Source organism: Dicentrarchus labrax, unplaced genomic scaffold (genome assembly GCF_905237075.1).
Source record: "Dicentrarchus labrax unplaced genomic scaffold, dlabrax2021, whole genome shotgun sequence".
Classification (NCBI taxonomy): domain Eukaryota; kingdom Metazoa; phylum Chordata; class Actinopteri; family Moronidae; genus Dicentrarchus; species Dicentrarchus labrax.
The window spans coordinates 9,177,018-9,700,207 of NW_026136721.1; the positions used below are offsets into that span (position 1 = coordinate 9,177,018).

Sequence of the window (523,190 nt, forward strand, 5' to 3'; positions counted from 1 at the left end):
ACTGAGTCTGACTTATATTCATTTTCACTGCAGCTGAGAGATGCATTTGTATCACTGTCAAGTTGCAGAAAAGAAAGTCACATTATATTATAGTTTTTGCATATAGATTAATAGCAGCAGAGAAAACAAAACAGATACTACAGAGGAGAATAAAACAGGCTAGAAAATCACTAACTTCATTCCAGCAAAAGAGAACAGTTGGTGAGATGATTTCACTGCTGACTATACGAGAACCAGTGGCTTTTATACTACAAGCCTGGACAACACTGAAGCTACTCTTACAGTACATAAAAAAATACTAACATCAAGTACACCTCAGAAGTCCTTGACTAGCTTCACCACAAAGCCCAATCATGTCAATCCACACCTAGAACAACGGACCTTTAGAGCAATTTTTGTTGGGTTTTCGGAATAATTGTCAGTCAAAACAATGGCATGGCACCCTGTAATGGCAGAGTTTCCTTCTATGCCCATGATATACTTTATTTCAGTAGTTATCAAGCTTTTTGGTATCAAGGACCATATAATATGTCGTCTCAGGGATCCTTGTCTGATTTACTTATTTTATAACTGGTTATGCTGCAGATTAACAGTGAAGAGTGTGAAATAACTAGCTAACTGACCCAAACACCAAAACAATGAGCTGAAGTGTTGGTGATGCTGAGATGTTTTAACCCTCCATACAGCTGAGGGAAACTGCAGATGGGTAATAATTCTCTAGGTGTTCATATGATGGTTCAAATGAAATAACTTTTTATTTAATTATTGCCAACACTGTTAATATATTGATTAGACTGATTCATATGTAGGGCCCATACATATTTTATCATGGTACACGTGGACATTCTGGAGCCTGGATTGTTGTGCAAATATCACTCAACATATAGTCTAAAAATATATGACCTTTAAGAGATTAAACTCAGGGACAGGCGCCCTGGTGGCTCACCTGGTGGAGTGTGCACCCCATGTGGCGGGGCTGGGTGCTTGCTGTGATGGGTTTGGTTCCAGCCTGCGGCCCTTTGCTGCATGTCGTCCCTTCTTTCTCTCCCCCCTTTTCCTGTCACTCTTCAGCTGGTCCTATCAAATAAAGGCAATATAATGCTCCCTCCCAAAATTTTGATTTTATTTCACATTTCCTGTCAGAAACAAGAAGACTTTAGCATAATGCAGCTTAAATAGCAGAACTCAGTCTAGACCTACCGTACATTTCTGATCCTATGATGGACATGTAATCTTTCAGTTCAATTATATCTGTTGCTGGAACAACTTCTTGAATGATACGGACTGAATTCTTTAGTGACATGGATCATTCTAATATGATGTTTTCCAAATGTCTGTTGATTTAACAGCGATCAGAAAACAACACAGTGTGATATGTTTGTCTTTCTTCCTCTTAAATGATGTGTGTCGCTTTGTTTTGGTCTTGGCCAGGCCAAAACAGTTAAGATGTCATTTCAGTGCCCTTGGTGTAAAGTATTATAATATTATAAAGTCTTCTGCCTTGTTTTCCATCTTCAGACTGCTTTGAAAAAAATGCAAAGTTCAGGGAGAAAAGAATGAGTGACATGTTAACACCTAGCGGCTAAACGCTATTAGTCAGGTATGTTTCAGAGCGAGTGTGGATCTACGCCCACATGCTTCAGGGTTTCCAGGAGTTGGAGGATAAAAAATAATAGCTCCAAGTTCCAAATAAAAGATATCTATACAAGAAAAGAGGAAATGAAGCATTTATTGTGGTGAAAGTGTTGGCATGGATTTATTTACATAACGTCTGCCAACATATGCTGATCTCTAAATTCAGTGGAAGTGAACTTCTTCTTGCGGTGCCATCTGCACTCAACAGCACCATTCACTAACAGTGAAAACACAGCATACAAAACATTGCTCCGGGCATTTCAACATTCCACCTGTACACATGAAGCCACAACAAACACTTTTTTAAATGTAAGAAGATGATAAAAATCTTTTTGACACCATTTCATAATGTCTTACACTGCATAAACAACCCTTCTAGAAACAAGCCAAATATTCTTAAATATAATCAAATCCTCTTGTATTGAGTAAAAGAATCTGCAGTTTTGCTCTACTAGAGTTCTTAAAACTAGCATAACACCTAGCCACTGAAAGACTGTTGTGCTTATTATTGTGCAATGGAAATGAAGATAGTCGTTCTTAAAATAAGTATTTTGGTCACTTTATTGAGCTGAATTTGAAAAATCTTACAATAGGACACAGTTTCTTCAGGCAGCGTAATAAAAATAAGTGATGGCACCAGAAACGTTCTTATTTTAGCATTTTTTAATCAAACAATGAAAAACTCTGCTTCATTTCCAACACTGGGACAAGACGACTGTCTCTTAAACTGAGAAGTTGTGCATGTTTAATCTTTAATAATCTTGTTCCTCTGCTGGGATATTATGCAAACCATTGTTGGAACTGGTTAAATCTAGCTCAATATCAGCTGTAATATCTTATTAAGACAAAGTTAGATATATTTTCTTAAAACCAGATTACTTTTCTAATCGAAAATATGCTTGATGAGATTATTTTTCTCTCACTCATTTCCGAGAAACATTTTCACTTTCTTGAGATTCCTTTACTACATCATGGTCATACGTTCCAACCTATAAAGTCACACAAACAGCCCATCATAGTTTTGTATGATTCATATTTTCACCTTCTTGTACAGGCAACCAGGCAGCCACAGGTGTCTCATAGCATGTGCACACCTGAGTCATATTTTGTATGATATATGTTTAGAAATGATTGTGTGGGACTCTCCAGTAGCAGTGCTATAAATCCTCCCACACAAGGTACAGTCATTTTCACTGATGTCTCAAAAATGACCTTTTCCAGAGCTGTTTTTAAAATATAGATCTGGTGATATTCGTACTGTGGTGGGTATTTGTTAAATAAAGCATACAAAGTATGATCTTGTCTTTCTGTAAGGTCTTATTAAAGTCATCCATGAATGGACTCAACACAACAGCCACACACTCTTGTATGAGTCTGAAAGAGCCAAGATTCAAAGAAGCAGTATGGTTTTCTCCCTGTTGGAGCGTCACTCTAACACAGTTACACATTCCTGAGTTCTGGGACAGTAAACAGACAGATAGTGTGGTAAGATGATCATGTCCTTGGCTTCTTAGTGAAGTCTCAACATGCCGCTGTTTACTTGGACATAGAGTGTAGTTAGAAACAGGGTTAAAGGTTGTATGCATATAATAGTCTCTTTAACAGGTTGTGTATGGTTTTACAATGACCAGGTCAAAGGGTTGTATACGTTCTTAAAAACGACCATTACAGTACTGTCTCACTGTCAGTAAATACGATGAAAAGACCAAAGCCAACGATGAACAGGTCCTACTAACACGTATTGTGTGTGTAGCCAAAGACTGATATATCTTCTTCCTCTGTGCCATTGATCTCCACTGTTGTCCAAAAGCTGATGTACTGGCTGACATGTCCCTTCATTACCATGAACACACACACTGTAGTTTATTTTGGAAAATAGTCCCCAAAAAATATACAACTTACTCCAGTCTGAGCAACGCTTGCAAAAAACCACAGTGCCCAGCTGTTTTACAAGAAGAAGAAGATATACTTTATTAATCGCCTAGGGGAAATTGTTCTTTTCACTCTTTTTTATACACACACACACAGGCTGAAATACACACTTCATGCAAACAGGCAGAGAGATGGTGGAGTGATGGGGCTGCAATGTTCAAGGGCACCTCGGCAGTGCACAGGAGGTGAAACTGGCACCTCTCCAGCTACCAGTCCACACGCCATATTGTGGTCTGTGGGATTTGAACCGGCGACCCTCTGGTTCCCAAGCCAAGTCCCCACACACTGAGATACTGCCGCCCATTTTAGGAGAGTGTATGTGCTTAAAATCTAAATATATTCTCAATACAAATATGTATTCCATTAAGTCTTCAGCAGAATCAGAATGGCAAGACTAGGGCATTGTTATTTTTGCTCTTAATCTAAACCCTAAAAGTGGGCAAATGCATTGCCTAATGCACTTAACCTAAAAAAAATTGTATCTTTAAAAATCCACTGAGTTTATCTTTACATTATAAAGGAGTAAAAAAAAGAAGAGTATATGACCTATGTGTCTTCAGCCCTGCTCAGATTGTGCTATATCAAAATATGAGACTTCAAAGACTTTTGGCTTTCAAGTTTCAAGTAAGTCAGACCTCACGGGAGTCAAGTCCAAGTCAAGTCTCAAATCCTCTGTATTGCATGAAATCGAAGTGTAAGTCTACACCTCTGCCCTTTCAAATTAAAACCCATCGGTGTTGAGGGAGTGGTCTGTGAGGACGGGCTGTTCTTTTCATTTGGACTGAATATCTTTCATGGTTGAAGGAGAAAAATAAAATAATCGGAAATAATCATATAAAATTTCCAGTTAACAAGTCACAGAGATTCCTACATGTTATAGTTCAGAGGTGCTTGCAGTATTTTAAAGTAGCCACAAGGCATGTCAGGTGACAGCTTTGACCTTTATCACATGTATCGTGAGCGCTATAGGATAATAAATCAGAGGAATGAGTGTGGGGTGACTCATACCTAATATATGAAGCATTGAAAGGAGCAGCAGAGATTTGGAGCAGGTGCTCCAAATAAATATTATACGTGTTTATAGTGTGATTGCATAACCAGGTCTGACAATTTTCTACAATGAACCACCAAGTCAAGGCAACTCATGTCAAGCTTATTTGTTGCGCACATTCCATGCTGGGTAGGCTCAATAAAAAAATCAAAAACATAAATACATTGTGATGTTATTCCTCCCCTGCCCACCCACACACACAAACATACCCACACATGCCAGGTACACAGACAGCGAGATGGAGGCACTAGCTAGCCATCGGCCTGAGAGAGCAGGTAGGTCTTAAAAACTGTTTCCAGGGGAGGAGGAAAACCAACAAAACCCAATGAAAAGGCAAGGAGCCATGACACATGCTGATTGGCCGATTTGAAATACATCCTTTTAGTGAAATACTTTCTTATTGGCTTATTTGTACATGCATTCTGATTGACTTATTATCGTTGAATGCATCCCAGTTGGTCGATTGTTAAATGCTTTCCTCTTGGCTGATTAAAATCCATCCTGATTGGTTGTTTGTGTCATGCATGCTGATTGGCCTATATAAATACAGTTTGATTGATACATTGCTTTGTCCATGACGCACCTTTAGGATAATGTATCTCCTTGTATAGAGAAATGAGGGGCGTATATGTAAAAAAAAAGTGCACCTGTAATGTATTATTATTATTCACTAACATGTGAACATGGGTATTAAATAGTGGGCAGGCACCTGTTGCAATGTATTTGGGGCTTATCTAGGGGGTGGGGAATGCTCAGATGCTTTAAAAATTTAAATAGTCATATAAATATGAAAATTGACAGGGAGTACCTGAAACAAAAAAAGTGACAATAGTTTGGTGTACTACTTTATCACTACAGTAGAAAAAGTTACATTTAAATGGTATTCAACATACCTTATAGGTCTGCTACTACTGCTTCTGAGTGAGAACATGAAAAGTAAATACTACAGTAGAAAAAAATTTAATTTAGTTGCACAGATCATTTGTCCAAACTGACATGATTTGCCCAATAATATTCACTGCCATTCAGAACATAGACAATATAAGAGGACATTATACATTGGTCTGTTTTTCTAGCAAAATTTCACTTTCAGAAAAGTCAGTTTTTTAACAGAAACCTTTTATTTAACATTTTTATAAATAAAATGCAACAATACATACAAACTATCCAGCATTCTTCAAACCCCTAAAGCCAAAAAACTAAATATTTGTAAATTACTGAACCCTTTTTTCTTTTCTTTTTTCTTCTTTTTTCGTGTGTACCCCTTAACCCTTGACATATATGTCTAATTTGTATTACAGTTATATTTTGCATTAAAAATAACTATATATATATATATATATCTTAATAATGAAAAAAAAAAACACGCCCCGGAAACCTTTTCAAAATATCGGCAGTACTTCCGGGTGGAGTGTCATGGCGGCGCGAGTGTCATTGCACTAATCCAAAGCCCTTCGGAGAGAGAGACAGAGAGAGAGACAGAGAGACAGAGAGAGAGAGAGACAGGCAGTGTGGCGGGACCGCTCGCAGTCATGAAGTTCAATGACATAGTGAAGTGGAACAGCAGAGTGTCTGCGCTGTACGCGCTGGGCATCTGGAGCATGTTCGGTTCCTACGCTTACTTCAGATACACAGGGCGGTATGACTCTGCAGGTGAGTGCACACACACACACACACACACACACACACACACACACACACACACACACACACACACACACGTGTATCATCCCCCTCGTTGAAGCAGACTAATAACAGAGTGTGACTTCATCTGTCTGTTATTGTTCACCCAGCTTTGCTTCATTCTCTCTTCCAGTGGCTCCCAACCTTTATCAATCCTTTACTAATGGGGCCCCTGTCTATCATTTAGTGAACCCTGACAAAGGGACATATTTTCTGGATATTTCATATTATATTCCAAGATTCTGCTAATGGGCCCTCCTTCCTGACCCATAAGCCTTGTTAACTATTGGCCCCACCTGACAGTCACAGTGCTCCCACTACCATCGTCCCTCCTTTAAAACAGTGTGTCAGTCTAGCAATAAGTACATGTACACAGAACAGAATGAGGTATAAACAATATTTACTGAATAGAATATTTTCTACAGAATCTTAAGATGAGTGATTATTAGAAATAACACAGAGCTTTGGCTCTGCTGTCTGGTAATTAGTCCAGTCCTATTATATAATATTATATAATTAGCTTCGGCTATAGAGTGTAAACAGTCGTCTGGCTGCAGCTTTAAGTCTCAGAATATCAGGCCCTCAAATGGGCTCCCCAGATTTCCTTGTATAGATTTTCAAATATAAAAGACTATTTATACTTTGGGGGTATACTATGGTACTTGTTGGTTATCATTTACTGAGAGATGTGCAAACATATCCCGCAGTATGCCCTCCTAATCAACATTTAAATTCAGTATTTGATCAATAGTCAATGTCATTCCATTGCTTTCCATCTTATATTAGAGTTGTAACTAAACATGGCACTGTCAGCTGTTAGTGAGACATAAGGAGAGAGACATGCACTAGAAGCTGCACATCCACTTAACGGTACTGTTATGTGCTGACATTAAACTTGGGGAACACAAGTTTACCTGATTCCTGTTCCCACAATGGTGTTTTGTCTATTTTCTTGAGAGGTAGTTCTGTTCATCCTCTCCCTATGCAGCTTGGGTAGTGAACGTGTAGGGCCGACGGCTCTGTATTCAAAACTGTACTGTGAACTCAGAGACTGCAAGAAGTTTGCGTAAACCGAGTGATTTGGATGAATTTTGATCAGATTATTTCCTGTTTAGAGAAGATTTTATACAATCTTCTGTCTGTATTTTGTATTTATTTAATATTTATTTCAATATTTTGTACCAATGATGCATACATACTTCTGTTGCTTCTGTTACAATAGACCAGACTTTGACACAATAACAATAGCATTTGACTATACTAGATTATTTTGACAATTTAGCTCAATGTTTTAGTAATGGAAGATAAGTTACCAAAGATAATAGCTAATCAAATGTAGATGTTGTCAGATTTGGTAGCTGAAAATGTTTATTGCAATAAAAAGTATTAAAAAAACAACTTATTGCTTTTTAGTATCAACTGCTGTACTTTAACATGGCTAACTTTTGTTGTTACACTGCATTGCCTCCACACAGCTTACATACATATGACATCAGTTCTAACTGCAAGATCACTCTTTACTCCCCCCCTCTTAGAGAAAAAAGAAGTGGTGCCAAAGCCAGAAACTCAGGATCAAGTCGTCTATCAGACACCCCACACCAAGTCTGTCATCATCTACAAGAAAGACTTTGTCCCGTACAGCACAAGGATCTACAATTTCATCAGATCCTTCAGCAGTGAGCCTGGGAGTGGAGATGCTGGCAAATAGTTGCATCAGCAGTGCAAAGGATGATGGGACACTGACATTTTCAAGAGCATTTCTTATAATGCCCTGTGAATTTTCGCTTTTGTGTGAAGACATTATGTTTATTTGTAAAATAATCTCCAGCGCAGTATCCACCTGTCCAGGTGTGAGGGAGCCGCCATAATGGACTGTTCACACGTTATTTATAATTAAATGTACTACGAGGAGTCTTTAACTGGTTATGAAACAGTCTCAATTCAATACTGATGCCTTTATATGACCTATGTGAACAAACATAACCCTCAGCAAGAAGATTAACTGTGTCTGTATTGTGATTCTTAATGGTCGATTTGGATTCCCCTTGAAATCAATGAAATGTGATGGTAGAAGCACTACCGCTTTTGTCCACAGGGGCCGCCAGAATCAATACAGAAGTTCCTTGAGCTTTACCCACGCCTGTCCACAATAAGCAGTTTCCACAACCACTCATGATGTTCAAATAAACCCATGTTGTAATATACAGTGTACTCAGGCTTCCTCTAATTCTCTGAGCAGAGCAGGTATGGTACCATACTACCATGACCAGAATGTTCCCTTAATCTCTTCATTCAATGAAAGGCACTATAATGAAGGTGTTAGGAGTGTTTGTGGTTTCATGTTATTGTTGTATCTGGTGTTAACATGCTGTTTGACAGAACTGTATGCATTAACGTGTAGTAGCCGCCCAGGTAGAGCTAACTATTTTATACACAGTTGGGTGTATACATGAACTGTTTAATAATGTATCAAATGTTATATGTTCATTATATTCTACAATGACAGCCACATTGGCTCCAGTGACTTGAACAGAGAGCATTTAGTCCCGGGCAGCCTCCGGAAGAAGCAGAGGATGTGTGCTGCGTGTTTCAGCCACTAGATGGAGACAACGCCTCGTCCACACAGTGAGAGCTCAGCGGAAGTTGTGTGAGCGTGCTCCCCAACACAACCAAAACAATGAAAGCTATCATTCAGCGGGTCACCAAGGCGACTGTAACAGGTAAGCGGCTGCTTTGAACTGAGCGGAACTGCCATGCTTTGACGCCTTTGGTAGTGTCGCCACAACCGTTCGCTAACAGGCTAATAACCTCCATTTATTAACGCTGACCAGGCATTTTAGCTAACCAAGCTAGGTTAGCATTAGCACTCCCAGCGAAACGAACGAGTCTCCAGAGACAGCCAGGCGTGTCTCCGTCCGGAGTGTAGACAGGGCGCCGCTGGCTGGGTGCTGAAGCTCGGTGTGTCCTCTGGATGTCCGTGATACTGACAGCTGAATGACAGTCCTGACTGCTGGCTGCTGTCCTCCACACACACACACACTGATGTCATTCAGTCTGTCACCTATCAATGAGCACTCACTCACTCACTCACTCACTCAACCCTTTCCTGTTTTCCTGCAGTGGGAGAAGAACAGATCAGTTCAATAGGTCGAGGGCTGTGTGTACTGCTGGGTATATCAGTGGAGGACACCCAGAGGGATGCTGACTACATGTGAGTATGTGCGGAACTGTTAATGGACCCCAGTATGCAGAACTATGGAACTGTGCACATGACAAAACCGCATTGGATTAGCATAAAGTGGAGACTCATGGGTAAACAGAGAAACCATTTTCATTCAGGTATCTTGAGGGCAGGGGTCAAGGGATCACTTTAAAAAATGGCCGTGCCATTTGTCAAAAAAGAAGCATAGTAAGTTTGTATGATTGTTAAAAATGATCTAAAAGAAAAAAACACAATACTGACAGAACTGTATGAAAGTATTGTAAACAGGAAATCATCTGCTCAAAATTCATCCAAATCACTCGTTTTACACAAACTTCTTGCAGTTACTGAGTTCACTATTTTGGGTCATTGAATATTATTTTGGGTATTTTGAATATAATATGAAATATCCAGAAAATATGTCTCCGAAGCAGGGCTTGTCAGTTTACTGAATAAGATGAAAGTGGTCCCTTAAGGAAAACGTTTGGAAACCACAGATACAGATAACTTAACTCTCGTTGTAATAGATTACATATCTCAGTCAAGTTCCAAGTTGATTTTCATGTTGTGGCATGAACAGCATCCAGTGCCTGCCTGGAGGGTAAGTACAGACTTCAATATTAATGAGAAGCCATTCCAGTGTGTCCTTTCAGATAAAGCCAATAAGTTCTCTGCCATCATGTGACCAGGTTGATCAGAATGCTTGTCACAGTTACAGATGAGTTGATCCCTCATGGGTTTTTTTTTCTTAGTGTACGGAAGATCCTGAACCTGCGGCTGTTTGAAGACGCGAACGGGCGAGCGTGGAGCAAGAGCGTCATGGACCAGGACTTTGAGGTTCTGTGCGTGAGCCAGTTCACACTGCAGTGTATACTGAAGGGCAACAAGCCAGACTTCCACTCAGCCATGCCTGCAGAGTTGGCCCAGCCCTTCTACAACAGCATCCTGGAGAACATGAGGAGTGCCTACAAGCCAGAGCTCATTAAGGGTGGGTGAACAGATGACTTAGCCATCTTAAATGTCCCACTTTATAGTCCTACAGCAGTGTTCCTGCTGCTCTTAGAGGAGAGCTAGCAAAGCACTAAATTCATGCTTTTCCCCCAGATTTTGTGAAATCAGTTGAATAATTGTCCCATTTGTGCAGTTATTGCTAAACATTTTTAATGTCAGCTGAGGTTATGTATTGAGTAGCTGATAGCCAGCGTTTATTTCTGAGGAATACGATGGATTTTGTGAAATAAAAGTTGAAAAATTGCATGAATTTAAAGGCTTATTGTGAAAACTGTGGAGGTCAAAACGACAGGGGTTGTTTACAGCTACTTGCTTCCGAGCGCAGTAAAACAAAAGTGTGGAGGGTCACCATTATCGCCACTCACTTCTAAATTTGGATCGGCGCCCAGTCCCCCCGGCTGTTTACCCGCCTCTATTCCCATCTTAGCGTAAGGTTATGGCTTTTTTTGGCTGTGGGAGGTGCGGATTATCGGCACTGTGACGCGGTGACGGTGGCAGTGAATTGGGTCAGCCCACCGGGGAGCAGGTGCGGAGAACACCTTGTCCCAGCAAGGGAGGCATAAGGCTTCCTAATTAGTCCCCTCCCCTCCAGAGAGGAAATATGATGATGCAGCGCCTTTCCGCCGCGGCCCACAGCTTCATTGTGCAGATGGTGTCATTAATCTCGTGGACCCAGTGGAAGAAAGGAGAACATTTAAGTTGAAACTTCCTGTCCTCCTACAGCCCCTTCGTCTTTTGTCCCCAATGTCTCAAGGCTCCACATTGTCCCACATCCCTATGATACAGCACACACTGCCAGTGCTAAACAAATTCCACTTGTCTTTACCATTAATATTAGGACGTGTCACTCAGTAAACTGTAGGCAGTGATGTTAATAGATGAAACTTGAGGTTATGTCTTTGATTTTCAGGTCTCGGTTGAAATGGCTTGTAAGACTTGTCTCTGTTTTGTCTTGTGTTTCTAGACGGGCAGTTTGGGGCCTACATGCAAGTCCACATTCAAAACGACGGACCTGTTACCATAGAAATTACATCACCCTCTGGTCCCACAGACCCCAAACAGGTACGTTATCGAGCAGGACGTTTTGGACAAAGTAGTTTGACCGAAAAATCTTAACTCAAGGGACATTTTTTAGCTCTCTACTGGAGCTTTCATCTGTTCCATACAGAGTGGATGATGTTTTCTCAGTTGTCATGGAGATGCAATGAAAAGCTCAGAAAAAAAGCTAGTAAAGGGACCTTAAATGAACTATTGTTGTGTCTACGGTCCATTTTTACAGTGAATCAGAGCAGTTATGTAAAATGAACTTTGGTTCTCACTCTGCCACTGTACTGCTGGACTTCAGCTGCATCCCTCTACACAACTTGAATTCATGCATGGAGTGTCGTTCAACTGTTCATGGACTCATTTTATTTCTCATTTTAAACCACTAGGTGGTGATATTTACTCTTCTGTTGTGTGCAGTGGCTCGTCTTTCTCATGTTACATGTAGAGCAGAGGGTTGTTTTAAAAAAAAAAAAAAAGATTTTAATGAGACCTTTTTGAAAAGCGGTTTATTTTCCGCTACCACTGACCTTGTGTGTTTAATTGTTATGTAGGTGTAAATGTCACATCGGATTTGAGTCCAAAACTAATACTGACATTTCATAGTTAACTTTTTTCTTTAAACTACTTAAACACTATTCACTGTTGGAAAAACAAACCTAATATGTAACATAAAATATAACAGTACATTGTATACTATAACCTTCAGTGGAAATGAAATAAGTGTCCATAACAACTACAAACAACAACACAAATGAATAGAAAATGTATTTAAGTATTTAAAGTGAGACTCAAAAATATAATAATACATGCAATTATCATAAGTATGAGACACATTAAATGATGTAGTATGTGATGTGCGAAAGCATGTATTATGACCATTAAAGCTGCACTAATCAGTATTTTTCTCTTTATATAAATAATGAATCAAAAGACTGTATAGTATAAAAAGTTTCGCTCATATCGTGGAAGCCACAGAAAATTGTTGAAAAAGTTGATTCATTGAGTGTTCTCACTCAGTCACTCCCACGGTGAAGCTGAAAGCACACCCGATTTGACTTAGTCGGGTTAACATCTGTGTGTGGGTGACAGGGTGTTATGTGTAGGCTTCAGATGATTGGCAGCACAAGCCCAAATGCACAGGCTTTGGGAAACTCGCTGTTGCCACCTCATGCTCACCCTCTGCAGTACCTGTTCCTGTGGGAGCCGACTAGGCCTGCTCCCAGCATGCTCATCCTGTTCTCTGTTGACTTCAGTATACTGTATATATATTTTTTATATATATAATATGGTATAATTTGGATTTGCTGTTCTTCTGGAAGAACATGTGTAACTCTGTAATAAATAGTTGATTAAAAGATGAGTTCATTGATGTCCTCTTAGGTTTCTGAGAACTTATCAATGGCGTGGTGGAGTATCAAACCTCAATATGGTTTTAGTACTGACCAGATATGTCCAGAGCCTCTCAGTAACAGGGATACATCTCTCTCAGCATCTAATTCCATCCGTACGAAAAAGGTTAATATATCCGTCTTCCTGAAACAATTCTGGTCACTTCCGTGGAACCCGGCCAACATCCTTATGCTTTGGCTGCTCTCCCCTTGGTGGGCTTGGTTGCTAGCCCAAAGGGAGGGATATTAAGCAGTCCTCAGAATTTTAATCTTGTCTGTTTGGGATGTTTTGCTGTGGGGGCCGAGGAGCCAAAGCCAAGGCCGAACATGAGGGATAAAAGGCCAGCCAATAGGCTAAGCTTGGCACGGGGGGGGAATGAAGCAACGGCCAATAGACACTGTCCCTTTCTTTCCATGAATCAGGGATTTAGTCCACTGCAGGGTCAAGCGGCCAGCAAACAATGGTGTTATCCAGAGCAATGAAAATCATCCAGTTTGGATTTTCTCTTTGGGGACGGATGGGATCAATGGCAGAGGGGTCTTGAGTTTTTCTGTTTGTTCACCTGACTGCATTTTGTTTTGGGGTGTGGGCTGAAACCCAACATACACAGAAATTATGTTTGGTCATGTTAGGTCAGGTTTTTATGGGGCTGGGGGGTCAGAGTTTTGGGTTTGAAAGTAGCTTTAATATGGCAAAAAGAAGCCTGTATGTTTGTTCACAGTGTCCACTTTGTATTCCGATGTTTAAAGTATGCATCTCCCTAGGTTTTTATGTACCAGATGTTATATCATCAACAAAGACAGTAAGCCTGGTTTGATACTACAACATGTTAATGGGTTCAAATGGGAATAACACTGAATTTCTTTTGTGTTCTTTGAATAATGTAATGTCTTATGCAATGCGTTGGATTTTTAAGATGACATTTAGGTCATAAATATTTACCCCGCAGCCATAAAAGTTTTAGCATCTGTGTTTACAGGCCTTTTAGATGACTGGTAGCATAACTACTTCATCATGACTGTTGTGGTATTTTATGGACCGTGAGGAATACAATGAGAAAAGAAGTAGGAGCGGGTTTGATTGGAGTTGTGACTAGTTGTGCTGAGTGGCACTGGGAAGGGCTATTTTGGATTGTGTGAGAGGCAGTGCATGCAGTCACAACAATAGACTCATTGAAGTGATCATATGACAACTCAGAATAGCTCTAAATGAGGAGAGAATAAAAGTGGTCGTGTTTTCAAAAAGACGAGTCAGATGTGGAGTGTTGGTCGGGCGCTGATGTGTTTCTCCTTTGTTTAATTAATTATACTAATTCGCATGCATGCTGGGACCTTTGGGTGAACACTGAACGTACTGCAAAGGTCATGATCTGCAAGTCATGATGCAGCACGTTCATGGTGTGTGCCTCTGCCCACTGAGCCACCAGGAGACCCAGACTGATAAGGTTTCAGTTACAGTTCAGCCAAAGATGCATTTCTATTCTATTTTACAACTTTACTTGTCTCAGCTTTACTAGCAGAGATTTTCAAACTAAAAATGTGAATGTCACACACTTGTTATTTGATACATAAACGTCTAGGGTTTAGTGGCATATAGCAGATTGCAACCAACTGAATACAGCTCACCTCACCCTATTGTTCTAAACGTGTTGGAGAAACTATTGTGGCCTTGAAAATTGCAAAAAAATGCAAAATGCCCTATCTAGAGCCAGTGTTTGGTTTGTCCATTCTGGCTACTGTAGAAACATGGTGGTTCAACATGGCGGACTCTGTAGAGGAGGACCCGCTCCCTCTGTAGATAAAAGCGGCTCATTCTAAGGTAACAAAAACACTAAGTCTTATTTTCAGGTAATTGTAGCCCCTGAAAAAATAATAATTATCTGCTCCAAAACTCCGCTCATCTGATTCAGTGGGACTGTGTAGGTGTGGTTCACACAGAAGTTTGTGACATTACCTTTTACCAACTGTGCCCTGTCCTCTTCAAACTAGGCAGAAAAGCATTATTTCTGTTCTAACTTTAATATAATCAACTCTTGTTTTAAGTTAAAAATATATCAGGATTTTTTTTTTACTACACCTTGCCAGAAAATGGTTGCATTTCAACCTTTTAACATGGTTTTTTTCATCAGTAGGTGCATACTAGGGCTGTCACTATTTAGTACAAATGTGTGACACCACTTATTTAAAAAAAAAAAAAGTTTCAGAATTCTCATGCTCTTTCACTACAAATAATTCTGTTTAAAAAAGCAGAAGCACTAAATGATGCATTTCTGAGATATTTTAGTAGAGCTGCAATAAAGTTAGATAGCAGAAAATATTTTTGGCTATCTGAGACATCACTGGCAAATGTCAGCTTGCCGTTCAGAAGAAAGGGTTTTTTTAGTCTCTATTTTGCAAAGATAACACATAAAACTCACAGCTGGATGCATCAAGTTCAGTTCATGTTCTCTGGGGGAAAAAAAGACTGAAGAAGTAGACAAGGCAAGTTGAACGTAAACTGGAGCACTCTGGTTATAGCCATGTGTATGGAATTTTCCTTTAACTCCTCTTCCTCTCCAGAGGCACCTAAATGTTCTTAAGGCACAATCCAAGCTTTTCTATTATTCATGGCATGTGTATAGAAAAGTGTTTTTGTCATCTCCTTTGACAGGTTGTACATGTTAAGGGCACAAGAATTGAACTGTAAGATGAAGATTGTTTTTTAAGAACCAGCTTTCCTGTTTCTTGTGTTTCCTCAGCTGTCAAAGCAGGAGAAGCAGCAGCAGAGGAAAGAGAAGACGCGCTCCAAGGGCCCCTCAGAGTCGAGCAGGGACAAAGGCGCCCAGCGTTACCGGCAGGACCCCAACGCCAGTAGTGGAGCCGAGGGAGATGTGTCGTCAGAGAGAGAGCCCTAGGTCGGTAGGGTGAGGGAGCCGAGGAGATGTACACAGAAATACACACAGGAGTCTGCAGGTCCTTAAAACATCACTTTTATTTACATTCATTTCTTCTGTTAAAGAGTGTAATTTCTCTTGAATCACCATGTTATAAAGGCCAATCATCTCTTCAGTGTATTTTTTAACTGTGAATTTAGTTTTGTTTATTACTTTTAATGATATTTGCTTACTGAAAAGGCTTCAGTTCACATACAGAGAGATATTAAATGTGCACATTATTTCACTGTTTTAAGCTTTCTGTAAGAACTCTGTCACTTACTTAGCATTTCTTATGCGTGAAGAAAATGGCTTCATGGAAAACCTGGAAATTTAGAGACTAGTTTTCCAGTCAATAAAACACCTGGAAATTGATTAAATAACCAAAGATCCTGGAAATAATAATAATAATAATGTGTGTTGTCCTGAAGAATGTTTGTATTTATATACAATATATTATTTATATTTGTATTATTTGATATTGTATTTTAGCCCCTCACTCAGATCTCTTACATAAACCTAGGGGCATATTTTGTTTGAAACTTGACAGTCCGTATCTGCGCGGTATGACAAAGTGGGTTAACCAGATGTGAAGCAGAACGGAAAAGAGTGGGAACCCTGATTAATGGTTTTTTTTGGCTACTTGGGGGCAGTGCAGCAAGTTGAAATCATAATATCGTCATTGCGTTATCAAGGAGATATGGTAACATGTTAGCAAACAGTTGCCTATTTACACATCCAGTAAGTAAGTAAGTAAATAGGACTTTATTTATATAGCACTTTTTTGAGATGGGTTTTAAGGAGCCGCTTAAAACCAAAGATTCAGCAAATCTGAGTGACTGGGGAAGATGATTGCAGAGCAGACACTTCATATATTCTCTATTCCTTTAGCTCTGTTTTTGTCTTCAACTGCTCCTGAGAAAAATATCGATCTTAATGTAGCAAATGCTTCACTATGTTCACCGGCTAGTTGCTAGCTCTGTCTGTCTGCTTGGTTGCAGGTTTGTCAGAACCTTTTTGCTAACAGACTTTTTAAGATCCTGTGGAAGTGAAATGTAGTTGGGGGATAATCTGTGGGTTCATCACTATGAGAAATGCCTTTTATATTACACTAAGTATTTTTTTCATAGTATTTTTTTCCATTATTAATATACAAATATTGACTGTAAATGGGCAGATTTCAAGTCGAGGCAAAAGAGGAAAACTCTCAGAAAACCACATTATCATCAATCATCTTTACAGTATCTCGCAAAACACTTTATATACAGCATGTGAGCACATAAGAATGTGAAAGGTAATACATGTATGTTGTGGTTCTCAAATTCAACAGCAGATGTTAAAAAAAAGGTCTAAAAGACAGTTTGATTCTGAAATTTGCAGAAACCCTGATAGACCTGAACACCTGAGAAAGAAACAATATTCAGAAAATGTACAGCTGTGCCTTTTTGCAAGAGATTGCACTGTTGTTTTTTGTATTTTGCACTGTCAACAAATTCAGTTGCCCTCAAAAATAGTTCTCTCCCATTTATTATATTAGTGTATTGTGTCAAGTACAATATGGTAGCTTTGAATGTGCAGTGAGAGGAAAAAAAAGCAGCGTCGTTCACATTCACCTCAGCATCTCTGTTTTCCACCCCTCCTTTCCTCGTCTGTGCCGGCTCCCTTTGTTGTTGTTGACATTGCGGTGAAACTCAGCAACGTTCATGCGAGACAGACCTGTTTGTTTCTCATTCTGTGGCTCATATTGCGGGGAGGAGGGAGAGAGAGGAGGGGTCGGGGGTTGCTCTTATTTGCCTTCAGTATTTGTTTACTAGTGCAAAAACAGAGGAGTTCTGGGAGAATAGAGACGGGGAGGCATTGAGTCAGCTCCCTCCGTGTCCCCTCTGCTCTCCCTGCTGAGGCTGCTGCTGCTGGCTCCTGTGGCACAGCCCCTCTCCCTGTGTGAACTCTCGGGCAGGCACGCACATTCACAGATACGCCGTCAAACTGGCACTGCAGCCGCGCCTTTGACAGCGGCCGTACTGTCCGATACATACAGACATGAGCAGGTCTGACTCCAGTGTGAACCTCTGAAGTTCACCATTGACGCTGAGTTATTTTTTTTCCTGTTTGGTACAGTTTTGTCTGTTCTGTAACGCCATAAACACACACACCCTGTCCCATGTGGGACCTTGTAAGCCTGTAGTCCTATCTCAGACTCTTCTACAGCAGGGGGCCTTGCACTGTAATCCCCAAGTGCATGTTGGGTAAATATGTGCCCCAAGACATGGAGGCTTCAGAAACTCGTTACGTAAGGCCTTCTTTTTGTTTGACGGAGAGCCAGAGCGAGGGAGATGGGGAAAAAGAGGGGGAAACAAGAAAGTAGAAGAAGCAAAATAAAGTGGAGAGAGTTACTTGGTTTTTCATCCCTGCGTGTGCGACAGGGGAGTGCACACACAGCACTTCTGGAAGTGTGCGCGCTGTGGTGGGAGGAGAGGTGGGAGAGGGAAATTTGGATGTAAGAGAGATGTCAGACAAGGGGCTTGCTTGCCTGGCTCTGTCGCTGCATATTTTAAAGAGGGAATCGGTGTTCCCGAGGTTTGCTTTGCATGACTTAAACATGAGCAGTGTGTGCTCCATTATCTTCTCTGGTCTTCCTTCCTTCCTGTCTTCAATGTTCTGATTTTCATATAAACAGCTTACATGAAGGTTTCTGCTGCTCGTCAGGTTGCTGTGAGCAATTTCCAGCCCACGTTGTCATTTGCTACCCTAATTGTTGGCAAATCACTTGTTATGCAGTAGACCTGTCAGAGATTTATTCAGAGAGAAGATGTAACTTTCATTTAAGATTTTTATATGGCTGCTTTCACAATGTGGTGCCTTTTTTATATTTAATAAAGCCTGCAGTCACATTCTCCGTTTGTGTAAATCTGCTGACAATCTGTGCCAATAAAATGATGGTTCCAATTTCCCTTTTCTAGCACTGAATTTATATCTGTTCACCTACAATTGCATAAGGGACATCTTTAGATGAGATATATATGAAATTCATTTGACACTGGATGTCGCACTGGAGCACCAGCATTTCAGAGCAAAACAATGGGACAGAAATAAAATAACTCACCAAAACCACTTTCCAGTCTTTCCAACAATCACTGACACTGGTTTGGTCAAAATAAACCTTTATTCACTGAGTTAGTGAAAATATAAAATATTTGTGAAAAGTGCTGCAATAAGCTAACATTAATCCTTGGGGACAAATGCGGCCATCAAAGTCCGTCCACTAAAAGTTCTTGTTGCTGCCACTGACAAGCTCAGATTGTTATTCTCAGTGTCTGACAACATTATGGAAAGGATCCCTACAGAGATAAACCTTTTGTTTAACCAGAAACAGCCGTAATATCACTATTGCTCGCCACCAGACAGAGAAACGAAATAAAACTCACTAAAACACTGCTCTACCAACCACCGACTCGGGTTTGGTTGAAGAAAAAAAATCCTTCACCAACGTAGATGACAAAAACAGCAGTTTCAGCCACTCTACTCAACAGACCGGCTATGTAAACAAACCACAGAGAGGCTGTGAAAGCAACACAGGTAAAGGGAGTCTGCTCAGGACACGGTGACTCCACTATATCGTCTGTTTGCTGATACATTTTATTGATTGATTGATTTGTAAACAATATATTTTCTCTCTCTCTCTCTCTCTCTCTCTCTCTCTCTCTCTCTCTATAAATAAATATATTTATATATATATATATAAAAAAAAAAAAAATAAAAAATATAATATATATTATATATAATATATATATAGCATTAATCAATTAATCAAATGACAGTGTGTAATGTGAAAGTTGTCACTCATAGTGACAAAACCACAGAAAATTATCACCAAACTGCAGTTACCCTCAGCTATGTGGACTATTTTAGTATCTTTCAGCCTATTATTTTGGTTTTCCAACTTACAGCTTTAGTCACAGAACAGAAATGAAAGGAGAATGAATATACATTGGCTTGAATCTGTAAGGTCCAACTGAATGCTAATGTTGCTCCTGCTGGATGTGTAAATAGGTTGCTGCTGAAACTGTTTATACACAGGTTGATGTTTTTATCCCTTTTTATTTTTTTCTCTTTTGTTTGTTTTCACTTGGTTGTTAGTTTAAATATTCATTAAATATGCAATTAAAGGCACCTTTAAAAAAAAAAAACATTAAATAAAGATATTTGCTGCTACAGCCTTACTTGGTCAGGTATGAGCAGTTGGTTTTTAGTGGCTAATGTCAGCAAACTTTGAGTAGATATTTCTTTGTAAGTGAATGTTAGTTTTAATTCAGTAAAACATTGTGTGTCATTATCCTGTAGGTGGCCACATGGCTCGCAGAACAAGCTGCATTATTGATTAATGATAATCCAAATAAAAAGAGCCAGAGACCAAAGTGATTCTCTTCTGTTTTCTCTCATGCAGATGTCATACTGGGGACATGAAGGTGAGCCCAGTTTCCTCAGGAAGGCCTTAATCCTCAGTGACTCTTACACCTGATCGTGGACCATCCTCCTTCCTGTTTGCAAATCAGCTGGATTATCTTGGCCTGTCGCAGAACATCGTCCCCTCACTGGTGTCTTTGGCTTCTCTTCTCCAGAATCACATGGGACTGCCTAGGTGTAAACAAAGTAGCAAAGTCTAACTAGAAGACAGATTGATGTAGGGAAATGCATAGGAAGGTAACATGGGTGATATGGGATGGAGCAGATATCAATAGCACTACGCTGTGTGGCTCAGTAGCTTTCTGTACTCTCTTACTGTCTTTGGGCTCTGTCTCTGTCCGTCTTTCTCTTTCAGATTCTCCCTGCCTGTCTCACTCTCAGCCCGCTGTTCCCACTTAATCTCTGCTCAGACACATGGCACTGACCCTGAAGCATAACTCTGCTCCAAGTCCTTGGCTTATAGTACAGGCACAAGAACATCAAGACAGCGATAATGCAACAGCCTTGACATATTCATTGTCCCAGTTACACCTCATGACTGGTATAGTACATGTGTAAATGCTGTTTAAAAATGTTATTGTGCCAGAACAAAATTGAAAAAGCTGGTAGATCAGTGATAATGTGTTCAGTGGCTGGTACAGTTTGAATATTCACTAGCCATTTGGCCTGTGGACAAAAAACTTAAAGGTGCTGTAAGTGTAAGGTGCATTTTGGCTAACTTTCTGTCCGTTCAGTCCCCTCCCTACTCCCCCACGAAACAATTTTGTGAAGTGTGAACGGGCCTCCTGAACATGTATTCTCCGTTTACTGCAGAAAGGAGGGACTGAGGGACCCATGTCACTGCCATAAGACTCTATATCAGTAATTGCTGTCAGGATGTAGAGCTATTTAACACTTACCTTAACACTAAAATATTGCCTACAGCACCTTTAACTGGTACCCTACCCGTATGAGTACTGTATTAAGGTCCAACTGAAATATCTAGAGAACACAGGTCTGCTCCATAAATTAGATTTCCTGTCAGTTGGCAAAAGGGAGAAATTAAAATTTTACGTTAGCTTTCCTTCTATAAGCATGGACACGTCTGGTGTTGCACCTTAGCTTGCTACATTAAGTAACAAAGTAACACACGTCATGGGAAACGTGCACTGTTTGCCGGCTAGATAGCTAATTAGCTAGTTAGCTGAACAGCTTATAAATGCACCTGCAAATTTCAACATTGGACAGTTTAGATGATGTTAAATGTTGCGGACCTTCCCTTTCAGTTCCATTGCTAACAAAAGGCTGTCTGTCCTCGTCTTGTAAACTAGTTAACCGTTTGTCTGTTTACATTGTCTCTGTGGTTGTTAGTCTGCAAGGAGCATTTTAGATACTCTCTAAAACATTTTTCTTCCTCTCAGTGTTCAAAAGAATATTAGCGAAACAATTAAAAACCACTTCAACATTATCTTCAATTGCAAAATCTGATGACTTAATTGTGATTTCAGTTGGACCTTAAAATCCCTGAAGATTACCTGCATGTCTCTCATTTAGTCTCCCCACCAGACCCACACTGAGGAACTGATCGTTTGACTGCAGGGAGGATGAGTGCCATACTGCTTGCTTCAGCTGTGGTCGATTTTACATCTAGGATCAAGTAGCTTCGGCTCAGTGACTTCGAGTCTGTTTGTATCAATAACATGTACTCTGCCTCCGTGGAGATGGCCGACGGCGCTCTACTATCATTGAACACTGACACCAGTGTGGCTGGGCAGACTTTGGCCTCACAGAAACACATCTGTTTCTTAATGTTTTTGATTGTGACACTGTCCTGCTGTCCCTTGACAGATCTGAATGTACATTTTGTTGGCATTTTATAAAGCTGTTAATAGAGAAAATAATCCATGCAGTGTTTCTTGTGTGTTTTTCCACTTTTTTTTTTATCTGATGCAAAAGCAGGGATACTTGTCCTTATTTCTCCTTCCAGCATCACCACCTGGTCCGTCTCTATCGTCCCAACTTTAGCTCTTAAGCTTTTTTTTTAGTTCAGCAAGCTATTCCTGGCCAACCATGCAATATCCCCCCAACCCCTTTCTCTCTCCCTCCAGTGGTGCTGAGCTGAGGTTTCTCCATGTTGTGGTGTAGAGCAGCAGGAGAGGGAGAGGAGCTGCTGTAGCCCAGACTTGGGAGCTCTCGGAGAGGGAAGACAATGACCCAAATATGTCCGCTAGCTAGCTAGCCTTGGTACTGCTTCAAACTGGGCTAGAACTGCAGCTCTCCTCTGCAATGACTGCATTGTGATCTCAATGCCAGACAGGCTTTACAGTAAGAGGGGAGGAAGCAGGCCACGGGGCCTTCGATTATTGATTGTACTGTACCAAACCTCTGAGAGGGCTGCCATCGATCGCAGCTGGAACGGGGTGTGAACAGGGAGTGTTGAGTGGGGCAGATGTTGGAGGTTTGTCTATCTGCGGAATCACCTGGGTATTTCAAACCAACATGGCTGTTTGTGTGTCCATGCGTGGACACCCCGGGCTGCGGGGCAGGGCAGTGGGCGCGGTGTCAGTCGGACATGGGAAAGTGGGTTAAATTCCAGGCATTCTCTTACATCTGAAACCACACTGTGTCTGGTTAGTCTTCTCTACAACTTATCTTACATCTTGTGTGTGTTTGTGAGAGTCCTTTGCCAAGCCCACTGGCTATGGAAAAACAATTTAACTGGATTTAATTTGTTGCCCCCCCCCTCCTCCTTCCTCTTCCCTCATTCCCCTTGCGTTTTTCTTTTTTTTTCTCTTTTGTGTGCCTCTGAGAGGTTGGGAATTCATCTTGTTTGGTAATTCCATGCCCTGTCCAAGCTCACGTTGCAAGTTAGACAAGCCAGGTTTCATGGCAGCCCTAATGTCTCAGTCATGGTGGACTGTCACTAGAGTTTGCTTTGCCATATGTGATGCTAAAAACTGGCAGTATCTTATTTGGGGGAAAAATAATAGTATTTGGATTAAACATGGATTATTTTTCTTCAAAATATGTTTACAGCTCTCAGTCACATCTCTTGCTTTCCCCTCTTTTTCTTGTCTTTAATTTTATCAGTCTAAGCTGCTCTAAAGGGTTAAAAAAGCACAATGAAACCAGTTGCCTAGAGCCCTGACCACTTTTTCCATTCTTGCTGGAAAGTTTCCAGTGCTATTTATATGAAACCTCAGGCCCGACAATCAAGAAACCCACTTGGCCGGGATAAAGTATTATCCATTATCCTAAAGTTCTGTTTCACCCAAATTGTTACACAGAGACATCAGAAATGGCAGACACACACAGAAATCTCTGCTCCATCTCTGCTTTGCAGACACAGATATGCAGTGAGTGAGTAGACAACATGTACAAGCAGGCACAAGTGAAATCAATCCATATGACCTAACTACTATTGTGTAACCAAAGAAAATACTACATCTAATCTGTCCTGGCCTTGATGAATGATTTGCTGCAGCGAGGGTCCAAATTCCTGAAGAGAAACAGAACCGGTCTTTATCCATGTTCATAGGGAATGACACTCACTTTTGGCTGAGATGCTGACATATTTTAGACTAATAACATTATTATTGTTAATGTCTATAGAAGAGTAGTGTTTGGCTGCTGCCCACAGGATTCGTGTATGTTTGAGCCTGTGAGTGGTACCAGTCCAAAACAACTAGGAAGGTTATTAGAAAGCCAGTGCAGCTTCACAAACCAAACTTTATTTTGATATTCAGCAGTACAGCATGCAATTTCCTTCAAGTACAGGCTGCTGCACTGTACATCAATAAAAGACATTCCCAGAAGAGGGCAGTGAAAGGCACACATCTTGTTTTCACCTTAACCAAACAAACAATTTCCAATTCTGATCTCCACCTACTTTCATTTCATTTGATTCAAACACACTTTTTTTTTATTGAGCTTTTATGTCAAATACACAATATGTCAAGCTATGAACCATATTTAACAACACAGATCTGATCCCAAGTCAAAAAAAGCACAGTGGACAATATGTGTGTGCTAAAGACATGCTTTAATGAAATTTTCTAAATTTCTACTGACATTATATTTCCTATATCTTTTGGTACTGGTATTACACTATTTTGTAATTATATTTTAAAAATGTTAAGTGAGGTTGTGTATCTGAACGACATTGAAATACATTATTATTACATTATTTGAGTAGTTGTGAATTCAGTTGTACCTAAAGTATCCAGACATTATAACTGTAAAAGGTGTTGCCCGTAGTAACAAATAGACACCCTACAGTTCCCCTCAGCTCTACAGGCCGTTTTAGCATCTCTCAGCTCATTGTTATATTTGCGGCGGTTTTGGTTCGGTCTCACCGGCCTCGTCAACCTTGTCCTGCCCTGCTGCAGCAGGCAGCCATTTTCAGTGAAAAGGCTCAGACCAGAACCCTCTGTACACATCAACTAGCCAGCACCAGACAGCAGACAAAGTTAGCACCCAGCTGGTGAACATGGTAGAGCATTTTATTAACAGCTAGAGGTAAATATTGAGAGTAAATATTGGACTTACATATACCGGGTGGCCAGTAACACAGCTCCAAATGAATGCTGCTTTGTGTCTGTTTGCTAACACGTTCACCCCGTCAACTTTATGAGGTGATAAAAGGTCATTGTTGTGTTTACAGCTTGTTGCACTGGCCCTACATGGCCAAAGAATCTAGAATAGACCTTTTTCACAGCAGCCATTTTGACATGAAATAGTAGGGTAAACACAGGTGTTACTCAGTGTCTGAAATGGGCAGGTAGGTACCGGTACTGAGTGCTGGCGATTCTGCTTCTTGTCCACATGAGTACCTGTACTACTTCATTGAGTACCGCCACCTTTGTTGAGCATGGCTGTACCCAGCGCTGAGGTCCAGGGGGTATCGACCCCAGTATTTTTTCCGAGGTGTATAAATAAATATTAAAAGTCGTGAAACAATTGCCTAAAAATAATTACTTTGATGCCCCAAAAACCTTCCAGTAAGTTCAGTTTTTGGACCTTGGTATTTCTAAAACCCTGCGTACAGTAATGCTGGCAGTTACGCTAGCTAGATTTACACTTCGAAAACAACACTGGAAATGTCCTTGTTAAAAAGGATAAAAAAAGAACTAGGGTTCGGGTTGTGTTGAATTTGGGTTTTGTGCTCCCTTTCGGGCACTGGCATTACCAATGACACACACAAGTCTGTTTGAGCTGAATGGAATTGAACCTTAATTAGTATCACTGGTAACACCTGTGTTTACCCCACTACGTCATGTCAAAATGGCTGCCGTGGAAAAGGTCTGTGATGCAGCTTTAATGGGCAACCTTAACTTTGACAGCACATGAAATATAAAGTAAAAATACCAGAAAGTGGGCGATAGTGTCATATGGGTAGGAGTGTACTCCAGCTCTCACATGCTACAATGCTTCCTCCAGTGTGAGCACCTGTACTGATTTCTGACCTGGGATTTACTTTAGTCGATGTGCGTACATGCCCACGCGCACCCTCTCCCTCCCTCCTCTCTCTCTCTCTCTCTCTCTGGGTGTCTCTCTCCCTCAACACTCAGCAGACGGACGCATCCATGGAGGGCTCGTGCAGCAGTCCTCTGCCTTACTACTTCCGAAACCACATCTCAACATGACATAAGAAGCTAAACCCGCCTCTTCCAGCCAGAAGCTCGCCGGTTTTTTTGCCAAGCAGCCCTCGCAGCATCCCAGCGGTACCAATTCCAACTTTTTTTTTTTTAACATCCCCCCCCACCCCCCCGCTCCTCTGAAACCCCTCCCCTGCACTTTTTCATCCATTCCCGGGAGATAAGTGAGTTTCCTGGGGATTACAGGAGGTTGCTCGTTTCTTTCTTTCTTCTTTTTTTTTTTTTTTTTTTTTTTTTGGACTTCGGGGATCCGCATGGATGTGGCAGCGGTAGAGGGGATGTCTCTGCCGGGTATCCGACTCCGGAATCGGCCGACGCAAGTGATGCCGAACCAGAAGAAGGTCAGAGCGAGACGGAAAAAACGAAAGGAGTTGGTTTTAATCCAGATATGCTTGTTCGGCGGCTTGCTCCTGGTCGTGAAGGGGTTTTCCTACTTAGCGGAAAATTCAGGTGAGGATTTGTTGTTCGGGATGCCGGAGAAGGAGAGCTGAACCCCTCCAGCTGACAGCCTGTTTGTTTCAGTACTGTACATGTTTGCTCCTCTAACACCGAACACAGCTCTAAAGTACAGAGGCATTAACATTAGCGTAGCTGCATCTTCCTGTTAAAAGAAGTAAGTTCAGTGTTATTCTTGAGTTGCCTACAGGGACTTATTGTGTGGCACATTTACTCAATTTCTAAATGAACTGTATGATTAAGGCTTCTTCCATTCTGTTCCTATGGGGACTGAAAGCTTTGTTCTGGAATAATCATCTCTAAGTTAGCCTATGTGTTTGGATCCAGGGTTGCAGAGGTATGAGGTGTTCACAGTAAGATAACCCTCTCAGAATATCACGGTTTCACGGTATTACACAGTTATTGTTATTATCAGTTACAGTTCCCTTCAAAGGAATGAAAACAATGTCTTTTTAATTGAGCAAACTATTATAATTTTACAAAATATTATGTATTTTTTTTTTTGTTTTTTTACTAAACTTTAGAATTCAATACCATAGATAAGTATAATGTACAAGGTATTATTAAGGCTGATTATTAGGGCCAGATTCATTAAGGCTGTGCATTGGCATGAATCTGGCCATACGATACGTATCACGATACAGGGGTTAAATTCAGTATATTGTGATACATTGCAGTACTGTAAGCAAAGGGATATATTGCAATTCTTTACAAATTTGAACCCAATATTAGGGTAACGGTCATAGTATAAAAAACACACCACCATATGCATAAAATCTGGGTTAGAAAAAGTTTACTTTTCTGCAGATCTGCATTTGTATTTATCACAATCCCTTTATCATCAACATCATAGCCCTCAGTTTACAACACTGCTATCTAGTGGTTGAGGGTTTAAATCGATACATTATCATAAAACAAAATATTGTGATACAGTATTCTTCGAAATTCTTCATACACCTACCTACATACCTAGTACTATCAAGTTTCATAGCACACACATACCATGGTATTGGTATAGAACCCTGTAGGGAACATTAGCATATCCCACAAGTGTCAGGGGCGGATTTAGAGGAATATTCATGGGGTGAGCAGTGGGTGGCAGAAATCTATGCTGACTTAATCACAAACAATCACATATATCAATACTTGCTTAATTGGAAAAGCCCCAAAATGAAGATATTTGAACTCAAAAACATTACATTATTGTGCCACATTAATAAAGCATTGAATAGAAATATAGAAAGGTGGCATTAGACATCAGTACATTGACAAATCTTTCCAAATGTGTGTCTTTTTTCATTGAACTTAAGCCTAGCACTTAGTCAAAAATGTGGTCATTAAATTAATTTCAAACCAAAAAGTTAAAGAGAGTTACACCCTCATAACCATTAGCCTCAGTTTGACCTGAAAAATCTGCTGTCATACAGGTACACAGGAGGCTATATTGGGAATTCATATGAGCTTTAACTATGGGAAACTATTCAGGGCTGAGGGATGCAGAGGCTGCTGTATGTTCAGGTGTTTTAGCTGCAGAGTGGTGAAATCAGGGCAATGAGCCCCAGGGTATAGGCCTATACACCTCTCCAGGTTACTGCAAATGGTTCCACATTCAGTGTCTCTTTCACTCTCTAACTTTGTTTCCGTGCTGCACTGGCATGTTAGTTAACCGACTGCCAAAGAACCCAAATGCAATCAGATGAAACCCTGATAATAAATAAGTGCATTTACTTCCTAACATCAAACATCTGTAGCACTTGACTTGATGTCTGCGTGTTCCTCTCTTTCTCTTTTTATCTCTCTTTGACTGTGCCCCCAACACTTCACTTAATTACTGAGTCAGCGTCAGCTAAAGTGAGATGCATTTATCACTTTCCACGGACAGAAGGCCTGCATGAATATTCATACTCTCATGATTTGTGCATCATCAGTGGGACTAATTTTTTCTCTTCTTTCCTCCCCACTGCGTATCCTGGTTACATGGAAATGCAACAGTGCCGCTCTCTGCATGTGCCCAAAATTAGAGGTGAACAAGAGACGGCGCCAGGGCGTTTAATGCATTTCCCTTGTCCCCATTGTGTTCTTGTTAACTCTTAATCAGCTTGCCGGAATATCAATTAAAGTTGATTATTTATGATGCGCTTAATGAAGTTCTGCTAAATTGAGCTTGATGTTGTGGAGCTGGAAGCGGGGCACTCAACGCCTCCTCACAGTGGCACATTAATCATTCCCACACTCCTCTTCTTCTGTGCAAGATAGCGAAAGATAGGAGGAAGGAGGCAGCGGTAGAGAGCTGGCACGCAAACCTCAGTGCTGCTGCTGCTGCTGTTGTTAGCTGCTGTGTGTGGTGTAGTGAAGGTGAGGCCAGGTGAGAAGTTCAGCCATGCCCTCAGGACTATTGAATAACTGGGGTTTTTAATTCTATCTGAATCCCTCTCTTAGGCCAGACTTGTGGTTGGCAGGGTGGAAAGGGCAGAGTGCTCCTGCTGGGCTCTCTGAAGTATGAAATGAATTCATTGGTGTTGCTGCTCTCTTGAAGAATGTGCAGATGTAGCCACAGTGGGAGCCCCACTTTGTGTGCGCTGCGCAGTTGCTCCACCCCCCGAGAGGATTTTGTTTTGGAAAATCATGAAATTCCCCTTCAATGTATGAATTGGTGTGGGGAGGAGGGGAGATACCAAACTGACACATCTGTGGTGCACTCCTCCAGCTGTTCACTACTATTATATAAAGCATCAAACTTTAATGTGACAGAGAAGACTGAGCATTAAAAATACAGCAAATTGCTTGACACACACTTTGCTACCTGCAACATCTCAGCAACACAAACATGTAAGTTATACATAGAGGCCCAGTTTATGACATTAAAAGTAACTGATGATACCGTAAATGTGCTGAAATATATTATAGCTGAAACTACCAGTATCAGTAGTCCATTGACAGAAAACCACTTTGATAATCGATGAAGTATATCAGTAAAGCAAAAAACACTAAACATTCTGTAGTGTCAGTCTCTCCAATAAGAGGGCTTACTGCTTGTCTCTGTTTTATATCATTTTAAAATGAATATCTTTGGTTTTTGGACCATTTGTCAGACAAAAGAAGACGTCTGAAGACGTCACTTTAAGGTCTGAGGAACTTTGATGGGTATTTTTTCACCATTTTTGGACGTTTCTTAAACTAAAGAATTACTTGAGTAATCAAGAACATAGCGAGCAGGTAAATCAATAATGAAAAATAAATGAGTTGCAGCCCTTAAATATACTGTATGTACTAATCTTTGTCTTTTGTCCAAAGAGATATGATTGATCAGTCATTGGTCTTCATAGGTGTGATTAGCTGGCAGAGCCTTGTGTTGTACATCAAATGTCCCTTTGCATTAGGACTGTGTATTGAACCTCTTTGGTCACTAGCAAAAATGTATTGTCCTTGTAAAAAATGTGTCCTTGTAGCTTAAACTGTTAATCTCCACTGAATGTGTGCTCAGATTCATGCTCTTCTCTAAGGCCCCTGTAGACTTCGATATTGGCCTGTCACAGGCAAAATTTAACAATTGTAAGAGAAATGTACGAAGCGTTTAATGTAGATAGATTGCTTAATTATCTGGAATTTTGAGACAATCAGCATTGGCTGATGCCTGTGTTCATGAGGCCAATGAACGAAAATGTCTGCAGACGCATCAGAAGGCAGATCTGTCAGTGTGGCTGCTGTGGAACTGTGTTAGCGTTCCTTCTTGTGAGTTTTGGGAAGGTGGTGAAAACGTTAGCTTGGAGCCCCGGATTTTAACTCTGATGTTCCTGCTCCATCCTCAGTCATCATTATCTTTTTCGAAATGACAGCAGATCATATCTAAAACATTGCATAGCATTGTCTATGTGTATTATGGTATAATAATGCAGTTGAATGACGTTGCTTCTAACATACTGTACCCCGCTCTCCCTGAAATACCAGTCATGTTCTGAAGTCTGCAGCATAAACAATGTATTTTTCTGTTTCATGAATTAATAAAAACTCCATCTAACACAACACGTTACTGGCTAAGATAACCGTGTATATTAGACTGTAATGTGCATGGAATAATGGAATTATAGAGTTTTCTTTATTTTGATACCGGCCATCGGTCGCCCTGCTCTCTAGATATCTGCATTAGCTATTGAAAAACCTGTATCAGCCACTTGTTTGTTGAGCTGTAACGATAAGTTATTTCTTTAATTCATTTAGCAAATATTTCTACCATAAATGCCAAATGTGAATTTTTACAGATTTTCTGTTATGTCTAATATGTTGGAAAAGTGAATATCATTTCTTTTTCTAGCTTATCTTTCAGTATTTGCTGGCACAAAATGAATCAAACAACGAATCGGGAGATTAATCGAGAATAATTAAACAGTCGTTTGTTGCAGCCCCACACGGTGGCTAATATAGAGCCTAGAGGCCCAAGGTGTTAATATAAGATACACAAAGTACTCAAATACACAAAAATACAACAATAAAATACAGATATTCAGATGTTTGTCATTTTTAGACTTTTTTATCTGTGCATTCTTATATTCCTCAAAGTAATTGAAAAAAGTCAGACATCATTTCACAGTCTCAGGCTCGATCTTTTGTGTGTGAGAGCACCCCATCCAGATGTCGTAGCTGCACTGAAACTTCCCTGAATCACATTTTGAAAGTCGACTCCTGACTGTGACAAACACCTTGCAGGTTTGGATGTCTCCGGCCGCAGCAGCGAGGACCAGGAGAGATGGGGAGGGAGGAGGCTACTGCAGGAAATGGACAACAGCAGCCTGGAGGAGATGGAGAGCGAAGAATCTAAGAACTGCACTACACCAGGTAAGACGGAAAGCAGGAGGAAAGAAAGAGGACACCCAAGTGTTCTCCCCCTCCCTCCCTCATTCCCTCCCTCCAGAACAGAGAGAGGGGGACCGGGGAAACAAATGATCACCACACATGTCTTTCACCCCACATGTTCTGTCTTTCACCCCACATGCTCTGTCTTTCTACCCTCTCTGGTTCCCCCTGCTTTCACTTCCTGATGTGGGGTAACCCAGATTGTGAGGTCAGATGATTTCCCATGAGCACAGGCTACAGCAGGCGGTGACATTCTGGCTGCCTCAGCGCTTTTTTTACTCCTGTTCTCCGTCACATTTTTTTTTTTAGGATCCTGCAGGTTTCACTCTCACTCCCTCCACCCAGCTCTCCCTCTCCGTCTCGCACCAACTCTCTTTTCATCTCTTCCATTCTCTTCTTCTGTGTTTCCCTCCTATTTTTCCCCCATGGTGGCCACATCTCAGAAAAACTATCCCTGTTTCCATGGCGACCTTTTATCTTATCATCAACCAGCGACTTCGGTTTGAGGCACTCAAGGATAGTGGGCGAGGATGCTGAAGGCATTTTATTAGACTTCTTGTTTGTGAAGTTTAAAATCACTCAGTCCAAATAAACGGGCTGAAATCAGACCACGTGTAGGTGACCTTAAAACAGAAAAAAAATCGTTAACGTCATATAAAACCATGTCTTGTGGTGTAATCCAGCCTGTTTCCCATTGGACCAATCCTCACACGTGCATGGACTTTCACCATCACCAGTATCTGTTGCTATTTTTAGTGGATGGAAGAAAATTTGATGTTCACTCCTGTTATAATTGATGTGTCCGAGGTAGGTGGAGGGAGGTTTTTTTACCTTGACTGGGAGACGATTGGCCTCCATTCAGAGGGAGGGGCGGTACTCTTGTGAGCTCATTAAGCAAAATGGCCGTCATCAATCTCCTCTCTCACACTCCCAAGGTCGCTGCTGTCATCTATAAAGGGAGCTGAGGTCAAAGTTCAACTTATTCTCTTACCCTGCTTATTATACAGTGGCTGCACTCTCCTCTGCTCATGCTAAATTTAAAGCACGTACCCCGGTGGCTTCAGCCCCTGCCACCCTCTTGAGGACTGCAAGGTTTATGCTAAAAAAAAACCCCCTATATTTTCTGAAAGTCTTGGCCCGCTCTGGTGATTTCTGCTCCTGTGTCTGGCTTGAGACACATAAAACGTTCCCTTGTGGTGATTTAGTGAGTCACTCTTCATTTGACCTTTGAGAGGGAAGCGTGTTTTAAAAAAGCGGCAGATGTTTTAATGGAAGGATGTGGAAGCAGTATGCATGGGCTTCAGGGTACATGCATGTGCAGTTTGTTGGTTATGTTTAGGGATGAAACAAGTTTTTTTTTTTTTCCATGATCAAAAAAATGATTTAATCTATATAATTTGAGAGAATAGTAAATAATTTGCTGTAGCAATTTGGCAGTAATACTGCATAAGTGAAAAAAGTTGTATAAAGCCTTTTGTGTCTCTAGTGATGTCTAAATTGCCTTAAGTGATGTCACTTGAGTCAGTGTCAGTTGGGGTGTTCTGTTGGTGTTGAGTTCATTTGAGCTAATGGCTCCAGGCTACATTAGCTACTACTAGCATGATTCTCCAACCAAACTGTTGGTGGTTAAGTTGCATTATGGGCAATGTAGGCACCAGGTTTGGACAAACTGATATTTTTACTTGATGATGGCAGTAGAGAGTAAAAAGTTAAGAGTTCCATAAGACATTTCATGATTGATTTATTGATTTCATTGTAGAGACCAGGCTATATTTGTACTGGTATCGGCTAAAATAAAGCCAATTATGAATACTGATCCTTTCTTTACTGTAGTGTACTGTGTTGTGTCCACCTCAGCCTGCTAGTGTCGCAAACCTGCTGTGAATGAGAGTGATAATGTGAAAAAACTCTGACTCACTAAGCTCCAACGCTGACAAATCACTTCTGATTTTTAACTGGTTAAAATGGTGCCATTAAACAGGACAATATCAAATGTGTCTGTTGTCAAATTATAGTGCTCTCTGCATGCTGATGCTCAGCCAAAGATCATTTGTGATCTCTGTTACACCACTGTACAATCACAATGTACTTCCCACTTATTTTGTTCCATTATGATGCTATAATTGTTTTATGGCCTGGCTGAACACTTTGTCAGAGTACGGCCGGTCATGACTTTGCTATGCTGGAGAACACGCTGCTAGCAGGATCTGTTATGGAGCTAATGAATTAAGTGGTATCTAATTGAATCACAGACACGTGTTATCGCCAGTACCCAATACTGCATTATGGGCAAAATCTGAGGAATTTCCTAAATGGCATCAGTATTAGAACAACTCTAGTTCCTGCAGCAGCAACAGAGTGATACCTCATTTCTTGTAAGACAATCAGCTAATCGTTATAATTTCAGGAGATGAATTATCCTGTTCAACCTGCATTCATATCATGGCTCAAGCTTGTGAAAAATAAGCTCTGCCAAATTCAGCTATTTCAGTGTGCCAGATAGCCTGAATATTTAACCAACATTTAAGTCAATAAAAGATCAGATCAGACTTGTGTTTTGGGCCAAAATACCTTACTATGAGATACCTACTGAAAAACAAAAATGTCTACCTCATGGTGGCACCAAAGTCAGCAATTCATCCAATATTTTTTTTATATTTCGGCCTGGACCAGAGCAGTTGACCGATCAACCAGCAGACAACCAGGGTGCGAACTACAGGGGAGCCAGCGGGAGCTTGGCTCCTCTCTCCTCAGTATATGAGTCTCCAAAACAGAATGCTTTTTTGCAATGCACTCCTATCTTTCTGTATCATGGATGTAAATGAGGCTGTTATTGATGTATGATTCATGCATGAGGGTGATCTAATCACCACTGAAGCGTAGTGGTGCAATGTCATCAACTTCACTCACTTTAACTCAAAGATCAGTAAAAACAAACATTCTTACTATCAGTCTGTGCACTGAATCGCCATTATTCATTGTTCTCTGCACCGAGTCAGTTGGCCCCCCCATAACCTAAGAAAAAGTGAGCTAAAGCCATGTTATAGTTTGCACACACTAGTAATAAAGTTTAAATTATTAATTGATTATCAACATTATTTTTTATTACATCTCCATTGGCTAATCATCTTGTCAACTGGTTATATGTCTTATTATGGCGGCACAATAAATGGAAATATTATTGAAATGGTCAATGCAACTTTTTTGATAAAGGTAACATTTGTGGCGAAACAGCATTATAATGAAGTACTGCGTTTCTGCAGAGATGCCCTGACCTACAAATCAATTCTCCAGATTTAAGAAAACACAAAAAAGACGATTCCCACTCATCGTGAATCATATCATAATCACAATATGGCAAATAATTCCAATATGATTTTTTTTACCATATCGTGCAGCCCTATGTGTGATCGCGTAGTACACAACAGATTGCTTGTGTGTGTCCCCAGCTTGCCAGTCACAGAGTAGAGCACTGGCTGATTGGGAAGTATCCCAACATGAGCTCTATGTTCTGGAAGGATGCAGCACGGCGCAGGCATTCACTGATTGTTGCCTGAAATTAGAGGCCCGCTGATCAAGTGCTCCAAAGACGAGGGAGAGAGACAGCGAGAGTGAGAGAGACAGAGGGAAAGAGAGAGGCTCTCATTTGCTAATTTTCCCCCTCCCAGCCACACATGAAAAAAGCCATCACACCCATCATTACGTCTCCCTCCCTGATTTTAATTGTGAGGACCCCGCCGCTTCTATTGATTTCAGACACTTGTTTAGTCACCCCCCCACTCCCTCACCATATTTTTTCAGTTAAGGGAAAAAGAGGGGAAGACAGCACAGGCAGTAGTTGGTGGTTATGGTTGAGAATGGTTACATCTTACTAACTTCAGTCCTTATTTTCTCTGTTCCCTTGAGGTTTACAAATAGCTGAAAACGAGACTTTCCTGGCTAGAAAAGAGTTTGTGAGTTCACATGCTGTATATATGTGTGTGTGTGTGTGTGTGTGTGTGTGTGTGTGTGTGTGTGTGTGTGTGTGTGTGTGTGTGTGTGTGTGTGTGGCCTTGTCAGTGTGTGTGAAGGTGAATATAAGCAAGCGTATACAAAAAGAGTCCTCTCTGTTCTGCTCTTGACCTTCCTTTTATCATGGAAAACCGGAGTTGATGACTCTGCTGCCCAGATCTAGTGTGCAAGGCCACACTGTACACGTTTAAGGTGGAAAATAAGAAAAATCCATTACTTCTGAAGATGTCTGAGCAATGGGGAGATTAGTTGTACAGTAGTTTTCATCTGTGGTAAAGCTGGTACATGGCCATACACACACACACACACACACCCACACACTCTTTCTTCCTCCTCCATCAGTTTCATACGAACACAAATACAACAAACAGACCCGATACATCTTTTTTCTATCAGCAAACACAGGTGGTTATTGTAACCCCCTGAGCCGCTCTGTGTACAGTAGTATTGGCTGTGTGATTAGACAGATAGCGGTCTGGGTACCCCGTACATGTGACTGCTCTCTCTAGGGGTCTTTCCCCGGAGGCTCTCCTTCTCCTCCGTTATTAAACATCCTCTCAGCTCGGCTCAGCTCAGCTCCGACGCAACACTCCATTTTAGGAAAGGAGGCTGCTATGACTTAATCAGGGCTTCCCTGTGAGAAATGTGGTTTGTGTGCGCGCATGCGTGTGTCTGCAAGTCAGACCGAGTTGAGCCTCGTTATGAACAGTATTGATAAATGTGAGGGTGCTGGCCCTGGTTTCTACAGCGAGTAGGAGTGTGTGTGCCATCATGCTTGCCTCACTTCACATGGGCAGCCTCCCTCCGGCTCCTTCACTTGTGCCAGAGGCAAGTAAGTAAGCATAACCATAATATAGCTGATGAATTAATCAAATCAGAAAAAATGATCACTCTCTAATACCTCGACAATAGACCTCCACTAATAAAATGCTAAATTGACCCAGGGAGCTCCCAGAATGATTTCCTCTGAGAAATCAATTCTGCCATATTACAGTATTAGCTCTGAGTGGGCTGCTGCTGCCTTCCCAACACAATGACAACAACTGTATTAACAGTTGCAGATGGTGGCAAAGTTCTTTCATAACTGCCTAACGTGCAGATTGGCAAAGTCATTGCGTTGTGTTATTGCAGGAGCAGGAGCTCCGTGCTCTGGGGAATAGGACCAATCCATCACAGCAATTAGCTGCGAGTCCCGTCTTCACCAGCCCTCGCTGTTTCTCTGCCTGTTTCTCCCTCACTCTCTCTTACTCTTCTGTAGATACATGTGTCCAACATTACTTATTGTTTGTCTATTGTTGTTGTTTTCCTTTATCTCATTGCTCATTGATTGTCATGTTTCTTCTCTGTCTCTCCTCTATCTCTTCCTGCATGCTGAGGAAATGCTTCCCCAGTTCCCCTGCTGAATTATAGAACTCAGGTTGTTTGCCAGCGGCAAAAAGTGGCTCGACACACCTTTAAAGATTCATCCAGCTGGTGTGACTGTGAGCGATGTTGAGGCTGTTTCCTGAGGGTCACGAACATCCTCCATTACTGCCGCTTTCAAAAGAGTGAGAGGGCAAAGTATGAACAGCATACCGAGTATGCAGTTAAACTACTTACTGGGTTGCAGGCTCCTCAGCATGTCTGAGTTTATAGCATTTGGGTATTTTGTACCTTCATTAGACCACCGATACAACAAAGGTTCCTAGCCAGACTCAAACCTCGGACATGGTCGTGGTCTTTTTTATAGTTTTTGACCTGCTTCTTCTCTGTCATTCTTTGCATATACTGTTCTGCTTTGATTACTTTACATGTCCTTCTTTACTCAAAAAGAAATGTCCTTATTGAGATTATAGGACTACTGTAATAAAAACCTTTCCCTCTACGTCTGAAATGGGAGTAATATAATGCTGTCTAAATAGGTAAAAAAAATGGTTTGAAATATTGGAATATCTATTTTTGTGCTTTATGTCCATAAACCAATACAATGAGAGGCAAAACATAACTATGCCGTCAACTGACCCAGCCACGTGACCCTTTATCAGCATTTCATTTCTGGTTGCCAGTGCTTCTGTATGGCTGGTAGTGTATGTTTAGCCCAGTTAAATTTGTGATATTCCTTATTACAGTGGCTAATTTCCTGCCATACACCCGCATGCCCAGAAGAAGACTTGATGGGCCACTTTTGACTGCAGTCTGAACGTAACATAACTGAACACTGCCTGTGTATGTACTGTATTTGACAACCTGTGAATGAGAACAGGTTGTGAATTGTTATGAGAAACTATGGTGGCCAGCGCTGTCCGTTCTGGGCTACTGTAGAAACATGGTGGTTCAACATCGCTGACCGCGTAGAAGAATACCCGAACTTTAATTTTTTTTTTTTTTAAAGTGCAGATCAGTTGGGTTGTGAACTTTCTGCCATCACAACACGGTTGTAGTTTAATTATTCTCTTGTTTCAGCTTGACCTACATTTTATTTTCAATCAATGAAAGTGCGACTCCTGTTCAGTGCCCACACAAGAACTTGCAAGACAAACCACTAGTACTGTTTTCACAGTTGAATATTAATTTCTTCACAATCAAATGTCCGTTAGATTTTGCAATTTGATTACGTAATCAAATGTAGATTTGTTGACAGCCCTTGTATAACAGTTGAAATCAGTGAGGGATCAGCTCTTGCTTTGATTCTCCTTCTCTTTATTTAATGGCAGGTTAATGCCTTCATGTACAGCTAAAAGAGAAAGGCAGGAGCCATGAGTTTGATGAGCGTGAGAAAAGAATGAAAACTATATATGATGTGTATTGTGAAGGCACTTGCTTCCCCCACCTTGCATAACTAATCCAGCCAACACATATGTGCTGCACAGTGTCACATAAAAGCTTAAAGTGCAAGGGAGTCGTGATAAGGTGTTTGATGTGCTTTACGGATACAAATATTTCAGTCTGTCAGATTGCCTTGAGCTCTTCACACGAAGAAGTGGAGCAGCTGGGAGGCTTTGATGATGATTGACAGATCCACAGCTCCCAAATGGTAGACCAGGCATTTTAAGATCTACCAGGGGATGTAAACAGCTAAACAGAATTATTGTCCTAATCAGAGCGAGAGAAGTAGTGGCGTAAGTTAATTACATGTAAACATAACTGCTGATGGATGTTCAGCTGTTTACCTAAATCTGTCCATGAACGCTGGCTGGAACTTTTTGTCTTGGAAACATCAGCTAATGTGAAACAAATCTACTTTGGCTGTAACAACAACTAGAGATGTTCCAATCAAGTTTCTTTTGCCCCCGATCCTGATCAATTCAATTTAATTCAATTCAATTTTATTTGTATAGCGCCAATTCATAACAGAAGTTATCTCAGGACACTTTTCAAATAGAGCAGGTCTAGACCGAACTCCTTATAACATTATTTACAGAGACCCAACAGTATCACCATGAGCAAGACCTTGGCGACGGGGGCAAGGAAAAACTGCCTTTTAAGAGGCAGAAACCTAGGACAGACCCTTTGGCTCTAGGTGGGTGGTCGTCCAGTTGGGGTGAGAGAGAGTGAGAGAGAGACAGAGAGAGAGAGAGAGACAGACAGACAGGTGCACAGCAACAACAGTAGCAACAACTACACTAATAGTAGTGACTGATGATGATGATGAACATGAAGAAGATGATGACGACGGCAACAGCAACAGTGGGGGACAATGAGCAGTGACAATAGTAATAACAGTAACTGTAGTAATAATAATATTAATAATAATAATAACCATACTATCAGTAATATTAGCAATGGAAGTCAAGCAGGACCATGGCAGGAGGCTCCACTAGGATCCATGAGAACCTGCAAGACGAGAAAGCACAAGAACTCTGGGGAAGACGTAAAGTTAGTAACATGCATTAATGGGACATGAATGAGTGCAGAAAGTGAGAGAGAAGAAACAGGAAATGCACCATGGGAAATCCCCCGATAGTCTAGGCCTATAGCAGCAGTTCAGGACTCACCTGATCCAGCCCTAACTATAAGCTTTATCAAAGAGGAACGTCTTAAGCCTACTCTTAAATGTGGAGATGGTGTCTGCCTCCCGAACCACAACTGGAAGCTGGTTCCACAGGAGAGGAGCTTGGTAACTGAAGGCTCTGGCTCCTGTTCTACTTTTAGAGCCTATAGGAACCACAAGTAGCCCTGCATTCAGAGAACGCAGTGTTAAGGGTAATAGGGTACTATGAGCTCTTTAAGATATGAAGGGGCCTGACCATGAAGAGCTTTGTAGGTGAGGAGGAGGATTTTAAATTCTATTCTAAATTTTACAGGGAACCAGTGCAGAGAAGCTAGTACAAGAGAGATATGATCTCTTTTCCTAGTTCCTTTCAGTACTCGTGCTGCAGCGTTTTTAATTAATTGGAGTGTCTTAATGGACTTATTGGGGCAACCTGATAATAAAGAGTTGCAGTAATCCAGCCTAGAAGTAACAAATGCATGGATTAGTTTTTCTGCATCTGTCTGTGATAGGATGTGTCATTGTGTGTAATTTTTGTAATATTACGTAAATGAAAGAAGGCAGTCCTAGAGGTCTGCTTTATGTGGGAATTAAATGACTATCCTGATAACTCCAAGATTCCTGACAGTGGTGCTAGAGGCCAAGGTAAATCATCTAGAGTAGCTATATCTTTAGACCAGGGGTGTCAAACTGATCCGTGAAAGGGCCGGTGTGGCTGCAGGTTTTCATTCCAACCATGCAGCAGCACACCTGACTTGGTTCATTCAATCAACTGAACTGTCTTCACACAGTCAAAAACTTGCAGCCACACCCATGCTTTAATCAAGGGTGGGTGTGGCTGCAAACTTTTGTTCCAATCAAGCAAGAGGACACCTGAAATGACTTGATTAAATGAACCAAGTCAGGTGTGCTGCTGCATGGTTGGAATGAAAACCTGCAGCCACACCGGCCCTTTCACGGATCAGCTTGACACCTCTGCTTTAGACAGTGAGTCTCTAAGGTTTTTTGGGCCAAGTACAAGAATTTCGTTGTTTTTTTCTGAGTTTAACATCAGAAAATTACAGCTCATCCAGGATTTTATGTCCGTAAGACAAGTTTGTAATTTAGATAATTAATTAATTTCATCGGGCTTGATAGCTTTAACTGCGTATCATCTGCTTAGCAATGGAAGTTAATGGAGTGATTCCTAATAATGTTGCCTAAAGGGAGCATATATAAAGTAAATAGTATTGGTCCAAGTACAGAACCTTGTGGAATTCCATGACTAACTGTAGTATTTATTGAAGATTCATCGTTAACATGTACAAACTGCGAACGATCTGATAAATATGACTTAAACCAGCTTAGTGCGGTTCCTTTAATGCCAATTTGATGCTCAAGTCTCTGTAAAAGAATATCATGGTCAATGGTGTCAAATGCAGCACTAAGATCTAATAATACAAGTACAGAGACGAGTCCATTGTTGGAAGCAATCAGAAGGTCATTATTAACTTTAACCAGAGCTGTCTCTGTGCTATGATGAACTCTAAATCCTGACTGAAAATCCTCAAATAAACTATTGTTATGAAGAAAGTCACACAACTCTTTGGCGACTACTTTCTCCAGAATCTTAGAGAGGAAGGGGAGGTTAGAAATCGGTCTATAGTTGGCTTTTAAGGTTATCATGCCAAATTGAGCGATATTCTAATAATTTCGAAGAGCGCCGTTTCCTTTCAGATTTCCTTGTTTTTTGTTTCAATTGGCGGGTTTGGTGGTTGTACCACGGTGCTAGCTTCCTATGTTTCAATAATTTCCTTTTCAGAACCCTTCAGTATTGGGAATCTGCCCATACCGAGTCCGATACCATACATATACTTATAATTACTTATATTTACCTACTTTTCATTAAATAATGTATCAGAAACTGACAAATAGCAGACTACTAGATTGGACACACCTAATATTTCACCAGCTGCTTCTTCCTGGTCCTGGTTCAAAACAATGCTGGGCAATAATACCAGATGTACCAGTATACCGGTTTTAATTTCCTGTATGACATGAATTTTTCATATACCGTCATACTGTTGCATTTCTAAACTCATTTATTTCTTGTGCAATAGAACATTTGAGAAAGGTCTCCTTGAATACTTAAATGCTTTGAGTTTATTTATGTTTATAGTGTTTATATATATATATATATATATATTTTAACTATTTAAAGTTCTGTTTTTACTAAGTTGCAGTTCTGCAACTGTTTCTTGCATTCTGATTCCTTCATATATTGTATCGTTTTATGGGGCCAAGAAAATCAATAGTAATCAAAGCCTTTAGTATATACATGGTTATACTGTTTTTATATGGTGTGTATTCCTGACACTAAACCTACTCTATATAAAGGCCTAGTAATGCATAAATAAATAAATACCACTATATATACCGTGAAACCACCAAAATACAAAAAAAATGCAGTGATACAAATTTTTGAACTGCTCAGCACTAGTTTGAAACTATTAAGTTTAGAAACTTAAACTATAATAAGATGTAAATAAAAGTTGACTCCTGAAACTGACACACGTTGTTGAAACTACAAAATCACACAACCACAAGTCCTTCTGAAGCAATCTTTGGCTGAGTACCGTCATCAGGTTGCAGAGAGCACTTAAACCAGACAGAGAGTTTAATGTTGTTCTATCATCAGGTTACCCAGAATTAACATTAACGACGGCTATTTGTTATTTGAACGGGTGAAAGCAATGGTTAAAAACGAGATGCTTCTAGCGAAAGGTTATCTACGCTGGTCTTGAAGACTTCTGAATGTTCATTAATCAAAATGACAAGTTTTAATGTTATTTCTATGTAAGAGGCTATAAATATCTATTAACAGCATAATTGTCTGTAATGACTGAGAACATTTATAGGAAAAATTAATTTAAATGATTTATTTAATTCTCATTCAGATATTAGATAATAGCATGGAAAAGAGGCACATCTGGCTGTGATTCCAGGTTTGAGTCTTCTTTGTTTGTTTGTTTCAGATTGGTAGATTTGGTTTTTGGAACTTTCTCCCATTTATTTAAGATGGATGGGTAGTACCTGTGAATAGCGATGTTTGATGTGAGATGCTACTAGGACACTGAAGGCTGACTTTTCTCCTCTTCACTTTTTCCTCTTCCTACGTTTTTCAGGTCACTGTGCTTTTAGACAATACATCTTCACACTAAGTAGGTGTAGCAGGTTCACCTCTAGAACTGATGTGGTTGCATGCTTTGTTTTCTATACCCTTATATATCTTCCATTCTTTGTCTGAACCAAAATCACAGGGATGATGTGGAGTTGTGCCCTCTACACATTGTGCGTCACATTACAGCTCAAGAGCTCAGCTGACTCTTGTCTTTGCAGCAAGATCTCAAAGATACTCTGGAATTGTGTCAGAGTTTCCCTTGGGTCGTGGTTCTGTCCTTGAGCAGTGCTCTTCTTGCATGATTGCTCAGTTTGGACAGAGGTCTAGGAAAAATCGAAGAATAGTCGGACTAGTTCCTAAAGCTGGAGTCTACAGTTCTCATGTTGAACTTTGATTTCTGAATTGTAACGGTGTTTTCAGAAATAATTTTCTGTGTGTCATTTAACTGCTGGACTGTTTGTGTTTATTCGCCCCGAGCAGTCAATGTACTGTACCAACTGTACAGGCGTTTGCTGTAAATTAGCTAGCAATGGACGCACCAACCGTGTGTGTGGGAGTGTGCCCCTGGCTGATCTCCAGTTATCTCTGTTATTTTCCTCCTGTCTTTTTCTCTCTACGTATACCAACGGTAGACAAATAGTCTTAAATTATCTTGGATACAAGCTGCAACAGCACAAAATTAGGAAAACGTTGCATTACAGCATTGACACTTATCATTGACAACTATGATGTTCTTGAAAAAGTAATAACCTAAACGTAAAATCATCTCCAACTGATTTTTAGGACAATGCTAAAATACGCTACAGACAATTTCAGCACGTTGTAGATAGTAAATATGTGGAGATGAACATTTCTTTAGGCTACTGAAAAAAAGAATAAATAAAAAAACACAACCAAACAAGCAATTTAAATAGATGAGTACAAACTGCTGTAACAGTGACAGGTACCATTGTTGCTGAGAGGCTGTAGGCCCAAACAGTGCAGACAGTGTAAATATGTAAGATGTACGTTAATAGTGTTAACAGCACCAACCATTCAGGCAGCGTGTTCAAACCTTTTGATGCAGTACTGTGTCACCACACTGCAGATGTGAAAAGATTTGCTATTCACTAAGCTGGCCTCATGCTGAGGTAATGGGAATGTGGGTACATTCTATTGCTTCAGTCACTCATATGAAAAATGTCAGTGCAGACTAAGATTCATTCATTATTGATATTCAAATAATGTTCTGTAAGGTACCTGCTATTTCTTGGCAGCAATATTTTATATCCAGAGAGGCCCTGGAAATGCTACAAACATGTATCTCCTCTATAATAAATCAGTGTAGTCGCCATACATACTATCTGGTATGATGTACTTTAGTGTCTTCTTGCTGTTTTTAAATACATTTTCTCATTCATCTGATCTGAATGCAGCACTGATGCCATTTTTCCACAGAGATGAATCATGTTGGGTTGAGCTGTATACATGGATTCAATAGAGTGAACTTAACCTGCTCCAGAGTAAGCTGTGCAGCCTGTGTTACCATGGTGATGTACACTGTTTAAATGTGAGTCACCAGCATTATACTGAAAGGCCAGGGCTGTGCCTGAACTTGGCCCCATGAGTTTTGTCACACTGATTGACCTCGCTGATGTGCCGGTGGATGTGACATGCAGGATGACACTGGATGTGGTTAGTTTAGAAACCTTTTCATATTGACCAGAAAGCAAAGTCTTTATGATTTGACCACCTGTTATTGTGTCAGTATCCACTTTTATCAAGTGGAGAGATCTTCTGGGTCCTTAGTGAGTCAGACATGACTATTCAAAATACTCATTAGTATCCTTTAGAAAGAGATTCCTTGAATATCTCCCTGACATAACTTATTTTGATTTAGAAACATTGTCTTTGTCATCTTGTGTTCAATCTTCCTTTATGTCTTTTATTTAGCTTTATTTATTCAGTGATAGTTAAATTTGCTGTATTTTTTAGCAATATCCAGCTTAATGCATACACATAATAAGACAGTCACACATGGGACCTGTCCATTATATTGCCATAGTCAATTCAGTGACATCAAACACCTGAAAACACAAGCTACTGATAATGTATCTTGCATTTCTGAGTAATTTTTCAATGAATGTAGACTGAATATTAGAAACATTTCTAATTATAACACATCAACAGTTCCACAGGCAGCCTCCAAACCACATACAGTTGAATCAACAGCTCTCTAATACAGTTAGTACGGCTGTCACAGTATCAGATTTTGGTGGTTTTGTGGTCAAAAGAGTTCACTAATAAATAATCAATAATATAACGTAAGCTTAGCCATAAGCTAATGCTGTAAGGGGGGCCTTGGCACGGAACTTTTACTCTGTATTAGACTACATATGGTGTGTATTTCCAGTGACAGTTACAGTGAGATTTAGCATACATTCTCAAATGATGGTACTGAGATAGTAGCTGGTGGTGTACTGTTCAAACAGGTCAATGCTGGTCCCAAATAAAAAGCACAAGATAGATGTGCCATCGTGGCTTTTTGCCCATGAGTTTCTCTTTTCTTTTTTCTCTTACAAAAATACTCTTTCTAACTTCTGTTGTAGTAGTTACGGCCAAAATAACCCAAATGTTGTAAAATCAAACAGAATTATCCAACAGTAAGATTTGACTTCATAAACCTTGCTTCATTACTCCTGTCTTGGCTTTTCTCAATCCACTGTTCACTCACAATCCGACTTCTGTAACCCCTGCCTGCAGCTGTGCATTCATAAATAATGATTATATTCCTATGTAAGTGTTCATACACAGTCCATGTAAGATGATGTGATTTCTGTCGGAGCCGTAAAACAGTGTTAGCAGTGGACCACATCAAACTTTCTCACAGCCCCCCCCCCCACACACACACACACACACAAGAAATAGTCCAGTGGTTTGAACTACAGAGAGAGGAAAAAAGAGGATAATGTAGTAGAATAAGAAGAGTCATGAACTAGTGAGTGATGTGTCACACTCAAACCATGCTGAAACTAAGTCTTCACAGCTGAAGGGGGCTAGAATGATATAGGCTATGTGTATGCGTGCATGTGAGCACATCAGCATGTGTACATATAGATGTTTGTTCGGGCATGGCGTGTGCGTGCCACAAACTGTGCAAGGAAGGGGAAAAAAGCGGGAGTCCTTAAATGTCACATTACTCAGCACGGTAACTACGCTCACGACATGCGATGTGTCAGCCCGCATCATCATCGCCCACTGAGCATGTGCGGAACAGGCCCCCAGCCCTCCACGTGCGCTGAGAATATGCACGAGATGTACATGGGGATGAGCTTGTACAGATCCCCGAGGGTAGGAAATGCAACTTTAATCACCTTTTCTTTGTGTGTTATGTTGAGCGCCATCATCCCTCTGGTTGTTTTTGTTATTGTCCTTACTGTTTGCTCTTTGTTGTCCCAGCGCCATTAAAGCGTCTACAGCTTCACGTGACGGCCTCCGAGGGATACATCGGCAGGGATGAAACCTCTGTATCGTCAGTGTCAAACTCTCACCACTCTACCTCCCAACCCCAGTCAAGTCACACTCCCAGAATGCTTCGCTTCCAGCCATATTGTATTAGGGGGCTGAAGTTGAGCAGCTATTTTTAGGTGCTATAAAATTTGTCATTTTCATCCACGACTCCTTTTTTCTTTTTTTCCTGTCTCAACAATAAAAATGCAAAGATTTAAGGAGCCGTGTGGTGTGTTAGTGATAAACAGTTGATCCCAGACACCCTGCAGCACGCTGCTCTCATGCAGACAGGTTCGAGGACTGTCTGTTTTATAGTTCTGAGCTGAATGTACGTATTTAAGAGCTACAAAACGTGCTGCCTTTTCATAGACGGGTTAGTTGGCCCTACAGCTGTGCGGCTGTTCATCTCACAGCTTTAGAAAAGCGAATATTATTCTGTTTTCTAAATCAGGAGGAAAGTCTTTTTTTTCCAGGGCGATTGCGTTGCGCTTCACTGAACTTATTCCCTTTGACTAGATACAAAATAAGTGTACATGCCAGCTGTGGCATCTTTTTTTTTTCTCATTATCTAGAGATTTTGAGTTTAGATGGTGATTAAACGTGTCCAGACAGACACTGATCAGTCAAAGAGTAGTTTGTTAAATAGCAAAACAGATGTAAAAAGCTAGATTCTTCCTTTTTAAGTGCAAGTATCTCAGTCCACAGTCTTCAAACGTCACTGTTTTTCTCCTTCCTTCAACAAAATTTCACCATCATGCAATTACAGCCGGACGCTATTAGTGAAGTGGCTGTCGCATCATTCAGGAGATTTTCTGTGTTGTCTTTCATAGAGGGAAAGCACACAGTGACTGCACACACACACACACAGACACACAGACAGGGGGGAAAAAAAACATTTCCCACTGTGCATAATTAGCCAGACGTGTGAGATGCAGAATCATTGCATTCATAATAGGTTGGATAGCTTCCAGTTGAGGGTAGTTTGACAAGAGAGAGAGCAGAGGGGGATGTATTGTAAATCCATAGTGCTTCACACCCCTGCATGGAGCGAGTTAGCAGGGAATTCATTAATGGCATATTTAACGGTTATTCATCACAGCCATGGCACTCACAGATCTGCTAATGGAGTTCCACTGTGGCCTTTCACAGTACAAAAGTGTCCCCTTGTTTAAGTCCATCAACTTATTCTGGGATCCAGAGCATTTGTATGACAGCCAGGGAATAATTCATTATGACAACTAGGCAACACCAAAGGACTCAACATAAATCAGTTTTATCACCTATCTTTTGTAGTTTTGACCATTGTTTCTATTGGTAATAATAGCATTAAACTTACTGATTTAATTACTGAGTTGAGTCAGAGCTATGTCAAGCAATTGAGCATTCATAGCAGATGGCTGTACACTTAGATTTGACTGAAAAGCCTCTCAAAAAATCCAAGCAGCGAGGATTCTGCTGGAAGAACTAATGAACACATACATGAACTAGGGATGTTCCGATCAGCTGTTTTTGGCCTCAACCCTCATCCAGCTGCAACACCGAACAGCACGGACGTGATTGGATCATTAGAGTCATGGTGATACGTGTCACGTCATAATGGCTATGCTGTACAGCTGCATGAATATGATTGGGTGTTACTAGTCAACTGGTAGCCGCACATACAATTGATGAATGTGACTGTGAAGCATGAATTAAACAGCTGATTCTGATCAGCTAATGCAAGCACGACTTCAGAGCTACTGTATGTCTGAACTATACTCGTTTTCTGGCAATCCATCCATCACAGTTTACAGCTAACATTATCTTACTGCTGCAGTCGTGTTTGCAGTTTTCCTGAGTAATGAGGGACATTTTGCACTTGCTCTCTTTTGGTTTTACCTCCAATTAAATTATTGCTGATTATTTTCAGATATAATTGATCAAACATTTAGTTTATAAAATGTCTATAAATATATATATATCTCAAAGTGCTCATTACAATTTCCCCGAGCCCAAAGTGATGTCTTCACATTGCTTCTTCTGTCCAACCAACAGTTCGAAACCCAAAGACAGTTTTGCTTTAAAAATGACTTAAATAAATAATCAGTTATCAAAATTGTTGGCAACTAGTTTAATCTTAATCGACTTATCAATTATTCAGCTAGTCATTGCAGCTCTATTGATCAAAAAACAGTTCACATGGTTGTAGACTGTCAGACTGTTTGTAGATCAGTGTTATTATATTAGATGGACACAATAGTCAAAACTATGAATATAAGACACCAAGGTGATGACCTTTTATTTAGGAAAACATTGGGAATATTGATAACAGCTACCCAAGGACCCAGACTTTGTTTTGCAGCCAGTGTGATCTGTGAACCAATCATTTGTATTTGATTGATTGAACTGTCTACATAGGAGAGTCCTGTATAGGGCCACTGGAATGGCTGTAGTGTTTCATCAAATGGCTTCAGATATCACATGTAAAATGAGTTTGAACTGCTCTGTCTCTCTCTGTCTCTCTCTCTCTCTCTCTCTCTCTCTCTCTCTCTCTCTCACTCTCTCTCTCTCTCTCTCACACTCTCACACACACACACACACACACACACACACACACACACACACAGTGAAATCCACTCTTGAGCCTTTACTCCAGAGGTCTGGTCTGGTCTGTACCAAACTGTAATATAATATGCTTAGTCATCAGAACAGCAAAACAGCAACTGCGCACACACACACACTATCTGTCTTATACACACACACACACACACACACACACACACACACACACACATACAGTGCAATCCAAATAAGAGGCTGCCATCCAAATCTCCAAATGCAGTTAGACAACCCCCTCCCCTCGTCATCTTACCCCCCAGTGCCAAATCCAGCCAGTGGTGCCTGTTCGTTTCCATGACAACGGCCTGAAAGTATTATATCATCAGTGAGAAGGGAGTGGGGCAGAATTTTGCCCCACACACACACACACACACACACACACACACACACACACTTGCATTCTCTCACTGTGTGTCTTCTGCTCTCTCTCTCTCTCTCTCTCTCTCTCTCACACACACACACACACACACACACACACACACACACACACACACACACACACACACATCCCTAAGTGCCCTCTCCCCAACCCCCCTTTCGGAGCATGGGGGGCCTTGCCCTGTGTTACGTAAGACTCCCAGGCTCTTACTCAGGAGAGGTGACATCATCACCGGTAAGAGAAAGGGTGAGCAGGGTAGGGGTAAAATGTTTGGGGAGCATCATCACTGCGAATTGCTACTCTGTCAGAGTTCAGTGTTCAAATTTTTAAGAAGTCAGTTTTTACTTGTACCCTGTACAAATTGTTTTATTTATTAGCAAAAAAGACCCTCTCTGCTTCCATGCAATCGAGATGCTGTCACCTCTTGTTATGACACACCAAAACGACCCCATTTTACCCTGTGCAGTACAACTGGAGAACTAAACTCCTGTTTCCAGAATGACAGAAATGTTCGCTTGCACTTCGGCACATAAACTTTACCCGCTGCCATTTTCTGATCGGCACTGCACATGTGCAACCCTCAACAGAGATGAGAAGGAAGCGAGATGGTTCACTCCTTAGCTACTTCCATCATCAGATCCGGACAAACAACACGTTTCATTAGTTTTTACCACTTGCCCTAAGTGGCATTTTACTTGCCCTGTCTGTGAAGTTAACCCTCACAGTTCTTCTGCTATGTTCACAATGAGGTGTCTGTCAATATTAAATTACCTTTGGGGTTAACAGCAAAGGAAACAGGAATAGTGGCAGCTCGCATTAGCAGTTTCAGCTGGCAGGACAACCTACTTAAGTCACTCTGAATAATTCACTGTGACCACATAAGCCCTCTAATGAACATTAACATCCAAGTAGCTGGTTATCTGTGTGACCTGTAAGAGAGGGATAACACATGATGGTTTCTTTGCTGTTCACTTGTTTTGACAGCTTCATTAAAGTGAGTTAGTGGGCTTGCGTCGTGGTTTGCTCTCATTAGCCAGGATATGAAGCGAGCCTCCAGATTTTACTTGTGATTATTTCTGATGTACACAACTAAAATATGTAGCAGCCAGTGGTTTTAGCCTCCTTGCTCTTCATGGCAAGAGATCAGCATCAGAAGCATTGGGTAGAAAGTGGTGGTAACTGGGGCAAGGGGGCTTCCTGGGTCTATATTATATATTTAAACAGCAGAGATTGCAGGAAATCCCCAAAGACTGTCGAGCACTACTCCACCTTTTCAACCCCATCTCTGTGATGGCTATAAATAAATCTGAAAGATGGAGTGAATAAGGGAGTGTTAGGTAAAGATGAGGAGAGTGGTTATCCACTGGGATTTGTACAGTAGATGTGTGAGGGAGAGTTCCAGGCCAAGAGCGAACGTAACACCACCATATATGCATGTGCACAGTCCTCCCACATCTCTATTTCCCTCCCTATGAATAAACCCACACACTCACTTACATGCATAGCGTGTTACTTGATGTGGTGACATAATGATCTGTAACCTTACCAGAGCTCAATCGTCTGGCCATACAACAAAAAAATCAATCAACAATTTTGATTTTTTTCCATAGCATGCCATCTTTTACATGACATATATTACATTGGAATGATTATCGTGACGCAAGGTTGTACCAACAATGAACGTTCACATCATGTAAACACATTTTTATGAATGAAAGTATACCTGGAACCATTCATCGTCACTTGCCTTCTGCCTTCCCAGTCAGTAGAAAGAGGGGGAGTGTGGGTGAGTACCATACGTTTGTGTGCAGGAGGTTACATCGCACCCACCCATTGTGATTGATTGTGTGCTGGTTACAGGTTAAACATCACTCTCTTCCGCTTTGCTAGGTTTACATTTGTGCACAGAAAAGTGTTCTGTTCAACATCACAGAACATTTCATAGTTGTCAAACTAGGCAAAATCTAGTCTTTTTGTTTATGTCAGCTGTCCCTGATACCACATTGGTTGTCTTCCATAATGAAACACTAGACAAAACACATCTTTCGGGTTGTGCCATTATCGGACAAATCGCATCATTACTTAAGAAACAATTCTAAATATGAATATATTTTACTGAGTTTTTCAAACACGCTGAAGTGATTCTTTGGACTATGAAAAGTTTATCTATTGGGTCCAGTAGAACTTTTAAAGTCTCAAAGAGTTATCAGTAAACTATTTGATTCATGTCTGTGGTAAGCCAGCAGGAAGTCCTCCCACTCGGTTAGAACACAGTATCCATTAATTCATGCCACATATGCCAAAAACTTGTTCTGTTGAAATTACGTCACATACACACAATTAGCTATTTTCAGTACTGGGATAGTTTTACAATTATTTGTAATTCATGGTGTCCTGGGCAAAATGCTTTTTGAGCCAGTGGCCAATTTGGCAGCAAGACGAGAGTTGCAGCGCCATATGCAGCTCTTTGAATAAATCCATACACTCTCCACAGTATTAGCAAACAAACTGGGGGTAGCCTAAGACAGAGCTACATGTAAGGGTGTAAGAGTTGGAGTGTGGCTCCAAAAGTTGATTCTGTCTCTTTTTGCTTCATGGCCACTGTTCTTTTAGTGAGAGGAATCGAATGAAGTAGTGAGATCAAAGATAGTCCACGCAGTCTAGCACAGTGTGCTGCTTGTAGAAATTCTGCGGAAGTAAGCCAGAAAGAGCAAATAAGAATCTTAGGAGGATGAGGATTGTTGTTACAACACAGCAACTAGCGTGATACGCTTGTGTGTCTGAACATGTTCAGTGGAGCATAAAGGTGCTGCAGAGCTCTGGCACGAGGAAAACCCACCAAACAGAAGCCCTGCTACATCTCGATTCAGAGCCCCTCAGTGGCTTCCAAATTGCCTGGTAAATTAGACTGGCATGGGATGGTGCAGGCAGTCAGCTCCAACAGGAGAATGAAGCAGACCAAGGCAGAGTGTGTCCCCCAGCAAGCTGAAGCCTGATTGCTGATTGATACATTGACTGCTGCTGATTGTACATAGTGAAGAAGAACGGGGAGACCGGGATGATTGCTGTAAGGGAAACAATGGAAATCTCACTTGCCTTCCGTGTGTGTGTGTGTGTGTGTGTGTGTGTGTGTGTGTGTGTGTGTGTGTGTGTGTGTGTGTGTGTCTCTTTGCACATGGGTTTGTGTCTCGCTCCATCTGCTTGTTCAGTGTTGGTGCATGTGTGTACTACAGTCAGCAGGGGTAGTTGGGGTAGTTGGGGCCAGAACACCATGAACAGCTGTTAAGGGTTCATCCCAGTGACCTCACTTACAACTGCACCAATTACCAGGCCAACTCTTCTTCTTCACCTCATGTGCACTCAGTACAATTCAGTTTCCCCCATTCTGCTTCATCAGCATGACAGTTAAAGAAATATCGTTGGCTGAGCTGTCATGTTCAGGTAAAATCTTTTTCACTGAAAGTTCCCCCTCAGCCCTCCTTCCTTCCATCCCTCCTTCTCTTATCTGTCCACTTTCTGCAACACACCATGCCACATGTATTTTTTTCCAATCTCCAAACATCATGCATAATGTACCGCATCTCTGCCCGTACTCTGCATGTAGTACATCAAACGTCATTGTTAATGGCAAGTGTACCGCGGAGCAGCGGCTCCAGCAGAGGAGTGACTCCCTTCAGGTTAAGACTCACAGTCTATTACTTTTGCCCACCTCTCCCTTCTGCCACTTAAACACACACTGCCTCAAGGAGACACTCACTCTGTTGCTATGGAGTTTGTGTGCAGACGGATCCAGTGGAGCACATTTTACAGGCACCCAGGCAGGGGAGCTGATATTGATGAAACAGATCAAAGTGGACTGATGTGAGTGCAAACGTTCAAGTGTCATATGACCCCCACCCCCCCAAAACTGGCATTGTGATCCAATATTTATTTGGTAGTTTCCTATTCAGTAACAGAGCCAGAAGCAGCAGCATCACTGTCTTTGCTCTGTATAGACCTGAATCTTGAATGTGTGAGCGCTCACCGTACTTCGATCATCAACGACAGTATGTGTGGAGTAATCTTGTGAAGTGACCTTGAAAGTATTCACTTGATGTAAGTGTGCATCTTTTGTTGTACCTGAAAGCGCCCTCCCTGTACTTGGTTGTCTTGTATAGATATGTCTTTGAATAGGGTGAGGGTGAGTCACAACTCAAATGTAGCAGTTACATAAGAAGTGACCTGTAAGGTATGGTTGAAAAGAACCTTGTCATATGTTGGTTATCATATGCCCTTGTTTTAATAATAATGGGTTTGTTGCTGTAAGATATTCAGCGTACTCTGCTTTGGTCAAGGCAGACGGCCACCTAGAGCTGGGGTCTGCTCCAAGTTTCTGCCTCTTAAAAGGAAGTTTTTCCTTGCCGCTGTCGCCAGGTGCTTGCTTCTGGTGGTAACTGTTGGGTCTAGGTTTAGATCTGCTTTATATGAAAAGTGTCTTAAGATAACTTGTGTTATGATTGGGTGCTATATAAATAAAACAGATGAACAGCAATGAATTTAAATTTATGTCCATGTGTTTATGAATACAACACTGCATTTTCAGCTTGTGTGGATGACCTTAGCCTCAGTTCGTCCGCCAAGAGCTAATATTGTGTCCACTTGTGTCTTTGCATTAACTGCACATGCAAATGTGCCACCTCTGAAATCTGCACCCTGAATACACCTTTAAAAAGAAAAGATGAAGTAGATGTGACCTGTGCCGTCTTATGTCACCAGACTGGCAGGAAAACTCTGCAAAGTGTGCAGAGTGTGTGAGGAAGGCGCTGCCCTCCCTCAGTAACTGCTATCAGTGTGTGTGTGAACTGCCCTCAGCTAGTGCTGCTCAGTGACCAGCAGTGGACCATGAATGGGCAGCTCAGCTCTTAAGAGTCAGTTTGTGTGCAACTGTGTGAAGGTAAAGTGAGAAAATAGTGTGCTCAGTCAACCGCCCCTACATGATTGGGGGCTTAAAGCAGACTATGAGGGGTTGGAGTGTGTTAGTGAATGTGTGGCCACACTAGTGTCAGCTGAGTTAACAATTCTAGAACTAGAAATCTCTTTAAAAACCCTGCATATATTTATAATGAATTTATTGGAGTGTGAGACACAGTGACATAGCGTCCACCACTGACACATGGAGGCATATGGAGTTAAGTCGGGTGTAGCATGCGTTAGTGAGGCAGGTGCTTGCTGTGGGTCTATGCGTCCTTTCAGACGACACAATGGCAATGACTGCATCTGCTGCCTGCGTCTCCCTCTGGCACAGCGTGCGACAGTCTGGGCACGGTCAATTCTGACTGCTCTGCCAGCGCATCCTCTCGTCTCCATCACCATGTCCACTCCACAGGACTCAGCTGCTGAGCCCTTTCTCTCACCTGCTCACCTCGGTCTGACTCCTCTCCAACTGTGCACTTGTTCCTGAGGGGATGTAAGGTTTCCATTTCAGGTTGACTGTAGTTGTTCTGGTTATTAAAATTGTGTAATGAGACCACACATCTGTCTACATTTCTTATGCTCTGGTCAGTGCACACAGTAATGTACTAGTGGATGTGTTATGTTACTTTACATAGATACTCTACTGTCTGTGTTAGGTGTTAGGTCATCATGTTACCTTTTTACTCAAGGTAAAATATGACCATTTAACACACATCTCAGCAATTGACCGTACGCTATGCCACACACCCCTTAGTTACTGTTGCTATGTGTCAAGCTTTCCATCCTTGCACAGCACATATGCCATTTACGATGATAACATGGCAGATTTACTACTAGAAATTCTTAGTCATTTGAGTTTTTTTTTTTAGTTTTTAGATGGCTTCTCCTTTCTAGCCAGCAACAATGATTTAGCCAAGATTACAACTGTCCCTGGCAGATTTGATCTGCTTTAGCTAGTTAATTAAGCCTAGGTTAGCTCTATGAGTTGGTTGAAAACACTTTCTCCAGCTGACTTTTAAATGTTTCTAGCTGATTGGTTGTAAAACCAGAATTTGTAAAAGGCGTCATAAATATGCCCTTGATGGCTACATACATGTATTGTGCCGGGTCATTCCTATGTTCCTCAGATTTATATGGCACATAATGGGAATTTGACAAAGGGTCTATTCCCCAGTTCTAGGGTTAGGGTGAAGGGGTTAGGGGGTTGTGAAACTATTAGGACCCATATTTTTTGTGGGGGATACAATAAGCCAAGCCTTCAGCCATGATGACAGGTTTAGGATTTTGGAAAGATGCAGGCTCCCAATTGTGACAATTCAAAAATAAATCAGGAAATCAAGACTGTACACCAGCGAGCTTGACAGCTTTTCAAGACACTCATGAGGATATTCAGGATTATCCCAATAATGCAAAGTGTGTGAGTGTCTTCTTAATGCATTATGCGATAATATTGTAACTAGTCCCATCCCTACACCTAAGTAGTGAACCAGACTTATCCTTTAAGTGTATCATTTGTATGTTTCCAACGTACCAGTGTGACATGGTGAGGATGTGTTTCTGATTCTGATTTAGAAAGAGCTAGGTGCTCTGAAGTGGAACCTTTCAGTATCGCTGTGTATAAAACACCTTGTTTACATGAAGGTCCAGTGGGTTTCTTGTGGGAGTGTGCAGTTCTACATCACATCCTCACATGTACTTACTACCTCTCATGGGAAATTGGACTTCATACTTCTTGGAACAGTAATTAGCAGTATGAGTGTTTATCTGCAGGCTCTTTAAAGACATCCGGAGACAGTCAGCTTCATCATTCTGTACATTTTGTTTTCAGCCTTGTCTTTCACCCTTAAACATATCACTGTTGCCTGTGTTTTGTTTTTTGGTTGTTTTTTTTTTTTTTTTGCATTTTTGCTTCAGACAGGAGTATTGTGTTTTCCTCATCTATATTAAACCCTAATTCCCATCATGAGAGCTGCTTGTTCTTCCCTTCACAGACTAGCCTGGCATTTTGGCCGGATTGACTTTGAGCTAGCTGACATCGGCTTGTAACAGTAAATATTAAACACATCCAGCTGTCGCAGTGAGATGGCCGTCTGCTCTGCTGCTCTGTAGCCTCTGTGGCTTTTTACAGGCTGCTCTGCATTGTGTTAGGCTTAAGAAGTTATAGCAGCGAAACATATTGCAGAGGAGGACTGCAGCCCCTCAAACACAGCGAGATACTGTAGATGCAAATAGGTCAACACAGTACAGAACGGGGGGAGAATGGGAGAAAACAGTGGGAAAGTAGTGAACTATTCTTACTGCTCTCATTTTCTTCTCTCTGCAACATGTTGTGAAGGAGTAAAGACTGAAATAAGACTACACGTAGGTGGAATGATAAACTACTCAACTACTCCTAACTCACTTGGTTTATTCATTCATTCTTTCACCCACTTACGGTTAGCCTACCCACTCTCAAGTGGAGAGCATCCTACGCTACTACTAGATAACTACTACTACTACTCTCTGCGTGGTTGCCACATGGGGACGTCAAGAGCCGCTAGTTACCAATGCTGAGAGATGCAGACTTCACTACAAAATTGACTGTATGCACTGGAGGATGCATTTGGTTGATTTGGGGTGGATGGGTGGCTCAAGCACACACAGGACTTTCTCCTAGGAGACCCCTGTTGGAGTCCCGTGTGAAACTAAAAGAACTTAAATTTCCTAAATCTAACCAAGTAGTTTTGGTGCCTGAACCTTACCAACTGTGACCTCAGCAAGCTTTATTGTGAAAGTTTAACTTGACCGCATAACGAGCATGTGTTGATAACATGACACTGCCACGCCTAGGCAGGGCAAAACGTGACTTTGGCACTTTGGGCCAGTGTGTGTATTACCAGGTTGGTTGTTGAAAATGATATGTCAATAACTGCAGTTGCCTCTTTTTAAAACAGTTAACATCTCTTATTAATCCCATGTTGTCGGAATGAGATGCCCTGTGACTTTATATAACCAGGAGGATTCTTGAAGTCAAAATCTCCTTTACAATAGAGTCCTGGCTAAAATGGCATTACAGTTATGTTAAACAAACCGACATACACTTTCTCACAATATTACACATTCACACACGGCCATGTTGAATAAGTAACATGTTGCAGTTAGTAGCATGCCGTCTTTTGTATGTCTTCCACAGTCTGTAAGCGTATTGTCATTCTGTCATTGTTGTCCCTCTTATTGACCTCTGAAAGTTGTCAGTATTTACCATTTCTCTGTGTTTAGTAAAATATTTCTGATTCTGATTTTGCCTGCTACATGGTAGCTAGTCGTAAGCATTGGCCCAACTCTCTGCCTGATGCCTGGCTGTCCTTTACCAGGGAATTGTGTGGGTGCTGAAATATGTATCAGATGTTAGCAGCGGCCTGTGAATGGGCCCCTGATTTGTGTGGGAGGAAATGATGACAGGGATGACTTGAAGCTCGGGGGGTGAGAGGCAAAGGTTCCTCAACACTCTCCCGCAGCCAAGCACCTGTCATTGGTCTTGGCAGTCACAGGGGACTGTGGGGCTGACAGAGGGGAGGAAGTCGAGAAGCCATGGAGAGGGGGTAGAATAACTCAGGCCACCATTTAAAACCTAACTCGCGCTCTCCGTCTTTAGCTCTCACACAGTCACTCTCTCTCGCTTAATTGTACTGATATTCCCGTGCAGAGAAGTGGAGTTTTTGCAAATTGCAGTTAAACTCCCACCATCCATTCTCTCTCCTTTGCTCTCCATCCCACTTGCCTTACCCTAAATATCCCTCGCTCTATTTTTAAAATGCTCTCTTTCCTCTTTGCCCTCGCTTTGTCGTCCTAGTGCTCACTTTTTCCATTTCCTTATTCTCTTCTTGTCGCTCTCCGAGGAAGCATGCTCTTACACAGTCCTTGGCAGGGCACAGTTAGGCTGTCACACAAACTCGGGCAAGGTACTCTCTGGGCAAAGGCTCCTTGTCAGTACATGAGTTCAATGGGTTTGTGTGCACTCTGCTGGCCATTGGAAATATGTTCCCTGTACCACACTCTGCAGAAACACACATACACGCTCTCACATAACTGTATATGAACTGTTGTAACTGTATGCGTCTGTCTCTCTTCCAGCACTGCACGAGTTCCCTACGGATCTGTTCACAAACAAAGAGAGGACAGAAGGAGCTGTGGCCCTGCATGTCCTGTGTGTAAGTTTACCTTCACCTACACAACTGTACGTTCCTGTGTTTGTGTGCGTGTCGACATGACTGCGTCCAAAAACATATCATTGAGCCACACTTTTACACTGGGTGACATGTTCCTTCATCCCTATAACCATGGGAACTGTAGTTTATTTTGACTCAATCCCACATACACTCTCCAGCTGCTTTTAAGTCACTACAGCAGTGGCTCCCTTTTTCTATCACTGAGTAAACTGATGACCCCTGACTAAGTGACGTACTTTATGGATGTTTCATATTATGTGAAGGGAATGCAATAACTTCAGGACGTTTGTGTAAAACCAGAGATTTGGATGAATTTTGAGCAGATTATTTCTTGTGAATACTGATCAGAGAGGAGTCTTCCTGATAATTTTAGGGACTTTTTAAACAAAAAATTTGTGTATGTTTTTTAACAATCATACATAATAGGTTTATTTTTGATGGATGAATTTGTAAAGATTTAGGTCTTCAATATAAACAAATGGGTTTTGGGCAAAGGGCCACAGTAAAGGGAAAAAAGAGAGTGTAGGGAGATAGACTAAGGCAATGTTATTATTTTTTGTCTAATGATGGAATTTGTTAGTATGATAGAAATATAGAAAAATGCCATATTCTTTAAAATAATATATATATATAGTATAATACTTATAATACACTGATTTAGCTTTGCACTATTACAACATTGTCAGACTCATGATGGACAGTTCACTCAGAGATTCAGGCGGGTTATGCTAGTATTAGCTAATGCAACCTGCTGCTGCTAGCCTCGAGCTGAGACGAGGAATGGGCTGCAGAGGTCTGGTAAGATCACTTCTTTCTAAAACCACACAAACAGATTTGTTTCATTTTCAAACTTGTAATCTTTGGCCTCAACCAACGCTGACCCAGGTAGCATCACTTAATGACATCTATCTGACTTCACACAGCAGAAAGCTTTTTACAACTTTTGTCACATGTGCAGGAGTACTACCCAACACCTGTAAACTGATGTGTAAAATCAGTGGAGTTATAAGTTGCAACAGCTGCAACATAAAAATCCAAAAACTTTAACAAAAATTCATCACAAAGTGACACAATCTTCCTCATTGCATGTCAGAGAATAACTGATGACCGGCTATCCAAAGCAAGGCTAAACAAATGGTAACGCTGTAGATATTTCCTCTCTGGCGGAGCAGAAGACAGCATCTGGATCTGCGGCACAATGCCAGACCCAGTCCTCTCCTCTCCTTTCCTCCTCTCCTTTCCTTTCCTTTCCTCTCCTTTCCCCTCCTCTCCTCTCCTCTGCGGCAGTATCTCATTGGTTCAGCACACGCATCACCAGCCCCACTGGCCTCTCCAGCGTGGCCCAGTAGGGGTCAATCTGCGAGGGCAAGGCTTCGATGGAGCCCCTCTGTCGTCTCTCTTGCATGACTGGCACAAGGCAGGCAGAATGTTCCGGTGCATGATGACCCATGTTGTGTTGTGCTGTTGTTGATGGTCTCTGCGGGGCTGACTGTAATGGAAGCTCATGCCAGCAGAGAAGCGTCTCCATGGAACTATGCTGTGCACAAACAGACCACTAAAGACTACCGAATGGGCCATTTTGCCAGTACATGTCTAACGTTACAGGCAATGTCACTGCTTACAGTGCACCCACCCTCTGAGTTAGCCTTTTCCTGCTACAGAAGGGCAAATGAAAGTAACCTTTTCTTGGATGCATGGGTATTTTAAAAAACAAAAAGCCAAAGTATAGTATATCATTACCTGTGATGTCTAACCTTTAAAATAATGTACTCTGTGTCATGTTATAGCAGGTGTTACTGTACTGTGGAGAGAACAGCTGAATTTCAGCTATTTTTCAACTAATGCCTGCAGAGTATACTGTACAGTTGTAATGCTGTTGTACCTTTCAACCTTTCCATTTTTGGAAATGCGTGTCAGAATTCAGATGCAAAATAGGCCATTCCTGAGGAAGAAGCTTGCCTACTGTGACATGCAATATGTCCACTGAAAACAGGCTGGAACGTAGTATGCAGGAAGTGAGCCAGGGGAGCTAATTATTTTTTTATTGGATCATTTTTAGTTCAGCAAATAAAGAAAGCTTCAGTTCGCTGATAGCCGATGTACTGTGAATCAATCCAACAGCAGAGAATATTGATGCGTAAGCAGGAGGTATAAAACCAGCAGACAGACAACAGACGATACCTCAGATTATCACATTGGGATGTAAAGAGTAGCGTACCATGACAGACCTGATCATTTCTCTCTTGTTCCAATGTTTATTTGTAAGTAATAAATGAAATCTTTATTTATTTCTGTAAATGCACTTTATTAACTTTAAATAATTAAATGGCATTATATTTGGTAAAGGGTGCATAGTTTCAGTGAGCTGAAAGACAAAGTTTAGGACTTTTATTGGGACTTGACTTGTAACTTCATAGCCAAGAGTTGAGACTGTCTTTTTCCTACTTCTTTGTAATTTTCTTATGGCTTGCTTCATGTAGGGTTCACCCCCATATATTATTTGTAGATCACATATTTGACTGACATACCCTTCGTGACGCAACCCGCCCCATTTATCCGGATGGATTTCTTACCCCAGGGCATGTAGGCAGGAGGAGGTGGGGATTGAACCACCAACATTGATGACCTCTGCTTTGTACAGAATACATTCAGAAGTATAAATAGTAGTATGAATGTGCTGGCAGCCCTCTCTCTACCCGCGGCTGCTCCCCTTTACTGTTAATCAGAAAAAACTCCTACATGTCTGTTTTCCTGCCACCATACAGGTTAAAATATAAAAAGTAAAATGCCTTATGAAGTCAGATCATTAAAAAAACATAAAACCTGAAAATGGCTTATGGTGTTTGCAGTATGCTGCACTGATAGCAGCATATGGTCTTGATTCAAGGATGTTGATTTAAAACTGAATTAGATGTTGTATTATCCAGTGATTGCTGCTGTGAAGTGATTCCACTATCAGCCGGAGATTGTCTTTGATCGTGTATGTTTCTGGTATTGCATTCAGCTTGAAGACAGAAAACTGTGAGACGCTCATATCTGAATTTTAACATCACAGTATTTTACTTCCAACTGCTGTTCTCTTAACAGCTGTACTGCTGACCCCCCTTGAATTCTGCACAGCTCATTAATCCGGGAATCATCACTTCTCTAAAAAAGATTTCCTCTCAAAAACACAAACATGACAAGATTGAAGGACTTTCGTGTCTGCATGCAACATAAAACGTGCACACAAATTTACATGGAATGTGCACAGCTACTAGGCTTGAGATAGCGTTTTTCCTCCGTCTCAACTTCAAACCTGAATTAAGATTAAACCCAGTTGTCAGGATTACATGTGACGTTTTGTGTTCTGCTCACTCTAAATTAACAAACAGCTCTTTAACTTACTGACTGATGGTGATTAATAGGGTGGCTGTGGCTCACGATGTAGAGCGGGTTGTCCACTACTCAAAAGGTTGGTGGTTCGATCCCCGCCTCCTCCTTCTGCTGCATGTTTTTATCCTTGAGCAACATACTGAACCCCAAATTGCTTATGAATGACTTTTTGTTTGTTTGTGCCTTTGCCATCACTGTATAAACGTGTGTGAATGTGGCATGTAGCGTAAAGTGCTTTGAGTGGTCGCAAGACGAGAGAGGTTCTATATACGTGTGCCTATGACACTCCTCTTCTACAGCTCAGTCATAGCTCTCATCGGTCGTTGGGTAGTTCAGCTCACTCTCACATGCTTTCAGAAACAGGAAATAGAAGAACTTCTGGTGCAGAGAAAATGTGACTCAGAACTGATTACAAAAGGGATAAGAAATATTCACTCTATCTTGCTGTAAGCAGGTCTTTGAAGGGCTTTGTTATTACAAAATGTAAGAATATTCAAGCTTTTCCTTTGTTCACACATTTGCTGTCAGTCTGTCGTCACTACCTGACATTTTCTCTCTTGATCATTGCTCTCCGTCTTTCATCTCCACCCTATCTCTGCCTCTCTCTGTGCCCTGTGTTGTATGTATTATGTGATAACAAAGAAAGGTTGCAGTGGGTGTGTGCAATAATACACCAGGAAAAAAACACACCAGTAATATAAAGCATGAAAAGCATTTCATACGATAGATTATTTGCAGTCATAATGTATTTTGTCATTGCAAGACTATTCAGGGGACATTTGGAAGGTTTTTTAGTGAAGGCTACTTGTGGAGTTCCCCAAGGCTCAGTGTTAGGCCCATTATTGTTACGTATATGATATTTATTTCCGAGGTTTCCAAAACATTAACATTTCGTTTATTTGCAGATAATACAAATCTTATTTTCGTGTGGTAAAACTTTGAAATAACATTTTAATACCGTGGAAAAGTAATTGCAAAGAGTTTGTTAGAATTTTCATCATTTATTTATACCTTTTTAAATATACCTGTATATTTCAACCTGACAGGTGGCCATAATGCTGCTGTGTGCTGACTCATGCTAACTTTGCCACCCCCACTGTAGCGATTTGGGGAAATGGGAAGGTTGCATGGCCCTCCGACTGTTTATTTCCATATATTACTTGCTTTTTGGAAACATGAGGAAATACAACTACAATGTTCTTCAAAATATTTTTTTTATTTTATAAAAATTGTTCATTAAATTAAAGGCTCTAAAATTCGGAGACTGAACCTGAACATAGTTTCCTTTTTAACCAAAGGGTAAGATCTGTTTTAGGTTACCAGTATACATTAGTTTAATGGGTATAGAATTTATGGAGCAGTTGTGGTGTTTATGTTTAGTAATAATGTAATAAACAAATGTACATTATTTTATTTGTATGTGTATCTTTAACTTGGGCTCACAGTGTCATTCTAGGTCAGTGGTAATGTTGCTTCTCTGTTACATCCATTCTGACAGTAAAGTATGTCTGAAAAGTGAAAACTAACTATTTAAAATGTAAATAGTTTGGTCCCACAGTTATGTTGTTCTTGAATTTTTAATGTATGATCCGTTAATGTACTGCACTGCATTTGCATGAAATCAAATCTTTGAATCTTCAGCCTTTAATTACTAGGCTTGCTGTTCCATTTTTCATGGTAAGTTACATCTAAATTTAATGTAGCATTTAGAGCAGAGAGGTGTTCTTTAATGCACCATTTTAGGGTACATATAGAGATCTGTTCCAAATAGAATAAAAAGCAGGAGAAGACATGGAAAATGGTAAACAAGATCACTTGTTCTTGTCCAATTTGAAATATCAACAGATACATCAGTTAGCTGTACCGTACGGTGCAGTGGAACCCATCTCAGTATGAACTTTTCATCCTGTATGTATAAATCACATCAAGCAACATTATATCATACTTCACTGATCCCTGTGATATTCATCACTCTCTCTCTTTACAGACCATTTACATGTTCTGTGCCCTGGCCCTCGTCTGCGATGACTACTTTGTCCCCTCCCTGGAGAAGCTGTGTGAGGTATGAATGTGAGGTATTAAAGGTCATGAAGAACTCCTCAGTATTAATAGCATCAAATATTAATGACTAAATAAACCAAAAAAAGTTCTGTGGTATTATTTATTAAGAGATTTGCACTCAAAAATACAGCAACCTCCGGTAACACGTGTACAAATCCAGACATTAGCTTGGTTTACATTGAGTGTAATATTCTGATTATAATCAGTTTAAGAGCCCAACCAGAATAAAAATGCTCCATACAAACCCCTCAATCAGAATAAACAAGCAAAGGGGTAGTTTAAACCTTTTCATAAACTGATCAAAATGAAAAATTGTACCATGTAAACAATGATTACGTGAACCTGATTACCTTCTGGCTGCGTTCTTTCTGTGCATGCCTCCCATCTTAATAAATGTGTGTGGACTTTTCTTCACTTCCAAAGCACGGCGGCAGCCCTGCAGAGTTTTTTTTTATACAAGCTCTTTAAGAACTGAACATTATTGGATGTGTATATGGTAGGAAAATAAGAAATAACTACTAAAGTCCACAAAAAAATTATGGAAGCCTGGATGGACCAAAGAGTTGAAATTAAAAAAAGGCTGGAAAAAGGAATAAATAAATTTCTTAAAAATCCAATATGTGCCAAAGACATATTGCTCAGTGTGTTGGTGCTGAATGATCTGTATGATCAGCTAAGGGTCAGGGTCAAGGGTCAGGCTGTGAATGATGTCCAACTGTTTGTGTCTCGGACTGATCTTGATTTTACTGTTCAAATATGAACATTTTATTTGTCTCTTACTGCTCTCCCGCAGCGTCTCCAGCTCAGTGAGGACGTAGCAGGGGCCACCTTCATGGCCGCCGGCAGCTCGGCTCCGGAGCTCTTCACATCTGTCATAGGTATTCACCGCAGCCACGCCTCCATCTTTTTACATCCTCTGTTCTAACTGAAACACATGCCACTGTAGATGCATTAGGTAGGAAGCATGCATGCCTTTTACAATAATGCTTTCATCCCCAGACACATGCACTAAACAAACATTGCTTTCAATATACCGAATCACATGAGAATCACATTAAAGTCATCTTATGTAATAAGCACCAGAGAATTGCTGGTGAGGAGCAAAGGCCATATGTTGTTTTTTTTGTTCTTTCTTTGATCATGGTTGTGTTCAGCATAATATATCTGTCTCAACCAACAATACCAAGAACTTTCCCTTCAAAGGCACATTACTGTATTCTTTCTTATTCTAAATAAAAATCTAATTATACAGAAGAGGTTTAATAGATTCAACTGTCCTCTGATTTGTTTTGAAAAATAAATGCAAATTCAGGTTTTATAGGCCTTTTTGCTTCTCCTGTTTTTTCGAGTGTGTGTATGTTTGTGCAAGAGTAGGAGAGAGATGCATGACCAATATGGCCGAGTTATTTACATATGTTTTGACAGTTGTGTGACATCTATTTGTCAGCACTGCAGATGCCGTGCTACAACCGGAAAATGTCAAGTAATGTGGAACACATCATCTATGCACTCTGTGGAGTTGTAATGCAGTGTGTGTGCTCGTTCATTCCTTCCCCAGGGGTGTTCATCACCAAAGGTGACGTGGGTGTGGGTACCATCGTGGGTTCGGCTGTCTTCAACATCCTCTGCATCATCGGTGTTTGTGGCTTCTTTGCCGGCCAGGTATGATGTCATAGCAGTGTTACACTGCTGCGGCCAAACCCGCCACTGATCCGGTGACATTTTCGCAGTGTACAACCCACAGCCTAATATCACCTTTAAATATTCAGCCACAGAAACACAAAGTGGGAGAAAGTACTCATGCATACATGCATGTGTTTATGCAGAAGAATGCAGACACACTGTTTTATGCATGTATGAGTGTGTGTGTCTGACTGCACCAAAATACTGCTTCAGTCTGATCCATGTGCAAACCACAGATTTCTTTACATGTATGTATTTTATTTTTTACTGTCTAACATATACCTGGCTGTATCCTTTGTCTTTTGTGATTGTCCGATAGTCCGATTTATCTTCCGTGTGACTTTCTTTCTCATATGAAAAATGTGTACATAAAGTGAAACTTCTGGTGCTGGCACACGTTGGAAACTTTCCATTTTAACATGTTTTTGTTTGTGTGACACTTCCTTTTATATGCTCTGCTTAACCAGCCACATGCACAACATCCCATCATCTGAACACAGATAGATAGTTGTATCTCCTTTTTGCTTTGCATCCTCAGTGCTGTGTTTTGCATGAGATACAGAGATAACATAATATAATGCAGCCTCTCTTCTGATGCTGTCTGACATGCCAGGAACATGGAAATGAGTGGAGTACAAGGATAAGCTCTCTGCTCTGAAAAATATATGCACTGGACTCCAAACAGTGATGCAATCCCAGATTGTGCATTGCATAATCATAGTGAGATAATGAGGCAGAAGGGCAGGCGATGTAATGGGGCTTGGAGGGACAGGGTGCAGTAAAATCAACTTCAAGTGCGCGGTCATTGCACCTCACTTCTGTTTGTTACCTTTGGCTGGCTGTTCATAGCAGGCTCCCTCTACAAAGCACTATTGTACGGTGAAACAGAGTACAAGCAAACATTTCAAAGCTTTGTTACGCTCTAACTCTGCCATCTGCCTCGCAGCAGCAAACGATTCCACGGCTGGGAGTGGCACATTCAAGATGTGACTTCTGACCCTCCACTTGCTTATATACAGTGCAGTGGTGTGTGGGAGAGTGTTAGTCACTGCATTGTGGGCTCCTGCATTGTATCTGATTGCATAAAGTCGATAAACACACAGGCACCTTTCCTACGTAGGATGGTACCTTGCAATTGGCTTTTTCAGCGATTGTGATTCAGGAGGTCAACTCGAAAGCTCCTGTGTTTACATCAGTATGGTAATAATGTCAGAGGCGTTTCTGTATCACTGTGCTGCATAAACTCCAGGCCAGGATAAGTGTTACTATAAGAGTGTGTGAATTGAAGCTGCATACTTTTTGTGAGTGTGCTTATCTGTGTTTTTTTTGGGGGGGGGGGTTTCTTGCAGGCAGTGAAGCTCTCTCACTGGGGTCTACTCCGGGACTCAATTTATTACACATTTTCTATCACGGCCCTCATTGCGGTAAGATCTTATAGACTCATATGCAAATACACAGTTCACGTGGTCCAGTGTGGTGATTGAATATGCAGAAATCCTTACACTGTCACTTACAGCAAAGCGTATAATGCCTATTTGAAAGTGCTGTTTCTCAGCTTTGGTATCAATACCCAATTTGCACTTTTCTGCCTCAGCAGAATTGCTTAGATAGTAGAAAGTCAATAAAAACACACAGATACTGTACATCCACTATAAATGTGGGCCTTTTCTTTAGAAGTTTTTCCATCACAGCAATTGCCCTTCTAGTAGTGTGTGTTTGGTTGTATAAAACGTGTAGGATGTATGGGGTATAATGAGAGACTAAGCTGTGTCCCAAATCCTTAATACATGTTAATTCTCAGCAGGCTTGGAGTATGCATTGTATTCACACTGGGACAGTATTCTCAGAAATGTAAATATGAATAATAAAAAACACTTAATTTTTGAGGGTGCTGATTCAAACTGTTGTCCCACAATGCAATGCACAAAGGAAATGGAGCAGTGGTAGAAAGTAACTCTTTACATTTACTCAATTAATCAGCCTCTACAGTATGATGATTTTTTACAGAGTAAACTGCTCAACAGTGTGTAAAATAGTTTAAATTAGCTCCACCTCGACCAACTGCAACAATAAAGTGCCACCAATAATGTCATACATATAATAATATAGCACAGAATTGGGTCATCTTGCCAAATTAATACTTTTACATTTGATACTTTAGGTGCAGTTTGCTTCCGTAACTTCAGTATTTTTTAACCTGGAGTCTGGTGGCTTTGGACAGAGTGATATAGTGGCTGTTTCTGGTTAAACAAAAAGGTTCTTACTCTTTAAAAGCGGCCTATCTTTGTAGGGATCCTTTCGATGATGTTTTTAGACAGTTAGAATAACAATGTGAGCTGATCAGTAACAAAAACAAGCACTTTAGTGGACATACTTTGATGGTGCGCAAACGCCCCAAAGGATTATGTTGCAGCCCGGTTTCACTTCTGACGGCTGCAGCACTTTCACTCAGTATTGGACCAATTTCAAACATTGTTGTCCCCATTTGTCTCTTAGACTTAAAAACATGGGGAAATAGGATCCAGGTTGAAAAATACCATACTTACCCTTTAAGTAAAATAATAATAATAATAATAATAATAATAATAATAATAATAATAATAATAAGTATATAATTATAAGTATTTCTACTTTTGGTAATATTTGCTATTGATACTTTTTCTTAAGTGAATATTTCCTGAAATGGAGGCTCTACAGTACTTACAGCTGCAAAAAATGAATATGAATAAACTGCAGATGGTGGAGAGAGAGAGACAGAGAGAGAGAGAGCTTCAAACTGATCTTGTATTGAACGTTTAGAAAAACATTTTGTTTTCTCTTTATGATGTTTAATGGCAATGACATACTAAAGTCATTGATAAACATCTGGCTGTGCACGTATTGGGTAATTTCAGGTACATTTCAACATAAAAAAAAGGGGCTCAGAAATGAGTTTCTTCAGTGCCTTCCTGTCTTTAAATTAGTTAGAATGAAACAAAAGGTCATGCATTGACCTTTTCCTGGGGTGTCTGAGCTCTGGATTAGTTATGCCCTCTAGTGGAGTTGATGTTGAAATGCAGAATTAATTTCACTTTGAATTACTGCCTCCACCTAATGTCCTTTCTTGTCCTTGTTGTCTTTTTAGTTCATCTACGATGAGAAGGTGTGCTGGTGAGTAATGATATTCTCTGTTGCAGCATCAATAAATATATGTGTGTTTTAAATAACTATAGATTTTACTGACCTGGTGTTTGTGTGCAGGTGGGAGTCTCTTATCCTGGTCCTTATGTATGCAGTCTACATCCTCATCATGAAGTGGGTATCATCATCAAACTGCTAATGGCTTCAGTTAACTAATGAGTTGCATTTACTAATGTAAGTTGTGTCCCCCTCTTATTCATTTGTCATTGCCAGGTTTAACGGCAGGGCACATCGCTACTTTGACCGTCGAAAGAAGAGCTCTATGAATCTGGCCAACGGGCTGACAGGAAGCACTGATCTGGAGGATAACGTCACATGTGATGCTACTGCAGTCCTGCTCAAGAAAGGTAATCTGCTCTATTTTACACAAGCTTTGCCCTCTAAGAGGACTCCTCATCTCTGTGCACTGAAATTTACATAAATATAAAGGCAGCTGGGACACCACTTTTGATCTATTTTTGTCCAGCTCCAGGATAAGACAGTCACGGATGACTTTATCGACAAAGTTGCGTCTCTTTTGTCCTGTATGATTGCCACCATAGATCCTCAAAGCTAAAGCTGCACCAAGCTGTCAGTGTTTTGGGCTGTGTATATGGTGGCCACAGACAATGATCTTAGAGGAAAAAGAACTTCCCCTACTTGATGAAGTGCACTGCTAACATGCTGAAGACTGAGCCTCCACCTCCTGGCCCTCCATACAGAAACTCATAAAGGAAACCTACAAACCAGCTGCAGACCAAGCCAGGGTCACCCCTAAACTTGACAAACACTAGCAGTGTGTAGATGATAGGGATGGTAGGATTCAGCTATTTGCATTAGTGTGCTGGCATAGAAGTTCAAGATGTGATGAATGGGATACAATTTAAGATTAACTTGAGATGCATTGTTTCTAGCATCTGTAAAAAAAACTATTGACATTTATATACAATTCTTAGTCGAGGCCCTATGCCATTATTATTTAGAAATGTGACCAATCAGATTGAGTCCTCCTTTTTAAACAGTTTCTCAAGCTGCTCAATAAGGACCTAGGATAGCATCGGATCGTATCTTGTTTAATCAAATGGTGTTGACTCGCACTGCATCACAATACGGGTGAACCGGATCATATCCCGTTGGTAGTTGCTTCATATGTATCTTTCATGTATCAGATTTTTGGCAGTGCAGTAAGATGCGTATTGCATCAGCCTCTGTGATGGAGATGCACATCCCTAGTAGACGGGTCAGAATTCACTTAAAATGAACGGCTGTTCCTCAGCAATACCAGAGCATTCTTCTGCTTATTAGTGTGGTAGCTGCCCATCTTGCATCCAGTTTTGCTAACTAGTCTTCAAAGCAGACCAAGGACTCTACAATGTCATCTTCCTGTTGGCTCAGATGGATGTGTATCTGCCTATAAATCCTTCTTGTGATCAGGACAGTCCTGCATACCATGATACCCTACTTTTGATGTTGCCAATGCCTTTAGCTGTTCCAGGGCTTTATTATTTTCTGCCTCAGTGTCAGACTGGCTCAGTGGGACTGGGCCACCAGAAGGATAAAGAAAGTCTCCTGGGTCCTCAACTGTCAAATGAGGAACTGTTTTTACCACCCAGCACTTCCACAGATTACTCTAGTGTTTGCATCTTCAGGCTAACAGAGTAGAGCAGCACAAGATGCTGGCTAAGGCTTGCACACATCCAGCCTGCTCCGTCAGCTTGTTCTGCATCTGGTACTCTTGAGTGATGCCCCAGAGAGCACCAGTCGCACTGCTAACTTGTTCCTCAGGTTTTGCTGAGGAGGTGATGAAGAGAGCCAGGGTCACAGGTGGCAGATGGTTGCTAGGCTGCATGGGTTTGAATGTGCAGCGTCAATGGTCCCCACAGTAGCCATCAGGGACACAGACTATTGGATTGATCTTCAGATTTTTACAAAGGAAATTGCTCTGGGGGAAATAAACTTTGTGATCATACCCTACCCTAATTAATAGATGGTGAATAGTCTTGAGGGGGAATGAAGGGTACCTGTTGATGAACCACTGGTGCAGACTGCTGCTCACATTTCAGGTCTGGAAAATGTTGAGATCAGATCCACAAGTGGAACCCTGTGGATACATTTAAGTGTGTCCTACAACTAGGCCCTTTGCCTGAGGGTCACTTTGGTTCTCTAAGATAAGATAAGATACGATAAGATATTCCTTTATTTATCCCCCTTAGGAGAAATTCAGGTTGACACAGCAGCAATAGGGCAAAGTAGTGCAAAAACAGAGAACAAAGAATATCACAATAAAAATATTACTAATATTATTAATATTAGAAGATATAAAACTATAAATGAAAGTATATACACTATGCATTGTTCAAGTAGGACATGGAGTGCAAATATGAGCAGAAAATTAAGCTTGACTAAAACTAAAAAACTAAAACTAAACTGTACAAGTGGAAATTAAATATAACTAGTGTAGGTGGTTCCTGTCGCACCATCCAATGAAGTTCTCAATCAGGTCTCTGTAGTACTCCTCCCTATCATCTGAGATACAGCCGACAATGTAGGAGTCATCAGAGAACTTCTGTAGGTGGCACTCTCCAGAGTTGAAGCAGAAGTCAGAGGTGTAGAAGGTGAACAGGAACGGTGATAGTACAGTACCTTGGGGTGTGCCAGTGCTGCTCGTTACCACATCTGACAAGCAGCTGTGCAGTCTGACATACTGTGGTCTGTCAGTGAGGTAGTCAGTTATCCAGGCCAATACTTTAAATATCACTTCCACATGATTTGTGGAAAGGATGACAGTTGGACTAAAAACTAGCCCTGCAGTCAGATGAACATATTTGTGTTATTTCTCACCAGCTAACTTCCACTGTAAGCCATCGGTGTTGATGGTGGATGAGCTGCTGTCTGCATACCCCCACCAGCTGTCTTTCTCTGAGGCCGGCATGAGGATCATGATCACCAGTCACTTCTCCCCCAGAACCCGCCTCACCATGGCCTCTCGCATGCTTATCAATGAGGTATGTATACGCTAAACTATACGTGGACTCACATGCCTATGTACACTATGTTGGACTCTATGTGGAGTTATGTAGTTTTTTATGCTACAAGTTATTTAAAATTGCTGGTGGGTAGGTAGGTGGGTAAGTAGGTTGGCGGATAGGTAGGTTGTTGGTGGGTAGGTAGGTAGGTTGGTGGGTAGGTCAAACCGCAGACAACTATAGATTTAATAGAATAGCAGACAGGTTAAAAACAAACAACAAATAAATGAATAAAGCAGCAATGTTACCCTCAAGAGAAATATTGTTTTGTTTTGCCAATTTAAGTTACTTTGAACAATCCCTGCCAAACCAGTTTTAGCATAAATACAAACCAAATAACCCTGTCTGCGTTCAGCAGATGAAGGAGTGGAGTGAATGTGAATTTTCTTTTGGATATTGCAGCCAACACTGTCTCTCAGGCACCTGTCTGCTGCAGGCTACAGTCTGGATGTAAATCCAAACCAAACAACCAAATTTAGACTTCTGACAGAAAGAAGAGAAAAGAACATTAACTTCTGTTCCAGACAAATATTAGGGGCTTTTTCTGATTTCTATAATATAAATAAAAACAAATTTGAGTAGTTAAGACTCAAAATAGATCAGGCTACCACTACCATCATGCTACAAAACAGCAATACAAAATGTCCAAAAATGTGTTAATGGAAGTATTGTAGTCAAAGCTTGATGTTGTCTAAAAGTCTAAATTAGCAACGCACACTGGAATGACTTTACTCTGTTTAATAGTAGCTCAGGTTTGCTCAGCAGAATTACATGAGCACTCACAGGTGTGATGGGGTCATATGACAAGCTATCACAGTCTTTATTTTTTCTCTTTTCAAAGTGTTCTTTCTGTTTTACAAAGTAAAAGTAGTATATCAAAACATATAATATTACACACAAATACACAATGCAAAAGACAAAGCAAGATAAATATAAAAACATCATTAGAATCATTAGTCCAACAGAATTCTAAGAATTACCCCATTTTACATATAACAGTAAGAAACCTTATCCATGTCCAGCTGACTGAATAGGATAAGCTTAATACCTTTGGACAAATATCCTAAAGGGTAGGCCAAGTGACCTAGTGTCTCATCTCTCTCTAAGGGTCCAAATTACCTGTAGAGAGAGATACAAGTTAACATTTTAATGTCACAAAAACCAGCTCAAATCCTGTGCTTCATGAAGTTCATAAGGTTCAATGGTGTTCAGTTCATAATATTAAAAATGTTTCTTTCCTGAATGCGGGTGATTAGAAGTCTTAGTGTCAAATGTGTTAGAACAATGTGCACATTTAACACATCTGTAGTTCCTGTAACTTCTTATAAATAGGCAATATCCTCTTGAAGCAAAAACGGGGTCTAGAGGATGGCAAATGATTTAACCTTTGGTCACATTCTAGGAGGCTCCAGTGTTTGTTTATAACCTTAATGAAATAATAAAGGTAATCTTAATGTTGTTTACAATAATGTTCTATAATCAATTCCAGAGACAAAGACTGATCAACACCACTGAGACTCGGGTCAACCGCATCACTAACGGCGACTCTGACTCAGGTGCCAGGGCTCAGGGGAGGCGGGGCTTAGAGAATGGGATGGGCGGGGCCGAACAGGGTCTGAACGGGAGGTGCAGACTTCAGCGACTGGAGTCTGGGAACGAGACAGAGAATGAAAATGAGGATAATGAGAACAACGAGAACGACGAGGAAGGAGAGGGAGAAGATGACAGTAATGGCCCCCTGGTGCCATTTAAAATTCCAGGTACAGCGCAGATGAACATTTTGACCGGCAATAAATGTTTGTTATTAGCGCTGTCACTGGGGCCATCATAATATGTGTTATCATCTCTGGTTTCCCCGCTCCCTCCAGCTGGTGTGTGTAACAAGCTAAAGTGGCTGACCATGTGGCCGCTGTCCCTGCTTCTGTTCTTCACCGTGCCCAACTGTGCCAAGCGCCGCTGGGAGAGATGGTTCATGGTGTCCTTCTTCACCGCCACCATCTGGATCGCTGGCCTCTCGTACATCATGGTCTGGATGGTCAGTACAGTCGCTCTCTAACAGGCTGGAAACACATCCTGAGCTTTAAAGAATGTTGAAACTGCCTCCAGGAAAATGGGATATATTATCCTTCAGGGCTTTCATATTTAGCTTTACACAAATTATTGTCATGTTTTTATTGTAAAAATAAAACTATAAGGTGCATGGGTTTGAATGTGCAGCGTCAATGGTCCCCACAGTAGCCATCAAAAATAAATAAAACTATAAGGTGTGTTTGACCATATGCAGAGGGAAACAATCAACCATCAACAACAATTGTCAAATTCAACCACTAATATAGGATCAGTGTATCAAGTGTGAGAAACAGAACATTAATGGATCTTAATGGTTATTAGTGACACTTAAATCTGCATCATAACAGAAAGCAGGACTACAGCAAAGTGAAATGGTAGCCTGTGATATAATGCAGATATTAAGCATTACACAGTGGCAACTTATTCTACTAATGGGTGAATTTAAATTTGTATAAATCTTTTTTATTTGGAAAACAGCCCCAGAGGTACCTCCTGTGATTATTCCCCTCTTTCAGTAATGTCGTAACAACTTCATTGTCCACTGGTTGAAAAAATAGCGAGTGGCTGGAATGTTCAGGAAGCATCCTATATCACTGTTATGTTTACAATAATGTTTGGCAATTGCCAATTCCACTGATACTTTTAGATTTGGCTTGGGTGTGAAAATGATTGTTCCATGAACTTAAGATTTAAACAAGAGCACACTAATGTAAACTCTTTATTAACTTAAGGTTGTTAGGGGTGATGCAGTTTTTTCAATGAAGATGTAATGTTCAGCTCCCCTCCCCTGCCCAATCATTTTCATCCAGTCCCTTAATAACACAGAAATAGAATGCTTTCAGTCAGGGGCTATTCTAGAGAAATATTCATGGAGTGGCAAAAGGGTGAAATCAATACCCCCCCGTGCCACTCCTCTAGATCTGCTCCTGCTTTCATTGTTGAGCTGCAACAATTAATCAACTTCTTGATTAGTTGTCAACTACTGAATTAATTGCAAACTATTTTGATAATCGATTCATAACTTCTTTTTTTAAGAAAAAATGTCCAAACTCTCTGATCAGATGTAAATATTTTCTAGTTTCTTTAGTTGTCAGTGGCAGTCAAATGTCTTATTTTGACAAAATAAGACATTTAGTCTTAGTCCCCTTGGTCTTTGAAACATTTTCTGATATTTTATGGACCAAAAACTGAAGAAGATGATCAACAAATGAAAGGATAATGAAATAATTATTAGTTGCAGCTCTATTTAAGTGACCACTGATAGACAAAGGATATATTCTTCTCAGCTGAATGGAACACCAAGCAGACAGTATAGCCTTTGTAAATTCAATAAAATGCTCTAAATATGCTCTTCCTATAAAACAGAGTGGCAAACTGAAGGTTCATGTGAGAAAGCTGATAATACTAAATTAATTTAGTATCATCATTGATCACCAGTGGAGATGTATTCATCAGGAAGAGGAGGAAAACTCTGAGGATTGTTACATTTTGTGTTAAACTGTTGAGGGTGCATACAACTCTGTTACACTACTGTGATTTAATTCCAGGTGGGAACTATTTGGGAACTTGTTTTTATTGATAAACAGTACAGCTGAAATAAATATGGAGGAGTGTATTGAGAGCAATATTTGTTTGGTTTCAGGTGACTGTGATCGGCTTCACTCTGGGCATTCCTGACGTTATCATGGGCATCACCTTCCTAGCAGCAGGCACCAGCGTCCCAGACTGCATGGCTAGTGTTATAGTCGCACGGCAAGGTACACACACACAAACACTCCGGTATAACCAAACACAGGAAGTTAACAGCAGTATTTGTGTTGAGTGAAACAAAGCCAAAATGCTGCAAAGAGAAGGGGTTCCACAGCAGAGTATTGCCTGTCATAACTGACTTGTCTCCTGACTGTATACAGACCTTGACAGTGTTGCTCTCCTTGCCTCAGGTCTGGGAGACATGGCCATCTCCAACTCCATAGGCAGTAATGTGTTTGACATCCTGGTTGGCCTGGGCCTGCCCTGGGCGCTGCAAACACTCTGCATCGACTACGGCTCCATCGTGAGTGCTTCTCAGCTCAGCTGGAGGAAATTCTGCTTGACTTAGACCAGAATAGAACAGAGCTGCGCTCATGAAGGACGGGAACAATAGTCTGTAATATTCAGTGCAGGGCAGTGGGGGAGGACAAATACACCCACGTAATGTTTGTTGGGGCACTGCACACTTTATCACCTTACACTGAAGATATTATGTGTTAATTGGCCTGCTGATTACTCTTCACACTAGAAAATGACATTTGGAACAGGTGTAATTAAAGTCAGTCCTTGGCTGCATGAATGCAGGAAGTTAATCCCCAAAAAACCCTACATTTTAATGCCACAGAGGAAGCCTGGCAGTGTATCCCTTGTGAAAAACTACTGTAATCTCTCTTTTTGTCTCTTCAGATCTATCTTAACAGCAGAGGACTCATATTCTCTGTTGGACTCTTACTAGCCTCAGTATTCTTCACAGTAAGTACCAGACTGTTACAGTTTACTGAACGGGGCCATTCTGGCAGTTCTGGGGGCGAAAAACATATTCATCTAACATCTTTGTAGTTGTGAATCCAACCATAGATTTATAACCACAGAGTTTTTTATTTTGGTTCAATGGATTCCTGCCTGCATTGTTGTGTGCTGTTGACAAGCACAGAGTCTGTGAGGCAAGATCTCTACACATCAATAGAGTCACTCAACATCACTTTGTGTTGTGAAATTCAACATCAGGTTCAAATCTAAGAAGATGGAGATGGAGAAGGAAATGTAGTTCATCCAACTCATGTGGGGTATGGAATGGAGGATTATTTGAATGTAGAATATGCACAGTGATGATATTTGGCATCTACAGTAGGATCCCACTTTATCACTCCCCAGAAAGAAACACCAAGCTTAAAGTACCTTCACTAACTTTCAATATTTGTTTTTCATAACACTTCCAAGAAGGTGTACAAATGGGTTCCACTGTGTCAAAACATTGAAATCCATTACTATTATGTTTTTATTAATTAAAACAGTATATTAAGAGTGGCCTTTGTTAAATGTTCTGAGTTGAGGCCATGCTTCCCTATTCTCCCCTTCTGCATCTGGTGTTCATTCTGTGTCCCAAATGGTGGCCTGAGCCTTTACCGACTTTCTCTGAGCTGCACTTTTAGATTTTAATGATCCATCAGTGAATTGGTTCACCTTGACTAGGCGAGCTGAGTGAATGACTCTCAGTTCATATCAGTAGATTTCTTGTAAGATACTTCAGTGTTAATACCACGACCAGAGAAAAAGAACTTCCATACCCACAATTCCAAATCAAAATGACTGAAGGGGAAAATACACACTTCTATGGTATTTTCTTGAAAGCATCAACATTAATGTTCATTAAGTATACAGAGTAGCCCTCCTGACAATTTTCTCCATTTAGGTAGCTCTCACTCTCAAAAAGGTTGGAGACCCCTGGTCCAGAGGATGTGTAGCCTACTGCACCTGGATTTATTGACTCTACTGTCACTGCGTGGCTTAGTCTACGACCTGTAATCTGTACTATGCAGGATGATAACAGGAATCACAGACATAGGAAGTAGGAAAGAAACAGAAACAGTGGGAATGTGGCAGGGATTTTCTTTTTTTGTTTTTTTGTGGCAACAAAAGGAACAAGGAAATACAGTAACATTTGAACAGCACTGGATTACTTATTTGAAAACATAACTAAAGAACTGATTATTTGAATTACAACCATTACCCCCAACACTGACAGGGAGTATTCTGTTGCAGTAGCAGTCGCAAATAACAGCATAGCCTTCAGCAGTGTGCAGTGGTGTGGTGCAGAGTAGACGAGGACGGTCCCTATGGCAAGAGTGAGCAGAGCTGTGCCAGCTTAAAGGCGCCCTGTGGAGTTTTCTTGTAAACAAAAGAAAGTTATGTTTACATTCAGTGTTACTCACCAAACGCATTGCACTGATCCTTGAGGTCTAACAAACGTGTTGAGAGCATTTCCTTCCTTATAAAACATTTACATCAGTGTTTCAAAGTGTTTTAAATGCAGCATTGTTTACCTGCTTGCAGTGTTCTTCTTCTCTTCCTTTGTTAATGCATTGCTCCATACCATATCCTCTAAAGCACGGGTTCCCATCCTTTTCCTTAAGGGCCCCTTTTTCTATCATTAAGTAAACTGATGACCCCTGACATTTTGAATGGATATTTCATATTATATTACTGTAAATGCTTAGCAATAACAGTAGAGAACAACTGATAAACTGAATGAACCCAAACAGTGAACACAATAACTGCAAGAGGTTTGTGTAAAACAAGCAAATGAATTCTGAGCAGATTATATCCTGTAAATATCAATTAATATCAGGTTTCCTGGTATTTTTATACATTTATTAAATACTACATAGGGGAGAGTGGGGTAAGATGAGCCATTTTTCATATTTAGGATCACTACATCAAGGCAATCATAGTTTTGTCGCTAACTAATATAGCTGCATATATTTCAGGATGTTGTGCGTCCCTTCAAACCAACAGAATGAGTGTAAACATTACTAGCTCAACTCATAGCTCATCTTACCCCGTGTATGGGGTAAGTTGAGCATAGGAGCGGGGTAAGTTGAGCCGTATCCCTACTCTCGTGAAACTTATGATAGACTAAATTCACTTTCAAGAGTGAAAAATTATTTTTTGGAAATAAATATCTAACCACTTTACCCATGTGGTTCTTACATTCACAGACTCCATGAAATGATGCCTTCCTCCTAAATATTTGGTCACATGATCAATGTTTTTTTACCATTTACTAGCAACAAGGGGTGGCTCAACTTACCCCACTCTCCCCTACTTCTTTTCTGAAAATGAAGTGTTTTCTTCTCCCAACCATTATTTTATTAGCTCTTTGGTTGTTTGAACTTTTCTAATTCATTTATCAGAGAGTATATATATTTATATGTGAATATAGCTCATGTTAAGGTGTTTAAAGTTAATATCTTAAATCTTAAATAATAAGTGTATCTTTGGTGACCCCTAGTGGGGATCCCGACCCCCAGGTTGGGAGTCACTGCTCTGATGTTCCCTCCCCCCTTTTCCATATTTCCATCCTTGGGTCCCTACCAACTTTGAAACCAAACCTACCCCCTTGAGTCCAACCATGGCCTGTAGCTCCACTTCAGAAGTGCTCATAAAACAGGAGTTGTTCAGATACAATGCTGCTAATCTGTCAGTGTTTCGATAGAACGACACTCCGCTGTTTATCTGGTACTGCAGTTCAGATGGGACTGGTTCTCTCTCTCCTGCCTGCAGGTCCTCGGTGTCCATTTGAACAAATGGATCCTGGACTGGCGACTGGGCTTGGCCTGCATCATCCTGTACGCCATTTTTCTGTGCTTCTCCATCCTCATCGAGTTCAACGTCTTCATCTTCGTCAACCTTCCTATGTGCCGAGACATCCACTGACCTCCCTCCTCCTCCTCCTCCTCCTCTTCCTCCTCTTCTTCTTCCTCTGGTTAATGGAGGAAACCTCACCTGGCTTCCAGTTTCTCAGCGCCTTGGAACCAAGTCTTTCCTTTTATTTTTTCACATAGAAAAATAGAGCTCTATATGATTTATCTTTGGTGCAATACACACACGAGAGAGAAGACACCGGAAGTTTTGTTTCTTTGGGCACCGGACAGGAGGCGTGAAAAGAAAGTCCCAGCAGTGGAGATTGCTGCCAATCGTCTAATGAACCGAAAGGTTGGCTGGAGTGGACGTAACTGTATTAACACCAACAGTGAGGCTGCTGTTGGTGAAGAAGCTGCTACTGTAACTGACTGGAAAGAGAGAAATCATGCGCTAACAGCGATTTTTAGCTGGATCGTTTGTTACTCTTTGTACAAGTTTGGATATAAGCACACGATTAAGGTATTTTTAAGTAAAAACTGGCTTTCGCTGTATATATTTGAGGATTATATAGGTACTAATATTAGCTGACATATGGGATTCTCTTATGCACAACTGGATCAGTCTTGCAAAGCTGAACCATCTGACGACAGTGACGATATTTTATGTTTTACCTAGCGATTTGGTCTGCCAGTAATACGCTCAAAATGCTTCAACATGTCTCCCATGCTCAGTACCAGCCAACATAGCATGCTGTGCTAGCCACAAGTCAGCTCTAGCTTTGCACTGACAGAGAGAATCTAGATATTTAACACTATTCATTCACATAGAGTCTACTCTTGTTTGTTTCTCTCTCTCTCTCTCTACAGGCATATCCGAGTAGATGTGGGCTTTATTTTTCTTTAATAAAACCCACATAGGAAAGGGATCTCCCTGGAACTGACATCCAGCACTGTCACTTTATTGATTAGAGATATTATTCTATCATTGCAAAGCCTGTACAGGTACTCTAAACTTGTAACTACTGAATTTTAACCTCCCTCTAGAAGGTAGACCTCTCGTACGATATTAAAGAATTATTAGTTTTTAGTCTCTGAGTTGAGTATAACATTGTTACTTCTTAAAGCCAAAAGTATTTTTAGAATAGGAGTAAGAGTCGTAGATTTGGACTTAAGAGTCAGCTCGAGTGTATGTGTGTGCATGTGCGCGTGTGTGTGTCACAGTCTCGAGGGGAACCAAGGACACCACTGTTACTGGGAAGACATAATCATGATTTATTTATGAATTAATTTATTCAAAGATCATGTCTAAGCACCAGTTTCAGCCCCTTGGATCATGTACAGTGTATTCAATGGAACGTCCTCCGCTCTGTGATGACGGAGCTGTACAATGTACTGTACCTAATATATAATCTAAGTACTGGAAACTGACTTGATGTTGTTTATATTTAAGAATAGAACTTTATAATTTATAAGTTTTGTATAGTTTGGAAAGATATTGCAACATTTGTATATTGGTACCAACGCAGCGGATTTTGACGATGATGCATGGCAGGGCTCCGTTGCCACGGAGATGTTGTGATTTGGTGACATGGACTGAAAATGCAATCTTTTATCACTGGTCCTAACACGGGCGGGAGCTGTTGCTAACCCCCTCGTGTGTTGAATCAGTGATGAATCTCTGTTCACTTTCAGACAGAAGAGGAAGTGCGTACTGATGGCACACCGCCCTTTGAACTCTCACAACATATTGTTTCTTAAACACAGTGCTTGAACTATCGTGCCATCCCTTGTATTTGAGGCTTCAAAACCAACGCTTGTGGCCATTCTCCTGCTTGTATTTGAGCCAAAAAAAAAACACCTTCGTCAACAGTATTGCCACTCTTTTTCAGCATGTGTTCAAACAAAATGTGGAAGATATGTATTTTTATTTTTATTTTTATCATGGAGGAGATGTATTAAAGGTGTCCTCTGTAGGTGTTGATGCTCCTCTTGCAGCCACAACAGAGTGCTGTAGAGCTGTATTACATCTTCAGAAGGTGGCTGTTACAGACTCAGTAGAAAGTGGTTTGGGTTATATTTTCAGGTAGGCTACATAGAGACAAATACTGGTCGGTTTGCATGCCTCTTTCATAATTCAGATTATTTTGTGTGTAATTTTAATGAATTTCCAAGATCAAAAAGGCACTGTCTTGATTATTCTGTACATATCAGAGGGATATATGCTATTATAAACACACAGATGTTTGAATAACTTCTGATGAGCAGTTATATTTGAGATATATACAGTATTTAGAATGTAGGCCTACAACAGTTAGTTTTCAGATAATTAATGTCGTTTTATGCTCATGTCTTTTGAATTGTTTGTAAATCCTCATTTTTGTTGATGAGGACCTCTGGGCAGAGCTCAGAGCCAGAGAGAGATGTTGGCCTTGTTCCCAGTGGTCTTCTTGCAATAAACTGATTTACATACACAAATGGTTTCCCCATGTCTTTATGAGCTGTTCATGACTTCATCATTAACTTACTGTTTATCTTGACAGTAAGTTATCACAACAGTAAAATATACTACATACAGTATATTATATTATTGACATTTGCTTGTTTAACAGACTATTTTTATTTATTCACAGTGTATGCTAGCAATTATAACTTTAAGCTGATTTTGCCTCTAATATTAGACAATGTGTTAAAAGTAAATAGTTCATTAGTTTGAAGGTCTTACTGTAACATTCATTAAATATTCTCTATCACTTTCTAATATGGTGTAATTCATAAAGGGGTTCATACTAATACCTCTTAGATCAGATGGGTCAGACTAACCATTGGAGGCTCTTGCTGATGAGCTAAATATGGCAACCCAAAACTTTTTAACATTAATAATGGGTCATTATGACTCTAATGATGGACACACAATTATCACTCAACTCCACAGATTCCCTCAGCTTGAAACATTTAGCACGTCTCAGCTCAGTTTTGGTTTTACAGCCGCCATTTTACCGTTTTAGTTCACTCGCGCGGTTCTCATCAACGTTTTCAACCTCGTACACCGCCCAGCGCCAGGTGTGGCGACCAAAACTGAGCTAAAATTAGAGCCAGAGAAACGATTGTCTTTAGTCCTCATTTTACCTTTGATTAATTCACATATAAAGCCTACCAGTGAATGAATAGGGCCTGTGTAGGTCTATTTAATATTTAATAATAAAATAATATATTTTATATAATATTTTACAGGTGTAACATTTTATAGTAGGCCTATCATCAAACTTTTTAATACTAGTTTGTGATTCTACCATGGATCATACAACCTTTTTCACAGCAGCCATTTTGATATGAAATAGTAGGGTAAACACAGGTATTACCAATGGTACTAATTAAGGTTCCATGTAGTGTAGCAAAGCCTTTGCAGTGGGCCAACTGTTCTTTAGGTTGCCTTGTTGGCTCCAGTTCTCCACCTGTTCCTCTCTGTGGCTGGCCTGCTGGAATCGGGGGGGCTTGCACATGGAGCAATTTTAATTTAATTAAACAGTATCTCATCTTTATCTGACAAAGTAAGTTGTTAACTCAGAAAAAAGTTTTACAGGAGTAACTAAAACAAAAGCAGAGAAAGTGAAGTTTTATCAGAAAACATCTGTGTGTGTGTGTGTGTGTGTGTGTGTGTGTGTGTGTGTGCGCGTGTGTGTGTGTGTGTCTGTGTGTGTGTGCGTGTGTGTGTGTGGTGTATTCAGATTGAGGTATGTAGCTCACTTTGTATTTCTTCTGTTTTCTGTCTAAGATAAAGTGTTACTGTTAACAGATTATTTGAATCAACTCAAAATGTGACAAAAGACAATGATGGTGGTGGAGTTTTGGGGTATCTGAGAATATGCAACTGAGCTAAGAAAGCAAGATATAATATTTTAAAGAGGTAAACAGAAGGAAAAAGCAGCTAAATTACAACAGACCTGCCTGGTGTCTGTTTTGGTGTTGGGAAGTCCCTTGAGATTGAAACCTTGCCGAGACAGCTCACAGTTACAATGTGAATAGAAATAAAAACACAAATGACATGTAAACAAACATCAGACACACAAAGAAAGCACTAAATCCAGCTCTAATGAGGCGGTTACATTAACATTAAACCTTAAATTCTTCCAGTCTTCATTCAGAGGCTGCAAGTCAAGGGAGCAAAGTCAGAGAAAGCTGTTTTCCTCAGCTGAGAGAAAACTTGGAACTTGGTAAGGACGCCACCTGGAGGACAAAGTCGGCCTTACCTATGTTTCACTCATTTCAATTAAAACAGGCCCCGCCATCCCAAAGGGCCACCAACTGACTGCAAGCTGAGCTGTGGTTACTTCATTCAAATGACCCTCGCCACTCAGCTGAAACCTGATCGATCTCTGAACTGGACCCGTCTGAGCCCACCAGGATCCAGGAGCGCCTGTCAGCTCTCGCTCAGATTTCAACTAAGTAACGAGGTTGCTGGATAAAGATGAACTTATTGGAGCATTGGTTCTTAACCTGGGGGTCGGGACCTCAACTAGGGGTCACCAAGGCTAAAGACGGAAGCAAGAAGAATGAACGCTCTAGCTATTATAGTTTCTATTTTAGATCGATTTAAACAAGAATAATGCAAAATACGGAGGCCTACAGGAGGTTTGCCTTTTTGGGTTAAGGCGTGCTAGAAAACTTATACACACAGTCGGCCTATATCTGAGCATCTTGTTGACTTAAAAAATCAATGTAAATTGTCTAATAAAACAATGGCCAAGCATCAGGGACAAGAACACACTGAATTTGTCACAAAAGAAGCCTCTTAAGTTGATTGTTAAAAATGATTAGAAACATACAGAATAAAGTATTCACTTTCAGTAAAAGTTCCCTAAACAGGAAATAAATGTCATAACAATTCATCCAAATCACTTATCACTCATTAATTTGAGGGAATTGTTTAAGCTGTTTTTATGTCAGCTGATACAGAACACAAACACAGTGCTACAGTATAGTAGTTGTCAGTTGTCAAGAAGGGCCCCACATTAGCTCTTGGAACGGGCCCCGAGATGCTTAAGGCCGCCCCTGGAGCCAGCATGCACAACAGCAGCACCTCTGTTTGACCTTAATTAGTAGCTTTGCTAACACCCGGTTTACCCTATTTCATTGCAAAATGGCCACTGTGACTATAGACTACCATCCGGGTACTTTGGCATTGTGTCAAGCCCCGCCCCCTTTTGACTGGAGGTAAATATAAATTCTGATGTCTTTGCCAGTTTAATACCATCAAATAAGAATACCGTATTGCTTTTAGCTATTAGGAAATCCTACAGCCAGCAAGACGAATAATTATGTTGTGTCCTTTCAACAAAGAGACGTGCCGACGAGCTAAACCTATTTTCAACAGGTTTGACTAACAAACCCCCTCCACCTCATCAGGTACCCCCTAATACCTTGGCTACCCCACCCTCCTCATCCACAGCCCGTCTCCCCTTTCTTTACCCTTTCCTCCCTCCCCTTTCAGCCACAGACTGAACCAGCCCCGAGCCTCAAAGTGGTTTGGAATCGTTTGTACCATCAGCCATCAGACACCACAGCACCCAGCACCCCGGTCCGAACCAATTTGGCGCCCTAGGCCGGATTTTAGGTGGCGCCCCCCTTGCATCGCAGAAAATTCTACTGCCAGTTATATACATACATATACTCATACAAGAAACTGAATAGCTTTGTCTTTGGCATTTTCTTTTCTTTTTAGAGGAACAAGTTGCTCAATCAAAACAGTTAACAAGAAAATAATAAATTAGACATAAATAATACAGGAAATGACAGGACAGGAGGATCACTTGATACTGTTGAAGTGGCGATGAATGTAGATGGCCCAGGATTTGCAGGAGGTGGATTTAGATATTTCAACAGCGCATCTGAAGAGAGTAAGTGACACCATTGGGTGTTACAGTCTAATAATAAAAGAAATGATTCCAAGAATAGAAGAGATGCATTACTTTTACTGTACTGTACATGAATGATATACACTGCAATTTCTTATGATATGCAAATTAGATTAGATTTCATCTTATTGTCATTAAAGTGAAATGCTGATGAGCAGAATGTAAAGAAGCAGTCAACTGCAGTATAATATAACATATGGGAATGTATTAACATTAATGATGTGCACTTTAACATGGATGTAAAGGTTAACACTATAGACACACTTTAGACAATACTGAACTATAACACAACAAACAACAAGGCTTACAACTCTAATGTATAAAGGTGTGTGAAAGGAAAAGCATCTGACTGACTGTTACAAGCAGAGCAAACTTTAACTAAACAATAATAAATACAAACAATGGAAACAGCTGCTGAACAGATCTACTCTTTACAAATGTCCCTGAGAAATAGAAGGTGGGAGTATTATATATATTATTGACCCCTCCAGAACATGAACTGACGTTAAAATGCTATTTATTGATTAACAAACAGTGTTAGACTAAAGGTTACTATCGTTCTGCAACAGATAAATCATTTCATCACATTATCTTCACTCTACCTCTGTCTTTGTCGCGTTTTTCCTCCTCTTCTTTTCTTTTTTTTCTTCCCTGGACACCTGAAAGTTTTGGTTTCTGACGTCAGAAACCTCAACCAGCTCTCAGAGAGCAGGGGGGGCTTAATGAAGGGTTGTTATTATTTAATAGGCTCTGCTATGCAGTTAAATTAATGGGCTTTATTTTTTCGGACTAAGAAATAATAGCACCAACTAGTTTTACTATAAAAACATTGAAAGTTACATCTTTTCTCTCTCTTTCCCCGTTGTGGCGCCCTCGGTATTTGCCCATACTGCCTATGATACGGGCCGGCACTGGCACCCAGTACCTCCAACCCCTGCTGACTAGGACTGGTTTAAACTCCAACCTACAACCACAACCCTTTTGCACAACCATTTATACTTAACTTACATATCACATATAGTGTATATACTTTTCATTTATAGTCATATATTTTCTATTATATTTTGTGATATCTGATTGTACTTCCACCTCTGTACTCTTTGCCCTACATTACCCTATAGTGCTGTGTCTAATTTGAATTTCTACTAGGGGGAAAAATAAAGGTACATCTTATCTTATACCTTCAGTCTGCCTCCATTAAAGAGGACCGACCTGACATACCTTACTGAATCTCATACTTCTGACAGCTGACACTGTTCCTGTCATTAAGACCCGTTTTTTACTGTTCATGTCATCTGTCCAATGTGACATTCCTAAATGATTTATATCTGTTTGTGTTTATTAATTGATATTTCCCTAGTTACTTTATGTTGTTTACAAGGTTCATTATTAGAAGTTAATGTGGATGTAGATGTGGACTGCCTAGAGCCACAGAGCTTTTCTTTTACTGTCCTTCCTGCATTAGGAAAGTAAATAAAATCGTAAACTGATTTGTCTTTTGTTTTGTTTGCACTATGCGCACTTTCACAGCGCCTGTTTCACCCAAAAGGGGGCGTGGTCGTCCTGAAAACAAGAATGTGCCCTCCTCCTCCTCCTCCTCCTCACAGTCTCTCACCTCAGAGCTGTGGTCCAAACCCGATGTCTCTGTCTCTGTCCGGCAGTAAACCATGTAAGCGACCGAGCTGGGGACATTGAGGCTCCTCGGTGTCACCGGAAAACCGAACGAAACAAAGCAGCATCGACTGTGAGCAAAATGGAGCAAAACCGGAGGACAGTACCGACTTAAGGGTTCAACTCTGAGGTGAGTGAAGTTGTCTTTCTGCAGCAGTGGACAGTGGACAGCGTTGGACTATTAGTCCTGCTTCTAACCAGCAGTTCTCTAACTTTTGTGTCAGGAAATGTCGAGTGTGTTCAGACGCACTGACCACTTTGATGGCAGTGTTCCTCCATAGAGTCTGAAGGGTTTCTGCTGTCTGTAATGGCTGCTCACAAGTTTGTTCCTGTTGAACTGGAATGAAACAGATTGTATCATCCACAATGGCTCTGCTGGGACTGTGTATGACATGCTGCAAATTCCTGTTGTCCTACAGTCAGATGCATGAGAGAGGGACATGGTTGATGCTCTGGTGTGGGCCTGCAACAGTTCTGCTTTAGGCTCCAGATGGAAGCTTTGGGAGTTTCCTGCATGTTGAATGATCCACATTGAAGGTGTCGTCGGTGATATCCCCCTCTTATCTGGGTATTTATTCAGTGGTGTTTGATTTGCTTGCGCCATTGGGCTGCTCCACGACTCCCACAGAAGCAGGGCTGATTTGACCCAAATACCTCAAGCATTTACTGATGATATAAAGCTGTTAGTAAAAGTAAGTACATGTGTATGGCTGTACATCACACATATTTTTGACAGGTACTTCAAAGTAATGGATTTCCCTTTTTATGTTTATATGACTTCCATATGGTCATACAGCCTGCAGGCCTTATTCTGCAGTGTTGTGTCATTTAAGTGGCTGTACATAAACTACTGGGGTGGGGATGTGGGCTAAACCTTGCCTTTAACTTTTAAATATAACTAGACCCTCCCAGATATAATTAGTACTTTCTTAGGACCCCTCCCATTGACTTAGAAAAACTGTAACACCCTCCACCCAATATTTTAAAGGACCTCCGTGTAGGATTTAGTGGTATCTAGCGATGAAGTTGCAGATTCGAACCATTTGAATACAGCTCAGCCTTTCAAACGTGTAGGAGAAACTACGGTGGCCGTGAAACTCTTGAAAAATACAAGAGCCCCTATCTAGAGCTAGTGTTTGGTTTGTCTGCTCTGGGCTACTGTGCAAACATGGCGGTTCAACATGGCGGACTCCGCCATTTCTGCCAATAGATCCTTCTAAATGTTAAACACTGGATCTTTAAAAAAAATTAAACTGAATTTGTACAGTTCCTTTCACTATTGATAACTAAAAGAGAACATAATTGCATGATGTGTAAGCCAACATATATCTTAATATGTTAATGGCAGAATAATTTTTATTATAGCCACCAATGCGCATATAAGAACTAGAATACCCCCACTACTTAGCTTGTTGTGACCGTTCTAGCGTTTTGCATTGTGGGACACTGTAGGCGAGGTAGATACTGGAGATTTTTCCTGCATCAGTATGACATCCTGGTATTTTTGGCATACTGCACATTTTTCTTTTGTTTGCACACTGAATACTACACCCTACATTTTGGGTAAATCAGTACATACTGTGAGTAGGTGTTTTTTTTTTTTTTATGTTATTTTTTGACCTTTTATTGCCTTTTAATTGACAGGAAAGGGGGGTAGAGAGAGGGGATGACACGCAGCAAAAGGCCATAGGTCAGATTCAAACCCTGGACCGCTGCAGGACTCGGTCCATGGTCGCCAGCTCCACCAAGTGAGCTAACTGGCCGCCCTAGTAGGTGGTTTAATACAGAGATAGACTTCTCCATAGTCAGCCGTCCTCCCCTCTCCCATCTAATCATTTCCATACAGTCCCTTACTCGTTTATTTCACAGGATTTATTCTACTATCAGCACCTAAAGATAAGAATGTATGAAATGTAGCGGCAACATGTTCCAGCTTCTCCCCCCCCCACCTTACCATCACTACTCTGAGAGGTGATCTTTTTTCCTTCAGAAACATGTCAGACCTGTCTGAACCTGAACCTGAACACAACACGCATCAGTCTCTTCTGCAGCTCAACTCATGTGTAGCCCTCTGTGTATTTTCTAAATGAGCAGTTAGCTGATGATTATCAGTTTAATGAAGGGGCCAATTTCCTCATTTAAGCTCCTGTGGAATCTGTTAGAGAGATTAGCTTCACTGCTAAAACCATGGAGTTTTGGCACGAAGAGCCCCAGTTACATACTGCAGTGGGGAAATGAATCAACAGAAAGGTATTTTAATGAAAAATAACTTGCAGCTTTACAGTAGTTGATGAGGGTTGAGTGAAGCTGGTGTTGCGTTTGTCCACAGTGGAAATCTGCTGACTTTGAGGTGCTTGTACCTTAGTTGTTCTGGAGAGATGTTTCAGATTTTCTCTATGTGATTTCTGTGACTTTAAGTGAACCGTGGTCAGACCACTTCTCTCTGCAAGTACAAGGGAGAAGCGAGAACTCCACAGGTTTATGAAAAGTGATGTCATCTTGGCTGGACAAGGAAGCAGCCACTCAGGTTACCGGTGTGAGAATAAACTGTCCCTGTGGGGGATGTTAACAGTGAATGCTTTCACAGGAGCCACACTGATGTCTGCTGTAATCCTGCAGCAGGGCATGGGATTAAACACTGAGAAACCCAGCTTTATGTGTGCATTCAGGTTATGTTGGTGAGATATGTATCTGCCAGAAACCAACAATATGCAACTACAGCGCTAGATGCCACCAAATCCTACACACTGGACCCCTTAAGTTATCAGAGAAACAAGCTGAGCTAACATTAGTATCAGCTAGGCTGGCAGGCACTCCAGGACGTCTTCTGATAAAGCCATTTAAATTCACTTTCCGGTGGATGTTTACCCTTTGCTTGTCTTCCATATCGGCTCCTTGACTCAACATGATCATTAGAATATTTTCTGTTCATTTGGAAGTTCCCACCCTATCTACTCCATCTTCTGTCCTCCCTCTCTTCCTTTTAAATCTGAAAAAGTAGAGACATTTCCCACCTCCTTGCATTGGGCTCGATCAGTGGCTTGCTCCAGTGCTCCTGGTACTAATTTAAAGGGGAGTAGCCCAGAGAAAAAAAACAGCCCAGACTTTTCTCGGCTGACCTTTAGTGTGGAAAGTTGTGGCTAGGCGGGGCTGGTGCCTGCCACAGTTCCTCACCATGATTTAGGCCAGAGCAGCTCTTATTATATGTGAAGTTGGACTCATTGGAAGGTGATCCTGAGTGTTTGCATGTTGCTATTGCACGGCTCCTGAAGCTGTGATTAGAGGTTGGGCTGTTGGTCAGATTGGTGTTTGACTGACAGAAGGTCCGTAAACATTTCATGGAAAAACTGAAAGTAATCCTAACCTCCTGTCCTTGAGTTAAAAAACCTGTGAGTGATCAGATTTCTGTATGTTACAAAAAACCAAAGTCTTTCCTCTCTAACCAACACAACATGGGCCAGTCGGTTCAGCTGAACTTACAGAGAACCACTGACCCAAATTCTGCTCTGCGGCTGCATAACACACACACACACACACACACACACACATTTGTCGAGCTGTTGACACTCTTTGAGCACTCAAGTCGAAACTTTTTAAAGACTTTTTAGTCAGTGTATGAAAATCATGCACAAACACACGGCATCATGTGGTCTGTCTCAGGACAATAACATGACCCACACATGTGGGAGTTGTTATCTGCAGTGGGTCGGTGCAGCTGCCTGCAGCCCCCTCCTCGTGCTCTGACAGCAGCGTGGAGCCCTGTTAATCTAACGCTCTTCATCTCACAACTGAAGACTCACGAGCCAGCACTCCATGTTGTCCTGACACTTTAAACAAATACTGTTCAAGTTTATTGGAAATGTTTTTACTAGGTGGGACAGAGAGACTGTTGTTGAGTAGCAACAACACCAGTCAGTGTGTTTTCTCAGTTTAACAATGCATGATAGTAGCTTACAGTATGTTTATGCTATAAGTTTCCATGACGGGCCCAGCGATCTAGTTAGATTGAATGCTTGTATTAAAACACTGATCCAGGTCATACTATCAACAAAAGAAAAGCTTCTCAGGAGAACGTGATGCCTGGTCTCTGGTTGCCAAGAAACATGTGTCTCATTCCCAGGTTGTCAGATACAGGCACTTTGGGTCCCTGGGAATGAGACTCAACAATTTTAATAGTTATTTTTATAAAAATTACCTGCTGTAGCTGTAATGGCTGGCAGAAATATATGCTGATTTAACTGCAAACAATCACATATATCAATATTTGCTTGGAAAAGTGAACACATTTGAACTCAAAGACATTACATTATTGTGGCACATTAGTGAAGCATTGAATAGATATAATATCTAAAGGTGGCATTAGAAATTAATACATTGTTTTATTTCCAAATCTTTTTCTTTTTCCCAGAAGTCTTTTTTCATTAAACTTAATCACTAAAATGTGGCATTAATTTCCATTTTTTAACAGGTTGTTTGTCAAATTTCTCCACACCCCTTAATGTCATACGCCAACACACAAATAGTATGTATCTATTGAATTTTTGTATTTATGACAAGATAATCATGCAAGTAAAAATATACAGTAATACTGTGGTTTACAGTAAGGAAAATGAACAGACTGTAATGTATACAGGTTATGGACATGTAAGACCAAGATTTTAGGCAGACAGTGCACTTATACATATATGTACTGTGATAGTTAAACAGCATGTAAACAAGTAGTAGCACTGAACTTTAATTGGTACCACTTGCTAAAGCCTTATTAATTAGGGACTAATGGTTAACAAAAGGTTCTAAGGCTAGATGAGTTATAAGCCATTAACAAGTAAAATAAATCAAGGTAATTAATCATTAATCAGAAGACATTAACATCAGATGGTACTGAAGAAGTGCCGCTTCATATGTAGTGAATACATGCCTGTATTCACTACCATCAAACACTGAAGCTATTCATTAGCACGGGTACAGGACAGCACAGCCTCACAGCTATCATGACACCCACTGGGAGAAAATGAGGGTCCCAACATCAGAGTGGGCTTTAAAACAAGAACACCGCATAGCTTAATGAAGTCCTGCTGTCTCTCTTTTTTTATTATTATGCAAAACACAATGGAGTCTGTGTATGGGGGGGGGTATTCTCTTCCTGTGTCTCTTCATGAACTGGATGTTTTATTTGCGTAGGTGTGTTTGTCTCTCTAGCATGATTGTTGAACTCTGTCTGTAAATGTCTGTTTGTACCATTTTAATGTATTAACATATGTGTGTGTTTACCTTATGAACTGTGTGTCTCTGTGCTGCAGTGCCAGGGGGCTTGTCTGTGGTTCTATGAGGGAGGGGTGCACACTCAGATGTGTCTTTGTTAACTCGCAGCTGAGGCTCTTACACACACACACACACACACACACACACACACACACACACACACACACACACTCTCACATAGACTACATACAGAGACGCACAGTGGTCCGTGTGCACTGACTGAGGAAAACATTGTTCCATTAGTTGAGAGTTTGATGTGATATGAGTGTTTCAGTGGGGGGTTGGGGGGGTTGAGGACATTCCCACAGTTGGTTTTGCCAAATAGAGTTGCAAATAGGAGCTGCCCTGGTGGGAGGTCATCTTGTTTCCTACAATACCCAGTATGCTCTCTGATTTATCTGAGGCTCAGAGGTTTATGCGTGTGGACACATTATTTACCTTACTGTCAGAGCTTTCCTTGGCACTGTGATCAGTCTCAGATCTTTTGCAGAATCAACAGCACAGTCATCGCCAGCTGATTTCCAGGACATTTCCTCGGTGGGAACTATTTTGTAATGTTCATCTTTTAAATTTTTTTCCCTCGTTCTCTCAGGCCTTCTGTGTCTTTTGTTTCTCCCACTTTTGTCTGTGTGGAAATGAAACCACAGTTCCAGACTATCAGTTCTACTTGCAGACAGCCAGGAAGTGGTACACTCTCTGACTTCTTTGTTGGTTAGGGTTGCAGGTAACAATTACTTTCATTATCAAACTTTCATCATCAGTTTTTTTTAATTGACTGTGTAATTATTTAGTCTATGAAATGTCAGGAAAAAGTGAAACATTTCCATCACAAATGACCCCTGTCACTCAAACGGCCGCAGCCTCAATTATGCATAACTTCAATACTTAATTTAAACAGTTGAATCATATTAAAATTCACCCCCGTACAGTTGTCATGAACAGGAATATTCGCCATATATATATATATATATATATATATATATATATATATATATATATATATAAAGACCCAAACCATTTTTTGGACCAGGCTGTAAACATCTTTCAGTTCTGCTGTAAAGTTGGTCTTTTTAATATGGGGCCTTATGGAGATTGACTCACTTCTGTAGCCTCATTTGAGGAACTGCACTTTTTGTTAATTCCATGTTGGTTTTGTTTGTCAGTCATGGAGTCTCCATATGAAGTTGATATTTCAGACGCATTAGCAAACCGTTTCCTATTCTCATCATCTTTACACTCCTTTTAGCTCTGTTTTGGTTGCCAACAACTCCTGATTAACTCCCTGTCCCATTGTTCTTCCCTAGTTCTTTAGCTGTCTTCTACAGAGAATATACAACAGTAATGTCACCCAGACACATCCTCCTGTCTTGTCTGTTATTTTGGGAAACAAAAATGGTAGTCAGTGTGTTAGGATTTATAGCTGAAGTTTATGCAATGACAGTGACACTATTACAGATGTAGCAAACATGATCCAATTGGCAGTTTTACTGAGGTCTCCACTAAAGGTTTTGTGTAGAGATAAAAAGTTTTACTTTCAGTTGTCTTTCAGTGCGCTATCCTAGCTCCCGACTCTCTGCCGTATTTGTCAGCTTTCTTGTCATTTCTTTCCTCCCCCTCAGCCTGCGACGGTGGGGGTGATTGCTTCCTTCCTGTGTGAGATAAAAGTGCATGTTTGGGCTGATGGACGAACGGAGCATCTCCCTGGTTTGCAACAGCTGTGAACCTCTGCCAGGAGGGGAAGGGCTGGCCTAATAGTTTTAGTTTTTTACAGAAAGGAGGAGGGGGAGGGACAAAGACAAATCATCCATAGATAAAGAAAAAGAGTCAGGAGAGAGAGAAACAAAGAAAGAGAAGGCAAAGACTACAATACAGCTGTGGACTCCACCACACACCAGACTTTTACTTCGCGCAGAGTCTTACCAAAGCACCAAAGCCCGAAAACTTTGTGTTACAATGGGTGGGAACGAAGGGCAGCTGTGCTGGCTCTGAGGCTCTCCAAGATGGAAAATGAATTATGTATGTATGAGGACATGGGAACAAAATATAGGAAAAAAACAGAGTGAAAATATAGAGAGAGGGAGGAAACAGCAGAGACAGGTAATGAGAGGACAGCGGTTCAGTCCAAAATTATTAGTATTAGATAAAAAAGGATGGAGGCAATTATCTGAGATGAAGGGGCGAGGGGGAAAGGGGGTACGAAAAGTGAGGAGGCAGGAAAGTGAAAGGAGAGTGCGCAGAAAGCAAGAAGAGAGGAGAAAGGCAGACAGAGAGTCCCGATGAAAGCATTCCAGCAGAGCAGCACCTCTGTAAGACCGGCTGTGGCCAAAGCAGGAATTTCCTCTGGTTGCACCACAGCTGAAGTGTGTTGTTCAACCCACAGAGCTCCGGCCCCTGCAGACGCTGCCCCAGACGTAAACACACACCCTGACGTGAGAGTTACCCAGTCCTGTGGACAGGAACACAACATGGCCTCCAGCACACCGTCTGGAAATCTGCCCAGCGGCCTCACGGACAGGAGCGGTAGCTTCTTTAAGGTAAGGCCTGAGGGATGGATGGATGGATGGATGGATGGATGGATGGATGGATGGATGGATGACTTGGCTGACTTTCCAAGGAAAACTCAGATGTAAAACACATCACTTCCTGTGTACCAAATGTTTTTTTTCTTGTAAAAGGCTGACTCAACACGTGTTTAGAACGGGAGAAACAGCGGGATGAATCACGCATTACACTGCCCCACAAAACCAAAACCTGGTTGAAATTTTGCTAAGACCAGAATCTGACTTTCTGACATATTTTAACATAAAAAACTAAGCTAGACCACATCTAGCTTTGGCTAAAGTTAAATTTACTTACTTCCGCCCTAGCTGTTTCCTGAAGTTAAGCCAAAATAATATATTTTTCTCTCTAAAGGAAGTGCCAAGTGCTTGCTTATGGTGGGAACTGTAGTAAATCATTTTATAAGGAGTACGGTCTAGACCTGTTCTATTTGAAAAGTGTTCTGAGATAACTTCTGTGATCCATCCCCCTTCCTCCGGCCCGCAACAAGATGTCAAAAATATAATATAATCCGGCCCACAAGATTGTTTATATTATTATATATTATTCATATACATTTAAACTTCCCCTTCATATACAAATAAAATGAACTACAATTATAATTAAAGAAGCATATTTTGAACAAGATTTGTGGGCCAGGGCACCTCTGCAGCACTACAGTATGGAATTATAATGCTGTTTGTCACATTTTAACTTTATCAGAAAACTGCAGCTTCACATGATTTGAATTTTGCACTCGGCCATATTGCGATTTTGATGATATTGCGATTAATTGTGCAGCACTGTCGACACTAAATTGACTTATATACAGGTGTGCAGGATTTAGTGGCATCTAGCAATGTAGTAGCAGATTGCAACTGCGTCGCTTCACCCTACGTCGGGAAGGAGAAACTACAGTGCCCGTCATGAAGATGAACAGTCCTATCTAGAGCCAGTGTTTAGTTTGTCCGTTCTGGGCTTCTGTAGAAACAAGGTGGTTCAACATGGCGGCCTTCGTAGAAGAGGACCCGCTCCCTCAGTAGATAAAATCGTCTCATTCTAAGGTAACAAAAACACAGCTATTCCTATATTTGGTGATTATACATTAATGAAAACATACCTATGAATGCTATATTCCATTCCTGAATGTTACACACTGGACCTTTAATAAATGATAGACAGACACCATCATTTTCCTCAATGTTTCAGTAGTTAATCTCAGCCACAACTCCAGTAGTAAAGTCTTTATCAGCGGTTGTTTAGTTAAACAAACATTAATATAAAAACTTTTGTGGTTATACTGTAAAGTAACTTTCAAATACAACAATGATCTCTGAGCTCTGTGTCTCTCAGGAACTTTTTCTTTATGCATTCATAAGAGAATTTATGGGTTGATGCACTCTGGGACTATTTTATCCTTCAAGTTTTTATCTTTCCTTCGAATTCCCACATTATTAATTCTGACTGAGCACTTTTCTTTATATTGTCAGGAAATGTAATAGAGTATTGATTGATGAAACATAAAAGTGAAGCTGTCTTTCAACAGTTTTCCTTTTCTTTCTGCCATATATCGAAGGAGTGCTGGAAGTGAAGAATGGCAGCTGCACTTATTGGCAGCCTGACAAACACACTCACAGTAATAAAACTCTCTCTCTCTCTCTCTCTCTCTCTCTCTCTCTCTCTCTCTCTCTCTCTCTCTCTCTCTCTCTCTTTCTGTCTGTCCCAGTATCCCCCCCCAAACTCTCTTTCATCTCTGGTCTCTTTTCTTTCTCTTTCACTATCACTCATAAAGCACATACACACACACATTGTCATCCCCGTTGCTCAACATCAATCGCTCGCTCTCACACTAAAATAACACAAACCACAGCACTTTTTCACACAGTCTCAGTGTTTTTATTTCTGCAAAACGCTCTATTTCTGGGGAAATAATGAGCTAAATCTGTTTCCTCTCTGCTGCTGCTGCTGCTGCTGCTGCTGTTTCATTATCATTCATGTCCTGCCAGTCAAAAAATGCATACACACCAGACTGTATATATGTACTGTACAGTGTGTAAGCCCTGGTCACTATTGCCCTGCGGGGCGGCTTAGTGATAATACAGTAATGTAGACTGTTCTGCACCTGGAGAGAGCAGTTTCTGCCCTCCATGATGGTAAGCGTCCACCCTGCAGACGTATCCTGAATTTCTGCATGTTGGATTGACTCTGACCTTGGACTCTTTCATCAGAGCTTCTTGCTTTCATTTGTGCCATTTAGAGGCTCCAGCAGATAAACAGAAAGCATCCCAGCTCCTGCAAGGCTTCAGTTACAACACCACAACATCTTACTTTGAGGATTATACTGGTATGACATCATGTTATTTCATTATTGCCAATGTGTTTATGAAAGGTCTAAACACAATCAGTGCCTGGGGAGAGGCGAGCAGTGTAATAATAGTGTATAATAATAATAATAATATGATAATCGTATTATGTATTTGCTAAGTATAATCACTTCAGTAACAATATTAACATCGATGCATGGTGAGACTTACAAAGAACCTACCTACAAAACACATTCTAATACAAATAAATGTATTAGATGTGTAATAGCGGTTTTTATGTTATTTAAGGTTTTATTATTATTATGGTATTCTGGAAATTATAAAGTTTAGCATTTAGGCTACATTGAATAATTCAAGTGATATATGTGCACACATACCAATCATACGTGGTTGGGAGCTGAGAGAGTCGGTTGCCGATGATCTGGCTCGCCAAAAAGAGCCAGAGTTCCTATTACTAGCTCCTATTTTTGCACAATACATGTACTTAAATAAGCAGCCTAATCTTCGTCTGTCTTCTGTCAGTCTCTCCCTCATGACTGACCTGGATTACATAGTTACAAAGAAGTGAATGATATACTGTGGCACATATAAATTACAGTAGTTCAGCTACAGCCCTGTTCATTGTAAGCACCAGCAATGGACAGGAACTCCTTAAGTGTAAAACTCTTGCTCTTCTGCAACATTTTGGCAAGCAAGCGGCCAAATCCTGTTGATGCCCGCTGTGTCTCAGTAGAAGTTTATAGCTCTCACCTGGCTGCAACTTCTAAGTTCACTCGGCGTCTTACAAATGAATAAATTAAACCCACTTTTTAAGCTGTAAAAAGACCCATTTAGACCAACAATGAAACAAACACTGAACCTTGTCTCACTTTTAATTTCCTTTGCAGTTTTTTCCATCCTCACTAACTCTGTGAAAGCGCTCTCTGCATGCGTCTGTGTGTCAAAACCAAACACATAGTTTCCCGTTGACTCCATCCATGGCTTTAACAGGCGTCCATGCAGAGAATCACTTACCTCTATACACACACACACACACACACACACACACACACACACACACACACACACACTCACACACATTCGCAATCTTAGAGGAGCTGAATAAATTACCCTCTTATGTGTGCGTGAGATCGGCCTCTCTGCTTCGGTCTAACTCTGCACCCATGTGTTGTGCAGAGGGAATGAAATCAATGATCAAGAATGGAAACAAACCAGATGAATGAAGTCAGGAGGTTGATAAAAGTGAAACACAGACTTTTGTTGTTGAGTGCTTTCCCGAAACATCAGTCATTTTCCTCTGAAAGTCATCAGTGTGAAATAAGGCCTGCACGGGCGCCACCATTAGGGCCCTGAGAGGCACTGTGCCCAGAGCCAGACTTCACTCAACAACTCTTGTGTTCACTGACCTTCATTTCATAGCTCAGGAATTTCCCATGTCTCCTCTGGCCCTAATTTTCATTCATAATTCAATGCCTGTTTCTTAACAGAAGGTAATAAATATCTTTCTGCTTCTTTCCATGGCTGGATTAAAAGCCCTTTATGGAGCCCATGGGGCAAAAATTAGGAAATGAGGTCTCCTGCAACAATGTCGCCATCTACCTGTAACATATACAAGGTTGAATTATGGGTCCTTAAACAACAATTCATTGTTTTTTCATGAATCATCGTTATTGGATGGAGCCACTTTCCATCCTTTGACCAACTTATTCAAAGGACCAGTCTGTATTGCGTCTAGTGATGAAGTTTGAGATTACAACGGCCTCACCTCACCCTCCCATTCCAAGCGTTTAGGAGAAACTTGTGAAAACACGAAAGCCCTATATAGAGCCAACATTTGGTTTGTCCGTTCTGGGCTACTGTAGAAACGTGGTGGACTAGAAGAGAACCCACTCCCTCTGGAGATAAAAATGTCTCATTCTAAGGTAACAAAAACATAAAGATTCCTATATTCAGGTGATTACACACTAATGTAAACATACCTTTAAATATTATATTCAATTTCTGCCAGTAGATCCTCCTAAATGTTACACACTGGACCTTTTTAAAGAGCTAGAGAGACACAATGGAAAAACAAGGGCAGTACATATATGTGACTGTATATATGCACTGTCTCTGCTCAGGTGTAATAATAGTAGCATGTATCAACCTGGACCATCAGCTCAACGTCATCAACATCAGAATCTAGCGACCTGGTGAATAATCCCCTTTACAGTCCGTAATCATGAATGTAACAAGCAGCTACTAATGGGTCCATCTCTCGTTTCTGTCTGTTTTATAGTTAGCTAATGAAACTAAATACCACAACCTACTGCAGTCTTCATGAACATAACATGGCTGTTCAGTATGATCACTCTTGAATAAGGACTGATGTGTGAAATAACTGATTCTGTTTGGTTCATACCAGTTTATTCAGTAAAGTTATTGTAATAACTTCTTAACAAAGTAACAAGATAACAAAAACTTTAAAACAATATGTTATATTGATTTTTATACTTTTCCACTAAAATAACAAACATAAGCAACAGTTACATTAAAAAATGGGTTACAGGATATACTCTATGTTGCAGGTAAATCACAGATTACAAGAGTTCAGGTTCAGTAGGCTCCTTGTAAAATAATGGAAGAAAAATCAGGTCCAAGATGATTGAAATAAGGCTGCCATACTAGAATTGATCTGCTTTGGTATGCAGAATACTTGTAAAATACTTGATAAAAACCATAGTTTAAGTTCATGAGTAGCCTACAGTATGTTCCCTGACTTTCTGTGCTACACAGTCTTCAAGCACCAAATGCTGTTTGTCAAAGAACTGCTGCACAGTAATCTGATTCAACACAACACAAAAGTTTATTTAGAAGTATGCAGTACGTTTGCACTCACAAATTAGATTTTGACACAAGGATACAGGGCCTAAAGATAGCTAATAAATAAGGTAATAAAGCAGGACCCACCTTTGGGCCTTTTCTTGTCAGTTGTTACTCTGCTTTAGTAGCGCATATTCTCAGACAAATGTTCAATAAATCAAATTATTGCAAACATGTTGACAGTTTTGCCTGGTTGGTCATCGTGCTTTGCCTTTGTTGACTTTGTGCTCTGTTTCAATCAGGTCAGAATCTGCTTTATTGGCCAAGTACGTGTACACCTACAAGGAATTTGACTCAGTTATTTTATTTCTCTCAATGTACATACACAGGAATGCACATAAATTGTGTTCAAAATGCAACAAATGAGAACTTTATAAGCCAGAACTAATCCCTGTCAACAGCTTGTAGGATTCATTTTTGTTACTTTAAAGGGCTGAAAGGAAAGAATTTTCCAAATGTTTCCCTCTTTGGGTTGCAACCACAGTCTACTTCAGGAGTTTAAACTGACACAGGCTGTTTTTAGAGTCTGGTTTTAGGGTTCTCACTACTTTTGACAGGAAACATGACACTCTGCTGCGTGAGAGTGCTGGCTCTTCCTCCGCTGATGGTCAGCTGTCGAGACTCTAATAGCCAACCCTGTCTCCACTAGGGTTCAAGTTGAGCATCCCCAGTCTGTGTCTGAACTGAACAGTTCACGGTGCTCTGCTAACACTAGAGCTAACTTATCAACTCATGTTGTATAATAGAGTTTTGACCTGACACAAAGCTGGGGGAGTCTGTGGCTTTAACAGAGCTGGCTCCACTTAGTCCTGCGAGGGGGGAATTAGAGGGGCCTGTGGTGACTGTGGTCTGGCCTGGAGCCCAGCTGGTGGAGGAAGGTTTGGAAAAGGATGCCTCCTACTGGTTGAAATGTGTAATGGAAGCAGAAACTCTTCATTAAAAGCAGTATTTGTGTATAATTCTTTGTGTTAGTACTAAATGGGCGGAGTTCACCACATCAAAAGAGTAATGGTAATATGACAGATTTTCCATGTATAGTTTATACTGACATACTTTTCCTGATTGCCTCAGATTCCTGGTCTTCGTTATATTGTGCTCTGTGGCCAGATGCAACAATATAATGCGTGAATAGGCCTTGGGAAGCCATCTTCTTGCACTGATTGACCCACATCATCAGTGTAAAGCATCCAAATTCCAACATCTGCTCAGATATGTTTGAGGAGGCTCTGAATCCCTGTGAGAGCTCTAAAATCTGGAATGAGGGAATGTGGAAAAGAGTGAAAAAACCCAAAACAACATGAAAGCAATTAGTTGCCGTCTTTATGTAACCAAGTAATTTTTTGACTATTTTTACAGACTCCTTTTGCAGGGGAATTGCATGCAATCTGCTGGTGTGTCTTTCATTACTTGATCAGAGGTTTTCAAACTGTGAGCGAGGTGGAAGGAAGAGTTGAAGAGGGGAGGGAGAGACATGCGGCGAAGATGCTGCTTGAGGTGAAAGGGACAGGCGCATGCTGGTGTTCTACAAACAATGAGTTAGTTATAGTTTTGACTGCTTATCAGTTCCAGCAGCAGCAGAGGCTGTGACACGCAGCTCACAGAGGCAATTATGGTTCTCACCCAGACTGCTACAGTTTGTGTCAAAACATTGCACACGTCTTTTCTCACAATTTGGTCAAATCTGATGGACGACGTGTCTCCACTTCCTCCCACTGTACAATAATGGTGATGTCATTTGGAGCCAGAGTCTGCGCGGTAGTGATCGGGGTTGAAGCCCCCGGTACAGAGGTCCTGCCCATACACCCTGCTGGCTCGATCATGAGCAGGTCTCAGCTGTCAGTCACGATGTCACACTCCCTTCTATTCCATCAAACTTATCAGAAAGATGAACATACATCAGTGTGATAATAACTACCTGTTAGCTACCTTTATTTGACTTATGGGGTTATTTTTCCCATCTGCTATCATTTAAGACCTCTACTGCTGCCAGCCACCAGGGGGCGATCAAGATTTTTTTTCCTTTACTATTGGAGAGCTATCTTGTCGTTCATCTATATACAGTCAAAGATCTTAACACACGCAATGCATTTTTAGAGTCAGTCATTTTATTCTAAAATAAAAGAATAAATAAATTCTCTGGGGCAGCCAGCTACAAAAGCTTCTCTGTATGCTGTGAGGTTGGTATCAGGGATTGCAAAACACATTCCATGTCTGTTTCATCACAATATGAATCCCCAAATAGTTGTGGGATGAAACTAAATAGAGCACAAAGACACAATCCCACACTGTCGTTATTAGACCACTCACTCTGTTGACTAATTAGTGCTTAAGATAGATTTAAATGAAGACAGTGCGACGACCCTTATCCCTGTCAGCCTGAAAATACCCCATCATGACATGGGAGATTCATCCAGAGGTTTACAAGGAGCTGTGTAGTTTATTGCAGAGATTGCACTTTCAGTTGGGACACATCGGGAGAAGAGTTAACGTGTGCGTCTGCACTGCGACTTTGGAATTTTTTTTTTGCGCACTGTGGATGTTGATGTGGGTCACTTTTTGACAGTGCTTTGTCTGCATGTTTCCTGCCTATCGGAAATGAGGTCCACACACAGGAAAGGTGACTAACCGTTTCCCTGCCTTTTGTTCTAGACATGACCGATACTGTCCCTCCGTCCTCCAGTCGCAGTTTCTTCCTTCTGATTTACGTTTGAGCAATGCTGTCAGTTTCATTTACTGCTGTTCCCCCTCCTCTTCTCCTAATATTCCCTCATCAGTCAAAATCTCTCATTCTGTCGTCTTTCAGCTGATTGACACATTTGCGTTGGAGATTGGGGAGCTGAAGAAAGAGATGGTCCAGACCTCTCCAACAGCTGACAAGGAGCCCATGGACTTACAAGGGTAAGATGGTTTCCCACCTTTTTTCTTTACTTTTTTTTTTTGCTTTTTTGCTTTTCTGCCATCTTCTTACACTCTCTGTTGAAACTTTCATCAACCTGCCTGGCCTAGTTTTTATCCCTCATAATACCTAAAATGTTATGTTGATGAGGCAGGTCGTGTATTGCTCTGCATTGTTTTGTATTCCATTAAAATCTGAATTCCTTCAGTGGTATTTGTGAATGCTGCTATATACTCATTGTCACCAGCAGAGGGCAAATGTTTTTCACCCTCTGTGTCTCTGCCAGGCTAGAGAGTGAAGTGAGTGGTGTTTACCTGCAGTCCCCCCACTGTGGCGGGGTGGGGGTTGAGAGGGATTCTGGGTATGACTCCTTGCGGAGGAGGATGAGCGTGTTGGACAGGCTGACTCAAACCCACCCGGTGTGGCTGCTGCTGGCAGTCAGCGAAGAGGAGGCCAGTCACATACTGCTCAAGCAGCCACCGGGGGTGAGGGGTTACCATCCTGGGATTCAAATGTTAGCGTGTCTCCTCTGAATATCTGAATATTGTCTGAGATTGTATTATACTTCTTGACCTCTGATTGCATGGTGTAGGTTTTCCTGGTCAGGAAGTCAGCCGCTCTGCAGAGAAAGGTTCTGTCCGTGCGTCTCAAGGAGGATCAGTCAGGAACTCCCATCAGCCACTTCCCTGTCAGAGAGAGCCAGTACAGTGAGTAACTGTAATGTTTTTTTTAACTGACTGTATCCGGAGTGCTGGAGCCACATCAAGATATAATAATTTAAATATTGCCAGATTACGCTTAACAAACATTTAGTCAATTTTGGAATTTGCTACACAATCTGGCACTGTCCAAGATATGTTACCATATGCTACGGTTTAGTAGTAACAGCCTAAACCAGGGGTCTCCAATGACGAAAGGTGAAAATACACACTTCTATTTAATTTTATTTAAAGCATCAATTTATCATGAATGCTCTTCAAGTATACAGAGTAGCCCTCCTGATCATGTTCTCCCTTTAGGTAGCTCTCTCTCTCAAAAAGAATAGTTCAAATTGTGGTCTTTCAGTCACAGCGGTCTGATTATGTCTTGATGAGCCACAGCAGTCACACTGTACACTAGTCAGAGAATTAAAAATGTCATTTCCTGTCCGCCTCCGCATACTGTGTGCAAAGATAAACCAATATACAAACGAGAAATGAGAGTGTGTGACCCAATCGTGTGTGTAAGCTTGCCACTGTGGGGCTCAAAAGCACGTTGAATTTAAAGATTTATTTTTCTTCTAGGGCTGCACAATATGGTAGAAACATCATATTGCCATTATTTTGACACATATGATTCATAATTTGCGTCACAAATTTATTTTTACTCAAAAAAACGATTAAAATCATGATGATGTGACATTTGTTGAGTTCTGTACCAAAAAACATGTTTTCTTAAATCTGAAGAACACGATTTGTTGGCCACGGTATCTCTGCAGCATCACACTACATTGTTATAATGTTGTTATGTCGCATATTTGACCTTTATCAGTTAATTGCAGTTTCTGCAATTTGGATACTGTACTTGGTCATATTGTGATTTCAATAGTACAGATATTAATTGTGCAGCCCTAATTCCTATTTTCTATTCTCTGTTCCTATTCACAGCAGCCATTTTGATGTGTAATAGTAGGGTAAAGACAAGTGTTAGCAATGATACTAATTAAGGTTCCATTCCATGAACACATTCAGGGTGCTGCTTTTGCGCATGTTGGCTCAATTAGTGTCATCAGTAAAACCTGTGTTTACCCTACTTTTTCATGTCAAAATGGCTGCTGTGAAAAAGGTTAATGCAACTGTCGGTACAAACTGTTGATCTGCACTTGATGTGACTACAGTAACACACTCCCCACTCTTGGAAAGGTTTGCTGATAATGGCTCTGTCTTCAGTAAACGTCTACAGCCAACCGTGCCTCGCACAGCTTTTAGTCACATGTTTGTTTGCACTGCCTCCAAAGTGACATTGAACAGGGAACATACTGTAGTTAGCTCTGTATGAGTGACTTTATTTTAAAAAGGTAATGTGATGTTATTTCATTAAAACAAAGATTGCTGTTTAATGTGTAACTCTTATAATCTTACAAGAATTTGTCCTGCATTGGTATTTATTTATTCACAATATATACTTCTCATTCTCTTTAGTTCATTATTGCAGGAGCGTAGTGGGGACAGCTACTGGGGGTATGTAAGTGTAATAGGTTGCCACCACTAGAGGTTAGTCATATTACACTGAGGAAGGGCTGGGACTGGGGATGGTTTAGCGGTTCACAGCTGGGTTGACCACCACTGAGAGCAAGACTGCTAATGGTGTGGTTGGCTGCACTGCATCATGTGGTTGAATGAAGGTCTATCACTGAACTGACTTCCTGCACAAACCAAGTTTTATATAGTTTTTATAATATGAAATGAGAAGGAGGGGCTTTGATTTTAAGCCATGTTAGCAGAGTAGCTCTAGGGTTGGCAGTGTGGGTTGGTCCATCACTCTAGTCAAGACTCAAATCATCTCAAATACTAGATAGATTGCAGCAAATGTTACACAGACGTTCATGGTCCTCAGAGGATAAATCCAAATGACTTCTTTTAGCGCACCAGCAGGTTGACATTTGTGAAATGTCTGCACTAATATTGAAGGGATTACAATGAAATCTGGTACAGTATTCAAACTTCCTAGAGGATAAATTCTGATGACTTTGGTGATCCTTTGGTTTTTATCTAGCGCCATCAGCAGGTCAAAGTCTTTAATTATCCTACAAATTTGTATCTGAACATCTACATAGATTGGCACAATATTTCGTACAGATATTCATGGTTCTAAGATGATGTATCCTCCTAACAAATGAGAATTATGCTATTGGATTACCATGAAATTTAGTGCCCCTCTTCTGCCAACACACAGACATCATACGGATTTAATAGGCTTCTTTTTTGACAGATTCAGTATTTTATTGTCCCTGATGCTTGGCCATTGTTCTATTAGACAATATTTATATACTACACTTACTTTTTTCACAGAAGTCAACTAAATGCTGAGCTATAAGCCTAATGTGTGTATTTTTTAAGTTTTCATACACACCTTACAATCAAGAAGACCTTGCGACCCCCTGTGAAGGTTTGGCGACCCCTAACGGCTCTCTGATATGCAGTTGCAACACTGTCTCTCAGCTTTCAGCATCTACATACAGACACATTCACCATTTACCCTTCCAAATGTAATATGTAGGCCTAGTTTCAAGAAAGAATGTGCATGCTAATGAGCAATGTGACTTAAAAATGATGAATGATTTTTTTTTTTTTAAACAAAACTATTGTTTAAAAGTTAAGTTCGAACTGTTCATGCCCAAGGGTAGGTTAACACAGCAGTCTGTGCGGTATGAGAGGCCAACTGGAGAGCAGCTGACCCACATCTAAAAGGCCAAACCAGGCCAAAGGCACTCTCATCCTTCCCATGTGTGCTGTCATTTCAGCAGGGAAAATCCACAGCTGGTATGTCATCACACTTTGGCCGTGTCACAGCTTCATGGCTAATTCCTAGGGCTGAGGCTTTGGATCGCCAAAGGATCAGTATTTGACCACCGGGGAATGAGATTCAAATATCAACTACCTTTCCCCAGAATGACAGACCCCACCTCACTGGTGCTGTAATATCAGCCTATTGTTTGAATGAGTAGAAAGTTACTGATCAGTGAGTTATTTTGTGATCAACTTGCAATGTATGTGTATATAACAATACAAATGTGACACTTTCACTGTGATTTAATTGAACTGACTCAACATTACAATTCATAGAGGTTCCCTGGTATCATGACGAAAAGTAACTTAATTCAATCTTTGCATGTTTCATTTGTTTGCAGCCTTTTCTCTTGACGGATCTGGAATCAGCTTTGCAGATCTGTTTCGCCTGGTGGCTTTCTACTGTATCAGCAGGTAAACAACCAACATTTGTTTTTCTATCCATCTTTGACATTCCCGGCTTCTCCGTGTTTTGCTCTGTGATGATGAGAGGGAGAGTCGAGGATGGAAACTCCATGGATGAAAATAATGTTTGTTGAGTAAGCAGTCCCCTCTCAGTGCCCAAGGCTCTCACTTCTTGTTTTAGCATGTGCCAGCCCGGGAAACACAGACAGACACAGGAGTTAAAACAACAGACACAGGAAATAAAGGAAATAAATAGTGCTGCAGGCAGTACAACAATGGATTCAACTAGAGAGCTGGCTGCTCATCAGACAGGCCTCCTGCAGTTTACAAATGCAGATTATGTTTTTTGAGCTGAATGTTAACTTACATTCTCAGTCCTAACATTGTGTAGGATTGTATATCTCTAAGTTCATATGTGTGTGACATTGTAATGGAAACACAGGGTGTGTCAGCATGTTTATATTAATGATGATTGTGAGTATTTTCACTTCTCTGTATGCCAGGGTCCGGGCTTTGTTTTGCCAACCAAACGTATGGCATCATCACTTTTGTTATGGGATGTCAAATGGGGACAATGTGCATTAAAACCCTGACCATAAAGCACTGAACATTAAACACTATTGTTAGTGAATTTAAGGTATATGGATGAATCAGCATGTTAAGTTTTGTAACTCAACTCACAAGAACTTTAATGTGATTGCTGCAGCTCCTTCCTTGTTTCATGTTTTAATCTTTTCTTATATTCTATTTATTTTCTGTCACATTTGTCACCTGTTCATCTTTCACTTAGGGATCTCCTGCCGTTCACACTCAAACTCCCAGAGGCCATTGCATCTGCTAAGACTCAGAAAGAACTGGAGGAGGTGGCTCAGCTTGGAGCAGGTAGCCTCATTTATGTCTCTATTGGTTTGAAAGGCTGTATTAACGCACAGTTCAAACAACTTTTGTTTGAGAAAGGTAATCTAAAATGTTGTCTGTGCTTTCTTTTATCAAACTTCTTGTTCAGTTTCTTTTTGGATTGTAGATGAGAAGCCTGATGCTGCTTATGACTGGGCCTTAAGTACAGAGCTGGCAATCAACCTTGCTTAGCATAAAGACTGGATCAGGGGGAAACAGTTAGCTCTCTCCAGTGTTTAAAACTGCTCCTACCAACACCTCTAAAGCATGTTGTATTTCCTTTAGTTAGTTAATACACAAAAATAAAGAATTACAATTGGTGGTTCATAAAGCAACGCAACTTTTCCTGAGTAACATATTAACCTCCACTGTTCCCTTTCGAGGCAAATGTACAACTGTTCATTCGTGCAAAGGGCAAGTAACTCCTTGAGAGCAGTGGTTAGTAGCCTTGATCTTTATTTTTAGGCTACTTACGCATTCAGTCAGTCCACAGTTTCTGCCACGCTTTTTCTCTCTGTGTTATTGCAGCGACTGTGTTTCCTTTTTTAGATAATGCTTTAAATAAGCTTCTCTTATGTAGAGTATGTTTAATACGTCTTCTCACGTCTCATTTCAAGATCAGTAAACCTCTGATTTACTTGTATGGTCTGCATCAGTAAATCTGTGATCAAACTCATGGTCTGCTAAGGAAAGATTTATCTTAATTACTTCATTACAGATGTCCCCTAGCTGCACCTCCTCAGTCTGGCTTAGCCTTCGTGAAACCTATTAAGCCACGATGCTCTGACTAGGTTAGGTCAAGCCTCACTTTTTCAGTTATCCTGGATTTTTAAATTCTGCTTTTGTGAAACATTCCCCAGCTTTGTAGCAGGAATGTTAAATGAGGGTGTTACTCTCAGAAAGAAAGTGAATAAGCTAACTTCATGCATGACCAATTCCCACTAAATGAACAGGGACTGTTTTGGAAACTGTGGTCCATTAGAGAAAGGTATCTTGGGTAGATTGGGGTAGATTTTCTTTAGGAAGAAATCATTGTCATGAGATCCATGTTTGTTTATTTCCCAACAACATCTGTAGCTCCAGAATGTGATGTTTCTGTCAGTTGCAAATGTCAGAGTGACCTTCAGCCGACCACCAAGGGAAAACCATCTCTGCTCACAAATGAATTACGTTAGACTGTTTATAATGAGGTTATTACACAACTGAGACAGAACTATGACACAAAAATGATATGACAAAGCAGACCAAATGCACTGAAACAAATTGTAAAAAGGTTACAAGTAATATGGCTGAAGTATACAAGATTTTAAAAGTTAAAACACCAGTATGGTACTTTAAAATACCACAATCTCTCCAACCCCAGTGGTGCCTGTGAATGCTGCACCTGCTAACATGTCAACAGTGAGTCAGTATTTGTCTGCACAGGTTTTATTTATTTTACGTGGTCAAATCAAGCTGCCATCTCAGGTCTGGTTTCACAGCAGATTTACACTTCATGTCTGTCAAGTTCATCTAGGCTCAGCTGCTGGGAAACTGCAATGAGTCAGCTTCCTACAGTGGAAGCCTACCACATAGCTCAGTGCTCAGTGTGGGGGGAGAAGGGAGTGGCGAGTGGAAAGCTACAGTAGGCTGTGCGCTGTCCAAACACACACATACCATCACACTATGTATGAAAACACACAAGGTTTGCAAGGATGAGTGCTGTTATAACACATGTTGGGGTAAACTTTGTCATAGGCACTTGTGAATGGAAGAGGATGTAAGCCTGCACTGTAATGCATTGCTGTTCTTCCATCTGATGTGAAGACAGGTAGAGTTTGAAAAATACTTTAAGTGTGAGTCAGCTTGGTCTTTTCTTAGCTAATGAGTACATTATGGGAAACTCCCCATCTGCACTGGAAAGCTTCTATTTAAAGACCAAAAGTAGATGGCCATATCCTATGTTGTGGAATCTGGGCACGCACATGTGAAACACTAACACATGTTACAAATAGCTTCAGAGACATTTCAATATTGCAGTGACTTTGCAACTGATTTGCCTTCCAAGAGGGAATGGAGGGTGTTGTTACATTAGAAAGACACCTTTTAAGCGTTTTTATGAGCTCGTCTGGAATTACCTAACTGTAGCACTATTCAGTACCAGCAGGTCGACACTTAATTCCCCAGATCCGCTTTGTTTGAACCAATGGGACAGAATCAATGAAGAACTAATGTGACGTTAGTGTGCGTCAGTTGGAAAAAATGATACCAAGGAGAAATAAAATAAAAAACATTTGAACATTAAATAATGTAAATGTATTATAGTAGCCACTGTATTAAAGTATGAACCTGAAGCTATATATTGAAGTATGAACCTAAAGAAGAGCATAATATGGCCTCCTTGTAAAAATGGCATTACATTTGGTGAAGAGTGCATTATGACTTGTTTAGGACTTAAAACCAAAAATGAAGGACTTGGGACTTACATTTTTCTTTTTGATTTATTAATCAATTTTACTGTTTATAATTTTTTGATGTATTTTTTTTTTTTAACTACAACCTCAATTTCATTGTACAACCCTGCGTTGTAAAGCGGCCATATCCATAATTGTGCATAACTTTAAGCCATAATATAATTTAAACAGGTGAGTTATATTAAAATTCACCCCCCGTACAGATGTCATGAATAGGGAAATTAGTTATAGAGACCAAACTGTGTATTGTACCAGACTGCAGACATTATATATTTTTGCTATAAAGTTGGGCATTTTAATACGGGGCCTAATGGAGATTGCCTCACCGCTGTAGCCAGCCTCATGTGGCCGTTTGGGGAACTGCAGTCTTTGTTACTTCTCTAGCGCCATCAGGTCAACATTTGACAGCTTTATTCTGTTTAATAGTGATTGTTAGCATGCTTACATGCTAATCTAAGATGGTGAACATAGTTAATATTATGCCTGCTTGTTCTAATTCTAATGTTTGCATTTAGCTCAGAGTACAGCGTCACAGAGCTGCTAGCGTGGCTGGGAAGTCTTGTTATTCACTGAAATCATGAGTAACCTCAATACCAGGTCTTTATTTGAAAAAAGGCTTATATAGACATGCCTTTATTTCTAATTTCACCTGTTTTATATATGCCTTACTGTGTTTATGGAAGGAACCTGTGTTTTCTGATCTCTTATTTTAATTGCCATTAATACAACACAGTCATGTGATACTTGCTCTGAACTTTTCTTCTCTAACAGAGTTACTGTTTTTTTATTTACAGTTGCTTCCATTTTCTTGTTGTTGTTGCTGTTGTTGTTGTTGTTGTTGTTGTTTTAATCACTGTTAAGCTATGGTCAATGAAACTCAAGATTTCCTGCACAAATGTTTCACATTTCAGAATCTCACAGTGAACAATTCCTGTTCCTGGTAGGGTTTTGGTTTGAAAAATCAGAAGGAAGTGGGACGTTTCAATAAAACCATCTTAACCTTGCTTGAAAAAACCAACAAAAACAAAGTGATTGGAATTAATTAGCACATGAAAACCAAAACAGTATTTGTGTTAGATCAGCAGTACGAGTATGATGTGTTGCAGATGGTATTAGTGCTGTGGAAATGTACATTATGCAGATTTTGTTTTTACCTGGCTTACACATGACCGTGTAACAACAAATAATGGCTTATTTGTTCATCATCTTTTGAGATGCTGGCTTTTATCTGAGAATGTACTGTATGTTCTTCAATGAAATATTACAGATTAATATGAAAATAAATCAAACGTCGCATCAGAGTGAGGTCAGTCAGTATTAAATGTGCTATTTGGAGTGGGCTGCCTGGTTCCACAGTGTCAGGTGGTCATTGCTCACATGGACCAGTGAGAATACCACAGGCAGATTTCAGTCTCCAGACACTGAGGTATTATAGGACGTGTGAAACTGCTCTATCAGCTGGACCCTGCTTCTTTATTGCCCCATGAATGCAAGAGTTAACGTTTCCATTTATAGCCTGCAGGAACAGTCGTCACTTGGCTCATGCTGCAGTCACTGCATAGACATTTTAAAGCTGAAGTTTTCAATTTGTTTTATGTATGTTTGGATACAGTAGAATCTTTATTTTCATTAAAGCTTAAAGAGTGTATTAGCATGAGAACTGTCTTGCCAAATAGCTGAAAACAATGGAATGATTCAGCAGGAAAGCGCACAAGAAGACCAAAATGGGAGCACATGCTCTCCACTGTTATGGGACACTTGCACTGTCAATATGAAAATCATATAAATAAGGTTTAGAGACAGCAATACATTCATTTCACTGCAAACAGTCCTAAATCTACTCAGTTAGGGGAGCTGCAGGGAAATACTGCACGTTGTACAACTATGTAGAAGCAGAGGGAAACGGAGCAGGAAGAAGGAGTGGAGGAACTGGAACTGTGTGCCGTGTGGTGTGTTGAGTGCCCTCCCACTCTGTGATTAGCATGGGCGACTCCCTCTTTGTGTCTCTGGTTGTGTGTCGGCACCCAGTGACTCAGAGTAAAGACACACAGGGCAGAGCTCACTACACTTCTGCTGCCAGCAAGACAAAAAGACACAACCAAGCAGAAAGACATGCAAAGAGACATCTGAGCTGTTGGTGAGAAATAGTTGAGAATGCTGTCTTTTACATCATTTCTTTAACTGATCTTTTAATTTGAAGGTTCTTGATCCCAGTTGGTGTTTGAGGATATTCCGTTGCTGGGAAGTGTGTGTTTGGCTTAAGCTTAGTTAATGTTTGATTCTGAGGGTTTCTGTGTCTGTGTTTTACAGGATTCTGGGACTCTGCCCTGTGTAGTCAGCGTCGCACCTCTCCCTGTCCCCGTCGCCCTCTGAGCCGTACCCTCAGCCCCCAGCGAACTAACAGGAACAGGGAGGTCGAAGGGTCACAGCAGAGACTTGCCGGGGCTCACTGCGACAGTGCACCCCCGACTCTACGGCCCCACGCTCCTCCACCTTCCTTTCATCTGGAGAGGAGGCACTCCAGCGGTCCTCTGTGCTTCGTCAACCCCCTGTTTCTCCAGACTCATCACCACCACCGCTGTGAGGACGATCCGCCTTCACGTGCCGACATCAAGTCTGATAACAACCTAGAGAATGCGGGGAATGCGTCCGTGAAGCCATCAAGCAGCAGCCAAGGTAGCGAGCAGCACGTGGACAAGATCAAACTCAACGGCAAATCACATCCCCCTCCACCTCGCCCACCTCCTCCACGCTCGATGCCACGCCGGCGCCCTGCCCCACCTCCACCTGGCCCTACAGCAGCTACCACCAGACCCAAGAGCATGCCAGAGGCCGTTGCTGTGTCTACAAAGCAACAACAGCCCTCTTGCAGGCGCCCAGCACCCGCTCGACCACCGATGGGTGCCAAGCACAGCAGCCCGTCCAAGACTGCCAGCTCACCAATCCCTGTGCCTTCAAACCCACCGCCCCCAAGGCCTAAGAAGCCTGATCTGGAAGCTCACCGTTGCCACATTGCCCTGGATGATGAGACCATCGCTAAGGCTCTGTCCCGTGCCAAGCTTCCACCCTGCCAGCCTCCACCTGCTGTCCCTGCTGATGCACTACTGGAGAATAACGCTGGGAATCTGTCCATTCCTAATGAGAGGGGACGCCAGCGACTCAGTGACATGAGCATGTCTACTTCTTCTTCTGACTCACTGGATTATTCACAGTCCCCTGGATTCTCCCTGGGCCTGGCCCCCAGTCCGTCCCTACACCTTAATCATCAAGACCCAGTGGAGGACAGCAGTGAAGACGATGACGATGGGGAAGAGGACGAGGAGGAAGACTATGGGGTTGGCCTAGAGACAGACCTGGAAATGCGCCTCCGCCCGTCGTTCAAAGTGCGGCGGCGGCGGCAGAGGGTCGGTGTGAGCCTTGGCGGCGGCTCCTTTATCCTCCCCAGGGCCCTGAAGGGACGCTTCCGCAAGGTGAGCGGCATGCTCAGCTCCTTCATGACCCCGGAGAGACGGGCAGTGAAAAGGATCGCTGAGCTGTCCAGGGACAAAAGTTCATATTTTGGCTCCCTGGTCCAGGATTACATCAGCTTTGTTCAGGAGAACCGAGGCTGTCACACATCAGGGATGGATTTTCTGCAGACTCTCAGGCAGTTTATGACACAGATGAAGGCTTACCTGCGACAGAGCTCTGAGCTGGACCCCCCAATTGAGTCACTCATACCTGAGGACCAGATAGGTAAGTCACAAATCTTTAAACCCATAAAGTTGAAGGTATTTTTGGGATTTGTTGGTTGCGTGGTGGTATTGTGCTTCCTCAGTTTGTGAAACATCTGTGTGTGTGTGTGGGCACGTGTGTGGGATGTTTTAGTTATAGCCCATCTCTGACAGCATTCACATCTCTACGTGTTTCCTTCCAGTTCTTTAATTTGAGAAGTAAAGCCTCTTTTGGGTTGTTTCAGAAAAGGATTTCAAAATGACTTCATCCGTTCACAATGTTCAGCGAGTGCCTGGCTTGTCATTGTCTTGGGATTCAGACATACTAGTTGAGGTTTTCCATATTAGTCTGTCTCATTACTGGTGTTGAGTTACAGCAATGCCAGTGTCCTGTGTCCCAGTGAGTTATTCTTGGCTTCTGTTGGTCGGTATGTGCTCACAGTGCAGTTGAGGGTAATTTTGAACGGCAGAAATATGTTACTAACTGAAATGTGTCTGTAGCACTAAGTGTTGAAAAAGTGCAGAACGCTGTCGGACGCTTGTCAGATAGGAAGACTCTCTCTTATTGAGACAAAATTCCTGTACAGTTGTGCTTAGACAAAGAAAGAAAAAACGTAAGCTTCTTTAGTTCCGTAAGAAAAAACATGGCATCAAAAAAAAAAGTATTGTTGTGGTATTGGTGCTAATTTTGGTCATACTCTTAGAGGTCATGATGATTGTAAAAATAAAGCTTGCAGGCTCGAGCAGCCCTATGAAAGGGATGTTTCATTCCAATCACATTTTTCTGGACTTGAGTATTTGCATGAATATGTAATTAAGTCTTTGCACTCATCTCACATCCCTTGTCCATTGTAAACAACAAACAACAGCAAAGCCTTGTTGAGAGACAGAGAAGTGATCCATTCTGGTTGTGCTAACAGACCACAGACACGCACATAAAGCGTCTCGCGCTCACAATGTTCCCTTTGGAGAGGGGAAATGTGAAGACATGTTTTCTATACAGCGGCCTCGGCAGTAAGCAGGAATATAATTTGACAGTAGAGATATTTTAGAGACACTGTCATGAGAGAAATATGCCATGTGCAATAATGAAATAGTTAAGTAGATTTTTAGATGGTTGCAAGGTGTGTCAGAATTACAGCTATTCATTTTGCCCAGAAAAAGAAAAACAAAGCTCCAACTACGAGCAGGAGCATGCAGTGTGGCTGACATCACGCTCCAATCCCACTTAATGTGTTTGAAAGAAAGGAGAAGTGGAGTTCAGCTGATGTCTGCCCTCACATTCACAGTGTTTATAGAAAGATTGACAAGAGTGTGGTTACGTTATGTCTCAACGTCTGACATCTTGGGAAAGAAATGTTGACTCTTAATCCTTTTGTGTTTGTAGTAAAAAGGGAGCTGGACGTCCAAACTTTATGAGTATTTGTAGCGGCTACAGTACTTCCAATTTTGCTTGAGAAGTCAAGAGGTAGAATGAGCAACTATTGGATGTTTGCAAAGGGCGGGGGTATGACTGTCAACACACCCTAACTTATTGGCCACAACTGGATAGGAACAAACAGAGGGAGGATGTGAATGGAAAGGAAAGGCTGTCAACTACAAAACTGCACAAATTTAAAGTTTGCTTTCATGTACATTACTTTGAGTACATCTTTAGTTTATGTGCTTGCTGGTGCGTATGTTGTTGTGTGTATGGACTGTTTATCACAGACTCTCCTATAGTTTATTGCAGTGGAGGGACGCCTTTGAACAGGTTGTAGTCTAGATAAAGCCCAATAAACAAACATTGCTCAATATACAAAGGAAATGACCCTTTCTGGAGGGAATCAGGAAGTTCACAGTCCGAAAATGTGTGTGTGTGTGTGTGTGTGTGTGTGTGTGTGTGTGTGTGTGTGTGTGTGTGTGTGTGTGTGTGTGTGTGTGTGTGTGTGTGTGTGTGTGTGTGTGTGTGTGTGTGTGTGTGTGTGTGTGTGTGTGCGCCTTGATGTACATACTACATTGTGTCCAGTTGCGTGTCCTTAATAGCTTTTGTACCCCTCCTTGTGTACACATGAGGATCTGACGAACTTATCCAGCGTCTGTAAACACCCCAGGCCTCCCCTTGTTCATGACTTCAGATTTATTTGTCTTAGCACTGTGAAACAGAGGACTGCCAAACCCTTACCTCAAGCGACCCACAACACTTGGCTCTTAGACACAGTGTGGAGACTTGTGTTGTAGTGTAAGGGGAGCGCATTCACCCCGCGCTGACACACCATAAAGGCACGAATTTCTGAGAACTGGGTTCTTGTATCTGCACGCTTGCTTGTTTGTGCAAGTTGCAAAACATGCATTTGGTTCTGTGTAGCTCATTGCATAAGCATGGCATAAACAGTGCCTGGAGGCTGGAGATGTCAGTACTGCTAGTGAATAAAAAGACACAATTGTGTGAATTTGACAATGCTGTACATAGTTGATGTGGGCAGGAAGTTATTTGAGGTCGATGTATGTAGGTGAGGTACAGATGGAGCCATTGTAGAGAACTTTTTACTGCACGTTAGCTGAATGGTATACTAATTGGGTTGAGCTCCATGTTGGATTTGCCAAGGTCAGACTCGAACTGAGACTCCAACTAATCTGCCACTCTTTAACTTTTCAATGAGAATGCACTCAACACTCAGATTGTCCTTTAGCTGAATACCAAATATGTAATCTATCTATTAAAACCCAGCTTTGCGTTCTTGGAATATCAAACTTTGAGATTAGTGAGTTATAAATTTGGTGTGCTGTACAAACGTGGTTCTTACTGTGCCATTCAAGAAACAGATGCAGAATAAATACACGCAGTGGCTACTGCTGTTGATCTTATGCAGGATTGTTTACTCATGTTTGTAGAGATTTGTTTAATAATTACTCTGCCTTTTTAATAAAATTTGCCATCCTCGGGGGGGAAATGGTAAGTAGGACACTGCAGGGATGCAGTAGCATGGTCCTGTTTGCATTTTAGGCAGTATTGGAGGCATTTCCTTTACTGGTATCGGAACAACAATGATCTACAACTGTCTTTACAGTGGAATATAAAGGACGTGTGAATTATTTATTGCCCTAACAACAACTTAACTTGATAACTAATACATCTTGACCCCAGCTAAATCCTATAGTGTGTATCCTTTGTGATTTAGGTCCTCTGAGGTTAATCTCAATTTATGGTTTTACCTCCTTTCTTACAGTAATTGTATCGTTTCTTCCTGTAACAGCCATAGTATCTGGCAGTTTCTGTGGTCCTGTCATGTGACTTACGCAACATGCAAGGATGCATTTGGCTGTAAAATGTGACTCATTTGTTTGCCTGACGAATGAATGATTTCTTCATCTATCGTCGTTCTTTAACAATGTCTGTTTCTCATTTCTCTGTGGCCTGTGTGTCTGTGTGTGTACGTGTGTGTGTGTGTGTGTTTGTGTGTGTGTTACTGTCATCTTCTACAGACCAGGTGCTAGAGAAGGCCATGCACAAGTGCGTCCTAAAGCCTCTGAAGAGCGTGATCGAGGTGGCTTTACATGACTTCCAGGTAAGAGATATCCTGCAACATTAGACTGTGTCTATACTATTCTTTTTCACAATATCATTAATTCATTATTTCACACGTTCATGAGAAAAGGATATTGTCTTAGTTAGATAAGGATCATTTCAATCAAAACATAAGAGGCACTGTGGAAGGAAGAAAATGTATTTAATCTAAAAAAAAAAAAAAGATTACATATATCCTTACTTATCAACAATATTTGAATTTTAAAAAAGTGTCTATTTGCACCTGGGTGAGAATAGTCACACAGAAGCTATTCGACTATTTGTGGCCGGTCCCTTAGCTAAGCTATAAAGACAAAGTCCATGTAGGGAGGTGGTCATGGTGCATGAATGGTTCAAACACAGGACTTTGACCATTCCGAATTTTAGGTTTAAGTTGCAGTTTGGTTAGAATTGGGCAACAAAACTACTTAGTACAATTAGAAACAGTTTATGGTTTGTCTCTGCAATGGCCATATTCATTGACACCGGGTTGCTAATAGCATCAACCAAAAAGAAATGCCATCCCTAAAAGAGGAGGTTAGATACAATACAATAAAGACACAGTATCAATGATCTCTTAATGATCTGACCTGGTTGACAAGGTAAATTAACCTTACTGTTAACTTGCTCTGTTGATCTCTACAGGTGAGCAGCGGAGCTTGGCAGCGGCTGAGGGAGAACCTGGCCCTGGCTAAGACCAAGAAGCCCCAGGAGCTAGGGGTGGATGGAGCTGTGCCCCCTGACCCCGTGGCGATTGAGAAGATCTGCCACAAGTTCCTAAGCATGCAGAAGATGTACTCCCCTGAGAAAAAGGTGTCATTGCTGCTGCGTGTGTGTAAACTCATCTACACCATCATGCAGGATAACTCAGGTATGGGGTGTTGGATGGAAGTTGTTTACCTTGCGTATAAGCCTGCAAATAAAAACTTAAGTAGGGTAGCTTTAGTTTGATTTGATTTCTTTTCCACAAAGTCTAGTCTTCTTTTTCCAATAGAAAAGCTTTTGTGAAACAGCTTCTACAGTCTCTGACCACCACACCTACCTGTCTCACTGCTTCCTTCCAGGGAGGATGTACGGGGCCGATGACTTCCTGCCCATGCTGACTTATGTCGTGGCTCAGTGTGACATGCCGCAGCTGGACACAGAGATCCAGTACATGATGGAGCTTCTGGACCCGTCTCTGCTGCAAGGAGAGGGTAGGTCCTCTGAGTTCACTCTATTTCAGCGATCCATGACTTTTTCTTTCTATATAACATGGTTAAAAAAAGCACACAATATACAGCGAGTACAACGTCACAAAATTTGGCCTTTACCCCTCTCTTGTTTGTGCATTAAGTATGGAGCTGAGTGCCTTTAGTTTAGCATAGAAGCTTAAGAAGGAGAAACAGCTAGCCTGGCTCTTTATAAAGTTAAAAATAAGATCAAATCAAAGCCTCTAAAGCTCACTAAACAAGTTGGTTATTATAACATTATGGAAAGGATATTTCCCAAAATGTTAAACTATTCCTTTTAAAACTTACAGCAAGGTTCAACCCTAATAAACAAAGAGTGCAAAGAGGAAAACCAAAAACTCTTCTTTTACCTGTGTAGCTCTGTAAGTGGAGGACACTTTGCAAGTAGCACATACTCCTGAGCTGTTTTGATTTTCAGAGGACGTTAACCTCCGCTTCAAGTTATATAATGTTGGATATTTCCTTCTTGAGGTCAGGCAGGTTACAGTGTAGTGTGAGTTTAATGTGCATACCAGGCTGTTGTATAACCTGGTCAGCGTAAGGCACACCTCCAGTTGAATGGCAGGAAATGGTCGATATCATTCGAGATCAGGGGTGGGGGTCACGTCTTCAAAGTCTTCACCGTCAGAGGCTTTTCTTTCCAGCTGTCACAGTTTCCCTTGCAGCATTAGGTTGCTGTATGATGAAGACTGAGTGATGTATACGGGCACACTATACAGTATATGCCTTCTTTTGCTTCTTAAAGCTGCTCTAATCAGTATTTGTATCGAAATCATGGGTCAAATTGCTATGTGTGTTAAATGCACTGCCTGCATTGTTTCTCATAGGATTTTGGACTGGGGGGGTCTGGGTTAAAATGTTAATGCATCAATCTAATGCACTTTGACAGTAGGATTATGAGGATAGATCTATGAAGGACTTTGGGATCTAGTAAACAATTTAATCATAAACACATTGGCTGTATATGAATGGTGATGACATCGCAAAAAAGTCACCTACAAAGCATGGACCCACAGTGGCAGGTGGACAGAATGGAGTAGAGAGTGAACGAGACTGGCACCAGACCAGCTCCCACCCTGTTCACCAACTCTCCAGAGCCAGCCGCTCTCATTAAAATGCTCTTACACATATTTGTCAATGATAAAAAACAAAAAAAACAGAAAGATTTAATATTCTATAATAATATAACATTATGGAAGTTCTGCTTTAGTTGAAAGTACATTTTTCTGATACTATATACTAATACTTTTGTACTTTTACCTATAAGTAACATTCTGAAGTCAGGACTTTTTCTTGTAATTGAGTATTTTTAGACCATGGTATGTCTACCTTTACCTAAGGTAATGATCAAAATGCTTCTTCCACCACTGATTTTGTTTGTAAAAAATGTTGGCAGGCCGGCACAAATAAATCAATGTACAGGAAACAATGGGTGAAGAGATGTTTGCAATCCCTTTCATTGCTTTTAGTGCAACAGATCAAAATAACCAATTCATCATTTAGTAATTTAGACAAATTTTACTCTAGCTTGCTGTTGAAACTATTGTCATGGCTCTGTAAAAGGTTCATTTACACTGGGTATGTGTTAGCTCTGAGGCTTGATTTTCAAGCTAAACTGTGTAACTTTTGCAAAAGCCACAAGTGACACTTACAGGATTATGGTAAAGCATAACAGTAGCACAAGTAGTGAGGAGTCATAAAGTCAGCTAAGTAATGTCAATTACACAGCCATTTTTATATAGCTAATGTCAGCTAATATTAGGCACCATAAGCCACTGGTCACACCAGACTATGTGAAGCTGGAGCAGTTAATCCTCTGAGTGTGTTTTCTTGCTTATGAATTCAACTTTTCGTTTGTATACAAATGTTATTTTGTTTTCGACAGTTCACTGAACACTCACACACAAACTACTTGACTTAGTAGGTGTTGCATTAGTCAGAATTCAGCCTAATAAGCTCTTTGGTATAGTCTTAATCACTGCTATAGTCAAGACAAGACATGATTGTTACTACAGCAGTGTCATGATCAGCACCAATGTTAAGACTGTTAAAAAGACATTTCTTTAATCACATGATATAAATTCTTGATAAAAATTGAAAATGAAAACAATTCTGGAAGAGTTTTCTTGTGGCACAAGGACCTCAGAACCGGTAGGGTCAGTAGTGACGTAAATCAAACATTTCCCATTCAAATGCTGGGGGCCTGGAGCTGCCCTTCTCCGCCACTTCATTAGCATTAAAGTTTTATTGAAAATGAAACGCCAAAAAAGAACTGATTTTTCACAGTGATGCTGTGGTGTCGAATATGAAATGCATTTGGCTTGAGAAATGCACACATAGGAAGGAAAGTCTTTAAGACATTGGTAGGAAATTCCTGCCGTGTTTGGTTTCAATGGGCTGGAACAGGTTCAGAGTAAAAACCCTCCCAGAATGAAATATTTTCCTATCAGCGTCAACCTGTCTGGCACGTAAGCTCATTGTAGAGTTGCTCAAATTGTGATGTGGATCCTGTGAATTCTTGTTCTGGTTCATTTCTGTTCCAAAGGAGGAAGTGTTTGACCCTTCTTGATAATTTGACACATGAGTCAATGAGATGTCAGCCAGTTTCATTTTTAGATAAGTTGCCCTGATGTGTTTCACTATCAGTTCCCCTCAAACATCTTTTTCTACTTTCCACCCCCCAGGGGGCTACTACCTGACCAGCGCTTACGGAGCCATGGCCCTCATCAAGAACTTCCAGGAGGAGCAGGCGGCCCGGGTACTGAGCTCCGAGGCCAGGAACACCCTGCACCAGTGGCACCGCCGGCGGACCACCCAGCGTTCAGTGCCGTCTGTGGACGACTTTCAGGTATCACGCCTGACCTGAACCCACCTTGAACGTCCAGGCAGTGAGTCTAAGTTGTACCAATTCCAATTGGCACCAAACTTCAGCATTCAGCATTCGGAAAGGTGCATGAGCGGTGCTGTGTTTTGGCCCTCGTCAGTGAAAAGGAACACAGTTTCTACTAACATCACAGCATGTGGATCAGGGTCTGGTTTCATGGTAGAAAGCTCCCTCTAGTGGAACATTTAACAACTGCATGTGGTTTCTTTCTATAGCTGTTACTGCATGTGTTTTTTTGCCTGCCTGCTTAACTCATCAGTAATGCTGTTTTCTGTCTGTACTGCCAAATGTTAACACATGCTTTCTTTGTTTCTCTCTGTAGAATTATCTGCGTGTAGCCCTGCAGGAATTGGACACGGGCTGCACGGCCAAAACCCTGGTCGTCCACCCTTACACAACCACAGAGGAGGTCTGCTCACTCTGCGCTTCCAAGTTCAAGATCCCTGACCCCGAGAACTATGCACTGTTTCTGGTCACTGAGGACACCAGCCAGCAGCTCGCCCCGGACACACACCCTCAGCGAATCAAAGCTGAGCTCCACAGCCGGCCCCTAACACAGATCTTCCACTTTGTCTATAGGAGGGTGTCTAACCTGAACCTCTGTATCCCTGCCGTCATGCACAACGGAAACTGCCTTTAAGCTGAATAGCAGAATGTAACATCTTGCCGCATTTGATCCTAAACAAAAGTTATGTTCTGTGGTATTCTTCTGGTGCTTGTAGATGTTTGTTTTGTAGATAGATTTGAGGATGTCTGAATGGAAACAGAATACAAGTTGTATATTGGCCTATTGATGCAGATAGGAAAAGTCTGTGATCCAATATGATGCCATGCAGATTAGGAGGTCATTTATTCTTTATGAAGAACCACAAAAAGGTAGGATGGACTCTGGAAAGTGTCAGTGTTTCTCTCAAACACTTCAAGACTGTCGTTCAGATTCGAGCCAAAAGGCAAAGAATGGAAAGCTTGTTGCTTGTTTGGTTCGATTTATCAACACTTCAAGCATTTAGGGTCCATTTGGTCCTGCTGAGCTGAACGGAGATTGTTGGATCGCGTATAGAGGCTGGTTTGCAGGATTTTTAGTATGTGAAGAGTTAAATGGAGGTGAGCGTTCTTCAGTTGGTCGTGTATAACATCCTCAAAGCAGAGGTCACACAGTTTAATATTGCATTATATGTAACTAACGTTTGCCTTAACTGCTGTTAGCCCAGGTGCCTTCAAAAGGAACTGAACATACTGTATGCTACTGAAAGCTTTCAGCCAGTGATTATTCAGCTTCCAACAAACTGACCCATGCTAAAACATTGATTTAATAAGTAAAATGAACTATTGTAAAAGATAAGATTGTTTTTTTTATTGCTCTTATGTTTATTTTCTGCAATTGCTGGTCAATTGTAGCGTGTATGTCTGTCTGTGTAGAAATATTTTTATATTCAATATATGTCCTTTTTCATCAGGAAAGTGACAAAGATTTGTATTCTGATTTAATATTTCTGTACCGGACTCAATAGTGGACTTGGATTTATGCCAGTTATTTCTCAATTTAAGACAACACTGTTTCTACTGTTTGTTATGGAAAGTTCAAAGCTGACTGTGGAAATATATATAAAATCAAAACAAAGTTACTTGCTGACTCCAATGTATTTTTCAGGATATTTCATTTTCACATAATTTTGGAGAGGAAGTGTCAATTCTTGTGCGTGATATCAGATTTCTCTGCGGCACAATGTTACCCTGACTGCGCTGGAACAAGGGAGGATTTTACTGTATTTATAAAATGTAATGCACATAGTCACACACATTTCAATCCACAAACTGTATGTATATACAATAGAAATTAAACTGATTTTAAATGACTGCAGAGCCTACCACAGGAGCCTAAAGGTAAGGTTGTGTTGGTCTGATATATAAGGAGACAAGTGATCTATCCCTGAGAGAGCCTCCTCTAAGAGTTGTCCCACATGTGTTGGTGTTTAACTGTAGAATGTGACTTTGATCAGCTTCTATCAATGTCCTGATAGAGGCTGATCAAAGTTGCATTCTACTATTACATTGACCCACCCATGCCTTTGATTGGAGCCATTTGAAACTGACCTATAGTCACATATTCACAATAAGGTTTTGTGTAGCTACTTCCAGCCAGATGAATAGGTTCCTGGAACTGATCATTATTTATTATTATGAAAACTAGCCTTCCTGTGGTAAGAAATAATACATTTTACAACACAATGGCTGATTATTCTCACACCTCTAACTCACCCATGTCATAGCTCTCTAATGTCGAACCCCAACTGTCAGTTCACTGTTAATTCTGAGTCTTACTCTAACTTGAGTTCATTTAAAGATGTGTAACATTTAGGAGGATCTATGGAATAATAATGGAATATAATCAAATTTAATATAATAGTTTCTCCTACACACTCCCAAGTTCCAATCTGCAACCTCACCACTAAACACTCCTACAGACTAGTCCTTTAAAGAGCTTTAGTTAAGATCCATAGATATCGCTTGTTTACTGAATACATGAAGTTAGTGTATGTCAACCAAAAATAAAGTTTAAAGAGGGAGACAAACAATGAGCCTAGGTACTGAGGCTTGAAACACAGATCACTTGAGTGAAACAAAAGAGTCAAAACTAGAACAAAGAAGGATTGTGTGGTCTCTATCAGTCTTGTTCTGGTCAGTGAGTACTAAAGCCAATGATGGTGGGGAGGGATCAAATAAAGGTCAGTAGGTAAAAGCAGGTTGTCAGATATCAAATAACAAGCTCTATTGAACATGTACTATCTAACTGCACATAAAACAGTGAATCATGTAGGTTAAAGTTATTAATCAATGATGAAAACACAGAGTGTATGCTAGCAGAGAAAATGAACCCTGGGATTACGTTCTGTGAACTTAACGCAGACAATAATATTTCATATGTCTATATATTTCATACGCGCTAATCATGTAAGACTTTTAAGGTTTCTGCATAGTGAATTCACATACACTAAAGAAGAGCATACGAGTTGTGCAGGGGTGTTCCAGACTTTTTGACCGGGGTGACACAAGTGGGGCACTGACTTACACAAGTATGTGACTCAGCTTCCAGTCATTCCCAATATATGCAACTCCAAAACTGTTCAGGGATCCAGTATGCAGGATTTTTGCCAAAAATTGCATTGAATTAGCATAAAGTGGACATGTCTACAAAGGGGAAACTTAGACCCTTACAACCCATTTTCATTCAGATATCTTTAGGTCAGAGGTCAAGGGATCACTTTGAAAATTGTCATGCCAGTTTTTCCATTGTCAAAATTTTGCCTAAGTTTTAGTTTCAAATGATACCAGTATCTTTGTTTGCTTTAAAAGGAAGCTCGCTACAGTGTCTGAAAGACAATGTGTAGTCCCCCCTGTGGAAACGCCCCTGGAGTTGTGAGTGTAGAGGAATCTAAATACACAGAATGTAAAGATAGCCTAAAGAAAACTGCTCCCGGCAATATATCTGCTATTGAAGATCAGGAAGGACAGTGAAGCCCAGATGATATTCCCCGAGATCTGAACGGATTCAACACGACTGATCCATTGGAAGTATATAGGCTATAGGTTTGCCAAGGACACAGAACTAGTGGATGTTCTGCTGGACATGCAACAGATGTAAAGCTAACCTTCAAATGGATAAGTCGACATCAATTCTGCTGGTATTCCTTTTCTATGCATTAGATTGTAATGATATAATCAATTATCATTCATGTGAATTAAAGTGCTGGTGTTTATTACAGGCTTTATTATAGCCTTCTAACTTTGGTTAAGACAGCTACTGTTGTGAGTTTGATGATGAAGTAATATTGTGTGTGTCATGTATGAGGGTTACACTATATTTTAGTGTGGATAACTCATTTTAACCTATATTTTGTTCTTTAAACATTGTCACATTAATATTAGAGATAAAAGCCCCCCCCCTTACATTCGGCACCGGTGTTGTGTGGAAGACTGTTCCCCGGTCAAGAGGTGCTTCCCTCTGTCTGCATTGACCTGAAGGGGGGCGGGACAAACAGAAGAAACGATGAGACCCACCCACCCATCTTCCTGACTGGTTAGTTACAGCCATGCTCAACCCCCCCTCCCGCGGGTGGCAGTCTCTAATCATGTTGGCCATATTTCCCTGAAGTGAAAGCAGCTGAAGCACGGATCCTTCCGTGACATCTGACGCCACTGTCCCGCGTGCGTCTTTCTGATTATGAAACCACGCCCACTTCCGTATGACAGACACATATACCGTCTCAGCACTGGAGGGTTGATGTTCTTGTTTTTCTTGGTGAGTATGTTACACTACTGAATCGGTTCATTAGTAAATGTAACGTGGCGCCGCGAGCAGCCGCAATACTGACACTTAACAATAACAGTTAGCTAAACTGTGTTAGCAGACAGCTGTTAGCCAAGTTACTAACAGTTGTCAAGAAAGGGCGTAACTTCAAACTAACGGTTAACGGTTAGTTTCGTTTCTCAGACTGTTTCATGTCAGTGACTCAGGTTCTAACCACATATTGGGTTTAACGAAGGCCTAACCTAACATCATTAAATACAATAGGGGGTTTAAACCCAGTGTAGCGTTAAGTTACAATATTTAACCTCTGCTCTGGCGCAGCAGACTTTCAATTACGTTATTCCTACTTTTAGAATTAGGACATTTTATTAATTTATAATTAATATATTAAATTTTTTACCGTCTATTCTATTTATTTATTTTTCAAATAGTAGCACTGTCTGAAACAACGGTGACAGGAACTGAGAGTGTGTTCTGGGGGTTGGACAACATTATATAAGCATATATTATTATTATTATATTAGCTTTACATATAAAGGGACCACAATTTACACTGTAAGACAGCCACTGAACACATCACAACATTTTGATATTAATTCAAAGAAGCCCTCAGTTATATGAAGATGTTTTGCACTTTGCATATAAGCAGAGAATTCGGTAATGTGTATTTGAAGGTAAGGTATGTGCAAGTCTGGCTCATTGACGGTAGATCCACCCTCTCATCCAGATATGGTTATTTCTGGCTCCATTAATCAACATGGTGAGGACCATAATGCCAAACTCCAGGCTTTAAAATAATACACCACAAAGCAATGGGTGACGTCACCATAGGTTCACACTTTAAGAGTTTTACACATTGAAACTTTGTTGTGGAAACTGAGCCAAAGTTTATAGGTTGATATTATGTGGCAACATGTTATACAGTTTAGGTACATTTTGTTGCTTATTCAAGTAAGAGAAAAGTCACTACAATATAATGTGCTTGTCATGTATTTATATATCCTGTTTGATTTGAAATCAACTGGCATGAGTTAAAGTTGTCTCTTTCACTTTCTGTGCAGGAGCCTAGACCACTGCCTCTGTGATGGATCCCCAAACCTGTCTCAAAACCACACTGAAGGACAAATATCAGAAACTAAAGGAAGCATACTCGGAAAACTCATTACTTCCTTCAAGACTTTGCTATCGGATGATCAAGGAGGACTACCCATTAAACAATTTGCACGAGCATGAATTTAGAAGTGTTGACAAATCGGACCTTCATTCTTGGTGTTATTTTGAAACCATCCCCCTCGCAGACATCTTATCATGTGACTGCCAACATGACAGAAACAAAAGAACAGTCATCTCTTTGGGAGTGAGTGGAGTAGGAAAAACCACAACAGTGCAGAGTTGTGCCCTCGAGTGGGCCGAGGGGAAAGGGTACCATGACATTCACCTCCTGTTTCCTCTCACATTCTGGGAGTTAAATGTGATCAAACACAAACTGAGCCTAATTGAACTTCTCCAAACATTTTACCCTGAACTGAAGGAGCTCGATGTTTCCAGCTTAAATGAAAAGAACGTGTGGTTTGTCCTTGATGGACTGGATGAGTATCATCTCCCACTAAAATTCAGCTGCCCAATTGTGAGTGATGTTTCTGAGGTGACCACAGTGGATATCCTTGTGACCAATCTGATTAGGGGGAATTTACTTCCCAGCGCTCATATATGGATTACAACCCGATATGCAGCAGCAACCCAAATCCCTGATTGCTTTTTGCTTAAGGAGACCGAGGTTCAAGGGTTCAGTGATGAACAGAAGGAGCAGCATTTCAGGACAGTTATCGGTAATGAGAATCTGTCCAACAAAGCCATCGACCATGTGAAAATATCAAGGAGTCTGGACTTCCTTTGTCAGATACCTCCAATTTGCACCATCATGGCAAATGTTTTGAAGGATCATCTCAAAGAAGAAGATGGGTTTAAAATCAATCCCTTGAATCTAACCCAAATTCACGAAAATCTGGTCAAAGCATCAAATCCGGACATTATTGCCAAGCTGAAAAAGCTGGCACTGTTTCGGATGGGTAAGGGCAACGTGATGTTTGAGCATGATCTTCAAAAAAGTGAAATAAGTATTGAGGAAGCGTCAACTTTCTCCAAAGAGTGTCCACTTGTGTTGAAAGAAGAGAAAGGGCTGCATAACACCACAGTGTTTCGCTTTGGTCACCTGAGCATCCAGGAGTTCTTGGCTGCGTCTGCCAAATTGGATGACATTGAAAGAAGTCCTGACCCGTCCGTCTGTTGTCAGTATCTGGTGCACCAGGTCCTGCAGGGTGCTGAGAACCACTATGATGTCTTTCTTCGCTTTATCTTTGGCCTCATTAAGGAACGCAGCGTGTTGGAGCCTTACAATCAGCTGATTGTCTCCACCAAGAAGAAGATCCTGGAGAACATTTTGTCTTACAACGCTGTGGTTCTGTTCCACTGTCTGAGGGAGTACGACAGCCAGGCTTTACTGAGTGAGGTCAAGTTCTTTTTGAAGTTTAAAATCTCTCCAATCAGTGACTTTGGACCACCACATTGGCTGTTCATGATCCAAAGGACCACAAATTTTGGAGGAATGAGAGATAGCTTTGAGATGGAACTGTCCACAAGATGTGATGAAAGACTCCTCAGGCAGCTGCCAGCTGTTTTGAAATCCAGGAAAGCCATGTAAGTTCGTACTCATTGGATTCAACCTTTATCATTTATATAAACACATTCCATATATATTTGTACATTTACACATTATTTTGTGCTGGCTTTCTGTTCCAGCAGAATGAGTTCGAAAATTGTGGTTCATAGGGGTCACCTCACCCAAATCACACAAATATATTTGATCACGTTTTATTTATGCTGATGATGACATTACAAATGACAATGAAACTTGGCAGCAAGCTGTTTTACCGGAAACAATATTCTGGTTACTCCCAATCAACAGACCTCCCTTTCAACAGTTAAATTATTAAATTATTACATGAGTACTCAGTACTCATTGCTTGGACCACACCCATCTTCAAACTCAGCCTTCATTTTGATCTCAACTACACACCACAAGTTTTGTTACTGCATCTTACACAGTTGTGATCACCTTGACAAAATCTTTCCGCATTTCCACCATTACTGTTGCGGCTGGTAATTATGCACAGTAAGGTCTGTGTATATCTCTAGTAACCGGTGTTCCTGGTATGTTGAATTTTTTTAAAGTAATTTTTCAGTGCTTTGAGTGCCACAGATTTGCTTCTATCGTAGTTGGGTGGTGGCAATCGTCTCAAAGCCTAAATACCAAAAGTCTGTGTTTACACCCATATTGGGTAAAGAGTCTATGGCTGTCCTCCTGCTCCGTCCAAAAATTGAGACATAGTTTTAAAGTTCTGATTCCTACACATCCTTGAACACTGCTAAAACTGAAAATCCACACATTAACGTCTTAGTCATTGTCTCATTTTATGTCTTCATTCATTTGATATGTGCTGGAAGACAGTGCTCAAAGAAAATGTGTCAGTGTTCATATTCTTAAGGACTGCACTGTACATCCAGGAACAATTAGTGACTTGTTGCTGAATTGAATTTTCTGTTATATGCTATCATTTGTGTGTAATGTTTATTAAATGTCTTAAAAGTATTTCTCCTAAAAGTTTCTCAATGTCAACAAATCCCATGAAAAGACAAAAACAAACACTACGTTATTTTTAGCATTAAGCTCTAATGGAGCTCTATGACACAGAAGAGTAGGACTTTGGATACACAGACAGTACATGTTCGTAGGATCAGTTCATTGTTTAATGCCAGACCTGTCATTTATGGTGACCACACTTTGACATGTGTCATTAACTCCCTTCTCATTGCAGGCTGCGATTCTCTAACCTGACAGATAAGTGTTGTCCAGCCTTAGCAGCAGTCCTGAGCACCAAAGAGTCATACCTGAGAGAGCTGGACCTGGGATACAACAGCATCAGTGACGATGGAGTGAGACAACTCATGGAGGGGCTGAGCGATCAAAACTGCAGACTGAAAACGCTCAGGTTGCAAGGCTGTGGAGTGACCGCTTACGCCTGTAAATACCTAGCCTCAGCCCTGAGACAGTCCCGGAAACTGCAGGAGTTGGATCTCAGCAAGAACGAAATAGGAAATGAGGGACTGCAACGTCTCGCTGATGGTTTGAGTTCTCCTGAATGCAAGTTAAGAACACTTCAGTAAGTGTTGGCCCACCCCATATTCTTGAAATCATGTTGGTATCAAAACAGTGAAAATGTAGAATGTTCATAGTGTTTGATGTTCTTTGCACATGGAATGACACTGATAATTAAAGCTGCAAGAAGCAATGATTGGGCCCTCAAAGTTGCATGTTGGGGTGTGTTGCAGGCGTGTTATGTGCCAGCATATCATGTGTGGACCACACTGTAAAATTTGTACAGAAATCAGATCACCATTGCCATCCAAGGCTTATGACAACCTACTGTTTCATGGTGAAATGTCGAAATTTTACACCAAATCATGGACATTCGATGCACAAAGAGCACAACTTTTAATAGTGATGGTCTTTAGATTGCAGTGACCAAATCTGAATTTGTTCCGTTCAATTCTCTAGGTCCTAGAAAATTGAACGGAACGTGATCATTTTTGGTTCCTCCTACCAAAAATGATCACGGAATTCAAAATGGCAGACTTCCTGCTGGATTTGGGATATGGGTCCAGGAGGCTTTTTTGTTTGTCTGGTCATTATACAGGTGCCTACCAATTTTCAGTCAAATGTGTCTTGGGGGCTGAGTTTAGGGGGCGTGGTTAAGCCATTTTGCCACGCCCATGTGTGAGACCCATAGAATACTTACATTTTTGCCACCGCTGATTTTTGTGAATGTGATTAATTGGGAAATATAATAAAATAAATAAATAAAATAATAATAGCCTGAGCAGGTTCAGTATGGTCCTCACAGTGCTTTGCTGCTCGGGCCCTAACTAAATGACACAGATACAAACACTTCCTCTCTCATTATAGACTGTCAGCTTTTAAAAAATGGTTGTACATTTATTACATTTCAGTCATGTTGCTATGTCATTTTTTTTTTATTGTAGACTATCACAGTGCAGAATTGAGAAAAAGGGCTGCTATTATCTGGCGTCAGCTCTGCAGAACAACCCCGACCACCTGAAAGTGCTGGATCTGAGCATCAACATGGTGGGAGACAAGGGGGCCAATGAGCTCTTTCATAAATTTGATATATGGAAGCTCACAAAGCTGGAGTGAGTATGACTTAATATATAAACCCATTTAGCCTTGTCAACGTGTATGAATAGAATCCAGTTCCATCTTTGTCTCTTTGGCAGGATGTGCCACTGTGGCCTCACTGCGTTGAGCTGTGGGGGTATCGGGGAAGCTCTGAAGTTTGAAAGCAGCACTCTGGTAGAACTCAATTTGAGCAACAACAGTTTGAAAGATTCAGGGTTTGCGCTTATCTGCGAGGGAATGTACGCATGGTGTAGTCTGGAAAAACTCAAGTAAGGACACCTTGCTCTTGTAATTCTTCTTTGATTACATACTGACTGAAGAAAATGTTGGTATGAAAAGAATTTTATTTTTCACTGATAACTGACTGAATCTTCTCTGCAGTATTTAGCTAACAATGCTCCTGTACTGATCATTTAATATCCCTAAACTATTAAATAAAAACCATTTCTCTTATTTTCTCATTTCCTTTCAGCGTTTCAAGCTGTGGAATCACTTGCTTGGGTTGCATATATTTGGCTAAGGTGCTGTGTTCAGTCTCACAGCTCTACAGTGGGTGGACGCAAAGAACAGACTGGCAGGCAGTCGAGCTGAAAGAGCTTGACCTCAGCATGAACTTCCTTGGAGACCATGGAGTCAGAGAAATTTTAGGTGTCATGAAGAATCCGTACAGCCATCTGACAACTCTCAAGTAAATCATTTTCAAAACATAATTCTTCATTACACAAATATTGTGATGTTATAACAGTACGCTACAACACAATTTTTGTCCCATTTCAGCCTGAGTCACTGCGGCCTGACTGATGCCTGTTGTGTAGACTTTGCATCAGGATTTACATCAAAGGAGTGTATTATCAGCGAGGTGGACCTGTCTGGCAATGACCTTCAAGATAAGGGAGTGGAGAAACTCTGCATGGGACTCAGAAGCCCTCAATGTGGTCTGGAGAAATTATTGTAAGTTTTTTTACATTCTTTATTATTACTTATTGCTTCTTAAAGGCAGAATGATATTCATTCAGCAGCTCAGTGCTCTGCTGTATGTCTCACTGAGTGGCAGACCATTAAATACGCAAAATAAAATGACAAAAACCGGCGGGACTCAGACTGAACGTACCCCAGGTGCCAGAGGTAAGCAAGAGGAGCCCAGGAGGACGGGGCAACTTTGAATGTTGTGTTTACAAACTGCAACTGCCAAATTATAGTCAGTCAAAACGTGCATTAAGATAACTCTTAGCCATGTAATAAGTGCTGCTTATTAATAATTACGCTACCGTATATATATAACTTTGCTTTAAAATACATTCAAATCAGCAACTCTCTGATCAAAGCATGCATAAAAGCTTTGTTTTCTCTCTAGACTGAGGAGCTGCGGCCTGAGCTCGAGGAGCATTCAGTTCCTGACCACTGCCCTGAAGTCAAACCCCAAACATCTGAAAGAGCTGCATCTGATGGGCAACATCCTGGAAGACTCTGGAATCAGAGCGCTTATGAAACTAACAAAGAGCAAGAAATACACTTTACATACAATAGAGTGAGTACTGATATTGATGATTTAAAAATGCATATAATAGATTTCAGCAGGTATTCATGTTTAATGCCTGTACCTTGGTCACATGAAGCAGAAAAATAGGCTAATATAGTATGTGTATTTTTTCCTGTCCAGTCGTAAATGTGCAAATGAAATGTTACTCACTTTCAGACGTTCATTCGTGTCTTTATTTTCTTATCTTTCAGTGTCTCTGCAGATTGAGGAGACAGACAGAAACACCACACACTCCTTGTGTTTCAGTGTACATTGTGGCTACAAAACAAGTGCAGTTAGTCCACCTTTGTTTCGTTAATCTGACTTTATTTACTGCTTAACAATCATTTTCAGAAAGCATGTGAAAATATATGAGAAGATCTCTTTTCACCATCCATTTTTTACATATATTGTCATTTATTTTTTACTTTTTTTACTGTGATGATGTATTAATTGTATACAGTGCCTTACTACTAGTGATTTACTAGGTTGCAATGCAAAGCACTTAAAAAGATAATCCTTTGAAAAGAGAGGGTAATGTATGATGAATGTTTGAAGTATTGTATCTGCTCATAAGATATGTGCCTGCATTATGCTTGTTCTGGACTCAACTATTGGATCTGATGCAGGCATTGAAACAAGATGTAATCTGTGTGACCAAAAAAATAAAACTGCTGTGCAGCCATGCTGTGCAGTGCTGGTTCACCCCTGTGTTATAGCAGCACTCCATCTAGTGGCCGACCCTTGCAGTGTCAGTAAGTGACGCGTTTGGCGCTGGCTGACACAGCGGTACCTTGGCTGCGTCTGTGTCAGTACAGCACCGCAGACAGCATCTCCTGTGTCATCGCAGTGAGCCAGTGAACGCACCTGAGAGCAGGAAGCAAAGGTAGGACAGAGGACACTTTGAAATGTAACACAACAACTAACATGCATTTTATCAGCATCCTGGGACAGACATGTTGAAAAAGGCTGGTAATGCCAGGGACGGTTGTAATATCTGTTATGTAAGTGCATTATACAAAGTCTCGTAATTGATATTTGAATGCTGTGTGGCTTTGATGTCATGGTAATCTGATCAATGCGAGCTGTGCCAAAAAGTGCAGAGGGGTGTGGATTGGCCCCAGAGCTTGCTGTTTGCTGGCTAGGCCTGTATGGCGCAGTTTCAGGGGACAGATATTCCAAACCCTCACTCATGCGGGAATCTACTCTGTCGACCATCATGCTGCTGCCACGGTACAATAAACAGTGCTGTGTGTCTGTCTGCAAGGTGGATGCTGAGACATGCAGACATTTCTAAAACGCCATCAGCGCTGCAGTAACGGTCACTGTCTGCTTATTGCGGCAGTCTCGCATTAAATGTGTTTTACTCACATTGTTTTGCACTCTCAAACTTATTTTATTAGGAGATTCACTCAAAGTAAAGGGACTGATGTAGGTCGGAGCAGTTATCGTTGTCATCCTAGGAGCAGGTGTATGGGCTGTTGTCATTGGTGTTCGTGTAGTATGGTTGTCTGAAAATACAAACAAACAGCCTACTGCTCGAGTTTTGATATCTCATGATATGAACAAAGCAGTAAACAGTCCGAGATAGCGGCGGGGTGTTTCTCATTTCCCCCTCAGAGGGAAATCAATGGCAGTAAGCAGCAGTGTGGCGCAGACGCAGGCGGATAAAGTTCAGTGAGCGCGATTTCAAATTGAGCTGAGTGACTGAGCAAAGGGGGCGCGTGCCACACGGTGGGAGAGTGACGCAACAGTCACAAACGTCACGGTCGCGAGCTTTGACTACCTAAAAGTCACTATAATTATGTACTAACGTTAGCACAAAGCACACGGTAAGGGGATAGATAGCTCCACTATATTCATTTGTGGTATGCCTCGTTCTTCAACATTATAATTTGGAATATATATTTTTTAATTAAATAGTTTAATGAAAGCCTTTATGAGAAGGTAACTTAATCACTGAATAATTCCAGGTGCCAAATTTGCTTAATGATAACGTTAGCTTTGCTGCTAGTAGATTTCCACAAAATGAATGGCAAGGCCCCATTAGCCATTAACATTGATGTACTTGTTAAATTAACTCTTGATAGTTGGCCTGTGGTCTGAGTTTTTGAGGTATCCTTATGCATTGACGCGAAATGGCGCCAATATACCGTTAGCTAAGGCTTACTAGTCTGTTGAAAATAGGCAGATAATGTTACTTGAAGTTCACGTTGAGAAACTGTTTCAAAAAGTTACAGTTTGTATAGAACAAGGTGCAGCATAAATTGATACTGTAACGGAAGAGTACAGTCCTGGAATAAGTAGCTTTATGTAAATTAAGAATGAAGCTAATCTGCCTCATGTGGAACGTTTCACCCTTTATTGCACATCATGCTGGTGCAAACTCACTCTCTTTGTACATTTAATATGTTGAACTGAACAAATGAAGACAAGAAAATAAATAGAAAAGCAGAGCCAAATGGAGCATCCAATAAATAAGAAATCAATAAAAATTCACAAAGGTAAGTCCAGTAAAGAAATACTTTCTTTCATACACTTGAGGGATTTTGCAAGTAGATTTAGTTAATTCTTCTGATGGTTCATTAACAGCTCAGCCCCATTTATTTGTGTTGTACATCAGACAAGTTAAGATCCGGTAGCGTCATTGAGCTGGTAGCCTGATATGTAAATATTTAGATGGTAACATTGAACAAATCTGAGGATATCATTAAACAAGTACACAGAAGCTGTTAGATATATTATATTTTAGACCATTTTAACATATATTAAATGAGTGGCGATAGATGGGGTGAGAAGTTATTATGGTCTCTAATTCTAGTTTAACATTGTGTAAATATTGAAATACTGAGACAAGGAGACCTCAGAGGCAGCCACTGATTGACTGAGATTGCAAATGCTACCTCCTTTAGGACAACCTTTGGTCACCTCTCTGAGTAGAGCTTAGCCACTGTTCCCCCGTTTGAAATTCTGTGGGGTTGAAGCGTGGTACTGCTTAACACTGTTTGGGATTGAGTTTCACTGTGAGCATGATGATGGTTTTTTCTACTCAATATCTGCCTCAGACAAGTATCTACTGTATGCTGACCTGAGATTGGCTGAATTCAAAATTAACTTCTGTAATACAATATAGGCAATATACAGTATGTGAGGCAGTGTGAAGGCAGTGATGCCAACTTTGTTTTTCAATTTTAGATTGAACAGACTGAGTTGTAGAAACTCTTGTGGGTGTGGGTAATCACCATTTCTCTGTATAGTTTAGCCACTGCACTTTGACTTTGATGCCGGTTCTTGAACTTTTTTGATACCAATTTCATAAAATCTATTTTAACAAAAGCCAATACATTATACATTTCTGTCTCTGTGCTAGAGACCAGATACCGACAGCAATCCCGCGTCAACTTCAGTGTGTTTCTCTCCTTTCACCCGTCAGTCTGTAAACAACACCGTGCTGTCTGAAACACTCTCTGCCCCCACTTTGCAGAGAAGAGGATGTTCACTTAGTGGTCGGTGCAGCTAAGCAGCTCGCAGTAAAAAAACAAAACAATTTGTGTCCGTGTGTGTAAACACAGTGTTTTTCCGGCACACCTCTACGACATGTAAAGTTAGCCTGCTGCGTTCTTATTGGCGCACTGACACTGATGAGTGAAATTTGGTAACATACTAGGGTCAGTGCCATAAAAGTACTGAAGTTTGGTACCCAGCCCTATTCTCTGCACAGGGTAATTACTGTGCCGTCATTCAGTATGTACAGTGGAAGTAACTAGTTGTATACATAGATGTTTGTCTTCTCTCTGCACTCTGCAACAGTAGCTTTTAATATCCAACACTGGTTAGATAATGTCTGTCTGTGAAGGAGTGATATTTCTCCATAGGTCTGACCGGCGTCTCATTTACTGCTTGTTCTTGTTTGCTGGGAATCTCAGTGTCTTCCAGGGTGAGCTGCTATGGGGAAGGAGAAGCTCCACATAAACATTGTGGTAATTGGACATGTCGACTCAGGCAAGTCCACCACCACCGGCCACCTCATCTACAAGTGTGGGGGCATTGACAAGAGAACAATCGAAAAGTTTGAGAAGGAAGCTGCTGAGGTATGACTCATATTGTTCTCACTTGAATAGCTTTTGTGTAACTGCAGAGGAGTTTTTGTAAGTGTGTCTTATTTCTGTGTCTTGTCCTGTTACTGTACTGTTAGGTCAGCATGACTACATAACAGAATTAATTTATTTTATTGGGTTTTTTTTCACACAAACATACTTTGGCTTTCATTGAACATAAATCATTTTGCATAAGAATTCCAAATAAATGATTATTAATATCAACCAATTATTTATCAACTGTAATTTAGTTATCCCGATACCTTAAAATCATCAGGGTTTTTGAGGCTGATCAATAGAAGCAGTATTGGCTGATACTGATCAGTGGGTCTATTTAAAGCCTTAGGTTTATAGTACGCACACACCTCTGTCTCACACCGGCTACCCCATCTTTCTGCTCCTCTCTCCATATATCGTACAGGCTGTATGTGTCTCTATGAGTGTCAAAATACTTGTGGAATAAAATAAATGTTTCAACTGATCGGCTCTTCTGATCGACATTTATTGAGATCGCCGATCAAACTAATTAGAGCGAATATCGGCCAATTATGATAGGTGACCGATCAAAATAATGCATTTCCCGTTATCGGCCAATAATTTATCTGTCCAGATAATTATGGTGCATGTCTAGTACTCATACATATATATCTGTAGGTAAAGTAATTTATTACATCTTTCAAAAATATTTAGCAGACTGATACTGAAGCTTTAATACAACAAACTCCTTCCTATGGTGGCTATGAGGTGAATGCAATGCAATATACTGTACTGAGACTAGCCTCCATTTGCCTCCATTTTCCAGGAGGGCTCGGAAGGAATACTAATTCATACTTTGCAGTCACGTGATTACCATGGTTACCTGGCGGGCAAGAAACATATATAGTTACATATATCCGTCACCTTACACCGCACAAAAAATGAAAGCCTACAAAAGTACGGATAGATATCTTTTCTTCAAGAGTGGATGGGTTAACAACGCTGTCATATGGGAGGTGAAAAACAGGAATATCTTCATAATCAAAGCAAACGTGACTGTTACTAGTTAGCCAGCTAACATTACCCGCTAACATTTGCTAACGTTTGCATGTTTGTAGCTATACACAAAGTGACATCTGTTCCGTCGTGTGATGAAGTCTTCATCTGAATATGTTCACTCTGCCTGCTGGCGAATGAAAGCTTGATAAGTAACGTTAGTTTAAAAAAAACCTTATGCCAACTAGGCTGTATCATATATGGCTCGCAGGATGTCAAACATTGTAGCCTACCTGCTCATCCACTCCACATAGCATCAGACAACAGACAAGAGCAGCTGGGGCAGCGAAATGCCTTTAATCCTGTTAGCAATCTGTTAGGTTGTAACGTTAATGTAGTAGTAATAACTGTACGATAGTATGTATGCAAAGTAACTGTAAGTAAGTAAGTAAGTAAGTAGACACAGTACAACAGTAATGTGTGTACTGTAACACGTATTCTTCTTCTTATCATATCATATCAAATCACTTACATATGATATATATACACTTTTGTATAGTAAAACTGGCGACGTCCTGGCAAGATCCTTGATTAGTTTACTGGGTTTCGTTGCTGGAGAACGATGTTCTTGCCCGCCAGCTAGAAGTTGTGACGTCACGTGCAAAGTATGAATACAGGAAACAGAATTCTGTTGTAGAGTGTAATGAAGTTGCCAGTGTGCACATACATGCCAGTTTATTGATAATTTGATTGCACCTGGGACTGTGCATTGTAAAACAGTTTGCAGTTGTGGCACTAGTATAAACTTTGGACAAAGGCATCTATCTCTTACTTTCCCTTCCACACCCCCTAGATGGGAAAGGGTTCCTTCAAATATGCCTGGGTCCTGGACAAGCTGAAGGCAGAGCGTGAGCGCGGTATCACCATTGACATCTCTCTTTGGAAGTTTGAGACCAGCAAGTACTACGTTACCATCATTGATGCTCCAGGGCACAGGGACTTCATCAAGAACATGATCACTGGGACTTCTCAGGTAGAGGGAGAATGGGCAGAATAGTAGAAAATGGATCAAATGCATGATAGAGACAGAAAAGTACCTGAGAAGGAAAGACTTTTTCACACCTCTCTCCCCCCTCTCCTTTCAGGCTGACTGCGCTGTGCTGATTGTGGCCGCGGGCGTGGGCGAGTTTGAAGCTGGCATCTCAAAGAACGGGCAGACTCGTGAACATGCCCTGCTTGCCTACACCCTGGGAGTGAAGCAGCTCATCGTGGGTATCAACAAGATGGATTCCACTGAGCCCAACTACAGCCAGAAGCGCTATGAGGAGATTGTGAAGGAAGTCAGCACTTACATCAAGAAGATTGGCTATAACCCTGACACTGTGGCCTTTGTGCCCATCTCTGGCTGGAACGGAGACAACATGCTCGAACCCAGCCCTAATGTGAGTCTGCTGTGAGACCTAAAGTGTAATGGTTTGTTGGCAGTATTTACATTAGGAATAAGGATAGTAAGTCCTTACATAAACCCCATCTGTTACATATTTGGATATAAAATGGTGCAACTTCATTATTATTCAGTGTTCCTCTGCTTTTGGTCCCTGTAAGAAGTTTGAAAAGTTTAAAGGTGCTTTCAGACAGTAAGAGGTTGATGCCACCACTACCATTGTTGTCAGTGTAAATACAGCGGCAGCCGTACCAAGGTCGGAGGAGAGGGAGGGTTGTACTTTTTTAACTTGCTGCTGCTGCACACTGTGTAACCATTGTGATACAGTACGTGTACTGTATATCTTTTACTTTATACATTTAATGGACCAAACAACTAATCAATTAATGGAGAAAATGATTTGACAGATTCATTTCAATTAGATTTTATTTGTATAGCACCAATTCATAACAAAATTGATCTCAGGACACTTTTCAAAATAGAGCAGGTCTAGACCGAACTCTTTATAACATTATTTACAGAGACCCAACAGTACCACCATGAGCAAGCACTTGGCGACAGCGGGAAGAAAAACGTCCTTTTAAGAGGCAGAAAACCTAGGACAGACCCTTCGGCTCTAGGTGGGTGGTCGTCTGCCTCGACCAGTTGGGGTGAGACAGAGAGACAATGAGACAGAAAGAGAGAGAGAGAGAGAGAGAACAGAGGTAAAGACAGAAGGACAGACAGAGACAAAGGTGCACAGCAAAAACAGTATCATCAACTAATAGTAGTGACTGATGATGATGAACATGAAGAAGATGATTGCAACGACAACAGCGATGGGAAGGGAGGAGCTCAGTGCACCATGGGAAATCCCCTGATAGTCTAGGCCTATAGCAGCATAACTAAGGGATGATTCAGGACTCACCTGAATTGCAGTAATCCAGCCTTGAAATAACAAATGCATGGATTAGTTTTTCTGCATCTGTCTGTGACAGGATGTGTCTATAAATGAAAAAGGCAGTCCTAGAGGTCTGCTTTATGTGGGAATTAAAGGACATGTCCTGATCAAAGATAACTCCAAGATTCCTGACAATGGTGCTAGATGGCTTTAGACAGTGAGTCTCTGAGGCGGAGGTAAATCTGTAATGAAAGTTAGTTGCAGCCCTAGATCTGATCAATGAAACGAAGCGGTGTGGGAGCAACCTCAGCTTCAAAATCTGATTAACCAATTTGGGACAAAAAACAACATTGTTGACACTGGTAAGCAAAACATGCAATACCATTGCTAACCGTTTCTTCTATTTTAGGCTACAGTTTATGATTAGCTGATACTAAGTGGAGAGCAGCAGCCTGTGGTGTACAGGTAGGACTGGTTGGATCAGAGGTAGCTTGGACCCGTGTGGTAAGGTTGTGACCTTTGCAGTCGGCTGTTGCCTATTCAAGAATACTGATGTTGTCAGACGGCAACCGCTTACTGTCTGTAAGCATCTTGATTATCAAACAAAAAGGTTCCTGCGTGTTAAAAACATTGAATATATTACACTATTGCTTTATTTTATTTAATCACTGAAGTCACTCCAGTGTAAGTCTCGAAGTAAACCTCTGAGCTCCCTCCTCTGCACAGATGACCTGGTTTAAGGGCTGGAAGATCAACCGTAAAGATGGTAATGCCTCAGGCACCACACTGCTGGAGGCCCTGGATGCCATCCAGCCTCCCACACGCCCCACCGACAAGCCCCTCCGCCTGCCTCTGCAGGACGTCTACAAGATTGGAGGTGAGGGCGGTGTTGGTGTGGGTGGCTGTAGGGTGATAGTTGTGCAATTTGTAGTTGGAAGAACAAACTTGAGAGATGCAAGCGCTCCAATTATCTTGTTCTTCTAAAGTGTCAGTGGCAAATTATATGTTGAAAGTATTTGGGGAATGAGAGAACCTTGTAACAAAAAAAAAGAGCAGAACTAAATGAGGTCTGGAAAGAATTCCCATTGGCTCTCTGTGTCCTAAAGTGAGCGTCTGTTCTTTTTTCAGAGCACCATGTGAAATAGAAATCATCAGGCATGTTGAAGCTCAGTTGAAGCCATGCCATTGTTTTACAAACAGTTGGCAGTAAACACTAAAGTTGGTAATGTTTCTCTCTGCCAGGCATTGGGACTGTACCAGTGGGCAGAGTAGAGACAGGAATCCTAAAACCTGGCATGGTGGTGACCTTTGCCCCTGTCAATGTGACCACTGAGGTCAAGTCTGTGGAGATGCACCATGAGGCCCTGACTGAGGCGCTGCCTGGTGACAATGTGGGCTTTAATGTCAAGAATGTGTCTGTCAAGGACATTCGCCGTGGCAACGTGGCTGGAGACAGCAGGAGCGACCCACCACAGGAGGCAGCCAGCTTCACCTCTCAGGTCTGCATACAGGAGTGAGCTTTGAACAGGATACTGACTTAAAAAAATCGACATGCTAATGAGTCTCTGCTTCTGCACGTGACTTTACCTGTCTCTGCTGTTGTCCAGGTGATTATCCTGAACCACCCTGGTCAGATCAGTGCTGGCTATGCTCCCGTGCTGGACTGCCACACTGCGCACATTGCGTGCAAGTTTGCGGAGCTAAAGGAAAAGATTGACCGTCGCTCTGGTAAGAAGCTCGAAGATAACCCCAAGTTCCTGAAGTCTGGAGATGCTGCCATCGTGGACATGATCCCTGGCAAGCCCATGTGTGTGGAGAGCTTCTCTGAGTATCCACCACTGGGTGAGTTTACTGTCCTGCTGCAGGATTTCTGCTGTTACTCTAATATAAATGTTGCTTCACTCTAGGTGATTGGGAAATAAAATCAAACATTAACCCAAATCTTTTTTTCCGTCAGTGTATGTTTATGCGTATTTTGAAGTATGATGGAAACAAAATTACTAAAAAGAACATCCTCCGTTTAAAAAAAGTTTTTAATTTGCTTGCCTTTTTAATGTGCTTAATGGAAGATAGAGTAAGTCCTGGCGTAGAGAACATTTAACTCACATGACTGATGAGCTGTTTCCGCTCCGACAGTCTCCTCATCGGTCCCATAGCTCTAGCATACACCCATGATCGCTCCGCACAGATCTGATGTAACCTTCCTAAAATGAATACATGAAACAAGCAAATGTCATACTTTCATTCAGTTTTCTACATTTCACAGTTTGAGATTTGATGCTGTTTTGGCTTAATTACATGCTTAATTTCTTAATTACGTGAACTTGTTGGGCCTTCTTGTTGTTTTTCGAATGGAGAATTGGCTCCACCTACTGCTTATCTTGATGAACCAACTCCTATTAAGCATAAATTTGCTTTTTTTCCCTCTCTTTTACAGATTTACTTAAAATGTGGTAAACATTTGTGATGCAGTTGGATGGAAACATGGCTACTGACAATGTGAACTTAAATGTAATATATAACAAATGTTATCTCCATCTTCACTCAGGGCGGTTTGCAGTCCGTGACATGCGTCAGACCGTGGCCGTGGGAGTGATTAAAGGTGTGGAAAAGAAAGCCCCCACCAGTGGTAAGGTCACCAAGTCCGCACAGAAGGCACAGAAGGTCAAATGAACGTTGTGCTGGGCTGCTGCCCCAAACGCTCACCGTGGCCGAAGACACACTAGCACCCTGCACCTTCTGCACACCATAGTCAGCGTCTGGTCTATTATCACAATGCATCGCAAAAGCAGACGTAGGAAAAAAATAACTACCATATTGTTAGTGATAAACATGTTACTACACTGTTCTATGTAGGTTTTAGTGTCACCCTGTTTGTGGCAGAACAACACAAGACATTTGCATTACGGCTCTCTGATTGTGTGCTGCTGTAGTGAGAATTAGGCTGCTCATTGATCTAGCCAACAAATGTAGCTGTTAAGCACCAGTAATAAAGCAGAGATGTTTTTTGCCAGGTCTTTGTTGAAGTAATGCTCAGTGTTCCAGCTTTAAAAGAGAAATGCTAACTAGCCAGATGTAGATTGGCTGCTTGCATGTTCCCTGTTTGCACCTTAGAGAAACTCTTTGTGTGATACCTTACATCTTCATGCTGAAGCCACAGTATCTCTCTTCAATGTTAGAGTTACTGTTTAGTTCATGCACCTTAATCACTGTTGTGTGTGAGCACATGTTCATAAGAGTAAAGATGTTTAAACAGTATGTCTTTGTTCCTGGTGTCATTGCTGTCTGATCCCGAACCACTGAAGATCCCACTGTGTCAGTGAATGATAGGAAGCAAAAACCAAACTCTTCATAGAATTTCCTTTATTGATGGATGAGAATAAAAGTTCACTTGCATTTTCATTACATTACAGGCTTCATAAATCTAACTGAGATTATAACTAGTGTGTAAATATGTGCACATAATTTAAATAAATTAAAAGAAACGAGACAGAATGTTAACATGTTAAAGGCCCGTTTTATGCCCAGTAGCAAAATGATCTCTGAATTTAAAAGAAAAATGCCTCAAGTCGTAACATTTACAAGGAGAGAAATGAAGAACCTAATGCACTTTTCAGGAAATTCTAGATATGGAGATGAATATGTACCACAAAAGCAAGGCACCAATATACTGTATGTACTGCACATTTTGTAGACTTCATATCAGAGCTGAGGTCTTTTTTTTTTTCTTTTTTACTTCCGATGCAATCAGTTCGAACCATAAATAGTGATTTGTCTTAATGACTTGTCACATGGCATTCATTCTCAGTTATAGATAGGTTTGGATATGACAACCTTTTCATGCAAAATATATTTAAATATCTGAAGGAAAGTAAGATCCACTTCTTGAAAACAAACTGACCCCAAGACTCCGTCACGTATATTCTGGTCTTTCAAGTGGCTCTTTAGCATTCATTGAGGTACTGCTAGCTAAGGGTGATTATTCACCACTGAGGCTTTGGATGCTTTATGAGTAGTATTTATTTATCCTACAACTTAGAGAGAGCCACTTAACCTTGCCTGATGCACCTGATTCTGTACCATGTACAGGAGTACATTCTGCAGCGAGTCCACTTCAAAGAAGAAAAACTAATCCCACATTACACTGTATGGAAAAAAAGCAAACACTGACCTTAATTCAAATAAGATATCTTCCTTTCATGTAGAAACAGGGTGGCAAAAGCCAAATGCAATACAAAGTTAGATTTCTGAACAAGTCTTTCAGTGTATCTGTTTCCGAACCAAAACAAAGTGCTTCGCTAAGACACACATATTCTGACAAAATATCAAACTGTTTTTCTAACCAAGAAATGACATTCAAGATGTGTTTCAATCCATGGCTGTCATGGAGGTGCATAATTGATCTGAAAATAAGCAATAACCGCTCCTTGTTCCTCTCCTTATCTGTACATGTGCCTAAACAGGTGTGTATAGTCGTGTATGTGCTTTGAACTTGGTGCAACTCGTACTACAGCTGACAGCTGGCAGAAGAGACATCAATAAGTGTTCATATATTAGTTACAGGAACACTGACTTTTATCTTCTCTGTCTGGCTTTTCCCACTGCACTCCTCAGTAAGAGATTATGGTTACAGTTGTCAAAGAGTTCCAAGATAACACAAGCTGAAAAGGAGCAGTCCTCTAATTTTACATGATTCAGCCTATTCACTACAAATCACTTGGACATTACATGCTGTGGCTCAGAAATTCTGACGTATTTTGTCTCAAGTTGCTGGCAGTATGATATGAAAACTTGCTGACTTCAAACTTGCTTGTTTCAAGTAATTTCTGATACAGTTATTGTAGGAGGTAATGCAATGCAGACTTCTTCAAACTATCTGCACTTAGACTGCATAACCGCACAATGATCATGTAACAACAACAAAAATGAACTGATATTCACTGTGAAGGAGTATATAACTCAAGCATGTTTCAGGAGTCCACTAATTGATTCACTGTATGGAAATTATTGCAATGCAATGGATGCCTGAAACTAGAAAGAATTCATTACAAAAAGCCCAAAACTGTATTTCCCTCAATCAGAAATAATAAAAATGTTAAATATGTAAGACCTGTAGTTCAGGGGCTAAATCTTGCATATACACTGTCATGGTCCTTGTGTGTGGTATATTTGAAAAGATTGTGGGAAACCAAAGTCATCGGTCGAGGTTAGTAATTCATTATTATAATAATTTAAAGGATATAAACTTAAGGAGGTTATTTGGTTCTCTAAAATGGACACAATAGTATGGAAATAAAACAGAAGAAGAACAGAGCATGAACAGTTTGGCAATGGTGAGGTAACATTCACTTCAGCATGGAAGCCTGTCACATGACTGGAGAGACAGGAAACAGATGTGTGGGCGCGTGAAATGTCCCGACAAGGAACTTTCACTTTGTGTTGATTCTGGCGGCCCCTGTGGACAGAAACAGTAGTGTTTCTACTGCCTCATTTCATTGATTTCAAGGGGAATCTGACCCAGGGGGAGGTATTAAGAATAACTACATAGAAATAGCCAATCTTCTAGCTGATGGTTTGTTTATACAGGCATCTGTTCAGTTGAGACTGTTACATAACCAGTTAAAACTCTAGAAGTATTAAGCCCCATTTTTTCCATTACCTACAACAGTTGAGTGGTATTCTCAAAAGGATTTTTCATAAATGTTAGGTGTCCATGCCTTCCTACTTTGTCAAGTGTAAACGGTATCTTACTAATCTCAGTACCTTTGACTGAAAACATGCAGTGCTCATGCTCTGTCTCAAAGTCACATATCAACCAGCCGGCTTTCAGGACCATGTTTAGTTGGCTTTGTTTCATAGCAAAGTCTCAGGTTTTAGGGGTCTGTTCCCATTATACAAGCCTTAATCTTTTGCTAATCATACTTTAAAACAAAGACTCATGCAATGATATGCTGTATGTGATCAGCCTGTATGAAAATACTGTGTTTCTTATCAAATGGATCAACATGAAAATAAACAAAAAAGACCCCTTGTTATATTCCCACCCTCCCACTCCCCTCCAAAAAGGATAAAAACCGTCTCTGTGAGGTGAGATTTGTGTGCCTTCTGAACATGTAGGCAAGTTTATTTTAGCCGTACGTGTGGCATGTTCAGCAATTCGGTGCTGCCAGCAGAGGGCGAGGATGCCTGACCGTGGGCCAGGCTACGGTTAGAGCCCTGGGACCCTGCCCTTGCTCTGCTCCCTGTACTCAGGAGCTCCGAGGAGTAGGTGTGGCACTCAGCAGTCCCCATTGACAGGAAGCCAAGTCCTTGCGTCTCTATCTCCCTGTCGCTGATAAAGAGGTCTTCCTCACCCCATCCACCTCCACCACTCCTTCCCATACCACCTCCTCCCCCAGGGTCTTGACTACAGCTGTGGAAGCCAATGGGGGAGTCACTGCTTGTACTGGGGCTTGGAGATGAGAGGCTGTGGCTGTGGTGGGCGTCCTGGACAGGTCCCGGTGCTGCCTGCATCAGGTCCTGCACTGACATGGACTTGCCCAAGCCTCGGTCCATCTGGTTGGGGCCAGAGCAGCAGCCCAGCGCTGGTGGCACCAAGGGCTGCAGCTCCAGGCTCATATGTCTCCTCCAGGAGCCCTCCTCCTTTGTGTTTAGCCTGCCATTGCTGTTGGTGCTGCCCTGTAGCTGCTGTCCCAGTCTGCCCAGTCCCAACCCAAGACCAAGGTCCTCCCCAACACTGCTGTCCTCCATCTGCATCCCTAAACTCCCACAAAAGTCCTCCATGTCGGGGGACGCTTCTGTGGAGGTCGCTCGTGGCAAGTTGCTCGGGCCCCCACTTCGGCTGGGAGGAGGTGGCGGTGGAAGCCTCGCCAGGAGAGGAAACCCACCATCTCTGACTCCTCTGCCCCCGCCACTGCTGACACTATTCGGGGTGAGGATGGGTGGAGAGCTCCCCACAGCCTCATCAGTGCCACTTTCAGGTGTGGTGGCCTGAGCTTGGGTCTGATGACGGTGGGGATTATGAGGATGATGATGGTGGTGGTGGTGGTGATGATGGTGATGAGGCAGCGGCGACGGGCTGAAAGAGGAGGATGCGAGTCCGGAGGGTGGTGTGGAAGAGGAGGCATTGAGATTGAGGTTGAGCTCGTTGGGTGGCGCCAGGATGAGGTGGAGTCCTCCCTGGGAGAGGTGGGAGTTGGTGGAGGAGTGTGTGACGCAACCGCCAGGGGGAGGAGCTCCGCTGCTGACCTGGGTGGAGCAGGACAGGTCCTTGCTGAAGACAGAGGAGTGGTAGTCTGAGGTCTGCTCCAGCTCGAACAGGGGCAGAGAGGAGAGCGTGAGTGCTGAAGACGAGCCTTTGCGCAAAACCTGACGATAAATGTCGAGCAGGGAGTCGAGCTTTGACTCAATCGACTGGACCTGTAAGGACAGAAAGGGAGGACGGAGTGAGGAGCGTAATTACAAAACAAGACAAGAAAAATAGTGGGGGAGGAAGATATTTTATAACCACTGTGCAGAAGTTTTGTATGCGGTTATTACATCTATATGAAATCTAAATTATTCTGGCAGCATAAGGGGTGGGGAGACACAATATCTAAAAGTTCCACAAATGGTTACGTAATAAATGAAAAGTGGGTGTGAATGTTGGATTGTTGGTTGCCTTACAGAAATTGTCAGACACAATAAACAATATGGGTAAATAATATATTTGCTTTTTTTGTGATGTGAGAACTCAGGTCTGTGTCTGTGTGTCCTCCAAAGGGGAAATTCATGTCCACATCACTGTACCTGCAGGCAACACCATACACTCAACAAAGAAACACGCTATCCACAATTAACAAATCTGAGATGGCCCCGTTGTTTAGTTCTGGGAGATTGGGTGTGGGGAGTCTTGGCCGCTGTGTTGGTGATGCGTGTGAATTTTGTCCGGTTGGTGACAGTTAGCATGTTGTAGAAACAGGAGGAGCAGTATATGAGGAGGGGCTGGATGATACTTTGATACAGTAGTAGGAGAAGATGGGGGGAAACATAAAGTCCTTTGAGTTTACTGATGGCAGATAGTCTTTGCTGGCTCCTTTTGAAGATGTCAGTGGTGTGTTGGTTGAAACTAAGTTTATTGTCCAGTGTTACTCCAAGGCATTTATAGGTATGCAGCTGTAGGCGGTAGGCGATTAGCCTAGCTTAGCATAAAGACTGGAAGCAGGGGGAAACAGTTAGCCTAGCTCTAACTTAAGTTAAAAAAAACCCTACAAACACAACAAAAGCTTACTAATTAACATACTGTACGTTATTAGGAATGAACGATAATTATCGGCCATAATGGAACATTTGTATTATTATTAATTATCGGGATAATTAAATTATAGACTATAAATGATTGGTCCATAATAAGGTGTTGTTAGGCATATTTTGGACACAGCCAGGCTAATTGTTTCCCCCTGCTTCCACTCTTTATGCTAAGCTAGGCTAAGCATATCCTCATCTAACTCTTGGAAGCCAGTAATAAAAAAAAAACTCCCCTGCTTGACCCTTTTAATTCCAGTCAAATTACATTTCCTGCTTATAACATAAGGGATATATTGGTTTTTAGCATGGTGATATATTACTAAACTATACATTGCGTAGGCCTCTAGTGTAATTTTATGGCTTATTTATCTCTATTATCAGTTCCTCCAGGATTTCGCAGGCTTTTTTTACGATTGTTGTGGCCTAAAATGCCTGACTTTAGAGCTTTTCTAAAACATTGCCATGTATGTTGTAATGGGTTTTTTTTTGCAAAGAAATTAAAGGAGAAAGTGAAAAGTACAATATATAAAAGTTGCGGAAAAGTTGCGATGATTGGACAAAATTGCTCTCTTAGAAAAGGAAATAACTATGACAGATTGTTCAATATACTATTAGAGATAAAACAAGAAGCAGAACACAGACCTGCCGCTCCACCTTACAGACGCGACCCAGCATGCTCATGTCCTCTAAAATATCTCCATCAGACAGCAACTTCTCTCGTATCTTCTTATCCAGAGGGATCTGGCCTTTACCGAGGATCTGGTCCACTCTGGAACACACACACACACACACACACACCCACACACACACACACACACACACACACACACACACACACACAATCACATGCAAACACATTAATGATTGGGAGAAATACAGTGACTAAGTAGAAATCCAGGAGGCAGCCCACAGAAAGGAAGGAAACTGCAACAGAATAATAGATTACCATAAGCACATTTTCTCCAACAAATACAGGCAAATGAGAGGTTGAAGAATCTGGTTAATAAAGTCTTGGTAAATGAACAGGGTTAAATTCAACAGAGGGCAGGGTTAAGCCAAGGCAACGTCATGCGATTATTGTCATGCACACACATTTTGGAGAAATAAATGATTAAAGCTTTGACACGATCCTCCAACACAAAACCACACTCGCTTCTAAAAGTGTCTTTCCTTGCATGTGTGTTTTTATACTTCTTGTTTTTATACTCCAGTATGTTTGGCTTGCTACTCAATGTGCTCATACCAGACAAATACAACATCACAGAAAGTGTTTTAACTAATTAACTAATTTGAAATTTTGTGATTAGCTAACACTAACCAGGTTTCCATTTAAATGTAGCGCAAATTTTAATTGAATTTCCAGAAAATCAGCAAAAGAAAATACAAGTGACTGTGTTTCCATTCACTATGGTTATGCAAATATTAGCTGTTGGGTACAGTGCAGTACAGTACAGTACAAACATGGATGGAAATATGGTATTTATGTTTGTTTCATGTATTTTTCCTTCATAATTAACATTTCTTATTAGTGTGTTTGTTACATGTATTCATTTGAGGAAAATAAGTCTTCTCATCGCTCTTTATCAATTAATCCATCAGAGAGATCAAAACAAATGTTGATATAGCTGAGTGCCGACGTTTGTTCCTGACCTTAAAAATAGCAGAACTCTTAACTCATGGTCCACTTGATATCTTTTTCCATCCTTTCATCTGCATCTCACAGTCTTACTAAGTAGATGGAGCTTGTGCAGTTGTCATGGAGAAGCTACGGGTTACAATCTATCCCAGTATTTGACCACACTCTAACATCACTTCAGTCCTGTGATGTCATCACCATGACAACTGAGCAAGCAATCTGTTAATGAGGACCTTGAGATGTGGTTGAAAACCAAAAGATAATTGGTTGACATTACTTATTTATTTATTTAATTTTTTTCCAAATCTGATCGGCACTCCGAGTATAAGATACAGGATGTAGTGCATGCAGCAGTCTGAGTCAACAGCAGGGGTCAGTATTACAGCAGCAACGGCAGGTACACTGCTGTTAGAGAATTTATTTTGTGTGGACGGGTGTGTGTTACGGAGGGTGTTTCTATGTGTTAGTATCAGGTTGTGAATTCACACAAACATCCCAGAATTCACCAGAACTTTATATCAGATAAAAACAGAGTGAATGCCAAAACCAAAGTCAATATATTGTTTTGTTAGTAATTTGTGATTGACTTCATATCCAGGCATTCTGACCCCTGGGTGGAGTTCTTTCTGCCCTGGCTGTAATAGAGAGGCAGGGAGGGGGAGGAAAAGGTCTTGGCTCGGCTGCTCAGGGTCTGTGGGCCTACTATCATGTCCAACCTGTGAGGGAAGCAAAGGCAACACACACACACACACACACACACACACACACACACACACACACGGGTACACATGCGCATACACATACATACAAAAATCACAAAATGCAAAGAACAAACACATACACAAACATCCGCGTAACATAAGAATAAACCCATGCATGTACAAGGTATGAGTGCAGGTGCACGCATACATGCAATCGAGATACAGATGAATCAGCTACAGTGGTCAAACAGCTCTGGTTAGACTAGTGGAATGAATCCTGTCAGCTGCTGCTGTCGTGCAGTCTGTCGTCATGCCTACCTGGTCTGCAGGCTCTTGATGCGACACAGCATGTCCAAGTGACCGGCAGAGTACTGTTCAATCACATCCTTGACATCATAAGGACGCAACGTCTCCTTAAACTTCTTCTTGGCTACATGGAACTTCATTATCCTGCACAGAGAGCAGCAGAGAGAGGTTCATAAATAAGGGGAGCTCTTATACAGTCAGTCCACACAACCCCGCAGTGACTCCTGAAGCTGAGATATTTCACAGACTGATGTAGCAAACAAAAGAAAAACACACCAAACCAAACAAATCTTTATTTCTCTTCTTTTTAAAAGTGCTCAAAATGTTTAACTGCATGCCAACTACCTGTTCCTTCACACTAATGCAAACACCTCAGAACACCTGAGCAATCATTTCATTGGAACTTAAAAAACGTCCAGTGAGGTTGGGGCTGCTTATTTTAGCTGTGTGAGTGTAAAACACTCACACAGAAAAAGCAGCTCTCTGAATATGTGCACCTGTGGAGCCTTGAGGCTAAATTCAAGGGAATCTGGCAGAATGCGTGAGTATCTGAGTGGAGAGGAGAAGGGGTCAGCAAGGACAGAAAACTGTGCCTGACAGTAACACTGAAGTTAGAGGTCCAGTGTGTAACATTTTTAGGAGGATTATTAGCAGAAATGTAATGTAATATTTATAGGTATGTTTACATTAGTGTTTGATCATCTGAAAATAAGACAATTTGTGTTTTCATTTCCTTAGAATGAGCAGGTTTTTTTTATCTACAGAGTCCTCTTCTTTTTATCTTTGGATATCCATGTTGATCGCTGTTTCTACAGTAGCCCAGAATGGACAAACAAACACTGCTTCTAGATAGGTCCTTTCATGTTATTTGCAAGTTTTGCAGCCACTGTAGTTTCTCCTACACTCTTGGAAGGCAAGAGGTAATCAGTCTTTTGCACTCTGCAATTTCACTGCTAGATGCCACTAAATCCTACAAAATGCAACAGCAACATATCGTTATCATTGCTTTTAATAGAAGAAATAAACCGCAAGGCTTGATAGCACCTGAGATAAGTGCAGCGGTGGAATTATTGTACGTTTTAAACTACATTTCTCTGTCTTGTTGCTTTGCAGAGATAGAGTTTTCATACAAAATGTTAAAAATAAATTGTAAAATATGAAGAACTGCTGAAGCTTTAACTTCCCAACAGCATTTAAAGTACTTAAAATGAGCTTCATCCCATCCAACTAACAGTAAAATGTTGCTTACATGTTAATCAGTAATAATAATCAAATAATATGATAACATAACACCAACAGGGGCCACTCTGTTCCATAATGACAGCTTTAGTTTTTGATACTTTAAATATTTTATTTTATTGACATACAGACTATTAATGTGGAACTTTTACATGTAGGGAGTATTTTTCCATCGTGGCGTTGCTACTTTTACTAACAAATTTTCCTTTGTAAGTGAGAAAATATATTTGGGTGAACTGACCCTTTAACCCAGAATATCTTTATATGAACTTTATATGAAGTTTTACACCTTATGCTCCAACATACATATGATTCACACAATTCAGCCCTGTTAACCTTCATTAAGAAATCTATGATGACTTGTTTGATCCCTGATTAATATTATATATATGTTTGTCACTCATGAATTGGCACCAAAATGGTGTTGTTTTTGCAGTTCATAGAAGAACAGCAAAATGTTGAAACATAACTTGAGTTGTTCAGTTCTGCCATAGAGAAATTTGTTGTAAAGTTTTGTTTACAACAAATGTTGGTTGAGTCATATTAATTATAAATGAGAGTCAAACTTAATCTTTAATTTACAATATAAACCTTGCAGCCATATACAATCTTACATCTAATCTTTTGTTAAGATTTGTTCTTAAAACAAATTGAACAGCTCAACTATAGTTTAAATGTATTTAAAGCTGCAGTAGGTAATTTTGATGAAAATAACTAAAGAATCCACCAGGCCTGAACGAAAACGACCAATCAGAGCCAAGAAAGATAGTTGATTGTTTCTTTTAGGACACATCATCTCTAAGACCCAACCCGTCCTTGTGATAGGATCACTTTACATAGCTTTGCAGTGCTAATACTCGCCCTAACCATGTTTCCTGTCTCTCAACAATCACATGAAGCAAAGATGATCTATAAATATCTGAAAAAGAAAAAATCTTGCAGTCACTTTAATCCCCTGAGCATGTTCAATCAGGAGAGCTGTTAGAAGGCAGGGGGTTGCAATCAAGCTTTGTTTGCATGCCACCTTGACAGAAGAGAAAAACAGTATTAGTTGGGTTGAAGGAGGTAGTCTCATTTCCTGTGCCTCACCTGACAGCTCTAATGACAGACTTGACTGAGGGCAGCAAGTCCTCCACCGAAATCTCGCAGTGACAGCCCTTGTCATCAAAGCCATCCTCCGCTGCCATGTTGGAGTCTGCTGCTTGACAGAGAGGATACAGAAAAGGAGAAAGGGCTATTTAGACTGTTCAGTGATAGACATCACCAACTATATATATATATATATATATATATATATATATACATTTCTTGCACGCACATTATTAATATTAGACCGCTACTGTATATTCATAGCTCTATCCTCTAATCTGTACTGCTGTACATATTTTCATCCATGCCACTTCCTCTCGCTGTGACCTGTGCAATGTTCCTTATCAGTCACATCTGTACATAAAAAGCTATATATACTGTACATATAACTCTAATGTGTATTTTTTTATCTATTGTGTTCTATCTGGAGCTGCTGTAGTGAGTACATTTCCCCAGTGTGGGATCTATAAAGTCTATCTTATCTTATCTTAACAATATTTTACATGAATACAAAAACACACACACACACACACTCTGACAATGCATTCACATGTGTTGCATTAGTCTCTCTTTCAGTTTACATTCAGTCAGTGATCAGATTTGTCCCGCCCACCTCCAAAAAGCATCTGATTTTATAATCAGTCCTCCCTGCATGGCTGGAGAACATTTGTATTCTCCCAATCCCTGTTTCACTTGCAAATTACAACCTAAGCAAAATTTTGCAACTAATTATTGCCAAACAATGTGATGTTTTGTGATGTGAAACTTGCAGCAAAAGCAAAAGCTGTACTGTTAGATTTTGTTTTGCTTAGTTGGGGTGGTGGAACAACCTGAAAAATACACAGAATGCTTGAGTTGGAATGAAAATAGACCTTTTCTATGTGGATGGGCTGCTTTTTTAAACAAATACCTTTATTAAAAAACAAGTTAAATATTCAATACTGATATTTCTGCGATAAGACAATTTCAGCCAATAATATATACAGGCCGGGCTCTGATTGGCATATTGTCATTTTTGGAAAATGTGCTACCGAATTGGAGCTGGAGCAACATTAGCTTTCATTTAGAGTCGGTTTACATCCATCTGATGAATGAGGCCAAAAAAAACAAAAAAATGAGCTCAAAGATGCTAAAATGCTCTGTAGGACTGCACTACATGTGATATCTTTTTCATTACACATACACATACACATACACACTGTAGTTGTGTAGCAGATACGTCTACACCCTCAACATCTAGTGGCATTAACTGGGTTATTCATAATTTTTAAAGTAAAAAAAGAAAGCCAAGTTTTGGGTTTAAATGGATCTTTATCAAAGATTACTGAATGGTGCCTGCAGACACACGGCATCAAATGAACTGAACTGAGAAAGAAAGACAAAGACATTATTCTGATGGATAGAGAGAGAAAGAGTGTGTTGACTGTCGTCTGGAGCAGCAGATTAGCAGTAAAGAACAGGTCTCTGGTGTGAATGCAGATATATAGCTAACAATGCAATGCAGCTCTGTTTATGGGATTTCTGAGTTACAGCACCCTGAGGAGCTGAAGACAGGGTTACAGTACAAGAGCTGGGCTGCTTCTTCTGTTGTATTAAGCATCGCTTTATAGATCATATAGGATCTGCATATGCTGAATGTATGTGTTTGATACACTGAGTCTTTAATAAGATAGAGAGTGACCAGGATAAAAAAAAAAACATAGATTCTAAAATAACTTCTTATTTCAGTTCAAATTAAGTCATAATGAAAGGGAAACGTTCCCCATCCTCTTCAGCTAGCCAACATGTCAGTGGCAGTAAATGATCTGACGGAGCATGGCTAACCCGCAAACCAGTTTGGTTTTGGCTAGCTTGGTTATTGATTCCTCTCCACCAGCAGGGCTCAGCCAGCTGGCTGGCTCTGACACCCCATATGGCTGCTGGAGCTCACCACCCCCACCGTCCATCAATCCATCAGTCCACCCACAAACACCAACTGGACCTTACCCAGGAGGGCTTGCCAGGCCGGCACTGCTAGGCCAAAGGAAGGAAGTGCAAAAGACCATTAGCATTCCTCCACTCAGCTGTCTGAATTTGTGGGCAAAACCAGTTGTGGTGGCTTGGTTGGTCGCCCTATACACCTCGATTAAATACATGTAGTGAAACTGGGGGATTCAGTCTTATCTAGAGGATGAGTTCAAAATGATTATTCACTTTTTTTTGCCGAGAGTTCGTTAAATACGAAGTTACAGCTAGAAAACAGTTAGCTCAGGACTGGAATCATGGGAAAACAGCAAGCCCGGCTCTGCCTGAAGGTAAAAAATACCACCGCCGTAGCTCACTATTTCATTGCCTGGCAGACTCACCGTGGAAATAGTCCAGCACACAACCCCCCCATAAAACCATGTTTAGATTTGACACTTTTTTTTAAAGATGTAAGGTGTTAATTAATGAGCTTTAGAGGTGTTGATAGGAGGATTTTTTTTTACTTTAGTCAGAGACTAAGCTACTGTAGCTGTTTCTGGTCTTTATGCTAAGCTAAGCTAACCACATCCTGGTTACTGTAGCATATATCACAGACAGGCATGTGTGTGGTATTGACCTCTAAGTGTCATGGTTTTGGGGTTTATTTATTTTTGGTTTTATGTTGAAAGAGTCCTTCCTCGAAAGTCTTGTGTAACTTCTTGTCTTTGTCTTTTTCCATCAATAGTGTATTTAGTTTACGTGTTCCCTAGTCTTAGTGCCAGTTCATCTTTACCCATATGTGACTGCTTCTCTGGTATTGACCTCTGCCGGCCTCACCATCCCATAAGCTTTGTCCCTGTCTTATAATCAGGAAAAGATGAAATTATTGAACCTCTGCACTGCTCTGCCTCTACGTAGTCTGCATTTTGGTTCAATCTCCTTAATAGTTTGATAAGTGTGACACTAAGTCTAGGCAAGAAGGTGAACAAATGCTGAACTGTTCCTGTTTCATTACTATTTCACTGGAATAAAAAACAATTTTTGGTGTAGTTCAGTGGAAGTACTGTGCCAATCACTGTAGATGGAGAGACTGACAATAAATTCTACCTTGAACTGCTAATGAATCCAAAGCAAAGGCAAACATTGTCAGGGAGTGGAATAATGGGACAGAGTCACTCACCGTCAGTGGTGGAGCGCGACTGGCTCTTAAGGCGGAGTGAAGGTCTGAAGCGCGTGCGGTCGTTGAAGCTCCAGCTCTTCTGTACCTTGGCAGGGCTGGTACCCTCTGTCCCGGCCTCGGCCACCGGAGACCGCCGATCGTTCATTGACGACGTCTGCCTGTTCTTGATGCTCTGACCTCGGGGGCTCGCCAGCCTCACCCGCTCCTTGAAGCTCAATTTCTGACTGTGGAGTGAAATGGGAGATGAACAGAGGTGCAGAGGGGAGTTGGAGTGAGGAGAGGAACAAGAAGGGAGTGATGTTGTGAAGAGGTGGAATGACAGACAGATACGATATAAATTACCCAAGACTTTTGGCAAAATGCTATTCCTTTACATGGTCTTATGTGGCAGTCATCATTCAGAACTTTATCCACTAATATAAAGATGGAGTACTAGCAGGGCAAGATGGAGAAAGACTAGCATGCATTGCAGCATTAAAGCAAGTGCGTTACATTAAATGCAAACTCGGGTTAGGTATGATGCCTCGACTGCGTGTGCACGTTTGTTCCTTGATGTGTTGACGTTTTCATGTTTTTGCCCCCTTCAGTACATCAGCTGTCATTCTATGTGCAGGATTAGTTAGCATGTTGCTAAAATGGGCACACTGTTATATTAAATTAAATGTCATTATACTTAACATGATTTGTGCTGATAGCATGATATGTTACGTACCATGACATGATTTCCATGGGTCATGAAAGGGTGAAGGTATGGAAGGACAAAGATTACTTGTGCAAAGTGAAGAAATGGAATGTTGAGAAAGTAAGGGAGTGGTTGATTTGTGCTTATGCAGCTATGTATAATGACTGCATGCAGGGACAGTGCACAAGCGTCAGGCGTGGCTCATTTAAAAGTGGTATCATATATTGGATTAAACATGTGTTGTGTTACATCAAATAATGAGGCTTGTATCTATATTTTTCTCATTGTCAGTTAATCTAATGAAAAGACCAAAACCAAAAATCAATACTTTGTGACCTCTCAACCCTCTCTGTGGCACCAGCTTTTTGGTTCCTGCTGAAGAAGTTAATCTTCAAAAAATAGGCCACAAATATATGATTTTATTTTTTAAAAGGGCTCAGTAATTTCCTGAAAATGAAGGGTACACTAGGTTTTAAGAAAATTACTGTGGGCTAGGCATAAATAGTGCATTTGTAAGAGACTATTTTCGGTGGTGGATTAATACACATTTGAGGCACTAGTGAGGACTTTAGGAATTGAGAGTAAATATACTACAGTAGTAGTTCCTGTTAATAAAGGAACACCCAGTGCAACAGCGGCTCATTGATCTGTTTTCGGACAACAGAGCTCTATGGCTACATGGGAATACTTAGTAGGATCTATACATTGCATGGTTTTTGTCTTTTCATTGGATTTGTTGACGAGAAAATATATAAAATATCACCAGACTTATGTAGTGTTGTGGAGGCACATGATGTGTGTTTGAGTGACAGCAACATGTCATCACAAGCTTAAGGGATAGAGTTTAAGTTTGTATCTGATATATTGGGAGTGGAGTGTGATATGTAGTTCAGATACAACACCTGGAGCTGCTTGAAGAAAAGAGAAATTAATGATGTACAACAGAAAATCTAAAATCATCTCTCTATGGTCAGGAAAAAAGTTTACAAATGTTAATTATCTTACAGGATCTACTACTGAGAATGAAACCTGGAATAAATATTCTGAGAGCAAATGTAGTTCAAACCAAAATCACAACAGGCAGAAGTAGCGCATTGCTCAGGCAAAGATCAAACAAAGGCAGATAGTGTATCACTGTTAAAGCGACTGATGTCTCCCTGCAATATTTAATTGCTCTGCACTCTCTGTGGCTGCACAGCCTCCTACAGATACCCATGCACCAAGAATTAGTCAGCATTCCCAAAAAAAAAACGTCATGTAACAGGGGAGCAGAAACGCTGTGTACCTATGTTTCCGAGTGGAACGCCTCCTCAGTAGCTTCTGTTTATTACTATGAATTTTACTAAAGAAATCAAGGGGAGATAGACACACGTTGTGTTACATGATGCAGAAACAGAGGAGAGAACATATTTGTGATTTAGGTTTTTTGAGGGGAAACAAAAAGCTTCCTTATTTTTCTTTTTACCCATATTACTTTGTGCTTCTTGCTACTAATTTCTTGTTTTATGTTGCATTACGTTGACCTGAAAGCCTGACCTGTAAATGCAGTGATCCTTCGTAAGACTGCATGTATGAAGGCTATGAAGTATAACGTAATATAGCAGGGTGTCTATTGGCACTTCAATTTGTCGACCACTGACATTTGGAAGCAGCAGAACAGAGGCAATTGAGCTTAGTAGAGGAAAATGAACATCTACAGCACCATTTGAAAAAGGCTGCAATTTGGTGACTCATGTACTTCATGTCGATATCGCTCATTTGACTATGTGAATTCAGCTGGGCCGTGGCAACAAGTGCCTGAGTCACCAGTGTGAGGCCAGTAACCTTTGGACAGATGCTTGTGGGTTCACTAAGGGTGTTAAGATGCAGACCTTTTTTTTTTGTCGTATAGCTGTGTTTTGTCATTACACTTCTGTGATGCATTGCTTTGAAGAATAAATCCAGCTAATAAATAACGTAAGGCAGGTCCACTGTGGCTTTCAGCCTCCTCTCCAGCTCTGCAGTGGAGATGTAAATCGGGAGTCGGGGGTTTGCAAAGAAGAAAAAAACCCCATAGGTGGAGGCTGGAGCTCTCCTCCCTTGTTCTTAAGACACGGTTAAGACTGTGTGGGATGAATTCTGTTGCCAGTGTGCAGGCGAGACTGACTCTCTAAAATTTCAATCTACTTAATTTGGTTATTTATTTTATTGACTTTTCACATTCTTTGGCTTCCACTGAAATGGATTATAGTTAAAATATGACACCAGGCTCAAAGGAAAAACTGCCTTCAGGTTGCTGTGGTGCTTTGCAGACAAAAACGTTTACTCAGTGTTTCATAACTGCAAACACAACATATTACGTCACTCAGCCCTCACTGCCCTGCATGCTGTCCTCCCATAATGACTCTAAAAATGCATAAGCTGAAAGACTAACATCAGGAGCACTGATATTAGGAAAATTGGCAACAGCTGATACAAAAAATTTAATTTCTAATAAGAGTATAATAGATATTTGAGGCAGGAGGGTGGTTAAAAACTAGACTGTGTATGTGTGGGTATGTGAATGATTGTATTTAAGTGCCTCAGCATGTGCATGTATGCATGTTTTGTGGAGGAGAACAAGAAAGATAAAAAAAGAATAGACAGACGATAGCACCAAACAGAAAGGTAAAACAGTGTTTTAAGCTGGACTCGCCATTAGCAGGTCCACATTTCCTTACTCACAGCCTTGAACACCTCCAGTAAGAGCAGTAAGAGCAAAAATACGTAGGTTTGATACCCAGCCCTACCCTTAAATTGTGGAACTACAACATAATGGAAGACAGTGAATGTTCAGTGAAACAGCCGTCACAAACCTTGTGGTCGACTCTCCCTGCTCCTTCCTAGAGACGACAGATGAGGAAAGGAAGAAAAAAGATACAGTATATTAGAAAGCATCTTTTTATTTCAGTTCAACACTGCGCTTAAAGGACGATACATGTGCTTGTGCATGTTTTAGCCCATTTACTACAAACCACAAATACTTTGCATTACAGCTACATTATTGTTATGAGGTAATGAAATCTATTTTAAATCAATCTATACTTTAACTGTTCAAGTATAATCAAAGATGGACAAAATGCAGACTTTATGTTCATGACGATGGATTGCACAACTCAAGCTTGTTTCAAGAGTCTGCCTGCTTCCAATTGCAGGAGTTGTAATTGATTATAATACTATACAGAAATTGATGGAAATCAATGGACGCCTGGACCTTTAGGAATTAAAATCAAACAAACAGCATAGTTTGTATTGAAAAATAGTGGGCAAAGATTTGTGTTATACATGATTTGTAGTTAAGGCTAAAACCTGCACATACACCGGTATGGTCCTCTAAATCAGCATGATAGGAATATTTTTGCATTATAGGCTTTGTCAGCAACTGCTGCACAAGGGTAGCAACACATCCATCAATAATAAGCATTCCAGGAGAAATTTAACAAATAGCAGGCTCACTACAAACATGCAGGTCAATGCAAACTAAGGAAGCACTTGCAACAACAGAATAAATGACTGAGCAGCCCAGCCTCATCAAATGGCGAAATTAATAAACATTATACTTTCAAATTGTGCGAAGTACATACATCGAAGTTCAATTTTGCAAGCAGGAGATACACCAAGTCTTCCCATTGACTTCTGTATAATAATAACTAACAATAACTAATATAAAAAGTGTCGAAGTCCATGTATGGAGGAGGTTGGGCTGGATGGATGTGTCACACAAATACAAGACTTTGACCCAGGAGACAGTGATTCGTGTCCCGTGTGAAACTACAAGTAAAGGTTGACCTATTTTAATGTACATACATAAGTTGACTTACATACCATATAGAACTTCCGGCATGATCTTTTCCTAAACCCAACTAAGTCGTTTTGGGGACTAAACCTAACCACACATGGTACCATGATGACAAAGTTCATCTTCTTCATTTCCTGTACATCCAAAATCCACAGAAGGTAAAGGGAAGGACTGGCATATAACCTGCACGCAAATTTGGACTTTTGAAAGTCTAAAGTTATTTTTTTACACAAATTGAAGAGACCAGGTTGGACTGAGTAACTGAATATCTGTTCACTTAATTAAGTGTCTTCAGAGTGTGTTTTTTGTAAATTAAGTTTATTATAACTGTATAATTGTACACTTTATGCCTTGCATTAAGTGCATTATACATTTTCCCAATATTCCCAGGCTCCATAGATGGATTTCAGATTGACATTATTGTGACATGCAAGCGCATGCAGGTGTTTGATTGGGAAATCAACATCAAAAGTGGTTTTTTAAACTGTACAAATGGATGGAAAATGTTCCATATCCCAAGAATGAACATCCTAGTTAGCTGAGAGTGTAGACTTAGCTAGCATCTAGCATCTAGCAATCTGGTCAGAGCCATTGATATTAATGAGGTGATAGTGTTAAACAGAGGCTGGTAACACATCACACATCTAATGTATGGTATATTTAGATGGAAAAAGTTAATACACCCAGACATTACTCATATAATATTACCTTCTGTGCTCTTAACGTGTGCGTTAGGCAAACAGTGGGAATTTCATATATGCTAACGTAGCGTAATCTGTTTTAATGCTAACATTATATGTATGAGGACGGCCTTTCTACTGTTAACCTGCGCTGTCCGTTGATGGGTTGGAACACACACAGTTAATTTCTCACTAGCTGGAAGAGCTAACTTAGTGTTGTCTAGGTTAGTGAGATTATTGCTGCTGTTTCTCACTGGGATTTCATGTGTCATTTCTTGGAAGTCGCTGTATTGGAATAGCTATAAGCTGCTATTGCAAGGAGTTTTCTAACCCCTGCTGCGTGTACATAGCCTACTTGAAGTGGGAAATGTCTATAATGATCTATACTGAAACCTATTGTATGATGGATAACAAAGCCCACCAATTTAAGGAGTTTTAAGTGGATTTAAGTGCTACAAATTCAAAAAAGCTTGATTGGCTCATTGAGGCCACAATTGCTGCCATAAATAGATATGCCAGTGAGGATGAAAGCAGGGTGAAATTTCTGCCTCAGTCCCTGAAAGTGATATCAATCCCTGGACCACTGAGCATTCAACACTGTCTTAGGTGAAACACAGAGAGCCTGCCTCAGTGTGAATGCAGTGCAGGGATAAAATGTCCATTTATATAATAGCAGCAAAAATGAAGGGTTGTTTAAAGATGTCTTAGAAGTCAGCAATTTTTGTTAATTCAAGCAAGCTGAGATTAAGTGAGCCTGGAAATCAGTCTTTTTGATGGCTGTGAACCAATTTCTCACAAGAAATGATAGAATCAGTGCATTTGTATTTTCAATAAAGAGAGAAAAGCTGATATATTTAAACAATAAGACAGAAAGTATAAAAGAAGATTTCAAAAAAGATCACATAACTTAAAATGTACATAACTGAAGTACAGGAAAAGATGGCTAGAGTGGCACAGACACCAAATACAGACACCAGCTGCCATAGTTGTACCTACTTTGTAGGGCTGCAGGTATGCAACGCCTTCAAGTGAGGCTTCCAGGTAGCAATGGAAACCGAGTTCTCATCAGCCGCATAACTACGCCAAACACACTGCATGCAGAATATACAAAACCAGGAAGAAGAAAAAAGTACCAAGAAGAGGCCCCCCCAAAAAAAAATTTAAATAAATAAATACAACAAAAACAAGGCAGAGGAAGGAGGAGGAAGAAGAGAGTAGAAAAGAAAACAAATAAAAAGCTGATTAGTGAAACCAAAAAACAGGTGTGTCACACGTCTGGCTGGGCGGAGGTCAGGCATGGATACATGCCTGTGGGAAGGCAGGAGGCTCTCATAGTGCCGCCACGTGGCGTCCAGGTAGGGCCTGATGCTGTCGGTGGAGTAATAACGCCACGCAGCCTGGTACAACATGGGGACGAACAGGATGAAGAGGAGGAGGACACAAGAGGGGGTGGAGGTCAGGAAGGGGAGGGATGGGATTATAAAGTGAGAGAAAGATTCAGGGAAGCCAGAGAGGAAGAAAATTGAGAGGCATGTGGGAGGAAAGTAGGTGAGAGATCAGAGGAAGAGAGGGAAGCGTATGGAGAAATATGTGAGGAGGACAACGTGAGGTCAGGAGCACTCATATTCAGCATGAAATAAAAAGGCGTGTGTGAAGATCAGGCTGGAGAAGAAGGAAATGTGTGAAGCAGACAAGAGGGGGATGGCAAGAATGGCTTTGCCAAACTGGTGTTTCTGGGCTTAAACACAATACAACACAATCTAGAAGGGGCAAAAAAACCTTTCCAGAGATTAGAGAGATTACTGCAGAGTGAGGATGAGGGGTACAGGGCTAGGCAGAGTAAAGGTACATGCTATTGATTGGGCAGTTTTAGGGTTTTGTTGAATCCACGGAGGAAAAAGAGAAACTGGAGAATGATGAAATCATTTAGGGCTGTTAAACATGTTATATTATGCAGACATTCAGTTCACTAATACGCTTTGGTGTGTAGTTTCGAATAACAGGACAAAATCATAATAATTATGTTTTTATTCAATGTTCCATGTGTCATGTGTGTCAGAGAACCAGAAAAAGAGCAGGCTGGATGCTTTACCTGGATGAGGTATGCGGCCGGGTTTCTCCTTTTCTCAAAGTGCTTCTGTCTGTGCTGCTCCTGGACCTTTAGGGCAAAGCCTGAGCCCAGAATACCCTGGTATGAAATTAATAGGAATAAATACTGGATGCATGTATAGGAAAGTACAGTATATCATCATTCTTGTGAAAGTGCTGATCAAAACATTGCACAACACAGCCACCAAAGATTAAAAAAAATATGCACAAGTGGCCTTTAAATAAAGTAAGAATTCTACAAATTCAGTTGAGTCACTTCAAGTCTTATTAAAAGCCCTTCTGTGGAAAGTGGAAGAAAAAGTAAATGTACATCTTCTAGAATTTCAATCAATGAAATGAAAGTAAATAGTCCCCTCAGGTAAACCTCATAGGCCTGCATTTAAATAATAGAAAAAACATATCAAATCAAATGACTTGCTGTGTAAGTAACAAGTAAGGCGTGGTAAAGTGATATGTCAGAATAACCCTAGAAAATCTGCCTACTCTCTGACATTTAAAGGACAAAGGAACACAGACTTACTGCTGGCAAGGCAAAGAACGAGATGCCCAGGAGGGCAAACCCTGCAGACAGCATGCGTCCTGTCCACGTCTTTGGTGTCTTGTCCCCATAGCCAATGGTTGTCAGGGTGATCTGTGAAACCAAATTACTTGTCATCTGGTCCTAAAGGATGCTCATTATTTAGGCTCTGGCAATTTATACAGACGAGAGAATTTTTTGTCTAGAATAAAATCAACATCAACCTCAGCACATAAATATCACAAAACAATTTCTCTGATTAAAAGTTCCCATAGACATACTTCAAAATCTCAACATCAAGAAACGACCCACATGGCTCCATCAGAGTGAATCATTTTTGAGGTGTGTATGTGTGATTTGGATTAATTAGTTGTTGTTCTTTAACAAAAAGAAAAGAAAAAAACATTAAGATTCACATGTATCACACTTGGCTGAAAATCCATCTGCTGGTTACACAGCATGTATCTAAGTGGGCTGCACTTAACATGGCAGTTTTCTTTTTGAATAACACAGATGATTAAGGACTGCTCTAAATTAACCGAATATTTTCAGTATCTGCCTTTATTTTCCTTTGACTAGTTTGAGTTAAATGTATTTTTTTCTTTTGCATAATGCTTGAGTTGAAATGATGCCTTCAGGCAGTGTAATCACATCTGAGTGATTAGACCTGTGTGGAGCTTTTACAGGAGTAGGTCTATGTGGCCTTGGTTCACTTTTGGAAATGCTTATTTTGCCTCGGTAAAAAAACCCCACAGTGTGTGTGTTTTTGTTGTTCTATATGTATGAGTATATACATAAGTCTATAATGATAATCTGTGAAGACACAATAAGAGGCCATTTTGACAATATTACATCCCTGACTGACTAAAATTACTTGATGAAAGAAGGAGCCAGTGGATGGTGTTTTAATAAAAGAATAAACAGAGTTAATTGTGATAATGATTCATAGTGGTGGTACTTAGCACATCTGAATGTGACCACTGAATAGAGCCATTCACATGTGTTCAGCAAAAGCATGAAAAGGAGCCTTTAATGCAGTGTATTCACTATTTAATGACAGGAGTAAATAGACCTAGCTGTGAACTGGAATCACTGCTTGAATTACTCTGCTTGCATTCAGTCTGTCAGTCTGTTTTATCTGTCTACCTATAAATACATGCATCTATCTATCTCTCTGTTTTGGCAGAGTAATCTCTTTGGATCGTCTTTCATTCAGGCTCTGATTCCCTTGCATGACAAAGGTGGCTGCAGCCATTTGGTACTATTATGATTTCTTGAGCCAGTATGAAAATGGTGGTTAATGGAGCGGTGCAGGGCTGATGCTTATGGAGGAGCTGTCAATGCTCGGAGGCAATGACAAACTGAACAGCATAAAATATTATCCGATTTCCAGCGTGAAAGAGTCCACGAAATCCTACACATAGTTACAGATATTGGAGGTGAACTGGTAGGAATTAAAACATCTGTTAAAGTCATAATCCTGGCAGGGAGAGCAACAGATATTCCTCCAAACTCACCGTGCCCCACCACAAAGCATCAGCGTAGGTAGCAAACTCCTTGTTGAACTTGTTCTCCACAAGGTAGACGAGGAATGAAGAGAAGATGAGAACCAAGAAGCCGATGTACCAGGCGGTTACCAGCTCCTGCAGGCAGAGGTCAAACCGACTTTCAGAGTGTAATCATTGGAAAAGAAGCACAACCACTTTAGCATAATGAACACTCACTGCTGATCAACCTTAATCTGCTTTTATATGAACTTTAGGGACAAAACTGTCTATGTAATAGAATGATCCGGTGATACAAGGGAAACTGATGACCCTCTATTGAATCTAAGTACACTTAAATCACTGGTAATTATTTTCTAACACGCAGCTGTCCCTTGTGCTTTTACAGTAGGGTGAGAGTGTTTCATAGACCTTAATACATACTTAATTAATTCTAGCTTCAGCCGGACAAATAGTCAATTCTGATGTAGATGAATATTGTACCTATTCTACCATCTACCTAGTGAATCATGTTTAAAGTAATAACACGCCAAAATGTAATACATTTTCACTTCAACACTGCATTTTATAATAAACAGCATGAATGCAATATGAAATACATTACCCCATGTTTTGATGAAAATGTAATAATATGGTGCATTATGTAATAACCACCCAAAGTGGATGTCTTCATCTGTACACGTTATTTTCAACAATTAAACTAAATTCAACTTCCCAAATATTAAATTAGACTCCTATGACCTGTGGTGCCCCCCTTAGCATTATAGTTGACTCTGGCAGCTGGCCTCCTTAACAAGGCCTGGATTACCCACTGTCATTGACTCTTATACCCACCCTGTATATACAGTATGCATTACATTAATGCACCCACGCTCTTCTGCTCAGCTTTCTCTTTCTCTTCTTATCTTTATCTATTTATTTTTTGAAAGTACTTTATTTTTCTGTGTGATTTCTGTGTGATTTCTGTGTGATTTAAATTTGAATAATTGTATATTTGTATATTTGTATTTGTATATGTATATATTTTTATGCACCAACTGCACCAGGTCACATTCCTCGTAGGCATAAAAACCTACTTGGCAATAAACAAATTCTGATTCTGATTCTGATTCTGATTCTGATTCTGATCAGCTTGCTCTATCTCTCTTACACATACAAACTCAGGGACTTCATGTCAAATGCCAACTGCTGCTCCCCAAAAAGACAATCAAAACTGCTTTATAAAACGCTCAAAAAAAGATTATAAAAAGTGCTAGCTCACAAATTATGTAAAAGCTACCATAATATGTAATAAAAGAGTAATAAGAAATGTATCACATTTTGAGTTCCGGCTGTTTATTACAAAATGCGGCAGATTGTTAAAAAATGTTGGTGTTATTACATAATGAAGTGAAGTGTATTACATTTTGTCGAGTTATTACATAATGTGTTGTCACAGACCACATAACGTTAAAAACATTAATTATTAGTGCGAACCAGATCCAGAACAGAGTTCTATCCTGGGTCCAGGACATTTAGTTATGTTTGGGTTTGGTTTTTTTCAAATGTGATTCATTAAAAAAATGTCTCTCTTTCTCACTCTGATTGTGTCATGTGTGTCATGTGTTGCAGGTAGATAACACAATCCCCAGTGTTGCATTAGCCTGGCCAGCTAATGTGCCGTAATGGATGAAAAAAAAATTTAAAATATATCTTCGGGCCTCAGGCTCTCTAGTTTTATTAGTTCACTATGTTTATTTGTCAGAGACGATGCACAAAAACAATGATCTCATACAAAGAGAAAAGATGCTTTGTATCAGATTTAGCTAGTGTGCATTGACAGGTAGACAAGTCAGGTTCAGGTACAGCACCAGTTGAGTTCAACTGGACCTTTACAAACATGGAGCAGGCTGGGTTTCGGTACTCAGTTCTGTTGTTTTGCTATCAGTACCACTTACCACTATAGCTAATGAACCATTAGCTTCCACTGCAAGATGAAAACAGTAAGAAATAGTCCCATTGCAAACTGTAGACAGTATTCTTGTAGCACCACAGGTGATATTCTGCTCATCAACATTATATTGAAAAGGGCTGGGCTATCTGCATGGCAACATATCACCAGAGCTGAAAAAGTATGTATTTGTAATTTGGGTGAACCAACTGTTTAAGCCGATTCAGCTTTGTGTGATGACATTTAATTTTACTTCAGGCTGCATAATTGTTCTTTTGTGGTAATTTTTCACCCAAAACGCACTAGAAACAATTGTCCTGGCCAGAGACGTTCATTAATCATCTACAGTGGCCCCAAAACCCTTTCAGAAGAACCCTTATGAAACCCATCCTCGCTTCATACAGTACACAGACCTTTAACATTCATTTAAAATGTGATGTGGATTATTCAGCTTGAATGTGCAGCTTGGTTACAAGTAAAGAAGAGCTATGTCAGGGGCGCCCAGTTAGCTCAGTGGGTAGTGCTGGCGACCCATGTACTAAGGCTGAGTCCTTGCTGCAGCGACCCAGGGTTCGAATCCAACCTGTGGCCCTTTCCTGTCTGTCTTCAGCTGTCTCTATCATGAAGGCAATAAAAAATAAATACAAAATACTTTAAAAAAAAAAAAGAAGAGCTACGTCAGCAACAATGACCTGTCCTGGCCTCTGCATCAATGGGGGTCATGCTGTGAAAAGAAGTGTGGGTTGGTCAAGGTGGAGCACAGAGAGATGAGAGTGAGCTGAGGTAGGAAAAAGGCAAGAAAAGCCTGAAAAGAGTAAGTCAGAGAGTAAAAGCTGGACTATTTCAACACCAACACAGTCTTCAAGTTCTAGAACCATATCATTTGTTTCATTACGTGAATTGTTTTGTATTGTACATTTGGTAATTAAAATGTAATCTAATTCAACACTACATGAATTCTTTCAGTCAGTGAATCTGAATCTGATCAGATGTGTAACTATTACTCACAGTAGTTCATCCTACCACACACTGGTCCTGGAGTACATGGACCAATTTGTTTGCTTTTACCACCAGCGCTGCTGGCTTACTGGTACACTTGATTTGCAGAGAGAAATGATCAAATATGTTTTTGGCTATTTTGATAGTAAAGATTGCTGACCTGTCTAATGTATAGTATAAATTATATGGAAAGATTTATAATGTGTTGTTCAATTTATATATTTTAGGGGAACAAAATATTACAAACACTTCACTATACAATGTACGACACCACCACTAACTACCACATAAAAAAATTACCATAGAGTTAAATCAACATCTCAACACACAGTACTACCTTTTACATGAACAGTGTGATTTGATTTTGAGACAAGACTCGGTTTATAGTTCATACCCCCATGCCGTTGTCCTGTGCTGCTCTGTGTACAATGACCAAAAAAGGCCAGTGATTCGACTGACAAAATGCAGGTTGTGGCTAGGGCTGCACAATATGATAAAAACATCAAAATGCAATCATTTTGACAGATATTGCGTTATGATTCACGGTTATGTGGGAATTACCATTTTTGGATCACAAATGTACATTTAAAAAAACTGTACCAAACAAAAATGTTTTCTTAAATCTGGATGACAAGATTTGTAGACTAGGGCACCTCTGCAGCACTACAGTACTTCATTATAATGCTGTTTACAGCTCTTCTGCAATTTGTTTATTGCACTTGGCCATGCTGGGATTTAGATTTTTTTATTAATTGTGCAACCCTAGTTGGGGCTTCTCGACTGATCACTGACATTTGATCTCAGAACTCATGATCGGATCAACTTATCACCCTGCATATAACCATACTGTACTACTACTACACTGGATGTCACAAGCTCATTAGAGCTGATATGAAACAATATGTATCACATTACAGGGTTTACAAAGATTCTAGTTTTAGAGAAAAATAATTGCATTTGTATTTATCACAGTCCCCGTCACATCCAACATCTTACTCCTCAGTTTACATTTACAACACTGCTATTTAGTGGTTGGGGGTTTAATATGTTTAAACCATCATAAAATGTTTTTTGATATTTTCTTAGACCCCTAAAAGCTCTTGTATACAAGCAAGCATCAGCAAGAAACTTTGTCATTTCCCAGGGATCTTGTTCTGTAGCTAGCAACAACAACAACAAGTGTGTATGCATTGGCCATTCATCTGCGGCAGCCCACCTTGCTGTGTGCATAGACCACAGAGCCCAGAAGCTTCCAGGTGCCTCCTCTTCGGTCCATCCGCACCATGCGTAGGATCTGCAGGAAACGCAGGCTCCGCAGGACTGAGGTGGCAAAGATGTTGCCCTGGCTACCGGCCGACACCACCGCCACCGACGCTATCAGCACTATGATGTCTGGAGGGCAAAGAGGAAACACACACAAGAGCTCACCAAGAGATAAGCAGAAATCTGCACAAACTATAATTCATTATTATAATAAACCCTGGACACAAAATAGGCATCATAACTGACATCACGCTCATACATTTTTATGCATTTCCTGATATATTTAACTGAATGGAAGCAGCCATTGTGAGCAGCCACCTGCGTTTACCCTACTATTTCAGGTCAAAATGGCTGCTGTGAAAAAGGTTTAATTGTATTCTGAACTTAATGCAATGTGTTCTCACATATGTGTTCATGTTTACTTTCATTATATTTCTTGCATTGTTCATTTATACTCATGTAATTCAAGTCAGCTGAGTTCATTATAGTTGAGCACAGACGCAAATAGTGATTTGCAAAAGCTGCATTTGTATTACCCAAATACTGGGAAACAACAATGCTTACACCCAAGATAAACTATATAAATAGTACATACACATGAGAACAACAGGAAATAGAAATGATTTGTAATAGGAGCAGAAATGTGTCCACACTTATAGATTAAAAATCCAACCTAAAGGCAAGTATATCTGGTTTATAATGATCTTAATGTGAAACTGGACCTCTAAAGCAGACTTCTCTGAGCCTGGAGGTCAGAATATCCGAGAACTGGCTTGATATCTATCACATTGTTGCATTAACAGCAACTCACTGATGTCACCTCCCTCTCTCCCCTGACTCTGGTTATCCGAACAAAGGCTCCATATTACTGCAGCTGACATAATCTGCTACAGGCATCAACAGTACAATAATGTACAGTGTGCTCTTCCTATATACTCTATATGTTCAGTCTCCAGGCTACCTCATCGATCTGCTGTACACACAAACAGGACAGCGGGGAAGCAGTAATTGGCTAAAGCACAGCTCCATGAAGAATATTCTTACACAGCGTGTCTGAAATGATGAAGATCTCTGCACTGCATGTTGTGATATTCTAACAGTCTGCGGGTTTCAGATTTGTGTCTCGTTTCATTTTTCCATAAGCAATGTGAGTTGCAGGCAAACTGTATGCGCTGCAAATTATGACAGACAGATACACAAACATCAACAAACAAAGGCACAGGAGGACAGACATGCACACAAACAGATCGGACTCTGTTCAGGAAGTTCACACCGAAACCACCATGAACATCAAAGCCACAAAGAGCACAGATGACTAAAGTAACAAGCCCACATATAACATTCTTTCTCCTCGCGCCCCCCCTTGCTCCTCTCAAACCGATTGTGCTATGTGAAACTCTACCCTTGGGTAGTGTTATTTAGTTCACAGTGTGCAAGAGCCTTCTCCTCATATGTAAGCATCCCTTTCGCTCCTGTCCTTCTGCCGAACCCGTTTTCTGAAAGAAAATGCTGACCAAGGTGTGGCTAATGGCTCCTGTTCTAAACCATAGGGCAGTTGACCCACAGTGAGGCAGAGGAACAGTCATCAGCAGCAGCGCCGGCGTGAAAAATACATTAATAACACCCAGGAGAGGAGAGTCTCTAGGGCTCCCGCAGTGCTGCAGCGGGTTCACTCTCTTTGTAAGTGCAGAGAGACAATCTTGAGTGAATAACAGAAAGATGAATGTGTGCGCAATCAAGAAAATCCAGTAATTTTTTCTTCTGGACCCCCAAAAATTCAGTTGAAAATGTTACAGAGAAATACAAAAATCTACTGTCAGCAGTGTGGACACGATGGAGAACATTTTGATCAATATTGATCAGTGTTAAAGTGTTGCAGGTGGCAGCTGCACTTTACCACTCCACATCCACATCTCCTATTCTGTCACTCAGCACACTGCCTCTGCTTAGTCTGCTGAAACCTTGTTAGTGAAAATATATTCATCAAATGCTATAAAAATGAAGGCAGACAGTAATCGGTGTGCTTGCGCTCACAGCAGACAAGCAGAACGTCTCACCCTGTTCAACTCTGCTGATGATGACAACAGTGATGACATCATCACGGTTGTTTTCTTAGACTTAAAAGTCCAGTGGAAGTGGGTCCTCTTATACAGAGTCCGCCATGTTAAACTGCCATGTTTCTACAGTGGCCCAGAATGGACAAACCAAACACTGGCTCTAGATAGGGCCTTTTGCGTTTTTTGCAAATTATGCAGCCACTGTAGTTTCTCCTACACACTTGGAACCGGAGGGTGAGGTGAGGGAGTTGCAATCAGCAACTACACTGCCAGATACCACTAAATCCTACACACTGGTCCTTCGAAAAAGCTCACCCAGAGCCATAAAAACATTATACAACTGTCTTCTAAGGTTGAGCAAGTACTCTTCATTAGGACTAAACTGACCTTCCTGTGTAAAACTGGTGGAGCATTAGGGTCCATTTACAAGGAAAACATCCAGTTCCGAAGGTGAAAAAATGTGATATAAAGAGAATCAAATCAGTAAGATAAGGGCAGAGGCAAAATGCAGAACATGTGTTGTGTTGACTCTTAAACAATATGTCATTACCACCTCAATTTGGTCAAAATACAGTACCATAATCCCATATTGTGTAATGTGCAGAGGTACTAATAAAAGAAACAAATCTGTTGGAAGCAAAATAACAAATATTTGGCACCCAAATCGATTTTCATTGCAGGTGTTGTACTGATTTCCCTATCCACCTCCCAGCGTAAGGTACACTGCCATTATTTCTGTCAGCCGTTTTATTCCAAATTGAGATAATCACCATTTGAGTAGTAGTAGCTAGTTTAATAAAATATAAAAGTGATCAGCTATAACATTCTGACTGACAGGTGAAGTGAATAACACTAATTATCTGGTTATCATGGCTCCTGTCAGTGGGTGGGATATATCAGGCAGCAAGTGAACATTTTGTCCTCAGAGTTTATGTTAGAAGCAGGAAAAATGGACAGTGTGAGGATCTGAGCGACTTTGACAAGGGCCACATTGTGATGGCTAGACGACTGGGTCAGAACATCTCCAGAACTGCAGCTCTTGTGGGGTGTTCCCGATCTGCAGAGGTCAGTACCTATCAAAAGTGGTCCAAGGAAGGAAAAGCAGTGAACCAGTAACAGGGTCATGGGGGGCCAAGGCCATTGATGCACGTTGGGAGCGAAGGCTGGCCAGTGTGGTCCGATCCAATAGACAAGCTACTGTAGCTCAAACTGCTGAAACAATTAAATCTTGGTTCTGATGGAAAGGTGTCAGAACACACAGTGCATCACTGTTACTGTTGGTATGAGGCTTCAAATTATGGCTGATTGGTGTATAACAAGGATTTGGGAACAATTCGGCATGAAGTGTTCTGACCTTCGGATAAACATACTGTATCAGGAAAAGTGTATGATATTACTGTCCATCCACAGGTCCAACATTCCAACACATTTGATGAGAGCTAGCTACAGTGAATGATGGGAAATGTGCAGCAGTCATTCATGATGGTTGTCAGCAGCTGTGTTTCTTTCTCAACCATCGGGGAGTATTCATAATGAAGGATTTGGTCCTAATGGGCTTTAAATGACTGCAGTGGACAAATCAACTGCTTACACCACTTGAGGTGAAATTGGTTCCAGTAATTTATGAGTTCATTCTGGTCACTGTGGGACTCAAATTTGTATGTTAACACACTTGTATACATATAGGAAACTACACTTAAAACAAACATGAACAGAAACACACCTCAGCGGTATATATTGACAGGTTAACATAGCTTTTGGTCACATTGGTTAAGATTTTATTTTATTTAGTCCAGCAAGTAATATGAAAAAACAATTCCACAGTTGGCTTAATGATCTAACTTTTGGGCACAATCATTTTTGCCAAAGGTAACACTAACAGGAAAAAATATTTCAAATTAATGTTCAGCTTCCAAAGCAAATGTTCTGTATTCATTTTAAATATTACACAGGTAAAGCAGGAGAGTAACTTGTTGTGGTATAAAGGATTACCAGTTGACATAATACTATATCTGAGGTATGTCCTGATGTGAAGTACAACATTACATTTAATATTGTGTGACATTCTGAAAACAATGTCATCTCAAGGTCTACTGGCTAGCATTGTCAGGGCTTTCAACCGTCCCACGCAGTCTTCAGTGGTTAATGGAACTCGCTCACGTGTCATCATGTGACCTACATGTGTTATCCAATGATAACCTGACTTCATCCACTCACTGATGAAGACTATGAGATATGGTTGAAAGCTAAAAAGTAAACCTTTAGTTGAGATTATTTTGTCACACATGCAGATCACAAGGTCAAGGGTTAATACTACCGAATGAATCTATTATGGAAATAAAATGAGATGAAATGTGTGCTCTCAGATAGGAATGCATGATAATTATCGGGCAGATAAATAAATAAATCATCCATTTATATAATTTATATCATGCCTTTATAATTTTTTGGGACGTAAAAATAAATGAACATTTGAAGAGTTTGTTGTTCTTGTGTAACAATAGTGATGTTAGACTAGATCAGAGCTATGGAATATTAATCACAGGTTGTAAAAACTACAGGTTATCAACTCTTTTTTAAAATACAAAAATATGAAATTATCAGTTATCTTATCGTATCAGCCAGGAGAAGCAGGTCATTATCGGTTATATTATCTGCTAAAAAAATCCATACCGTGCATCCTGACTCACAAATATTGCTCTTTTAGCTAGAAATATAGTAGCTTAGATTGAGCAATTAAATGCTGAAAATGCTGACGATTTTTGGGAACAAGTCTAAATTGATTGCTGCAGTGACACTGTCATCCTTAGTAACATTTTCAAGCATGTTCAATTTAGATTTAGCTTTTCTAGCAGAAGAATGGGATTAACTGACATTATAAACATGATTTTAGGAAAATTGCCCACTGTTGCCTCATCAACACACAAACACTGTCATTGCCTTTGTAATGGCAAGATGGTGCTAGCATGTACAGTAGGGTAGAGGTTCTGGATAGACATGTTTGGCTTAGTGCCAACTGAAAGGCCGCACAGAAGGACGATGTAACTGCAAATATTGCTGCTTTCATTAAGTAATTAATCACTTATTGTTTTCACAACAGCGGCACAATCTTCCAGAGCAGAACTGGGCCTCCCCAGGAGGGCTTTCAGGGGAGACTCACTGAATGGAAATAAAACAAATATTACACTAGCTATTAGATTAGTTATCAAAAAGAGATCACATAGAGTAGCATAAATGTGTGTGAAAGAGATACAGCAGTTTGTGGGAATTATACGTTTTTCCCACTTTACCAGAGTTAGAAACTACTGCTCTAGGGCAAACCTTTCTTTTTTGGTGTAGTCCGACGTAAAGTCAAACAGCAATATTAGGCTATCTTGGCTCAATTTCTGAGTGTCTATGGCATCAAATAACATAATGATCACATAGGCATCCAGGAATTGAGCAAAACTAAGCAAGCAAAGTAATGGGGGGAGGCCCACTGTCTCAGACTTTGAAAACCTCTGGTATAGAGCCAAATTCAAGTTAGTCTCTCAAAAAAGATCAAATAATTTACTCCTCTATCTGCACTGTAAGAAATAACTCTTCAGGGGGCGTCCAAACCTTGACAAGTATTGTTTTTGTCTGTTCCACAGTGATAAATTAAACAAGCAGCAGCTAGGCTATAATCTAAAAACAAAATGTTCACATTATAGTTGTGATTTTATACAAAACCACCATAATCCCTTTCTCGTGTGCATGTAAAATTTGATTACATCACACAGTGCAAGAGGTACAGTTATATATGGAGACATGAGGACACGTGTTATATAACGCAGCACTGTGGCTGTATGGAAGCTGGAACACAGTGAAAGCTAACTGATAAACCTAATTAATAAATGAGGTGTATGTGTCAAAGCCACAGACGCCCGATGTGACCGATCGCCATGTATACCTGCATCACCTCCATCTGTCTCCATGCCACTCAGGTCCTCTGAGTTCAACTCATTTTCTCTTTCATTTTCTCACTTTATCCCATCATCTCTCTCATTTTGTCACGCTGTCTGTCACACTCTGCTTCCCTGCCTCTCTTACCCTATTTTGGCCCTTTTGTTTTGCTCATATTCCCCCAGTGCTGGCAAACTGCAGCAGTCACTGCAAAGTGTGACGATGGGAGCTCACGGCACCCTGCATGACCTCGAAGCCCTGCTCTCCCTCCCTCGAGCACCCTACTGTACTTTCCAAGAGCAGGAGCAGAGAGATCCATGTCTAAACAGTGGAAAGAATAAAAGGCAGTTAATGCAACCTCATTACGTAAATGCTCTCTGCTCTTATGAGCTCTGACCACAACTGAAAACGACACGAGCAAACTATGGTCAATAGCGTGCTGTGGGACTGTGCTTACGTCTGACATCAAACTGCGTTCACAGAGAGGACAACTTCGGCCCGCTAGAAGGCAAGGAGAAGGCAACTGAAAGGTGAAACAATGAAGGAGGAGGAATTGGTACCTCTGCTGGAAAAAACAACACTTTTTTGGGAGGAAAGGTGTGTGCCTGTTTCCACAAAAGACACTCAACAACTCACCTATGACGCAGAAAGGCTTCCTGGCAAAGCGGAGTCGTCCCTGCCACCCTCTGTAGCGACAGCAGCATCCTGCCGACCAGATACGGACGATGTACTCCAATCCAAACACCACAATCATCACAAACTCCTGTCCAAGAAGACACAAACAATAGTTGTTTTGGCGGTGTCATTGCTTATCAGGAGATTAATTACATCCTCACATGTCATTATACATCATTAATGCAATGTTTTTGTGATTAAAATGGACGCCAGGTTGACAACGTATCTGATAATGACCCTAACAGCACATTCGGCTTCCATTAGATAACAACACTGATGCAATTAGCACAGTGCAATTTGTGAAATGGTGGTTACTGCTGCGGGGGCAATCATGTGCAGTAAATGCTCAACTGTACAAAAAAAATCCAACCTCTCCTTTTAGTTAGAGGCTTTTGAGAAACACACATTGAGTCACACTAAGAGCATTTTGAAAAGCATTTTTGCCCACCAGTAGCTCCGACTTTCTTTCTGAAGGCAACTCTGAACTCCATTTAGTGTTATTAGTACTTCAAGCCAGTAAAGTTCCCAGTTTGAGGGCAGGCACCAATGAGCCATTGAAGTCTATAGATGTGCTATTTATTACAGAGGAGGTGCTCTTTGTTATCCTCCTTCAGTGCTTCACATCTCCCCTCTCAATTGTTAACTGTTGCAAAGGTTTTCTATTTACATTCTTCCATTTTCTTCAATACGTGCACTTCTCGGCCTTGGCTACGGGAAACAAGTAAAGCATTCAGCATTTCCCCAACAGAATTATATTCCTGGCACTGTGGAGACGGCTCTTTAGACCTCTGTGTAGGCAAAAACATTTTTACAGAAAAATATCATTCAAGTCATTGTATGAGTACAATCAGAATATTTGGAGCATTTTACAGACTATGACCTGACAAAGCTGAGACCAAAGGGAAATGCTTCATGGTGTTCTATGTTTCTTAGCTAATCACACTGAAAGGAAGTGGTCCAACATTCTGCCCCCAAAAACTAACCATATTGCATCATATTGACTTGTATTATGTAGAACAAGGTCAAATTGTAATGACATGGAGGACTCTGTAGAAGGTGATTATACACTAATGAAAACATACCTGTTTAAAGAGATTGTAAAGATAAGAGTAGGAGCATTTTACAGTTGATACAAGGGGTGTTATAAAATATAAAAAAAATATTGTATTGCGATATTTTGTTTTGTTATATTTAATTCATTCTCAAAAATACTAATTACTATATTAATATTAATGTAAACCCCCATTGGCTAGATAGCAGTGAACGTAAACTAAGGGCTATGATGTTGGATTTTACTTTGAAAAATGCAGATCCTAGTGTTCTGGTTGCATAAAAAAATTAAAATGATCGCAACATATCCCAATATATTGAATTGTAACCTCCTATATCGTGATAAGTATTGTGTTTCCAGATTCTTGCTGTTACACTGCCCTAGTTGAAACCTGAACCTAATGAGTGCGCTCTCATGTAAAAAAAAAAATTTAAATGAGACATTTTAAACATATTTAACCCTTTATCGGACAATATGGCATATTTTGGTAGTTTTTTTTATAGGTGATACTAATATACACTTCACTGTTATGGCTTTCTTTCACAAATAACTCAAAGTGGGCTTGATCTTGATTTGCTTACATATAACATATTTTCATAGTATATTGATGTGGCATATTTCTTTTGCAGCAGTAGTCTGCTCAGTCCTTCTATGGGAAGAGGAGGCCTGCTGTGCCACAGATTGTTGTTGTGTCAACACACCTAGACATCATTGACTTTGATTTTCAGCCTAAAAGTGAAACTTTTTTTGAAAAATCAAAAAAGAAAGAATATCTTCTTATATCTGCCAATAACACTCCAGGGTTGACAATTTAAATTTCCAAGTATTTCAATGAGTGCCCTATAAAGGGTTAAACACTTCTGTACTGCAGTTTCTTGTTATTGGTGTATTGTCCTGGTCAGGTTATTGTTGAGGCTCTAGTGATTTGAACTGGCATTTTGTTGATATAAAATTCCTTTTGGCTGCTGGTTGTCCAGTTTCTCACCAGGATGAGGAGACAGTAGGAGGAGAAGTCCTGATGAGCGGGGATGGTTGAGAACACAGAGAGGACCAGGCAGCTGAAGACCAAGATGAACCTGAACAACAGAAAAACGAAGAAGAGAATCATAAATACAACATGTACGCACAATTTGACAGGATGACATCAATGATCTGACCTCTGAAACCACCACACTGACCAACAGAGCAAATCTCAAATTCCAAAACATTATTTCCACTGCTCACAGATATGCTGTTGATAATAGAAATGCGCACTAAAGTGGAGCTGTCCGCTGTATTTTCCTCTGCGACAAACTCTTGAACCCATTCTGGCACTGTAGGAGGACCAGAACACGAATAACCTGGCAGCACAATCACAGAACTTATTTCCTCTCTGCAGTGAACCATGAGGCCGACTATTATTCAATTTCCTGAGATATCAAGTTAATCATGCTTGTTTGTGTAACATGATTTGCAAGAAACAAGCAGTGAAACTGCGGCTATTGGAAAACAAGCAACATCCGACCATTTCCACACTCCGACTGTCGCTCCCTCGGCCAGGAAACCGTAGCCTTCCATCTTCATAACCATAACATGTTTTTTTTCCATTGCATAAATCTTCCAAAAACACATCGTTGTCTGAAATACGAGTGCGGGGGTTTAGAGTTACGGTGGCTCTTGATGCTAAACGGTGAGAGCACATCTGTGTTTTATCATCTCAGATCTCCTTTTAAGCCTGCCGGAGAAAGACAGGGTGACATTCTGTGTGTGTACTTTTCATCGTTGTCCAAGGAGAGGCTTAAGTAAAGCAGACACAGCTTTCTTTTTCAGTCATGTCCTGCTTCATGTTTGTACAGTTACACGTTAATAATTCAAACTGGAGACCTTCCGCTGAGCCCTGACCTTTAGGCCTCTACATTTGTAAAAAAAAAAAATAATAATAATAACTTTCACTTCAAAAATGGAGACTTCACACTCAGGCCACAGTGGCTTTTTAGAGCTTGTTGCTAAAAACAGCTGCCTGCCAATGCTATCAGAGTGGTGACAGTGAACCACAACAGTAAAATAGTTCTGTTTGATTTGCCACACCTGTGGTTACTGTTGGAGATGCTAAGACCATCTTCAACTGAGTTCTATTTGAAAACAGCTTGTAAATCGCTGGGGGCAGGAAATGTGCTCCATCTATCAGAACTCGTATGTGTTTACATCTGTTTACATAAGACTGAATTCTGTTTCATCAAACGTACCCGGGACCAACTGTTCCGTTGTTCTTTATTCCATTACATGACAAATGAACATGCGCACAAATTATGAGCAATGTGTGAATGCATCAGTTTTCCAAATTTTGTCTGGTATTTAGACAAACAACCCTTGTTGTATGTGTAAACAATACACTCAGTGCAATGATATAATGTCTCTATTTACCAACCATTAGTGCATGGCTATTTCAATTCTTAAAAAGCTTTTCCCCAATATAATCCATTTCCGCTTGCAAAACTTTTCATTATTGGCAATATGACATCTGCTCTACCCATAAAGCAGTTTGTCCATCTCCACAGCTGTATTGAAGTAGAGACTGGGGACTCCTAACTACCAGCCCCTTGGTGCCAAATTGACCCCAGATTATCACAGAGTTGAAAGGAAATCTTTCAAACTTGAAAATTGGGGGCATCAGGATAACATCCAGTGTTTGAAAGGCGCCTGTGTGAAAATGGTGGGTGTGCAGAGCGGGTCAGTGTCCCATACCCTATAGTACAGTGCAGGACTGTGCTGTTCTGACCCCGGTCGGGCCCTCTTTGACATCCAGAGAGACAAAATTGAGGTCAAGATTTTCCACAGCCACAAGGATGGTTATGTCATTATTTCTCAACTGTTAGGTTCTCCTCTTGCTCCGTCACACGGCTCAGATAGCGCCTGGAGGTTTCGAGTGAAATAAAAGCATAAAGTATCAAAAGTTTGAGGTTTGCTCTGTTGACATTTCAAAAGATTTGAATAATGTGATTTGGATTGGAGGGAAACATCTAGTGACAAGCATTGTGGTGCTGTCAGCTGAAAAGCAAGCTCCTTGTCACCGGCACACCTACGCCTCTCGCACTTACAAGGTTGTCAGACCGAAAATTACAGAGTGACAATCAACTCCCCTCATCCATAGAGTTTCCATTTTGAATATATTTACTTTAAAAGAGAGTAGAGAACTACTGAAAAGCACGCTGACAGTGTCATTAAGCTCTCAACTAAGTTCACTAATTAATCCCACAATTCGGTGTTCTCGGCTGGCCTTGGTCCCTGTGTGTGAAGATGCCGCACGCTCATATGTGGCAGAATTAATCTGGAGTGTCTCTCTCTCTCCTCCTCCAGTAGAGTGATCACTCTTAACCTTCCAAACAGCAGCAGCTAAAAATTTAGCTGGCCTACACAAACGCACAAATAAATGCACCCTCGCAAGATAGAGACATCTGTCCTTCCACCCAATCCCCTCTTTCAAATGCACCCTCCACCCCTCCTCCACTCACATATAAACAGAAAGAGACCCAGAACCACTGAATGAGTGGTAAGTGCTCTGATTTGCATAATTTAATTGATTTGTTTGTAAAATGGGTTGCAAGGCTAATGACTAACGTCCTCAAACTGCAACGGGTGGATAAAAACAGATATACAGCATCTTTGTCATCCTGCACACAGAGGCGGTGCCAGAGGGGAGGCTAGAGGTGGCACAGCGCCCCCGAATCTGATCAGGCCCCCTACCAGAGTCAGAAGGTGATACATGGTTGGCTTGTTATTATCAGAACCTCTATATGAAGTTACTGGTAACATTTCTTGTTAGAAAGTCAATCAAACGGCCTCAAATAGATGCAAAACGACCACAAAGAGACACCCAAATGACCACAAAGAGATGCAAAACCAAAATCTGTCTGGCGTCATTCACATATCCAGGGCCTAGTTGTTTCATAATTATACATGGCTGTAGGCTTTCAAGATATAAATAGCAGCTATTTATTAATATTATTTCATGAATATTTAAAGTCATGTATTACATTGACTAAACAGTGTTACCATTAATAATCTACAATGTATTCTTGCCCGGGCTTTAAATTTGAGTCTTAATACATTTCCCAAGTGTGACCCTTTTCTTTGAATCTGTACTATAGTCTGACTTGTCTGTCAGGTGAAGGACTTCTTTTTATTTCCCAAATCAGTGGTTCTCAACTGGTCTCACCTCAGGACACATTTTGTCATTACCTCGCGATCCACTTTTGTAGAATTCCGACCAAGCAAATATACTTTTCAAATAGGCTAGTAAACACATATACAATGTCATCGTGACCTTTTGTAACACAGCATACCACTTCTTCATCCCTGCATTCAGGGAGAGACCTGTTTAATCTGAGTGCATTGCATACACATCAACACATAAACACACACTCCCAATGTTGGCATTACACACACACATATACAATGGCATCTTTATTTAACATGAAATACACACATATTTTCATCCCTGCAATCAGAGCACATTACTCTAATAGTAAAACTGAAAAGTAAAACTGAGCTCTGTTTTCAATTAACAGACATTGTGGAAGCTTTTATGTCAAAATAAAAGTCAGACATCAGAGAATTTAAAATATGTCTTTTTTTACCAGATACATACTGTGGACAGATAAATTCAGTGCAACCTTTACACCCAAACGTGTAAAGAAGCATTACTCTGAAGACTCCTGGTCATGTGTTAATTGGGTCACAGCGCACTAATAGACTAATGACGCCGTAATGATCGGATCTGATTGGGTTTCTTATGACGGATTATACCAGAAGAAGCTCTCACTCGCATGACATCTAGATATGTCCTCTGATGCTGTCCATGGTCCTGAAAACAAATCCTGCTCCTGCCTTTTGATGGCACCGTGGGTTGTTGATTCACTTTTGAGTTTGGCCTTCACAGGGCACCATCACGGTATTTAGTTTGGGTTGATATGAAAGCAGATATTTAATTGTCTACAACTTTGTCGCTAATAACTATCTTTCCCTATTACCCTGCCATTTCAACTGAGCCGTGTCTCTGTTCCAAACCACATAATACTATGCTTGCCAGTTAGTATACCAGAAGGGAATGCACTCTACCAGGTTGAAAAACAGGAAATAGCATAAGAAGTTCACCAATAGATGTTAATCAATCTTTTGCTTTGGAAAACTGCAGCCAGTTAAGAAGACATTTTTTTTGAAGACTTTACTTTGTGTTTTCTGAGCTGTTCCTGGAGGTGATTCACCCACAACCACACCTGCTGGCAATTTTTAAAGCATTTTTCATTCATGTTTTTCAACCACACATACTCACAAAACTCAAATTATACCTATTTGTATCACTTTTTCTTGTGAACACTCGGGCTGCGACTAGCAATTATTCTCATTATCGATCAATTACAGTAAAGGGGCATCAATTTGTCTGGCAGAGGGTACTGTTGTCCTGATGGGGTGTCCTGATCGCTCACCTCGTAGAGCTGGCGCCCCATGTACAAAGTCCTTGCTGCCTATCGTCCCCTCTCTCTCTCCCCCTTTTCTGTCTCTCTTTAGCTCACACTATCTATTAAAGGCAATAAAACCTAAAGCAAAACACTTAAAAAAACAAAAAAAAGAAGGTACCACTGTAAGGTGGGGTTGCAGAGGTGATAACAATGGACAATTTTCTCACTCTACTGATTAAATAAAGCTGAGCCGGGGATCAGGGGAAGTGTGTGTCACCTTAATGTCAGTTCTGCGTTATCCTTAGTAACTTTATGGGGAGGTGAGGATACAAAGTGAAACCTTAAACCTAATAAAAGACTTGTTTGGGCTCATAAAAGTAGTGGTGTCTGTCAGCCTTTCGAATGTCCGTCTGTTTTAATAGTAGACTGACTGAGTGTGCTATTGTTCACTTGTACAGGATCTGTATGAATTGTATTATTAGATTATTGAATGGTTTTTACAATAAATTTCCGTTGTTATGAGAGTCCTTAGAAGAGTAATTTGTGTCTTTCTAAGATTTTCATGTTTTAGCTTTAGGTTTCAATTCTGAGGCTCTTAGGCTTTTGAAATGCTCCCAAATGCTGGTAGATTACCTGAAAAAACATAAAACTAAAGTATCTAGTAGGAAATGATATGTTTTCTCTTTACAATGAAACAACATAGCCTTCAGAAGTTATCACAAGGTTCCAAGAGTAACACATCATCCATAAAACCTTCATCACCAGTGGTCTGAACATAAGTACTCACAGTAGTCCGTTGGCCTCGCTTTATGGAGACTGTGACCCAGAGACATGACCTCTGACCTTCCCTGTGAGGTCATGCAGTTACATTCCTCCACGCAGTCGGCCATGCGTCGCATGTCTCAAAGCATTCTTTAAATTCGCCCTGACAAAGCGTTGGCCTATTCCAACAGCGACAGGCCTTCGCAGTGTACCCTGCACATTTCAGGGGCTTACTTTGGGGGGAGGAGTAGATTTAAGGTCTGTGTCATACACTGTTAGATTGTTATCACTTGTTTAAGTACTGTAATTACATTCCCTGTCTTTGCACCCTTTCAGCACAGTCACACACACACACACACACACACACACACATACACACAAACACTCTAAATCTGCAAGACAGCCTGTGTGCATGTGTTCTGTGCGAGCTATCAGCCGCGATGTGTTATAAGCCATAGTGCCGACAGTGAGCCGGGGGGGACTGAGTGTGTAAAGCTCAGAGGACGCTGCTCCGAGACTGAAGACGGCAGAACAATTTCCATAATGCACCTGGGCTCTTTCAAAAAGGCTGAGCCAGGGATGCACTCTGTATTTTGTCAAGCAGTGTTAGGCGAGGGGGTGGGGGGCAAACATTGTGTCTCTCCTTCTCCATTACGCTGATGTTACGTGTCTCACTCTGCAAGAGGCATTGAAAGAGACAGCAGAATGAGCAGAATGTGTTTGGGAGATTAGACAAGCGCAGAATGAACTTGCAAAGTTGGCTCAAAGAGCGGCCAGGAGCAAGGATTTTTATGACGTCTGACTATTGATACAGTGAGGTGTTTAGGAGGAGTACCGTTGGTTTGTTGTTTGTGTTGTGTGTGAGGCTCTCTGCTGTGCACAGTGTTTAGAAGAGTTTCGATAACACACAGCACTGCGGAAATAATGCACGACGAGTCTGATCCGTTGGTGCTCTGTGAATCCACACAACAGAAGGTATAGCAGGAGGATTTTCCAGCTGTTATGGCTACATTAAGAATAAACACTTGAACTTTAATATTACGTATTTTCAATGACGTCCTCTTTCGTGTGGGGCTGGCATGCTGTTTATGTTCAGGTTGAGGAAAGGAGAGTTCTCTCCACCACAATAAAAGGTTTGAATATTTGGAAAAGATTGCAAAGACAGAACATGAAAGGCACCTAGTCGAATGCCAAGATTTCATATTACAATGTTTTGCTCTTCTTCAACTTTGTAGACAAGAGAACTTTCTTTGCACGTGATTGATTTTATTTGTTGTTGCTCTACTTTTAGACATGCACGTAGGCTTGGCATGGGACAATATGAAAATTTCATGTCACAATTATCTCGGGCAAAATAATTGCGATTATCATGATAATCATGATTGGACTTCTTACTTCTAAAATGACACCCGTTGTTCAAATTAAACCAGGAAATCGATATAGGACTGTTTGCTGGCAAGCTAGACGTTTTTTTTAAGTCATGTGAGGATATTCACGATATCACAAGAATAATTAGGCACATTGTTGCCTTTCCCATTGCATCCATGATGTGTTCAGACATCACTGGATGGAGGAAGGACTACAGGGAGAGTTTGGCTGTGAAGTTTAATGTGCCTTTCTCCTCATGGGGCCTACAGATGTTAGCTGAGGTGACAGCAACATGTCAGACAGCCATACAACTTCTCAGGATAGCTTATCAGTACAAAACAGGAGCCTTTATATGTCATTTCACATTGAAAAGAGGCAATAGGTGACACCATGTTAGCCCAGAAGAAGTCCCGTCCTCACAGTGAAGCTGACACACCCTTCATCTCTCAACAACACCAGGTGATTCCTGACGTCTTTTCGGCCAGGCTAACCGCCATACCTCCTGCCCCAAGCTGCACACTGAATACAGAGAAACTCATTTCAAGCCTACATCCAAATTGTTATCCCTTTCTACTGGAATTATTCAATAGTAAGGGATAATTCCAGTAGTAAGGGTGGAGCCTCCTGCCATGGTCCTGCTTGACTGCCATTGCTAATATCACTGATAATATTGTTATTATTATTATTATTATTATTATTATTATTATTAATATTATTATTATTATTATTAATATTATTATTACTACAGTTACTATTATTACTATTGTCACTGCTCATTGTCCCCCGTCGTTGCTGTTGTCATTGTCTTCATGTTCATCATCATCAGTCACTACTATTTGTGTAGTTGTTGCTACTGTTTTTGCTGTGCACCTGTCTGTCTGTCTGTCTGTCTGTCTGTCTGTCTGTCTCTGTCTCTGTCTCTCTCTCTCTCACCCCAACTGGTCGAGGCAGACGACCACCCACCTAGTCTCTGTAAATAATGTTATAAGGAGTTCGGTCTAGACCTGCTCTGTTTGAAAAGTGTCCTGAGATAACGTCTGTTATGAATTGGCGCTATACAAATAAAATTGAATTGAATTGAATTGATTTGAAATTGAATTGAATTACTGACATTACTGTGATGTGTGACTCACGAGATCATAAAATCACAAGATCATGCAAGAATCCATCCAGAATCTATGCGTTTGTGGCCAGACTACAGTGGTACCAGACCACCAAGAGGTTATCAAAAATGTGAAAGCATCAGTCATATCTGAACTGGAGAGTATTTCCTTATTATAAGAATGACACTGAAGGCTTTCCTCGATGGAATTTTCGCTGTAAGAGTTTGATTACGTTATGTGTTTCGTTGATCTAATTGGCTGAAGTTCGCCTGTGATAGACAGATGGTTCATTCAATCACCTGCCAAGTATTTTGCCTGCCCTTGTCCAAACTGTTCAGTGTAACAAACCATCTGCCACAGCCAGGTTGACTGTGCAATGTGTTACTGCCCAAAACTGAATGATAACAATGTTTTTATAGACTGACAGCAGTCCCAGGGAGTGCTGATAATACATGATGATATTTTTTATGACATTAGCATAATATAGCTGTAGCATTGCTGAAAACCGTGGCTTCAACTTTAATGCCACTGATGTGCTGCTGTGAAATGTCATGTGAGTACATTATGCAGACAGTTTTTCCTGCCTCAGGCTGCTGGTAGATGTACCTGTCAGCATCTTTTTTGTGCTCTTTCTTCCGCCCCCATCAAACATGAAAACCTCTAATGCTATGTTCAAGTGGTGCACATTCTGCCGGCTTCAGTCACTGAACCGCTTCATTTAGTTAAAGGCGATGTCACCAATATATAAAAGTAATGCTCTGTACAGGGAGGCTTTGTTGCTGGGGCTGATGTTCAGTTCTGTCTTAATAATATAATAAGAGGCACCTGGAACTACAAAGACTGAAAATATACATTCTTTAATTTGTTTTCATTATTAGAATTTGTCAGGATTTTTGCTTGTTTTAGGATTCAGTTTGCAGTTAAGTAGCTGTAACATTTTTACTCGTCCTCACGCTGACAGGATGATAACTATCTTAAAGTGGTACTGTAGGTTGAGACAAAAAATCCTGACAGCTAAGCTTGCTTTCAAACAGCAGTTAAATGAAACACTTTAAATATCACATATAACATCATGTCCTAATGTCTTAGGAAAATTCGCACAGGCTCTAAGGTTTATAGGAACACAGTGTGTACTGTGTAATGTGTTCTCTTTCAGCTCATAATGTCTGTGACATCTTTTTTTTTAGAAGTCAGAAATAAATGGCAACTGTAGAATCTAGTTGAAACTGCTGTGGAATGCTTTGCTCTGTTTATTTTTCTATAATTTCAATATTTTGCACTTCACTTTTAAAAGCCGGAATCTTGCCCTAGTTGGTGTTATATTGTATAACCAATTATTCCGTCATCTTAGATTATTTCCTACTGGGCCCCAAAAAGATAATTAGTGCAAAAAGCAGATGGACAGCCTGTGATGCTGCTCAGCTACACAGCTGGGCAGAGATATCACAGCTCAACTACCAAAAAAGAAACACAAGAGGAAAACAAGAGGAGCCTGTGTAAGGGCATGCACATAATCCTCTGTGCTGTGAATTGATGTTCTATTACAAAAGCAAAATGTGAAGGCGCTATGAGGAGATAAAGCCACAGAGACCACCCACAGTGCAATGCTATTTCACACTCGTCATCCGCACACATCCAAGAGACTATAATGAAAATTCTGCAAAAACTGCCATGGGTGTACAATGAAAAGTTAAGGGCCTTTAACATGCTTGGTAGAAAAGAAAGAGCAGTACATCTGGATAGAAAACCACAAGCGTGCAAACCCGTAAAGCAGCCTCACTCCAGTTTAATGTGTCCTGTTCTCTCATATCGAGGCACGTAAAGAGGCTGTGCAAATTAAAACTCCATCAGCAGAGCTGTAGGAGGACTTGTAATGGAAACTAAAGGAGGAACTGAACAATTCTGACATAAATGAGCCAGACCCAGACTGTGCAGCCTCTCACTGTTTATGAAGCTTTGACGTGTTGTCGGTGAGGACAAGAGCTGCGATTTATTTTAATGATAAGATTATAAGTTATAAAGGTGAAAAGGTTATCCAGCCTTGATTTCCCCCACTATAAAGACAACTGTTGCAGGAAAATGTACTCATTAATGTTAACTATGTGAGTGGTCCAATCAACAAAAAGAGACTCTTGGCTGGTTAATATGCTCTCTGTGTGCAGGTGAGTGTTTACCTCTATGATGGTTACGCAACTTATGATGAATAAGTCAAATCACTCCCTGTAGGCTAACTGATGTTTGAATAAATAGACAGTGGGCTTTAACATCATTTTCAGACAGGTAGCTAGCAAGTAGCTTAGCCTGTGGACAGAGTTTTCAGGATCTCCTGTTTAAGGTCTAGTTGTTAGGATTTAGTAGCATCTAGCGGTTTAGTTGCAGATTGCCACTCACTCGCTTCACCCTCCCTTGCACATTGCACATGCACATTGAATTATACGTAGATTGTGTTATTTCTTCCACCCTATTTATATCAGGGTTTATATTAGGGTAGGCTACAGGAACATAGTTCAAAAGCACCACAAACCATCCAAATTGAACATATAGTTGAATCATCACCTCTATGAAAGTTTTAAAAAACATTTTAACCTTGATGAAGGGAGGATTTACTGCAGGCCTGCACTACTTTTATAAACTGGCTACTTGAGTGTATGCTGGCAGTGACAGTGTGCATTTAAACATCTACTTTAAAAACATGTGAGATGATGTGAGTGGTGTGTGGTTGTTTTCACCCACTTTAAAAAGAGCCACCTGTTTTTGCACGGATACACTTTCACATCTGGGGTTTAACTAGAACAGATTTCAGAGACACAGACCGCCTCCTACCACACAGATTCCCATCTGGTAAGTTGGCCACTCCAAATCACAGTGACTATTTCATGCACAGTCATCTGTGACTGAAACAGAGATGTTGGATGTCTTGATGGGCAGCATCTTGAAACAAGAACACTTGACAGTGTATGGCAACATGCTGAAACTGATGTAATTGTGTCTATATCTTGTGAAAGTACTTCACAGGATGTGATAAGCACTGTAGAGAGCACCTCCGAACTGGTCAAATACCTCAGCTTGGTCAACGGCCCTTCACCTCAAAATATAATTTCTGTCATTTCTTGACGTGCCTGCAAAGTGCAAGGTGATGTAGTATGAAGAGCCTGCGTGCCTTTATTTGGAACTGCCATCTATATGTGACAGGCCAATTCCTTTTGCACAAAACTCACAGATGGGAAATACTATCAAATAATATATTTAAACCAATATGAATTTTTCTTTAAGAGGTTTTAAACATCCAAAGAATTTCTATAAAATCCAGACCAATCCTCTAATTGAGACCTGCCACAAGTAGCCACACCAGGCTAGTAAAAGAGACCTGCGTCTAATTGGGACCCTGCTTTTAATTAAAGTCTTACGTTAAACAATTAATTTTAAAGTACTTACTCACGTTCTTAGTTACATCAGGTACGTTATGTAACACATAATGTTGTCCTAAACCTAACCTAACCTAAATCTAAAAAAGTAATATTTATGGCTTCAAAAGGTTAACCACGCAAGCTTTACTTTGAAGGTCTAACAGGATATTGCAAATTTATTGTTGCTAATTTTACTGTGGAGCCCTGCGTGAAAATGATGGTAGAATGATAGAAACAGCGTCACAGTGGTTGCTGGGTGTGAGGGAGTGTGTCAGTGGCATTATAATATGTGTGCTTATTCATAAATTCTCTTTCTTTCATTACCCAGCTTCAAATGAATGAAGAAAGTCTGCTTCCAACTGAGAGTGATGCAAATATAAAAGGGCCCTTTAGGACAAGACTGGCATGACTATTTATCCTCACTACTTTAATTTAAGTATTTCTCACACACAGCTCCCATTATCCCTGTTATGGGAGAGGATATTGTCCAAAGCAATCATTGTCAGGGATTGATCTGTGTCATTTGCAAGCCTATTGATCCTATCCCATGGTTGAAAATGTCCTCAGTGACTTTCTCGTACAGTCAGCTGCGATGTGCTCAGTGCAGTGGCGTCCCACTTTTCAGCGACTCTCTCCATCGATCAACACTATTTGTCTACTTTCTCCAGCTAGTGACGGGTCAATACTTGGACCTTCAGGCTCCACCCCACTTCCCTCTAGGCAAACAAGTATTAATGGTGCCAGGTGAGGGGATAATGAGGCACCCAGACATAGACTCACCGAGGTTGGGGAGTGGCAGAGACACACAGAGCACTCATTGTCACACCGTAATGAGAGACGGACATGGACCGGCGTCCTGGACTAACCCCACAGAGTTTGGGAAACTAATACCTTTATGTCTTGCATAAAGACATCACCTGTCCAGATGGTGTTCTGGCCCAACAACCACTGGAACCACCACACCCACGCTCCCCTGTGGTGTGCACAGCCACCTACACAAAGGTCAGACTCAGAGATAAATAAACCTGCTGTATGTGTGGAAGATGAATCAGCAGATTTGGGGGGTGGGGGTAAAGTTAGAGGCTTCAGTTCATTCGGAACAGCTGAATCTCAAAGGTCAGCAGAGTTTAGATCAAAAGATTTCAGCAGGACTGGTCAGCACTGAACTGAAGCTCATTGTCAAGACAAATTGACCCAATGCTTCAAACTTTAGAGCTTTAAACTAAATTAAAATCCACTCTCACTGAAACACTCCGGCTCAGGGGGGGTAAACCACCGCAGTACACATCACTTTCATTGAGTTTGGAGGAGACCAGCGGCGCCGAGTGCTGCGCAGCAGATTCATTCACTGTGATATCTGCTCAGGCAAACCCCTGTGACCTCAAAATAGCAAGGACCCCATTAATCAACGGTGCAGGAGTGGGCTGGTCGATGGGCTGACGTCCAGCATCCATCTCCATGCAGTCTAAATTTGGGTGATAACGAAGGATGAAGCTGATGGCTGAGAACATTAAAATGGCCCACGCTGATGTGCCAGAGCTAGATTATTAATCAAATACAGATATCCGTTTTGACGACAGCTTTTCAATCAACTTTGTTCTTTAATCTTCTGTTTTGCTTATTTTCTCCGGTGGTAACTGATGCTGGAGGATGGCATTCGAAGGTAATCAATTTTGTCTTGCCACAAACTACAAAACAATCAGCAGTCTCTCTAAAGCATTACGTCAGTGAACGTAAAACAATCACACTCTTCAACTGGGCTGGCCCATGACAAAAAGTTCTCTTTAGCTTTTAGCTTAAGTTAGCTTTAACTTCTGTATGAACAGTGCTCTTTTGTTTGTCCGTTCAGTATTAGTTCCTTCTACTTCTCAAGTTCTTAATAGATTTCTGCTCCTGAAAAGATAAAACTCATCACCTCCTGTTCATAAAAGAAAAGAAGGGCCTAATTTCAAATAAAATAAAAAACAATTCAAAATCTGACATTTTCGGCACTTATACATATTCTGTCATTTGCATTTTTTTTGCATATGAATTCATTGTATATACTGTACATATAACCTTGCTGGCATTAATACCCACATAACATCAAACTTCAATGGAGGTTTTTTGTATGTACAGTTAGTGAGCATAACAAAAAAACAGCTTGGAGGCCCAGACAACTTACTGTGAATATTTCAAGATCCACCACAAGGCTAAACACACCAGTGTTTCCCCAGAGGAGCAGGAAGCCTCGAGCAAGGACACGAATGCATGAAAAGTGATGAAAAAAAAATCAACAACTGGGTAGTGGGCAGGGAGTGTGGCAGACAACATGGCTACCAGGGAAGCAAGAATTAAAGTGGGATCTCTGTGGTTAAACTGGATTATTAATAAGCTATTCAGAAATATTTCTTCTCCACTTCAAACACTGAGCTTTTTTTATTTAGTAGGCCTAAACCTGATATTGTGACAATACATTATAAGATCCAAACATGGAATGATCTTCCCCTTTCTTGGAGGGCAAACCATTTCTGTCAAGAGACAAAATTGTCCGATGATAGAATGTCTCATAACCTGCTCATGAATCCAACATATATTTCAGCTGTTAAAGCCTGTTTTGGAGAAATACTACAACTTAAATTCCATTCAGTTCTTTAGTGGTAGACTGGGAGTAATCATTGGAAATGTGATAATGCTGTGATGAATGACCTCTGGATGACATGACAAATGAGCTGCAGGGGAACACTAGACTTTACAGAGACTCCATAACTCCAACACTGATAACATCTCATAAAAAATATACAGAGGACTACAAGGAGGGCTCTGTGATGAGACCTTAATGATTCTCAGCAAATATCTGATGTAAGAAGGAAAATGACTGTCAGCCTCTCTAATGGCAGCCACCATAAACCACCCAGATACTTCCAACATGAAGGATCATCAATAACCTTACATCATACAATCTGCCTGTCACTGCACGTGTATGAAAAAAGTGCCAGGAAACACTTCATTTCTTTGTCCCTTTTACACACAGGGCTCATTAAGACTAGTCAAATAATCTGGATTTAGTGTTTTTTCCTCTGCTTGACTGAGAACCGAACCATCGCTCCAATATCACCTCAAATCACCCGGTCATAATCTCATCAGAGATCGGGGTGATAGCGTCACGCCTGGATTTCTAAACATAGTCTCACAGAAGCAGCTGAGCAGCATGTATGAGCCCTGATCCAGTTAGTGTGAAACACGGAAAAAACAGCCACCAGCCAGGGCTGTCAGCACACATCAGCGAGCATGTAGACTGTTTAATAGAAAAAGGAAGTAAAACCAGAGGTCTGCTCCATTCATATTTATAGTATTTACACTCTCGCTGCCTTTTTCATTTCTATACCAAAATATCTGGTGTGGAGGCTATTTGTTGGAGCATCTGTGTACAGTTGATTCAAGCTCATGTTAATTAAGTTACAAAATTTAAACCTATTTTTTGGAAAGAAAAATGTCCAGAAAAACAGCAACAGGTTATTCACCTTCACTGTCACTCAAGTGCAGAACACAGCGTGGAGATGCTGCTGGTGTGTGGGCACAACTGTACATAAAGACAAGACCAACAGTCTATAGCCATGAGGCACAGCACCACTTAGAGCTAAATGCTAATGTTGGCATGCTAACACGCTGACACTGACAATGCTAACATGTTGATTTCAAGCAGGAATAATGTTTACTGTGTTTACAGTCTTGATTTGTTAGCATGGTGACATTTACTAATCAGCGTAAAACACAGAGTATTCAGCTGAGGTTGAATGTTATGAATGATTGGACACACTGTTGGTAAGTCAGAGGATCACTAAAGTGATTACAAATTCATCCTGCGGGGAACATGATTGTCCATTCCATGGCAATCCATCCAATATTTGTTCAAATATTTCCGTCAAGACCAAAGCGGTGGACTGACAGGCTGACACTACCCTCACCGGAGCGTTGTCTGTTATCTTCTAGCACATACATATGACAAAACAACCATCATCACCACTTCACAACACAGCAGAAACACCACAGAGAAATGCTGCAGGTTGTACACGTTAAAACTGATGAACATGCTAGTAAATAGTAAAAGGCTAATGATATGTATATGCCAATATCTCCTGTAAGATAGGAATCACGTAATCGGTAGGTTTTCTTGTGTTTTCATTTGTTTTTGTTTGTTGATCTCTCTCCACCACTGTAATTTTGTACCACATTATATATGTTTTCATTACACTTATTTTACTCTAATGAAAAAATGTAATTAAATTGCTTCTTTTAATTATAGGACACAGTGTGTGTGTGTGTGTGTGTGTGTGTGTGTGTGTGTGTGTGTGTGTGAGATCCGGTTGTACTGACAGTACATAGAAAACAATCAGTACAGGAAGTCACGTTTTACAATTGCTACAGTAAACTGCAGCTGACAGAAGACAAAATGACATGAGTTCGCCCCACATTTGTCTTTCTGTCAACAACAGTGCCATCAGCTACCTTTTGTTTCCTCAAATGACAATTTACACTACTTCTTCCTCCAAAATACAAGAGCTACACACACACTGAGTCATCTAAACACTTGTATCACACTGACATGCAATGTTCATTAAGCAGGAGCTTGGAAAGTACAAATCAGCACATTTCCACTCACGTCACTGCAAATGTTTATTCTCTCTTTATATTTAGCTGCATGCAGAGATGATAAAACACAATTACTGAACAAAACTCACAGTGAAGAACTGAGATTTTTCCTATATACTCAACGGTCTCATCATTTCATTACATTTTGTGGGCCCTTGTAAACTGTATTGTGTAGGCCCTTTCATTATGAATTCGCTGCAGAAGGAGAAAGAAAATTTACACAATGGCTTTTCAAAAGCATATTCAGCAGCCAGCTATAATATCAGGCTGGAGATTTACATTATTAAGTCTCGAATATGATGAGATGAGACCCAGCCCCGGGTTTGTCCCTTTGCTTTCGGTTCAGGAAGATGAATACAGTTGAATAAAAGCAATTACAACAAACAACGTCTGACAAAGATGAATAGGCAGACAAAACAAAGAGGAGGGAGGCTTCAGTGAGGTGATGACAGTGTATTCTCAGTGGCTGATGCATACCTTCCAGCCATCAGTAGCCTCATCACCACACAAAGGTGGAGGGCCATTGTTAATAGAGGACTTTGCTTGTCGCCTCTGCTAATTCGGCTACAACAACACTCAACGCGGTTTTCAGCACCTTCCTCGCTCTTGCAGCATTGAGACAGTGAGAAGGCTGAGAAGTGATTGACGGCAGTCTAAGTCCTTCCTGATGCTGCTCTATTGATCCCTTTGGCTCGGCTGACAGTAGATATTAACGGCCAAGAAAACACATGCACCTGATTGCATGCCACTGCTCATGGGAAAACCATTTTCCGCGGAGTCCTGTGGAAAAGCAGTACACTTCCTGTTCAGTCGCAGTGGTGAACAGCACATTCTTTGGCGGCCCTCGGTGTCTCTGTTAAAGGGATTTGTTATGCCGCTTTTACAGAGTGGGTACGCTTCAGACCGATGCGTGCGACTGAGAGAGCCTCTCGGTTTTTGTGGAAACAATAATTGAGGTGCCAGATAATCACGCTCAGTGTATTCTGGAAAAACTGTTGACTTTTCTGTTCAAGGTAATTTGAACTTCAAGCCACCGTGGTGTAACAGAGAAATCTGAAATCTAAAACAGAAAGCAAGAAGCACATAAAAAGGTCTTCCAATATTTCAGAGTGACAGAGAAATGTTCTGGTGAAAGGTTACACAGCGAGACGTTTTATGTTGTAAGATTGGTTTTTAATAACCAGGCACATTTTTCAAATGAGGGGCACTCACGAGGTCAGGAAGATAAAGCACATAAATACAGGAGCCGGTTGGCTGTTTTTGTTACAGTAACGATAACAACCTCACAGTAAATTACAACCGGGCTCAAGCCGTGGCCACGATGAGAGACAGCCCGAGAAAGCCAAATGGAAAGATGATATAAATCTGAGATGCTAAATCTATTCACTTTAGAACGCACAAGTTGGAAATTATGAGAAGTTTTTTGGTTAAAGGGTGTGGGGAGGATGAGGTCGGAGATGGAGGTATTTTCCATCCATTAGTGGCGTAGCATGAGATACGCACATAATTCACTTTCCACATCTTCACCCAATTAACTAATCGCATCATAATCGAGCAAGCTCTGGCTGGATGTTTCACATCACTGAGAAGTTATCGAGCCCCGAAAGCTAAGCAGAGTTTCTCTCATTCACACACAAGCAGGCACACACACACACACACACACACACACTCACATATCCATAACAGGGAGCTGCATATTGTACTCTGAAATTATATGAATGAGCACAGCTGATGCAATCAAATACACTGTCTCCAAATACATTCTGGCAGACATTAGCTTCTCAGCTGAAATATTTTTAAAAGCCAAATATATGAATTAAGAATGGATAATGTGTGGTGCGGATGTGACCGGCTTTGGAAGCTCCTGTGGCTAGCAGTGCAAATTCTCTGTAACACCAATAATGTCCATAAAATGCTTAAAAACAGACTATAAACCAGGAGTCACAAAAGCGCTGTGATGTAAACATGTAAAAGGCACTTGCAGGTGAGAAACGGACATGTTAACGTTCAGGCATTTACATTCACAAAGGATGTTCTTAAGCAGTGACATTAAGCAGGGAAACAAAGAGGTTTAAGTCAGAGAAGAAGTGGAACGCAGCGACTGCCAGGATTGTGCTTATACTGTTGTACTTCTCCTTATAGAGGAGTGTTTTGATCCAGTGCCACAGATTAGTTTGAAAAGGTCACTAAGTCCTTCAGGGACAAAGAAAACACTGCTGGCTTTAGTGGATCTTCAGAGATTTACCATTATTGAGAAGGCAACTGTCTTCTTTTTCTGTTATTTGACGTCCTGTCAGGGCAGATACCAATGGGTGACAAATCAAAACCATCATGAAGTGTCTTGGAAAGGTGTTGTTCCAACTGAGCCTCCAGAACAGCTTAAGTGCTCTTTGGAGAGCACTGTGTAACATGAATCTTTTACTTTAACATTTTACATATAGTCTCTTGGCAGATGCTTTTATCTAAATCCCCCATAGCTGATTAACTGGGTTCAGATCTGGTGACTCTAAAGGCCATATTTAGAATGTTTTCATCAAATCATTCAGTGAGCCCCCGTTTGCCTGGTTCTAGACCTGTTCGACAATTCAAATAGGTCTGGTGTTTTGCAAATTCACGACTGTTTCTCAGGCTGCAGCAACAACTGACCAATAAGAGCTTTTTAATTTTGAATTGGTGCATCATCTGTCTGTGCCAAAGCCAGAGAAAACAGCTACACCCATGAAAAATAGGCACATAAAAGTGTAGATGAGACTGACGCATCTTAGGGTTCGGCAGTTGGACGAGTATGATTTTGGTTATTTTAATTTGTAATTAATGTACTGCTTCTGAAGAATAAGTGAGAGCCACTGTTCAGCGTCAGACCTGGGCTGACTGTGACCAGTTGAAACATTTTACCACCAATTTAACCCTATTGCAGCAGTACAGGTTGTTGTCTCAACATGCAGTTCGAATCCAGCCAGAGAGCAGGTTTCAGGCCTTCATTTGTTGTTTGGCTTCAAACAACAAAGATGATAGAAAATGATGATATAAAAATGTATAGAAACTGCTGTTTGCATTTTTTTAAATCAATTATGATTATTATTTTTGGGAGAAATACTGCAGTTTCTTGTGGTACTTGAACCTTGAAGGTAGGGGTTGGTACCGTTCACATTTGAACTGATACTGGTAACTAGAAATTCGGTACCCAACTGTACCTTTTTTTGGTACTTTTGGTACTCTCTGTAATAATAAAAATGTACTTACCCAACTAGCTAATTAATTACATAAAGATATGGCTGAAGTTGTCGATGCCTGACTTAAAGTTTTGTCTTACCTGGAGGGTTCAACTTCTGCGCTGGCTGCAGGCGTGCTAACGTTAGCTGCTGCTGGGGACTTTGCTTTCAGGCTATCAAACACAGTAACTTTACACTCATCAACTTGTAGATATATTTTGTGTGTGACCAGGTGTTTCTACAGGTGAGACGTGTTGCCCTAATAAGCTTTACAGTTTGCATTTGGCAGCCTGTATGCCCTGACTCACCGTGACATGCACAAACTGCAGTGGCGACGTTATGTTAGTCTCGCTGTCTCTCTTTCTTTCTATACTGTACTCTCTCATCCAGATGCGGCCTCTGGTACTGAAATGTGGCTCAGATTGATTTAACGTGAATCGGTACTCGGTAGTACCGATGTAATTTCGGAGTTCGGTACCCAACTCTAGTTGAAGGGCCCCCCCTATGAGATGACAGTACCAGCAGTGGCCCCAAGACAATCTGAGTTTGAGACCCCTTTGTTGCTTGAAGGTAAACAAATCTCACATTTGGACATTTGGCGAAAAAACTGATGTTGCCATTTTTCTTGGGAGTACAGTCTTTAATATGATAGGATAGATAAAAAAAGAAAAGAACAGCTTTTTATAGGACATGTATTTCACAAGAATGTGTGAGTAGAGCAGCATACTTACAGTTAGTTGTTCCTGTGCTCCATGCCAACAACTAATCCAAACACATTCCAATAGATTTCTTTGTCTTCTGTTCACTGTAAGTTGTTCATTTGCTTTTATGTTTTCTTTTCTGTCATTCTTGATGCTCTTTCAACTTGTGTCTCTAACTTCATAATCTGATTAGTTTGGCTTTCATTCCCCATGACACTGAACAAAGTGTTTTCATCTTGGCTGCAAAATGTCCAAAGAGTAGTTTTTGATCAGGTCAATAAGGATCAAAGAAAATAGAAAGTATGTAAGAGAACACATAGAAGGGGTGACTCTATTGTAGGATGTATTTCAATTCAATTCAATTTTATTTGTATAGCGCCAATTCATAGCAAAAGTTATCTCAGGACACATTTCAAATAGAGCAGGTCTAGACGTTACTCTGTATGAAATTATTTACAGAGACCCAACAGGCAGCCCAGCAGAGAGACATTTCAAACAGCAACAAGGAGGAAACAAACACTGGCAGAGAAAAAAATGTGCTATTACCAAGGCTGCTTAACTACTTGGTAACGCTACGTTTGAAAATGAAATTCAGCAGTACAGAATGGCCTTCTTTCTTTTGTCCTGCTGACAATGACATTCTCGTCATTGTCTCCTGTATCATTGACCTTGAATTAAGAATCAGACATCCATTCAGCCCGTCTGACCGCTCTCAGTTTCAAAGCCAAACAGCCCTTAAAGCACACATTTGACAACAATGTTCACTAATAGACATATTTGCAGAATAACAATATGAATAATAAGCCTTTTTTCCCCTCATGTCTGGATGGCAAGTTATGCAAACAGGTGCCACAAAAGCTGCATGCAGATAGTTTCTTCAGTTTCACTTTCAGGGGTTTAAAAAAGATAAATCTGTTGGTGAATAAAACAATTAGCAACAATTGGTTTTAGCAAACACAGAGCGATAAAGTTTGTGCAAAGCGGGCATCAACAATAATGGACTGGATAGGACAAATGGATTTGCCCACAGTGCTTTGACAGATGTGAGAGGGCAGAAGGAACTGGCTCTCTTCCATCATGCCTAGTGCATCCATTAGAAAGATACCTCATGTGAGCATCACTGCCACAAACTCTTACTTCTTACTTCTCTTTTCCTTTCTGCCTCTGATGTTCCCCTGCTGAAGTTTGAAATGCTGAATCACACCAGTGAAGATTTCGATTCGTCTGAAGACCGCTTATTATGCTTAATTACTCCCACTGATTGGCTGTTGTCCCCTGTCAGCCCCAGGGGCATGTTTGTGTGTATATATGTGTGTCTGTGGGTGAATGCGGTTGCAGCGATCAGCAAACAATGTGTAATTTCATGTTGCATGAAAAGATTAATTTAGGTTAAGTTTGTGTGATTGCAATTCTCACATTTACACAGCAACTACACATGCTGTGTTGTTTTAACTCACACTTGAGAGGTTGGATATTGATTTTCACAACAACAGAGTGCCAACACAAACCGTTTGGTCTCATCCCTAAAATAAAATCCTATCGAGCTGGCTGTGAGCTGGAGTTTACTCCATGTTCCCATCCTGCCTCCCTCATGTTCAAAATCACTTCTTATTTTTATCCCAGTTTAGCTGTTCACTTGAGTCTGTTTCAAAAGAGCAAATAGTTTGAGAAGCTAATCAAATCTATGTGACTTGACGAACATTGTGAACCATTTTTCCTTCATCTGGTTTTTACAGCATGATCTCCGTTTTCTCCTCTTTGACCTTTTCCTGCAGCAGGTGTTAAAGCACCTGTATCCGACCAGTAGCTACTTGGCTCGAACCTCTGGCAGTTCAGCTACTTCACACTACAGTACAAGTGTAAGAGAGTTTACATCTGGAAGCCATTGCCTCACAATCTCATTATCAAATTACCAGGCTGAAAACACACTAGTGTTATCCTGCTAGCAAGCTGCTGTTGTAGGCTGGAGAGTACTATATCAGACAGATACATTTGGGAACATTAGTTAAGTTCCCTGGTTAACACTGATAGAACCATGTCTGGTAACCCCAGTATTGATTAAAAGAAAATCAGGTTTGGAAGAGATTCCTTTTATTCATTTATTTTTTTACATTTAAAGCTGCAGTAGGTAACTTTTATAAAAAATAACTTTTTGTCATATTTGCTGAAACTTTCACTATATCCTGACAGTAGTACATGAGACAGATAATCAAATATGCAAATATTTTTATAAAAGTGACCTACTGAAGCTTTGAGCTAAATGCACAGACATATTGTACATTATCTGACACAAGAGTGCGGAGATGAGCTCATATCTGTGTGTTAAAGGTCCAATGTGTAGGATTGTGGGACGTCCTCGCCTCACCCTCCGGTTGTAGACCTGTTCTAGAGCCATTGTTTGGTCAGTTCATTACTGTAGAAACATGGCGGACTCCATCATTTTTCCTAAATGTTACTGCTAGTCTGGCTCTGTCCAAAGTGAAATTGCCAAGACATAGTTAATGAAACTTAAACTAAAACCACTGTTTTGATAGGTGTATTTTTGCTAGCCAGGCTTGTTGTTTGCTTCAGTGTCATACTTAACGCACAGCCATGAAATGTATTACATTTCTCTCAATCACTTAAAACTGAAAGCAAAAAAAGGTATGTTTAACTCTTTCTTTAAAGGATAACAATGAGGTAATAATTTGGGTCTTATTTTCATAGTTTGGCTGTAGTTCCATCAATTATAAACCCGTGTACTCACCAGAGTAATTGCTAATGTCCCCCAAATTCACTGGCAAAATACATAGTTTGTCCATGAGCTCTACAATGATACATAGAAGTGTTTTCTGATGTCATCAGTCTGTGATTTCCACAACCTTTACAAATCACTGTTGTAAAATAAATATGTTTTATGATGTGACAGTGCTATGGTTAACGGTTGTTCAGGCACAAAAATGACGGTCAGGATTAGGGAAAGATCATAGCTTGGGGTAAAACAGGTTTAAGGTAGCTTTGTCGTCATGGTTACAATAATAAACATCTGGTTAAGGTTAGAGGCTAAAAAGAGAACAAAAAACTATGTTGAACAGGAAACAAACTGCAGTCTCCCGTGTTAAAGTCCCATGTTTTGTTGACCCATCCATCCACCCCGACCTCTTCCTTATGTTGACTTTGCTTTGCAACAACCTCCCCTGACTACCTCCTTTACTCACATCATTATTCCTACGGCCTCTAGAAGGCTTCATCATTTGAATATAAACATACTGTTTTGGGACACTTGCTGAAACAACTGATGCTGTTGTCAATAGTCTCCAACGTTGCTACATAGAAGTCTGACAGGGCAAGGACCACAGGATAGCAAGCCACTTTAGCCTGGTTATCTAAACCACCTTATTTGAAGGTAAGAGCAAAAGTAAGCACATCTGAAATTTCGTTAATTATCCACAACACAAGGGTTTGAATGTATGTTTCTTGCCCTTACTGCCTTCTTTTGAACAATGTCTCCATGTTACCATACCTCAGTAATTAATTAGGTATGTACAAGGTCATTATTACCAATGGGAACGATGGCCAGAAGTACAAACACAAGCCGTAATAAACCAGAATATTCTTTCAACACTTTATGGATGAAGCTTGCAGTAAGATCTGCATGCCTGTTGAGCACCACAGTGCCAGAGCATTCAGGCTCTGTAATTATGGGAATATTACATTATTTCCAGTATATACTGTGGGGACATTCACATAGACTCAAAAATACAAAGGTTTTCTTCCGAAATGGATTTCCACTTCACTTTTATTTGAGCAATGATTTTCTGAGAGCGGACGGGAAAAGAGTCTGTGAGTCTGGCAGGGAAAAAAACACCTCCCTTCTCTCAGACTGCACTTGATCATCTCCTGCTGAAGTGGCAGGAGTGTCCCGCTAATCTCTCCTGATCTTTTAGCTTGCAGCTATCATAGACTTTTCCGGCTGCCAACCACCCCCCTGGCTATACAATGGCTGAAGCCTTCACTTGGCGCTGTCAAATCTCTCTGTTTGTCAAACTAGCGATGTTGCCATTAAAAATTGACAAACAGCATGCTACAGTGTACCGGAGACTGCAGACGAGGCATTATGGCTCATGGTAATTCCCTGACAAAGCAGTTTGGATATGTGTGAGCGATCACTCCTCTCCCGTTGAGATTGTTGACACAGAGGAAGTCGCACAGTGTGTCAGCTCAAGTGTGCACTAAACTGTCGACTTTGTACTTCATGAGGTAGCTGTATGCTGATATTTTCACGTATTGTTGGTCTCATGATCAACTACCATAATGATGTTCATCATGCTTTATATGAACTGGTGTACTTGTTGCAAACAGCCACGCTCCAATGTGGGGCAAAAGGGCCTGCTATCATAGTCTGCTGGATAGTCAGTCGCTGATAACGTTAGCTCTTGGAATCGATAGCCTAACCAAGATGGAGCCACATCGTAACCCCTGTCACAATACATTGGTTACGATTTAATATATTGTGATGTATTGCGATACTGTAAGCAAGGCGATATATTGCAGTTTCTTTCTAATTTAACTGTAGGAGAACTGTCACATTATAAAGAACACACCACGCAAATGCAATCTGAGTAAAAAATATACTTTAAGCAGTGAAACAGAACAGTGGGATCTGCATTTGAATTTATCACAGTTCTTGTAACATCAATTTACATTTACAACACAGCAGTTGGGGGTTTAAACATAAAAATGTATAGTGTTTTGAAATACGATACATTTTGATACAAATTGATATTTTTCGATATTTTCTTACACCCCTATAATTTAACAAATATTTGTTGAGATTCCTGACTTTGGAACTAAGTATTTGACCAACATAACCATCCCTAGAGTCACTCCTCTAGCAAAGCTGAAAAACTAAAAACATTATTAAACTTTTATTATACTTTTAAGTTTATTTATAGTGAATAAACTTTGAAGAAGAAGAACTGAGAGAATGAAATAAGGAAACTTGCCATCTGGTGGTGTAGTTAGTGTGAGAAATGGGCTTTTAAATGTTTTTCATTTGTGTGAATTGATGCATTGTGTCACTGGCGGTGGAACTGTAGATAGTAGTTTATGACAAGACATTCACATTGACATTAGTGCTGTAGACGCTTTGGAAATGAACAACGTCTGTACTGTAAGAAATATGAAATGATTTTTCACTAAAAATTCAGCCCATAAACTTCTAAATAAATACAGTGAAAATGTATCCACAAACAAATTCATACTGTCGTAGCACCAGCAAGAATAGAAGCTCTCAGAAAGAAACATTAAAAGGTTCATATATGTGTGTGGGGTCTGCATCAGTGCGGAGACCACTCTGTTATACAATCCCATCTGCTCTGCGGGCACACAGGTCAGACACACAAGTAGCTGAATGCCTGTCTGAGAATTCAGAGCCATTAGACACACAGATCTCTAAATTGCCTCCGCACAAATTCAACGTGAGGCATCAAAATGCACCCGAGACAAACAACAGGGACAAGAGGGAGAAATCCAGTGTCTAACTCCCTCAACAAACACGGGCTGTGGAAATGAATCGTTGTGAAAATCCGCCTCTAGTCAAGAGAGCGCAGAAAGACATCTGGTCCTGATTACACTATACTCGCCGACAGCAGGATGTCTCCTCTCCTCTTTTTGTCTCTGCTTTGTCAGTCCTCCTATCTGCCATTTCAGTACGCCCTCCACTTTTCTCAGCATCACTCTGTCTTTTTCGTCTTTTCTCTCTCACTTTCTGTCTCAGTTTTCTTTGGCTCCTGGCCAGGAGTTTTGCGAATCCCTTGGGGCTGTGTGCAGCTCTGCAAGCGCTAGCAGCAGTAGTTTTAGTACAGAGGTAATAAGAGAGGGGGTCTTAGCTCTCCAGCTAGATTGGCCTGTGGTGGTTCTGCTGCTGGGGGATGATGACCGCCCTGTCACCTGGACTCACCCGCCTGGACTCACATATCCCCTCACAGCGTCGGCTTATTTACAGCCCTACAGGTTCAGCAAGGACAGGCCAAGTCAGTGCATTGATAGCACCAGCAGGGTGACACAAGGGCACACCATCACTGTAGTGTGAAAGTTGGAACCTTAGTGCCTTTATTTTGTGGCCGAAATCATAACATTGCATATATAAGACTATAAGCCATTTCCATAATTAATAATCCAGCCTTACAGCTCTCATGTGATGTAGTCAAAATTCCCCGAAACGTTTGAACTTTAGTGGAATATCTTTACCATCATGTCCACTGTGGAATAATCCCTTGTTTACTGCAGGAGGTAAACCTCTTAAGAATAAAGTATGGCAACAGCATAATATAAGTGAGTTGGGCCAAGTAATTAGTGATGGCAAAATGATCCCGTTTAATGACTTAAAATTACAATTTGGACTGATAGATACAGAATTTCTGTCATATCTACGAATAAATTCTGTCATGAAACCTTTGCTCTCCAAAGAGATAGGGAATAAAAAAGATTTAGAAAACAAATTAAGGGGAATTGCTGTCAGGAAAGGTACAGTCTCAGCAATGTATAAATGATTATGTTCTGCTGCTCCTGACAGAAACTCCCAAACTAAATTACAATGGGAATGTGATATGGGTGTACCTATTTCCCTTCCACAATGGGATAGAGCACTTACAAGTGGTACAAAAGTGTCAAAGTATGTCAGATACAAAATTATACAGATAAAGATATTACACAGAGCTTACATTACACCTTGCAATCTGAATAAATGTGATAACACATTACCCAAATCCTGCTGGCATGGCTGTGAGGTGGAGGGTACACTAATGCACTTACTGTGATACTGCCCTCCTGTTAAGAGGTTTTGGTTGAATGGTATTGAAAGCTTGTCACGTGTCCTTAACATAGATATAAAACCCTGCCCAATAACCTGTATATTAGGTGCGAATATGGACACTGCAAAACCCAAAACTGTACAAAGTATTATTGTCCTGGCTTTTCTGTCAGCTAAACGGATCATTTTAATGAACTGGAAACAACGTAAGTCAAACTGTTTTAGTATGGAGAACTGGTGCAAGGACTTTATGGAGTTTTTATCGATGGAACAGGCCGCCTCCACTCTAGTAGAGGATAATAGGCCGGATGAATTGTGGAGCTTTTTTAAATCTTGTCTCCAGGAAACATGAGGATCCCCATGCTGTGAAGAACTGATATACTATTGTAGCATAACTCACTGAACCCAACATTATACTCCCTATTTACATCCCCCAAAGCATTATGGGAACAGTAGCTGTCCTTTTCGACAACGAGGGGAGGGTGACACAGTTGTCTTGATTTTGTTTGAGGGACAAACAACAGTGTCATTCGTGGTCTAGACCTTATGAATGTCTTACGTTAACCAGAAAAACAACAAGAAAAGAGCATGTGTTAATACAAAGTAAAAGCCAGAAATGGCATAATGTTTAGAATCCTCAGCATTGACAATAAAATGGGACATTGTCCTAAGTGGCAAAAGCCTTCACAGTCTGGCCAATACATAAAAGTGAACACACACACACACACACACACACACACACACACAGGCCCACTGACCAGTGTGGCCGGGGGTGATAGATTTTGCCCCCTGAGAGCACACATGTTAAATAATTTAGGAGTAGCTGAAATGCTTGCTAACATTTAACGGTTTTATTCTGCAAAGCGACACAAAGTTTCCTTTTGAAAAGTGCCTCTGCGCCATAGGGAAACAGGAGGTTTTTAAGCGGGTCAGGGCTTTAAATCTTTAATGAATCATCACACTGATTGTTTAACGGGTGTGGAAAGGGTAGAAGTACCAACGTTTTGGGGTTGTTGTTTTTTTTGCTAAAGTGTCTCGAAATAAAGAACTGGCACGACAGCAGATCAAGCTGATTGGCCAAAGTGCTTTCTGCTGTAAGACAATTCTTGCTGTCATTCATCAGGAAAAGACTCCACTGTGTACTCTGTTAAAAGAAACCTATTGTTTTAGACGGAACAAAAGGCACGGTAAGAGAAAAGCTCCACAGTCAAAAGTTAGCTTTAATGAAGAAGCAAAACACTAAACTTTAACACAAGAGGAGAAAGAGCCTGAGGGCTTGTTCAGACCACTAGCTGAAAAAAAAAGATCCAGTCCACTTTATTCATTAGCTATTTCTTCACTTATGTATTTTCCAGGCTTTGCTGACTTGTATCATTAATCTAAAATATTGTCTTTAAACACAGACCACCAACCAACTCACTTCTTATTGACGGTGTCTTGATTTCAGACATTTCCTCTTTGCACCCTCAGGTTGGTGTGCATAAGGTTGTCAGTTAAAAGTCAAACAGCATGATGTTAAGTGGACGTGGGGGTCCCGTCCCTCCGGTGGCGCTCCACATTGCCGCTCCAGACAGCATGAACTCACCAGAACAGCATGGTAAGCTCATGAGACGCAGGCCATAGTGGCTTTGGAAAACCTATCCCCTGACATTTTCCATTCATAAAATTCCTGGAATTGAGATGAAGGAGGGAAAATAAATCAGGCTGCAGCCTGGTGTCTGTGTTTTTTCATATATGTTTTTTTTCCCGTTGCTGTGATTGGCAGAATGAGGGTTTAGCCATATGTTTCCTGCTGCTACCATTCTCCACAGCCTCCTTTTGTTTTTCCTATTGACATTAAATTGACATAAAGAAGGGATTTGCTGAGTGTGCCTTCCAAGTGAAGTGGTTAGAAATGAGAGGCTTTTACGACATGGAAAGGTCTTCATTACTCTGCATATTACCAAGAGCCATCTATTGATGGAAATTTCCGCATCCCCTCACTTTTCCAAAAAAAACATGACTATAATTTCAAAAATGCCTCTTTAATCTCTCCTCCAAATACCCTTGGTTTTGTTTTAGTTCTTAAACACTCAGTCTCTATGATGTACAGTATGTGTACCACACTGCGGCTTATTTGGTTTTCATATTTATTGAACAAAATTGGTGAGCTGGATTGAATAAAGCAATTCAATTCCCTTTTCTAATCTGCAATTCTTTGAGGTGGTTTTTTATTCAGTAATTAAGGGCCCTCCCGCTAACAGACCGCCCCTGCTGCGCCAATAGCTGTGCACTGTAAAGATAAAAGGATCAACTTTGAAGTAAATGTAAAAAAGAAATCTGTCATTTCATCAGGCAAACAGAAGCAATCCTTTCTTCTGATCCTTTACAAACCGGATCAATCAGACTAATACTGAAAAGCTGATGAACTTCCCCTGTCACCACAGACATCACACTGAGCCAGGAGAACATGACCTGGTTAAGGTTGGAAAACAGAATGGGAAGACTTGTGTAATGTCACTGCATGCAAAAGAATCCAAGCTTTTGGATCCCATTGTGTGGAACCATCCATTGTGTTCCTTTCCACGGCTTTGTGCCTGGAGCACTGTGACGAGCCAATTCTCGAGTGTAGCCGGTCATTACCTCTGCATAGAGCTAATTAATCACCTTGTTCATTAGTTTATTCATCACTTCATACAATAGCTTTGCTCCATGAAATCCCTCCTCATCCCTTAACTCATTTATTTTCGGCACATTACTGATGCAGTGCAAAAGGTGGGCCACGCCAAGTCACAGGAGGAAAATTACATGCAAATGGAGATGCAAAAAAAAAAAAAATCAAAGCTGTGCATAAAAATCTGCAAGCCCACATCTGTGCGCCGACACAAAAGAAGACACAGATTCACACATGCAGACTGACACATATAAATCAGTCTGTGGTATAACTACACCATGATAGGCAGAGTTCTTTTTGAGGCACACAAAGTAGTGAACCTACGGCCAAGCTAAGTGAGCTGTCCATTTTCAACAAAAGAAATCAAATCAAGTTTATTCTAGAGCCAAAGTGCTCCATCGGGAACATTAAAATGAAATGAAATGGACTGAATTGATTCTGAATGCTTTGATACCATGCCCTAGATTTAAAATTGACATTTATAGATTTCAGTGTTTTATAATGTAGTTACATTTATTCTTATGGCTGTAACTAAAATGAAGTTTTATTGCTATTATACTGTTATTATTATCTTCTCAGAAACAGCTAAGCGGTCTCAGCTGCATATTAAAAAGTAAGAAAAACACATCCTTAGAGCTTCTGCTGCACTGGCCAGACCAATCCTAAAAGAGCAGGCCCTGATTTGTCTTATTAGTGCTTTGCCACTCTCCAGCCAAGATTTAAAAAAAAAAACATTTTTGCATGTATGGTTCACACATCTGAAGACGGGTTTATAATGTTTTTTTTGTGGTTCTCATTGTCAGTCTCATCCAGGTGGTTTGGCCATGTGAGATCTGGATGGAGAGATAACGGTGAAACCATCCTTTTTTCTTGCTGTTATAATGGTTTTACTAAGCTGAAGAGTTTTTATAAGTAGTGTCTGTTTAACAATTGTAAGTAAGGTTTAGCAATACCATGGTATACTGTGGTATGTTAAATGTATTGTAAAATACCATGAAACCGCAACATTTTCTGAGACAGTTATTGTAGCAGGTGAATCTCTGTTGCAACCCTAATTGTAAGCGGTTCAGAAATGTATTGTAATCCAAGGAATGTGTTCCCTTAACTTTCAGATAAAAGCAGCTTAATTTTTTTTATTAAACAATATCACAAAAGGGTATGTCCAGTCCCCATAAAAGGTGTGACTACCATTTTCCTCCATGCCCTGATTAAGGCTGTGAGGCCAAAACGTTACCATGTTTTTCTGACATGGCCAAAATAAATTGGTGTAATTGAGATTAGTCTTTTTTTTTACTGTGTGCGCTACCTATTATGCCTTTGGGTGTTCATCCTGGGTTCTACGCTGAAACTTAAGGCTTTGGTTTAACACCGCAAACAATATACTGGGAAGGCTCATCCTCTCTGAGATCTAACTACACAAAGAGATGAGATTGTCCACTCCTTTAGGGATGGGCGTATGGATTAAATCCTTTATCATGGTATATTTTATAACACAATATGGATATATGTAGCGATAAAGTACATTTTCAGGAAAATCAATTAAAAAACTTGTAATGGATTAAAGAAAATGGGATGTGAATTTTGGAACATTTCCAACAATGACTGGGGGAAAGGGGATATTTACCATGGTGTTACTGCAAAATCTCTCATGTTTATGTGCTTTATCATTATATCAGTATCATCATATTGCCCGTCCCCCTTCATTTTTTCCACTCCATAAGCATATTATTTATGTTGTAAGACTGTGATGTGACTTTTTGTCTGTTTGTAATTGTCCATTAAGGTGTTAGTAATTTGGGAAAAGTGAGCCCACAGGACCACCACAGCCTGCGGAAAGTTTGCTGTCATCGACTATTTTCTCTTCACTTTCATATTTCCACACACGTTCTCTCTTGTGTGACTCATGTGGACTTGTGGTATGTGACGTCCCCTGCTGCACACCGCTGCTAATTGGGATTAGCATATTACCCACCAAAACAATGCTGCGGTGATACAAGTCTGCCGGGTCCGGTGGCCTTTATTCACCACAGACCTAATAATCCCTCTGTCTCTGGGAGCAAAGCTCATTAAATCTCGCGGAATGGAGCCCATTATGAGTGCCCGCCGGCTCTGGCACCTCCTGCAAATCCTATCATGGCACAGATATGGAGCTGTGGCTAGCGTGGGGGCTAGTGGGCGGCTAATCACAGCCCCAGTGTTTGGACTACCCGATTAGCACTCCTCACTGATCCCTGATCCCCAAGGATTACAGCAGCAGAGCCCGACTGTACTGGACTAAATAGAAACACACAAGTATGTCCGCCCACACACCCCACACACACACACACACACACACACACACACACACACAGAGTCATATATATAAAACACAAGCTCATGTGAGCAACAAGCTTCTCCTCCATGTTTGCCTCCAGATTTATTAAAGTTAACTGGGAGTTAACAGCCAATCCTCAGTGTACAGACTTAATCAGCCTGTAGGGTAAAAGAAGCAACGTCATTACAAGTCAAATGATTTAGCAACTTACACCAAAAAAGTTGGACCAACAAGTGACTTTTATGGCATCATACGGAACCGTTTTTACTCCATGTCTCTCTTATCGACTTGTGTTTGTCTGCATGGGTTAGGTTGTAGCAATTCCTTGTGTGCCTTTTTTCATCTTGAGTACTTTTATTCTGTTTATTGTGTTTTAGTGTCCTTTTATTGTGTGTTTTTATTGTACACTTTTATTGTGAAGTGTCTCCAAACCAAATTCCCCTTATGGGGCAGTAAAATCTGAATGACAATAAGAACCGGAGCATTTGATCCATCTTTGTGGGAGACTCTAATGGGAAACAGGACACATGAAATTGCCTTAGTATTGTTGCTACTGCATAGCAACACCTACTGTGTGTCTGAATAGGTTTTACTTGATGTTTCACTGTTGCAAAAACAGTAGGACACAGAGTTGTTGGGGTTGCTCTACAGTCCAGATTAGGACTATCACTTTTTTATACTATAAATTTGAATGTATTAGAACTTTGTTGTTTATTTTAAATAATGAGAGGCAATAACTATGTTGCAGAACTGGAATGGGTCAATGCTTCAAAGACAAGCTAATGTAACTGTAAAGCAAAGTTAACGGTCTACCTTTATCCACAATTTACACTTCTACAGTGTTGAACCTCAAGATGCTTTGGTCATGATTATCTGTCCAGCTAGCTAGAAAAGATAATAACAGTAGCCTTTTTAGCTAAGGTCCTGTAACAGATCAGTGATTTAGACACCGCTGGAACATGCTGTGCTGTTCATCTGTGAATTCCTACTGATCAGAACAGATAAAATGTTTAATTTTTAATGTTTGAACAATATCAGAGAAACTCCTTCTGATTTATTGTGGCTGGTTGCCCTCAGTCAAAAGCCTTCACCCTTGTACTGATGGAAGGCTGCATGTTCTCATAATCTCTGCATGGATCTAATGTGAGTCTCCCACAGGGAAAATCACATAATAATGACATTGTAATTACATAACATGAAATGCACTGTCAAACAATTAAAGTGCTGCACACTTGAAGGCAAAAGAGCTCATGTCTTCCTTTTTATTATTGTTAGAGAAAGTAAACCGGAAGCTATGATACAACATGAAAAAGTATATAATGTCATGCATGCAACAGGTTTTGAGTCACTGGTTCATTCTGTCCTCCACAATATGAATCATACTGTATTTGCACATATATGTGCATATCTGTGAGTAAGGGTGGGATATTTATGTGCATAACTGCATATTCTTGTACATTGCCCCAATATGGAAACTAACAGCATGTTCACCCAAACACTGGAGGCGTAAGCTGTTACTCCAGATGGAATGAAGACATGATATTCATTGCTGCATTATCATGGCGAACTGTTCTTGAGAACAGTAAGGAAGATAGTCCCTCAGCCAATTCAGTAAACATGGTTGAATTTGCATTTAGATCTTCAGTGACGTTGAAGAAAAACAAAAGTAGTTCATCGCTGCGTCTGCAATGTCTCCATACATTTAAGAATGAGACAAGAAACAATCTGTGTGCTGCATTAGTTATTTTCCCTCTGGTTTTACCGACTGTTTCAAGATAGGTCAGTATCACTAGAAAGCTTTTCAAGCCTGTAAGCTACTTGTGCAATGCATTAAATTGCTTGAGGCAGAGTTGCTTGGTATCTCCAATGAATATGTATCAGGTCATGTGTTTGTGCAGGCGGCCTTTCAATTTATTGGGCTCAAGGCTCCGATGGTATCCATGAACTGTCTTCAAAGCTGTTAGAGAGGGGGAGGTCCAAGCATGTGAACTAAGGCCTTGAGCTCTGTTTACCAGAGAGAGAAACAGGGAAGCAGAGTGAAGGAATGAGTGAGAAAAGCCTCTATAGGTAATGAAAGGCAATGGTTACTGATCAAAACTAGGCAGCATCAAGGGCACCCCTAAGGGGAGGTTGATAGTGCTGCAACCCCCATTCTACATTCCACCCTTAGAAAAATGTTATGCTAAACTAAGACCTAAAAATGCTTGTGAGGAGTGGTGTTACAGACATAAGAAGGAGACTGGAGAAGGGAATCAGGAGGTATTCCAGTATTATAAGAAAGTTTACATTCAGAGACTATACACTGACTGCCCCATTTTAACAAAGGTTACGTTATTATGTGAAGTTTCATAATATCGTAATCAGATTCAAATTAAGCTATTTGTTAGTTAGGCCTAACACAAACTGTCTTTCACACCAAATGCACAGGTGCACTTAGTTTGCTCAAGGATATAGGATGCAAACTACCCCATCCACCAAAGCAGCTAACCTAACTGCTACAGATTATATTTTAATTTAAACATATCCCAATGCTTCCGATTTTTTCCCGACAGGATTGGAGAATACTGTGCCACCTGTCAATGCCAGAATGCCACTGGGCACAGGACGTGGAGGTCAGTGTGTTAGGGGGTCAATTTAGTTGAACTTTAGTCAGAAACCTTTTGGGGAAAAAGGGCAGTGTGCACTACATGGCTTGAGCAGCTGTTTAGAAGAATACTGCTACACAAAAAAAAACACCTTGCCATGCATACAGTGCAATGGGATGGATTGGTGCAAAAGCAGGGTTATCCTTAACTAATCTCCTTACAGTTGTATTATCATGGTACACAGCCAAATTCAGCTAGACTGGAGCACATTTTGGAGTGTCACCCTAAAATGTTCATCTGCTTAACTGTGGCCACAAGCCACAACTAGAAAGACTGAACAAGAAGTTGGGAATGACAGAAGGGAATGCTATCAGTAACCCAGCTCTACCTTACTTGACACCCTGTAGAAGCCCTTAGATCAATCACTTCGAGGCCATGTCAGTAATGAATTATTAATAGACTGTAAAGCCAGGTCAGACATACTGCAGTACCTTTACATGGCAAGGCATCTTAACTATTATGTGAGAGCACCATGTTGATCCAATCCATCACTATCAGCCATGCCTTACTGGCAACAGCTTGTTCAGTCAGAAGACTATCATACTTCTGAAACCAGACACAGAGCCTGTGCATATCAGTAAAAGGAGTGAAAAATGCTGGTTGTTTACTGAAAACCCAACAAACAGCAACACGAAAAAAGAAACATTTTTACTTTGTGTCAAATCCAAGTCGGACCTGTAAACGATTGGTGAGTCATGAGCAGGGAACACTACATGGTGACTCAGGGGGCAGAGATCCATCTGTCATGTCTGTCCATTTTCAACAGTTTCTGAAACATTTTCACTGAAAAGCACTAAGTCATCCCACAGGGCTGATGGCTCGTCTCTTTTCTATCTGTTCTGGCAAGCAGGATGTTCAAGCATGTGGAGTTTTTCGGAACATAAGGAAATTTCTCAGATTTGACACAATCCGCGCAGTCAGTGGCACCAGTGTGTGTAGCCAATATGCACTCTTCAAGTTTGTTTAGCAAAGAAGTTGGCTTTGCAAACAATTGAAATCGATGTAGAGGACATTATCAATGCTATTTCCCAATGCAACAGAATGATGAGACCCTGACATGATGCTGGGACTGTAGGGTTAACTGGTCGAGGCAGACGGCCACCCACCTAGAGCTGGGGTCTGCTAAAGGTTATTTCCTCTTAAAAGGAAGTTTTTCCATGCCACTGTCGCCAGGTGCTTGCTCATGGTGGTAACTGTTGGGTCTTTGTAAATAATTTTACAAGGAGTTGGTTTAGACCTGCTCTATTTGAAAAGCGTGCTAAGATAATTTTGTTATGAATTGGCGCTATACAAATAAAACTGAACTGAACTGAAAAAGGTCACATGTGGTGAGTTAAGATCAAATGACATCCGCCAGCTCTAATTTTAAAACAAAAGACATCCTAGTAATGTCCTAATTTTGCATTTTGTGACAAATTAATCTGGCCACTCCCCTGTTTCCAGGCTGCTTCGGCTAAAGACGGGAATAGCATCACACAGCATCCCGCCCTGGTGTCTATAATGGAAGAGGCCAAGGAAATGAGACCAATTTCCCCACAGGGCCCCAGTAACCAGGAGAAGCCAAACAGGTTCTACATAAAGGAGCCATTAGACTACAACCTAATGGCAGCTCGGACCCACCCACTTCCTGCCAGGTGTCCCCCAAGGGTGTAGTCTTGGACTTATGATTTTCCATCTGGGTGTTTTCCTCTCAGTTAGCCTGTCTTTCTGCAGTTCATTGCATTTAGCTTATCTGTAACTGTCTGTTTGGCTCTGCATGTCGGTCTGTTCCTGAGTAACATCATCATGCTTCTGATCTGTTTTTAGATTAAAGAGGCTAAACAAACAGTATTTGTAATGAACAGGAGTTCAAGTTGGAGTGGTGACCTCAGGCTGGAAAAAAAAAGAAAAAACACTGGAAGTGAAATGCTACAGAGAGGCTACTGTGTAGGAAGAGAGGATGCTTTGGCCAGACGACTGGGGCCACCTGAGGGAGGCTCACTGTGTTTCCAGTGGTAGTAAAAGGGAGCAGGCCTGAGCTGCAAGCACAAAGTGTGCAGGGCAGACTGGAAGTTGAAGAATTTCCGTCCCTGCGTTGAGTGTGAGAGAAAGAGAGAGTAGGCTAGTGTCTGCCAGCAAGAGCAGCACTCTCTTTTTCCACAAGGGAGAAGTTATGGCGTGAGTTGCATGTCATCCAAACCACACCATTTGGCGGGAAATTGGTGCATGTGTGTGTCCGCATGTGTGTGTGTGAGGCCATCTAGTTAGTGAAATCTACCCAAGTGAACGCACACACACAGGCACGCAGGCATACGCACATCATTCAATTTCCCACCTCAACAAGTGCGCGATCATGCTGGGAACAGTGGAAGGAAGGCAATTCAAAAACCAGCACTTGACATATTCAGCCGCAGAGTCCAAACTGCTACGGAAATCATGCACATACCACGGTCAATCAAACACTAATAATAGCTTTGCCTCGGCTCAAAATTACAGTTGGGAAGGGTTATTTTATGTCAGTCAGCTCTGATGTCTTAATTTCATATCTGCACGGCTGACCGCTGCAGATAATTGGATGCTCGCAAGTGCATCCGTGACCTTATTGGTTGTATTTCAACATCACACCTCAGTTGCTTTCTGGCACACACAGCGGTCACCATGCAGGGTTGCAGGGGCACACCGGTAATCAGGTAAGTAAATACAGTGTCACGACAGCAAAATAAAAACTGTGTCTGAGGTCTGGCATCACATTCCAGATTCTATTAGCTACACTAATATGACCACTAATGAGAAGGCATTACAGAGGCCAAAAATAACCTGGCAGGCTGGTGAGGCTTCATCCAAACCCTGGGTGCTGTTGGCTATAAGAATATATGGACTGTAGCCATGGCCAGCTCAGCTCTCCCTCTCCTGTTCGCCGGGCCTCATTATCGCACAATCACGCCTCACCAGCTACGAAGCTGCCTCTGTCTGCCTGGCTGCTAGTCCAGACAGGTGGGAGGGAAAAAAGAAAAAGACTAAGATGAACAGAAAAAGAAAGAGAGAACAGGACTGAGAGGATAAGGTAAATGAGAGAGTGGTAAAAGGGTTGAGATTAAGGCCAAGGAGGTCACAACAATGAGGAGGTGGCAAGAGAGGAAAGGGAGACAAAAGAGGCTCAACTCACGAGAGGAAGGAATATGAAAAAAAGCTGAAAAAACAGAGGAGAAGGTAAAGGAGAGGGTAACTGAGACGGAGGCCAAGAGAGAGTGAGGGGGTGCAAGAGAGAGTGGACGACTGCAGCAATGTTTCTCTTTTTCCTCCCCCTCCTTATTTTCCGTCTGAGTTACATGGTCATTTGGCGGCACTGGCTGGGACCACCGGCGTGTTTCCACTTGGCCGTCTAGTCGTCTGCCTGTCTGTTTATCTGTCTGTCTGTCTGACGACAGGTTCTCACTGTCTTCCTGGTCATCTCCTCAATTTCTCTTCCTGTCTGTCTTTCATCCAGTGCGACTGTTTGTCTGTCTGTTTGGCTGGCTGACAGTTTCTCACTGTGATCAACACAGGAAAGCAGAGCCCTCATTTCCCCTCCACCACAGAGTCAGGACTTCTGTGGGGCTGAGCTGATGCAATGAATACACAAACACACAGGTCATTTGAAACAGCCTGACATATTAAATGCATATGGAATATTGCTGTGCATTTTCAGCATCTGAATGGGAAAACAATAAATAAATAACAAAAAATGTATTGCAGTGATCACATATTGTTGACACAAGTTTTGTCTGACACAGTGAAATAACAGGTGTTACTCTAATGGTCCCTTTGCAGAGCTACTGATATCTATTCAATGTTAAGTGGAATATGCCAGTGGAACCGGCGCGATGGAATCACTACAGAAGAGTCAGCTCTCTGTTAGTCTTGTGGAACTGCAAATGCACAGTCCACTGATTGTAGAGTCATGTTACAAAGTAATACCATACCATGACACCAGCTTATGAGAAAACATTAATCAAGCAACAATTTAATTTTGGCCTTTTGGCTAGTTACGTTAATTATCTAAAGCTCAGACAGTCTGCTGTCTAATGTTTCAACCTGTGAAAGTGACAGACAATATTAGCTAAAAACGAGAAACCTGCTTCCTTAATGTTTCGTAGCTATTAAGAGCAAAATTCAAATTTTCTATGTATGTTCTGAGGCTAATACATTCGTTAGCGATCAAATTAATTGTTAGCCTCAGAACAAAGGAAATTCATTCAGAACACCAAAAATGTGGAATATGAGCTTTTCACAGATTTGGAACCCGATCCGGAACTGACTATCAGAATCCACGACAACAACTACTGAGCTCGTCTTACCAACCCACTTCTTAAGTGTTTTTAAATAACTGAAGGTTGCGAAAAAACTGCATTCTGCCTCAAGCTTTTGTTTGGCAGGACGTCTACATTGTTTGGAGGCTGAATGTCACTTCTGTGTGAATAGGTTGTGTACATTGTGTCTGTGTGAGGGCTCCATAAGAACACACTGACAGAAGAGATCTTACGTCTGTTTGACATGCGTCATACGTGTGTGTGTGTGTGTGTGTGTGTGTGTGTGTGTGTGTGTGTGTGTGTGTGTGTTTCTTGCATGTGCAGCAGCATGCCTTCTCAGATAAGACTAAGTGTGTTTTGTCCAGAGTGGATGAAAACAGCAAATACGGTATCTGCCAGCCGAAGCAATAAATTGTGAAACCTCAGGCTACGAGCCTGTCGTACATTCTTTCAATGAAAGGTGTTTGCTTCAGTTATTTAAAGAGACACCTTAAATAACAGCCAAGTGCAGCAAACAACACACAAATGTCCAACTTATGATGGAAAAAAGTGAGTAAAAGCTGCCACCCGCCTGGTGCCAGCTATGCTGTGTCTCCATTAATAATTATGTTTTGGATTTTGGAAATGAGGGAGACTAATGCCAGGTCAGAACACACGTTTGCACACCTACTACTCAACACCCCAAACTCTTAAGCATCTGGAAACATTACCCAAATATAGCTCATTATGGTCTCATTAACATCACAAACAGAAGAAACATGAACTCTGACATCCAGACAGAAAGGCTGGAGTTTGTGAACAGTTAACCATGCATTATATTGGTTTTATACAACCAACAATCCATTCAGAAGTGTCAAGGTCTTGGTCTTTATGGCATATTTTTCTGTATAAACCGTAGTGACATCACTATGGATCACACCACAACACAGCAACTGCAAGACATTTTACAGTAGCATCTGTGCATTATATTTGGCATTGGATGCAGTATAATGTGCCTTTTTGGTTCCACAGCATTTCCATTAGCCAACACTCTGGCTGAGCAGAAAATGAGAGACAGAGAGAGACACGCAAAAGAAAAATCTGCTGCTTTTTTTTTTGCTTTTATAGTGGAAAACAACTGAAGCACCCAAAATCACACCACAGAGCATAAGAATTTACAACCACCAGAGAGGCGTTAGAGGGGGGTCACAAAGGTAACGAGGACAGGGTCAACAGTCCCCTGGACACGTAGACTTTATAACTGAAAAGCAAACTCTGTGATTCAGATAATACAAAAACACAACCTGTCTGAGGTATGTGACTTGTGTTACATTTTCAAACACCTATTTGAATTTAGTTTTCCTTTCCAGCCTCCTGTTCTACTCCGCTCCACTCCCTTCCATTTGTATTTCACCTCTCCTCCACATTCTCCATCAACTTGATATACTATTTTTATTTCCATTTCTCCACGCTGTCAGTAGGTTCGCAGTAGATGATGGAGAGAACGTAATGAGAAGAAATATAGACGTAAGTGAGGAAGATCAGAGTGAAGGGACCAGGCAGTAGTTAGCACAGTGGCTGCTTTGGCTTCCAGGTGTAATTAGAGCTGACAGCTCGTAAGGCTGCCCTATGTATTCCACTTTTAATATTAAATACTCCAGTACTTCATTCATCTTGTTTTTGTAACGAAATGGTCATGAATTCTTGAAGCCTTTTATGATACAAAATTGGCAACACAGATCTGGCAATAGGACAATAACCGATCTTGATCAAATATACAAATACCACTATTAATAACCATAAGAAATGCTTTCAGGTATGCCTTAAGGTGACAGCAAAGATTTTTTCCTCATCAAAGAGTACAAACTATGCTATAGATTTTAAATGATATTCTCAAAAAGTATGAGGTTTGGAAGGAAATCTGGGAACTTTTGGGAGTTACAAATAAGTGAACTGTCCTCCAACTACATAGAAACAAGGCTGACAAAAGGTTCTTGCGATATCACTTGCAGTATATATTTTTTTACCAGTATGCACAAAAGTCTTTATCATTAAAGCACTAATCTAAACCTTTCCATGTGAGCATTCTTGAACTACTGATGTTGGACAAGCCTCTGGTGTTAGTGTTAAGGTGTCAGAATGCTTGACATTCACTAGGTAGTACGCTTTGTCATCTGAGGCAAAAAGCCTGCTGTCTTAGAGAGAGGCGGGAAACGATGATTGTGCAAACAAGCATATAAGGGTGTTCACACTGTGGCAAGGCATTCATGATATTGCATTTGGTTGTACAAACCACAAGTGTTGAAAGCAGTTGTGTGAAGAATGACAAAAAAATTCAGATCTGGTCAGTCGCTGTTTAAGATGGGAATGATTGAAAAGGTCTGTTTCAGAAAGCTGACAATTTGTTGTTGAGAGTTTCTTAAGCTGTTGATTCAACAAGCACTTTGTTGGAAGCATACTGAGGCCTTCTTCAGAAGTGCTGGTCGAATGAAACCCACTCTCCCCATACCTTTCCAACGGCAGACTGGGGGGGCCGTGTCTGTGAATGTCGGATTGAAGGTTTCAGAAAGTTACATAAATGGTCACTCACTCTATGATTGGGCAGCTTTGTGGAGGCGAGAAAACAATCAGGGTTTGTCATTCTTTACAGAACTATTTCTGTCACTTTTCATGTGAACAATCCAGCGTCTTCCACGAGAGCTTGTCTGTTGTGTGTAGGACAGGAACGAAAACTTTACTGTCCAATATGTTACTGTGGCTTTAACATCACTGTGATGACAGGATTAAAAAGAGAAGTTGCTCCTGCGAAAATGTCACTTTTATCGTGGCTTCTTCCTGTATGGGTTTTCCCAGTTGATATACTTGAATATTCTACTCCAGCTAATCTTGCAGCCAGCAGTTATGTTTAAAATGAATAATCACCTGCAGAATAATTCCTCTAATCCCTATGTGAGCTTAATGCAAAGGTCAAGACTGTCTTTCATGCTGATCTCAGACAACCTATAGCATTTAAATCTGGCTACAACTGTACCACTTAAAGTGCTTTTACACTTGTGTCACACTGTGATCTTTTAGTGACTTTGTATAGTGTCGGACCACCGGGGCCGTGCCAAGACTGCCACATCAAAAAGCATAATACACCAGGAATAGGCCATAAATTAACTCAAAAACCAGAGAACAAAGCAGACGGAGATGCCAAGAACTACTTTAAAAGGGAGAATCAGATTTGTTTGGGTCGGGTTAAAAGTGCAGCTTGGTTAATTTAGTCTTAAGAGGAGAATGGTATCAGTGATTCACCGATCCAGGAAATGGATCACTGTGCTGTTTTGGTTGGGTGCTTCAGGTTAAAACAGATATGGTACTGAAATAACAGCAACAGCGGTAGCAGAGAACAGCTTGTTTTAATTGTCTCTGAAGTGGAACAGATGGCTGTGATACTGGGCCTCACAGCATAAGAGAGAGACAGAGAGAGAGAGAGAGAGAGAGAGAGAGAGAGAGAGAGAGAGCAAGGGAGAGAGGGATTGGTGTCCACAGCCAGGGGTTGAGGCTTGGGCCAAAACTTTCATTCTGCTGTTCAGAACTAAAGAGTTTGTCCTTACTGACATTAAGATTACTTCATAGGCCTTCATGCCAAACTCAATACAGCTTCCACTGGATGTGTGATTCAATAAAAAATACATCGGAAAAAACACTTTAGCTAAACACAACAGTCATTTATAGCGGAGAATCATCTGTAGAGCTGCTAAAACAATTCAAATACAATAACATGTTTTTCAAGTAACAGCAAGCATCCTACTTTAGACACAGCCCATTGCTACTGGAAAATGGACCAAAGCTGTGACTTGAGCCCGACTGAGCTACCTGCTCATTTTGGGGAAAGCATCCAGTGGAGAGGCTGAACTCATTTACTCTTGCTCCTGTTTTCTGGTTGCTTTCCACGCCACTGCAACAACTGCAGGCAACTCCTTGGAAAGTGACAGTTCAAAAATAAAAAATAATCCTCAATATGCTACTGAGAAAAAGGTGATTCTGTTTCGGTGCAACCTCTATCTCTATGCTATCTCTTCAGCTTTAATAGTGTTAATGAACTCTAAAGTACTGGTTATGGAGCACTTTCTTAAGTCTGGTGATCTACTCCTCCGAAAGGTCAAACTAATCACATGTTCTTCATAACCACAGAGGCAAAGCTTTCTTTTTTCCTCTGTGCCACACTGTCGTCTTTGTTATCAGCGGTGCACAGGAGTTGCATGAGGTGCCATGGCTCATTCCACATATTGGGTTTCACATGTGAAATTCATTTTTCACTCAAATGGCCCTACTTTTAAAAAGGCTGTGCTCTGATCTGGTGCACTTCATGGGGCAGATAAAGAGGTTGTTTTTATTGCACTGTCAAAACTGGTATTGATGGTACTACTGTATGCATGTCTGTCTGTGGAAGACCATTAATCATAAATGCTCATACATGTAACATAGCGTCAGGATGGCAGGGCTTATAATGACGGCAGTTGCTGAAAGAGTAACAATGTCTTTGTGAGATTGTGTGTATGTTAAGGATTAAAATACATAGATACTGGTCCCTGTATCTCACAAACACAGTGGGATACAGTATGTGTGAAACACAGCACAGCAGTAGCTGCTTGAGGCATCCGAACATAACATGCAACTGACAGAGTCACAGAGAGTGCAAAACAAATGACATGCCATCACTAACAGAGGACCAGCGATAGCCAATGAGATGCTTGAAAGAATCTCCACCCTCATTCCTGGACTGGACACCCTGTGCTCCAACCACAGTCTTTGCTGTCAGTTGTGGGTCATGATGCTGGAAAGGATCAATCCAACACACCTCTATCGGACCGTGATAAATAATGTTCATTTGTGTGGTGTGGTCCTCAGCATATGTCTGAATATGAACATTACAAGAGGCAATTAGAGATGCTGCAAATGGGACATGCACATTTGAAAACCTTATGAAAGAGAAAATAAAAAATACAAACTCACAACTTAGTTTGCTTCCTGCTACACCTGACCTGTGTCTACATGTTTACAATGGCTTGGAACCTAAGCGATAAAACTCTGTTTCATATAAACAGCAGATAACAAATGATATTCTTGCAAGGAGGCACTTCTACTGAGTATTTAACCTGATATATTGCACACAGACGCTGCTGAGACCAAAGGCCTCTCTGTTCCCCAGTCATGAATATTCAATGAGATGTCCAATTTGTGTTGGGGAGATTATTGGAAAGTTACAGAGGCATGCAGGATTCTCCCTAATGTCTGGTTGAAACCATGTTATGCACTAGACTGAATGACTTGCTGAGATACCAAGTCTTAAATTAAAGTGGAATCTCCTCCCTGCTCCCTTAGAAAAAAAAATTGAGTCAGCCTGTTGGCATTTTAAGCCTTTGGCAAAATCCAATATGTCTGCTGAGTAAGACTTTCTGAATTCTGCTCGGCATGACAGAGCTTTACGCAACTGCTGAAATCTGAACTTTAAAAAAAAAAAAAACAACCCTGGGGACAAGAAAGTGAAGGGGAAATTGAAGAGAGCCTTTTCAAATGTGTATTATGTTTCTCTAATGTAAGAAATCAACCTTTGTGAGGGAGAGGATTTTGCAGCACTGACATCAGAAAGGAGTATGACTGATAAGATCATGTTGTGTAATCACACAATATGAAACACATGCTTATCTCTAACTTCAACTGGATTTCCTGCTGTGCTTGTTGTTAGCTTCATCTACTTTATAAATTATGTGCAGTACAAAGTGTAGCAAAGCCAAGAGCCAGAATATTATACATAACACCTTGTTAATATATCTATAGTGTTTTATTGTAAAAACCCTTTTACTGTGCAATTTGGCAAAATATTTATCAGATTGTTGAGACACACCTTTCATGGTCCACAATGAAAATCTAGTCAGACCATACCATGTGTGTATTTTCACACTTTGCTGTGGTTTAATTTCAGTTACCTTGTTCCAGAGGCTAGCAAAATGTACAAAATGCACAAAATGTTCAACATGTTCTCTTGTATCTCTTGATCTCTCAGTATCGTCTGTATGAGACGACTTTGTAACACATGGTTAATGTTGTAAAACTGTCGCAGTTTGGTTCGGTTTAGCCGACAAAACTACTTGGTAATGTTTAGGAAAAGATCATGATTTGGGTTTGAAAAAATGTACGTTATGTGACTAGTGTTACGTACGCAACGTAAAACTTTAAAACAGCAACAAGAACTTTCAGTTTGTATCAATTCTGGCGGCCCCAGTGGACAAAAGGTGGCTGGCTTTAAGAATATCTAGAAAGAAATAACCCCAGTCTCATGAGTGAAAGTCCTGTGTTGTTCCTCCTCAGTGGACTTTGTCACTCATTACAGATGATAAAGGGTAAGTTGTGCAGTATGACACGCTGAGGGAAGAAAAAATGTTTTGGATGGTTTTTGAAGCTTTGAGAATGAAAAAAGCCTGGATTGTTACAGTAAGAGTAAATGAAGCCCCCCTATGTTCACCGTAAGTCATATTTGACAGCAGCAGTTGACACATTTCATGCTTGAGTATTAAGGATCTTCAGACTGAGGGGAGGATATTGGCTATTGAATGTTTAGATTGATTATTTAAAGAGTACTGTGATCTGATTGGTCAAAATCACTGGACTAAGAAAACTGAGACCTTTAGTCAAACAAAATTAGGATAAGAAAAGAGGTCCAGAGTACAGAAGATAAGTCACCTATCAAACGCTAAATCACACACAAACTTTTAGTCTTACATGCTGCTTCCTGTGCAAGTCACATAAACAAACTGTCAAATCTATTTCAGAACGCGTAGCTTCGAGAGGGTTGAAGGCTGAAAATATCATGACAAACGTGGTTTTTCTCATCTGGAAACTTCACACGTTGAAATCGTGACATTCACACACGAAAGCATCCCCAATGTCCCCCACAGATACACACACACACACACACACACACACACTGCAGCACACACTGAGATGTGAGTGCTAATAACCTGTGTGCTTGTGACTCACCAGCACCCAGACATGCTGGTCTCAATATGAGAGACCATTAAAAAGGCAACAGCAGCCGTTTCCTGCACCCTGGAAGACTTATGATTTATTGCATATTATGTGTGTCTTCTGTAGGTGTGTGTATGCATCGAACTGGTTATTTAGTGTTTGTACATTTGCGTCCAAGTCTGTACATGCCAGTCACTTAGAGCTCTCTTCTCCTGCCGCCTCACATCCCTGCAGACATCACTTCACATAGAGCTCTGCTGAACGGTCACACACATCTATCTTGCTCGCAGCCCTTCTGTGACTCACTGCACTCGGGCCAAAGAAAAGGGTCTTGTGCATTCATTATCAGTTGTACAGTACGCCTACACTCTGACTGTGGAGCAGGAGTGAGAGCAAGACAACGAGGGGCGATAGAAGAAGAAGAAGAAGAAGAAGAAGAAGACAGGAGCGGAAGCAGAACAGAGCAGAAAGAAAACTGAAAGTGAAGACTACCAGAAGATGAGCTCACTTTGAATGTATTGGAAGACCAAGCAATGCATTAAAGTGAACAGTGTTGAGAGGTCTCTGAAAGCTGCACCACCAGCAGTTCAGCTGAGGTAAACCCTGTTCCTGAGAGCTGGGGAAAAAGAAAGAAACAAAGAACAGGCTCGGAGGCAACTCGCAGAGAAGATGCGTGCAGAGGCATCACAGCGAGGCTCTGTGGCGAATGGGAAAAGCTAATTTGCTGAACTGAAGCAATGCCCGCCAGATATAACCATTACACTGAACAATGCAACTGTGCATGTCGCAGGAAGGAACAAGGGCCAACCTGGCACTATGCTGCCTTTATGTTAAAGACTGCAGAGTGACGGCGTCATCCGCCGACATATATAGAGACGTAAATCAGAAGGAGAGCGGGGCGATGTGTGGGAGGCAGACACATTGTAATTCTGGTGTGTGTAATGATTAGGTGGTTTGTTAGGTTGTCATTAGAAAATCAGCAGACTATTGAGAATGAATATGTAATCAATATCTTATTTCACAGTATGTTCATGAGTCAGGGCACGCATAATTACATACGGACTTCATACAATACTGGAACCTGCTCCATATGTTTCCTGCTTGTAATTTGGACATTTTGTGTTCTAATGACATGATCAGTGAACCTGATCAAGGATGCTATCCACCAGTGTGCAAGTGTACGGGAGGTAACATTAGTAGATGACCTCACTGTGTGGCTTAGGCTTTAGAGGAACACAGTCAGCGCTACTTAGCTGTGGACATGTTTGTTCATTAAATGTATCACCCATAAGTTCAAGTTATCATTGTACCATGCTAGGGCTCAAGTCAAACTGTAAATCCACATGGAGCTATGATTGTGTTAAATAACTAACGTAAGATCTGTCATAGACCTTCATGATAAGGTAGAGAAAACAAAAATGAGAAGTCTGTTAACGTTAACTGAACCTTTTATTTGTTATCTTCGGAGCGAGTCAAGTATTTTCCAGATCCAAAATGAACTCAGCTATTGTTGTTAAACCTTAACCTAAGCAAGGTTATCTCCAGTGACATAGTATAAATTAACCCTGTGTTGGTGAAACCTTCCAACAAAGATAACTCATTCAACAACTTTTGTTTAACATCCAGAATTAGGCCATGAGGAACCAAAACTTTAAAAGTTAAAGTTAAAAACTTTTAAAATCACTTTTAAAATTACTGTAATATTGAGTTATTTTTATTTTTCTTTACTTACTGTACTTATTGTAATATTGTGTTTTTGTTACTTATTGTATTCTATTATTGTACTTAATGCGTCGGTATCAGGGTGGATAGCACAGCAAAGAAAGAATTTCATTGCACAGAGGAAAACTTACTTTCTTTTGTTTCATATGACAATAAACATCTTGAACTTGAAAACCTTATTTAATTTTTACTTTTTGGTATATTGATCAGAAGCAATACCGCCACCAAGTGCAATTTATGGAGACACTACAACATATTTATCAAACACATTTCTGTCCACACAGATTATCTACCATTGAAGTGTTTACAAAAGACTCGTTTTACTCCTACCATTTCTACATGCACATTTGTATGTGCCAAAAAAGGGTTATTGAAGTGCTTTTCAATATTCCATGAAATCTCTGCATTACTGGTTGCCAGGTTCTTACAGGCACGGCCTATTTAACGCGGAGGAGGAAAAAAGGAGGAAAAGTAGCGCAACTGTCACTTTCTCTTTGTGTACTTTAATGGAGCTCCAGATTGAGGTGAAACATTTTTTAACTCTATTTCTCAACTATCTCTTACAAAAATGTAATCTAGATGTGCAGTAGAAAGAGTTGACTGAGCTGCCTCCACTTGAGACATTCTCTTGGCTGTCCTTAAAACAACATACACACACGCTACTGTTGGCTCTATTTATTTATGGCCCCTGTTCCTCACATCAAAAGAAAAGAAAATGTCCCCTTACTTATTTTTAATTAGATTCTTCCCCATTTAGCAGTGTAATATCACTGACAAAGTGCAGGCGAAGTGCAGCTGTTATGAACAGAAGGATCTTTCTACAGTACAGTGAACGGTGCACATCCAAGTGTAATCATATTTCAAAGGTGCACTGCGTTAGGACAGGACAGATGAGTGTTTGGCCTCATTGAGTTAAGGTGCACTGCAAAGCTTTTCAAACCTAATAAAAGACAAATCAGACATACAGAGATGCACCATTGCCTTGAGTAAGAAGTAATATGCAACTACTTTGTGCTGGATTTAACCTGATGAAGAGAAGGTGATTTTATTCCATTGCCAGACTTGTATCCAAAACCCACGGACAACATACAACACACGACAGACCCCACTATTATCACTGCTGACATGGAGGATACATTCATTGTCCGGAGGTTTGGTACGGCTTGAGGAATCTTTTAAAGCATTTCTTCATACCCATGAACTACTGCACCGAAACATAAACATATCCCATGACCGTCTTTGATATTACCATTTCGATATTATTTACTAAATGTGTGTTTTGGCACAAGTGAATGTGGTGCAACAGATTCCACCTCTGTACTTCCTTCTTGGTACTAGACTTCTTTTCACCTGATGGTAAGTGTTCTTCTGTGGTCTTGTAACCACTTCATTGAACAGGAGAGAAACTGAGATATAAATACCTGGACCTCTATGACTCACAACCCCGGCATAAGAAACATAATATTGTGAAAAGGCTGTGGAGTCTGGCTTTTGAGTTGGTGAATGTGTCACTGAAGACTCCTGGATCCACGGCAGCACCCCAAACTCACTTGATATTGCTACATATTGGTTGTTGTGCCACAGTAGGGCCTATGGCTGACAAATGGAACGCGTCACAGGACGCCACTGTGCTGCAATGTGCTCTTAGCCTCATCATCTAACAGAATCCACACTATGGATAATAGTCAGCAGCAACTGAGGTCAACAGTGGGGAAGAATAATTCAGTTAAACCAACTCTAAGCAAGCCTCTTTTGTGTGAATTACTCTTGTGATGTTGCCCATCCAGACAGCTGTAGGGCTCCACATTACTCCTCAGATGGTTAAAACTTTAACAAAAAGACCAGAACATATTCACTTGTCCACTACTCCTTTTTTATAAATAATAGTGAGCAGTTAATTAAAATTTTAGACACTTATTAATCATCACCATATTGCCTCATTGCTGACAGGTGTAGATACGTACTGCAGTGATAATTTGTAAAATGGGGCACATTGCATTGTGGGCTTGTTGCCACTGAGGCTGATGCATTGACAGCGATCCAATCCAAGGTCACCATGTTGAACCGCCCTGTTTGTACAGTAGCCCAGAAGAGACAAACCAAACACTGGCTCTAGACAGGAGCGTTTGCATTTTCGTACATTGGAAAGGGAGGGTGAAACGAATGAGTTGCAATCTGCAACTATACCACTAGATAGCATCTTGAACATTCATTCACTGGTAAATCTGACCACCTCTAGTGAACAGGGAGTGATTTCACACACAGAAGGTCTCAGCTGCTGTTGAATTATTTGCTAATATTAACATAAAAAACAGGCAAGTACAGTAAAGAGTCCTGATGAAGGCTACTTTATGAATGAACAGAGCCATTTTTAAACTAGCCAACACAAACTGCACACTCACATAAATCCCATTCACCATCAGTCGTTATTGCAAACAGTGATTTAAGCACCAACCCTCAAATGTTTCCAAGAATGAGTTCAGAGCCAGAGTTCAACCTCTACAAGCTGCTTGACTGTAAATGTGGATTTACAGCAGTAGTGTTGATAGTGTTTACAGAAGCCCAGCCACCCTGGTTCAGGGTTACCAAGGTTCATCCATGTGGGCTGAATGTTACAAACAAAGTCAAAATGGTAATTGAAGATAAACAACCCCAAAGTGGGTTGAGAAGCTAAAAGTAAAACTCACGGGTTGCAGGATGAACATTTCCAGTCTCCACTTTAGTTTTTTAATAAGATAAGATACGATAAGATATTCCTTTATTTATCCCCCTTAGGATAAATTCAGGTTGACACAGCAGCAATAGGGCAAAGTAGTGCAAAAACAGAGAACAAAGAATATCACAATAAAAATATTACTAATATTGTTAATATTAGAAGATATAAAACTATAAATTAAAGTATATACATACTATCTATTTGAGATATTCAAGCTCATTTACATTTATACTCCCGCACCACTCTTACTCATTCCCACTCCTTTATCTTCTCTGTCCTGGGGACATACACATTTTGTTTTGTAATACACACTCTCCTCAGTTTCCGCCACTGTCATATATATCTATTTGTCCTTCTCAGCTTCATCTCGGTTTTCCCTCCCTCTGTTTCTTTGCTCCTTCTTTCCATTTGCTGAACTGTGCTCCAATTAGTTTGGCCCCACAAGGCAGTAGTGTACCAGTGAGGACACTTTATAAGGACATCTCCACATGCATAACCCCCCCCCACACACACACACACACACACACACACACACACACACACACACACGCACACACACGCACACACACACACACACACACACACACATTCATACACACAGCGCTTCATTACCTTTTACCCTGACCACCTTATTGTTGGACACTAGGGATGTAACAATACAGTCAGATCTCAGTACAATGAAACACTGCGTTCATGATACAAATTTCTCACTTAAAAAAATATATATAAAGCAGGTTGACAACTAATGACCAATGACTTCTTTAATGCTGATGGAGGGTTTACACTGTGCAGAACAATGCACAAACCTTTTCTATTGCTATATGACACTGCTTACGCCACACAATACTAAACTATACTACTATGGTACAATATACATACAATTCTTAACTATATTACTGTTACTGTTATCACGCAACACTATTTCTGAGAAGGAGCCTGTCACCGTATGCTCTATTTTCAGATTGACATAAATAGGACATAAGCCCGGTGCAGTGGGTTACAGATTACATAACTCTGTTCCCATTTGCCTAGAAAACACAGTGATACCATACAAATATGACTCATATGTCAAATCTTCTGTGTCGCTGACAGGAGAGGGGTGATTGTTTTAGGTTTCCTCAGCATACTACGAGATTGGCCTACATTGTCACAACAGCATTGTTCTGTTAATCAAACTGAATCATGCAGGAGGGGATTATGGTAGTTTTCTGTTTTTTTCAAATAAAAGAGGAGGGACAAGTTCTCAACAGCACCAATGTTGGTTTGAGTAAAGATATTTAAATGCAATGAGATAACTTTCTAATGTGTAACATTCAGGAGGATCTATTGGTAAAATTGGAATATAATATTCATAGGTATGTTTTCATTGAAACCGAATATAGGAAGCGCTGTTTTTGTTACCTTAGAATGAGACATTTTTATCTACAGATACCACAGAGTTCGCCGTATTTGGAAAAACCAAACACTAGCTGTAGATAGGGGCTTTCGTATTTTTTGTGAGTTTTGCGGCCACTGTAGTTTCTCCCACACACCATTATTATCCCTAGATCATCAAATACAGACGCGAGCAGTGTTCAGTTAGTTGCAAACTGAAACTTCCCCAGTAGATGCCACTAAATCCTACACACTGGATTTTTGAAGAAAAGTACATTCTACAAATCATACCAATTCATACTGCAATAACTGACAGTAGTAGGAGTAGTTCAACATTTGAGGAAAGAAGCTTATTCTCTTTCTTTGTGAGATGTGAAGAGTGATTCCACTCTCGTATAAGCATCAAGTATGGAGCTGAATTTGGAAGATGGTTAGCCTAACTGTAATTGTACTGTACATTTCTGTTCTGTTTAAATTTGAACGTTGGACAGAGATGGGCCCCCTGCTTCCACTCTTTTTGCTAAAATAAGCTAAGCTAACTGACAAAATATCTAAAATCCCATCTGCATCTTTCAGTGAATTATATATTTTCTTCTGTGATGCTTCCTTTGCAACTGTGTGGTCAGCAGTTTGGCTATAAAAGGTGAATGAGCTGAGATTAACAGAGCATTGCTTCCTGGATCAAAACTGCAGTAGAAAACCCATCCAACCTGAGGTCTTACAGCTCATCAGACTGAGAAAGGGCCTATTTAGTGCCCAAGATGTCGTGTGACAGACAGCAGCATCTATCCTAATACAGAATTTCAATAGCTCTTCAATAGTGCTTCCCTCTCAGGTCCAATCAGGCAGGCTGAGAGGCCGCAGAGGCTGCACTTAAGCAAATCCACATGTTTGCTGAGTGGTACACACAATGCATTTATTTTGCTCTCAGTCACATGTCCGCTGACACCTTCAATTCCGCTCCCTCTTCTTCTTGAATAATACCAATTACTAGGCAGTGGAAGGAGAGGAGAGAGAGGAGAACACTTGCGGTGAGGAGAATGAAAAGACAAATGGCAGCATGAGGACTGGATTATTTGCATGGTTATTTGCATGTCGGTCATGCCTCCATGTGCATCTTTGGTATTGGCCTTGATCTGCCTACAGGCTTAGCGCTACTTGCCAGAATCAGTTGCCTCCCAGTGTATAGCAGCTGTCATTCTAACTGAGACTCCAAAGCACATTTCAGCTAGCGTTTCTCATTTCCATATGTCTTGTGTGTGGTGCAGGTATCAATATGTATGGCCACGCAGTCTCGAATCACATAAACATGGAGCTGGAGACGTTTATGTAGGCGTCTGATAACAAGAGGGGCTCTGCCACCTCTGTCCATACATGCATTAATGTGTGGTTGTTGCAGATGACATCATGTTGCAGACAGTGACATCATCACTGTAGAGTGGGTAGAGGCGTCGCTGCTTTTTCCAAGTAGTCAGAATATCATCTTTGTGAAATAAGTGTTTCTAGAAGCTTGGTGAGGTAGTGACTACTTGCAGAGTAAGATCATTGATGTATTAAGGAGGAATGAATTCTACGTTTATATATGGCACCCCACCCATTCCTAAGAGTGGGGAATGAAGCTAGCTTGTTTGCTAACTGCAAATTTGTGTGTCAGAGTGGAACTGTTTTTGTGCAGATTTACTTTGCCTCTGTGACAGTTCCACTGAAATGAACTGATTTCACTGCTGAGCTTTTGTGTTTTGAATGCTGGTGTGATCACACCTCGAAAGAGAAAGGTCTGTTGACAGGACATCCTGAATGACACACAATCCCAGTGTATTACTCTTTGTACTCTGTTTTTAAATCATGAAGATTTAATATTGTTAAACTTCGTTTCAAATTTAGGAAAGCTAGTTGTATAGTATAGTTGCTAGTATATGACATCTTGGCAGCACTTTAGTGTATTTATGTAAAAATACACCAGTGTGCATGTGCAGCACAACATGGAAGCCAACCAGGAAGAGGACAACTTTTTTTGGCGTATGGACTGGGTGAGCAACTTTTATTGGAATGAATGGACGCCATCTCAGAACATGATATTCAGTTCTCTTAATAAATCCATGGTTATGAGCCAAAAGTAATTAAATTTATAAATGGCGGTGGCAATATCTGGATCAAAAACTACTGAGCTCTTCCCTGGCCCAGAACCTCTCAGCAGATTTCATCTAAATGTGTTTACCAGATTTTGAGATATCCTGCTAACCACCAAACAGACTGAACCAAAACATGACCACCTTTATGAAGAGGTCAAATGTCCTGACTGACTCCGACTAGCTGAATGGTTTGAGTTTCTCTGTGGGAATCACCTTTCAAGATTAACTGGGGACAATAATGCTCAACATGGTCTAATCCCCTGTGAAACATCTGAAATACACCAGTGCATACTCAGCAAAAAAAATCAAAAGAATGTTTTTAAACAACAGTGGCGCAGAGTTTTTACTTTTGAGATTAAATGCAGGACTTAATGACTAAATAATGATCTAATGATCTTAAAATACCAAAATAATATTTTTTACAGTGTAAATATTTGTATTAGTGAAATGTGAGCAGCTTATACTTTACAGCACATGTTCTTGTTTCACAGGTGCACAGGAATGATGCAAATGTAATACTGAATCACCATTTAATCTGCCTAAGCAGTTCATCTTTTTTTCCCCAGAGTTAAGTGATAGACATAGAACACACTGTTCTTTATCAAATGTCTTTAAAAAAAAATAATACTTTCTGCCAAATGCACTTCCTGTTTCAGAGCCTTGTGTGTGCTGCAAGCCTGAAGCTTTCAGCCGAGCTCCAGCTATTCTGGCTGTCAGTGGCAGAGGCACACAAAGACAGGGAGGGGGTTATCACTCAGCACCTCGTTAGACACTAATGGAAACATATTTCTGAAAAAGAAAAAAAAAAGCTCTATTGTTGTGCTTCTATACAGAGGTTATTTGGCATTCCTTGGCATGTTGTAAGCCACAGGAGAAAGCAGGGGCTTCTTAAGGTGTGTTGTCAGTATATGCACTTCAGTGTGTGACATACTTTAAATCAGGGCTGCCCAGGATCCCCAATTATGAGTTATTCATCATAATCAGAACATAGCAGAAACTCACCCGTTATACAGGAAGTCAGTCAATTAAGGGATCCTGATACCAGATTGTATTTTAACTAAACAATACAGTCTAATAAGTGTTTGCTTTTGGCCCCCCATTAAACTTCAGTGTTGGCCCTGCAGGGAAAAAATTTGGACACCCCTGTTTTAAATCCATCTCTCTCATATTCTGGCAAGAAAAACAAATGTGACACAAAAACACTTGGGAAATATAATCAAATTTTATTGGCCAAAGATTGGATAAAAATTTTGTACAGCACTGACTAAAGTTTCTCCCAATGGCAGGTTTTGTTCGTTTACATGTAATGAAAACCATTTCCCTCCAAATTACAATTTGATTGACTGTTTTTGCTATAAATTCAACAATATTGTGAGAGCAAGAAGACTTTTTTTCAGTCCATTTGAAGCTGGAAATTGTTATATAAAGTTATATTTGTACAAAAGAAATTGCTTCCACCACAGCCTCTGGTTTAATTCCTTCCCTTTAAATTTTGCTGTAACCTCGTATTGATACAGGGAAAGTCAGCCACACAGCTGTGGGTCATTTAAAGTAAATACATTCTTTAAATTAAGTTCGTCATCTCACTTATTGACAGCATTGGCGGCTAGCATATGATGGTAGTTAATTGCCCAACAGTCTCACACAAGGCAGTTATATGACACTTACTGTAGCGTCCTCATCAATGTTTCAGCAGTGGACAGATCAGCACGTTTCACCATGGCAAAAAGAAAGAAGCAGCAAGCTATGGCTGACACTGCCGTTAGTGCCCTCAGAAGGACACACACACGGTGATACACATACTGTAACGATGATGATATGCCAAGCTTTTGAGGCTTCAGACCCGAGGCTTCCATTAACGTGCATGTTAATAATTAAGAGACGACTGCTTTGGGAAAATAGCTGAGGGGCAGGATGGAGAGAGCGAAACTTGAAGCAGTGACAGGTTTGAGGAAAAAGGGTCAGGAAGTGAGAAAGGGCCTGAGAGAGACAAGATACTGTGTGAGAGGATAACTTACATCCAATAATCAAATGAGTAACACTGCAATGGCCGAAGGCTGGCTAAAGTTGTAGTTCTATGTACAGAGTGCGCATTTGCTAATTTTAGCAAGGGTGTGATTTCCAGTGGGGATCTGGGGAAGATGTCTCTGTTACCGTTTCAGGTTGATTTTTTCACTTACAGTAAGTCTCTGTGGACAGCATCCAGAGTCGCCATTAGTAATTACCATTTTTATAGCAACTTGGGACCAGTGGAAACTATTTGCAAACACAACACTGACATTACCTTTTCAGTTAAAATACCACGCAGCAACGTTTTTGATTCTGAGCTCTTTTTGCTCAGTTTTTGACCTCTGCCAGTTCCTGAGCATAATATATTGCTATTGTATCATGACTTGTGAGTGAACCAAAACAGTAAAAGTTGTGGGTAAACAATGAGCTGAAACTCAGAGTCAACCCGAGTCCCCCCTATGTCTGACTCAACCCTCAGGCGTGGCGGCCCACTTCAGCGGCCTGTGCAGCTGCTGTGTTTTGGTCTCCTGGCAGGTCACATGGTGCAGATGACGAGATGTGTGGCGGTGGTGGCAGTGGTGGAGGGGGGAGTTAGAGGGCGGGGGTCTATTTTTGAGCACTGCCATTCTGTAGCATGAACCCCCACCTCCTCACCATCCCTCCTCTTTGCCTCCTCCATCCCTCCCTCTTTTCTCCCCTGGCATCCCATTTCCCTGTGTAATTAGGCTTCTAATTAAGGCTGTGGATGTTGAGAGGATGAATGCCCACTGTCGGCCCTGCCTCTCTCTGTCTCTCTCTGTCTCTCTCTCTCTCTCACTGCATGGAGCCTTAGTGCTGCACTGTAAGTCTGCAACACAAAGACCCAGAGCTGGCTTCTCTGACAAATTCTCTTTTTTGTATTTTTGATATTGAGCTGTGGATTGGTACATTGGTACACATGAGCAGGCTGCTCATGAAATGAGCATAATGTCGTAAAATGCAAATATGTTCTGCGTGCATCAAAAAGAGAGAAATACAGCATATTTCCTCACCACCAAAGGATTACATGGAGGAAGCACAACTAGAAACAGGCAGCAGTGCTATTTAAATACTACAAAAAAGTGTATGGGGGTCGTGGTGGTGGATGGATGCTTTGATGTTGCCTTTTAGTCCAGCAGCCTCCAGTTCCAAGTCGATTCTCAAATCATTTCAAGAAGCTCCCTAGTGAATCATTTTCAGAGAAAATATAATTGTTTAAACATAATAAAATCATGTACCTTTTCCCTAATCCTAGTTTATAAACTGTGCTTATAGTTGTCCTTTCAAATGACAGGTGAAAATGGCCTGTCCATTTCTACAGTGTCACCTGTCAGGTAGTGCTTACAAGGTGGACAAACGTCACATATCTTCACATCATTAATGTCTACAACATATACAACTAGACATGGATATGCTTATGTCAGAAATTGCATGTGATTGTACACAATACTTATTTAGTCATGCACTTATTATTTATAACCAATAAAATACATTTCACTTTCTTAACACATCAAGTTTCATAAAACAGATTCATCAGTGATGAAGATATAATAAGCAATAAAACATAGAATGGGCCTCATCTTCACTCTCACTGAAATCATAAATAAAGCCTTTTCCCTTCAAGGAAACCATTAAACCTGCCTGCTGGTAATGTACCTAAACATAACACAGATTTCTTTGACTTTTGGTTACATTTTTCCTCACATAACATGAGTGATGTGATAATCTAGCTTTGTACCCTCAACAGACCATCTATATGTAAGGAACAATTTGCACTGAGCATCACAAATTAAAAAAAAGATTTCACTTCAGTAATCCAGGGATGTTCACACAAAATGTCACATTTAGTGGGCGTTCAGACCGAAAAAAGGTTGGGGCCTATCAGTCACCACAACACAGAAGAGTGGTCATCTTAAACCTTTTTGCCGAATGACTCTGCTTTGGCACCCCCACTGCCTCTAAAGACTCAACTTATTCAAATGAAGTGGGGTTATTTTTAATACAGTGCTGTTGCCTGAAAACTGTTTTGTATTTTTTGGCATTTTATGTCCTTTATTAAAGATTGGACAGTTGAGAGCTGACAGGAAATAAGGAAACGGACAGCGGTTGAGAATGGCAGTCAACAAAGGTCCCAGCTGGGGCCAGGAACTGATTATATGGTCAGCGCCTTTAAACCCTAGGCCACAAGGGCGCCCGATCAGGTAACCTTTTGACATGACAGACAGATGAAAATGGCCTGTCCAATTGTGGATACTGCAATGTGTCCCAGGTGGACAAATGTCACATACCTTCACATCATTCATGTGGCGCAGCACACACATGTGAATATATTGCCAATATATCACCCAGCTCTATTGTATACACTATGTATGTGGAGAAAACTGACAGTATTTCATCATAGTTGAAGAAGCCAGAAGAAGGTCCTTCCCCGGCTTTAGTTAAAAATAAGGAGGAGGTGTCAACAGCTGTGAGGAGTAGAAAGACCAGCCTTAAACCAGACGACCCAGCAGGCTCCTAACCCTGTGTCCTGCTGACATGTCCTTGAGGAAGACACTGTGTCCCTGCTATCTCCAGGAGCACTGTTCAGTAGCTGACCCTGCTCTCTGACCTGAGGATACTAAATACAGAACTTCCTCATCAACATCAAAAAAGTGTCCTTGAGGAAGAAAATAGTCTCACACTTTCCAGCTTACACATTGAAATGTCCCACTTGTTTGCTGAACATTTCTATTTTCAATCAACACAGAGATGAAGAGGCTCCTGTTTGTTTTTATGCTCCACTCTCACAGTGCAGATCTGTCAGGCTGTAAACAGCAGTAAAAAGCTGTAAATAGCTCTAATAAACAGCCGAAAACATGAATTTGCCAACATCCACCTTGTTTATTGCTGCTTGATTTCTGCCATCCAACGCCTCTAAATCCTCAAGGACCGAGGGGAATAATCAGGGCTGAGGTTGAGTATGGTAGATATGTGGACTCCTAGGTGGAAGTTGTCCATCCATTATATGGATATTTATACTCCCAGTCAACAACCACCCACCCCCTAACCCACCAACTGGTTCAATTAGCTCAAAGGCACAGTAGAAAGCCACTGTCAGTCATATGGAAGGTGACCAGTGACAACACACACGGGGAATGTGCATGCAGAGTGGATGTATGTGTATACACTGAAGGTGGTTGGGTGGAGTGTGAACAGATGGATGGATAGTTGGATGTGCATATGGATTGGATGATGTGTGGGCTTGAAGTGTGTAAGTGAGTGTTTGTGTGCCTGGTGGGCGTAGGCATGAGTGGTCATTGGGTAAGTATTTGTTTATGTGTTCATGTAGTTTGATGATCCATTTGTGTGTGTGTGTGTGTGTGTGTGTGTGTGTGTGTGTGTGTGTGTGTGCGCATTAATGTGGTAAAGGGTGCGAAACAGCTGATGGGTTCACGTTTAATGCGTGACAGTGAATGTGTGGGAGAAGCGATAAAGGCTGAGTGGCCTGCCAACACAGACAGCTGCCTTTCACATTCAAATCACATAAATCACTCTGTTAACATGATACATTCGATACTGAGGAAAATAAAGTCTGTCTCATTTTGTTCTCTTCTCGTTTTTCTACGTCCAGTGTTTGTCATATCAAATGTTATCACAAAGAATTCACAGGCACGAAATATGTCTTTTATAGTCTGCAGTCACTGCCATGTTCATTGTCGCAAAAAATCAGTTATGTGTGTCTTTACATTACAGAAGATGAAGGTTATTTCTGTAGTGACGGGGTAGGTATCCGACAGCCCTAACAAAGGAGCTAGTCCAACCGACAGTAACGCTGCATTAAAGAACACATCCTTGTTATTCATTTCAAAGAGACCTTCAGTAAATGCTAGCCCATCTTGCAAAGAAATTGCACCAGGCTCAACTTTGCTGTATGTGGCAACACACTCTGATGGACAATCAGATACATGCAAGCACACATTCCTGATGGATTAGTTTGTATTGTTAGCGGTATAATTATAATTCTACTTACCTTGCAATCATCAAACAAATGTTAGAAAGACTGTACTAGTAAAATCATAGTACTATAAACCTCTGTGCAGCCTTCAAACTTGTGCTCAAACTGACCCTCCTGCCTAACACTTCCCCTTTTCAGTCTTTAGTCAGGTCCATCAGTATGAGCTGATGCAATATGGATCTCGAGTAATAGATCCATCAGTCTGAAGATTTATCAGATGCTAAATCACTCCGCATTGGCATGATAATGTTAGGAAGGATTTAACAACTCCAGAAAGGAAGTCATTTTAACAGTAGAAATACATTGCTTACATTACAAATTAATCCAGCAGGAATATGCATGCATTTAATTGGCCAAAGCATCGCCTTGCCGGATGACGCAATGTCTGTCTGGACACAACCTAAGGCTGCAGCTCCACTTGTCTTTTGGCAGTACTGTTAGTTTTTATGAAGAATTTTTTTTATTCGTAAAAACCTGCCACACATCACTGGCACACAGGCATTTCACAGGCATCTCGGGGTAGGTAGGGAGAGTTATAACAGTGTGCAGGCTTTATTCTTGTCATCCAATCAATCAAACACAGCCATGAAACAGCACACAGTCCATAATGACAATGTGGAGACTATAAAATGAGTTTGGTGTGTTGCTATGTGTCTCAAGGCAGTGGAGTGGAGCTGCAGCCTCCCTCTATGATTTACCATGGCCCTACATAATGATCATGTGGAGCAGATGTGAGCCGGGCCCAGCTGAGCCTTTGGATGTGCTGTGCACTGAGAGAGGAAGGCACACACTGCAGGTGGGTGAGGTACTTCTGCTCCCAGCCCTCCCAAACGCCAACATTTCCATTCATCATCCCCACCACAGAGTTTGTTCATTCACGGGCCCAGCTAGGTACGATGTGCAACCACAAAGGGAAGTTGTAGCTCATTCAAAATTGATTCAAAATAACCATGACATTTACATTGAATAAATATTGGTTAAAAAAGTGCTGAAGAGCCACTTCCTCCCTTCATATTCTTTATAATTGTTCCTTTGCAAGTATTTTTGGTCAGTGCTGCTCTCAAATTGAGAACATGCCTTCTCAGAGAAAAAAAATCTTTGTCGTGGAACAATAACATGGCTGCTGTCTGTGGAGCCTGCGGGATCACATATGAGGGCTGTTTTTAACTAGTCCTCTGTGTCCCAGTTTAATTAGAGAGAAGGCCAGTAAGCACGCAACTTCACACTGTGTTTACAGCACCATAAAAGACAAAGCTCTTTCTCTCTGTCACTGATGGGTTCTGTCGTAATGAGTCCTGCATCACATTTGTCCTCAAATGGAGGAATTGCTAGAACACACACTTAACACACAATTTTCCCTCCCATTTTTTAACCAAACCTCTTGAGTTCTGAAGAAACAGCAGACACCATAACAATGTAAAAGTTTACAACAGCAAATTAGCTGATTGTAGAAAAAGCTAGTCTGGAGGTCTTGAATTGTGTAGCCTAAGTGTGTAAAACGGTGCATTTAACAGCTCTCAGCGGTAGTTTTACAACTTGACTCGCCCATGACAGACAAGTCTTCTAGACACTTGCCCACAAAGACGTGGTGCTTCAATCCTTGTAAACGCCTGTAAGAGCAGTGGGTGGGCCCAATTAAAAAGGCTACAGTGAGAGTGTGTGATAGAGCATGGACCATCATTAGGTTACAGTGGAGGAGGGCCTGATATGATGCAATTTTATTCATTAGTGGTCTGATGGATGTTCAGCTGCCTGTGATTAGAAGGGGTAAACAGCAGCTGTTCACTGGAGTGAAAGTTGTTCCGCCGGGGAAGGTCATAACTCTGTCGACACTGGGGAAAAATAGAGCTCAGGACAGGATACAGCTGATTCATGGGTAGAATGACGAATCTGACTGCCTGACCTGACTCAATTCATTAGTGCAGTGATTCCAAACCGGGGGTACTTGTATCATAGGGTTCACTTCTGTAGTTGCCAGGGGTAACATGGAAAGAGTTTTTAAAAAAATGCAAAAAAAATGAAGAAATAGAAATTACGATTTGATTAGCTAAAAGTTATAGATAAATGGTTGAAACGTCCATTCCAAGCGGTAATAGTACGAATGCAAACTTGACCAAATCAACTGACAGTTGAATTGTATGAAAACATTATTGTAGCCTGATAGTATCCACTTCAGTAAATATTAATTTATTAAAACCAGTATCTACTTTTATAATTATAACATTAATTACAAATTTAGAAAGTGCTAAATAACACTGAGTTTAGCAACAATTCAGTATGCCAGGTGGTGTTGATTCAGGTGGTTCATCAGACAAAAAAGGATGGGAACCAGTGGTTTGATCATGTATCGATCAAAGCTTTGATCTCAGCTCTTTCTCTGCAGTTCTGTGGGGATTTTGAGCTTGATCTGATGATAGAAAGGCTGACCTTCGCACTAAACAGCACAAGCATGTTCAGGTTAAGGTACAAAGGAAAGGTCAAGGCTGGAAGACCCAGAGGAAAGGAAGGCAGGTCGGTCGTTCAAGACGACGGAGCATAAGGCCGAGGATCAGAGGCCTTTCAGGATGAAGCAGCAGATGGTTGACGAGGAAGCTGCTTGGCATGCATTAACGTTCATCCAGGTGCACAGAAAGAGAGAGAGAGAGAGACAGAGAACAAGAGCAACTTCTTTCGTTTCTTCTGCTGAGGCACTCAATGTATGCATAAGTCATGCAATCTGTTCAAAAGTCATTATATTCTTCTATTCATGAGTAGCCAGGCAGAAGCCAAGATACAGGATTACAGAGTCTCTCAGGTTGAAAGATTATATTCATTGTGACAGAAACTGTATGGTATACTGTTTGGCTACTTCTCATTCAACATAACCCGCAAGCTTAAGACTACAGTGCTGTCAATGAATTATCATTCATTCTTCTGATTATCTTCTGGATTAGTCAATTCAATTTGAGGTCTATAAAATGTCAGAACAGCGCCCATCATTGCCCAAAGTGACTTATTCAGATGGTTTGTTTTGTGTGACCAACGGCCCAAAACCCAAATTCAATTTACTGTGATAGAAGATTCAGAAAACCTGCTTCAATCATCAGTGACTCTTTTGCCTAACAAGTAGTTTTACATTTTGTTGGCTTTCTTGATGAGAGTTATGAGAAGATTGATAATTGTAGTCTACGAAGCTAGAGCCAGCTGTTAGTTAGCGTAGCTTGAAATTAACAAGATATAACATCAGTGAGCTTTAGAGACCCATTTTGTTCCTTTTGATAGAGCTAAGCTAGCCATTTCCCCACGTTTCCAGTCTTTATGCTAAGCTATGCTAGCGGTAGTGGTAGTACTCAAGAGAGACAAGTTAAGGTATCCTTTACTGGTCTCTGTAGGGAAATTCCCTCTCTGCATTTGACCCATCCTATCTCAAAGTACAATTATGATAAATGTTCTTGTTGTATTAAATAATCAAACAACAACAAGCAAGCATATTTAACATTTTTATTACTTATTTGACTACGATGGCTTTTGGAAGCTGTAATAATTTTCACATTTGTATTTAACAGCTATTTTATCAGTATATCTAACATGATTCAGTAATGAGGGAAATAGGCTGTGTAAAAGGACACAGTGCCAAAGCTGGAGTATGAATCAATGGAGCACGAATGCAGTGCCAACAGAAAATGAATATCACATCGATCCCAAATGGGACAGAATATGTAAATACTTGTAAATACTGTGATAACCTAAGACATTTAACAGCTGGGTGAATGGCAGAAAGCATTTACAGTAACATTTTCTCTACAGTGTTTTCACTAATGAACAGAAAACATCTCATTCAAAGTAAAACAAGGCACTGGCTCCAAGCATGAATGGAAGATTTTTGTGAATGACACATTCTAAATAATCACCCTTTAAGGACACGGAGGCAAAACAACAAGTTAAGCCAGACCTGGCAAGTTCACTTGCCAAAGTCACAAAGGAACAGAACCGGTCAAAACAACCTAACCCTGTAAGAAGTCCTCTGTAAACCCACGTCAAAACAAGGCCGAGGAAAAATCGACTCAATTAGCAACAGAAACAACAAAAAATAGGACAATGTGGGATTTTAATACATGCCAGCTGGGAGGGAGCTTTTTCTATTTTCCACTGTGTGAAGGTTTCATTTGGCTCAATGGGTGTTTTTCAAAGGGCAAACGGCCATTCTAAAACCAGAATAGATGTGTGAAGATGCTATGTTTTGGGTTCACTAAAGACTTGCCTCTGACACTTCACATCTGACAGCATACCTGCCAGAGTCCTTGATGTTAAATAAAGGACATGTTGACCATATCTGTTGCACAACATAGACGCACATCATTGTTCAGTTATTCTAAGGCACAACAAGCTGATTCCTGAAAGCAGGATGACTAAAAATGGACAACCAATTTCCCCAGTGGTATTGCGCAGAGGTGTCATGGAGAAGCCCCACGATGCCTTTTGCTGATGACAGCACTTATCAGTTTAAATGTCAGGAAAGTTAGAACAAGACATTGAAAACAACATTTCTAGAGAGACCTTTAAGCAAGCTGGAGCAGAAGAGGAGCCCTCCTGCTATCCCTGCTCTTTCAGACACAAGGTAGGCACCCCGCACTCGACACCAGCTTGGTGGACGATTGATGCTTTCACTGTTCAGAGTCTGACTGGTGGCACAGATGAGATCCAACGGTGCAAGAGATCGGTCGCTAGTTTTCAGTTTTAAAGTTTAGTTTAGTCGTGCTTTCAGTTCACTGGCATTGGTGAAATCTGGCAGACAGATACATGGAAATTGTCCCTGCCTAAGTCCCGCCCTTTTTTCTCTGTGCTCCAATTACAGTTGAGCAAGCCCCCGTCAGAACCTCGGTCAACTTTCTCCTTCCTGTACTTAAACTCGTCTGTGCTGAAAGGAGTTGAAGTTGGTTGAAGTTGGTTTAAAGATAAAAGCCACATATATAGTTACAGCTTCAGTTAGCTAATGTAAGCAAAACATTAGCTAACTGAAGATTGTTGTAAATGAACCAGCTAGTTGGCTAGCGTTTTGCTTACATTTGCTTTCGGATGTAACTAGCTAGCTGACAACTGTATCAAGGAATAGGTTTCAAGGGTTTACAAGCATACTTAGTCCGCATAGTGTTAAAGAAACGTATATGCAGGGATGAACAATGAAAAAACAGCATTATCAACAAGGTATTTAAAGGTCCAGTGTGAAACATTTAGGAGGTTATTAGCAGAAATTCTACAGGGTACAACATCTTTTAATTTTCAACATTGCTATAATATTGGAAAACATTCCTAGGAACTCAAAATACATCTGTAGGAATATTAAATCTGTTACATTTCTCAATTGGTATCACTATACTGGGGTATGTATACTGTTTGATTTGTTTAGTAGTTTACCCTCCTGTTTGTTTCACCAACTCCATCCACAGGTCCTCCAAATAAAAGGACAAGGGATTTGTTTGCCACTTGGCTGTCACATGTGGTAATGCACCAGTCAAACTGGACTATTCATAACACACACACACACACACACACACACACACACGAATAGTAGAAAGGTGGCAGAGGTAGAGAAATGCAATAAGATTCAGACTACAGGGAAATAGTGTATATAGACATGTAGCACTCCTATATTAACTTATGATTTACTTCAACAATTTAAAGTGAAATTATATGGAAATTCCTCACTTAACCATTGTCATACTGGTGGTTTTGGGGTATTTACGAACTACACTACTCCTTAATCATGACAGGAAATTGGTTAGAGCTGAGTGTGTGTTTAACGACTGGCTGTGTCTTTAATTTCAATTTTCCGCAAAGGAGAAAATGGATAAAGCCTCGCAGAGCGCTGCAAGCCACCGAGAGCACATGGGAGCTGCGGAGAACAAATATGCAGAACTTATAGTTTGAGGATTAGATCTAAATATAAGTTATGAATAAAATCTCTCATTAAAATATATTTAATTCGCCTATAAAACCAATAACGACGGTTGGTTTTCCATCTCCCTGCAAACTGCCAAGAGCAATAATTCTACTTCACAACCCTCACCACCGCAGCCAGGCTAAAATATAAATTACTTTGACAAATATTTTTCCAAAAACCTCAGTAGCCATATGTAGGATCCAGCTCCAGCAGAGCAGGAGCATGACTTAATCATTGTGACAAGCCAGTCTGATGGAGATTCCAACAGAGAGCTAATACCCAGAGGATTTCATCAATGAACTATCAATATACATCAAAGTACAGCTCATACTCCTGACTTGGAAATATATTAGGAGAAAAAAACATTTGCGGAGAACATGACTGCAAAAGTGCTTCATCGAAAGCCTCTCACAATGCGCCTTTACAAAGAACACACTGATGGCGACCAATTCCTCTGTCAACATACCTTTCAGAACGCTTTCATCTATGATATGTGATCACGCTACTGTACTCCAATCTTTTCTCTCCGCAGTCAAGCTAGCCTATTAAAAGCCCGAGTGGGTAATATGACCCATGTGGTGCAGTCATTTCAGCCACTCTGTTATTCCAACAAGCAGCTGTTGTGTGTTCCTGCTCAGCTTGATTCCCAAAATCCAACTCCCCACCCTACCCACCCCACACCCCTTCCTCCCTCCCCACCCGACACACGAGCTGGCACACTGTGGGGTCAAGCTTATTTTGTAAAGACAAACACTTATGGGTTGATTTGTCGAGCGACAGTCAGACATGACTTGGCAACCGAAAGCGATGGGCAGCAGCTCAGAGTCAATTTAACAGACTTATGTTGGGATAGTAACTGACATTCAAGCTGCTGTCTGGGATTCCTCTTGATTTAGGGGCAGGACACAAGCTTTCTCACGCACAGTCTGTAACGCAGTCAACATGATTTTGAATGGACATGATTTAACGTGAGGTCGCAGAACATTAAGTACAGTACAGTTGAGATACCGTACTGTATGTAAAAAGTCTAATGCTGAACCCGTGGCCTCATCCTCCCTTATGGTCTATGAGACGCTGATTGATAATGACAGCAACTGGTCAGAAACACACACTCTGACTGCTCTCTCTCTCTCTCTCTCTCTCTCTCCCTCACACATTCATTCACTTCTTTATACCCTTCAGAGCAGCAACTCCGCCTAACACTAGTACACAGATACACATTGGTTTCAGCTACCGGTGTGATCATATCTCCTTGTCTGCAGCTCCTGTCAGAGCTTATAAAGAGGGAAGGAACCAGGACAGAGTAAACGCGGCACAGTTTAAGAGAGAGGCCACCTTTCAGCTTTGATGAAGAGGTGAGAAGAACAGTAGTATTATTTTATTGACGAGGTACAATAAACACAGAAGAATCTGACTAGGTGATATGCTTATGTCAAATGTTTACACACATTTAAAGAAGTTCAGTCATGACGCAAACCTGGACAAAGGCCATTTTCATTTCCCTTATTAAAGCCAGAGCTGTAGAGTTCAGAGTCACTCAAGTCAGAAATGTCTCCACTTTATGTGTTTTACATTTAAAGAATAGTTTGACAGTTTGGGGACGACATTTAATTATCACTCTTGCCGAGAGTTAGATAAGAAGATTGATACCACTCTCATATCTTCACGCTAAATATGAAGCGGTTAGCTTAGCTTACAACAATGACTTAACCGAGAGGAACAGCTAGCCTGGCTCGGTCCGAAGGTACGAACCTCTGCCGGGCAGTTTCACACGTCTGTTTTTGTTTGTTTGTTTTGTTTTTGATTAAACATGTGATATAAAAATGTAATAGGTGAGCTTTAAAGATAATGCCAGGCAGACTTTGCTACCTTTGGACTAAACCAGGCTCCCTGCTTCAACTCTAAGCTAAGCTAACCACTTCCTGGTTGAAGCTTCATATTTAGCATACAGGCATGAAAGTATTTCTCTATGCAAGACAGAGAATAAGCCTTGTTGAACCGACAAATGTCCAGGAAATTATACCCCGTCACAGCTCTACACAGGTTTTGTTGCATCTTTTAGCTTATTGTTTTGGATTTCCAGCACCTACAGTCCGGTTCAGATTCACTTTCTTATCAAGCTAGTTTCCAGCTGCAGCAGGCAGCTGTTTTCAGTGAGAAAGCTTGGATAATCCCACCAACCGCACCGTGCCACGTGCCAAGTATAACTAATGCTATAGTGTTTATCGTGTGCATTTTAATGAGTCTGTTGTGCTGCCATATATAAAAGAGTGCAAGCTGCAGTTGTTTAGGAATCATCAACAGGTTTTATGATGGAGCATTAGTGACAGTAACAGCATTTGTGTAATTCATTTTCATGATTTGTTCTTATTGACAATATGCCAGTATTTAACTGCATTAACTGCTGCAATAAGAATTAAACAGAATCAATGAGCTACTGTTAAAATTTAAAATGTTTCAAAATAAATGGCAAACACTTTCCCTGCTGCACCAAAAACATACCAAACAGTGGCTCCAAAAACGAGGTATATACCAAACCCCAAATTTTGTGCGTCGTTACACCTCATTGTGATGTTTGTGATTAATTTTACTTCAGAGTTTAGGTCCCTTTCTAAAACATGCTGACATTATGTGTACTATACATGCAATGGAATTATGAGAGGCAGCTGTAGGAGCTGACATAACACTACTGAAGGAAGTGTTATGCATGCACGCACACACACTTTCTGCATCTAGATGACAGAGGACTTGGCCTGAGGTGACCTCGGGAGCAAACTTGCCACTAATGTGTTCTGACAAGTCAGCTACAAGAAAGTGCTAACGGAGCAATGTAATGGTTAAAATCTCCCCAGCACTTGTCCATACCTCAGCACTTTAACCTCAGTCCTGTAACCCAGCTGACCAGTTTCCAGTACACGTTGTCTAAATAAGAGACTACATTGGCCAGGCCGTGGCTGTGTGGGACTGTAAGCCTTGGAATAGTTCTGGGGACTCTCATTGGTTCAGTACGCCCGAATGGGGGCATGACTATGGGAAAAAATTATGGTTCACCAGAAAATATGCCTCCCTCTCACAGAATTCAGACTCAGAAATGAGTTGACCCCCTGACACTTGTGACTTGCAGTCATAAAACACTAAACTATGAGTGGCTAGGCTACGGCAGAAACAACAGCAGGAATATAAAAAAATTACTGATATCATTCAATTTGAATAAATGATAGTTCAAAAGACATTTGGCAGCTCGAGGCCTGAGTACTCTGCATTACCTGGTGATCTTTACAAAAACGTACTATATTCTGTTTTGCCTAAAAGCTGGCTGTTAGTTTTGGAGTTGACTGAGGTTGCCCTTCATGGAGGTTCCCACACTGAGCTTTTTATGTTCCCAAACAGAGGGGCTGTGTACGGGCTCACTGCTTGATGGGGCAGCAGGGGAGAGGGCTGATATAACATTTTTCTGTCTGCGACAGGAAAGAGAGGATAAGGAAATAAAGCCATAGAGCTGTAGTGTAAATGCAGGAGGGGGCAAAAGAGGGGATGGAGAGGGCAAAGCAATGACAGTTTTTTAATGTCATAGAATGTAACAGTATAGATTATAATTAATTTATTGTAAATATTGTTTTCCTTTATTGTTATTATTATTATTTTTAATTCCAAACGCTTGCTTTGGCAATATGTACAGTGTTACGTCGTGCCAATAAAGCCATTTAAATTGAATGTAACACAAACCAGCCTCTCAGGTTCAGCCCGCATTAACACACATACAAAGAGGCAATCTTTTTGTCACACAGAGGAGGAGAAGCCAATTCTGACGGCATTTAGGGTTAAATTCATGGGGAGGGGGGTGTTTGAGGGACAGGCTGGCTACCCAGCTGCAGTCCTGCCCCTATGGGTAAGACAGGGAGGTCAAAGGGCCTCTGGCCTGTCACCAACTACGCTGCATCGTTACCAAGCTCGTGCCAAGCAGAGTGCCGGCAGCATGGCCTGGTGCTGTATCTCCCTGATGTGCTGCCCTACATGGCCCTTTCCCAACCCCAGGACCCATCTTCAGCATATACGCTCGCCCTGGCTGTAGATGTAGATGGTAAATCCTGTGCCCTTGCATAGAACCCCCCACCCCCTCACATTATGACTACTGTAACATGAAGCCTACGTCACACTAGAACGAGGCGCAGTGGTGCTATTTTTGAACCAAGAGTTCCTTTCCTGAAGCTATTTGATGCTGTGGGTCTTTGGATGTTAGCTGCACTATCATGTGAAGTTGGCTGTGGCTCAGAGGCAGAGTGGGCCGTTCCTTAATCGGAAGGTTGTGGGTTCGATCCCTCGCTCCTGGTGCCACATGTCGAAGTATCCTTGAACAAGATACTGAACCTGCATCGGTGTGTGAATGTGTATGAATGCATTAGTTTCTGTTGATGGGCTTTGCCATCACTGAGTGAATGTGTGTGAAAGGGTGAATGTGGCACGTAGTGTAAAAGCGCTTTGAGTGGTCGGAAGACTAGAAAGGTGCTATACAATTACAGGTCCATTTACCATTTGTGTAGTCTTTAACAAGATTACGGCTTCAATGCTTCAAAGCCATGTTTGTAATGTTCTAAATCTAAATCAACGTCCGAATGTTGCGCAGGTCGATGTTAACATAGCGACCAGGTTGCATCGCTGTCTCCGTCACTCTCCTCTGCTCTTTGTCTGCATAAAGGGCTGTGGGGCTGTGTCTGTTTGACCGAGGGCCCGAATGAGCTACACAAACACACAGCGGGATGCATCCACACAAAATCCAGCTAAATGTAGCTCTTTCCTGCAGGGTTGTGCGGTGGTGTTACCGTGTTTATTTGTGCATCTCTGATACACTGCTTATTCTGCTTTTAAAGACTAATTCATTCAAGTGGTTAATCACTTAATTCAAATTGAGTATTCTGTTTCCTTTTTAGGGTGATGTCAATATGACAGCTTTGTTTAAATACCTCAATAGAAGCTTTGAATGTAAAAAAGAAATCCATTCATTCTAGCCCTAGACAATATGGTGTGATATATGTGTGATTTTCATTCTATGCAAAATAAGCTATTTTTGCAATGAAAGTGAAAAAAGTCACATCCGGCATCCAAAGTCCACTCACTGTAGAAGCAACACAGGAATAGAGAGAGTTGGAAGAAATGTACTGTTCAATTAAAAGACCTGACCCATGTGACGGGTGTTCAGGGTTAGCTGTGTTATTCCCAGAGGGACATAACAGGCCCACAGACCCATGAACTAGTTGCTGCATGCCTAAATATAGCATGGTAGCAGTGGCTAGGGCATGGCTTGTATCAGCCATGACTAACTGCTGGCCATGGTGGCACAGCAGTGACCACATGGCCAGTGGAGGCGACACCGTCATTGAATGACAGAAACACACAAGAGGCAGGAGCGCTCACTCTGATTTATTTTTGTTTGCTCATTGAAAGCCACCAAAGACGTCTTTATTCTTTTAGTCTTGAGCGAGCTCGAGAAGGCAGCATCAATTGCTATGGCAACACAAGCACTCAGAATTGCCCTCTTCAATTTGGGATTTCTCAGACTCTTTGAGGGGTTGCTGGTGTTGCTTACATAAAAATATATTAGGAGGCTGATTCTGTGTGTGTGTGTGTGTGTGTGTGTGTGTGTGTGTGTGTGTGTGTGTGTGTGTGTGTGCATACATTTTGCATGAGGCTCGCTCTAAAGCACCTCAGCCATCGGCAGATAAACCTAGTTATTAGGCTCCAATCTGCCAGCGCAACACTCTACATCAGATGAACTATTACAGTCAGATCTGCAAACTACTCAAGCAGCCTGCCTCCCCCCGTGTCGCTCCCCTCAAGGCAAGCATCTGCCAGCACATTTGTGATTAAGGCTCAGAGATCAGGAACGACTAAAACAACAATAAAAATAGGCTAAGAAGAGAGGCAGAGCTATGAGAGGTCATACTCTATGCCCCTGTCTTTGTTCTGGAGAGCGGCCTCAGCACAGTGCTAACACAGCTACAGTGATGACAGAAATGCAAACAAGCAGCACTGTCTGCACAGGCCACAGGGGAGAGAGATGAAGGGAGGACAAGTGGGAAGAGGCGATGAAGACTCTAAAGAGATGTATGTTCACTTGAACACCACTCACAGCTGATGGTGTAGGTCATTCTGATGCAATGCCTCAACAATTCTGAGATGAGGTTCACTCGAGGCACTGCAGCAAATATGAAGAGGAGAGGCAATAAGGAGAAATGGTGAAAACTCACTCAGTGCTTTAACAGACACACTACAACCTGTGAAATGAGTGGCTTGGACAATCAGCCACAAAACCTTTTCATCAGAAAGTGAGACTCAGGAGTCCGACCAGGCTGGAAGCTGGATCTGACAAATAGCCCATACTATCTAGTAGGTATCAGGGCATTGAAGATTTGGAGGAAAGGGTGTACAAAAAACAGCAAAAATGAGCCTCACATACAAGTGACTAAACTCCTGATGTATCACTGTGGGAGGCGTTAAAGCGAGGCAGCCTTTCAAGGGAGGCACACAGGTGCTGTTTAGGCAAATTATGTTTCTCTTAGCTGCAGCACAATACCCACAATGCTTGTGTACAGGCGTGCCCTGTACCAAGGCCTTGTCTTTGTGTTTCCAGAAAGGCCATCTCTGAAAGAAGAGCCAGGGGAACTCCCTCTGAGTAAACGCAGGACTGAAACATGATACCTGCAGCAGGCGATCCCCATCAGCTGTGACTGTCCTGATTGCATTCAAACAGGCACAGTGATTTACATATACATACATTCATACAATACGCACACATGTGAAACCAGAATTTATTCATTTTTGTTCCAAATGATGAAAATAATAAGGAAGAAGATCTGTTGTCCTGATTTATTGGTGGAGTTTTGATTGAGCTGAAGATGTAAATAAGCAACCATGTTGAAGTGAAGTCACAGTAAGAACATTGTAATAACACATCTTTAGAAGCTTCACCAGCTCTAAACCTTCTACACCTTCTACACATTGATCCTACTGTCAAGAATTCCCTGTGCATCCAGAGCCTGATATGTCCTATTCCTCTGTGCCACAGAGCTCCATTACTATCCAAAGGTAACACACCAATTAGCCACACTGTTGATCTGGGTGACCATGAACCTGGGCACTGTAGTTTATTTTGACTCAATCCCACATACACCATCCTGCTGCAGGAAATACTCGTTAGGACACCAAAAGTATATAAAGCCGCAGCTGTATATAGTCCCCCAAAAACGCGTTGTTTACTCCTGTTTGAGTAATGTTTGTTAAAAACTACAGAGCCCAGCTGTTTTAGGTCATTATTGAGCCTTTCATTAAATAAATTAAATTATGTATTGTAAAGGGGCGCCCTGATAGATCACCTAGTAGAGCTGGCAGCCCGTGTACCAAGGCTGAGTCCTTGCTGCAGCGGCCATGGGTTCAAATCTGACCTGTGGTCCTTTGCTGCGTGTCATCCCCTGTCTCTCCCCACCCATTCTGTCACCGAGGTACATTACCAGCCTATCTTACTTTTATCTCCTAAGTAGGGGTGGGCGATATGGGCAAAAAATTATATCTTGTTATTTTTGGGGATTTGGGCGATAACGATAATCAGTCGATATCCTTTAAAATGTGATTGGAATTGTCTGAGTTAGGGCTTGTGTCCACCAAACGCGTTTTTAGCGCTGAGAGTGCTCAAAAACACATTTTCCGGGCGCCCAGCGGTGTTAAAAGTTGAACAGGTTTCAACTTAAAGCGCTCTGGGCGCTGCGCTAAAAAAGTATTTTTGAAACCAAACCATTTCCATGCCAGAGAGGTAGACCCACGTCTCGGCACTAAATCATCTGAAGTATCGGTAGCTTCAGGGACTGGAGGTGTTTGCATTTTGTCTCTACCATCACAACGCGCTGCTAAACTGTTGCAAGGAGGATGCTAGCGAGAGGTCATGTGATCACGTCATGTGATCACGTAGGCCCACTAGTCCTGTGACTGAATCCTGCCATGCTGTAGAGAGCGTTGCTGCACCGTGTATTAAGTGGATGTGAGGAGTTTCCGCGTGCGTTTCAATATTTTTGGACGAAGTCATTCAAATACTCGATAATAGAAATTTGCACATCGTCAAAACAACAATGACATGTTGATATTATCGCAAACGGTATATATCGCCCACCTCTACTCCTAAGTCTTCAAGGTGGTCTTCATACTGCACTGAAATTAACTGAAACCAAGACTTTGGGAATGGTTTACAATAATGTACACTTATCCATACAAATTATCATCATCATCATTATTATTATTCACTAATAGGTAGAAAAAGTGTTGGGAATCAATGCTTAAGACATACCCAAACACATAGTGAAATAAAGTATAATAAAACCACACTTAAATGCATAAATGACCGTAGAAACCGTCTACATTAAATACACAAATTCTGTCCTTGCATGTCTGAATCAGACTTTCTCTTCTACTCAAGCTGTCACAGACAAATTTACACGAGAAATGCCTCCACAACGCCCATAACCATCTTGACACAGCTTCCGCGACTCACCCTTGCACTGACAGTGTCAAGCAAGCACCATCTGGACAAAGACATCTCACCTCTGCTTGATGTCTCTGCGCTGATCAAACCAGTCAGTTTCTCTTTGACACTGATGCACACAGGTCTATGCTCTTGTTTTTAAAATGCTTCTTTCCCTTGAGTCATACACACTCAGAATGTGACAGTGGACCCTGACTAAGTGCTTGTGCAAAAAAACCCTAAATGTCACATAAAGTTGAGAACATATACACTAGACGAAGGGAAAAACAGGCACTTTTATGAATTTCTGCATCTACAGAGAGGTCTTTCTGAGTTGAATCTACAACAGTACTGGGACTTATTTATTTATGTATTTACTTATTTCACACCAGAGGACATAAGCCCTTCAATGAGACAATGAAGACAAGAAAAACAGATATTTCTTAGTGACAGAATCTCAATGGCTGGACAATAAACCATAGCTCAAAATATAATACAAGGCACTGGGAGTCAGAGCAGCGTCTGATTAGTCATTCAGATGTCTACTAAACATTTTATTGTGTCTGTTGGCTTCAAATACCCAATAATGCCTATCAAACACAGCTTTCTGGATGAGCCAACATCCTTTACTGCAGCCTATAAATCCAAGTATTCCTAACAATAAACTGACTGATAGATATTTAACAAGTGAGAGCAGAGAGTTCATGTCACCACTCCGTGCCCCCGCGTAGTTCAGCGTGCCAGTTCAGAAACCTGAGATGGAGGCATATTGTACCCCCCCCCCCAAAAGAAAACACTTTCCTGCTCCTAAACATACTTGCAAGGATAAGAGCTTGTTAATCTAGAGGTGAGATGAATGGCAGCACTGTGTATGTGTCTGCGAGCAGGAAGGAGGGCAGGCTGGGACCCCAGGCGCAACTCAACTCCGCACAAAGACTGGCTCAGTGCTGCTGCTGTCGCACATATATAAGGAATGGATAAAAATATACATGTATGCAGTAGCCATACAGTATACAGTGCAACAGCTGAGGAAATACCGGGCAAATGTGAGCGAGGTATTTGCCTTTAGCTAGCTATCAGCAACCAATATACATGCCAACATCGCCTTCACTCCGAGTATTCGCAGGGACTACACAACTGGCTTTTATTTTGAAAAGCTAACATTACACAGCTAACACACATGATGAAGCTGACCCTGGTGTTGTTAGTTCTTCGTGTTACAATTTTCAAGAAGTAATTTCACCTGGAGGCACATGTGTTAGAAAATGGAACGCAGTTGAAGGTGAAATATCACTTTAAGCATCAAACCCTATGAGGATGTGCCATGTGGGCATGTCAAACAGAGGATAACCTAGCGCTGCGAGGGCAGGCTCGTATGCCTATTTGCTCCTCTGACCTGTTTCTAATGTGTCACCTCAGACAAGTCAGATAAGAAAGGGGGATTTTTTTTTTTATTGCCACCTAAAAGCAGCGGATGGTGAAATTGAACTTCTGTGAGTTATCCAAACAGAACTTTAACTGCTCAAGCAGAGCAACTTGGCCAAATTAGTATCGAACACACTCATCCTCATGAGGAAGAATGTGAACACACACACAAAAACACAGATAAACACAAGTTAAAAAAGGGATAATACTGTCTATAAAGAAGAGAGGAGGTAGATTATTATAAAGCAAATAAATAAAGTGTCCTTGGATAAACCTGTTTTTAAAGTACTGTGCCTGAACAATGACTTATTCAAAGCATATAATACATATTAAGTCATGCACTCAAATTATCGAATTTTGAAGGTGTGTACCAGCAAGTGTGCCTAAAATGTGCAAATACTGTGATACAAAATATACAAAAATATTTTGTTTTGTTATATTGTAACGCTTTTTGTGTTTAAATCCCCAACAGCTAGATAGCAGTGTTGTAAGAGTAAAGTAAGCTCTGATGTTGGATGCTACAGGGACTACAGCCATTTTCTGACAATTAGGTTAAAAGAAAAAATAAATCACAATATATCACCTTCCTTACAGTATCACAATATTCAGAATCGTAACCCCTGTATAGTAATACATATCATATCGCCAGATTCAGCCCTATTGGCGAGACATGTGGGTTATATTGGAATTTTTACTTTCCATAATGCACAGAGGTAAGAATAAAAATGTATTTCCCCAAAAGATATTTGGGGAATAAAAAACATTTATGAAAACTTACACCTATGAACAAAGTTCATATACATATACTCAATACATATTTGCTCTACAAATCTGGCCTGGGCTTAGTTTACAGTGGTTGCTTAAAGCTGCATTCATCGATTTATTGGCCACTTTGATAAGATGTAAACACAACACTGACATATTATCACCTTATAAAGTAGATATGACAAAACATTAGCAAACCGTTATTTACAGGTCAATATATAGAAAAACCTGGATTCTTGTGGAGTTACTTATTTTCGGACAAATTTAGGTCCAATGGTCAACCTCCTTGTAGCTCTGCTTTTGGTCTCTACCACATTCTGAGGGAAATATCTGGCTCTTTAACCTGCCCGTCTGCTGTCTGGTGCTGAGCAGGTGGCGAGCAGTGGGTTTATCAGAGCTGTCGCACTGAAAACACTCAATGTGAGCAGTCAGTGTGAACAAAAATGGTGACACTAACAGTGCCAACCGCAGTAGAGACCAAAGACAGAGATAAAAGAGATGGATGCAAGACTGACAGTCATCAGATGGCCAGAAATAGGAATCCAGTATCGGCACATCAACTTAAAAGGCGATCTAATGCCAATGCTGTGGTCACAACTTGTTTACTCTGCCCCCAAGTGGCCCAAAAAGTTATTATTATTGCAGGTTTAAGGATCTTTTCTATGTCTGTATTCTGATTCTTGCTTGTGTTGTATAGACTGAAGTACACAGCAAAGAAAACTACAGGTTTCGTCCTCAATGTGCAGCTCACTGCAGGGACATCCACTTCATTGTTCTTAGGCACATGCGATAAAAAGGTGTTTTGCAGGTGGCCCATGGAGAGCGAACACGTTAGCTCTAACACATTCAAGGAATGAAAATGTACAAAAACACTTGTAACAATAAATCAATGCTTATATAATATTTTAAAGAATAGAACTACTGAACTGAGTTCATCCTACTAATTGTCAGCCTACCACTCATGATTACAACAAGCAAGCTTCTTGCATAACAAGTTGACCATAGATAACTATAGACCATTTAAAGAAACAACTGCCTTTTATGTAAAAATGCAGCCATGATTCCAGTTCACATCACACAGCAGCACAGCAGGAGACAAGAGCATCCATTTCTTCTTAACGGAGATGATGCAAATTTGCCATTTGCCTCAGGGACATTGTACTGTCAGGTATCATTTGGGTATTTAGGGACTGAAGACTTTTCACCTAATGTGGGTGTCAGGAACGCCCTGTGGCAAAAGTAACCAAGGCAACCAGCTCAAGGCCAAACCCACTGTGCAATAATTACTGCGCAATACCATACCATATTCATTGAGCAATCTATTGCCTATGTGCAACTGCTGCTTCTATTTGTGTTATCGGTTGTTGTGGATTCTTACTGTTTTTTCTCTTGTACATAGTGTTTTTATTTATTATTTCCTTACTCTTACTGTTTTTGTACTGTTTTTTCTCTATCCACTTTGCTGCTGTAATTTCCCCATTGTGGGACTAATAAAGGAATATCTATCTATCTATCTATCTATCTATCTATCTATCTATCTATCTAAGGCAACACTCTTTTTGCAAGGCTTCTTTTTTCAAATTAGTAATATAATATTACACACATCTTTCCCCAAGTAATGGTGGTTAAAATGTGATGGAGTGGCTTAAAGCAAAATCTCACCCGGGGGGGGACTATACTCACTTCTCTGAATTTCAGTACATTTCAGTTTGTTACCTTTGTGCAAACTTGCTCCTAAATAACAGTTGCAGAAATCTGGTTTAAATACGCATTGATAAATATGCTCTTGAGGTTTTTAATAGCAATAAATATGAACCACAACTAGTTTTATCGTCAGCTGGACATAGACATCATCTTATTTTGAAGATAAAAACTGTGACAGTGAGACTCTCAACTGCAAAAAAATGTCAAATCAGCTACTCTCAAGGCCACTAACCATCACCAGCATTCATCACAGTAGAGAGAACAAAGAGCTGACTGGGAGTTCGGTCTCTCCATTTCTCCCGTTCAAGCTTGCTGCCACAGGGATGAAAGAAAATCATTCACCAACTTCCCAGCCACCCAACCGTGCGTTCCTAACGTCATGAGCGCTCATGTGAAGAGAAAAGAGTGCATGTCCCAGGATCCTTGTGGGTGTGCGTGAGTCAACACTTTCATAAGATATGTAAATTTTCAACCTTTTGGCAAAAGTGCAGACCAAAAATCCAGAAAACCAACGGGGACTCTCTTAAGTAATGGCCCCAATAAAAGAGTATAAGGAAAGTTATCACTGAGCTGGATGACCCCCATGGTGGTCACATGGTGACATCATTGCATCATTACTCTTTAACCCCACAAAGTCTGGACAGGCCTCATAATGAACAGGGACTGTCTGCAACACACACCACAATAAATGTAATCCTCCTCTGTAAGGAACTAATACACTACAGTAGATAGATCAGAGAGAATATAAAGTCTCTTAAAATGGGCACTGCGTGAAAAGTTAATTTAAAGGATATGCTCATTTACAGCAATTATGTTTCCAAATGTAGGCTACACAGCTCTGAAAAAGAAAATGTTTCCCATGATACACAGCAGTTTAGATAAACGGGTGTTTATCAGATGGATATCTTGGATTTAAAACAAATTCCTCCTGAGCAAATGCTGGGTCCCGATTGTTCGGAAGTACCAGTTCCTCTTAGAAAATAAGTGAATTTAGGATGTTCCAGTTTATGTCCAAACTGGCCTGTTTGGAAAGAGAAGGCCCAGTCACACGTTCCACACTGTCTAACTTTTAAAACACTGAAATTTTGTGTCCAAATCAATAAGTATCATCACAGTCAGTGGATTCACCAGCGGGTGCTGAGTAGCCTAAATCTCTCTGTGTGGAATTCAGCTTTGATAAACCAGTGCTAACAGTGCTGACCTGTGAGGTGACAGGGAACCAGACTCCAAATTAAGACAGTCTGCAAAAAATGGTACCAAACACGACGGGAAACACAGCAAATCTTTTCCATCACCAGGTAACATCAGAGCAACCACACCTTTATTTTAATAAGTTAAAAGGAAAGCTAACTTGCATTTATCTGTTAAGGCAGAAAAAGGGTTAAATGTTTACATTATGATATGCTATTATTGATCTTAATAGACTGTATTCTGAAGTTTAACTAATGAACCCACTGGTTTCTTCAGGCATCATTATCAGGATACTCTGCAGCAGTATTATCAAATTATATATCATAAAAAATATCAATCAGTCAACACTTACTGTGATTATTATTTTTATACATATTGCCCAGCCCCAACTCAAAAGATCAAAAAAAGATGTATCCTATAATCCTGAGAGCAAAATGCCAGAGGGAGCAAACAGTGCAGGGAAAATAGAAAGAAGCTACAGCTTGTGAGTACGTTCAGCTTTTAGAGCCGGATATAGTAGTTCACCAAGTAGCACTGTGAGTAGTCCTTACATCAGCATCCTTCCAATACTTCCTATTTCACAATTATTGTCACTGTCTGGTACAACTGGGCCTATATATTGCCTGTAAAAAGCAGAACTTTTGAAACACGTAACAGTTCATTCCTGCAGCTTCTAAAAGAAAAAAAATCCAATTTCAAAAGTGTCTTTTGTGAACATCACAGCTCACACATCACACGCACATAATCTCCCCCGACAGGGATTCTGTTGTCTGGTGCAAAATTTGATATACAGGCTACTTCAAGAACGCTTTACAAATAAAATTGATCAGTTTCATGGGCGGCTTGAATTAAGCTGCCCTCCTCTCTTTCAAACCACTCCCTCCAGCGCGCACACACACACACACACACACACAAAAAGATGGTGCCTTAGAGCATGTGTCTCAACTTCCTTCTTCACAGATGCAGTCATGATACCAACAGTTGCATGTGGGAAATAAAAGGCAGAGGAGCCAAGAATGACAGAGAGCAGACAGACTTCACCTCTGAGGGCTTCATAAATGCACAAGTCAATACAAAAATCACCAGACCTTTATATTTACAACTGCATATTCTGGCAAAACTGCAACTGTACTCGGTGTACTAGTGTCTTTGTGTCACATTTAAGCTCCACTGAGCAAAACATAGACCCCTTTACAGCCATCAAGTAAAACAATGTTTGCAGAGGGTTGCAGTAAGCCTCTCTTTGTATCATAAACCTGTAGATGGATTTCAGTGGGTTCATTCTGACTGCAGAGGGGATTTTCTTTGCAGGCTGTGAAACTGCCACTGGTATATTTTTAAGATGCATTCACGACACCCACGGTTTCATCATATGCCAGCCATCATATAGAAAAGAAACAAAGTGATGTATCAGAATATGTGAGATTCATGCAGCTGGCGGATGAACCACGGCTGTACCGGTGTGTGTTCCTGTCATTCTGAGCTGAAATGTCTGACCCTGCAGTGAGCAGACAGCATCAACAGGTGTGCAACTTCACATCTTCACTCTCCTACATGCAAATCAGGGACATAAACTCACACAAACGCATGGTAGATGAACGCCCAGGTCCTCGGTCTCTCCAGCACGTTGTACAGGTAGTTTTGGAGCCGCCGGTAGCGCACGTTTCTCCGGCCGCTCTGCGCGCTGTATATGAGCGGCTTCCCGAGCAGGCTGAGCCGGGCTCCCTGCTTCACCCTCAGGCTCTCGGACCCGGCAGCACCTGCCGCGGCGGACGCTGACAGCAAACCGTCTCCTGCGTTGTTCATCATCCTTCGTCCGGACTCCACATCTTTAAAGCCGTAGCCTTCGTTACGGTGCCCCGGCGACGTCCTCATCCAGAGCCCGGTGCCGCCGCCTTCGTCTCCGCTGTGGTTCCGGGGCATGGCATCACCAAAGCGGGCATCAAGTGCGCGGAGTTCTTTTCAAGCATGCGTGTCCCGTGCCCTGGACGGAATCAATTACAAGTGCGAGACGCAGTGGGCGCAGGGTTGAGAGTGAAACCGCGGCCAGAGCAAGTCACACTGTTAACCGTCACACTTTGACCGCCCTCTTTCCGCTCGCATCAAGCTCTTCTCCAACCATACACACAGCTGCCGCCGCGCGTAAAGGTATCCACTGCGCCTGGCCTGTGCGCGGTGCTGTCCAATCTGACGAAGCAACAACTTCTACCCACAGTGTGTGTGTGCGTGCGTGTGTGTGTGTGTGATATTTTTAGTGTTCATTTTCAGCACAGGCTCACTTCCCAGCGCGCTTTGCCGCCTGTTGCTGTCAGCTGCGCGTTCGCGGCAGATGCACATCTGTGCTAGTCGTGCCCGCGTGTGACTTTACCTCGCTCGTCGTGTCACAGTAAACAGTTTGATATGTTGTTGTTGTTTTTTTTTAATCTTACCTCCACATCACTTAAGAATGAAGCTTTCAGCCTCCTGGAGTTGTTTTTTTTTTTAGGTGGCAGCAGAAATGCAAATGAACAACCGTCGCTCCTCGTGTAATTTAATTTCCCGAAAAAGTTCCAAATTACACACACATTTTTTTAAAAAGCCTATCAGGTAACATGGATTCTGATGAATTTTCCACTTGGTCGGCTGGAAAAGTAACCGCTGAGGACGGCTCGCTGAACATCTGCAGAAAATATTATGGTGTAACCAAAATGGCTTTTAATCCGGAGAAGCTTTTTTTTTTGTAATATGTGTTGTGTAAATATGGTTTTATGAACAGTTCCTAAGGTTATATTTGATCACATTTGCATGAGAAAAGCCCTGCAGTGTCGGCTCTGTCATCTGCTGTCCTGCTGTCACTGCAACCACGTGGCATTAGACACATTTCCCTTATGTGAGTTTATTTTGAACCCATCATGCCTTCTGGTGTCTCATGGTGCTGCTGTGCTGCTTTAACATTACAAACTCAGAGTTGTTTATGAGGCATAAGACATTTGGCCCACAGCGGTGTGTGTGTGTGTGTGTTCAGGGCTAACTGTGTTGATTAAGGAACTTGATGTAGTGAAAATCCTGCTTCCCCTTTTCTCAAGACCTAAATTGAAAGTGGTTTGAAAAATGTGATGTCAGTTGGACTTCCTTTTCACAGGCATACATTAGGCATATTTTTACTTTACAGAACATTCTCCTAAAGCTTCCTCATCATCAGCCTTACTTCTTACAGTTCTAGTGAGTGAGGAGGGGAAAGCAGTATGTATGTGTGGCTGCCTTATCAGCAAGAGTCAGCATCCTGTCACAAATACTGTGTGTATGTGTGTGTGAGTGAATGAGGGTCAGAGAGCATGGAAGTGTGTATTCTCATGTAATCTATAGAAGGTGAGAGAGTGTAAGACTTGGTTTTAGCTGCTGAGGTTTGATAATCACTGACTGAGCGACTCCTGCTGTCCCCAAACAAAACTACACCATCTACTGGTGGCTGCAGCACCAGACAACCTTCCTGAGCACAATCTCACAGGTTCTGAATGCAAATCCTCTCTCAGTTCTTCTTGCAGTTTACCCACAAGTCACAGCAATATCTTTTGGGCACTAGGCTATAGCTTACACAGTTTGATGAAGCTTGGTGGGTTCAGACATTCCAAACTCGAACCTCATCCAAACCCAGAGAACTTGATTTTAAATTTTGGTGGAGATCCCAGCGTTTCCATAGATACCAGATATGTCAGGCTGAGCCTGGAACAGAACTTTCTCCAGTATCATTTGTATCACCTGTGCTTACCCTACTATTTCATGTCAAGCAATTTCATGGCTGCTGTGAAAAAGGTCTATTATGCTTTAGGAATGCCCCAGACCTCATCTGTTCTATGTTCATATAAAACAAAGAGGAAACTTTTTTTTTTTTTAAACAGCTAAAATATACTGTAACTGTAGTTAAACTCAACATGTTCCTCTTGAGGAAAAGCAGTGGTAAGCTTACAAGCGGTATAGACTATTCTTGTCATGTGATGATGTGGTTTCCTGCGTCAAGTTCACGCACCCTGTCATGTGTCTTCAACAAGTCAAGACATTAGAATGAAGAAATGCAGCCTCACAATGAACACCTCTCAAAGTAAACAGTCTATTTCATGTCAGGAGACAGAATTCAGCTTATACGTCCCCTTACCCAAAGTCTCGGTTTCTGTTTACTGTTTTACTTCGTTTCTTTGGGGGGGGTCATGCTAATGTTTAATATTAAAAATGAACTTCATAATGTTTGTATTTCACTGTTTCCACCGATGTTGTGAACTTTGACCTGATCAGATAGATTAATCCATTTCCTGGGAGCAGCATGGAAATTTTAACTTGACCTCCGACTCCAACGATCTGCGGTTCTCCTTTCCACCATGGTCCGTATCCACGCTTTGTAGTCGGAGGTCGTGACCCCTGATGCTGTGACGAGGGGAACCGGGGGCCCGGCTGGCACGGCAAGGCTGGTGGGAGGGTTAGTCAAGATTGCCTGCAGATGTTGTTTCGGGGGGCCCTCTGCTTATTTAACAAGAGGATGTGGAACATAAATCTCCCAAGCCCTCCGCTGCACTGTATCACATGAGAGGTCACACATGAGGCCATATTGGCTCAGCTTCCTCTTCAGTGAGGCGCGCTGTAGCAGCACCCAGGGCAGAGAGTTATAGTGTTATATTGTAGCAGTACACGGCTGTCATGCACTTTTATCAACAAATACTAGATAATAAAACTTGCTTACCTCTACTATATGAGATTCTTCTTTCCTTACTTTGCTGAAGCTACATGGAGACAGAGCAACCTCCAGCTTGTGAAAGGATAAAAATGATAGTAAAGGCAGCACTGTGAATGGAGGAGCCTGGCCTGTAATTGATAAAAATGATTAAGGGATTTAGAGTGTAGGAGCCCAGACTGACAATTATCCAACGCAACAACAAACAGGATTCATCACTTTAAATGAGAAGGAAGAGATGGGCAATCAATATAACAGATAAATAACACTAATACTGCCAGCAAGTGACTTCTTCTAATGGCCAGCTAATAAAAAAAACATTGGTGACAGAAGATCTTAAAATTAATAAATCAAGTAAACTTTACAGACATGTTAGTTAGGAAAATAAACAATAAAGGAACAACTACTCTTTCACAAGTAAAGACATCTTAGTAACACTTTATAACAAGGATACAAATCATTTACTTAAAGGACCAGGATTTATTGGCATCTATTGGTGATGTTTCAAATTGCATCTAACTGGACACCACTCACATCTGTATTTGACAACCTAGGAATGAGAACGGGCTGTGAACTGTGTAGGAGAAAGTAGAGTGGCTGCGAAAAAAAAACTCACGAAAAACATGAAAGGCCCTATCTACAGCCAGTGTTTGGTTTGTCCCTTCTGGGCTACTGTAGAAATATGGTGAACTCAAAGTAACCAGTGGCGTCTGTAAATAAAATAGCTCATTCTAAGGTAACAAGAACACAACAATTCCTATATTCAGGTGATTATACACTAATAAAAACATAACTATGAATATTATATTTAGTTTCTGCCAACAGAGCCTGAATGTCACACACTGGACCTTTAATTGATGTTTAACTTAACTAATGCTGACTCATGATGATTTAATTAAATTGCTGTTTCTCATTGACAAATGATCCAGTCACTATGACTTTATGTGATAAATTCACTCTGTTTACATTTCTATAAACTGATATCTGAAGGCAGGTACATGTAGCTTGCTGTACATGCTGATGCATATCAGGCTTATATGGACTCGGAGAAAATCACTCTAATGGCTTACCCCTACCTGATCTTCTAGAAGTTATAAATACATATATAAATACAGTTGCATAAATAGCCTAAATGTTTTCTGTTCTCCCTCCACCAACTACGGAGGGAAATATCTGGCTGCTTAGCTGCTAAATGCTGCACTACTGTGTGCTCACCAGCTAGTCACTAACTTTGTCTGTCTGCTGTTTGGTGCTGGGTTGGTAGCACTCAGTGGGTTTAACGGAGCTTTTTTGTGAAAACAGTTGTTTGTGCTGCTGGACACAAGGTCGATGAGAGCAAAACAGCAAAGTTACAGGGGGTAAAACCAAGCTGAGGGGAGCTGCAGAGCTGTGTGATTCTCTGGGGGTTTGTCACTATGAGCAATACCTTTTACATTCAACACAGTCATTCAGTCAAAAACATTGATTAGTGCAGCTTTAAATCTCCACAATGAAGACTAGTTCCTTTCCGAGTATCTCTTTTCTCATGTTTTAATATGTAAGCTGTATTTTAATGTTATATTTATAATTGCAATATAATTGGTAACCACAACTGCTATATAAATTGAATAAAAAGCACAATATTTCCTTCTGAGATGTATTGTTGTATATAAACTACATTTTCAAAAAGTACAGAGCAGTGACTGCAATGCAAACTTAGTTCTTGTCCATTATTTTTACCAAACAATGTGTGTAAAAGCACAAGATTGTTTGGGAGCTGTTAAAAACACCACATATTCTCCCCAATCTCATGCCTCAGAAACAGAGGCGGATCTAGAGAGGTGGTATTAAAAATGCCTGGCTAAGATGCCACCTAGTTTGTTGTCAAATGCTGTTGAATTTAACACATTCATTTAGAATCATTTTGAAAATAACCTGTTAGAAACTGAAAATGAACTTAATGATCTGTTATGGTCACATTTTGGAATAAGTCATTTCAATATCATCATTTGTGGGCTTTTCAAGGCATATTGATGTATGTGATATTTCTCCATGTCACCCTCTTGCCACAGCATGAATATTTCTCTAGACCTGCCCCTGAAGATACCCCCACCATCCTTTCTTGCCCAAGTTAGATTGAGCCAGCAGACGATTAGCGTAGCTTAGCATAAAACTGAAAGCAGGGGTAAACTTTTGTTTTTTGTATGGATTAAACAAATAAAATATAATGTGTTAATGAATGAGCTATACAGGTGCTGGTAAGCAGATTCTTTTATCTTTGGACAAAACCAAGCAAGCTGTTTTTCTCAGTCTTTATGGGAAGCAAAGCCAGTCTCCTGGCTGTAGTCTCATATTTACTGTACAGACATGAGAGCAGTATCTCCTCATCTAACTCTTGGTAAGACAGCGCAGAAGTATTTCCCAAAATGTCAATTTATTTTTAATGTAAGACCTCAAAGGAATGAGTCATTTTCTGGTTATTTGATATTATTTTGGCAGGCTTATTTGTAGTTTTCAGAACTGGCCACTTATTTTGATGTCTGCTGACGAGCAGTAATTTGTCACTATGTGAAAGGAGAAACATGTAGATATATTCATCTTATTCATGTATCTGACCTACATCACATTGCATTTAAAATGTTCAGTCATCCAGTGACACAAGTCAAACTGTTCTTTATCTCCTCAATTTAATGTGACTGAGGACATTTACAGGACTAAAGAAAATATTAACTTTCCCAAACATGAGCAGGGATCCCATTCTGAAATAAGTTTTTCACTCTGACCTTTTGGCATTGTGTCAAAGGTAACCATGGGCTGAGAGAGTCATACAAAAATAAAAGCATAAAAAATATGATTATTTTAGAGATTTGGGGAGACATTGAAAAGAAAGCAGTTTTCTTCCACACATTCTTTTTATTTGTAAATAATAAAAATGAACTTTTTTTTAAATATAAAACATACACATCATTTGAGCCACATCTGTTATACAAACAAGAAATGTTGCAGTGAATGCTTTACTTTTTTCTAATTTTCTTTTTGTTTCAGTGGAACACAGAAGTTGTAAACAATCAGCAATTTTTTTTCCTGTTAATACTGACAAAGAAAAAAACAAAAAGGAAAACCAGCTTCACCGGACGATGAAAATAAAAGTCAACTCTTCTGAGAGTGGGACTGATCATGGTTCAGACATTGGGTTTGAAGTGTTCAGATGCCAAGTTTTAGAATACACCTGTAGTTTTCGCGGCCATGTTTGTGGCCCAAGTCCGTCGCCTTGTGTTGTCCCACTGCATGGTCCCTAATGACATATTAATCGCTCCTCTTTATCAGACTTGGCCCCTTTGCAAATATCACCGAACCCAATGAAAACCCAGTGAATGGCTGTTGAGTATTTACAGTGTATGACTCTCTGTGCATCTGCATTTATTCTTTATATAACTTAACAGTTCATGTGTTATCTGAAATCATTATGTTGAAACATAATTCATATTTCCATATAAGTGAATCTGATTTGTACATATTTATTCATACATCATCTCAGCCCCTTGGAGGTATACTATGATGTGGATTAACAGTAAGAGGGCTGTGAGGTCTGCTCAGTACTACTGTACAGTACAGTACATCTTCCAGAGGGTCGAGGAAAGACATCAACGTAATCTTGGGATTTAGTTTGAGAGACATTCAGCACCGGACTGAGGGACGTGGAATAGACTGCAGTTGAGTTCAAATGTCTTTGCGTAATGGGAATGGCTTCGGTTTCTTGGTTTGATCTCTTTAATATTCAAGTACGAGCAAACTGTACAACTGCATGCAACATACAAGCGGCCCTACAGTATGTGGAACTAACACACGTATCTAGTTCAGTATCTTTTTTTCTGTATCTGTTTCGTTTTACAAAAAAATGTGCATGCAGCTTGGAACAGGTTCCAAAGTCATGCTGGCCCCGCCTTCTTCCTGGTGGGAGGAGTCTGCGGGCCGAACAGAGGATGAGCATTGGTGTTGGTGTCCCGACAGATCAGTCTGATTGGTTACTTTCACATTCACAGAGATGCACAAGGGAAACTGTGAGCGATTCTTCTTTTCTGTTTGTTTGTCTGTTTCCTAATACCTAGACAAAGAAATGAACCGAACCAGTGACGGGATTGTTTCTTTTTTTCTCCTTTTTTTAACTACATGTTTTCTTCAAAAAGTTAAACTTTTTGTTGTAAAAAAATCAAGCTCTTGTGCTTGTGTTTAAATTTCAAAAGAATGTAAACTAAGGGTTGGATAGAAACCTGAAACGTGCTGGGGCGAGGGAATGCACTCCCGAAAAATGTGAAAAATTAGACCTAGGTCCTATCTTGCTCTTGCTCTTTACTTTTTTTTTAACTTTTTTACAGTGATGTTGTACCCTTGTGATATTTCAAAGTGACATAAATTTCATTTATTGGTCAACCTCCTGGGAGGCCTAATATACATCTATACAAAGACAACTGGCCTGGACATTTGCCAGTGGTGGAACAAGGAAAACAACGCTGCACGCTAATCTCACTGTCAAGTGTAAAAATCGAAGCTGTGGCATCATCACCAGCCCCCCGCCCCCCCACCCTGCATAACACTTGCAGACATTTAATAGTTTTTATATCCTTTTTTTATCTCTTGTGTTTAGTTTTTTTTCTCTCCATGCACACACCAGACTGACAACATTATCATGAGCATTTTACGCACTGTAAAAACATTTTGTGCCAGTAGTAACAAAGGGAAAGAAATGAACGACAAAGCAAACACGCTAAAACAGTGTGGCTTCAGAGCAGCCATGGTAAACATATTGAAAAGAGGATTTTTTTCGACAGAGAGAGGGACCAGTGATGCGGCTCCAAGGTCTAGGCACCAGAAGAAGGCCCTGTGCTTCCAGACTGAATACCCACACGGGGGCACCCTGCCTGGGGGGGGTGGGAGGGGGCTGGGCAGGAGTGCCGGCAGTCTGTTGGGGTTCTGGAGGAGGCCACTGCAGAGAGGACTGCGCCACCTGCAGGTATGGAGGGTGATTACCTCTGTCTCGAGTCCATACATTCCGATGCTTACGTACATTTCTTTGCTATTATTGATTCAGTTAAAAACCACCCTGCTTCATATGATTCTCTGACACCTTATCGCCTCCCGTCTCGAGAGCTACTGCTTGTTGTCTGTCGGCAGCCCTGCTTCTTCAGCATACACAGAGAAAAACGATGAGATTTTTCTTTGAATGGATATGAAACACTGAAATGTGGCGCTCCCTACAACAGACAAAATTAACCGCGACAGAAGTGATTGTCAGATCTCAACAAAGCTTTCTCGTTGTGACTGTTTCTGATTGTTGTTGTTCTACGTTTCCGCCATCTTTTTTTAGTTTGTTTGTTTCTCTCTACAGTATGTTTCATGAGTCTGTTTCTCGTCGAGCGGCGTAGAGCGGTTGGTCCACTAGGATCGGACCCCGGGAGGCCCGGAGGAACTGTCAAGTGACGACTGGGAAGCCCGCCGAGTCAGGGAGGCAAGCGTCGGATCCACCAAGGAGGACGGTGGGAACAGCTTGTACCAGCCAATGACTGTGCTTGATAAGTCCAGTTCCTCCAATAGGATTTGTGCAACCCCCATGAAGCTTTTATGGTCCATGCGGCCGTAGTCCCCCCATACAATCACCTGAAGGGAAATCGTTTTCTGTCAAATTACACAGCAGTCTAGTTCCTCGTGCTAAAACATTATTTTTTTTATCAGAATAGATTTGGAAAAAAGCATTTAACTTTGTGATGAAGAGAAATATATCTTCAGCTCACCTGTAAGACTTTACCCTGTGGGCTTTCCTCGAATAGCAGTGCTTGCTGGTACAGTGGGTCAAGTGTTTTCCGTGCAATCTTGGTTTTCTTTTTGGCTACGTACGCTCCATTATTCAGCAGATAGACCTTGACATATGGAGCTGAAGGCAACAAAAAAAAACATTATTGAGGAACGCAGCGACTCGTCAATATAACCTAGATCAGATCTCACAGCTGGTTCTATCTTTATAGGAAGCTTCAGCTGGGTGTATCTACTGGATTTCCCTGCATGCAGCGTGTATTTCATATCATAATGTGAGGAGTGTACGAGTGATGTTTTGAGCGGGAGGGAGGGGGGATGTAGTCGCTCTTTGGTATCTCAAGGTCAGTCAGGTTCTCACCAGGGAGGGATTTGGATCCTGGCTTTTGTACGAGTCCCCGAGCTCTGATGACCTCCACCTCCAGCTGACCCTTTTTCTCCATCATACCAATCTGGATGTCACCTGGGAAACGCAGAAAAGTGAAAAGATGACACACCAGTAAGGCATCAATGACGGAGAGTCCTGCAGAGCTAGAGCAAGATGAACATGCAGTCAGAAAAAATAAAGGGTTTGTAGCAATGACTGTACACTCATAAAATATATGACATGAGACCTTTTATCAGCACTAATGAGAGCAACATGTTTTGCTCAGCAATTCATCAGCTACAAAGGGTTAATTATGTGAAAACAACTAATTCCTTTAATTAATTCCTGATATGGACACCTCAAAGGGCATTATCCTGCTTATACCATGGTTATAATATTTTATGTTATACTATATTATGATAGTCAGTATCTTACCTATGGCAGGGGTAGCCAGAGTTTGCCTTCCCACTAACTGAGCTGGTCCCAGGCCATCCAGGAAGTCACTGAACTGACTGCTGGCACCCAGATTCACTCCAGAGAACTTCAGACTAACAAAGAAAAACACACAAGCATGAGTTAATTATGACAAACTTGACAAATATCACCCACCAAAATCAACTTAAAGACAGAGGAGATTCTTTGAAGGATAAAAGCAGTTGTTGTCTCTCTCCTACATTACTCTCGCTGTCTCTACACAGTCAGCATACTTTAAGACTTAAGAGGTTATTTTGCCGCCTTCAGGAGAGTCCATTTGCTGCCAGTCATTATTTACAGCACGAAAAACATAGCCAGAATTGCCCAAGCGAAATAATCCATCACAGAAAACAAAGGCCTTAATTTGATTCAGTCAGAGTTTGTGTTTTATCATCACCTCGCTGAGCTGAGTTTATTACAGTGTGCTCATTGTATTACACTCTGTTTACTGTCAGTCACCTGACACATACCTGCACGTATGGAAATGTCAGCCTGGATATAATCACTCAGGACATGTTGGCATACAAACTTTACTGTCACACCCACGTCATTTTAATAATTGAGGTTTAGTTTGGGGGGACAGAAGTTAATTATAAGACACAGTAGCTTTAACAGCCATCTGCCAATTGAAAAGCAAAGAAAAATAAAATATAATAATAATAATAATATATAAACTCTGCAGTCTGGTGGAAATGTGAGATGGACATAGACAGAAATCAGTGGACCATCATTTGCCATTCCCCTTGAAGAGAGGAAGAAAATTATAAAGGAGGAAGATGTAGAGAGTGTGCAGATGGTTGGTAGAAAGTGATGAGAACTGAAAGTGTGTGGTTTACTGACTTTCCCTCAGAGTTGTAGCTGTTCATGCTGCCATTGTTGGACTCTCTGCTGGGCTGTCGACTCATGTTCCTGGTCAGCTCTACTGCCATGCCGGTCTCTGTGCTCCGTTGGATGGGTGCCCCCTTCTCCTTCTTACTCTTCCCCTCTGCATGAAGGAAGAGGAGAGACAGGAAAAATCATAATATTGCAATCAGAGATGCTCTTCAATCTTACCTCAATAAGCATTATAAGCAGAAAGGCAAACATAAAGTAAAGCTGGATAAGAAGAAGAATACCACCCCCAAGTCTGTATGCTCTTATGCTATGGAACTGAAAATTCAATATTATGAGAAAATGAGACACAACATCCACAACTCTTTCTCCTTTGCTGTTGTAGCCAAATTGATTTAAAGGAGGCCAGTAGGTCTTCCAGCTCTGGGCTGAGCATTTTGTGCTTGTCAAAGTGTGACTGACTCGCACAGCAATCAGCTTGTCGTGCTAACCTCAGCACATGTTACTAATGGTGTATTAAAAGTTTGGCACAAACACACAAACCTTTACAGCCCTAGAAGTCAGGCAAGCTGTTTCCACCTGTTTCCAGTCTTTGTGCAAAGCTAAATTAACCGGCTGCTGGCACCAGCTTCATATTCACCGTACTGACATGAGAGTGGTGCCAATCTAATCTCTGCAAGAAAGGAAATTAGCATATTTCCAAAAATGTTGAACTTTTCCTTCAAACCGATGCCGAAGTGTTTTACTTAATGTAGAATAGAAAATCACAAAGGATTAAGAGAACGGTTTCCTTTAACTCTTGTTGTGGTTAGGGAACAAGATACTCTGACTTCTAGTCACTAGTATAGGTCAAGCTGGCAAAGCAGTATTTATAATATAAGTATTTTAATTTAAAGAATTTTAAGTATTCTGAGAATATTTGAAAATTGGGAGGGTGTGTGTACCCCCAAATATTCAAAAATTGACACTGTTGATCTACATTTCCCATGGTGCAACTAAAAAGCATCTTTTGTTATATCTTTTGTCTCCCAGGCTTTTGGTTATGGATTTATAGTCTCCAATTCCAAACTGAAAAAATAACCCCAATCACATCATCAGAGTTATTTTTTCAGACCTTGTAAAGCTCCTCTAGAGCCACAAAAGATATTATACCACTTTTTCCACAGGCTGAGCAGTTCTACACTGAAACAAAACTTATCTACTGAACTTTATCTGAACTGAACATTTTCACAAAATGTTTCTTTTAGATCAAGAGAAATCACAATGTATCAGGATTAAGAGAAAGACTCCCTTTAACCCACATTGTGGTTAGGAAACAAAAGGACATTACAGATAAATGGACTAACTTCCGGAGCACATTTATCAATGGGGTAAAGCCTTTTTCATATGAAACAATTCACCAGTGGAAAGAAAAAGTAGAAAATCTCAAGATCCAGATCAGATCCAGTTAAGGGCTCTGTGATGTGTCCGTCTGAAGCACGGCCAGAGTCCAACCCATGCCCTTCTGAATCTGCTAATCAGTGGTACACAGGAAATTGTTGGGCAGAAAAACAAATCAGACAACACTGCGTGGCATCTTGGACTGGGGTGCGTCCACCTTCTGACTCATAATATTGGCACGGTTAAAAGAGAAATATGTAGCTGCATTTTTGAGCCTATCATCATCCCTTGCTGCTGAGCATTAGATACATTCTTACATCTAGCAGGTGGGGGGTCAACAGCATTTACCTAGCCTGAGCAATATATAACCTACCATATAATGTTAAGTAATTATTATCTTGTAATCACGCTAAAATCCTACAATGTAAAAACTAAAAGTCTTACCTGCCTTTATTCTCACCCATCATGAACAGGAACGATTTTTCAAATTAAGGTTGATCTCTGCGCTAACTCTACCTTCTCTCTTCTCTCCACATCAGGGGGGGGGGGGGCGAGAGACCCCCTTAGGCCCTGTGTTCTCTAATAGCCTTTTATGTCCGCTACAAAAAACAGAGTTTGGCTTTCATCATGAGTCTTACCCTGCCCCTGTATTAAGAGTGCATGCTTGACCAGACTGTGTTGTGTGACTGGGAGCAGAGCTACAAGCGGCTCTCAGCTGCCCACGATGTTCTGAAACTCTCCGAAACATATTTGTTTGTCTTTGTAAAGAGCACTGGGGCAGCAGAGGTTTGTCTTTCATTGAACAAAAGGACAATTTGTGGCGCTTCTGTACAGTCTGTTCCTCAGGACAAATCTTTGTCTCTATGTGAAACAGTCTCATCAGTCTGTGAAATAAGTACAGAGACACAGATTGCATGTTGTGCCCTATTCTGAAAACTAAAGGCATGTAAATCTCTGTGGAGGCTCTGTGTTTTAGTGAGAGTTTGCAACATGCCTATCAAAAATCAACCTGAATCAACCTCCCCATTGTCCAGTTACTGTGTTATGAGTTGTTGCTCCAACACCTGTAACTATGGATGTGCAATGTCTGCTTTAGTTGCCACACTGAAAATGCCCAAATGTATTATTCTCCAAGTGTGGCATTTCCATAAAGTTGGGGGACTGACAAGAGACGTATTAAAAAACAGACTGCCAAACAAAAAGGCTGAAATATCCAGATTTTTAGTCCCTGTTATGGGTCTTAAGCACTAAAAACACACCTCCCATAATGCAACTTGATACCCTCTCTGCCTGGTAAACATCCACTTAAATTCCACGTAGCCTATTTGTAACACAGGTTACCTTTAAAACATTTTTTTTTTAAAAGTCCCAAAGTCCAAATAGAGATAACATTAATGACATCGCTATGACATCATCAGGTCAGACGGCAGCTGTTGACAGCTGTTTTCACAAGCTGAGTAGCGTTTGCCACGATGACTTAACTTAAATAGGTGGAGGGGTCCTTTAAGTGAGCATTCCATTACTCCACCATAAGAAAATAATACAGTAACTGGACAAAACATTTTGCTCTATTCCTCAATGAAATGCTTAGGTAATGGTAAGGTTTAGGTAGGTGACAAAGCACTATTTAAATGTGTCTGTGATTAGGTTTGGTGAAGGTTAGAGCATTTTACAAAATAAAACTCTAGACTCGACTACACTGAGAGCTGAAGCTCAACACCCATCACTCCACACCTACACACCTTTACTTTCTATAGTGTCAAATGACAGTATTGTTGTGTCTCTCCTCCGCTACACCCAAAACATCTCAACTGTCCCAACAGCAACTCTAGAAGTTGATGAGGTCTACTCCATTGCTAAGCAGGTGGGTTGTTTCTATCTACCTGTGATATCGGTGTTAATAACTCTTAATAAGTGAAGAAGGGGCCTTTTAGACATGTCTTTGGCTGAATCTGGCTCACAGGTAGTAGTTTGAAACCCCTGCTGTAAATGGATGTAGCATGTGTGACATGACCCTATTATTTTTAATTGTCACTGAGACTAATGTAGCCCCTGCAGCCCTGACACCACCACAGTATCAGGGACATTTACCATCCAATAGATGAAATAATATTCAGTATCCATCATATTTTTGGGAGGCAATTCTCATCACACATAACCAGTGGGATATACAGTCTCTGCTGAACATTTTAGGGTTGCCATGGCAACTCACCAGGGCCACTGATCTGTGAAGTGCTGCGGCTGCGACGATTGCCAACGATGGCTACCACCCGCGCACTGAGGCTGGAGCGCCTCTTCTTGCTGCCGCCGCCCACCGTGCCCAGCGCTGTGTCTGATTGGCTGCCGTCTGTGCGCTCCTGGGTGTAGATCTCTCCGCTCACACTGGAGCTCTTCAGCATGCTGCGGCCCACCGATCGTAACTGCCGACTGGGGAGAGAAATCACCCTATGACACTGGTGTGATGGGGGGGAGGGGGGTGTTACTAAGGTCTCTGTAACTCCCTCTATACTGTACCTTCATTTTAGAAGAACACAGACACAGCATGGAGGACAAGAAGTGGTGGATAATGACGTTTCAAACTGACTGTGGTGGAGGAGTGCTGTCTAATCAAACAGCATGTGACTCAAATAACAGATGAGTAAACATCTGGGATCCCAAATAAAGCAAATGATGATGACAGACATATACTCATATCTAAAATTGAAACATTAGTGTTTGATGTTAAGATCTCAAGAATCTGGTTAAAATGGGATCAAATAAGATAAAATAAAATTATAGCAGTCCAAAGCTGACATTCACATCATGCATTAAAGTTCAGTCTTCTCAAACCAGCCACTACACGTGGGCAGAAGCTGCCCAGCACTCGATGCTGCCTCCTAGGGGTTCGGAGGAGCCGTCGCATGTCCATCCCCTCAGAGGGGGTCAAAGTGCTGCACGAGAGCCCAGCTACGCTTCCTCTATCGCCCACAGACTGCACTCCCAGTGGGCCACGGACAGCCACAGTCCAGTGGCCCAGGGGAGCCAGGGAACAACTGGGAAGGGGGAGGGTGGTTTGAGGCCTCTCCACCGCCCCCTGTAAGGGGGATTAGGGAAGGGCGTGCAGCAGAAGGAGAGGATGGGAGGGGAGGACCCAGGTCTGGAGAATGGACGGGGGTCCTGGCAGTCACAGCACAGGATGCATGCAAGGAGGGATCTGAGACATGCAGAGAGGATCGCACAAACATCCACAGTCACAGGCACAGAAAACAAGGGCCAAATATAACAAAAAGGACACATAATGTTGCGCAAAGTGCTAATTTATATGCATTTATGTACAGTGTGTGATATATTTGTAACATAGCCTATACAAAATATTAATTCTTTTTGGCTGAAAATCTTGTGATTTGTGTGGGTTGCTGTAACTACTACTGTCATTGAAAAAATGTATATCAGCAGGATATTGTTTTATTCTGAAAGGTGAAATATAACATTTTTATCCAACAACAAGTGATACTGATATGCAAACAAATGCAATGACAAGAAGGCAAGACATTTGAGGATTAACTGGAGGAGCTAACATGATCAGCATCCAATTAATTATTTAAAATTGAGAAGGAGCAGTTTATCAAACATATAGGAATATCAAGAAAGGGGAAACAGCTGAGGGTTCAATGTGTCAATGCAACCTCAGGAATCCTTTCCTCTGTATGTACTCAGTCACTTCCACAACCTATCATCACACTGGCCTGCAGTAGATGTGAGAGTATCCACTGAATACAGAGACCACTCTGAATGAAAACTGACCTGAGGCCAGCCATCCTTGTTCATCACTAGATTACTAATTCATCCCCCGTCTCTCTAAAAACTGAGTTATAGATAAGCTACATTACAGGTCTTCAAAAATAGACTACTGACCAGTTTTCATGAATGGTCCCTGACTCCATTGTCTGCTTTTTTGCATCCGGACTTGTGTTTTCACTGCTTGTCTGATCACAGCCCTAGAACACAGACACATGCTCGCCTCTGCCTAAGAACTGATATAAGCCTCTGCACAGCCAGAGGAGCGCTGTTTATTTCATGCTCCTGCATCCATTTGATGTGATCTTTGTTATTGTTATGTAAATACTCCATGTTATGTAAATACTCCATCTGTATGTAATGTAGGCATATTAACCTCATATGAACAATTGGAATTGTTTATATGAGGTATACATTTTACCAATATATCTATAACACCTCTTTTGTAAAGATTGTGAAGGATAGAGATTCCCTCACATGCTTTTCTTTAGTTGATCACTTGATTCTGTTTATATATATCTGTACAGCTTTTTGTCTTTTATATTTGTTCTCTCTCTGTAATCTTCAGCCCAAGTGTACACTATCTGACCAGAAGTATGTGGACACACCTATCCGCATACTTTTCTGTCTGGGTTGTTTTTCATGGTTTGGGCCAGACCTTTAGTTCCAATTAAAGGGGAATCTTAAGGCTACAACAAAAGACAAAAATGGTTAAACAACTGTCTGCTTCCAACTTTGTGGCAACGGTTTGGAGAAGGCCACTTCCTGTTTCAGCATGATAATGTCCCCGTGTACAAAGCCAGTTTGGTGTTGGAGAACCTGACTGGCCTGCACAGAGTCCTGACCTCAACCCCATCCAACACCTTTAAGAATGAAGTGGAACCAGCCTGGTCCCAACGCCCAACCTCAGTGGCTGACCTCGATAATGCTCTTTTGGCTGAATGGGAGCCACTCCCTGCAGCCAGGTACCAACATCAGGTCAGAAACAAGGCGTTCGCACATGGGTATAGCAATTTATAAGATTTATTATATTTCTGAGTGTCCATATACTTTTGGCCATATGTTAATGATAGTGCTTGTTTTTTAAGACTGGGAAATGCTCAATAAATAAGAAAATCAATTTTCTCTCTCTCACCTCCGACTTTAGAAAGTGTGTCAAAGGCCGTGGGGCTGTGCTTTTATAACGCTCTGTTTGGATTGATCTGTGGTAAGGCCATAAAGAACGGGGCCCTCTCTCCTCCTCCCAGACCTCAATACATTAGCCAGCTAATAAGCTGCACTACATCACCACCTGGCCCACTGAGGACCACTGGGATAGGGTCATTTGTCCATGTCAGCACACTGCTACTGGTCAGCCGGGGATGTGTGTGTGTGTGCGTTTGTGTGGGAGTGTGTGGTCACATGAAGAGAACGAAAATGATCTATTTATTTCAGCTCAGTTGGACTGGAGAACTTTTTAGTTTAGGTGTTATTTCATTTTGATTTTTATAGTTTTATCTTTTTCTTAGCAATATTTTGGAGGTGTGTGCTTTTAAATTTCACATTTATTTATATATTCCTTAACAAATATAAAGGTGGGATGTCTTCAGGTTTGCAATTTTATCATTGTCATTTTATGCTGCATTAACAAAAAGATTAAGCTGAACATTATTCATGCACATAGTAATGAGTAATACATAAATAAGAGTATTGTTACTCAGTTATAATTTAATTTCAGCTCAATTAATACTCATTGAAGATCCTATCCAGACATGTATTAAGACATCTACAAATAATCTGCTTGGAACAATAATGTGTTTCTGATATGAAAAAAAGGCTACTTTTCCAAATTTAAATCTTAGTCATATACTCCTTCAACCTCATTAAAAATTCCACAATCTATAAATATGCAAATTGAGTTTTCCTGCTGGACACAAGATGTCTCCTCCTTCACTGTAAAGTCCATTCTCAGTGGAGAGTGGTGCACTGGTGGCTCACACTGTACAAGTTGCATACTGGACCAGGGTTTGTGAAAAAGCACTGACTGAGACACTGGGTTCAAAATGTACTCACATTCCATTCAACCAGAAATCCCCATGCGACAAAGCTAACTGCCTCAAAAATAAGCAAGGACGACATCCTTCAGCTGGAAGACTAACCCTGTTTTAGTGAGTATCCATCCCTCATGCTGTATCACTACAAGTTGAAGCTGACCTCCCTTCGGAAGTTGCAAGCAAAAAGAAAAGAACTTCCCTTCAGAGATCAATAATTGTCTATAATTGCAACCATTAAAACGTTTCCCTAGTGCGCTGTTGTCTTAAATGAACGGGGATTCAGGGATTCTATCTTGGGGATCCAGACCTGGTTGTACAGCACGAAGATGGATCGTCTGCCATCATCAGTGAATTCACCATTTGGGATCTATTGATCTTTACCTGGACTCTCTTGTGTCTCCAGCTACAGTGTGTCTCCTGCGCTTCAACTCCTCAGAGAAGCGTCTCTTTCCCGCCGACCTCCTCCTATCCTCCTCTCCATTCACTCCCCACGAGATCCTCCTGTCCTTCTTCTCCTCCTCTAACGACTTGGATCTGAGACCAGTTTGTTTGGATATCCACCGTTCATTGTGTGTACCCGTATGTTTGTTTGTGTGTGTGCGGGGAAAGAGGACATGCAGAGGACAGAAACATGCAGCAGTTGGCATGCAGAAATAAAACAGAAAAGGCACACAGTGATTAGCATGCATGCAACACACCATTTAACACTGAGGCTTATTTCAGAAAGGGTGAACTGACTGAAATCCACAACAGCCATAAGATATAAACATATGACCAATGGCCAGGGAGGACTGACCTGAGTCGTCCCCCGGGTCTTTCTGATTGGATAGACATGTAGCTGGTGCTACTGAGGCGGGAGGCACTGCTGGCACGGGAGAGGGCCGACACATCGCTCATATCGCTGTCGGACGATCTGGCCGACATGTTGTCACTGCTACGCCTCTGCTCTGCATACATCTGCAGACAGAGATGAAGATAGTTGAAAAATAGACATATATGTATAATTTAGGAGGTGGAGGAAGGGATCTGAAGAATGACTGGAAAACACGGATGCTGACCTCCCGTTTGGTCTTGAGGTCCGTCTCAGGGTCGTGGGAGGCTGAAGACTGGCAGGAATGTACTTTTATCTGCAGCTTTCGGGCTCGCTCCTCTACTGCGAGGGCTGAGACAGAAGAGACGAAGAAAGAGTAAGATATAAAGAATATCGACAAAGAAAGAACAACAAAAAAAAGCAGAACCATTGGCATGTTCTCAGTAAGGGATTACAGGGAGTCGGCTGGGGATGCAGGATCTGGTTTCTGACACTAGAGGGTGCATGATGTGCACTGATAGCACATCAAGTGATAGATTCTACAGGGGTCGGAAACCTCACAACCTGGGAAAAATTATTAGCTGGTTTGCCAAACTGTAAAGAAAAATTATATAGGGATGTTAAACTGACAACTACGCCTGCAATTGATTGTACATTAAGATTCTCTGTACATTAAACCCCACCCATCTGGCAGCTATGTAGGCTAAAACAAACAATATATAATATTTTAAAATGTTGTTTGACCCAGGACTGCTGAGAAAGGTTTGGGGATAGAGTGATCTGTATGTTTATGAGGCAGTAAAGAATCATCTAATAGTAGATACACTGAATTGATACACTTTTCTAGATCGCTTCAATTGTTAGTTTTTTTCTTTTTTTTTAAAGTCTCAGCTCTCTACCAGGAAAACCAAATGTAACGTTTCTGTGACTAACACAGCAATAGAATTACTATTTGCCAACGTGACCCCTCACCCATGACTTGCCAACTTCTGAAACCAAACCCACATCCTGGCCTTCAACATACCTTGCTCAATGCTGCTGCTTTTTGCAGGGAGCTGAGGCAGCTGCCTGCCCCTGCGACCTGATGAGGGAGTCCCCGTTGGACAGGGGCTGCCATGAGGGTGGGCTCTGAGAGATAAAGACACAAGGATGTAGGAAAGGATATTACTATTACGGTATTCATCACTAATTAAAGTGAAGCCCAATACTGAAACACAGAGACAATTAGCTGATGGCCGGTATAAAAGGTAAGAGGTCACGTTAGGAGGGGAATGGATCAGAGGAGACGTAAAGGAAGTGGCACTGAGTGTGTTTACAGACAGTATGCGCAGTATCTCAGTATTTCTATCTATCCCAGTCATTGTATTATGTTGAGATGGTACATTTATACAGTAAACTTTACTATCCACAGCTTCTTACCTGATGGTAGCCCAATTTACACAAACTACATAAACCACTATTACATGGATATCTAAACTCTTGGGATTGAGCTATAATGTTATTTTGACTTCTTGTGACATAACATTTACATGTGGCACATGTGCATACAGTATTACCACACTCGGTGAAACAGAGAGGAAGTCAGCACACAGGGGAGTAGAGGCATAGTGCTGGCAGTAGCATGCACCTGTCTAGCCGTGGCGAGTTTGGGCAGGACCCAGCCAGGGTTGTCTGGCCAAAGGGCCTCAACGGGCCCCCTCTCCCCCTACTGCCCCTCAGGATAGAGGTGGGCTGGATACGACTGCCATCAGCAAATAAAAAGAAATGAAAATACAAAACCTTATAAATGCAGAAAAATTAAAACAAATGAAAACAATAAAACATATGTAACTTATGGCGAGGCTCTGTGTGAAATGCTGGTCCATAATGAAAATAGTGCGTAGGCAGTGTACACCGGGCGCTAAATAATCATTACTCAAATACAGCTGGTGCACTCTAGACCAATATACAAGGAAATATTTTCTTAATTTTCTAAGTGCATTGGCTAAGCTGTGATAAATACAGTAGTTATATTTTCTTAAGTAAAATAGTACTATGCTATAGTATACTGTAGGTCAGGAGTTTTTCAAAGTGTGAGGCAGGCATCCCCAGGGGGTCTCAGTTTCAAGGGAGGCTCAGCGAATGGAAGTGAACAAATATTACATTAGTTATCTAAAGGAGATCACATAGAATAGCCTAAGTGTGTGATCTGGTTAAAGAGATGCAGCAGTTTTGGGGAATTGTACTGTTTATCCCACTTCACCAGTCAGAAATTAATAAATGCCTTAAGAAAGACCTTCCTTTATGTATTTGGTGTAGTCTAAAGTCATATTAAACAGCCATGTAAGGCTAATGTCTATGGGATCCAATAACATAATCATGATCACATAGGTATCTATCAAGTGAGAGTAACTAAGCAAATAAACTAAAGAGGAATGAGGGGGCACCTTTTTCCATGCTTTGTCTGGGGGGGGGGGGTCACAGTCTTTTAAAACCCCTGCTATAGGTGATCTACCAACCAGCACCTCTAAAGCTCACCAGTTAACATGTTATACCTCGTTTCTTATGGGGGCTATGTGTTCCTGCACTTGGCCCAAAACCAGCACCCATAAAACCAGAAATGAACACCATAATGTGTTAATCAGATTTTTACCTTTGGAAAAAGCGGACTAGCTGTCTCTAGGGATCATGCTAAGCTAACCTGCAAGCTGTAGCTTAGAGTTTTTGAAGTTAATGCAGTTTAATTCCAATCATATAAACCAGCCATCACAACAGTTAAGCACCTAGAAACCCACACAGTGTCAGCAAACTTCCATTAATATGGAAAAAAACAGTCTTCTTAAGAGTAAAAATCAAATCAGCTAAAGTGTTTCTGCATGGTGTGACGAGTGTTAGGGTTTTTTTGATTGTCAGCTAACATTAAAGGCTACGTACTGCGTGAGCCACGACTTAAAAGAAAAATCAACATTGCAGCTTTGACAACCAGTCACAGACGGTATCTTCCCTCTCGAGGACAAGAGAAGAAATAACAGTAATGAGAGGAGAATAAATAAGGTGAGTGAGTGAATGAATGAATGAATGAATGAATGAATGATCTTACCTGTCCCCCTCCAGGCTTTTTTTGCTGCCCCTTTGACAGTTTGGACTTGATGAATTGCTACACTGCCTGTTTTCAGCAAACAGCAACCACACAGAGAGAGAGAGAGAGAGAGAGAGAGAGAGAGAGAGAGAGAGAGAGAGAGGAGAGAAAGGAAGAAAAACAAACACGATATGGAGAATGATGACCCACAGAATGGCAAAACTGAATACTGACTGATGTGTTGGATATACTGTAAAAGGCTCAAAACTGAGACTTTGGTTTTTGAGGTTTGTAAAAGCAATATAGCTGAGAATTGCACATTCCGTGAACTTTTTTTCCCCACCAGCAACATTGTTACAGAAGAGAAAGCGCTTTCAAGCCAGAGAAGTGAGGAGATTCAAACAAGCGCTCAGCAGAAAGAGCAGGTGCAGCAGAATAAAAGAGGGATTACACAGTCTTAGACCACAAATATTAACAGGGAAAGGGAAAGAAACGGTGCTGATCACAAGATCTGTGCAGCGCTATCATCTACAGCTCTACAGGAGAGGCTTTGAAGTTACAAGCAGGGCAAGCAGAGCCGTAGCGTGGTGTTTTAAGAGGTGAGGACAGCAGGAGGGGGCAGGCCCGGTATACCTGTCTTCCTCAGGGGCCACGTGTTCTACTAAGATCCTGGGGCTTGGGGGAGTCTTGCGGGGCAAAGAGTTGGAGCACCTAGAGGGGCGGAAGGGTGGGAGCAGGAGCATCCCAAGGCAGGAACACCAGGAGAGTTTGTTAGTGAGTAAAGGAACAGTCAAGGCCTTGAAAGTGTAAAAGTTTTTTTTAAATATTACATCAGTCAAAAGATTCCCCCTGCCTCGACTTATCGTACATTTCAAATCATGTTGGAAATCTAAGAATTACCAGTAGCAGCGTCCCAGGGTTCGAATTCGACCTGTGGCCCTTTGCTGCGTGTCATCCCCTCTCTCTCTACCCCCCCGGTCCTGTCTATCTTCAGCTATCACTATCATAAAAGCAATAAAAGCCCCCCAAAAATGTGTGGTTTCTGTTACGTTTGGACCAAGCCAGGCTAGCCGTTTCGCTCTGTTTCCTGTCTCTGTGCTAAGCTAAGTCTACAGAATGTTGGCTGTAGCTTGATGTTCACTGTACAAACATGAGAATGGTATCGATCTTCTGATTTAACTCTCAGGAAAACAATTGATAAGTGAAAACTGCACTCCGCTAACCGTTCAGGGATTCACACGAATATGTTGGCTCCATAACCTTGTCTCTCAGTATTTAGAGCACCTCTGCTCTGTGCTGAACACTACTGACTTGTTTTCTGTCTTAAAGATATTTCAAAGATTCCAAATTCCTACACCAGGTAGTTTTTTTTTTTTTTTTTTAATGAAAGTGTGCAATGGTAAATTCATTCATGTATGAAAGGGACACATGACATGAACTGGAGTGAAGACATGCAGCATCCTAAACCCAAAATGTTGGATGATTGAAACGTGCAGTCTAGAAAAACTGATTTGAAAGCTGTCACTGAAGACCATTTCAGCAGTCTTTGATCATTATTTCTGTATTCATCTTTTAAATAAAATAAAAGAATCTTGTGCAAATTAAATTCACTCGATTCATGATCTGCAATCAAAATCTTCTTTTTATACCTGTCTCTGTCAGGGGAGTGAAAGTTGGTGTCTGGTCTCAGACAAGTGGTGCTGGCACTCCTCACTCTGTCCAACGATGTCTGCAGGTCGCTGCACCGCCACAACATGGCAGCAGAGAGAGACAGAAAGGAGAGAAAGAAACAGAGATGGAGACAAGGTGTACAAGGACAGAGGATGCAAGCAGAGGTGTCAGGGAGAAGAGGTTGTGAATAATGCAAGAGAACAAAAGGCCGATGAGTAGGAGGCAGACAAAAGAAAACAGAGAAAGTGAGAAAAAGGAAGATAATGTGAAGTAAAGTTAAGAAAAAGGGAGCAGAAAGGAGGTAGAGGTAAGGAGGGAGAGACAAAGAGAGAATAAGGAAGGCCATCAGACAGTGTAGTAACATGTAATGGCTCTGGTGCTGTATCTCCATTTATCATAGCCAGTCATTCCTCGCGGCCATACACTGTGAGACCACTCAGATGGAAGGTTGGTGAGTTGCCATGGGAACCAGGTCTAAGTGGGAGAGGGGACTGCTGGTTAAGTGTGTGAGGGGGTGAATGAGTGAGGAGGAGAGGAGCAGCCAGCATCGCTCTGCGCTGCATACGCTCACAGCTGCATGTTTGTCACGTCATGCAGCTCTGTGGCAACAGTTAGTTTCAACAGATGGTTGGCTCCCTGCCATCGCATGACATTGCACATAATGTTTTCAGGCCAAACGCTTCACATGGACGGCAACAAGGGCTTAGGAGTTTGTTTAATGCTCTGCCAGTATGTGCTTTAAGCCTCTGCTATACGTTGTCAGACAAAAAAAAGGGAGAAAGACGAGGTTGTGGGCAGAGGAAGGACGAGGGAAGAGATGGTGCGTGAAGCGGGCATGTTCTTACCTAACAGTGACCTCATCAGTGAACCTGAGCACACGGTGTGTAAGGATGCTACGAGGCATGGTGCTGCCCCCTTCGTGCCTGTGGGGCGGCTTGCTCTTTAGGCATGCGGGGAGGGTGGAGCTGTGCGCCAGAGCCCCGCCCACGAGAGGCGGGGGGAAAGACCCGCGTGCAAAGGAAGGCAAAGGAAAACAAAAATGACACATGCAAGTGGCAGAAATGAGCAGAGAGAAAATATGTGGGGGCGGGGGGGAGAAAACACAAACTAAGCAGGCTTCTTGCAAATGAGCAGAAGACATTCACACTATCACACTATGGAGCAACATAAAATATGGTTTCCCTCTAAGCATCTCTCTACACAGTTTACGCTATAGCTTCGTAGAAAGGGAGGATTCTCAAAAAAGATGAGATTGGATAGCCTTAGATTAGAAGTGTGCCTGCTGCTGCGTGATGCCGGTGATCACTGGAAACACCACGCGCAGCATATTACTACATGAACACATGAGATGACCTGCATCCTGTCTGGGACCTCAGAGTGAGGAATTTATGACGTAAGAGTGTAGTGACAGTTACTCTTGTGCTCCCTGTGGATGGACCCCACACACATATATGGGGAGATTACATGTAATGGTGATTATATAACACAATCTACAGATCTAAAGCCGTGGAGGCAGCACGTGGCGAGGCTACAGTAGATCTATAAAACGTATAAAAGTGCCATTAAGAGGATTAGAGCAGAACAGAGAAATGGAGGAAATTGCTTATACAGGAGGGCTGTGTGTCCGGTGGTTATGTGGCCAGGAATGAGGCTTTACAGTAAATGTGACTGATGATTATGTGTAGAGAAAGTATGCCATGTATGTCCCAATATGCACTGTTATGATCTGGTACAATGACAATTATAATGCCAGGATCAACATCTAATAAGTACGTTCAAGGAGTATACTGGTGGTTTTGCACGTTTTAGCCTGTTAACTGCAAACTCACATATTCTTTACATTATGCTGAACATTTCCAGACCATTCAATAAGTTTTGGACTGATTTCCTGGCAGTCATTACTACGAGGTACTCCAGCAAATTAGTGTTGTGTTTCCCGAAAGTAATTTGTCAAGATATCAGGCATAGACCATATAGAAAACTCAATAACGGATGGAGACAGATTAAAAAGGAGAATAGTTTTGGATATATACTGCATATTGAAAGCTACACAATACCATGGTTTGAATGGGAAACTTGACTTTTCTCGTTTTCTTTAACTGTATTATCTTGTTTTTTGTTTTTTAGGCATCTGAGTCCTTTGAAAACATCATGTGCCTTCTTGCCTGAATGTACTGAAAAAGGAAATATTATATATAATATATATGAATTCCTCTGCACAGGTGGCCTGTCATGTGACTTTATCTGTCCACTCTAATCATGTGACTACTTACATCTGATCATCTGACTACTGCCAACATGTGTAAGAAAGGCAGCCATTTTGTATTTGCCTGGATGAAGGATGTCTGAAATGCACTTGCATGTTTTTAAACTGTAAAATATAGTAAATATTTGTGCAATATTAAAGGCTTTTTGTGACTTCCACTATCCTCTGAATGCCTCGGATTTCTCTATCTCCATAAAATAGTTTAAGACACATTTTGAAAATAATTGTTAAAATAGGTGCAGCAGAGGCCAAGATATCTTAAACTTTAGTCCCTACTGTGTGTCTAACTCCAAAAGCCTAGATCCTACGTTTCCCATAATGCTACTAGCATAATAATGCTAATGCTACTAGTTCTATTAACCCAGTTACCCAGGCTTTCTGTTCCAAATGCATAATGTGTAGTCCCCAAGCCCAAGCCAAGACACAGGAGACATTATAATGTACTTTACAAGCTGTGTGGTAGTCCCCATGTTTAGTAAATTGACGCTGACATTCTAGAAGCTCTGTGAGGCAGAGTGGTGTTTTGAGCTAAATGCTAACAATGGCAATATTAGTATGCTGATGCTCTGCAGGTATAATATTTACTGTGTTCACCATCACCAGCATGCTAGCCTGCTAATTAACACTAAACACAAAGTAGAGCTGAGGCTGATGGGAATGTCATTAGTTTTGCAGGTATTTGGTTAAAACCAAAGTTGGATAAAGTGACATTTTTATACAGTTTCTATAATGTTTCCTCATTGTTGCATTCTAATAACACAATATTCCAGACTTGAGATTCCATAGTTGCTTATGGTTTAGCTTGCACGTTTGATTATCCGATAACAGCAAAATCCAGATGGCAGAGCTCCCTTTACTGAACCAGTTACTTCCTGTTCTCAGCTGTTACCTAGAAAGTAGAAAATCAGTCTAAAACCTCTGATATGCTTTGGAAAATGTTCAGAGGTGACATAAAGTATATGTGATTTGTAGTTATAGTATGTTCTACAACATGTAGAAGGATTGCATAGTACAGAGGGAAAAGCAACACATAGCATTTAGTTAGACAAAGCAGCACCATGACAAAGCAACTTGGCACACACTCCAACTGAAGCAAGCACAAGCAGCACAGTGGTCTGGGAGACAAACGGGCACTTATTGTGTTAAGAGAACACCGCCACAACTTAATGAACCACCAACTCCACAAATGAGTCTGGGAAAGTTGGACAGGCACAGAGAGGGTTACGCAAGACTGCCTTTCACGCTAAATGCTTACCTGTAAATGTCTTTATGGATACCGTTTACTAACAGGGGCATTTTGGGGGGAAGTGTGTTGTTGTATCTACCTACGCCCCTGGTTGTGTGAGTGGAGATCATGCAAGTAAAGCAAGACAAGGGAAAAAAATGGAAAAAATACACAACTGCTGTGAGTGAACACAAAATGCAAAAAAAGAAATTAATCAAAAGAGCTTTGCCTTCTTTGAGGTCAGTCAGTGAGCAGGTCTCTAATCCCCTCACACAGTGATCAGAGTGTTGTGTGTGTTTTTATGAGACAGTGATAGACAATAGTCAGACATGAATGTATGAGTGTGCTACAACTACTTGACCCTGATGTGACACTTTTGTCTTCATGCAGTTGCAAAAAAGACACACTCTAAAGTATCTACAGTCCATTCAAAATAATCAACGCGCTCTGTTTGCATTGAAAACATCAACATTAAGTGTGTTAAGATGGAGTTGTTAAAGTATAGTGAGGATGGAAATGATGATCAAATGGCATATTTTATTAAAATAAAGCTGAATGGTGGTTGTTGTCTTTGTCTTTTCTTTTTTTTTTTTTTTACCTGTTTGTGTGCAGGCACTCGGCACTCCCGCCCCGGATAGACCTGTGCATCTCCAGGACCTCACTGTCATTGCCATGACGATGGGTGAACAAATGAGAAACAACCCGAGAAAACACAACAGAAGAGGATGGCAACTCAGACAGGCAAAGTGAATTTATGAATGAGAGAAACCAGGAAATCATAATTCTGAGGTTTCAATTAAGTCTGCATCAGCAGTACAGAATGATAATAACAAACTTAGTATGTCGCAATGACTAGTTTCACACTGTTAGTAGTATTAGTAGAAATTCCCTATCACATTACACAAAACAAGATTCAACATGAATTAAAGTAAAATAAATAATAAATATTAGCAAGTCAAGGCTCCATAAGCACATTTTGGAACTGATGAAGACCAGAGCTGCTGTCAAATCATTGCTGAATGAGCCACTAGGGGCACTGATCCAATGTGTGTGTGTGTGTGTGTGAATCTTGTTTTTTTCACATATTTCTTTAGGCCTATATATTATATTATGTATGTTATATACATAGTTTTACTTTTCAAAATAAAGTATTTTAAGTAAAAAAATCTAAACATCAACAAATTTTTACTTAAAAAGTAAAAAGCCAACTAAAACACACTGTCATAACCCACCCCACACCTGTGATGATGCCCACAGATCCCAGTAACAGGTTACCTGTCCTCAGAGTACTCGTAGTCCGAGTCACCGGAGCGTTGGTGCTCCAAGTGGGAGTCATGGTAGCGTGAGGGGGAGTGGGAGTGGTGGCGGTTCTGGTGGATCTCATCCAGACTCCTGAGATGTATGATAAGAATTTTAGTTCATAAGTCTGAGGATTCAAAATGTCCATGATACTTTTTACAATACGAACTGCATTTTTTTCCACTCTTCATTCTTCAATGCAAGTGATTTGGCCATATAGTAGTGTCATTAAAAGCCTTAATACAGTAAATACATAATAACAAGCAGCATTGAGTCCCTGGTACATATACAGTAGAGTCAGACCACACAATAATCTTATTAAAAAGCAAAAATGTCACTTGTTTTGAACATAATCTGGTATATATAATGTATATATATAGTGTATATATATTGACACATTGATGGTTGATGCTGGACTACTGTCACCACAGTCAACACACACTCCACTGACAGTTCACCAGGTGATTTCTGGCAGGTGATGCTGACCTTTGCATGGGCACGTGTGCGGGCCGTGACCGAGCCCTGCAGGAGTCCTCTCTGTGAGGAGACACTGAGCGGGAGCGGTGCTGGACGGGCCGCTGCTGCTCAGGCACAGCCAACGTACTGCCTCGCTCTCTCTCCCTGGAGTTACGCTCTGCACCTACACACACACACACACACACACACACACACAGAGATCCAGCACGCATACACCCACACACAAGGGAGAAAAAAAGCAGAACTCCCACATACACACACATTCATACAAATATGAATACAATGCACACACACACACCAGAATAGACAGACACACACACACACACACACACACACACACACACACACACACACACACACACACACACACACACACACACACATACAGGCATTAGTTGTGTGTCCTCTGATAGGGATGCACCAGTCGTCAGTGTTGTGCTACTGACTACCACTACAGATGCCATTCTCTTACAGACTGTAGAACATCACATCAGGATGTTTTACAGACAAATGACCAGCTAGCAAACAGGTTAGCTGGTCATGTGAGCTAGCCTGAGTGGCTGACTGTTTCTGCAGTGTTTCTGTCAGACCTGAGATCAGTGAGATTTGCATCTCTCCGTTCTTTTTTTTCCTAACTTGCATGGAGTGCCAAACACGACGAGAGATCAGACTTTTAACTCCAATGACTACATCTACAATATATAGGTTATATACTGTATAATCCAACAATACAGATAATACAACAAATGCATGAGCTCAATAATTACAGAACCTGTATTAGCTTAATTGTAGTTCCAAAGTAGAGGGAATTATTTTGGGCGTTCAGGTTTTCAGAAGTAAACTGTTCATTTTCTGCACACAGTTAGGTCAGGTGACACATGAAAGTCTCCTGGTTTTAATCGTCATTACAAAAGATGTGAAACATTGATCAGGAAAATCTGTGTTCTAAAGAAAACTACAACTCCCAAGATGCAGTTTAAGAAACATCCATTCCCCAATCTTGAAATCCTTTAAATTACAAGAAGCAGAAGATAGTGTATGCTTTTTGGAAAACTGGCAATACAGTCTGCCGCTTAAATTAACCCCTCTTTTGGATTCTGGGTCATCTATCTCTTTTTTGTTCTGCAACTGTAAAGAAACATTTAGATTTTGCTACAGCTCTGATTTGCATCTCTGACAGGCTTCTTCACCATAGCAACTGTGGGTATTGCAGTATGTATTTAGAGCTGTTTGCTATGACAAACAAAAAAAACCAATGACTTCTCAGAAAGGAAAATTACATAAATTAAAGTGATAGCCAGAGCTTGCTGTAAAGTACATCACATCATTATGTGTCTGTAGTGAGGAACATTAAAGATATCATTAAAAAAAACAGGAACCAACAGGTATTTATCCGTCTAAAGGATGAGATGTATTACATTTATATTATAAAATATATAAAATAGTGCTGATGCATAAATGTGTCCGGAGAATGTAAAAATGTACATTGTTTGTGCAAAAGATCCCAATCTGAGCTCAGTGTTTGCATGAGAATAAAAACAGGCATGGTGGCGTTCCAATAAGTCGGAGATTGTGTACACGTTCTAACACTTATTAAACTTCCCAATGTGGCACACCATACCCATCTGGCAATTTGAAACACCAAAATGAACCACAAAAAGCTGTGAATATTTAAACCAGGTCTGCATTCATCTGACAGGAAATGAAGCCACAGCAGAAACAGTCAAACAACAAAGCAGTTGTAGTGATTCTACTGACCAAAATAACACAAATTCAGCTTCTACTGCACATGTTCAGTGTCCTTTCAGTGAAGTGAGCAACTTCTGGGCAGGACTAGAAGCATGCAGGAGAATGGCAGTGAACAACTGTAGCTCTACAGTCTAACATGCACTCAGTGCTTCAGTGTATCTACGGCCCAGCAGAAGAGGAGAAACTGTCCACTGCAGCCTCAGTGAAGGAGTACAGTACGCTGCTAAACTGCAGCACCAAGAAGGCTGTACACCACAACACTGCAATTCAAAACCTGCAGTCCAGTAGCAGTATGATGAATTGCAAAAGTCTTTGGAGTGTTTCCTTTTGCTGATACAGCAAAGATTAATTACTTTAATTTGGGTGCAGTTTGTTCTAAAACATACAGTGGAGCCAAAAGGAGGCTGGAAGGTTTGGGAGAAAGATGGAGGATGCAAAGAAGACGCTCTCTCACCCAGTGCTGGACGCCTACAGGCTAACACAAGAAAAGGCTCAGTAACCATGCCCCCCACCCACCTTTAGTCACTACCATCAAACCATCATCAAACTCTGTATCAATGATGCGCTGAGACCCTGCACACGTACACAACACACACACACACACATAGGAGAGGGTAAGGTTGAGAGGTTCTGTTGTCAGTCTCCCACACTGAGAGACACAAAAGAGAAAGCTCAGAAAAAGGAAAGGTTAGCAACCACACACTCACACACACTGTAGGCTCACAAAACAGGGATTGAATCATACACACACACATATTTGTAAACACATAGTCTGTAAAAATACCGTATATAACCAGACATACTCTGTAGTTTCTTGCTGGGGCTGTCTCCGTGGACATGTCTGCGTGGAAGGTACGGGGAGGGCTGGGGCAGAGGTATGGAGGACACGTCATGTGTCTGGAGTTTATACCAGTGAGGAATGTCGTCCAGCAGAGCCGTCTCCAGCTCTATCAGGATCTGAGAGAGGACAGAGAGAGACGGGTGGAAGAGGTGAGCAAAAGAGAAACACATCCACTGAGGATCCAGGTGTTTGGGCTGTTGAGACTCTGTGGAACCTCTTTAATGCAGGAGACCTTTAACCTTAAACCTTTAAACCTTTTTGGTTTGTTTCTTCTTAATATAAGGAGGTGCCAACCTGAAACTGCTCATCACAAGTCACAAATGATGAGTTGTGTGAAGTTCAACCAATAAGTGATTTGTATGTTTTCATTAGTGTATATTCACCTTAAGAAAAGAATTGTCAGAGTTTTCACCTATTTCACCACTACAGTTTCTCCTACACGCTTGGAATGCTGAGCTGTATTCATTAAACCGTTAAATGAAATATTGTTGTGGCGTGGTCCTTGCCACTGAAATTCTAGTCAATACACCCCAGGTTTATAACTGTGTCAAATGCATTGGGAACTGGCTAGAAAAGCAGGAAATAGTGTAGAAAATAATCTGGAATTTTCTATTTGACGTAATGGTGCAGTCAGAAAAAACCTGACCTAGAGGTTTAAGATGCTGATCATGTAATTGTAACAAAAAACGTGATATTGCTGTCAATGTACGTACTGTAAGTGTCACTAAGAAAAAAAGCTATGTTGATACAGAACATAGTATATATAATGTTTCAGATAACATTACAGTACATCCCTGTATACTCTCCCATAAATATCTCCCAAATAGCAGCAGTATATATATATATATATATATATATATATATATATATTTACAGGTAATTTAGCAGCAAATGCTCAATCTGCATATTGGACCATACAGTATAAAAATGGTATATGGATATATATGTGTCACCCACCTCTCCCAGGAATTCACTCTCCTCCTCCTGGACTCTGGGCTGGTCCCACACTGTGATCTCTAGCATGCGTTCTCTAAAGTCCCGCCGGTGAACGTGGGAATATAGGAAGGTCTGGTTCCACTTGGGCTCAGCGCTCTTCTTCACTGTTTTAGTCCGCCGTTTACTCTTATCACTAGGACAAAGGCGTGGACGCACAGAGTTAACGTTATAAGGGGAAAGACACAAACACTATTCCTTTAAAATAACAAGGGTGGACAATGGCAAATTGATGGGATTAAATGAGTTGAAATTCTTCTATAATGGAGCAGAAGTTCCTTTGATTATGTTCCTTAGTGCTGGTGTGATGCTCTTTTGGGATGCAGGTAGCTACGGATGGACTGTTTGTGAGATAGACCCACATAAGGAAAAAAAATGGACATAATGACTGTACCTCCTATCAGGCAGGAAGTACATCTTGACGTAGGGGTTCCGCGGTCGTCCGTCTGGTCGGGGTGGCAGGTCTATGGCTTGAAGGACGTTGACGATCAACTGATGGCCCACTTTGTCGTAGCACAGCTTCACCTGTAAAAGTGTGTGAAGAGAGTTAGTCTCTCTCCATATGTATAACCATATATATACCTCTATCTTTCAGATACTCACAGAGAGCTGTCCAGGCAGTACCAGAGGAAGGTCTCGGAGGGCCCCGGGGCTGGTAGGGGACATCACTGATATAGAGGGACGCTCCATCTTTTGTGACTCAAAGGAACTGGAGCCTGCTGTTGAAGAGGACAACAGTTGTTAGAGCCAAAAGCACAATCGACTCCAAAATGTGGAATTAGAGCGCTGATGTGTAAAGAGTGTAGTTCTCTCCAGCAGCTACTCACATAAGCAGTAAACAGTAGTAATAACATATATAAAGCTGCTCATATAAACACTTACTTGATTCTAGAGGAGGGTGGGATGACTCTGGGATTCTTGGGATGTCTCTGTAAAACGTGAAACAGAGTCAGTGAACTCTTCAACTCTAGATGTGCAGAATATACATCAAGATACTTGCAATGTAAAGACACAGTCAGGACGTTAGTGTACATTCATCTTTCAAAAAATGAATGAGTAAAAGACTGAACCAACAGTTGCATGGCAGTAGAAGAGCAAGCAGTCAATCGAATACATATTTACATATTAAACATGGTGGGTAGAAAAGGAGAGAAGGATAGCTGGAAAAAAGGGGATTTTTCTCTTGGATCTCAGGATTTCAGGGAAGGCACGAGGGGAAGGGGCTCCACCCATTAAAGCAACACTACTTACTGATATGCTCTATACACTTTTCTCAAGAAGTTTTTGGACATAATTCGGTGGATAGAGCTTTTAGATAGAGGAAGAACACATATCAAAAGTGTCTGTCAGAAAAGAAAATAATGCCATCACTCAAGTACTTAAATGATCATTCTTGCATATTAATAATGTTAATCTTACCCAATAGGTCTTGAAACAACTATTTCCACTTGAGGTTCAGCCTTGGATTCAAGGATAATGTTGTACACTTCTTTCTTAGTTGCTCCCGGCAACGACTTCCCATTCCACTGCAGCACCTCGTCACCTGCAACCAAGATGGCCGACACACACAATGAATCCAGCCTGAGGCTTATCTTGCAATACATTTGACTATAAAAAGCCAGTTTCTAACAGAATTGTACAAGTTTTTTGAGAGGATAAAACTGTTTTTGGACATATTTGTGGTTAATAGCTTCTAAGCTTGAGTGGGTGTTTCTATTAGCAACAGTTGACTAACATCTGGAAGCTGATGTTGCTATCAGCGGTGCACTACTGTCTGGGAATGTCGTACTGTTTTTAGCCTACAAACGTTGATACTAGGTGCTTTTCCCCTTTTGCCCACGTAGTGTTGCTATCAACTGACTGCAATTTAAGCTATCTCGCCTTTATAACATTCAACATTTGTAAGAACCCGTCAAGTTTAGTTTGTATTTCACTCGGAAAGAGGAAGCTAGCAAGCTAGGTTAAATAGCTTTGCTGGGAAAGTGGAATCTAGTTAACCAAGCTAACTTATGTTAGCGCTTTTTCTTTGGGTTTGTATTATTTCAACACCTGCTGAGTCATCTGCAGATCCTGCATACATCCCACATTATTATACAAGGATGGGGTGTCTAGCTAACGTTAGCTTTCTCTCTTTCACTGGCCTCGATGTCAAAACTCACAGCAACAGGTAGTTCTGTAGCCTCACCTCTCCGTACGTTACCACATGATTTAATCATGACATGAAGTAACGTAGGGACTAAACAATGGCTGACAATATTGGTCCACAGCTGGTGGACTACCTGTGCGTCTGTTGGAAATTAACCCCTGAGTGTCCGCCCACAAAGATATTGCCCCAATCAAAGACAAAGATTGAAGATATACATACCAAAACACATTTCTTTGACTTTACAGATCTGACTCTTGATTAAGCCATTATCAACCAAGCAAAGATAAAAGTACAGCAGCTCCTGTATAGAAACAGTGTGTTCAACCGATTCGCACCTGCTCGTAGGTGTCCCACGACATCTGCCAGGCTGCCTTTCTTGACTTTGGTGATAAAGGCCCCAAGTCTCCCTGTCTCTGTCATCTTCCCTCCTACCACCTGCACACAAAGGGGAGGAAAGGAGGATAGGAACAAAGCTTCATGTTGGCAGACTCAGAGCCATTTCTTGTTCCTGTTTTACTATTCTACATACCTATGACATGGAATACTCTTCGCCTTTCAATGTTTGCTACACCACAGTTTTCACAGGAATTACAAAACATGTTTATTTCCAGTTTGAACTCATATCAACCAGAGCTAAAACACTAACAAATGACCATGTTTGAATGAGAGGGATGCCCTGCTTACTTTTAGGCCGAGGAGGGAGCCAGCCTCACGGGGTATGGCCGACCTCTTGCTTAGAGTGATGCGTCCGATTAGGTGGTCACCCTCCTTGGACGGTTGCCATGTAACTGGATGCTGCAGGAAAAGCATTGTGAAGGAAAAGGAGAGAACAGTGGTAAGGTTGTGTTAATGTTGCTGAGTAGGATCAATAAACAAATGAAATAAAAGTTCTCAGTTCTTTATACTTAATTGTATGTAAACATTGTTGTAATAATTCTATTTGTGTAAATAAACTTTGTGTGTGTGTTTGCATGTGAGTGCATGTACATGTATGTGAGATATTGTAAGTATTTATGGCAGAGGGAGCACACTAACACTGACTCTGTCATGTTTTGCTGAAACTTACGTGCCACACTGTAGGATCTAGAGAATGACAGTCCCAGTCACCTGCACCGAGAAAGAGAAACAGGGGGAAGTTAGATGTCCACTGCCAGTACCCAGCAGAAATGTATCTTTTATGTACAGTAAATATATCATACTCTATGGTTTCAATTCCAAGAATAAAAGACTGAGAAAAAAAGGTCTGTTTCAAATAAAAATAAACATTTTGAAGCATTGCTCAGAGCATCTCGTCATTTTCAGGTAAGACCTCTTATAATATATCTTCCCATCCTTATCATACATTCAGGTATACTCCTTTTGGCAGGAACCACATATGGGCCATCCACACCTGGACAAAGCCCTTTGTCTACTTAATGGTCAGGGCTGGTTGGTATGTCAGCGGTGGAGAAACTTGGATATCTCCACAAACTAAAATACTTAGTAATACCTCAAATGTGTACCAGGGATGGGCATGACTACTCATTTGGACGTTTGTACTTGTTTAGCGCATTGAGTACACACATTTTGATCTGTGCATGCACAGCCTTTCAGTCACAGATCACTCATCAGCTGAATGAAATTAACTGTTTATTTATAGCCTATGGGCCAAGGTGGCTGCAGTTGAAAAACTGTTGAAATCCCCTGACTTTCCTTGTTTGGAATATTCCTCCTGAAATGCTATGCTCTTTTGGAAATTTAATGTTAAATAGAAGGAAAAAGAACCAAAAAAATAATGGTTAAAACGGTAAATAAAACGGTAAATAACAGTTATTACAGGACCACAGCTAACAAAACTTCATTCATAATCAAATTGATTCACTATGCTCCAAGTTGGCCTGTCCAAAACTCCTGCCAGGACCTGGTCAGGGACAGAGACACCAGTGACTGAGTATCCCAGCTCTCATTAACACTGACAGATGGTCGGCTCGAGTAGAAGAACTAACTGGCCCGGCATCAGACCAGAGCACCCTGCGAGATTCATGGCCACTTTTCCACCCCAGGAATAAAACAACAGCAAGATGACATCAGATGTGGATTTAAAAGACTTTGAGGAACCGGAATTTCAAGGTAAGTGAAATCTTGGAGCCTGGCATTAGACAAGATGAATGAGCTTTTGGCACAAAAGAGCAGGAAGAGAGATAACAAAGCTGAAACTTTATGGAAAACAAATACACACCACATGCACCGCTGTGTGTCAAAGACATTTTTAGTGATACTCAGTGGGAATCAAATGGAAAATGACCACTTGACAGGTTGATAAAGATCAGAAAAAACAAGAAGTCTGAGTAGACATGACTCCAGTGCTGCTAATCTGAAATCTTAAAGTCCACTGAGAATGCTTGAGAGGATAAATGCTGACTTCACAGTTTGAACTGCTGAGTAAGGGTATTCGGTTTTGGAGGATGAACACGGCGGGCAGATTATAAAATCTGGGCTGCTCCTCTAACTGATGCTACATCAAAGCATCAGCTCTTTGCAGGTATTAACGTAGTATTGTTCTTGATAAACAGTGTGTGTGTGTGTGTGTGTGTGTGTGTGTGTGTGTGCGTGTGTGCGTGTGTGTCATAGAGCCTGCCCTCCTCTTTCGCTTCATCTGCTATTTTACCAATTGCAGTCACTAAAATGAACAAGTGCATCAAAATCCCTCTATTGCCCAAGCTATATATTTAACACAATTAAGTTTGTTCAACAGGGGATCAACCTGAAAAGACCAGGGAGGATTAGTGGGTCCGCTCATAAATCGTCAGTACTATAAAAAACATTAGAATCTAGCTTATTTTACAGAGGAATGTAAGAGAAGTAAAGAAAAAAAGTTTATAAAAAGATATAAAATGAGCAGACATGTGCCTGCCAATATATATGCAATGTGTAGTGACTATGTCCTATACTTGTGCCGCTACTGGCTGCTAATTGGGCTAATTGTTTCCAATGTGTACTCAGTCTTTACCAATACTTTGCAAAGTAGGACTATTTACCACTTCCCGTAAGTAACACAAAAACAATAAAACAATAAACAGCAGCATAATCTGAGCACTGTTAAAAACTCTTTGCTCCTCTTCCCAAATTAACAACATGAATGACAGGAATTTAGGCCAGCCTCGGACTATACAACACAATACAACAACGCGCACCCTGTGGCTTGGAGGGACACAACACCAATCAATACATGGCTCCTACACAATGCATGTGCTAGACTTGCTTAAAATGTCCGAAGCCTGAGATGTCATGTCACCAAAACACACTATTGAACATGTGAAGGTTAGAAAAACTCAGAGTTGATGCTCCACAAGTCATAGACGGCATAGATGGCTTATGCCAGCAGATCTGAATGCTCTGTTCAGCAGATTTTGTGCCTTAAAAGCACATCTTATAGAAATCCAGGACCAGGCCTGAGACTGAATAAATTATGACCTTACCCTAACTAAGGAACATACTGCATGTGACAGTGAAACAAGGATCGGTACCATTGTCAAATGGTCTGCAGGACGCAGACTTAGGCCAGCTGACTGGTCAGGCAGGGGCCGAGAGCCTTTCTAGTTTCAGTATTTATTACCCAGGGATATCGTAGCCTCTCTGCTCTGCCACGGACATATTCTCTTGTCGCAGTACATTTTCCAGCCCATCACACTGGATGTCACCTCAGAGAGAGCTGGGTGAGGAGGATGTAGTAACCATGAACAGAAAGTAAAAGGTTCTTTTTTGAAAAACTTTTTCCTTGGGTTCAAGGATGATCATTACTGATAGAAAACACTTGACAACCACAACACAACACCTGGCAAATCCCAGCTTGTATACAAACCAGTAGGCCCACAGCACCACCATACCAGGTCCTATTCATGTACTGGTAAAACAGATGAATAAAGGAACCTAGCAGCCTTGGCTGCTATGACATGCATTAGATCACAAAGTATATCAAATGTATCCACAATCAAGTAATGTGTTTTGTATGTTGCATCATTTTTCTGTAATTTTTGGTTCTTAACTGTAACTGTGTGCCGTCAAGTTACCAAAAAGAAAGTACATTTATAGTGAAACTTATTTTTTGTTTGTTTGTGTTCACGGTGGAAATAAGAGCAAATACAACAGCGTCTCTTGTGTCATCATTTTAAGAGCATGCAACTCTACTAATAAAGTACTTGTACACTATTGTGCCATATAGTAGCAGTAGCCACCACACTATTTTTGTCATTTTGTGTATGTGAGAGAAAAAGAATTGCACTATTGGAGAAAACAAGGGTAACTCTTTCGTTAATGAGAGTAATTTGGCCTTACAGTCTGTGTATAAATATTGTTAGTGTTTTGGTCAGTACAGCGAGGTAGAAACCCTGCGTCATTTTGGATTTGACATGGCTTGTAACAACTTTATCGATCAGATTAGATTGTGTTTTTTGTTTTTGTTTTTCTGGTATAAGAATACAGCCTACCATTTTGTTAGATTGTATTGTACCTGAGACCTGAGAGTAGCACTGTTGTCATGTCAGCTGTAGTTATCTTAATCTCTATGTTAAGACCATGTAGGATGGTGCTGGATAAAGTACAAAAGAGAAAAAAAATCTAAATCATCATTCTAAATATCAGAATTTGGCATTAGAGTTAAAACAGTGTCTTTTGTTTTGACTTCACATTTGCACTCATGTTCTGCATTGTGGAAAAGAGAACTAATTCTCCAATAAGTAAACGGGCCATATAAAAATTAATCGGCAATTAAGAAATAATATCTTGACTCAATTTTCTCAACTGTGAAAGGAAATCTTTTTCCTCATCATTGCTAATGCTCTCTGCACCGACACATACAGTATGGTATAGTTCATAGTCATGCTCATTCTCTGGGGACTTGAAGTAATCATTGTAAATGCAGGGACATCTCATAGACCACACACACACACACACACACACACACACACACACACACACACACACACACACACACACACACACGCAATAGTGGCTAAAGTGCAGCACAGTGGGACGCAGTGTCATCCCTACAGCACACAGACTTCCCCTTCCATTTCCTCAGCACCATTATCACCTTGGTGTTCTTCTTGACACCGAGGAAGTAAACCAATTACACCCAATCACCCCCTGCTTCCATTTTACTTCAAACACAGAGCCAAAGCGGCTGTGTCATTAAAGGCTCAATCTGGGAGATACTCTCATATATCTGGTGGGATACAGTTTAATGGGCAAAAAGGGAAACCACAATGTACACACTGTTTACAATAATCCTGCTAAGAGGATTCTTGGAACATATAATCAACTGTTTATGCATGAAAATTACATAACTGCGTGCATCATGGCTGTTTTGTGATGAGCACTGAAAAAGAAAAATCATAGCTTTTTAATCTGAGCTGTGTCCATGCATAGCCTCACTGCTTGTGTTCTGCATTAAATCAATTTATTCTATAACTTTTTTACTTGACAAATATAGTTGACAGATTGTGTGAGTCTTCATTATGTTAGGTAATGTTATACCAATACGTTACTACGAGTTCAAAAAAATCAAACTGTAAATACAGTGCAGGGCTGTTTACTCCTAATGTAAGTACCTTATGATGATCACTAGTGGGAGTGGAGCCACTAAGCTTTTTTATGTTAACCGCTAAATCAGTGATTATAATCCAGTTAAATGTGTAAACAGTCCATTCTACTGTCTCATCTATCTGATATAAACCTTAAAACTATCGAAGCTTATTACCTGTTAGACAGGTACTTGGAGGAGAAACACCTACAAGTAATCAAAAGATCCAATATGGATCATTTACTGACTTTATGAAAAGTTTTAGAAAACGATATTCCACCTTACACCAAGTCTGATTGTATGCAGCATTGTGTAAAGGTTGACATTGTCAAGTTTTTCAACCAAGGTCTTTCCCACAGGCCTTAACACAGTCCAAAGGGGCAGTCATACAGGCCCTTTAAAAACCACAATTAAACACTGCTGGCGTCTGTATTTGACGACCCAGGAATGAGAACGGGCTATGAAGTGTGTAGGAAACTATGGTGGCCACGAAACTCACGAAAAACAGGAAAGGCCTTATCTCTGTTGTCCATTCTGGGCTACTGTAGGAACCTCGAGTATCAAGTAGAAACATGTTTAACATGGCGAAAATCACGAAAGGCAACCTGTATCATCTGCAGATATAAACGGCTCATTCTAAGGTAACAAAAACACAACGATTCCTACATTCATTTGATTATTCACTCATTTGAATATTATATTCCATTTCTGCCAATAGATCCTCCTGAATGTTACACACTGGACCTTTAAAAACACATTTAAGCTAACAGTATAGTCTGCAATGTATTTTTTATGTTACTTGAATGGTATTGACCATAGCACAAAGTCATCTGACTCAATATTAATATCTAAAATATTACTGAAAGCAATTATTTCTACAATCATTCTGTATGAATGTGAATGAGGCTGCTTTTAGTGAACCTAGAGAACACCTGGATCTGCAGCTCCTGTTGGCTTTACAGAGCTTAATAGTGGGTTTCAGCTTGTCAGGCAGCTGTTTTCAGCAAAAGCTTTGAAAACCCCACTGTACATTACCTGCTCAGCACCAAATCTGCTGGATTTGCCAGGTGGACAGAAACATGGCACTAAATGAATGCTAATGTTGCTCCGTAACTGCTGGATGTGTAAATAAACTGTTTTCTGACAAGTTTCCCATATCAACTTAAAAGGTGGTCATATGTCAATAGCCAAGGTTCTGTCCATTGAGCTAATACTAAACACATTTGCAGAAAAATGGCAAAATAAAACACTGTACATTTCCTTCCACTACTTTTATGTGAATATTAGAGGAGTTGGTGGCGCTAATTCTCCAGTTCGGTGCCATCAAACCACTGCAGAGGAAGAGGGCCAAATGAGGTGATGTAATTAAAACATCGCCAGTAAAATGTAGACAGTGTGATGGAAATATTTGTTTCGTGCATTAATTTGAAGGAGGTCACAGTCTAACAAAGATGCTTATCTTTTAATTGTAAGGCCCTTACACTTGAATTATGAGGCACATTAACTGCGAACACATAACATGAGGTTGTTTATAACATCTCATAAACCCGCAGTAACGGCCAGACCATCTCTTGACACCGAAGTCTCTCTTGCCGACAGTCATGTCTACGCTTAATAATGCAAACAGCGGATAGCAACCCTAATGCAATAATATTCCATAAAATGCAATTTCTTCTAAAAACAGTAAGGTACACTTGACCCTGTGTTACCGTCTCACTTCTCTTCACAGTCTAATGCATCCATGTAGGGAAACATGCCTGCTCCATGCCACAGATGAGAGTAAAAGGAGACATCCTGTTTTGAGGCCCAGCTAGCTAAAGAGTGTTTAAAACAGCTAATAATGTCAATCCACACCATCTACCCATTACCAGTCCCTGCGTTATAGTAATCTGGATTAAAACATCTGGAATAGGCCCTTTCTGTGACCGGTGAGAGAGATAATCTGATAGAGCACAGCTAACTCTACCTAGTGCCTCTTGAACTCAGATGCTCTCCCATGGCTTATAGCACAGTCCAGCTGCAAAATACAGCTGCAAAATACATAGGTACCAAGAAGCCAAGCGGTAACCATGCAGCATGCAACCACAGCCAGGCCTGATTTTAGTCGGTGGTCCATGGTTGGCTGGTGCAGCTGGCTGTTTGTGAAGCATTACGTTGCATGCTAGCCACTGGCCTAATTCCACAAATCTGCTGGCCTAGATCACAGGAACTCTCCAAATAAATGAGAGCTGTCCTGAGAACAGCAGGGTTTAGCCACAGCACAGAGGTGTAGATGACACACAGGGATGGTAATGCACTGTGTGCTGGGTGGGTGCTTCATCCTATCACTTATCGTATAGTTTAACAGTCCGAAATTAGAATGTGATGGTATTAGAATAATCATACAAGCCAATATCTCTATGATTTTTTTTCACATTATCGGAATTCTACTACCAAGGCTATTTTAGAGGCTAAGGCTAGGAAAACATGGCCATTGACTGTGGGAAGGGGAAAGACGTTGCAATGGAAAGGAGCTTTATCATAGCATTCTTATGTTACTCAGCTGTTTTGGGGTCTCTGGATCTTTACAAGCATATTTCATCTGAATAACAATTCTTTCCTCAGTTAAAAAAAAAACCGTGTCAGATCATTTGTCCAATCATTCAATCAGGATCTTTCTATCGCTCAGAGCATTAGCTGCAGGTCAGGCTACAATTAGCCATCAAACCTTGTACTGCTGTGATTCTAATCCCGCCCACACTACACTGGGTATACAGTAAGTGATACAGGTAAAGTCTCAAAGGGCTCTTGACATTATAAAGAGAATACAACAAATGCAGAACTCAAAGGAAGGTCCTTTGATTCAGGTAGACAGAATGAGGATCACATGTGCAGATTAAGGATGGGCATGTGAGCTAGGTGAGAGCTGCAGCAGCTCATTAATGAGGTACAAAAAGACAGGTGAGACTTTAAAGCTGGCTCCAAGAAATAACTATAAGGAGCAATGTAAGGAAATGGATGACAGTAAATAGTGCAAGGTATGCAAGTTCAGATATATTTAGCTTAGTAAGCTAGTGGAGTGAGCACATCTGTCTGACTGACCTTTCTCGCTGACGCTTTCCATGTCCACGTCCTCACAGCTGGTGTACTCGGGCGTGGAGCCGCCCTCCTCCTCTGAGCTGCTGATGGACATCTGCCTCTTGTTGACTCCGCGCTTGCTCTTGTATGACCGTGGAGGGGGCGGCCGCAGAGACTCCGACTGGTCTGAGCTCTGAGAGTCCTTCCTCAGCAGGTTATCCCCACCTTTGTCCCTTGGTGTCCGTGTTGTACCGGGCTCTAGGCGGCCTTTGTTTGGGCCCCAGTCTGGAGGCACCGGTCCCTCAGGTTGGGGTCCTGATCTCACTCCACCTCCAGCAGGTGGAGCTCCCCCTCCAACCCCCACGGTCCTATCCACAGAGTAGGCTCGGTGGTTTTCCAAAACGGCCTTGCGGTCTCCCTCCCCACCTCCGCCCCTCCTGGCCAGACGGTTTTCAGGCACCTCCCCTGCGCTGCCTCCACCTCCTCCTTCACCAGGCCCCAGTCCGACCTCGTTGATCGCCAGATCACTGTGTCGTCGTTCGTGGCGGACCTTGGACACCTTAGCATGCATGCGCATCTCCTGCTCCTCCTTCTGTGGTTTCACCGGGTATCGTGCCAGGTTGGGATCACTACGGTAACGGTTCTGGAACTCCTCCTCACGGCGCTGGCGCTCCCTCTGCTCCTCGTCCTCTGGGCGTCTCCGGTGTGTTTCTGAACGACCCATGTTCTCCTGCCCATCCTCGTAGTCTTGAGAATGGATCTTCTCTAGCCTCCGTCCATCTCCTAACCGTCTCTCGCCTCTGTCCCCAGGCACCACTCGCTCGTCGAGGGATGACTGAGAAGGCAACTTCCCAGCAGGTCTCCGGCCACTACCGCGTCCCATGCCTCCCTTTCCATTTTGTTCATGTAGGGAAACTGGCCTTTTCCTGTACAAGAAGAGGATTTATTATACCAATGTACCCTACAGTCTACAGACACACACATAAAGAGTTTCATGTGTACCAAGAACATTCCTTTCTATGTTTGCAAAACCTTGATGACTTTTATACCAACAGATTAAAACCAACATGAGACATGTGATGAATTCTTACCTAACTCACCCACTAAATGAAAACCCAGGGGCTTTGAATCAAAGATCTCTCAAGACTAAAACCTGTGACCTAGCTTCTGCACTGGTTAAGCTAGAACAGACATAGATCTATGCTTTTTTGACCCCAGGGATTAAAAAACAACAGGAGCTCTGGCCAGCAAGCAGTCCCAGCTTTCTCAGTTTTTAAAAAATATGGTTCCCATTCTCAAAAATCTCCAATTTCCATCACGTTAAAGAAAAAAGATGTAACATGTAAAGCATCCTCTAGTGGCAGCTACCCATGTGTTCACTGCGTGTATTTTGATGCCTTACTTTTCTCTAGGTGGTTCACTTTGGGAGCGAGAGCCGGGCATGGTGTCCACACCCTTGGCAGCAGTGACACCGGCAGGCGGCTGTGTCCCGTCGGGCAGCCCTGTGTTGGTGTTGGTGCTGGATGGTGGGGCTTGGGACCTGGAGCGGAGTAGCTTCCTGTCCCGTTGAGCCTCACCTCCCGTGGCTGGGTTGTTCAAGGAGGTGCCCAGGCTCCCAGGCCGCACCCCTGACCCCGAAAACCATTCTCCTGATTTGGTGAGAATCTCCTGTTGTTTACGGCACAGGTTGCATACCCACATTACCTACAGGGGTTGAAAGGACAACAGTGTTTGCAAGCTGGGTTCAATAGCATTAAAGAAGAACATTAAATACATGAAATACCTAACAGAAAAGTGGTTAGACATGCCTGTGACACATTTACACAACACAAATTAATTGTATTGAACATATAGCCTATTACTAAACAAATGCAGCATTGTTAACTTCATGGGAGCAGATACAGTTTCTCCTAGGCATTATAAAGTCTTGTTCTGTCTATCAAATTTCACAAACACCTTTTAGCTCTCATAAATGGCAGTAGCTCATCTTTTTTTTTAAAGGACAAAAATTAAAATTATTCCCCCAGATGATTTTCCCTCCTTCCTTTGCTACAGCTAATCAAATATTAGAGCACTCAGACATGGCAGACTGTGCTGTTCAACATATCCATTATCCACAAACACAGCATGGTCAGGGCTATGGCAAAATCTGTATGTTTAGAAAAACGAAGAGGTCATGTTTCCCCTGCCCTGAGGTGGATTTAATTAGTCTTATTGCATTGTAATCTTTAATAAAATCTTTATTTTTATGGATTGATCTATCATGCACAGGATAATAAAAAATATCACATTTTAGAGGGTGCCAAAGATAGTGGAAGAAGAGGAAGGAAAGAGGTATTGTACTGTATACATATGTACTGTTTTCATCGTAAAGGAGAAAGAGTAAAGCTGTTCTAGTCAGTGCACCATCTTCGCACATGCAGTCCATTTCTGGGATTTTGCAAAATTCTGTGAAATGCAACATCACAAAGTAAAACTGATGACCACAAGCATGTACAGTAGTCTTGATAAAATTTGATTCTTCATCCTCAAACCCACAGACAACATCAAATACTCACATGTAGCCATGGCTACTGAATATCACCTCACTTCCACAGCACAAAAACAGGATTTATCTCCCTCCGTATCTATAATCCCAACGGTTTATTTTTCAGAGAATAAATCCAAAGCAAAGAGCAAACACGGTCGTCTCTTATATTCCACGGCAAAAACCTTGGCAGAAGTTGAAAACAAAACCCCACTGGGACCTCTGGAAACCCCAAAATGTTACTCCTCGATAGCCAGTGGGACGGACTGTTAGCAGTCAGTTTAGCAGTTAGCAGCTAGCCTTCAGCGCGCCAAAGCACATTCATCATGGCCTGATTGAATCCTAGTTGGCGCATGTCCAGACTAATCTAAAGTAAATCAGCTGCCCGCACGGCCCACAGCTGTCGGGCAGCGGCCCAGCCGCACACTACAGTCTCTTTCTCTCCCTGTCTTTCTCCACCTCTTTACCTCAGCTGAGGGGCCACAGATTAGCAGTGGCCGGTAATCCTTTCAGCTCCTCATCATTATTCAACTCATCATCAGCTGACAATCCCAGCTCACAAATCAGAACTTCTAACCTATAGCCCACACATTCAAACACAAATGTCCAACTATTTTTGACAAGTTTTAATATTTGGCAGTTTTCATTAGTGGGGGCTATGGACACATTTCCAATGGCACTCAAGCTGTCCAGGTGTAAGATTGCTATTGGTGGAAGTACAAAAGGGCCTTATGTTTTATGAGGTCTGTTTGAATCCCTGGCGAAGGCATGATGCAGAAACATAAATTAGTTTTTAGGTCTAACTTGACGAGCCATGACAATAAAGGCATTTTAATTGTTTGAGAGTAGAAGAGTCAAGTTTTCCGTTTCACGATCACAGAAAAACATGTAAACTTCAGTATGATGCATCAAAATGACATTTAGGGATGTTTAGAATTATTTTATAATAAATTGTAAACACAAAGGGCTACATTATTACTATACGTTTCACTGGAACTTGATTTCTTATGCAAAATAAAAAAGGGTATGTTCAGAAAAATAAGTTTGTATTTCTAAAAGTAAGATATCATTTGGTCGTTGGTATCGAAACTCAAGTCAATTGGCACTAGTATAGACATTTCTTACACAATAGCCACCCCTATAATACTGAGGGTCAATCAGCACATGAGCCCTGTGAGTATTTATAAATTGCTTTGCTAGTCAACGAAATTCTCTAATCCACAAGCTTAATCCTTGAATGCGAGCATCATATAGAAGAACGCACATCATGGGACGACTGTGTGTTCTCAAACCAAAAGAGACACATTAAAAACAGATCTCATTTTCTAACGGCACGCCTTCATGTGTTCATTTGCTTTAAGAGCCTACACTGCAGATGGGGGGAGGCTATTAAACAACAAAGAAGTTATAGAACGCATGGGCATACACACACACACATAAACAAAAGATATAATACATATAATCCTTCACTAGAGTGATTGTGCTCTGTGTTCCTGGATAGCCTGAAAGATATGGTAGGGGGAATTAATTGTGTGTGAACTCAATGTGTGTGTGTGTGTGTGTGTGTGTGTGTGTGTGTGTGTGTGTGTGTGTTTATGTACATAAGATGCAAAAGCCCCACCCTGTAGTGTGTGTGACACATGTATTTGCAGCAGCGCTTGCTGCCGGACCAGCCGGAGCGTGATGTCAGACCCTCAGCTAAACCGTCCAATCAGCTCACCCCGTCCAGAGGCGGCCCACAGTGTCAATTTGAGTTCATCTCGCTGCCTCGCTGCATGCTGTGGAGCGCAAAGTGCTGTGACAATGTGTCTGTGTGTGTGCAGATATGTGTACAGTACGTATATGTACGACATTTCTGAAACCTTCTTGCCTAGAAGAGCGTGGCGTGGGCGACTGCCTGTGGGCGAGATGTGTGTGTTTGTGTCTGTGTGTGGAGAATAAGCAGTGCCATCTCTCTCACGTAATAATGTCAACCTCCTTCTGCCTAAAAAATGTGCTTTTCCATGGTAACCAAATCACTGAGAAGAGCCAGTGAGAGAAAGGGGGACAAAGCAATTGTGTGTGTGTGTGTGTGTGTGTGTGTGTGTGTGTGCCTGTAAAACTGAGAAAGAGAGTGTGTGTCAGTACTGAAGGACAATGACAGCGGTGAAAACAAATAAAAACGGCACAAATGCCATTTAGTCTTGAGAAAGCGCTGCATTTGCTACCTGATATGAACCGGAACATCGATTTCCTTTTTTCCTCTTACCTTTCCTAACCTCTCTCCCTTTTATTCCTTTGGTTTTCTTGCCATTTATTTCCCTTCTTTTCATTCCCTTTCCTTTTCTCTCCTTTCCTCTTTTTCTCATTTCCTTTCCTTTCCCTGCCCTTTATTTCCTTTCCTTTCTTTCAGTTCCCTTTCCCTTCCTCTCCGCTCCCTTTTACCTTTCCTCTCCTTTCTTTTCTTCTCTTTCCCTTTGTTACTTTCCCTTTTCCATTTCCTCCACTCTGCTATTTTCATTTCCTTTCTTAATTCCTTTCATCCCTCCTCACCCTCTGGCTCCAGCTGACACACCTGGCTAACTTGACAAATGAAGACACCACACACCTGTCACTCACACTCCTCTATACCCCTTTCCCTTCATCTCCCGCCCCCAGCCCTGCTCCATCCATCTGCTGACAAAATGGTGAAGATGTGCGTTGCTGCCACATCTCTGCCAGCAGCAGCATTCAGCAGCAGCTTGCGGCGAGAACAGCATTCATTTAGGCCCGAATTGTGTGAACATCAGCTTTTCCTTAAATGGGAAGAATAGAAGGGAGCCTTGGGGGGCAGGCAGCGGGGAGGGTGTGGTTGGCTTTCAGCGAGCGTGTGCAGTGACCCTGCCCTCAACACACACACACACACACACACACACACACACACACACACACACACCTCGACAGAATGACATATGAGGCAGCACTGGTTGTAAACTGCCATCGTTCAGGGAATGGTAAATCCTGAATGGTGGAAAGAAAGATGACCGCAAAAGACATAATGCTCCATTTCCTCTAATAAGGTAGTAGATCAACTCTGCAAGCAGGCCAAATGCATTCAGTGGTGAGGAAGGCTAAAAGCAAAGCAGAGCTGTTGTGGCTGTAAATCCACACAGGTTTTACATTTTTGATCTCAGGATCACGGAGAAGACTCTCGCTGCTCTCAAGGCTCCACATAATCCAACACGTCCTCCAAATTAGACAACAAAATACTGTATGTTGTACACAACTGTCCTCCAAAACCACACATATAATATGAGTTTCCTGATCTGATGCCTTCTAAAACTGTTACAAATCACAGTTGAAAAATCATTTATTTTATGATGTGACAATGACAACTATATGTTTGGAACCTGGTTGTCATGGTTGCAAAAAATAACCAGTTGATGAAAGTTCACGTTATCATGGTTACAAAAAGCACAACGTTGACTGTCGTAAGAAACAGGAATCAAACTGCAGTCTCCAAATTCATTTTTTAATTTTCTAGACTTTCCAAATGTTATTGGACTGAATGCATCAAAGATTGTGAAACACAGGGGTTGTCCCACTTTAGATAAATATATCCACCATTTAGCCGCCACTTGTAGGCACAGTCACAATGTAAGGGTTAAGGCCTCTATGCATCACGTGATGGGGGCATTGCTGTAAATACACGGCCATGGCACACCCCCTGTGGGCTTGGGCCCTGTATCGTGTCGGTCATCTTTCTTTCCTCACGATGGGCACAAGTCATAATTCCTATGGCCACTAGAGGGCTTTGTCATTTGAATATATTCATCCACGCTGGTGAACAAATATATATTCATAGATGATTTTTGGATGCTAACAAATTAAGCATTTAACTTAAAATCACATAGGTTTCAATCTCTAATAGCGAGTGTTCTGTTAGATGACCATTTATTTTATATGAATTGTAAACCAGAGCAACAAGTTTCTCTGTTTCAGAGAGAAATGAAAGAAAGGCAGAATGAGAGACTGTGTTCAGTTAGTGGAAAGCTAGTGGAACTACAGTTTGCAAAATAAAATAAAAAATTTGAATGATGGCATTTTCCTTGATCTCAACTGCTTACAATGTTATTTTTACTGATAGGAATCTTTGAACACTGCACATGTGGGCTTTCACTTTCAGCGAGAGTGATAATAAGATGAGCTGTAGCAGTATCACAATGCACTTAAACAGTAAAGATGTGTCTGTTTCTATTGGCTTTTGCCAGATCCAGTCAAGTAGGTCCTATTATTAGACATACAGGCCATGACTGTGAAGTGATATTGTCAGCTCCAAAACCAGGCTTTGCTATAATGTTTGCCAGCCTCATAAGCACATATTTTCTCTAGCCCAGGAAATGTGTGCAGTCGCATGGTGGTGTGGGGGTGGATGTAAAGGAGAGCAAGAAGACAGACAGTGAACAGAGGGGGATAAGAGTTAAATGGAGATGCTTTAGGACAGAAGAAGGGAACAAAGAGTGTTACAGAGGCTACTACAGATATAGTGGTGTATGAGAGGAGAGGAGTGTGAGGAGGAGGAGGAGGAGGAGGAGGAGGAGGAGGAGGAGGAGGAGAGAGCAGCGGGTTAGTCATCTAGTACTGAGAAACATGATTGAGATTATGCAGTGCATCCTCCCTTCCGGTAAAATGTGCAGTGTCAGCTTGATGCAGTAAGCGAGCAAGAGTCTGCGTGGCTGTATCAGTGTGAATCTGAGCATGTGTGTGTGTATGTGTCTCTTACTGGTAGATTGTCGGCACGGGGTACCAAAATGGCTGCATTAAGACTACTAAAAAACCCAAATGTGTTAAATGTGCTTGTACATCATATATGAAATACTTATATAATGTGTTGAAAACGGTTGTACTTTTCTGGACTATATGTATGTATAAAAAGGGTTTCAGGTGTAATAACTGGCGTGAAGTGATACTAATTTTCTGATCTTTGCTTTTCAAATACTAGATGTTTCTACGCAGTATTTATGGCACATTCTCAAAATATGGGCTCCAGTGAATCAAGGTGAGTACAGGAGCACATTCTCACTCACATGATGCCATTTTTGGCACAGAATCAGGGTATTGTGGCTTTTTTCATAACACCAAAATTCTGAATGATTTGTGTGTGTGTGTGTGTGTGTGTGTGTGTGTGTGTGTGTGTGTGTGTGTGTGTGTGTGTGTGTGTTAGGACCCAGCGCCTGCCTGCTCTCCACTGGGAGGCAGTGCTCCTCTACAAAGGAGACAGATTGTCAGCGGTTTGTTCCCTTTCAGGAAGCCATCTGGAGCTGACATTAAACACACATAAACAAACACGCAGCCATTAACAAGCTATAGCACCAGCGATAGCAGGGCAGTTCGACAGAGAGGGGGTTATGAAATACACATCATCTTCTTCACACACTTCAGAGCTAGCTTAGCCTTTCTACCACACACTGGAATTGATTTTAACTTGGAACTGCTGGGTCTAATGATGTGTGCTGTTGCAAAGCAGTCCAATGAGTAACCTATAGTTCAGCTCCTAACACTGATGATATAATTAACATGATTCTATCCTTGAATTTCAAGTTTATATGCAGGTGGTTCAAATATTATGTCATTTAAAAAAATATATGTAGAGTACAGTAAGTATCGTTTTTTATCTATCATGTTTAAGAGCAAACAATGACTCATATTAAGGCCAGCTGGAGTAGAGTTTCCTTTAAGTCAACATACACCCCACCACCCCACTCCCATCCTATGTTACTGTTGCTATGCATGTTTCCATTTTCCATACAATAACAGTGGCAGATTTAAAGCTGCAGTAGGTGACTTCTATAAAAGTAACTTTCTGTCATATTTGCTGAAACTTTCACTTTATCCTGACAGTAGTACATGAGTCATGTCTGACTGAAAACAACCAATTAGAGCTGAGAAAGATACTACTATACAACTATTTTTCTCAGCTCTGATTGGTTGTTATACATTGTTAGAAAAGTTACATTTTGCAGCTTGAAACACTCGAAATGAAGTTATTTTTTAAGAGTTTCAGTCATGGATGTATAAAGAGAACAGGGTCCAGCGTTGGAGGCGGCACTCCGTTCATGAAAGTTGTTCAGTGGCGCATGAAACCAAAAAAGTCACTTCCCTCCGTAAAACCGAGCCAACTAACTTCCAGTTTAGCCCTCTGTTAACTGGCATGGGCATGGATCAAATTCTGGGGCCAGTGTGCATCACATGACGGACACCATTGCTGTTATTACACAGTTTGGCCCTCTTTGTCAAATTTGTGCATTTGATATGTTTTTTAGCAAGATTTTCACCTTAAAATCCTTAAAAAGAGATCAATATGCACATTTAGTTCATTTCTAAAGTTCTCCTGCTGGACACACAAGATGTCTCCTCCTTCACTGTAAAGTCCATTCTCAGTGGGTGTGCACTGGTGGATCACACTGTACAAGTTGCATACTTACGGTGGCCGACAAGTGCAAACGCGCCGCAAACGGCAAAACGCTGCAAACACGGGAATGATGCAAAATCAAAAACACACAAACACATGAAAACAAGGGCAACAGAAAAACGCAGCAAATTCGCTTCACAAAACGGAAGTGCGCCAGGCCACTAGGGGGACCCGACCTGAGGGATGGACCATGAAGAAGAAGAAGAAGAAGAAGAAGAAGAAGAAGAAGAAGAAGAAAGTTGGAGAGGAGAATAAAAAGGTACGTTTTCCTTTATGTCTTTTTTAAACACTTGGCTGTAATCTTTTATAATATTATAATTATATTATAATAATATTATAGAAGAATATTATAATAATATTGTAATATAATTATAATATTATAATTTGTAATTTTGTTTTGTGAAGCGAATTTGCAACGTTTTTCTCTTGGAGTTGTTTTGTTGTTTTGTGTGTTTTTGGTATTTGCAGCATTTTTCTGTTGCTGCGTTTTTCTGTTGCATTTGTTTTAATGTGTTTGTGTGTTTTTGGTTTTGCGTCATTCCCGTGTTTGCAGCATTTTGCCATTTGCGGCGCGTTTGCCCTTGTCGGCCACCGTACATACTGGACCAGGACTGACTTCCAAACTATTTGTGATGTCACAAATCATGCTGGTAGGCCCCGCCCCTTAAAATCAGATGTTCAATGAGCACAGAGAAACTTTCCACTTTCAGCAGATGAATGTGAAAACATCCTTCTAGTGTCAAACTCTGCACAGACAGCATTCTGGAATAGGAAAACAAAATTGATTGGAGGGGGACTAACGCTAAAGGCTAAGAAAGACCCTAAAAAAATAAAGTACCACTCCTACTACAGGCCCAGGCACACAACTTCAACATATAGAGTAATCCAAAGCTTGACAGGTCTACTATGCCTAGTTACGGTTGCTAAACTATGATTGGACAGGGTGCCCGGTTAGCTTGGTGGGTGGAGCCCATGTGCCGAGGCTCAGGGTTCGAGTCCGACCTGTGGCCCTTTGCTGCGTGTCATCCCCTCTCTCTCTCTCTGCCCCCCTTTCCTGTCTATCTTCAGCTGTTACTATAATAAAGGCAATAAAAGCCCAAAAAATATATTTAAAAACAAACTATGATTGGACAATCTCAGATGTCAGGGTTCAGCTAACAAGCAACCAATTCTACCAGTAGAATTGGTTGTTTGTTAGCTAAAGTCATATTGTTTGTTTGTTTGTTGTTTGTTAGCTAAAGTCATATTTGAGTTAAGCCCAGGTCGTCTTGATATTTGGATTTTAATCTAATAGAGTGATCAATGAGAAAAGTGAGCAGTTACTAAATCACAGATGTATACCATGAGCAGCACATCTTTTCACTTTGCTATTCGGACTCATTTGCTGCCTTACCTTGAAGCATAATCCCCGCCAAACAATGAATCCTCTCTCTGACTATTCAAGGGCTCTGCGACATCCCACACTCTACTCAACTGCCATTCTCCTCATCATTTGTGACTTTGACAAGGCTCAGCGGTAACAACACTTTGGCGACATTTTGCAGTGACCAAGCATTAAGGGGAAGTGGACAAAGTGGAACATATACCTAGGCCCCTCCCGTCTCCCCATGGCAAGGCTGGTCTGGTCTCAAACACACAGGCAGGGAAAGCATGCACAGGCATGAGTGTGCATTCGTTGTGCATTCAGATAAATGGTCTGTAGGGTAGAGTGCTTTCTCATATGCATGCCAGCTGAAACGCCAATCTCCCCTTCCCCATTTTTGTCAAGAATTTTTTTTATCCAGTATCCATTTGGCCCATTTTAGCACAGCCATGCCTACAGCCATAGGAAGAGGGGTAAGGATGGGTCAGTGGGGTCAGACGCCCCTGCCGACAGCCTATATTATGGCTCATGCTCGCTCTGCCCGCCAGTTGACTTTCAGGGTCTGCATTCATTCTCAGAATTAGAGTTACTGATGCAGGATCACCAGCCAGCTGCCCTGGGACCGCTTAACTACAATGATCTGTGAGCCAAGAACTGATAGTGGGTCGGAATTCCTCTTCTGATACTGTGAATGAGCACAGACCCAAGTGTGAAGGGGGAGACAATAGTGGTGACCCATGCAGCAAAATCCATCACCCAGCAAGCCTTACCCTGTCCTTCACTATGAGACACTTTGCAAGGGGAGGAGACAGACAATGGACACAGAGTTAGTCAGGGTTTACACTGGAGACACAATAGTTCCAGGTGGCTCCACCCCACACAGTACAGTAAATGCTCGGGAAAATCAAAGTTAACAAAAAAGTGTGAACTATCAGGGACTCCCTCTGTTCAGTTAAGTCAGTAATCCATAAGTGGATTTGTACACACACTGGCTCCGTTCCAATCCGATAGCTCACTCTCTTGCATCTGCAGTTGTTGCTTTCAGCTGGAACAGTACAGGTCTGGCTAACATGGGAGAAACTAAACTTGGCAATATTTTGGCATCACCTTTCCAGGGTAGAAGTTAACATGCTGTAAACGGACAAGAGAAATCTCAGCTCCAGATTTGAACACAGCCAGCGTTTTATCCCTTTAAGGTGGCACAAACATCACATTCACAGCACAGAGAGAAACACAAAAAAGATGCTAACCACTTTGTCCTCCTTTGTGGCATGCAGTCCAGGTAGCAGTGAGGAATTGAGAAAAGTGAGGGCGGAAGTGGAGCAAAAGAAGAAAGGAGAGAAAAAATTTAAGAACATAAAAGATTGAGGAAATATAGATGTGAATTTGTGAAATGGGATATTGGACAGATTGTGGGTGAGGAGGGGGAAAACAAAGGAGCAAAGGGGGGAAAGAGGACGTGGTGCAAACATTTGTTAATTATATTCTGCAGAATAGATACACACACTTCATATTCAGTAACAGAGTGCGAGGCGGTGGGGGCGACAGTATGTGAATGTATGTGACCACTGACATGTTAGGCGGCAGCGACATGCATGACCCAGCTTGGCGTGACCTTGGTGTGATTCATGACCTGTGACAACATCAAGATGTGTCACAGCTCCTCAACACAAAGAGGAAACTGGGACACAAGAAGCAACATGGAGCACAATCTTCCACAGCCCTTACCTTCACTAAAACTCTGTCTATTCACTGCCATACTGTCCAGGTCTGTTCATTTTCAAATATTCTAATCTTTTGTGGCTTAAGCCATAAAAAAGCACTTCATTGTCAGTAAAAGGGCCAAATAAAAAGATTTGGAATGATCATTAGTATTAAATTTGATCATCTTTGTTTTGGCCTCAGGACAGAAGCTAATTAGTTCAAAGAAATTGTGACTCTTATTTTTTTTATGTAAACTGTTGGGTAATGAATCCTGTAAATAAATGTAAATACAGCGTGATAAATTAATAAATCTAGGGTTGCTAATCCCGCTTTAATTACACTGTATGTCCATTATAATGTCAAGGAGGGGCGAAGCTTTGTGGACTAAATCAGTGTTTGGATGGCATTTGCACAGCATGTTGCTGTGATGCCTTCTGCAGGGCACAGGGCAGCACTGCACAGCTCTGTCATTAGCAACTGATGAATTATTACAGTGAGCTGCTCAGAGGCAAATAAGATTTTATAGACTGATATACTCAATTCTACAGAGCCCCTGTAGTGCAAATGTTTTAGTTCTTAACTATTTTCAGAAAGGCTTTCCTCTGAGTTCTGTCTGTTTAACAGGCTCAAATAAGAATCAGTAAGATTGTGAAATGGTGTTCAGAAATAATTTCAAAGCCTGCAGTTGCATGCCCTTTGTAAACCTGTGAAGAACTCTATGAGACATACATGTTTGTGAATGTGTAGGTTTTGAAGCTGTAGTTGTTACACCATGAAAAGAAGAACTGCTTTTTGATCTCTCTGAACATATGACTGGAAATTCATTTTTAATGGACGTATCGCAGCATTTTATTATTTCTGAACAAGCTCAAAGTCTTATTTGCTTCCCATGTATGCTACATGGTACTTTTTCAAAATGATGTTTGGTACTTTCTGTGGTACTATGGTTATGTTTTAAAATAACATTTAAGGTACCAAATGCTATTTTAAAACATTCCCATAGTACCACAGAAAGTGGTTACTAATATACTGTTTTAAGAATAACATTTGGTACCTTTTTGAGAAAAAAGATATGTTACCTTTTTTGTGTGTGTGATTTGGATGTGGACCTTGAAACAACAAGGTATTCTTTTGTTCAAAAGTTTAAAAGTTCTGTCCTTATTCATTACCAGCAGTATGTAGCTCATTCATATGGATACATCTGATGAAGCAAGCTGTTGTACATACAGTGCATTTATACTCAACATTTTGGTGAACAGCAGCAAACACTATATTTGTATACTGCGTAAATGCACTTTTAAAAGCTGAACTGCTAACTAAAAGAGAACACTGTGTGCTGCTGATGTGGGGTAAATGAGCACACTGTAGGCAGGAGAAGGTTTTTATATAATAAAACGAAGCTCACACTTTCCTAACCCTGTTATTCTGCTTGGCCGGCCATATGACCCGGGACAGAGGAAAGCACCGCCGAGACCGAAAGGAGCTTCACTTCTGACACAATATACAAACACAGTATGGGCGCACACACAACCACTTACAAATGTACACACACAGAAAAGAAATGGAAGACAATTTACATCATGTGTTCTCTTATCCCTTGTAAGGATTTATGAATTAAATTGCTGAGTGAAAATCTGATCTGTTTTGGTCAATAAAGTAGTTGCATTATCAGAACTCATTGTTAAAGGCTATGTGCTAAAAGTAAACATATGTTGAAATATATTTATATATGTATTGTTATTATTATATTGTAATTTGATTTGAGACATCATTTTACATATTGGACTACGTCCCAGTGCACTACGTTGATAACAATGGAAGTATGTAATGTAAAGGAACCAGATACTGAATTGATGTATCTGGTATCTTCTAAACCCAGTTATTTGACAGGACACAAATGTAGTCATTGATTAACTGATTCTTTGTGTCAACATGTCTCTTGTGCATGAACACATACAAATCAATAAGAGGGTAAATTAAACAGTGAACTGCATTAAATCTGCCTTTTTTTTTTACTGGAATTATTTAGGCTCCTGAAATTTGTGGTGCAAAGTATCATCTGAAGGAATTCAATTCCATATTAAAAGATTCAAAAAAGCATTTATGATGTTATTTTGAGTACAACTTACCTTCAAATAAATCCTTTGCTTTATTTGTTTTATTTATAGATTGCATTTACATCATGCAAGTCTCATCTCATATAACAGCCTGCCTGCTGTGAAAGCAATATTAATGGCTCTACCAACAAGGATACTATCTTTATCCCCTATTCTCACTGGCCTTTGAGTTCTGCATACGTGTGATGCCAGTGTGAGCTCAGGCCCAGCTGGGCTGTGCGGATCCTGAACAGATTGGGGATCAGCAGGCCAAGGGTGGAGGGCCCACAGTCAGGTAAGATACCCAGGAGGAGGTCCTCTTTCTTAGGTTGGAGGGGAGCCCAGAGAATGCTTGGATAGAAGATGGCCGGGTCTTAAAATAGCACAAACATGTTTGGTTTATGGAGCTTGCTAATGTTAATTTAGCTCCATTGTGCATAACTACAGCCCCACAGCACTGCTTGTATGGCTGTATAGACTCCGTTTACATACAGTATTACAATGGTCCAAAAATGTGTGTTTTTGATGTAAACTGAGCATAGTGATAGGCAGCAAAGAAGTGGACAATGCTGCAGGAGTGAAAATGGGTTGCCATTGGAATCGATTCTAATTGTTGCTGATACAAGCTAATTACAGCTGCTGCCCTTCACTAGAAACTTTTTTACCTAACTGTGTTCGGTGTAGTGAGATTATGGTGAGGTTTCCTTTGAAAGCCCTATCTGAACCTTGTTACCCTGTTTGCCTCTCTTTTTCTCACTGGACCTGGTCTTTGTTTGGGCGTGTTGCTTGCTTGGTGGCTGCAGCGAAGTCACAGGACACACAGGACAACACAGATGATCACGTTCAAATAAGCTACGGTGCTTCAATTTATAACCATTCCACAACACCGCAGCCTCGAGCTTAAAATGAGCCTTGAAGGGTCTATGACTGATGCCAAGCCATCCGTCAAATACACTTTGGTCTCACCAAAGTGTGACCAGGAAGCGACAAAGCAAGACAGTAACAAACACAGAAGCAGAAGGACTGACTGAATGTCAGCTACAGCAGGAATGAGGTGAGTGTGACAGGGAGAAAGGAAAATGGGGGAGGTCAGAGGTCAGGTTCCTCACATTGTTGGAGCGCAGAGAGACCCGCCCTCCACAGCGAGCGCAGAATTTGGTCTGGCAGTAGGAGCAGAGGTGGCCGCAGCCGTCGGCAAACTTGGTCTTGCGGCAGATACCGCAGGTGGGCGCGTCGTCCTTCAGCTGGGTCTGCTGACGCCGCGTCTCCGCCCCAATGCGACGCACCTCCTGTTTGTAGCTCTCAAACTGCTGGTGCAGTGTTCTGAGAAGAGAGGAATGATAAAGTTTCCCCATTAGTGCTACATTCACAACTTTTTTGAACTTGATAAACTTTACCCTTCAGCGCTGCTCAGACAGATCTTCCTGTCTAAACGTCTTCACATTCCTAAAAACAACAGAAAAAAGGATGGTGGAATTTCTGAATAACTGAATGATTTTTAAAATAAATCAACAAAAACAATGGCGATGTTATGCATGCGCATGTTTGAGAACAACATTTCAGTTCCTGCAAAATAACTGGCAATTAGAGCACAACTTGAAAGGTGCCTTTCAAAGAAATCATACACGCAATCAAATGAAACTTCAGTTTCCTCAGCTCTCTGTGGCACACAGCCTTTCCCCTCCCTGCTTCCTGGGATGCCTATGATGGAAATAACCCGAGTGTGAATTGCAAATCAGGCCATGTGAAAACACCCACAATGTTGTCTCAACAGAACTGTCAAAGGGATACTGCATTAGCATACCATGGCTCTCATATAGGGGACCCAGACAGGCACTTTAATTACCTTGCTGAGTGAGAGAGATAGAGAGGAAGGAGATGGCTTCATTCACAGCTTTGCAGGCAATTTGCCTATTTGTGGAAACAGTCAAACTTTAGTTAATTCTCTGGCAGCACACTGACTTTACAGTCTTGTCTGCAAGTTATTTGTCAAAAGAAATGCATCAAGACAATAGCAACAGCAGTATTCACACTTTTGCACATTTGCTTTAGAAAAGTTCATACTAAATCTGTTAATCCTAAAAGAAAGTTGTTTGGAAGGGGAAGGCTGTACCGGTTAGTATCTGCAAGAAAATCAGCGATATTTCTTAAGTATATAAGTGCCATTGATTCATTTTTCAAGTCTATAAAATTCCCCAAAAAATAGTAACACCCATCACACATTCTGAGGTCCCAAAGCAGCATTCACATTGCAACAGTCCCAAAAACAAAGAAAGACTACCATATAGTGGCAACTCCAAAGTATTGGAGGTACCATTCAGTGCCTTTGCTCAACAGCACCTCACCAGTGCTGAGGAGGTGAACTGACACCTCTCCAGCTACCCATACCATGTTCCATGCTGGAACCCACCACCCTCTGTTTCCCAATCCAAGCACCAACAGACTGAGCTACTGCCGCCCCAACAACCCAAAGGCATTTACACTGATGATAAAGTGGATCACCTGGGTCTGTTAAAAGCAGACATGGCCTCCCGACTGTAGTACTCAGCTGCTGGGTGGGAAACAGGTAGAGAACATAACACCTGATCTGTTGTCAGCTGCTTTTTGTGGTAGAAAAAATCTAAGTGATAACAGTCCTCCACCATGACCCATCCAAAGTCCAGGAACGATGCTGTGTCTTCACAGGATAGCCATCTTAGCAAAACCTTAATGAAAAATCTTTCATAAGTCCAGGAAATGAGCTGACTGAAGCCAGTTGTACATTCCTCCTCACTAGTGCCTTTCTGGCTGTGTCTGGCTAGTGCTAGAGTAGAGACAGCAGACTGCCACCATACAGAGCTGGAACAGGGAGGAGACTGGCGGACTGCTGGGACACATTTGGCCAATCAGCTGACACGGAATGGCTGGAACAGGGACAGCGTTTTTGTGACGCGGAATGTTGAATGAAATGTGAAAAAAATATGTTATTGTGAGGAATATTTCCTGGAAAAATACACACACTGACGTCAAGCTTAGATAACAAAACATCTTCTGTAACACACAGCCTGCCCACCTTTAGGCTGATATTTTGAATATTATCAAGTCTTACATGCAGTTTCCTCAAATATTTGGCGTGTTGCATTTAAGTTCCAATGCTAGGGTTTTGTAATGCCTGAAAGGGACTTTACAGTTTGCCGTAATAACCTGGGGGCTCAACATCAAAGCATCTCTGCCATATATAATGCAGAGCCAGGGCACTTAAAAGTTGACTCAACATAATGAAGATCATCACTGTACCTCCGTTTTATACCATTACACTCATTCTGATCTCTATCTGTCACAAGTTTTGGCTGTGCTTGACTGTGGAAGACAGGTCTCTGAACAGATAACACACATAAAGGTTTCAAGCGTCTGCACATTCAGATATACTCAAGAGATGTAGAAATTTGAATTGCACATGCATGTTTTCACAAAACTGTTTTAAGTAGGTTCTGATTTAGCTAATAGTCATAAATAATGATAAATGGACGCTGGAGTTGACACAAACCTCTGCTAAACTGATCTGTACGTAATTCAAATGGAAAAACAACATGACACCGCCACGGCAGCAACGTCATAAACGTGACCTCTGACCCCAAGAAGCTATCTATCATGCCAATGGGAGTCCAGGGGCTGAGCCAAGCCCAGGCACCATGGGAACAGCTGTCAGAAACAGAGGGTGCACAGCCGGTTGTCATGGTAACTTGGTGGCGTCAAACGCTGGGTGTCAGCGCACCAGCTGTTCTTGTTCTTAGAGCCACATTTTCATCAGTCTTTTCTGCCACTTCCACGCATTCAGCAGACACACACTGTTAAAGCTGGACGAGGCCACTTTTTAATGTAAAAATAACCCTGTGTTCTCGGTCTAAATCACAAAGGAGCTCTGCAGCAGTGAGGACAGGCTCATCACCTCTGGCTGACAATCTCTGGATTATAGCCTGGGGAACTTCTAAGGTCAGGTCTGCACAATTTCCCATCCACAGGAAATGACAGAAGACAAAAATATCTCTTAAATGTTAAAAAGTTAGTCCAGTTCACTGAAATCTGGACCCCATAACATTAGATCTTTATTACTATTATCTTATACGGTATATCTGGATTTCTGGATACTTTTTTTTGTCAATTGTCCTTTCTTCCCACCACTCTCAGCTAACAATATGTACATTTATTGTGGCTTTAAATCTGTCTTAATGGTCCAGTGTGTAACATTTAGGAGGATCTATTGGCAGAAATGAAATATAATATTCATAGGTATTTTTTAATTAGTGTATAATCACCTGAATATAAGAATTGTTGTGTCTTCTTCTACGGAGTCTGCTATGTTGAACCACCATATTTCTACAGTAGCCCAGAACCGACCACCAAAACACAGGCTCTAGATAGGGCCTTTCAGTTTTGTTGCCACTGTAGTTTCTCCTACATGCTTGGAACAGGAGAGCAATCAGCAACTCCACAGCCAGATGCCACTAAATCATACACATTGGTTCTTTTATTGATGTGTTGCTCACTTGGGGCCAGCACAACGAGCTGGAGACAATTCTCCATGGATAAATCTCAAAGAGTGACCCCTTCCACATTACACAGTCATTTGATGAAGTGCTGTTGATTAATGCAGCTTTAAATCACAACGATTTCATATGAACCTGCACTTCTTACTTCAGACCCTCAGACAATTGCTAAAACAAAATATTTTTCTCCAAGTTTGGTAACTGACAGAGCTGCACAGTGACTGTGTGATGGGAACCTGCTCTCACAAACAAGTGCAAAGATAAAATGGCAGACTGACGCACTATGATAGGTAGATTCCATAAATACCAACAATATTCAGTGAAAAGCGAACACAATACACATTGTACAACTGCAGTATTCACCCAACAGACAGGTCCCATATTTAAAATTCACACCCTGTTAATAGACAATGTAACAGTCCAGATTGATGTTCACTGAGTCAGCACACAGTTCCCATTTACATTGTAATTTCCACCTAAATGCACATTATGAACACTACCTTTATGATAATCTTAACTTTGACTCAGCAGGGGATACACGAATGACCATACGGATGGAAAAGCAATCACTCTGCGAAGACACAGAAGTAAAAAAGACGTCCTCTTAGAAAGGACAAGCTCTCTGTGTTCACTCTACTGTGTATTTACGGATTACAGGCCTGAGCCTGCTGCCTCCCCAGGGGTCAGCCACCACGCCTGAGATCCCAGGTGCTGAGAAGTGCTACAATATTTTAGTAGAGCAGAGAGACTCTTTCTTCAGTTGATTTCACTCAAAAGCAAACTTGCAAAGAGAAATGGCCATTTTGTAATATTTGTTTTCTCGCTAAATTAACACATTTTTTCAACATCTGAATCATATTGTGCCAACTTTCATCCCTCCTGGATGTACAGTACATTAGTGTCTGCGCAAACCAGGCCTGAGAGATGAACTACACAGACAGACCGCACTACAACTACACACATCACAGACATACAGGACAGGTACTGAACAAATGGACACGATGACATGGTTTTGCCATGCAGTACCACACCACATACGCTACTTAAACTTAAACTTACCAATATATGCCAATGTTTTTATAAACACTGAAATGACCATGTGTAATGTAAAAGGAGTTGCTCATAGTGACAAGCCTGCAGGAAATGATCACCCAGCCCTGCATTTCCCCAGAGCTCTATACGTAGCCTTTAAGTGTCTTTTAGCTCATTGCATTGGGTTTCTAGTCTGCAACACGGCGGCCATTACCCTCACAGGCAACTGTTTTCAGTGATAAAGCTCTGATAAACCCACTGTACACCGCCTGCTCAGCACCAAGCAGCAGACAGACAAAGTTAGCAACTATATATTTGAGCATTTAGCGACTGAAGAGACAGATATTTTTCTCAAGAGTTGGTGAAGAACTAAAAGGAGAGTGAAAGTTGCATTAACTTGGTGGGTCTAAACACAACTCCAGCAAATGCTAATGTTCCTCAATATCTGCGGGATGTATAAATATGAAAGTATACTGCTGTCCCCAAGTGGCCCGAAATCAATTAATGCAGCTTTAATCACACCTGTGTTTGACCTGCTGTGAAAAGTCAAAATGGCTACCATTAAAAAGTTCTCTTATTCATTCAAATTCATTAGAAATGGCATTAAATTACTCAATACAAGCAGTTACTGGATTGTGTCTTCTGTATAACATTAAAACACAATTAAACAGAAAACAACTTATTGTGACATTATTAGCTGCCGTCTGTGCGAGGCCTATCTGTCAACCACTAACCTAAGCTAACCGCTAAGCTAGCTGCTCAGATAACCTGGCTAACTGAGCACAACTCAAAAATTACATTCTTACACCCAACTCTAAACAGAACCCAGGGGGTTTCTGGTTGACCAGCTGCAATCTAGGTAAAGATAAAAAATTAAATAAAACAATTTTGGTGTCTTTTAGCAGAAGTTGGTCACATTCTTATTGCCTCCAGCTCACATTTCCTGACCAGGACCAGTGTTTTCACTACACACACAAATATATCCGTTACAGTACACTACTTATTACTGAAAGTAACCTATTCACACTACTATAAGTGTTACTATCTGACACTGTTAGCATGTGGCCCTGGCAGACAGTGACCAGGGGGGTCCAAGTGGTGTGAACTGGCTGAACTGTGGCTGTCTCCTCTGTCTAGGTCAACACTATGGGCCAGCAGGGACAGCCAGAGAGCCAGATGTGGGTTAGCCCAGCTTTGGCCTTGTCAAAACAAGTGTGTAAATGACCACACATGGACACAGTTTTACACACACACACACACACACACACACACATAGGCAAATATAAACAATGACACAGACAGAAAACCCACATATACACATGTATGGGTTTGCCTTCGCCTAGGGCCTCACATATTCAGCTCAGTACATCCAAGGACTCCCTCCCTCTTTCTCCCTTTCTCTCTCTTGTTCTCTTTATCTCTCCCTCTTGTGTCTCCACTCTCTTCACCAGTCGCTGGTGTGGAGTTGTTAATTAGCACCGCTATGAATACATTGCCCAAGGATGGGGAGGGGAAAGCTGTGTGTGTGTGTGTGTGTGTGTGTGTGTGTGTGTGTGTGTGTGTAGAGAAGTACTATTTCTGTCTCATCAGCTGATTCCTGGTGACGCCTTGCAGAAGAGTCTTTCTCAGTTGGAGGAGACACAAAATATGAGGGAAGAAGCAGTCTGTGTGCTTTGGCACTTGGCGAAGGGCAGCAGGTGGCGTTCACTATGCCCTGCCGCCTTGGCTAATGCTGCTTTGCCTGTAGCCTAGCAAGCAGTGTCACATTTACCACTCACCATTTACAATTTTTGAAACAATGCATCTTCAGTTTTACACAGAAGTAAACAAAAGCACACTTGTGGATTTGTCGCTCAACGATTTTACCAGCTTAAAAGTTAATGCTGATGCTAGAACTCTGTGAGTGGGTTGAAAATGCGAGCTGACTTTTTAATGATTCTATTTACAAATAGAAATAGATGTCCCTGAAAAGTAAGCATCCTCACCAGCAGGTTGTTAATTGACCTTTGTATTATAATACAGTGTTATCAAAAACAGTATGTTAAAATTTTTGCTTTACTTTCTCTGCTTTTACAAGTCAGGATTTAAGGATGAGGACTAACGATACCAAGCACTCCTCCTATTAAAGCCTTACAGTGCTGCAGGGATTTCTGTAGGTGAACCTGGAACTTAGCATCACCTTGGTTCCTTTGAAACAAAAGCCAGTGGGATTTTTCTTTTTTTTTTTAGGTTTCGATGGTTTATGGTCTCAGTCTCTTTTCATTTAGTAAATTATAGTCCCATTTAGAGTCAAGTAGATTATAAAGCAGGGTATGCTTTTGGGGCGTGGCTACCTTGTGATTAACTATTCTCAGTGAGTACATATAGCACATATTTCAGTGTACTGTTTAGCTGTAACACAAGATGGTGTGTGACCAGGCAAGCCGCCATTGTTTCCTGCTACAGACAAGTTGAAACTGTGGGGGCTTAAAACGGTACTCCACAAACCAATGGGTGATGTCACGATAGGTTCACACTTGGTTTTAGGACCCCTTCCTGCAGCACTCTAAAGCCTACACGCTGTTTTAATGTGGAGAAATCCTACGTTTGACAGACCTGTGGCCCATGCCTAGGTTTTCTATAATTGGAAAATTGCTGTTCAGGGGCGGGACTTAGCAAACAGTCAATGGACGTTTCAGAGGTTTGGAGCTTTTAAAAGAACAATACAAGCATGCTGGATCAGTCATCCCAGCACTCCATGACAGCACTATTGAGGGTGTTGAAGAAAAAACATCTCTGCTTCTGATGGAGCTAGAGACTGGGAAGAGGACAGACATGTTGACACACGCTGTGAGGAGGCAAGGAAAGGAGGAGTCGGGGTGCATGCGGAGTGATCAGAAGAGGTAAATGAAAGGGAACAGACACAGACAGGGAGAAGACACAGTGGGGTAAAAAAAGGAAACAGGAAGACAGGAAGAACAGGTGAGGAGTGTATATACACAATCCCAGAAGTCTTCCCATCTCAGAAAGAGATGGATAGACAAACGGCAGTCTACAGGGAGGTGGGGGAGGAGGGGGAGGAGGAGGTGGAAGGAGAACAAGTGAAAAAGCAAAAGGATGAACAAAGAGAGCCAAGACGGAAACAAGCGTGGGCCAGAGACCAGCGGAGGAGAGAAGCCGATGCATCCGGAGCCACTCTATAAATACCACTTGAGAAGAGGAGTGGATGATGGAAAGTGGATGGAGACAGGATGATGGAAAGAGGAAGGGGAGGAAGAAGAGGATGAGAGAAAGGAAAAGAATATACAGATCTGTTCAGGAACACCAGTAATCTGTTTATAAAAGCAGGAACATTAGTAATTTATTGGAAACAAAGCATGAAGATATGTGTAAAAAAGAAAACCTAAAGAATCGTCACAGTCCTGCTGGAGTGAAAGTGATAAAAGGAGAAAGAAGTAAGGGAAGGGGAAAGAGAACAGCAACAGATGGGTGCTTAACCAAAGGCAAACATCTTCTTTGTCTTTTTGTTTGCCTGCCATGATGTTATTCACGATGACTTTTACACATTCGGCTCCCTCCACTGTCAAAAGGCTATAAAACGGTACTAACGTCATAATGGTAGCAGAAATAAAGCACCCAGATGGCCAGTGTGTGTATCTATCTATAGGGCAGCAATTTCTCAAACAATCTGCTCAATCCTCCCTGGCTTGATGGGGTTTGATTCCCAGCTGTCATTCTTTCCAGGATCCAATGTTACAGCCACATCTACAGCGACTGCTGTAGTCACATAAACCTGCTGGTTTAGTACACAGCTTCAGGGGAGCAACAATCATAAAGAATCTCGACTTCCCCATACCAATCCCTTATTCCTAATCCAAAAAACAAATGCATATAAAACATAGAGTATGCTGAGATCTTTCTTTGATCGTAACATGTTGACTGATGTTTTTGCATTTTAGTTTCACTTGACTATTCCGTGAGTATATCTAAATCCACCATGTTAGGCCAGTGTAGGGAAAATGTAACAATAGACATTGATATTTAATGAAGTAGCTACACAGAACTGCAGTCCCTCCAAACTTAAGATTTTGAATGAATTATACAAAAAAGAAGCAACTATTTTTGCACCTATCACGCATTTTAGGCCACAGCTATCCCAAAAAAGCGAAATCTGTTTGGTTAGGCTTACGTTATTACGTAGGTTTAGGGAAGGATTGCTAATTATGCTATGTACCTGGCGTAACTTAAGTATGTTACGTAAATGTACTTTATGTACAGGGGCCGAAATTGGATTGAGCCTCTTTCTCCTCACATCTCACAGTTAACCGTAATAAGATCATTTAAAAATAAGCATTAGCTGATAAACATTAGCCTGTTGTAATTGTCCTCGTGAGCATGTTAGCATTTAGCTCAAAACAATTGTGCACAGTGGAATTCAGCATGGCATACTTAATATCTTTACAAAGAGTGGATCTTGAGTGGAATTTGAAATAAATGAAGGTGGATTTCAGAAGCATTTGTAATGCTAGAGTCAGTGCTTTAGCTACATAGCTTTAGCCTGCCCACGGCCTGTGGCATCAGAGTAAGAAGCCCCGCCCACAGCCTGTGTTTAGATGTTGATAACTGTCTTTATTGATGTTGTGAGTGTTTTACCCGTATCTATGGAGCAGAGTGCTTTTTTGGCATGGACTCCTCCGTGTGTATGTGTGTATATCTGTGTATATCTGTGTGTGTCCATCACTCTATCTTTCTCCCCCTCATCCTTCATTTTTTTCTTTCCCTCTTTTCCATTTATATCCCTCTAACTCTTCCTCCATTTTCTTTATTCCTTTTCCACTCATACCTCACTCATAGCTGTATATTGGATTCCACTCTGTCAAGGCCGAGTAATTGATAACAATGTTCTCTTCCACATCACTGTATATATACAGTTCACTTTGCTCTGTCCTCCTCTCTCTGTCTTTCTCTCTTAAATTCTGAGACACAATCACTTGCAGCACACAAAGCCTCTGACCTCACACAGCCAGCTGGGTGACGTATAAGCCACGACTCGACTTGGTGGAGTAGTTGTGGAGTAATTGTGGATGACCTCTAATCCCCTCATTCTATCCCAGCAGCCTCGGCTAGCAGCGCTCTCCTCTGTCGGCCCCCCTCCCTCTTATTCTTCGCCTAATTTTGTGTGGGCCACACAGACCTCCACACATAGTGAGCTATAAATAAAAATAATTTTATTTGTGTTAGATTGATGCGCAAGATCCACTGCTGGCATTGTGGTTTATTTATGTCCAAAATGTGGTGCTTAAGCGGTATAGGGCAGAATGTCTGCAGGAGAGGTGTAAAGACATGGGGGCACTGCAGACTTCAGCATGCTGAGAAAACATCTATATAAATGCAGTTTGTAGTTGTTTACTTAATTTAATTGTATCTGATTCAGATCAGGGCACCAAGCTCCAGTGTGAGCCCATCAACCATAAGTGAGACACTCTACTCTGTGCTGCTGTGTCGTGTCACCTCCTCATTGTTTGAAACACTGTAATACAGGGACAGCAAATGATTTTGTTCAAGTATTGTATTAAGGTATCATTATGATCATTTAATTTTAGTTATGCATATTTACAGCTGTGTCTGGATACTGTGACATCGCTGTTGGGGGTGGATACAGGTGCAGTAGAACTGTGGTCCCAACCTTCTTTCTTAAGGGACCCCTTGTTTTATCACTGAGTAAACTGATGGCCCCTGACTAAGTGACATACTTAATGGATGTTTCATATTATGTTCAATGCCTTGCAATAACAGTATAGAACAACTGTTATACTGTACAATTAGCCCAAAAGGGAATGCAATAACTACAGGAAGTTTGTGTAAAACCAGAGATTTGGATGAATTTTGAGCAGATTATTTTTTGTGAATACTGATCAGAGAGGAGTCTTCCTGATAATTTTATTTTTGAATGTTTGAATGAATCATACATACTTAATAGGCTTCTTTTTTTGACAGATTCAGTGTTTGTTTTCTAATTGTTCTATTAGCTCTTTGGTTGTTTGAACTTTTCTAATGCAGGATGAGGTGCACTGTGAATATAACTAGTGTTCAGGTCTTCATCGTGCCAGTTTGCTCTGAGATAAAAAAAACATTAAGTTTTAAAAATAATATTTTCATTTAGTTTTCTTCACAGAAATTAATGAAATACTGAATTACTCCTATTCTATTTTCTATTCTATTCTATTTTTGAATGGTGGTGTGTCCTTTTTATTTTAACAGTTTCCCTAAAACTAGATTTTTCTTTTTAAATTGCAATATATTGCCTTGCTTATTTTATCGCAATGTATTGCAATATATATAATCGTAACCCCTGTAACATGATACATATTGTATCACCAGACTCTTGCTAATACACAGCTCTATTGGCAACCCATAGCGGAGGTTGGGATCCCCAGGTTGGGAACCAGTGCAGTAGAGCACAGGGCTGACCACACCCATCGGTGATGTTGTGACACCCACAGGTGCAGCAAAACACTGCTCTTCAGCCTACTGTCCAGTTACTTTTAACTATATTAAATCTAATAATACATTGAACTCTTGGTTTTTACTTACATTTGTAAATAATTTTCAGATGCTAATGCTATATTGTCTCCATCAAAAAGATGAAAGCTGCTCAGTACATTTACATAAAGGGATAAATATGGTTACATATATGTTTATTTACAACATACTATATATATCATGTATTTATATAGTATGTTGTATATAAACCTTGATTGAATTGCACAGAATTTTTTTTTTTTTTTGTATTTGGGGGCTTTTCTATTTGAGGAATCCAAACAGCCTGGCAGTGTTTGTATTGGGCCTTCTGAGGGAGCTGTGGTGGGCAAATATGGTATGCATAAAGCAGCAGTTACATTACAGTCCACACATACACACACACACACACACACACACAGACAGACACACACACAACTATTGTTGTTCATTTCACAATTATTTAACATTTAAAGTTATATGAGTAAGCATACAGAGACTCTTTCTGAGCGGTGGCTGGTGTTGCCAGAGGGTACAAATTTGAGTCCCATACAACTCTGTGTGTGGCCGCTCATGATATAATCCCATCACTTCCTCTGACCACAAACACAGACAGAGATGGAAGGAGAGAGGCAGGAGATGTAGAGAGCCTGGTCAGCCCAAGTAGAATGCATTCTCATTAAACATTAATGCAGGGGAGGTCTGGGAGCACTAAAGAGGCTACTCACTGACGCTCACTCAGGTCTCTCAGCACACTCACTCAGAGTCCCACCATCTCTTCCCATTCCTCTGTGAGTGTGAGCGTAAGGCCACGTCCTGGTTCTCTGTCACATTTTGTCCCCTATGTCTGTGCCACTGTAGCTAATGATTAACCTGATCTCAAATCAGCCCAGCTGTATCAACACACAGACACAAGGCTGGTTCCCAAATCACACAAGATAGCCCCGAGGCTTGAGGACATGTTCACTTAAATATTTTTAGAAAATAAGAATCTGTAGGTGTGGCTGTAATTGGATTTTTTTACAGTGCATTTTAACCCTGAATGTTTGTTTTTCACATTTCAGAGACACTTGTTCAGTATCAGTTAATCACTTGGTTAGTGATCTAGTCCCTCATGCATACAAGTAGCTACAGTGCTGTTATACGGTATATCAAATGTACAACAACCTGGCTGCAGGGATTTGCAGGACGCGAACGCTGATGTTGGGCGATAAGGTCTTGCTTGATGAGGTAGAGGTCTTGGTTCTGTGCAGACCAGTCAAACTGGAAATACAATTTCTATATGGACCTGGCTCTAAAATGTCACTATGGGGTGCTGCCATGGTTTACAAATGTTTAGGAACCAGCAGATTAAACAGCTTCTGAGAACTATGATCATACTGGAAGACAATCGCCACTGTCCAATGCCAATGCAGGAAAGAGAGTGCTCTTTATGTAACAAAGCATAAAACGGAAAGGGTGATGAATGGGTGTGTATCACACAACCATATTGTAGACAGAAGTACGTTTTTTTTTTTTTTTTTTTTTGGGCTTTCATTGCCTTTATGATAGTGACAGCTAAAGACACACAGGAAGGGGGGCAGAGAGAGAGTGGAGGACACGCAGTGCAGGGCTGCAGGTTGGATTCGAACCCTGGGCCGCTGCAGCAAGGACTCAGCCTTAGTCAGGGGTTGCCAGCTCTACCCACTGAGCTAACCGGGCACCTCAGATGGATGTAAGTTTAACTTAAGCTGGAATTTGATGTGAAACCACTGTCACTGAATGGGATCATTCAGTGGTCCAACATCAGCGTTCTTTTCTGATAGGGTTGTCTCTAGAATATCATTGTATGCTAAAACATTAAGATTCCACTTAATTTGAACTAAGGAGCCCCAGAACAACAGTACACAAATAGTGGCTATTTCTTATACTGTCCTAAAGCATGAAATGACCACAACACTTTACTGTTGTGGGATTCAAAAACAGCTTGTTGGTGGTTTGGTACCTTATGTCAAATTGCATCCAGTTGAATGCTCACTAAACCACAACAAAATACACATTGTTTGAAAGCACAACACAGAACAGAAGAATGTAAAAAAAAAAAAAAATAAAAAATAGGCAAGAAAATATCTTACATTGCTAATAATTCTTTTTTCAGGCTGGTGCACAAAAAGAGGGTGCTTGTTAAAGAGCCTTTACTTTCATGGGTGCTGAGATTTCTGCCTTTCAAACCCACACACATGCATGCAGACATACACACTCACACACACAGGTGCACATGCATGCTGAGGTATCCCCAAAAGCGCACCGGTGAGTGTGTTTTACGTTTTTTTTTGTGGTGACAATGAAAAACTGAGACGCAAACACAAGACAAAGCTTTTTGAGACACGCAGCAGAGATGACAGATGTGTAGACAAACTCACAAGAACACGCACACACACTGATGTTGCATAAACACAAGCGCAAAATCATGTAGCACACACACACACACACACACACACAGACGTTGTAACCACCCCCGCCCCACTGGCTTCCATTCCTCCAGGTGTTGCAGACACACCCGACTGCCTCTGAGTTCCTTTAATTAAGAGCAAAGTGTGAAGATCCAATCCAGCACACTCTGAATACACACACACACGTGGAGCACATTGATTCACGCTCTCTCCAGCTGTCTGGAGAAAGAGTGGAGGCTGGCTGCAAAGCAACAGGACAAACTGTACAGTGACAAAGGCATTCTGTCTTTGCAAGAACGTACTTTCCTTCTGCAAGCTTTCATCCACGGGCTGAGAAAACAGCAACACCATCTGGGTTTGTGGTGCAGTTTGTGTGCTGCAGTACACATACTGTATAGATGCTGTGTGTGTGAAGGTGGGTGTGTGAGGATTTTGAGCTTGTGTGAGCATAATGTTTGTGTGTGTGTGTGTGTGTGTGTGTGTGTGTGTGTGTGTGTGTGTGTGTGTGTGTGTGTGTGTGTGTGTGTGTGTGTGTGTGTGTGTGTGTGTAAACATGAATGCATGTGTTCAGATATGTAAAACAGAAATAAACATTGCTTTCTCATTTACATTAAAATACAACATCAAATACATACACTTGCATGTACACACACACACATACACACGGACAAAGTACAAACATTTCACACTTTAATTAGTGGAATTCAACAGTGGGCCAGAACTGAAACAGGTTAACAAGAAAAAAAAAAAGGTTCAGAACATCAACAGCAGCCAGTGAACTGAATATTTAAATATTTCAGGAACCGCTTCCAAGTGCGTGCTATTTTCAGACCTGATCCATAATTCAACATTAACATTTTTCTCGCAGAAACCTTGAAACTCTTAAGTCTGCTCGGGAAAATGTTTCTTTTTATCTCAGCTGAAAGATACCAAATTGGGTTTAGTGGGAATCTTTTTTTTTTTTTTGTACTCTAGAGACAGAATTTGGTAACTTGACATAATGCTAGCTGCTAATGTTTTCAGCTGTAAAACAAGCTGAAACTTTAGAAAGAAGAAGGATATCTGTTTTAAACAGGATAGAAATCATATAAAGAGTCAGTCAGTGATATTATCAAGGATCAATGTATAAAACAGGCTTACAGGATACAATAGACAGTTAGAGGCTGGTAACAGCATGCCTGCTACAACAGTAAGAAGCATTAATAATATTTTGAGTGAAATGTCATTTTTAAGTGAATTAAAACTCATGTACATAGCTTTTCACAACATCAGTAAGACGTTTATTTTTTAACATATATGACAAAAGCTTTAAGCTATAAGGTGTGGGTCTACCTAAACTGCCAAAATTCAGTTGGGTCGACTAATTATATGCAGAATAAAGTTGAACCTTCTTTTTAGATGACATGTTTATCTACTAAATAAAGACAAACACATACAGTATGATAGAGCAGAGGGGGGAAAGCAGTTAATGTATACAAGAGAATACGATGTTAACTGGTGGTTGTTGTGCTGTGTTGAACATGAAGTTGCATGCACCATGTCATTATATACAGTAAACCAAGTAACCAGTATAACCAAGTAAGGGCTATGTACAACAAGTGCTCCATTTTTGAGAAATTGCTAATTGCTTTTCTTTCACAAAGAAAGACTGTCCATGTCAACTCAGTTCAGTTCAGCTAAGGTCCAAAGAATGGTGGTTTTGTGTTTAAAGAGTCCAACAATGAATCAAATAAACAAAAAATGCAGCTGCACTGCTCTCTGTGGCTAAAAAACCTAAAAGGATGTTACCCTCCTGGCCACACCCTAATCGGTGATAATGGATGAAGAAAAGCAACTAATGTAACATCACTGATTAGGGTGTGGCAAATGTAGCATGCCTGATTGTTTCAGCCAATTTAATTTAAGCAGAAATAAAGTTTTGATTTACTGCCTGTAGAATTCCACCTAAACCATTTATCTTTTAGATAAGCCTTTAACATTAATTTACCCAGTTTTTTAATTCTACTCTATTCAGAATCAGAATCAGAAATACTTTAATAATCCCAGGGGGAAATTACTTTCGTTACATTACTGGCACATTAGTAACATCAACACTTCCATTTAGTATGCAATTGATCCCTCTATAAGAGTAAAATTAAATTCTAACTATCTGGTGTAGTTTAACGACATTCACAGGACCAGTGTGTAGGATATGGTGGCATCTAGTGGTGAAGTTGCAGATTGCAAACATTTGAATATCATTCATTTAGTAAGAGAAACTATGGTGGCCATGAAAAATGTGAAAGGCTCTATCTAGAGCCAGTGTTTAGTTGATCCATTCTGGGCTTCTGTGGAAACATGGTGGTTCAATATGGCGGACTGTGTAGAAGAGGACCCGCTCCCTCTGTAGACAAAAACGTCTCATTCTAAGCTAACGAAAACACAACAGTTCTTATTTTCAGGTGAGTATACAATAATGAAAACATGTCTATGAATTTTATATTCCATTTCTGCCAATAGATCCTCCTGAATGTAACACACTGGACCTTTAATCGTTGGAGATGTTTATTTATCTGTCTACTGTTGAATTGAGCTGCTATTACATCCCATGCCGCGGACATAGTTGGTTTGCTGGCTAAACTCATCTCATATATACTTTCAAACTGCATTCAAAGACAAAAAACAGTGACACTGCTTAAAGCAGCAAAACATTTCCTTCCTATTTTTTTGGCCACTTAGGGGCAACACAACAAGCAAAACTGGCATTTTATCACCCCACAATGCTCCTAGAGCAAATGTAATAGCAAACAATTGCATATTTACAAGTCCATTAGATGCAGAGCACCATTAGCATTCATCTGGAGTCATGTTTCTGGCCACCTGATGAATGTGGCCAGAGATTAAGTCCAATATTCACCCTCTGTTGGCTATATTTTGGCCTCCACTAACTCCTGACAAAAAATATCTGTCTCTTTAGCTGCTGAATGCTCTGCTATGTTCACCAGCTACTTGTTAACTTTGTCTGTCAGCCATTACAGCGGGGGTTTTAAAGCTTTTCTTTGTTCAAAACTATTTCGTGCTGTGGCTAGAAATGTGGTTGATGAGAGCGGTGGGAATGAATCAAAACAGTAAAGTTGTGGGCCTGAAAGACACTAAAACTCTCCATGGAGCTGAGAGGAACTGCAGTCAAGTGATGATTCTTTGTAGGTTCATTACTATGAGTAACACTCTTCATATTACATGTAGTCATTTGATTCAGTCTTGATCCAAAAGTATCTATTAAAGAAAAATTGTCAAATCCAGCAGAAACCAAACTTTAAGTCCCACATTACAACAGTAGTCTCCCTGTTTCTCCCATAAATGAAAGCCTCCACTTGACCTTGGCCACAAAACTACAGCTGACCTCTTGGTGGACAGCAGCAGCCATATCAGACAGCAGACAGGAAGAGGGGCTTCGCTGCCCTTTAGATGCACCCTGTAGCCTGCAGCCTTGGGGAGCCCTGGTAAAGAGATTAGCAGTGTGTGTGTGTGTGTGTGTGTGTGTGTGTGTGTGTGTGTGTGTGTGTGTGTGTGTGTGTGTGTGTGTGTGTGTACATGTGGGACCCCTTACAGACGCTCTTCCGATCCCCCCCCTTTTTTCTCTCTCTTTCCACTGCTCTAATCCTTAAAAGCTCTAAATCCGCCCTCCTCTCCCTCCTTCTGTGCCCCAGGTCCTGATTTCTTCTTCTGTCCATCTGGTGTCAAGCAACAAACTTCAGCCAATCAGCACCTTGCACTGGATCAGAAAAGTGTTAAAGAATTTGATGACTGAATACTAATACTAATAAAGCCAGATGTGAGTTCCAGTAAATTCAAGGAGTACTACTACTAATAGTGTTTACTTGTACTCTAGTGCTTTAGCCTCAACATCAACACAAGTGGTGCCTCCATTAACCACACCCACCACTCCAACCTTAAGGCCTTGTATGTACTCTGCATCCACCCCCGTCTGAAATGTCTACAACCTCTCTGCTGAGCACATCAATATCTTACACATTAATTCTATATTTACATTTTGGAAACCTCACAAGCTCCCAGAGGTGGATGGGATCTCTGCTGCTGTGCTGGAAGGAGGATATTTAACGTCACAGCATCTGAGAGGTTGGTCGGTCAGTGCTGCGTTCAGCATTTCACTCACTCCCCCCACAGCATGACAGCTCCCCTCCACTCACATCCTCTGGATTAGGAAGTCAATGGAGGTTTAGCAAGTCAATGGAGGGAGTCTCTGAAGTCTATAGTGTATTAGACACGAACAAAGTGTTCGTTAGCTCTGCGAGTCAGTGAAGGAAAGCTCAGGTGTTGACTTCTCACAGCCTGACAAGAGTAAATGATTCGCCCAGAACCAGGTGTTCTGGCTCAGCAACAGATCAGGGCACTTCAGCCTCTCTCATGCTGGAGGTTAAACTCATGACAGATAAAGTCCAGTATCAGTATAACCTTATCACTGCCAGCTGCACAGGTCTCAGGCAACGCTGCAACCTGATTGGACAGTGCTGACCAGGTACAGAATGTTCTTTTTGGATGTGAAAGCTGTTATTTATGTCTGCCTTTGCCAATGAAGCTGAATTTGTTCCATAGGTTTCATAGATAGAGAGGTTGCTTTGAATGATATCGCTTACGAGAGTACAGTTAGCACAAATATACAGAAATTAATTAACCCTGTGTCCAAACAACATAAATGGATAAACTAATTTAATTGTTATAAAGAGACCCACTTTGGTGGCCTGTCTGGAATGTAATAGCCTGATAATCAGACTGAATTGCCATTTCACTTCACTTCATTCATTTGGCCTTGATGCTGTGGCAGTGGAGTTAGCAATTTTCACGACGTTTAAAAAAATATGTTAGTTATTTCTGCAAGTCATTGAACAGCAGCCTCTATTGTGTTTTTTTTTGTCACTAGTGTTCATGACTGTAGCTAGGTAGCGCACTATTATAGAAAGATGACGTCCCCACACTGTTTCTCTAACCGGCAGAAATAGCTGACATTGAACACAACACCAGACCAATCCGAATTGCTGTGATGATTCAAAGGTCCAGAAACAAATTTAGCTTTCTCCACTGAGATAATTTGTGACAGCAAAAAGACAATTAAGACTTACAGAGGGCATCTGTATATGACAATAATGTATATTCAATGGCTCTGTGACCAAATGAAGCCTTTTAGTGTGGTTTACTACATTATATTATGAAGAGAATTAAAAAGAGAAGAGATTAAGCCGATCAGTCAAGGACTTTACCATTAATCAATGTCAGTATCTTTTTTGTTCAGGACACTAACATTCTCCAGTAATCCTATGGTAGCAAAACAGTTCTCTCAACACACCTTCCTGATAGCCATTAATGGCTATCGACTACAAATGTTAAAGTTACACTGTTATACAGCATCATAAGTACTTAAATGTACAGTATGTAATTTCTGCCGCTAGCGGGTCGTTCACATCAAAGCAATAACAAAAGATGAGGTTTGATGATGTTGTGAAATTGTGTGGGATCATGGGAGTTCACCACTATTGCCATAATTGCAGTCAAGAATCCTTCAGTGTTCATTGTTCAGGAGGTTTCTACTGGCAGCCAAATTATTCGCAGAGGTCTCCTTCAGTAATTTAAAATCACTAAAAACAGAATAAAGCAGTTTCATCGTTTGTCTGATGCTGTTGGACAGACAGAGGACGTTCCTGAGAGAATGAGATCCGAGCTGCTGCTAACGTTAGCTCAACTTGTTTCTCTGATAATAAAAAGTTCCAGACGTTCGATGACTGAAATCTTTCATCCACTTAAAATACAGAGTTAAATACCAAGTAAAGTACTAAGACGTTTATTAATAAAAAGTAAATGTACGACTGGCGTCGGGCAGACTACCACAGATGCATGCATGAAGGGGATATGACGCCACTGACAGGCAAACCACTGCTGCCTGAATAAAATGACAGATTTTTGGGGGTTTCAACATTGTTTGAAATATTTGTTCAACACTGTAAGGACACAAATAAACTATATAATATAGGTCTAGTGTTTATAGACGATTTAATGTGGAAATGTCACATATTATAGCTTTAAGAATGTGTTCTGGTGACAGATTGTTCCACATGACTCATTCTAAACACTTTAGTCATAAACTTTCAAATCCAATTGTTATTCCACAGCAGAGCGTGTTTCTCCCCCTAAAAACAGAAAAATAAGGATACAGTCCATTAACCATAATCCATAACTATCTACTGTACAGAGATTTCATGTGTGCTAATGCTGCTGCCTGTGCCTTTTGATTCATCACTCAAGATTCTATATATGGAAAAGATAAGTGAAAAAGTTGGATGGTTGTCACTGACATCTAAAGGGCACCAGCATGTTTTTACTCATAGGGCCAGAGCCCAGAAAAGGTCAAGTTCCTCACACCAACCACAACCTGGGAAAGACAAAGATATTCCCTCACTGTAATGTCATAAGTTATTTTAACTCAAAGAAATAGTTGAAACTGGTTACTTCAAAAATTGTAATTAACACTAACTACATTTTTTTCAAGTTCGAAAGGATTCTTGAAGACATATCTGGTGACCTCTGTTTCCTTTTGACTTTGACTCCTCGCCTTCAGCTTCAGCCTTTTGGGCTGTGTATTGGCAGTCTGGCGATACGATAAGTATCACGATACAGGGATTATGATCTGATATATTGCGATATATCGTGAAACTATAAGCAAGGCGATACATATTGCCCTTTTTCTACTAAAGGCATAAAATCGAAATAAAAACACGTTTTATGCAACCACAACAGTGGAATCTGCTTTTTTGTACACATCTTCGTTACTATTTTGCTGACATTAGCCTTCATGCTTACATGATTCATATGCAGTGTGTCACATGTAACAAATGGTTCATAACACACTATAATGACGTTGTCTATAGAGGTGTGTATTAATGTTTGTCTATAATTTCTCCTGAACACTGATGTCCTTATATCTGCTTATAACTATATTGTAGTGTATTATAAACCATTTATGAAGTGTGTGTATAATGCCTATAAATCCTAAAGCAACGTGTTGCCATTAATCTCGCTAACCCTCCTCATATCCATTCAGCATCTGCCATCATTTAGCAAAACATACTGTAGGAAATACTACTGGCTGCCTCACACTAGCCATTATTTCCATATCTCCAAAATCCCAGTTCTCCTCTGACCATGCCGTTCTGGTCCCATCAATGATTAGCCAGATGATGAAGCCGTTATTGACTGAACCTGAGCCTGTGCCTCATGGAACATTAAATACATCACTTCCTCTCAAGGGGCCCCGACGCAGCTCTCACCCAGCTCCCCTTCAGGCTGCAGTCAGGAAATGAAAACAGCCATTAGAATCAAAGCGAGCCAGAGTGCCGTAGGACGCTGCACGCCTGCTGCCCACGGCAACATCCTTCATCATGGAGCCAGGAACAGGGCCCTCGCATGCCTCAGTCAGTGCAGGTGTGGATGCAGCTCAGAGTTTCATGGTGGAACCCCCCTGAGGCATCAAACTGCAATGTAACCAACCCTTTGTATGAGGAGCTGTAGCACACCCAGCCCTCTTGACAAGACACTGTAATGTCTCTCTAACATCTCAAGAGTGTGTCTGTGAGCATAAAGTGAGCTAGCTCCTGATATTTTCCCATCATGCTCCTTTAGTGGCTTACAGTTTGTGTATAGCCTCTATAGTGTCCTTCTGTAGTGTATCACTGCCTTTTCTTATTCTCACGCAGCTCAGATTCTTAGTGTATGGCGATGGATGGCCATTTGATCAATACTACAGAGGCTTTTCAGGTGTGCTACAATATATCCTGTCTCTTTTCTAATCTGTTTCGTGTCCGGTTCAGGCCTGCTAAGATTCCCAACCACACCCCATCTTCTTCTTCCCTCCGCCGAGGGGAGCACAAATGATCGCCACCGTCCGTCTTTCGGCCTTACAAAACGGTTTGTGTCGCTCCAGGCCTGTGAGCTATAATGTCATTGTTGTTGCCGTTATTGTCAAAGCGATCTGCCCTCTCTCTCTCTCTCTCTCTCTCTCTCTCTCTCTCTCACACACACACACACACACAGACACACACACATTCGCTCCGCGGTTGCAAAAAGGCACACGGATGGAGCCACTGCAGCCTGCATGCGTGCGTAAAAGAGGATTCAGAGGATGTGTAAACTCAGGGATGGGGTGCAGTCCTCCCGCCCCCCTCCCCATTGATGAAAACGAGTGGGTGAAGGATGGATAATGCTATGAATCATCACCAGCCTCTTCCCCCCCTCCCCCCCCGCCCCGATCACCTCCATCACCACAGCACTGTCACACCTCATCCTCGCGGCGCCTATCTGCACCTGTAACACGTTTGACCCTGTTTCGGGTCATCTCCATTGACTCTGGCTGTATATTGTTTTCACTTATTGATTGATTCGAGCAGCCTCGAGCCCCAGATGGCTTCCCGCTGTATTCCTGATGATGCTGACTTCTTTTAGCTCTGACTGCTCCACTGTGCCTTACACTGGTGGGTTCCTTTTTGGGGGGAACACACCACCACCTCCTCAAGACGAAGCTACACTAGTGCAATATGATGGCAGAGCGGAGGAGGTGCATCGGCTAATGGTTACTGGATGTGATGGGTGTGTGATGTTGACCACCACACTGGTTACACTGGGTTATAATGGGCAGCTGGGTGTGCAAGAGGCAGCTTTCTGATGGGGATTGCTATGCGTTCTAACTTCCGCGGAAAAAAGGGGGGGAAAATGTTACGTCTTACTTTAACATGGCTTGTTCTTTCTCCTCTTCCTCCTTCTGCCGAGCCATCACTGCCATGATGATCTTCCTCTCCTCCTCGGTCAGATGGCTGAGGTCCGGGAGATCCGGCATGGATGGCGGCACGGTGGGTGGGCGAGGGCCACCCTGGGGCCCCACCGAGGCGGACATCTTTTCCACCACCACCACCCCACCTCCTCCTCCTCCTCCTCCTCGGCGAGTCGTTTCGGCTGACAGGTTCCCCGGAGCTTTTCCGAGCCACACCTCACGACATGGTCCGCGGGCAGAGCGGCAGCGGCAGCGGCAGCCGCAGCTCCGGCGAATAGTGCAAGCCGCTCATGGTTGCAGGCACCCTCGGTTGTGCTTTTGTTTGTCCTCTCCTCTCTGGGTGTTTCTCCCACCACGCTCTCGTCGTCGTTCCCCCCCACCCCCCGCCTGCCCGCCTCTCCCCTCCACCACCACCGCCCGGATTCACGGGGAGCCCATCTCTCTGTTTCTTCACGCCGGGAGTTGAGTCGAGCTGAAGGGGGGGACGCTGGATCGCTCGGCTGGTCTGTGGTGCCTCCGCCGTCGTCGGACTGGAGCTGGATGTTAGGGCGGTATAGGCGGAGTCCGTGCTGCTGCTCCCCCTCTCTCTATTTCTCTCTCTCTCTCTCTCTCTCTCTCTCTCTCTCTCTCTCTCTCTCTCTTTCTCAGTCAATGGGAATGCAGCCCTCCTTCCTCTCCTCTTTTTGCGGAGGCGCGCTTACTCATGTGAGAATGGGGTCCTCACCATCATCACATGCGCGCACACACACACACACACACACACACACACACAGACGCACACCCTTGACACACAAAGTTCCAAAGTGCCTCTAACAGCTATAACCAACCTGACTATCCGATTCTCGCGATACTTGTTGTTTTTTTGTTTTGTTTTTTTAAATAAAGCACACATTAAAGCCCGTTTTATAGACCACGTGTGGATTGTGTTGCAGCCGGCAGTGTACACATGATGAAGTTGTCTGTCCTGTAGCCGTTCGTCCATTTCAGCACCATGGACAGCAGCTGAGTCTCAACAGTTCGTTCACTGGGTTTATCAGCTGTTAGAGTATCTATCATCTGCTCTATAAGCTAAATGATATTGCACCCACAGGTAAATCCTCCTATTATTTAGTTTTAGGTATATTCTGTATGTTGTTTTGCATGCATGTATTTTGCATATGGCGCTTTAATAAACTCTTGCTGCCACTTGATGTACGTATATTGCATTTTATGTGAGAAAGTGTGTCGGGCTTTAGCATAAGTTTGACGTGTTTTTATGCTTTATACATATTATTGTGTTTCATGTAGCCTACGTCTGTGTGTGATCTGTTTCCCCTGGCTGTAAAACAGACCTTCTCTCAGGGACCTAAAGTTAAACATTGTGCCATTGTAAAAACTCCAATGTGTTATGCTATGTTAAATTCGTTTTAGGTAACATTTGAAAAAAAAAAAAAACGTTTTGTTATATTTGCTGAAACTTTCACTTTATACTGACAGTAGAACATGAGACAGATAATCAATTTTTTTTCACAGATTATCTGTCTCATGTACTACTGTTAAAGTTTTCAGTAAATACAACAAAACATTATTTCTTATAAATTATTTATATTTATTATATTAGTATGTATTGTACTTGTATATTTTAAACTGTTCGACATCATTGTAAATGAGGGCCAGCCCACCGTTACTTTCGAGTTTAAATAAAGGTATATATATTATGTAATGTTATGTTATTTTTCACTTTCTACGGGGATAATGCGCATTGGTCAGCATCAATGTGCTGTTGTCCATTTGTCTTATATCAAGGGTTAACCCAAGATAACAATTCATTTATTTTATAAAATTGCCAAAAATCATGTAGTACAAGTATAAGGTGTAAGAGGATGTCTCACTGTGCAGAGAAACTTTAGCCTGTTTGTACTGCGGTCAGCTGATCTGAGAGAGGTTGAAGCTGCTCGATCAAACAGCTCCTGTCCAATAATAGCCTCAGTCAGAGCTACTACAGGCCACCCCCCCTGTCTGTCCCGGCTCGTTTTGCATTCAGATCCAGACTCTCAGGCTATACCGATCCGGAGCTGGCACCGGTTTCTCCCCGATGACGTAATGCCGGGTGAGTGGCTGAGTCCATCCAGCAGATGGCATTAACCCCGGCTGCTGCCACCCCAGCCTCCGTCAAATGACGTCAACGAGGAGGTGATTGTGCCGCGGTGACGTCAACTTCCCGTGGTGCAGAATTTTGTCATCATTTAGGTCGTGACTGGGGACCACCAGCCCTGAGTGACACAGTCGTGCTACAGCAGAGCGGATCCTTGGTGCAGACCTCAGACTATAAATAAAGCCTGAGTGCAGTCTGGAGGAGGACAGAGAGGCCCTGCCTTACATTTAGGATGTGCTCAATTAGCTCTGTCAGCCCTAATAATGCTTACTGTTAGTAAACTCAACACAGGTAATAAATAGGATGCATGGACAAATATGAAATGCTATATTAATGTATGAGATGTGTTATGAAAGTTAGGTTTTCACTGGTTTTAATGCAGCTATGGCAGTGGAACCACATGAAAGTGCTCCACGTGTTTCAAAACTTTTCCCACATCCATCAAAGATGGAATCGAAATGGCCCTGTTGAGACAGACCAGCCCATGAAAACACTCATAGCTGAGTAATGGTGAAATACAGAGAGAAAAAATGTGCTGTTTCATTGGTAGTGTGTGAAAAAGACTTCACAGAAACACCTTGAAAGCCTGCAAATAAGTAGTGGCCTCATTCCTCCCGGGGAGTGAAGAAGAAAGGCAGATTGACCTAGCTTCAGCACAAATAGCCAACACTTTACAGCCTTTTATCAGAATGAGTGCTGTCTCATCATCTCTGGGGATACTGAGGAAATAAAGCCATTCCCAATGCTGTGCATAACAAGTATGTTGGAAAATAAGTAAAAATCAAAGAAGTGAGGATTGTTGGGAGATTTTGGTGAGAGAGCCCTCTCCTGGATATCAGTGGTTGTGAAGCCCTCTCTTAGAATCTACATTTATTATTATCACACAGATGAAGTAAGCAAACTTTTGTTCAAGGAGTATTGAGCAAAGGGGAGTAGGAGGATCAAACTGTAGCATTAGCAACAGCATCCTCTGCAGGGAGAGGTTGATTTACTGAGTTTTGATGGTTTGAACAAGTACAAAAAAATCTGAAAATGGTGCAACAAACTGTAATACGATAAGTTATTTTCTCAATTTACTGAATTTACATTGAAAATTATTTTTTTTAAGGTCAAAAAGATCTTTGATTAAGCCGCTTTTAATATGATAATTAATGTAAGTGAAACCAACTTAGTTCTGTAAGTTACAAAATCAACTTCACTTAAAATGACTAAAGCTACTTCATCAAGAGTGTTTTTTAACTTACTTAATTTAGTTAGTTTTACTTAAAAATGTTGATGCAATCAGTTTCAACATTTTTTTTTTTAAATGAACTCATCTGGTTTTAAAGTGCAGCAGGAACATTTATTATAGAATATGTTATGTAGGCTAGTACCCAAAATTATAAGGTTTATGTTGTCACTAATACTTAGATAAGCTGATGTGCAATGGCACTCTGCTGTCAGTGACTACTAGTAATGGGTAAATCATATTTATATATTTGTTTTGGTGACATTCTAAAGATGAAGTAAAGTAACTAAGCTGCCAGAAGATATTCCCACAGAAACTGGTGGACAGCTCCATATTCCTTATTCTCCAAGAACACACTGACATCTAGTGGACAGATGGAAGCACTGCAGGTTAAAGTGAGAGTGACTTTTGGTAGAAGTTGAAACAGTACAACAGTAACACAAGTGGACAAGAGTCAAAAACTCTGTAAACTGGTTCAGTAATGTCTGACAGAGCACAATCTAGCTAGCATTAGCTAATATTTACCAAACAAAAGCTTTGGGCCATACCACCACGAACGGGACTGTTATTATTTGCTCTACATCAATATTTGTTTTCTCTTGTTATTAATATGTTTGTGTCTATTTTTGTCCTGTAGTTCTTTGTATTATGTAGTTTTTCTGTTGAAAATAATTTAAAAAAAGAAGAAGAAAAATTATTATGGTGGTGGGAGGGGCTGAACTTCATGTGTGGCTCCCCAGGGTTGTTTGGCTAGGAAAACATTTTTATTTGTTTATGTAAACATGAAAAATGATGCGGCCTGTTTACCAAACAGTCTAACTTATCCAGACCTACAAGGAATGCACATGACTATTTTGATGTTAACTATTCAGTCTTGTATTCTTTGACTGCAACTCTCACAAGAGTGAAATAAAAAACTCTGGGGCTCTGAAGAATGAAAGACCTGGCTAGACCTTAAAATCTGATTAGCCTTCCTTTGGCAAAAAAAAAAAGCTATATAACCCTATATATATATCACCTTTCTTGACCCCACCTTACCCCTAATCATTTTTGTACGGTCCCTAAGTTGTTTGGAATTGAGCAGTGGTATATTTTATTGCTTATGAATTCAACTATTCATTTGTAAGAGGGTATTATGTGTTCTTAGTCTCAAAAGTGTTAATTGAGATAATCAATTATACTGATCTGCGCCATTCAAGATGTAAGTAATCTGTTGAGTAATATTGCAACCGAGCATGAAGCAGATAACACAAACACTCTGTGGCACAATGCACAGCAGCAGCACAATGGGAACCATCTTATTAGCATTTTATTGTCTTATACATAAGAATATTTAACAGAATAGCCTCTATATAATTTATAGCTTTCATATGTTTGTGCAAAGGGAGATAAAACATGTGGAATGCAGATGTTTAGTCTCTTTAGAACATTATAAAAACTCAAAGATGCAAAGAACCCTTTCGCAACAGCACACCAGATGGTTTATGGGAAGTGTGGTCTCATCTTAGAGAACTACATCACATACCTGCCATCATCTTAACAGAGGACACATTTATGTATGGTAACATTTATTTTTTCATTTAATAACATTGGGAATATGAAACATTTACCATGACCTTTCCATGTATCCATTCAATCAATATAGAGTGAAAGGCCTCAGTTCTGCATGTTTTCTCTCACATCAATCAATCTCACAATGTCACCTAATGTGTGAATGTGGCCCTTCAGGAGGACAGTCTATAATTGTTTTCAGTGGGTTTTGGATAAATGGATGTAATTCAGGCACAGTAGCTTATCTTTTTGCTTTCCTTTTTTTTATTGACAATAAACCAGAATAAATATTTTCTGACCACAAATCCAGATATCAACAGAGAGAAATATTTTGGATGGATTGGTGAGATGGTTCGCTTTTCGTGGACTTGGTCGGGAAACGGGCGGGAAATCAGATTGGTGTCAGAGAAAGATGATATACAGGGGGAGCTCTAATTATTTTATTATTTTTATTATTAGAGTTGGGCCATCCAGTCTGGCTACTTCTTGATGACCTCTGTGTCCACGTCTTCTGTGCGGGACACCACTTTTCCATCCACAATCTCCTCAATCACCACCCTTGTCCTCTGGGTTACGACTGGTTTAGCTGCAGATGAAATTGAGACAAAATTTAATCTGTAGAATATTTCATTTTTACAAGCAAAGAAAAAAAAAAAAAACCAGCAGTGATGTAAACTTACCTTTCACTTCTGTCTTGACAACGGTTTGCCTGGAAGATAGACAAAAGTTATTTTTTAACATTTCGAGATGGGATTAACGTGTGTTAAAAGAATAGTTTGATATTTTGGCTGAATTACACCATTAGATCGATACCCCTCTCAAATGTGTATGCTAAATACGAAGCTACACCCAGCAGCTGGTTAGCTTAGCTTGTGACAACGCCAAAGGTAAAAAATACCTCACTAATAGGCCTTTTCCACCAACAGGGTTAGCTCTGAACTGTTTAGAGCATCCATATGAATGACTATTTTCCACATTTTACCTGCCTGTCTTGTTCATGTCAAGCTACAGATAAATCCTACGTCAAGGTAGAGATTTTGTGACAAACATTCCCTTACTTTACGTCCCCTCCATCCAGCAGTCTTCTGTACTCAGCGATCTCCATCTCCAGCCTGGTCTTGATGTCGAGCAGCATCTTGTAGTCTGAGGCCTGCCTCTCGATGTCCGCCCTCATCTGGCTGAGCTCGTTCTCCAGGGCGTTGACCATGGCCTGGAGCTGGTTCAACTGCAGGCTGTAGCGGGACTCCGTCTCTACCAGCTGGCCCTCCAAGGCAGCTTTCTGCACAGGAGGAAAAAAACACACAGTAGGAGATATGAGATAAGATTCTTCCGGTATGGACATGTGCATCTGTGTATATGGGATGTGATTTACCAGGCTGAGCTGGGACTGCAGCTCGATCTGAAGGCTCTGCAGGGTCCTCTTGAGCTCATTGATCTCACTTCGGGAGGTCTGGAGGGTCTCTGTGCTGGATGCCACCTGCTTGTTCAGTTCGTCGAACTGGAAGACATGAAATTAGACATGAAAATTGTCGCTTGATATTGACATACTGATAAAGGAAATATCCTCATTTAAATGAGTTGAGGTTAAATGTATTGTGTCGTTCCCCTCACCTTGACCTTGTACCAGGCCTCCATTTCGCGGCGGTTCTTGTCAGCGATGCCCTCATACTGACTTCTGATCTCATCGAGGATTACGGACATGTCCACCTGAGGCTTGGCGTCCACCTCCACATTCACAGAGCTGGAATTAACTTGGCCACGCATGGCTGCAAGCTCCTACAGGAGGGACAACAGAGTCAAAGGTTAGGTAAGGTCAAAAATTAAACCGACATGAAAAGAAGAAATGAGATCCTGGGACAAAGAGGACTGGTCTTCCTGATGAAAAGAAATATTGAATTTATAAAACACACCCTTACTCAATCCAGTACACTCAGGGGTTTGCTGCTGCTTTACTTTTAATGTTAGATATAGTGACTTCACTGACTGTATGACTCTTTTGTACCTGTGCTGCTGCTCCAGGTTTTAGAATTTACTAAAACCCCATAGTTGCCCCTTGTGGTCACAGTGGCCGCTGTTCACCAAATTGTTACATTGGCTCACTTTAAATGAGAAATGTAATGTAATAGTAGTAATAGTAGAAAAAAAATCCCTATCTCTTATCTAGAGCCAGTGTTTGGTTCGTCCGTTCTGGGGACCTTTAACATATCGATGCAAAAGTTCTTAAAATGAGCCCTTTATTTACCTTTTATGCTGATGATCATTTAGAAGAGCTTTTACAGCATCTTAGTAAGTAAATAAACTACAAGTCAACTGAATATCATCTGAAATGATTTCCTGTGAGTCAGATGATCTCCCCAGCAGCCTGGGGCCAGGAGCAGCACCTACTTTGACTTCCACAACTTGAAGGCACGGCAAACAATCCAAACAAGTTTTGCATTGTCTATTGTTTATACAGGATAACAATTCCTGGGAGGCATTTGGCAAATTGTTGACTGACTTTTATGTTGCCCCCCCCCTTGTTCTGGGGGCACCTGAGCTCACAGACAAGGTGTTCCTAATAGTAGAACTCTCACCTCTACATGGTTCTTCTTCAGGTAGACCAGCTCCTCCTTCAGGCCCTCCACCTGCATCTCCAGGTCGGACCGGGCGACGGTCAGGTCATCCAGGACCTTGCGCAGTCCTTGGATGTCAGACTCCACTGACATGCGCACTGCCATCTCATTCTCAAACCTATCCATGGAAAAAAACATGGAGGTTGATGTTGCTGCACCTGCTCAGTTGCTGTTACCACCAACAACAAAACCAGTTACACCAGTTTTATCACTCTGTTGACCGTTACACCCCTGTGACAATATGTGAACAGGACTGGAACTACTGAACGAACATGTGATGTCATGCCGCAAGGTATTGCATCTGTCCAGACTTCTGCCACTATAAAACACAGTGATGCTAACGTCTGACGTAAGCTTTCCACTCACTTGATTCTGAAATCCTCTGCTGCCAGTCTGGCATTGTCAATCTGCAACATCAGCCTGGCGTTGTCCTGTGTGGCAGCATTGATCTGAATAAATAAGAAAAAGCATTGTCAGTGGGTTCTCATCCCCATATAATACAACTACAAAGGTGTATTAGTGATTCATCATCTAGAATGTCGGCCGGCCAGGTTTTCTTGAAGCGCAGAATAGTTTGCTTTACGCATGACTTGCATTCCACTGTAATTGCTTTAAATCTGAGTGGCATCAGACAATTATCACATTAGTTAAACATCCCTCTTGGCAGTGTTAGTGGGTGGTAGTGAGAAACAAAGAAGAGTGAGAAACTTTAGTTTTTAAGTCTAGAGCTGTTCTATCTGACTCTAACTCGCACATGCACATATATTGTTCCTGATATTTTATGATAACTGAGAATTATACAGCATGGTAATGAGGATCCATTTTAATATGTAATTGGAAATTAAAGGTTTTCTATAATGGGCTGTATTCTGGTGCAGTGTCTCAAATCATATTATATGAGCATTGAGCTTTAACATGATACAGCGGAAGAAGTTGTTCATCTTTATTTGGTGGTTGTTTTTAGGTTGTAGTTTAATGACATTTATTATATATCCCAATGTGGTTTTATGTTTTATTATTTAAAATGAGTTTAACCGGGGCAATATAAATAAGACAAAGAACATTTTAATTAAATTGTATCATTATGATCATTTTTTTTGCATTATTATACAGTAGTAAAATATTGGATATATAAGTAAAGACCCTTTGCTTCAAGTTTCTGAAAGGGGGAAAGCTCACCTTTTTGCGCAGGTCGTCGATGATGACCTGATACTTGCTGTAGTCCTTGACGGTGGGGGTCTGCTTCTCGTACCACTCGCGGATTTGACGCTCCAGCTGCGCGTTGGCGGACTCCAGAGAGCGCACCTTTTCCAGGTAGGCGGCCAGGCGGTCGTTGAGGTTCTGCATGGTCACTTTCTCGTTGCCAGAGACGGACACACTGCTGTTGTTACCCCCGAGCGCCGAGGACAGGTCAAAGCCAGAACCCAGGCCGTTGGAGGCGTAGGACACCCGGATGTTTGAACCACCTGCGCCGCCATGGACGCTGGTGCCCCGCCTGGAGCCTGTCATTAAGGGAATAGAGGAAAGGGACATGGTTGATCCGGAGCGGAACATGGTGACTTGTTGTTCTGACTCAGGTGCAGCAGCGTTGACTTTGAACCCCAAGAGTGATGCGAAGGAGACGGTGCTGAGGCTGCCCGGAGGACGGGTTTTATAGTCTCCTCCCCGGAGGTGGGACCGGTCGGACAGGTAGGATGCTGTCCCCCAGCATCACAGGTGTAATCACACAGGGCGTGGTGGACGCTGCTGTCAGGGCTGTCAGGAAACATTTCAGTTGAGTTAGGCGTGTGAGGCATTGTTCATTCAAGTTGTCACCTTTAATTAAGCATGTCTGATACTCTTAATCTCACGCTGAAATGATGAGCTAATATTCGTTTTATTCGTCTGTGGCTACTTTACCCCAGTCTCAAACAGAGTTCATAACTCAGAACTGAGAAATATACCTCTATGTGTTCATTTAATTGGATGTTTGTATAATTAAATTAACCGACCACGAACTGACCGATAGAAAAAACTTGATGGTGAATTTCAAGCATGCAGCTATCCATTAGCGCCAACCAACTTTTAACTAAATTGTCAGCATTAGCCAATTTTCCCCCCAAAATAGCTTATTAAAAACGAAGTCAGTGCTTCATTTTATTTGACGAAATGAGTTTGCCATCTTATTCTGTTTTTAAAAGCTTAAAGCTAGCCTTGCTAGCAGCTGTGTGAGGCTTTAGCCTACATAGGGACAGGTGCTTCGAGCTGGGTGGGTTAGCATGCTAACATTTGATAATTAGCAAAGTATTGGACAAATAAAATGTTTGACTGGTTGGAAATGCTATATGATAAGTCAGCAGGCCTTGTCCTCTGGGGACCATGAATGTTTGTACCAAATTCAATAGCAGTACAATCAATAGTTGTATTGAATTTCAGTCTGGACAAAAGGACTGAATCCCCAGGGCTGCAGCCCCGTTAGCTTAGCATGGCTAAAAAACTTATGCATACTACAGCTGTTTGAATAGTGGACTACTCAAATAAGTAAATATTTGACCAATGTGAGCTATACACCTTGTTTACATTGCTTGTCCGAAAAAGGAATTCATTGTTTGCCAACACTTTCAAACATGCTGTAAATATTCTCTCACAGTTGTAACTTTAACGTGTGACCCCCCCTGCTAACAAGGCCCGTGAAGACTTAGCATGTTAGGTGTACAGCACACAGTTAATGGCTCAGAAAATGTGTTTGTTGTAGTGATCTGCTGCCTCATGCTGCTGCTGTTTTGCGTGAACTATTATAGGTGAGCACTTGAGTTGTGTGTAGTCTACTCTCTGTTAGTTTGATATGAAAGGTCACCTTTCAGGGTTCATGCTTGAGTGTGAATTCTCATAAAGTCCAAAGCAGGTGAGGAGTTTGCTAAAATGTTGATGTTAAGATAAGATAAACCTTTATTAGTGATCAATAAAAGTGTATCCTGTGGTATAGGTAATGGCCTGTTATTTGTCCTATTGTGCTGGATTAATCTCACTCATTCTGTGGAATGTCTTGCAGAGCAGCTAACCTGCCTTATGTACAGTGGTTTCAGGCTACTGGTAGGCTATTGAATCCATGTTTGGAATTACTTGTGTGTTGACAGAAGTGTGTTTGAAGCTCAGACCGCAAAGATCATTTTCAAGATCAGCTGTCAGTTGATACTTGAGTCTCTCTTGACACATTAAAATGAGTGTTTATTATTCATGCTAGGCTAACTAAGTTGCCTAGAACTAAAGAAATGGGAAAATATTCACGCTTGAGAAGCTGAAATCATAGAATTTGCATGTTTTCCTTAAATAATGACTCAAAGCGATTAATCCATTATCAAAATAGCTGATGGTTAATTTAATGCTCACAACTAATTGATTAATTGACTTATAGCTCTAGCTATAATTAAATACTTTATGAGATTTACTTATTTTGAAGTGGAGGTAAATGCTGATTTTGGCAGCAATAGTGGTATACTCCTGCATAAACAAGAAACTACTGTATGAATCACTCTGAAGCTGCAGTTCCCATGAAACAGGTTTGTTCTCATAAATGCAGACATTTATAAAAAAACAAAATTATTTGTAATTACCAACGTGGGCTATTTGAAATGGATCAGTTACCAATGATTGACAGGTGTTTTACTGTAGTTAATGTGTGGACGAGTGGGTGCTGCCCTTTAATCAAGTGTTCTCAATCTGTGGTGCATTTTTTGGCCACCTTTCACTTTGCCTTCAGTATCTGTGAAATGTAGGAAACTTCCAGTAAACCGGTCTTCTTAGGCAATGATCAGTCTGAAGTAATAGCAGTATTAAGCCAAATTTCTCTTTAAGTATTTCTTAGGAGCTGATAGAAGCACCGACATGTAAATGCCCCTGAAGGCAAATTTAGAAATCATCAGATAAGCTTCTTTTATGTACTGAAATTGTAGCTAAGGAAAATGCCTACCAACATAAAGGCTTAAAGGTGGTAAAGAGAATAAACTAAGGTAAAAATGACAAGGAATATTAGCAATGCATGAATTTAAATGGCGATTAGACTAACACAGGAGCTGAAACTGGGGTTTAAACAACACAGGACGAGGAGTTTAACGCTGCTGGAATCAGTATTTTCATATTAATAATGAACGAGGTGTAATGTGAAAGGAGTCGCTTGTAGTGACAAACTCACAACTCGCACTGCCCCTCAGCTCTACTGAGCATTTTAGTGACTTTCAGCTCATTGTTTTTACTATACTGTCAAAACATCAATAGAGGCTTCATTAAAGCTGCAGTAACTTTTTTTCATATTTGCTGAAACTTTCACTATATCCAGTAGTATGAAACAGATAATCTGTGAAAGAGTGAGGTTCCTCTGGCTCCTCCTAGTGCTCCTAATGGGATTTGCAAGAACCCACAGGGCCTGAACGAAAATAACCAATTCATCAAAAAAGATATAGAGACGCTTTGGGTCGGAGGCTTGAAGATAGTTGATTATTGAATTTCATTCCAAGGGTCCCTGTACATAAAGCCCTGGGAATAAGACTCAACAATCAACTATCTTTCTTTGCTCTGATTGGTTGTTTTTGTTCAGGATTCTTGCAGATGCCATTAGGAGCACTAGGAGCAGTCAGAGGAACCTGATTTTCTCACAGATTATCTGTCTCATGTTCTACTGTCAGCATATAATGAAAGTTTCAGCAAACATGACAAAAATGTTATTTCACCTACTATAGCTATATGCTAAAACGTTAAAAATATTGAACTGTATGACATGCTGATATATCAGTTTTGTGTGTACAGCTTGTTGTGCTGTCTCCAAGGGAAATCAGTTAATGCAGGTTTAAACTAAGTTTACTCTAAGGATAGACTGTCTGAGGTTTTTAATTAAGGGTTACACTACAGAATATTTTAGTGAAGGAAAGTGAAGCTTAAACAAGGGTAAGAACAACACTGCAGCTGGGGATTTTCTTCAGATTTGATTTGGTCAAAATCACATCTGGCTCTGGTGGAGTTAGTGTGACACAGGAGCTTAAATTAGGGTTAGACCCATACATTTGCTTTCAGTATACACTGTCAGGCCAATATTGTTTGTTCATGTTTTCCTGTGACTTTAAAGTCATTCTCTCACTTATTCCTTTTCGTTAAGAATTGATTAAACTGTTGATATAAGATCAAATATATCATATAAGTATTCACAGGAAGACAAAATGTCAAAATGCCTAATTTCAATGATCAGTAAATTTTAGACAAAGTATCTGACATTTTGAGATAATTGCTCACAAAGCCTATAAACAAAACAGAAGGCAGATCTGTCAGTGTGGCTGCTGTGGAACAGTGTTAGCGCTCCTTCTTGTGAGTGGTGGTGAAAACGTTGGTTTGAAGCCCTGGACTATAACTCTGATGTTCCTGCTGCATCCTCAGTCATCATCGTCTTTTAAACAATAATGCAGTTGAATGACGTCGCTTCTGACATACTGTACCCCGCTCTCCCTGAAATACCAGTCATGTTCTGAAGTCTGCAGCATAAACAATGTTTGTAGTAAAGAAAAACTCCATCTAACACAACACGTTACTGGCTAAGATAACCGTGTATATTAGACTGTAATGTGCATGGAATAATGGAATTATAGAGTTTTCTTTATTTTGATATCGACATTATATCTCATCTGTTGCCCTACTCTCTAAACACTGGCATCAGCATTGGCCCATATCAGTCCACCACTATCATCAGGTGGAGACAAACACTTTGCCAGTGTTAGCTAGCTAACCCTCCCTTGGTTTCAGTGATGCAAAATACTTTTGAAACGAAAAAAGCTCCAAAGCCCGTGGTGAGGAAATATGGCCCTGAATACATTCAGTTTGGATTCATGATGCCAGGCAGTGATGCTGAGCAGAAGGCGCAGTGTTGAATGTGAGACATTTAAACACAAAGAACCTGGAATGTGTTACAAAGCCAAAAGAGTATTTCCTGAGGAAAAGGGATGGAAAGTCATTACAACATTAACAACTCAGCCAAAAGCCATGTTAAAGCTATATGGTATCATTATTTTTACTCATTTGTTAGTCACTTTTTAACAATCAAAAGTGGGCCTTAAGTTACAAAAGGCTGAGAACCTGTGCCCAACAGTACCTCTACTGTCACAGAATGCTATGTTGACAAGTTTCTCTGACATAGTAAATTTGGGTTCATCATGTTATCACATGCTGGCGGCTTAGATCAAACAAAGAAGAGCCTCATTTACTTATTCGTCACTTTAACAGACATACCCACACCCCGTGATCCACCAGCCCCTCTGCTGACCCCACTGACTGCCGATGAGAAGTACACAGTCCTGACTTGTTTGGCTGTTTAAAATACATGCCCCACCTTTTTCTATGTAACGCTGAATGATAACTAAGTGTGGCACTCCTACTGTAATTGTTTTGTGAGGAGCAAGTACTGTGTAAGCCCGAGGTGATTTGCCAAATGTCAAACAAACAATGGGTAGGATAATAGTTTTTCAGGACCTGTCACAGTACTTCTTTTTTTATTAAATTATAATTATTGTTACCTCAGGTTGTTCACCTTTGACAAGTGTAAAAGACAGCAATTTACACAAAATGTGAAACTTAAAATCAGCTTAATTTATCCTTATCAGTCGTTTTCTCTAATACATTTTTAGGTCATTGGTCATGTAGGCTTTGATTTTTGATTTTGATTGCTTTTTCTCTAGCACTTATATGGGTAAAACTCATATATTTAAATATAATATGAAACATTCCTGTCTGTCTAAAAATACTAGACCTGTGTTATATATTTTGTTGAGTTTTGTACTTACATTATCCCAAATGTTACCAACAGTGCTCAAACGAAATCTGTACTTTTATTCAGGTAACGGTGCGTTTCTTTCTTGCAGCAAACGTGACTAAACATAAGTGAATACATCTTTAAGTAAACCTTAACTAAAGCATGACTTATAATGACTCAATGCATGGATTAATGCAGAATGTATCATGGATGCCTGTTGCTTACCATTAACATGGGATCGAGTCACTATGACTTGATAACCACATTTTATGTTACTGAAATCCCTCTATCATGATTACATATAAATTAAAGGACCTGTGTGTTGGATTTAGTGACATGTAGTGGCCAAGTTTCAGATTGCAACTAAGTGAACACCGTTTGCGTCTGTATTTGACGACCTGGGAATGTTAACGGGCTGTGAAGGGTGTAGGAGAAACTACAGTGGCCACAAAACTCCCAAAAAATGCAAAAGGCCGTATTCAGAACCAGTGTTTGGTTTGTCCATTTTGGGCTACTGTAGTAATGTCTGTAGATAAAAATGGCTCATTCTAAGGTCATGAAGACATAACAATTCCTATATTCAGTTGATTATTCACTAATGAAAACATACCTATGAATATTGTTTTCCATTTCTGCCCGTAGATCCTCCTGAATGTTACACACTAGACCTTTAATGTATGAAGTAACTGTGGATTAAGGGTTCCATGGAATGGCGCCGGCGACAACGGCAGCCTGTCATGGCAGCTCCTTTTCATTGTTGTAGTTTTAGTGTGTTTTCAGTGTGTTTTTGCTATTTTGAACTCTTTTCTTACTTTCTTACTTTCTTACTACTATGTTCACGTCGCCTAAATATTTTTTGGCCTTTTTGAGCACTTTTTATTTTTCGTTTACGCTGGTCTCCATGGCGACGGGGAGTCGCATTGTTTTCACCCACGATCAGATGATCGCCCTGAGGCCCCCTAGCATCCTGACCGGAGAGAGACCCTCCATACCGGAGGAGCTGAGGAGACGGTGAGGCTGCAGAGCGGGGGTTAAACGGAGGATGAAGAAGAGGAGCTTTAAACTCTACATCCCTGCAATCATCGAGCAGATACCGGACTCCAAAGTCACCATTCCCGGCTTCCAGAGGGTTCGAGCCGTCAGGGACACCACCGCGACCAGCATGAAGGAAGGAGGGGGACTGTCAGTGCTCATAAACAACAGGTGGTGTAACGCCGGGCACGTCTGTGTGAAAGAGCGTCTGCAGCCCGGACATCAAGCTTGTCGCCATGGGACTTCGTCCGTGTTATCTGCCACGAGAACTTTCCAGTGTTGTCGCCATCACTGTCTATATTCCTCACAGTGGTCTTCATCATCATCATCACTGTTTACATTTATGATGTCTTATTTATTCTCCTGTACAGCACTTTGGTCAACTTTGGTTGTTTTTAAAGTGCTTAACAAATAAAGTTGGATTGGATTGGATTGGATAACATTCCTCAACTGATGATCTATTAAGTGTGAACTAATCACATAAAGTGACATGGTCATTTGTTAATGGTGAGCAACAGGAATCCAGGTTTCTACCCTTATTATTAGGGATCTCCGATAATATTGGCCCTCCAATATTCACTAAAAAATGTAATATCGGGAATTATCGGTATCAGGTTTTTATAACCGATGTTTGTTCTTTAGGCTTCAGCATTTCTGAGCCTGCATGAACGCAGCATGGGACGTTTACCGGCGTGCGCTAGATGACGTATAACAACAACAACTACACGCTAGACTGGTTGGTTGTTTTGCACAGACAGTATTTACATTTGGAAAGCCATGTTGCATTTATGTATGCATCCAGTGGGGCATCACAATAAAATTAGGCATAATGTGTTAATTCCACAATAGGAGATATGTTATGTTGTTACCTAACAGTTTTGGTGTAAAAAGCTTGCATATATCGGTATCGGGTGATATCGGTATCAGAAATTGAGAGTTGGACAATATCGGAATATCGGATATCGGCAGAAAAGCCAATATCGAGCATCCCTACTTATTATTGTTGTTGTTATATAAGAACCAGAGAGGGATGTCACGAATCAGCATTCAGCATTCATGGACATTAATGACACATCGTTAATTAATTTGGTTCTCTGTGAGAACGGCTGGCGTAATTCTTCCAGTCAGTCAGGAGGTGCCACCCTGCCTAGTTCATGCTTGTGTGTTGAGCCGTTCCCTTCAGTTCCCTTCATTGTGTAGTAGTAAATAACCTTTGAAGGTGTTCCTTTCATCTGTATGTCACGTTTGGCGTCTAGACTATAATCTCTGAAATGTATGGAATGATGAGTTTCTTGTGGTTAAGACTTAGGAATGGTTCACCCCCGCTGGTATGATCAGTATTTAGTCGCAAGGTGTGGAAGGTTTGGCTGAGTGAATTGAATTAAAAGTGTAAGGGAACGGTTTGGGCTGAAAATGTGCACACTCTGGTTCTGATACTGTCTGAGCTGAGAGTAGTATGGGCCTGTTCAGTGTGTCTGTAAAGTCACTGTTTAATTCTTTTCAGATGATGGGACAGTGAGGTCTGCCTTGGTACATCAAATCATGTTCCTAAACACTACATACAGAGATATACTACATGGCCTTAAGTATATGGACAAATGAGGTCGACCACTGATGCAGGGCGAAAAAGGTTGTCAGTGTGTGTTCCAGTTAGTCTTAACAATGTTTGAGTCAAGTTCTTCCACATCAGACTGACAAAACCATTTTTTAAATGTTGAAACAGGAATTGCACGAACTGTCACCACAAAGTTTGAAGAACCACAGGATGCAGACAGAAACATCAATGAGGTTCAAATGGGTGTACGTGTGCCCAGTGTCTGGGTTCTCTCTATTCATGCTACTTCAGTTCCACAGACTGTACAACAGCCTTCATAAAATGCTTTTGAAATTAGAGGAATATCTAGGGTCATATTGATGAGAGGATAGCAACTTGAAAAAAAGCTAATGATAAATCTAGTCAGAGTCAGTGAAGTTTAGCGTGACTTCATTTATTACATTATTTTAAACTTTGTATATGTGAATTAAAGTAGCTACAAGGAACTTTCATTCTGTGTGGAGTCTGGGGAACCCTGAGGACAAAGGTGGTAGTGTTTCCACCACCTTATTTAATTGATTCCCAGGGGAATCCGATTCAGTGGCAGGCATTAAGAATAACTATATAGAAATAGCCAATCTTCCTGCTTATGCTTGTTTGTCTATGTAACACTGAGTTAACGGCCATTCACACCAAGAGCAATAATTATAATAATAACCATACGTACAGTAACGATGACAACAGGAGCCAACGCAAGAACACAAGACAACTTTAATTTAAACTTAAAAAAGCAATCATCATTAAGGACTACAGAGAACCCACCAGAACCAAAGACAGTTTGGCAGTATGTTTATGTATGATATGTTATAGATATGTTATAGATAGATAGATATATACTTTATGAATCCCCTATTAGGGAAATTCTTCTTTTCACTCTTTTTTATTTTATACACACACACAGGCTGAAATACACACTTCATGCACTTGTGAACATGCAACAGGGAGAGAGATGGTGGAGTGATGGGCTGCCACATTAGCAGCGCCCCATGAGCAGTTTCTTGGGGTTAGGTTGCCTTGCTCAAGGGCAGGTGCCCTCTGCAGTGCACAGGAGGTGAAACTGGCACCTCTCCAGCTACCAGTCCACACCCTGTATTGTGGTCTGTGGGACTTGAACCGGCGACACTCCAGTTCCCAAGCCAAGTCCCCACACACTGAGATACTGCCACTATTATATAGTAATTTAATAAGTTGTATACCACATTCATTAACACTGGTCTAGACGCCATCATCCACTTGAGTTAGAACTATTTTTAAAAAGATATATTCATAGTTATTATTCTTGGTGTAGTTGGCCCTTTAGTCACTAACTTTATCTGTCCGCTGTTTGGTGCTGGGCCGGTAGCATGCAGGCAGTTTTAGGAATGGGACGATACATGTTATTATTGCGATAAAAAACATTAAAAAAACGAAATAATTTCCATTATTGTGATAATCGCAAATCAGGATAATTAATATTGGGATAAAACTGCAAAGTTGACTTCTTGCTGGTTTGTAACTACAAGCAACCCCTTCACATTACACAACTGGCACATTGTTGAAAATATTTTTTAGTGCAGCTTTCAATCATACAGTGATGTTGATGTGATAATGATTATTTTCCGTAGAAGCGTTAATAATGGGTGCTTGACATTTAAATAAGTCCTGAGGGTCGCAGTTTGAGTGATGTGGTTTTCTTATGACCTACTGTTATTGTTTTTGTCTCTTAAAGTTACCTTTACAAAGCAAGTAAAAGCACATGAAACATGCTTTAGCTTAACATAGCCCCTACAGCATAGTTGTTTAAGAAGTTAATGTGAAGATAATCCCTTCTGTGGTTTTGGATTTGAGTCACAATACCCATGCAGAAATCATGTGGCTTGCATAATAATATCATGTACAGACGAAAACCTCCTGGCATGGAGTTTATTATGATTGTTAGATATTGGATGAAAGCTATTGTATGTTTTTATAGCAAGTGTTTTTTTTTGTCTGTCAAACACCTTTCGTAAAAGGCTCCTTCTAGAGAAAGGGTGAGGTATCACATGAGAAACGATCAAAGAGAGCCTAAGCGCCCACCCTTGGGGAGCGGGGGCAGAAGAATGTAAAGTCGCAGAGGTCAGGTACACAATGAGGGAGCTATTAAGACTGTTCACTGTTTAACCCATAATCTGAGGCTGACTCGTTTTATTTTCCTTCTCTTGTGGGCAGTGTCCACCTCTGAAGCCTCCACCTCTGCTCCTGACTAACAAGTCACTACCTGCTCTTTTCCATAGCCCTCAGTTAACGCGATTCCCCTGGCCAAACACTGCTGTGGATGTCGTGAGACGGATGCAATTTCTTGGATCTATGTGGGAGCAACATGACATCTAAAAACAGGCTGGGTGGCATTCCCTGTTGGTAGTCACAGCCGATATCATCCGTCCTAGAACAGAGCAACGCCCTGACAGGTGTTTTTCCAGGATTTCAACTAACATTATAATCGCCGCCAACATCGCCCAACAGAAGGCCAACTTGCTAAGAGGGTGTGGGAGTATGTTGACGGTAAGTGTCCCGACAATCCTGTCTGGCACTGTTTGGTTAGTCAGCCTACTCTGTGTGTGTGTGTGTTTCATCATTCAAATTTACATGAACATTTTTCCCCTCTTTGCATACATCTTCTGCCACTCTCTCTTGATCTCTCACTCTTTCTCTCTTTATCAATCCATCTCTGTCTCTCTTTTCCTGACCATACAGATGGATGAAAACCACAGCCCTGACAAACTGTCAGCAAAACCACATGAGAGAGTCAGCTGGCTGCTCCTCCTCTGTCGTTTCTCTGCGGAAAGAATGAAAGTCTAGACAGAGACAATATTTGTACAACGGTTGTAGCAGATAGAAGTGCAGGCTCAATTGTCTATATTAATAATCCCCACATCCTGCCGCTTAGCAAAGCACGTTTGTTTACCCAACAGAAAAAATCATCTGATAAGCAAATCCTCAGATACAGTAATTGCAAATATACAAGTGGCTCCTTGAGGACAAATTAGACAGAAAAAACACATTGGAAAAGAGGATATCGTCTCAGACTGACAGGATCAATCACTATCTTCATTTCATACATTTTAGTTGTAGTCACAAACAATAATAGAGTAGTAATAAAACACACTTCACTGACTTAACAACTAATTTCTGCCACACCAGTATTTAAAAGACTGACATTTTTCCAGTGACCTTTGAGGTAAGAGAGAACCAAATGGTCCAAAATGGAGGATGATTATTAGTTGTGTTGTACCATCCACTTTTATTTCACCTCCCCTGCTGGATAATCAACTACTCTGCAGAAAGGAATTGGACAGTTACAGGAATCACTGGGAAAAATACGTCTCTTTAATAAACAGTTTAAATATATTGACCTAGCTAGCATTAGCATGGTCTCAGCTGGCTAGCATATTAGAAGATACCGGTAATTGAAAACTAGCCCTGCCCCCACAAAGATAGACTTTGCTGTGCCACTTTTTACTTCTTTTTTTATTTTTTTATTTGCATTTTGCCTGTTAACAAGTCACATAGTCTCATGTTAACAGTATCAGAAATCACCAATAATGTATTCTTTGCTTTTTTTTGTGATAGTGAGCCGACTTGTTTGCTTTAATTTGGATCGCAGCTTATTAAAACGTTCATGTAAATGTTCAATGGAATCTACCACACCCCTAGCCTAATCAAACACACATCTTATCATAACATCTTAAATATTTTCAGTACAGTATTGATGTCTGTGACAGTGCCACACTGTCTGCCTGCAGAAGATATGAAAATACAGCACTAAAGTCAAAAAATGTCTCTGCTGAAACACAGGGCTGTAGTTGTGGCATATCTGCTGACATTGTACCCAAATCACAATATAATATTTAGAAGATGAAACCTTTGGCCCAGACAGACACTCAGTCATTCTCTAAAAGCAGCCAAGACTGTTATTGAGCAAGACTTAACTCTGCACAAAGTGTGTATTACTTGACTTCAGAGCAGTGAGTGGGGACACAGATTTCTTCTTAATTACAGTACATGTACAGCATAGGTAACCCATTATTAAAGCACCGCTCAAATACACACATACACTCACACACAGGTCCTGTCACTGTGTCTCCCTGAACATTCCCTCCACAGCTTGTGTTGCTGCCTGTTTGAAAGCAGCTCAGTAATCCTGGATCAGAGAGTACAAAGGGCCCCAGAGTGCTGGTGATGTAAGCACTGTGTCTACTGTGTCCAGTGCTTACCCCACTGCTACCCCCCAGCTCCCACATGCTGCCTGGGGGGGCGAGGTGGGACAGAGAGGAACATCCCTGTCGTGGCTGACCCTGAAGACTGCAGACTGACACACAAACTGTGATAGTGGTAGGCTAATGGCAGCCGGTGTGCTCTGTCTCAGGGGCCTGCTGCTGATGACCTGGGACACAGTGGGAAGGAGAAAGTGTTGACCAGCCCGCTGTAGAGGAATGCGGGTAGGCTGTGGGGATTGGTGGAGCGGCTCGGTGTGACTAGCGGACAGACTGAGGGACTGCTGCCTCTACTACTCTTCCCTTGCCTTATTCGTGGAAGGTCACATTGCCACAGGTGAGTATCGCTGGGTAAACATTTACCTAGTTAACGCCTCTGACAGCGTGTGAGCTCACATGGGTGGCAGACTGTTTGCTAACTTTATATATCCGTGTATGTCTTCTGTAGGAAGCATAGTAACTCTGTCAATTACGTACTCTCTGAAGGTTTTGGCCCTCATAGGCACTACCGGCTGTGTCATTTGACTGTATGGAAATATTAGTGGCTTATTGTGTGTGTGATAACATTTGGGTGTGCACTCTCTCAGTTCTCCATGGACTTGCAAGACTCCAAGCACACCATGTGGGGTCTGAACGCCAGACTGAAGGGCTTCCTGGAGCAGGTGAACTGGCTGCAGGAGGCCAACCAGCAGCTGGAGGCTCAGATAGCCGATTGGGGCGTCAGGAGCACCTCACGCTCCCGGGACTGGTCCCAACAAGAACAGACTGTCAATGAGCTCCGTGCACAGGTCAGATTCATCATTTGGACTATTAAAAAATGTCTGTAATTGGACAGCTGTTTGACAGGCAAGGATATGATAGTATTGCAGGTGTGCTACAGGCGTATTTCCACTCAGGCTTTATGATTATGCTCCATTACAGCGGCTCAAGGCCATATTGGCTGGCACACAACCGGAGCAGCTGTGTATAATCAAACAGCATTGACTGCAGTGAAAACAGAGACACAGTCGATTACTAGTATAGATGCCAACAGCGTGCAGCATCATGTGAACAGCCTCATGTTCCCTTTAAGAGCAGATAAAGAGCTTTAATGGCAGCGGTGCAACCCCGGTTTGAAACAGTCCCAGTGCTGGCTGTGTTACAAGTGACTACATTTATTAAAACCATCATGTAACAACTTTGTTACACTGAACCTGATACAAAGACTGAGAGTCTGTGGTGGTTGAATATGGGCTATAAAGGCTGTTGAAGATGCAGTGTGTAACATTTAGGAAATGGAATATCATATTCATAGGTATGTTTTTATTAGTGTATAATCACAATCAAATAAGAATCATTGTGTTTTCATTATCTTAGAGTGAGCTGTTTTTATTAACGGACCTTCTGTGGAGGCCGCCATGTTGAACCACCATGTTTCTACGGTAGCTCAGAAGGGACAAACCAAACACTGGCTGTAGATAGTGGAATTAACTTTTTTCGCAGCCACCATAGTTTCTCCTTCGTACTTGGAAGGGGAGGGTGAAGAGAGGGAGTTTCAATCTGCAATTTTACCACTAGATGCCACTAAATCCTACACACTGGACCTGTAATTGGGAGAATCAGCAGACAGACTTCTTGATACATAAAACTCTTTTCAAAACCAACTGGATACTGAAACTCATCAGCTAAAAGAATGTATTTGTTAGTTCTGTAAAAGTTTAACCACGTGAGAATCAGTCTCGCCAGGCTGCTTGGCTCTGATCTGTGCATTTGTGGCCCAATTAGTAGTACCACATCTTTTGAGGAGTACTGGCCGCTACGGGGGTAGGCGCTAGGTGTGACGCTCAATTTTGCTTTTCTCCCAACAGGCTTCAGTAAGAGTTTGACTACATTATATGGTTCGTTGATCTGATTGGTTGACGTTCTCCTGTGATAGACGGTGACAGACAATGGTAGATCCAATCACCTCTGAAATGCCTGCCCTTTTCCAAACAGTTTCCAATGATGACTTCCCAGGTGATTCTGTGTAACAAACCATCTGGCGCAGTTAGGTTAGTAAAAGTTGTTTCAGGGCAGTGTCTCCACATCAAACCAGCTTGTTGCAGAAGCAGGTATGTGTGCCATTGCTGCTGGATCAGAGCCAGAGAGACTCAGCAAGCTGACACACACAGCAAGAATGAGGAACTCTTTATTATTTTAAAGGCCATTCCACTTAGTAAACCATTAACGCCAACTGGCATGGTGATCTCACATGACACGACTTGATGGTTTTCAACTGCTCTTTGGTTTTAGTGTCACTTTCCGCATGAGTTGGTGTCACTGACAGACACTTTAATCACTCTCTTGTTTCTCGTCGCATACGTCGTCATCCAGTTTGGCTGATGTTCCCATGGCTATGGCAGGCACCAGTGCAAACTCTGCTGGCTTCATTGTTCACTGATCCACAGAATGCTTTCATGTTAACATATAGGATTACTTTGCTATTTATCGTCTTACAAGATGCTTTGTTGTCTTTTTATGTACAGCATAGAGTTAATGATGGGCAATCAACTGGTAAGACTTTACGTGTAAGATCTTGTCAGTTTACTGTCACTCATCTCACTGGGGCTCAAAGAGGGGCAGGTGATACTGAAACATCCACATTATTAGTGTATTTTAATGCTTATGGTCTAAATGTTATGGAATATTCCATGTTTTCTTTGGCTTTCCTTCAAAATGGGTGTGTCTTACTAATGCACTATTAAGAAAGGGCGTGTTAACATTTTTATGTGTGTGATAAAAGTCAAGGAGACCTTTTTCTACTTGGAATTAACTTTCATCCAGATAGCTGAAAATAAAATGAAACTTGAAATAATTGTTAATCTTTTTACACACATTTTAGCCACTACTAATGTTAAACAAATATATATAGTAGTTTGTTGGCTGCTGAGGTAAGATGTTAGTTTTATTCCAAGTATGTATTCACTGTGTACTTTGGCCGAGATTGAGCCCCGAGGGGAGGTGAGGTGTGGAGAGAAAGACGCTGTAAACGACGCTGATTTGCTTTTAACTTAGGCATGGCCGTCTCAGTTTCCCCAACAATGCAAAAATCATTTTGATTGTCACAACCAATTTGCTGTGCTATAAACCACAACAATTATTACTCAAGTAGATGTTTTCAACCTGATTAATTCACCAGACTGCACAGGGACAGCATAGTTTAGTTTATATATTATATAATATAATAAATTCAGGTCCTCACAATGCATGGATGCTTTATTTTAGTACAAAAGTTGAGGTTTGTGCAAAACTTCATCATAGCTGTTTTGTTAGTAGATGAATTTAGCTGAATACAGCCATCCCTGGTCTCCCCTGTCTGTCAACAAACACAGTTGTTGGAGACCAAAAATAATTAGTAAGGCAGAACAACTGTATCTTAGTGTGGGGCTAGCTTGTTTACACATGAGATCTGAATGCCAAAAAAAATTTACTTACATCATCAAAGTATGATCATTACAGTCAGTAGAGGTAATACATTTTAAATATTTTTAAGTTGAGTTCCCACCTTTTAGAAGATAACTGCTAATCCAATATATGACAATAACTGTTAGAAGCTCCAGTTTATCTGGCAGTGGGATTTGAATTTGAACATTCAGTGCAGGCTGGTTTACACCAGGGAAGAAGTTCACGCTATAAAGTACTTGAAATGGCTTTACTAGAAAATCATTTGTGCTGGAAATGTGAAAGGCACAAAGTCAGCTTTACCCGTGCAATGTGGGCCTGCCCTCTGGTTCTACCTTTCTAGGAAGAGATACAATACAGGAGTGGCTAGATATATCTGTGCCTGAATCAATTCAACTTTGTTTAATAATGCATACAAAGTATGATCTTGTCTCTCTGTAAGGTTTTATTCAAGTCATCCATACATGGGCTCAACGCCACCGTCACACACTCTCGTATGTGAAAGTCCGAAAGAGCCCCGATTGGAAGAAGCAGTATGGTTTTATCCAGGGCCGCTCTAGGCATAGGCGATATAGGCGGTCGCCTAGAGCGCCATCTGCTGGAGGGGCGCCGCCAGTCACCCTCGAGGGAGAAAAAAAAATAAATAAATTTCAATGCCCATTAACAAAGAAACAGATAAACAATGACATGTTTCTCGCTTGTGGTGCTGAGTCACGTGACGTGTGGTCATTGGCTGCGCACCTCAGAGGGTAAGACAGGTGTCACAGAGGTCAGGTCACGTCAAGTGACAGACAGGTTATGTTTTGATATATCTTGCGAGATGAAACGGCCGTCAAAGCCCTCGGGTGCGCAGTACCGAAAAAGAAGAAAGGAGGAGAAGAAGAAGTCCCAAAATAAAGGTATTATGTCATCTTTTTTTAAATGCCGTTTTGTGTGAAGACTCTTCATTTGTATTAGCTTGCTAACTAGGTTGAAAAAAAGCAACAGTAGCTTAACACTAGAGCGGCCAAGACGGTCATTTTGACCGTTTTCAAATTTATATGTGCAATAACTTTGTTGAATAAAAAAATGCAATACTGCTGTTACCTGACTTTTCCTAAAAGTGTCTGTATTTTAATTTAGAATAGTTTTTCTATAAATTACGCAAAAGACAAAGAAAATATGATATGTTTTACCTATTTCGGCCATAAGCAGTCATATTGACCGCACATCATTTCCCGGGGTTTCATTGTTACATTTTTCGCGCGGTTTGCACTGTCATTGTCTCTCTTGTCTCTAACTTTGTTAGCGGTCTCCAGCTGTGCTACTTTGCAAATGTACTTGTACTTGGGGGGTAATCTCGCCTAGGGCACCAAATGGGCTAGAGCCGGCCCTGGTTTTCTCCCTGTTGGAGCGTCACTCTAACACAGTTACACATTCCTGAGTTCTGGGACAGTAAACACACAGATAGTGTGGTGAGATGATCATGTCCTTGGCTTCTTAGTGAAGTCTCAACATCCGGCTGTTTACTTGGACATAGAGTGTAGTTAGAAACAGGGTTAAAGGTTGTATGCATATAAAAGCCTCTTTAACAGTTGCATACGGTTTTACAATGACCAGGTCAAAGGGTTGTATAGGTCCTTAAAAATTGCCATTACAGGGGACAGGGCCCAATATTTCCAACCCTAACAGGCTTTATTTCACCCAAATGCCTCAGGCTAGGCCAACTTTACCAATTTACATTTTCATATAAAAAAAGTCACTCTGCCTGTTGTAGAATTGCACATTGTTTTTTCACATTCCCTGATCTAATCTCACATCATTGTATTTTGTTTCTGTCAGGTTGGCAAACTACTGATGGAGAATGCCCAGCTGGCATTGCAGTCTGACAACATGAAGTCCAGAGCTGCTGCCATCCAGGCCAGGTCAGCTGTAGTTTTCCTCCTCTCCCTTGATCAATACAGTCTAGGGCTTATTGATTAGTATATTAGGTGTGAGATTCCACCCTGTAAACATATTTCTCTTATTCATACAGTTTAGGTCCAAAGTGATTCAGAACATTTTTTCTTGTATTTTAATTGGTAACATAGAAACACAAGCTAATGGAAAATGTGCAGGAATTATTACTGGCCCATAAAAGCATCACAATATACTAAACATAGGTGTGGAATAACTGCCAAAGACTTCCTGTTTTCATTCTGCTGCAATCCTTTTCCAGTCCTCTGTTATCTAACTCAGGCCAGTTCCCGCTCCTGCGAGCCAACCTGCATACAAATCCAGGCTTTGTGCCGCGTCGGCACTTTCGCTTATGTATTGATGCAGAGTGACACAGAGCCCCCACCCCCCTACCTCCCCACCACCTCTCCACTGTCAGGCATTAACCCCTGAAGGACAGTGTGGCGACACGCTGAAGCTTGAAATAAATACACCTGTTCTATTTATAGCACCCGCTCCTGACTAGCTGAGAGTGTCTCTGTTTATGACACACTTAATGATGACAAGCTCTTTTTTTCTACTATTTCAGCAACACCTTCCTTCATGATCATGCACCAGAAGTAGATCGTTCAGCTAAAACCACAGTCTTCTTAGTCGATGCTCACTGTAGCTATTGTTGGAATCCCTTTTAAAGGAAGTTAAACTGAGTATCACTGAGGACTGTGTCAATACTTTACATTTGAACTTGATCTGTTGCACTCCATTTGAATATATGTATATTCTCTGGCCGCCCTCTGTTTATAACCATTGGTTTTTAAGTAACAGATGCATGCCGTGGCTAACAATAAACACTGTATGAGGCTTAATAAATAACCTTTGCTGTTGCCATGACATCATAGGTGTGAGACGGAGGAGAGGAACACCAGCCGTCTGGAGCAACAGGTGGCTCTGCTCAGGCAGTCAAAGAGGAATGCAGATCAGAGCAGCATGACGCTGCAGGCGGACCTACGGCACTCCATGACAGAGCTGCAGGAGATGCACCAGGAGTTTGAGGTCAATGCTCTGCAAATGCTTGTCATGACATCTCTTTCTTTCTTTCTTTTTCATCTTTGTGTCCTTCCAATTTATCCGTCTGCCTGTTTCACTGTGCCTTCCTCTTTCTATCCTCCTGTCTATCTCTATTTTTTGATTTTGCTTTTCCCTCTGTAAGCACAGTCTCACACTACACCCCTTCATTCATCCATGCAATAAAAACTAAATTTAACTTTACAGTGCCAGCCTGACAGCAGAGTACGAATAAGATTCAGATGATAGCCTGAGTATCCTTGGGTGCAGTGTTGTCAGTTATGGAAGGCAAAATGGCAGAGCTGCCAACTCTCATGCTTTCGCCGTGTGACACACGGTTTTGTCTGTTTTCACACGCACTCACGCCACACATCCAATTTCTCACGCAAAAAAAATCCGATCTTGGGCCGAGACTCGTTCGTTCCTTTTTATACTCCCCGACGGTAGATGGCGCTGATGAGCACCACTGAACCCTATGCGCTGCACCCATATATGCTGCACCCTGTTCTATATATACAGTCTATAGCACCCCGAAGTTAGCGACAGAAGAAGAGATACAGAGAAAGACAGCGGGAGAAACTACCTCGAGAAGTCTGATGAGAATCTGAGCTGAGAGTATGTAACAATGAAATGTCATCCAATTGAGTACTCACTCTCTTAAACTTCAAATCTTGAAATAAATTATTTGTGTATGTGCGTGTAAACATGATTTAGTGTGGTGAAGGCTGTCATAACAAGCAGCAGGAGACCCGTTTTTGGCTGAACATAAATCATGAAGTGCTCTTAAGAATACAATTATTCACAGCATAGGTTAGGTTTCAGTTAAGATTTAGATTAATACCATTCTAATCAAAATATCAATCAACCTACAGGTACCTCGGTCAAATCTTAAACACTGGTCTATGAATAAGGCTTTATTGGGATACAGGCAGTCATTTACGCACAACAATAGTTTTCTGGTTGAATGTTCAGCTCAAGTCTAGAAGGCCCTACAAGTCATGATGCCGAACATGAATCAGAATAAGTTCAGGTATTGCACATCTTTAGCAGACCACCCAAAAATCCACTAGAATGCAGGAAATCACATCTACTTAATCCAAAATTTCAGCTCTGTCTGCTTCTCAGAATGTAACCAATATTGTCCATCTCCAGTAGACTGCCCCTATCAGTGGCTTTGGGCCTCCCCACAAACCACCAGAATGCAGGGTACAACATGGGTACAACATCAAATGAATTCCAATTCTCTGATATCTGAGCCACCAACTTGTGTGACTGCGTGCGCGGCTGGATTTTGGTCACCCCCGACAAAATCTCACTCCAAGGTTTTTTGAAAAGTTGGCAGGTATGAAATGGTCTCAAGTGAGGGGCCAAAAAAATGAATAAACCCTTTAATTGGTTCAAAAACATGATGATGTCACCAAATACCTGCAAAACTAATGATATTCCCATCAGCCTCAAGCAGCCTTGGTCAACAACACTCTCCTTTCCTGTACTTAAATATGCTACGTGCTAAGCCATCCACAAACACAAGCTAAATTAACAGAGAATTCATTCTCTGATAAACGGCCTCATGCATTAGAAAAGTACACAGTTAAAACAACCAAAGAGCTAATAGAACAATGGCCAGTCGTCAGGGAGAAGAAAACACTGAATTTGTCAAAAAAAGAAACCCATTAAGTATGTATGATTCATAACAATTAAAATACAGACAGAGCATTGTATAGAAAGTTACTAAAAATATCAGAGAAACTCATCTCTGATGAATATTCACAGGAAAGTATCTGCTCAAAATTCACTCAAATCTCTTGTAGCTAGTGAAACTTTGTCAGTCGCTTGCTAGCTAGTTACATCTGCAAGGTAATGTTAACAAAACCCTAGCTAACTAGCTAGCTAATCTACATAAATCGTTAGCTAGCTGGTTAGCTAATGTCCTGCTAAAATTAGCTGTGATTAGCTAATTCAAGATGTGATATTGTCGCTTTTAACCTTTTAACCTTTTTTTGTTGGAAATGAGATGTTGTGTGATTTCTGACGACTGGCGAACACTGAACGTAACAGGTAACCATTGCTGATAACAGCATGAGCAGAAAATATAGAAGATCTGTGAGGATCCATTTGTCACCTCAACATTTTGCCGGCTTGGTGCTAAATGTGACCACAGAGAGAGGCTGCAGGATCCTGATCCTATTACTGTGTAATATACTGTATTTCAATATGTAATTATCTATTACGTTATTATGTTTTTAGACACTCGTACTGTAACTTCCAGCCCTGACATTATAGCCCTTTCGTGTGTGTGTGTGTGTGTGTGTGTGTGTGTGTGTGTGTGTGTGTGTGTGTATTTGATTTGTGAGTTACGCTTCACAGCATCTAACGATTCCTCATCTCTTCGCTCTGACCTCATCCACCCCTCCTCTCCCCTACCTTTCCTACCTCCTTTTCTTCATTTTCTCATTCCTGCTGACTAATAACTGCCCTCCCTCACTTCCAGTATGTTTTTCTGCATACAGCACACACACACACACACACACACACACACACACACACACACACACACACACACACACATATGCACACATGTAGTACTCTAACTAACTGTTTCTTTTCCTCTTGCCTCTGCATTGCGTGGACTGTCTCACAATCCCCTGCCCACCCCCCACCCACCCACCACACACACGCACACCCACACACACACACACACACACACACACACCCCCCACACACACATTGCTCTTACACTCCTTTTCTCCTTTGCATTAAGTCACCTATTCAGTCACAAATCAGTTTTTTCCACCTCTTTGTCTATGTTTTTCTTTTGCAATTCTCACTCTTTACATCATTCACTCTCTCTCTGTCTTTCTCTCTATCTCTCTCTGTCTCTCTCCCCCCTCCCTCCCCCTCTTGCTCCCTCCGGTTGGCTGTTCGCAGGCAGCCCGGGCTCTACAGCTGCAGCGAGCCGGCTCCTGCGATGCTCTGTTAGTGACGGCCACAGCAGCAGCAGCAGCAGCAGGACGGGAGGAGGAGGATGGCACAGGGATGGAGCTCACCCAGCTCCTCGACCGAATCAGAGCGCAGTGCGATCAGAGCAGACTTCCCGGCCCAGGCGGGAGACACCTTGGCCTGGGCGCCGTTTCAAATCCACTCCCCAGCTCGGTCGGGCCTAGCCGCTCTGGAGCAGCAGCTGCATCCAGAACACACGGAGGAGCTCTCAGTGAGGTACGCATCCACTCCTGCATCTTCACCTATGCTTTTTTTTCTACGCCTCTGTCATGTTGTCCTGGCCCACTGCCAGCCAGACACACCCTCAAGACCAAATCCAGGCCGTCCCATAAGCAAGGCAGACTGATATATATCCTCGGCTGATGTTGAATTATTAGCAGTGTTTGTTGAATGTGGTAAAGGGCTGTAGGTTTAGGACCCAACATGCTTCTTGGCTTGGGAACCGGAGGGTGGCCGGTTCAAGTCCCACAGACCACAAAATATGGAGTGTGGACTGGTAGCTGGAGAGGTGCCAGTTTCACCTCCTGTGCACTACCGAGGTGCCCTTGAGCAAGGCAACCTAACCCCAAAACCTGCTCATGGGGCGCTGTTAACGTTGTAGCCCCATCACTCCACCATCTCTCTCCCCTTTGCATGTCCACAAGTGCACGAAGTGTGCATTTCAGCCTGTGTGTGTGTGTATAAAAAGAGTGAAAATTTCCCCTAGGAGATCAATAAAGTATATCTTCTTCTTCTTCTCCCTCCTGTTTTGTGTATGTGTGTGTCTGTATTTGCCCTCTTGCAGATTTGTGCATGTTTTTGCCTCATTGTCTCCTCACTTACTTCACCTTTTTACAGTTACACACCATTGCAGTAGGGTGCTACAGCATACGATCAGTTACTACACTGAGTGAATGATCTCTGTTCTTCATTAAATATTTATGAGCCAAATTACAACCTGAGCACTCTAAGCTACCTTGCAGATTTTTAGCCTTAATGTAGTGGCAGTATTTTCTATTTGAAAGTAGGAACTTTTCTACTGTTATTTTAGCCTCTCTTAACTGTCCTCTTTTATGTTATGATGGGGGAAAGCACAGTCTGGGTCTGGCTTTTATTATCCCAGTGTTCCTGTGGCACAGCACAATGACTTTGGTCTGACAGTGACAATAAAGTGCCTTCGCCAAAGGCTGCAAGCTACCACAGTGCTGAAATGGAGCAGGTTTTATGAAATGCTGTTGTTTACATCAGACCTTCTCTGTCTGTCCCACTAAAGTGAGGGTTACACAATGCTGCAGTCAAAAGCCTGCATGATGATGAGAAAAAAGTGCTATACTGGGTATATTGGCATACAATAAGATGGATTGTATGTTATGATATACAGGGACACATGTGCTTCCCAGTTGCATTGTTTACATTATGAGCTGGCAAAGTTGGAGTGCAAACTACAGTGAGGAGACACAACTGATACAGGCACCAAAACTACATGACATCTATCATCATTTTGAGTGACGCCTTTGAAGCTTTAAGCTACCCTCTGGGCTTACATAGGGTCTGAAAAATATTATCAAAATCGTAACATGGCCAAATATGCAACTTGCAGAAGCTGCAGTCTTTTGATAAAAGTAAAGTCTTTGGCAAATCAACATTATAATGAAGTACTGTAGTTCTGAAGAGATGCCCTGGCCTACAAATCTTTTTGTTATTGTGGCCAGATTTAAAGCCATTCTGCATAATATTTAAACTTTTGATACTTAAGTATATTTTTACATTTTAAAATACTTCTGTACTTTTACAAATATATTTGTATTTATTTCTGCCCTGTGATATTGCTACTTTTAGTTGGTAAGTGTCAGAAAGTCAGTACCTCCTCTTCCATTGCTGCCTAAGGTGACAGATGGAATAGTAATTCTTTAGACTTAATGTAAGATAAGGAATCTTGTTGGGCAGTGTTAAGAGCTGATGTAGGATATTCTCTGCCTAAATTAGCTTATTACATAATTTTCCTATTAATTAAAACAGACTTTGTGCATTGAAACAGACAACCAGAAATGCTGAAGTAGTACATTAAACAGAGAATAACCTGCATAACTTGAGTCTTCTTCTTTTGTTTTTACTGTCAAAATATTGTCATAACTGTGCTGAGACAGCTTCACCGCTTCACTGCTTTTGAAGGGGGTTGAGGAGGGAGGGTGTGAAGAGCCTAACAGCTGTACAGTGTGTCAACACAGCTTGTACAGCTGTGTGTATACCCAGGCCTGGGTGCCCTGCTTCGCTTTCTGTTTACCTATACTGAAACACACACTACCAACATCATCACCTGTGGCTGCTTCTCCTCTCACTGTCTGACTGAGTGCCAGTTGAAAGAACTGGTGCGTGTCAGTGTGTAAGGTGGTTGCTTCTCATCTGGCCTGTTCTGTTTATCTAGTAGAGATATTAATTCCAACAATCCACATCGTGTCAACTACTACAAGCTAACACAAGTATAAATGTGTGCGTGGTTGGGTCTTTGTCTTTGGATAAGATGGTGGCAGTGGTGGTGGTGGTTCTCTGTTAATGACTGATCCCTGTCAACTCATCCAGGAGGAGGCAGCATGGGCACAGGTGAGCCTCGGGAGTGCTGTGCTGAGGGAGGCCCGGGCCGAGCTGGCTGAAGCCAGGAAGCAGTGGCACTCCCTGCAGGTGGAGATTGAGACCCTACATGCCTTGGTAAGGAAACACACACATCACATATCAGCACAGCCAACTCCCTGACAACCACACCAATAACACTTGTTCCATAGGGAGTGGCAGATTGCACATGTTGACTTTTTGTGATAAGCTAATGATAATGACAAGTTAAGAAAATATGTATATATTAGTAGCATAGGATATAACATAACCTACAATGTAGAGCTATACAGATGGGATATTTACATATTTTAGCCCCCTTTCCATTAGATTTTACCTTCCAGTCAACCTTTAATTCCTACTGCTTTCTTGATCTACTACTGCATGAAAATTATTTTCAGAGACTTGAAAACCCCCCAGTGTGTTCTATTAAAACAGATTATGATGTAATAACTGCATATGATGTGATTTAAAATATGATAACATGACTTAGAATTGAGTCTACCATCATGCTAGCAGCTCCAGAATACTAATGTTTATCAGCTATAATGTTTGCCATTTTAGTGCATAAGCATGCTAACCATTTATCACTAAACACGAAGTACAGTAAACCATAGTATTACGAATAAAAGTTTAGACCTGATGATGGCACTAGATGAAAGGTCAGAGGATTGCCAAGTTATTACAATTCATCCTCTGGGAACTTTAAATGTCACTCTGTACAACATGTTGTTGAAGTCCATTCAATAGTTGTTGAACTACATAATGGAATGTTTGAGTACATAATGAAACAACGTTTTACATGCATTGTCATAAGTTATTAAATTCTGTTGTGGTAATTACATTTTGATTTTGGTGGCAGTTGACATATGTAATGATGTTTATATGTATTAATGAAAAAGGGCATATTAAGTGTGAGAGACATACATACATGGTTACATTTTTGAGTATTTCTCACACACAAACAGTTTTTTTACATCTAAAACCATGGCAGTGTCCTTGTGGCTCAACACTACAGAGACCTGTGTTCAGGTCCTGGCAGCAGGGCCTAGGGCTGAGACCAAGCAAGCCACTTGCAGTGTTGATGGTGGGAAGCTAGTAAAGGATTACGTTCATGCACATATATATAATATTATATGTTATAATATTAGTTTCTATATGGCTCTTTAAATTCAATGTGAAGTTATTTAAGTTAAAAGTTGAAGTCAACTGTGTAGTCTTTCTCCTAACAGCTTCTTGCCTCGTTGCATTTCAGGAGAAAGGCCTGGAGAGCTCCCTGCAGAACACCCAGCAGCTGTATTCCAGCCAGCTGCAGGACCTTTCCCAGGTGATCGCTGGGCTGGAGAGTGAGCTGGAGCAGGTGAGGAGCGGACTGGCCACCCAGCGCCAACGCCACAGCGAGCTCCTCAACACCAAGATGAGGCTGGAGCGAGAGATCTCTACTTACCGACGTCTGCTGGAGCGTGAAGAGGGCAGGTGAGGGCAAGGCACAGAGAGAGGAATGGAAACATTAGAGGAAGCAGGAAGGAATCTTTGAATTTTATGATTGCAGTGTCAACCAGGAAGGTATTTTTACTTTTTGGTGAAAGGGTTTTCCCAGAGCACTGGAGGATCTTCCTGAACCTGTTGAAAGCAACCCTGAGGAAAAAACTGAAAATAAAGAAAGAAGAAAAATAAAATTGTACAGAAATATAGAGGATTTTTGCAAATTTGGGATCTAAAAAGAGGACTTTACACACACACACACTCGTTCAATGACATGACTAACACAGAAACTTCCTTTGCATTAGGACAAAGTAAACAAACAGATTTATTAATCGTTTCTTTTATACACCTATCAAACTGATAATCTCATGTGTTTGTGCTTTCAGTCTGGTCAAAGCCTACCATTCTGTCATGGATTATGTAGAATCAATCTGTACAGAAACTTAAAATCCACAATAATTGCAGGGTGAGACATACTCTGGCTGTAGAGTACAGCAAAAAGTGACATGTAACAACAGTGATTGGAAATTCCAATAATTGTATATGTAGACAAAGCACAAAGGATAAATGTAGTGAAGGTGACTAACTTTCTTCCACTGATTCATTGGCTAAACATCCAGCTTTAAGTAGACAATATGATAGAATCCAGACAGTCTGCTGTCTTAACTCATTACCTGCCTGTTCACCACGTTGTTTTACTAGGGAATATTTCATCCTATTGGCTTGCCTTTTAATTATCTTCACAGGTGTTCTGGATCTCACACTGAGCTCCTTTGCAATTTAACACATTTGCTGCATCAACCACGTGATTGTCATGTTATAGTTTGAGGAAGGTACAGTAATTTGTTTTTATGACCCTCGTAGAGATCACAGACAGATTGGAGTGCCGCCACTGGTTCTCCTCATAGCTTTGGCAGATGCTTTTCATTCAGAATAGGACTTTGACTGATGTCATTGATGCTGGGAGAGACAGGACGTGGCAGGTTAAATTTGCATTGTTTGTTCATATTTGAACAGCAAGCGGAGGCTCAAAGGACTGTGTAACAAAAAGACCTGAGACCATCCTCATCCAGTAAAAGCGGCTCTTTCTTTCTGAAGCATCCACACACATAAAACCCCAAAGGTCTGAGTTGGATATGTCTGCAGGTTAACAAAATAAAGGGCTCAAAAGATAATACTGAAAGGTCAGTGCACAATACTTTTATATTATTTTAACCATCCAAGCTGTGCAAAGAGAGTCTGTGTGTATTTGTCGGGGGGGGGGCCTTCCTTTATGATTGGCCACCCCAGGTGCCACCACATTATCCTTACTTCTTCCACTCCACACTAGGGGGGCTAAATAGGCAACATTTTGTTGATGGAAAAACTGACATGGTCATCTTCAAAGGGATCCCTTGACCTCTGACCTCAAGATATCGGAATGAAAATGGGTTCTTCAAGTCTCCCCTTTGCAGACATGCCCACTTTATGCTAATCCTGCAGTTTGGGGCAAACAATCATGCAGTTTTCTGCATGTGGTATGAATATGTTATCTTTTTTCTGCATACTGGAGTCCCTGAACAGTGTTGGAATTGCATACATTGGGAATAAGAAACATACTTCCTTGCATAAGTCAGTGCCCCACTTGTGCCACCCCAGTAAAGAAAAGTCTGTGGTTGTCATCACTCTGTATGCTGCCCTCCGGCCTGCAGGTACATGGGTCGTAACGGGCAGCCAATGAGTCTGCGGCCCTGGAGGTCGTTCGTGGAGGAGCCGAAGGAGAACGGGCTAGAGAACGGCTTCAGTGACCCTGCTGTTACTCCGGATGAACCCAAGTCTGAACCCCTGCCTGAAATACCTTCTCTCCTGCCAGCAGACAACGGGCTAAAGAAAAGCATACTGCATAGACAGCAAAGCCTTGTGATACTCACAGGTAAGAGACACACACACACTCTTGCTACAGTCATTGTCTTGTTATGATTTGTCATTATTTTGTCTTCTCACAGAGCCAGAGCAAGATAAAGACTTGCCAATCTCCACTGTGAAGACTCAGGAGATTCTTCAGGGCAATGTGGTGCGAGAGAGTGCAGAGGGTCATGGCACCATCGAGTAAGTATCGATCTTTTTGCCCCCCATTGCCCTGTAGTCAGCACCTTTGGTTCTGAAATGTAGGCATTTTATAGTAACAAGCATTAACAGCACCACTGTAGAGCACACTGGTCTACATTGCCTGGATAAATGCCTTTTTGGTTATGACACAACAATTTCTTACTTGCTTCATCTCCCGAAGCCTTGACACCTCTCAGGCTTTAACTCAGTGAGGATCTCATTGACTCATTCGTTTGTAATGACACAATCATCCATGTTCTCCCCACCCCGGCGACGTCTGGTCCCCCAGACAAGATGTACAAACTCTCAAAAGAATTACCTTTACACGTCAAACAAGTTACAGGGCATAAAACTTTGAGTTGTCTGCACAAGTTCCCATGAGTAATTCATCACAACACTGCATGGGAATTTTCCTCCTTTAATGGCTTGTGTTTGATGTGGAGATATCCGCCTGGTTTGGAGCCTTCAGGGCGTGGCACCTGTTATTGTTGGACCAGACGTGGCTTGAATGCTTTGTTCATGCTTCAGGTGTTACCAGCCGCAAAAAGCAACACACACACCCACAAAAACACACACACACACACACACACACACACACACACACACACACACACACACACACACATACATGCATGGTTAATGTCCACAGAGAGCTACACTCAAGCCCACAATACTACTGTATCTCGTAGCTGTGATCAGACAGTATAAGTAACTGTCACTTGATTCATTCATTCATTGGCTAGCCCACTGAATTTATTTTACCTAAATGTTCCTTGAATGCTTCTAGCATAATTTCACTGACAAGAAGCATTATCTTGTTGAAAATAAGTGAAATGGTTCTTGATGCTTTCAAACTAATTAATTTGGTCTACTACTTAAGTAACAGTCAGTCTCAAAGCACTTTGGGTAATATATATAAATGCAGTCCATTTCATTACACAACAAAATTCATATTTTTAATTCTTCAATTTAGATTTGATTTTTTTTGTTCACACTCACTGCTCTCATCAGCCTTGTTTCCTGTCACTGCAGGCAGCTATTCTAATAAACATATTTCAGGTGGAGATGAACAACAGAGCTAAACGATGTTATTGGACTTACATTCAGCCAGAATCATGGCTCCGAACAAATACTCATGTTGCTCTGTGTTTGCTGGATGTGCAAAAAGGCAACTGTTTGCTAACAAGCTTACCATATAAACTTGCCATGATCATCTATTAGTCTGTTAGGTTACACACTTGCATATACAGTGCTTGCCTCCTCTGCAGAGACAGGGTCTCTATTTCAAATTTAGTTAGTTGATACGGCAAAGATTCCAGCTCCGGATCTTTATTGAGTCTATTTAGTGCCAGACTGGTTGCATGTTATTACAAACTGTTCATTCTGTTATTTAGCTCTTATACCAGGTCACATCAAAGGCAATTAAAATGCTCTCCTTTGCTGCCCCCTGTTGTTCCCATGCAACCAGGTGTATCATGCATAAATGAATGAATGACATTTCTTTCTCTTTTTTTGCTATACAGTACCATTGAAATGGCCCATCCCACATGGGATAACATGGCAATAATACTATAAAGGAATAAATAGATTTCTGGCAAAGGAAAGACAAAAGAGTGCTACACACCACATTCTATGAAAGCTCCTGAACGAAAGAAACCATGTTCGACACACAATAGACAATTAAAACATAAAACACCTATTCATAATATATTTCTTAGTGTCCATGCACCTACCAAATAATCTTATAACACATAATGTTATATGACATTTATCCTGTATCATCATCACCTCTTATTGCCACTACTTCTAACCTCATTCCTACCAGGACCGAGAAGATTGACAAGGTGATAAAGCAGTGGGAAGGCTCTTTCTTTAGAGGGAATCCCAAGCTGCGGAAGAAGTCTGTGTCGCTGCGTTTTGACCTGCACATGGCTGCAGCAGATGAGGGGTGTGCCCAGACTAAACAGGACAGCCTCCCCGACGTGGAGGTGCGCCTCATCATGAAGAGATCTCGCAGCATCCCGACTATCACACAGTGACTCTGTCACTGGTTCGCTAGAGTTAGCACTGGTGTGTAGCTGTTTGTGGTAACACACTGGTGATGTTGAAGTTACAGAAATAACATCTGGGATATTGTCATCCACTACCATCATGCTTAATATGAATTTCAAATTACAACAATTATTATACTTTGCATCACAACTGATGACTGAACCTGAAATTTCTGTCAACAAACCTGACTCTGGCAAGATAAGAATTACCCATCAGGCTTTTGTGCTATCGGGGACATTTTTATAGTGCCAGAAAACCACATCAAATACATCAGACCTATTGCAATTTAATATGTTAAATTTAATATGTTAAATTATAATATATTTTTTCGTCATCATTCGAGATGAAGAAAACGTGTCTCTCAAAGCTGTCATTAGTTCAGTATGAGGTCACTGGACAAAGGAGATTATATTGACCATATGACTGCTTAACTACAGCATTTATTTCTGATTAACACTTGGTACAGGTGGCTGAGTGCACAGGTAGATGGAGGTAAATGAAGCTGTGGTTTCATATTTTTATTTTAAGGGACTGTACATAAATTGTTAGGGCGAGGGGGTTTCAGAAAATGGGAAGGATTTTTTTTTAGGCCCTGAATGCTATCTCTCCGGTTAGCACTTAATTTGTTACTATCCAACTCTGAGCATCGCAACAGAAAGCAGAACTACAGTAAAGTAAAATGTATATAAAAAAGCAAAAAGTATATGTGCCATATAAAGATTGACAATACTGAATATATTCTGAATATTCAGTAAACAGGAATCATATATTTTTGGTAATTGCCAATTCCACTTGTATTGTGCAATTTGGAAAAATATTATTCATTCAACATTTAAAGGTTATATATATGAAATAGAGCACCAGCATTTCAGACCAAAGCAGTGTGACAGATATAAAATAAACTAAAAACCATGTTTGTTAGACTTTCCACAGACTTTCCACCAATCACCGACTCTGGTTTGGTCAAAATAAACTCTTAATTCACTGAGAAAATATTTGGGAAAAGGGCTCCAACGGCTGCAATGTAAGCTTAACGTAAGTGGACCTGTCAAAGTACAGTTCTTGTTTTTGCCACTGACAGGCTCACATTTGTGTTCTGTTATGTCTGACAATTTTATGGAAAGGATCCCTACAGAGATAAACCTTTTGTTTAACCAGAAACAGCCGTAATATCACTATTGCTCGCCACCAGACTTCAGAGACAAACTTCTTTTACCTTGCATATCATTGTAACATAATTTCATTAAAAGTGGACAAAAACAAAACAACACAACAAAACTGTCTTTGTTAGTCTTTTCACTGTTCTAACAACCACTAACTCAGGTTTTGGTTCAAATAAATCGTTAATTCACAGACATAGATGATAAAAACAGCTGTTTCAGTCGCTCTACACAGAACAGACCAGATATACAAACAAACCACAGGGAGGCGGCAATAACAACACAGCAGAGGGATTCATTCTCTGTTCAGGACACCGGGACTCTACTATACTTTACAGAGCAAACAGTTGTTTGTTGCTATATTAATGTTTTCAATCTCATATATATATAACCTTTAAGGTTTAAATTGGAGCACACCATATCTTCATATCTTGTGCACTTTTAGCCATTCACCAGTGTTATATTACTGTAAGATTTTACAGAGAGGGTGTTGCAGTTTTTCTCTTTGTCAAGGGAAGGGTCCATTAAAAATATTAATGTTGGAGATGGCCACGCTTTTTAAAAAACATAATGTTCCCACCCTAATTATTTCTGTACAGTCTCTAAATGCTTGCACTGCATACAGCACTTAGAAGAACAGTAAAGGTATTTTGTCATTGCAGTTCTTTCTCTATGTGGAGGGGGAAAAAAACTTGCAACTCAAAATGATAGTGTAGCTATATTTTATGATGCATTATCAAAAAAAAAATGTGCTCACTGTGACTGTTAACTGCAGTGAGGCTCCTAACACTCACCATGTGTCTCAGAGAATTTCAATTCCCTGTCTTAACCAGAGGAGGGCAGTATTTGTAAATAGTTAACACTGCAGTGTATCTTCAATGCTCAACTCGGGTTGTGTAGAACATGCTCTGTTGCACCTTAGATTAAGAGTTTTTATGCTAAGTTTTGAGTTGGCACCAAAGATACAAGTAAGAAAACGACCATTGTGCATTGCATTTGGGTGCCTCAGAATATATCGAGAATATCTGAAGATATTATCTATGCAGTTCTGTGCTTTTTTGCTTTGCTTCATGAAGCACACTCTTCATTTGGGAACTCTGTAACTTCAGAATGAAGCATTCTGCTTTTATCTAACAATTTATCATTTAAAATAAAAAAGAACTATGTGCAGATTGTTGTGTTTTCTGTCAAATGTTTACTATCATAATTTTACTTTGATTAACTAGACAACAAAACTTCATCAACCACAATGCTCTCTTTGGCTCCCCTTATGTCTACAGAGAGATAGATAGGAAATGATGAAACACTTTATCTCTGTTTTCACTCTTACACCCCGCTGTCTGTCTCTCAGACGTAAACAGTGTGCACGTACACAAGTTCAACAGTTCAACATGTTTATTTCAATTTAAAAAAATAATAATGTGAATATACAGAGAACAGATTGGTTCCAATGCAGTACAATAAATACATTCTGAACTATACAACTGGGGTATCTGCCAAGTTTCTGCTTTGAAATGAATGGACATGGTCAGTTTATCTTCTATTACACAGAACCTTCAAATTTCCCTCACCATTATATTTTATAGCATCAGTTAGTGCAGATTTACATTTCAGTTTACATTGAATCATTCTCAGATAAATAATAAGAGAAACCATGCTTTACCATGTCTTATACATACATTTTATACAAAAACATTTTACACTGAAATTATTTTTTGGGAGCTTCAAGTATTCATCAATATTGTTGAGTTTTTGCTGGTTAGATTTTATTTAACAGCTGTAGTGTGCTATTTAATTACAATGACCTGCCGGTTACTGTTTTTGCTTGACAGCTGATCAGTCTTGTTGCTTCATAAATGCCACAGGTGCAACTGTCTTTCCATTATGACCTTTATCATGTAACCAAGGGATGAGTCTGGGTTTTTTGCTGGTATTGTAATCTAGCAAATACAGTGACTTGTTGAGTTTAACAACAGTAGTAGTGACACTTACAATGACCACCATATTAGACAGGTTACTTCAGAAAAGTACAGTATAAGACAGACAGTGTAGCTAGGGCTTTACTGTATCAGGTTCTCTCAGTCCTTGTGTGTCTATAGTTTGGTTATGGCAGCCTGAATAACCTCAATGACTTTACTGCAAGGCTGCAGGGGGTCATATTCTGCAAAGACGTGGCACACATTCTCCATGCCAGCGTCGACGCTTTTCGCCACGAAGCCGAACATCCTGTTGGGACAAAGAAACGATAGTGTTCTTTAAATTGAACTATAAAATATGTGAATTGCAGACGAGCCTGAAAACATTCTTCTGATATTGTAAGCAATTAAAGCTCAAAATTACCTTGCACCAAAACTGCAACCTCTCCTCCACCTGTCCGGGTGAAAACAACAAAGTTTAAGATTAAAAGATGTTTTTTATGTGCTAAATTAAAAAACCTTATTTACATTGCCATTACATTGCCAAACCTAAAGGAATACTCCTAAAGTGATTTATTAGCTTTGTATATGAAGTTACCAATGCGAAAGAGAATGCAACTATAGTGAACTGGTCACATAATATTATTATTATTATTTCATTCTCAAAGAGTTCATAACAAGCTGCTGTATACTCACAGTCGATTGTCTGGATCTTCACCACTGTGGCTCAGCAGGTGAGCTGGGTAATGACGCCTGAAGAAGAGCCTGTGAAGAAATGATTATGGTTTTTAGAAATGATCAGTCTTGACAAAAAATGCAAACACAGACAAATCACCATGATTTTGTAGTGTACTGTAAGGAAAATCTCAGCAGCAGGTTGACAGGATGTGTTTTTTCTGTGTTTTCTTACTTCCTGTTGATATCTGTCAGTGTAACACCCTTCAAAGACACCTTCAGGTTGACTATGGTTGGTGTGAACGAACCCGGGGCCTTCTCAAGTGTAGTGGACACCGCCTTCTGCACTGCACAAGGGCCCGTTAGCATCTCAGTGGGGACTGCATTCAGGTAGACGAAGTTGCAAGCTATGAAAAAGATAAACATGATAGTTTGATTAGCCATAGAGGCTGAATACACATGGAATTAAAATGAGTAAGATGTTAAATTTAATGAAGTTAACCACTTTTTTCCATTCTCGTAGAGGACATAGACATGGTTTATATAAGAAATATTCTTTAGTTGCAATTTGCAAGTATTTCCAGTTTATGGTATTTTATACTTGAACCACATTTCAGATATAATATTGTACTTTTTTTTTACCACACTAAATTTACTTAGATTAAGATTGAACATAAAAAATATACAATCATGTCAAACAATAATAAAATATTAAGCAATCTGTTTGGAATAACTACATAACAATAAAAAACTTTTTTTTTTTTTGAATAATTTTTTCTGTTTTTCTGACTCATTTTTTCCCCCCTGTTTTTCTGACTAATTCTTTTCCTGTTTTTCGGAATAATTTTTTTTCTGAATTATCGAGATACTTCGAACTCCCACGAGAACCTCCAACCTGCAAGTGACTCCTATGAACCTACGGTGACTCCTGCCCGCACATATTGCCCCATCTCCAACTATCTAAGTTACCGTACCGGGTCAATTTTGCTATGTATATATTTCTATGTCTAGCAGATCTGAATGGGCTTTCCTTCTGAACAACCGCAGAGTCCTCAGGTGCCAGCGTAGAGTGGACAAACTAATGATAATACCATCTATATGACTTAAAGACAGGACTATCTCCCAGTGTGTGAAACCAGATCAAAGTACAACTTTACTGAACTAAACAAGCCGGTTATGTTTGTTTCTGTTAAATCGAGCTCTCAATAAATAAAGGAATGAATGTGTCTATTGTTTCAAATGCTCTCTAAAAAAAAAAAAAAAACTACTCATAAAAACAGAAATAATTACTCCGAAAAACAAACCAAAAAAAACATTTTCAAGTGAATGCAATACGCTTCCGTAGAGCTGGACCTCGAGCGCTTACAACATTGAATACTACATGTAATAATATCCAATAATGAAACATAACAGTCAGCTGCTCAATAAGTACTGTAATACAATAAGTTAACTCTTAATACTTAAGCTATGTTCTTCGACTTAAACACAGGAATTACTTGCACTAGCCTGCTGTGTGGAAGACACTTGAACAGGAACATAGTGCTGGCGCAGGGTCGTCATTACACCTGTGTGTCCTCTGCTGGCTAGGCCAAGTCAGAAGAGTTGCTAAGGTGGAGTGATATCTGTGGTGACAATGAAACTACAGTCAAACGTGTCTTTAATCTCTTTTCTCATTGGATTGGCTTCAAGATACATTTACTTTTTGTAGTAAAATGTAGCCATTTACCATTGAGGACTTTTTTTGAATAGTTTCAGCGGAGTCCCAAAGACCTTGCTAAAGCTAGCCTTCAACATGAAGTAATGTTAATTCCTCAGTCAGTGAACTGTTTGGGACAAGCTACTGTTAGCATCACATGGCTGCACAACAGTAATGACTACAGAGGTATAAAAGGTAAGAACATACATCATTGAATGTACTTTAAAGCCACCTTTGTCACTTAAATGTAATGGCCTATTTATTATTTTGTTCCTTTGTTTAAATCTACTTTATAGATATACAGGTGGATAGTTAAATAAGACGAGTGCTATGTAAACAGTTAGTGTTTAACATTATATTCTCTACTGCTCTCCTACCGGTTTTACTCTTGTCCTCCGATGCTGGTTTTTCATTTCCCCTCTCTTCTGCTGCACCCAGATCTGTGTAGGCAAAGATTATGTTTTAATTCTCTCTCTCAAACACACACACACACACACACACACACACACACACACACACACACACACACACACACAAAGAAGAAGAAATAATGGCCTACCTTGGGAGTGGAGCAGTAATTTGCAGGGTAAAGCATAAGCAGAAATATTGTGCTGGTAGACCAGGGCAGAGAGACTACCTGCAAAGATAACACGAAATCACAGCTTTGGTTAAGCTCAAATATGGTTGAGAAATGAATTGTCTTATTCTGGACCCAGAACATTCTTTAAAAAATGTAATGAATGAGGAGCGGGAGGTTTTATGATTGTAAGTACAGTATAGTGTTTTCTGTAGGTTATTTTTCAGATGATAAAGTCGGTGGTAATTTGGCGTTTATAATGTATATTAATCCATTATGCCATTCTAGTATCAATTCTGCATAGTGGGCATATTTTTGTCACGATATAAAGACTTTCATATGAAAGATTTAAATGATATGCTGGGTAATCGCTCAATTAAATTTTTTTGCCATCAGGGGATTTTCCAGAGCCACCAAACTAAGTTTAGATAGTGTTCTGTGGAATCAGAAACAACAGTGCACTTTGTATTGCTCACACCCACAGGGTCTGATATGAGAGAGGAGACCATGATAACGGCTCTGTGGATGTGAGAACACACCCTATGAACACATACCTTTGAATAAAGAACAAGATTCACCCACACACTAAGAGGCCAGACATGGCTGACTCAGTTCTGGTGTGGCCGACTTCATCAGCATGAATGTAGTAAGTGAATCACTTTATAGGTTTGCAATAACATATTGTTGTAATTGACTTTTACTCACCAAAATATGGTTCCTGAGTAGAGCCTTTGATGCGTACGCCCTTTGATGAGGATTCAATAAGGAAGTGTCTGACAAGATCTGAACTACTTTCTCCTGTTTAAATGACAGATTAACATGCAGTCAGTGGAGTTAATGTACAATATATGATCTTGATGTAGACAAGTGATAAAGAGGCACAGACAGTTATTTCCTATGGCTCATGGCTGATCCATTTTTTGATTGATTTATTTATTATTTTTACTTATTTATCTGAATCCAAGCCTCAACATCTTGCCTTCAGGCAACCAACATCAATCAGGATTCTTTAACTGATTTTTTCAAATGGCTCAGAATGAGCCGATATTGGTTTTTCAATGGCCAATGACGATATTTACAGAGCAGGGCTGCCGATGGCCGATATATTATGCAGATATGAAAACAGAGAAAAGTCATGTATAATTCTATTCTGTAGGAAATTCAGGTATATGTTTACAGCAGGATGCAGGAGAGTTATAGCACGGGGCACAAAACCTTTTCACCGCCTTCCCAAAATTCACAAGGTGGAGTGCTAACATCGTTAGCCATTAGTCGATCTTTCAAATGCTCAGTCCTGTCAGTTGCTGTATGTATGAGGCATTCAGTTATAAAATGAAATTCATTGCATTGCCCGACACAGTGCTCACAAGTCGAACAAATACAAACCTGCAAATGAAGTAGCCCTCAAAATTGTTTTGTGAGTGAGGTCCCTCTTTGATTGCTTACAGTGCCATAAACAGCTGGTTTTCTTTTGTGTTTACACAGCGTATACTGGTGGAAAAAATAACAGCGCTGTCTACTACCTCACCACAGATAGTTGGATGTCCTCAGACATGCCCAGTCACATCAGCAGAGTTGGGTAAGTGATTCCCTGTTTCTTTCACATCTGTGCCTGGTATAGATAAATGAGCAGCACAGTGCTGCTACACTATGTTCACATTGTTTGTTTGTGATTGCGGTAGTTGTGGCATTCAAGACTTTCTTGTTCTTGTATCTGTCCAAACACTGCTGTGGTTAATTATAATAGCATGCGAAACAAGAGGAAACATTAGGTCAGGCCGCTGCACTGACTGGTAAAAGTTTACCTGTGTAGGCCGTAGCAGTGAAGTTGGCACAAGTTTGGTCCACCTTCATGGCCAGACCGAAACTGCCTCTGTAGGAGGTGCTGTCTCTCACCACAAATGTTCCTGCTGCCTTGTCCTTTACCAGGGCTTCAGCTAGAACAAATGAAACATCACAGAAAATGCTTAGGGCCAGTTGCAAATGTGTGTTAGTAATCATTCAGAGCTTGAGTAAAGCTATCAAGTCTTCAGTGAGTCTTCGGTGTGGAATGATGTTTGGATATTTTTACCTTCTGCTCTGCTGATATGTGGACGAAACCAAAATGTTGAAGTGTCCATGACAAATTTCATTGAGGGTTGGCTGCCATTAAAACGGGCTTGGAAACCTAGACAACCATAAAATATGTTAGCGGGGTCAAACATTTTAAATGTATGTATAGTATGTACTATGACACATGTGACTCACTGTGAGGAGAAAGTGGCTTTGAGTTGGACACTGGGAAGTTCTGTATCAAGTCAATTTCTGGTCCAGGAGTCTGGAAGTCCGGCTGTGGTGCACCGTTGACTAGCAGCACAGGAATATCGGTCAAAGATCCAGAGAGTGAGGCAGGACTGCTCTGTGCTCCTTTGCTGTGAAGCCCCTGTAGATGTCCATGTTTTATCAGCGGGGGCTTTTCTGGGCTGTGCCTGTTATCAAATGGCCTTGTTCTGGTCCCATCACTGAAGGAGCCTGACATGCACGTAAGGATGGACTCTGGAGAGTCAGCATCTTCACTGGTCAGGGACAGGTTGCTATAAAGGGAGGAAGAGGATATTTTGTATGAGAACTTCACAGAAAAGCAGAAATGCTGTCATGCTGTCTCATTTAATTTGTGAAACGGGTGGAAAAAAACATTGTCTCTGAGAATGTGGTTTTGTTTTCCTGTTTGGGACTCTTATTGCTGCCATAAAACCTTTGTTCCACTGCAAAATCACAAACATGCATTCACTAAGTCAGCTAGTGGAGGGGCTCTGGTCATGCTCTTAATACAGTGCACCTAAGGTTTTTCAGCATATTCACAAGTTGCTGCATGTAAAAGATGCTCAAACTTTTTTTGCTTTAATTGTGAGTTTTACCTGCCAAGAATGTAGCTGGTGTCTGAGCATGTTGACATGGAGAGGAGCGAGGTAGCACTGTTTCTGTTGGAGTGTGACAAGCGCAGGGATCCTTGGGAAAAGGCTACATCTTGCTTTGGCGAGGGATTACGTCGGGGTGCACTTCCACAGGGCAGTGGAGGCAGGGAGGACGTTGGGGAGCTGGAAAACACCAGTGATCCATTGGGACTGCAGCTCAGATTGCTCTGTGAGGGGATGGGAATACTGGGTGACATAGAGAGGGCCACAGTGGGCAAGGAGCAGGGAGGACATCCTCTAGGGACCAACATGCAGTGGGAGACATCTTCATCTGAGAAGGAGTCGTCTGAGGATGGAGAGTGGAAAGTGTTAGAAAAAACCCTGAAAGAGGACTGTAAAATGTTATGAAGAATGTGAAACTTTTAGTGGAAAAACCCTGCGGGTTCCATGTTTTCTCTGGCTTCATGCTTTGGTTTTCTCTTTGCAAAATGGGCTTGGTTTGTGTATGTAAACACAAATGCTGACAGCTGATAAAGACATTCATATTTCTCATGCAAGTACCTGCTTGCACAGCTCAGGCCATTCCTTCCAAATCAAAACTAAATTCTTTCACCTAGAGGAGTCCCAGCTTGTTCTTGTGCTCTTGAGGATCTGTTTGCCTCTCTGTGTTGATGGAAACTGAGTAGTTTATGCCCTTAGGAGAAGTAGCCTGTGGTCAGAGTGTGAGCCAGACATTGGCTTCTGCAACCAAAGTTTCATAATAATGACAAATCTTTATACAGAAATAGAAAATCTGTCTGGGACTGTAGGTAGGTGATGTGATGACTGTTACAAGGGGAATACTGTATTTTGCAACAATAGGAAATGAGTACATCTTCAAGCAGGGCATGAGTTGTCTCTTTTCAGGGTGTCTTCTGCATTTGTGATGGTCATTAAATTGAACCTGTTAAAACCTGCAGAAACCCTGTCTTTTACTGTTTCAATGGGATGAAATTGACTTTTGTATTGTCTGATTTCTCGTCACTGTTGATCCATTTCCTTGAAACTTGTTTGTACCCACAAAACCTTGTGGGTTTCACAAACATACAACCAAACCTCTGTCGAAAGAAGCAGGAAATCCATTTACATGCGTTGTTGACTCTTGTGCACACTTTCTGATCAAAGCAGGCAGTGAAGGCACCACAGTATCACCTTCACACGTGACTCCGTGGTGAACTGTGTCTGTAGCCTAACATGTGCAGGGTGTGGTCCTAGTCTGGGCAGTAATCCCAGAACAGCTGAAGTAGTGCAATTACCCTAATGATTACAAAAATGATTGACTCTACTTTAAAAAAGGAGGGTAAATTTCCAAAGGCCCAGGCTATGTGTACCATTTGTTTCATACGGGTGAGTGTGATTTTACTGTGCTCTGTGTCACACCTCTGAAGGTTTGAGGGTGGCCTTTGTTGCCCTTTGTAGATCTCGTTGATGTGTTTAAGTAAAAAAGAGCTGTAACAGAGAAGTTTGAATAGTGTAGAAACAGAAGAAAGCTCTACAGTCGTACTGTACCTGTAGGTGGGCTGATGCACAAGGGACTTTTGTCGACCTGAAGGGGCTCAAATGTCGGATCCAGTTCCAGAATGAGCTGGTTGAGATTATCCAGGGAAATGTCGAGATCAGAGTCACCATGGTTACTGCTGGGCTCGGTGAGACCGGGATGTTGATGGACTGTCTCCTGCACCGAGTCCAGGTGGATAGTTTGACCCACTCTTAGAACGTGATTGGGTATCATGTGGGACATGCCTTTAGCTGTAGGCATCATGGTAGGAGAGCTCTCAGTCTTCTGGGATGATCAAAGAAAGACATACAATGGCGAGAGATCAGTTACACAGGCTTTACTGGAGTGACAGCCTCGCTTTTGTCCTCTTTGCAAAACAAACCCATCATAAGCAGTTTTTCCCAGATACTCATATTCATAGAAACATTTTGGCCACTGCACCATACATAACGACCTAGCTTTAAGTTTTTCATTGTTATGTCGAGTGATTAGAACTTGGAAACATTTGTTGTGCATTTGCATTTGCAGCTGTCAGACTTTAATAATAAAAGTTGTTCAATAGATTTTATAGATATACATTACGAACGTACAGTGGTGTCTTATATGTGGATTGTTCATCACTGTAAAACTTGATGCTGGTGTACTGACATTCACTGGACCTAAAGCAGTACATAACATAAGACAGTTGTTGTGGTAAATGAACAGTATGTGTCTTTAAGTGCATATAATCAGTATATTTGTAGCCAAAGTCTTCCCACATGCAACATACATAAAACCACTTAACAAGTAATGACCCAAGTAGGGCGGATGTGTCATATGGGGGATAATTAGCTCATACTGTGTCTCCCTCTCAGACGAGGCGTGGCGCTCAGTGAGTCACCCAGGTGACTAGTGGTTACCATGACTACACTAGTGTTTTCCTACAACAGCCACATTTTTAAGCTTGAAGTGGTCACCAAGGCCAAAATCTGCTTCTGTTTTTTGGAAAATTCATATCACTCAGAACATTTTTACAAACATTTTCAAAGTTCCACAAAGCTTCACCGTGGTCAATTAACATAGTGAGCCATGAAATACGATTGGCATATGAGCAACTTTTGAGTTATTCAGTATTTTTCATCTGAGGAAATGAGAATATATGTGGAGCATCATAATCTTCTTTTACATTGTTTTTATGTCCCTGCAAAGACTGCAGTAATAATAATAAAACACTGTTTTATTAAGGCTACATTAAAAATGAATAGGAAGCAATCCAATAAATATGAAGTGCTGCTGATAAATTTGTTCGAAGCTGATGATACATTAAACCATCATGTATAATTTTACTACAACTGATTGTACAGTATATTCTATTATTTATCTTAAGTTAAGGTAAAGAAAGGTCAACTTACCTTTGTTTTACTTCTGGTCGGGGTTCGTCTGTTGTAATGCTGTTTTACTGTCAGACTGTTCACTGATTTACTTTGACATTCAGTGTGTTGCATGCTTTTATTAATAAAATCCCAACCCTTTTCCCTGTAAGCCTATCAGCAGCGAGGATCACTAATCCCTGTGGCTCTAACTGATGATGTCATCTTAGCAGTGTAAAGTTTATGGCTTGAGGGGTAGGTTTTTTTTTTTTTTCAGAGCTATGACTGAGAGAGCGTATCAAAACATTGTTGTAATGTTGTGCTTGCTTACACACTATGGGCTACTTAAAACTGTGGCTGCACCTTTGATGTAGGCTTCCTTGAAGTTTCATTATTTGATTTAAATTTATAGTCAATCCGTGCACTGTAGGTGTGTTTAACAGTAAGTCTAAATTAGTTGTGGTTGGTGATATTATAGCAGAGATATCTTTTCTGCTAATTTTCTTTGGTACATAATGCAGAAACAATTCTTGTGGTAAGACTGATTTAAAATACTGTGGCAAGAACCACAGTGTAAGAAAGAAGTAGCAGCTGTCAGCAACGACAGCTAGAATTGGTTGACAATGTATATGTTAAATTATTGAACAAATATTTTACTTGAATATTCTTTAATACAATTATTGATGCCCTCAGCTGGTAGGGCCGTCGCCCCATGTACCAAGGCTCAGTCCTTGCTATAGCTGCCCTGGGTTAGAGTCTGGCCTGTGGCCCTTTGCTGCATGTATTTCCCCCTTTCCTGTCTATCTTGAGCTGTCCTATCAATAAAGGCAATATTTTTTTATTTATCGGTAATTGGTTGATTTTTTCCCCCTCTAAATCAGTATCTATCAGTATTGGTTTCAAAAATGGGTTCGGCTGTAGTCTAAATGGCAACATTTCCCTCTGTTTTCACTCTCTTTATTTCCACTCTCGGGGGAAATTTTGCTATGTTTCTTTCTCCATAAAACATTAACACCGAGTTCCACAAAGTCAAGCCATAAACACTGCTGGCCCTTCTTATTGTTGTGAAGAGATCCTGCCCTTTCTTCTGTTGAGCAATCTTCATCTTAGCTTCAATAACAGATAGCTGGTTGCTACAGGGAGATTGATGACTGGAAATTTGGAGTTTTCTCAAATCAGGGCGAGTCAGCAATGACTAAAACTAACAAACATCACTTGGCTGGTTGCTAGGAAGGTTGCCTCTTTGAACCGAGGGATATTCTTACCCCAGGGTGAACTTCACAAGATATTTCACTAATTGTTATAGATGTGTTCAAATCATATGCTTCCTGCAGTTGGTCAAAATCCAGACTTTTGTCTCCTCTTGTCTCAATTATCGAAATGTATTGTATTCTAGTTTAAGCCTCGCTAGTACCTGTATTTTTAGTGACAATAACTTCTACTTCTACTGCACTAAACTCTACAACACTTATATATTTCATCTGGTCCACACTGGCTTTCAGTCAGTATTTGTATCTAAATGCTTCTCCTTACATACAAGCCTTACTTTTATATAACTTTTTTACTGCTACTGTATGTTTATTATGGTCACCACCTGTTTTTAATCCACATTAATGTTCATGAACCATTTTAAAATGCTGATGTAATCAGTATATCTGACGTCTTGTTTAAGTGAATTTAATTTTATTGAATTATCTTTCAATATTGAAATATCTTACAATACAGAGAAGAGTAAATAAAACAGTATAGAACTGCGGTTAGTCTCATGTACATAACTTGGAGCTCATCAAACAGTTGAGAATATCTTATCTAATATAACATTGTGACCACTTAAAATACTGTACACTGTAGCGAAAAAAAAAATACAAAGCCCAGGTGATTTTAACGGACGAGAATAAACACTAACAAAGAGACTAAAACAACAAGAAACAGAAAACAAACGTCATAATTGTCATTTATATAACAACCTCTGCTATGTACACTATCATTTTTGTTTGAGACTTTCATCTTAATGTTCAACAGTGGACTGTGTGGCCTGCAGGTGTGAACAGGCTCTTGTCCGTGCTGACACAGCTTTAAGGAGAGAATGTGGTGGTGCTCTCAGTGTCGGTGGCCCCTGAGCTCCTCCTTCTGCCACAGGTATACCTGAAGAACCTCTCCTGGCTCATGCAACCCAAGTCCTTCAGTAGCTTCAGGAGGTCATGACGAAACTTGACACCAATAAAGGCATAGACGAAGGGGTTCAGGCAGCATCTTAGGAAGGCCACAGACTGGGTGACATCCGTGGCGTAGAGGAGAATGTTATCATGTTTGCAGTTTATGATTCCTCCTCTTGCTGTGGCAACTGTGTTCACAAACAGGACCAGGTTGTAAGGCGCTTGGCAGACTAGGAAGACAGCGACCACAGCGAGAATCACCTTGATGGCCTTATTCCGTTCAAAGTTACGGGCCTGGCAAAGGGTCTGGATAATGCCGCTGTAACAGAAGCTCATGACCAGGAGCGGGACAACAAAGCCCAAAACAATCTGGGTTGCCTGGATGCTGACACGGAGCCCATCGTAATTGCTCGAAAAAGGGGTACAGGTGGTGTTTTTTAAAGTTGTGTAGTGCATTTCTGGTATGGAGAATATCAGTGCCATCACCCATATGACAGCTGATGACACCTTGCTGAGAAAGATTGCTCGGGAGCGGTGGCGGTGAGCAGAGACAGCCTTGGCGATGGCGAAGTAGCGGTCCACGCTGATGAGCGAAAGGAGGAACATGCTGCTGTAGAAGCTGACCTTGTAAACAGTGTGCATGACCTTGCACAAAGCAGGGCCCAGCACCCATTCGGTAATGGAGTTGGCTGTCCAAAAGGGGAGCGACAGAGCAAAGAGCAGGTCTGCAAAGGACAGGTTGAGCAGGTACACATCCGTCATGGTCCTGAGGCGCTTGAAGTAGAAGAAAGTGAGGATGACCAGTAGGTTCCCTGCCAGCCCCAGGAAGCAGATGATGGAATACAAGGGAGACATGAACCAGAGGCGGAACTCGCGGTTGTTTGCTTTCACACAAAGTTCAGGAAAGTCTTCATAATCCACACTGGCCATGGAATAATCGAAGTTCATGGTGGTACTCACAATTTTGGTTATATTCTCTGCACCCTCAGACAAGCAAGACTGCAATCAAAGACAGATGATCAAATAAAAGCCAGTAACAAAACAAACACATCAGAAAAAAATAAGCTACCTGCTTACCACTGCCCCCCCTGACATATCGGTTTTTTTACACCTCAACCACCAACTTCCTTAGAGGAAATGGTGAGTGTTTGAGATGTTTCCATTAATAAATGTATACAAATTGCTACAAACATTTGTTAACATCTTGTTATCTTTCATGTGTATGAAGGTAATGAGAGGTGCTACACGTATGGGTTTTTCTTACCTTAACATTTATTAGCCATATCAGCACAGTTGGCAGAAGCTTTTGGAGATCTGAAAAACAAATGGAGTGAATCTGTGTTATTGTATGATTTACAATATTGAGTAATTATGTGTAATGATAGAGAGTAATAGAATGAGCAGTTAAAGGGGTACTGCGATTTAGTATTACAGTCCCAAAGTTGAGTCTTGAACAAGGCAGATTTACAAAAGAAGGCTCAAAATTGCAGTAGCAAAAGGCCAAAATATCCCAAATTTTACTCCTATGGATTAAACTCCCCAAACTCTTCCCATAATGCAACTAATAGCATCTTTTCATTAGACCCTACCTGCCTGGTAAATGCCTACGTCTTTCAAACTTCATAACCCCAGTTTGTAAACCAGACATTTTGTTGAGAGAATCTATTTTTGTTAGTCCTCACAAAGCTCTCTCTATAAGTGTTTTCACAGGCTGAGTAGTGCTCCTTATTACTAGTAAACCTTTCTATGGAAAATTGTCGGGGTTCCCCCTTAAATGCCAGTCTACAGGTCACATTTTCGGTTCGAAATGTGTCGTCGTCACATTGACATTTCATCAGATGCTCTGTGCAGCCAGTGGTAATGTGGTTTTAAATTTGCATATTGAAAAAAAGGACTTAGTTCTGTATTTTTGTCAAAGCTCTTAGTAGTATCATTCTGTTAAATGTTACACTTCAATACAGATAATGGTCAGATAATGTGATATTGATAAAAGTCCTTTTCGTGTGTTCTTACAGAATAAAAATTCCACTAGCTGCTGTTGCAAATGAGATAAGACAGAACTCTATTTAAAAACTACCTTTGCAAATAATTGTTTGTTTCAGTTGTAATATATTGTGCAAGTAATTCAACAGCCAAAAAACAATGGTAATCTTTTGAGTGGCAAATTTGACCATTCAGTAGCCATTTTGCTGGTGGACCAAAACCCTGGGTGTCACCTTGTGTGCAGTGTGTGGCTTTCAACCGATCTGCTCTTTACTGCACAGGCTGAAGTAAGTATGGCAGGAGCACATGCATGACCTTGTTAAATGTAATTGATTAAACAGGTTACATACTGTTTTCACTCACTGGTAGACACAATAACTAATTTCAAAATCAGAGACCTACATACAGCTTAGAATTATAGTTTCAAATTTGCTTTTGACATTACTTTTTTAATTATTACTTGAGTTTATCTTTTTAAATACAATCATTCTGATGGCTTTTTTACATGCACTCATTCAACGTAGCTCATACAAGATCCTTTTAACTATCTCTGATAAAGTACTCACCGCTGACAGAAGTCATCTTGACAGAAGTCATCTTGACAGAGAGTAGTACACTGCAGGTAAAGCCACTAAACACGGATGAGTTGACTGCCTGTGTTTGATGGTGGTTTCCCCTTGTTGAAATGAAAAAAAAAAACTGCCTTACGAGTTTTCTTTCCTCAGCCCGAGTAGCGTGTGAGAAAACCACAGACTCCAACTAAAATTGTTGGTTCTACAATGTATTATTAAAATATGTAGATTTTCTTCAAGTCCCTTATTCATTTCTAATTCTGTTTAAAGGGGCTTTATTGGCAAGGGAATCAGACATTACGTTTACATTGTCAAAGCAAGTGTGACATATATCTGTATATACACACATATACAGATAAATTAAAAAAATAAGAATAAATGCAATTCAATGAGAACTATAAACACAGCAACACCTGTTTTCGTTGATTTATTTTTAATATATATACACACCGTGGGCCTTTTGGGCTTTATTGATAAGATTGCTCAAGATAGATAGGAAAGCAGGTTAAAGAGAGAAAGGGTATGCACGCAGCATAGTCCACAAGTTGGACTCGAACCCATGGCCACCACAGCATGAATTGAATGAATGTAAATCATTTGGAGAGGTTATTAAGAGTTCTGAGGGGTTACAATATAGTAAAGTATATACCACATTTGGTCAACTCTGTTCCCAAAGACAGTAACAAGTCATCAAATTAATACAGAGCATGTTATTTGTGGAGTTTGATCATTTAACGTGTTTAGCCACAACTCATGTTGCTGAGGTATGACGCATCATATAAATCATATCTAAATTAGTTATTTGAGGTTGAGCCTTCTTTGGTTCGGAGCCACACACTTCAGTCTGTAGATACTGACAGTGCTCAGCAACACCACATGTATATAGACTTGATTGTTATATATGCGATAGTGTTATTCAGTCTTGTTATACTAGACAGCACGAGGCCTCGAAAAACTACCCTTTAGCCCACTAACTCAAGATCTATTCTGTAGAGGCTTGTGCACACCTGTATTTCTGTGGTTGTGGTTTCTAGCTTTCACTTTCTAACCGCATTGTACAAACATGGCAGTTTGCAATGCAGGGGGGCATCTTTCACATTGAAGCTAAAGCACTACCAAATCTGATCATAACACCATCTCATAAGAGGTTGCAACCATTGAAAACATCACACATAAAGCTAAAATCTCCTGTCAGGTCTAAGACATTGCCTTCTGCCACTAATGAGTAATTCTGTCACATGCTCAACTGAATGCTCAGGAGGATTGCTAGGTCTAAATTGAAAAACAGGAAATCAGAACAATTCCTTCTCATCTTACCCACTTCCCTTACCTGTACTGTGCAAAGGACAACTGTGCTATATGCAAGAACACTGTATGCAACAATGTTTGCATACTAGCATAGTGTTGTTGTTTTTGATCATTTATCCACCATGACTTTTTTACAGTAATGTTATCAAAGAACACAGCTTTGTAATATACTGTTACAGGCACTGGTGTACATTTTAAATTGTGCATGTCTGTGCTGTAAATGTTAGTTTGTATTTATTTATTTATACTAGGGAGAACTTGTTCAGGGTAGAAAAGTTTATTGGTATAAATATGCAAAAGGAAAATTCATTTTAAGACTGCATGTTTATGACTGTTCTTCAAGCTGTTTTACGACATGAAAATCCATGTTTAAGCAAACCTCGTTACACTGTGTACACAATTACGGTACATTTAAAAGTTTTCTGCTGAAAATTGCAATATTGATCATAACACATAAAATGTTCTAAGCGTACAGCTTTTGATTTGATTGACAGCTAGCAAACTTGAGAACACTGGTAGTGGAGCTTTATACAGCATTGATGATCATGTGATATATTTATGGATGGACTGGGCTGGGCCCAGGACAACCAATACACAAGTATAATAAAATGCCAATAATAAATAACAGAAATAACTACTACTAATGACTACAAACTCCTGAGACAATACTGTCACTGTAATACTGATACAGAGAGTAAACAAATATTCTCCTGCCAAAGGAGATGGTCGCCCAGCTCCACTCTTCACAAGTGTGCCAACTTATTTTAAAAGATTGCAACATGCAAAAATAACAATGAAAGCAACAATGACACTACAATACAAAGGACAACGTTAAATATAACACTGAACAATGTTTGTTTCGCATGACAGCTTTTTTCATATAGCCAGTCTTAATTTGCGACTCTCTGGGATCTGCCAGACATAGTGCTAGAGATATGTATCAATATGTGCTGAGAAGGGCCTGTATGGGTTCTTCCAAATTGCAATGAGGCCTGTGGAGACAATATAGTGCTTTCACACTGGCTTTTGTGGCACACTTAGCAGCCAATGATTTTAGACAGGACCATTGCTTTGTCGGCTTCAAGTGCTTTATATTTTTCATTTATGTGTATTCAGCGCATGTCTGTGAACTTTGATTGTGAAATACTGAGCCCATCTGAAGGCTCTTCATATGCTTTGACAAACTGAGATGACACTGTGCAATATATGTTATCAGAGGCCAACAGACATAATGACAGTCCACAGACAGTCAGGTGTGGGCTCAGTGCGCTGCTCTTGCTTTGCCCTCTGATGGCTCAATGGTAGGGGCATCTTCTGTCTGAGCAGAGGTGGTCTCTGAGCCTGTGTTACTGTCGCTGGTTCCCTCCTCCATGGCTGCCTCTGGCACACTCTCCTTGTCCTCCGACACCCCCTCCTCACTGCCTGGATGAGCCTCAAGCTCCTCTGAGGTCTTCGGCTTTCCTGAGTCAAAGAAACAAAAACATGACATGATGTTAAAAAATAATAAGCCAAACAGCACAAAGGCCAAAAAAAAAAAAAAAAAAAAAAGCCAGTGTGGCTCACCTGGAGTGTCTGTGGTGGTGGATTCTGTTTCCTCGCCTTCTTTGTTGCTACTTTCGCTAAGAGGATTTTGCTGGGACTTGTTGCCATGTGTTGCACAAATGTGTTTTTCCTCTTCTGCTAAGACACAGGTGGGGGCCTCTCGTGCACCTCGGTCTCCTGCATCTTTCTCTCGTTCTGCCATCCGTTTGCGTGCTGCCTCTTCTGCTGCAGCAATCTCTGCAGAAATCTTCTCCATGTCCACTTCCACCTTCATACAGCACAGCTTAAAAGTACAGTACATGGGGGACTTAATGTAGAAAGCAACTACTGCACTCGTGAGCATGCTGTACGTGCTAAGTAGAATTGTTTTTTTTACACTTAAATGTAACTAATGATGTCACTGAATGTGCACAAATCTGATCTTAACTACAACAATGCTTTAGTGCATGCTTAGTCTTTAAACTGCTACTTCTCAGTCAGTGAAAGGATGCTGTAAGAAGTTCTGTAAAAGGATAAATGGCGCCACCTGTTGTGATCAGCAGAGGCTTTCAACTGCACAATGCTGAATCTCATTTCAGAACAACAGTTATTATGGGGGCAACAAATTGTGAACGATGACAGCTATATGATTGCCAGAACATGTGGATGGAGTTAGCAGCAGCTGGTGGCTGTAAGGCAGACGTAGACTGGCACATAACCAGAGCTGCACACTGTACAGTTAAACATGCAAAATGAAGCTTGCGTGCGAGTAAGCAATGACCAAGCTTGATGTAAAAGCTGCCGTACCCTTTTTAGCTCATTTGTGAATGACTCTGTGGCTTCGATGAATTTTCTCTTCTTGTCCTGGTGGCGGTCTTCAATCTGAAGCAGCTCTGCCTCCAACTTTCTCTGCATCATAAGACACACAGGCCAACACGGTTATTACATTATTAGCCCCGACAAAGCTGTTTGCTAAATGCCACCATTATGTGAAAATTAGAAGACCGCGACTTGACCATACCTGGTGTACCATTAAAGACTGGACCTGGCGTTTGAGGACCTGCATGCGAGCAGTGGTGACAACTGACCGCACATCTGGCACTACACTCTCACTGAGGATCTCGCTTATTAGACGGTGGTTGCGTTGGAAACGAGATGCAGCTGAGTGCTTTATAGAAAACCCGTCATCGTAATCTGAAGACATGAAAAACATTTGAGTTGTAACAGTTGTCTTAAGAAATATATTTTTACACACCTGTCAAAAGCCAAAGAGTAGAGATGTGTTACAGTCACTGTCAGGGAGTATGAGAGGCTTCGGCAAACTATGGCACAAATGATACAAAACAAAATGATGCAAATGCTGCTGTATCAAGACACTATAAACATAAGGAGGATATTGCTCAATATTTATACAGAGAGAGTTAAGTATAGGTCATTATGTCAAAATACATCCTTAAGCAAAGCAGAACCGTTATTGTTGGGTGAATGGGACAAGCGGTTAATTATAACCCACTCTATGTGGACAGATGTAGTCTGCAATTTTCATTCGTCAGCAAATGTTCTTCTTTGTCTTAAATGTATACTCTTTTTTTCCATTTAAATACAGGATGAGGGTGCAGGAAAGTAAAATCCAAATACAGTTCATTTACAGTGCCATAAGACAATAATCATCCCTAGTTACTTTTTCCATACTAAAGAATTAAGTCCAGATGGATTCAAATAGGATTTTATCTTTGTTTATTAATTTAGGAAATGCGTAAAATTAAGAACTGCAGTACTGTTGGAAGCAAATTTGACAATGATTACAGCTTTAGATCTGCCTGAGCCATCAATTTGGTGCATTTGTATTTAACTAATTCTCTCCCATTCTCCTCTGCTCAGGCTTTGTTAGAATGTATGTGTATGTACCAAGGTCATTATGATCAACCAAAACTAAAAACTAAAATTAGGTGGGAAAAAACATTTGAATTAATAGAAAAAGAAAAAGAAAAAGAAAAAAAAAAAAAAACTATTGTGTACTTACAAAAGAGGAATTGTCTTTCGTTATAGTCTGCACAACCAGTAAGAGGGGGCATTGGTGCTCAATTTTTATTGAGACTGGGATGTCTACATGACTGCGATGCAATGTGTTTGTACTGTAATACCTATTCTGAACTTCTTAAATCTTGCCCCTGACAAATACCCCCATTATAATTTAAAAAACAAAAACTAATAAAAAACAATAACTAAAATGAAACGAGCAAAGCCACTCTGGTATGTACAGCTATCCTCAAGTCAGTTTATAGGTTTTCAATAGAGCTCAAGACCCAATCCAGGACAGCACTGAGTACAAAACAATGTGCTTTTTGTACTAAAAAAAAAGTTCTGTAAATTACAGCACTGAAAAAGTGACTTACATACAGTATGTTGGAGTGGAAACAGATATAATAAAAGTGACATGTTATGGAGGATCTACAAGATCATGTCAAAGGATTAGCTAGTAAATTATTAGATATTTGATTGCACAGCAATTAATTGATTGCAATTAATTTGGACAATTAAAGAAGGGACCAATTACAGACCAAATGTGTAAATGTAATCCATTTATATATAGAATTTTAAAAAATCTTTCTACCGGTAGCTTTTACAAGGTAAATATATAGTTGTATTCACAAATACATTTCACAGTAAAGTTGAAATTAGTCATTCTAATTCTAATAAGTGGCACTATGTTTGGAGGTTTAGCAAAACTTTGCTAAACCTCTGTGATGCCACAATAGCTCACAGTAGATATCACCTGTACTTGTTGCTGCTGTGCACCCATGTGTGCACCCTTGAAACTTTCCAGAGAGCATAAATGAATCTAATTTGCCGTGTTTAAAGTTTCAAAGGTGCTCACGCGGGTTGTCTTGACACCACAACAGGAAACAGTCAAAAGAGGTAATTCTGAAGTTTGGTGTGTGAGAAGTTAACACTTCTCTCTACTTCACAAATTCAGCAAAATTCAATCTCATTCATTTCCTTTTTAGCACAATGCTATATCCCATGATTAATGTTGATTCAGGTAGATTTGACATAATGAAAGTAAAACGATGGCACCTGCTGAATGTCCAATATTTCCCCGACTACACTACACGTATGAAAAACTTGGTTAAAAAAAAAGGTTAATTCTACTGCTGAAAAAAAAACCACCATACAGACTTCTTTTAAAACAGAGTATGATAGGTCCATCTGTTGCTTCTGACTCTATGACTCTAGCAGGCCCTTTATCTCTGTGAGCTGTTATGATGCTGTTTAAAACAGAAAAGGAGAAAAGAGTGTATGGCAGCAGCTTAGAGTAGAATTTCTGAAAGACTTTATTACTAAAACACAATCTCTCAATATGGAGCCACCCGGAGAGCTAAGTCTTATTTAATCATTGACGTACGTGCAGTCTGTTGAGAACATAACCCACTGGGATACCAGCTCTGACATTTTTATGGTCTGGGGTGTTTCTAAATAGCAATTGGTTTTATCTGTAGTTTTCCTGTACATCATTATCGTCTACTGTGACCCAGCCAGACCCCAGACAAGCATCATTTCCTTGAGGTGGGTGTAACTCAAACGTCTTCTTCTGGCTTGTGTCTCTAACGTGTGTGCGTCAGTCTTTAAAACAACAGAGAAAAGAATGTAAATTTTGCAATTATGTCTAAACCAATGCCAAGAATACCTACCAAATGTAAACTGTTGTGCAAAACAAAGACAAATTGTGTTCCATTTTGCAGCTTAAAAGCAGAAATGACGTTTGAAAGGTACCATTACCAAAAATGTGGACAGTTGTAGCAGTGTAGGAGGAGGGAAAAAGATAACAGTTTCTGGGTGTGCGGACTGGCAACTCTGTGTGGTCGTGCTACAGTAATTACAGCTCTGTCACGGTGCTCTAAACCTTGGGAGACAAAGCATTTAGCTGAGTGGCCTTACCATCTGGATCCTCTGCTGGCTGAATACTCATGTAAGGCTCGCCCTTGTCCAGTCTGGACTGCCTCTGGCGGCTCTCCTCTTCCAGAGCTGCCTCGGCCCGGCTTTTTGCATTGACGTAGGCCAGGTAGGCTGGAGAGTTGTGATAGGCCTTCATGCTCTCATTATACTCAATCTACGGTGGAAAAGATGACAGGGATGACAAGGAAACAGAGATGGCAAGCAGGCACAACATGTGGACCCTCGTTTTCAATTAACTTCGACAAGATAAGGAAAGAGGTTTACTCAGGACTGTTAGAAAGGAAGGAATGATGACTGGAGGGACCCACAACTGTTGGAGACACATCTACTGGTCACCCATCAGAAAAACCCCATAAACACCCCTTGTAAAACAACCAACCTTCTCTGCTTCGTAGTCATTCAAATAATCCTGTTTCTCCTCATCAGTGAGGTCCCTCCACATGCCACCGATTATCTTCCCAATTTCCCATAGCTTCAGATCAGGATTGGAGGCTTTTACTTGATCCCAAACCTGGTGATGAGAACCAGACATGGGTGTGGGGTTGGGTTGGGTTGGAGGGGCTATAAGTGGTTATCTCTTTGCAGAGAGGTCACAAACCAGAGGAGGCCGTGTGCTTTAAGCTCCATCTCCAAGTTGATAAATCCCACTACATGGTGTGGACAGTCCTAGCTAAGTCCTGGCTTAATTTGGCTTCACACCTACCTTGATAAACAACTATTAACTGTCTGAAGCAAAATGTACATCTTACTTACTCTGACAGAATATCTTAAAAGCAAAGCATCCCTGTCTTCCAACAGAGCACACGATGATGCAAAAGGTAGCAATTAAATACTGTGTACTTACCTTACGACTATATCTCATATATGGCATCAGTGGCTTATCAGGTGGTTTGGGTGGCTTTGGGATATTTATTCCCGAAGAATTCTGGTAAACAAAGAAAAAGAGTCACCTTAAGGCTTGGTTGCTGTTGAGTGATCAACAACAACTAATCTAGGCTGAGTACATCTTGTGAAACTACGTGCAGGTGCACAGTTATGTAATTTGATATAAATCTATCAAAAATGGGACCTGAAATCAACTACAATATGCATCAAAGTAACTTTGTATCACTTCAATTAACATGATTTAATTAATGTCAGTTTGAGGCCATACACAAGTCAGGAACCCAACAGAGTACAATGGAATAGTGCCGACTGTGAAAAAAAAAAAAAAATCTCACTTAAGCTGAGATTTGCCCATAATGCCATTATCAGAGTCAGCCAACCACAGCTTGCATGCAGCGACTAAATTACTGCTCAGCAGCCAGAGCCATGCCGAGCAGAGAGTCTGTAATGCCATGGCAACACTGATGGCATGGGTTACTTAACATGGCTGTCAGAAATGCAGACTTTGAAAGGCAGGTGGTCTTTGAATACACACAGATGGACTTTTAGTCAGTCTGCACTGTGATGGAGGCAGCAGAGGACATTTGGAATGACACACATTTCATATTCAGTCTCAGTAATGGAACGAGTTCGGCTTCTCATGCTGAAAATTTTGCAGCATCTGCTCTTTGAACCATGGAAATGCAAATATACATCTAATCTCATTAGCAAAGCTCGATGTTGTGAAGAGCACCAATGCTACTGATGCTCTCAGAGGCTTCTGCAGTGTCTTCCTTTGTCTGAGTCAGCAGACTGTTAAGTGTGAAACTTAACTGGAAGTGAACTGTTACAGATTTTCATTTCTCCAGTTGCTTGACATTTTCAGTCACCTTTTTTAACTCTATGTTAATACTCATACCGTTACCCGACTGTTGCTGCTTTGGCTCCCTCCCAGTCTGTAGTTGTTGTAGGCCAGGTGGCTGTATGGGTTGTACCCCACAAACCCGGTAGTGTTGGGCATTTGCTGATGGAAACAAATGAGACAGAAATATGAATGAGAAATGAAACCAATGAAATAAGCTGTGGAAATGCAAAATAAAGAAACTTGCATTCATGCTGGAGCTATAAGGAAATAGTCTTTTAAGTCAGTCTGTGTTACTAACCAATACACAAAAGAGTGGATCTTTTTGAAAAAGATATTTTGCTAAAGCATAAACGGTACTAAAATGGAGTCTCCAAACATCAGCTTAACTTGGGATACCCAGAAGATTGTTGCTACTCTGAGGTAGGGGTACTTACAGTTGTAGGGGCAGGGGGAGGGGGAGGGGCATATGATGGTCTCTCTGTTGTGAAAGAAAAGGTCCAAATCAGACATCAATAATCAGTCCAGTGAAACAGCAGACTATTAGCTAACCCTAACTATTTGCCAGTGATGTTTACTTAAGATGCTTTATTTCTACATGAAATAACCCATCAATAACAAAGTACCCCTACATCATCTGGATTCTCTGATAACCATTGATACACTCTGATATTGCAGTGTTCTGGTTATATCACTATATAACATGGATATATGGAAACAGCAGGTCTGATGTGTTTGATTATGCGTTTTATATAATCGCCTACAAAGAGCTTCATATCACAACCAGCTCAAACACTCCCAGTTCCTTACTTGACATCTTTGCAGTGAGGAGTAGGTATCAGTCTATTCCAGGCATTGGCTCTGTAATAAACACATTTAGAGTAGGGTAACATTTTATATCGTATTGATGAGATGAACTGTGTTGCTGTGGTGGTTTATAACGTTACATCACACAAAACAAAGAGATGCCGATGATTGTCAGACAACCGGGCTGGCTAACGTTAGCTAACGTTAGCTCAATCTGTCTGAACACTGACAGTGTGGAGAGGTTGACACACCAACTACAAGGCGTTTCATGTCAGCAAAATAAATGCTACCAATAGCAGCGTTAGTAAGGCCGCATTAAATGCCAAAGCAGCAATGATTATCTGGATATGATAACTGGTGAAATAGCACTGGTAGCGCCAACCTTACACCTCTGCTGGATCCAATAAACGAGTTGTAATTTCGCTAGCAAGCTAGCGTTAGCACGCTAACGTAATGTAGCTAACCGCTAGTTTCTTTGACGCTAGGTTAGCTAGCCCTACACCAGACGCCAACAATAAGTAGACCTAGGTGTAATTATACTGTTAGGACAATGGATATTCGTTCCTATCGATATGTGCTTAGCTTGAGTCATCAGCTTCAGTAGCGTTAATGAGCGTCAACTCGTCTGAATAACCAGCAGGCTGACGGCTAGTCAGGTTAGCTTAGCTAAATGAGCTAAGTGAAAAGAAAAATGACATCTCTTGAGACATTATTAGCATGCAACGTCAAGTCCAACCAACACATCTAGAGATATACACATTCCCATAGATTTTGATGGTGACAAGCAAGCATGTATACTAAAATGTTGGCCAGAGAACTCACCCTAAAACCTTTAGTCCCAACCACAGTGTGTACGTTGTGGCTTTGACAGGGAAGGCTAACCACCTAGCTCAGAGAAACAGTCCCCACAATAAACGAATGAAATGGGGTCCACTCGTCAGATTCCTGCAGAATCTTCCAGAACTGAACCCCCACCCTCTCCTCATTACAGCTGTTCCTTTGCCTCGATGCTGATGCTCATCGCCCTCAGCTGTCACTGCTGCAGCTCTGACTTATTGATATGACAGCAGACAGATCTTTCTGCTCACGAATAGTCATCATTAAGAGAAAGAGAGAAGGTATCATAACAGCGCAGCTACATAGGATGTCACATTTTACCCTTCATGGCGCAGATGTGCATCAACATTTGTCAGAAACACAACGTAGCCTGTTTTATTCCTGAGTTGTATAGAAGCAAAAAGCTAACCGCAAAGTTACCTGCACTGCAAAATACCTCACCTCGTGTCAATAATGTGCCATGTCAGTGCGGATGCTTAACCTTTTACACCTATTCTTTTCTACAGGGTAATAATCTCAGACTATAATGCAAAAAAAAAAAAAAAGTTGGAATGACTTATTATGTCACCATACCTAAAGTAGCATTATGGACGCCTCACAGCTTCTAAGCTTTTGAGAAAATCAAGGTTGCCCTATTCACTGCTCCCTTGTTTTGAGAACTGAAATACTTTGCATTCTTGTTCTCATTGTCTGAGAGCCGCCCAGGTCAATAGTTGTAATAGTGTGTTCCCTAAAGATAACAATCCAAAGCCTGTAGGATTTAGCCTACATCTCTGTCCATTCAACCTGAATAGTACTTGTTTTGGATTTGTTAATTGATTGTGTTCATTGTGACCCTGTTTCTTTCTGTTTACACTGCACACTTGAGAGCTTATTTTATTTCTGCTTGACCTGCATCCTGTATAATATGCATGCAGACACTGTTGTGATCTCATCTGCAGGTGTCCTCTTTTCATTGATCAGGCAATGGCCAGAAAGCTGTATGGATGGAAACGGGGAGCAGATTCCACACGAGTTATGGGCAGGACCGTGTTTAGAGTTGGACACCTGTGATGGAGTACATCTGGAGGTAGGGTGGAGGTCACATGCCTCCTGTAAGCTACTGTGCAGGCTTAACACAGACACTCACACAGGGCCTCCCAGTCACAGCTGTGGGATTGTGGATGCCCAGGGGCAGAACAGGGCCTGTGACATTTTGAATCAATCAGAGGGAAACCCGTAAAGCTGTTCTTGTAATGCAGATTCCGACCCAGTTCTTAAGCCTGTAGAGCTCTCCAAAATAGACTCAGGCAGTGGAACTAAGCAGACTTGAAAGTTTACTCTGGTGGTAGACGGTGGGGGTATTTTTAGAAGCTGCTTCAGTCAGATTATTATGATGTATCATTCCAGAGGTATTCCTTGGACAAATGCCATGAGTATTATCATTAACCTGTCCGTCTAACCAGTATATAAAGTATAAAATCAGCCTCAGCTTTACCAGCTGCACCATTAAAGTGATGTACACATTAATGCTTCAGTAATTATAGTCCAATATTATAATATAGATTATTCTTAAATGGGTCATTCTGAGTCCTTTTACTTTTGGGATTATGTAAGTATATTTTGATGCTAATGGGTTTTTACCTAGGTAACATGTTTAATTCAGGACTTTTACTTAATGGAGTATTTCTGGGTAGTGCTACTTTTACTTGAGTAAAATATCTGAGTGCTTCTTCCACCGCTAGAAACGGGTAGACTGATAAGCTCTGAAGTATCCTCACACATGTCACTCAATGTAAACTTAGACGTGATGTGCATCCTGGAACACAGCTCATATTATAGTTATGAACCTGCAATCTTTTATTTAAAGGTTTGTTTCCTATTTGATTTTGGCAAAAAAAAAAAAACTATCATTGCTAGAGCCTGACCATTACTGGATTTTTGAGGCCGATACCAATATTTAAGAGCTGAAATCTACTAACAATATATCCTCCTATATTGTTTTCACATAAACACATTATATAAACCTTAATTTTCCCTATCTCTAATTTATATACTAAATATTTATCTGAATATTTTACAGTTGAAATATTTTCCCAACATCAAACATAACAGTACATGTTTGAGATTGGATAAATAAGGGTAGTGGAAGTAGTAGTAGAAGTAACATCAACAATTAATTAATAGATTAATTATAATTAAAAAAACAAAGATTTTGGTAATACCAAACAATACCAAATGCGTTTTTTTACCCCAATCTTATATTTCTGCAGCGACATATTGCATACTCTCTGTCCACATTGCATAGCTTATGAAACATATGAAGACGTGGAGGCCCAGACATTACACACATATAAACATCAGATTACATATAGAGCGCACTCATAAAAGTAATCTCCACTAACATATAGTCTTATAGGGAAGACACTCAGAAACAATCCAATGCAATGCTGCAACAAGATAAAATCCAATTCTACTGATAGCTAGAATGTAAAAGGAGACTACAAGTTTTTATTTCAGATCTTCATTTGATAGTAGATTAATTAAATTTCATGTGTTAAATCAAATTCTTAACTCATTATCCAAAATATACTAATATGTCTGTGATAAGCTAAATTCATCCAAAGCTACTAATAATAACAGCAACAACATTGTAGTTTCTAAAGTGTTTTAATTGATGTATTACAATGTGTACATTTTCATCAGGTAAACATTTACAATGTAAGTGATCATTTAATTGGTTGAAACTCTATATTTCAGTTCTTTGATCACTTCAGTGTTTGAGTATAACGGTCCTGTTCTGGACAAGATACACAAGACCTTAGCTGTCTCCAACCCCAGTCCATTTGTATGCATGCAAACATTACTTCATATCTTCTACACATTAATAGATAATATCAAAGGCAAACAGGAACAGTCTATTCTTGAGAAATGCAGTTACAATTCAGTACAGCAAAGTTAGAGATCAAGCAACGTACTATAGCTTACATACACAGTTTATGTAGTTAGAAGGCCTTTACAAAATCAAAGCCAAAACCTTTTGTCATCTCTATCAAAGATTAACATCAATTAACAGAGATATGTGTTTGAGTGTGTTAAGTAACACTTAGTTAATGGATGATAAGATAGGATTTAGCTGGAACTTTTCTGTGCAGTTCACTGAATGAGTATTGACGTCTCCAGATACTGTTTTCTTTGGAATTGTTTTTAGGCTATTTGGTTTTTGATATTTTTAAGCTGTAGCAATGATTCTCTACCCAAACCACCTTCTATCTGTCTGCCTGTGTTTTGGTGAACTACCTTTGGATACATTTCTTGGCAATGCATTGTTTCCAGCAAAGGTTATTAATTGACCACTGGCTTCAGTGATAAGAGTATGTAGTGTTACTAGTGACTGGGGGCCAGAAGTGTAGAATTCTGACTCATGTAGCAAAATAACTAAGCCTGCACAGAGACAAAGTTATGTTTGATCATTTTCATTTGAGTAGTTTATTATGATTAACCATATAGGATGTGATTCTATTGAAAATGTATGTAAGCTTTTTATTCAAATTTCACAAGTGAGTTTTGTAGCAAAATCATAGAAGACAAAGTGCACTAAAAACACACCCTCTAAGTTTTAATGTGTATAAATAGTAGAAGATAGATTGTTTTATTTCACCCTCAAGTACCTTCAGGATGCACTGAAGATACATCAGAGAAACCCTCAGTCTGATGAGGGATAACAGTTGTCAGATTCATTTTGGGAATGTTCTGGCCCATATCAGCTGTCCCCAGTTAGCTGTGGTGAGATTACTGGGGGGTTATATGTTTTACTACCTCGCACAATAAAGGAATAAGAGAAGCACCAAAAGTAGAGCATTTCACTTTTCTCTGACTCTATTTATATATGCATAAACTACTGCATTCTAGAAAAAAAGATTAGACCAAATTCAGTTTGGAAAAATGTGCAAAAAATGCATAAAAATAAAGGTTTTCATGGCACTTTTTTCATTTCTATGTAAAGCTGAATTAACCTTCAGCATGTTGTGCTCAAATAGTCTTATTTAAAGCTTAACTGATGTTGAGGTAAAAGCTGAGTATGGAGACAGAAAGAACCAAATATCCATTGTGCGACAGTATGTATGCTGTGAACTGTATGCTACGCTCTTTGTCCCAAACACCAACCAATAAGTTTCCCATGGAGCAGATAGATCAGGCTGTCCATATCTGGTGGTGACAAACACCAGCATTAGCTTAAACCTGCTTCCCTGCCCTGAACACCAGTGCAATCCAATTGCTATAAGAATAGTAGCAGCCTTGCCTACAGTATCTAAAATATTCGATGAATAGCTATGTTACGTGCGCTGGTAATACGCTCCTTTAATTATTAGTGTGATGCCCTTTAGATGATGTGAAAACTGAAAACTAGCGTTGTCAGATTAACAGAGGAAATTCTCGTTTCAACATAATTATGATTTTTACTGCTACACAAGAGTCCTCCATTCAAAGCTTCATGTTAAAGGACCAGTGTGTAGGATTTAGTGGCATCTAGCGGTGAAGTTTCAGAGTGCAACTTACTGAACACTGTTGGTGTCTGTATTTGACGACCTGGGAATGAGAGTGGGCTGTGAAGCGTGTAGGAGAAACTCATTGTGGCTCTGAAACTCGCGAAAAACACAAAAGGTCCTATCTAGAGCCAGTGTTTGTCCGTTCTGGGCTACTGTAGAAACATGGCGATTCAACATGGCGGACTCAACTGAAGGTTACCCAGTAGATAAAAACAGCTCATTGTAAAGTAACAAAAACACAACAATTCTTATTTTCAGATGATTATACACTAAACATACCTGTGAATATCATATTACATTTCTGCCAATAGATCCTCCTAAATGTTACACACTGGACCTTTTAAAGGTGGGGTAAGCGATTCTGGAGAAATCCAATAGCACGACAAATACCATGATATAGTGCGAGCAATGACACACTAACGTTGGCTGTTTTGTCGGCTAGCAAACTGTCACTACAGTTGCTGTTGCACAGCTAACGCGCAGAGAGAACGAGATGGTTTCCCAGAGCCAGCTCACCAGCTCCAGACAGCGATGCTCACAACTTTTCCTGCTACTATAGCTAACATTACGACAACAGCATGTTATGCAACACATGTTGGCAAACTAGAAAATGAGATGAATATCCGTGGGCATGTCATTTAACGTTACCTCACACACAAATCCTGGCTGGAATGGCTCCAATTAGTATTGTGTGGCTCGGTCCGATTCCATTCACGGAGCCCGGGCTGTGTACAACCACCAGATTTTTTTCAGCGCACACACAGCAAAAAGCTGGCACACCGTAGGGAGATATTAGCTGAATTTGACAAAAAGTGTACTGGATTAGAATCGCATTACCTTGAATTGCTTACCCCACCTTTAACTAAGAGTTGCCATGCTGCCAGGAGCTTAATCATTACAATGTATTACAGTCTGGTTGTGTATTTAAAACACACCACGCCTGCATTTACAACACTGGCCTGTGGAACATTCAGCCAGTTAGCTGCAGTGATAGTGCAAAGCCAATGTGGGATGTTACTTTTATATTTTAACAATAAAATTGAAAACACACATGGAAAGCCTTTGTCAATAGCTAGTGTAGATGGTCATACATTTAGGTGATCCTCACACTTGCTGATGCTAATTGCTCCATTTCCTGAAAATCCCAGTCTTCTGTTCCAATCCTAAACAATGCCCAAACAGTGCAGAAGCCATTTTTTTGTTTAGTATTTTGGCACATTCAGTATATAGCACCACCAAAGTTCTGCCAAGCAGTCTGTTTGGAGAGAAATCCTGTATGTTGAAGCATATTCATATGAGAGTCACACTGGCATTTTAGCACCAGCTGGAGAAATGAGATTATCCTATCAGCAGTGTACAGAGTTTTTAGCCCAGCTACTCTGCCAGTCCTTCTGGACCACGATGCCACAGAACAAAGAGAGGAGGATGCAGAGTTAACCGCAGGGTGATGAAGCAAATCTTTTCTGGCCCTTCAGAGATATAGTTGTTCAAACTAATCTCACTTTTCACTTTGGTCTTCATGTTGTGAAAAGCTATGGCTTATCATTTGGTAACTCAAGGCAGGGGATTGTTGCATTCCTTGGTTAGCCCTGTTTCTTTTTTCATTTTATCTGTTGTTCTCTTCTTTATTGCTATTCTTGTGTCCTCGCTGAACTAGACTTTGTGTTTGCAAAGCCATTTTATTGTTTTGTTTTAACCTACTTACCAGATGGGTGGGGTTTACGACATATAGGACAGTAGAATAAGAGCCACACATTACAATCAATTACACACATTGTGTTAAAAACTAGTACACGATCCTTTGATTGATAATCTGTCTGCGTTGTCCTGATGCAGTAATTCCAACTGATCTAGTGCTTCTGAAAGAATCGAACAAATGCTAACAGTTCCTGTTGGATCTCAGGTCGGATTATCTGGTGGGGTTGACGCATTTTCTCATTTAAAAAAAAATTCTCTACTGAAGTTAGACTAGAGAGAACAACACATATTGCTCTCTAACAAAGATCACAACTACAACTGTGGAAGGTTTTTGTCTGCCACCTGTTACTTCAAAGCGCGTGTGTCTAAAGACACAGTCTTAAGTTCACATAGTAGGAACAGTACACAACCAGTGCTCAAAAGACTCAGACATCAGATACTCTCACACACAGAAACAAAATAGCAAAAGAACTCAATTCAATGGTTTCCTTTTTGTTGCGCAAGCTCAAGTACTGTTGGCCTTAGGTGAATCAAGGCTTTAGAGCAAAGTCCTTTCCCCGTGTAGTTCTACTAAAAAGCACCAGTAGAGTTCAGCTGGTCCTGCACCCCTACTGCCACTCCCCACTCCTCAATCCCTCTGCGTAGCAGTCATTAACTGGTGGCAGTCCAGATCTCCTCGCAGCTCCAGAGGGCCCGGCAGCCTCATGCCTGTCTTCTGATCCACACACCAGCACTTTCCCCGCTGGCCGTCACGAGCGGGATGACACTGTGGACATTAAAGATACATAGAACATTCTAGTTACATATAACAGCTTCTTCAACAGGTTCTAGCACAGGGGCCAGCAACCTTATTATCAAAAGAGACATTTTTGTCCAAAAGGAAAAAGGGAAATCAGCCTGGAGCCACAAAATATTTTCAAGCATTATAAAGCTAATTTCTTGCACACAAATCCACCATACCGGTAAGCCAGGAGGTGTTGGTGGTGAAAGCAAATCTGTTCAGGCACTAGTCAATTCTTTATATTTTTTTCTTTTTCTATTTTCTTTTTTTGGGGATTTGGAATCCAGAGCTAGCCTTGTATCCACCGCTATTGAGGTTTGGGAAAATATACAGGAAAAAGCATCAGGTCAACACATAACATATGACTCACATTTTAGTTGACAAAATATTAAAACATTCATTTTTATTCGGTGTGTAATGGCTACACATTTTTACAATTGGAGAATGTAACATCTGTTTAGTTCTACAACAATGATCAATGAAAATATTCAAAAAATAACTTGCTCTGTATCTGCTGTAAGTAAGTAAGTGTTTGCTAACATATTTTACAAGGTGATCATTTGTCATTGTTGTATTTACAGCCTGTTGAAGAATCAATGAATGCAGGTTTATTTAGAGCTGAGCACTAGGTTAGAGGTTACAGAGCAGTGTGATTATCTTGACAGAGTAGATAATGCTTTGTTGGCAGGGCCATAATTCTCTCTGACAGCAAACCTGGCTTTTAAACTTTTAAAGACGTTTTCATTGTTTTGCAGCAGTGTTTGGCTGGAGTTTGTCAGGTGTAACATAATTATAGCACTAGACCACATCAAGACAATGTTGTCTACTTCTACATTAAAGCAAATTACATCCAGCTGGACCTTAATGTTGCCTTAAACAAACTGTGAGAAGTATTTCAAGTCATTTGATGATTTGATTTGAAGCCTCTGTGATTCCTTCTGTGAACTTTGAACAATTCCTGTAAATACAAAATTTATTGCGTGATTTTGTGCTTTTTCTCTGGTGATTTACAGTTTTCAAAAAGCCCCCAAGACCAGTTAACAATCTTAGAGCTACCCTGCCATGAAATGATTCCCAGTTGTCCCTCATGACCTGTGCTTTACTTCCCAATAGGTTTTTTTTTATTTTTTTTTATCACAGTACAGTTTTAGTTAAACAGTAAACAGATGGCTGTGAGTGTGAGCAGACAGAGATACTTGAACTATGTTACACAACCTCAGACTCTTGATGACTGGTGCCTTAGCATAGCTTTCCTTTTATCACTGACTCTGCGTCTGCTGCTTTGATTGCATATACAAGTCAGAGAGGTCTTATCTGTGTTTTTATGTTAGTCTCTCACTCTTATCTGCGTAGTTGCCCAAACATGCAAAGGCAAAATAACGAGTAACTGCATCCAAAAGCTAATTGCATCCATCACAGCAATAAAGTGATTATTGTCCAACAGTTTAGGGGAAACCACTTTACACACACAGCTCAACTGAAAGTAAATCACTTTTCATATGAGCTTAGAAAAATAAGGTCTTGGCATTACCAGGACAGTCTGCTTGGAGACACTTTTGTGTTGATCTTGAACTTAGTAAGACAATATTTCATCGGCTGCAGGCATGTTTTGTGTTTTGGCCCACAGATTGCTGATGTGGTTTGAAAGGAACTGCTTGAAGTACAAAGATAGGCATTTTTATTTGGATTGGCTAAATGATACGGATTCACAGTTCACCCGTACACATGGCCAAATAGTGGTCTGCTCAGTAATTCAATAAAGCTCATAATGAGTGTGTGCTTGAAACCACAGACCTGTTTAGCGTGGAAATCTCCATTCTTGTCACAGTTGGGTATGGGGATTGTGAAGAGATCATCATGTGTGCGGGTATTTGATGCCAATCTGTCCAACGCTCTCTGCAGCTCGGCACGACATGGAGCCTGTTGGAGAAATCGTTTTTTGATTTAATGTTTAATCACATCAGCAGACCTATAGATGTGTGTAGACATTTGCAGTAGCGAAAACTGCTGTGATAAAAAGAAATGCCAAATTCTTATCTTAGATAAAATCTAGACACAACTACCATACGTCAAGATATCATTTCAATGTCTAAAAGAAAAGAAAATAGTAAAAAAAAAATGTCGCAATTTAATACTGATGCTTCTTTTTGACCTACATGAACACACAAGAAGATTGGCTATTTCTATATAGTCATACTTAATGCCTGCCACCGGGTTGGATTTGGTCAGATTCTCCTCCAAATCAATGAAACAAAGCAGTGGAAACACACCACTTTTGTCCACAGGGGCTACCAGAATCAACACAATGAAAGTTACTTGTAGGGGCTTTGAGGTTAAATAAATAAGTAAAATAAATACCAGGCAAACTGGGAAAACAGGACATGTTTTTGGATTCATACTTTTGTTCTCTATTGGGGTAAAAGATTATTACTTAACCTGCTGAGAGCATTGCCTCAAGTGCTCATGGGAACTCATGGCTGTTGTTGCACAGAAGAGTTTATTCAGTATTTGATTATATTATATACACTGTGTTGGAAAAAAATGGGGAAAAGAATCAGAATCAGATAGTTTTACTGTCACGATTTATTTATTGAAATCATAATCAAAGTGCTGTTGTGGGACTAAACTCAACATCCCACAGCTTTTCATTTGTCACCAAGAAATGTCAACAGACTTACATTGTGCATGTATCTGCAAATAGTGCTTTGAGTCAGCTGCAATGAATTCACAAGCCAACTAATGATTGCATGTGAATGCTTCATTAAAAAATAAAAAACGTAACTATCCAAAACGAAAGGTAAACCTAAGTGGGTGGGCAACCCGAGTAAATCTATATGTGTATATATTTGTCTGTATGTGTGGCATTCATGTAAGAAATGTATTTTAAATGAACGTACTAAAATGTGGTAAAACCAGTCTGTTACTGATTAATAGGGATGTTATGATCCTGCTCTTGCCAGTTTTAAAACAGAAAATTGCATGTTGATCTCAATGTGCACCTGTACTTTATTTTGCAAGACCGCAATTAAATGTTACAGTCTGTAAATAACTAATTTGTACAATTTATAACCTGACTGTTACGCTTGTGGCTTTGGAACTATAAAGTCTTAATGTGAAACACCTGCTGGGGTTGAGGCATGTGCTGCAGAGGGGATTGCCCGGGTTGGTTATTTGCTGTGAAACTGATAAGATGTCAGAAGTTTCTCTCACCAGCGCCGCCTTGGTCTCCTCCCTGGCAGTGTTGCTTCTCTGATTTGTGGATTTTGGAGGGTGTCGGGCCAGGGTCTTCTGTATGCAGCGCTTGTCCTGTGGACTGCACCGGATGTTGCTGTTGTTGGGATGCTCAGGGATTATCTCATCCTGCCTGTCCATCGCTGAAGGACAAGAAATAGTGCGTTAGTTCCTTGAATTCAACTGCAAGGTCAACAATGCACTGTCAAAAGTACTGCATAAACAGTTTGCCAAAAACATCTGTAGTGCTCATGTTGCATAATTATCCATGTAACATAATAATATCACATCTTAATGATATCTGCATAATTAAGGGCGACATCTATTATTTTAATGATTTGCTGTATAGAGCAGGAGCTGTTCTGCTGCTCCTCCTTGTCCTTCTACATAACATCACATACAGCTGAACATGGTGAGATGTAGGCTAAAAATGAGGCCAGGTTAACCTCAAGGACACAGAGCTGTGTTCCTGCTCTGGGGGGGGGGGTAATCTGTACCTCAGCTCTTGCCCTGGTACTTTTCAACTACTGCACCACAGACATGCCACGAGCTCTGAGGCTTTTTAAACGATACCACCTCTGTTCTGCCACCCTCCGTAACATTGTGGTCTGTGCCACATTCACCTTTGCATCCCTATAATCCTGCAGTTCTGTGGCCCTGCAGGCAGCCAGCTGCTTCCTCAGGAAATGCCCCCCCCCTCCTCCATTCTCCACCCCTCCACAACAACCTCAGTCTGAGCCAGATGGCGGTTGTTAGAGGGTATTTGCACTGTCACTAGTGGGCACAACTCTGTGTGTGTGTGTGTGCGTACTTGGTGGTTGGGGGGCACAAGATGGGTAAAGTGAGGGATAAAGGTTGTGTGTGTCTTTCTTTGTGCTCATGGTGTGTTGACTTTCATCTGTGGCTTGTAAGACTTGGCAGCATTTGATGCTTTCTGCTCATAACCCATGGCATTTTACAGATTGGCACTGGAATCAAAGAACTTTAAACTGCGGTTTCACCATTTTGAAGCTGTTCTCGCTCTGATCATCGAACCAGATCTGAGCTCTGGTTAATATCTAAGGTCACTGCCAGGCATCCAGTTAATTGCTGTTGGCAAAGAGACAATGATGGTGGGTCAGTAGTAGTCTCTTTAATCCTGTGAGATGTGCGGCCTTCTCTCAGGTCTACAATGCAAGGCACACACACATTCAAAGCAGTGCAAACTTTTCTTTGCAGTAATAGTTCTCAAGCTAGTCCTGGCCCTCCTATATTCAGGATATTGATCCTGGGCAATTTTATGGCGATGACTTGAATTTTTTACAACTCAGCAACAGCAGTTGGAATGTTTCTTTAAACTTCATAGACAGTCATCTTGCTTGGCTTGGCTTGTCTGGGGGGAAGTGTCTTCTGGCTGTTTGTATTTTTAGTCTTGTTGCTGTTAAGCCTTGCTCATCACTTTCTTCCACAAGAGCCAACAGCGTTTCAGCTGTTTCCTTCGTTCCAAGTTGTTCTTTCTCCTCTTTTGCCAGTTCACACTTTTCCGATTCCGCGCTCTTCCGTTGGGCGAGCCAAAGTGATTTAGAAGTGTGTCAGGGGTGGCATGTCCTGTTTGCTACCACTGCTGTTTTCCATGAAGGAAGTTGTCACTTCTCTGTGGGGTTTCATATGATTTGGATCAGCAGCTCTTGGCTTTTGAAACATAATTCCTACAGTGTATTATCAGCTCTGGAGCTGATACATTGCAGTGCATTGCCAGCCACAGGTGCACAGCAAAGATTAAGAAAGGTCCTGAGTAAATATATACTCATGCTCAGAATCAGGAACAGTCTGTACATGTCTTTTGGGTATCTTGATACATTGTAATAAGTTGAAACTAAGCACACAAGGACAACAACAAAGACCACTACCTGTCTATTAATCAGCAGGCTAAATTCATCATCAGATTAATGTGTAAAATCTTTGTTTTATTTTGATAGCCTAGTATGAGGACAATACAACGTGTGATTAGCAGATGGCCACATAGCCAGTGCTATATATATATATATACATACATACATATAATTAATGTGAAACAGCACTGAGCATAAAGTCCATTTTGTTAGCACTTAACTGAAAAATTCCAAATCTATTACACAATAAACTGCATTGTTTGCTCAATCTAGTTCTTAGTTTAATATTTGTTGTCACATATCAACCGACACAGTTGCAAATGTATTTGTCACACTGGCCACCACACGTGAGCATCATTCCTTATGAAGTGAAAGAGCGAGCAGTCTGATTGGCAGGGTCTCTCCCTCTGATGAATACATTTTCTGACTGGGGAAGCATCACTTTCATTGTTATTACATCATGTAATCTGCATTATGACAAGTGCATGCTACGCTTCTGTTTATATGTTTGTCAATCCATGGAACACTAATGTGAGGAGCTTAAGGGCTCATCAGTTTTCAAATTCTGCTGTCAGTGGCTTTAAGGCTGAACTTGTAAACCTCAAAGACAAATATCCTCCTCAGATAAATATTTACTTATGCTCAGTGAGATTGGCAGAGTACTTTCCTACAGTTTATGCTTCCACTAGCTTGGATCTTGGATCTAAGCCTAACGAGATTCTATGTGCGACATTTCTACAAAACCTGAGATGCACCCTTATAAAAATGACAGCTTTATTTGTGCTCTATTTAATACACATACACAGAGGATAGTTTGAAATCACTAAGAGTAGCTGCAGAGTAGCTTCCTAACAGTGTACAGAGCCTGGTTGATGTAGGAGCCGATATTAGCCTATCTAGCTTACTGGCATATGTTATGGGCAGTAAGTAACAAGAACATATGTAAGACAGGCTCACTTTTCAGCTGTAAAATGTTCCACTCAGTACATATTTTGGAGACAGTTTTTGTTATGCTTTCTAATAGGATGTTTGATCTGTGCAGAAAGCTGTATGTGCAGAGTTTGACACTAAAAGCATGTTTTCACATTCATCTGCTGAAAGTAGAAAGCTGCTGAAAATCTTGTTTTTGCTGATCTCCAGGAGTTTCATTTCTCATTTTGCCGCAGTAGAAGAGAACTTCAGGGTGTGTCTGTACACTGTGACATCACTGTTGGGTGTTGTTATATGTGCAACTAGTGCAGTTGTAGGCGTACCATCGCACATTTCTGACTAAACTAAACACTGAAAATCTAATCAAAGAGATAAAAAATAGAGTTAAATTACTCTTTAAAATGTCAGTTTATGTTATGTTTATGTAAAGAAAATAAAAGATCTGATATCCAAAATACAAAAGAAACAGAAATAAAATGGGAGAGCAATGGTGCAATCAGTGTTTTAAAGTTATTTTAAATGTCCAGTGTGTAGCATTTAATGGCATCTAGCAGTGTAGTTTGCAACTCCCTCCCTTCACCCTCCACTTCCAAGTGCGAAGGAGAAACTACGGTGGCCATGAAACAAAAAAAAACGCGAACACCCCTATCTAGAGCCAGTGTTTGGTTTGTCTCTTCTGGCTTACTGTAGAAACATGGCGGTCGAACATGGCTCCATGGAAGGCGACCCACAGCGTCTGTACATAGAAAAGGTCATTCCAAGGTCACAAAAACACAACTATCCTTATATTCAGGTGACTATACACTAATGACTTTTAAGTAGCCATTAGCCTTTAGTCACAATAAAGTGCCACTGCTCACTGCCCTAGGATCAACTACGCCATTACTGAGGCCTTTGCCTCAGCCAGTGTCATTCCTGTTCTGTCATCTAAGTCATTTATCTTTTTCAGACATAGGGATTGGCCCAAATTGTCCATAAAACATGCTTAGATTGGCTTAAAATGTGAGTTTTGCAAAGCAACAGACAGACATTGTTTATAGTGTTATGGTTCTCCTTGACACTTGATAGAATAGATTACAGCATGTTGAATGTAACTAATCATCTTTTGAGAGGCTACTCCTCCAAAATGTTTTGTGCCGGTATGTTTTCAAGAGTTTATGGCTGCGAGCTCAAAAGTCAGCAGGGCTTACTACCAAAAAACTGTTCTTTTCAGTCAACACTGGATGCTGCCAGAGTATCAGGTCGCTGGTTTCCAGGCAGAGGATTTCTTTGAATCAGTTAATCATCAGAGTTGATGTCTAGTGCAGTTACAGGAACACTGTTCAAGACTACAGTGTGCTGTGTGCTGTGCTGTAATAAGGCCAGTGGAACTTTTTATAGTGTCATTTGTCAAAGGAAAGCTTGAAAGTTCAATTAACACAGAATCACAGACTTTTGTGAAAAGGAACCCTGCGGCTGCACTCTCTGATACTGCTCTGGTCACTTCCCATTCAGCTAATGTTCGAACAGACATCCAGATGTACAACATGTTTGAGTCTATTGAGAGTAGAGCAGCAGCAAATTACTGTCCTCTTTGATTTAGTGCTGATTTACCCTTCAGGAAGCCTTCTTTGAATCCTAAATTATACTTTTTAATCTGACAGGTGTTATAGATTATATTTAGCAGAATGCGCTGCTAAACATTGCCACTGCATAACTAAGTTCACAGAAACTGAAGCCAGCTTTAAAATCACCATCACTCTTAGCTGTGGCAGCTTTCTAACAGGTTGTTAATTTTCATTAAAGAAAAAACAATAGTGTACTTTTTATTTCCCTGTCATGTTTTGGGAACTTGTGAGAGGTGTTTGTCACATCCACTGCCTCCTCCGTGATTCATGGTTTCACTTTTCATTTAGATGAAAACATGATCAAAGACATCTGGATTCCTGTCACTTATCCAACAATATAAACTGAACTGAACTGAGATATTATAGTCATCTTTAACCTCAGGGACATAACTCCATAGGCTGGACTCCATCCACTGCTTGTTTAGTAGATTTATTTGCTTGCAGATCTGTGAGTAAATTTTGTCGTAGTGAGTTAGACTAATCTTAGCCATCCATCACTTGTTGATACACTGATACTACTACTACATGTAATGAATAGACCTATGAAGGGAGGGAAACCTGCAGCTGCAGCAAATTAGGTCAAACTATTCTGGGTTACATCATTAACTTAATTTTGAGTGGATTGTTCTTGTTTTAATGTTTGTACATAATCAGGGTCTTCAGTAAAAGTGCAAGGAGAGGAAATTAATATAACAGCATTTCTACCAGCCGGTGAAGGGGTGCGTTACCTGGAATATTAGTAACAAATAAAGCATTTCATCTTTATGAAAGGCACAAATTAACGGTAAAAACCACTGCTCAGAAAATAGACTTCATGATCAAAATGACCATTTATCAAGACATTGAGATATTGAGATATGTTCATGTATGAAATCTTAAAGATTCACTGTTGTCCGCCGATTAGGGCTTTTATGTTTGTGTATCTCTCAGCTCCAACACTAGAAGGGGGTCCCTGTCCCATGGAGGACAGCAATTAGCTAATCACATTTACTCCTGCCCCAGCTGTACAAATGTGCCGCACAACCCAAAGAAAGCAAATACAGAACATTAAGGGACATCTGCTGAAAGAGGTTTGGGAAAAGCCTCATATAGCACCAGAAAATACATTCACATCTTTAACCAGTTCACAACTCCCAGAACGTGCTGAAGAGCCCTCGCTCGTAGGAGAAAGGAAAATCTAGGTTAGCATGCTGCTTTCATAAAGACCTGTCTGCGTCACAGCAAATTGGGCAGAGTTGGACAGAGTCTGGCTCCACCAACAGCTTCATTCATGCAACTCCTTCAGTGCCTGTAGGTGTAAGACTTTTTATATCTGACATCTGTATCAGTTTGTAAATAATATCCGTTTCACTGTCGGGGGGAAGCATTTGAATACGACACCCGGGCAGACCCGGCAGGAATGTAGGAACAGACGCCAACACACGCATGATGATTTATTCTAAGTATTAAGATAGAGAGGGCTTCTAAGAATGGGATATTAAGACGCACTAAAGCTGTCTTAGACCTTGACATAAGATGCAAGATAGTGCTTGTTGCTATGGAAATTTGGTTCAAGAATAGCCTTAAGGTTGATACATTTTTAAGAGAAATACAATGTTTTGAACCAAAGAAAAAGGTCTAATAACTCTTGCCAGCCTAATTTAATGTATTACCTTTACTTAGGTACTTTTTATTGGTAGTTAGCAGCTAGCCTTTAAAGTGACAATCATGAGTCAAATCTTTGCAGTACAAGTGTTATCTTGCAGTATTTAGATGAAGAGGTGTAACTATTAGCCTGAACACCCTAAATTCCCTCCAATGGGCTGTCGAGATCTGCCTCTATCCCAGGGTCCTTTTCATTATGAATTCTCTTGGTTTTTAAAAACCCTCTTTCTATTTTTATCTAGCATGTTCACTGTTGCTAGGAGTGGGGCAGTGTCAGACATGTATTCAGGAGATGCACCCCCTTGTTTAATAATGCATAAGTACGGTGAATGTGCCACAAAGGAAATCTCCTGCTTGTGACTGGAGTTGCTCTTCGCCTCTCCCCCGTGTCTTTCTGATTGTCTCTCTGCTGCCATGGTTTACATTCAACATTCTTATACAGCAGATCTGAGCTGCTGCCCAGAAGAATTGATTTACAGTGGGATTTATTGGGCAGAGCTTCCCCACTTTGTTATGACAGACTCCAGGGGTGAGAAGGAGTGTGGAGGCAAACAGAACTCAGTGCTCATGTTACAGAACACCAAAAACAAAACTTATGAACTTTCTAAAATGTTCCAACTACTGCCGCCCCACCCCGAAGAAAGGACCCGAGACTCTCCCCAGTGCACTATAACCCAGTTCCGGGCCAGCCGATCGGACAATGTAGCATCAAAGAGCAGAAATAATGTTTCAGGGCTAACAGGCGGTCCAATCCGAGACAGCCATCCATTTTTATCATGCTCTAAACAGCTTGCCTCTTCTTTCTGATTCCTTTTAGTCATGCTATGTGCCGGCCTAACCTATGCTGGCCCTGCACAGAGAGCAGAAGGCTCTCATTTCAGCTCTGGCAGCAAGAGTGCCGATGAGCTCATCCTCATGAAGGAGCTGGACGTGGTGGGCGATGTGCTCAAAGGCTTGTTAGGGCTGGAGGGGGGAGGGGAGGGGGAGGGGGTGCACCCAGGGCCAGGGGAAATAGATGCTGCAATGGAGATGAGCATCCTGGGAGCTTTATATTGGCTAAGTTGATCCAAATCTTTGGTGTTCTGGCGCTAACAGACGACTTACTGTCATTACCAGTAACTGTCTGGGATCCTGGGCCAGTTAGATGATAATCTGGAACAAATGAAAGAACCACCTTGTCTGTGACACGTTCTAACAATTGTCTCATATGGCATAATGGAAATCAACACCACTCCCTTTGAGCAGAGCACAGGAAGGCAAGCAGTGGAGAGCAGTTTCCTCAGTAGAAAGAAGTTAACGTCAAAGCAGTGAACTGGAACTGGATATGCAGATAAGACATCCAGCACTAGACATCCCACTGTGTGAAAGTGGAAACAGACTTTCTTCTTTGCAAAAGGAATGCAACAACAAAGAGGAGAATAAGAAGTCAGCCCAGAAGAGTGTGATAGAGATGTGGACAGTAGAAGAAGAGTTAGACATCTGCAGCAGCAGCAGGAGCAGGAGGAGCAGGAGGAGGAGGAGGAGGAGGAGGAGGAGGAATGGGGGCGTCCATGAAACAGCACCAAGTGAATTACTGATTGCAGAGAGGTCTAATAGCCCCAGACTGGCCACACTCCATTACAGTCATTTCATAGAGCAGCTTTTATTACCTCCTCCCATTACAAACATACACTCACATATTCACTTCCACACACACACACACACACACACACACACACACACACACACACACACACACACACACACACAGACTCTCACATTCCCAGTACCACCACAATGCATTTCACTGCCTGCACTAGACGACTACCTGCAGGATCTCAGTTTAACATTGGCATGATGAGGTAATTGCACACCCAAGGGTTGCTGGGAATTTTTTGTGTGACTATCTGCATTAACCAGATGCTCTAAAACAGTTAACTATTTTGCACGCCACACAGTCATACAGGAGACACAGTACAAGCTCCTCACACACACTCACATGCACACACGCCCACTCCAAGCTATCACCACAGCGCTCTCATCTCTGAAGCCTCTGCGTCTTACAGCAGGGCCCCTTTCACTGCGAGCGGCTGCAAGACAGCAGGGGGACTGTGTGCGCTCTCCCATCAGGCCATGCGTGAGGAGCTGGTGTGTGTGCACGCTCTGGTTCGGGGCTTAGCCGAGATTAGGGTAAACAAGCAGCACATTGTCACACCCACACACCCCCCCAACTCTGACCCTGCCCGGCTCAGGTAAGGCCCAGAGAACGGAGACAGAAAATATTCTGCTCTGCCCTGCTCTGCCGTGGGTCCACCGAGCAAGAAGGACACAGAGACAGCAGCCCAGGTTCAGAGAGACCTGGTCAGCTGTGGCTGACAGTTATTACATGCTTCATAGTATGAGAGCAGCTTGACATAGACATTTGCAGAGATATCAAATGTGGTATGAAAGCTTTGCTGCTGTGAGCCTAATAGTAATTGACAGTAACTAAAAGAAAGAGGAAGTGCCCTGTGTAAAGAATTCTTTATCAGTTCACACACAGACTCTGACCCCTTCACTCTCACCTGAGTTCTCGTCCACCTCTCTCTCATCGGTGCACACCCCCTGGCCGTGCATTAATGAGTGCAGTGGCCTCTCCACGCCACGCGGCGGGTAGCAGCGCAGGCCCGTGCCACATCGGGGGGAGTAGACGCCACAGTGAGCCCCCTTTGGCAGGGCGCAGGTGGGGCAGCAGCCGCAGCCGGGCTCCCGCACTGTCTCCTCGCAGCCTTCCGGCAGACGGCAGCTGGCCAGTCTCTCCTCAGAGCACACCGGGCAGCGGATGGCCTGGTCTGACAAGCACAACGCCACCATTGACAGGGCAAACACCCAAAAGCCCCAGCAGGATGAAGCTACTGCCACGCCACTTCCACGCACCATGGCAGCCCCGGCACCTGCACACAATCCTTTACCCTCGTGTATGGTCCCCTTTTGCTTCCCTTCTCCTCTCTGAGTGTTTTGCTGCTTTTGATCACTTTCTATTTCAACAGCAGATTTTAGACCAACAAGGGAGGTTTGAGAGGAACGCTTTGTCCAGGATGGTCTTTGATATTTTCAGCTGGTTAGTGTTTCAACTGCAGGGACACAATGCCTCTGCTGTATTGCCTCTCCGTTCCTCTGATTCAATTTCACAGCACAGAAATTGGAGCCTGCTGGTGATCTGCTCGGCTGGCGAATGTAGTTGTGATAAGAACTAGTTTTTGTTATGGTGAAATGAACAGTTGCAGGAAGGATATCCACCACTGTGTTCAGGTGAGTGTTGCTCTCTCTTCGAGTGTGAGTCCAGAGGCTCGCCCGCCCTCTAATGAAGCACCAAAAAAATCTGGTGACTAGTGTCCAAATGCAAAGCAGGTCATCAAAAGGCAGTGTTTTAAGTAACAGCTGCAGTTTCCTCTTCTTGCTGGTGTGCAGTGCAAAGAACTCGCTCCTGAGAATGGCTCAACACGAGTGGCTCTCCTTGGACTTTATACTGGTCCATGGACACGCCTCTTTCTACAGTGAGAGAGGAGCTGAAAGGCACAGCGGAGAAAAGCCAGGCTAAAGCTCTCTCCCTCTGTCTCCCTCTGTCTCTCTCTCTCTCTCTCTCTTACTCACAAGCTTATATACACTCTCCCTCACTTGTCTTCTCTCAATCCTGAGTGCACAGAGAGAAATGCTGAATTGCCCTCTCACTTGTTCACACAGAATACACTTAGTTCTCTCTTCCCACTATCCCATTATCATTCTTTTCAGTCGAACATGTCCAACATTTTTCACACAAATGTATAGATTTGCCTTGATAAAACAGAAGAAACATTCGGGTCCATAAAAAACAAAAAAACAGAGGACACATCAGTGCTGTTCCACTTTAATCAACCACACATATGTGCCTCTGGGGTTGAAAACTGGTTCAAACAACAACACAACCTCGTGCCTGCTCCTTCAACAGGGTCTCAGTGTGTGTTTGCATACGTGTGCATCCAGTGGTCAGTCCAGTCTGTGTTGTTGCCCCCCCCCATCCCACTCTCATTATGTCGGCTTCTTTCTCTTTCTTTCTGTTGCTACTAACTGGAGTGGGCAGCTATAAAAGGCAAATGGACAGTCTAACCCCCCCACCCCTCCTCATTGCCGCCCTGCCCCCACCAGTCCTAAAAAAGCCTCCCACCAGTGGGATTGCAGGATAAGTTTTAACAACGCTGCAAGCTGGGATAGTTTATTATACATGTGTGTGTTTCTGATCATCAAAGAGTCTTTAAATCAGTGTGTTACTTTGTTCTTGTTTGCCCGTGTGTGCAGATATGCCCTACACCCAGCCTTTAAGGTTTTGAATCATGGCTTTTATTGGTCGTCGTCTCTCTCGCTCTCTTTTTTTTTCTTGTGTTCATTTGCCTTCATTTTGCCATGGAAACCCAGCATGTATTATAATGCCTTTGTGAGTGTGCTTTCTTTCGGCTGTTTTCTCCTAGCTGGTAGCTGGTTGCCATAGGCAGACTAGCGGCAGCAGGCAAGCCTTACAAGGCCGTACACCACTCAGGTGGGTGCTACAGTGTGTGTTGTTAGTAACACGGCACCCAACCCTGCTTGGTAAATGATTAGAAATAAGTCAAGAAAATATCAGTGGCCATGGCACTTTCTGCATTGTAGGTCAAATATTTGAAAGAAAAACGACATCTGGTCAATTTCAAGTAAATAGCTTTAATGAGATGACTGACTGTAATAACAATGTACTAAAGCCGTTGGAGAGCTGCTTACTGGTCCTGGAGCTCACAGGAGGGCCAGCGGCTTCATTATGTGTCATTTATGAGGTGTTTGACTGTGTGTGTGTGTGTGTGTGTGTGTGTGTGTGCGTGTGTGCGGGGGGTACCATGCAGGATGGTTACTCAGAGGTTAGGAGGATTAGTAATGCTGTTTTGTAGGTGTTTGCTGTTTGCCAATGAGCTGTATTTGAGTGTGTCTGCAGTTTCATATTTCACCAACAGTATTTTTAACTTGTAAATCTTTGTAATAGACTACGAGAACTCAATTCTCAACTCAACTTTATTTACATAAGACTTTAAACACAACACAGTTGATCCAAACAGGACACACAGAGGGAAACAAACAAAAGAAGGACGACCACGACGATGATGATAGTGGTACATGGTCACACAGAGCTCATAATAACAAGACAGACCTAGAGCAATAGAGCAGAGATAGAGAAGGTCCTGTCCCCATAACACAGTCCTGGATGTGGGGACCACCAGAAGCCTCAGATGATCTCAGTTCTCTCACAGTGTGATACGGGGACAGGGGTTCTCTGATGTAAGAGGGGGTGAGACAGATTAACACTTTAAAAACAAACAGGATTTTCAAAGTCAGTCCTGGCAATGACGGGAGCAATGTGCTGCATTTTGAAATAGTTGTTTATTTATTTATTACTATTTTGAACTGAGACGGGATAGACAAGACTGAGTGATACCAAAGTATGAAGAGATGCAGTAATCGAGGCAGGGGGAAATGAAGAGATTACTTTTTCCAGGTCTGAAGTACAGAGAATTTATCTGAGTTTAGAAATGATGCAGAGCTGCATGGAGCTTAATTATACTGCCTGATTGATTTGTCTGTCAAAGCTCAATCAAGAATCGAATATGATGGCCAGAATTTTTAAGATGTGGTTTAACAGAGAGAGTCAGTGGGCCAAGATGATGAGAAATGCTGTGCTCTAAATAGAATAACATCAGTTTTATTCTCATTGAGCTGAAGAGAGCTTGCAGCCAATCAGGATTCGATTTTTTTATAATGACATTTTGTGCCTGTATCAGATTAGAGGGACAACAGGAAATGAAAGGCGAGACAGATGAAAAATGACATGTAATAAAAGTCCCTGGCCAGGAATGAACCAGGGACATAGCAGTTCATGCTCATTGCCTTAAATCCCAAGGCCACCAGGGTGCCCCATCATCTAGATAGAGGGATTTTATTTTGCTGTTTTTAGGTTTTTCATGTCATCAGTTCATGTTTTTTGTTTTGTTTTTTGGCCTAAAAATCAATGCCTTAAGTTTAAGATGTGATTGCAGTTGTGGTAAAAACGTTATTTGTACATGATGTCATTGGCAGTTTCTTTTGTCCAATGCAAATTCCAATAAATACATTCAAACTCAACAGGAACAAGAGACAAAATTGGCTCTGCTGTTTTTAAATGTTGTACAGAATGATATTATTGATTGGGCAGAGAAAAGTTGGAATGAAAAGTAGCATTCTCGTTTGGCCACAAGATGGAGTAATAGCTCCTCAAATGGAAACAAGGCAGGAACCATGTGGACAGCCTGAAGTGATCGAACCCCTCATCAGTTCTTTGTTTCACTCATCAACATACAGGGTTTTAGACTCTGCCTGCTTAGGTTTTGTAAAGGAATTTTTATAATATAATCATGAAAATGGTCAGGAGTAATCTAAACCATTGGTGTTGCTAGTCGGCTGTACGAGCATGTTTTGGTCTTTGTTGCTCCACCTTTTCAAAATAAGTTCCTGTTCCTTTAAAGGATCTCTCCAAAATTCACCGTAGTGACGTTGCGTATATTCCATATTCAGAGAAAGTCCAGTGGCGGAGTGTGGAATCTCCTACTAGAGAGCGGTTCTCCTCCGAGTGCTGAGCAAAAAGCAGGTAAGATCATTTTATCACACAGTATTATCTTCCAACAAAAACTAAAACCCCAAAAGTACCTTGGTAATAATTGTAACGTGTAGACATGCGCTTTTCAATTTCACTTTGATCGTGTGAGAAAGTTTGTTATTGCTGTATTTTCCTCACTGAATGTCATGTAAGAGTAGTTACAGCTCTCTAAATGATGAAAACGTTTCTAAGTAACAGCTTAGATTTTTTTGTTAGTTACATTTGTAATATACATTTTATTGAATGATTTAATGACATTTTTTTAAGAGTAAGATACTTTGGGAGTTTTAATCAGTTCAGTGATACAGGGCATCTAAAGCAGTACTGCACAGTGGGATATTTTATTTCCTTATTAATTTTCAAACTGTGGCTACAAGTGTTGGAGTCGCACTGGCTGTGGAAAGCGCTTTTACACTTGCTCCTATGTACAGACCTGGCAGGAAGTACATGTGCAGTGAACATCATCTCTTTCTCATAAGGCTAAATGTAGTGACAGGGTCGAGCAATCAACCGTGGGCCTTCTTTTTATGCTGTCCAACCAACAGGAACAGTGAGATGCAAGCGTTGCTTCTATTTCTTAACATGCTTTGTAGAAATAGTAAGGGAGGCTTTTAATAGTGTCAAGAACATAAAGAAAGTGTATAGTGTCAGTGTCTCTAACAAAATGTCACATCACGAATGTATGCAGCAAACCTGCTTTTTATAATTAAAGAATTGTTCCGTAAACACTTCACAACAGAGTTAGTTGTGTAAGCTGCCATAAAAAGGAATCTGGCGTGACCTGGTTAGACTTATTCAGATTCCAACTACCTCTCATTAACCAGATATAGTCATTTCTCTCCACAGAAGATTTTTTTCATCATGGACACAGATAAACATCCTGAATTCATCACCCCAGAGGAAAATGGAATGGGTGAGTATCTGATTCCTCATCTTTAATGTGAGAATGTACGTGATCAGGCTGCACACATTTCTCCACAGCTGCCACCATCCTGCCTACTGCATTGCCTGGGCGCACATGACTGTAGAGTACTGAAAGCTGAAGGTGTATATGTAGAGGGGTTTTGTGCGGGTTGCAGTTGATATCAGACCACACGTTTTCTTTGTCCCCGCAACAGCAAGATGAAGCACATTTAGTGCTGTTGAAGAGATTTTAAAATGAGAACTGTAGTTTACTGGTGTGTGAAGTTCTCTTAATGAAACAAAAAGTAACACAAAGTTTTTACACATGCACAATGTGTCACTTTTTTCAGACGTTTGCAGTGATGTTGCAGATGTGAAGCCACAGGAGGAGAAAGAAGAGAGGGAGGATAACTCATTTAGCGAGAATGGAATGCAGGGTGCCGAAGGTGTGACAGATCCACGTATGTGTACCCACACACACACACACACACACACACACACACACACACACACATACGTACGCTTCATATCTTTGAAATCTTTCCATTACACCTTGCATTTTAGCCATCAAGTTCACACAATTTAGCATCGTACAATTACTTTTCTGACCGCGGGCAATTGGAAAAAGTGTGAGGGACGCTGCTGCATACACAGATATTTGATACAATGAAACGCTCCTGTAATGGGAAAAATGTGAAGTCTAGCAGAGGAACTAAAATAACTCTTATTTTTAGAGTGGCCACTGTGGGGTTCTGTCTTTATCTTCAGGGTTTTAATGGTTTCATATATAACATTTTCTCAGCCCATAGGAACGAGGACAGGTCTTTGACTTGAGTTAAACATGTAAATATTTTCAATAAAGATAAAGACCAGATGCAAGGTTTTTTTTATCCAACAGCGGATTAATATAATCAACTATAGGCAGATTTCATTCGGTATGATTGACATGTGTCAAAGTAAGAGCCATTTGTATGTAATCCAACGGATCAGACTGGAAAGGTATCATGAAGATATTGGTGCTCTAGTTATCCCGAGGTATAGTTAAAAGCACCCTCTTTGTGTCTCCTGCATTGGTGCTCCTAATGAGGTGTCATTCAGTTCAAATAATTCTCAGAATTTAATTTAATCTGGTTTCAGCGCTGTTCGGGTAACAGTGTCAGGTCAACCTGGTTTTGGTTTTGTTCCTCACTGCAGTGTCATGTATTGTATGATAAAAGTTACATCATCTACATAATGTTATAAAATTACATTGTCAGATATTATGGGCATTTATTTATAGAAACTCAGCAGTGTACCCTCACACCAAGAAACAACATTTTACACTTTTCTAAGCTTTGACCACCTTGTTCACATGATATTTTGAGTGTGGAAATGTTTTACTCAGCCTTGTGGCCTTAGTCCCTTATTTGTCATAAAAAAAAAAGAACATGGTGTTACAGACAGCTCTCCTATTTATTGCTGACTGCCACCCATCTGCCCCAGTGGGTGCATTTCCTAAAACCCTGCTCTGCTTCTGATGCGCAGCCTGCGGTTCACTGCTCTGAGACCCTGGACTCTATATCGGGCCTCTCGGAGCTCTGTGTGTGCAAAGTTTCCATAGCACCTCTGAGCGCTTTCCACAATACAAGGCGCTGCTCTTCAGCTCATCACCAGTCACCGCCAAGACCACAGTGTGGTTTCTGGATGGAACTGAGTACGCTTGGGGTGGTTGACACTTAGTAAAAGGCTAGGTGAGAGGTCCTGCAAACCAGGCCTCGGGACTTTGCGTGTCAACAGTTGTGGTGTTGAGACATTTACATACAGTTGATCCTGTATGTCGTGGAAGTTTGACCTACTGTAGGTCAAAATCTGTGAAAAATGGTCAAGAAAAAAACAATGGGAAAAACTTATCATATATCACATATCATAGAAGCAGACTAGAGTTAGTGCTCTGCTGGCTGATAGAGGAAATTAGGGTTAGTTAAATTAGGGAATTAGTATGTTTGGTGCAGATTAACGTTGGATTTTCTGCGTCTGTGACACAGGCAATAAACAATCAATCTGAAATCTCTTTTTAAAAGCAGATGAGGAATTGGTGTTATCTATGCGAAGCGTGTGCTGCGTCTCTGTCCTGCCCTGGTTCTAGTTTCTCTGTATTCAGAGGAAATGCCTTACCCTTATCTTGAGCAAACATCTTCTGAATCTCTTTGTGACACCATACAGCGGCCCAATTTAAGCTACCCACACTTTGGAGATGTGCTAGTACTAATAGCAAACTTATCAACTAAAAATACAAACAGAAGTGAAGTGAAGTTGTGACAGTGTTTCACGGTCTGTTTGGAGTGGAGTATCATTAAGCCTATTTGGTACCTTATTTGGAAGTGGGAACAACTTTTGCATCTGTACTATATCACTCCATATGTCTTGTCTATGTAATAAGGTGCTCTTTGTCACTTGTCACTTCATGTGCGTTTACATCAAATGTCACCTGTTGCTTCGTCCTTGCTTAGGTGTGATAAAGACTGAGGCAGAGGAGATAGAAGACAGCGAAGAGTACCCCAAGGCTGCAAAAGAAACAGAGATTGTACCAAAAGAGGAAGCAGAGGGTGCTAGTGAAGACGGGATGGAGGAAGGATTTGATGATCAGAGGACAGAGGAGGACGACGATGATGAGGAGAGGGACGGGGAGGGGGATGAGGAGGGAGATACCCTGAATGAGCCACAGGACCTGTCACTGGTGGACTATTCGCGTTACGACAGCGCGGCCCTGCCAGACGCCCACGCAGAAGCAGCAGCTGGTGCAGAGGGGACCTATGTGCCTGGAGCCGTGGCACCCCGCATCCAGACGGCAGGCAAGCTCAACTGTGACATCTGCGGCCTGTCCTGCGTCAGCATCAACGTACTGCTGGTGCACAAGCGCAGCCACACGGGTAAGCACAAGAACACAGACCAAACACCTGACCTCAAATACAACAGTTGTGCAATCATCACCCTGTTGATAGTAGGGGGAGATAGCGCCTTGCATTGACTAGGTCAAGATGTTTGATCGAATAGCTACGATTAAGAGCGCGCAAGTCTGCATCATATATGACGCACGTGTCTTAACCAGTGCTACAGCAGCAGGAGGAGGTTGTGAAATGTCCTCTATTGTTGTTCAGATAAAAAAGCACATGCAATAACTTTGTGATTTGATCACAGTAACAGATAGGACAACACAACATAGTACATCTACAGTCATTATTCTGCCCTGAATTATGCAGTTCCTGTAATAATTACCTCATGCATATGGTTCATGAAAGTATTCAAATCAAGTGCTGAGAAGAAAGTACACTATGGAAAATAATGTTCATCCCATACACATGAAGCATTTTCTGTCACGGTTAGCTAAACTTGTTGTTGGCCACATCTGCACACATCACATATTACCAGAAAACAAAATTTACAAAGCCTGTCAAGGAATTATTGTTACAGGTTCTGCATTTAATGCAGGGAAAAGTGATTGGTCTCTCTGTGTCTCTCATTCCCGCCATCACTCTTCAGTGTGATCAACAAAGGTTACCATACTAATATAATAACCATGATGCATTTACTTTGATGCTTATTATTTATCATTTATTATGACTTATTTTAAGGGATCCTCTGGCATCGTTAGGTTGAATTCATATTGATTTTAGTAGCAAAATATACATTTTTATTTGCAACTTCATTTTACTGGTGAGTAGCTAAATGGTAGAAGAAGGTTGCCTTCAGATGGAACTCATGAGGTTGCATTTTCGACACGAGAAGTGAAGTGCACAATATGTTTGGCATTTGTGTGGTTTGAGTCGTGAGAACATTGTTTCTAGGTTTCTGGCAATCAAAGTGGATGTTGCCTTGTTCCCTTTTCAAAGATGGTGAATGATTCTGTGTTTTTGCAATTCACTGTAATGCTGGGAACAAGAAAAGAGTTGACAGCTAAAGTATATCATAAAGAAACAGTTCATTTAGAAAATGGCATCTATCAGAAAATAGAGCTGCAACAAATAATTCATTAGTTGTCAATCAGTCGCCAGTAAACTGAATATCTTTGGGCTGTGGACAACACAAGACATTTGAGGATGTTACCTTGGGCTTCAGGAAACACTGATCAACGTTTTTCACGATTTTCTGACATTTTATGGACCAAACAACTAATCAGTTAATAGAGAAAATAATCAACAGATTAATTGATAATGAAAATAATCATTAGTTGCAGCCTTATCACAAAATTTACACTTACGAAGTTGTGAACACCACATCGATGTGTAATCTACATACAGTCAGACCAATAATCCCAACACAGTGAATCTGCAACAACAGATAACTTACAATGACCAAACTTTCATGGTAAATCAAATATATTAAAAACCAATGTCGTGTTAAGATGTGAAATGTGCAAGATGTGTTTTTTTTTCTCACTCAGGTGAGAGGCCATTCCACTGCACTCAGTGTGGGGCCTCCTTCACCCAGAAGGGAAACCTGCTTCGCCACATCAAACTGCACTCCGGGGAGAAGCCTTTCAAATGCCCGATGTGCAGCTACGCCTGCCGTCGACGTGACGCCTTGAGCGGGCACCTGCGCACCCATTCTGGTACCAGCCAGCCACACACTCGCTCATTCACTCACATGTGAAGCTGATATGCACTGATACTGTATGCACCTGTGTACAGTATCATGTTGGTTGGTTTCTCACTCCTTCATGTTGGTTTCTCACTCCTTTTGAATCTGAACACATGAGGTCTGCTGAGCCTGCATGGCTTTTCCAGTAACACCCTGCCATGCACTCTCATACGGTTACACACATCACATATGAAATCTTACTCACTTGCCTCTGGAAACTTACTCACTTTCAGTTCACGTGTTTTACCTGCAGATGTGCTGCACAATGTCTAATATGCAGATCATCAGTTTTGTATGAAACCACTTATAATAGTCATTGTACCATTTTAGATGTTGTTGATGTTTTATGTGTTGATGATTAACTTTAACTCTTGCTCACAGTAGAAAAACCTTTCAAGTGCAACCACTGTAGTCGCAGCTACAAGCAGCGCAGCTCCCTGGAGGAGCACAGAGAGAGGTGCCATGTGTACATTCAGAGCAAAGGTCCCGCTGAGAGAGGTGAGCAGCCTTGTGTCAACGCCGCTTTCTAACACTCGCTTCATCAACAACAACATCTTCAAAACTCCAACAGTCCTCACAGCACACAAAAGACATACTTCACACTGTTAATGTAGTCAGACCACTGCACAGACTACATAAACACACTGGTACATACTGTATGCAGCAGGCACCCGATTAAAGCTGTTATTGCTAACAGATCCTGTTTTTATAGCCTCATTAAATTAATGAGCATATGGCTGTTAGCCCATCATTACAGCTAAATAGGTTATGGCTGCTGTGGTGTGGAGGCTCGGTGCTATAAAGACTGCTTCTGATGTCTATAGCGGCAAAGGGGAAGCCAAATACTGTATGTAGGGCAAACACACACCCTCTATGTCTATAACCTCCCCCCCAAAATGCCTTTACATACTGACAGGACAGTTGCACAGTTGCAACACACAGACAATGCTGCGCTTCTGTGGTCACCAAATGTCGTAAGTTTATGCCTGATAGTGCCGTAGTGGTGAGGAAGTACATCCTCATCCTGTGGTCTCCTCCTGCACTGGTGAAGTAGAAAAGCACCAGGAAGTGAGGTCAAAGGAGCTTCTGATGTCAAATTAATATTGTCGTTCCTCTGTGACTCCGCTTTGAGCAGCTGGTGTGTGTTGCAAGATTTTTTTTCTACTTCGCTTTATAACCACAAAAGCTTTGACAGGTGGACAGCCACAGCTCAGCGCACTCCCTTTACTTATGATTATGCGCGATTGAGAAGAGGTCTTTGTTTCCTTGTTGCACTTAACTCTCTCACTCTCTTGCTGTCAAGCAGAGGACGGCCAGACATCCAGGACTCAGATGGGCACTGAGCGTGCTCTGCTGCTCGACAGGCTCGCCAGCAACGTAGCCAAGCGGAAGAGCTCAATGCCACAGAAGTTCACCGGTAAGATCAGCTGAACTCACAGCACAGACACGTAGAGGTTGAGTTGAGGCACTGACCTTAAGTAGAAGAAACAGAAATGTGTTTGTTTTTTTATTTTAAAGGAGCTCATAGCATTACTTAATATTATGAATGCCTGCATTGTTGATATGTTTATCTATTTAATTGTTACTTGATATTTCTATATCTGTTAAAGCCCACCTGTTAAACAGCTATAATATGCTGCTGTCTGTTTTTAATGTTTTTTAAAAATTGTGCCATTTGTGCTTTTTGCTGTGCATTTATGCTTTACAGTACAGAGTTTGTGTTTTGTAGATTATTTCAAGTTCTCTGTCTAAGCTAGTTGTTTGCCTGTCTGTTTGTTTTTGCTGGCCTTCATCTCTTGCCAAACAGGAATTGAGGGCAGAGCACCTGCCTCATACCTGCACGAGAGTGGTCTCCACTGTCCTAAATTCTCTGCCAGAATTGTGTCATAGGTGGGTATTGGTAACCATGCATGGTTAAATAAATAGAAACATGTAAAAAAAAAACATGCACTTGAAACTTCCCAGTTTAGTTACTCACTTTGTATGTTTTGATTCAAACTCAGATAATGTGCCTGGGCGATGAATGATCAAAAGATATCAGTTTCAGTAAATAGCTGACTTGACGGTGCACACATTTTCAATACTTGGCTCTCACCCTTCTGGTTAAGCCTAACTAGCATTGGGTTGTAGTTTCGCAATCAAGCCTCAAGCTGCTCGCAAAACGAGGGTGTATTGGCAAAAAAGCCCTCCTACACCTTGTATCAGGTTGACAAATGAAGTGAGATCTTTCAATATGACAACCACAGGGGGAAAAGAGAAGTAAGTCTGCAACCGCAGAGAGAGAGAGAGAATAGGCGGGAGGCGAGAAACGTGAGCAGGTGCCTCTCTGTCTATATACTTCTGTGGTGCACTAGAGGCCTTCGTCTGCGTCGTCTGCTTCCTCTCAGCCTTCTGTCCTCTCATGCCTCCAAGCTCAACTGCTCTCTCAAGATGCTCTGATGCTTTAAAGCTTCTTTTGTCCTGTGAACCTGCATGTTCCAGTTTACTCTGTAGGTTTTACTTTGTGTCGCCCCAGGGGTGCACATTTTTCTCATTGCCTCTACTCAACACCAAAGTGAGGAACCCTTAGAGTCCTGTAAGGATCTCTATTAGATCTTTTTCCATCTGTAAGCAATAACTGCTTTAACTGCTGCTTGCTGCCTGTGGTATTTCTCTGCTCATGTTGTTGGACGAAATATGTGAAACCTCCTCCTGCGGAGTTTTGAGTGTCCTTTTTTCTCGTGTTGCTGGTCTAGGCGACAACGGTGTCTGCCTGGACCTGAGTTTTAACAGGGAGCTGGTCCACCGAACTGACATCAAGGACCCTCCGCCGGGCTCCCCAGGGCCCGACACCCACCATCAGTCCATCCTCACAGGGCCAGAGGGTGACCCCACTCCCTCCCACAGGCCCTACCCCATCCCATTAAGCCGCAATGACATCAGCCCCATGGGCCTCACCAACGGCCACAAGATGGGCATGCCGCTCCTAGGCCTCGCCCATGCCGCCCAGCCACCCCTCAGCATGGACTCGTTCCACACCGACGGCTCCCAGATGTCCCAGCCCGTCATGTACAGCTTAGGGCACCTGCTGGGAGGGCTGAACCACCAGAACGGCATCCCTCACCCACACACCCAGCCCATCCCGTTGTCACCGCTGGATGCTTTACGGGTGGTTCGGGCTGACGGGGAGGCAGGAGCGCTGCCCGGGGCGGTGTACCCCTGTGGCCACTGCCGGGTGATCTTCCTGGACTATGTCATGTTCACTATCCACATGGGGTGCCACGGCTTCCGCGACCCACTCGAGTGCAATGTGTGTGGACACCGCAGCCGGGACCGTTACGAGTTCTCCTCCCACATAGCCCGTGGCGAGCACCGCCTAGAAGTGAAGTAGCTTTCATTCATGCAGACGTTCATGCTTACACACACACACACACACACACACACACACACACACACACACACACACACATGCTCAGACAGATATCAGTGTATGAGCACACACACAGATTTACTCATATAAGTAGCTGGTAGTATCAGAAATGAAAGCATGAAGTAGCAGCTATCTCTCTCTCTGTATGTTGTGTGTGTGTGTGTGTGTGTGTGTGTGTGTGTGTGTGTGTGTGTGTGTGTGAGAGAGAGAGAGACGTTATAACAGTGTGGCTGGTGTCAGAGCGTTCTTAGTCATCCTGTACTCATCTGAAAAGATGGCCTGTAAAGTGTTTATGTATTTGAATTTAGTAATTCAGTAACATTTGTACTTATGATCCCTGCTGTAGCTGCTGTTTATATCACATAGCCATATGCCATATATACATTTAAATGTTCAACAGAGTAGCAAAAAAGAATGCATTTATTGTGTATCTGCTGTCTTCCCTGTTCTTTGTAAAGGTGTAAAAAATAAAAGAACTTCTTTTTTCCTTCATTACACATAGACCTGCACTTTGTTAAAAGAAGTTTAGCTTCTGAAAAGCACTTGCCAATTCAAGACTACAGAAAAAAAAATCCTATTATCTAGAAGGTCACATGTCTCCTTTTAGGCTGTGGTTTTGAGAAGTGCAGTTCACTGCTTCAAAGGACATCAGTTCGCTCTGCACCATGTGTTGGTTTCTCACTCCTGAATATTATACTCATTTACCACTCCCACAAGACAGAAATTGCTCACAGTTTTGCAGAGACATTTAAGTTACGCAAAATAGAGGTATTCGTAGGACTTAGAAAGTACAAAGTGTATCTAAGAAGGGCAGAAGTAATGGAATGTCTAAATTAAATGTAAGGTGCTGTTGAACAGCTAAAGATTTCTCTGTAAGCATGTTAAAGCTGTTACAGTACATTAAAACAGGAATAAACAGTATAAGCCTGAATACCTCTGCAGTACCTGGGGAAAAAAATTGGTATGATGTAATGATCATCCCCTAATTTCATCACAGGATTTATAAATCGCCAATTTATACCCGGATGCTGCTGAGGAAATGACTGTCAGTGGATCATAAGTCTCTTCACAGTTTCCATCTGCTGGACAAAGTGTGATACTGCACGATAGTGAATTGGCCTTGATGTGGTTTCCTTACGCACTGTAGTTCCAGAGCATTGCGTGTCCCAAAGTGGTTTCTAGGACAGGGTCCCTGACTAAATGACAAATAACTTCATGTCATTATTATTTCTTTCAGTGGAAGACCATGAGCTCAATGAGAGAAAGTGCAGAAATGATTTTGATCAGTAGTTTCACTCTTCCCACCTGACTCTCACCTCACCCACAGAATGAATTATGTCTGCCAGTAAAACTCCACATATGGGAATTTATCTGTGTGAGGTAAATGTAGGTAAATATAGAGGGTTTGTGGGAATTTTTGACAAACTTTAGGAACCTCCACTGACAGCTAAATCTGTTTCTTCTGAGTGTATCGGGGGAGTTTTGGTGAACACACACAAAATAGGTTCTGACTATAAGAGTGCATGGGGCTGTGAGTGCACATGTGAATGTGGATGTATTTCGCCCACATGTCAGTGCAGGGACTTGGTCACGCTTTGCTGCCTTCAGACCAGAACAGGGTGTTAGCTTCATCCAGCTGCCAGCACGCTATCTGTCCTCTCCATCAGTGCTAGTTCCCTTTTCTCTCTTTGGGTTTGAAGAGAAGTGACACTTGCGAGGCAAACTGTCATCACAGCTTCATGTCCATATGCCAGATTAAAAAGCCCTGTCATCCATTTCAAAAGTGCGACGGGCTTGCTTCTGTTTTTCCAAGTATGAGAGGTTGATTTCAGAGTATTTTGTATTCTAAGTAGTTTGTTGAGTAAGATTGTATGTTTGCAGAACTTTAAAGGTTATTAATTGAAGTCAGGGTAGTTTGTGGTAATTACACACAGAGGATATTTCCTGAAACATCACTTCTGAACATAAATGAACCATGTAGGGAAACAGGAATGATACTCTAGAAAGCCATGCTTCTGCCCAAACCGGCCTGCCAGACAGAGTTTACTCAGCCAGTCGAGACAGGAGTCATAAAGCAACAGTGACGTAAGTTCAGTCAAAATGAGAGGCTTTTGGTGACATCTGCTGACTGAATTATAGGATCAATCTGACAGCCAAACATCAAAATGAAATCCATGCTGATTTGTTTTTATGGGAACAACAACAACACTGTACACCGACGCTGAGAGTAACCAAAGAATCAACTTAAAGCCCCGCTTCATTCAAAAATGAGTTTTCCTTCTTGTCCCTACAGTGTGCTGTTTGAATGCTGTCTGTGCGTTTGACACTAGAATCATCTGCTGAAAGTGGAAAGTTTCTCTGTGCATAGATTCATATATATTTTAGAATGTTTAATTAGCTATAAGGAGTGGATGCTTTTTTAAGGATTTAAATGTATAAATTATAATTTTCTTTTCTTTTTGTTTGCAGAAAAAACACATCAGACACATGTTATAGTTCCAAGCAGATTATTTCCGTATGTGTCTTTTTTTTTTTCTGTCTGAGTTTGAGACTTGAGTACAGGTCAGCTGGACAAACTGGAATTTGAATTTCATATCTATCTGTAGCATCTATTTGTTTTGGCAGCAACTAAAGAGTTCTGTCTACAAATGGAGAAAGAATAAAACACAATTGTACATAATTGCTTGAAGATCAGTTTACACCCAAAATGGAACAAATCCGAAAGAATTAAAAGGCAGAAATATACACAAAGGTGTATCATTCATACTGTGGATGTTTTCCATTTCAGGTCAGGACATTGGATGGTGAAATAGCTTGTAATTGTTGCCGCGTTATTCAATATAAATCCTGTAGATGGCGCTGTTGAAACACAATTGATAGAGAAACAGTGCAGCCAGCGGTTTTGACTGATTAATCCACATGTTAAGATCATCTAATTTATAAAAGTGCTCCACAGATGAACGGCCTTCAGTTACAATGCCCTCACATTGGTAAGTCATTAAAAATGCACGTTACAGTCAGCAGACACGCGGTGAAAGAGGCTCGTGTTAAAAATAACAATAACTTACTACCTTTGCTGTGACTTACTCAAACCCCGAGGACCATGTCTGCGCATGCGCACTGCATCGGTTCTAAGCTACGGAGGACACCGCGGAAAAAACGTAGCAGCAGCAGCAGCACCACAAACCCCACGCCGAGATTTCGTCTCCCCGATGCGCTAAAACTGCGCGACGAAAGCGGCCGACGACTATGCCCGGTGCTGCGTTAAAGTGCGGGACGACCACTTGACAGGCCTGGGCGAGGTCTGAGCGGTTGCCGGGAGGGGAAATACATTTCTTCATATGGGAGAAGCATGCGGGAAATGGTCGGAGGTTGCTGCGTGTGTTCAGACGAGCGAGGCTGGGCTGAGAATCCGCTGGTTTACTGTGATGGACACGGCTGCAGCGTCGCCGTCCACCAAGGTAACATTAGCCGCTGTTAGCGTGAGATTACCGGGGCAGCTGTGGCGGCTGAGCCCGGCGGCTGGAGGCAGCCAGAGGTGCTGGTGGGTCGCTAGATTTCTAGGCAGGTCTGCCGCTGCCTACGTGCGTGTTTGTGTGTTGATGTGTGTGGGAGGGGTAGGTGTGCTGTTTGTTGTTTCCTCTCTGCACACATGATTAAACACACAGGGCCAAGCAGAGTCTTGATGGCACTTCAGGTCTGCGTGTGTGTGTGTGTGTGTGTGTGTGTGTGTGTGTGTGTGTGTGTTTGTGTGTGTTTGTGTGTGTTTGTATGTGTGTGTGGGGCTGTCTGGCCCGGTTGGATTCACGACATACTGCAAGAGGCGTGTTTTTGCGACAAAACTGCCCCGGCGAGGCCCGCCGGTTTTGGACACTGTGTTACCTTGTGTCCACTTGCTTTGTTGCTTTAATGAGACTAACAAGGGCAGCAGATAACTTGCAGATGTATATTTCTGAGCAGAAATCCCCCCCCCCCCCCCCCCTGACTGTTGGACCAACTCTGGGAGGCTGGTGCAGGTTTATGCCTGGCTGACTTCACTCTGCCTTCAGCTGCTGGTTCATTTTTAAAAGTAGAGATGATTTTGCCTCTTAAAGTCAGCTCAAAAGTGCCGTAAAATGTCAGAAAGATTAGTTTTAAGTTGAGTTTAGAGCTGTCTTCATAAGGTCAATTTGAAGTTGCAAGTGGATTACAAATGTCTTGTTTGAAGGATTATAACAGCACTTAACATTACTGACAACACAATATAAAAATGCATTATTATGAAAAATGTAATGGAGACAAAGTAAAAGAAATTCTGCAGAAAGACGCATAGTCTTGTATGTGTTGGAAAATGTGTTTTTCAAAAATAGTATCATAAACCTGTTCTTGTGTGTGTGTGTGTGTGTGTGTGTGTGTGTGTGTGTCCCAGCATGCTATGGCATTGTCCAGGTGCCCACCGGTCCATGGTTCTGTCGGAAGTGTGAGTCACAGGAGAGAGCGGCGCGCGTGGTGAGTATGCCAACTCACGACATCCAGCTATTCCTGCTTCAGCCGTCACAATCTGTGCCAAACTCAGAACAAGCTCTGCTCTCCCTCTCTCTCCCCCCCCGTCCCGCCCCAGAGGTGTGAGCTGTGTCCACACAAAGATGGTGCCCTCAAGAGGACGGACAGCGGAGGTAAATCTCATCCTCTGTCCATCTCACTCCCCTCTGCTGTGTAACGCAGCAAATGTGGGAATCAGCAGGGCAGCCTCCCTCCCCGCCTGAGATAGAATAGAAGCTGCAGTTTCCACTTCATTCACAAGGATCCTTATAATGCCATTGATCCACTGCCAATCTCTCCGTCAGGCTGGGCCCACGTTGTGTGTGCGCTCTACATCCCTGAGGTGCAGTTTGCCAACGTCCTCACCATGGAGCCCATCATCCTGCAGTACGTCCCGCATGAGAGATACATCAAGGTACTGACACACACACTGTTGACTGGATAAAACGTGTTGTGAACACATTTTCCTCCTGGTGCGGCAGAAGCATGCAGGAATTATATCTTTTATTAGAGATGATTTGGCAACCGAGGTTTTTTTTTTTTTTCAGCCAGTACAATAACTGATAATTACCTGCTTCTGATGGCTGATACCAATAAGATAATCATTAATTTCACATTTTTGTATTTTGGTGTCCACACAGAGAGCGTTTCTGCTGCAGTGCCGGTGATACATACAGTAAAATCCTTGTTAACAAATAGATAGATTCTGTCCACAGAAATATATAATATTATATAATATAAATTATATTTTTGTACATGTCTGTGACACATTCTACAGATACACACATTGAAAGGTATTAAAGGTGTATAATATGTTGCTGGTAAAATGAACCAGACTTTTAATTTTTGTTTTCAATTTAGTTTAGTCTTAGTTTAGATTTTTTTTGTTTAAGTGTTTAGTTTTTTTAATCATAATATGGGTGGTATTGGTCAGAATAGATATTAACAATATAAACACATTGACTCTCAGTCATGTAGACATCCCAGCCTCATGCTTGTTGTGTTGGCAAATTTGACCAAATTGACAAAGAGTAAAACTAAATTTTTTTTTTAATTTGAGTTAGTTAAGTAAGTAAGTACACACTATTGTTTCAGTTCCTTTCCATTTTTCCCCCAAAGTCTAGTTTTTTTATTTTATTTTTTACACCTAGTTGTTTTGGTTTAGTCAACTGCAGAAATTCTGATCCTTTTCACTTTTTTGTTGGAAACTGTGCGTGGCTTACGGAAAAAATATATGTGAGACGTTGTGTCTCACACCCGAAACGCACGGCTCATACGGGCAGCAGATGGGTGATTTAATATTCCACAGCTTTGACTTAACCAAATCTAACTGACATCACTATTGTTGAAACATCAAAAGCATCTGACTCTTCAAATGTTCCTTTATTTTTACATCAATAAACTTCACAAACATACTATTCCTTTCACAGAACATTAAGCCTGTCATACGTTTGCATAAGAACTTAAAAATAATAAAAAATATTTCATAGACAGTTGTTTGTGTTTAGACAACATGGAAGTCTTATGAATTGAATGAAAGTCATTTCTCTAGTGAACATATGTTGAGGTTCAGTTATTGGAAAAATTTATAGTTTTTCATATCTGCACTCAAACTCAGCTGTTATAATGGCACTATTAATAAAAGCCCCTCTGGACAATTAATTCCAGAGCAATTCCAATGAACCTTTATAGCAGTAAATTCTGTGAGTTTTCAGAGGAGCAACCACACTTTTTCCATCAGCGTCAACAATCCCACAGAGAGAAATCCATTATCAAAGATAAAGGTAAATTCTCCCCCAATAGTCGTTTCAACAAACTATGACACAACGCAGCTTGAAGTCATGTGGGAAACGGCACAACTCTAGTTATACCCTTAACTGGTAAACATTTTTGCTCCACATCACCATCGCTCTCTCCACCTACACATACCGTACAAACCCCAGGGCTGAGTGTGGCAAGGTCACGCCTGCTCTCTGGAGGTTGTTGAAAGTCGTTCTGGGAAATGTGGGAGATTTCCAGCTGAAGCAGAAATAGAAGAGGCAGGTCGAGGGAACAACAAAGAAGTACATTTACCACAGTTTATCATAATATACACATTGAAATGTACAGAATTGTGTCAGAAGTCAGTTATGCTAAAAATGCCAAACATTCACCGGATTCCAGCTTCTTCACTTAAGAGACTGGTTCCTTTGTGGTTTTTATACAATTAGGGACGGATCTCTTCGGGTTATGGACTGTTGTTCAGACAAAAAAATGACTTGAAGATGTCACCTCGGGAACTTATTTATGACATTCTACAGATAAAAGGAAAGAATAATTGTTAGTAGGTAGTACCAAGCATCACAAATTGACGATATCCATTAATTCATGTCTGTCCTTCATGTAATCTCCATGTATAATCAGTTAACTCTGGTTAATGACATGTTTACATAATGTTTCATGCTGCATACTGACTGATGAAATACAAAGATATTGGGACCTCACACAGAGTCCTAACAGGCTGAGTAAGACCACCTATGGAAAACAGACTGAACATATCCTTCATCGTACACACAGTCAAGCTCAGACCCTCAGAAATGCTTCTCAAATATTCTGCTAATGTCTACTTTTATCACTTTATAAAACAAACTGTTTAACCACAGACTAGTTTCAGGCCGTTATAGCTTTATCATACATCGGCTGTCTTGTAACTGTATCCATTTGTACCTTTTTTTTTTTTTTTGTGTAGGCTTTGATAGTTGGCAGAGTGTGTATAGCAGCAGCAGTGAGCGGCGTATCCAGCGTGCAGCAGAACAGGACTTTTAAAGCAATGCACATTACAAAGAAATCAATATTTGACGCATGGACTCATTAGACTGAGCAGCCAGCCGCTGACATGCTGTGTGTTTGTAATGTATGTATGTGTGTGTGTGTGTCCGTGTGCGTGTGCGTGCCTGCATATAAATGTACACATGTGAGTGTTTGAGTGCCTGGTCTCATATTACTGTGTCAGCTACAGTAAATTGCATGCAGCTTTCCCTCCGTCAGAGCCATTCATCCAGATTTTTGCTGCCTGCATTCCTAGACAGCGTTACAATGGACAGTGAAAACTTGAGAAGCCACTCTTCTTTTTACACGCTCGATGAAGTTATGTCTCTGGCCTTTCATTACATAGCCGACATCCTCTGAGGGGAACAGAGGGCCGAGTAGGATGTGGGGAGCAGAGGAAGGCAGAGGAAAGGGGAGAGAAAAGGAGAAACAGAGAGGGCTGAAGCGAAAAGGTAAAGAGCCTGCTGTTCCTTTGTCCCGCACCTGTTGCTAGGCCTCTTCTGCCCCCCACCATCCAGCCCCGCTCATTGGGGGGAAAAATTGAGGAAGAAGTACAAAGGCTCTGTGTGTGCGTGCATGCGTTTGTCTGCTTGTGTGCGCTCACATGTGCTTACATGTATTTTTTCGGACACGTGCTCATTTACATATCAGCGAAGACGGACGCGGCTTTGAAATATTTCCAAAATCTCTGCTGCACGTGAATTGTTTTGTTGCATCCGTGTGAGTGTCTTACAGTTTATCATGAAACCGTTCTACACCTATGCTGTTAAAAACTACACTCTGTGACTAGGAAAGTAGGTCATAAGTGAAGTTTAGTAGCATCAACTTGAAAACCCTCTAAAGTAACAGTAACTCTTTTGAAAACAAATACACAACTAGCCCCAAGCTCTTCAATGTCAGCTTTTTTCCCCCACAAACATCTGGTAGACAGTTTGGCTGTACAAAGCAGCAGAGCAAGCTGTGTTCTGTTTGAAAGCCCCATCTGTCCTCTTGACAAGCAAAACTTCCTAATCTTTTACAGTAGATGCGGTCGGACTCAAATTAAGGAGCGTTTTATCTTTCCCGCACCGCAATCACAATGGTTCACTTTAATGGCTGAATAACATGAACGTATGAGACTGCCCTGCTAACACTAGTGCAACAGATGGAACCAGACCTCACGAGACTTTCCACATGTATCTGCATCGTTTTAAACAGCAGACTTACAGGGCAGCATAGCACCGGAAGATGAGGATGATAATAATAACTGATGTGTCTTTATTTCTTCCTCTCCTGTTCTCTCCATCTTTGCTGCTTCCACAGACCTGTTATATTTGTGAGGACCATGGAAGGGAGAGCAAGGCTGCCTGCGGAGCCTGCATGACCTGCAACAGACAGGGCTGCAGACAAGCTTTCCATGTCACCTGGTAAGAGTTAAGGTGTGTGTGGGTGTGTGGGTGTGTTTGTGGTTGCATGGAAATGTGTGTTACAGCGTGATGGTCAACAATAGGGCTGTCACAGCACGGTTTCCCTACCATTACTGTATTTCCTGTTAAGGAATGAATGACTGTAAAGCCTACCCCAGTGCCAAATGTTTAATATTTATTGAAGTGCAGGTCTTGTTAACAGAGCCAGAGAATACGTTTTATTCATCGTTTTGGTTGTGTTGTTTTATTTATGGTTTTATTTATCACAGATATTTTAATATACTGAATATTCTTCAGAATTAAAGGTTTGTTGGTCTTTGAAAGGGGGTACTTGCATTATGTTTATCATTATAGCAGTGACATAGAATGTTCTTAAATGACAATAATATTGTTTATTGCAATTATTTCTGCGACAATATATGGTCCAACAAAAGTTAGTGTAACAGGCCTAGTCAAAACACAGATTAAGATCTTGATTGTTATGAAAGAGCTGCAGAAACACTAGGAAATGAACTGTTTGATGTAACACTGGCTAATGAATGTACTGACAGATGATCTGTATGTAAAAGCTTCTAAAAAACACTCACTCAAATACACAGCAGGACAGTATGTTATAACTAAGACGTGGCATTTTTTTGGAACAAGGATCAAGAAGTAATCTGATTCTAGATGGACATCATTGATTTTACTTGTTGAAACAGCCGCCAGTCAGCAGAGAGAGTGGCCTGTTGCTCTACAGATCAGCATTTTCAGGCTGTATTTGTTTAACTGTTTCTGCACCACTTTTCCCGCTCTACCTTTTTATCTCTTTAGCCTTTCATTCCTTTGCTTTGTGCTTTTAATTCTATGTAAGCTGCAACTGATTCCTGTAACAATGCAGGAGTTGACAAAGATTGTAAGGCACAGATTGTTGTGTGCAGAGATCTGACATGTGATCCATTCAGTCATGATCGATGACAAAAGCTCTCAGGTGACTCGGACGACTTCCAGGTGTCGTTGTCGTGTGTGTGTGTGTGTGTGTGTGTGTGTGTGTGTGTGTGTGTGTGTGTGTGTGTGTGTGTGTGTGTGTGTGTGTGTGTGTGTGTGTGTGTGTGTGTGTGTGTGTGTGTGTGTGTGTGTGTGTGTTCTCCTGTTTCCTCTCCTGTCTGACCCTGTGACACCCTGTGCTCAGTGCTCAGATGGCAGGTCTGCTGTGTGAGGAGGAAGGCCCAGAAGCTGACAACGTCAAATACTGCGGCTACTGCAAGCATCACTATAACAAAATGGTAAGATGGACAACAGTCGGACCACAAACATATATTTGTGCACAAAATATTGCAAAACAAAGGAAATTAAAGAGTTATTAACAGCTACAACCATCAGAGATAACGCGTTTGTGAGATTAACACTGCCCATTAACAGTAAACATAACTGCTAAACACAGCTGTTATGTTTTTTTTTGTTTTTTTTATCACCTCCTCAAACATTGTGCAATTATTTGTGCTTTTGAATCAATTTAGTCTGATTTCTGTTGCGGGTTGTCCAGCCCAAACGAATCACTTGTAACTGACTATCTGTAGTGTAGCTGCAGTAGGAGCATTCACTTAAATGTGTCGTGTCAATCGAAAGCAGTGTGTTGATCTAAAACTTATTTCTTCCATTAAACTCAACACAGCCTGTGTAGCTGCGTCAGTTTTCTCCATGATTGTCGCTATTTATCGGGCTCTGGCACAGGAAGATGGCATCTCCATTTTTAATCTTACCTACAAAGCTAGGATGGTTTTCAGTTGGGGAAACAGTCAAAGAGCAAAACAGACCTGTTTGATCACTGAGATGAAAGAGATTTAAAGGTCACTAAGGGCTGTCTTAGTCTGGCACTAATACAGCTTAATTCCTTTTAATGTAAAAGCTCACAATGAGCTCTGGTTTCTAGTTTGATTGCAACTTTAAATATTCTACATACAGCATCAGCTGGCACTGCGCCCCAGCATCTCACACCAAAACAATGGGAAATACGTCTCCCCAGACTCCACTGACAAAACCAGTCATTTTACCAAGCAGATAATTGTAAAGCACACTTTATCGATATTATTATTTATATTATTATTATTATTATTATTATTATTATATTATTAAAGAAACTATAGAAAACAGTCTTGGTTGGTCTTCCACTGTCCAACAATCACCAACTCTGGTTTAGTTGAAATCAATTCTTAATTCACTGGCATAGATGAGTTTCAGTCACTCTACTCAGTTAGAAACAGAGAAACTCACATGCACTAAAATGTATATGCGGCCAGACTGGCTTTGTAAACACACCACAGAGGGGCTGGAATAGCAACAAAGGGAGAGTGATGTCATTCTCTGCTCAGGACACCATGACTCCCCTTTATCTTTCCATAGCAAACACTTGTTTGCTGCTATATTAATGTTTTATATCTGTTGAACCTTTAAGCACTATTTGAAAGAAGAAAAAGCCGCGTTTAAGGTTTTTTTTGCTCCTGGGACAACGCTCACTTTGTCCTTTGGTTTTTACAGCAAAAGAAGTTGCGCTCCAGTGAAAATACAAGCAGCGCGTTCAGTCATTCCAGGGGGCGCTCCAGCTCTCCATCACAGGACAAACACCACCACCACAGACAGAGGAAGGTCAGCACTAGTGTTGATGTATGTAACTGTAACGGCTAGGTGAAGTGCTAAGTACCATAGGTTGGCATTAACTATGTGGTCAGATTTGTATTCGCGTTTACATATTCTTCAGTTTCTGATTTAAATGAAAACTATTTTACTGAGAGTTCTCGTCTGTCCGCTTGTGTTCAAACAACATTTAACATTCGAAAACTTTGGCTTATTCTCTTATATGAAAAAAATGGTTTCAAAGTAAGATATTTAAAATAGAGTTTTGGTATTTGTACCAAAATGGCATTTGTTGGCACTAGTATAAAAAAAATGTAATACGATACTAGCCCTAATAATTGTGCGTGTGCATGCTTATTTGTGTAAGAGGCTAGTGTATGCTTGGTAGGACCTGACACATACGTGAGCCCTGTTTGTTCTCTGTCTTCAGAGTCACAAGGAAAAGATTCGGCAAAAAGAGCGCCACAAGAAGTCCTCCGACAGCCTGGGCTCTTCAGTGACCACCAGCAGTATAGAAAAGGTATGAAAAGCCAACCCACAGGATGACTGGTCAGATGCTGGAGAATGTAGGATGGACAATTTAAGAAACACTGATACACATCCAGTAAAGAACGGTCGCTCTTCTTGATCTTGTTGTGACCTGTGTGTTTTGGTACAGATATCCTCCAGTCACCACAGCAACAAGGACAATGAGGGAAAACCTAAGAAGCTGAGCTCACACAGCCATGGTCATCGCAGTAAGAAGACAGGAAGCACTGGCAAGAGCTGCTCCTCCTCGTCCTGCTCCTCCAGTCCATTCAACACAGGTACCGCGTGAAGAGTGAAATATTGGGAAGGTGACATAAAGACTGTTGATAGTGAGACAGGTTGAGTTTGAATACAACTTTGTGTTTCTCTTTGAGGTGGCTCCCTGTCCTCCGCTCAGGACTTCCATCAGTTCTCATCGTCCTCCCGCCTGGAGCGCGACCACGACCGAGGCGGTGACGACCACAGCGGTGAGGAGCGCAAGGAGCGTCACAGGAGGCCAGCCGTCCAGGAAGACGAGGACGAAGAGGACGATGAAAAGGAGGAGGAAAAAGATGAAGAAGAGGAAGAGGAGGAGGAAGAGGACAGTAAATTCCACAAGCCACCAGCTTTGACTCCTGCTGATGGCCCACTGGCAGGGTCACAGGGTCACGACAGGTTGGAGGGCAACTCGAGCCCTCACAAGGCAGGAGTCCACCGGATTTCCACCTTTGGGTCCATCATGCGCATCACCACCTCGTCTGGGCTGGGCAGCAGCAAGATCCGGAAGATCTCCTCCTCAGGGGACTACAAACCCTCCAAGTCTCTCTGTAAACCATCTCAGCTGAGCACGCCGCCTATCCTGGAGGAGGCGGACCAGGAGGACAAAGCCACGCCCCCGCCGCTGCCAAGAGAGAGGAGGCACCGCGGCAACAAGAAGAGCAGCCACGGCCCAGGGCGCCCGCGGGGCAGCAAGAACCGGGAGAGGAGGGAAGAGGAGCATCACCACCACCATCACCACACAGCGCCTCCTCCTCCAGCCTTAACCTCCTCACTCTACCCGAGTCCATCCTCCATCCCCCATCCTGCCTTCCCCTCCACGCTTCCTCCCGCCACGATCTCTTCCTCTTCTTCTTCTTCCTCTTCTTTCTCCTCCTCCTCTGCCGGCAGTTTTTCCACAAGCCGTGGCATCTCACTGCTCGGCTCCGGTGAGTCTAAGTGAGTGGGTGTGTGTGGTAGCCCTCGAGTTTCCTGTGTGTGTGAGAGAGAGAGAGAGAGAGAGAGAGAGCGCGTGCTAAAAAAACTTATCACTATCTGTTTGCACTTTGGTGTGTTCATTTGCAACTCAACTACTCAAGTGTTGAAATGTTCCATTACACGTGCCATGTCAGCAGCACAGTAGCAGCTTATCTGAACGATGTAGCAGAACAGGCCAAGCAGGACAAATAAAGATACCTTTATATGGCACTGTTTTTCATACACGTGGTTTTAAAATCCTAAATGTTTTGTAAATCTGTCTCACAGTATTTATTTCATCTGTGCGAGGCAGAGATATTGTCCTAGATAGTGTTTTTTGTGAGCTGCACATGTCTCCGGGGGGGTAGGTTTCCTGTCCTACTTACAGATTGATTCTCTCGTCTACACAGACGCTCGCGAGCTGCGTGTGGTTGCCTTTCGGGGTCTTACAGCTTCTGAGAGGAAAATAATGATCAGAATCTCTTTACCTAACTTCCCCTTTCTGATCTCTCAGGTATCTACTCCAGTCTCAAGGACCCTCTCACGCTGGGCGGGGGTGTCTGCAGTACCCCTCTCTCCCTGGGTGGAGGGGTGTGTAGCACCTCCTTGTCCCTGGGAGGGGGTATGTGTAGCACCCCTCTCTCCTCAGGACTCCTTCAATCCCACGTCTCCCCACTTCCACTTCCGTCAGTGAGCGCTGTCTCAAACACACAGGTATTCAGAAAGGGAGGAAGTTAGATCAGTCAGCATGAAGGTTTGCTCTGTACTTTTTGTACGTTTCTACTGTTGTAAAGCACGTTGTGACATTGTGAAATGTGGAACTGTGTATAAATATAAATGACTATTTGAATTGTTAGCACTGCTATTATTAGCCACTGCTTGTCACTTATTGTTGACTTCCTGGATATAAAAGAACACCACAGAGCTGAAACCATGAGTTGTTGATAAGTTGAAATGAAAAAAATGAATCTGCGACTATATCACAATCAATAAATCATTTCAGTTATTTTGCAAGCAAAACTGCAAAAAATGTTTGATGGTGCGAGCTCATCAGATTTGAGGATTTGCCGCTTTTCTTTGTCGTGTATGACAATAGACTGAATCTTTGGGTTTAGACCGTTGAAATCAAACAATGTGAAGACGTCGTTAGGCAATTTTCTCACAATTTTCGAACTTTTTTTATTACATTTCTGACCATTTTCTGACTTTCTTTCCATGGACAAAACCATTCATCAATAAACTGACAAAATAATGAGCAGATTAGATGATAGATGATTTCATCTATAGCTCAAATGATTTGCAAATAAATGATAACAAACGAGTGGTCAACCACAGTTTATTTAATTGATTAAAGGCATCAATGAAAATTTTATATTTAATACTTAAAATTGTTTATCGGACACAACAACAATTTGTTTGCATCACCTTTGCCCCTGGGATCATGTTATGGGCATGTAATAATATTTTCATACATTTGAGAGAGTAAATGAATAACAGAAAAATGTATTGACAGACTAATTGATAATTGACTTGCGGCCCATGATTTTGTTTGCACAATGCACTTTTTTTGATATTTGATATTGTCAACATCATCTAAGACTGAGTGAGTTATAGTGAATAATATTAAACCATGTCGCAGACTGTTACGTGGGGCAGGTGTGGGTTATATTACCATTAGACAAGGGTTTACGATATATGACCAGAAGGCTTCTTTTTTTTTTATTTATTTATTTCTTTTTTTACCAAAACCTTTCCAGGTTGTGCAGTTGATTTCTTCATCAGATGTTGATGTTCACTGTCTCATAGGTCCATCCAGGTTCCAGCACCTCCTATAGCCTGACCTCCACTCAGCCTTTCGCCAGCTGTCTCCCCACAGCCCAGACACTGCCGCCACTACTGAGCCAAGCCCAGACCTCACTGCCAGGTGAGAGGAAGTTGGGAGGGAGTTCAGAGATCAGTATGATGAAGCTAGTTTTAGATAAGCTTCCACAAGAAAACCTCCTCTGACACAAATATTCTTCCCTTTCTCAGAATCTTACATACTTTAAATCTCTTCGTACTGTACCGCCTACCAGTGAGTAAAGTTCATGACTCTTTGTTCCCGTTCTCAGAGTCTGACCTCGATGACTGTCGCTTCCCATGTCAGGGGAACTCACCGAGAGAGAGTCTTTCTTCACAGTATGTCTCATTTAATCTTTTTTGATGTTAAGTCTTACACAATATATGATTTTGCACTCCTCCAGAGCCGCTGAAAATGAGTGAGCGAGTAGTAAAGCACAGTTTCAGTTTCTCGCTATCTACTCATCTTTCATCCATCAAAATGAATTTTCCCTGTGCTGTGGCTGTAGTTAGATCAGTTTCTATTTCTGTAACCAGCAGCAGGAAACGATTACCAGAGTGACTGCGAATACTAACCACAGCCACAGGTCTTGGTAGTTTCCCAGCTTGGCTCTAGCAGTGACTTCTTTCTGTTGGTTTTCTCCTCCTCCAGGTCTCCTATGAGCTGTCTTCCTCTTCTGTTTGACCAGAGAGATGGTTTGGGTGCAGGAGTCAGAGCCCGTCCTGAGAACGTCCCTCCAGCCAGCTCTCACATTGAGCTCCTGTTGGAGAAGCATGGCAACGGAGAGATGGGAGTCAACAGTGAGTAAGCCCAGAAAAAGATGTGCAACAGTGGTTCCCATGAAGTTACAAGATAAAGCTGATTGTCACAACATGATTAAAGCGATAAGAAAGGAAACAAGCCAAACAGGTTGGGAACCACTGCAATGCAGAGCAAAAAATACCTTTTTGCATTGGTTGCACTGGTGCGCCTAACTTTTTTAGGTGCACCAGCACAAAATTTAGGTGCACCCAAATTTTTCATTGTGTTGCCATTAACGCCATAAGGTCACCTTTTTATCGCTCTCCATAACTTTCATATAATGTGAATTATTTTTAAACAAGAATAAGGTGTAGAGAAATGCTTGTCTTTATTTGAAGCACAATTATAAAAAGAAAAATAAAGTGTTTAAAGTGCTTCACTGAACTGAAATTGAACATTTCAAACTAAAACCCTAACCAAAATAAAACATTTCCAAATAAAAGAGCTTGTGCTTAAATTGCTTCACTGAACTGAAATTGAACATTTCAAACTCAAACATTTCAAGTAAAATAATTATTAATGATAATAATAATGATTACTACTACCTGCCACTGAAATGCAGCTGGGAGAGGGGCCACTTTCTCTACACACTTGTCACGGCATATCGTGTGTTTTTTAGACATGTTATGTTTTTTTAAAGTTTCGATACGAAACGTTGTTGACCCGCTCACGAATGCATTTCCGGCCATATTCTGACCGCACTGCTGACAGTACACGCAGTGCATTGTGTTACATCCTTTGTTGTACCTCAGCCAGGGAAATTGTTTCAGCCAGTCCTGTCTTTAGGAATATATTTTGGCCGTTTTAATTTGGGTCTCGGAACCAAGCTCTATCCCAGACTCGGTTGTCTCCTCCTCTGGTTCCTAGTGTGATGCTGTGCTGAAGGACCGGGGCTTGGCAATTTTTAAACACGCAACTTAGCGCAGTGAACAGGACCACAGCCAATCAGAGGCAAAGACCCACCCGAGCTCTGTCTCTTATTGGTTTAGAACACGATATGATCCTACCATGAATGTGTGAGTTCGGTCACAGGAGAACACAGAGAGATGATGCGCTTGCGAAATAAATTGTTATGTTTTCACCCGGGCAGCGTCAGGTGCACCAGTGCACGCTTTTAAAAATTTTGGTCGCACTGTGGAGCCCTGTTTTGTAGTCTGCACATGATTGTGTTCACATGCACTCTGTGAGACAACGCCCTTCCGCTATTTAGAGATGATGAATGTACCTATGGATGCTGTCAGGGACAAAAAAAAATAGCTCAGTAAGAGATGGCATGCGCTTTTCTTTCTCTACGTTTAATTTCTGTCGGGTTCTCTCCTGAACCACAGTGCTCACTGCGTCTTACTCTGACTCACTGTTTCTCTGGGGACTTCATCAGCTGACACTTGCTTTCTAATCTATTCTTTGCTCCTTTTTCTTCCTCCTCCCAGAGCCGTCATATTCTTTTCCATTTTGCCTCATACTTCTTTCAGCTTTCTTATTCTGTCTATCATTTCCACAATTGTCTGTCTTTGTGCCATTGTTGCCTCTCCCAAAATCAGAGTGTGTATATTTTTAATGCGTCATAGCCTTCCATTCTCCGTTAAAAGGCCCTGCAGTCTCCACCTTGAATATATTTCTCTGTGCCGCAGGGAGAGTTCACTTTAGAATAATGAGTGTCAACTGCTCTTCCACTCTGCAGAAATGGGAGAGAAGAGTGGCTTTGCTTGTGGGTCTGTGATGACGGGGATGCTGCACAGACAGCTCTATAGAAAATCAATTATAGAGCATTTAGAGGATGGGGTTGAATTCCTAGTTCAGAGTCAGCACGGAGGCCTCAGGAATCACTGGTTCATGACTGCACTTTATTGCAGATTGGTCGAATCTTCAGTTGTACAGCTTTGACAGTAATTTATAGAAAAATGTGATGGAATTTACAAATGATGTTTCAGAAATATTTAATTCAGGGCAGGTATAAAGCCGCTACTGTAAGTGTGTTATATGAGCCAACCTGTGGCTCACCCATAAAGGTCTTCCTACATATTTGTCCTGTTTAGGACTGTGGGGGCTTCACTGACATCTCCCTCGTTCTACTGGTGTCTTTTTGAACCTATTACGGTGCAACAACTCAGGACTGTTCCCTACTTAATAAACACTCATTAACTTAAAGTGAGCATTAAATTAAGATTTAAGACACTTATGAATCGTCATCATTTGTGTCATTACTGACAAGTATAGTGTTACATTTGCAACTATAACGTTCAAGTCTATCAAAGCATTGTGGGAAAGCAAAGAAAAAAACTAAAATTGAAAGGGCACTACACAATGCATACATTTTACTATTAAATTTCAGACACTAAAATAAAATGGGTTAAAGTAGATAGATGCACAAGGCAAATATGATTTAGGTCACAGCTGTATTCTGGTAAAGTTTACAGCAGGTCACTGTGTCTGCTTTTGGGATAGATATTTCCCCATGCATTACATTGTTTAACTATATCTAATTTATCCTGATCCATGCAGTAAATTAATGGGAATATCATACATCAGGTCTGGATTCTCTCTCAATTAACTCTAACTAACAGCATACTGTCACCAGATACTGACATACATTTTGGACTGTTTGTAAAAGATATTTCCAGTGTTTGAATTGTGAAGGAACCCAGTCATTGCATTGATGAGTTAATGCCACACCCATACTCTGCTTAAATTGACGACTCACCTCGTTTGCTAAATCCTCTTATTATCAACACTGCTTCATAATAATTTCATTTCATACTTTATTTTAATTACAGATTACTTTGTTCTCTTTTGTATTTAGTGGATATTTCATAATGTGCCGGTGTGGCTACATCTCTAATCATCACAACAATACATTTGGAAGTGTCATGAGTGGCAGTGAAATTATAATCCCTTAAAAGAATCCTGCTCTGTCCTGGTGACTGGCATCCATTTAATTTGGAATTATTTTGAAAACTGAGCTACTCTGCCTTCCCATGCTTGTCATAGTCAAACTGTCATCACATCCTTACATCGCCCTGCCCAAAATACAGTGAGATAATGGAAGCAGAGCTCCACAGAAATTCTGTTTCTGTCTGATGACGTATCTATCCTCCCTGCCTCTTCTAGTTGTAGAGATGCTCCAGTCACTCCACTCCCTGCAGCAGGAGAACCAGCGCCTCCAGGATCAGATCCTCAGCCTGACGGCCAAGAAGGAGCGGCTGCAACTGCTCAACACAGAGCTGGCCGTGCCTTTCCCTCCACACATGTTTTCCGCCCAGGGCTCCATGCACACCTCTGCACAGATCCACTTCCTGTCATCCACCCAAGGTCAGATTATTCATATCCTAAAACACACTGTTACTATGTTGTCATGTAGTACGCTCCCCATCTACATTTATCTCCCCTCCTTCCTCCACCTGCATATAGCATGTTAAACATCAGTGTTATTGTCGGGTTAGATGAGATTCCTTACAGTAAACTGATCATAGATGAGATGATTGATAACATCTGTCTGTATTGTTGGTTATTCTTTCCACTAACAAAACAACGCACTGTAAACTCAAAGAGGTTGTTCCAGCCTGATCTGTCTGCACCTCTCTTCCGGTTTTGTTAAAGGTGTAAATGTGGCAGATCAAAACAAATGAATGAGCACTACGGCCCACCAGACTCCATTGACAAAAACATTGATTTTACCTTGCAGATCATGAAACTCACTACAACAGTCTTTGTTAGTCTTTCCACTGTTCCAACACCTACTCAATTCACAGAGTTAGGTTAGAAATAGGCACAAAACAGAGTTGGCAGTGTAACGTTCTTCTTCGGGACAAATGCGCTGGTAAAAGTGCTTGTTATTCAGTGTCTGACATTATGGAAAGAATCCCTTCAGAGTAAGTCACCAACAATCACCAACTGTAACTAAATCACCTTCCATGGTGTCCAGCATGTCGAACCGCCATGTTTCTATGGTAGTCCAGAACAGACAAACCAAACACTGGCTCTAGATAATTGCGTTCACGTTTCTCCTTTGCACTTGGAATGGGAGGGTGAAGCGACGGAGTTGCAGTCTGCAACTACACCACTAGATGCCACCAAATCCAGCACACTGGTCCTTTAACTAAAGCAGTATCCCACAGTGCCATGAATCAATGCAGCAACCCTGTGTTTGTCCCTCTTTTCCTTAGACCCCCTGAGCACCAATAAAAGTCCCCTGTCCAAAAGTTGCTTCCTGAATGACACCTCCTTTGTTACCTCGTCTGAGGTAAGAACCTTTTTACCTTGAACACACTGTACAACCCATACTAGCAAGTACATTTGTGCCTATTAAACCTCTTTTGTAACAAGATAGATAGTAGTGTATAGGTTTAACCCTCAATACAATGAAGCTAATGCTGGCATCACATTATTGCACATTTAGACTGACTGTGTGCTTTTTGTGGCAGTGTTTATTCACTGTAAACTGATGTTCAAAGGTACTGAATGCATATCAAATGCAAGCTAAAAGCTAAATATCTAAAATGATGTTTCATGTCTTTGTTCCAGGAGCTCCACTCTGGTAGTCCTTCGCGCAGTAGCTCTTCCCTCTCCTTTCAGAGCACTCCTCCTCCTCAGCAAAGCCCCGCCTCCTTCGGCCAGCCCCTACTCAACGGCCTGAGCCGAGGTTTGAGCGATGGTCTGGGGGCCATCAGTCAAGCCGGCAGCTCCTCTTTGCCTGTGGTGGGCGGGCTCATGGCGTCGCTCACAGGAAGTCCGCAGCTGAACATGAACGGTGTGCTGGGCAGTCTGAACGGCGTGATCCAGTCTCCTGTGCAGAACACCCCTCAGCCCACACTCCCCGCTCTGCGACCCCAGCCTCCACCTCTCAACCCCCAGGCACTGGCACAGGGCTTTCAGCTTCCCAAGAGTGCCAGCCCGTATGTACCCAGTCTGTCTTTAAATCCACTGAAGAAGAAATCCACTTTCACACTAATTGCTGTTTTAATTAGAGGCGTTGACTTAAACCAGGAATCACTCTCTGATTGTTTGGACTGATCAGCTGAGTGTGTGTGTGTGTTGTCTGGTGTGTAATGTGTGTTGGTGTTTGCGTTTCAGGTCTTCTCTCCTGTCCGAGCAGCAGAAGCATCTTCTTCTGGAGCAGCAGCAGCAACAGCAGCAGCTCCAGCAGTTCCTCTCCTCACAGAACTTCACTCCTGTGAGGACACTCTTTTTAGCACTCTGTCTTATTCTCACCTGTATGTGGAAAACAATCCTCATCTTCCTTTGCAAAAACTTCCTTCAATTTTTAGTTTTTAGTTAGCTATTGGCACACCAGGTTTATTTTTATAGACCTTAATTACGCTGACAGTCTCTCTCTCTTTTTCGCTTACTCAGTAACTAAATCTTCTTTTACTAAAGGAATAGTTCAACATTTTGTGGAATACCTGTGAAATGTCCTGTGGTCGCTATGAGGTTGCCAGGCAACCATCAGGAAGTTACAGCGCCCAGCCAAGAAAATGGTCCCACACATAGCGCTCTATAAAACCACAACTTCAGTACAGATTAAAAAACAAACGAGATATAACGTGTTTATTAGTGAGCTTTACAGGTGCTGGTGTTACCTTTGGAAGGAGCCAGGCTAGCTGTTACCCATTGTTTCCAGTCTTTATGCTAAGCTAAGCTATAGTCTGCTGGCTTCATCTTCATCGAGGCAGACGACCATCCACTTAGAGCCGGGGTCTGTCCGAGGTTTCTGCCTCTTAAAAGGAAGTTTTTCCTTGCCCTTGTCGCCAAGTGCTTGCTCATGGTGGTACTGTTGGGATTCTGTAAATAATGTAATAAGGAGTTTGGTCTAGACCTGCTCTATTTGAAAGTGTCCTAACTTCTGTTAAGAATTGGCGCTATACAAATAAAATTGAATTGAATTGAATCTTCTCAATGAAAAAATGAATAAGTATACAGTATATCCCATCATTTATTAAACTATTCCTTTAATTTGACCTGTTTCTGGTTCAACCCAACTAGTTTGAAGAATTTACCAGAATCACTGGTCATTTGTCCAATACTACAGTAGTGATCTGCCTTGTTTAGTCTTACTGTCATAAGTATCCCATGCATGGTAGACAGCAGTCATTTACTGTCAGAGATGTGACACTAGAGGTATAATGCAAGTGTTAACTATACATGAGAGTAAGACGAGAAATATTGTCAATTTAATAGCACTGACACATTTGCTTCAGAGATTAATATGGGGAAACCAATATGCAGTAGTATGTCACTAACTAGCCACTGATGTTATTTATATGAGTCACTGTGAGACTCCTTTTACAAAAACAGGAAACCAGCCAGCATGAATGTCCCTATTTGACTTGCAAAGTCTGGTGGAGTCTGGAAACAAGCAGACACAGTGGACTGTGGTCTAATAAATCTAGACCTGGTATCTTGGTGACTGTGGGGTTCAGGGTTTATTTGCTATGGTACATTCAAGACAGGTGAAACAAGTGATAATAGCACAACATGGATGACCCAAGGAAAGTTGCTCTTGTTCAGGGTAAACAAATCAAAGATAAACTTTTCTTGTGGATGATGTTCGCATTCATTGAAAAGATGGAAATGATAAACTTACATTTACATGAGCTGGATTATTGTTGATGGCTTATGAAAAGAACCGTGTGCCCCCCACCACCTACTGACTGAGACTGATCTTCCCTGATCTAACTAATACACATGGCGCTCATCTGTGCACAAAGAAAAACAATACTTCCCCTAGTGGTTAAATCATGAAGTACATACAAATGGCTCCTACATTAGTTATTAAGATTATTAATTATTCAATCTAACTTTCAGTTTTAAAAGCACGGAGATGTATTGATCTTACCATTTGCAATGCAGAAACAGAAGCTTGATGTCACATAACTGCACACTGAGCTCACAGTTCAGTCTCCCAGCTGTCCAAGTTGGGGGTTACAGGGGTCCTGAGCGTCCCATAAACTCTCTGTCTTCTCCCCTGTCCACCAGGAGCAGCAGGTGGTGGTGTGCCAGATGCTGCAGCAGCAGAGACAGAGGGAGCTGCAGCGCCTGACAGGAGCACTCACCTCCACCCCAAACTCACCCATGATCGCCCAGTCACCCAGCCTGCTGTCCTCAGCCACAGCCTCACCCCTGCAGGGCGGCCAGGGAGGCAGCCTCTTTGGCCTGCAGGACAACGCACTTCACAAGCCCGGGGTGAGTAACACTGCAAGGGTTTATTCTTGAACTTATTCTTAAGATCATTTATGATGGTGCGCTTATGATCAATTAATAAAAGATACTGAGCATAAAACCCCTGCTTACGCAGGTTCTAAGAAGCCCATTTGTAACCTACCTACCTGTGATCTATAAATATCAGATAAACTTGTATAACTTACACAAATGAGATTTTAGTCAGGAACAGCTCGGGATCAAAAGACATACGTAAAAGTGGTGAACTATCAGTGTTTAATTGTGAGAATCAGCACTTATTTTAGTGAGATATCTCACTTTTTAATTGTTTTTACGGACACTTAGAGAATTGTTAATATGTCATATTTCTTAAAGGGAGTTTGGCTTAATATGTTTCCCCATGCAGCACAGGGAGCTTTTCAAACTGCTGCATATATATTTTTTAACATTTTCTAACTACAGAAACACTAAAGCTCTGTTATTGGTCCTAATTGAAGGCTCTGTATTGGAGAATATGACCCTTTCAGGTGTTAATTAAATTAAAATGTTCCTGCCATAATCTTGCACCGCCCAAGATTGGGGGGGGCTTTTATTGCCTTTATGATAGTGACAGGTGATGATTGACAGGAAAGGGGGGCAGAGAGCGAGAGGGGATTACATGCAGCAAAGGGCCACAGGTCAGATTCGAACCCTGAGCCGCTGCAGCAAGGACTCAGCCTCAGTACATGGGTCGCCAGCTCTGCCCACTGAGCTAACCGGGCACCCTCACCCCCCACTTTTAACTATACATAAAGACCCATGATTCACCACAGCCTTGGGCGCATATGCATCCCAAACTGCAATACTGCAACATAACCAGCAGGAAAATCCCTTAACATCAAGTCTAGACTTTACCTACACAAAGTAGGTTTTAAACTTCAGATTAAAATGGATCTTCTGTCTGTTTTAAAGTTTCTCATTATGATTGTATATGTTGTGATGTTTCCAGTTTTAGAAATGTAGGAAACATTGTGTGCATCTGTTTTCAGGCTGCAGGAGAGAAAGGTGGAGACAAGAATGGGTGACGTTTCTTGATTTCACAGAAGCAGCTCACACGAAGATACGGGGCATCACAGCCCACTTGAAGAACTGAGGTCAACTTACATGACTTTTGAACGTCTTTCCTTCTCTGTCATCTTTATCTTACACCCTCTTTTATGAATGTATAACAGGATGGACTTAAACGTCAAGGTGAAGTTTTTCGTGTTTTGGAATTCTTTATATCAGAGGTTCTTCTCGTAGGTTTTTGTGTAGGCAGCTTTCAGAGAGCATGAATACGATGGTCTCTTGTTAAATTGCACTAATTTGTTAGCTAGACCAATGGGGCTGCTTATGAAGGCAGAGTTCCTGCTCGTCCCTGCAGGTGCTGTGTAAGGCTTTTGGGTCGAAGTGTGAACTCAAAGTCGGAGCGTCTCTCCTCTGACTTCTCAAGCACTGACCAATCATGATTTGAGTTTCCATTCAGTCAGTGAGTCATTCACAGACTTCTGCCACTTCTTGGAACCTCAACTGTCTTCCGCGATATTTTGTCTTCCCTTTGTGTTCACCCCACCCACATTTCATCCAGATCTTCTATATGTTGCATCTTCTCACATGCACTTATTATGTAAAGGGTAAATATACTGTCATTTTTGATGTGTGGTTAGTGGCATTTCAACATTAAGCTAGTTATTACCTCAGATCTTTCTGCCACCTACTTTCCATTGTTGAAATTTTGTGCTGACTCATTGCCGCAATAGCCTTCACTGGATATAAATGCCCACCAAAAATCTTGGTGTTAACTCTAAGGTATGTAAATTAAAAAAAAAAAAAAGGCACAGAACCCACGTGTCCAAAATGGTGTCCACTAGAGACTGGCACCAACATGAACGTCCAGCACCAGATTTTATTCCAAATCACCACGAGAGTTTCTAAAGACTTTTATATCCTTCCAGTTGCTATCGAGATTAAGCAGACGAAACCAAACATTTGGAAGCTGTAAGTAAGAAATTAATTGTTTTTCCTAAACAAGTGTGCACTTTGCATGTTAGTAGCTAACAGAGCAAATTAGCCATTAAACACAGTACCTTATAAAGGATGCTTGGTACTTACTAGGCCACTAGGGACTGACAGGTTTTTGATTTATGTGAGTATTTTGCACTCCTCCTCTTCCTTAAGTGTCCATTTTTTGTGTTCCTTTCATACAGATATTCTTTTCATGTTCACCAACTAGTTGTTCTTTTAGCAATACTGGATAGATAATGCCTTAATGATGTTATATTTACAGAGAAAACCACAGCCCAAAGGCTTACTCTCTTGTCTTCTTTCTTTGATAGTGTTTTTGTATCTGGGGTACATGGAGGGGTACATTAGTAAAGCGAAAGCACTCTTCTTAAACCCATTTATACTTTTGATAGCTGACTGATGATTTCAAAAGTTGAAATGTGTGAATAACCGTATAGTGGTAACTGAAGTGTCAAATCATTTTCTATTGTAATTTTTGTGTTCAGATGCAATGTTCTTTAGTTGTTTGTGCTTCAGAGAACTGAGAAACAAAGACTTATTGAGAATCTGACCGTAAAGCTTGCACAGCGGCGTCATAGGAGACGCCTGCTGTGGACGGACAAGATGTAAACTATTATTAAAGTGCCGTGGCAGCAGTGTATGATACATGTAGCTGTTATCAGCTGAGCAGAGGTGAATTGCCAATGTTGTTACTGTTGACCTTTACTGCAGGCCCGCAAGCCAACGTAGTGACTTTGATAGGCGTCTCTTTCCTTCCACTCCGCTCTATAATACGATGCCTCAGTTTTACTAACAAAGGCCACTCATAAAGTAAGTGATTATTTCACCATGTTTTCTCCTGTGTTCTTTAACAATATCATAGGACTTTTCAAATATTTCTGTTTGCAATCTTGAACATGATCTCCCATACATGTGATACCTTGAGTGCTAGGTCGTTTTATTAGCAGCTATAATGTAGAGGTCAGAAAGGAACTTCAAGCAACTCACTAGTCGGTGATAAATACTGTAGCAATGACAGAAGGAGAATGTTGATTATGTTGATAAAGACATGAGCCAACGCGCTGACATGACTCCAAGTGGGAGGTCTGCAATCTACCAAGTATGTCTTTATTATGTAAGTCCAGACACACAACCATGTCCAAGAGATTGACTGAAGAGTGCGAAGGATTTCTGAAGCGGTTTCTTTCTCATGTTGCACTGGGGCGCTTTGGGCCCAATTGTAAATCGTTTTTTAGTACCTTTTCAATTTTGTTGGAATACAAGTTGTATACTTTAATATGTTTGTGTAAAAACACATTCATTCTTTTAAGCTTTGAAGTTTGGGTAACCAAGATAATCCATGTTCTGAATGTCGTACTGTGTATCTTTTATGTATTACAACATTTAAGCACTTGGCTCTGGATGAGGTCTGATGGAGAGCGAGTTACCCATTGGGATATGAATTGCATGAAATGCAGTAACGTCTCTCAAATGTATTGCTAAATACCAAGTAATAACTATGCATAATTTTAAATGCATTGTTCCCTGAAAAAAAATTAAATGAAAAGAGCACTGAATTTTAAAAAGGACAAGCATGTTGTCATTGTACAGTGTATTTGTTTGAGAGAATTGATTGAAACGAATTTGACAATATTCAGATTAAAAGCCCTGTAAAGTATTTTGATATTTTTGTGTGTAAAATTAAAAGGACGGATTAAGACAACTTTTTTTGTCAATAAATGTATTTTACTGAGTTGTTACATTTTCTTTTGGGTGTTGATTTATCTGTTGGTGGTCCATGTACTTGAAGAGAGGAAAGGGGAAATTAATTAAATTGTAATACATTGAACTTAACAGTACCTAATATTAGAAAGAAATATTCCATAATTAGATATTAGGATTCTGCCAGAGTGAAAATGAGCTGCAGTGTTTATTGGATTTCTGTTGCCATGTGCTGTCCTTGGTACACCACTGGGACTACTGTTTGGGTACCTGAATGTGGGATGTCAAACCTTGTTTAATTACCAAGAAAAACATGTATACATTAGCCTACAATGTCAAAATGTCTGGCAATATTTATTTTAAAAATCCCACATGTCCCAATATTATCCTTATTATCATATTACAATATTCTGAATATATAAACTAATGATTCTTGTATATCCTAGCTGTTTGTTTACAGTTTTGTTCATCCGACTGAGTCAGGAATATTAAGATTATTTTACAGCTGGTGTAAGTGAGCTTGAAGCAGGTCCAAAGGGTATACACACCCTCTAACAGGGTTTTTATTGTCAAGAGTTTGTAAGCACCAGCTAATAGCTTTATTAATAGTTAACCAACAGTGTTGGGTTGTAACTCATTAAATGTAATCAGGATTTTGTAATCAGATTACAAAAATAAATGACTATTATCATCCCAGATTACATTTGAAAAAACAAATTAGATAAGGTAAATAATCAAAGATTGTTTTATTCTTTTAAATACGATCATTTGAAAATGCCAACCAATGCTCCATTAACCCATCACAAGCAGTCTGGTCTGACACACAGGGTTTCTTAGACAAGGGCTCCACTTTGTGGCGGACCTGACAGGAGGAAAGACCTCAAGATGAAAAGTTCAATTCATTTATCTGCATTGAAAATGTGTTGAGCTCTTTAAAGGGAACACAGTAATATTTATAGAACTCAAGTATTTGTAGTATCAGTATGTAAGTAATCAGACCCAACACTTAAAAAATAATGTATTAATGTTATGTATCCGTTAGGACCATTAATAAGCAGAGCTTCTGTGTTATCAGGTTATGAAAGGGACTTCTAGCTGGTGTTTAGCAGACCCAAACTTTAAAATAAAATATCCTTTATGAATGATTGATGGTTTGATTTCTCTAAAAACGGCATTATTACTAAATAGAAACCGAACATGTGTTTTCATTAATGACCTTTTACTGGCCTATAAAGCACCAGTAAGTGATTTATGAACCATAAATAAAACTGAGTTACATCGTATAAACGCTTACAAAGAGAGCCTTTATAGGAGCTTCTTTCTGCTCTCTCACGGTGGGTTTTTACAGCGGGCTGAGCAGTCTGAGGAGGAAGAGGAGGAAGAGGAGGAGGGGGCGACGGGACAAACAAATTACGAAGGAGTGGCTTTAGCTGGAGCTTGTTTACAGTCGTAAACCAATCACCTGTGCTGTGTGTCAGAGGGCGGCCATGTTGGAAGTTTTACTAGAGTCCGCCCAAGTGGAGCCCGTCCAAGTTTCCTGAGGCAGCTGACTGAAGACAGGATTCCCTCCCGACAAAGTACCGACATAGCGACTTCACTTGGACTTCAGACACAATGAACACAGCCGGCTTCGTAGTCGCAGTGCGGAGAGGATGCACACAGACCTTCAGACGTCCTCCTCTGCCTCTTCCTGTTTCCTCCTCTATGGTGAGCCCAAACATTGCACTGCACATCTGCCACTAAAAGTCTTATTGTTTATGTTAGTGGGTCGTTTTAATGTTACCTTTACAGACGTCCCGCCGTTGTAAGGAGTGTTTCAGAGCGCTGAGTCATGGCAAAAAGCCTACAATGCATACTTTGTTTCTAATGCAAACACTAAATCTGACACACCTTCCTTCATTCACCTTTGCCACTGATGTGTTTAGGTAATGAGCCTGCAGGCCACAGAGGATGGCTGTAGGCCTCATTAACGTGGCTTCATATGGTTATCTGTGATCTGTCATTCAGGTATATGGATATATCTGTCAGAAAGGATCTATAATGTGGTCGGCTGGTGTAAAATGCCTTCTTGTTCACATCAAATGTAAATGTTTTATATCAGTGAATCAGTAGCCTGCTGGGTATTTTACCCTCCATACATTGTGTCTTCTAAAAACATATGTCTGCTCACAACCCTGGGTGTCCGCAGGGTCTTAAAATGTATCAGATATATGAATTTGACAGGTCTTGATTGGATTAATACCAACCCTAATCATTTCAACTTTCAGACTGTTGTGTAACTGTTTTATGTTTCTGTCTTATTGTAAGTACGTCTATTCACAAAATGTCACTACTTGTATAAAGTTGCATTTTTCATTCTCACTTTTAAATGTGTTTTTTTTCTTCTTCTCCAAACTACAAAACTAATACAGATTTTCCTTCATATCTTTCGTACTGTTTTTGCCAGTATGGACATAAAAAAAAGTCTTAATTGTCTTAAACCCTGGAGTATATACCTGCTGCTGCTCTGTGTCACATACAGCTCACTCTGTCTGCAGGTTCAGTGCTGCCGGCAGTCCACAGAGATTGTCTCTGCGGCCCGGATGCCCTACAGAGTGAAGGTGTCTGCTGGGAAACGGTATGCCTGGTGTGCCTGTGGACACAGTAAGAAACAGGTGAGTGTGTGTGTGTGCGCGCCAGTCACGGCTCATTAACTGCCGTCTATATGCTCAGTTTACATTCCCACCAGCTGGACAGCTGCCTTCTGAGAGGCACATTGCTGGCAGAGACTTGAATTTCCTCAGCCAGCGAAGAGCATGCACAAACTAAGGTTAGGGTTGGACACTTTATGTCATCAAACTGTTATATGTGTGCAGAGATCTCAGTAATATAAAGGAGAGGGCCAGACTGTTACTAAACCTTCACCAGGCGACTTTGAACTTTGATAGCAAAAGTTAACAGACTGGATGTGAATGACCATTTGACTTCATTACCCAGAAATCCTGTATGTTAGCATAACACGTGGGATCAACCCTGACTGAGAATAGGGTTGTTAATGCCTTTTTTCAAGACAGATTTTTGACTTATCATAGCAGGAAAAACTCTATTCACAGTATGTAATGGTAGTGAGGCAGCATGCACAGTAAAGTAGGGCACTGAAACAGACACATCAACAATTAGTCGATAACTCAATTAGTTGTCGACCATTAAATTCAATGCCAACTATTTTGATAGTTGAGTAATCATTTTAAAATATCCAAATTCTCTGATTTCAGCTGCTCAGATGTGAGTATTTTCTGGTTCTTCACTCCTCTGCAACAGTCAACTGAATATCTTTGGGCTGTGGACAAAACATTTGAGGATGTAAACTTTGGCTTTGAAAAACACTGATAAACATTTTTCACAAATTTCTGTCATTTCATGGACCAATCTACTAATTGATTAATTAAGAAATTGATCAACGGATTAATCGCTAATTAAAATGATTGTTAGTTGCAGCCCTAAAATAGTGTAGCCTATATACACTTGTGCTTTTGTTGCTATGGGTAAAATGTCTGCTGTGGTAAAGGAGTAAAAATCATTTAATTTAAAGGTCTCGTACACTTTTCTGGTGTTTTATGTGAAGTTCTGATATCCATCAGAAGATATATTTATGGTTTTAAGTACCTTTAAGTGTCTAATATAGTTTTACATCTCCTCTCTCACACTTCTCTCCAGAGCTGTAGCGAGAACCGGGGTGTTTTGTGTTGTTTTGTCTCATTAATATTAATGAGCGTCTCTTCTGATTGGCTAATTGTTTTCTGACTGACACACAGTCAGGCCAACCACAAGTAACGGATTGTTGCCCACCTAGACGGTTGTTCCTGATGGATCATTTTGATACTTTCACAGTATTTATATTGCACCTAGACCTGCTTTATTATCAAAAAAGGCATAGAAATCTCACTTTCTACAATATGGGCCCTTTAAAATTACAATATGATGCTATTAAAACTATTGGGTGTATACATAATGTTTCCAACCCGTGTCTGAACTATTTGTGTACTTCTTTGAGTACACAGGCTGGAAAAGGGAAAAAAAACAAGTGTGTTTTGGATAGTTACATCATCAAAATGCATTCAATAATGGATGTGCTGTTAGGGATATAAACTTAAGTCAGAATAATCCAAAAAGTAGTCAAGAAAAATGCTAAATTGACATTGAAATACTTAAACATTATGTGAACTGAAGTCTGTGTCCTCACACCTTTTTTCTCCCTCTCTCTCAGCCTTACTGTGACGGAGCTCACAGGATAAAAGCTCCGAGCATCTCTCCTCTACGTTTCACCCCTGAAAAGGACAGGATGGTCATGCTGTGTGCCTGTAAGGAAACCAAAAACGCGCCATACTGTGACGGCTCGCACTTTAAGGTCATATTCCAGGATTTAGTGAAGTCGGTGAAAGGCATCTTTAAATGAACAGCATTCAAGATGTCTGCACTGGGAGGCCAAGGACCAGTAACCTTAAATACAAAACAGAAAACAATGACAAGTATATATATTTTTGTAACCAGTGTTTGCATTACCCATTAAAAATGCTTGAAAACCAGTGTTGTCCAAGTCAAAGCAGCTTGTCCCAAACCTAAGCAATGACAAACTGACTATTATGTTTCTTCTGATGTTGATTTATTAATGTCTCTGACTTTTATGTAGATTTTTTATTATTTATTTTTATTGTTTCCTTTGATTGATAGTGACAGCTGGGGAGTGTCAGGAAAGGGGGGTGGTGGAAGAGAAAGGGGATGACACGCAGCAAAGGGCCACAGGTCGGACTCAGATGCTGGGCCGCTGCAGAAATGTATCCATTTGTATTGTAATAGACCTTTTTCACAACAGCCATTGAGACATAAAACAGTAGGATAAACACAGGTGCAATGGTTCTAATTATTGTTCTGTTACATTCCAGTGAGCCAACATGCAAAATAGTTAATAATAATAATAATAATGTTTCACCTGAATGGAACAGTTGGTAACACATGTTTACCCTACTGCGTTATGTCAAAATGGCTGCTGTGAAAAAGGTCTATAATGTCTTAATTTGTGTTAAAAATATTGGTATCCCCTTTGTATAACTTTATAAGAGGTAAACTGCACTACAGGTCCCCAAATTCCCAGAAAAAACAGAGGACATGACCTCAATAGCAGTTAGGTCTTGAATGCTGAATTATCCTAGTGTTAGCTACTTCTTTATTGTTTGGACATTGAACATCACTTCAATTCAATCTGTGGCCTGGTCGATAGCAGCCTCCTGATTGGGTCAGCTTCTAACACGTGACCATACAGGAAGTGATTTCTATAATCTCCTTGGTCAGCTGTCGGGTTGTGAAATCTTGCACTCTTCCTCGGGGAGTGTGATTTATTTTTCTTCCTCTGTTTGACCTTTTATACTTTCTGTAGCTGTGACGTCATTGGGGCTTTGAGTCACGTTCACGGTTCTTTTCACCGGCGCGCGACTTGGACAGTAGCCAGCTGAGGCTGCTCTGAAGTTGAACTGTCATTGGAAACAGACATGAACACGTTGGTGACCAAAGTAGACCTCAAATGGATCAGTTTCACCTTGAGACAACCTTGGATAACCTCTAGGGCAGCTTCCAAGGTAAATGAAGCCCTTTTATAAACCCCTGCCTCCTTTAAACATGATAAACTTTCCTCTGTTAGTCGGCCGACTGAGTATTATTTGGACAATGTTGTAGACTTCAGTGCACTTTTGAGACTTAATTCCTACCACGACACCTTTTAGACAGAAATACTGTACCGTCCATTATTTTCTAAACACGACCGCCTCGTACTAGCCCCCTGACAGCAGCCTATAGCCTATAAAGAAGCTATGAATAGTAGAACCACCTGCTGTGTAGCATCAGAGCCCCTGCACAGACACAGCTGTTTTTAATCCCAGCCTGATTAGACCTTCCCTCAGGACTGTCTGGGCCGGACTGACACCGTTTATGTTAGCTTTAACACACTTTAAGCACAAATACCTACAGCTCTGACTCTGACCCAGCAGCGCTCAACCCATATTCAGTGTAAAAAGAGGCTGGAGCAAAATGGCTTTAACACACCTGGGTGGGTTGAGAGGCCATTCTTAAAATACCGTTTAACCGGTCTAACAGAACTGACTGAGACTCAGGGAGAGGTCAGCCTGCACACAGCCACAGAGTTTAGAGAGGAGGTCTAATCAGGCAGAAGTGAAAACACCTGTGGTGTTCCATAGGTATGTAGAGGCTTTAAAGGGACAGTTCACCCCAAAATCAAAAGTAGTCCTTTATTTTATCAGTCTGGATTGTTTTGGTGTGATTGGAATATGGGAATCGTCATGCTTTCATTACTAATAATGAGCTGTTCTTAGCTATAGACGCCATGGGTCGCCTTCCACTGAGTCCAGCATGTTGTTTTGCGTTACACATGCTCAATTAATTGCAATCTGCAAATTCACTGCTAGATGCCACTAAATCCTACACACTGGACCTTTTAGCTGAGTTCTCTTATATGCTTCTGTCCACAGGTCCAGCTCTCCACACTTCCTCCAGAACCTGTCATACCCTCTAAGAAGCCTTTCAAAGTGGAGCTGGTCGGTGGAAAGCGTTACTCATGGTGCACCTGTGGACACAGCAAGAAACAGGTAAAACCACTGTTTGACATCATCTGTATATATAGCTAAGAGTTTATTGTTTACTGTTTATTGTCTACTTTCTATATCTAGCAAAGAGTTTATTGTCTATCTTGTACTGTATTTTTTTTTATACCTCTTTATTTTACACTGTTTTGTAAGCGGCTGGAAATTAAATTTCCTTGCGGGAGTCATCCCAAAAGGATCAATAAGTCTAAGTCTCTATCACTCCTGTCTAAAGTACATGTTTTATCTTTCAGCCTTTCTGCGACGGAGCCCACAAAACCAAAGCCCAAGGCCTGTCCCCGCTACGCTTTGTCCCAGAGAAAGACGCCACGGCTTGGTTGTGTGGTTGCAAGTACACAAACAATCCGCCTTACTGTGACGGCACGCACAAGCAGGACTTCGTCATATCTGCCCCGCTACATGAGCAAACTGATTCTTGAAAAGGAATGCAGAGAGATCTTTGAACTGAACAGCACATGTAAACTGATTGACCATTTCAAGTGTCTGATTCTTGTGTCTTATCAGTATTTCTCTCAGTGCTTGACAGAGAAGAGAGTGGCTATGAAAAGCCCTTGCTTTCTGTCGTTTATCAGGGAAACAGGGTTGAATGATAAGATGATATACTGTCTGAGGGTGGAGATTTTACCACCACACTCTGTAGAAAAGGATGTTAAAGATGGGATATAACAGTATTATCTTCAATACTACTCAAGATCTAGAGAATGCTTTTACAGGAGAATATTGTCTGTGTAGAGGTTTTAGACTGTGAAGTGTGTGTATGAAGGGAGGATGTAATAGTGCAGTGTCCTACAGCTCACTCCGTAAAGTAGCATATCTGTCAGGGCCATAAATCCTCCTCTCCACATATAAAATGCCACATTATTTTTTAACTTTTGGGGATGTATTTATATGCTTCTGACAGAAACTTCATCATGTCAACCAGGGTTGGCCCTGGCGGACCTGCAGATAGGACCCAGAGAAAAGTGCTAACTGTATCTTCTTCCAAGCAGCTTTGCACGTGAGCTACTGACACATTTTGGGTTAGGGTACACGCACACACTATTATTAATACATTTAAACCTTGCCTGTTCAGAGAACTATGCCACAATGAGTGATCTGAACACTTTGTGCTGTAGCTCACTGTAGGAAACTGCACTGAAAAAGAGCTGTTGACATTACATTATGTACCTGTAATTATTAAACTGATTACATTTTTAATCTGTAACTGCCTGATGAGTGAGAGAGAGAGAGAGAGCTGCCGCAAAGGGCAACAGGCCGCTGCTTTAAGGACTCAGCCTTGGTACATGGGGCACCAGCTCTACCAAGTGAGTTATGTATTTAGTTTTTTTACCTCTCCATTTGTGCTACATCCACAAAAGCATGCTTCACAATCTGCTACATTCATGGAATCATAAACAGGACACTCAGGTCAGAAAAACCTAGTAAGTAAACATTTTATTGACCTAAAACATGCACATATGGCTGATAAAAAAGTATCATTGTTTGTTGAAAAGAAACAAAAGGAATGTTGAAAATATGGAACAACAACATACATGGCCAAATATTCAAATCCCTTTTGAGTTCTTTGACTGCGAGAGAGAACGTGGTCTGCTGACAAACAAATGCTTGCAAGCATGGTAGTGCTTGGTATTCTGTAAATATAAATGCTTCTCCTGTCGGAAAATACTTGTTGGTTTGGGTTGTGTGATTTGACCTCAACAAAGTGCATCAACAGTTATATGTAATGTACCTGTGTTACCTGATGAGCGGTTGCCTATACTGGACACTTATACAGCAGTTATTAACATGACTGTTCAAAGGCGAGGATTAGCTTTTTTTCTTCTTTACATCCAACTCCTGCAGCGATGTACACTGCAATGCCTCTCAGCATTTTGTCTCAAGTTTAATGGAGCCAAATGAACGCTGATGGAACTATGGAAATGAAACAGACCCACTGCATATACAATACAAAACGATTACAATATCTTGTATAAAAGATAAGTTTATACATATGTATGCACACATGCTCACATTTGATACATACTGTACAGTTTGTATGTGTGCACTGTTCTAGTCTAACACACAAACACACACACGCACATACATACATACAAGTGTCTATTTGGCTGCACTTTTCAGTCTTTCCTGCTGAAAGATGATGACCGTAATCTTCCTCCGGTTTGTCCAGGAGGAAGAAGGCTTGAGCTCGTCTTTTTACTCTGTAGAAAGAAAGAAGGGAGCAATTCCAGTACTGTCCTCCCCACTGCCCCCGTATGCACGTTAGGTTGTCGGAGGCAAACCGCTTTTGTCGGCTCCCCTCGCCTCCTCTTTGCCGGCCCCAGAGCTTGTGCCGTTGACAGTCACCTTCCGAGCGTTGGCGCCCTGTTTGGAGACGAGAGTGTGTCGCTGAGTGTTGTTGGGCACAGTGGTACCGTTGGAGCTTTGGATGGCGGGAGAGAGGTCATGGGACGCAGGGCTGGACTGCGAGGAGGCTCGGGGCGGCTGGGCTGTGGCGGGACTGTGGACTTTGTCACTCTGGGAGTCGCTCTCTGACGTCGGACTGGTGTTGACGCCATCGGAGTGGCCCTGGGCGGCAGACTGGGACGGCCTCCTGCGCTTCCGGGTGGGTTTGACCAGATACTGCAATGGGATGGGTCCAGTCTGCACAGAGGTACACACATTGTTAGGACTGTGGATAAGAGCTCAGGTTTTATAATTCACCAATATGTGGGCACATTTATAGACAGAACTTGCTGTCTTTAACAGTTTAATGATAAGGCTGGTGAAAAATTGTCAACAAATTTAGTGAAAGACCAGAACCATCACTGAATAGATCCTATTAAGTATTATCTGTGTCCCATTGTTGTCCAAAAACTATTAAAAACACTATTGCACTGGGTGACATATTCCTTAATTATCTCACACACACACACACACACACACACACACACACACACACACACACACACACACACACACACACACACACACACACACACACACACACACACACACACACACACACACACACACATACACTGTCCTGCTGCTGTCAATACTCTGCACTATTAAAGTAATATTTGCCAAAAACTACAGTTCCCACTGCTGTTTTGTTACCAGTTTTTAAAGAATCACATCTTTATTAGGAATGAATAAGCCTGGGCTGAGAGGCAAAGAAAGGGTAGGATGGAGAGGTATTTTATTTTGGTCTTTTCATCAGATCAGATCGCCAGCCCCATCCTTTAATATAACAATGTTGTTTGTTACCTAAGGACAATTGACAAAAAGGATATTGATATTAGTAGGAACTACTCAATTCATGTCATTTTTTATAATATCAATCTCAGTTAAACCATCTCAAAAAGAGGGTTATCAGCTCACTCTGTCCACCCAGGATACCCCAACTCCGCTGTGAGTGCGTCCATATGAAAAGGGAGTTTATAGCAAATGGCCAACCACGTGAATATGGACTCTCAATGAGCAACATACTCGATAAGATGATACTATTGATTTTTGTTGGCATGTTTCACTAACGCAGCAGCAACATGAACTATAAACATATAACCAAAACAAAAATAAACAAAAATAAAAAAAACAGCAGCAATAAGTTAAAATGACTGTGGCATTATGTAAACGTGTTTTCCACAATGTCAGCATGATGAAGGACTATAGTTATTGCTTTCTGTTGATACAAATTGTGTTTTAGAGGAGCTCCCTCCAAAAACATCAGTCAGTCATTGGTTTTAGTTTATGTGGGGAAACTATGAGTCAGCTTTATTTTCATCTTTTAATGACAGCTGCGTTATTGTCACGTTGCTGTACAGATGAGAGCAGGGACTAGTTTGAAATCTAGACAAACACTGAGAAGCTACATTGTGAGAAAATCAACCTCACAAGACAAACTACAATCTGACATTGACAAAAAACTAGGGATCATGGGACTTTGATCATTTCATGCACAAAAAAAGTTACTATTTGGCTGCTGACTCTTGGAGCTGCAGTTTCCTACAAACATTTGAATGCACCAAACATTAATGCTGGAGTAGCAGCCATCCAAATGTTAACAGGAATAGAATGCTAGATAGATAGATTATGAGCTCTTATTGGCTCCTTATTATGTAATCAATCTGAAAACATAAAAGCATGCACAAAAGAATTGTCAGCAGTGAACTCGAGTGATTTGTAGTATGTTAGTCCTGGAAACACTGCAAAGAGGGGAAAATCAGGGAGACCACAGTGCTTCTTCTGTTTCTGCAGAAAGCCCACAAACAACTGGCCAGTTCTAGGTGTTCTGTAAAGTCCACTGGATCCTGGAGTGATGGTAGTGTCCTGAGGCGACTGTGTTTATCAGAATCCAAACACCTGAACATAACTGCACAAAGCAGACTACCTCCCTAAACCCTGAAGGTTAACGAACTTCTAAACATGTAGCTTCATTACTGAGCATTCCTTCCAGGAAGTTGTGATTGCAACAATCAACCAATCCCTGTGAATTCTGCACAACCTTCCAATTCTGTCCAATCACCGCAACCTTTCTGCAAATTTTACCAACCATTGTAGTTTCCCAAGAAAACAATTGAGCCAAACTCACCTCCTTGTTTCTGGTCGTAAAGATGCAGACATGGGTCCCATGAATGTCTCACATTTGCCCTGTCCAATTTTATTCTCATGGTTTTATTCACACTGGAACAAGTTGCCTTGAATTTTTTATGAATTATACAAAATAATAGCTAATTCTTTTTTTTCAATTTTCACTTTCTCCAGCAATTTCATCGCAAAATAAATGCCTAAAAACATTGAACATGTATCACAATTTCTTTTAGAAAAGCTGCCGTGAAATCAGGTATTTCAGGCCACAACATTCCCCAAAAAAGCCAGTGAAATCCTGGAAGGACTGACTGATCTCCCTCTGGTTCAAATCTTTAACAGACACTATGATTTAAAGCACTGGTACTTTTCTCATTTCAAGCCAACCTAAAGACAGATTACTCATCCCATTTGACTGAAACAACAAAAAAATTAAATTACACTAACTACAAGAAAGACAAGAGTGATCCAGTTCAGGTTTGTTAAATATTTGTGGTCCACAGTATTTAGTATCAAAGCTGTCACTCACCCGTCTCCACTCATAGAAGTAGGCGATATCCATTAGTGTGTAGTAGTCCTTCAAGGGCTCATCTCCATACAACACCTCCACCTGTAACACACAGTCAAATATCAGTTAACACAACGTGACCAGCCGAAAGCTTCCGTCTGCCAGATCTTCGCATTACATGGTTTATATTTCCTCCTTTGGAAAATTAGATCTATTGTAGTGCAATGAGTTCTGATGTGTAGGAATGCATGATTCTACTAAACCAAGTGATGCATTTCAGTTACCCAGCTGTATGGATTTTTCCCAAGGCTGATATCAGTATTATTAGACTGAAACTGAAGTAAAATAAAACATTTTAGTACTAATACAGTGTAAGGATTCCACTGAAATCAAACTTAATCTTGAACTTGAAAACTGGCCCATTATTGGCAAACCTACTGCTACAGCTGAAGTCCCGTCCTGCTTCCAGGCATGCTTTTATTCCACTGGCCTCAATTACTTTTACATAGAAGTTGAAAGGCTAAAAACATGGTGCTGCTGTACAGCGAGTAACTCATCATTTCAGCATGGGCTGCACTTATTTCCGCAGTATTCAATAACATCACTTTCTGAAAGGTTTAGATCAAAGAGCTTTATAAAAAGGGACGGAGAGGAAAAGACCACAATAAAAAGTGTTGTAAAAGCTGCACTGAGAGACAAACCGGTGGACAGATGCACAAATAAATAACATTTTTAAATGTCACAGCATAATTTTTGCTGGGTTCATGTCTAATAATTACCGTAATAACCACTTTACTACCTGTAAACACTGTTCAGGTGAAGAACTGTCCTGACAGTACTTAAAGTCACTAAAGTCATGAACAATAAAATAAATCTCTCCCCTCGCTAACTTCGGTCCGTCTCATTCCGTGGAAGTGAATACAAAAGGCAGGGTTAGATGACAGTGAAACCCTTGTTGTATAATCTTGCTTGTTGCTGATTGGCTCGTAGGGACCGGGTCCTGCTACAGCTACATTATAACCATTGTTTGCCATGCATGCTATGTAGCTGCAATGACATACTTGATGTTTACACCGGATTAGGATTTGACAGTGCATCTGTGTCTAATGCCACACTCACATCATACCGTACAGACCATTATTAATAGCTAGTAAGAATTTCAGCCAGCTACAAAATCTGCCCCTTTGGTAAAAACTCAAAGTATCAAACAAACAGTGGCAAGATGGCTGCCACTATCACGGCCAGTTACATTTAAATAAAAAACAATGTTATTAACACAAAAACAAACAATTTACCTCATTAAAAGCTATACTGTCTTTGTATGTGGTTTCACTTGTTAGAAAGCTGCTAACTAGCAGTGGTGGTACAGATCTTGGAATAATGTTAACATTCCCAACAATTGTTGAATACTGACAAATTAGCAAAAGATGGATCATATTTTTTTTTTTTTATAGCAGACATTTTGACTAGTGAAAGCAGTAAAAGCATAGGTGCAATTAATCAAATAATTATAATGACCATTACTGTGAATGCTGGCTCACTGCGACGCTGCCACAGAATTTTATTTGTTTGTTTGTTTGATAGGGGCAGAGCACATTCATTAATGCTCATTAAGAACATCAATATAAAAATAGAAGATGTAAACATAACAGGGATAGCAAAAATGCAATGTTGTTACAACAGTTGCCTACCAGTATTTACACATCCAGCAGATATGGAGCAACATTAGCATTTATTGGGGGTATTTTCTGTGTTTACCTGATGAATAAAAATCCAATATTTACTCTTTTTACTCTTCTTTACTCCTGAGAAAAATATCTGTCCGTTTAAAGTCTTAAACTTCTCAATGCTCCAATATGTTGGCTGACTTTCCTTTGGATGCTCAGCAGGAAGTGTGCCTGTTACAGCTGAAAACAAGGCCGATGACAGCAGTGAAGTGAAAAAAAACAGTGAAGTTACAGGCTGTAAAATCAAAACAATGCGCTAAAAAACACTAAAATGCTCTGTGTAATTAATGTGTAAGGGATCACTTGCAAACCCAGTCATTTGATCCAATGTTAAAAATAGCTTTAATTCGTTTTTCGAGCAATGTCCCTCAGTTTGGGCACATATGATTTTGTCTGTTTGGAGCTCTGTTTGTGATCATCCTGTGTTGACAGCTGACAAATGAATGCAACCTCATATGACCCAGCCACGACTGGGATTACGTTACTTTAGAGTTAAAAGTCATTTTACACCAAGAATTTATATTACTGCGTCTAAACCCTGAGGTATGCTACGTAATCAATACAGCGAGAGTGTCTAATTACCCGATAGTTGTTGGGAATATCCATCTTGCTTCGGAGGAACTTCGCTAAGTGCATGACGGACATGGCTGCTGGGCACTGTAGGAAGCGTTTACCATTGGACTGAGAACAGAGAGGAGAGTGGAGAGGGGGGGGCGTAAATCCAGGGTGAAGACCAGAAAAACACATTAGGCTTCAACTACTGCTTTACCCAACTTTGCTTTTTTATCTAAAATCCAGCTTTACCTTGTCTCCTTCCATCTCTGAGCGCTGCCTCTCATTATTTCTGCAGGCAAATATTCAACAAAAAGAAAAGGTGTTAAACAATTATTAACCATTCTTTCCACGCACACAGAAAACCATATTCAGAGAGACTTACAGCAGGTTCAAACAGCCTCGCTCTAATTTCACTTCTATTTAATATGGGCCTTACTTGCATATTTAAGTAACTCCACTCTATTGATAATGATCAAATAATTGTGTTTCGTTGTTTTTGTCTCAGCAGCAAGTTTCCAGTAAACAGACCCGAACATGAAAAATTCAGTGTTTTTGTGTTGTTTTTTTTTAAATGAGAAAAAACTGACTCACTTGTTCCTCTCATAGAACTGTATGGACAGACTGATGATTTCATCTTCTGCTATGTTAAATGTCTCCACCACTTCCCCCGGTTCCAGCACACGATTCTCTGCATAGAAGTCCCGCCTCCGTTTCATCTCATCTGAAAGCAGCACACGAGGGAAAATGAGCATCCATTGGTGAAGAAATGAATCATAAAATGGGAAAATGTTGCTCTACAGCCTCACAAAACAATGGTCTTACCTTTGAATAACCCTGGAACAAGCTTATAAACAATATCTTGTAGAGTTTTGTCCGCTCTGGAAAAGAAAGGTTTTCATGTTGGTAAGCGCGTGTTTTTTTAAAGTGTTTTTAAAAACAGCCGATGTCTATAAAAGCATCATAACTGACCTGATGCTGAGCTGTGGACACGTTTTGTGAACCTGGACGTCACATCGAGGGCAGAACTTATTTGTCTCCAGGAAGGCAACGATACAAGTTTTACAAACTGTGCAGAGAGAGAGGACACAGACAGATGCTGAAACACAACTGTGTGTTCACCTCACAGAGTGGACACTTGCAATTCAAAATAACAGAATAATTCAGTGCTGCTTTTGTTACATTTTTGCTAAGCAAAGGACTGAAACCCCTTAACAGTCCATCACCAGCCTCCACAGCTACCATGGAGCTGAACCTCACACACTGTCAACACAAATGCTTTCACATGCATTACATTGTTATTGTGCACACAGACATTCCCTGAAGTAAACCTCCCACAGGACTGGTTTAAAAAATGATCATTAAGATGGAGTCACAGTATATGACTCAACATCATGCTCACCTCCAACATGAGCAGGAGAGATCTGCTCAATATACAGAGGATTGTAATGCTAAGGTCACACTGGGGTTAATGGTAACACTGTGCATGCATGTAAGGTGATGCTTTCATGTGAGGGACTTACAGGAGTGCAGGCACTCTACGATGGTTGTAGCATCAATTAAGTACCCAGCGCACAGTGGACATGTGAGTTGTGGATTCAGATCTGTGATTTTAATCCGGTTGGGCTGCATTTTATCCATCTGGACAGATCTGCAGAGGAAACAGACAACAACATGAGAGCTTCTTGTTACACTGCAACACACAGGAGTCCGTGTAAATGTGCATAATGCTTGTTGAGACTATTAGTCCTTTCTCATATGGTCAATGAGTGGCTGCTCCCGCAGACAATGTCTGCAGCTCGTCCTTGGGACAGCAGCTTGTGAAAGCACAACAAAGAGAGCTGATGGCCAACAAAAAACAACCGGGATGACATGCTGTAGCGGTAAATAACGTGAGGAGAGCAGGAGCCGTGCAGCTAAATGCAGCCTGTGTGGTGGTACACAGCAGCCGACTATTGAATCGCCCCTGTGTGGCCTCATCTTGTGCATCAGCTCAGCTCCTCGACCAGCGGACCAACAAAGAGCGTTTGCATTTCCCCGGAGCTCCGCCGTCCGACCGGGCACCACAACCCAACACATCCCGAGAAAACGCCAACACTGAAGGGGGGCTGCAGAGCCACAGAAAATCACACTGGTACACAAAGCAGCCATCTTAAATTCACTGACAGGGCTGTATCAGGAGGCGAACAAGAGAGACTCAAAATGTGACACCGTGCACTTTGTGTGCGCCTCAGCAAACAGCGGGGCGATGAGCCCGATAAACAGCGATCACCGACGCTCCGTTCCTACCTGATCAGACATAAAAGTTTCCCTCTCCTCCCAACGAGGATCCAGGTAAATTATTTGGACTTGGGCAGAATTTGCAGCAGCGCCAGAAAATGGCTTTTTTCAGCACCGTCAGAGGACTGCCCATTTTGGATCACGTGATATTATTTTGTCGCCTCGTTCTCGGGGCACACAGGGTATCCTCTGCAGGCCCTGCTCACTTCTACACATTCATTTATCCTGCGCCGGCCCGCCATCACGTTCAGGATTTTTGGATTTATTTCACCTCTGTTTATTTAATTATTCCATGCATTAAGTGGCACAGCCGAGGCTTCGCCACGCCCTCTGATTGTTAATGATTCTGTCTGCATTACCGACAGAGGCCCTGCAGGCCTCAGGTCCCGGGGCCGAGCTCAGGGTTGGGCCCACAAAGACTGTGGAAGTTGATTGGAAATTTGCACGTCTTGTTCCGTTTTCATTTTAATTATTTAAATAAAATTTTAAAAGTAAATATGTCATATTTATATTCTACGTTGATAGTAGAAGTAATACATAAAACTGTCAATTGTAAGATAGTAATAAATGAAATATAGAATGATTTACATGACAGAAAAACAATGAAAGAATAAATGTATACTAGTGCTGCAACTGTATGAGTTCCACGGTATGATAACCGCCGGTTTCATGGTAGGCTATATGGGTCACTAAATTGTTATTATCAGTCACAGTGACCCTCAATGGAATGAACACAGAGGGTTTTTTTGGTTGAACAAACGCTTTATTATAATTTCACAAAATATTATGTGCTATATTTTTTTTTATAACACTAATACAGTAGAGTTCAACACTGTAGTATTAAACTCTAGATAGGTAAGTATGACAAACATCAATTTTCATAACCACAGTATATGGTATCAGTATGCTGCTGCAACCTGAGTCAGAAATGATTATTTTCACTGTATACTGGGACTTATTGAAATACTGAAGTATTCTTACTACAGTGAAATACAATGATTTTATTTGCATCATGTACCAAATTAGCAGTGGTGGAAAAGTATAATGTGTAAAGTATATTTACTCAAGTACTGGTACAATTTTGAAGTAAGTGTACTTTAGTTGAGTATTTCCATTTTCAGCTTCTCAGTACTCCACGACATCTCAGAGGGAAATATTGTACTTTTTACTCCACTATATGACTTTTGCAGGTTCAGATAATTAATACAACAGTCAACAAATAACCATATTATTATGAAGGTAACACTTTAATGATCCTCAGGGGGAAATTCACAAGCTACCCGTAAAGGCATTAAAATGAGCTCCACCTTTACCAGCTGCAGCATTAAAGTGATAAACACACTAATGCAGCAATAATTATAATCCAATAACATAATATTTATGATTCTGAAATAGGCCATTCTGCATAATGAGTACTTTTACTTTTGTGACTAAGTATTTTTTTATGTTCGTACTTTTTTATTCACTTTAAAACCCGATGAGTTAGTTCAGCTTAAACTGTTGGAGGAAACCGGTTGCCTTAAACCATTTAAGGTTTTTAACTCAAACAGTTAAAGCATTAAAAAAATGTATTTGAGTAGAAGTAATTCAAGTATTTGTTAAGGTAACTTGGGTAAATTAAGTTCCTTATACCAATTCCATTCAGTAAATTGAACTTCAAACTAGTAAGTATATTGCACTCATATGCATCATTTCTCCAAACGTATTTAAAATGTGTTAACAGAACTTATGTGATTAAAGTAAAACTAACTTAAATGCAGATTCTTTATACAGATGTTACTACTTAAGTTGAATTTACTTTAAAAAATTAAAGAAAATTATATTTATTTTCTATTATATTATAGCCTACTTTTTTTTTTACATACAGTGAACTAATGAACAGTCTGCTGTTCCAGTAGGCATTAGGCAGAGATCATTAAAATCTTCTCCCTAAACCCTGTGAGAGCTCTAGGGACAGTTGACTTATCACTTGACTTACCATATTTGTGAGCGATGTAAACATACGTACATTCATATGATGAAAGCCTTCTCTGAAGACAACACTACTGGAGGGGTGGAAATGTGACTGACTGGACATTTGACAGGGCGAATACAGTTCAAAGGCGGTAATGGGGACTGCATGCTAGCAGTACAAGGATAATACACATTGTGTGACAGAACGGTTCTTTAATTTTACAATGTAAGAAAATATATTTTCATTAATAGGAAGGAAAAAATCATGACAAAGGGAATTTTATTTCTTTGTTCTTGGATGCTGCAATTAAACATGAGGTCTTATGAAAAAAACTATACAACTAAAAACAATTACAATGTGTAGTGTAGTTACACATTAATGAATGTTTTTAAAGGGGTCATTTTATACTTCACTTCCATAAAGCTGGAGAACTTACAAGACTCACAAACTTGAAAGAAATGGTCAAATTTAAAGCAGCTGAGGCAGCTGACATTTAGTCCCTAAAATGGATCTAGCTACAAAACCACTGAATCCTACACTTCCCATAATGCACCTCAATAACATCTGTTTGTTATACTAGCCCTGTCTAGTGAACACCCTTATCTTTCAAACAGAGGTAGCAAAAGTACACAGATTACTCAAGTAGAAGTACAGATACTCGTAAAAAAGACTCCGGTAAAAGTAGAAGTACTGATTCAACTTCTTTACTCAAGTAAAAGTAAAAAACTACAGTCTCTGGAACTCAAATTATAAAAGTAAAATGTACCCTCTTGGTTTCTCTGGAGAACATTTCTACCAGCTGTTGCTAAGGAAAGTGAACTGACACATCAAAAAGGGTCAAGTCTCCCTCTCATTTCTGTTTTGACATGTCTGTCATATGTGATACAACAGTCTTGATGTTGGGAAGGTGTGCAGTGATGCAAAAAATAATAAAAAATGATAATTCCCCTCAAAAGCATTAAAAACTAAAGTAACAAGCGTGTTCTGACAATGCAAGGAGTAGAACGTACAGATATTTGTGTAAAAATGTACAGGGTAAAAGTTAAAAGTTAAAAAAAGAAATACTCAAGTACAGTACATTAAGTACTAATATTATATATAGTATTAATACTTTAACAACAAAGTATTAATACTTTGTTACTTCCCATCTCTGCATTTACACTCCATGTCCTGTTTATTACGTGGGTTTTCTTTTATAAATTTGTCATCTCCAAGCCCGAACTGAGATAACCCTGATGACATCTGCAACAGCTGTTGACATCATCAGGGTTATTTAGTCAGACTGGACACAGCACCTCAGAGAAGACAATAAACAGCTGTAGTGCTAACTGTGTCGAGTAAAAAGAGCTTTATGAATAAATTCAGTGGATGACCTCTTTAAAGTTGTATTTTGAATTTCTAATTTAATGTCTTGTGTTGCATATAAACAGTGGTGGAACCATTGTCAGCAAACATTAGGGCTGCACAATATGGTTAAAAAAAATAATGTTGCAATTATTTTGACAGATCAGTCAAATGTATGATTCACGATTAGTGTGAATGTGAATTTGTGCATCACAACTTTCTTTGAAAAAACGCTACTGTGAAATGGTGATGATGTGACATTTATTAGTGTCTACACAAATATGTTTTCTTACATCTGGAGAACAAGATTTTTAGGCCTCTCAGCAGCACTACAGCACTTCATCATAATGCTGTTTTGACACACATTTTTAAAATTGCAGCTTCTTTCAATATGGATATTGCACCTAATTTGATGATATTGCAATTAATTGTGCAGCTTTAGTAAACTTCCAGTTAGTCAAGAATAGAAGACTAATCAGAAGTTACTCTTATTTCCAATGTTTCCTCTTTGAAGAATCTAGTTTATACTTCACAATCACGTGATTACAGCTTGTAAGTATAACAATGTTGTCTTTTCTAATAAATGTGTGTAACTGAGTCACATCACCAGGTTGAGTTTTATCCTGGAAATATTATAATATGTTCATATCTAATCCTTTAAAATTGTTGCAATTCTGCACAATATTGCTATTAATACAATGCATAGCTGATGATACCCCATGGCCTCTATACAGTGTTGTCAGACCCGGACCTGTGGTGGATTGCCTTGAGGAATGACAATGTGCGTGAGAACTGTGTCTTTCTGCAGCTGTCTGTGTTTAGGGTCTTTTACCTGAATGAGGACATGTCTGATTTAAAATTAGAATAATGTCACCTGTGGCCTTTTTTATAGCTGAATCTCTGGTGACACAGAATCTGGCACCTGTTACAACCAGGACCATACCCACCATTGAGGACACTGAGGTTATGTCAACTGTATTTTGTTTTTGTTTGGGCACTTAGGCAACCTGGGTGGTTGGGTATCCATTCTTCAAAATCAAATTAAAAACCAAGTTGTTGGGTTTTTTTTACAGACATATTTAACTGTTTCTAGAGTCTGTGCGTTTAAAGACATAATCTGATTGTAGTACAGTAGTTGAGTGAATAAAATATCAAAAACCAACTACTTTTAACATTTAACAGAAGGGAGCATTGGGCGGACTTGGCCTCAGTATTTCATTCACCAGTCCTGGCTACAACCCATCTACCCTCCTGTGGGGTCCTGGTCCAAGGGACGTTGTGGGAACCCCTGTAGTCCCGCCGGCGGACAGCTGGAGGCGCTGTTGACTGTGTAGTGTCACACAGACGCCATCTTGAGGAGACCCCGAACGCAGCGCTTGGTTGGTGGTGATTGACAACAATCTCAGGCGCATCATGAAGGGATTACTCACTAACAAGTAGAACAGCATCACGTCGCGTTTGGGTTGCAGACGTTAAAGGGAAAGGAGAGGAGCTGCCCGGCCACCGTTCACCGCTCCAGGTTGTTGTTTTATTCGTAAAGAGAGAGGCTGCGCTGTAGCCTGATGGCCGGCTAGCTGCTCTCTGGACTCCACCGCGGCCTGCTCGGGAGGAGGAAGGGTGGTGACGGCGCAAAATGCTCTACCGCTGACTCCCGACAAGACACTTATCCTTCCCAGAGACTCGCTGCGAGTTGGACGACGAGCACGATGCACTTATAGATTTTTTAAACGCTCTTAACTTTCCGATTTTCTTGTTGTGTGTGGAGGCTCTGAACGACAGTGAGTGCCGTCTTGCGTACCCTGAATTCCCAGCCTGAGACATGTCATCCAACTGCACCAGCGCAGCGCCTGTCAGCGCTAGCAAAACCAAGACGAAAAAGAAGCATTTTATAGGACAGAAAGTGAAATTATTCCGTGCGAGTGAGCCCATTCTCAGCGTTTTAATGTGGGGTGTCAACCATACGGTGAGTACATGTTATGTGTCTCGTTGTGGACAGTGAGCGGTTTGTTTATGCCGCTGTTTTGATTTAGCTAGCCTGCTAGCTTGTTAGCAAGCCGCACTCATCTGTCAACCCAGCTTTGATGCTTTCGTTTGGTCCTGAGTCTAATACATTTCACGCACATTCGCCTAAGTGTTGGTAGTGGTTCGCTTGGACTGAAAGCTGCTCGCTGACTCTGTGCCGGGCTGCTCGGTTTCATACAGTTTGCAGCCGCTTTGAGAGCTAGCCGCGGGTTGCTCGCTGTGCCTGAAGCGTGCGTTTTGAAGGGATTTAGTCTGTTAAACCATTTACAGCTGCTGAGCGATTATCAGAAAATGGGCATGTCCTCGGCAGGTTTCACTCAAAGCACAGCGGTAACAATCTGCCATCATAAATCATGGATGGTGAAGTGTTTCGGAGCCAAGTCGTGAGCTGCGGCTGTAGTGCAGGCATGGAGTGGGAGGGGTGTGACAGGCAGCCGGAGCAGCAGGTTACACAGATTTTCAGCCCCACAGCTGCAGACAGCAGCCGATTGCCTATTGTTTAAATAAACCTGCTCTGAACGTGTATTTGCAGCTCCACTGCTCGGTGCCTGCATCCAAACGCTGCAGTTTATTCCATCACATCATTCCCCTATAAATAGAGGAGAAAAATATATCACATTCACTTTTGGCCGAGGCTGCCTTTGGCTATGAAAAGCACAGTGAAGGGCAGATTGGACACCAGTGATGGATGGAGTGGGTTTGCACCAGCAGTTTTGTCTTGCTCAATGTGCAATACAGTTAGTAACCCACTCCTGCACAGTTTGATTGGTGCTTGAAAATCACCAATCTGTCCACGGTTGAAACTTTTTGATGTTGTCTGTTATCTGCAGTGTGAGTTCATTGCCACAGTCAGGTGTAATTTGTTTACAGGTCCTTTTTTTTTTATTTTTGGCTCCCTCACGTCAGTTAGAGTGTATTACTGTCGGATCAGCACTGCTGTAATCAAATGACAAACTGACTCCTCTTCCAAACATGAATTTAGTAATTGGTAGTAACTCAAAGGTGGTTCACCGCCAAAACTGCTGATAGAGACAACAGCCACAGCAGATCTGACAGTGTGACAGTGGAGATGTGTTTGTGTGTCTGATTTCTGCAAGACATAACAGGGGAGCACAACAAAGTCTGGCTAGCCTGTTAAATAAAACGACACGGCGAAAGGAACTGCACACAAGAAAGGAATTAGGGAGGCAGTTAATGATATGGTTATCACTGCAGCATCTCCAGTATTCAGCGGGTGAACTTTGGCAGTGGGTGTGTGGGTGCAGCACGCAGGCCCGGTGATTTGAGGTGTGGGTGGGAAGCCGATTCAAGACATCAAACAGACTCCTCATCAAAGTCCCCTTCTTCCAGTCAGAAGTTGTATGCATTTTTAATAGTGCCCTCGCTGTGATGCTGGAGGGCTTCACTTGCACACAGTGTCAGTCGGTGTTTAGATGATGTACTACACCACCTGTTTGATGCTGCTAATCCCTCAGATTTTTTTAAATGTCATGTCAGCAGATAACTTCCCACTTGCGTATATCTTACTGCACTGCTCTTACAGTGAGCCCATTCAGCATCAGTAAATGACACTTTCATTAACAGAGTCTGACATTCATAAAGGACACAGTGTGTTCATATAGAAACCTTCCTTTAAAACACAATAACTGCATGTTTTCTTACCTCTTAAAGTTATACCCTACTTTTTGATACATTGAATTACACTGCACACAAGTTAATGTAGTTCTCTGGCTGCAAAAGGCACTAAGGAGCCACCTGACTAGACACTTTCTTTTTGAAAACTTTATTTTAAAATTATATTTGTGTACTCTATTTATAAAATTAAAAAAGTATTGTTTTGCTATAAATGTGATTGCTTTGGTATTATTTATATTATGAATATGGAAGTACAAGCTTACAATAAGATGATCACTAAAGTCAGATTGGTTTATGCTGTTTATGAAGTCATTTGTGTGTGTGTGTGTGTGTGTGTGTGTGTGTGTGTGTGTGTGTGTGTGCGCATGCGTGCGCACTCACTAAATATTTTTCCAAGTAGCTGTTGCATCAGTATAACAGCATAATATTTTCATCATCAGGATTTCTGAGTTGACTTTGAGAAAGAGAAGAACCCATATTAAATTACCAAACAGCATTGCCAGCACTGTTTGCGTACTTTGCGGCCCCTTTTAGTTTATCTCCCTGTTACTCCTCACTGACTCGACTTTCTCCCTGGAGTAGTGGTATCTCTTCAATCTTTCCCCTCAATTTCCCTTGTGTGACTGTTTACTTGATAATCTGCAAGGAGGTTTTTCTGAAGTCCATCAAGTGTGAGCTTTTGCTCTGGATGTGTTTCAGCGGATAAGATCAGAGTCAGTGGGGCTTAGCAGTCGTAGCAAGAAAACTGTCAGCCTGTTCTTTGGTGCTAGAGTTAATGATCAGTACAGAGATTTGGCACAATGCGTTTGGCTTAGATAAAACTGACAATACATTTTGTTTTTGAATGCCAAGGTGTGTTACAGGTATACCTAACTCTGTTTTATTAACCATCATGTGCAGTACTTGAGATTGTTATTTTTCTAATTTTATCCTCATAATATGATCTTTAAAGTACATCTTGATTGGTTTGACTGGAACTGCACAACTGTAGAGTACTGTGCGTGGGAGTCTGTTTCAAGTTGTTTCAAGCGGTGCCCTTATTGAAACTGCAAAAGTCATATTAGCTATTTCCATATTAAATAGTTATACAGCCTGTTAGTGTGTATATCAGCCATTTCCTCTTTTCTTTAGGTTCTGGTCTGATCCGTGTTTCTCCTTTCTCACTTCTCTCCTCCAGGTTAACGAGTTAAGTAACGTGCCTGTACCAGTAATGCTGATGCCAGATGACTTTAAAGCCTACAGTAAGATCAAAGTGGACAACCACCTATTTAACAAGTAGGTACATCACAGCTTATGCGGTCTATTAAAGGCGCGATCTGTAAGCCACGTGTAATCATAAGGGTCACCCCACCTCCAGAGTTCAAAACACCTGCTGCCACACACAAAATGACTGACTGACTTTCTATCTTTGCTCAAACGCTCCTCAGTTGTACAGGTGAATATATATCTGTAATAAAAAGTTAATGTAACTATTTGTACTCATCACATCCCGTCACAGTAAAAGCAGACTTTCCCTAAATGGCCTTCTATATGCCGTATTCGGAATGATGTCAGCATCCATAATGTGATAATGGAGATATTAGTGCATGGTCGTGTTGCATACGTACACAGACTGTTGTCAAAGTTCAGCTGAGTACTTAACTGAGCAGCTTTGCAATACAAATCATCATCATCACATGACAAAGTAGCAGAACAGGGCTGAAGCACTGAGACTGTAAGGCTGCAACAATCAGAGCAATGTGCCCCTTTGGTGCTGTATACAGGAGTGGACACAATAATGTGAACACTAAATAAACAGCACTTAGACTCTGATGTATCTAGGTCACCATACCAGACTCTTGGTTTGGTGTTTTTGCTGCTCATTTACGGTGGCCCAAAAAGTCTTGTGTTGCTTTGAGAACGTGCATATCAAAGTGCTAATTGCCAAACATCAGTCAGCCACACTGACCTAATGGTTTTGGAGTTTTTGGAATTCATATTTCTTTGCATTTCACATTTGAGCTCTTTGTGGTATTTTGCAGGGGTATACCGATACCATGATATACTGTAGTATGAAAATTGATGGTTATCATACGTGTACATTTGCTTATCTGTGGCATTGAATTCTATTGTATGAGTGTTTAAAAAATACTAAACTCTACTGTATTAAAATATAGGACACAATATTTAGTGAAATTAGAATAAAGCCCTTCTGTTTTCATTCCATTAAGGGTCATTGTAACTGATGAAAATAATAATAATATATGTGTAATACCGTATACCAGGATATTTTCAGAGACAGTTATCATACAGTTGCAAGCATATTATACACTAGTCTCTTTGAAATTCTTTACTTTAACAACATGACTTCTATATGCTAACTGCAGATTGAAATACAGCATGTCCCTAATAAAAAGAGTCAAAATTAACTATATATAAAAAATCCTATCTCTCTCGTATCTTTTTACTTCACATCATGAAAGTTGTTTTGTTTGCAGTTCTAGATTTAAATGAGGTGCTGTTAAAATATGGAACGTATGCATTTGGAAAACGAATTCAAAGCTGTAAATGTCAACTCTGAATTGTATTATTGTCTGAGCAGGATCCACACAGCATCAGACAGTCTTCTTCCTCGTTTTCAGTAATGAGCCTCTGAGCTGCTCCTCCTGTTTGTCTGCTGACTCTGTGTGTCTCTTGCTCATCAGAGAAAACCTGCCTAGTCGCTTTAAGTTCAAAGAGTACTGTCCCATGGTATTCAGAAACCTGAGGGAGAGGTTCTGCATTGACGACCAGGACTACCAGGTGAGTCACTTCTGCGTAGAAAATACCAAGTAACTTTGATGTAATCAGTGAAAGTTGTTTTGAAAAGGTTAAAATCTCTTCTCTGGAGTATGACTGTATCCCCCCCCTTCTTTTTTGGCAGAACTCTCTGACGAGGAGCGCCCCACTCAACAGCGACTCCCAAGGTCGCTTTGGCAACCGCTTCCTGTCCAGCTATGACCACCGCTTTGTAATCAAAACCGTGTCCAGTGAGGACATCGCTGAGATGCACAACATCCTAAAAAAATATCACCAGGTAGAAGCCCCTTGTACCAGCACACGGCACATACAGAGACAGACAGATCGGGCAGAGTATTTTTAACTCTGTATATCTGTAATCTTGTTCAGTGTTGTTTTGAATCTAAAGTCACGCATGCTGCGCTGTAGAAATGATATAACCGTAGAGCAGTGCTGTGCCCAGTTTTAATCAGCTTTCATACTGTACATCTGATTCCTCACTCCCACACTTCCCGTTACACTCTGTGCTCTCCTCCCCTGATTGTCTCCAGTTTATAGTGGAGTGTCATGGCAACACGCTGCTCCCTCAGTTCCTGGGCATGTACAGGCTAACAGTGGACGGGGTGGAGACGTACATGGTGGTGACCCGGAATGTATTCAGCCATCGGCTCACCGTACACCGCAAATATGACCTGAAGGTAGGATATGTTGGTTTACACCAGCCCCAAAATGGATCAACCACACACCAGTCTTTCAGAGGATAAATCACACAGACAGCTCAATACTACAAGCACACACGCACACGCACACACACACACACACACACACACACACACACACACACACACACACACACACACCCGCCTCTGTCAATACCTCTGTGACTACTCTCTCTGAACTCTGTCAATAATAGAAGTGAAAACTTAAATACATTGTGGATTTATTTGAATCAACGTATGATGTAAAGTGTAAACGTTCTTCCCTCAAGGAAGAAAAAGAATGAAAAAATTAAATGATGAAAAAAAAGAAAAATTATGTTAAATTTGAGAAATAATTGGGTAAAAACAAACCAGGCAAGACCAGCTGAAATGATTAGTCGATTAATCACTAGTTGATGATAATTGATTAAAAAATGTTTTTATTGATTCATCATTAAGCAATAATTCCCAATATTTGCTAATCCCAGCTTTCTCTGTTTTATATCATTGTAAATGCAATATGTTTTGGTTTTGTTCAGCAATCTTAGGGCCTCACCTTCAGCTCTGAGAAAATATGAAAATGATTCCTTGATGATAAAAAGAATCGTTAGTTGCAGCTCTCGAGTTAAGTCAGAGTCAGAGCGCTGCAGTTTTAAGTGAAGGCTTCATTTTTATTAGAATTAAAAACCATTGGTGTGGAGGGATCTTACAGACCTCTGTGGCCTGCTCTGCTGCAGGCTAGCGGCTCCAGGCTACATTAGCAGCTACTAGTAGTATAGCACACTCAGATATCTGGCCAACCCTCTGCAGTCGTGTTGCATTGTGGGGGTTATAAGTCTTACTTAATGATAAGATTATTAATCAAATGATTCAAATGATGTACTTGCACCACTATATTCTGCACGCACTACTTTAATATCTGGGTAGTAGTTAAAGATAAACAGGGAGTGAATGGGGATTTTCTAGAACGATGCATCAACCATAAATTTTCTGTTTTGTTTTTTCTGTTTGAAAGAGGAAAAGGGCCTGTCAGTGAATTTAAAAAGGGGAAAGTTCATAATCTCCCTCGTAAAATTTACAGGAGATTATGAATCCGGCTCATCAGTAAAGACCTAAGGGTTTGTGCTGAATAGCACAGTGCACAGGTTCCTTACCAGTGCTTGTGATCACAGTGCGCTGACTGCTTCTTGACTTTCTACTGAAAAACCCTTCGTAGCATAGGCCTCTTCCTGCCAAAGTACTCTCTGGAGAAAACAACCTTACCTTTTCAGTATTGACAGTTTAAAAAGACACAGTCTGAGTTGAAGTGGGTAATGTACTAAGAACACCTCTGATGTATCTTGAGCTGCTTTCAATTCATTCTATTTTTATTCTTATTTTCCGTCATTTCTAGGGTTCTACGGTCTCAAGGGAAGCCAGCGACAAGGAAAAGGTAGGTTTTATTTCCATGCAGTGACGGCTCCTGCTGTGATGGGACAAAAATAAACGCCCTTAGCTAACCCCAGAGGCAAACTTGTCAAATGACAGCTAAATTAAGTAGTTAGAAATAAGCAAATATATTCTAGCTGTAGCTTTTGCAAATGTCAGTAGGCAATTATTTACTCCGAGCTTTTGGAATACGACTCTCTGTCCAGTGAAACCAAAAATCATTGAAGAACCATTCATTTTGACCGCACTGTATGTCTATTTGTCATAACATGACATTTATGAGCTGTGATGCTAAATTTTAGAAAACTGATATTATGACATTTCTGGTACCGTTTGATACCAAAATACATTGCCTCTCTCCAGGCTAAAGAGCTCCCCACTTTTAAAGACAACGACTTCCTGAATGAAGGCCAGAAGCTGCAGATAGGAGATGACAACAAGAAGTACTTTTTGGAGAAGCTAAAACGGGATGTTGAGGTAAGACACACATCCAGGTGTTTGTCCGCTCTGCTGTACAGTTGATAAGCATAGTTTGGCCCCTCACTCTAAACCAGAGGGCTCTTCTGACTCTTTCAAACCTCCATACTTCTTTTGCTACCAAAGAAAGTATGGAACTGTTACGGTAGCATTGACAGAAAAACATCAAATACCAAGAGCTTTGATTGGGATTGTTCCTCACTTCCTTCCTTAAATGAGACAGTTTCTCATGTAAATTATAGTCTTATACTAACTAGACTCATTTAGGGCCATTTCTTTAATGTTGTCTGTGTGTGTCAGTTCTTGGCCACCCTAAAGATCATGGACTACAGTCTCCTGGTGGGCATCCATGACGTGGAGCGGGCTGAGCAGGAGGAGATGGACGTGGAGGGCACGGGAGAGGAGGAGGAGTACGAGAACGACGGGATGGGTGGAGGCGTGCTCACAGGCTCCTTCGGCACGCCTCCCGACAGCCCCGGAAACCCTCTCAACTGTGGAGGATTCTTCGGCCCCGGGGAGTTTGACCCCTCTGTGGACGTTTACGCAATCAAGAGCCACGACAGTGAGGGTGGTCTTTGACATGCATCTGACTTACTGAACTTAGCTGTTACTTTAAATGGATGTTTAGATGAATGTCTGTCAAGGAAGAAGAAATGAGATGCATAATGTTTGATTTGTTTAGTTTAACATTTACCTTAAATTCCAGTTGTGCAGAATAAAACCTAACTATCTCTATCAGCCAGGTTAAGAGCACTCAACTGGGGAGTGGAATTCCTCACACTGTAGAAGTAGAAATGGGTGGCATCATTTATTTTCAGTGAAAGTAAAGCCTTGTGATGTGCTATTCTTGTGCCAGGTGCTGTGAAGAAGGAGGTATACTTCATGGCCATCATCGACATCCTCACGCACTATGACGCTAAGAAAAAAGCTGCACATGCTGCCAAAACTGTGAAACATGGGGTGAGTGTCAATAATCCATATGAAGATTAATAAGCCCCATGGTCAATAACACATAATAAATAGGACATGAAACAGAGTGTAAAGTATATTAAAAAACACTAAATAATTTCATCAACTATTAAAATGCCATTCAATAATATGGACTGTTTTCATCATTCTCATTATAAAGAGTTTTGTTAGAGTTGTTAATTCAAACAATGCCCTTTTTTCGTAAGTCTGTTTTTATTTGATAAAGTCACTTTTGATGACAGTGAGAGTTGTCACCACCCCATCACCTTCCAGCCAATCACAGGTGCCCTAGCCTTCCAGCAAGCTAGCTAGATCCAGTTAACTACAACAACCCAACAAGAAAAACTGACACAGTTTGTGTCTTTGTTTGTGGAGAGACAACTGACTGTATTAACTAGCTAGCTGCTGCTAACACTGACTCTTCACTCTAATAAAGCCAAGCTCCCAACCCAACCCAGCTTGTTATTGTATTGGATGTGTGCATTGTGTTTATTTATAGCAGCAGCCTCTAGTTTGTTTATTCAGAATAACTTTGGCATTATGTTACCAGATGCTTTAGCTAACAGGATTCAGTCTGCTACACAGTAGTTGTTGATCCTAGACTGGGAGCTTTTGATTGGCTGAATGGTGAGACAAAAATGACATTTGCAATAAATATTTACAGAAGAAAGTAAAAATGAATAACTTTCCATATAATTTTGAATAATTTATAAAAACATTTCACTATAGATTGGTTCCTTTAGATACTTTATTCAGTTTATTCATGTTATTTATTTCGTAATGAACCTTCCACAGCAGGCACCATAGTGGTTTACAGACAGAAGAAATTGTGGCAGATTATGTTTCCAGTCTGGTGAAAATGTTCTCTGTTTCGTAACGTAAATTATGCCGCTGGGTTTTGAAGTACTTGTTTGACGAAACAAGAATGGAAACAGTGACAGGTATTTTGCGGAACTATCTAATTGTAAAAACAGTGACTGTAGTAATGTTAGTTGCGGAGCTAAATGTAACATATGAAGAGATTTTGAAGCTGTGAGTCAGGTTCTACTCCATGTAAGACAAAAATAATTGTTCTTAAATTTCATGTGTTTCTCCATCTAAATCTTTTTTTTTTTATTTATTCCTCAGGCGGGGGCCGAGATCTCGACAGTGAACCCGGAGCAGTACTCCAAACGATTCTACGAGTTCATGTCCAACATTTTATCATAGACTCATCTCCCACCTCCCAGTCCAGCCAGTCACTTCCTGTCATAGATCTGTCAAATGCCACGCACTTATTTCTCTCCCCACTCACCCCCAACCTCACTGTAGGTCCCCCCCCCCACCCGCCTCTCTACCCCCTAATTAAAATAACTACCAGCATCCTCCCACAGCCGGGACAAGTCTGGCAGGAAGGATGCACCGAGCCTGTTACAGTGTCCGACACAAATACACACACCGCCGCCGCCACCACCACCACCACCACCACGCCACCCTGGCTCCCTCATCCAATGCAAGGAAAACTCGTGAAACCCACTCACTGAATTCGGAAAGACAACCCGATAATCTCCCTGTCCTTCTTTTAATTTTACTGCCCCCCAAGTCCTCCTGAACCACTTTGTTACTCCTCACGCCAGCACGGAAACTGTCTCACTAATGCCTTGAATGAGTGTGTCAGCTTCAGCAGTTAACAGTCCGTTAGTACAGTCTCCTCGGTTTCTGTTCATGTCGTTGTTGTTTCTTATGATTTCTATTAGACACACACACACACAGACACACAGATGTAAACAACTCGCACAGATGCTGAATGGTCAGATTGCATGACAGATTGCTGTCTTTGACAGTCACCATCAGGCTTCTCTCCGTAACAACAGAAAAATAAAAAGCTGAGAAATTGGAACGACAGGGGATAAACACATTAATATATAATGGTGTATTAAGTAAATGAATGCAATATCAAAAATGCATGGCTGATGTGTACATGAGACTCCACCAGTAAGTTGAAACATCAAACCACTGAACTTAGCATCTGAGTGTTACAACTAAAACAACAAAAAAAAAGAGAAAAAAAAAACCTTGGTGTTTGAATGTTACGTTGCCATATTGTTTTTGAATATTTTTGAAATTTTAACCGTGAGCTTGGTGGAGGTTGGTCTAAGAAAAAAAAATTCACATAAAAAGGGGAATTCTGCAGCAAATACTTGTTTTATTACCATAAGGATCATTTTTATATCTTGTTTACATTAATGTAGCAATTTTGTGTTTGTATACAGTATTGTTTTGTTACCAACAGACATTAGAAAAAAAGGTTACTTGAAAATGATTCATTGCATATTAAAGGGAGTTTTATCTTGTTTTTGTTGTTTGGCTGTGCTTATTTCTTCAGTGACTGTCGCTCAAATGCTTCAGTCTGGAGTTTGTGCTACCATGTGAAGCACAAAGCTGATATATTGTGCTGCTAATAAATATCCTCTTTTTTTATACGCTTACTTTTTTATTGGGTTTTTAGATTCACACCTACATTGTAACACTGAACAAATAGTTGACACTTAAGATCTACAATCAAACCACTATATTTTTCATCCAGTTAATTAAAGCAGCAACAAGGAACTTTCAGTTTTTGTTGATTGTGGCGGCCCCTGTGGACACAGGTGGTTTATTTTGAAGGAAATTCCAACCCGGTGCATTAAGTAACTATAGAAACAGCCCATCTTCTAACTGATGGTCTTGTGTGCTCATGTAGGTCATACAGAGGCATCCTTATTAAATGACTAACTTGGTTAAAAACTCCTTGCAGTGCATTTAAGTTTAGTATGAAGTTTATCCCACCTAGCTTTTATATTTTGGGATTATCGGTTATAATAATGTATCCTTTGCCTCAGCTTGGTGGTGTGTTTAAATGCTGCAGGATAAAGTGTGTGTGAACTCTCATGAAACTGACCTCAGAAACTGGTGGAACAACAAATGTCAATTTGGGTCACGTGTTATCCACCAAACTATGTCCATGACACCGACTAAACCCCACCCGCCAAAGGTATTCTTTAATGATGCAGTTTAAAACTGGACCCTGAGTGAGGCTTGTTTTGTCAAAATGCCATAAGACGTCTAATTTAGCAATATTTTAACAAAACAGCAGGACCAGCTAAAGAACATTCAAATGATTTAAAGGGGTTGTCAGTGAAATCAGCCCTTTGGCTAACTTCCAGCACATTATTACAGTTAGCAGTCCCCTCCCACATCACTATTGAAATTCTGCTGCCTGCTCTTAAGGACCGCCTCCTTGTGGAGTTCTCTCTCCTGATTGGATGAAATGGGAACAAGATACCAGAAAATGTATTCAGTATGCAGTACTGCAGAAAGGAGGGAGACCCATGTTACTAACTGAACACTCTGTATCAGTGATGGCTGTCAGAATGTAGAGCTATTTAACAATTATTTTAACAAAAATAACAGCACCTGTAATATTACCTCTTCCAAGAGACTGAGATTTTCAAAAGCAAGATTAAAATTGAAGTCCCTAGTTTGAATTAAACTCCTAAAATGATACATCCATAATCCCCTGTAGTTCATAAACATGGCTTTGACTTTCAGATATAGATATATTAAATTCTATAGAAAGCTCCTCCAGAGCTGCGCAGAACACATTAAACACCTGTTTCCACAGGCTGCATAGCAGTGAGTAGTATTACCGATGACTGTATATTTCCTTTCAAATATTATAATCATTATCATTATTATTAATTATTATTATTATTATTATTATGTACTTGGCTGAATGACACTGCTACATCTAATATTTGTGTTTTATTTCACAGACAGTATCAAGAGTGATCTTTTTCTAAAGGTATGTGGATTAAGTTACTAATCCTGGAGGAGTTTGAAATCACTGGCCTACGTCCAAAAGATGGAAATTCTCAAAGCATTTTGATCCCCTGCGCTGTTTGGAGGCTTTAGTGTTTGAGAGTGACATTCGGACTGGTCCCTTGAGGGGTCTGCAGTGTGTCATTAGTCTGGTGCTACTTGCACTGAGACATACTGGAAAACTAACTTCACATCTCCTTGTACCATCTTTTAAAGAAACAAACACTCCAGACTGTCATAAAACAGAAAGGTTGAAGTATTTTCCTGCTGGTGTCACCTTCCTTTAATCTGAATTCCAGCTGCCAAGTATGACATCTTAGGAATTAGGTTTGCACAATGCAATAAACAACACAGATGTGGTGAATAGTTCCTCTGACAAAAACATCAGTCGAGTTCATTGTTTAAACCTGTGTTCATTTATTGAACAATATCAATAAGAAAAAGAAAGAAAGTACTAGCATTGGTTATTATTTGTATACAAAAACGTGTGTTGACGTGTGGGGAGAAACAGCAGCTCTAGTCCATCCTGGCCTTCAGGGTTCGTGTGGTGATCTTGTCTTTCTCACTGCCAGAGAAAACAGAAGGCTGTCAATCACTGCAAGCCTGTCATTCCACCTACCCCCAGCCTGTGCATACTCCACTTATCACTGTACTTACATGACATGTACGACGACTCCCATGCCAGACACTGCATCTCTATCAACTGCATTCAGCATTGCTTGGGAGATGGTCTCAAACAGGTCGTCTGGTTCCTGCACGATCAAACACATTTCTCAAATAAGAAGACAGGAAGAATACCTGTGGGGCCAGATTGACCAGAACATAGGCAGACCTGACATACGGTGCAAGAAGAGGATGTGTGTCTCTAACAACTAGCCTCTATGGCATAAACAACCAAAGTGGCATAATTTCATTCTTCCTTAGTGCTGTGTTGAAACTGTCAGTTATTGGCTGCATAAATAAACCACTTTAATCTTGTAGTTCTCTGCCCCAAAACTTAGATCTGACCATTTTCCACATAAGGAAGTTACTAGTAACAACATTTACTGTACATGCACAAAAAGCTCATTATCCTGTGGGATCCTTAGGGGAATACTATTTGCACACAAATAAGCTGGTTGTTTAGCATTCAGCAACCAGGTGTAAGAGTGACTTCAAACTTCACACACTACTTACCATGTCCGGCTCCCACAAAGATTCACACATGCCGTACATCTGCTCTGAACAGGTGCCGCTCACAACAAAGTCCTCCGTCACCATGGGGCAGCCAATCAAATCCAAGGAGCAGATGAATGGCTCTAAGGTTTTGGGATCTAGTCCGGCGATCACAGGCTCAATGTAGTATGGCCCAAACCTAATGAGAGGATCACATATCAACCAGATCGCCTTCTATGTATCTATACACCTAAAGCATGTTGTCTGTCTGCAGCTTTTAAGTTGGACGTGGGTTCAGTGCACTCACCTCCTTTCATACAACAGGTTGGACACCATGCTCATGAAGGTCTTGGGCTTGATCTGGCGACCCTCCTTCAGCTCATACAGGTTGAGTCTGAATTTAAGCCTCTGGGATCTACAGACAAGGCAAAACACTTCAGTTACCCCCACGGTTGTTCGTCACTCTTCAGACATTTTTTGGTATTTAAAAAAAACCCAAAAAAAATCCATAGATGCAAATGAAAATTTTACGTGTGTTTTAGCTGTGACTAACAGCATTACTAATACCACAGTTCCCACTAAATAGTTAGTAATAGTAATAAGTAAGTATACAACAGCATTGTGTCATTCTCAGGGATGAATATTGTCAGTGTGTATTGAAATTAAGATCTCTGAATTAGTGTTTGTCCAGACCAAGGCATTAGATCAGAAAGTTGTCGTAGACGCCCTGGTGAAAGACCTGCTTTGTCACTCATAGAGGGAAAAACATGGAGGTCAAACACACTCACACTGTCTGAACATCAGTGGCCAGTCCAGCCAGCCCGATGTACAGCCTCTCTCCCATGGGGAAGATCTTCTGGAAGTCTGTGGTGACCATCTGAGCCTGAATGCCAAATCTCCGATCTGCTGCTATCGCCACACAGTTCTTCCCCCGCATGGCCATGACGGCCCCTCCATTATAGGACATAATAGACTGGATGAAGAAGGAGAGGAGAGGGGTAAGTCAGTTAGAGCTGAAACAATCAATAGATTAAATTATTAGTAAATCTACAGAAAATGTAAGAGTAACTTTGTTATTTTGTCTGCGCTTATACGGTTATGTTATTGTTCTACTATTTGTCTGTGCTTATGTACGTTTTCTTATAATGATTTCTTATATGCCATCAACCTGCCAGCAAATGAAGATGAAGTTTAAGACAACTGTATGACTAAATCTGGCACATTCACATGATGTACTCAAGGTCTTGTGTTAATTAATATGAATTATCCCTTCTGATTAATCAATTAATTGTTAAAGTCATTTTAAGTAAAAAAGACAAAACAAATCAATTAAATATGTAAGAAATTCTAAATAACATCAAAATGCAGAAAATAGGACGTCAACCACAGAACTGGGCTACATGAAAGAATACAGTAAATATGTGCGTAACATAAAATATATTCTATAAATAAGCAGTACATTCATAATCATTACATTAAAAATATGTTTCCCTTTAATTGATCAGTTATTTCTAACGGATGTGTAAACATGGAGTAGTGATGAGTAGTAAAATAGAAAGTGTAAATGAGACATAAACATGTGTTTAAAATATTACGTGTTATATATTACTAAATTCAAAGACATTAAGGTTAACATCGTTACTGTGATGTTAAAATTGTAAATAAACTGTTAGTTTGCTGCCCAGTAACCTTAGCTACAAGCTACTCCATTATTCATAGCTATATTATGCTATATTAAGCTTGTGATCATACTTTAACTGATGTTGACGAACTGAACTACAATAGTTAAAGTTAACCTCAGTTAAAAAAACTAAATTCAGGACCATTAATCTAATCTTAGTCTACAGAATAACGTCCAACGTTAGTTAACGTTAGCTCATGTGCAGCTAGCATGGTAAAGCGGAGTACTAGCTTTCCGGCTATCGCCAGCTACTATTACAATGTGTTGTTCTGTAACATTAGCTAGATGAAACAAAACGTTGAATATAAAGTTATCTAAGGACATTTTAATAAGTTGTAAACTTAGCGTTGAATCAGTCTTCAGAGTATATGAACTACCTTACTTTAGTGAGCTAACTTAGCCAGTGCTGTCTATGAGCTACCAACATTAGCTTAGCCAAGCTCTTGTAACTCTTCGCCTTATTAAAACATTAAAACCATTTCAGCCTACAGACCACAGGTGCATATGATCTAAGATAAGGTGTTCTTACCATGGTGACGGTGTTCTGGTGTAGTCCCAACTCCTAGAACTTCCAAACTCCTTGCAATTATGAATGGCTACTAGCTCCCCACAGTGACTACACGATTTAGAAACACAGAGATCAGACTAACGTGGATTTTTCTACGTAATCGTGTACTGGAAATGTAATTGGCTGGATGACCGGCACTCGGCGCAAAGCGCTGCTGTCATTGGAGGATATGAGTGGTTGCGAGCGGCGCATGCATAGTTTGTTAGAGGCGTGTTAAAGTGAAATTAAAACTTGTGGAACTGAACTGTCACTGTGCGGTTCAGGCCCGAGGTTGACCCTCACTGGGTAAGGTATGCAACCAATGATTGTTTGATCGGTTTATGTCTCATTCGTTTTTATATTAATCGTATAATACTGAAAGAGTTTTCAATAACTCCTGGCCTGTACTCACATTTGTTCACCAACCACTACAAAACCTACCCAGTTAGCAGATAATATCTATAGACGATCCATATCTTTTCACCTGCACCACCAAACTGGATAAACAATGGACTATCAAAGTTCTGATACATTAATTAGCACCACACTGCTGAATGAGGTTTTGACTAATATTAATTCTACTTCTGAGGATTTTCACAATCTCCAGTGACGGCATAGGTTATTTTAAAAAGAAAAAAAACACCAGTAATGGAGCTCTGGAAACATGTTTTATTTCAGTTGCTACTCACAGGTGTACACTAAGTAACAAATATATATTACAAAAACATTTGAGATAAAAGCAGGTCGTATTATACTGTAAAAACAAAAACTATGTACTGTACAAAGTTCAAATCACATGATATTTAAAAGGGTATTTCAGGAAAGTAACTACAACAGAGCAGCTATGATAGGCCTTTTGCATGAATCTGAAATAAAAATGATGTTACCCTTGTGGAAACTGTTTTTCAAAATAAAAGTCATACGTAGGCATGGAGCTATGTGGGTCCCTGTTTGAACTCATAAAAGACTCCCACCAACCCATCCATCCTCATAAAGGAGTAGATGACATACTCTTTCCAATTCTTTCAATCAGTTAAGTTCAGTCTGTCTGTAGTGACAAATGTGTTGTGTCTTCATCTCTTCATAAAGTTGTCCAGGGAGGCTGGCGTCCTCTGAATGGAGTGGATATTCCTCTTCACTCTGTCCTCTAAAGAAGAGCTGGCAGCACTCTCCAGCTTCATGTTACTGCAAGAGGGGGAAGGTGAGTGTTAGTGGAGCTGAAGATGAAGCAGGCAAGAAAGACACACCAGGAGGACATTATTTGTGCATTTAAACCAGACTAGGAGACATTTGTCCATAAATGTCACACCCTCTGATTGTCTCTGTGTTGCTCAGAAACTTACTGAATGAAGCCAGCGTGGCGGTCAATCTTGGCATTCTGTTCCCGCTGCTTTTCCTGCTCGTCTTGCCTCTTGTATCTTCTCACATTATTCTCTCTGTCCTCCTCCCTCTGCTTGGCCTGCTCCATCATCTCCCGCCTCTTGCGCTCCAGCTCTTCTGCAGAGAGCTTCCTACATCAGACAGAAAACAACAAAATTACTGGAATCCATTCAGTGTGGGTGGTGATGAAGACAATGCTCTGAAAAACATTACTATTTATCCTTGAGGGTTTTTTTTTTTTTTTTTCAGACTATGATTCTGTCCCAGCACTCCATTTTGAATCTACTTGCACAAACAGCAGAATGACTCAAAGCAGTTATTTCGTGCAAAATCTGTTAAAAGATAGAGACATGGATATACCATGACAGCAACATGACAGAAGGGTTTAAAGCAATATTATGTAACTTTTCCCACTCAAAATAACGTCAAAATCATTTTGATTCTACACTACACACTTTACATCTAGTTGTAATAGAGTGAATAGTGCCTCTGTCATTCCCACTCTGTGCCCTGTACGTCTTTTCTTGCACAATGTAACTGTTGGCTCTGGGTGCTGGACAGCAGTAGTCACACACCACCAACTATGTCCCTGATTTTAGTGAAACTGGATCATATTTTATGGAGAAAATGTTTTCTAGTTTTCCCTCTGATGTCCTCCAGCAACTCCTCCTCAGCTCTGGGTGATTTGCAGGGTTTCCTGATGGACGGTAAAGTAGGAGTGGGGGAGTGTTGGTGTTTATACTGGTAGCACAAGGGGTTTTTTTCAGGCTTAGGACGGGGGCGGTTGCTGACGGAGAGCAGCTCCAGTGTCTCAGACTGGCTTTTAATTGTTGGTGAGAGCTTGGTGAAAAAAAAAAAAACACGCTGCAGACAGACGGCAGGCTGGCCTTCTTGCCGTTGAACTAGTACGTAATATTAGCTAGTTTACTCTGTCTTGAGTTGTTGCACTTGCTTAATGTTTGGCTGTGTTAGAAAAGCTGTCGACTTGCTAGTTTTTGATCATAAGTGATGCAATCATGATAAATGCACATGACACTGTACTGGGGGCGCTAAATTGCAAAAATGTAATAACATCTTTATATAATGTTGTTTTAAGACTGAATACAGGAGGGATTCACTATCACCACAAAAAAGATGAATGGCATTCTTCCATAAGCAAGCAAGTAATGAATCTTAAACAAAGTACTGTCTAAATCAGGATCATGACAGTATTTGGACTACAGCCATTATTTACAAGTGCAGAGTCTACAGCTTCTGGAGCCTTGCCAACTCTTACTTGGACACGGGGTGCCTCTGTCTGTGGTGACGCTCTCTCTTTGGGCTGGCATCTCTAGGCTTGACCGTCCTGTCACCTCTGCTGTGTGAGGAAGAAGAGTAGGAGTGACTGTTGTTCCTGTGTGGCGATCTGGAGCGGCTCCTCTCACGACCCCCCGAGTGATTGAAGGGAGCTGAGGGCTGGTGATGTCTGCCAGCAGGGAGCTAAGAGGGAAGACAACTGTTAGGACTCATACTGGTTCTGGTCCAGTGAGAGATTAATAGTTGAAACTGTAGAACAGATCGTATGTATGTGTGATTGCTGACCAGAAGGCCGTAGCCTGGAAGATGATGGGAACGAGACTTGGTGTCTGCTGCAGATTCGTCTCTTGAATGTGACCTAAAAATAAATGACAGTTCAAATTGTTTACTTAATTGAACCAACTAATTAATTATAGTAAACATGTTGGTTTTTTTTGCAATATACGTCATGTACCTTGCTCCTTTCATACCTGTGTTTTTTCTCGTCTTCCTCGTCTGAGCTTGAACTTGAACTCCTGCTCCTTCTTTTATGCTTCTTCTCCTTTCTCCTCTCTTTGTCTCCTTTCTTCTCCTTTTTATCCTTCTTCCTCTTCTTTTTCTTGTCTTTCTTGTCGAGATTCTGGCGCAGCTGTGAGAGAACCAAACAATCCATGGTCAAACATCCGTAAGTCAAGTCAAGTCAGCTTCATTTCTATATCACATTTCATACGCCAGGTGTAAGCATTTAAGATAAGATGGTATTATTAGTATTAAAAAGGAATAATGATAATATTAATAATAATGATAATGATGATTCTAAAATAAACAATTGTTTGGTTAACATTGTTTTTAGTGTCCTTTTAAAAGAAGACACTGTTGTGGAATGGTTTTCCATAGTTACAAAAATACTTGAAAATCCTCCCCTCTTGACACAGTACCAGTTTTCAAACACAGCTGCGGTTGTCTTGTGTTCATCAAACAAAATTAAAGCAAACATAACTTTATAGTAGCAATGCAAGTAAATGTCAGACATGAGGTTATTTAGAGTAAAATAAAATCTTACAAAAGGTTAATCAAAGTCAAAACAACATAATACAACAATACATCCAAGCAGTTACACAGTAATGTTACCATTTCTTTAATTTTCTTCATCTTCACTGGATTGGTTAAGACTTCTCTCTTCTTTTCTTCCTCGCGTTTCCTTCAGAAAAAAAACAAAACATCACCGATTGGCAACTTTCAGCATGTTTTCACAACACATTACAAGAGATAAGGGACTTTACTAACCTGATTTCAAACAGGGGGTCTTCCCTGATCTTGGCAGCCAGGTCGAGGTTGGAGGCAGGGGTGGTGGGGTTGAAGATGGACCCAGGCAGGAGGCCGGTCTCAGCCGATGGACCGCTTTCTGGCTCCTCATATTGGTCGGTGATCTGTTTGTCAACGGGACGTCCCAGAAGATACTCGTCTCTGGACACCTGGCCAGCAGGGCCCTGGTACATCCAGTCCAGGCGATCATCCTTTTTTCTTATCACCATACAGAGAAATACAACATGAATTAGACACTACTTTTTTGTCTTAGCCCACAAAACAACTTTCAGAGCGTCAGAGAACTAACTTGATGGCGCCAGTTTCCTCCGCAAATCTTGTCATTTCTTCCCGTGTTCGTTCCTCTTTCAGTTCTTTCTGGAGTTCCTCGATCTTCTTGCGTTCAGCCTCATGTTTCTGTTCAGCTTTCCAAACACGCTCAATGTTTTTCATAGTCTGGGGATGCCAGCTCTTTTTCAAGTTCTGGCAGAAGACAAGGTTGAAGACATTTAGTAACTGTAAAACTATCAAGTACTAGCTTTAGTGTACACATTTGACTTGAAAGACAGCAGCAGATTTATAGAGGTGGCCACCCCAGTTTGGTGTCAAATGCTCTAAAATTTAACACGTTAATTTAGATTAATTAAAAAATATAATGTGCTGAAAAATGGAAATGAAAACATTAATTTAATAATCAGTCATGGCCTAATTTGTGTAATGTAATGTGTGATTGTTTGCTATTAAATCAACATATATTTCTGCCACCCTCTTCCCATCCAGTGACTGTTTCTGTCGATGCGCCCCTGCTGAAAGGGTTAAACAGCGTTCTCATGTCAACAAAATATATTTACGTGGAAACAATGAGTATAAAAACAGCCAGAGGAATACAGTTCATAAGGGTCTACTGTACGTCCATAGCGTCCTCAGTTACTTTCGGCAAGGACATACTTTTTTTGTATTTTAATAACGACAACTTTTACCCTCGAGTCTCACAGCTGATGCTCAGTCAGTTAAACTAACGCAAACTACCGTTAACATTACCTGTACGTTACGTTACTAACGTTACTAACGTTAACAGTTACAAGCTATTGAAACAGATATTGAAATATAAGTCCAGAGTTTATGGCTACACTGAACTGTAACTCATAACCATTCACAGTTCAGTCGGTATTACTCATGTTGTAAGCAAACGGACATCTTTAAACACACATATTCTGAATGGAGTTTGGTCACAACCGTCTTCAAACATCAGAGAAAGAGACTGCTCACACTTACCAGATCGCCGCCCCCCATCTTGAAATATTCGTCGTTTCAGTTCAACAAAAATGGAAATATGTCCTTAAAACTATAAAAGGTAGAACATCAAAAGTTGCTAGATAGCTAGCTAGAAAATGGAGCCACTGAGGGTTGTGTGTGAGATGTGTTATGTGTTTCCTGTTTTGTATGATTTCCTTTCCGGTTCCAGCTCATGCTGCCTTCAGGTACCCGTGGTAAGGATCTGACATGGCAAGATTTCCGTCGTGAATAAACAGTCAACGATGTGACTTTCAATTGGTTTTGGTCGCAATTAATAAAAATGAACGCTGTGTCAATGTTCGTGTTTTAGTGGTTGTTAATTAGTCACACAAACTGTATCACATAATTAAACACGCGTTTACCATCCGTCTGTCGAGACAACTTTCTGCATATGTTGTTCATCCATATGTTTCATCTCTGAATTCTGACAGCGGCCTAAAGCAAGCATCCTGACCCTGAACGCAGCAGTTTAATATAAAATCGATGTTTTCCAAACTTTATGGCTTCTGGCCCTTATAAAGAAAGCAACTTTCACTCTTTGGACATAAGTTATTAAACATTTTAAGTTTAATATATTTATGTGTGTGTCTCACTGCCCATTTGTCCTGCTTCTAACACATCAACTTTGAGGACAAAAAGTTCACTTGCTGCCTGATATATCCAGTGTTATTCACTGTCAGTGCTCACAATGTTATGGCTGATCGGTGGATATACAATGTTTGTGTCATATATTAGATATTACTGATATATGATACAAACATTTACAGGCTGTATAAATAGCCAACTAACTACTATTACTACTACTATTGAATAATAATAAAAACAATAATGAGAAGTCTGCTGTTGTATTTGAGTGAAAAATGAAACTGCATGGAGTATTTAATAATGAACAGACCAGTCTGGTAAATAAAGATTCAACATGAACACAGAATATAGGTTTTTTTATTTAATAAAGGACAATAATAGATTAAATACAAGTTATCACACCATGATACTTAACTTATTAAACGTTTTAGAACTTATTTCATTACAGTCAACTAAAACATTTACTAAAGCAACCAATTTAAAAAGGTTGTCCATCTTGTTCTACTGACCAACATAAAATACTATCTATAACAACATCAACAAAAAATAATAATAATAGTCAATGCACAATAATTGACTAATGTTTAAGCAATGTCTTCCATTTTTATCTTCTATACATAAATACAGCAATCGTGAGCCTCCAATAAGCTCCCTAATATATATAGAAATCTCAGCCTAATGTCTGTGATGGTTTACATACATCCTAATAGTGTTTTTAACTGTAAAGCCACTCACACTGCTTGCTACAGAACTATTGATCACATAATATTGATTATGAAAGTTAACTATTCAAAACAAGTAACCTAAACCATTTCTGATGCGTGTGTTGTTCAAATGCATTTAATTTTATTTACTGGACTGCTAACAGTCTTTCTCTGCATACTAATTCAAAGTCAAATGGTTGTAATGTTAAAAAAAAAAGAGTTTTATTTTCTTTGTCAGAGTCAGCGAACATGGAAAAAGTTTAGACACACCACAAGTTGTTATTAAAATGTGTTGAGAGATGAGCCCCTCACACATTCTTTGTTGATGATTGGGACAACAGCTTGATCTGACATGCAAATGGAAAATCAAGCTGATGATATTTGGAGAAACTGTATAAACCCACTGAATGAGTTACACCTGGATATTACTGGAAGGACAATGTTCTGCTTCCACCACCGCCTGAACCTTTTGAGGCATGAATTCAAGGCATATTCTTTCAAGATTTTCTTTTACAGTATGAAAAGCTGTATCAATGAATTATTTCTGCCACTTGGGGGCAGCGGAACAAGCTGATATTGACATATTAGCACTTTCAAAAGACATTATAGTGAGCTGGGTAACAAACTGTCACCTAATTACACATCCAGCAAACAGAGCAAAAAGTTGGCATTCGTCTGGAGTTGTGTTTGGCCAATACTCCCTCTCCTTTTAGCTCGCTTTGGTCTTCATTGAGTGATAATTCTCTGTAAATTCATCACTTCAACAGAGTAATTTGATCCTTTGTTAATATGAAAACATTAATTAGTGCAGCTTTAAATCTTGAGGCCACTGGAGTAAACTACCTTTCTGGAAGTTTCGTTAAACACAGCAGCCTGTAGTGTTCACATGGTGGATCTGTGGAGTCGTGTTTATTGTTTATTGCATTTTGCAACAGAGACCAAGATTCATAGGATGATGTCCAGCTTTGGTGATCATGACGCTCAGCTTTATCTTCTTGTTCTTACCTGCCAGAGTCCAGGGCGTCACTGTCCTCAGCCACTCATTTTTTATGTTCAGTTAGTTGTGAGTTTATCTTTTTCACATCATTGTCACACTTAATGGCTGTTTGCATTGTTGCTTTCCATTTGGTAACCTGAACCAGTTTTCACATTCTCCTACTGTATGATCATTCTCATGAATTAAGTGTTTTGCCACCAAAACTATGATGGTGACAGAAACACACTATTTTTGTAAATAGTAGTCTTCATGAAACTCCCATTTAAAAAATATTATATCATATTATTTTATGTTATATTATATCATATTATATTATTATGTCAGCATTATGGTAAAGCGTGATTGTCTGTTGTACTTTCATTTTACTTACATACCAACACACACACACACACACACACACACACACACACATTTTTGTGGTAAGAACTGTCAATTATCCATATGGATACTGACGTTAATAAAACAAGAAAATGCTGTATTATATTCCAGTGTCTTATCACAACTTGCACTGTAGACTACACACATATGGTGCCAGTGTGAAACAAAAACAAAATATCACTGTTTCCTTTCTCCGTTCAAAAGCACGCTGCCTTCGAAACTGGTAAATTAAAGTGTGTTGGAGAGAAACATTTCTCCAACTCTTCCAGTAACACACTTGATTCATTTAATTGTAAACAAGTTAACAAGCCACCTTCAGTTGATCTCATGCCAGTCTCTTGCTCTACTGGTAGTAGTGGCTCTAGCAGCAATCCAGCAACAAGCTGCAGCTTCAGCTTGGTTGCCTCCTTAGCCACCTTTCACTTTTAGTAAACAGAGGAAAGCTCTATCCACGGTAAAATTCCTGTTGTTTTTTCTGCGTGCATTTAGATTATCACTGAGCTAGCCCCACTGATAAATTCACAGGACCACAGACGAACACTTTCTGTTCCATCTGACTTTCATCAGTAAAAGTTTGTCCAAACCTTTTTCTATTCGCTATTCTATCGTAAAACTATGACACCTCTATGACAAAGAGGTGAACAAATGGTAAACCTTTAACTGCAAAAAATTCACTGAAAGTGATGAAATTAGCCGGACTGCCCTGTCACGCTGGAGACTGAGGGGTCTGTCTCACATTTCAGCTTCAGTGGGGGCTCTGTGGTGTCAGACGCAGACACATGTGAGGATGACTGAGGAGGTGTGGGTGCATCAAAGCCCTTATCCATCCTCCCATCTCCATTCACCCTCTCCTCCCCATGTCCTGGTGGGGACTCATGTGTGCGCATGTGCTTGGCCAGGTGGTCATTGCGCATAAACACTCTAGGACATAATGCACAGCTGAACTTCTTAGCACCAGTGTGGGTCTGTAGGTGGCGCTGCAGTTCATCAGAGCGTGTGAATCTTTTGCCACAGAAGAGCCAGTTGCAGACAAATGGCCGGTCCCCGCTGTGCCATCGCAGGTGAGCCTTCAGATGGGAGGTCTTGGCGTAGGCTTTGCCACAGCCGGGGATGTGGCAGTTGTGCATGTGCTTCCTCCTGCTGTCGTCAGTGCTTTGGCCCAACTGCTCGGCATGGACGCAGTTAGGGCAGCGACACACAGCCTGGCCAGCACCTCTGGAAGAGGAGCGGCGCTGGGGCTTGGGGCGGGCTGAGACAACGTTCTCCTGTGGTTCCTCCATGGAGAACGGCTCTTGCTGCAGCATTTCAGGGGCCAGTGGCTCCATCTTGAAGCCATCCTGGGGGAAGAGGTGGGATGAGTGCGAGGTGGGAGCGTGCTGAGCTGGAGGCAGGGTGCACAGCTGCGGGTCAGAGCCGTAGGGGCCTAAAGAGGACTGTAACCCCATTGAGCTCCCTGGACTCACTGAAGGCAAGCCCACACCCTGCCCCGTCTGCAGGTCTATCCAGCTCCCTGGCTGGACATCCCTGTGGAGGTCCCACCAGGATGGGATGTTCATATCTTCTGAGCTGCCACTAGGTGGTGCTGTCCGTAACCAAGGCTCGTAAGGGTGGGCCATGTCAGCAGCTGGTGCAGGTGCAAGACTGTTGATGAGGTCAGCCGCTCAAAGTGTTGTTCACGATCTTCTGGTTAAAGCTAAGAAGATTACCACATGATGGGATGGCGATGCATTGAAAAAACCTGCAGAAAGAAAGAACAAACAGTTATCTCTTCAAATCAGGTATCAGCTCAGCCTATTTTCTCAGTGACTTCACTAAACCACATGACTTTGAAGTCCTGAGGTCATTTTTTTTCCAGGCTTTGAAATTACTCAGCTCCTGCTGATCTAACATTTTTGTACATCAGAAGTGCAGACACTCAGGCCTAAATCCCCCTGTCTACAACATTTAAATAACCAACCCTGAGTACACCTCCTTCATTGCCATGGATACTGCAGTTCTCACGCTGCGTGGCCGTGGAGACAGAAGAGAGGGGGAGACAGACGTGTCCAGGCAGAAGCCTGCCACATGCATCCGCTGCCAGGTACTTCCCATGGAGGACAGTCAAAGACAAGCGCAAAGAAAACAACATCATCGGCCCTGTGCAGAGGCAGCGGTGGGGGGGAGGGACGAGAGTGAAGGGGAGTGTTGACAGGAGAGCAGTTTGGTAAAGGAAGAAGTTCCAGGGAGGTATGGCTGCAGGCCAAAGTCTATTTGTACGTCTCTGAGGTTTCTGGAGATGAATCCTGGCAGACAGGAGAACCTGTTTTTTATAAATCACACATGATTTACAACAACAGCCCTCCAGGCAAGTTACAAAAGGAGCCCCGTAAAACACCCCGCCTCTTACACACTGGCGGCAGAAAGCATCAGCAGTTGCATACTGACGGCATTCAGGAGCCTGAGAATGGGAGTCCAACAATAACATGAGAACAATTACTTTATGTATATAATTATGGGCACACGCTCTGAAACAGCATCCTGTCCCGAACACACTCCAGGTATGTACACTTGTGAACACCTCAACGTCGATGTCAGTCAGCAGGAGGAGGAGCTATGATTTCCAAAGGTGACATGAAGCTTGTTAAAGTCTGACAATTCTGTGGAAATTTATGACAAGCTATCAGCCTGCAAGACTTGTGCTTGGCTCCAAACATGTCCTAGCCCCAAACAACTTGTTGACTTCCACCACACCCCCATCCTGGAACATCTACAATTATCTTTACAGCAGGAAACAGTAAAGTAGTCTGAAGCTTTAGAGGTATGTTAGTCTTGAGATCACTTGATACCATATCTGACTGCACAAGCTCGCCCAGAAACAAGCGGTCAAGCTCCAGTGGAAGACATACACATCTGATATCCAGATCCATTCGGGACAGGCGGAGCGTGCACATGGTTCAGCATACAGGTGTTGTCACTCTGACTGACAGTGGAGGATCTTCTCAGTAGATCTCAATTTGTTGAGTCAATACTGCCAAACCAAGAGGATTACACTTCCCCCTCAAAGGTTCAGTCAAATCCACTCAGAGATGCTTTCTAGTCGCAATGAAATCGTAAAGCAATTAGTTTGGAATTCTCTAATGAAAGGCCTGGTGTTAAAGGTCAAGCTGATTTATTTCACGTCGGCCTGGAGCCAGAGCTGCTCTGTAATTTTTTGGGAATGCAACTCAGATGCACGGTGGAACGGTCCCCCCAACTCCGCTCCTACCGTAAACAAACGAAGACAGCAGCATCCTCCTCTGTTCGCTAAAGTGCTGGGAGCGCTACAAGCTCCTGAGGGAAACAGCTGGTATAGGGGGGCCCCCAGGCGGACAGCAGTTTGAGAGGAGGAGGATGGTACAGAGCAATGACAGAGCTTTGGTCATAAAACCTGCCCGACCAAGACCCAGCACAGCCCCCGGTTTACAAGCCTGCCAACGGGAAGAGGCACGGAGGGGGAATTTTTAAAAGCAAGTGCAGTGTTCCTGAGTTGTAACATTTTTTGCACTTTTTGTTCTCACAAATTTTATCAGTAAGCCAGCGTTTCTGATCTGAGAGCCTAACGATTAAACCTTTCCAACATAAGCTGCCCCCTTTTAAACTGTTAACCTGCTAATCTGCTGGTTTACACTGTTGCATTGATACATTCTTAAATCCATCTTCTAGAATAATTCACAGACCCAATTTAATTCTCATTCTAACCACCACAGGTCTCCTATCCGATCTCATCCCAGATGTAGAACAACAGTTAAACCAGTAATGCTGACTGTCTGTGGACTGTCCAAACAAACTAGTTTGGGTCAAATGTCATCCACAGGTAGTTTGTTTTAACCTGCTTGGGGGACAAGATGGGTGGAGAGGAACACATCAGTTCAACAGGTGCCAGGTCATTTGTCAGAGGAGCATACCACAAAGAGTTTCAGACACTTTCCTATTAAAATCAAAAACCTTTTGACCTTTGCTTAGTGCCCATGTGTGGAAAACTGCTTGACATCAGCACAAAAACTTTAAATATGTTGAAAAGAACTGCTGTAATGACCAAAGTCTGACCACAAACCAGTGCAGAATCTGATGGGTGCAATAATAAGGAGGAATATATTTTATTTTTGCACATCCAAGTGAATAAGTCAGTGACATATAGAGCTGCAAATGGAGGGCTAATGTCAGGTAACCGGTTCCTCTGTGCATCAACAGTATGAGTAAGTGCAGGGATAGTTTAGATATGGATGACAGCTTTACATCCTCAGTGATTTAGGAGCGTCTGTGTGTGACAATGATTCTTACACAACTGCGTAAAATCTGTGCTTATTTCACAACAATATCTACTGCAGTTTTCGCGACAGCAGCTTTTAACACCATTTTTGTATCTTTCCATCTCTTCTGAGTGCAACCAAAAAGCTGTTTCACATCTGATTTACAAAGTTCAGAGCGGCCACTAACAGCCACTGTACAATAAGTGGAAGCATATTTTATATTAAGTTTGGTACTCCCGATTCTCAAATAAATTCACGCAAGTGCAGACTGCAGTTTTGTTTATTCAAACACTGACCTGCAACCAGAATCTCTTTGAATATAATAGTGTGCTTATTCATGTTGTTTCAGTATTAATGTTGTAATGGAGATTAAATATCAAGCATGCAGGTGGGATTTTATTTAAAATGAGATGTACAAAGTGGGACACAAATTGAAATTAGATTTACTATGAAAACTGTCAAGATACGTACTGTATACAGTGGTGGAAAGTTACTAAGAACATTTATTTCTGTACGTACTTCCGTACATTAGAAGTGCTTGTTAAGTATTTCCCTTTAATTCTACTTTATACCGTATATATAATATATTACCCTTTAGTTTTATTTAAAAATTACAATAACTTTTCAAATTTTACATACGAGACATATGATCGGTTTAATTAAAATGATGCATCGTTATTAATTAAACTACCCAACAGTATATAAAGTAGTTAAAATTAACTTTATAGCCACTTACATTTATGATCCAATAATATGATAATGTGACACAGACAAATTCTTATTTTTGATTCTCTGAGTACATTATGTTGCTAATACTTGTATGCTTTTAAATTTTAAACATATACTTACATAGCCTACTTGTATTTTATTATTTACTATTTTACTTTACGTAAGTAAAGGATCTCAACATGTTTTCCACCACTGCATATATATCTTATTACAACTTGCATTTGAAATACTGATCAATCACCACAGTTACGACATGGTATTCTGAATAAAAGCCTTTCTATGCGAACACAGTAATATAAATTCCAACCAGACCGTCCAAATTGATATGCAAACACATTAACACAATAATGGATTTTATTGAATCCCATCATGTGCACCTCCACTTTAATAATTAACCTCTGAATCTTAATTCAAAATATTCTTCCTCTCTTGCATTTAGTGTAGACGACCACATATTTGTCTTTTAGTGTAGATTCTAGGAAATCTTTCATTATTCTCCAGTGTTAATCAACCACAGGGTTCCCTGGGAATAATTCTACAGGGAACAAATCACAGCAGTCTACTTTAAATAAACTAAATATTTTTAACAGGAAAAAAGGAGAACAATAGTCACATTAGAGCAGAATTTAAAATGAACAGCAACAACCAGTGTCACCAGTTTTTCTCAACAGCATTAATGTACAGATTACAGAAGAGTTCTACAGGTGTGATTCCCCGTAATTTGTTAATTGCTTTTAATTTTCTTTTCATTTTAAGATGGAAAAGCTTGATAATTTATTTTATCTGAGTACATGATACACTAGGCTATTGAAACTGCCCCTCCAGGCCAACAGGTCAGCCTGTTGAATCTGTGCTACACAAATCAATACTCCACACTTATCTTTTATTATTATACCTGAAAACCTGGACTATATAGTCATATATTTCATATATATATTCATGTTTTATCCATGCGGCCAATATTCAGCTTTCTTAACCACATGAATGCTTTAACTATTCTCCAAAATACAGGACAAGAATTCAGGCTTGACTTTTAGGTTTAATGCAGCTGGTATGGCCCCTTTTCTAGAAGATGTATGTATTTTTTTATTTCTGTCTCCAAGTTAAAGGAGTTTTAGTAGCCTAAGTATGTTGTACTAAATCTGTTTATTTATACTTTTTCTTGTCTGCTTTCAATATGAAATTACTTTGTATGTGTATCGACTTCTCTGTAGATGACTTGAAGCCTATAGGATGAGCCTATAGTCATAAATGATGAATAAAGTCATCTCTAGTAAAGATAATTTAGCTTATTTATGGTAATAAAACAGATACGGTACCGCTTACAGTAGGTCGCAGACAGTGATAGTAAATTCCCGAGTTACCTGTGGAGCTGCTGCTGCTGTTATTTTCTGTTTGGAATAAATACACCTTGGTTGGAGAAACTTAGTCTCAGCTCAGCTCTGCTACTTCTTCCCTTCGTCGAAAAAAGTGCACAGAAAGATAATATCCTCATCATATTTCATCTGATTTTCTCCATCGCAGACGGTCCAGGTGAGGCAACATTGGCGTTTTGGCGCACAGGTAAGCAGCATTCTCAGGAGTGACAAACTTTATGATAGGCTGTGCGTCTTCAGTCCCTCCAGGCTCCGCCCTCCCTCCCTCCGCCGCTGGGTATAGTCCCCCCGCTGAAGATGCGCCCTCCTCGGCTGCAGGTGAGGACAGGGCTCGCTTTGGGAAAACACGGGGATCAGTAGGACAGTCTGTAAAACCTAATTGTTTCACAGTGTGGTCAGGGGATCTGCGGTTGTCCCTGGCAAAAGAGGTTCCAATTTTAGCCTGCTATTACATGTTTGTAATTTAAATGTGCTCAAGACGCCCCCCTCACTATATTGATATAAAAATTACACATTAATAAAAAAAAATTCCTAATCATAATCATAACTATCTGTTAATGTTCCCATCAAACAGCAGACACTTCAGTTCAGTCCAGGACATGCATAGAACCATGTCATTAACATCAGTATGTCATTTTGCTCTGGAAGTAAGTAACTAAAAACTAAAAAGTGTAATTGTTGGAGTGGAAACACAAGTTTCTGATTTGCCAGTGCTAATCAATTAACCAAATCACCCGGGGTGCCAATGGCATTTTTGGTCACCCCCAATGTTGACTCCATGGCTACGGCCTTGAAAAAAAAAAAATTTTTCAAAGACATTGGTCTATGGTGGGAATAGCCGACATTTACATTTAGCTCTGTTAAATACGATACCAAAGTACAGTTCTGAGGTACTTTACTCACTTTACTTTCTACTCCACTACACGTTTTGGGGAAATAATGTACATTTTACTTAACTATGTTTATTTGACAGCTGTAATCACTAGTTTAGATTAAGATCTTACATTGATCAACTCATAACATATACAGTCATACATTATTATTGATCAGATTAACCCAACAGTATAGAGCTTTGATTCTGACCCAATAAGACCCAACACCAAAACCCCCAAAACAACTGCCATAGGCCGGGGTCGGGTCGGGCTTGGACAGAATTAGATTTCTTTTTAAATATATATTTTATTAATAATAATTTACACTTAATGCACAATGCAATTAACTTTTCGATTCCAAACTATTTAAATGATTTATTTATTTCAGCTTCAGGTCGGGCTCGGGTCCAGAACTCTTTTCGTGTGGTATTGCTTCTTTTACTTGATTCTTTTTTCACTGCTGTCAACAACGTAAGAACAAAATGATCCAAAGAACAACATTAAACAGTGGGGTCTTTAAACAGACATCATGTAAGAGTTGAAGTATTCCTGCTCTGTACCAGCTTGAAACTCTTTTATTTTATTTTATTTAGTTAAAAGAAAATAGTTTTTACAGCTTTTTTTGCATTAAAGTTATTGACTTGTGGAACAGCAGTCTACTTATTAGCCTTTTCAACTTACTTTCTTTTGTTTTTTCTTATTCCTAGTCAACCTTCAGAGTTGATATCTGGTCAGTAAAGTTAATGATAACAGTTACTTCATTTCTACAGCATTTTATCATCATTAACAAGGCCCGGAACCCCAAGTGACACTCCTGTTGGTTTTTCTATCCTGCACATTGTAAATATCTTTCATGTACATCTTTCTATCTTTATCTTTATCTTTATTTATTTATATTTTTAAAAGTACTTTTAAGATTTTTATGCACCAACACACCAAGGCAAATTCCTTGTACGTGTTAAACTTACTTGGCAATAAACCCAATTCTGATTCTGATTCTGATTCTGATTCATTTGGGGTACCCAGCAGCTCACTTTGTAGGGCGTGCACCCAGTGTACTAAGGCAGAGTCCTCACCGTAGCGGCCTGGCTTAAATTCTCTTTCTCCCTCTCTTTCCTGTGGATCTTAGGCTGTCACTATCCATTAAAGCAGGGTTCGAAATTAACCGCGGCCTGAAGGCCCAAGTTTTATTCCCCCACAGGAGTTTAAGTGGCTTCACATCAAAGGACATAATGTACTGTGGTGTGTGACACCGCTTTCATCAACTAACCTCAATTTTTGGGCCACCATAAACGTACTTTGACCACCAAATTTAGGGGCTTGGCAGCCCGTGGGGCCAATGCCTAAAAATATTAGTGTCTGTTCCTACTTTAAAGGCATACACTTTGTCACTTCACACACTTTGTCGTGGTTATGGTGATGTTCCAAAATCAAGATCAAGCTTTTTGCTCTGTGCAGCAGTGGTGCAGTAACCTGGTCAGCGCAGTGACTGCAGCCTGTGAATCAGATAGTTGAGACCTGGAAATCCTTTGATTGCGGACACTCCTGAGAGGTGGTTTGGGCCGGGCCAAAACACAGGCACAATACACAAATCTGGAGATCTTACTTTGCAGTAAACAAGCACCAGTTCTGCTCATCAAACGATGTGAACCCTCCAGAGAATCAGTGTCTCACATGAACTGTTTTTAACACAACGACTAAACTGCTACAAAAGGCTTATTGTACGTGCCAAATGTTGAATTGCTTGCGAGTCTTGTAATATGTCAGAGTTTAATGGACTGCAGTGGCTTTGAATGTGCATCACACATTTAATAGTTTTTTGAACATCATCTTCCTTTGAGGCCCTTTTCTTTTATTTTGTCTCCTCACTGAGTTAATTCCTTTCCTGTCACAGCATGTTGGTGAAGCAGCTTCAAATCGACTGACAAACACAGACCACAGACAAGCCGGCGGGAAGTGACTTCCTACCCCCTCTGCTCCTCTTTCTCTGAAGCAGCACTTTACAAATGCTGAGTTTGAAATGATTACACAACGGCCATATAATGGAACCACAGTGTGATCAACAAATATTGGCTGACTCTTGATTTAACACGCGCCTTGATAGATTTATACACACCTTCAAGCCATGAAGAGTGATCTCGCTAATCAGGAAACGTCGTTTGCATGAGCACATAACTTAACCAGCAACGGTAGAGCATTTTGATATTCACACATAGAACATTTAAACATACTTTGACAAATGTATTGCCGGCACATGTAAAACCTCGTCAAAATTGAAATTAGTATAATGTCTCAGTATCTCATATCTTCCAGTATAATGAAGTTGTACACATAGAGGAGATCAGGCCACTGAATTGAAGACCACACACCACGTCTAAATGTTGTTTACCAGCGTCTTTAAATAGTCAAGCATATTTCCTCATGAATACAATGCAGCACAATCAGAGAGAGACTGCTTAATAACATTTAATTACAGTGCAATTTCAAGTAGGGGCTTACAAATTCACCTAATGATATAAATGTGTTTAGATAGCTTGTTTAACAGTTTTTATGTCTGTTACTGCTTACATATTTTTTGTATAAGAATTTATGCTGTGTGTACATGAAAATGTTTGTGGTTCTTAAAACACTCTTGCAAGGAGGCTTTTCCTGAAGTACTGACTTTACTCTTGTCATCTCTCCAGTGAAATGCCTGTGAATTTCAATGTGGTGAAGTAACATCTATTCATATGACTGCAGCACCTTTGACCTTGACGTGTTAACGTTGTTGTTGTGTTCAGGCCAAACCCATCCACCTACAGGATACTTCTCGCTAATCACACTAGACAGCACACACAATGTGCTGTCAGCAGTGTACTGCTTTGCCAATCAGTATAAAGACATAAATGCACTATGCAGTTTTACTATGAGTAAATTATACAGGGTGTGTGCTTACAGGTGTCAATCAAACTGCAATTTTAAAAACTTCATAAATGCTACTGGAAATGTTTTGACAAGGAGTTGTTCATTACTTTATTTTAGGGTTTTTGACAGCGATGGCTGCTAGAGCCATTGCTCCACAAAAACGTGTTTTTTTGTTTCATTTTAATTGTCTATCAACACAAAAATCCCAATGCAGTCTCCCTTTTTTGAATTTTTTTTATTTTACAGGGGTTAGTATAGGAAATGAATGGACAATAGTTCAGCACATATCACACACACAACGTGTCATTTATACACTTAGGTCTTTGTACAAATTAAAAAAATAAGATATAATGTGTTAATTAGTGAGCTTTAGAGGTTCTGGTACTGTAGGTGGATTTAGTTACTTTTGGACAGATTATGACCCGACCAGTCTGATCCACGGATTATCCGCAGTGGCCGCAATATTACTGCGATCCGTACACCACTAACGCACAGACATGAGAATGGTATCAAGACAGCAAATTACAGAGGCTAACTATTGATTTAATAGCTATAAATGACTGTCCCTTAAAGGAATAGTTCAACATGTATCATTGTTGGAACTATGGCCTACACACCCTAAACATATTGTATCATGGCTTGTTAGCATCTATTATATTTTTAATGACAGTAATTAGTCAGAAACAAGTTTTTGGAGCTTTTGCTTTAGTTCCCCTGAAGGTCAAAATGGTTTACGACATCAATCTGAATTTTCAAGCTCTCAGTTTGTGTGTGTGTGATTGTGATTTCTGTGTGTACAACTCGGGATTTCCTTAAAGGATATGTGTTTACAAGATTCCCACCATATAAAGCTGGTTCTGATTCTGATTCACTGGCCTCTGGCTGGTATGACTTGCCTCTAGTCCCACGGGAACCACACCGGTGTCCCAGACAAATCCTCCTGCCAACACGCCAGCCTCCAGAGAGCTAGGCCAGCTAAAGCCTCACTTCCCCTGCAGAGGCTGAAAAAAATCCAAACAAAGTAAACAGTAAGCACCTAGTAGTCAACTTCCTTATCCTTGTTAATTATTCAAAATCCCGGAGGAGAGACCGGCCCACAGTTGTCTTCGGAGTCACTTTTTTTTTCTCATACAGGCACTCACTCAACACAGCCCCCCCCTCCTGCCTCCCCTTTCAACTTCAAACCCAGTCATTTCTGCAAGCTGCGCTTTGATTGTACCAAACACCTGTATTTTTCGAGGAGAGACTTCCTTGTGAGCCCCCGCCTCCCATCTTTGATTGTTAAACAGCAGTGGCGCCGTCATTACTGTCTGTGCGACTGATGCCGCCCAGCTTCCCCTCCCATCTTCCACCTCTGCCTTTTAACCGGAACTTTAATTGCTCAGAGATAATTTGGACTGCTTTATTTTATCTAATTTTCAAAAACCCTTAGTTTTGTGTGTGTGAAGGGTTGTAAAACTTGAAATGTGCCTTGCTGGATTTATCGGATGAACTGCAGAGGATCACACATTTCCTAAGAGCTATAAACGGAGCACTCAACACAAAAATGCACTCAGATTTGTCACAAGATGTGGGAACTTTTTCAATTCAGAGCATAAAGTTGGTAGTAGCCAGATGGACAGAGACACCCAAAAAAAAAGTTCTAGCTCACCAGTAATCCTTCAGGAAGACAGACAGACACTTACACACACACACACACACACACACACACACACACACACCTTTGCAGCAGTAATACCATGCTTTATTACACGGCCTCTCCTGCCATCCTGTCTCCCCCCTCAGATTAATATCCTCTGGGCTTCTCACCAGCTGTTTCCGTCCCTTAACACCCCTCATCTTCCTCCGGCCGGCCCTCCGCTTCACATGACAGGGCTTACAAACTGGGCCACGACGCCTGCGTGGCTCTAGGAGAGGTCTTCGGCTTAGGTCTTTGGGTGTGCGTGCGTGCGTGTGTAAGCTGAATGGCCAACCTCTTGTCCACGCAACTGCAAATATATCACAGTGCCGAGACACAGTGTTGATAAGTTGATGAAATCTTTGAACTTGTGTGGTTTACACCATCTTATTTCCACCCACTTGAGTGAGGAAAGGACAGACACAGACAGACATGATTTTATACACTATCTGGATCTGGATTTAGCGAACACTATGACCATTTCGCCACTCTGAAACTGATGTTGAGTGTCAAACGTATAATGTTTCTACAAGACAAGCAAAGGCAAAAAAAACCACATTTTGTTTGTGGCTTTACATGCTTCAATCTGTGTTCTGAATCACTTGTCATCACTTCATCATTCAACACAACCTTTGTTGTAAATGTGATTTGATGTATTGACGTATTTACAAGGTTTGTTTTTCACTCCGTCCATTTAGTTTCACTCTGTCTGTGCTTGTTCCTGTGCCCAAGCGTGTGTGCGCGTACTGTATGTGTGTGCGAGGTCTCGCTCCCTTGGGTGTGTCTGCCTTTGGCTCAGGCGGGTGTTTACTTCTCATGGTGTTTTTACTGTTTGTGTGTAAGGGCAGACAGGATGTGCGGTGCTTGTCAGCACGCTCCAAGAGATGAAAGGCTGGAGAGGGTGTGGAAGTAGCCGAGTGCTGTTCAGGTAACAGGTTGTCTTCTCTGAAATCTCTCAAGAATTCAGTCCTGTTGCCTTCAGCATTCTTAGTGAGCCACCAATGAACACCACTCACCACCACGTTGCTTCAGAAAATAACTCAACACCTCCTGAAAATCTGGGCACAACTGAACACCGATAGGGTCCAGGTGCTCAATCTCAAAACACAACCATGAGTCGAACATTCGGAGCAGCTAGGTTGGCGCTCCTTGATCCGTATGCTCTGTGTGCATGTAAACTGTTACTAAACCACTGCTATTAAACTGGTTGCATCACGACAACATGACAGATGCAACATGAGTAAGAATGGGGCCTACCGACATGCATATTGATGAGCAGTTGTTATTGACTTTGGGTTTGGACGTTGGGAATGACATACTAAGAATGTCACTGCAATGCAGTCGGGCAGGTTTACATTATTAGTTAGAACTTACAGCAACCACATCTATTGTTAGCACAGGTGAGGTTATTAGTTTGACTCCACGCTGTCAGTTCATTGTTCAGTCACTGGAATTCTTGCGTGTGCTGTTTGACCCAAATGAGCAGAAAACACATGTAGAGGTGTCAATGCATGCAGTTTTCTCCCTCCACTCCAATATAATGGAAGTTAGCTTTCTTTGGGAAAGGGTTTTGCCCTAACCAATCTGTACCAAGAGACGTATCCACTCGATGGACGTCATTTTCAGCGGATACATCAGTTGGTTAGCTGTAGCCAGCTTTTTGGGAAGTTAACTTAAAGATATAATGTGTAATATTTCCCCATTAAAATTAAAACACTACACCTATGTTATATATTTTGTCGAACTGTGTACTAACATTATCCAAATTGTTTCCAACAATGTTCAAACCCGGAGAAATAGGTTACTTTATTCAAGGAGCGGAGCATTTCCTACTTGACTCTAGTTGCTAAGTTCCGGTTAAACGCGGGATACGTCGGCTACGTCAGGGAATGGGGAAGAAATTGGGCAGATTTCACAAAACGTTCCTGAACAATATCTGCTCGAGTCATGTCAGATAGATTTTCATCAGCAATGGTGGTTGTTTAACGATGAAGACAACAACTCCCATATCCCATGCTACTTCATGACGTTATCGTTTTGATGTGAGACACCCCCCTAGTGGTAGAAATGACACCCAGTACTTTAAAGCTGAATTAAGGACTTTTTTGGCTACTACTAAGTTGTAAACACAAAATTGATATCACCTTATTAAGTTAAAATGACAAACTTGCTAGCAGTTTACACATCCAGAAGATGTAGACTGGCATTAGCATTTATTGGGAGTTGTGTCTCCAGCCACTTGATGAATCTAAGTCCAATATGGACTCTCTTTTTAGCTCTGGTTTGGTCTCCACCAGCTCCTGACTGAAATGCTAGCTCTTACTACCTAATATAAGTTAGCTGCTAACCTTGACTCTTGGGGCTTGGCAGGTAGTGTACAGTGGGTTTATAGGAACTTTTTGGTGGAAAAAAGTTTACCAAAACTGTGAGCCATAAAACCGAGGCAGCTTGAGCTGAGGGGAACTGCAGAGTCGGGTAATATGTATCTCTGGTTTCGTCACTACAAGCAACACTGTTTACATTATGTGTAGTTTTTTGATCCATTGTTAATATAAGAATATGGATTAGTGCAGCTTTTATGCTTGTCATTCTGTAGTTGATTTACAACCACCAGTAAAGGTGTCAATCTTATGTCACATTCTTTCTGTCTCTAACACAGGAAGGTGACATAATGAGTAGTTCTTCAAAACTCTGATTAGCTTAGTTGTTTTTCCAAAACTGTCTAGATGCAAGCAATGAGCAAGACACCTACTGAAATAGCAGAAAATGAGTACATTGGATGCGTAGGCAGAAATTCAGAGGTCTGGAAACACATACTTGTGTCTTCCAGAAAACACAGTTTTCACTGGAATTTCTTTCTACTGAAGAAATAATTTCCATTATAACTGTTATCATCCAAAGTAGCAGGGACACTGTTTATGGCAAGACATATAAAATATACAAATATTTCAAAATTATTATTTTATATTTCATTTTTTTTATGTTGTTAGCACAACAAATAAAATCTAGTTGGAGACACCAATCTCAGATATCTAAAACTTGGACAAACTAAACCAAAAGTATCTGCACTGCTAGATACTTTTGTAAAGCTTCAGAAGATGTTTTCTCTCTTCTCTTAGTTTGGGTGATTCAACCTTTTACAATCACTGCTGGATGAAGTGAAGTGCTACGAGCAGGTGGAAGGTGTTGGGAAGTGTGTGAGTCTGGAAAGACTGAGCCCACAGACAGGAAGTGTCAGCGACATAATTCAATGAAACACCAGCGATGGGAGACACCCACTCGATAAAACCACTGACACACAGGAATTCGCCCAACTTTAATAACACTGATTAGCCAACATATGATCCAGAGTACTGGTAAAACGCAGTAGTGTGGTTTTCACAGTGCTAAAAACTGTGAGTCCTCAGAAAAGAGAAGAATCTTTAGACTGCATATTAACTATATTTATACATCTGTAGTTACATTTTTCACCTTATTAAATATGAGTATCATAGATTAAACTACCCAACAGCATAAAAAGTAGTCCAATGTAACTCTGCTGCAGCAGAAGGAAGTGGGTATGGGTGAGAGGCTTGTGCTTGTGACAGCTTAGGATACTGGCGTCCTCCTTGGCTATGTTTCAAATGTTTTTTTTTTGGCCCATCTGGTTCTATTATATTGGAGACATGGCAGACATCCCTACCGCCGATATCCAAAACTCGGTAACTCACACCAAAATAATGGAGACTGATAAATAGCACTACAGATAAGAGGAAAAATATATCGTTTTGATTTTGGGGTGAACTGTCCCTTTAACTCAAGTAAAGGATTATACTAGTACTTAATAAGGTATAAACAAATGTATTAGTGACAGCTATCTAAAATTCACCTACCACCTACAAGGGTCCCTCTGTGGGTCAGGATAGAAGAGCAACTAGTGTATCCTTTTTCTGTGGAGGCCTTCCTTTCACAAACAGATAGACCGGTTCCCTCCCAAGACCCAGTACTGGCGTTTGCCAGAGAGTCTTGGAAAATTGCA

At 41.0% G+C, this 523,190-nt stretch overlaps 22 protein-coding genes and 1 long non-coding RNA gene across 62 annotated transcripts; 12 read left to right on the top strand and 11 right to left on the bottom strand.

Annotated features, from left to right (window-relative positions):
• Positions 1-6,023: 6,023 nt before the first annotated feature.
• Positions 6,024-8,505, top strand: LOC127355381 (uncharacterized). Its single transcript, XR_007881736.1, has 2 exons — positions 6,024-6,271; positions 7,837-8,505. It is a non-coding gene; the product is annotated as an uncharacterized LOC127355381 (long non-coding RNA).
• A 129-nt stretch (positions 8,506-8,634) lies between these two features.
• dtd1 (D-aminoacyl-tRNA deacylase 1) lies at positions 8,635-22,205 on the top strand. 2 transcript variants are annotated; one of them, XR_007881735.1, is made up of 6 exons: positions 8,635-9,021; positions 9,422-9,512; positions 10,256-10,491; positions 11,479-11,576; positions 15,688-15,901; positions 20,306-22,205. XR_007881735.1 is itself a non-coding variant. In XM_051386183.1 (6 exons), exons 1-5 carry the CDS (start codon positions 8,979-8,981, stop codon positions 15,841-15,843), a joined length of 624 nt encoding a protein of 207 aa, XP_051242143.1. In that variant the 5' UTR covers positions 8,635-8,978; the 3' UTR covers positions 20,306-22,205. The 2 variants fall into 2 exon arrangements, 1 of the variants encoding a protein (XP_051242143.1); XM_051386183.1 differs by having other exon boundaries at positions 15,688-15,843.
• A 3,637-nt stretch (positions 22,206-25,842) lies between these two features.
• Positions 25,843-81,278, top strand: LOC127355332 (sodium/potassium/calcium exchanger 3). The gene is made up of 17 exons (XM_051386116.1): positions 25,843-26,411; positions 31,122-31,250; positions 57,942-58,018; positions 63,399-63,473; positions 64,266-64,350; positions 65,031-65,134; positions 66,505-66,579; positions 68,280-68,305; positions 68,396-68,449; positions 68,549-68,682; positions 71,159-71,319; positions 72,830-73,100; positions 73,209-73,375; positions 75,053-75,167; positions 75,351-75,463; positions 75,847-75,912; positions 78,724-81,278. The coding sequence occupies exons 1-17, from the start codon at positions 26,216-26,218 to the stop codon at positions 78,874-78,876; spliced, it is 2,001 nt and encodes a 666-aa protein (XP_051242076.1). The 5' UTR covers positions 25,843-26,215; the 3' UTR covers positions 78,877-81,278.
• A 5,031-nt stretch (positions 81,279-86,309) lies between these two features.
• On the top strand, positions 86,310-122,572 carry LOC127355325 (ras and Rab interactor 2). Of its 2 annotated transcripts, none has more exons than XM_051386102.1 (13): positions 86,310-86,516; positions 94,029-94,182; positions 102,176-102,270; positions 102,555-102,753; positions 102,861-102,975; positions 106,158-106,230; positions 107,012-107,103; positions 111,882-113,306; positions 116,750-116,832; positions 117,477-117,702; positions 117,896-118,027; positions 120,748-120,951; positions 121,270-121,411. In XM_051386102.1, the coding sequence occupies exons 2-12, from the start codon at positions 94,114-94,116 to the stop codon at positions 120,927-120,929; spliced, it is 2,691 nt and encodes an 896-aa protein (XP_051242062.1). In that variant the 5' UTR covers positions 86,310-86,516; positions 94,029-94,113; the 3' UTR covers positions 120,930-120,951; positions 121,270-121,411. The 2 variants fall into 2 exon arrangements, with proteins under 2 accessions (XP_051242062.1, XP_051242061.1); XM_051386101.1 differs by having other exon boundaries at positions 86,311-86,516; positions 120,748-120,911; positions 121,270-122,572.
• Positions 122,573-125,077: 2,505 nt separating this feature from the next.
• On the top strand, positions 125,078-132,734 carry LOC127355327 (NACHT, LRR and PYD domains-containing protein 12). The gene is made up of 9 exons (XM_051386104.1): positions 125,078-125,247; positions 126,318-127,953; positions 129,132-129,476; positions 130,357-130,524; positions 130,609-130,779; positions 130,983-131,198; positions 131,288-131,461; positions 131,865-132,038; positions 132,242-132,734. The coding sequence occupies exons 2-9, from the start codon at positions 126,341-126,343 to the stop codon at positions 132,255-132,257; spliced, it is 2,877 nt and encodes a 958-aa protein (XP_051242064.1). The 5' UTR covers positions 125,078-125,247; positions 126,318-126,340; the 3' UTR covers positions 132,258-132,734.
• A 28-nt stretch (positions 132,735-132,762) lies between these two features.
• On the top strand, positions 132,763-142,680 carry LOC127355342 (elongation factor 1-alpha 1). 2 transcript variants are annotated; one of them, XM_051386132.1, is made up of 8 exons: positions 132,763-132,915; positions 135,956-136,120; positions 137,952-138,131; positions 138,244-138,540; positions 140,149-140,299; positions 140,665-140,921; positions 141,030-141,264; positions 141,971-142,680. In XM_051386132.1, the coding sequence occupies exons 2-8, from the start codon at positions 135,977-135,979 to the stop codon at positions 142,093-142,095; spliced, it is 1,389 nt and encodes a 462-aa protein (XP_051242092.1). In that variant the 5' UTR covers positions 132,763-132,915; positions 135,956-135,976; the 3' UTR covers positions 142,096-142,680. The 2 variants fall into 2 exon arrangements, with proteins under 2 accessions (XP_051242092.1, XP_051242093.1); XM_051386133.1 differs by lacking the exon at positions 132,763-132,915 and adding an exon at positions 132,941-133,033.
• An 88-nt stretch (positions 142,681-142,768) lies between these two features.
• On the bottom strand, positions 142,769-259,299 carry kcnq5b (potassium voltage-gated channel, KQT-like subfamily, member 5b). 6 transcript variants are annotated; one of them, XM_051386098.1, is made up of 15 exons: positions 258,358-259,299; positions 177,998-178,088; positions 175,923-176,049; positions 169,259-169,434; positions 165,126-165,251; positions 163,612-163,722; positions 163,075-163,170; positions 162,291-162,379; positions 159,320-159,346; positions 157,771-157,827; positions 155,804-156,027; positions 152,680-152,785; positions 150,364-150,495; positions 148,351-148,477; positions 142,769-146,841 (listed from the first exon to the last, which is right to left on the bottom strand). In XM_051386098.1, the coding sequence occupies exons 1-15, from the start codon at positions 258,699-258,701 to the stop codon at positions 145,546-145,548; spliced, it is 3,129 nt and encodes a 1,042-aa protein (XP_051242058.1). In that variant the 5' UTR covers positions 258,702-259,299; the 3' UTR covers positions 142,769-145,545. The 6 variants fall into 6 exon arrangements, with proteins under 6 accessions (XP_051242058.1, XP_051242054.1, XP_051242055.1 ...); XM_051386094.1 differs by lacking the exon at positions 162,291-162,379 and adding an exon at positions 161,979-162,073 and having other exon boundaries at positions 258,358-259,297; XM_051386095.1 differs by having other exon boundaries at positions 152,680-152,788; positions 258,358-259,296.
• A 5,053-nt stretch (positions 259,300-264,352) lies between these two features.
• Positions 264,353-339,039, bottom strand: rims1b (regulating synaptic membrane exocytosis 1b). Of its 19 annotated transcripts, XM_051384786.1 has the most exons (34): positions 338,662-339,039; positions 316,512-316,725; positions 312,373-312,393; positions 302,685-302,986; positions 301,307-302,208; positions 293,732-293,772; positions 293,350-293,460; positions 293,001-293,100; positions 291,939-292,062; positions 291,402-291,448; positions 291,123-291,238; positions 290,914-291,044; positions 290,484-290,655; positions 289,489-289,642; positions 289,202-289,258; positions 286,946-287,099; positions 286,436-286,552; positions 285,759-285,821; positions 285,191-285,268; positions 282,515-282,634; positions 281,648-281,737; positions 280,632-280,709; positions 280,020-280,085; positions 278,568-278,681; positions 277,965-278,068; positions 277,188-277,291; positions 276,926-277,086; positions 276,511-276,663; positions 272,532-272,746; positions 268,949-269,093; positions 268,070-268,182; positions 267,629-267,730; positions 267,249-267,388; positions 264,353-267,114 (listed from the first exon to the last, which is right to left on the bottom strand). In XM_051384786.1, the coding sequence occupies exons 1-34, from the start codon at positions 338,826-338,828 to the stop codon at positions 266,896-266,898; spliced, it is 4,995 nt and encodes a 1,664-aa protein (XP_051240746.1). In that variant the 5' UTR covers positions 338,829-339,039; the 3' UTR covers positions 264,353-266,895. The 19 variants fall into 19 exon arrangements, with proteins under 19 accessions (XP_051240746.1, XP_051240747.1, XP_051240748.1 ...); XM_051384787.1 differs by lacking the exon at positions 312,373-312,393; XM_051384788.1 differs by lacking the exon at positions 289,202-289,258.
• Positions 339,040-343,358: 4,319 nt separating this feature from the next.
• LOC127354708 (keratin, type I cytoskeletal 13-like) lies at positions 343,359-347,801 on the bottom strand. 2 transcript variants are annotated; one of them, XM_051384825.1, is made up of 8 exons: positions 347,410-347,801; positions 346,597-346,679; positions 346,192-346,348; positions 345,230-345,394; positions 344,991-345,116; positions 344,677-344,897; positions 344,299-344,327; positions 343,359-344,204 (listed from the first exon to the last, which is right to left on the bottom strand). In XM_051384825.1, the coding sequence occupies exons 1-8, from the start codon at positions 347,782-347,784 to the stop codon at positions 344,098-344,100; spliced, it is 1,263 nt and encodes a 420-aa protein (XP_051240785.1). In that variant the 5' UTR covers positions 347,785-347,801; the 3' UTR covers positions 343,359-344,097. The 2 variants fall into 2 exon arrangements, with proteins under 2 accessions (XP_051240785.1, XP_051240787.1); XM_051384827.1 differs by lacking the exons at positions 343,359-344,204; positions 344,299-344,327 and having other exon boundaries at positions 344,673-344,897.
• A 28-nt stretch (positions 347,802-347,829) lies between these two features.
• krt222 (keratin 222) lies at positions 347,830-379,797 on the top strand. 4 transcript variants are annotated; one of them, XM_051384818.1, is made up of 12 exons: positions 347,830-347,919; positions 357,878-358,145; positions 360,010-360,194; positions 360,445-360,645; positions 365,099-365,181; positions 366,091-366,244; positions 369,185-369,472; positions 371,816-371,941; positions 373,098-373,318; positions 375,019-375,239; positions 375,313-375,415; positions 377,241-379,797. In XM_051384818.1, exons 4-12 carry the CDS (start codon positions 360,451-360,453, stop codon positions 377,452-377,454), a joined length of 1,605 nt encoding a protein of 534 aa, XP_051240778.1. In that variant the 5' UTR covers positions 347,830-347,919; positions 357,878-358,145; positions 360,010-360,194; positions 360,445-360,450; the 3' UTR covers positions 377,455-379,797. The 4 variants fall into 4 exon arrangements, with proteins under 4 accessions (XP_051240778.1, XP_051240779.1, XP_051240780.1 ...); XM_051384819.1 differs by lacking the exon at positions 347,830-347,919 and adding an exon at positions 357,660-357,719; XM_051384820.1 differs by lacking the exon at positions 347,830-347,919 and having other exon boundaries at positions 357,768-358,145; positions 358,338-360,194.
• Positions 379,798-380,004: 207 nt separating this feature from the next.
• On the bottom strand, positions 380,005-389,421 carry LOC127354703 (tensin-4). The gene is made up of 13 exons (XM_051384810.1): positions 389,314-389,421; positions 387,934-388,207; positions 386,389-386,731; positions 385,739-386,064; positions 385,563-385,658; positions 385,297-385,428; positions 384,197-384,289; positions 383,474-383,551; positions 383,292-383,354; positions 381,454-381,625; positions 381,240-381,308; positions 380,968-380,997; positions 380,005-380,853 (listed from the first exon to the last, which is right to left on the bottom strand). The coding sequence occupies exons 1-13, from the start codon at positions 389,404-389,406 to the stop codon at positions 380,721-380,723; spliced, it is 1,902 nt and encodes a 633-aa protein (XP_051240770.1). The 5' UTR covers positions 389,407-389,421; the 3' UTR covers positions 380,005-380,720.
• LOC127354704 (zinc finger protein Aiolos) lies at positions 384,977-436,499 on the top strand. Of its 5 annotated transcripts, XM_051384812.1 has the most exons (10): positions 384,977-385,070; positions 405,102-405,207; positions 426,997-427,069; positions 427,925-427,991; positions 428,332-428,442; positions 430,471-430,890; positions 432,402-432,569; positions 432,980-433,096; positions 433,902-434,015; positions 435,334-436,499. In XM_051384812.1, exons 4-10 carry the CDS (start codon positions 427,940-427,942, stop codon positions 435,966-435,968), a joined length of 1,617 nt encoding a protein of 538 aa, XP_051240772.1. In that variant the 5' UTR covers positions 384,977-385,070; positions 405,102-405,207; positions 426,997-427,069; positions 427,925-427,939; the 3' UTR covers positions 435,969-436,499. The 5 variants fall into 5 exon arrangements, with proteins under 5 accessions (XP_051240772.1, XP_051240774.1, XP_051240771.1 ...); XM_051384814.1 differs by lacking the exons at positions 384,977-385,070; positions 405,102-405,207 and having other exon boundaries at positions 426,764-427,069; positions 432,983-433,096; XM_051384811.1 differs by lacking the exons at positions 384,977-385,070; positions 405,102-405,207 and having other exon boundaries at positions 426,765-427,069.
• On the bottom strand, positions 390,935-394,084 carry ccr7 (chemokine (C-C motif) receptor 7). The gene is made up of 3 exons (XM_051384829.1): positions 393,977-394,084; positions 392,692-392,741; positions 390,935-392,426 (listed from the first exon to the last, which is right to left on the bottom strand). The coding sequence occupies exons 1-3, from the start codon at positions 394,005-394,007 to the stop codon at positions 391,347-391,349; spliced, it is 1,161 nt and encodes a 386-aa protein (XP_051240789.1). The 5' UTR covers positions 394,008-394,084; the 3' UTR covers positions 390,935-391,346.
• On the bottom strand, positions 396,361-404,502 carry LOC127354707 (SWI/SNF-related matrix-associated actin-dependent regulator of chromatin subfamily E member 1). Of its 4 annotated transcripts, none has more exons than XM_051384823.1 (11): positions 404,124-404,502; positions 403,305-403,355; positions 402,932-402,975; positions 402,552-402,656; positions 401,613-401,693; positions 401,148-401,279; positions 400,751-400,922; positions 397,833-398,005; positions 397,619-397,720; positions 396,854-397,100; positions 396,361-396,751 (listed from the first exon to the last, which is right to left on the bottom strand). In XM_051384823.1, the coding sequence occupies exons 2-11, from the start codon at positions 403,309-403,311 to the stop codon at positions 396,552-396,554; spliced, it is 1,263 nt and encodes a 420-aa protein (XP_051240783.1). In that variant the 5' UTR covers positions 403,312-403,355; positions 404,124-404,502; the 3' UTR covers positions 396,361-396,551. The 4 variants fall into 4 exon arrangements, with proteins under 4 accessions (XP_051240783.1, XP_051240782.1, XP_051240781.1 ...); XM_051384822.1 differs by having other exon boundaries at positions 396,854-397,115; positions 402,558-402,656; positions 404,124-404,491; XM_051384821.1 differs by having other exon boundaries at positions 396,854-397,115; positions 404,124-404,484.
• On the bottom strand, positions 406,769-423,937 carry LOC127354712 (insulin-like growth factor-binding protein 4). The gene is made up of 4 exons (XM_051384831.1): positions 422,973-423,937; positions 414,357-414,520; positions 412,941-413,066; positions 406,769-411,131 (listed from the first exon to the last, which is right to left on the bottom strand). The coding sequence occupies exons 1-4, from the start codon at positions 423,325-423,327 to the stop codon at positions 410,994-410,996; spliced, it is 783 nt and encodes a 260-aa protein (XP_051240791.1). The 5' UTR covers positions 423,328-423,937; the 3' UTR covers positions 406,769-410,993.
• A 2,629-nt stretch (positions 436,500-439,128) lies between the features above and the next one.
• LOC127354702 (protein AF-17) lies at positions 439,129-462,673 on the top strand. Of its 3 annotated transcripts, none has more exons than XM_051384807.1 (20): positions 439,129-439,468; positions 440,416-440,495; positions 440,608-440,662; positions 440,834-440,943; positions 444,639-444,742; positions 445,914-446,007; positions 447,260-447,385; positions 447,786-447,875; positions 448,014-448,161; positions 448,258-449,067; positions 449,610-449,809; positions 450,902-451,019; positions 451,207-451,273; positions 451,587-451,735; positions 454,845-455,045; positions 455,900-455,976; positions 456,258-456,628; positions 456,807-456,906; positions 458,709-458,915; positions 459,920-462,673. In XM_051384807.1, exons 1-20 carry the CDS (start codon positions 439,360-439,362, stop codon positions 459,953-459,955), a joined length of 3,252 nt encoding a protein of 1,083 aa, XP_051240767.1. In that variant the 5' UTR covers positions 439,129-439,359; the 3' UTR covers positions 459,956-462,673. The 3 variants fall into 3 exon arrangements, with proteins under 3 accessions (XP_051240767.1, XP_051240769.1, XP_051240768.1); XM_051384808.1 differs by having other exon boundaries at positions 439,130-439,468; positions 447,260-447,367; XM_051384809.1 differs by lacking the exon at positions 447,260-447,385.
• A 1,417-nt stretch (positions 462,674-464,090) lies between these two features.
• LOC127354714 (CDGSH iron-sulfur domain-containing protein 3, mitochondrial) lies at positions 464,091-467,200 on the top strand. The gene is made up of 3 exons (XM_051384833.1): positions 464,091-464,342; positions 465,173-465,289; positions 466,882-467,200. The coding sequence occupies exons 1-3, from the start codon at positions 464,250-464,252 to the stop codon at positions 467,068-467,070; spliced, it is 399 nt and encodes a 132-aa protein (XP_051240793.1). The 5' UTR covers positions 464,091-464,249; the 3' UTR covers positions 467,071-467,200.
• A 434-nt stretch (positions 467,201-467,634) lies between these two features.
• LOC127354715 (CDGSH iron-sulfur domain-containing protein 3, mitochondrial-like) lies at positions 467,635-470,482 on the top strand. Its single transcript, XM_051384835.1, has 3 exons — positions 467,635-468,247; positions 469,154-469,270; positions 469,519-470,482. Exons 1-3 carry the CDS (start codon positions 468,161-468,163, stop codon positions 469,702-469,704), a joined length of 390 nt encoding a protein of 129 aa, XP_051240795.1. The 5' UTR covers positions 467,635-468,160; the 3' UTR covers positions 469,705-470,482.
• A 211-nt stretch (positions 470,483-470,693) lies between these two features.
• Positions 470,694-479,199, bottom strand: LOC127354711 (polycomb group RING finger protein 2). Its single transcript, XM_051384830.1, has 9 exons — positions 478,928-479,199; positions 478,162-478,289; positions 477,611-477,707; positions 477,464-477,519; positions 477,233-477,362; positions 476,891-476,930; positions 476,669-476,767; positions 474,381-474,461; positions 470,694-471,925 (listed from the first exon to the last, which is right to left on the bottom strand). The coding sequence occupies exons 2-9, from the start codon at positions 478,277-478,279 to the stop codon at positions 471,545-471,547; spliced, it is 1,002 nt and encodes a 333-aa protein (XP_051240790.1). The 5' UTR covers positions 478,280-478,289; positions 478,928-479,199; the 3' UTR covers positions 470,694-471,544.
• A 4,368-nt stretch (positions 479,200-483,567) lies between these two features.
• Positions 483,568-494,535, top strand: LOC127354709 (phosphatidylinositol 5-phosphate 4-kinase type-2 beta). The gene is made up of 10 exons (XM_051384828.1): positions 483,568-484,179; positions 487,051-487,148; positions 488,558-488,654; positions 488,776-488,928; positions 489,182-489,328; positions 490,722-490,760; positions 491,120-491,233; positions 491,534-491,795; positions 492,090-492,193; positions 493,331-494,535. Exons 1-10 carry the CDS (start codon positions 484,036-484,038, stop codon positions 493,409-493,411), a joined length of 1,239 nt encoding a protein of 412 aa, XP_051240788.1. The 5' UTR covers positions 483,568-484,035; the 3' UTR covers positions 493,412-494,535.
• A 1,900-nt stretch (positions 494,536-496,435) lies between these two features.
• psmb3 (proteasome 20S subunit beta 3) lies at positions 496,436-499,568 on the bottom strand. The gene is made up of 6 exons (XM_051384832.1): positions 499,408-499,568; positions 497,986-498,170; positions 497,505-497,612; positions 497,219-497,396; positions 496,700-496,794; positions 496,436-496,607 (listed from the first exon to the last, which is right to left on the bottom strand). Exons 1-6 carry the CDS (start codon positions 499,408-499,410, stop codon positions 496,559-496,561), a joined length of 618 nt encoding a protein of 205 aa, XP_051240792.1. The 5' UTR covers positions 499,411-499,568; the 3' UTR covers positions 496,436-496,558.
• Positions 499,569-500,074: 506 nt separating this feature from the next.
• cwc25 (CWC25 spliceosome associated protein homolog) lies at positions 500,075-504,829 on the bottom strand. Its single transcript, XM_051385385.1, has 9 exons — positions 504,661-504,829; positions 503,696-503,868; positions 503,368-503,604; positions 503,212-503,281; positions 502,572-502,729; positions 502,387-502,459; positions 502,082-502,284; positions 500,769-500,936; positions 500,075-500,610 (listed from the first exon to the last, which is right to left on the bottom strand). The coding sequence occupies exons 1-9, from the start codon at positions 504,676-504,678 to the stop codon at positions 500,499-500,501; spliced, it is 1,212 nt and encodes a 403-aa protein (XP_051241345.1). The 5' UTR covers positions 504,679-504,829; the 3' UTR covers positions 500,075-500,498.
• Positions 504,830-505,605: 776 nt separating this feature from the next.
• Positions 505,606-513,919, bottom strand: LOC127355028 (transcription factor Sp6). The gene is made up of 2 exons (XM_051385466.1): positions 513,707-513,919; positions 505,606-509,083 (listed from the first exon to the last, which is right to left on the bottom strand). Exon 2 carries the CDS (start codon positions 508,959-508,961, stop codon positions 508,035-508,037), a length of 927 nt encoding a protein of 308 aa, XP_051241426.1. The 5' UTR covers positions 508,962-509,083; positions 513,707-513,919; the 3' UTR covers positions 505,606-508,034.
• Between the last annotated feature and the right edge of the window lie 9,271 nt (positions 513,920-523,190).

What these genes read in the sequence shown, in the direction of transcription:
- LOC127355028 (XM_051385466.1), bottom strand. Translation starts at nt 508,961, where the DNA reads ATGGCCCACCCTTACGAGCCTTGGTTACGGACAGCACCACCTAGTGGC.
- LOC127355327 (XM_051386104.1), top strand. Translation starts at nt 126,341, where the DNA reads ATGGATCCCCAAACCTGTCTCAAAACCACACTGAAGGACAAATATCAG. An exon ending in TGCAAGTTAAGAACACTTCA is followed by an intron (nt 129,477 to 130,356) that starts GTAAGTGTTGGC and finishes TTTTTATTGTAG; the next exon opens with ACTATCACAGTGCAGAATTG. An exon ending in AGCCATCTGACAACTCTCAA is followed by an intron (nt 131,199 to 131,287) that starts GTAAATCATTTT and finishes GTCCCATTTCAG; the next exon opens with CCTGAGTCACTGCGGCCTGA.
- rims1b (XM_051384786.1), bottom strand. Translation starts at nt 338,828, where the DNA reads ATGTCCGCCTCGGTGGGGCCCCAGGGTGGCCCTCGCCCACCCACCGTG. An exon ending in AAAGAACAAGCCATGTTAAA is followed by an intron (nt 316,726 to 338,661) that starts GTAAGACGTAAC and finishes CTCTCTTCTCAG; the next exon opens with AACACTGCACCAGCAGTTTG. An exon ending in GGAAAGCGTCAGCGAGAAAG is followed by an intron (nt 293,773 to 301,306) that starts GTCAGTCAGACA and finishes TTCTCGGTGCAG; the next exon opens with GTGACTGGGACTGTCATTCT.
- LOC127354707 (XM_051384821.1), bottom strand. An exon ending in GCAGCAACAGTCGGGTAACG is followed by an intron (nt 401,694 to 402,551) that starts GTATGAGTATTA and finishes TTTGTTTACCAG; the next exon opens with AATTCTTCGGGAATAAATAT. An exon ending in ATATGAGATATAGTCGTAAG is followed by an intron (nt 401,280 to 401,612) that starts GTAAGTACACAG and finishes TCTCATCACCAG; the next exon opens with GTTTGGGATCAAGTAAAAGC.
- LOC127354702 (XM_051384807.1), top strand. Translation starts at nt 439,360, where the DNA reads ATGCGGGAAATGGTCGGAGGTTGCTGCGTGTGTTCAGACGAGCGAGGC. An exon ending in CCTTTGTTACCTCGTCTGAG is followed by an intron (nt 455,977 to 456,257) that starts GTAAGAACCTTT and finishes TCTTTGTTCCAG; the next exon opens with GAGCTCCACTCTGGTAGTCC. An exon ending in CTTCCCAAGAGTGCCAGCCC is followed by an intron (nt 456,629 to 456,806) that starts GTATGTACCCAG and finishes TTTGCGTTTCAG; the next exon opens with GTCTTCTCTCCTGTCCGAGC.
- LOC127354708 (XM_051384825.1), bottom strand. Translation starts at nt 347,784, where the DNA reads ATGTTCCGCTCCGGATCAACCATGTCCCTTTCCTCTATTCCCTTAATG. An exon ending in TCGACGACCTGCGCAAAAAG is followed by an intron (nt 346,680 to 347,409) that starts GTGAGCTTTCCC and finishes TTATTTATTCAG; the next exon opens with ATCAATGCTGCCACACAGGA. An exon ending in TGTCAAGACAGAAGTGAAAG is followed by an intron (nt 344,205 to 344,298) that starts GTAAGTTTACAT and finishes TTTCATCTGCAG; the next exon opens with CTAAACCAGTCGTAACCCAG.
- cwc25 (XM_051385385.1), bottom strand. An exon ending in TGAAGAAAATTAAAGAAATG is followed by an intron (nt 502,730 to 503,211) that starts GTAACATTACTG and finishes GTTCTCTCACAG; the next exon opens with CTGCGCCAGAATCTCGACAA. An exon ending in CGCCACGCTGGCTTCATTCA is followed by an intron (nt 500,611 to 500,768) that starts GTAAGTTTCTGA and finishes CCCCTCTTGCAG; the next exon opens with TAACATGAAGCTGGAGAGTG.
- krt222 (XM_051384818.1), top strand. Translation starts at nt 360,451, where the DNA reads ATGGACTTGCAAGACTCCAAGCACACCATGTGGGGTCTGAACGCCAGA. An exon ending in AGATGCACCAGGAGTTTGAG is followed by an intron (nt 366,245 to 369,184) that starts GTCAATGCTCTG and finishes GGCTGTTCGCAG; the next exon opens with GCAGCCCGGGCTCTACAGCT. An exon ending in AAGCCTTGTGATACTCACAG is followed by an intron (nt 375,240 to 375,312) that starts GTAAGAGACACA and finishes GTCTTCTCACAG; the next exon opens with AGCCAGAGCAAGATAAAGAC.
- LOC127355325 (XM_051386101.1), top strand. Translation starts at nt 94,114, where the DNA reads ATGGCCTCCAGCACACCGTCTGGAAATCTGCCCAGCGGCCTCACGGAC. An exon ending in TGCTCAAGCAGCCACCGGGG is followed by an intron (nt 102,754 to 102,860) that starts GTGAGGGGTTAC and finishes TGCATGGTGTAG; the next exon opens with GTTTTCCTGGTCAGGAAGTC. An exon ending in CATACCTGAGGACCAGATAG is followed by an intron (nt 113,307 to 116,749) that starts GTAAGTCACAAA and finishes CATCTTCTACAG; the next exon opens with ACCAGGTGCTAGAGAAGGCC.
- LOC127354704 (XM_051384812.1), top strand. Translation starts at nt 427,940, where the DNA reads ATGGACACAGATAAACATCCTGAATTCATCACCCCAGAGGAAAATGGA. An exon ending in GCACCTGCGCACCCATTCTG is followed by an intron (nt 432,570 to 432,979) that starts GTACCAGCCAGC and finishes TCTTGCTCACAG; the next exon opens with TAGAAAAACCTTTCAAGTGC. An exon ending in AATGCCACAGAAGTTCACCG is followed by an intron (nt 434,016 to 435,333) that starts GTAAGATCAGCT and finishes TTGCTGGTCTAG; the next exon opens with GCGACAACGGTGTCTGCCTG.
- LOC127354715 (XM_051384835.1), top strand. Translation starts at nt 468,161, where the DNA reads ATGAACACGTTGGTGACCAAAGTAGACCTCAAATGGATCAGTTTCACC. An exon ending in CCTCTAGGGCAGCTTCCAAG is followed by an intron (nt 468,248 to 469,153) that starts GTAAATGAAGCC and finishes TTCTGTCCACAG; the next exon opens with GTCCAGCTCTCCACACTTCC. An exon ending in GTGGACACAGCAAGAAACAG is followed by an intron (nt 469,271 to 469,518) that starts GTAAAACCACTG and finishes TTTATCTTTCAG; the next exon opens with CCTTTCTGCGACGGAGCCCA.
- LOC127354703 (XM_051384810.1), bottom strand. Translation starts at nt 389,406, where the DNA reads ATGCAACACACTGAATGTCAAAGTAAATCAGTGAACAGTCTGACAGTA. An exon ending in TACTCAGGAACCATATTTTG is followed by an intron (nt 383,552 to 384,196) that starts GTGAGTAAAAGT and finishes TTATCTTTGCAG; the next exon opens with GTAGTCTCTCTGCCCTGGTC. An exon ending in CTGACAGATATCAACAGGAA is followed by an intron (nt 381,309 to 381,453) that starts GTAAGAAAACAC and finishes ATTTCTTCACAG; the next exon opens with GCTCTTCTTCAGGCGTCATT.
- LOC127354709 (XM_051384828.1), top strand. Translation starts at nt 484,036, where the DNA reads ATGTCATCCAACTGCACCAGCGCAGCGCCTGTCAGCGCTAGCAAAACC. An exon ending in TGTGGGGTGTCAACCATACG is followed by an intron (nt 484,180 to 487,050) that starts GTGAGTACATGT and finishes TCTCTCCTCCAG; the next exon opens with GTTAACGAGTTAAGTAACGT. An exon ending in AAGCCAGCGACAAGGAAAAG is followed by an intron (nt 490,761 to 491,119) that starts GTAGGTTTTATT and finishes GCCTCTCTCCAG; the next exon opens with GCTAAAGAGCTCCCCACTTT.
- kcnq5b (XM_051386093.1), bottom strand. Translation starts at nt 258,701, where the DNA reads ATGCCCCGGAACCACAGCGGAGACGAAGGCGGCGGCACCGGGCTCTGG. An exon ending in CATACCTGCAGCCCTACAAA is followed by an intron (nt 159,347 to 161,978) that starts GTAGGTACAACT and finishes TGTCGTCTCTAG; the next exon opens with GAAGGAGCAGGGAGAGTCGA. An exon ending in CAGGGAGAGTCGACCACAAG is followed by an intron (nt 157,828 to 159,319) that starts GTTTGTGACGGC and finishes TGATTTCTTTAG; the next exon opens with TAAAATTCATAGTAATAAAC.
- psmb3 (XM_051384832.1), bottom strand. An exon ending in GCCACTGATGTTCAGACAGT is followed by an intron (nt 497,613 to 497,985) that starts GTGAGTGTGTTT and finishes CCTTGTCTGTAG; the next exon opens with ATCCCAGAGGCTTAAATTCA. An exon ending in GGAGTCGTCGTACATGTCAT is followed by an intron (nt 496,608 to 496,699) that starts GTAAGTACAGTG and finishes TTTCTCTGGCAG; the next exon opens with TGAGAAAGACAAGATCACCA.
- ccr7 (XM_051384829.1), bottom strand. Translation starts at nt 394,007, where the DNA reads ATGACTTCTGTCAAGATGACTTCTGTCAGCG. An exon ending in CAAGATGACTTCTGTCAGCG is followed by an intron (nt 392,742 to 393,976) that starts GTGAGTACTTTA and finishes TTTGTTTTTCAG; the next exon opens with ATCTCCAAAAGCTTCTGCCA. An exon ending in TATGGCTAATAAATGTTAAG is followed by an intron (nt 392,427 to 392,691) that starts GTAAGAAAAACC and finishes CTTTGATTGCAG; the next exon opens with TCTTGCTTGTCTGAGGGTGC.
- LOC127355342 (XM_051386132.1), top strand. Translation starts at nt 135,977, where the DNA reads ATGGGGAAGGAGAAGCTCCACATAAACATTGTGGTAATTGGACATGTC. An exon ending in TGATCACTGGGACTTCTCAG is followed by an intron (nt 138,132 to 138,243) that starts GTAGAGGGAGAA and finishes CTCTCCTTTCAG; the next exon opens with GCTGACTGCGCTGTGCTGAT. An exon ending in TGCTCGAACCCAGCCCTAAT is followed by an intron (nt 138,541 to 140,148) that starts GTGAGTCTGCTG and finishes TCCTCTGCACAG; the next exon opens with ATGACCTGGTTTAAGGGCTG.
- LOC127355332 (XM_051386116.1), top strand. Translation starts at nt 26,216, where the DNA reads ATGGATGTGGCAGCGGTAGAGGGGATGTCTCTGCCGGGTATCCGACTC. An exon ending in CGTACATCATGGTCTGGATG is followed by an intron (nt 73,376 to 75,052) that starts GTCAGTACAGTC and finishes GTTTGGTTTCAG; the next exon opens with GTGACTGTGATCGGCTTCAC. An exon ending in GCATCGACTACGGCTCCATC is followed by an intron (nt 75,464 to 75,846) that starts GTGAGTGCTTCT and finishes TTGTCTCTTCAG; the next exon opens with ATCTATCTTAACAGCAGAGG.
- LOC127354711 (XM_051384830.1), bottom strand. Translation starts at nt 478,279, where the DNA reads ATGGATAAAATGCAGCCCAACCGGATTAAAATCACAGATCTGAATCCA. An exon ending in CGTAGAGTGCCTGCACTCCT is followed by an intron (nt 477,708 to 478,161) that starts GTAAGTCCCTCA and finishes CTCTCTGCACAG; the next exon opens with TTTGTAAAACTTGTATCGTT. An exon ending in ATATTCCCAACAACTATCGG is followed by an intron (nt 474,462 to 476,668) that starts GTAATTAGACAC and finishes TGTGTGTTACAG; the next exon opens with GTGGAGGTGTTGTATGGAGA.
- LOC127354714 (XM_051384833.1), top strand. Translation starts at nt 464,250, where the DNA reads ATGAACACAGCCGGCTTCGTAGTCGCAGTGCGGAGAGGATGCACACAG. An exon ending in TTCCTGTTTCCTCCTCTATG is followed by an intron (nt 464,343 to 465,172) that starts GTGAGCCCAAAC and finishes CTCTGTCTGCAG; the next exon opens with GTTCAGTGCTGCCGGCAGTC. An exon ending in GTGGACACAGTAAGAAACAG is followed by an intron (nt 465,290 to 466,881) that starts GTGAGTGTGTGT and finishes CCTCTCTCTCAG; the next exon opens with CCTTACTGTGACGGAGCTCA.
- LOC127354712 (XM_051384831.1), bottom strand. Translation starts at nt 423,327, where the DNA reads ATGGTGCGTGGAAGTGGCGTGGCAGTAGCTTCATCCTGCTGGGGCTTT. An exon ending in AGAGGTGGACGAGAACTCAG is followed by an intron (nt 414,521 to 422,972) that starts GTGAGAGTGAAG and finishes CTTGTCCTTCAG; the next exon opens with CGATGGACAGGCAGGATGAG. An exon ending in AGGAGACCAAGGCGGCGCTG is followed by an intron (nt 413,067 to 414,356) that starts GTGAGAGAAACT and finishes TTTCTCCAACAG; the next exon opens with GCTCCATGTCGTGCCGAGCT.
- dtd1 (XM_051386183.1), top strand. Translation starts at nt 8,979, where the DNA reads ATGAAAGCTATCATTCAGCGGGTCACCAAGGCGACTGTAACAG. An exon ending in CAGAGGGATGCTGACTACAT is followed by an intron (nt 9,513 to 10,255) that starts GTGAGTATGTGC and finishes TTTTTTTCTTAG; the next exon opens with TGTACGGAAGATCCTGAACC. An exon ending in GTCCCACAGACCCCAAACAG is followed by an intron (nt 11,577 to 15,687) that starts GTACGTTATCGA and finishes GTGTTTCCTCAG; the next exon opens with CTGTCAAAGCAGGAGAAGCA.